Source organism: Camelus dromedarius, chromosome 5 (assembly GCF_036321535.1).
Source record: "Camelus dromedarius isolate mCamDro1 chromosome 5, mCamDro1.pat, whole genome shotgun sequence".
Classification (NCBI taxonomy): domain Eukaryota; kingdom Metazoa; phylum Chordata; class Mammalia; order Artiodactyla; family Camelidae; genus Camelus; species Camelus dromedarius.
The window spans coordinates 15,300,400-15,877,115 of NC_087440.1; the positions used below are offsets into that span (position 1 = coordinate 15,300,400).

At 37.8% G+C, this 576,716-nt stretch overlaps 5 protein-coding genes and 2 long non-coding RNA genes across 16 annotated transcripts; 4 read left to right on the plus strand and 3 right to left on the minus strand.

The window, feature by feature from the left end:
* Window positions 1–20,923: 20,923 nt before the first annotated feature.
* ATP8B4 (ATPase phospholipid transporting 8B4 (putative)) lies at window positions 20,924–232,363 on the plus strand. 7 transcript variants are annotated; one of them, XM_064485612.1, is made up of 28 exons: window positions 20,924–21,016; window positions 36,454–36,522; window positions 54,180–54,238; window positions 77,697–77,810; window positions 81,179–81,277; window positions 83,869–83,930; window positions 112,318–112,390; window positions 119,983–120,053; window positions 123,484–123,566; window positions 132,884–133,042; window positions 139,052–139,140; window positions 141,629–141,825; window positions 147,471–147,679; window positions 150,765–150,808; window positions 155,412–155,574; window positions 163,155–163,343; window positions 171,605–171,720; window positions 175,171–175,335; window positions 176,316–176,427; window positions 178,183–178,288; window positions 187,544–187,691; window positions 190,614–190,797; window positions 191,331–191,554; window positions 209,829–209,912; window positions 216,844–217,089; window positions 224,549–224,687; window positions 227,476–227,606; window positions 229,236–232,363. In XM_064485612.1, the coding sequence occupies exons 2-28, from the start codon at window positions 36,495–36,497 to the stop codon at window positions 229,515–229,517; spliced, it is 3,576 nt and encodes a 1,191-aa protein (XP_064341682.1). In that variant the 5' UTR covers window positions 20,924–21,016; window positions 36,454–36,494; the 3' UTR covers window positions 229,518–232,363. The 7 variants fall into 7 exon arrangements, with proteins under 7 accessions (XP_064341682.1, XP_064341685.1, XP_064341684.1 ...); XM_064485614.1 differs by lacking the exon at window positions 20,924–21,016 and adding an exon at window positions 22,849–22,866; XM_064485613.1 differs by lacking the exon at window positions 20,924–21,016 and adding an exon at window positions 23,994–24,014.
* LOC105104712 (uncharacterized) lies at window positions 230,000–358,260 on the minus strand. Its single transcript, XR_010380850.1, has 8 exons — window positions 357,972–358,260; window positions 353,650–353,726; window positions 336,779–336,928; window positions 334,554–334,768; window positions 334,147–334,288; window positions 330,888–330,968; window positions 309,813–309,955; window positions 230,000–230,061 (listed from the first exon to the last, which is right to left on the minus strand). It is a non-coding gene; the product is annotated as an uncharacterized LOC105104712 (long non-coding RNA).
* LOC105104977 (acyl-CoA 6-desaturase) lies at window positions 347,643–348,266 on the plus strand. The gene has a single exon (XM_010998735.3). It carries the CDS (start codon window positions 347,643–347,645, stop codon window positions 348,264–348,266), a length of 624 nt encoding a protein of 207 aa, XP_010997037.3.
* Window positions 358,261–370,211: 11,951 nt separating the features above from the next.
* On the minus strand, window positions 370,212–432,294 carry DTWD1 (DTW domain containing 1). 4 transcript variants are annotated; one of them, XR_010380851.1, is made up of 10 exons: window positions 432,114–432,218; window positions 427,873–428,187; window positions 423,654–423,797; window positions 421,722–421,968; window positions 413,769–413,875; window positions 412,491–412,897; window positions 403,298–403,445; window positions 400,863–401,160; window positions 372,073–372,177; window positions 370,212–371,022 (listed from the first exon to the last, which is right to left on the minus strand). XR_010380851.1 is itself a non-coding variant. In XM_064485617.1 (6 exons), the coding sequence occupies exons 2-6, from the start codon at window positions 428,134–428,136 to the stop codon at window positions 412,853–412,855; spliced, it is 807 nt and encodes a 268-aa protein (XP_064341687.1). In that variant the 5' UTR covers window positions 428,137–428,187; window positions 432,114–432,218; the 3' UTR covers window positions 410,285–412,852. The 4 variants fall into 4 exon arrangements, 3 of the variants coding, with proteins under 3 accessions (XP_064341687.1, XP_010996807.1, XP_010996787.1); XM_064485617.1 differs by lacking the exons at window positions 370,212–371,022; window positions 372,073–372,177; window positions 400,863–401,160; window positions 403,298–403,445 and having other exon boundaries at window positions 410,285–412,897; XM_010998505.3 differs by lacking the exons at window positions 370,212–371,022; window positions 372,073–372,177; window positions 400,863–401,160; window positions 403,298–403,445; window positions 412,491–412,897 and having other exon boundaries at window positions 413,554–413,875; window positions 427,873–428,105; window positions 432,114–432,294.
* Window positions 432,295–432,387: 93 nt separating this feature from the next.
* LOC135321274 (uncharacterized) lies at window positions 432,388–445,420 on the plus strand. Its single transcript, XR_010380852.1, has 3 exons — window positions 432,388–432,523; window positions 443,240–443,366; window positions 445,387–445,420. It is a non-coding gene; the product is annotated as an uncharacterized LOC135321274 (long non-coding RNA).
* A 1,469-nt stretch (window positions 445,421–446,889) lies between these two features.
* FAM227B (family with sequence similarity 227 member B) lies at window positions 446,890–478,498 on the plus strand. Its single transcript, XM_064486358.1, has 8 exons — window positions 446,890–446,928; window positions 447,653–447,884; window positions 449,192–449,259; window positions 453,439–453,474; window positions 453,944–454,048; window positions 456,244–456,342; window positions 465,895–466,021; window positions 478,114–478,498. The coding sequence occupies exons 1-8, from the start codon at window positions 446,890–446,892 to the stop codon at window positions 478,257–478,259; spliced, it is 852 nt and encodes a 283-aa protein (XP_064342428.1). The 3' UTR covers window positions 478,260–478,498.
* Window positions 478,499–503,168: 24,670 nt separating this feature from the next.
* Window positions 503,169–558,198, minus strand: FGF7 (fibroblast growth factor 7). The gene is made up of 4 exons (XM_010998521.3): window positions 558,013–558,198; window positions 556,877–557,432; window positions 505,564–505,667; window positions 503,169–504,548 (listed from the first exon to the last, which is right to left on the minus strand). Exons 2-4 carry the CDS (start codon window positions 557,160–557,162, stop codon window positions 504,354–504,356), a joined length of 585 nt encoding a protein of 194 aa, XP_010996823.1. The 5' UTR covers window positions 557,163–557,432; window positions 558,013–558,198; the 3' UTR covers window positions 503,169–504,353.
* Between the last annotated feature and the right edge of the window lie 18,518 nt (window positions 558,199–576,716).

Sequence of the window (576,716 nt, forward strand, 5' to 3'; positions counted from 1 at the left end):
TGAAATATAGTCAATTTACAGTGTTCTGTCAATTTCTGGTGTACAGCACAGTGCTTCAGTCATACATGAATATACATGTATTCATTTTCATATTCTTTTGTCTTTTAACCTACTAGCTTTGTATATGGTTGATTTACTAACTTTACTGTATATTTGCCTTTACAAATCAGCTTTTTCTTTTTCTAATTTTCATGGTTCAAATTTTGGCCTATTTTTTTTCCTAAGAGAATTCTTTTAGCTTTTGCTTGTCTGTAAAACTTTGATCGCTCCATCAAATCTGAATGAAAACCTTAATACTAGAATACTTTGGTTGTAGGTTTTTCTTCTTTCATCACTTTAAATATATCATGCCACTCCGTTCTGGCCTCTGGAGTTTCTGCTGAAAAGTCAGCTGATAACCTTGTGGGAGTGCGTTTGTACATAACTTGTTTCTTTTCCCTTGCTGCTTTTAGTATTCTCACTTTATCTTTAATTTTTGCCATCTTAATTACAGTGTGTGTTGGTGTGGACCTTACTGAGCTGATCCAGCTTGAGGCTCTCTTTTCTTCCTAGGCTTGGATGGTCTGTTTCCTTTCTCAGGTTATGGAAGTTTTCAGCTCTTCTGTCTTTATGTTCTTAGCTCTTCTCTCTTTCTCTCTTCTCCTTTTGGGACTTCTGTAATGCAAATATTAGTATGTTTGATGTGCTAGAGGTCTTTTAAGCCATCCTCATTTTTTAAAAATTCTTTTTTCTGTTCAGCTTCAGTGGTTTCCACTACTCTGTCTTCCAGCTGACTGATCTGTTCCTTTAGATCATTTAATCTACTGTTGATTGCTTCTAGTGTATTTTTCATTTCAGTTATTGTATTATTCATCTGTTTGCTTCTACTTTAGATTTGCTAACTCTGTTAAATACGTTTAACTTCTCACACTGTTTGTCCAACCTTCTCCCAAGTTCTTTGATCATCTTTATGATGATTACTTTTAACTCTCTGTTGTGTAGATTGCCTGTCTCCACTTAACTCAGTTCTTCTGGGATTTTATCTTCTTACTTTGTTTGGAACATGTTCTTCTGTTGCCTCATTTTGACTAGTTTTCTGTTTTTGTTTCTGTGTGTCTGGTAGGTTGGTTACATTTCCTGACCTTGGAGAAGGGGCCTTTTATAGGAGGTGTCTTTTGTGTGCTGGCAGCACACTCCCCTCTGGTCACCAGAGCTCTGTGCTTTAGGGGTGCCCCCTATGTGGGGTGTGTGAGTCCTTCTGTTGTGGCAGGCTGACTACTGTGGGTGGTCTGGTAGACATGGCTGGCCCCTGGTCTGATGGGATGCCAGTTCTTGCCTTGTGTGGAGGCTGCTGACCGCTGGTTGATGGGGCTGGGTCATGAGGCAGCTGGCTATGGAACTCTGGTGAGTTCCAGGGCTAGTGCTGGCCCCGTGGTGGGCAGAGCCAGGTTTTGGGGTGGGTGGTTGCAGGGCTTGGGTTCCTTCCTTGATGTAGTGTCAGCCTGCTGGTGGGTGGGGCCAGTTCCTGACATGGTTGGCTATGGGTCCTTGGGAGGGGGTGGTCCCAGGGCTGGTGTCCACGTGCTGGTGGGTGGGGCTGAGACCCAGGGCTCCCGATGCTAGTGCTGTCTCACTGGTGTATGGGCCTGGGTCACAGTGTTACAGGCTGCAGGGCCTTAGGGGTCTATGAGTCTGGTGTCAGCCCATGGGTGTGGGGTGGGAGTGTGGGACTGAATCCTGAGACTGCTGGCTGAAGGGCCTAAGGTGTCCCAGAAGGTTTTCTTGGCCTGCTGGTGGCCATGGCCAGGCCTGGGTGGTCCTGGGTCTAGTGCCGGCCTGCGGGTTTGTTGGCTAGGTCCTGAGAAGGCAGGCTGTGGGGCTGCTGTGGTACCGGGGCTGATGCCTCCTCCTCGTAAAGCCAGGACCTGGTGTCTCTGCTGCAGGGTTCATGGATCGCTGAGCTGATGTCAAGGCACTGGTGTGTGGGACTGAGGCCCAGGGACTCTGGGACTAGTGCTGGCTCAGAGGTGGGTGGAGCCAGATCCTGGGGTCTCGGGCTGCAGGGCCCCTGGGGTCCTGGAGTGGGGTGTTGACCCTCTCTGGTGGGCAGGGCTGGTTCCTGACACAGTTGGTTGTGAGATCTGGGGTGTCCCAAAGCCTGTGTAGACCTGTTGGTAAGTGGGACCAGATCCTAGGGTGACTGGTTGAGGGGCACAGAGGTGTCTCAGAGCTATTGTTGGCCTGCTGGTGGATGGGGTGGGAGCACAGGGGGTTCTAGGGCTGGTCCTGCCGCAGTAGGCTGGGGGCTGTGGTGTCCTGGGGCTGGTGGCCACTTGCTGGTGAACATGACCAGGGCCCAGAGGGTCCTAGAGCTGGTGCCTGCCCTACGGTGGCTGAGGCTGGTCCTGAGGCTAGAGCGGGCTCACTGGTGGGTGGTCAGGGCCCAGGAGGTCCTGGGACTGTTGCCTGCCCACTGGGCGGAGCTAGGTCCCAGGGTTCTGGCTGTAGGTCCCTGGGAGTACTGGAACTAGTGCCTATGCACTGATGTGTGGGGTCAGGTCCTGGGCCCTCTGATGGCAGGGCTGTGTCTTGGAGTGGCTGTGGGCTCAGTATATTTTAAGATAACCTGCCTGCTCTGTGGTGGGGCTGTGTCCCTACCCAGCTAGTTGCTTTGCTTGGCCTCAGGTGTCCCACTACTGGTGCCTACAGGCTGGTGGACAGAGGTGGGGCTGAGTTCTGAGGCTAGTAGCTAGAGGGAGGATTCCAGGGTGGCACTTACCAGCACCAGTGTCCACGTGGTAGAACGAGCTCCCCAGAGTGGCTGCTGCCAATCTCTGTGTCCCCATGTTGAACTCCAGTTGTCTCTCAGCGCTCTGGAAGACTCTCTAAGATAGTGGGTAGATCGGACCCAGGCTCCTTTCAAATTACTGCTTCTTCCCTGGGTCTCAGACTATGTGAGATTTATGTGTGTGCCCTTCAAGAGTGTAGTGTCTGTTTCCTAAAGCCCTCTGGCTCCCTTAGAAGTAAGCCCCTTTGGCCTTCAAAGCCAAGTGTTCTAGGGACTCATCTTCTTGGTGCAAGACCCCTTGCGTGGGGAGCCTGATGTGGGGTTCAGATCTCTCACTCCTTGGGAAGAACCTCTTAATTTTAATTCTCCTGTTTGTAGGTCACCCACCTGGGTGGCATGGGTCTTGACTAGACCACAACTCTGCCCATCCTTCCCATCTTGTGGTTCCTTTTTCATGTCTTTAGTTGTGTACCTTTTCTGCTAGATTCTAGTATTTCTTATCAACACTTGCTCTGTAGGCAGTTACAAATGTGGTGTGCCTGTGGGAGGTGGTGAATTCAGGGTCTTCCTACTCAACCATCTTGGCCATTCCCCTTGCCTCAGCATCTTTAAATAGCACAGATCCCCAAGTCTGACCTCAGGTCCACAGAATCAGAGTCTCCAGGAGTGCAGCCAAAATGTCTGTTTTGAAATGTTCTGCTGTTGATTCTCTTGCAATTTTTTCAGGTGGATATTTAGGAATCATTACTCTAAACATATTAAAACTTATATGTAAGCAATTTTCCCCAGAGAAGCAGAATGTGTTAAATCACTCCATGTATATTTTAAGTTCAGGAATTGGAATAAATGAAATCATGTTATGACTTTAACTTATGATAAATATTGATCTACTTTGGCAAATAACACTTACTGAATAATGACTTTTATAGCACTCTTAAGTCTTCCCACATGCTTTCTTCTTTTTTATATTCTCATAACTAGTCTGTGATGTAATCAACCGACGTCTATTTAATGGGTTTCTAGTGTTGATCGGGGATGGTGCTGGGTAGACAGGGAAATGACTGTTGCTCCCACATTACTCATTAGGAAATGGATTGTATGTGACTTAACTGAGGTCTGCGGACCAGTCGTTGGAAGAGTCAGGACCTGCGGTAGTATCCTGGCTCCACACATGCTAGGCTTTGCTGCTTGGAAACTTATGAGTTCACCTAGTGTTACTATGGTTACTCTGAGGGATCTCCTTGGTATCAGTGATGGCTCAGTGTATTCACCTTTTTTGCCCCTTTGTTTTCTTTCCCTTATATTCAAGCTCCCAATAACATAAGAAAAATATCTTCTATTAACTTTCTCAGCCAGCTCCTAGCTCATCTCTTTTTCCTTCTAGGCTTTTAGGACAAATGATCTGTAACAGCTGACTTTAGCATCAGTTTTCTCTCTTAGTCTTTATAGTCCTTTCCTCTCCTCTTCACTGTTTTTGATCTTCAGTACCCTCAAACGGTTATCATTTTATTCAGCAATCTCATGTGTTGCAACCATCACAAAAACTTTTCCCACTCCTGCCAGACAGACAGATTTCACATTTTCTACCATGTACTCATCCCAGACATGACACCCACCTTGCCCAGAAGCTCTTTATTCTTACTTCTTGCCAAGCAATATCACCAATATCAAACTCTTCTGAAAGCAGTGTGGAGTTGAGATAAAGCACAGCCTTTGGCGCTTTTCCTGCCAGGACTAAGAGGAGATCTTTGTTTACTGTTCACCTTGAGAATATGGTAAGGTTCCTGGAGGTAGAACCCAGACAATTTTGCCTTCCCCTGACCATAAAAGTGAAGAGGTTTCCAAGTTCTCAGTCTCATGCTAGTGCCTACTCAGGCCTCTAGTAATTTGCCCATTTACCACTTAACTTACCAGTTTATGGCTCCAGTGGCTCCTACAGCTTATGGTACCCAGCAGAGACTGCAGCTTAGGAGATCCCAGATATGAGGGAATAGCCGACCATCTCAGTGACGACAGTGGCTCTGGCAGAAGCAAGGCAGCAATGACCCCAGAAACAAAGAAGCAGTGAGTGAAGGCTCAGAGCCGCACCTCTTACAGAGAAGTGGAGGCTGAAAAACACCCACTCTCAAATATAAGCAGAGGCAGCTCACGTAAGAGAAACCAGAAACTTGTGTTACAGTGCCACCTACCAGGAAACAAAAGAAAGTGCTCTAATTTCTAACCTGTCAGTTAAATTCAAATGCACTGGCAGAGGAACAACTCATCAAGCACCATGAAGAACAACAGTAACACTATACCACAAAAAGAAAATAATTTTTTCAGAAAACAAACTTAAAATCATGGAATATTGCAGTCTGACTAATAGAGAATTCAAAATATCTGTCATGAAGCTCACTGAGCTACAGGCAAATTCAGAAAGGTAGTTTAATAAATTCAGAAATAAAATGAATGAACTGAAAGAATACTTTACCAAAGAGAATGAAACTCTAAAAAAGAACCCCCCAAAAATTCTGAAATTGAGGAAACCAATAAATGAGATGAAGAATGCACTAGAAAGCATTGGAAACAGAGCAGACCATATGTAAGAGAGAATTAGCAAGCTCAAAGATGGACATCTAGAAATGATACAAGTAGAATAGGGAAGAGAAATAAAATATAAAAAACGAGGAAATCCCACCAGAGCTATCTGACTCTTTCAGTTATGAAGGGCAGCATTAGAGATGGAGATGAGGAAGAAAGGAGCAGAGAGTTTACTTAAAAGAATAGCTGAGAGCTCCCCAAACCTGGAGAAGAAACTGGGTATACAAGCCCCTGAAAATAAGAGAACATCTAATTACCTCAATGCCAAAATACCTTCTCCAAGATACATAGTATTAAAATTGTCAAAAGTCAAAGAATTTTAAAGGCAGCCAGGGGAAAAAGAATGGTAACCTCAAAGGAAGCCCTGTTAGTCTCTCAGATTTCTTAAGCTCTACAAGCCAGGAGGGAGTGAAATAACATTCTCAAAATACTGGAAGATAAAAACTGTCACCCAAGAATATTCTTTCCAGTGAAGTTATCATTCAGTTATGAAGAAGAAATAAAGGCTTTCCCATACAAACAAAAGCTGAGGGAGTTTATCACCACTAGACCTACCTTACAAGAGATGTTATGAAAGGCACTCTTCTGTTAGAAACAAGAAGGCAGAAATACACAGAACTTAGAGCAAGGTGATAGACAGAACCAGAAAATTGCAATTCTCAACCAAAATAGGTTTTTAAGCATTTTATTATAGCATAAAGGTTAAAGGGAGAAAAAAAAAACCAGAAAGATAACTAGAGCTATTTCACTTTGATAACAGACTCACAACATGGTAAGTGACACTTTGAGACAACAGAAAGATAAAAGGGGAAGAGGAAAAGGATGGAGCCCATATAAGTAAATGAAGTTAAGAGGCTATCAGTAGAAAAAAGACTATTTTATCTATGAGATATTTTTTAGAAATCTCACGGTAACCACACAACATAGAGCAGAGACACAAAGCATTAAAAAAGAGGAAACTGAGAAAATATGGAAAGCCACCAAAGCAAAATGGCAGACAGAAACATAAGGAAATTAAAACAATGGAGCAACCAGAAAACAAAAGATAAAATGGCAGTACTAAGTCCTCATCTGTCAGTAGCCACTCTAAATACAAATGGGTTGAATCCACCACTCAAAAGACCCAGTGGCTGGATGGATTGAAAATCAAGACTCAACTATATGCTGCCTCGGGAGACCCACCTCAGTTCTGAGGACAAACATAGGCTCAAAGTGAAGGGATGGGAGGTGATACTCCAAGCAAATGGCAGTCAGAAGAAAGTGGATGTTAGACATACTTATATCAGACAAAACAAACTTTAAAAAGCTTTAAAGCTTAAAACAAACTTTAAAAAAGATAACAGACAAAAATGGACAATATGTACTGATAAAGGGATCAATTCATCAAGAAGACATTGCAGTGGCCTTAAATGAAATCTTAGACCATTTGGATTTGATAGGTTTATACAGTGCATTCCATTCAAATGCAGCAGAATACATATTCTTCTCAAGTGCACATGGAATTTTCTTGAAGATAGACCATATATTGGGACACAAAATGTCTCAAAAAATTTAAGAAGATAGGAATCATATCAGGCATCTTCTTAAAACACAATTGTATGAAACTAGAAATCAGCTACAGGAAGAAAACTGGAAAAATCACAAATATGTGTAGACTCAACACCATGCTACTGAACAACATGCAACTGAGCAACTATTTTGGTCAATGACAAAAGCAAAGGAGAAACCAGAAACTACCTGAAGACAAATGAGAATGAAAATGCAACATACCAAAATCTGTGGGATACAGAAAAATTGGTACTATGATGGAAGATTATGGTAATTGAGGTGTAAGCCTACCTCAAAAAATAATAACTGTCTCAAGTAAACAATCTAACCTTCTACCTAAAGGAATTGGAAAAAGAAAAACAACCAATACCCGAAGTTAGTAGAGGGAAATAATACAGAGCAGAAATAAATAAAATAGAGAAAACACAGTAGAAAGGATCAATGAACCTAAGAGCTGGATTTTTGAAGAGATAAACAAAAGTGACAAACCATTAGCTAGACTCAGTAAGAAAAAAAATAGAGAAGGCCCTATCTGATAAATAAAATTAGAAATGAAAGAGGAGAAATAATAAATGGATACCACAGAAATACAAAGAATTATAGAGAATACTGTGAATAACTATACACCAACAAATAGGAGGATCTAGAAGAAATGGCCAAATTCTTAGAATCATACAACTTTCTAATACTGAATCACGAAAAAATAGAAAATCTGAATGCAAAAAAAAATCCTCAACAAAATATTAGCAAACCAAATTCAGCATACATCAAAAGGATCATAGGCCATGATCAAATGGGATTTTTTGCTGCGATGCAAGAATGTTTCAGCATCTGCACATCAATCGGTGTGATACACCCCATTAACAAAATGAAGGACTAAAAGCCATACAGTCATCACAATGGGTGTAGGAAAAGCCTTTGACAAAATTCAACACACATTCATGATAAACTCTCGAAGTTGTATAGAAGGGATGTACCTCAACATAAAAAAAGGCCATATGTGACAAACCACAGCTCTGTTCATGACCTTGGAGAAGCAGCCTTATGTAGGAGATGCATTACGGGGCCAAGTAACACACTCCTCTCTTGTCACTAGAGCTGTATGCTCTAGGAGTGCCTGTTATGTGGGCTGCATGGACCCTTCTGTTGCTGCAGGGCTGACTCCTTTGAATTTGTTTTTAGGGGCTGCTGGCTGCTGGTGCACAGAGACGAGTCCTAGGGTGCCAGGCTGCTGGTGGGTGGGGCTGGTTCCCCTTGTGGCTGGCTGCTTGGTCTGGGGAGTCCTGGGACTGATACTGACCTGCTGATATGATGGATGAGGAAGCCCCTGATTGCTAATAGGCTAGATGAAGAACACCAAAATGGTGCTTGCCAGCACCAGTGTCCTTGTGGTAGAATGAGCTGCCAAAAATGACTGCTGCCAGTGCCTGTGTCCACAGAGGGTGTCCTAGTTTTCTGAGGGGCTCTCCAAGACCAGCAAGTGGGTCTGACACAGGCTTCTCTCAAATTACTGCTTCTGCACTGGCTCTTGAAGTGTGTGAGATTTTGCATTCACTCTTTTAGAGCAGAGTGTCTTTCCTACAGTCCTCTGGCTATTTCATACACCATCCCTGCTAGTCTTCAAAACCAATTCTAGGGACTCACCTTTCCGGTGTAGGACCCCCCAGCTTGGGAGCCTGACGTGGGTGTCAGAGCCTTCACTCCTTAGGGAGAACATTTGCTGTTGTGACGATCGTCCCGCTTGTGGGTTGCCTACTTGGGGCTGTAGGTCCTGATTGTACTGAGTCTCCACCCCTCCTACCCATCTCATTGTGTTTCCTAGTTAAAGATCTTTCCTGCTAGTCTTCAGGTCATTGTCATCGATACTTTGTCTGTAAACAGTTGTACTTCTGGTGTGTCTGTGTGAGGATGTACTCTCAGGGTCTTCCTACTGTGTCTCCCATCTTGGCCACTCCCTCCTGCATTTGCATTATTTAAATGAGTATGATTTTTGCTTCATTTGTGAATTCTAAAATTTAAAAATATTTCGTGTGTGTGTCTGAATTTGTGAATGTTCGCAAGAAGCCTGTGTTTTAAATGTTCTTACTGAGCCTTTTATTGGAGTTTAGGACAGTATAGTACATTTTAGTGGGTGATTCAGCATAATTTTTTTTTTATATTGACAACTCATATCATAGTATTTTTCTTCACACTGTCTCAGGTCTTGAATTTGGAGGTACTTCGAGGGTCTGTTTGCTTGGAGTCTCTCTTTAGTTCTCCACCCTGAGAATTGGAGCTCTGTTGCTATTAAAAGATGCCAGATAAGAAGGAGCCAGAACGTGATACAGCCTGTGCAGGGATGAGGCCCACACCTGTGGGTGGGCAGTGGTACCTTTCAGGGTGTACCAGTGTGGCTAACTGCTGAGTGAATACATATTTCATTCAATTTTGTGTCTATCTATATATGGACCAGAGATGTCTTGTTCCTTGCTAACCATATATACACGTTTGCCATGTCTCTGATCATCTCTTAGTGTGCTTTCCCAGAAATGGGAGGATTAAGTCCCAAGGGGTATATATGTATGAACTGTTTGGTACACTGCCAGGCTGCCCTCCAGAAAAGCTGCACCAGTCTACTCTCTTACCTCCAGTGTGTGAAAGAATCTGTACCGGCGTGGTTTACAGATTACAGAACGATGAAAAGTGATAGATTCTGTCAGTGGCTAGGGTGATCCTGAGATGAGCATTGCAGCTGGTAGGCTATGCTCACGGCTTTTACCAAAATATTGATAATTAAGTTGATCAGTGGGAACTCTGGTAAAAGAATAGCTGAGCAGAAAATCTTGAAATCTTGTCACCAGCTGTGGTACAGTGGAAAGATCATTAAAAGTGGCACTCAGGAAGGCTGGTTTTGGAATTTAATAAATACTAGATTCTTCCCACTCCCCTCTCTGACCACCACTTGTCTCTAAGATGGTGCCCCTCCTAGTTCTAACCAACCCTGTTCATGACTATAAGGGGCGTGTGTGACACTTCATGAGAGAAGCGTGGTGAGCGTTCTTAGCAAGGGAGAGACAGCAGACGCCTCATGGTGCAGAGTGACACAAAATGAGTCTATTCTTGTCTCCCTGTTGTTTGTTACGCATTTCCAGGCAATATGCATTTTTGCCCTCAGGGACAGCAACTTAGGTCTTACCCCAGGAGCACATTCACTCTGAGGAGCTTCCAGTAACTGGAGCCAGATGCTGCTGGTAGTTAAGATGTTTAAATGCCACTTGGTGATTGATCACTTGTGAATCATGATGACTCACTGTGATGCTCCGCATTCAAAGGGCACAGTGGCTCTCTCTCCTCAGCCAGCACTGCGCAGAAAGATAGATGCCACCTCTGAGAGTAAGTCCTCGCAACACATCCTGGCATAGGGAATCTATGCATTTTGGGAGCAAAGTGTTGCTTTTCTAGAAAATTTACTCATTGATTGCAGTAGCCAGGGATATTGGGCAGGTGCATTTGGGTAGCTTATTGACTGGCATATAACAGATTCTTACTGGATAAACAAAAGATAATGAGAGGATAAATAGGAAAATATTCATGGGAAGACAGACATTCATATATTGCTTGATTCTGTCTATAATATGTGTGAGAAGCCTCCTGCACAGTGCTTGATGTGGAGAAGACATCAATATTACAACTGTTCCAGTAAAGTATGAACAAATGCTTTGGGAATACAGAATCCCAATAAGAGAATTTATATTGTTTTTTCAGGGCCTAATTCCTGAGGTGAGAAGTATATACTTTTATTTCTTCTGTCCAGTGTTTCAATTATAATAATAATATAATACTCACTGAAGACTTTCCATGTACTAGATACAGATTATTTAATCCTTGCAGCTTGATGAGGCAGGATCTGTTACAATCATCCCCATTTTACAGATGTGGCAACTGAGACACATAGGGTTACTTGTCCAGTGGTATTTGGGGACAAAGGGGCAGAGCTGGGCTTCACTCATAGGCAAGCCTGATTCCAGAGCCTCCACTCTCACCCTTATGCCATGTGGCCTCTTAAAACACACAAGGCCTGTTCTATATTCTCAGTGCCATGTCACAAAGATAATTGCCCCAAATGGAACATCTGGTCACTTTCAAAAAAAGAAAGAGAAGGGGGAGGAAGGGAACTCATTTCTACTTATCAATTAAACACTACTCATTTAGCAAAGGAAACAATTAAGATAAAATACCTTTATCATGGAAAAATCAAGTGGCCCTTCCAAACCAACTTTTAAGCCACATTTGCTGCAAACTGGCTTTCTCCCTATATGGGTGGTAGACCACCTAGCCTTTCCATTTTTCTCCTGAACATTTTGGTTTTGTGTAGACATACAGAACACATTTGTGAAGTGCTCATCATTTGAAGTCTCTGCATAGCACTCTTCCCTTTATTTCCTGCCATGATAAACATGGCGAGATAGCAAGTTCACTGAAGATTGTGAGGTTTGAAGTCTTTAAAAAATCCGAAAATTATATGACAGTATTGTAAATGTAACCACTGGTGAGAGCAAGCCAGCATCTCCCCGAGTGCCAGACACATAGCCCCTATAAATCCTCCACTGAGAGCAGAGAGTGGTGGTCCTGTGTACTTAACTCCAGGGTGGAATGGGCATGCTTAGCATCACAGTAATCGACACAATCTGGATATTCAAATGGCATTGCTGCTCCTGGTGCATATTTAAATGTCATACTTATATCAATAGTTCAGAAGAAGAGAGTCTCCACACTCAAGATTGGAGTAAATAAAACAGCTTCACCTTTTATTGGAATGTATACAAGAGAGTTATTAACTGTCTGAGGACTGTATAGGTTAATCGCAGGGAGATAAGGATTTATCAGAGAGAATTTGCACTTTTTTGGAGGCCTTTGAAGTTACATCTGTGTTCCCTTAACTGGACTAAAAGTTTCCTAGTGAGAAACAGGAGGAGCCTAAGAAATTTCTTTATGGTGCTCTGCCCCAGCGGCATCAGTATTTAGCTACAGTTTTATGTATGTCAGGTTTCAGTTATCATGATCTATGAAAATATGCCCAGGAAGTAGACTGCAGTTCATTGCTTAGCAGAAGGCATCTGCTTGTTGTGTTGCTAGGTGAAGTCCCATGTGAAATTCTTGCGCTTGAGTTTTCAATCAGTTTGCTCCCCACATTTTTTGTAAAAATAAGCAGTTTGCTCCCAGGTTTTTTTCAACTTGAAGGAATGTCTAGGAGCATAGATAAGTGTGCCCTGAAAAGGTCATCTCAAGCAATCTTAGAAATGGACAGATGTGACGTGTCAAATGCTCTGGGTATACGTCAGGCAGTTCCCACAAACCATAGTGAAAGTGATTCATGGAAACAGGGTTAAAATTACAGGTTCTCTGAAGTGGGATACCAAGTGATGGTGGTGTGATTAAAGATTGAGAACAATATGAAAAGACTACTCAGAATATTGATAGAGGGTAAAACCAAATGATGAAATCTAGAGGACCTCCTTGATCAACTTCTAAGTTGAGAATTTGTCATGCTAAATTTTTTATTTTTTTAATTTTTTAATTTTTTTTTAACATTTTTTATTGATTTATAATCATTTTATGATGTTTTGTCAAATTGAAGTGTTCAGCACAATGTTTCAGTCATTCATGGACATATACACACTCATTGTCATATTTTTTTCCTCTCTGAGTTATCATAACATTTTGTGTATATTTCCCTGTGCTATACAGTGTAATCTTGTTTGTCTATTCTACAATTTTGAAATCCCAGTCTATCCCTTCCCACCCTCCAGCCCCCTGGCAACCACAAGTCTGTATTCTCTGTCTGAGTCTATTTCTGTCCTGTATTTATGCTTTGTTTTTGTTTGTTTGTTTTTGTTTTTGTTTTTTAGATTCCACGTATGAGCGATCTCATATGGTATTTTTCTTTCTCTTTCTGGCTTACTTCACTTAGAATGACATTCTCCAGGAGCATCCATGTTGCTGCTAATGGCATTATGTTGTCGGTTTTTATGGCTGAGTAGTATTCCATTGTATAAATATGCCACTTCTTCTTTATCCACTCACCTGTTGATGGACATTTAGGCTGTTTCTATGTTTTGGCTATTGTAAATAGTGCTGCTATAAACATTGGGGTGCAGGTGTCATCCTGAAGTAGGGTTCCTTCTGGATACAAGCCCAGGAGTGGGATTCCTGGGTCATATGGTAAGTCTATTCCTAGTCTTTTGAGGAATCTCCACACTGTTTTCCATAGTGGCTGCACCAAACTGCATTCCCACCAGTAGTGTAGGAGGGTTCCCCTTTCTCCACAGCCTCTCCAGCATTTGTCATTTGTAGATTTTTGAATGATGGCCATTCTGACTGGTGTGAGGTGATACCTCATTGTAGTTTTGATTTGCATTTCTCTGATAATTAGTGATACTGAGCATTTTTTCATGTGCCTTTTGATCATTTGTATGTCTTCCTTGGAGAATTGCTTGTTTAGGTCTTCTGCCCATTTTTGGATTGGGTTGTTTATTTTTTTCTTATTGAGTCGTATGAGTTGCTTATATATTCTGGATCAAGCCTTTGTTGGTTTCATTTGCAAAAATTTTCTCGCATTCCGTAGGTTTTCTTCTTGTTTTACTTCTGGTTTCCTTTGCTGTGCAGAAGCTTGTAAGTTTCATTAGGTCCCATTTGTTTATTCTTGCTTTTATTTCTTCTAGGAGAAAATTTTTGAGATGTATGTCAGATAATGTTTTGCCTATGTTTTCCTCTAGGAGGTTTATTGTATCTTGTCTTGTGTTTAAGTCTTTGATCCATTTTGAGTTGATTTTTGTATATGGTGTAAGGGAGTGTTCTAGCTTCATTGTTTTACATGCTGCTGTCCAGTTTTCCCAACACCATTTGCTGAAGAGACTGTCTTTATTCCATTGTATATTCTTGCCTCCTTTGTCCAATGCTTAATTTTTAATGTAGATGAAGCTGAGAAAGTTAGGAAACGAATGTTACAACTACATCTCAAAAGAGAAAAGATAGCTTTCAGATTTCAACCAGCTAAGGACTAAAGAGTGGGAACATAAAACCTTTGAAACTTTCCTCTAAGGTTAGATTTGGAGGCCCTGAGTTAAGACTGAGTCACTCTAGACAGCCCACCTTAACATTTAGGCGTTCTGCAGGGTCTGGTTCATAATGTGCAGCTTTTGTTTTACTTCTGGGGGAGTGAAAGTAACCTCCCCTTCATGTCTGATGACTCACAGAGTGACTCTTAGGCTTCAAATGTTCTCTTTTTCTGCTTGGTGTTGAGCTAGCTGAGACTGGTACATGAGCTCAAACAGGTGGACTGGACTTTTTTCCCACTGTCTCTCTTGATTTTCGTCAATGGCACAACATTCTCTCAGCCATTAGGGCTCAGAACTTGGCATCATCTTTGACTTTTTCCCTCCCCCTTTCCTTCTGTTGCCAAGTGTTGATTCTGTCTTTGGAATACTTCTTGAATCTGCTTTGTTGTCCATTTCCATCGACATTGCCTTAAATTAGGACACTGTTATTGCTTGCTTAGGTAATTGTAAGAGGCTATAATCTAACCCTGTCATATGTTTTCTTCCTTAATTCCCATTATCTCCTTCTTTATGCTTGCTTTGGCAGACCGAAGTGCAGTATTTGACGACACTTGCCTGTTCTGTTTTTTGACTCCTCTGAATTTGCTCCTGCTGTTCTCTCTACCTGAATGGCTCTCACTCTTTACTGTTGTACACATAAATCATACCAATCCTGCAAAGCCTAGCATAGGTGATCTCTGCTCCCCAAGTCTGTCCTGATTTTGAGTCTCTTCTCTCTCTGTCTTTTTTTCCTTTCCCATTGCAGCTATCTTTCTCCCTTTATAAGGACACTTATCACTGCATGATGTGTCGTAATAAATTATTGTATGCTTCATTTCTTCAACTAAACTCTAATTTTTTTCATGCAAGAATCCATGTCTAATTAATCTTTCTATTTCCAGCACAAACTTGGGATGGCTGGTTCTATACTTCTCACTATGCAAATCACGCAATTCAGGAAATAGATTACTAATTACTTAATAGTATAGCTTATATCTAAATATTGTCAGTAAATTGTCTGTTTTCATGTCAGTTTCCTGGATGCCAAACCATAAGCCAACTGTTAAATTACTATAATAGTGTGATTGTTATCAGGCAAAGAACCAATAATTTTCTGCATTAACTTTTAAAAATAACTGAAAGGACAAAATAAATCTGATAAAAGTTTTGGCTAATATAAATATAGTCAGTTAAAATTTACAGGAAAAGTTGTTTTTATTTCTTTTTTTAAACTTTTTTTTATTGATTTATAGTCATTTTACAATGTTGTGTCAAATTCTAGTGTAGAACACAATTTTTCAGTTATACACGAACATATATATATATTTATTGTCACTTTTTTTTTTTGCTATGAGCTACCACAAGATCTTGTATATATTTCCCTGTGCTATACAGTATAATCTTGTTTATTTATTCTGCATATTCCTGTCAGTATCTACAAATTTTGAAATCCCAGTCTGTCCCTTCCCACCCTCCATCCCCTTGGCAACCACAAGTTTGTATTCTATGTCTATGAGTCTGTTTCTGTTTTGTATTTATGTTCTTTTTTTTTCTTTTTAAGATTCCACATATGAGCGATCTCATATGGTATTTTTCTTTCTCTTTCTGGCTTACTTCACTTAGAATGACATTCTCCATGGACATCCATGTTGCTGCAAATGGTGTTACGTTGTCTTTTTTGTGGCTGAATAGTATTCCATTGTATAAATATACCACCTCTTCTTTATCCACTCACCTGTTGATGGACATTTAGGCTGTTTCCATGTCTTGGCTATTGTAAATAGTGCTGCTATGAACATTGGGATGCAGGTGTCTCTTTGAAGTAGGGTTCCTTCTGGATGTATGCCCAGGAGCGGGATGACTGGATCATAGTAAGTCTGTTCCTAGTCTTTTGAGGAATCTCCATACTGTTTTCCACAGTGGCTGTATTAAACTGCATTCCCACCAGCAGTGTAGGAGGGTTCCCTTTTCTCCACAGCCTCTCCAGCATTTGTCATTTGTGGACTTTTGAATGATGGCCATTCTGACTGGTGTGAGGTGATACCTCATTGTAGTTTTGATTTGCATTTCTCTGATAATTAGTGATATTGAGCATTTTTTCATGTGCCTATTGATCATTTGTATGTCTTCCTTGGAGAATTGCTTGTTTAGGTCTTCTGCCCATTTTTGGATTGGATTGTTTGTTTTTTTCTTAATTCGTATGAGCTGCTTATATATTCTGGAGATCAAGCCTTTGTCGGTTTCATCATTTGCAAACATTTTCTCCCGTTCTGTAGGTTGTCGTTTTGTTTTACTTATGATTTCCTTTGCTGTGCAGAAGCTTATAAGTTTCATTAGGTCCCATTTGTTTATTCTTGCTTTTATTTCTTGAGTAGACTGCCCTAGGAGAACATTTTTTGAGATGTATGTGAGATAATGTTTTGCCTATGTTTTCTTCTAGGAGGTTTATTGTATCTTGTCTTGTGTTTAAGTCTTTGATCCATTTTGAGTTGATTTTTGTATATGGTGTAAGGGAGTGTTCTAGCTTCATTGTTTTACATGCTGCTGTCCAGTTTTCCCAGCACCATTTGCTGAAGAGACTGTCTTTATTCCATTGTATATTCTTGCCTCCTTTATTGAAGATTAGTTGACCAAAAGTTTGTGGGTTCATTTCTGGGTGCTCTATTCTGTTCCATTGGTCCATATGTCTGTTTTTGTACCAATACCATGTTGTTTTGATGACTGTAGCTCTATAGTATTGTCTGAAGTCTGGGAGAGTTATTCCTCTAGCCTCTCTCTTTTTCTTCAGTAATGCTTTGGCAATTCTAGGTCTTTTGTGGTTCCATATAAATTTTGTTATGATTTGTTCTAGTTCTGTGAAATATGTCCTGGGTAATTTGATAGGGATTGCATTAAATCTGTAGATTGCTTTGGGCAGTGTGACCATTTTAACAATATTGATTCTTCCAATCTAGGAGCATGGGATATCTTTCCATTTTTAAAAGTCTTCTTTAATTTCCTTCATCAGTGGTTTATAGTTTTCCATGTATAAGTCTTTCACCTCCTTGGTTAGATTTATTCCTAGGTATTTTATTACTTTGGGTGATATTTTAAAGGGGATTGTTTCTTTACTTTCTTTTCCTGTTGATTCATCATTAGTGTAAAGAAAGGATGTTTTTTTTTCTAATGTTGAGTAAGAGTATGAGAACTTGCCAGAGTGACAGCAACACAATTTTATAATCTTTTTGGAAATACTATTAATTATAATTAACATTAGTTATGCATACATGTGTTGTTAGCATTATTCCTGATAAAATTAGTAAGAATTTGAAGACAAGACTATTGAAGTATAGCAATGCTTTTAGATATTGGTGTTAAAGATTAAATTATAAGATATTGGGGTGCTGCTCTCTTTACCTAATTGTAATGAACTAGAGTTAATATTTCTAGCACATTAGTGGGGAATTAGGCACCTCTAGGCTCTTGGGCATGCATAGATTCACACCAGCTCCAGTATGGAATAAAAGAAGGCCTCATACAGCAGCAGAGATAGGTTAGGCACATAGATTCTAGAACCAGACTGTCAGGTTCAAATTCCAGTTCTGACTCGTAGCTTTGCAACCTCATGCAAGTTCCTTAATATCTCTATTTCTCCAATTCCTTATCTGCAAAAAGGCTTACCTCAGAGGATTGTTATAAGAAAGAACTGAGTTTCTGTGTGTCAAGCACTTAGAACATAGTGAGCACTGCATAGCTAATGAGTTCTTACCTATCTATCAGTATTACTATGGAATGTTAGATTTAGGATGGTTGCTTAGATATTATAGTCTGAGACACTTACAGATGAAATTGAGACCCAGGGAGGTTGAGTGACTTATATGAGATCATCTAGCTTCTCATCAAGGCTTAGGAAATCTCATCACAGGGTCCTAGATTCCTATATTCTGTGCTAGGTCCCATGCTATGTGTAAGACATTGAGTTGTCACCCTCAGGTGTTGGAGGCCTGGACAAGTGGACAGGTGGAGAGTATAGCAAGGCAGATGCCGTGATGGGGAAGTGCAGCACCTTATGGGGGTTCAGAGGAGCTCCAGATTTCCTAGGACCTTTGAGTGTCCTCCTCTCCAAGATGGTCTAAGTAAATGGAGGACTCATTTTACTCTGTAACAGTGAAGGAAGGGGGAGCCTTGGATCCATGCTGGGTCCTCTGGATTCTCTTTACACAAGGAAATCTCTTCATCTTGACCCAGGCCTTGCCTTTCATCAGCCACGAGGAGGCAGGAATATGGTCTTAAGTTTCTGAAGCCGCTTTCCTCCTTCAGCGCTCTCCTATGGCTCTGGTCTTGCTGGATTTGATGCCGTGGTGGACAAGGTCACCCTTTCGAGCTGGAGGAAATGGGTCACTGAGCCAGATTTCCCAGGTGCCTCTATATCTCTGAAAGCTTAGGCTCAAGCTTGGAAAAACCAGGACTTTGGTGACTGCCCCCCCTTGTTCTCCTTCTCCCTCCAGTCTCTGGTGTGCCTTAACCCCATGTCTCATTCTTCTTTTCTGGGAATAGATTCATGCCTGCTTCCTTTGACAGACCAGATACAAAAGGAAATGTTGGCTTACCAATAAGGGGATTTCTGAAAACACCTTCTTTACTGAAGGATGCCTAGGGACATGGGAGTGCACCGGAAGTAGCTTCATCATCCACTCAGCCACTGCAGGCCCCAGGCCGTTAGACTGGAGCACATTCCACCTGAAGGTGGCTCAGCATTTGTGGGCATGTGTTCAGAAATGGAGTGATGCACACCTTGTCACTGTTCACCTGGAGTTTAAATTTACACAAAGAAAGCCTTTGATGAGGTCTCTTCACCTCCACTAGATAGGGGACACCTTTAGGGGGCAGGATAACCCTGCAGCCACTTCGGACAGCTTTGCCTCCCTCTTGCCATCTTGAGTTTTCACCTCCTGCACCATGGCCCCCGTGCAGTCTTCCAGCTTCATAGTAGGGTGTGTTTCCCTACACTCTATGATACAGCACAGCGAAGGCACCTTATGCAGGAACGAATGCATTCAGGTTGCTTTCCTCAGAGGTGGGGTGCCCAAGGCAGCACTTGAAGCCTTCAGGACTCAATTCCTGCCTAATCCTTGCCTGGATTCTGATCCACCAGGACCTAGTAATTACCTTTACTGATGTCCTGAAGTGATGACTAACTTACTTCTGTCCTCCACACTCATGAATGCTGTAGGCTGTGTTTGTGCTCACCCAGGCCATTCGGAATGGAAACCCAGGTGACAGTAGAGGGCTGCTGTTCTCTGAGGTGGGATGGGGTAGTAGCTGAGGAGAAGAGATAAAAACTGTCAGTGACACTTTCCTCTTGGGCTGTTAGCTCATGGAACTAACCAGCTCCTCCCTGCTCATCTGCTCATCTCTTAGGACTCAGCTTCACATGTTATCCTGAGGTTTTTCCCAGACACTTCCACACACACACAAATAAGTTCTTCTCCGAAGTTCCAAAGCATGTTTGGAAAGGGGATGCCTCTCTTAATGTTTCTATTGTATTGTATCACAGGGGCTTATTGACAACTCAGTTCTTTTCCACTAGAAAGGTTCTTGCTAGGGCAGAGATCAGGTCTTGATTATCATAGGATCCCTAGTGTCTTGCCGAGGGGCTGGTACAGAATTGGGGCTTAAACAATGGTGATGAATATGTGAAATGCCCTAAATATAGTCCTGATTAAGAGCCTAAACTTTTTTGATCTTGGACCCTGCACTTTCCAAATGACATGCAAGGGGTAGGGATTGTTCACACCTGTTGATGTGCAGGGCAGGCTAACTGGGTGAAGAGATGGAGGCAAGAGCTTCTTTAAAGCCATGTGTCTCAGATTGCTGGATGACAGCCTGCTAAAGAGAAAGTGGGGCTGGAGTGAGTGTTAAAAGATCTCAAGTGTCTGGCTACTCCTGTGTCTCGAAGGTTCTGAGATGGCAAGAACCACTGGAACCCTGAAACTGTTCCAGATTGTTCCTTCCAGATTGACTCCTCCTTTCTGGCAAATAAATGCCACCTATTATTGTAGTGGCTTATGACATCAGTCTATAAAAAACATGGAGCCCAAAATATCTCCTGGGCACTTCTTATGTGCAAAGAGGATACTGTGCTTCCCTGATAGCAAGAGATACATCATTTTGGGGAGTGTTTCTCTCACTGGTGCCAGCAGTATTCCAGGATACAGTTTTGGCTGTGGGGCATTCATCATTTGGAAGGCAGCTATGCTCACCACTATACCACGAACGCACACTTTCATTGTTTGGAAATAAACTGTTAGAATGACTTTTACAACTTAGGATGCCAGTTGTCTAGCTTGGGTTAGGCTGTCTGGTTTAGAGCTGGGTCATTTAGTTCTGGAACACATGGTTCAGAATGCACTTGAAAGGGCGAGTTAAATGCAAATCACCTGGTTTTGGTGAATGGGCTTGGAGAACAACAAACTTTCTGGGTCCCACTGTTGTGGTTTTTGTCTGAGTGTCTGTAGTGAAAGAGAACCCTTGAGAGAAAGTCCAAACTGCTGGGAGGAGCTGGTCCCCAGTGGTAAATTTTAGCATCCAGGAATTTGGGTATCTTTTTTCAAAAAATCATACCAGCTTAATTTTAGTCTAGTAGTGGATTTATATTATTTTTAGTTTACTTTCAATTCCTGACATTTTAATAGTAGAGCAGGAAATGCCTCTATTCCTAAATCTGGGTCCCCATTCAGGAAATAGAATGAAATGTCTTCCTTTTTGCGTTCTCTGATCTCCTCTTTGCTCTTTTTGTAAGTTAGTTGAGTAATAACTAAAGCTCAACTTCAAGTTTTTTTTCAAGGGTGGAAAGTTCCACATAGGAAGTGGCACCATCAGCAGTGGGTCAGCCGTTGATGTTGGCCAGTGTAAGGAAACCTACTTCCTTACACAAAAGGTTAACCAACCAACAGGAAGTAATTGGTGGGGAGGTTTGGGGAGGAGGAGTTGAGTTACATTCTCCTGGTGAACTTCAGCTCAACACACTATGGAAAGTCCCAGGCTGTAAATTAAACTACAAGAGGTCAGAAAACTTTTTTTTTTTTTTTGATATTAAAGACCATGAGAGTATGTGTGATTTCAATGTTCGGTGAACCTGTTTCTGAATGGGAAATTCAGTAGGTTTCAGTCACTGGAAAGAAAAGGGCATGGTGGGGCAGGAACAGTTTTAGTGTACCTCTGTCGCCTGCTGAAACTTGTCAGGAGCAGTGGTTTTCAAACAGTTCCCTGGGATGTAGGAAGAAAATACGAAAACTCGTATTTTCCTTATTAATCTCATTCTTTAAAATTGTCTTTTTCTTTGCTGTTTTATAGTGTATTGAAAGGAAATGCTAAAGAGAAGAGAAGACAGGGGGTTGTATCAGGAAGGTAAAAACTGGAGATGTAAAGGAGCTCAGAACTCAGAGGTCTTCTATTCTGATAAAGGAAATGTGGTAGCCATTTGGGAGGATTCTGGGGAGGAAGGAGGGACATTGACCTTTGCTGGACAATGACTATGTGACAGGTGCTGGCTTATGTGTTATTTATTCCTGTTCTGTCACTGCATATGCCATTTACACGTGCACTCATTCTTTTCTTCATTTATTATCCATTTAGTGACTCTCTCATTTGCTCTTCACAAAGAGCTTAAGAAGGTTTTAGTTTTCCTTGTTTTACAACAAGGAAGCTAACATTTAAGGCAGTTAGGGATTTGCACAACACAGTGTGGTTCATACTTCAGCAATCCCCATGTCTTACTGTGTGGGCTTACGGCATGAACTGCAGGGCTTCTCTCGAAGAGATGCTGCTTTGATAGGTTCGAGGTGCTTCTAGTCTGCTCACAGCAAGTGGGTTGTTTGTATAATCAGGGAATACTTTGTTCTGATTTTCTTTCCTTTTTTGTTGTGTATGTCTAAAATGTAATTTTAGGCCAGAGATACTTCTCTGTCTTTGAGGTTCACACCAAGTCCTGCTTTGACATTTCAGGCAGCTGAATCTTCCTTTCTAGGCATTAAAGAAGTAAGCAAGCCAACCAACAAAAACGCCTAAAAACTCTTTTAATGCCAAAATTCCAGGGAGTCGATTGACTCTTAGTTAGCCCATTTCCTTGGGATGAGATTTTAATTGACACACAGTGACGGAATCTGCTGTTAGGTGGTTCCTTTCTCAGTAGCAGAACCTGTTCTTTCCTTCCTCGTAGAATCCTCTCATTTAATTTATCATATGATGGGGAGGAAGAATCATCACTTACTCCTCAGACTGTATGCTGCTAGTGGTGGTGACTGTAGATATCAAGATGCTCCCTGTCAACAGAAACACTATCTCCTAAGAGCTGCATTTTCATTGGTTGGCATGCAAGCTGACTGTGAAAGATTTAAGCAGTACTAAAGGGTAAGAACCAATGAATCATTTCCCCCAGTGCCCACCAGCCCTCCACCCCCATACCACTCTTTGGAGGCAATTGTTAATTATTTCTTCTTGCTTAGCCTTCCTGTTATTCATTCAGTCAACAAATACTTATTGAATGCCTATTATGGACACTGGGGATACAACAGTGAACAAAAGTCCCTGTTCTCAAGGATTTTAGTGGGAGGAGACAGTAAACATCAAACACATTTGAAATGTTTTTACCAAATGGGATTACCCTATACATACTGCTTTGCAACTTGCTCTTTTCACTTGACAGTACGTCTTGGACATCTTTCCATGTCCTACCTTTCTCAGTGATAATAACTAATATTTACTGAGCATCTACCATGCTCCAGGCACTGTCTCAGCAATCCTCTATAAGTGCTCTAATTATCACCTTTTTACAGATGAGGAACTGAGGCCCAGAGGGGTTTGGGAACTTTCAGTTACCTGGCCAGTCACTGGTGGAACCAGATCCGAACCCAGGTGATCTAATCCTTCACTGCTGCTCTACCCCCACCTGATGGCTGCCTAGTACTCCTTTGTATGATGTGCCTTTACATACTTAGCCAGTCGCCTGTATTTAAGTCATTTTTAGTTTGATGCTATCAGAGTGCAATAATAAATATTTTTACAGATATGTTTGCACATATTTGTGATCAATTATAAGGTAAATTCCTAAGAGATGGAAGCATATACATTTCTATATTTGAGAGGCATTAGTTTCCCTTTAAAAATATTTTATCAATTTCTGTTCTAACAATGTCAGAGAAGGTGCAGATTTCCTTAAACGTTCTTCAGCAAAGGGAATTACCAGACTTAGAATAGTGTTAGTATAATAGATTAAGTATAGCCTCTCTACCACTTTTTAAATTTTTAAAAAATTTAAACTTTTTTCATTATAAATGTTAAAAAAAAAAGATTGCTTTCTCATTTAGGCTGTTCTTGGTTTTTTTTTAAATCATACAAGGAAGAGGGCCATCACTCTTGTTTCAAGAAATCCACCCTTTCTTGTGACTTGGGAGCCCTGGCAGGGAAAGGCCCTCCTTTTTCTCTGATCCAGCTGTCTGTGGAAACCTGAGGGCTCAGTACCATGGTGTTTTAGGATAGTGGAGATGACAATGCACAGAGAATTAGCTTGCTCTGGTTAGAAAGACATGACTAAAACATACTTGTTTTCAGTATTTCATTGCAGATCTGATGCAACATCTGGAAAATCCATAAATGGCTTTAGATGTATTTAAAAGGAGCCATAATCCTTTCTTTTAAAAATAGGCATAAACCAAAATATTTTGTTCTCATCTAATCCGATCTTAAAACCCAGAAGCCTCTCAAAGTCTAAACTATGAAGTTTAAATCCACTTCCTGTGTGCATTTGTTCTTCAGCATCCTTAGGGTTAATTATTTGCTTCCTCTGAGTTGAAGTTAAGGATGTTGGGAAAGAAGAAGTGTCATGGCTCTGCCTATTACATGTTGCTTGAGTGTGCTTAGCTTTCGTCCGTCAGAGTTGAACTCTCCGTGTAATGATAAAAAAAAAAAATTGACATTACTAATTCCTTCATCTCTGGGAAAAACAGATGGGAACTCCAAAGATGTTTACTTATCTCCCTCAGTGGAAGGCTGATAAAAGTTTGGTAAGAGAAAGCGGTAGCTGATGACCCCTTGCGTTGTCCGCTTCCATCCTTCTGAACTCTTGGTTCCCACAGAAGAAGCCATCCTGCCAAAGCCAGCCTCTAGGGAGCTTCCTTTTATTTCCCTAAGATTAACCAGTTCCGCCCTGGTTGCAACAGCAGGCAACTATGGAAGGAGAGACTCTTCTGGGCTCTTAGTATTTTTCCGAGGACCGTTTTCCCCTCCTAATTCCTCACTGGTAGTGAAGCTGCTTGCCTGCAACGCCTTCCTCTTTTCTGATGAGATGCTGATTCTGATCTGCCATCTAGCAGCTTCCGGTAGTGGTAAGTGGTCAAGTGTTTTTCCTGGAGTTGATCGCAGGTTTTGAAGAATGTCCCCTGAGACCTAGTTTGTTTTCTATGTAATTACTAGAGCTTTCAGAATAGCCGTGGTTTTCTCATTGTTCTCATTGATATGGTCATGGAATGGGTACCTGTCTGATCTTGCTGCACTGCTGGGAAATCTCCCTTTTAGAGGAGAGAGTTAGGTCCGGGCTGAGGTGAGTCTGGGAAGCATTCACAGGTTGGTGGGACCAAGAGGAGAGTTAGTGCTGGGCTGTTTGGGGCTTTCTGTTTCTCTTTTCCAGGTTGCTGTTTTGTTTTGCTGTTTTTGTCTTCTGTGTGGTTGAAGTTCAGCAAGAAGTCTTTATTATTTTCCTCTTATTAAAAAATAATTTGGGGAAAGTTAATTGGACTTGGGAAATAGGAGTTTTTTTTCCTTTGAAGTTCAAATTTTTATTGTTAGCATCGCCTATTACATGGCCAGTGGGAGTGGCGTCAGTGTCCATTTCTTGGTTTGTAGGTACTTGTCATTTCCTTTGATAACAGTATGTTTTAGTTTTTTCCAGGGGGTTTGTATCTGCTGCACCTATTCGAGATATTACTTGTTTTATGATCAATTCATGCTTTGGACATGAACAGTTTGTCACTAAACTCTCCTTCTGAGGCTTGGGGGTATGTTTTTAGTGCTGAGATTTTCTGAACAGAAAAATGGATTCTTGTAGCTGTTTTGTTGATAGACATGAGAGTCTCAGGTCCCTGGTTAACAATGAGCTGTTTTGAAGAAAAAGCAAACTAGTGAGAGTCACTAATTGGAGGCTGAAGGCTGATTAGAAAGGAAATGAGGAAATACAGTGTTGTGTGTGGGGATACCAACACCTGTGTCCAGGAACTGTCACCTTTGCTCTGGTGGTGTTCCCTGCTAGCCTTTACTGCAGAATGTGAATTCAGAGACAGTTTTGTATCCACATTTGTTTATCTTGTGTTTTTATATTGTTTCATCATGCATGCATCTTTAAAAATGAGGGACCAAGTGATTTTTTTTTGTGCCCCTGGAGGATTTTTTTTGTGCTCGGGAGGATTTTATTTTGTTCTTACATGGTAAATTGGACATTTTCACTTAGTAGGAAAAAAAACTTAACCTATTGTTCCAAAGTAAAACAGAAATTGTAGCTCTTCTTGAAATTAAACTTCTTAATGTATGCGTTCTAGGTACTTGCATGGCACATACAAGAACCATATGCTAGTATTTGTTTTCAGGATTTCTCATGAAGTGATGTCAAAGAAAATGGGAACCTCCAAATGTTCCACAATTGTAGCACATGCCAACAGTGTTACTTGACTTCTTAGCAATAGTAAATATTTTCTAAATATTAACAAATAAAAGTCTGATTAAACATTAAATATAAATATTTAATATTGATCATTGTATTTTTGGGAACACATTCCTTCCTTGATTTAAGCCTGCCTTTTTTTCCTCTCTCCTCTTCTTCATTCAGTGCCAGTTTGTTGAGCACCTTGCCTACCCCATGCCAGGCTCTGTGCTAGACACCCAGAGAAAGGGCATGCAGTGGGAAGGCCACAGCACTTATTTTCAATACATCTTTCTCTGGCCTTTCTTTTGAGGTTGAGTGTTCCCTCAGACTCTCTGTCCTTGTCCTCTCACTGACTCATGCTCACCCGCTGTCTTCTCACTTCTCTGTATTCTCTGTATTCTTGTTCTTCCTGAGTGAGATCATTCATTCCCCACGACTTCAGTGCTTCCTTATATGTTCATGATTCCATGTCTACAAATCTGTCTTTTCTCTTTCATGCTGAGGATATTCTCAGTGATCAAGAGGCATTTCAAGTTAAAAGTGTTCAAACTGAATTCATTATTCTCCCAACCCAGTTCCTGCTCCTGCTCCTTCTCCTCCTTCTCCCTTCGGTGCTGTATTTATCATTTTAGTTAATGGCACCTGTGTCCTCTCATTGTCCTGAGCCAAAAACCTGGAAGTTATCCCAGATTCCTCCTTGTTTGGCACTCCAGCATGTGGACCATCTGTAAACTTTGTCAATTCCAACCACAGAAATGTTTCTAGAATCCAGCTGCACTTCCCTGTTGTCATTGCTCCCACTCTTTCCATGCCAGTCCTTGCTGTGAGAGTAAAGCCATCCTAAAAACTCTGATAGCATGCACCTGCATGGAGAGACTCAAGGGAGCAGTGACAATGGACAAGGGGGCCTGGATTCCAATCACACCGTTCTTTCTGCAGGGAGACCTCTTGTGCCTCCCCATTACCTGAAGACCACCCACAGGATCCTGACCATAGCAATGCTCTGAGTCACCTCATCTATCAAATGGGGATAATGGCAGACCCTGCCCATAGAGTTTTGGTGACAGTTAAATGAGATTAATTCATGACAGTGCTTAGCACAAGGCTAAGTACCCAGTGAATGGAAGCGATGATGATGACAGTGATGAAAATGATAACTTCTTTCAGAATCCATCTCTTATCTAGCTTGCCAGCCCCATGTCACACCACACTCCTCCATGCCCCCTGTAGTCTGGTTGCCATGACTCTCACTACTTCCCTTCACAACACTTGGTCTTTCCATATGCTGTTCCCTTTGCCTGTTCTTGCCTCATTTTATTGAGCAGACTCTTCTTTTCAAAAGGACCTGACTTGGAATCACCATCTGTGAGGTCTTCGCTGACTCTGCAAGACAGCCTTGGTGGCCCCCTTCCCTCTGCCTCCATAGTTCTCAGCCCCTCCTTCTGTCATAGTCCTGCATTTGCCATTCTAATGACCTTTCTATGTATTTGTTTCCATCTACCCCAGACCCTGGGCTTTTGAAGGACAGAGACGGGACCTAACGATCCTTGCCTCTCTCTCCGCAGCCTAGGTTTGACATAGAATAGGCATCTGATTCCATTGCACATCAGTTGGGATGCTCTCAAATTTAATAAGAGATTTACTACTTATGCAGAGTTCAAAACACATTTAAGAAAAATAAAATTAATAATAGCTTTCATTTCTTGAATATTAACTTTGTAGCAGGAGGCACTGTGCTAATTTTTTTTTTTTCAGGCAAGACCTCATTTAGTTTGCTGAATGATCCCATGAGTTACCCTGATTGTCCCTATTTATAGATGAGAAAACCAAGGCTTAGAAGGGAGGGGAACTTACTGCAGTACAGAGCTAACAGACCTGGCCCTCTGACTCCAGCGCTGTTGGAAGAAGGGGGAAGTGAGAAGGGGAAGGAAGATGACCAAACCAGGAGAGGCATGCTTGGTGGGAGAGGACAGGGTGGGGACAAGGAGGGTGAAAATGCACATGAGAGGCAGCGAGAGCAGGCGAGGAAAGGAAGAGAAAGGATAGAAAAGGAGACCAGGAGACGAAGCTGGAAAGAAGCAGGGGATAAACAAGAGGAGGAAGGGAAGCAGGGTTCCCACCACTTTAGGATTTTGTGGCTGGGTAATAGCTGTGCGCCTAGCACAGTATAAACAGTCTTCAGTGTTGACATGACAACTCACAACAACATCAGTCTGATGTACTTTATTCGGGAAATAGAATAATTTATTGCTGAGGCATGATAATTAGGTATAATTGGTAGGCAGTTTATACATTTGGCTGCACTAACCCTCACTTTGACAAACACACACACAGACTGGCTTAAATTTTTTAAATTTTAATTCTATTTTTGCTCAGTATCTACAATCTGTAAGCACTATGGCTTTTGGCAGCTGTCACTGACACCAAATACGATTAAAAAATTATCTGTAGCTCCCACTCTCACATCACACTGAAAGCTACACACATGCAGGACCGAGGCCTAGGCTTATTCCTTACCTTATCCATCACTGGTCTCACCTCCCAAGGCTGAGATTTCCCTGCTGCACCAGAATCTCCCTTCTCTGGAGTCTTAGAGCTGTGCTTCAGCTCCCCTTGCCCCACCCCATCCCTCAGAGGCCTGGCACATAGGTAGGGTTGCCAGCAGATATGCCTGCAAGGTCACCCTGTCCAGGGATGGGAGGATTCCCTGAGGCTTTGCTTTTCAGCCTCTGGGAACCTAGGAGCAGAGTGAGGAAAGGGGCAGGGGCAGGACCGGAGAGGATGAAGGGCAGCGGGCAGAGAGAAGGGGCCGATTCCCTAATCCTGCCATCCCATATCCCATCCTTGGCCCCCACCAGTGCTTAGTCAGATGGATGCTTCAAGGTTCACCTAGACGCGGCCTGGCACTGGTCTCCCAGGAAGCCCTCCTCCCCTCCAGTCTGGGGGGGTCAGGCCTCAGAAAGGAGGTGGATTGGGTTGGGAAGTAAGTACCTTAGTGAGAAATAGGAAGGAAAGTTGGGGAAACAGGAAAGGAAACTGAGAATTTGAAAGAGGAGAAAAGGGGAGGAAGTAGGAGGAGAGAAGACAGACTGGGGGAGGGGGAGGGAATCACATTATTATGGAGTGAACTGTATTTACAACAGCCCTGGGAGGAAGTCATTATTACCTGTGTTTTGCAGATTGAGTCTTAGGAAGGGTAAGTGACTTGGTGAAAGTCACACTAGATAGAAAGTAACTGAGCTGGGATTGGGATCTGTTATCCTACAAGTCTCTCCTGTATGGTACAATTCTCCAAAGGGGAGAGGAGGCAGAGCTGGGAAAGAGGAAGGCAAGCAGAACAGAACAGACTGAGGAATAGAAGGGGTGAGGTGCAGGAGGGCTGAGGGCTGGGCCTGGGCTCCTTGCAGCTATATGGGTTTTCCCTCCTTGGCCCTTCTTGTCCCTGAGTCCTGAGAACTGGAGAGCGCCCACTCAAAGGAAGTAGGGGATCCCCCAGTGGGGACACTCCAGTCCCTCCCTTGACCTGAGATGAAGCCAGGCAGAGAGCACTCCCCAGGCACCACTCTGGGCAAGTCAGGGGGCTGCCAGGAATCTGCCTGCGCTGCTCTCCTGGATTCAGCTGCTCCTCCTGTCTCTTCCCCACCTGCCCTGGCCACTACCTTTCCCTTTTCGTTCCCAGTCTGCTCTGATTCCTTTGCCTCTCTGTCACTCTTCCTCATAATTTCAATCTTTCTTCCCATTGGTTCTGCCCTCTCATTTTACTCCAGTGTAAACACATTTTCTCTTGAGAGTCTCTTTACTCATTCACACTTACCTCCTTTATTTTACTGTAGATGTCTTAAAGAAGTTACACTCACTGTCCTCATTTCATCCTAACGTTTATGACACTTTGACAGAGAAAGTTAGAGGACTACCATCAAGATAACTATTAGCTAATGAACCCTTTCATAGTATTGTGTGTCCCTGTTCCCCAACAGCCCACCCAGGTACTTTCTGAGGGTTACAGAGCTTACTCGCCCTGGATTCTGTAATGTTAGTGGGAAAAGCAGGAATCCAAGATCAGGTTGACTCCAGAGGACAAGCTTACAGCCACCACATCCTGCTGCCCCCTGGGCAGGTCAGCAGGCTCTTCCATTGGTGGCCTCTTCGTGAATTTTTTATGGCTGGAGTGGGTCATTTGTCCAGTTGTTGGCCCATAATTTAACAGCATACCAAAAACAGATCTCTTTCTGGGACGAACTAGTATTAGCTCAGCAGACTGATGATGTAGAGTAAGATGAACGACAACTCATTAATTAAAAATACACAGTATAACTGTCAGGAGGACCAGAGTGTTCACTTTAGCATGCATGACTGGTGTTTTCTATCCCTGTAGGCAGATTTCTGTGGGAAAGCAAATTATCATCAGCAGGTTGCTTGGTGATCATGGAATTGGAGCAGGGGGAATTAGCTATAATAACTTGATTGTTGAATGGCCTCCAACATTAAAGAGAATCTCCGTTTTAATCCTTTGCTTTTTAAAGTGTTGAGTCACCTGCACCCAGGCGCTCATTTTCACTATAAGTAGAAATCTCCTGGAGGAATCATAATATGGCCAGCACGCCCTCTTCTGCACACGGCTGCTTAAGTAGCATTTCCAACTCGGATGTCTTGTTATCACCCTCCGTCTCTATAGGTGTGTGAGACCAATTCCGTATTTTCCCTGAACACACTGGAGTTTTGACTTTGCCACTTTCCCCATTAGAAGAATTATTTTCTGTGATCAAGATTCAAAACCTGAACTTGAAATGTAAAAAACCCAAGTTCTTCATGCAGGCATCACTTTCAATCTTTTCCCAAGAAGTACTAATTTAAATGAATTAATATACATAAAGCACTTTGCTATTATTTTGGTTAACTTTCTCTCTCTTCCTACGTTCTCCAGAGCTGTCTTACAAACTGCTCCCCCACCCCCAAGACTTTCACCCAAGAAAACCACCATTTTAATCCCTTGTATAAGATGAAGGCAAGTGTAAGCTGAGACCTATTGATCTTCTGCTTTAGGGTAATTTCAAAAAAGGAGGAATGTTTTCATTTAAATAATGTTTGGTTCAGCACTTGCAAATGGTTGAATTTCAAAATCCTACTTCTAGAGCTAGATTTCATTTCAGCAAGTCCTTTTTTATCACCTGATTTTGTTGAGTCTGTTTTCTTAGACCTTCATTGATCCAAAAGTTCAATGAAAGATGGCTTTTTCTTTACTCTGACATCCTTTAGAGGTGGAGTGAATGTCAGCTGGGGTATTTTGGCGAATTGATCATGTGCAACAATAGAAGGACTAAATTTGACTTCCTCAAAGTTACAGTAGAATCTGCTGCCTTAGTATGACTCCTCCATTGAATATGCCTGGTTTGCTGCTGTTACAAGGGAAAGATTGGATTGGAGGAAACAGAGACTTGAAATGTTTAATTCATACAAGGATAACATACTATCACTCTGGATTAATTATGAAAGGATATTTTCTACAAAAGCAAAAATGGTTAAAATTAATAAGGGATATATTTATTATCTTCAAAATAAAAGGTTTCAAAGACACTTTGGAAGGTGGTGTTAGAGAAATTAAAAGCAGTGGAGTATTGCTTTATGTTTAATTGTCTAGGAGCTTTTACAATGAAAAGTGCTTGTAGAAAGATCTAAAATAAGAGAGGGAAGGAGTTACATGGATATTTTCTCTTTAGTTAGCTTTATAGTACACAAATATGTATTTAAATTCATCCTTTGTGCTGGCTGGCTGTTAGTACTAATCCCTCAAAGCAGTCTAGTAAAGCAATAAGGAGACAGAAGGAAAAGGTTGGCCAGTGGCCAGTACTCATAATAACTTCCTGAGAGATTGAATTTCTTTCTTCTGTCTACCTTCTCATTGCCATCTGTCAGAGTGTAGAGTCCCTTTTGCCATCTTGCTTAAAGAATCATTCTTCCTTTCACCTGCTCCAGGGACTCTGAGCCCTTGAAAACAGAACATGATTACTTAGTCTCCAGGGAGAGTTTTCAGGCCCTAACAAGTTGACTTAGAACTTGCTGATGAGCCTTAACCCTCTGGCCAGATGAGGCCACCAGATCCAGGTGTCATTGTCACAGAATCCATTCATCCTTTTCCATGTTGCCATTTGGTATCTGTTGTGGTGACTGTTGGAGCAAAGAATGTGATTTATGGATTAAAAACCTAATTTTGTCCATGTTATTTCTCACAGAAAGTTTTTTCCAAAAAAATCTTTTATCATGCATCTTCTTTTATAGTGCTTGCCCTTGCCCCTACTACCCCAAGATTTGCAAATTTCCCCCCTCTTTCTTATGCTCTTCAGTTTGCCTGCAACACTCTTCCTGTTGTTAACCAAATACTTCTCATTCTTTGAGGTTCTTCCTAGGCTGGAGGTGGGGGTGCACAGGAAGAAGATGGGGAACAGCCAGAAGGAGGAAGCAGTCAAGAAAGCCACGATGGTCTCCAGCTTGGGAAGATCTAAGACACTCTCAAACTTGGAATAAAGAGACATGCCTTTTAGCATCTGGAAGCCCTTGCTCCATTCCTCATAGAAATTGAGAACATCAATCATTCTTTCATTTAGCAAATGTTTATTGAGCACTGCCATACCCCAGGCATACATTAGATACTGGAGATACAACTATGGACCAGACAGGTCAGCTCTCTGCCCTACTGGAGTTTGAAGACTAATGGGGAAACAGCCAGTATAATAGGCAAATACATTCTAGAATGACAGGGGCTCTAAAAAGGGAAGCTCTGGACTCTGGGAGCACATAGTAGGTACTCTTACCTCTAGTTTGGGGGATCAGGGGAGGACTCCTAGAGGAAGTGATGTATGAGTTGATATTGAAAAGATGAGTATGAGTTAGTGAGGTGCAGGGATTGGCCATAGGGCTAGATGGTTACAGGCAGAGGGAAGATCATGTGATGATGGCCCTCAAATGGAAAGAAGCTGAGTTGAGTATTTCTGTAGTATAGACATGAGGGGGTGCAAGGAATAGGGGCGGTAAGGAGAGAGATGAGAAATCAGGCTAGAAAGATTAGCAGGGACCAGGTTGTGGAGGGTCCAAGGCACCTTGTTAGAATTTGATCTTTCTTTCCTAAGGCCAGTGGGAGGTGATGGGAGGGTTTTAAGCAGGGGTGTGACTTGATGCCATTTAACTTTTATAAGGATGACTCTGGCTTCAGTGTGAACCCTAGTCTATAGGTGGCCAAGGCTGGAGCAGGGAACCTGTTAGGAGGAATGCAGGCGGAAGGGTTATTGGTCAGCAGGTGTGTCTAGAGGCATCCACTGCCTAGTACTGGGTTGTGGGAGCAGTGAGGAAGGGAAGGAGGAGGAGGGATTGTCTTAGGCAGCCCTGGTGGCAGTTGGTAGAAGGCATGGGAAGAGGAACAGAAGCATTATTGATGGCTTATATTTGAGGACCTATTCCTGGTTGTAGCAGAGCCTGGCAGTAGTAACTCCATCTTCTAGTTGGATTCATCAGTTTTAATGACTGGTCCCTGGGAAAGCAGTGGGTCCTATGAAGTGTTGCTGGACCTATTTTTCAGATACACTCTAGGAGTGGCTGTGCCTTCAGCAGGCTGTTGCTTTTCCTGGGGGTGGTAGGTGGAAACCCACAGATCTAGGGGCACAACAGGGAGACGTATCAATGGTTTCAGGCTTTTTAGACTCCAGAGGTTTGTGGTGGAGCAGTAGGTGTTGATGACTTTGCTCTGGATCCTCCTTTCTTGTAACTACTAAGCCATAAGCATTGCTCTTCCTCTTTTCTGATCTCCATATGACTGACCAGCTTCTTCTTTAGGTGTGTTTACTGCAGCTTGCTACACGACTTCTTTGAGCAGGCACAAAAGTCATTTCTCTTTCTAACCTAAAGTGCATGCATTCAGTACCTCTGTCTACCCTGTCATGTGTTTGCGAAGGTGGCTGTGTTCTTTTCCAGTTTATTGAGTTTTAAATGTTGAAGTTACTTGTTTGCCCCTTTATTCATTCTAAACCTGTGTTAGAGTTTATCATGTGAAGGAAATTAGACCACATGTAGAGAAAAAATGAAAGGTAACAGTGACATTATTTATTTATTGCTAAATAATTTTGTTTTACTTTTTCTCCCAGTTGTATTGAGATATAATTGACATATAGCACTGTATACGTTTAGGGTGTACAGCATGATGATTTGACCTGCGTCATATTACCATGATAAGTTTACTGAACATCCGTCATCTCATATAGGATAAAAAAAAAAGTTTTCCTTGTGATGAGAACTCTTAGGATTTACTCTCTCAGCAACTTTCATGTAACACATAGCTGTTTTAATTATATCAATCAAGTTGTACCTTACATCTCTAGTACTTTTTATCTTCTAACTAGAGGTTTGTTCATTTTAATCACCTTTATCCACTTCCTTCTCCCTCTACTCCTTGCCTCTGGTAATCACAGATTTGATCTCTTTTGTGCATTTGTTGCTTGTTTTTTGAAGTATAATTGATGTACAACACTATGTTAGTTCCTGGTGCACAACATAGTGACTCAGTATTTCTATACGTTTCAAAATGATCACCATAGTAAGTCTAGTTACCATCTGTCACCATACACAGGTATTACATTATTGTTGACATTTACCCTGTGCTATACCTTTCATCCCCATGACTCATTTGTTCTGCCACTGGAAGTTTGCATCTTTTTTTTTTTTTTTTTTAAACATTTTTTATTGATTTATAATCATTTTACAATGTTGTGTCAAATTCCAGTGTAGAGCATAATTTTTCAGTTATACATGAACATATATATATTCACTGTCACATTTTTTTCTCTGTGAGCTACCATAAGATCTTGTATGTGTTTCCCTGTGCTATACAGTATAATCTTGTTTATCTATTCTACAATTTTGAAATCCCAGTCTATCCCTTCCCACCCTCCACCCCCTTGGCAACCACAAGTTTGTATTCTATGTCTATGAGTCTATTTCTGTTTTGTATTTATGCTTTGTTTGTTTGTTTGTTTGTTTAGATTCCACATATGAGCAATCTTACATGGTATTTTTCTTTCTTTCTGGCTTACTTCACTTATAATGACATTCTCCAGGAGCATCCATGTTTCTGCAAATGGTGTTATGTTGTCGGTTTTTATGGCTGAATAGTATTCCATTGTATAAATATACCACATCTTCTTTATCCAGTCATCTGTTGATGGACATTTAGGAAGTTTGCATCTTAATCTCCCTCAACTATTTCACTTATCCTCCCACCCACCTCCCCTCTGCAACTACCTGTTCTCTGCATCTGTGAGTCTGTTTCTGTTTTGTTATATTTGTTCATTTGTTTTGTTTTTCAGATTCCACATATATGTGAAATCATGTAATCTCTGTCTTTTATTTTGCTTAGCATAATACCCTATAGGCTCATCCATATGGTGGAAAATGGCAAGATTTCAATCTTTTTTATGGTTGAGTAGCATTCCATTTTATATATACACCATGTCTTTTTTATCCATTCATCTGTCAGTGGGCACTTAGGTTGCTTCCATATCTTGACTGTTGTAAATAATGCCATGATGAACATAGGGGTGCAAATATCTTTTTGAAGTAGTGTGTTTGTTTTATTTGGAAAAATACCCAGAAGTGGAATTGCTGGATTGTATGGTATTTCTATTTTTGCTTTTTTGAGGAAGCTCCATAATGTTTTCGATAGTAGTTGTGCCAATTTATACTCCCACCAAAGTCACAGGGGTTCTCTTTTCTCTTCATCCTCACCAACACTTGTTATTTGTTGTCTTGTTGATAACAGCCATTCTGACAGGTGTGAGGTGGTATCTCATGGTAGTTTTGGTTTGCATTTTCCCTGCTAATTAGTGATGTTGAGCATCTTTTCGTGTATGTGTTGGCCATCTGCATTCCTTCTTTGGAACAATGTCTGTTCAGGTTTTCTGACCATTTTTTAATCAGGTTTTTTTTTTTTGATGTTGAATTGTATGAGTTCTTTGTATGTTTTGGATATTAACTCCTTATCAGATATATCATTTGCAAATATCTTCTATGCAGTAGGCGGCCTTTTTGTTTTGTTGATAGTTTCTTTCACTGTGCAAAAGCTTTTTAGTTTGATGTAACCCCATTTTTGCTTCTGTTTCCCTCACCTGAGGCTACAGATCCAAAGAAAAATTACCAGAAATGATGTCAAAGACTGTACTGCCTATTTTTCCTTCTAAGAATTTCAGGTCTTATATTTTATGGTTTCACATTTTGCATCCAAGTCTTTAACCCATTAGTCTGGCTTTTTTGTAATTACCTGGAAAAGACTGTACATGTGAGATTAGATGGAGAAAAATTTCTGAATTGCATTTTGTTTCTCTAGAGCTGGCCAATAATTTCATCTTTCATGTACCTCCCACAATTTAGCAGTAGTTCCCAGCTGTGGCTGTGGAAAGGAATCACGGTGCTTGAATAAAAGGCAGGTACTGGAGTATCAGCCCTGAGATATTCTGATTCATAGAGTGTTGGATATATTAGAATACTTGGCTCTATTTTAATGCCAAATTGAGTGGCACACTTGTGCTTCCCTTAAGTTGTTCTGTATAGCTGGTATAATACAAATATTTTTGTATAGAATTATTCTTATCTGTTAGGTTTAAGTCTGATAAATGGAGTCTGTTAATCCTTATTATGTTAATAACTTCCTAGTCATCTAATTTGACTAGGAAGAAAGTTAAAGGATGGAAATTTATGGTTAATGAGCATATCTCGTACTAATGTTGGATCCATTTCCTTTTTTTTTTTTTTTTTTTTATCTTATGTAGGCCAACTGTGGAGGCCTGGTGAAAAATAACCAGGTGCAATAATGTTCTGCAGTAAAAAGAAATCACTTGGTAAGTAAATGTGATTTTTAATATTTTAATTTTATGGAGGTGTAATTTGTAAACAAAAAACACACAGATCTTAAGTGTTCAGTTTGATGAGCTTTGACAATTGTATGCTCATATGTAATTACCACCCCAAAGCAAGAGACAGAACATTTCTGTTACCCCTGAAAGTTCCCTTGTTCCCCTTTCTTTCACTTTTTATTTATTTATTTTTACTTTAAATATAGTTGATTTACAATGTTGTGTTAGTTTCTGGTGTACAGCATAGTGATTCAGTTACATATATATATTCTTTCTCATTATAGGTTATTACAAGCTATTGAATATAGTCCCCTGTGCTATACAGTAGGACTTTGTTGTTTATTCTGTACATAGTAGTTTGCATCTGCTAATCCCAAACTCACCCCCTTTCCTCTTTGGTAACCATAAGTTTTTTTCATATGTCTATGAGTCTGCTTCGATTTTGTAAATAAGTTCATTTGTGACATTTATTAGATTCCACATGTTAGTGATATATAACATTTGTCTTTCTCTGTTTGACTGACTTCACCTATGATAATCTCTAGGTCCATCTATGTTGCTGCAAATGGCATTATTTCATTCTTTTTACAGCCGAGTGATATTCCATTGTATATGTATATCACATCTTCTTTATCCAGTCATTTGTCTGTGGACATTTAGGTTGCTTCCATGTCTTGGCCATTGTAAATAATTGTAAATAGTGCTGCTATGAACATTGGGGTACGTGTATCATTTCGAATTGGAGTTTTCTTTGGATATATGACCAAGAGTGGGATTGCTGGATCATATGGTGACTCTATTTTTTAGTTTTTAAGGAATTTCCATACTATGTCTCATATCAGCTGCACCAAATTACATTCCCACCAATGGTGTAGGAGGGTTCCCTTTCCTCCACACCCTCTCCAGCATTTACCATTTGTGAACTTTTTAATGATGATCATTCTGACTGGTATGAGGTGATACCTCATTGTAGTTTTGATTTGTGTTTCTCTGATAATTAGTAATACTGAACATTTTTTCATGTACCTATTGGCCATCTGTATGTCTTCATTGGGGAAATGTCTGTTTAGGTCTTCTGCCCATTTTTTGACTGGATTGTTTGATTTTTTTTTTTTTTTTTTGGTTATTAAATTGCATGAGCTATTTGCATATTCTGAAAGTTAAGCCCTTGCCAGTCACATTGTTTGTAAATATTTTCTCCCAGTCTTTAGGGAGTCTTTTTGTTGACTTGTCTTTTTTGTTTTGTTTAGTTTCTTTTGCTGTGCAAATTCTTACAAGTTTAATTTGGTCCCATTTGTTTATTTTCGCTTCTATTTCTAGTGCCTTAGAGTGATCTAGGAAAACAGTGCTATGATTTATGTCAGAGAATGTTTTGCCTATGTTCTCTTCTAGGAGGTTTATAGTGTCCTGTCTCATATTTAAGTCTTTAAGCCATTTTAAGTTTATTTTTGTGTATGGTGTGAGGGAATGTTCTAACTTCACTGATTTACACACAGATATCCAGCTTTCCAAACACTACGTGCCAAAGAGACACCACTTTTTTCCATTGTATATTCTTGCCTCCTTTGCTGAAGATTGATTGTAGGTGTGTGGATTTATTTCTGGGTTCCCTATTCTGTTCCATTGATCCATATGTCTATTTTTGTGCTAGTAGCACACTGTATTAATTACTGTAGCTTTGTAGTATTGTTTGAAGTCTGGAAGGGTTATACGTTCAGCTTTGTTCTTTTTCATTAGTGTTTTGGCAATTCTGGGTCTTTCGTCATTTCACACAAAATTTTAGAATTATTAGTTCTAGTTCTGTGAAAAATGTCCTGGGTAATTTGATAGGGGTCACATTAAATCTGTAGATTGCTTTGGGTAGTATGGACATTTTAGCAATATTTATTCTTCTAATCCAAGAGCATGGGATATCTTTCCCTTTATTTAAATTATCTTTAATTTCATTTATCAGTGTTTTATAGTTCTCAGTGTATAAGTCTTTTACCTCCTTGGACAGGTTTATTCCTAAGTATTTTATTTTTTGTTTTTTATGAATTTTAAAAGTGATTTTTTTTAACTTTCCTTCTCTGATATTTCATTGTTAGTGTAAAGAAATTTAACAGATTTCTGTATGTTAAACTTGTATCCTGCTGACCTCATTTATAAGCTCTAGTAGTTTTTGTGTGAAGTCTTTAGGATTTTCTGTATATAGTATCATGCCATCTGCATATAGTGACAATTTTACCTCTTCCCTTCCAACTTGGATTCCTTTTATTTCTTTTTGTTATCTGATTGCTATGGCTAGGACTTCCAAAACTATGTTGAATAGAAGTGGTGAAATTGGGCATTCTTGTCTTGTTCCACATTTTAGCGGGGGAAGGCTTTCAGATTTTCACTTCTGAGTATTGTGCTGGCTGTAGATTTGTCATATATGGCTTTTATTATGTTGAGATATGTTTCCTCTATACCCACTTTGGTAAGAGTTTTATCATAAATAGATGTTGAATTTTATCAAATGCTTTTTCTGTATCTATTGAGATGATCATGTGGTTTTTGTTCTTTTGATGTGGTGTACCTTGTACCTCTTTTTATTCGTTCTCTCTGCACTATACACAACCACCTTCTAATTTCTATCAGATTAGTTTTGCCTGTTTTGGAACTAATATAAGTGAAATTATATAGCATATATTCTCTTGTCTTGCTTCTTTTATTCAGCATAACGTTTTCTGTCATATATCCATATGGCTGTATGTATCAACAGTTCTTCATTTTTTCTTTTAAAGCAGTATTCCATTGTATGAATACACTGACGCTTAAAACTAAGTTCATAGAGGGGAGGGTATAGCTCAAGTAGTAGAGTACATGCCTAACATGCACGAGATCCTGGGTTCAATCCCCAGGACCTCCATTACAACAAATAATAATAATTAATTAAATAAATCTAATTACCTCCCCCCTCCAAAAAATAAAAATAAAATAAATGTTAAAAAAAAAAAACTAAGTTCATATGGTTAGAAATAATTGGGTTCATGATGGCAAGAAACACGTTACTTTTGGTTGAATAATTGGTCTAGCTGAACAGTAATAATAGTATTCCAGTTTTTTAAAAATATAGGATCCTGACCAGAGGGTTTTTACCTTCTCTTTGGTCTCATTGGTCAGTGACAGACTAGTATCTAGTTTTTACTTAAGTAGAAGACTATTCAATATATTACTGCTGTTTTCCTTATTTTTGACCATGGGCATTTTAGGGACCAAAGGCTGGATTAGAGTATATCCAGTGCTGTGTCCCTCCTTCTAATAACACCTCTGACAGGTAGTTAACCTACTTTTATAGACAATTATTTCATGGTGCAGTACATTCCCTTGTTGGGCACTTACTCATTGCAACGTTCAGTCCCATAATGAGCTGAAATCTGTCTCAGTGTAGTTCTCACCCACAGGTTATGCCCTCTGGGGAAATACTTTCATATTCCCAGTGCCAGTCTAAGAGTCTAGATTACTGTCATCACTTTTTCTTTTTCAGATAAAATGATTTATTTATGTCCAATCACTGGTATAATCTTAATAGTGGAACATTAGATTAACCAGTTTTGACAGAGACAGGTTTCCAACAGAATCTATTTTGTAGAGTTTTGATAAGCTTGGATTCATTCTTTTAAAGTAATTTGTATGTATATGAGAATGTATATGTGTGTGTGTATATATATATACTATATGTATATAAAATAAGCAATTTTTTAAATAAATGAAAATAAGAACATAGAAGTCACTGTAATTGGGCAATCCAGAGATAACCACTCAAGGCTGCTGTGTTGTACAATTTAAAGGGCTCTAATCAATGACATCTGTTAACACATTTGTGTATATTCATTCAAATATATATCCCCAAATGGAATTATGGTGTACATTATTTTGAAACTTGCTCTTAAAACATAATAATATAATCATAAATACCTCTTATGTCTTTAAACTTTTATAACATTATTCTTTTATATTTTCCTCTTTTTATTTTGAAAATGTTGAATTTTACAAAAAATTGAAAGAATTATAAACAACCAAATACCTTTTACCAAAATTCTACGGTTGTTATCATTTTGCCACAGTTGCTTCCTCTCTTCCCCCTACCCTCAACATACACTCCCCCCATACACCTTAGTTATTGTTGAAACATTTGAAAGTAAGTTGTAGACATCAGGACTTTTACCCCTAACTACTTCAGCATGAATCTTAGAATAAGGACATTTTCCTAAATAACCACAGTACCATCACCACATCCAAGAAATGTAACATTAGTAAATAAGTAACATACATTCCTTTTTTCAGTTTCCCCATTTGTCCCCACAACATCTTATATCTCAGAGCTGCTCTTTTTTTCCTTTTTTTTTTTTTGTGGGTGTGAGTACAGTATCCAGTCAGTGTCACATGTTGTGTTTGGTTTTTAATCCCTTTTCTTATTATTTTTAGATTTAGAATAGTTTTTTATTACATTGAATTTTGAAAAAGTGCAGTCCAGCTTTCAAATCAACTTGGATTAAACATTTTAGGCCCGAATACTATGTAGATAATATTTATTTTTTAATGAACAATTAATAAATTAGTTACTTGTTACTGTTGTGATGAGGAATACAACTTGCTGATCTTCCTCATATAGAATTTCATTTTATAGATGGATAGTCATAGCTATTTTTAATGAGCTATAAATAGCTCACTTGTAAATGGCCGTGCAATGAGGCTAAATGTTTTGGCCACGTGGCTGGGTCTGTATCTGCTGTGGTGCTGATTGGCAGAGAAAGCTGAGGCTAGCCTCTTCCTCTTTCTCTTGAACTTGTTATGATGCCCACGTGACTTGAGGGGTTGTCATGATTGGGAATGATGCATCTTTAGGTTATATCAGTTCCTATAGATCTGGTAATAGACTGGACAGCTTTTTCAGCCTAAAATATTCATTTACTTAGTCAACAAACATTTTTGAGTGCCTACAACATGCTGGGTAGTGCCAACTTTTCTTGATTTCATGTAACTTTTTACAATTTAATAAAATACATATATCCTCACAAGTTAAGTTTACAGTAGAAATGATAGTGACAGTTTACTAAACATCACTACAAGTATATTTGACAGAGGAGCATAGTCTAGAGAACTTCTAATCAGCCTGGGGTTGGTGGCAAGGGGAAAAATCATGCACAAGTGATATTTTACCTCAGTGAGATATTTAATATCTGCAACATTTAATAAAGGTGCACTTACATTTATATAAAATTTCATAACATCATTAGGAAGCTTGGGACATTGATAATGTATGTGAAAATATAATAAGCCAACCATGAGTATTGTTGGAAAATAAGAATTTTCTCCCACATATATAGTTTATTATTTATTATCTCCATATTCATATAAATCTCATGTTCTTCAAGATGAAAAATTCTAGCTAATTGACTCAAATATTGAAAACATGCTTAAAATCTAATTTCCGTTTTTTATTTGTAATTCACCCTTTCTGTATAAGCTTGAGTGGGAGGCCCAAGGACGAATCACTTTAAGGCCTATGAGTGCTTTTCTGCAGAGCAATCAGGAAGAGTGTTATTCATGTGTAAAATATCTAATTTAGATTTCAAATAATTAGGTAACATGGGAAGTGAAAGATGTGGATAATTAGAGGCTTTCTTTAAACTAGCTAAAGCTGCTCTTGATTCCAGAACGTGATGGTTATGGAGTCAGGGCGAGTTACTCCACAGGGTATGTTAGAATGTTTATGGGGTGTGGGATGGAAGAATCAGACCAGGGTCACATTTTGTCTTTCATGACCCTTCATCCCCCAAATATTAAAAATTATATTTTATAATTGTGTGGTAGACATATAAATCCAGGTTGGATTCATTATTATCCATTATTATAGTAATTTTCTTCTAATTAAAAAAAATGAAAATTTAAACATTTTTGTGTTCTCTGAAAGTATTGTGGGCCTTAGGTGCTGCATCTACTGTGCCTACAAGTGAGACAGTGCTTTAGTTGAAGTTAATATCCCTGCTTCTCTGGCTTTTTTTTTTTTTTGGAGGGGGGAGCATATATTGTTTAGCAGGTACTGGGTTCTTCCTGTGGCAGAGGGCTGGTGACACAAAAGATGAATAAGATGAATAAGACAGTCCACTTACTTTTTTTTTTCAAATGTATATTCTGGTTCTTTAGTGAAATTATCCATCTTGTCATCTATTTTCATATACATGTTAATCACAGTTATTTTAAAGTGCATGTTTGATGGTTCCAATATCTAGATCATCTGTGAGTCTATTTCTATTTTCTGTTTCCTTCTCTGGTTTTCAGTAGTTTGATATTGTCCCCTACTATACTTGCTAATTTACTATTGAAATCTAGACATTACATATTAAAAAAACTGTAGCAGATCTGGATGTTATCCTCCTTCCAGAGAATTTACCTTTCTTCCAGCAGGCAGTTAGATAAAGAGCAGATCATTTTAATTCAATCAGAGGCCAAGCTTCTTTGAGGCTGGGTTGCAGACTTTATGAGGAAAGCCTAGTCTGTTTCTGTTAGTTCTCACTCTTAGAACCCAGCTCTTTAGAAGTCAACTGAAAACCTAGGGCCACTTTTCCCTGCTAAACTCTCAATTCTAATTACTGTCTTGTCTCACGTCTGGGCAGGATAGGAATTAGCAAATGCCTTGAGGGAAAGGTGTACAGAATATCACATTTACCTCAATATATTTCTCTGCTCTGCTGTATCTTGGCCCTTGAAGTTCTGACTGATTTTGCTAGTTGGGGGTGCTTTTGAACGGTTTTGTATATTTCACCCGGCTGTTCTCAAATAGATGGGTTGGTCCTGACATGTACTCCATTACAGTGGGAAGCTGAAGTCTCAAACACATTTAAAATAATCTGTTTTATAAGTTTACCAGAAGGCTACATTAAATATCATTATTCTATAATTGTTAGATGAGTGTTTGAGAATATCAAGAAAATCTTTAAGGAATGAGCAAAATGAATAGTTGAGTTGAATAAGAAAATAATGGTTAATCAGTATTAGTCTTTTCTGCTAGAATGGCTTTAAACTTTAGCTGTGACACATACACAAGTATAAATCTTGAGCTGCCTCATTATAGTGAATAAAATAATACTCAGAACAGTGTTCTGTGTCATATGTACTTATTGGACTTAGAACATATTTCCAAGTACATTGCTCTAATTCTCCATTTCTTTATTTATGATTCCCAAATGTATAATAGTCTAATAGTCATACTTTGGCTTCGTAAAAAAATTGTTTCATTGGAAAACTTCACCCCTAGAATTACAATCATTTATAATTAAAAAACGCTTTTATATCCCTTCCGCAGACGCACACCTTAGACCACTCCTTTAATTCAGTATTTGAGCCAGTATCTGGCACATGGTAAGCATTTAATGAATGGTAGCTGTCACTGTTATTTTCAGTAGTTTTAGTAAATGCTACTTGACTTACAATTCCTTGGTGGACCTAGTTCTCAACTAGTGTTGCTTTTAGTATTTGTTCAAAAAGAAATGCCTAATTTAAAAGAAATTAACATTTTAAAAATTCTAGGCTTAACTTTAAAATTTGGATTTTCTTTTATGGTGGAATAAAATCTGAAAACTTATGAGGTAATTTCAAACATGATACTTTCTATAAAGAAAAATACTTTAAAAAAATCAACCAAAGTCCATAGTTTACATTAGGGTTCACTCTTAATGTTGTACATTCTATGGGTTTTGACAAATGCGTAATGACATATAGCCACCACTATAGTATCATGTAGAATAATTTCATTGCCCTAAAAATCCCTTGTGCTCCATCTATTCGTTCCTCCCTTCCTCCATCTCCCCAAGCCCCTGGAAACCACGATTAAAGAAAAATATTTTAATAACTCAAATTCAAAGTCTACCTTCATACAATAAATAAACCAGTTAAAAGTTTCATATTTCAATGATTTTGGCTGGAATGATCTTGTTTCACTGTGGTAGTGCTGGTGTCTTATAATCATTCAAACTTTGTCTGGTAATTCATTCTTTCACTTATTCATTTATCCATCCATCCAGTCAGCCAGCCAGCCATTTCACAAATATTTACTGAACCAAGCACCCAGACCTATTATGTGCCAGACACTGTTCCAAACAGAAGAAAATAGCTGTGGATGAACATATTTAAAAAAAAAAAACTTATATGAATCTTCCATTTTTGTTGGGGTGGAGGGGGGAAAAAGATAGTCAAATAAGTAAATTATCTTGTATATTGGAGGGGCTGCAGTTTTATAAAGGGTAATCAGAGAAGGCTGAATTGAGAAAGCCATAGTTGAGCAAAGATTTACAAGAAGTGGGAGGGGGGAGCCATGTAGTTATCTGGAGGACAAGCATTCTAGGCAGAGGGAATAGCAAGTGCAAAGGCTTTGAGGTAGTAGTGTGCCTGGTGTGTTCCAGTAACAACAAAGAGGCCACTGGGACTGGAGTTGAATGTGAGAGGTCTCCCTCTCTATGACCTCTGGACACAGGCATGTAGTAATTCACAGTTTCCCGACATCCCTGCATGGTACCACCTACCATCTCCTGAGACCTCGAATCTCTTCCAAGCTCCTTTTACAAGGGAGGTAGTTTTGGTTTGAAATATGAGTCTACTGCATAGTCTTGCTAGGATTTTATCTTTCTTATTTGTAAAGTGGAGCTAATAATAGTGCGTGCCTACTAAGATTGCTTTGAGGGTTAATGAAATAATACATGTGCAACAGTTCATGTAGTATCTAACTTTTAACAAGTTTTCAATAAATGTTAACTGTTACTATTTTCATTATATTACGGTAAGTCTTAAATCTCCAGTTGTGAATCTGTACTTACAGAAAACTACATGGTGATGGTTCATATGATTTTATTGATTTCACTTGTTATGTATATAATTCATATATGCTGGAAGAAGAATGAATCTGTAACATTTTTTTAACATTCCTTTGTGTAGCTATGGTAAGCCACAAGAGGAACAAAGCTCCTAATAAATCACATTTTCCAAATGTCTGGACCTGATGAACAAATTGGCTCAGCTAAGAGGAAAACAAACCCAAGGCCCTTTAGTATTTATTTGACTCCCCTAACTGTTTCCAAGCTATTTTCTGAGGAGAAGAATTTTAAAAAATTGTGGGAAGATTTTTTTTTCCCTCAATTCTCTTTAGTTTGCTGCTTAAATGTCAATAAATCCCAGCAGCTGCAGGTCACCCCTGGGTTTCAGTAGGAAACTCCGACTTGGGACACATATTTTTCAGTTATATTAGAATGTGCGTTTGGAGTCAAATCAGGAAATCTTGGAAGCTGGTGGACTCTTTTCTTTAAAGCTCTCCCTACTCATTGTTCTTTCCTCATGTCTTTAATGAATTGCTTTGGCTCCCAAGCACCCAGACCAGATTGTGAAAAATGAAAGAAAATTAAGAAAGGAAAAAGCTTAAATTACTATTTGGCTTGAGGGAATTTTTCTGAGATTTCTGATTCAACCCAAAAAACCAACAACTCCAAACCCCAAATGATGCTCCATGTTTGGAGACATTCTTCTGCTTCTGGATTGGGACCAGGCTTACTAAGGAAATATTAATCCATACCATCACAGTTTTATACAAAGATGCCTAAATTCTCCATGGTGCTTCATCATCTCACGATTTTGGGGAGCTAAAGCCAATTGCCTGAAGGCTGCCTCCTGAACCACATTTGGTGAAGGACGAAATTCTCTGGAGTTAATTGAAGAATTAATTGTGGACTCACGGTTGCTGTGATCACTCACGGGCTCAATGGAAGTCTCCTAAATCTTGTCCTTACTCTTGGTCTTGTTAACAGAGTTGCTGCTTTCACTAACTAGTCTTAAACACTAAGATATTATGCATTGTTTAGAGACAAACTAATCAAAAAAGATGTAACTGACCTGTCTTCTGTCTTCTGGAAGTGGAAGCTGGATAATATAATGTATTATGTTATGAGGGAGAAGAGCACAATTTAGGAGCTGGGTGTTGTTTTCAAGGACTTTAGACTAGAATCAATGGGCATTTGCCAATTTCTACTGAAAATATTCAGAAAATTATTCAGGACCTCTTCAGAAATAATAATAGTGACTTTAAGGTTGACTTTGCAAGCTTAGATGATTTCCTTATTTCACTTCTTATTTGCCACTTTTTTCATTAAAGTATTTTCAAGCATTTTTCTGTTTACAAAATGCTTTCCATACATTTTCTCACTTAATGATGGGAACACAAAGTGTCATTATTTTACTGAGGAGGCAGAGGTAAGGAGAGGTCATGAGTTAAAATGTGCTTGCACAGATGGTTTAGTGGAAGGAGATCTCTGGCCTCTTGCTTCATGATCCTGCCTCTTTTCTTGTATGAGGGCTCCTTCATCAAACTCATTTTTATGGGGCTAAAAGTCTTGCTGACATGGGAACAACTTTTTTTTTTTTTTTAATTGAAATATAGTCAGTTTATAATGTGTTAATTTCTGGTGTGCAAAATAGTGATTCAGTTGTACTTATATATTCCTTTTCATATTCTTTTTTCATTATAGGCTATTACAAAGTATTGAATATAGGTCCCTGTGCTATGCAGGAGAACCTTGCTGTTTATCTATTTTATATATAGCAGTTGGAACCTGCAAATCCTTGATCCCCAACTTATCCTCCCTGCCATTTCCCCCCTGGTAACCATAAGTTTGTGTTCTATGTCTGTGAGTCTTGGTTGCAGTTAAAAATTCCCAGCAGAGTAGTGTTATGTCCCTCCATCTTTTCAACTTGTGTCTTAGTGATCTGATAACCCTTTTGGATATTTTAAAATGCATCTTCTCCTTTCAAAAGGAAAGACAAGCACCTGCACATGTAAGTGGATATGGTTTCATTGTCTGAAACCGAGAGTGGCTCAAACAAACTGTCAGCCCTATCAGATAATGCTTTCAGGGAGGGAGGTGGTCAGCTCCACTCCAGGTAATACCCTGAAACTCAGCTTATTCTTTTTGGTAAATGTTCCCTAACATTTAACTGATTTGTAAATATACACTTCATAAAATAAATGAGGCCCTCATTTAGTTATCTTGGATTATGTAACAGGAAGCACATGGCTCAAAGATAAACATTCCATAAATGATTCATTGATATTTTATTTGTTTGAGGCAGACATCAAATTATTTTGGCCTTTTGAGGAATGGTTTAGGAATGTTTGGGAAGTTTTGGGGAGAGAAGGCTATTTCCATCACCCTATGTGGAGTCGGGCTTTGAAAGCTTAATTACCTATTTTTCTGTATTCTGGAGCAGATTGAAAACAATGATAATTCTGCCCCTGCTGATGGCTATTCTCTTGGCTCACTGAAATGGTGAAGGGTGGCTTCCTATCCAAGCACATGTTCGTTAAGCATCTCCACTGGCACAGAAGAAAGGCTGCTTTTCTGTCTTAAGGATCTGTACGCAGCCAGCAGTATAGCACAGCAGCTCTCCATGCATTTTCTAGGAAGTTCAGTCTCAAGGTTATAGTCATTTAGCACAAGTGCAGCTGAGAGAAACAATAATTAGGATGATTGCTCGAAGGACATGTAGTTCATTTATTCTTTTAAATATCCTAAAACATATTTGTGAACTTAAATCTGCTCAGCAAAGACTGAGTACAGAGGCGCTCTCATTGGGCCCTCAGAAATGGGATGATCAGTGCTAGGGTTGTTAAAAAACACAGCTCTAAAAAACTCATGTTCTTTATAGCAAACAATGACCACTTGATGAAGACTTCTTAGAGAAATTATCGTTGGAGTCCAAATGAATACATAATTGTGCTTTTCCTAAGAAAATTGTTAATTTTTACCTTACAACTATGAAATAGCACTAGACAGGCCTTCCGTTTTTCTGTAAAATTGATGGTCCTCTGGAACAGGTGTGTGGGTCGTCACGTCAGGCATTTTAATTTTCATTGTGGATTCTTGTTGATCACCATCCTTCTGTATTTTCTTCCACTTTTAAAATTTAAGTCATTTTGCTGTTGTACATTCTTGAGTAGTTATTTTGGAGACTGTTCTGTGTGTAAATACTCTGGCATGTTTGATGATGTTTTTATAGCCCCTTTGCGCTTGACTGATTATTTGGCTGGGTATAGAATTCTAGGTTCAAAATCATTGTTCCTTAAAATTGGAACGTATCACTCCAGTGTTTTCTATCATACTTGTTGCTGATGAGATATTTCATGTTGGTCTAATTCTTGTGTCCCTGAGGCTAAACATTTTTTCCCCCTCTGGAAGTTTTAAAATACTTTCTCTTTGTTTTTAGAACTCCAAGTTTTATAAAGGTCTGTGGGTCCGTTTTCATTCATCCTGATTGGCACTTCACAGCCCTTTCACTTTGAAGAGTTATGGCTTTCTCTGGTGCAGGAAAATTTTCTTCTGTTCATTTGATTATTTCCTCCCATGCATTGCTTATGCTCCTTTCTCCTAAGCATTCCATTCACATTTCCTCATTTTTGTCATTTTCATATGTATTTTAAGAAATGTATTCAACCTTACTTTTCATTCTGTCTATCCTACTGCATAGTGTGTCCAGTAAATATTTTTAATTTCCAGGAGATTTTTCTTGTTTTCTGTTTTCTTTGTTCCTATCAGCTTGTTCTTATTTCATGGATGCCATGTCTTCTTGAATATCTTCAAGGTATTAATTTGAATAAAAAAGAAAAACAACCCTTTTTCCCCCACCAGTTTTCAGCCTTCTCTTTGGATCCTTCTCTTTCACGCTCTAGTTTTCCCTCAGATGTCTGGTGACTTATGGTGGCTGGTTTATATTTACAAATGAAGGACTAGATGGATTAGTGCAGACTGTAAGACCTCTCCTTTAAATAGGAGGGCCAGTGATGTAGCCAGCTCACAGAGAGGTTTTTCTGTGTGTCTTAGTCCATCCTGGTTGCTATAACAGAATACAAAGATTGGGTGGCTTGTAAACAACATAAATTTATTTCTCACAGCTCTGGAGGCTGGGAAGTCCAAGATCAAGGCATCAGCAGATTTGGGCCTGGTGAGGGCCTGCTTCCTGGTTCATAAACAGTGAGCTTTCTACCGTGTCATCACATGATGGAGGGGGCAGGGGAGACCTGAGGGGCCTCTTTTGTATGGGCATTAATCCCATTCAATGGGGCTCCACCCTCATGACCTAATTACCTTCCAAAGTCTTTCAAGTATCATCACACTGGGGATTAATCCTCAACATATGAATTTGGGAGGAGCACAGACATTCAGTCCAAAGCACTGTGGGTTAGTCAGGTCATCTGGCAAACCCCACAGTTGTCTCAGGAAGGCAGGCTTTACCAGGGCCTGAGTCTGCTGTGGAGGTTCAGAGCTGCTTCTCTCCTAGGCAGGAACACCCACTCTTGGTTTCTTCCCTAGGCATGCTGCCTACTCTCTTCACTTCATTATTTTGGTAATGCTCCAAAACTAAGGTGATCAGGTAATTTATACTCCATACTGGGACACTTTTGAAAGTAAAAGTCCACCGTACTTTGCCAAGGCAGCAGTTGTAACTGGAACTGTCACCTTATCTACAATGCAGTCTCAGTCTTTTTATCTACTGACTGAATTTGGAACCTCTCTGGGGCTCCATTGGGAAAACCACTCTTCTAAATCTTTTGGCTAGATTTTGTCTTTTTTTTTTTTTTTTTTGTCAACTTGATCCCATCTGATTTCTGTTTTATTTTCTAGACTTTCTTTAAAATTTATGAGCCTCTGCTAGCCCCTATTCTTGTTTTTCAACACAGTTATGTTTATATTAAAAAAAATAGTTTCTGTCACTTCAGTGGGACCTGAGAGGGAAGGGAGGAAGAAGGACATGCTGTCTTGAACTGGAAGCTCATTTATTCCACTGTGACCATACGCCGACTTACTATATTTTATATATCCTCGTGTGTCACTTTACTCCTTTTGGGAACCAGACACATTTAATGATACCAGTTGTGCAGGAATGAGCTTACCCTGGTAAATCGTAAATCCCTTGGCATGCACTTTCCTTTCCTTCTTCCCACATCTGGAGGGATGCCTATGAAATATCAGGCATTAAGTCATTTGAACCTCTGAGCAATTTTCAGTGGGCGTTGTTTATGGGGGATTTGTTTTCAGTTTCCTCTACTTGCAGGATGTGACTTACTGCCAAGAGGAGTTTATATCCCCTCACACGCTGTTATAGTACATGGAAGAATGTCAATTCTTGCAAAGACAGTTCAGGCCTAGATAGTTAGGTTAAAGGCAGAAAACTGTAGGGACTTAGAACCAAGCCAGAATTTTGTAGAGCTTAGTGAAAGGATTGGAAATCTGCCAGAATTTATCCATGAAGACTCAGTCCAGAAAGACGTTACTTACTAGAGGTACAGAAGCAGAGAAGAAGACTTAATGAGAAGAATTTAGAAGCCAAAAGAGGGGAGGACTTCCTGGCTCTAACAAGGTCTCATGGGACAAGAGCAATGTGGACACCCAGAAAAAGATCCAGACTTTCCCAGCACAGAGATTAATTACTCCTTTGACCTCTTAAGGAAAGGGCTGTTCTCAGTCCTTGATGAGGGTGGTTACATGGAGACACTGACTGTACACAATTCAAGACTCTGGTGTTTGGAGTGAATAAAATCCATTACAAAACTATAGAAGTCTGTAGTTGGATGTGCTTCATATAAATGTGAAATTTGAAACTAATCATCATTTGAATGTATATGATCTAAACTAAAGCCAATTAATGTACAAATTAGTATATCTGATTTTTGATTTACATCTCAAGTTGATCTGTAAATTACATGCAGGATGCCAGTGGGCCGGGTTAACTTTTGCCATGCAGAAAAGAGCCCCCCACCCCCATCTTCCCAATAATATCCATTGTTTTCCTGTCAGCAGTTTTACTATGCCTGGGTTAAGGTAGGGATGAATAAACAAATCATCTAGCTTTTTAAAGCTTTTAAATCTCTTTGCCCTCCAGAATTCCATTTTAGACTTTGGTATTTTTGCTCTTTTTTGGGGAATCAGCAAGAAAGAGAGGATGGTGCTTTTATAGCCAGAGTTTGAAATCTTTCTTTCAGGGGTTGGTTGGTTGAGAGGCTGCTTCCTGGGGGGTTCTCAATTTCAGAGTTCTACATGGGGAACTGACTTTATTAGATGGTAAAGAAGGAAGCCATTGGGGGATATCAAACATAAACACTCTGTAAATGGTAGGATTTTTGGCTACCAGGCATAGTCAGAGACATGGTGTCATTGGTCAGGAGCTGTCCTCAGAGGCAAACGTCATACATGGAAGTTGAGCCACAGGTGCTAAAGAGACATTTAGATACCTCTTGGACTTTCATGGAAAAATAGTCAGGTCTTATAATTCATGGTGCCTGGTGTATAGGGGGAGCAGGTGGTAAGACATGTTCCTATCTTCCTTCCTTCCCCTCATCTCCTCATCTTCATCTCCCTTTTACCTCCAGCTTCCCTTCTTTTTGCTTTCCTCTTGCTCTTCCTTTCCTCATCCCTCATACGTGCTTCCAAGTTACTTTTCACCTTCCAGTCCCCATTAGCTCTGTGGTTTTCTGTATCTTCTCAAAGTCAGACTCTTACCTCATGCCTACACTTTTTACAACCTGTTACTTGCCCAGGTGGAGAACTGTGGGGCTAAGGGATTCCCAGGTGTCATGTCAGTTACCATGAGAGGCCAACATTGATGTCTGGCAGCTGCTTGGCTAATCCTTCTTCCATAGCTTTCATTATTCTGCCATTACCCTTTTGTCATCTCTGGATTCAGTGAACAGGGAGCAAGAACTTGATGCAGAAACATGCTCTGCTGGTGTTTCTGGGGCACTGTCTTTTTCTGTCCTTTACAAATTGTAATTTCTGCCCTATCATAATCTTTGGGTTTGCTGTCCTTTCATTTGTTCATTTGTACTGGTGTCTCTGCATTTGCTTTCAGGCAATGTAGAGGTGTCCTCTGGCAGTAGCCACAAAAATGTGGGTACTAGGGTAGAGTATAAGCTCCTTTTGGGAAGATACCGCTGAGCTAGAATGAAGCAGAGGGAGACTGCAAAGCCTGCCTCCATTCCCTGAGAGCCCCTGCGTAGGCCCCCATAAATGTGCTAAGCCTCAGGCCAATGCAAACAGGCCTCTTTCTCAGAAAGACTGGAATGTGTTTCAGTTTGTTGTATGTGTGGCCCCCTGGGGGTGGTAGTCTTCCAAGAACAATCTCCTGTTGTTACTGCCCCATGGAATCCAGGAACACAAGTCCATGTCCTCCAGAGCCAGGTGATCAAGGGGCATTCCCTGGGTGGCAGCAGTAAAAACCAGGTCATCAGATGTAAAAACTGAGGTACCAAATATATGTAGAAGCCCCACTTGGGGAAGTCCTGGCACTCTGGAGTGTGGTGAGGGGGGTGCAAAGATGGCACCCTCTGAAAGAAGAAAAAGGAAAAAGAAACAAAAAAGACAGGAAAAAGACAATAAGAAAAAAAAGATAAGAACTAAAAAGAAGAAAAAGAATAAAGGGGGAAAAATGGCAGCCACCTGCATTAGTAAGGCAGAGGTGGGCAGGGAGAGGGTACCCACCAGCATCGTCCCTGGAGAGTATCCCAGCTGGTCCTTGCCCCTCAGACCATCACTGTAAAATTAGCAGATCAGTCTTTTCTTGGTGCTTTATGAAGGGCTGCTCCTGTGCTGGGCCCTGCGGCGGATGAGTCTGCGTGGGAGCCCTTCAAGAGCCGTTCCTCTGTTCCACACATGCCCTGTGGGTCTTCAAAGCCAGATGCATTGGAGGCGGTCTCTCAGGTGCCCATGTTAAAAGTTGGGGTGTCAGATGTGAGATATGTACCCTTTGCTCCTTAGGTTGAAGCTCTGGGTTTTGAGTTCCCTCCCGCTTTGTCTGGGGGTGGAGTTTATAGTGAGATGGTGTCTCAGCCTTTCCTGTCTGCTTTGACATGCTTTCCCTCTTTGTCCAACGTGAAGGGGTCACTCAGCCAGTTTGTAATTTTTTTTTTTTTCAGAGGAAATTGTTTCAGATATAACTGTGGATTCGATGTGTTCCAGGGAGGAGATGAGCTCAGTTGCTATCTTGAACCAGAATTCTGTGTTTGCTTTCAGAAGAGAGTTTATTTTTTGGTCACTTTCAGCTAAAGGCAGATCTCAGTCTCCTGACGATGTGCAGTTCCTCTCAATGTGTGTGTGTTGTTTAGAAATACCACCTTTGGCTCCATGACCGTAAGGTCAGTGACCTCGGTGGCCACTTCAGTATAGTTTTGTTTGGCTGTGTTATAACTTGTGACTTTGTAGCAAAAAAAAAAAAAAAAAAAAAAAAAAAATCCTTCCCAGGATGGCTTGTGACTTTTAGCAGCTCCTTCTCCTTTGGGAAGTACTTGATGTTAAGAGAAAGGGTGTTGTGGAGTTGAAAGGATATACAAATTGGAGACACATAATGTTTTGCTTAATGGCTGGCATCAGGAAGACAATGAGAAACAATTCAGCTTTCCATTTTGGGACTTTCCAATACATATTCCAGTATTTAGGCTGGGGAGAAAAACCAATGCCCTTCAAATTTCAAAGGAAAGAATTCTTGCAACCTTGATGACAATCAAAGTAACCTATGTGATGTTCATTTAATGAGTTATATGTTTCTTTCAAAATTTAGTTTCATACCTGATTTCTCTTTCTCTTTAGAAGTGGAACGGATAGTGAAAGCCAATGACCGTGAATATAACGAAAAGTTCCAGTACGCAGTGAGTAAAACACACATAGCACACTCTTGTTGGGGTAGGTCCGACCTTAAGGACAGTGTGAGGGTCGTGCCTCTTATAACTTTATGATTTCAGTAGAAACTTTGTTGGCCCATTTTAATAGCAAGATGCCATATGGTTGCATAAATACAGATTTTAGTAATGTTCATATACATTTCTGTTCTGCATTAAGAGTGGTTGGTATTCATATTGGTATAGGAAGAAGATGAAGTATTTTCTTTGTCAAGAATTGATGCTTATTTCATTTTGGTGCCCATTTGAGCAAATGAATAATGTAAGACTAATATGAAAATAGGCCTCCATAGTAGTACTTGGTGATGGAAGTGGTGTTAGTAGCTGATGGGTGATGAATGACATTTGAAGATCTTCTCTAAGCAACTCAGGTTTGATGTGGAAAAGTATATGTAAGAGAAAGTTCCCAGAACTGAATGATTATATTTACCAAGTGAGCAGTGAGAATGATGAGTTAAAGTGTGTGAGGATTAGTTAAAATGTGTGAGCTTTAAGCTTTTACTGAACTACCTTCTTTTAAAATGAGAGTTTTCTTTATTTACATAAGAAAGATTTATTGAGAGTCTAAGTGGCTCTAAGTCTACTGTTTTAGAAACGTGGGATGCATTGGTGAACAACTTCGTGAATTATATCATGGGCTCTCAAAAATATTCCTCATCTTCCCTTGGCTCAACCTGAGTTGCTCCATGGAGTCTTTTATAAGTTCTAAGAAAGACAAATGGTAAATTGATTCTGTACATGACATGTGGCATACAAGAGCTGCTGTGATTGAGTGTACCAGCACATTAATGAAAGTCTCAATTCAAAGAAGAGTTTGACAGCCGTTAAGGCATAGAGAGATGTGATAAGATGTGAGTGTCATGGGGCAAACTGTGGCAGTATCCATCCAGGAACTAGCCAGAGGAGAGACAATTTTGGCCAATGGATTATTCTTAATAATTTGACCAATGGATTGTATTTTAGTATTGGTAGTTCTTTTCCACATGTGGGAATGGATGCATGCATTGGACTATGGTAGCTTGATACTATTAAACATTCAACAGAGGTAGCTGACAGCTCCTGTTTTCTCATGCTGTGCTATCATGTAAACTTGTGATTATAATTTTGATGTTCAATGTCAGTTTCCCTACAGGGAGTCAGCACACTGTCTCTATGACAGATTTCTCATGTAAACTAATATATAGGCACTCTGATTTTATTTGTCAATCTTGTAAGCTTGGTTAAAGTAAGTATGCCCTTGAGAGATGGAATCCCTCTCAGGAGGCTGAAGAACATGCTTTGTAGCCTGGGGCTGGGAGGTGGTAGTGGGTCTATAATCCCCTATGGTGATTAATGCCACTCTGTGCAGCCTCCTGACATTTAGTCATTTAGTCTTTCTGCTGCTCACCACACTTGGCCCCATGCCAAGAATGGATTTCTAGCCATTCTAAAGCCAGTCCTTTAACTAGAGGGTGACCTTGAAAGTCTTGACCATGAAACCCTAAATCAGAGAAGTAGACGTGTGTATTTCAAGACCTTGGAGGGGAAAAACAGTAATAAGTGATCTACTTTGGAGTAATTATGCATTTAAGTACTTGGCTGTATTTACTTGTTTTCCAGTGTACAAGTATTTTCATTCTGTGAGTAGTAACCATATAAAGAAAGCTATATTCTATTTGCTTTTTGTAAGATGATATAGTCTATTATATTTATTCTTATTTTTACTTAATTTATGGACTATTTCAAACTTAGAGAAAAGTATAGGAAATAATATGACACCCATATGCCCAACACCCAGATTGAACAGATGTTAGCAATTTGCCATGATTCCTTCAGATCTTTCTTTTAAAATGATATGGAGAGAGTTTTCTCTCAAGCTTGCATGATATTGAACAAAAGCACACAGATATGTGACTGGGGCTATGTTTTCTGTTGGGCTTTCTAACAACGACAAGGCAGTAGAACAATATTCTGCAGCTGCAGCATATGACACAAGGCAGCTCAGTCTCTGAGTTAAAAAATACTCAGGAAAAGACAAAACCCATTGAGAGCTGGCAAAACCAAGAATGACAAGAGCTGAGAGAGGGAAGCTGCGGAGCAGAGAGGGGCAGCAGTGCCCCAGGTCTAATGACCCCTACTTTTGCTCAGAGGGGATGAGCTAGGCCCTCCTAGAATGAGCAAGGTACCCCACTAGACTCGACTGGTGGTGTATTGATTTGGGATCTTGCAACAGATGTCTGGCCATACAGTGGGCTGTGGGACCCTTCTCAGCCTGTGTGTTCAGCTACAGAACTGGGGATAATAAAAGTACTTAGATAGTTATTGTAAGGATTGAAGTAGAGTCACACACAATGACCCTATGAGCCAGCCTATGTAGAGATGGGATTTGAATCTGTATCTAAGTTTTAAGGATTTTTAAGCACTTCCTGTATGGACTATCCTTTTAAGAAAGGCAGAACCCAAGGGGTCTTTTGCTCAGTCTTGCCATCTTTAAAGGCTATTACCCCAAATGGAAATGGATTTGAAGAAATCCCAACAGATCTTAGGAAGAATGACCGTAATAATAGAAGAAGTAATATTCCTACCCAAAGATTGAAAAGGAGATGGGAATAAACCAAAAAATTATTATAAGAAAGGTGAAAGGAGAAATGGTGAAGCTTCTTCAAATGTAGTGGAAAGAGCATTTTGGGATAAGATAGATCATAGTGTGAATCCTCTCTTATTTGCTAACTTGTGATCTCGATTTGTTTATTTCTCTGAGCATCAGTTAATCTCATCTGTGAAATGGGGAATTTTCCTCATAGGATTATCTACCAAAAGATTAAATGAAATAACTTACATAAATATCTGATAATAGTAGGACTAGCTAATATATATTAGATGCTCACTATGCACCAGGCCCTATGCTAAACCTTTTATATGCAATTTTTCCCCTCAACCCTAAATGGCTGTGGACAAGGATGCACAATAAATTTTAGATTCCCTAGAAAGTACTGATTAAAGTAAGATATTGGTGAAAATAATGTTAGGAAGATACTGAGAAATTGGCTAAAGTTGTAAACAAACTTTTTGCAGCAGATATCACAGCAAAAAATGAGCAAATCTGTGCTACTGAAGGTGTGGAAGTTGCTGATACATTATGCACATGATGCAACAGCAGAGAAACAAATACACCTAAAAAAAAAAATAGACCAACAGTTTAAATGATTGTGGAAGTAGAGACCACCCCACCGCTGCCCCTGCCAAATGAGCCGTGTAGAAATGATAATAGTTTGATGAGGTACTTGTTGATTAGCTACTCTGTACAAAATATTTGATGAGTTCAGGAAATTTTCTGATGTTGGCAGACGTATGGTTAACAGTGATGATAATAACAAAAAAGTTAGTGATGGTAATAATAATAGCTTACACATATCTAGTGCTTACCATGTGAAAGACAGGGTTCTACACACTCTACTACATTAAACTCATTTCATCTCACAACTCCATGAAGAGAGCACTTTAATTATCTCACTTTTATATATGAGCATAGAGAGCACTGATGCACAGAGATCTCACTTAAGTGACTTGCTCAAGGTCACACAGTTAGATAATAACTCCCATTCTTTTTTTTTTTCTTGTGCTTTTAAATTTTATTTTTTTAAAATTTTAATACTTTATTTTTTAGAGCAGTTTCAGGTTCACAGCAGAAATGAGCAGAAAATATGGAGAATAACTCCTATTCTTAACAGCTTTGAGTCCAGCTGGGTTCCAGGTGCTTTGTACATATTGCTAATCTTCTACAAAACCTAGAGAGGTGACCTGGGGATCCCTTTAGTACCTTGTCTGAGGTCACACAGCTAGTAGGTAGAATTCTGATTTAGATTGGCCAGATTCAAAGTCTGTTTTTTCCCCATGATACCATGCTGCTCTTTTGACTAATCTTGAAAAACAAACAGCAGAACAACAACAAAAAACCCAAAACACAGTCCCCTGATTCTACTCTCCTTCCCTGACATACCTGCTGGTAAAGTTTTTCTACGCTAAAGACAAAGGCAGATAAAGGAGGTATAAAATTTTATAAATGTGAGGCTAAGAATGACCTTAAATCTTACCCTTAGCATTTGTAGATAAGAACTTGGGAGAAAAATTTACACAAAACTCAGATAAATGGTCTAATTCCCACAGGCATTAAGCCTGGCTAAGCAAACATTTCTCTTTGAAGACTGAAGGAAGATATTTCAATACCTAGAGAACTCTAATTTGTCAACAAACCCTTAAGCTTCAAAGCACTTTATGGGATATAGCACAGGCTTAAAAAAACGATCAAAAGTGCTTTTAAGAGATAAAGGGTTTAGAACACAAACAAAAGACAAGGTTAATGATTCTAAGTGAAATCAATTGACAAGTGAGACACGATATTGTGAAAACTGGAAGGTGGAAAACATAAAACTACGAGTGGGATTTCAGACTGCCAAGATGTGTGTAACAGTGGGTTGGAGAAGGGAGAGAGCCAAGTGCTAGAGTTATTACTCTCATTAGAAAAGGAGTTCAAAGTCTTCTTGGTTAATAACAGGAATGAATAATAGCAGCAATGAGAACAGTTGTTGTATTAAAATGTATTAGTTTTAAAAATGTTAGAAATGTGAGAACCAGCCAAATGGCCAGACTATTTATTCCTGTTAAAAGGAGTTTGAAGAGAACGGTAGAAGTAGTGAAAACAGTTGGAGTTGTATTAAGATGTGTTGATGTCAAAAAAAAAGTCAGAAAAAGTGTTGGATTAATTATAGGTATTTTCTGACTTTACTTAAAAATAAAGGTTGTTGGAAAACATTGGTTCCCACTGGTTCCTACTCTTTTTCTTTCTCACATTATACAGACATACTATCTCCTACTTCAACTGTCTTGAACTCTTAACAGAATTTGAGAAGGGAGATAAACTTATTTGAGTGCTGAAAATGTTAACCTGCCTCAAACTCAGGAAGTTCAGTAAAGATGAACACTTAATAACTTTTATCTGAATTATTGATCCTGTTCAGGAAGTGCATAGGCTTGTATAAGTGAGTGAAAATTTAACCAAGTAGTTTTGCACGCTTATAAAGAAAGGCTTCCATCCAAAAATTGCAATTCCAACACCTTAATTTATTCCTAGAATCTTGAAATGTCTTGTTGATATTCTGGTTATTGGATAGAAGCTTTTGTTGCTCTTAGGAATTTTGTAATTGGTAGAACAATGACCATTTGGATTTTCCAAAGAGTGTTCATTCAGTGTGACAGTACAGTTCATTCTCAGCAGTCAGGGCTATAGTGACGTCACCAAGATGTCCTTCAATGTGAACTCCTTCCATTTCCCACCCACCCATTTAAATGGGGTTTTGGATGTTTCTACAATCACTTCTCTTTTCTCTGAACTCAGAATAAGTAGTTAAGAGTGGAGTGAAAAATTATGGCCCACCATCATTCTGGGTGTGTGAGCCTGGACAGTCACTGGACCTCGTTAGACCTATATTGTAATGACGTGTCTGTGTTTCTCTGAGGCCAGTCTGGAATAGCAGTAAAACTGTCTTTTCCTGTGTGTGGATGAAACAATGATTCATTGTCCCTTTTTACAGAAATAAAAATGATTTTCAAAATTCACTGTTCACAATATGCCTGCTCCATGCCTAGCAACATGTGTATTTGTTGACTTACTTTCCAAAGAGGTTTTGAGGTAATGTGCAAAAAGAATGTGAAACTCAAAGGAGTAAAAGTACATGAGGAAATTGGGATGGGCAGGGTATTTTTAGGTGGGCCCCAAACTGCATGCTAGAAGGCCCTGTTTCCTAGGTGGCAGTTATTTAAAAAGGGGGTACAAATTCTGCTTTACACTTTCAAGGAATGTATATAATATACTCAAGAAGGGAAGACCAGCACAAAAGAACAAATTTGGTAATAGATGATAATGAAAAGGTAATGCTAAATTCTAACTTTGTGATGTGGCCTGTGTTAGGGAGATGAAGGCTCAGTGTGAGTCAGAGTGTTTGAGGAAGTGTTGCCTGAGGAAATGGGAAATGATTCTAGCCTTATTTATTGGTACCACCACCGCCAGAAAGGAAAGACAGGATTAGAAGTCCCACCTATTTGAGGGTGGAGGTGTGTCATGGGAAATTAGGGTCCACATAGGTGAGACCAAAGTGCTTAAAAAAAATTGAATTTGAATGTGAGGTAATAGGCTCTTAGGAGCTGAGTAGTCACAGAGTGGAAAAAGGATTTTGTTAGCCCCCCAGATTAAATAGATGTGGTGCCCAAATGGAAATGCCCAGGTTAATATGGAATGTAGCTTGGGTGGGGTTAGAATTGTTGATCAGGGTTATCAGTTGGAAGGAGGTACCTAAAGCTGGGAGGAAAAATAGCACTTGTTAAGGAGTGATGGCTGAAAGGAGTGGGGATGGAAACTCCCCCACAGTTAGAGAAGGAGAGGGAGGGAGTCCAAGAAGGAGCAGAAGAAAAGAGAAGAGGTTGGATAAAGGCTGGAGGTAGGGTGTGTGTGTGTGTGTGTGTGTGTGTGTGTGTGTGTGTGGTGGTGGGGGGGGAGTCCCTCAGGAAATAGGGGTTGTGTAACCGTATCTGATGCTAGGTGCTCATGAGCTTATGAACTAAGGTAAAACATCTTTAAATCAGAAGGAAGCAGGCCAAGCTCAGTGGGAATGTATACTTAGAAGGCATGAGGTCCTGGGTTCAATCCCCAGTACCTCCAGTAAATAAATAAGCCTAATTACCTCCTCCCCCCAAAAAATGTTAATAAGTAAATAAACAAGATAGTTTAAAAAGTGATTTAAAAAATCAGAAGGAAGCAATTGGAGGACCTGAAGAAAGCTGTTTTATTTTATTTTTTTAAGTTAGGATTTGGAAGTCAGAGGGCAGGAAAAAAAGACATGCAAAAAAAAGGGAGTGGGGTCTAGCCCACTTAATGAATAATTTGCAATAAAAAGAGGTAAACAGTATAAAAGCTTTCAGGCTCACTGAAATGAAGGATTTTTGAATCAGTCTTCATTTTGGCTATCCAAGTATATAAAGTCCACGGAAAGGTAAAACTCTAAAACATTTTTTTTGGGAGACTTTTGTGGTATCAACATATTGGGACACATCACAGCCCCGCTTTAATCCCCGGCCTGATGGAAAATCTAGGTTTCTCTTTCGTTTCTTCATGAGCAGCATAATTGCACTGCCAGCATGCTGCAGATTCTCACCAAGAGGGCTGATAACCAAAGCAATTTATGCACCAGCTGAAAAGTACAGATGATGACAAGAACTGTGACAGGTTGGAGTTAGTTGTGGAAAGTGCCAGTAACTTGCATTTGCAATAGGTGTCTGGTTGTTGGTTGTTGCGTTTTTGTATTGGGAAGTTACCATAGTAATAGTGGCTTTTTAGCAAACATTGGAAGTGCCCTCTGTTTTGTGTGCTGTTAATATCTGTGTATATTATTCTACGTTCTACATGACAGGTCTTTATTTTTCCTTTATAAATAATTTACTTGTAGCAGAAAAGATAATTTTTGAACGTTTCTCAAATTTATTTTTATTCTGGATTCAAGAGTTTAAAAGTATAAATATTTTATCTTTTTGACATCTGATTTATTTAAATGGCTAAACATTTGTCTTAATTTTTTTTGTTTCTTCAATTTGGTTGATCTGTTTTAATCTTTTGTTTTAGCCTCTGAATTCCTATTCCTCAATGTTCTAAAATGGTACATTAAGGTAATTAAACAGTCCAGTTAAGCTCTAACTCTGAAGTCTTTATTTACCTGTTCTGGGCTTGAGATAATTTCGGCATCCTCATAAACCAGTTCCATTCCATCTGCTTAGTGAGGTAAATTTCAAGTCAAACCACATAAACTAGGTTTGTTTGTTTGTTTGTTTATTTATTTATTTTACTTTTACTTTCTTCATTGCAATGATATAAAATTAAAGAGTTTCCAAGCAATGTGTAATTGGAATTAAAAGTTAAAGTAAACTAATTTTGATGTTAAAATTTTGGAGCTGTAGTATAGCTTAGCTGTGGTAGGTTAGGTTTAAAGTAAGACTGAGAAAAGAAAGGTGGAGCAGGAAGGAAAGTAACCTCCTGTGTGAAGCAAGAACTACAACTGCAGTTTCCTTCGTTGGCAAATGGTTTGTGAAAGTAATCCATAAATCAATCACGTGTTTGACATTGGGCAAGTTCAGTAACAGTTGAGAGGTTAACGGAAAAACCACCAACCCCAATGTTCTCAAGATGGTTTTTAATCCTGGTTTGTAATTTTCTTTACTGGACCAAATAGCTTGTTTCTGTGAATCATATTATTAAAAGGTGATAACTATCATATTTTACATTTTGTAGTTGAAAGATTAATCAAATCATTTGTGTTTACAATGTAATCTCAAATTCATGTCCACTGTTATAAAATCAGTGCTCAGATTACTATTGAATTTTATATCTTTCTATATGCAGTTTCCTACAAGAGTAAACTATTTAAGCATTAAAGTTAAACCTGAAGATAATTTAAAAATGATCCTAGGAGTTGATTAGGGGCCATATATGTGTGTGTGTGTGTGTGTGTATAGACATGTTTGTGTGTTGCATGATTATGTGCATATAGGAAAGGTTGTAGTTGTAAGAATGTGTTTGTATATCTTTGTAAGAGTGTTCTGACTTGAATGTGAGAGACTATTTTTTGAAGAATTAAGTAGAGAACTGCAGATTCTTATATTTAGATTGGTAATCAAAATCTCTACCTGCTGGTACCCTGGTCTTGACATCTCTAGCAGCCCTAGTTGTGTGTTCTGGGTTTCATGTGCACCCCTTGGTTGTAAAGTTTGCTGTGAGTCAAGGTCACATTATTATAGCTATTGCTGTCCTGGTGCAGTCCAGGTAAGTTGCAGGTGGTGACATCATTCTTCACCAGTAGTCCAAAAGTGCAGGGAAGATGGGTTGTTTTATACATATGGGAAAACCTGACTGGTACAGTAAGGAAGTTAGCTTAAGTTCATCATGGAATCTCAGTGTAGAGTTATCCTTTAAAGCGTTTCCATCCACTTCTCTCTGGAATTTTCACTGATGACATATCCAGTGCATGCTCAGACCCCTCTAGAGGAGGGAAACTCACCACTGCTGAAAGGGGCCTTTTCTGTCTTTGCATAGTTTTGATTATTAGGCAGTTTTTCCATCAGTTGAACCAAATCGATCTTCTCTTGCTTTATTGTCATTGGGTTAGCTTCCTTCTGAGGCCAAAGTAGAGTAAACGTGTCTCCTGTCTCACGTGACATCCCTTCTAATACTTGGTTCAGCTGAGCAGACTAGTCTCCAGAACAGTCATCTCCAGTCCCTGTTCTTTTTAAAGAGCGCCAGCTCTGCTGTCGTTTCTCAAAGTGGGTTGCTCCAGACTCAAGCAGTATTCTGCAAGTTCCGTGACCAGCTTGGAGTGGAAGAGTTATTTTATTTTTTTAATTTTATTTTTAAAATTGAAGTACAGTCAGTTACAATGTGTCAGTTTCTGGTGTACAGCACAGTGTCCCAGTCATGCATATACATACATATATTCATTTTGGAGTAGAAGAATTATTCATACAGTTAATATTGCACTAGCTTTTTGGTGATTGTTGACTCCTGTGAATCTCATTTTAATTGTTAATAACCAGGACTGTGCCGCATTTATCTCTGATTCTTGCCTGTCATAGAACAGGCACTTACTCTGTCATTAAACTATCCCTTTCACTTCTGTGTCACATGTGGACTTCCTGAGCATGTCTTCTGCATCTCCACTGATAGCTAATTCAGTGGGCCAATCGAATCAGAGGCTCTGGGGGTGGAGTCCAGGCATTGGTCTTTAAAAAATAAATCTCCCCATGTGATTCTAATGAACAACCAGGTTAAGAATCACTGATATAAGTTATTAATTAAAAGATTGAGCACAACAGAGTTGAGGACAGAGCCACATGCCTTATCTCTAGATACCTCCCAACGGGTAGCCATTGGGCCATTAATCATTGTATTTTGTGTCCATAACTGGTTTACAATCTCTGTAATGATCTGTCCTGCCTGCCAAGCCAGTTTTTGTTTAATTATGGTATATTATTGCTGTCTATATTAAGAAGCAGAAAGCCTTTTAAAAATATTAAATCTATGATACTGCTGGTTTAGATGACATCTATATGGAAGCAGAAGGAAGGGATGAATAATTGAACTTTGAAGCTTCTCTCCAAGTCATGTTTCTGTGATTCTTGCAGACCACGTAGTCCCATCCTGCAATATTTTAAACACTCTTGTAGGCCAAATGCTGCAAAAACGCCATTGTTCTAAGCAAGACATTTTTGAGGTTAGAAGCTCAAATGGGCTGAACTTCATAATGTTCTGCAGAGAAAGCATTGTTCAGCCTTTTCTAGGTGAAAAAATAAGCTAAAGGAATGTTTGATTTTTTTCTTCTCCCTTGCTCTCTGATATGGAAAAATGAACAAACTGCATAAAAACATGCTAAAAAATGTGAAAATTTAATATTTATGCTATAGGCTGTCTTTGGCAAATGTACTTCTCGAAGTTACATACTAGAAATTACTTATTTGTGTTGTGAATTACCAACAATTATATGAGCTCATGTTGTTCTGATAAATGGAATTGCTTCCCCCCACCATGTATTATTTTGCATTTAAAAAACTGGGTTTATCAGCCTTGTATTGAGTAATTAGTGGTTATCACTTTCTTAAATGCTTTAGAGACTTAAAAAAGTTTAAGGTAAGGTCTTAGCCCCTCAGGAATTTGCTATCCCCTTGAGGTTTTGAGGTTATTTTATATGCAGAAATGAAATAACAGTGTCAGACATCGAAGTATTAAGTATAAAAATGAATGGTGTTAGATTTATAATGAACATTTTCACTATATCTGGGCGAGGAGTGTAATTTTTTAAGAAGAGGTGAATTTTTTTTTATACTTTGTTCATATTGGTAATAAATGTCTTTTGAAAAAAAATATGAAAGAATGGTAAAATACCATGCTGCATTGATAACAGTATAAAAATGGTCTAACTTGATTTGAAAGCCTGTCAGTTTGCATTGCACTTTGAATCCCTGTCTGAATTTGAGGAACCACTGGCTACTCAAAAAGCCAAGTACCAGTCACCTTCAAAGCCATCTAAACCTAAACTGACTGAAGAAAACGATGTGCTCATTCAAAAGTTCTGGGATATTCTGGAATTGAATGTTTTGAGTATGAAAAGCAGTTGAATTTTTTTGTTTAATTCAAATGTGAGTTTCATATATGTGATCATTAAAAATAAATACTTAAAATATTTTGACATTAGGAATAATTTCTGAATTTGTGCTTTATGAGCACATAATTGTAAATAAATTCCTGAAACCATTCAGGGCCAATATGCTGTTTCTTGTGTAAATGATCAGAATTTGGCATTTCGTATTTTCTTCTTTTGAGAAAAGGGTTCTCCTGGCCCCTCATTCCTTCCCTTAATCCCTCTATGCTCCCCTTGCCTCCAGATACCTGTGCAATTACTTCCATGGTCTTTTGTTTTCCAACTTAATGCTTGAACTGATCTTTTTATTTTCCAGAGCTTAAATTACAGATGTGTGAAGAATCTCTGATTTTTGTGGTTATCCAATGTATTTTTCTAGGTGTGGAAAGTGAAAGCTAGAAAAATGTCTTCAGCTGAGGCAAAAGGACAGTTTCTTTTTATAGTCTAAGCCCCTGGTGTAGGGCATTTCAGTGTTTCAGCTCTGATGTTGACTCAGCCCCATGGTCTACTAGTGAAATCAAGTATCTCTCAAAGTTCATAATCTGTAGTGGACACATGGGACTTTTTTGGATTTTTACTAATTTAACTAAAGTGTTTACACAGGCTTTTGAAAAAAAAATCCTTGCACCCTTTCTTATATCGCGAAAATTTGTGTTTATCAAAACTCTAAGCGGCTATTTCATACTTAGCTTCTTGAAGTGTGATCCACAGACCTCTGATCAGATCACGTTCTCCCCTAGAGCTTGTTAGAAATGCAGAATCTCAGGCCACATCACAAAAACTACTGAGTCAGAATCTGCATTTGAACAAAACCCCACATGATTAGTTTACATATTTGAGTTTCAGAAGCACTAGACAGATCCTCTATTCTTATTTCAGTTAGGGGTGCCTGGAAGATTTTGCCAAAAGCAAAGAGGTGAGGAGGGAAAAGAGTATTTAATTAACAAGTACAGTGCTAGTGCTTTATATGCATTATCTGATCTGATCTTCCCAGCTCTGCATGGTAAATATTATTACCCACATTTTACAGATGGGGAAACTGAGGACTAGAGGGACTAAGATTTTTTTCCAAGGTGACTTAGTTGGTAAAGTGTGGAGTCACCTTTCAGAGTTGGGACTCCAAGCCGTCCCTTTTTCCTAATACTCAGTTATCCCCGGAACAGTTAGCACTTCCCCAAGTTCTCACTGACTGGATTGTTCTTTCTTTATGGTGAATATGACTTAGATTTTAGGGGGAAAATGTCTTCAAGCAGCTCTCTCAGCTTTCCTGAACCAAGGTTTGCAAGGAGGCTCTTTCTTCTTAATCTTTGCATCTGATATTTGAGGTTTGATTTATCTTCCATATGTAATTCCTTTCTTCATGGCATGTCTGCCTTCCTCCCTGCCTTTCTTGTTCCCTGTCTCCTCCTCCTTCTTTACAATAGTTCCTGTCAAAATAGTTGTGTGTCTGTCATGAGTAAGAAGGCACATGTTCAAAGTATTTTATGTTGCGGTTTTGCAACAGAACCTTGGCATATTTTAATGGCATTTTCAGGGAAATGTGTGGCTTAGTCTCAAATGCAGAGTGCAGTTTGAATTCATGGAGTAGAGGCTGTTAGCACTGTAGGCTGTGATAAGCCCCTTCCTCAGCTACACGCCAATGGGAAGTGAAATGCTTTCAGCCGAACCAGGTATGGGCGTCCAACTCTGCTGCACCGCCTGCTTTCAGGCTTCCTTCCCCAAGTCTCACGTCCCACGTCTGCCTAGTTGCCTGGTGCTTTCCTGTTTCCAAGGTCTTTCCTGTTTCCAAGGTCTTTCCTCACATTGAAATGTTAGAAATTCATGTTATCTTCTCTTGGGTACTTGAGCTGTAACAGAGGATGGACGACAGTGTTTGACATTATATGCTGCATCTGTCCCCCCTCCACCCCTACCCCGTGCCTAGCCTGGTGCCAGCCTAATAGATGTGCACATTTTTTGGTAGAGGGATTCTCTGAATCATTGCAACAGTCAGCTTCTTATTTGTCCATTTATTCATGCATTTATTTAACCACCACAACCATTATTAAACATTTAAAAGCATTATTACAAATTACATTACTCGGAACAAGAATTATCGAGGAATTGCTGTGCGCCGGGCGCAGGGGTGGGTACGTAGAGGAGGGCGAGATTCGTTCATACCTGCCTTCAGGGAGCTAAGCCACAGTCCACTGGGGGCTTTTCTTAAGGTCTAGAACCAGAAATTTTCCTAGAAGCCTCAAGGGTGCGGGGCCTATGCTAGTGTTTTCAGGCTTTCTGGATGTGACTTTCCTTACTGAGTGTGTAAGCAAATCATCTCACTGGAAAGAATTATTATGGGAAGAGAGTATCTGAAATGGGATTGATAGCCTTTGTTGTTTAAATATAAACAAGAACCACTCTGGGAAAACCTGTTCCCCAAAAAGCCTTCAGGGTGCATGCCGTAGTCAGATTCTTAGGTTTTGCCGCCTCTACCCTCTTCAAGTCCCTTGTCCTGTTTCTGGTGCCACTGGAAGTGGCAGTAGGAGGGACACAGAACACAGTCTTCCACTCTCATGAAATGCTGCCTGATTCTACTCTGCCAAAACCACCAACCCCTTTGACTTCTTCCTTCCCAAACCAGCACACTTGCATAGGGGTGTGGGTAAACTTGATTTCTGAACCCTTACCCCAGGTGGAGTGCATCAGGAGGAGGAATGTGGAAGGGGAATTCACTGGGGAAGAGAAATTTGGTGGAGGTGGGATGAGATGGTGGGGAAGGTGCGGGCACTGCATCTAGGAGCCCCTCATTCATTTGTCCATTCATTTATTCAGGAAACAGGAAAGGGTCTGCTCTGCTTTATTCCAAAGCAGCTTTGTTCCAAAGCAGCTTTGTACCCCGTTGTACAGTTCCTGGCTGGCCTCCCCAGTGATGCGCGGGTGGATCCTTTACTACTAAATAAATAAATGCCACTGTAACTTGCCCTGGGCCTCGTGCTTGGAATTGCTCCTGCGAGAAGCAGCTCAGTTGCAAATCAGTTCAGCAACTTAATGTATCTGTCCCAGGGAGTTTTGATTGGAGACTCCCATTTGAAACCACTGTGCATCTTCCCTGGTCATGTCCTGGCAACTCTTGCTCTGCTCAGCACTCATTTGAGCTTCTTACTGAGTCTCCTTGTCAGCTCCTACAGCAGACAGCTGCCTACTTTTATGTGTGTTATTATGGAACCCCACTGCCAGTTCCTTGAAGCAAATTTAGGCTAGTCTTATTTTAACTCGGACCATCCTAAGCAAAACTTGCAAATTTGATGAAAATTCATTAAAGCCTTTGTGTGTGATGTGACCACAAAAAATAAAAGATCAACACTTCCCTTTACTTATAAATTATTGTTACTATGTTTTAATGACAGAATATGTCCTCTCTTTCCCCACTCAATGTAGAAAGTTTTCCTCCAGTCTTTCCCAACCTGTCATCTATTCTTCCCTCTCAGCACCATTCATGTCAAATAAAAACCACTCAACAAACAGAAATCACAAAGCCAGGTAGTGTGGGTTTGTCTAAATTTAGATTTATCCCCTAACCCTGAGTGAGGATGGGCTAGAGACCAGGAAAGCCTAGGAATGTTGTAGGACACCTCCACGAGTTGACCAGGGGCATCCCAGTTGCCCCAGCATCCTGCAGAGGGTGGGAACTCATAGCTACACACACGTATCATCTGATCCCCAGGGGCTCGGGAGAAAATTGCATAGTTACGCAGAGCTGGTATTACTTGTATAGAACCCTAGAGTAAGAGGTAGAGTCCTAGGAAGGATTGGATTATTTGTGGTGTGTTATTATAACCCCTCGGCCCTTTGGGAAATTCTTTATGGGTGCCTTTCCTCATTAACTGGACTTTTCCACTGTGCTTTTGTTATTCTCATAAATGCTGAGGTCTTGCCTGAAATTTGGCCTCATTCCCAGACTGCACAACATGGTCTAATTTTTTGTTCTAATAAACGAAACAGTTTGTGTGCACTAAGTTATCCAAAGGTGCCTTTGTAGTTCAGCAAGCCACCCCCACATCAACTCAAAGAAATGCCCACTCTGGTTGTCCAAAGCCTCTTAAAGCCTTAGACTGACATGGGCCAGTGAGCCAAAGCTGAGGGCCTGCTTCCCGGCAGAAGGCAGATCTTCAAGGAGAGCTCTGGCAAAGCAGAGATAGGAGACTAGTCATTAGGAATGCCCTGTGAAAGTCCCACCCAAACGCAACCTTTGATTTCTTATCTTTTTTCTTTTCTATGCCTGCCTTTTGTTTTACATCATTTCTCTGGAGAAGGCATTTATTTGATTCCTGTCTCTCTATCATTTTAAGAATATTTTTAGTTCTTTTTTTCACGTGTCACAAAAGAAACATTAACATTTTATCTGGAATAATTTAAAAGTCTTGATATGTTGTATGCATCTAAACACCCTGGAGAAAAAAAGATTAGTGTGATTAAATTAATCTCAGGGGGAGATTTAATTTGTTCCCCTGATAATTGTCCAATATTACTTCTTTGTAGATAAAATACTATTCATAGGCTGCTTACTAGCTCTAGAACAGTCTTGCAGATGCTGGAACACTAAACCAAGGCTTGAGAATGGAAAACAAGAAGGTTTATGACACTATCAGGCAAATTTGCTTTGTGGGGGAGACTGAGACCTTTCTGAAAGCTTGCTGAGCCACTGTCTGTGTTTCTGACATCTGGATGGGAAATTAAGCTCCCTAGACAAGCCCTGTGATGCTCTCCCTAGGTTGGAAGGACTGAGAGCCACTACTGCAGCTCACTGAATTAGTGTGCACCCTCCGCGGAGCTCCAGTTCAGGGGGTCTCTCTTCATCAGAGGAAGAATGTTCTATAAAGATCAGTGAGTTCATCGATCAAGAGGGAGTCTAGGGACTCCTTGTTTCTGACTCATTTCCCAGGAAACATGTACCATTTGGGAGAAGCCATGACTCTACAAAACATAGCTTTTATGGGCAACTGTAGCAACTGCTCTAAGCCTCAGTTTCCTTGTCCGTAAAATGGTGCTGAAATGGTAACAGCTCACTAGAATTTTCTGAAGATGACCAGAGGTGATATGTGTACGTGCTCAGCACAGTGCTCGACGTATGCAAGGAGACTATATGTGTTAGCTGTGACACAGACACCATTACACACAAAGTCGGACATTCTCCACTCTGGGTCCAAGTCTTGGTGACACACAGGTCATACTTATTTCCTTTGACCATAACAATGTTTAGTCTGGCAGTCTTCAAGGTTTTTGAGAATGTTCCCTATTTGTAAAAAGAAAATCTTCCCAATGTATTTCTATCTACTTTATATATATGTATTTCTGTAAATGTATGTGTGTATATGAATATATGTATATATGTGTATGCATATATATATACACATAAAAAGACAGTGTGCATTAAACATTGGTAATCTTAACTTTAACATTTTTTTTTGTTAAAATATACATGAAAGTTCTTATTTTTTTCCTGATAGCCTGAAGGACTATTTTGGGCATCCCTTGGGGGCAGATGCCCCCACGGTCTCATCAGACAGGGTAATCTTGAGGTTGCATTAACCCGCAAATTCAAACAAGCAGGCTTCTCAAGGGAGTCTTGTCAGGCAAGGTGCTCTTGCTCTATTGATCACTGTTTTGCTTTTTTTTTTCATGGCACTGATCACTTACTTAAACTGTGCCATCAGTTTCTAGTTTCATTGTCTGCTTATTTGTGCCTCTCTCCCCACAACTAAAGCTCAGACTTGTTCTAGGAGGGTAGGGACTTTGTTTATTCACATCTGTAGTCCTGGCTCAATGACATAGTGCCGGACACATGGTAGACCCTTAGTTGAATGAATGGATGAACACTGGGGGAAATGTACCCTCTGCTTTTTCCCTCCCCATAAATTTTGGTTCATGGCAGGAAGCCCAGGAGAATGATGATGGTGGTGATGATTGTAGCCAGTATCGACAGCTCTCTGTATAAAACCTCTTTGTGGGTTAACCCTCCCTTAGTAGTGTTCAGAGAGGAGCATTATTACCTCTTCATTTCTCCCAAACCTGAATGCTTTGGACTCCTCAATGGGCAACATTTGGCTAATGCTGAGGAGTTGTGGTTCTGCCTGGTACCAATGAGGCGCCAGACACCCACTCTCCAAGCCCATTTGCCCCATACATGCATTCTTTTGGGATCTTTGCATAAACATAGGCGTTTTACATATTTCCTGCATGGTGCAAATGCCTTTAGGCCACTTCCTTCTTAATGCAAGTAGTCTGCAGACGCAGTCTTTTTGGTTTTCATTTTATGGTTTAGAGATAATTTCTCCTTGAAGAGTCAAGGCTATTTCTCTCTCTGGAATCCAGATTGTACTATGACAATACGATATCTGCCTCTTCTTCTGGTAAGGAAAATAAGCTTTCTAGCCCCTCAAGATCTTGGTAGTTACTTTTTATAGCTGTCATAACATAAAAACGTTTCATCAAATGTGGGAAGATCTTTTGATAGTACTGAAACCGTGGTACTCATTGCGAAAGCTCCTGAGGTTTGGCCCATGGGATTCACAGACGCAGGCAGTGTCCCCAGACAACCACTGAATGCATTTAGCCTTAGCCTGCCGTGACTCACTCTTTAAGACAAATTTAGAGATAAAAATAAACTATTATATAAAAATGTAAACTGATCTTGAATATATTTTTAACGTTCTTACCTTGGATTTGTTTGGTTGGGTGTGAAAGAAAAATCAAGTCAAATTGACTTAGACAGTACAGTAAATTGACAGAGCATACAGCTGAAAAATCCAGAGGTAGGACTAGCCTCAGGAGAGGCTTGGTCTAGTTTCTTTCTCTGCATTTCTTGGCTCTGCAGCTTCTGTGTAGAATTTTTGCTTGGCAGCTTCCTCCACTCATGGTCCCAACATGCTGTCAGTGACCCTTGGGGCTGCTTGCTTCCAAGTTGGAATCCAGTAAAAGAGATGAAGCCTACATCTCCAGCAAATTTCCAGAATTGATACAGTGAATATTAGTAAGACCTTAATCCCATGACATAGGTCACAAGCTAGTACCTGAATTCAAAATTGTAATTAGGAAGATGGGCCACATAGTTGGTTTAAGCTAATCTGAAACTGACCCTGGAGTCATAGACGGGAGTTGAGTCCATCCAGATCACAGGACTAAGAAGTTTGGGGCACTGTTAGCAGAGGGGAAGGGGGAAATAAGCCGAATGTCGGTTATACCTGGCATTAAAACAGGACTGGGCTGTGAGCACTGAGGTTGGCTTTTGATACTTAGTTTTTGTAACTTTTGTATGTTACAATTCACTCTTCAAATAGTAGAGTTAGTTTCCATTTCTGGTTGTGATAGCCATTAGAGATGTCCGTTAGTGTTTCTGGCTTTCTGCCCTTCTGGTCAATGAGTTGTGAGCATTTGGGTTGAAGCATTAAGCTGTGGGGGTGAGACTCTTCGGGACTTTCTCTTTTCCCTCTAATACTGTAACTGGAAGTGTTTGAAATGGTGGCTGGTCCACTGCGAGTAACTCTGATGAGCAGTCTCCCTGCTGGCTCATTCTGAACAAGCAGGATGAGCGAAAAATAAACTCTCACTACATTAAGCCATGAAGGTTCATCTGTTACTCCGGCATACCCAGCTTGCCTTCCTGTAGGACACTGGATTTCCTAAATCCATTTGGATTATTTGGGGGTTCTCGCAAGAATCTTATATTTGCATAATTTTTTTCAATTTGGCATAAGTGCTTCCATGTCTATGCCTTAGCTCCACAATAGTTGTATAAACGTATAGATGAGAAATAGTATTAGCTCCATTTTGTCAGTGGACAAAATGAGGCAAACTCCTCAGATGCCCTGTTGACTTGTTTAGCAGTGATAGTGACTTTATATTTGCTTTGTTTTCTCAAGCAATGTGATTATACAATAAAATCTCATTATTAAAAAACAATGCTTCTCATTTTATTAATATTTTATTTGATGACCCATCTTGAGGAATTTAATCATTTGTTGCTTATTTATCCCCCCATAGCAAGTAGTCAGTGTTGAAAATATAAAGGACTTTTGCTGCTTCTGTTGGAAAGCTGAATTAAGGGAGTGGTTAGCTACGCTGCTTGCCTACACTGAACTGTGAGGAGGATTGAAAGGCAGAACAAGGAAGCTGTGATAGACCTCAGGCAAGACATAGCTGGGGCTCCTACTGAGGGGGTTGACTCCAGAGGAAAGGGTAGACATACAATGTTTTCCTTGGTAAGGAAGTGGCAGCAGGCTAGAAATACTGAATCCAGGAGACAGCAAGGGCTGATAGCTCTGAAAGCAGAAGAGACATCTGCTCTGTAGTGAATTGGGGGAGCACAGTGGTGACCAGAATGGGCTCTGGAAGCAGTGCCATGATTCTGATCCTGGTCCCACCACTTATAAGCTGTGCAGTCTTGTTTAAACTATTTGATTGCTCTGTACCTTGGATTTCCCTTCTATAGAATGGGGATAACAGTACCTATTTCATGTGGATGTTGTGAGGATAAAATGAGCTACAAAATGTAAAGCTCTTAGAACAGTACACATAGTAAGGGCTCAGTAAATATCAGCTATTATTATTATTAGTCATTGCCTCCCCCTCTGCCACCACCCTGGTACAAGCCACCTATCATCTCTCACCTGGACGTATTGAAAGACCTCCTCATTGGTCTTCTCACATCTTTTCTCTGTCATCTCCATCTTTGTTCCCCTATCCCCCAGCTAGGGTAATCTTTTAATATTAGAGTCTCATCAGGATTACTTAAGACCTTGCAATAAAGACTAAAATCCTTAGTATAGATTCCAAGAAACCTCTCTCTAGCTTTGGTCTGTGCTGACTTCCGTAACCCAGCCTCATAGTCCCTGCTTCTTGTAGGGAGCAGGTGGTCTCTGATGCTTCTCTGGGGACTGGCTCTTTCCTACCTACTGGTCCATGATTGCTTAATGACTGTATGGTTACACCTACCTCATTGTGGGGTCAGTTAACTGGTCCACTTCACAAACAAACTAAAGCCGTGACTTCCAGCTTGACTTCTATCAGGACTAAAGATGCTATATAGATTCCCTTGACTTGCTCCTTTCTCTTTGCTTTCCCCCTTCTCCTCCTCCTGATTCTCTTCCTCCTCTTCCTTTCTTCTGAATTGGGATATTTCTAGTAGTCCTTGGTGGAAAAATAGTGCTAAGAAGTTAGTGGTGAAGATCTTCTGTGCTGTATTATAGAATGAGTTGTACTACAGTTTGACTGTAAGCCAAAAGGCTGGCTCAATGAAATGACTGAATATTAACATGCCTGATGTAAGGTCTTACTGATGCTTGTATTCTTGGGTACTTCAGTGGAAACAGAAACAATGTTTTTCCTTTGGATTGAGAAACAAAGAAAGGTAAATGGGTGCAGAAATTCTCCAGAAGGGGGAGCTCTTGTTCCTTGTTCCGGTCAGCTGTGAGGATTTGCATCATATGTGACTAAGTCACAACAGAGCCAGTAGAACAAACACTATCATTGCTATACGTCAATTTAAGCAAAATTGTCACAGTTCTCATTTGGCCTTATCACTTTATCCCACACAACTGACTCTTCACCTACGTGGAATTCAGTTTTGTAGGAGAGTTTCTTTATAATCCCTGCCGTGGTTTTGAATATCCCAGCAGATGCTATGTCTGTTCTCTTAGCAATCAGATACAGGCTTACCCTCTATCTTCGTTTCAACTTAGAAGGAAAATATAAAACAGAATTGGGAATATGTGACCCTTTTGGTCAACTGCTTTTTCTCCTTCGCTTTCCTCTTTCTTTTTTCTTTTTTCCAAATCCCTTTTTTAGAAAAACATGTTGAGATTGACAGCTCTCACAGCCTTCCTTCCCAGCCCAGCTCTTAGGTAGAGAAATCACTGCAAAATAGTCACCGTCAACTTGCAGTTTTCAGCACAATACCGTGCATCAGACCAACTAAGCTGGGAACTCTGCCCTTGACACCTCTCTCTCTCATAGCTTGTTGTACAGGGCTGGATGCATTGATTCCTGGTAGATGTTAAAAGTGGCCACTTAACAGATGGCGGTATTTTCTTTAAATGGGTAGTAGTGATTATTAAGAGTCAGTGCAGTTTCATTTGAAACAAGTCACACGGACTAACCTTCGTTTGAAAATATTAGAGGATGGAAATTCTCTGGGTGTGTTGATTCTGAATGTAAGACCTGTCACCCCAAATTTCTCATGCTATCTTTGTGGATAAGATAAAATTAAGCGTCATGGGAGTATAGTTAGGTAGAGTTATAAATGGTTAGATAAAACATATTTTTAATATGTTTTATATAAACACCTGTAAAAGGTATTAACATTAATCTGTGTAGATGTCTCTAGTAGTTTGCCATAGTTTTATTTCTTAAATTAAATTTTTTTGGGGAGTCTTTAGTTCTGTCTATTTTAATGTATTAGTTTTATGTAGCTTTGGAAGACTATAAAAAGGTCATGTGTTTGAAATTTTTTGATGATCCAAAGCTGGAAGAAATATTTAATACTTTGGGAGAGCACACTCAAGATTAATTTTTTTCATTTGGCTGGTATAATAGGAATATATGAAAGGTCTTTTACATCAATATTAAAAAATCAACTGTGAATGTTTAAGAAGGGGACACCTGACTTAATAGTGATTTATAAAGAAATGATCTAGAGATTTTAGTTCACCGTAACTCAGTGTGAATAAAGTGAGATCAGTTGAAAAAATTCTAATGAAATTTTAAGGCGTGTTAGTTCAAAAATCCAGAACACAAAACATCCTAGTCTCCTCTGTATATAGACCAGTTGAACCAGCCCGGCAATACGTGTTTGATTCTGGACATCGCGTTTTAAAAGAGATGCAGAGAGGTTGGGATGGATGGAAGAGGCTGACCAGGAAGAGAAGTGCATGAGAGAAGTCATGGAGAAAGGCTGAGGGTGTCAGAAATGTCTGGATCAGAGTGGAGAGGACTTAAGGGAGTCCTGTGAGTCATCTTCAAGTATTAGAAGATTGTCAACATGGAAAGGGCTTAGACTTGTCATAGGTGGCTCCAGGGATGGAGTTTGGCATATGGCAAAAAGTTACAGGGAGGCAGATTTGAGTGTTTAGTTATATTTACTTACTTATTTTTTGTTGAAGTATAGTCAGTTTGTAATGTGTCAATTTCTGGTGTACAGTATAATGTTTCAGTTATACATATACATACATATATTCCTTTTCATTATAGGTTACTATAAGATACTGAATATAGTTCCCTGTGTTATACAGTATAAACTTGTCATTTATCTATTTTATATACAGTAGTATATGCAAATCCCGAGCTCCCAATTTATCCCTTCCCACCCTTTCCCCCTGGTAACCAGAATTTTGTTCTTTATGTTTGTGAGTCTGTTTCTATTTTGTAAATAAGCTCATTTGTGTCTTTTTTTAAGATGCCATATATAAATGATACCATATGGTATTTTTCTTTCTCTTTCTGGCTTACTTCACTTAGAATGGTGATCTCCAGGCCCATCCATGTTGCTACAAATGACATTATTTGATTCTTTTTTATGGCTGAGTAGTATCCCATTGTGTATATATATCACAGCTTCTTTATCCAGTCATCTGTTGATGGACAGTTAGGCTGTTTTCATGTCTTGGGTATTGTAAACAGTGCTGCTGTGAACATTGGGGTGCAGGTGTCTTTTCAAATTACAGTCTCTCATTTTAAAGACCTTTCTAGCAATTCCCAGTCTGAAACAGAAACAGGCTGCCTTGCAAGGTGGTTACTTTCCCACCATAAGTCTTTCAAAGACAGACCTAGGGGTCCCTTGTCAGAGTTACCTAAAGCGTAATGTTTTCGGAAGATGGACCTGAAGTTCCTTCTCACCTCACAAGCCTCAGCATGAGCTCAGTGTCTGCATATAGTAGGTTCTTAAGTAATATCTGCCAAATGAATAAATGTCTTAAGAGTTAAAAAGTGTCGGGACAGACTTTTGCACTTGATGCAATTGTTTAGTCATGGATGATTTTATAACATTGAACAGTAATTCCACCTAGTCTCAGGAGTATGTCATCTGGGGAAAAATGAAGGCCTTGGGCCACACAGAGTTTAAAATTTCTCAGATAACTGGCTTATCTTTCTTGCTCAAGCATAACTCACATTCAGCCTTGTAAGCTATTCTGATAACAAACAGTGCCTCACCTCAAACTAATGTGATGCTGTTTCTTTTTCAGGATAATCGTATCCACACATCCAAGTACAACATTCTCACCTTCTTGCCAATTAATTTATTTGAACAGTTCCAAAGAGTGGCAAATGCGTATTTCCTTTTCCTTCTGATTTTGCAGGTAATGTGTAGGTTGTCTTTCTTCATCATCTGTTGGTTAAAATTATTCACGTAATTGGAAAAAATACTTTGCTAAACGTTCATGATTAGGGAAAGCCAGCCTTATCAGATTTTTAATGTTATTATTACTGTTTCTCTTCACAAATGTGGGAGGGCTAGGAATGGGTAAAAACTAGTACATTCATCATTTTAAACACTAAAGTCATTTGAAAATGCAGCCTTGCACTTTATTTGAACCAAACCAGAGCGTAATAATCACTGTGCATAGCCTCCTTTCTTTCCTTATCTCCCTACCACATTGACAGTATGGGTGTTGCCAGAGTTGAGGCAGAGTCTAGCTCACTAGTAGTCTGTGGAACTTAATTGGGCAAATTTCATTTGCATCTCAGAACAATGATGTATTTTACATACATATAAAATAAATGGTGTATGCTATATATTATTTCACTGTCACTATTTTTTATAGTTTTGAATGGTTAATTGGTAGTTAATAACCTTTCTTTTTCCTCCCATTTGACTAAAATTTGAGCTTAGATGAAATTTTAGCTTTTACTGATATTTTGGGAAGGAAAAGGCATAAATCAAAGAATACACATACATATAAATGGCTCATGTTGGCCAATTATTTACCTGGTATCTATTTTCAGGTAATTTAAACAGATCAAACTTGTAGATTTAGAATGTACTGGGTTCTGTGTTAATTACAGGAGGTAAGAAGATGGATGAGATACGTACAGTCTAGATTATGGCTTGAGTACTATTTTTTATTTAATTGAATAATGATTTGTATTAAGAATCCTTTGGTTGTAAGTAGAAATCTACATTCACTTAATGTATTTTATGTATGACAGTTCATGGGCAAACTGTTTCAACAGGACATGACTTCTGTTTCCTCCATGTTTACTCTCAGGCAGGCCCTCTCTAGTTGGTGAACCTTGAAAACTTTAGACTTTTATTCTCCAAACTTCAACTCCAACATGAAAGGGATGCAGGGAAAGATGGAGCAGGAGAGAGGGGGAGAGGGGCAGAGGGGCAGGGAGGGTGGGAATAAAGGAATCATTTTTTCTGTTTCTCCAGCAAACATTGGGGATTGGCTCTTACTGGGCCATACTGAGTTACATTCCCGTCCTAACCAATAACTGTGGCTCAAGAATTTGAAACAATGATTGCCTTGACTTAGATCACATGCCAAAATTGAGGAGCTGGGGTGGAATCAGTCCACCAAAATTACATGTACTATATTCAATAACTTGTAATAACCTATAATAAAAAAGAATATATATGTTTAACAGAATTACTATGCTGTACACCAGAAACTAACACAACATTGTAAATCAACTATACTTCAGTTAAAAAAAAAATTACATGTACTCAAAGTAGAGGGGTGGAGTAGTTCCTAAAGAAAAAGGTAGAGTTGAGAAGAATTGGATGCTGAACAAGAAAGAAGAAAAGCAGTGGGTGTATACCTTAAAATTTATTGAAGAGACTTTATTATTATATTTTAACATTTTTTATTGAGTTGTAATCATTTTATAATGTTGTGTCAAATTCCAGTGTAGAGCCCAATTTTTCAGTTACACATGAACATACATGTATTCATTGCCACATTTTTTTTCACTGTGAGCTACCACAAGATCTTCCCTGTGCTATACAGTATGATCTTGTTTATCTGTCGTACATTTTGAAATCCCAGTCTGTCCCTTCCCACCCCCCGCCCCCTTGGCAACTGCAAGTTTGTATTCTATGTCTATGAGTCTGTTTCTGTTTTGTACTTATGTTTTTTTTTTAAGATTCTACATATGAGCAATCTCATGTGGTATTTTTCTTTCTCTTTCTGGTTTACTTCACTTAGAATGACATTCTCCAGGGACATCCATGTTGCTGCAAATAGCATTATGTTGTCATTTTTTATGGCTGAATAGTATTCCATTGTATAAACATACCACATCTTCTTTATCCAGTCATCTGTTGATGGACATTTAGGCTGTTTCCATGTCTTGGCTATTGTAAATAGTGCTGCTATGAACATTGGGGTGCAGGTGTCTCTTTGAAGTAGGGTTCCTTCTGGATATATGCCCAGGAGTGGGATTACTGGGTCATATGGTAATAGACTTTACCATATGAAGAGACTTTAGAATCCAAGATTGTTTTATTCCCCCCATGAATTTGCTTTTGGTTTCTTCATATAAACCTTTATACCAGTCTAGAATTTTGAACTCATTTCTCTAATGGGTTCTTATTTGTGGCCAAAAGACTCTTGTTTACAGAGTACCATATCTGGAAGGGACCTTTGGGATAGTTTAGCACAATTTCCTTTCTTTCATTAATGAAGAAATGAGACCTAAAGAGGTTAAGTGAGGTGTGAAGCTTTTACCATGAGTTATGATGGACCTCAGGTTAGAATCCAGCTTTTCTGCCACGCAGCACAATGTTTTTTGTTGGTATTTCAAGGCTTTTGAGTTTTTAAAAAAAAATTCATGTGGAAGCTATTATATAAAATTGATTTCCTTTAGAGTTGTTTTGATGGGGCCTGGTCTCCATACACTAACCATCTCCACCCCATCCTTTCTTGCCTGAGGGCCCTGAAATAGTTCCAAGTGAACCCCATTTGAAAACTACCTTTGTAAGAGAATCATGTCAGCTGTCACCATGTCTCTCTTAGGTGGGTGGTTTAGTGGTACAGGTCCAAGCTTTGGAGTCAAATAAACCTAAGTTTTAGTTTTAGCAGTGTATGTTCTTGGCTTCTCAGATAGTTATTTACAAAATGGGAAAGTGACACCCAGGGACATGGCATTCCCTGACTCCAGGCTGCCATTTGCAGTGTTTCATGTGCTGTGCACGAGGAGTGCTCTTTACGTGGAATACAAACCCTCTGGGTTTGTGCAAAACAACTCTGATACAGAATCTAACTCAATAAACTTTTCTCACGATCAAAGGATATATGAAAAGTATTTGTCACAGTGTCTGGTACAAGGTGGGTGCTCAGAGAATCTCTCTTTGGGAATTGGTGAGGAGTTAGTAAAAGTATGAAAAGCTGAGATGAGATGCTGAGAAAAGACAGGTGATGTTTATCATCCTGGGCAAAGATTGTCATCTGTGAAAGGTTTCAAGAAGCTTACTTCAAAACTTGCTGTAAAAATTCAGTTTTTTTGCCAGGTAGTTTGAAAATTGGTTCACCAGTGTGTCTATTTCATGTGTCTTATACCTGAGTGCAAACACTTAAGTTATTGAATGTTGTTCTATATTTATACAGATAACTGAATATTATCCCATTAGTTTCTGTCAAGTCTTATAAAATAAAATGACAAAATTTGAAAGATATCTTTACTAAATTTAAAAGCCCTAAACTGCTTGAAATGTTTGTTTCAGCTGATTCCAGAAATTTCCTCCTTGACCTGGTTTACCACCATTGTGCCTTTGGTCCTGGTGGTCACTATGACAGCTGTCAAAGATGCCACAGATGATTATGTAAGTATTTGCTTTTGAGCATTCCTGAGGTCTCGATTTCAGTCGTGACCTCTCAGAAGTAGGAAACAGAGATCCATTAGAAATTTTTGAATGGCTCTCTTTTGGTCAATACCATATGAAACTCTTTTACTACTTGTTTAATAATTAATATAGGTGTCACAGAACCAGACTGTGTTTATGATAACAGCAGGGGGGCTTCAGTAACTAGACTCACTCCCTCATTTTACACATGAGGAAACTAAAGCCTATAAGGAACGAATGATTTGCTAATGGTCATGCAACCATTAGTGGTAAGTCCAGAACTGGTACAGAAACTTGCTTCCACCCAGTGAAGTATTATTTATCCTGTATCTCAAGTCTTCTAAGTTTTGGGAATTGGTAGATGTTAGGCATTCTCACATCTTCTGCTCATTATGCCAGGAATTACAAAGTCAAATAACTTCAAAGTTGGACAGCTAATGTACATAACTAAGGTAGAAGACAATGGAGAGTTTTGAAGTCTCCATAATCCAGAGGGGGTTATTCAAATTCAAAGATTTAAAGCACAGTCTTGGGCAAACCAAACATTCTAAATGCAGACAAGTTATATTCTCACCCTAGGTGATTGCATGTGCCCTAACCTTAATAGCTACCTGTATGCCAATGCCTGGCAGGTTTATATCTCCTCTGAACTCATGCCTGCGATGACCATTTCCGGTCCTTCCAGACTCCATCGGTTCCAGTGCCAAGACCCCTTGGCGAAGTCTGAGCAGAATTGAGAGTCTGGTCCCATCCTGATGCCTAGAGAGTGGGCCACATAGCTTTCAGGTGGTGAACTGCTCAGTTCTTTCCTGTGATGCCAGCTAGTCAGTTTAGGGGACCATTTTCAGGTTACATAGAGATGTTACTCAATATTAAGTCTCCTTTTGTCTCTACTGCAGTTAAAGCTTGAATATATGTTTGTTTTTGTGATAACATGTGCTGATTTAACAACCAAATATCTTTAGCAGTCAGGGTCTTGGCTAGAAGTAGGTGTCACCTTGGAATGGGGGAAGATTGGAGAAAGATTAATAATGAAGGGACTGTTTACGAGGGCGTGAGTGAGGAAGAGCACATTGGGTAGCAACATAGGTGGCAATACTACATCTAGGTCTGAAGGGACGCAGGGAGGGAGCAGTGACCAGACCTGGAGCTGTAGTCGAGGGCTGTCCCTAGAGGAAGCAACCACTGTGGACCCAGCTCAGAAGAAGCCAGGGAATGTACAGCCCATTTCACTCTCCTCTGGGCCTGTGATTTTCTGTCAGTACCATCCATTGGCCAAACCCAATCAGCAGTTGAAAGGATGAGAATTAAATAGGCCAGCTTCCCCTGGCCCAGGGCAGAGTGGAGGAGGCTAGGGTGGAGATATGGAGGAGCAAACAGAGAATGTCCACCCCTGTCAAATTATAGCTTCAGGCAAAATAATGTTTCCATTCCTGTTGTTCAATTGGTGGAGGGAAGTTTGTGTGCCAGTAATGGGCTGACTTAATTTATTCCTCTACCAATGTTATAAACTCTTTTCACATTAACAAATGCTAAGTATCTTTTTTTTTCTATTACTATTCATTAACTTATACTGGCAATCAGTATAATTGTAGGCACTGAGCACAGCATAATAGGAAGATTGGGATGGGTTTGGGAGGGATTTGAAAAAGGGAAGGGGTGGTTGAAGCAATTTATATATTATGATACTGATACAACATTATGAGTTTTTTTAAAGGAAAAATTAATAATCCTGATGATTATAATGTGTGACGTCAAAATTGCGTATCTCTTGATACTTCACCCTGTTCACCTGTGCTTTTAGGCTGAATGGTTGAAATAACACCTTATCTCTCCTTGAGCCTGTTATTGTCTGATCTTGACAGTGGATGTAGAAAGTCTTATCTGAACGGCTGCTAATTGCTGAGTTTAGTAGAGCGCTGATAATATGTAGAGTTTTTTAAGCAATGTAAGATATTTACATTACTGGACTATAAAATAAGAAATAGGATCACTTGGGCATAAAAACATAAATCCACACCAAATGTGATTCAGTATTGTATTTTGATTTTTGTTTTGAAATGCTCAGTATTTCATAAGATCACTGTTAACAATTAGAATTTCTGGAGAATGAAAATACATGTCTTTACAAGTAATGTCCTGACTTCAAAGAAGCCCGTAAAACAGAATGAATGATGTTCCAGTGAAGTATTGAGCACATATGTGAAAGAATTGGAAGTCCCCATTCCTTACTGAAGACATCAAAATTAATGTATGGTTTTCTCTGGAACTATGATGCAGAGTAAAGGGCATATCATCTTTCCAGAGCAACTGAAAATGTGTGGGAATTGGAAAAGCGTGGGACTAGACTTGCTCCATTGGTGACATCCAGAATGAGGTTTAGTGAGAAGAGTCTTGACTCAGATTTAGAACACATGGAACTGGGTCCAGGGTAAGCGTAAGCTGTGCTCATTTTGGACTGATGGTGATATTGTCCAGACAGACGAACTCAATATACTTTCAGTGTCACTCTTTGTGCTCACAAAGTATGATTTAATATGTTTTTTTTTCACAAACACTTTGATTTTCAGTTTCGCCACAAGAGTGATAATCACGTGAATAACCGGCAATCCGAAGTGCTCATGGACAGCAAGTAAGAAATAGATTCTTTGTGTTATTTTTAAGATTTCTAGGACCACACGACAAACCTTGACAGTTGGTGGCTTTCTCTTTTAGTTAAAGATGTGTTTCTTTCCCCCTTTAATAAAAATGGTAATGTCAGTTCTTTTCATCTTCATGGCCCCTTTTCACGTTCAGCAGACGCTTGTGCTACCCACTCGCCTTCTACTTCAAATCCCTTTGGGGTTTCTTCCGAGCAACACAGACATATTATTGCTGCTTTTCATTTCTAGATCTAATACCGTTTAGAACTGGCACAGATGTGATGCCTTGCGTGTAGTAGATGTTTCATAAGTATTTGAATCATTTATTTTGGTAATTTCTGGGGAATATTGCTAGAGAGCCTTTGATACGTTACTGTATCAAGTGAGTAGAAGAATTTTGCATTCACTTGATAGTTGAATTTAGAATGGATTATCCACCCTAACAGATTTTTAATTGCTGCTAAATTCATCCATCAATTAAGAAGTGTTTTTGGGAATGGTTCTTGAATCTTAAAATCTTTAAAACGTGTATTGACACACAAAGAACACAAGAAAAACCTCCAGAAAATGTCGTGAAAAGGTAAATTTCAAACCTTCATTCCATTGTTTCTTACTCTTTCTTTGTTCCTTTTTTTTCTAATAACAACATATGGCAAAGTAAATTTGTAACAGTGTACTTCAAACTGGCAGTCAGTCACATCTGCTGATGATTTTGAAGCATTTGGATACTGTGAAGAATAGAGTTTTTAAAGGGAATATCATAAAACAAATTAATCATGTGAGATGGAAAATTCCAAGAAGTGGATATCAGGAGGGGCTAGGTAGCCTAGACAGTAACTGGTAGGATTAAGGAATGAATCTCCTTCCCTAACTAAAATACCGACTGATTATTAACCGTCAGTTTTCCTTTCCTTTATGGGATTATTTTAGAAAGTGTTGTTAAGCGCACAGTGAAGAAAGATGATGTTAATCTAAAACCACAGTTGTGGAAACGGAGCCTCTGAAAGTGTGATCCTAGTGTGACATGGATAAGCCATAAAGATGCCTGGAACCATGTGGTTCATTTCCAATGTCAGCAGGTTTTGAATTGCTGCCCTGTAACATGGTGTTTAAAAGCATGAGTTTTGCACTCAGAGAGACTTGAGTTTAGTCCTGACCCTGAATAATTCCGTGGCCTTGAGCAAGTTCTTAGGAGGCAAGGGTGACTCTGTGAGCTAATGTATGTGCCTTTGAGCTGGACTGTTGCCTATCTTGATTTTCTCAAGTCTTGCAGTGCTGACTGCGTATTAGATCTGACATTAATACTATCTAAGTCCCCAAGGAACACTTGGTAATCAGTCTCATTACTTTGAAGTATCATCTCATATGAAGTATGTAAAAAATATGTACAATTACATAATGAATTTGAACTAACAGCTTGAGTATATCTTTCAATGTCTCAAATTACCAGTTAAATTTTGTGGCAGTATTTGGGCAGTGATAGATATTGAGGCCTCCCTCCACCTGGAGGCCAGGGGAGTAATCCAGTAGCTTAGATATTCAGAAACTTGAGAATTGTATGTCTCCCATACATGCTGGCTGTCACTGTCCTTATTATCAGAAGTAGCGCTGGTCTTACTTTCTTGTGGTTTCATTTGGCTTTTTGTAAATTCCTTTTTAAAAAAATTATTTATTTTATTTTTTTAATTGAAGCATAGTCAGTTTACAATGTTGTGCTGCCTCAAAAGGAATTGAGAAAACTATATTCAATATCTTGTGAATTCCTTTTGAGTTAGCATCTCTTTGTAATTTGCTATGGTTTGATGTTTTGAGAATTGCTGCTGATCCAGTAAAGTTGAAGGGAGAAAGCACGTTTCACTGAGAATGGAGTATTCTTTGGAATTTGGTTAGAAATCAAGCAGGATTTGTAAGATTACCCACTACCATGAGCTTCTCTAGGGCACCTCTCTTGATGACATCTGTGTTCCTTGAGCCTAGCACAGTGTTGAGTGAAGTTTTAAATCGAGCAATAACAAGCATTCTTGCTGAGAGGGCAAGCTACCGGGGGATCTTCACCTGTAAAATTTTGCTGAGTCCCATCACTAGCCAATTGCAGCAGCTGATGTTGTGGTCTTTGCAGAATGCACTCGGGCTATGGAGACTGGCTTTTCACTTTTTTGGATTTTGAGAAGTTGGAGAAATCAAATGGGCTCAGATCTGAGACAGCTCAGGGAGCTTTGAGTCCTCCTTTGGAGCTGGTGTGTGTAGAGGATGCTGTGAGGGATCTTCCCAGACCACTGCTGTCTTCCTGTGTCCACCCCCAGCTCCTGTCTGCATTGTTTCCAAGAGCTTGCTCTTGCTACTTTCTTCATAGCACTGCCCTTGGGCTGCTGGAGCCAGTGACTGAGTGGTACGGCAGTAAGAAAGAACAGCATCTCTGCCCCAAGTTGGACAAGCTCTGTGGTGCAGTTTGCACCCCAAGTGCCTGTCCAGATCAGGCTGAGGATGGGATTTTGCCTGCAGTCATCCCATGCATGACTTCTTCCCCTTCCACGTGTTGCTTCTCATCTTCCTTACCAGTTTCTCCCGGAAGTACTTGCCTGATGAACCACCTGCATATGAATCCTCATCTCAGGATCTGCTTTTAGGGGACTTGATCTAAGACAGCAGTTAATGTATACTTAATCCCATGACAATGTTCATGGAAAAGATTAGAGTGCTTTTGGGTCTAGCCTAGGCACCCATGGGTTAGGATCCAGAGATAAAGTAAAAACTCCTCCTGGTTCAGAGGAGTCCAGGGGTTGCTGATGGTGGGTGTCGCACCGGGCTGGGCACTACCAGGTACTTGTGGCTTTCCTATGTGCTTCTGGTAGGGGTCTTGGACTTGAGGTTCATGCTAGGGTGGGAGCTATTATTGGCTTGTCCTGGAGGGAGGGGAGGCATGGCCAGCCTTGGGGAGGAGATTTGAGGGGAAGGGGTGCAATGACAGCACGAGTCAGGAAACATGGGTCTGTGAAAGTGATCGTTGTGACTTTGGGCAATTCATTTTCCTTCTGGGCTTCAGCTCTCTCTCCTGCACACAGAAATGAGGAAGGTAGGCAGCTGCAACCCATATTTATTGAGCAGCTTCCATGTGTGGGCTCCAGTGTGTCCGCACTTAACACTCATAAAAGCTCAAGGGTAATGGCGCTTCATTTTAGAGATGGAGAGATTAAGGCCTAGAAAGGGGGTGACTTGTCCAGGGTTTCATGGTGAGTGAACGCCTAAATGAGGCTTCTCCTCACTCGGGACATGATGTGTAAATGTAGACTTTGTGGTCTGATCATATCTTCTCTATTTATTTTGCATTTGAAGCGCTTTTATACAATTATAGAAGTATAAATGTAATTATATAATATGTATGTGCAGTTTATCTAAATACATACAGCCTCCCTTTTAGTGCCTGGAGCATTAGTCACCCATGTTCTTAGCATTGTACAAGCTAATGAACGTTGTAAACCTAAGCCACAGAATAATTACAGAAACAAAACCCTTTATAGCCTTCCTTTTCAATTTCACATTTTTGGTTTTGTTACTCATGTTCCTTTCAAATCAGGACCAAGCTTCTGTGTTCACAGTCTTTTATAATACGTGAAAGTGCTTAAAAGGTAGGTGTCGAATTAGCCTTTGATGAAACCATTTGGTGACTTTAGTTTTAAAGCTGAGTAGGAGGGGCTGATTCCACGTTGTAGAGATGACTGTGCCTGCTGTAGAGGACGCGCGTACTCTCCCCTACGCTATGAGGTACCGTCTGCTGACTGCACCTGTGGGATCCATACCAGTGGCTACTCAGTGTTTCTCGGGAGGGTTCCTCAGGTCCTGCTGACATCCCGGCATGGGTAGGTGAGGGGCTGTGAGAGGGAGTCTAAAATTTCCTGCAGAGGCCATCCAATCTGGGGTGCCTCAACCTGGGCTACACCGTGAATCAGAGCCCAGCGAGGCCCAGCGCAAGGAACCAGGGCCTTGCAGGTGGGGCCCTGGTGGTTTTTAAAGTGTGTATGATATGATGCTTCTACTCTGTAGACCCAGTCGAGGCCATCTCTTCACCCACGTATCTATCTCTGTGTCTGTATCTCTCTCACCTGAAACATCATGCAAAGGAGGGAATTCCATGAATTTTTAAAAATGGTAAGCCTAGTTTTTCACGTGAATCCTGACAGAGGAATGATTCTGTAATGCTGATTTACTTTTTTTTGTAGTAAGTCTCACATTTTTAGTCAGACACATGGCCAATTAATAATTACTTTGCCATGTTTTTCTTTCCTTCAGAAATTCAAATTTTGATTTTTCTCATCTTCTTTTATTTCTTTGCCTGTTACGTGAGTTGTCGTCAGGGCTGAATCATGTACTGACTTTCACATATTTCATTATTTTTGTTGTCCTGTCCCACCAACATTTCTAGTTGTGTGGATTTTGGATGAGGGAAAGGAGCGTGGAGTAAGGTAGGTACCCAGTTAGGGAACCTCTAGCCTCATGGGGCTCCTGAGCACTTGAAATGAAGCTGATCCAGTTTCAATTACAGTATATACCAGCTTTTGATGACTTAGTGCCAAAAAGAGAATGTAAGATATGCCATTAATTGTTTTATATTGATTCCATTTTGAAATGACAGTATTCTGTATGCATTGGGTTAAAATAAAATGTACTAAAATTAAATTTACCTTTTAAAAAACTTTTTTGAATGTGGCTCCTAGAAAACTTACAGTTAACCTTTGTGGCCCACAGTTGTGGCTGGCATTCCATTTCTGTTGGATGGCACTGCTCCTAGTGACAGCAGAGGGAACTGAGCAGAGAAGAAGATGAACTCTGTGCTGTGAGCCTGGCCTCCGGATTCTCAGCTCCAGATTCTCTTCCGTCTTGTTCCCTCTTGTTCCATCTTGCTGGCTGCCAGCATGGTGGTTTGTGGCACTATTAATAAGTAGAGTCAGCGTTACTTTTTCTCAGTATTTTTACTTCCCTAACATCTTCTGAACTTATACTGCTGCACTAGAACAGTCTGAGCTCAGGTGCCCCAGTACGGTCTTCCTGCTTTCTGTTGGGGTTGTTTTCCTGACTCCCCTAGATTTCAGACTGCTCTGCCATTAGCTTTTGTCTGACGCATTCCACTTTAGGCTTTCCTGAGCCTTAGTGCACTTGTCTTAGGTCTCCTAAGCTCTCTCACAGCGCTGTTCCCCTCAGTCTTCTTCAGTCACTTCTCATTTAGAGATGTGAGTACTTACAGGGAGAGACGGGGCCTTTCTTTACTGCAGAGCGTTGTCTGCCCTCCTCAAGTGTAGCATCCTAGATGCCGCATAATTCTGCAAATGAATATATTATGTCAGTAGTAGCAAAATTTCTCTTGGTTTAATCAGTTTTTCCAGTTTGAGTGATAACCTCCACTGGATATTAGGATAGAAAATCTTGTTTAATTTTTTTCTTCAGGATATAGTTTTTTTTTTTCAATTATAAAATAGCATATGTCCATTAAGCGAAATTTGGAAAATAGGAAAAAAATAGAAGAAAATAACATTCATGCTCCCACTGTCCAAAAGTCATTATTACTATTTTCTTGTATTTCCTTTGTGTCTTTTATTCCTATGCCAAGATTTCTTACAATGGTATATATGTATATTTTTATCCTCCTGTTTTTACTTCACATCTTATCATTACAGTTTTCCCAGTCTCTTTCTGTTGTCTTTATATACACAATTTTTTAGGGCTGCACAATATTCTATTGAGTTCATGTTTTATAATTCGTATAACCATTTCCCTGTTGCTTGATATTTAGTCTTTTTTAAATTTCAAAGTATAGTTTCTTGACCTTTCTAATTGATAGTTATCCTCTTCCATAAGACTGGGTTTTGTGATATATTTATAAAATCCACCTTGGATGATTGCATTTGACCTGTTATTTCCTATATTAAGTAATTAGAACTTGAAGCATTATTTCTCAGTCCACTGACAGCAACTTTTATCAGAGTATCTGGGGTTTAAGTGTGAGCAGGACTACGTTAGGCAAATTGACTAAAGCCTGGGAGGTTTCAGTTCCATCAAATGTGGGGGTTTCCTGTCAGACCACCACCATCAAGTTTCAAGTTTATCTTTTCTTAATCGTAGCACAATGTGAAAAAAAAATCCCAAAGAATTCTGCTTTAAAAAATGTATTAGGGACACATGTAAAGTCCCAAACATCAATAATTTGAAACAGTTTGAATGTAAGTTTTATATTACAATTACTAGCTACACAGCGCTCATCTGTAAAGTATATGCATCAGTTTTGATTTGCAGAGTTTCTAGAGTAAATTTGGGCAGTGATTCAGAAGTGTGGCTAGCAGACCTTCTAGGCAGCCATGAAGAAACTCTTCCCATCTTTTTTGTCCTGCCAGAGTAGAGGTGTGTAGACCTGTGGGAAGAAGATCTATCATTTGCTGTTGAATTCTTGGCAATAACTTACTCAGGAGAGGGGTAATTCATATATGACATTGCTCTTTATTGGAATCAATCTAAAATGTCAGTCTTGTTTGAGAGTGGGTTGTTATTCTTATTAAATATACTCTTACTTTTTGTTCTTGAGTTCCCACAACAAAAAAACCCAAGATCATTGAGCTTAATGTGTCTGAAGCTGACATGTATTTAATGTGTCTGTGTGCTTCTTGAAAGTAGGGAAGTGGGAACACGCAGGGTTCTGGGATTCTGTTAATTACATGGGCTAATGAATGAACCCTGCATTGAGTTATTGCATCTTTATCAGGGCGTGTGGATTTGCAATGGGAGTGGAGGCTTCTGTGGTTAAACATAAGGCAGGGCACCAACTCTTTTTTTTTTTTATCTGCTGCCCACTTAGATACATTATGGTATTCTGGTGCCACTGGGTCTAGGGGACATCCATTCAGAGTCTATATGAAGAGAGCTGAACATTTGCAAGGAAAATTTGAGGCGACAATCTTGATTCTTCTTTTTTTAAACAATGTTAACGAGACACACTATTATGTGTGTCTTAATGGCGTGACTTAAATGTCAGTGAATTCAAAAGCAAGCTAATGGGAGTAGTCTCAGTGGAAATGGTTTAAAATTAATTTAATTTTTAGCTCACACTGCTAACTCACTGTAAAAGTGTTTCAAAAAATAGTTTTACCCTCCATAAATTAATTTCAGTTTCTGAAGTCTTGGACTGATCATTTCTTGGGCGATTCTGCATGTCAGCTTTGCAGATGAAAGGGTCCGTATGCCAGTGGTTTGGTTTCTGTATGTGAGCCGTGACACTGTTGTAGTTCTTATAAATGATTTTCCATTGTAATCAATTATTATATTGCATGAATACAGTTTTTTAAAATGTCAAATTTCTAAATGGTGACTATTTCCCCAAGTGAGGTGCATCTTGAAACAACAGGAAATTATAGCACGTTCAAAACTCTGCATTTGGGCTTTTTTTTTCAGTGGCATCTCCTCATTTTTTTTAAAGTTAACGTAACCCAGATGTTAGCTGTTCCCTGCTTCTCTCTTCAAGTTCCCTCAAAGAACCCCCAAGGTGAAAGCATTAGAGAGCAAGGTAGAGTTGAATGAGGACTTTGAGAGGGGATATAAATGAGGTTTATTTCACAAACTCCATAGCAAACAATGTGAAATCCTGTTTTAACATTTTTCTTTCCCAAAGTTCTCCTTCTCTGCTGCTGGCTTTTGCGGTCTCTCCTTGCTCCATTCAGTGCTCAGGATAGTTGAATCTCCTCTCAGTATCCGGGGCCCCTCATATTTATCTCCCTTTTATTACTCAGAGTAGTTTGGTTCTTCCTTGGCTCTGAACTCAAAACCTGTCACAGCTGCTTACCAAGATAGCAGGCTCTTCTGTAGCTAGGACCCACTCCTCTGAGATGACAAGAGAAGCTAAAAATACACCACAGTCTATGTAGTGTTTAAAACTTGATTCTCTTTTTTAAAAATAGGTTAATGCATCTCTTCTCAGTTGTCATAGGGAGAGATCTAGAATTTCTTTTGAAAAAACAAACCTAAACTGAAACTACAAAGGCCTTGGAGACGTTAGAACATTAACTTTAATAATGTAAAGCCTTCTTAAGACCTTAAAATCTGAAAGCTGAAAGAGATCATATTATTATAGTGAGTAAATCTGGCTTTAGTCACAGTCCGCTGGTTGTCTCTTCCAAACCAAACAAATGTTTTGACAGCATCTGTCAGTTAACTACTTACTGTTGATTCACTGTGGACACATCTCTGCACTACGAGGGCATTTTGCTTTAGATCTCCTGAGATAATCTCAATGAGTTCGTTTCTCCCATGCATTTTAGATTGGTATATTTTCTGTCTCTTGTGGGTCGAAAATTAAGAAAACGTAAGAGTATAAAGAAAATACGGAAATTTCTCTTGATTTCACTGTCTAGGAGCAAGTGAACTACAGTGAACTTGTGAGGTCATTTTCTTGCTCCCTTTTCTCCTCCATCTTTGTTTTCTTCTCTTCCTTTTCCTCTCTATTCCTCCACACAATATTTGTTTAAAAGATAATTGAGGTTTTACTAGACCCTACTGTTGTGGTTTGAATGGTGTGCCACCCCCCACCCTCCCAAAAAAAGTAGGCTCTCTGGAACCTATGTATGTGATCTTATTTGGAAAAATGTTTTTTGTCTATACACTTAAGTTAAGGATCTTGAGATGAGATCATCCTGGTAATCCAATCACAAGTGTTTTAGAGAAGAGCCAGGAAGAAGATACACAGAAACAAAGATAATGTGAATGTGGAGGCAGAGATTGGATTTATGGAGCCCCAGGTCAAGGATGCCTGAGGCTCCCAGGGGCTGGGAGAGGGGATGGAACAGATCTCTCTAGAGCCTCTAAGACAGCACCACCCTGTGGACACCTTGATTTTGGACTTCTAGCCTGTAGAACTTGGAGAGAATGAAGATCTACTGTTTTAAAACCTGGCTTGTGGTAATCTGTTACACTGGACCTGGGAGACATACTCACAGGTTTTTAGTTTTTAATCAGAGGTTCTATATTTGTTTATTTGTTCATTTTTTTCTTACTCAACAGACATTTGTTAAATGCATACTGTGTGTCAGGCGGAATGCTGTGTGCTGGGAATGCAGAATTAAATAAAATGTAGTTTCTGCCCCCAGTATAATGCAGTCATCCCTGTATTGTATGTAATAGGTTTGTCTCTAGAATTGCCAGGATACTCTCACGTTTCATTGTTTTCACTCACAGGTAAGATGCATGGGTAAAATGACTCATCTCATTAGGAATGTGCAGGTTTCAGAAATTCTTATTGGTAGACAGGCTCTGTAGACAAGCCAATGCCAGGTGCTAGAAACCCTTAGTAAAATTTGGGAGCCTGGTTGGAAATGGTGCCTTGAAGCTGTAATTCAGGGAACATTAAACTACTTTTAAACTTGAGCAGTATTCTCAAAAACTAAGATCTGTTTCCTTATTTTATGTCAGGAATTAAAAAAATTCTCTCTGTTTGTTGATCTTTGGCAAGGAGCAGAAGAAAAAAAAGGGCTGTGTGAATAAGAAGTAAGAATAATGATCTCTAAATCAGATCTAAAGACTCACAAGCATCTGGGAAATTTGGAGGCTATAAGAGCAATATTGTCAGCCACACTTGGAAAGAAAACTCTGGCGGTGGCATCATGGACTAGTTACTCGCTGTAAGAAAGAAAGGGAATGTGTAATTGGGATTGTGCTGCTGACCATGGCAGAAGGAAGGAAATGGACTCTAGTGATGGAGAAAGAAAAGATTTTGAAGATGTGAAGAAAGTTGACAGCATTTTAAAATAGAGAACATACACGCAAGAAAGTCTACTTTCTATAAGCTTTAGAAAAGAAGTGAGCATTCACTCAAAATTTATTGGGTTTTAAATTTGACCAATGCCCAGTGTTACGACAAGGATGGGGAAGTTCTGGAAAGAAGAAAAGTGAAGCATGGAATTGAGATTAAAGAGGGCTTCACGGAGGAGAACACATGCATATCAGTGAAGGTGCTGTGTTGGCAACAGGGGATCCGTTTCATTCAGATAGTCTAATTTGCTTTGTGTGTCAGTCAACACATGCTAGGGTGTCATCAGAGACATGAAGTAGACATTTCACAGGGGCCTTGAGAGTAGCGGCAGGAATTCACATTTACTACTCACAAATCTATCATTCAACCTGCATTTACGTAATCCTTCTCTGTACCAGCCACTAGGCTAGGTACTAGGGTTATGGGGATTATTAAGCCCCACGTTCCTTCCCTCAGAAAGCCTGGAGCCCAGGGGAAGAGGTGGACAAATAAACAGACTATTATTTTATAGCAATATATGCTGTGATAAAAGGAAGAATGAGGCGCTCTGGGAGCACACACATGGGAGGACCCTAACCCAAGTTTTGGGAGGCTGGTAGCAGAGATAACATTATCTCAGAATAACTCAGGGAAGAATTGGCTCCCAGCAAAGATCAGCTATTGAAGAGCTAATTGAATGGTGGGATGAGAGGGTAGGGAGAGCAGAAGAGAATTAGGGAAGGCACAGGTCATAAAGGATGACTAGCTCTTCATAGGTTTATTGCAGAGGGAGGCTAAGAACATGCTGGATGGAAAATACAAATAGATGAACTAGCATGAATACACTCTTGCCCCCATCTCTTTCCCGTATTTCCAACTGTGTGCTCTGGTGAAGTGTGGTCCAGCCATGACTGCCATTGTCCTGTATAGGCTGCTCACTGTAGGACTGTTGGATGACGCAGCAGGGAGAACTGTGGTATCTTTCTACCCCACGAGGCAGGAGGGGATACCGCCCCCCGCTTGGTGTCAAGAGGACAATGTCTGCTCTGTCGCTAATCCGCTGTGTGACTAAGGACCAAGGACCTCAATTTTCTCATCTGTAAAACCAGGGAGTTAGATACTAGTAATTTTAAAACTTTTTCCAGTCATCAGGGTCCTTTCAAATGAACAGAAGTCCAGTATATAGAACATATACAAGTGTGCCCTTGGCTGCCCTCTTATTCTCAGCAGTGGCCCCTGAGGGGCCTGCATGAACATTACTGGACAGTATAGTGTTTCTCCCAGTGAGGTCTTAGGACTGCTTGAGTCCAAATCACTTGGGGTTCAGATTTGTGGGCTCTTTCCCAGACCTCCCGAATCAAATTCTCAGAGTTTGGGATAGGCCTCTATTAGACTTTATGAGATTCTTACACACATTGAAGTTTGAGTGCCATTGGGCCAGATATTTCAAGGTCCCTCCTAGCCCTTAGGCACTACAACTCTGATCCTCTTCAGCTTTGTCGTGATGGTGAGGAGCCTAAGAAGGGAGGTCAGGGGCTCTACAGGATAAAAAGTTTTAACACAGACTGGGAGGTTAGAACTGTAAGGATGGATACAATGGTAATAAAATTAGTAGTAGTGGAAATAGTGGTAGTAGTTATAATAAAAGATGGTGATGAAAGAGGAGAGTTAAATAATAAGAGAATACGTTACAGAACAGACTGGGGAAAAAAGGAGCTTTAACCATAGGATCTTCCAACAATGAGGATGTTGTATTCCAGGTGGAAGAAATTGTAGTAGAAAGGAGTTCAGAGCCTCATGTGGCTGCCAGAGTTAATGCCCTGACCAGATACTCCCATAAATCCTGCTTGTCTCTCTCATAGCACGTAACATCATAATGCTCTTTTACCTTTTGTCCACTTTTTGATGCTTATTGTGTGCCAGCCACTGTGTTAGGTCCTAGAAACCCCCAGTGGATGCCTGAAACCGTGGACGGTAACAAACCCTATATATGCTTTGTTTTTCCCTATACATCCATAATTGTGATAAAGTTTATCAATTAGACACAGTAAGAAAACATCTGAATTGTCAGCATCACGACTCTTGGGCTGTGGGGTCGTAATTAAGTAAAGTAAGGATCATTTGAACACATAGCACTGCAGTACTGTGACAGTGATCTGATAAGTGATGGCTACTAAGTGACAAAAAGGCGGGATACGCTGGGCAAAGGGATGATTGACGTCCCAGGTGGGATGGAGCAGGTCTGCACAAGATTTCATCATGCTACTGAGAATGGCGCACAATTTAAAACTTATGAATTATTTATTTCTGGAATTTTCCATTTGATATTTTCAGACTGTGGTTGACCACGAGTAACTGAAACTGCAGAAAGTGAAACCACAGATAGGGGGAACTACTGCAGTCATGCAAAGTAGTGTCTAATAGCGAGTGCTGCTAAGGAAAAGATTATGATTCTAAAGAAAGGTTATGTGTGTTTTGGGGGGTGGTGAGCAGAGGCAAGGCAGTTTAGAAATGGGCTCTTTGAGAAAGTAGTAAATTTAAGCTGAGAACTTAAGACAGCTAGGAGTTAATTAGACAAGGGTGGGGTGATGGGATGGGAAGGAGAATTACAGCTGGAGCAGAATGTGCAAAGGCCCAGTGGAGGGAGGGAGGATGTAATTATGAGGGACTGAATGGCAGAAATACAAAGAGCAAGACTGAGAGAAAAACAGTGTGGGGCAAGGCTGGAAAAGGGTTCAGAAGTCAGACCTTGCCGGGCCTTGAAGACCAGACTGAGAGTTTGAGTATTTTTCCTAAGAACAGAGAGAATGCATGGAAGGATTTGCCTTTGGAAAAGCTCATGCCTGCTGCATGGAGGAAAAGCCAGTGGAGGGGGGCCAGGGCAGATGTAGGAGAGGGGGGTTGTCCTGCTGTGCTTGTCTGTCTGTCACACCACTGTGAGTTACTGGAGGCTGAGACAGTCTCTGTATTCCAGTCCCCTGACTGCACAGTGTCCTGCATGTAGTTGATGCTCAATAATTATATTATGGATGAACCAAATGCTTGTAAATGAATTAAACAAATCATTTTGAGGTAAGATCAGAATATCCTCTGATATTTCCCTACCCTCCTTCTTCCCTGAAGCTCATATGAGACAAGGGGACGTGTCCACACATCGCTTGTTCTGTGCACATCGTTGTCTGCTGTCATTGACCCTGGAGAATGGTGTCTGCTGTGGGATCATTGGATACCAAGCCCATCTTTAATTCACATGCTGTGCGTTACTTGGAGTCTCTCTGACATGGCTGCACCTTAATATGCATGAGACCGTGCCTGACATTTAAAGAAAAGGAGAGGATTGGGTCCATCTGGGCTTCATTTTTGAATTGGGAAGTACTTGAAGCAATGTTCACTGTTTCTTTCTCAGATGCCCCCAGGTTGCAGCATGTCAGAAAAACAGAAGCGTGGGGACCTGGGTAGCCTTAGACCCTTGGATGGAGATGCAGAGATGGGCTTCTTTGTGTCTGCATCAGATGTTTCCCTCTGGCAGGACTTTCTGAATTGCCTGGCTTATGAATCCTGTTAACCCAGCTTGCCTCATCTGGTTACCTTGCCCCTTTCCAGGCGTTTGTGTTCAGACATCCTTTCCCACTTCACACTGCTAAATTTAAGGCTTAATTTTCAAATCAAATGTTCATCTGGCTGTCTGCCTGAGAAATCACATGTGGAGCGCTTAGAGACCCAGGCAGGGAACTGTGCCCTCGCTTCTGGAGAGCGGGTCTGGAAACCATATGAACTGTAAATAGTTTTAAAATGCAAAAAAGTAAAGCTTTCTGCCAAAAGGGGAGAGCTGAGGGTTTCTTTTTTTTTTTTTTTTTCCTTTTCCTATTCTAGACTCGGTTATTAGGTATCTGTTGGAAATTACTAACCTCTATCATTTAGTCTGTTTACTGTCTCTGTCGGCAGGGCCTGGGCCATCCAGATTTAACCCCCTTGAGGATTCAGCTCTGCCAACACTTGCTTTATTAGGTTTTAGGGTCACAGCTATGCCAGTTGTTAGGTGTATGATTTTAATAAAAATTTGCCTTCTTTCACTTAATACTTCTGTCTGAGACTTGAGTGTTATGAATAGGTTAATATTTTAAAAAATAATGGAGCCTGATTTTCCAGTAAGAGCAAGAAAAAGATTAAACAGAAAAAACAACCTGGCTTCATTTATTTGCTCCCCATCAGGTAACTAATGTGCTACAACATCACTTCTGCCTTTGAGAAATACTGCCCAGCGTCTATCCTGTTGTCTTTGTTGGGCTTTCTTTTTTTCTCCTGATCCTTCACTATAGAAAATAGTTGCATAAGACTTTTATTTTCCTCTCCCTCTTTGGCCTTGATTGTTGTGGGCGCCAAGGCACAGAGATGCTGTCATTCTTTTTTATAAGTTAATTATCAGTGACACCCTTTCATTGTGTCTGGCAAATATCTTCAGAGTTTTCTTTTTTCTCTGTATTCCAAATTTTGTCCTTTCTCTGTATCTCTTTTCTCATTTTTCTTCTAGGGGCAAAGAAGAAAGAACACTGGAATTGGGATACGAAGAATAATAGGAAAACAATATTCAATATAGGCCTTTTTAAGGAGAGAACATTTTAGAATATTAGATGACTAAAAAAGTAGAGATTATAGCCGAACTTAAGCAAATTAATATGCAAAAAATCACAGTGTAAATACTTAGAACTGGCTTGCAGGTATGTTAATGTTCAGTTTCAAATCTGGTACTGATAATGTCAAACTAATGTAAATCGTACTCAAATGGTACCTAATCATTGGCCACCATCCTTGACATAGAATCTTCCACTTAACTAAGTTGAAAATACAATTCCTAGCAGTGGCTCTTATGATTAGGAAAGAAATTCAGAAGAGAGAAGATTGTTATATGTATGTTTAGATATATATTTGCAGGTTACAAATAAAACCATAAGGCCTGAATGCCCCTGATAACCGGAAAGCACAGAGGGCTCGGGGAGTGTGAGGCCAGATTGTCATTGCTCTGAAGTAGAGAAGCTTTGTCCTGAAGCTGGGTGGCGCACACAAGGTAGAGTATTTTCCAGAGAGTAATTAAAAGGTCAACTTTTCTGGCAGAAAGTTTTCATCTTCCTAATAGAGAAAACCAGAGTCTCCTCTAGACAAAAAAGCATCATCTAGATAGACTCAGGGATCAGAAAATTCTAGAAACTTGGAGATTTGCGGAATCGCGGAGAGAAATGAAGGGATTTTATTATGAGACCTTGACCATCTGTCTTGCCTCAATATGGAAAATGGAGCCACCCTTTGATATACCCAACCCTCAAGCCAAAGCCTTCAGCCATTCCAGGGACTTGCAGAGCCGTGGTCTGTGGGGCAGTACATGTGTTAGGACCTTCGCCAGAAGCTGGGTTTCTCTTGGCCTGCAGGGTCCAGGAACAGTGGATTCTTTGGGAGCTCTAGTCTAGTGCATGTCCTAGGTTGGGTTGGGGGAGCGTGTTGTAGTTCATGCTTACACCCAACCCTGTTGGCTTGGGTAGGGCTCAACAAAGGAGTCAGTCTTTGTTGGGGTCACTTGAATTATTGTCCCAGCACTTAAAACCAGAAATATGGCTGTTCTGAGGCAAAGAGGAATGTTTAAGTTAGTCTTAGTTTCCCAAATATTGAGTATCTCCAGTATATCAAAGATGATCAATGTGTCATTGCTAGTTTCATGAATTCACATTTTGTGGGGAGAGAGATAAACAAGTGGGTATTTTCAATATAATGTGGACAGTGATGAGGGTTTTTGTGGACTGGCACAGAAGTACTGAAGCAGGGGTCCTTAGCCCAGTCTAGGGGTCAGAGGAGGCTTCCTGGAAGAGGTGAGTCTTTAACTAAAATAAATCAATTAAAAATGCAAAAACCCCGAAACATAAAAATTTCTACTTTTTTTTTTATAGAAAAGTATTATCCCTTGTGTTGTATTTGGGTTTTTTTTGCAAATATGCAGATATGCAAAAAAGCCCATGCAATATATGTTTTTGTTCTTTTTTCTTTTGGCATAACTCATATATGTTATTAAACATTCTTTGAAAACATATTTTTAATAGCTAAGTAATAGATGTGCTATAATTGATCATTCCCCTATTGCTGGGAAATTAGCTTGTTTCTAATTTTTTGTTTTAATAAATAATTCTCAGAGGAACATTTTAAAATGTAAATTTCATATGTATATTTCTTTAAGCTATATTTCTAGGGAATCTAGACTTTGCCTTTTTTTGTTTGTTTCTTAATACATATTGTTAAATTGTTTTATAGGAAGTTTGTGCCCTTTTATCCTCCCATTTGAACAGTGAGTGGTTTTTCCACAACTCCCTCACAACTTTGAGTATTATGTTTTAGAAAATCTAGGCCAACTGGATGAGGATTAAACAGGTGTCTTGTTCTTTGAAAAATTCATTGTTTTATAGTGAAGGTGATTATTTTTTTCAAATATTTATTAACTATTTCTAATATTTCTCTTTTTAGTGAATTGTCTATTTGTATTTATTACCGATGATTGGTCCCAGTAATTTTTGGTGTTCTGTTTGAGAAAATATTTTAAATTTTGTCTTCTAGTAAATTTCTTCACTGGGAAACAATGAATCCCTACATGGTGCACAGAGATACTGCTTCAGGGTCTTCGCTGGCATAGTGTGCGTGTTGAGTATAGTTTCTCTAGGCAGGACTGGCTTGCCCTAAGCCAACTACATTCCTGAGAGTTTTCTTTCTACAAAACAACTCAGATGAAAACATATTCCTGCTGAAAACTGCCCTACTCTATCCTTACCAACAAAGCACCTGCTCCCATCAGGCCGTTAGCTAGCCTTCCTAACACTGTCTACAATCACATGGAGCTACTTGCTTTTCTTAAACCTGCAGTGTACTCTTTCCCTTCTCCCCTTGTCATTCCTCAGGGCCCAGCTCCTGTGGTAACCAGCTCAGGAAATCCCTCCAGTATCTATTTCAGGCAGGTAGAACCATCAGCCCCCTCTTTGTACTCCCACGGCATGGCATGTCAGTGTCCCAGGTGAGAGTTAAGTTAACAGTTCATTTTAGGCTTCCCCCTTGACTGGGAGTCTCTTATGACCAGAACCATACTATGTTTTTACTCAGTGCTTGGTCCACTGCCTGACGTAGAGCAGGTACTCAGTACTCTTTGAATTCATCAGAATCCACTTATTCTTTCAACCTGCAGCACACATTCATGACATAGATCATAATGAAGAAATTGGAAAATTAAAGATATGACAGAAGTTGGCATCCCTGTGGGATGTACCTTGTAGCCATAAGGAGTGTAAGTCAGAAGCACACACTTTGAGGAAAATGAATAATGCTTTTATTTTCTACACTGTAATTCTTTGCCCTGCAATGACTCAGTCCTATCCTTATCCTCCTTCCATACTTTGTAGTGATCTCTGCTAGGTTTTTAGGGCTTTGCCAGCAGGTATAGTCACATGGAACTATTACTCACAGCCACCCTAGAGCTAACTGTGCTAAGCACACAGCATGATTAACCAGGTAAATAACTAGTCCATTCAAATATTCATTCAACATACAAATGCCAGGCACTGTTCTGCATACTAGGGATACAGAAATGAACAGGACAAACAAATCGCCGCACTAAGGAGCCTACTGTTGGGTGGGGAAGATGGACAGTAAACAAAATATTATTAAATAATACGGTTTCAGGTAGTTGTAAGTTCAATAAAGAAAACAATAGGATAATAGGATAGAGAGTAACTGAATGAGAGATGGGGAGATGATCTTAAATAGAGTGTCCAAAGAAGGTCCCTGGAAGAAATGAGGTTTGAGTTGAGAGGGAGATAACCATGCCAAGATCTTGGGTAAAAATGGTAAATATAAAGGCCCCAAAGTGGCAACGACTTGACAGTAGGATGTCTCCTGTGGCTAGGGTATTGTGATAAAGGGGAATTCTGAGGGGATGGCAAGAGCCAATTCTTGTAGATCATGGTGGGAACTTCCAATTTTATACTAAATGTAATGTGAAGCTGGCTTTAAGCAGAATTATATGTTATGACAAAAAGACTTCTCCAGCTGGTGTGTGGACAGTGGCCAGCCAAGAAGGGCAAGAGCAGAATGAGGATGACAAATGATGAGTTTCCTACTGATATTCAGGTGAGATGAGGATGCCATGAACTTGGTGGTAGTACAGGAGATAAGAAGTAGGAATGCATCTTATTACGGATTTTCAAACACATTAAGTAACAGTACAATGAACTCTTTTTAATGTATTACCCAGCTGCAGCTGCCATCAACTTTCTGCTGCTTTTGTATCCATTTTCACTTATTTCTGGGATATTTAAAAAGTAGATCCCTATATACATCATGTCACATCATCAGTAAACACCCCTATAGTGTTTCTCTTGAACAGATAGGACTCATAAGAGATTTAGCCATAATACCATTGCTACACCCAGGAAGTAGCAGCAGTCCCTTATATCATCTAATGCCTGCAGATTGGGATGTATTTTGAAGGCAGAACCAATGGGAGTGCTGCCTTACTGAGTGTGTGTGAAGAGAGAAGTCAGGAGGAGTGGTTCTTGCCAGAGGTTCCAAGATGGGGAAAACTGAGAAAGGAATATGTTTATTATGGTGATGGTTGTTTTTTTTGAGTGTACTGGGAAACCAGAGTTCTATTTAGATACTAACCAGTCTGTAGAGATGTAGAATGGGTAGCTGAAACTTAGAGGAGAGGTCTAAGCTGAAGATGTATGTGAGAGTCATCTGGCCACCTAGGGTGAGAGCCTGGCTGTAAAGAGAGGAGCTCTGGGGCACTCCAAGGTTTGAATATGGGAAGAAGAGAAACAGCTGGCTGGGGGTTTAAAAAAGAGTGACTAAGGAAGTAAGAAGAAAACCAAGGGAATGTGATGCTCTGGGTTTAAAGCGAAGAAAGTGTTTGAAACTGGAGGGAGCAGCTAACTGTGCTGGGTGAAGTGCAGACTGAGAACTGGTCCTTGTATTTAACAACATGAAGAGAGATTGAAGCTGGAGGGGTGGAGACAAAATCTTGTTTGGAGAAAGCATGGACAGTCTTGAAGTGGGGATACTAAATATAGACAGCCCTTTGAAGACTTAAAAACCAGAATGTACCATCCATATAATGAGGTGCTTTATAATAATGAGAAAGTAGTCACAATTCTTTAACTATGTGTCGTTTTATAGTTTGCAAAATCCTTCATAAATTTGTATAAAATTCACAGATGTCATCATAGATATGTGTTTAAGTGTCAGATAGGTTTATCTCATTTTAGAACTGTAATATTATGAATAAACTGGCATTGTGAGGACTTGGTATGAGCCAATTATTGTTGGCCATGGTGAAGAATTCCAGTTTTGGTCAACTCCTGTCCAAGTGACATGGGTGGTTAGTCCAACTCCATGTCTTCTGCTTCTAATGACAAAGGTTCTTTATACTATGTTACATCATGTTTTTCATAAACAGAAGGTCAAGATTCTCCTCTTGAAGAATGAAAGGATGAAAAAAAATGATTCCAGCTTCTGATCCATTCTGAACAGTATTGTTTGTGTGAATACCAAGGTTGTCCGTACAACATCATCCTCTGTCTTTATTAAAATTTCCTAGTTTTTGTTTAAACAGTCCATTAGGATTTATCATTTATTTGTTCATGAATTTGAAACATTACCTTGAACTTTGTTTCTCATAATGAAAGCATCTAGGGCATAAAACTGATAGCCCAATGAAAGGAAGTATTCTAGTAATTGTGAGCAATAATATTTATCCTGGTCCTGAGAGAAAATGTGAATGACATAATGGTTGAAGCCTCAGAAAGGGGAGATATTTTACTTATGACTGCAAGTAAATCCTGGTTGAAATCTGTTGGCATGATGTTAAGTCATGATTCTGAGAAGCCAAGTCTTGAGGGACCAGAGTAACACAGTCCAGGCATATAGTTTTCTGATGAGCTCACTGTGTAAGGGGACACAACTGGAAATATCTTGAGGAATGAAAGTTAATACATCCTTTGTTAGACAGTTTCTCCCATCTATCAATTTCCTTGGTGGGCTTTTGATGACAGCTGTATGGCAAACAGTGTCACACTGAGGTCATTCTCCCGAAGCACAGGTACTCTTCACTGCTGAGTGGAAGAACATTCACATGCTCCAGGTATTAAAAGGCAAAGATGATTTAACTAGGGTTATTTACGACCCAGATTTATATCCTGCTAGTCTCCAGGTTTGCTGATACCACAGTCTGTATCTGATTCCACTTGTAGCTTTGACACTCGGTGCGGTGCCTGGCTCAGAATGCTCGTTGTGTGTGTATAGAGCAGCCTGGAACTCATTAATGAAGGATGATGGTACCTCACGTCACTGTGGATGAGGAGCTAATGAAGAATTCTACCTACACGCTATCCTATTCCTGAGGATCTCAAAGTTGAAATACTAGAACCTACTTTAAAGTAACATTTTAACGTTTTCTTAAAAATTGTTCAGGACTTAATATGACTGCAAATCTTGTAAGTAAATACACTCCCAGTCTTCCAGTGATATCCTCAGCTGTGCTTTGTGCTGCAGAGTAAGGAATACTATTTCCAGAGATGCTAGGTTCTCTGACCAGAGCAGTCAAATCACACCACCGGGAGACAGCACCTAGGGACACCTTTGCTTTGACTGTGTCAGTAGGGCACATATTATTACTTGGCATGTTAAACAACTATTTTTTTCTGGTTTAACAGATACTTACTTCTCTTAATTTGGCGCTATATAGGAAAAATGATTAAGAACATCACTAGAGGCAACCGGAAAACCTAATATACGCCTTCTATCTTAAAACCAAGATTGACAGGTTTTATTCTCCTCCATTGGGAGCTATCTTTTTTGGGGTGTTGTTCAGAAAGAGAAGTTGTTATTCAGTACTGAGCTAGGAGAGAGCACGTTCCCTGATTGTCCAGATAAGGTGTGGCAACTTAGATGAAAAGAATGGTTAGTCTGCTCAGCCTAAGGTAATTACTTGTAAATTTTTCATCGAAATAGTTCTTCATATCATTAGTGTTTCAAGAATTAGTGATTTTTTTCTTTAGACAATACTCTTAGGATATTGGGGTAGTCAGTGGGTATCGGTAGATTATTTTTTAATAGAAAGGTAATAAAAATTCATGCAACTTGGTTTACTAATCATTGGGAAAAAGGATGACCCAAAATTTTATAGATTTTTTTTTCCCCAATAGTGTTAAAATGGGGGTGAGGAGCATAAAGACTCATGACCGCTGGTCAAGTTGACCTTATGGAATTGAAATTGGAACTAGAAACAAGTGGGAGAGCTTAGAGTTAAGAAGGAATATTCTAATTACTAGAGTATGTTAATAGCAAAATTGGGAAGTGAGCTCTCAGGTTGCAGTGGATGCTCTGCTGTCCCCCTCTCCTCCCCTCTCCCAGACTGCAGAATGGATTTCCTCAGCTCCTGGGAGTGCTGCCTGCATCCAGCCCTCCACTGCCAGCTCTCTCTGGGAATTGCCCTTGGCTGAGGAGAGCTGTTTTTCTTGAGCTCACTCCTCATTGCTGGGGTCCACATCATCCAATAACTGAATGATGCCAAGGTATAAAGGCCTGACCCAACTCTGAAGGTTGTTCCAGCTCCAGTGCTCCCCTCGGGTTGGCTGAGCCCTTACTGTGACCATTAACAGCAGCCCAACTCCTCCCTCTGCCCAGCTGTCTTCTCCACTCCCCGACGGGCGTTCATTCCCCAGAGAACTTGCTGATAAACTTCTTGCACAAAGATCTCCCTCTGATTCTGCTGCCCAGGAGTGTGACCAGACCTAAATAACTTTCTCATGGACAGTCTAAGGTATTCCTCCAGCATTCATGTGTGAAGGCAGATGTAACAGTCTTCCTCTGAAATGATTTTCTTCTGATTTGCTTGGGGTTTCGTCATCTATTAGCTGTCTATTAATGGAATTCTACCAGGATTTACAGAAAACAGAAAGGATCTAGGGGGACTCATTCAGGAAAAGTGTTTCAGTTTATGGAGAAGATTAAAGAGAATACAATTTCTGCACAACTCTCTGTGGGCTTATTGTTCAGGTAAAACTTAGTAAGTGAATTGATCATTCTGTTTTCAAAATAGGAAGGCCAAATTGTCTGTAGATAATGCACAATAGGTCCTGTAAGGATTTGTAGAAATTAGACAGGGCATCTCTAATATTTTTTCTCAGCAAATTGTTAAACTAAGTTATCCATGCTATAGGGTGGTATCTTTTTATCATCTCTCCCTCTTCTCACCCTTTCCCCTGAGAGTGGATGCAAGAGCATCTTAAACAGCTAACGACCGACCTCCCTGTGTGGTCCTGCCTAAGCATCAGCATGGTGTTAATAAAAAGGGAGGGAGAGGGGGAAACATCTGCATTCTTCAAAATAAGTAGATTCCAAAGATATGAGTATTATACTCATTCTCAGTGTAATGAGATCATGTTCACCAGTCTCTTGTTTGAGGATTAAGGCCAAACTGTATGTCTTACTCCAGTTTGGCACTGACAGCAGTGGAATTTGAAAAGAACCAGAAACTGCTGCTGTCCACTGGACGTTTGTGTCAGGGGACCATGCAGCATGAAGTCACAAGCATGCAGTCGCAAGCTGTCCTTGGGTCCGCTGGTTTTAAACACTGGGAGTCTGCACTGTTGCTTGGTTGAATCCCTTTGAATCCCTTCAGCTCCTTAGAGTCCATTCACTTTCTAAATAGGCAATATATAATTATCCTAGAAAATAAAGTAAAAACCCCAATAAGTACAGATTTATTAAGAGCATGGCTTTGTAATCAGGCAGATTCAGGCTGCAGTTCAGTTCTGCCACTTACATGTGACCTTGAAAGTGTTCTTTTCTTCTATTTTTTTTTACTCCCCAAATGTCCTTTAAAATACCAATATATGCAATGCCAGAAATTCAAACAGTCCAGAAAAGTATACAATGAAATGGAGTCACCCTTACATCCTGGTTCTCTTCATTTCCTTTCTCTGATGGCAACGACTGAACAGTTTCTTGTGTGTCTTTCAAGAAATTTTCTATGCTTCAAAACAAAGTCTTACCATGCATATGTAGTGTTCTGCATTTGTTTGTTTTCAACCTAATAATGTAACTTATAGAATATTTCATATCAGCATATACAGACCTATCCTATTCTTTTTAGTGGCTGCATTGTATTCCATTGAGTAGACGAGCCATGATTGGATAGGCGTATCCTGGTACATCTGTCTAATTCTTACCGATGGGCACTGATGGTTTCTCATAGGTTGCTGTTATAAATAATACTGCAAAAACATCCTTGTACATCCATCTTTGAGCACCTGTATGATCAGTTCTTTAAAGTGGAATGTCAAAGTATGTGGGTGTTTAAATTTTTGATATATATTGCACAATAGGACAAAAGTCCTAATTTCTTTGAACCTCAGTTTTCTAGTCTGAGTAAAGTTGCTAAAATGGGAGTAGCAACAGTATCTATCTCCTAGGGTTGCTGGGAAGATTAAATGAGATAAGATACAGGAATAGTATTGCCAGATGTAGCAAGTGTGGATAGGACATCCAGTTAAATTTGAAGTGCAGTAAACAGTGATGAGATTTTAGTGTAACTATATACCAAATACTACCTGGGACACAAACTAAAAAATTATTGGTTGTTTATCTGAAATTCAAATTTAATTGGGTGTCACAATTTTATTTGGCAAAAATCCTATACATGAAGGGATCAGCACAGTCCCTGGACTATGTTAGCACTAAATGAGACTAAGTCTGCGTGAGCAGAGGAATGCTTTTGCGTGTTATAGATCTGACGTAGGCTTGAGAAGAATGTATGTGGATTGTATGGTAAATGAAGTGAAATCAATTATATTGCCCTTCTTTTTTATCTTCTGTCTCTAGTACCCCAACATCGCTTCTGTAGCTTTGGGGGAAGTCCTCTGTTCAGGAATCTGTGTTGCTAATGGGCAATCAGGGACATTAGATTGTGGAAAGGATAACAGAAGCCTGGAGAAGACCAGTGAGGATCTCCTCCTTCTGTCCCTAAGTTTTAGCAATGGGCTTGTATTTTGCTCGAGGTAAATATATCATTTCAAGTCTCTGGAGCCAATGGCGCAGTGACATGGAGCATGATTGGTGCTAGCTCACTCTCTTTTCTTTAGGTAGGTAGTACCTTTGGAATTTAAATTTTATGAGTCCTTTTCTTGAATGTTGGTTTATTATGTAGTGACTGGCTTGTGAGCTCACATAGGTAAAGGCTAACTTACTACGCCAACTATTTTGAAAAATCTGGTTCAAGGAAGCATCAGCTAGATGTATGTTCATTTCAAAACCTGAAGCAATTACATGATGATACTGAAAATTGAAGCATATTTTAAAATCTTAGAATTTCTTGATTTAGTGCAATTACATGAATTAACTTCCTTTCAGAATATTTATGTACTGCAAATCCTCTACTGGAGTGGGACTGCTTTTCTTTTTTTTTTTTTTTTTTTTTGGCCGGGGGATTAGGTTTATTTATTTATTTAATTTATTTATAATGGAGGTACTGGGGATTGAACCCAAGACCTCTTGCATGCTAAGCATATATTCTACCACGAAGCTATACCCTCCCCTCGCACGAGGGCTTTTTCTTAACAAAGGTAAAAACAAAGTTTGAAGATGTTGAGTCTATGGACCAGTGTCATTGTCATAGCCCGTGAGGCCATCCTGTGCTCCCCTCAGAGCTCCATTGCAAACTTGCTTCAACCATGAGCCCTGAGAACAGCTGCACCACACATGGAGAGCCAGGGAGCGTCTGTTTTTGTTGTTCCAGGATGATGAGAAAATGCAAGCTAAAATCTTAGAAGTCTAGAAATATTTTGGAGATGAGCTTTAAAGGAAATTTTCCTATTTGTCCCTCTAGTCCTGCTAATATGTCTTTGATGTCGTGTAGTCAGTGGTAGTGGTTGTGAGTAGGAAAAGAAAAATGGTGGGATTTAAAATATATTTGATTTAAATTCCTTTGCAGATCTTTATCAGTTTATTCTTGTTCAGTGAGTTTGGGTACTTCTGTAGCTATGACCCTTAGTGCTCATGGAAGTATGTCTCTGAGGTCCTAGTTAGGTACAGTTATGATTTTAAGTACAGGTAAGACAGAGTAGGAAATGACTTTTTTTTTTAAAAAAAAAAACCTTCTCTGATTATATTATACACATTGATTGCTCTGCAGATACATATTCAAATAAGAAGCTTAACCAAGACATCACACACAGCATATAGCTTATCAGTATCTCCAGGCCCTTTTCCTTCAGAACCCTAATTACATCTGTAGAGTGTTGTGACTCTCTCTAAAATAATCTATTTTGTACTTCCTTTTCAGTTTCTGGTAACCTCATCAAGTCATAAGATGCCTTTCTATCATAATCTCTCTTTGTAAGGGTCATGCTCTTCTCGGTAGGACTCTGTCTACAAATCTGACAAATGTGTCAGTGAGTAGGTTGTGTACATTACTGATGAGGTAGCTAGATACTGCTAGGGTCACGGTCAACATCCAGGGAAGACCACTTGCTGGTTCTTGCCAGATTGCTAATTAGTTTTGGATAATATTTCCTGTGAGGAAAATCCCTTGGTTGGGTATCTTCACAACAGTACTTTGCTTCAAGTTCAGAAAAATGTGTCAAACTACATTGTTGTCTGGTGAAGTTCTCTATAACTCATCGCCCACAGAGTTGATGTGTCCTTTGAAACTTGTACATGCACGTGCCAGACAGTTTTTAAGATTTCACATACTGTTAGTCATGGGCTTTGGAAGCAAAGTATTTGGAGTGTTCCTCTTTAGGGAAGGACTTTCCATTGGGATAGGCGGAGCGGATAGAGTAGGTGTTGGAAGATACCTGGAGTTACAAAGGAGCCTTTTGGGAAGCGGAGATCCTAACTGTATGTTCCGGGCAGAGGGCAGGCAGGTGGCAAGAGAGAAAAAGGAGTAGAGCAAGATGAAGTAGGGAGCCTGGGCTCGTAAATCGTATTACAGGTATTCCCTGTTTCCTTGGCCTCTTGGATGACATTAGCAGATTCATGATGAGATCTTAGTAAAGGATGATCAAATGATCTATTCTAAGTGTTTTTCTATTTTTGGAAATATTTAAGAAGTTAGAAAGTAGAGGGTAAAATACAAATGGGGTGTGGGTAGGAGGAGCACGAGGAAAGGTGTTTTTCTCTGCCTTATCACTCCTCTGTATTGTCCCAATAGAACGTTATGTTTAGCATATCAGATTGTTCCTTATTGGGATTCTTTGCATGCTGTGAGGCTTTGTAAATATTTTTCTTAAAGAGATTTTTATTCTGATGTTTTTCCAGGTGTAGCAGTTAATTCAGGTGATTCCCATGGATACCCCCAGACCTTTAAAAACACCTTTCCAATTGTTTTGGTTTTTATGGGGCTGAGGGGAATATTATGATACTAAATTTGAGAAAAATAAGTAAGAATTTAAGTAAGAAAACTCAGGTTTTGGTTTGTTCCCCTAAATAGTGGCTATTGTTACTTACCTGTGCAGACTTAACTCAGATGTGCATTTAAAAATGTATAAGAGATCCTGTAGCGTTTCCTTTTCACTTGGGTTGATTTTTACATTTGGATGCAAGAGGTAGGATGTGGTCCCTTCCTAGAACTTACAGTATACAGGTAGGAGGAATAGGAGTTTGGAAATGAGACTTAGTGTCATCTCAGCTTCTCCTAGAAGCAGATGCACTTTCAGTAGAAACTTCGGGGCAATTCAGTAGCGGTACAGTTTCTGTAACGAAAGACTTGGACTCCGTCTTGGTCCATTCACATGGTCCTTTATCTGAGATGCTGTCCCCTGAGAAGGTCACAAATGCTCCAAAGAAGATACCCCCAGAAGAAATAAGTCCATGCATAATCTATCTGTACCTGTAAAAATAAATAAAATGAGATTTAAAGCCATCCTAGGTTCTCTTGTTTTCATCGAACTAGATAAAGTGCAGAGAAGTATGGCGTTGGAAAAATGATTGAATTCTGGCTGGAGATGAAAATGCTGCGATTGAAAATTTTCCAGAACAGCATGTACTTGGATCTGTATTAAAGAAAAATTCTTTGACTGTTTAAGCCAAATGACCCAGCAGGGTTGATAGTGTGAGGCATATTTCACAGTTGTATAAATATTTAAAACTGTTTTCCAGCTTATAAAACAAGTAAATTAGGTTGTTTTTAAAAAACTGCACCATGAAATTAACCTGCCCACTTTAACTTGTTGGGGAACCTGCCCTACTCTTCTCAGGTCCCAACCTTCTCTCCTAAAAGGGAATCACTGAGAAAGAAGTGTGAGGAGGGTTTCCAACTTGGGAAACAAAGCTGGTTTACATTTCAGGGAATTTCAGAAGGGATGATTAGCATCAGGGATACTGCCACAGGTGGTTTGTTTCCAGATAGCCCCGCGGGGCCTGACCAACGAGACACGATAGCTTTTTGTCACAAACCTTTTGAATTTGACCAAGGGTAGACTTGGGGCTCCATTATATACATGTGCCTCCAAAAAAACCAAAAAAACAGTGCAGCATCTTGGCCGTGTTCTCAACTCTGAGCTGTTGGTCCTAGCTGTTTGAATGCCACCAAGCTGTGCTGTGGCCAGCGTGCTCTGGATGACTTGTAGGTGATCTTTCTGGGTCAGTCTTCCTTTTGTCACCTATTGTTGTTCTTGCCTTTTCCAAAATTTTTATTCTTTTTCCTCTTGCTTGAATATTAGCCCTGAACTCTCTCCCTTGCCTGTCTCCTCCTTCACGTCTTGTCTCCAGTTAAGCAGACTTCTGAGACAACAACAGTGATGTTTCTATGCTTATGAATATAGTTGGAAAAGAATGTTGATGACTGAATATATTCCCCTCCTCCCCACCCCTGGCTTTTTTTTTTTTTAATGTTCTGACCAAGGATATGCAAATAAGTGTTAACAGCTGTTGTAAAAAACTGGCACCTTGTTGGGTGGTAACAGCACAAAGCCAAGAGTTGGGCTTTTTGAGTTTAGCCCCAGGTTTCCTTGGGCAAATCCCTTGACCTCTCGGGGCGTTAGTTCCCACATCACTCTGATAAAGACTTTGTTATACTTATACAAGGTCCTTTTTTTTTTTTTTTTAACATTTTTTATTGATTTATAATCATTTTACAATGTTGTGTCAAATTCCAGTGTTCAGCACAATTTTTCAGTTATTCATGGACATATACACACTCATTGTCACATTTTTTTCTCTGTGAGTTATCATAACATTTTGTGTATATTTCCCTGTGCTATACAGTGTAGTCTATTCTACAATTTTGAAATCCCAGTCTATCCCTTCCCACCCTCCACCCCCCTGGTAACCACAAGTCTGTATTCTCTGTCTGTGAGTCTATTTCTGTCCTTTATTTACGCTTTGTTTTTGTTTGTTTGTTTGTTTTTGTTTTTGTTTTTTAGATTCCACATATGAGTGATCCCATATGGTATTTTTCTTTCTCTTTCTGGATATAGAAGGTCCTTTGAATTTAGAGTCTAGAAAGAAGTTTTATCTGCTTCTTCTGTCATGATGCTCCATTGTTCTTCTTTGTTCCTGAAAAAAATTAATTTTGTTTTTGTTCTTAGACTCCAGAATGAAAAATGGATGAATGTCAAAGTGGGAGACATCATTAAATTAGAAAATAACCAATTTGTTGCTGTGAGTATTTAGTATTTAAGGAATTTATCTCGTTAAAATAGCATATGTACATAAAATATTTATATTTGCAAATTTAGTAAATCTGTACTAATTTAGTATAGTTAAGGAAGGAATATCAGAATGTATTAGTAAAAAGTCTCAATTATAAAATTTTTAAAAATAAAATTAATTGACTAATGACTTTTAATGATATAGTAACTCTAATAAGGCTGAATGATTATCACCTTCTTATTTCCTTTGGGATCTCTTAAATTAATAGTTAAGAAAGATTTAAAATTAGGATGTCAATCCTTTGCTGTAAATAAGAGCTTTTAAAATGTCCCAGAGTACTTTAAAAAATATTTTTTTCTCACACAGTTTGAATATTGTCCCCTAATAATGGGATTAATACTGTTAATTTGCAATATATTTGAAGAAATGATTAGCTAGAGAAAGAGAAAATGGATACTCTTTCCTGAATAATCAGTCAGAAAATGTCTTTTGAATGTTCTTAATAAATGCTATTTATGAGGTTTTATTTTGTATATCAAATGCACTATAATTTATATTCTCAAGCTGCCTATGTTACAGTTTCCTTAATGACATTCAAGGGATCGGTTCAATAACTAAAATACTTGGACCAAACTATAGTTCATATAAAATGTAGGGCTATAACAGCCATCCAGATCAGAGATTAAAATTCAAACTATTGTAATCTTTATGTCAAATATATATTAGATTACTTACGATAATTTTTGTGTTAATGCCATTTTATTTATCAAGTTGTGTTCATCATTAAATTTGAGACATTTTCCCATAGGAAAAAGCAGATGGCCCCAAGATCTATTTGCAAGAACAACTCAGTTGAGATTCTTAAGCATTCACTTTCAGAAACAGTCTTCTTTCCTTAATGCATCGTCTGTATGTACTGATTCTCTGGAAGAGCCCACGCTAAGGCGGCTGACTATTCAGTGGACAGGCCATTCAAACAGAGTTCACACTTTAAATAGAAAAGTGCTTATTTCCCTGACAACCTCAATTCTTTGTAAAGTAGCTGAGAACCAAAAATAAGCAAAAAGATGTCATTGCAGCCAAAACTGAGGTCTCAAAGTCCACGCTTTGTAACCTAGGTTCCTTAGACATGGGACAGTCTGCCAGGTTCTCATAATCTATTTACTTTTACATTGGACACAATTTTAAATACCTTATCCAACTTATTTTCCAGCTCATTAAAGATAAGGAGCAGTACACTGGGGGTAGCATCTGTTAGAAGGACAGACCCTGTATGAAAGATGGAGGCTTAGTGTAAGATACAGTGTAGGGGCACCAGATGGGGAATGGATGAGAATGGAGTCTTTGCTCCATTCCTGCAGTGACAGCACTTTATCCCCTCTGCCTTTGGTTTATTTCTTCATGTGTCACATGTAGGTGCAAGACCACCGTATTATCTCAGAGGTCCCTTTTCAGCCCTTACTTGCTGTGATTCTCTGAGCTGAGACTACAAGATTCTTACAGGCAAAGAGCACATTGCTTTGCCTGGCCTCCAACACCTGATACCACGTTGGATCACAGGGGGCACTTAATAAATGTTAGTTGAATGAATTAATATCAATCTTTTGTAGGAAAGAAGACAGAAACAAAAGTAGATAAAAATTTCGAAAATTTAAGGTGTTCTGAATCAATGGGGTACTAATAAACAGATCTATATGCTGTAATTAAGAAAAGATCACATATATTCAGGGTTCTTTGCTTGAATAAACGGCCCCATATAACTCATTTTAGTTCTACTTTCAATTAAAATGATCACAATGAAAAAGTTTTGGTGCTTCTAAGCAGATAAATGTTTTTTTAATGGGCATATGTGGAATTCTAAGATATATGCATTCAAAAAAATTTTTTGGCAGTTTTTGCCAGACATAGTATTAGATTATAGTGGAATTATCAAAAAATTAAAGTACTCCAGACATTTAACTATTATTTTATTTGGAACTGAATACGTCAGGGGCAATGCAACGCTGGGTAATTTCTGCCTCAAGTATTCAGCACAAACAATGTCTTTCAAAAGTTCTGTGGATATACTCTAACGGGTAAATATCAGATTGAACTCACTTTATGTTCATTTATCAGATTCTCTGGGGTGATTCCCATAAAGGCAGGAGTCCAATTTGTGTCTCAAATCTCCTAACTCCAAGGATCTCACGGACTGCATATCTGTGCTCCCAGTTGCCCTCTCTCTTGGATGTTCTGCTTTGCACTTCCATTGGCCTTTAGTTGTATTTTCTATGTTATAGCATGCATACTTGCTTGTTATTGAAAATCTTTCTGTGGAATGAAGCATGGAAGTCAAGTGTAAGTGCGAGCATCAGGTGGAAGGAAACCGGTTCCATGGGTGCATCATTAGCACTAATTTAAAGTGAATTGCATGCTTAGATGAGTTTTCAAGAAGTCAGTGATCCATGTATCCCCACTGTCCAATAGGACCTTCTAAAGTGAAGGAAGTGTTCTATATTTGTGCTGTTCAGATACAGAACAGCCAGTAGCACCACGTGGATACTGAGCACTTGAAATGTGGCTAGTGCAGCTGAGGAACTGAATGTTAAATTCTGTTTATTTTTTATGAATTTAGATTTAAATAGCCATGTGTGACTTGTGGCTACCTTACTGGACAGTGTAGAGGTAGCCTCTTTATTGTGGCTACATGATGGCGTGGAAATGCTTATTCCCTGCTCTTCCCTAGGTCCCATTCTTCCTGTTTTCACATGGAGGGAGAGCCCCAAAGTAACAGTGTCTTGCACCCCCTTGCTTGCTCCCCTCTCCTGGGAGTGACTTCTCTGATTGTTGAGTTTGGGGGCAGGGAGTTGTGTGCATGACCTGGTGCTTCCTTCCTTCCTTTTTTTTTTTTTGTGCTGTCTGTGTGCAGAGAGTACTTTCTGCCCTGCTTGTTCACAATATCAATTTTACAGGAGCAGATTGGAGGTTAAGAGCTTCCAGCTTCTGGGCTAGATGATTCTGTCTAACAGGGGTGAAGTATTAGCAAGTCCTTTCTGCTCACAGACCTAGAGCCTGGTCTCCAACACCTTTATCAATAACAAAGGTGATATTTTTATCTCCATTGATCTCTGTCTGATTCCTACAATTATAGCTGTGTTGCTTTAATCTTTGGTTAAGTGTGGTAGGGAGTGCTCCAAATGGCGGAACATGCTTCTTGATTAGGTCACTTCATTCAAAGTTTCTCCATGTGTAGCTACTCAGCACCTACAAAACTATTCTCAAGGGCAAGCAAATGTTTTTATGTGTGAATGGCTGTAATCACTTGGAATTACGAATCTACCTTCCTACTCCCTGTCATCAGCTGGCAGGGGCTGACAGAGAGCTCAATCCCCGGTCTCTAAAAGAGACACTTCAGAGTTGTTGGACCCAGGTAGATCTTGGGACACCAGGTCATGAAGATCATGGTAATAATAGCTGGCCTTTAATGACTGCATGCACATGCCAGACAATATTGTAAAGTCTTTATGTGACTTAACTAATTTAATCCTCACATTAGTCCAGTGATGGCAGGTTATGTACTATTAGTGTTCTCATTTTATAGATAAGAAAATGGAGTCACAGTGCTATCAAATAGCTTGTCAATAGGAGAGGCAGGAATTAAACTCAGGCCATCTGGGTTTTAACCCCACTCTTTCCCTCTGCCATATGCTGCTCCTGACTCCATTAGAATAAAAAATTTTTCTACCAAAAAATAAAACATAGTATTAGAGATGATAAAGAAAATAAAGAAGAATTCTGTGTGTGAGAATGGCTTAAAAAATGAAGGGAGATCCAAATATGGTGTTCCAACTAATTCTATAACTTTATCTTTCCATTAGGTTATAGAACCGAATCCCAATATTTTTTCACTGTTGTAGTTTTGGTTTTTGAAAATCAACGAAGCAAAATGCTTTCTGTTTTTCATAGTTGTATTCCAGTGATTTTGTCACTAACCAGAAGATAGCGTATATATTTTGGGATCAGAGGTCTGAGTTCTAATTCCAGCTCTACCCTTTAAGCTCCATATGGCCATGAGTTCAATCTCTTGGAGCCTCGGGCTCCTCAGTTAGATGTGATGAAACTTCCACCGTTTCTTTGTAAAGACTGTGGATGTTACATGAGTTAATTTAGCTCATCTAGTGCTTGTGGGACCAGAGATGACCTACCCAGGTTTCTTATCTTCATAGTGGGAACCACATTACCCCTTAACGGGATTGCGGAGAGAATCAAATGACAATTTTGTAAGAGTGTTTTGTAAATCCTTAAAGAATTGTACAGCTTTTAGGTGTTACCATCTCTTGAGGTTTTGCTTCATTTGCTCTTTAATTCAACAAACATTAATTATGTCTAGTAAACCCATGAGTCCAGCATCTTTAGCTCTGAGGACTCAGAGATGTTCAGTGGATTCTTTTCAAGGTTCCTCTGGCTGGTGTATTTGTTTCAGGTGTCCATGAAGTTGCTGCCTGGGCTTCGTGTTACCTGTGGAAGGTGGAGGAAGGGGCATTGTGTTGGAAAACATTACTTGAGTCTTGGGAGACATAGCCGAGCCTTTCCTGGGAGGGCGTGGGTAAAAGGCACCGATGACTGACAGAAGACAGTATAAGGGGGGAGTCTAAGGAAGATGGGCATACGAATTAGCGGCTGCCTAGCCCACCTGTGAGTTCCAGTAGTCCTGCTTTCCCTTCCCTGTGCTTCATTCCTGCTAACTCCTCTGCCTGGAGGGACCTGCCCTCCATTCCATCCAGAATATTCCATTAGATCTCCCCAACTACCAACCTGATATACTCTCTTTCTCATTTGCATTCCTCCCATAGCACTTTGTTAATAAGACCCTCAGGACCCTCATCATGTTCTGCCTTTACTAAACTATACAGTACTTGAAGGAAAGAAGTTTTCACTCAATTTAGTACTCCTGGCAGTATATGCTTTAGATTGCCTGGGTTCATGTCCTGGTGCCCGACTTAACTACGTGTTACTGAACCTCTCTGGGCCTCAGTTTGCTCATCTGTAAAGGGGAGATTAAAACCACCACCTGCCTTCAGGATTTCTGTAAGAGTTAAATAAAATAGTGCAGGAAGGCTACTGGAGTAGTGCCAGATACATAGTAAGTACTCACCAAATATTGGTTATTGGTATTGTAACACCTACAGCTCAAACACAAGTTTCTGGATCAACTAGGAACTAGGTTCCCTGAGAGATACGAAAGGAAGGGATCAGCTTAAAGAGGCCTGATCTGAGACTCACAGAGTCATGGGGCTTGATGGGCCCTAGGACCACGCATGTGTTGCTCCACTCCTTTCCCTGAACTTCTAAGCAAAGGACAACCTGGGAGTCACGAGGCCGTTGCTGCAGGTTTCCTGCCTTCCTTCCCAGAATGACTGCTGAGTGCACATGGAAATAGGAGGCCAGGCCAGCATGATGAGTGGGCCGACCACTTTTGCTGGATGCCTCTGGAGGTCCTGCCCTTTCACCCTTCCACTCCTCATCTGTAATGAAATAAAAAAAACTTGACGGGCGAAGTTAGCAGAAGGAAATACCAAGGTTCAGCAGTGGGGCAGGGAGAAGAGAGGAATAGTGAGGGGAGGGCAGGGCAGAGAGCAGGGAGTGGGAAAACAGAAGGCGGGTTCAGAGGACATAGAGAACGATGACAATGGAGGTGACGGGAAGAGGCGGGAAGGTACAAGTCCCCGGTACTCATGGTGTAGAGAGAGCAGGAAGTCAGCCCAGGACCCACGGGGTTTTCTGGTCTCAGTTTCTGCCTCTAGGAAGTTGAGTCATCGGTCAGGAAGGAATCCAGTCGCCAGGTGGCAGTGGTGGCTCAGTCACATGTTTTGAGCCAACTGTGGACAACAAATCTTCCCCTTGTTTACCAAAACTATGTGTTAAGGCAGTGGAGCTCAAAAGTAAACAATGACATTGGATAGTTCCTACTAGGCAGAGTTTTGAAGAAAAGCAACTCCAGGTGCAAATAGGTACCTTTCTCTGTACTTCATAACTGTTTTTAATCACAGATGAGAGGAATTAGAGTATTCTGGATTTTGTTTAAAACGATCCTGTAAAACTCAGGAGAGGAGAAGCATAGGCCAAAGAGCAGGAAGCTCTACCGCTTAGGTCTGTATTCACTGGAATTTAACTGTGAGAAATGAAACAAGGTAAATTTTAAGGTTTTTTTTTTTTTTTTTTTTTTTTTTGGCTTTAAAATCCAGGTGTGTAATTTTGGGCTCCAGTGGCATCCGCTCTTCACATGTTCTCTTCAGAGTGCGTTTGCTCTGGTCACATTGTGATAAGCCAGTAAATAATTTCTGCTGTAACAGGCGCCTGTGACTCTTTCATCCCGAGCTGAGGAAAAGCCTTGATAGCGCAAAGCCATTTATTCCTTTTGGGCCTGCTTGTAGGTACTTGTTTTTTTCGGCTCTGTTTTATTGCAACTTGGACAAAACTACACCCCCCCCCCCACACCCATACACCTCGCCTGTTCTTGAGTTGAAAATTTAAGAGCTCGAGACAGTGAAATGAGTGGACTGAATCTAAATTCAACCTCCAGCATTTGAGAATGACACAATTCTAATATTTTAAAAACAAAAGTAAGAAAAGTTTATAGATTGGGAATGCTAATTATACATTTAAACAGAGCTAGAGAAGTTTTAGGCTAAGAGGTCAAAATAAATTGCTAAAATTTTTATCAGTTCTTCTCAGACATTGACATCTTTTGGGATTTTATTAAAAAAAACAGTTATTTTGAAATAAATTTTGAAATTTAAAAGACGCAGTGTTCCAATGTAGAAAGCTGCCAGAATTCTAAAACTGAATCAAAATGGGTTGTTTCCAAAGCACGGATGGATGACTGAACAGAATAATTAATCTCTGCCAAAGACCAGCTACCTGCCTCTGAATGGTTTCTACTTTGACTGCATTTTCTGTTCTATCCTGTGTTCCTGCTTAGCCCCCACTTTCCTTCTCTTTCCCCTTCCTTATACCCCACCATCTTTTCTTTTTTCTTGTGTATTTTTTAAATCTTGTTTTCCCTTTAATCTTTTTCTCCTTTTAATTTTTCCTTGCCTCTCTAATTTTTTTCTTTAGTTTCTTCTTCCTACTTCATTTTTGTCTTTCCCCATCTTTGTCTGCCTCCTGCTCTTAGCTGATAACTAAGGAATTAAAATATGTGCATATAAGTATTTCCAGTTATCCTGTTTATTGGGGTAAGTTTTATATTTTCCATTAGTAATTATCAAAGCAAGAAAATAGGATTTGATATATTTCTATAAATATATATAAAATTATATATATATGTATATAAATTGTATACATTTCTACTAAAATAATAAATGAAGTGGCTGTTACTTTATATATCTGTCTCTTGCCCTTGCTTATGTTCTGATGGTCAAGGGCGTGCAAAGCAGGGACGGGGAAGTAGAGGGTGGGTTTGATCCGGGGTCTGTGGCAGAGAGATGGAACAGGATTTCACCTCTCACTTTTTGCCAAGGCTCTGCTGGCTCATTAGTAGTGGAAGTGTGGTGCAGCGTAGAAGGCTTTCAACCCATCTTCCCGTCTCAAACATTCTTTGTCACGGTTTTTCAAAATAGGCTGATCTGCTGCTCCTATCAAGTAGTGAGCCACATGGCCTCTGTTACATCGAAACCGCTGAGCTTGATGGGTGAGTGATTAAAGTTAGAATGCTTGATTAGATTGGTTTTCAATTTATTGAAGAGTAATGGCTTTAGAAACAGGACCTAATTGAAACCTTAAACCTTACTCTTTACTTTATTTTCTTGAAAGAAATTAGACTCTAAATTGCAAAGTCTCTTTGCTAATTATTTTGCAGATCTTGTAAAAATTGCCTTTTCTCTTGAATTTATTTAGTTTTCAGAAACAGTGAGCTAAATATATATGCTATATATATATATATATATATATATATATATATATATATATATATATATATGAATAATTTAACACAGGGGCTCTCCACTGAGATTCCCTGAAAGGGTTGGTTTGTTTGATTGTTTGTTTTAAATTTCAAGTGATTCTTTAAAGAAAATGAGAGGACTGGCAATCAAGATCCCTTGAGGAAAGAAGGACTGATGTTACTTTAGAAGGCAGTCTTTTGGAACTAGGTCAACTGAAGATGTAGAAAGAAGAGAGAAATGGGGTATGATGCAGCTTTGACATTGATGTTAATTTAGAACTTAGTTATATACCATATAGTAATTGTGATTCAGTGGATTCAGTTTGTCTGTCTGACATAAAACCTATCAAATGCTTACATTTTAAAGATACTGCATACATTTCTTAGATGGATTTTGTCATTTAATCTTGACCTAGGTACTATATAAGCCACATGGTAGAGATGAGGGTACCAAAGCTTAGAGAGACTAGGAAATTTGTCCCAAACTTCTAAAGTGTGAAGCCAGGATTCAAACCTGGCAGTCAGATAAAAGAACCCATGGTTTTAACCACAGTCTCCGAAATCATTGCCATATTGAGCTATCCAAAAAGTGTTCAGCCTGTGCAATCCTACCCTTGGTTTGGGCAGGAGCTAAAATAGTGCTGAGAGGGAAATTTATAGCAATACATATATACACTTGGAAAGAGAAAAGCTCTCAAATCAGTTATCTGACCTTCCATCTCAAGAACGTAAACAATAGCAAAATGAACCCAAACCAAGCAGAAGGAAGGAGGTAAAGACAAGAGTAGAAATCAGTGAATTTGAAAAATAAAAGAAAACAACAGAGAAAATCAATGAAACAAAGAGCTGATTCTTTGAAAACATCAATAAAAATGGACAAATTTTTTATGAAGATTGGGAAAGAAAAAGAGAGAAGACACAAATTAACAATGTCATGAATGAACCATGGGATATTATGACATCCTGAAGTCATTAGAATGATAAGGAAATGCTACAAGCAACTCCTTACACGTTAACAATGTAGATAAAATGGACCACTTCATCAAAAACCAAATTATCACAACTTGTCCAATGTGAAGTTGGTAATTCGAAAAGTGCTATAACTATTAAGGATGCTGAATTCAAATGTAAAACATAAAACCATAAACCCTTTACAGAAAAACATAGTAGAAAATCTTCAAGACCTAGGGCTAGTCAGTTCTTAGATTCGGTCAGTCAGGGAGCACAGTGGCGTGGAGTTGGCGAGGAGCCTGGGCGGCTTGCAGCATGATGCTGGTGCATTTAAAAAAAAAAGTTCTTAGATTTGACACAAAAGGCATAATCCATAAGGGGAAAATTTGATAAACTGGATTTCATCAGATTAATTTTTTTTCTTTGCAGAGGACCTTATTAAGAGGATGAAAAAATAAGCTATAGATTAGGAGAAAATATTTGCAATCTGTCTATCTGACAAAGGACTTGTATCTTGAATATGTGAAAACTACTCAAAACTCCACAGTAAGAAAACAATCCAATTCAGTTAGAAGATTGAGGATTGGCAAAAGATATGAAGGGACATTTTACGAAAGATGACATAGAGATGGCAAACAAGCACATGAAAAGATGTTCAAGAGCATTAGCCATTAGGGATATTAAAATTAAAACCACAATGAGATCCTACTACACACCTATCAGAATAGCTAACATAAAAAATAGTGACAACTCTAAATGCTGGCAAGGGTGTAGATAAACAGGATCACCCACACATTGCCGATGGGAATGTAAAGTGCTATGGTGAGTCTGGAAAACAGTTTGCAGTTTCTTAACAAACTAAACAAACATGTATAAAACAACCCTGAAACATACAACCCAGCTGTTTCATTACTGGGCATTTATCCAAAGAAATGAAGACTTATGTCTACACAAAAACTTGTATAGAAATATTTAGGGCAGCTTTATTTGTAACATCCCCAAGCTGTAAACAATTTATAGGTCCTTCGGCACATGAGTGGTTAAACAAACAATTGTACATCCATATCATAGAATATTACTGAGCAATAAAAAGGAGTGAACTATTGAGACATGCACCAACCTGGATGAATCTTCCCAGAAGCACGTTGCATGAAAAAAAAAAGCCAATCCCAAAGGCTCACATGCTGTATTATTTCATTTATATAACATTTCTATAAAATTAGAGAAATGGACCACAGATTAGGGGTTGCCAGGAGTTAAAGATGGACTAGAGGAGACAAGGAAGTGGGTGTGGCCACACAGGGAGACCTGAGGAATCCTTGTGTGGAGTAAATATTCTGTATCTTGACTGTGTCAGTGTCAGTATCCTGGTTGTGATATTGTGATACAGTTATACAAGATGTCACCATTAGCAGAAACTGAGTAAAGGGTACACAGAATTTTTCTGTATTGTTTCTTATGCTAAAAACCATCTTGAAGTTTATCAAGATATTGAGGCAGATTAAGGAAGAGTATAGCATGACACTGAAGGTATTAATCAGGAGTTCTACCTACAGAAGAAGAGAATTAGGTTGAACTCAGTGAGAAAACTGGAATGGCAAGCCCTTTAACCATGAAAGTTGAGTGATGGTCATAGAATCTTCTCTGCTGGTCATTTCATGGATATCAGAGAGCTATTTTTCCAATGTATGTGTGGTCCTGCCTGGAAGATGATCAGCCCACTGTGATCTGCTGGTTCCCTGGCTGGTTGTATGATTCTAGAATTTTATGGGATTGTTGGCTTGATTCTCCAAGAAAGAGAAAGCTGTATTCCTTTTCCCATTTGAATTCCAGCTACTGTGAAATCAGCCATGACCATCTTTTGCAAGTGAAAGTGCTACGTAGATAGTAGACTCTGGAGTTGAAACTGGCCTCCTTTACTTGGCAGTTGTTCCCATTCCTCATGTGTTTTGTTGCTCATGCATGGTTTGAATGAAAGCATATTTATTATGTCCTCTGGTCTTTCAAATAGCAAAATAGATGACTGTGTTGTTACACAGATGTGCCGTGAGTGGAATGCCAACTCTTAGGTGCTGGCAAAGCCCTGTCTACTTTCCCGAGGTAGTGTGAGAGGTGGAAATGACATTCAGAGGGATGGTGCAAGTGCTGCATGCCTCTGATTGCTCTGTGTAAGTGGCGGTTGGGCTGTTCCATACAGAAGTTCATGTCATGTCTGTTAATTTCACAGGGAAACAAACCTCAAAGTGCGCCATGCACTATCAGTTACCTCGGAACTTGGAGCTGATATTAGCAGACTTGCGAAGTTTGATGGTAAGTGTTTAAAACTGACAAATGAAAATCTCAAAATCAAAAAGCTTTTGTAACAAAATGTAACAAACTAATTATCTGAAATTCAGTTTATGTTTCTATTTATTTGGTGGAAGGACATAAAATTCACCTGGCATTGAAGCTTATAATCTCTTCTAATGCTTAAGAGTAAGAGTGTTTACCGAGGGGAGAATGGCTTTATCAGGTCATCGTTCCTTTCATCCTTGTCTCCTCTTCTCTACATCTTGTTCCCTCTAGTCCCACAATATCCTTCACTTGCCTGACCTGAATCTCCCTGGAGCCTTGTGCAGACTTGCTGAGGATGAATGCAGGCCATGTTCTAGATCTGATCAGCCATCCATTCTCTGGTTCCATAACAAGGGCCAGTGCTAGACTGCAGACTTCTTGAAGACTTTGTGCCTCATATATTTCTGTATCTTGCAGAGTGCCTGGCATAATGTCTTAAATAACAGCAGATAGTGCAAGAAGGGTAGTCTGATTTATGAATCAGTTGGTTTATTTAAGACCATTTTTTGTTATCACCATCTTCACACCGTTCAACCCTGTCTCCTGCTCTTCAGCATGGTCTCCCCACCTGTTCTATTCCAGCTATGTCTTGTTCTTTTCTGTTAAAGCTGTCGCAGAGAAACAGAATCCTTTGAGTCAAAGGAAGGAGCCATTAATGATAGGACTGTAGGCATCTGACAGGCTGTGGGAGAATCTTTGGGGTCTTCCTGCCACCCCTCAGTGGTCTCTCACTTTACACGCTTGTATGTCTGGCCTCCAATATCAGTATTTCCATACAGATTGGTTTTGTTTATTAACAAATCTTTATGAGTTTGAGACTATCTTTCAGAAGTTTTCTTTGGAGTCCACTAAAGGAAAATGTGGATAAAGGTCTTAGCATGATCCCATGAGTCAGAGCCACAGGCACATTTACATTATAAGATTTCTACAGTGCACAGCCTAGAACTTACATTGCCTGTGCTTTGCATTTGCTTGTGTGGGTGCTCTTAATATTTTAATCTTTCTTAATTGAGTGCTATTATAACAAATGTTTATAGAAAAAAATATTCCCCCAGTTTGAGACTTAAGTCAGGGGAATAGCCAGGAAACTAAATGGCCAAAGAAGTATTTTGCTTAGATTAAAACAAATTACACATTTTCTACTAAGTAATTTTTTTCAATGAAAATTTACTGTTATGTGAATCCAAGAAAAGTAAATTGTGTTCATGAATCAAAATACTTGCTTAAAATACATCACAGAATATTTATGGAGTCCTAAAAAGGGCAGCCTCAATATAATTTACCATTACTCATTTCTTTCCTGGCTTTATACTTCTATCAATCTATGAGGAGGTATAATTCATGATTTTTTGCTTTCTTTACCATCAAAAAGAAAGAAAATGATGTTGTAATTACCAGTTCATTCTCTTTCATAGCTGTTGGCACAGATAGCCTGCACTATGATTCAGCTACAAACAGTTCTGAAATCATAGTGGCATAAACAGTAAAAGTTTATTTCTTCCTCATGTCACGTTCTGCTGCAGGTTGGGTGGCCTTCTTCATCTTTTAGCGTGATGCGTAGACTGATGGCCTCTCAGGTGAGCACATCAAAGTAAGGATGAGATGAAAGGGACAAACTGACTTTTCACTGCTCTTCCTCTCACATTTCACTGGCCAGCATGAGTCACATGAGCCTGACCTGAATGCAAGGGAGGTTGGGGAATAACATGGATATTTGATGAGTGCTAACTATCTGCACCACACCCTCCCACAGCTCTGACCAGAGGTCAGTTCCAGGATAGCGTAGGAGGGGCCAGGCCGGATTGGGTAGTTGTCATCCTTGAAACTGTAGGAATGAGGCCAAGAATCCTCCTTCTCAGCATGATTCCTCCTACCCCTCTCAGTCCTCCCTGTCTTGCTTGACTTTCTCATCTTCTCATAGCACGTATCACCATCTGACCTATTGACAACTTGCTTGTTTTCTAAGTTTATTATTGATTTAGCTCTCCCTGCTACAGTGTAAGCTGCACAGGGGTCTTTATTTTGCTCACTGATATGTGCCAAGTCCCTAGAACAAAGTCTAGCACATAGTAGGTGCTAAATAAATTCTTGCAGAATGTGTGAAAAATGGTTGCAGGTGCCAGGGAGAGGAGGGGTGGGGTCAGGATCAGGCTGAGAAAGACATTGGACAGCTAAGGAAGGGCCTAAGGCTGGGGGCAGTGTGAAAGGATGGGGTGAGGAGGAAGCCTCCTGATGGGGCTTGCAGGGCAAAGCAAGAGTGCTCAGTCCTCTCCTCCAGGAGGGCAGGTGGCTGGGAGAGGGATCATCTGTTGTGGTGGCTTTCATTATCTCTTTTCTTTAGGATACTTTCTCCAAATGCAATTTAACCCAGAAACCCCAAATTTAAACTAACACACGTGGTGCTGCTCTGGCTGAGGCAGGAAAACACTTTCTTACTTAAAACAACTCGTTTATCACAGATGGGATAACAGGTCCTGAGAGGGGAAAGGATCTGCTTATGTATAGAAATAGTCTTTTTTATTGCTTCATAACATTTGTTTTAAAAGTGCATTAATAATTATTACTTAATAGTTGTGGCCTGAATTTGCTTCACATGGCTTAGGTAACTCACCAAATCTCCGCTGTACAGTTGTTTTCCCAAATAAAGGCAATACAGATCCCTCTTGTCTCTCACTTGTACATAAACTGTGGTCACTTTTCAGAGAATGTGTAATGCCAAATTCATGAGGCTGGTATACTTCTGGGTTAAGTACCGGGTTTCTGCTAGGTTTACTGTTTTATTTTTAAATCTTGGGTTGAGTTTCAATCTACCTTAAAGTTCAAGGCAATATGATGTTCCATGGGTTTAACCTTATTAAAATATGGTTTCCTGTTTCCAAGAAAGCATCTGAAAAATGAATAGAAGGATTAAGGGGAAATAAATTAGATATAATATACAAACTAGATTTCTCCTGTTAGCAGCCAAATTTAAAGACCAAGGGAGTGACGCAAGATGTGGAAAGTCTGAAAAAGTTGGAACAGTTAACAAACCCCAAATCCTCCCCACAACTGCTTTTGTTTTCCTATAGCCTTCAACTTTCGCTCTATTCCCATCTTTCTCAGTTCTAGTTAATTTCAATCTCTCTCTGTCTCTCTGACACACATGTTCATACCCCATATACTATATACACACATTTCTCTAATGACCCCATTTTACCATTTTTTCTTTCTTTATTCCCTTTTTGCATTCTTCCTTTTTTAAAATAATTTTTTCTGTTTTTTTTAACATACATTTATTTTTGTTTTTTATTTTATTTATTATTTATTTAAAAAAATTTTCCCCTTAATGGAGGCACTGGGGCTTGAACCCAGGACCCTTGTGCATGCCAAGCATGCACTCTACCACTGAGCTATACCCCCCACCCCTGCATTCTTCCTGGCTATTCTCTTTACATCTTCCTCTTCCACTCTTTGTTAGTTTACTTATTTTCTCTACCTGAATTGTTTTTTTTTCTGTTGTTCTTCATCATTTCTATTTTCATCACACTCTCCATATTAATCCGTTTATTAAGTCTGTTCATTAAGCACGTCTAGGGACAGGATGCAATATGAAGTATGTAGAATTACAGCATATCGTAACATGTATTATTAAGGTTCTTTTGGTCCTTTAACTCCTCCATTCTTTTCCTACTCCCTCTTTTTTGTCTCCTCTGTTCACCTTTGTCATAATGGGGTATCAGAAGATTTCAGGTTTTCCTCTGGTGACTAAAAAAGACTTCCTGGAGTCATGGGAATTAAAACCAGATATTGCATCCTTTAGCTTAAATTAAAAGCATGATATCAGCCTTGTGTACATTTGGACACGCCCTGCCTTGCTGTGGCAAGGTCTAATAAGTGAAATGGCCGTGTGAGACCTCCCCTTTCCCATGCTCTGTGCAATGCACATCTTTTAGCTTGTGACTTCTGGGAAAATCTGGGTATGGCCTTATTTTTGCTTCTAGTTACCATGTGGTTTTTCTTCTGAGATTTGTCAAAGTACTTTCTTTAGCACCAAACTATAGTTTTCTGTCCTTGTGTCATAAGTGCACATCTTCTAAGTATTTGAAGACCAGAGTTTCCCACTCCTATCCCTAGAGAAGTCCCCACTGGGAACCCCAAATTGGGGACAACACCAAGGATCAGGACTGAGATGGCTAGGGCCTCAGGATGTCTCTTGTAAGTCTCCTTGCCTCTCCACTTTTGTTCTTAAACCCAAGAATGGTGTCTTGTGGGTTCAAGAATGGTCTTCAGGCATGGCATTAGCTTTCATTCATTCTTTTCTTTCTTTTACCTACTCACTCACCTGTTCATTTACTCACTAAATATATATTTAACACAGTGCCTAAGGGTTTGCTAAGCCTGGGGATGCAGTGGTTAATAAGTCAGACCCAGCCCTTGCTTTCATAGCACATACAAGCCTGGGGAGAAGACAGACTTGAACAAGAGCTCATCCCCAAAGAAGCCTTTAATTATGCAAAAGCCCTAAAGTTCTCAGGCCCTAAACATGATGTGGACACTTGAACAAGTGCTCACTGTGTACCAGGCACCATGCTAATTAATTGCAAACATTATCTTACTCAACCTTATAGCCCTGGGAGGAGGAGATGGCCCATAAATTGAAAGCAATAACAAGGAATCTGAGATCCAGATAAATTGAATAACTCTCCCAAGGTCACGTGGTTACTAAGTGGAGGAGCTAGACTATGAACCCAGGAGTGCTGGCAAAGCCTAGTCTACGAAAGGACACAAGAGGCTCTATAAACTGTAAGCAAAAAGGCAGCACTGGAGAGTTAGGGAATCAGCAGGCCTGCTTAGCTCCTGATCAAGATACAAAATAAATTTTAAGAATACTTTAAACCTGAAAGTGCAAAATGAATTACCAGTGGTCAGGTCCATCCAGGACTTACATGACATCACTGTGTTTCTAAAAAGTAGCAATGTTCTCAGTGATCTTACATGTTAGGGTCCCTGACTAGAATTTATAGAGGACCTGGCCCAACATAGAGAAAAGTATGCACAAGATAGAGGTGGGTTTTGATAGGCAAATCCATTTATTTGGGAAGTTCTCATATAAATATTTTTATACATTTCAAACATCAGGAAAAGCTGACATGTAGTCTGTTGAGTTCTATAAGAAAAGATATATAACTTGATATTATAAAAGATATATAACTCTAATATTATAACAAGTATAAAAATAGAGTGGGTCTTGATTTTTCATGTTGAAGTCTTATGGGAATTGACAGGCTTTTACAAATAAGCAACTGAAAATAGTTTTAATTATAAATTTGTAAAACTGGACATCCTTATGCCTTGGGAAAAGCCCTGGATGTAAATTGTCCAAATGTGTTTAAGAATCTTTTGCATATTGTTATTGGCTGGACTAAGATCTGTTTTTTTGTAACTATGACAAGTTTACATATTTGGTATAATTGTTAATACTGAATTGTGAACCAGGGAAAGGTTGACTCTTTATTTCAGGAATCTTTGTGTATTTTGTGGTCCTTTCTAAAGAAGAACATGTGTGTAATTAAGACACAGAAAAACAAATCTCTCTCTCTCTTTTTTTTTTTTTTTAACACAAGAAGGCTTGATTAGCATCTTGTGATTTTTTTTTTTTTTTTTAGCTCACTAGATAGGTTTCCCATTCACCTGGACAGAAGCACAGCCCACTGTGTGTGACTGCATGAGATTCCTTGTGAAGTCAGGAGGAATAACTTCCCTCTTTACTGCTGGTGTTGATGTGGGCATTATGATGGTGATGATGGGTGGCTGAGGCTTAATGGTTGAAGAATAATAAGGTTTTAGGAAACAAAAAGGTGGCGTTCTTCTTTCTAAGAAAAAAATAAATATTTATCACAATCATCAGGGCAGCAGTAGTGGGCAGCCTCCTAAACTCCAAGAAGCTCTGGATGGGAGAAGCTCTTGAACATCAGTGATGATGTCTTATTCAACAGGTGATTTATCTTAGGAAAGAGGTGTGGTGTGGGTAATTAAGAAGCATTGCTGGTAATAATATCCATAAAGAAATAAAGTCAACTGCTCTGGAAAATGTTGAAATACTGGGTACTGAGTTCAATTGTTATGATAAACTACAGATTTCTACTTTAAAGTAAACATATTAGTTTAGGAAGGTTATTAGGTTGGTAATTAACCAACAATCCAGCTTATTAAATTTAGAATGCCCAGAGGGTCCAGAGTGAATTCTTGTGGATTTTGTTTAGTATTGTCCTAGAATATGTCTGTGTGATTGCAACCTGGATGAATTGCTGTCTGCTTTCAGGCCTGTTCTCTTAAGAGAGGCAAACAAATGTGATTGGCTAGTTTCATTATATTTATACTTACTATTGTCCTGATATCTTCCCAGTTTTTAAAAAATTTCTCATTAAAGATGACTTTGTTCTCTAAACATGTGTTCAGTGAATAACTATGTGAGAAATGATTTTTCCTAAACTGTTTCCTCATCCATTGGCAAACTGTTTACTGCCTCTTACTCTTTGACACAATTAGCAAAAGGAAGAAGGGTCCTACAGTTTTTCTCTAGTCCTTATTATGCTTTGTGTGGGGATATATTTTTGGTTGCTTATGTGCTTCAAGTTGCCTACTTTGTTTTCAGTGTTCTCAGATCTGTTTATGTCCCTTTAGAGTTAAGCCAATGTAAGTCCCCCTTTGTGGCTAGGCGATTAGGTCTTCTAATCCCCTTTATCACCATTACCATGGAAATATACGCACTTCTTCCATTCATTTTAGGTCTGCTCTAATACCCATATCGTCTTCCAGCCTCTCTTGAAACTATCTTTCCACCCATCTCTCTAACAAATACTTACTAAGATCCTGTTATGTAGGCTGTATGTAGGTTATGGGGTTACAGAAGTGAGTAGAGTGCTTATTTCGAAGGAACCTGTTGACTGCTTTTGAAAAAGAGGCAGAAAAGACATTGGGAAGCTGTATTTTGTGCTAATGGGGCTAACAAAGGGATAGCTGAAAACTTTTAAAAATTAAAAAAAGTAGCTTGGCTTTGTTCCCGCCATTTTGTTTTGACTAGGTCCTGTAGTTAGCATGTACTTAAATCACTGGGACCACACGCTTCCAGAAGGGTTGAACTGGGGCTTGGCCTCGAATAACTGAGGCAGAATCCCTTGGTCTTACAGCCTGTTCCTGTCTAGAACCACACCCTTGGTGTCAGGCCAGAAGTGGATGAGCCTTGGGGCCAGGGAGCAGCAAGTCAGCATGTTCAAGGCTATATTTGCCTCCATGTCAGTCTTTGCTTGCGACAATAAAAATGATCAAATGAGCCTGTTTTTTATATTCCTGTTGGCAGGAACTGTGTATCATGTTGTTTTTGCCCAAAGCGCTTTTTTTTGTTTTTGTTTTTGTTTTGGTGGCCAAGTTTGAAGACTGAGAAATTGAGTCTTGGGTCAAGAAACTGGAATAAGCTTTAAAGGTTGCTGTCAACTCATTATTTTACATAGGGTTTTTGCTGGTAATACCCAATTTCAGGTTCTGTAAAATTCAGGAGTGGAAATTACTGATCAAGAAAAAAGATACTGAATTCTAAGAATTTAGGAAATGTCTCCTCTTCTACGATATAATTGTCTAAATAATTTGGGCCAGTTGAAATCAGTTTTAATTTACTTTTTTAATATCTGCGATATACTATAATGGGAGCGAACCGGAATTTAGCCCCTTCCCTACGTATATAAAATGACCTTGTACATATCATGCAGCCTCATCCAAATCTTCTTGTTGGACTGTCTCATTTAGCAGTGGCTGTCTGGGAAGAAATCAGTGAGTGTCCCAGGTGGGGCTGTTGCAGGCGCTACTTTTGTGATACTGGAGAAAGGTAGATGGAGTTTGGAAAAGCAGTCCTGAGACCTCACATCTCTCATTTCTTTCAGGGTTTTGTCTGGTTTTATTTTTTTCATGCAGAATCTATTATCATTAGTAGTCTCATTGGTCGGAAGTGATCCTGGCTGCTGTCACGTATGTCTACGAGTTTTAAAAGGAAAACATAATCATCCTGTTAAGGAAGGGAGCCTGTGTAGAAAGCCAGTGAGTTCACAAGGTGCGTGATGGGTGTTGTGAGCGTGTGATCCAGAGGTTCTGTAGGCCTGGCTGGTCTCTCCTCCCTTCAATCAGTGCTGAAGACCTGCTTCCTTTCTTTATTTTCCAAATGCTACATTTTATGTTCTAACCAGTCCTTTTGGTTTCTGATTAAATAAATGTACTTTTATTGTTTTTGAGAGAGAACCGTGTAGGCTCTAATCTTACCCCTGACTGGCTTGAACCCTGTTTGGATCGACCCACAGTCTCCTCTTTCATTCCTTCCCTGTCTCTGTTCCTTCCTCTCTCCCTCCGTCTTTCAAACCTCTGTACTCTTTACTTATAAAAAGTTAAGCCCAACCGTTTGGAGTGCAAATGTACTTGAATCTAATAGTTAGATTTTGTGACCAGGTCCATGAGAGATTATTTCTGATTTTCTTCTTCTGTCAAGAGAACCCCCACCCTGAAAGTTTATTTTCTTCTTGTTTTAGTGGAACAAATTGATTCATTGATTTGGAATGGGCATGCCCTTAGTTTGGAATGGGCTTGGTATTTAAAAAAACAAAAAAACCCAAAAAAACTAGAAACATCTTCTGGCTAGTTTGAGGCAAGTTATATGGTGCCTTTGAGAGTCCCCAGAACTCTAAATCTAAGCAAGATAAGAAGCACAGAACAGCTGAAAGGAATCACACGCATTCTCAGGCACATGTGGCCAACAAAACCCAGGTTTCTTGGGGGTGGAATGTAGTAGGGCCCCCGAAATTCTGATTATGAGCCTAGCAAAACCCGATTAGCCTTGCTTGTGAAACTGGAAGTATGCCATTTCAACCTGTGTGAAAGTTACATACAGTAAAAAGAGATGAAATAAGAAAAACTTTTAGGATCATCTCTGCTTTATCTTTTCAAAAATAATTTTTTTTAAAAACCTAAAGTAGAGATGAGTGATTTATTTTAAAGGATAAAATATCCCATGCCTCCTGAGGTTTCTATTCTTATTTGGACAGTGCAGGAAATTAAGTCTCAGAACACCTGATGGATTTCCATCTTTATATCCCCTGGATGATTTTTCCTAGCACAACCTGGGATATGTATCTATATGTGTATGTGTTGCACTGCGCTGTCTGGGAGAGAAGGAAATGTACCTCATGTTAGAAGCCAGGTGCTGACAGTACTCTGGGCTTCGAAGGAGTTCAAGGGGAGACGTAAAGATGTTTGTTTTTTGTATTTTACAGGGATCGTTGTCTGTGAGGCACCTAACAACAAATTAGATAAATTCACAGGAGTCCTCTCTTGGAAGGACAGCAAGCACTCCCTCAACAATGAGAAGATAATCCTGAGAGGCTGTGTCCTGAGAAACACCAGCTGGTGCTTTGGAATGGTTATTTTTGCAGGTACAGCTGACTCCCCAGGGTCGGTTATGGGAGAGCCCCTCCTGAGATCTGCATGGGTACAGTCTGCGGCTCTCCAGGTTGGATGGGCACCATGCTTTTGTGGCATGCAAGGTGCCACAGTGGGTTGACTGTGGCGTACAGGCACCAGGGGAAGACAGTGCTGCTCTGGAAACAGTCTGTGTGGCCCCACTGTGCGAGGAACCACTGACATCACGAACTTATTCTTAAGAGTGCTTGAGTCTTAGTTATTCAGTGGATGCTAGATACCTACTGTTTAATTTCTCTTTCTCTAACCCCACCTCAGTCATCCCCATCATTATGTGTTAATCAACCTGCCTATAAAGTGGAGGACGAGCATGAAAGCAAGCCCCTGGATCTGCTGTTAATTTTGTGGTTTGCAAAGGCCAAGCAATCCTTTGGGAAAAGCCTTCTTAGAGATGATCTGCTGTCATTTCTGTTTGTACTTCAGAGCTTCTTCTCCTATTTGTTAACAGGACAATGGGTCCTGGAAAGACTGTGCATGCCGGAGGTGGGGAGGGCTGTTGCCTCTTTCCTGCTGGCCATGTTTCCAGCTCTACTTTATCTCCAAAGGCCCACGATGGCACTCTCCTGCCAAGGAAGCTTACAGTAGCACCGTTTCGTAAAGCCTCCCAAATTGTACTCATGGCTTCAACTGCCAGCTCTTGATTTTTTAAAATCCTGTTTATTGTGACACCAAATTAAGATGTATTTTGGGCCCATTGACTATACGTGCAATCAAAATTGGAATGTTTCTTCTTAACTGACTTCCCTCAACACAATGAAATGTCCATTAAAGATTCAAAAGTGTTCCAAATCTAGAAGAATCCTCCCAGTTCCTCTTAAATACTCTCAGCTGTGGGTGTTAGCCAGGCTCTTGCTGCTTGGGGCATTGCCACTGTAAGGACTTGGGAAATCCCTAGAAATGAGGCAGTATATGTCCTTTTGTCTGGGGATGAATCTGGCTTTGTAATGTTTTCATCAGATGCTTTTATTCTTTAGTCAGGGAAATAAACCTATGATCATGTATTTCCTTATCTGCATCTTCCCTGTATTGAGAAACAGAGTGCTAGACTTCACACATTAACCCATCTTTACCGTCCCACTTTAATCTTCCTGTTTAATGAAGAGGAGATTTCTTAGCAGTCCTCTGATGGAAAGGGCCCTCTTGGTTTGCTCCCTGTCATTAGAGGAATAGGAGTGCATCATCCTAGGAATGGGCTGTAGCCCAAATTTTTGTTTGCATTTGTGTGATCTTGTGTGGAATGACCAATTCAGGATTACAGTCCAGCTATGGCATGTTGTGCTAGGACAGCTGCTGGGAGCCGCTCGGGGCCCAAGTGTTTCTTTGTAATGTTGGCTCTGTGGGGAAATGCCTCTATGTAGGAAAGAAGTGGAGTGGTAGGTTGAATGGGTTTCTCTCCAAAAAAATATAACAGAAAGTTTACAGAATTTGGATTGGACAGATCTGGATTCAGATTTGTTTACCAGCTGTGGGATGTTAAACCTTGATTACTTAAACTTCCTAAGCTTTCATTCTCTGCTGTTAACTTGGGGATGAGAATGAGTACCTTTGAGAGCCATCGTAAAGGCTCAGTGAGGCGATGCATGTGGAAGAGGATGCTTGACAAGTGCTGTTTTCCTTCCTTCCCTGCTTCTGTCTTCTTTCGGCATCAGTTCAGAGCGTGCTGTCTGCTCCGTAGGCTGAGAGTTGGAAAGGCGTACTGCTCTTGGATCCTGGCAGGGAGAGGTGGGAAATCAGCCTCTTTTGTGATGTGACCTGGATGTTCACTGGCATGTTCATGAGGCAGAGTATGCCTGTGTTGGCTTTAGTCTAGGCACGGATGTCAGTAGAAAGCTTAATTAGAATAATGTCAGGCAGAGGAATAACTGTTTTGTCAATGTCAGAATTGAACAAATGAGTGTCTCAGAACCCCTAAGTCTTGAGACATCTAATGTGGGGAACTAGTTCCAGGTGAACACCTAGATCTTACGGCAGTTATCCAAAGCAAATTATTAACCATTCTTTCTGTATTATTACTCTAGTTGTACCTGCCATTAAGGATTGTGCAAGGAGTATAGTTGATACAAGCATGGTTTACTTCACAAATGTATAATTTATGAGGGTTTAATATCTATTAATAGCCAGACCATGCCTTCCTGGTCATGGCTTTTCCTTTATCTTAAGAGGGGAGAAAGTCCCATGTTTGAGGATAGAAGTCTTATTCATTTAAGGAGTCCATAGGAGTCAACACCATCTTGGTGCCTAGTAGGTTTTTGTGCTGGGTGTCTTCCATTTGTCCCTCCAGATCTGTTCACACCATTTCCTGCTCATCTCTCTGCCCTGGAAGGCTGACTTGTATGGTTTACATTAGTAGGTTTCCTTGACCTTTGGTTCTATCATTGGGGATCCCTGGGAAGAGATTAAAGGAAGAAGATAGAGATCAAGTATTTATTCCCCCAGATTACCTCCCTGTGTCATCACTACAGGCTGGCTGGGTCCCTCAACATAAAGTCACTCTTTCTCTAAAGGCTGCAAACTTTACACAGCTCTCTCTTTTGGAGTCTAGCAACCACCCCTTCCCCTCATTTCTCCCTTCTGGTGTAAATGGAGAAACATCTTGATTGCTACTAAGTCCTTAGTTACTGCATTAACCTTTTACTTCTCTTATACCTCCACCTACATTTTTATAAAGAGTCCCTTTATAAATAAACCTTCCTCTAATTATCCTTTTTCAATGTTTCATCTATTTCCTATTTGACTCTGAATGAGTCATGGTCCTAAATATACATTGACTGAATAAGTCAGTGAATTAATGAGTTGGTGGACTACTTCATATAGTTTTAAAAATCGTGGTTAAAAGCAAGAGCTTTAGATTAGACATATCTGGGTTCTAATTTTGGCTCTGATGCGTACTAGATAAAAAAAAAATCTCAGGCAAGTTATTTAAATTCTTTAAGCCTCAGTTTTATTATTAGTGAACTAGGATAATAGTACCTAATTTTTTTGGCTTATTTTAAGCATTAGTGAGATAATAGGTGAAAAGCGTGTATGTACATTGCCTAAAACATCGCAGGTACTTAAATAAATTCATTCATTATTTATTGATCACCTACTATGTGGCAGGCACTATACTGCTTACTCATTTGCAATGAAGCATGTGAAGAAAAAACACAGGTGCAGTCCCCTCACTCATGTAGTTTTGAGTCTGGTAGGAGAGAGACATTAATCTCAAATAATTGTAGTAATGAGTAAATAGGATCTCAAACTGAGCAGTGTTCTGAAGAAAAAGAACATGGATTCATAATAGTATTTAGTGGAGGAATATGGAGGGAAAGAACAAGTTAGCTAAAAGGTACATCATAGGCAAAGGCCCTTTGGCAGAGTTGAGGATGAGGAGGTAAAAAGACTTAAGAAGGCCAGTGTAGAGCATGGAGAGCATGGAGGATAGAAATGGATAGGTGACCAGAGACAAGGATAAGGGCCGGACCATGCAGGACCTTGTGGTCTGTATCCAGAATTTTGGTCTTTATCCTAAGAACTTTGGGAAGCCATTGCAAATTTTTCAAACAGGTGGTGTGTGTATATGTGTTAAATTTGAAAGGTTCACTCTTCCCTACAGTGTTTATGTAAAGTTGGTAAACAGTGTCCGGGAAGAAGTGTGTGATTGGAGTGGTGGCACAGTAGATGTGGGGAAACAAAGTTGTTAGGCTTTTTGAGTTGAAGGTACTTTGGATTAGGATGGGAGTCATGGAGATAGACCAAACTCTTAGGTTTCTCCCGCCTTTCGCAACTGGATGAATGGTTGTGTCATTCCCTGAGATAAGGAACCCCAGAGGAAGATGACAAGTTGGGCTTGACAGGGGCCTCTTGAGGGGCCTTAGAAAGATTCAGGTGAAGTTACCATATAGGCAACAAAATACATGGACTTAAATATCTGAGTTTAGAGATCAGAGAAGCAGTCTGAGCTGGATATATACATTTGGCCTATAGGTGTTAATTGGAGCTGTCGTCTTAGATGAGATTGCTCAGGGAGGGTATACAGAGAAAGAAGAGAAGATGGCCTATGCCTGTTTCTTAAGAAGTTCCAGTATTTAATGGCTGGGTAGATAGGAGTGAGCATCATGACAGACAAAGAAGATACCAAAGAGGTTGGAGGAAAAGCAGAACATTGAACAACTGAAGCAAAAGGGAAGAGTGTGTTTCAAAAGGATGGAATGGTCAACAGTGTCAAGGACTGCTGAGAGGTCAAAGAAGGTATGGAGGATATTGATGGTAATACGAGATCTGTTTTGGTGGAGTGATTGACCCAGAAAGTAGGTTGAGAAAGGAGTGGGAGATGAGGAAACAGGCTGATGAGTATAGAAAATTCTTTCAAGATCTGTTACTGTGAAGGGAAGGAGAGATGTGTATATCCATCTGTTACAGTTAAATAAATGCTTCAGAACCCACTAAGTGGATTCTTTGCTAGTCTCTGTGTATATGCATGCCTAAGAAGTGTACATTTTTAGCACAAAACTGGTCTGTCAGTATTTCAGCTTCTATTTTATTTTATTTTATTTTATTTTATTTTATTTTATTTTATTTTTTGCATTCAGACTGTTAGGTTTCTTTTTTTTTTAAACTTTTTTGATTGAGTTATAGTCATTTTACAATGTTGTGTCAAATTCAAGTGTAGAGCACAATTTTTCAGTTATACACAAACATACATATATTCATTGTCACATTTTTTTCGCTGTGAGCTAATATTTCAGCTTTTAGAAATCACAAACTCAGTTTGCTCTTTGTGATCTTTTCAAAAAGAAATACTTCCCAATCTTAATGTCCATATGATTTTAATAAACAATTCTGAGAAAATGTGGGTGGTTTCCTTCACACAGCAGTGGCTGGGAACAGGACACTGGGGTACAATTTCCAACTCAAAGCAGTGAATTATTATGAGACCCCAGTCTTTGCTCCAATTTATTTTCTAAGTAAAGGAGTCTTTTAAGGATATGCCCATTCTTCCCTGACATCTCAAATGGTGTGTAATTCCCTGTGTGCCTCCCTTCTTTCCTTTCCCCTCTCCTCAAATAGTAAGTGGCTACATAGATTGGTCATAACTGTGGGAAGACAATGTGGGGAAGGAACACTAGGGAAGTCAGATATAATTAAAATTATAATTATAATGTAATTGGTTTTATTGAGTGTCTTCCTTGTCCACCAGGAATTTCCTTAGCAGTATAATCCGACAGTCTCCTTTGTTAATCGTCTAATAATCTACCTCTTAAGCACTTAATAGTATTTTTAGAATTTCTTGAAGAAGGCACTTAGTAAATATGAAACATGACACTTAAGAGAATTACTTGAAATAAATCTAACACAGGATTTAAGACAATTCTTGCCCTTACAAAAATGCATATTTTATCCACAGTGTGCAGTACACAATAAAGGTTTAAATTATTTGCTCTTGTATTGTTTGGAGTTATTCTAGTTCCTCCATTAAAGGCACTTCACATCTTTTTGGAAAACAGAGCCAGAATTTAATTTCTTGTCCTAACTTTCCATTTTTGACCTTAGTGTTTTGAATTGTGCTCATTACTACGTTCCTTTAATCATTTCCAAGTTATTCCTCAATTTGATTGACTTCTTTATCTTTAATTGCTTCAAACTGTAAGCACACCCATTTACAGATTTTTGAAAAATAGCTTTTCTTAAACCTTTTAATTACAAGTTCTGCCTGGATTTATCCTGTTTTAAGAAGACTAATTTTCTTGTGTTTCCAGGGTTGTTATTAAGCCACCAGTTGAGAATCATAAACAACTTAAAATAATCCCTGCTCTTAATAAAAGTCAAATTATTTTGACAAAAACAACCACATTATTTCCCTTTCAGGAACATTTGATATAAGTAGGAATTAATAATAATAAAGATGATGAATGATCATGATAATAATATCATCTAATCATTTCAAGTTGTTATTTCTTTTTTTTTTTTTTTTTTTTTTGCAGGTCCTGACACTAAACTAATGCAGAACAGTGGTAAGACAAAGTTTAAGAGGACAAGCATTGATAGATTGATGAATACTCTAGTACTATGGGTAAGTTACTAACAAAATTAGGCAATATCATTAGTCATTGTCAGCCTAATATATTTCTTATATTGTGCTGGGAATTCTTTCAGAAGTCTACATTCTCCTTGTGGAATTTGTATTTGGGAATTTTACATTTAGGGCCCAGTTACGTTGCCTTCTCCTTCCTGGATTATGGTTTCTCAACCATTGGTAGAGCTTCTCATGAGAGGTTAGTTATTCTGGAGGGCTTCATGGTCTTGCAGGTTCTCCATATGCCAAAGATTTGTTTTTAAAAAACAATACATGGTATTTAAAGTCGTTTGGTCTCTTTGTCATCTTATGTTTATGCACATCTCCATAGCTCACAGAACTTGCTTCCTGGGTGTGGATGTGTGAGGTCATACACAGAAAGGCCTCACACTTGGCTTATAGATCTGCTGTCATTGTGTAGAAACTCTTAATAATTTATGAACAAGAGGTCTTGCATTTTTATTTTGCACTGGTCCCTGAAGATTATGTAGCTCTTTCTGCATACGAATCCTGTGAGGCCCAAGTCCCTGTTCAGCTCCTTCATGAAGGCTTCTGAACCTCCTAGCCCATGGCTGTCTCTTTGTTCTGAATTTTTTTTTATCCTTCCCTGATTTTTTTGGAATGATTTTCTCTACCACTGGTGAACCCAGTACAGTCAAGTCTTCTTTGCATCTCACCCCTTTATCAGTTACTCTTGCGCTGCCTCATGCTATGATCTGATTGTTATCTGACTTTTTTTTTGTAATGTTGCTTTGCCTGCTTATGTTAGGGTTAAGTTTGAAAACACTGACTTTGAAATAAAAGGACAGTGACTTTGAACCATGTTTCCCCACCCGCCCTACTACAGACTTAAAAGCCATTGTAAAGAATCTGAGCTCAATCTATATTTGCTTACCTGATATGTAACAGCCGGACTCTGAGTAAGGAAAGAAGGAAATGAACTCTTTTTGGGGAACAGAATACTGGCCAGACTCTGTTTTACTTTCAGTGTTACTCTTAGACCTGGGCTTTCCTCCCCCCAGCACCGCGGAGTCCATGAGGCCAAGGGACATGCCCAGAAGGAGCCTGTGCCCTCCTCCTAGAATTCCCGGTTTAAGTTGCCTTGAACCCACTTGGAGGTCTTGCATGGCGATTGTTTGTGCATCCACCACAGAGTCAAATTGCTCATTGTGAAGCAGAGACTGTCCCAGCTTTTCATATTAGAAAACTGAATGATCCATTGGGGAATTAAAAGTGGAGTCCATCCTAAATTAGGGCCTTTAATGCTGTTAAAGTAACTCACTTCAGTTATCTTGTAGTATTAGCCATTGAAAGAAGAGAGAATACTGTGAGGCAGGTACCAAACTGGTAGGATTTGGGGGATTCACAATTTTACTTTTCTCTAATACACGGCTTTCTAATATACTTTAAATCAGATGTTCCCCAACTTTGTCTTCTTATGTGCCTATTTTGTTCATGAACTGAATAAAGAAGTAGTCAGTCCTGGAGTGTCTGAATATTCTTTCTTGAGGGAAAAAAGAAATAGAAGAGAAATACGTTCCTGTTTTCTAGCCCCACTCCTCTCTCATCAGTGGCTGGTCTCCGCTCCTAACACAGTGTGACACTCAGCAAAGTCCCCAGAACATTGTGTTCAGTGCCGCTGTTATGTGTTCACTGACTCTGTGTCCTTCCTTTCCAGGCCTACTTAAAAGGCACTGACCTTGTGTCTTCCTAGTTGCTATCCCTCCCAAATGTCTGCCTGGCTAGTACTGATACCAGTCACAATGTAAGAATTGGCTAACAGTTTTCAGGTTGCTTCTGACTTTTTTTTTTAATCTCAAAAATAAAGTATATGTCATACAGTATTTTAATTAATCCTTATCTTTCTTGTTGACTTGAAGTAAGCATTGCACAGTTAGATCTGTAGTCAAGAGACTTAACTAGTCTGAGACAGTTCTTTATTCATGATGTTTTCCTCCTTTTGCTTTTATGCTTGGGTTACCATATCATTTATGATTCAAACAGAACACTTTTGAAGGTGAAAGAGGGAATGCTATTAATGGTATACCTGGATAACAGATATACATCAGGCTGACCAGGGCAAAGCAGGACATGTGGTCTTCTATACTTAAGCCACTTAAATATATGCACTCTTCACAAGTAGAGGATGTGAAGTTACTAAAGTTACTAGCTTTGTGGCCGTGGACAAGTTACATAATCTGTGTGGGCTTCTGTTTTATTTTGTTCTTGGCCTGTAAAGTGTGAATAATGTTTGTTCCTATCTCACAGAGTCAGTGAGAGACTTAAGTGAGAAAATGTATGTAAAACATTTAGCCAAGTTTCCAACATAAATATATTACATGCTACTTGGGTGATTAATAAGTAAGAAGAGCTTTGCATAACTTGCTGTTCAAGTGACAGTTTCTTGGAGTTAGGAATATAATCAGATTGCATTGATGTGACTAGTTTTGGATTTAAGTTAACCAAACCTCTATTCTCATTTCAGATTTTTGGGTTTCTGATATGCTTAGGAATTATTCTTGCGATAGGAAATTCAATCTGGGAGAATCAAGTTGGGAACCAATTCAGAACTTTCCTCTTTGGGAATGAAGGAGAGAAGAACTCCGTGTTCTCGGGATTCTTAACATTCTGGTCGTATATTATTATTCTCAATACAGTTGTACCCATTTCATTATATGTAAGGTAAGATGAGAGTTTATTCTTTGGTGAAGCCGTTTTGTCAGAAGCCTTTGTTCTGTGTTACCATTTCCGTGTGCTTTAAAATTACAACAGTGAGGTAGATGTCTCCCTCTCACTGCTTATGATCTGCTACATCTGTTACAAATGAGGCAACTGAGCTGTTTAATCTGTTTAACTTTCACATTTTCAAATTACGATAAGTGTGTCTTATTTTCTTCTTGATTTGATTTGGGAATGTTTTTCTTTGGAATACATGGACTATAGTATAATCTCAGGCAGCCTGATCTGTTGGAATTGGGTTGACATTGGGAAAGAAACAGAAGAATATTTGGGGAGATCTGTTGAGATGGGTGCCTCCCTGCTGCTAGTCTGGCTCCAAAGACCTGGATTCAAACCCTCTTCTACCACTTACCAGCTCCGTAACCTTGGGCAAGTTACTTCCCTTCTGGGGCCTCAGTGTCCTCATTAATAGTTCCACTTAACAAGATTATATGAGGAGTAAACAGACCTGTAAAACTCTTAGACAGATGCCTGACACATTGTAAGAGCTTAATGAATATTAATTTTTCCCATTTGTATTAGTAATTATCATTGAGTATGTGAAGGAGTTGAAATATAGTTGGTGGTGCTTATCCATTGTTGAAGAAGTTTGATTTCTAACTCCCTCTATGGCTTGATCTGTGATTTCTAGATTTGGTCGTACCAACTAGAGCTAAAATGGTCTATCTGCCAATCTATCTATGTGTCCATCTATCTGTCTGTCCGTCCGTCTGTCCATCCATCCATCCATCCATCCATCCATCCATCCATCCATCCACACCTCCCCTCCCTCTTATATGTGGGTGTGTATATCTATATCTATACATACCTATCTATCCCTATCTATCTATCTATCTATCTATCTATCTATCTATCTATCTATCTATCTATCTATCGATTTGATAAGGCTTAGAAGTTGGCCCTAGAATCTGTACTTGAGAAAATCTTGATCCTAATCCCACTAATACTGAGTCAGACAGCCCCAAAGCCATTGGAGCCAAGATGAGACTTGGTTGTAGATGTTCCTCATCACCAGTATTTTTAATGATACACAAAATCACCAGCCCTAAATCCCCACTAATTTTTACGAGTTTCTTTTTCTCTCTTTCCAAAATCCTGACTATGATGAGGCAAGGGAAGTTTAATGCACAAAATCCACCCTTGTTTTGGAGAGTGGTCAGGAAACTGAAATGTCAAGTTGTGGGAAATTGAGTTGAAGTAGTGGCATGTGGCCACAACACCACAAATTGCTTTGGGCCTTCTGGAGCTGTGGTTAGAGCGGACTCTACTTAAAATGTATCTTACCGGCTCATCTTTGATTCTGAAGACCTCTCATGCTTGTATCCAGTTACAAAGTCTATGGTAAACCCTGCTCTTTGCCAGAGGAACTATGGTCAGCTTTTATAGCTTTCCTTTTATGTCGAAATGAACAACTAATGCTCATCGTGGCTTACCATCTGCACATGTGCAATTTCATTTGTCCTCACGAAGGAATATACTCTGTATATACTCTTCTTTGAAGAGCATTTTTCATTTAATGATTGAAAAAAAAATTTTTTTTTTTCAAGACCAAGGCTAGATTGCCAGGTTAGCATTCCTTTTCCTTCCATTGTATCCCCTTCAGTGGCAGAAAGAAAACTTGTCTGGAACAGTCCAAACCCAAGTTCTAATCTTGGCACGGCTACTAATAGCTGGGTGACCTTGAAGAAACCACTTGGCTTCTCTGTGCCTTGGTTTGCCTACGAAATACGTGCTTTATGTAAAATAAAAAGATTAGAATAATTGATTTCTGAGATCCTTTTTGTTCCAAATAATATCACCTTACCTCTAGACAGCATTTTATGTTTTACACAAAGTGCTTTCACATGCTTTATCTCATTTAGGTCTCTCAACAGTCTTTCAAAGTAGTTATTGCTGAACTTCTATAAATGAGATGATTTGCTCAGGATTGTGGAGCTGGTTAGGGACAGAACGAAGATCCAAACCCAAATATTCAGACACTTGGCACAGTGTTTTCCCTCTGTGCCTAAGCTGTGCATGATTTATTAATGAGCGAAGACAGCAAGAGAAAAACAAAGGGGCTAGAATTTTCTACCTGTTGGTAAGGCATTGTATTGATGAAAATAAATATGAGGTGTTTTTTTTTTTCTCACCAAATAAGAACAGTGATTCTGATCTCAACCTGAGGGAAAAAAGCATTCTAGAGAACTTCCAGTTGCTAAGACTAAGGTCTAGAAAAAAAGAACTCCCAGGTGTTTCTGTTGGGAGGGATGAAGTTCTTCTACCGGAGCTCCCATTAGACCTTTGAATAGGTACAAGGAATAAACTAGTGCCATGTCATTGGAGGATAAAAGTGCAGAATTTACTTTGAATGGTTAATAATTCCACTTGAGCACAGGATGATGATTTTGGTAGGGTATTTCTCTGCTGTCAGTTTGCCTGCAGTCTGAAAACATACCCAGCTACAATTTTGTAATACGTCACTTTAAGAAATGTGGCTCTTGTACTCCCAAGAAATTAGTTTTTGAGTGTTTTTTCAAAGCAATAGGAACTTGTTTCCATGTTGCTTGTTTTGCCACAAAATGATTGGAATCATCAGCCCAGTTCTTTGAGCATTTTAGGCTGCTTGATTATGTTAACTCTGAACATTTGTCTCCTTTTCCTGCTATTATAAAACAAAGGGCTGAATGTTCCACTGTGATTCTCCTAAATCCTCTTTTCCCAAACAAAAATGATACCCTTCCTCTCTACAGACTGTTTTAAGGTCAAAGAATTCAAATTAATTTAGAATACTTCCATTGGCTTGTACTGCGACACAGAAGGATCAGGTTCTGTCCTCCATTCATTTTGCTTTGATTTTGAGAGAGACACTTTACTTTCAGGTAAATGAAAGCATCACGTGATGGCACAGTTAACCTGCACAGTGCTATTTTTATGGCATTCTTAAGGCCGGGGCTCCACTGACTTTAGACATGCCTGACTTCTAGTCTTGGTTCTGTGGTTAATTATTTGCGTGACCTTGGGCTAGTTGCTTAACCTCTCTAAGTCTTAAGTCCTTATTGGTGAAACTAGGGAATAGAGAGAGGGTCAGGATTCACTCATTCAACCCTGACCGGCTGCCTGTGACAGGTGAGGCACCATGCCTGGTCCACAGTGAGTGCTCATGGCTTCCGGGTGAATGAACTAGAACAGCCAGCAAGGAACTTATGAGGGAGGGGGATGCAGGCGACACGAGGAGTAATCATAACAGGAAAATACATAAATAAATACATGCAGAGTGTGACTTTTCTATCTTACTTTTCTATCTTAGGATTCTGTAGAGTCATAGTGTGATTTTTAGTTTGGGTGAGTAAAAGCGTTACCATTTAAATAGTTAGACAGTGAACTGACACCGTACCATTTTGGGGGAGGGAAATGTAGGTAGGTCATGTCTGGACAACTGGAAGCATCAACTTTAATGCCCAGAAAGGACTTGGGTGTCGTCTTTTGTCTTCAAGGAAACAAATGTTCAGAGGTTGCATGATCAGGCTGCTGTCTGCTTTGTCAGTTTTTTAGATGAGAAAAGCAAGGCTTAATTCCCATTAATATCAGAAATAATCTCTGGGTCCCTGCTTTATCATTACTATCTTATGCTATTCTGGATGTCCTTGTTAACATACTAAGATGTGCAACTAAAATATCAATGAATAAAATGGGAGACATGAAACTGAAACTGAAATGAATCTATTAGGAAGAGCAGAGACTATGTGATTATGAACCTAGAAACCAACCTCCCCAAATTCTGTAAAACTTTTAGTAAGATAATTCAGTGACATGTTGGATTTTATGACATAGTCACTTTTTTAATACTAAAAAACGTTTAGTATTAAAAATACTTTCCTTTAAACCAATAGCAATTAAAAATCATCCCATCAATAAAGATATAATATACAGGAAGAAATCTGTCAAGCTATAGTGTGGACCTATGTGAAAAGCAAAGCGAATCAGAATTTAACTAAAACCCTTTACCAACAGAAGTTTTTTTTTTTTTTTTTTTTTTTTTTTCCAAAATTGAATTCCTGGAGAGATTTATCCTCTTCCTTGAAACTGTGATTAAGTATTATACAATATCTATTCTTTTCAAATAATTAAGAGTTTAATATAACCTTAATAAAAATTCCCAAAATAAGTTTTATGAGAAAGCTGATACATTGATTCTTAAGTTTATTCAGATGAATACATCGATTCTATCAGAAAGAATAAATGAGTGATTATAGCTAAGAATTTTGGCAGAAGAAAAGAATAAAGATTTTCTTACCTCTTTCCAGGTATTAAAAATTTTATAAAGCTATAATAATAAAAATGAGATGCATTAAGTGACACATGAAAGAACAAAATTGAAATTCCTAAAACAGATTTTAGTGAAGAAACAATTTATATGTGACATAGGAGCATCTCAACACAATAGTGGAAAGGATTCATTGTTCAACAAACGGTGATGAATAGATTTTTTTTTTGTAAAAGTTGAAATTAGTGTCTCATATGCACATCATACTTCAGAAAATTCTAATTGTGATAAAGAATTAAATGTGTAAAATCAATAAAGAACTAGAAGAAAAATATAGCTATCTCTCTCTATGTGTATATATATTTTTGGCATAGGAAAGTCCTATCTAAGCAAATCTCAGACTATAAACAGAAACTATAAACTTGATAAATTTGATCAATTAAAAAGAAAATGTCCTTATATCAAAAATGGTGGAAACAAAATTAAAAGATGTATGATAAACTGGGTAACATATTGGCATTATATATGTGTTTTATCTATATATGTATATAATTCTTACTAATCAATAAGAAGTACACTAATACTAGAATAGGAAACTTGAAATAGGCAGGTAATGCAATTAGTTGGTTCAAAGAAGAAATACAACTGGCCAATAAAATTTGAAAAAAATGTTCAACTCACTGATGAAAAGAAATGCAGTAAACAGTAATGAGATGCCATTTGGCTTGGCGTAGACTAAAAGATAATTTTCAGTAATCTAATGGTAGATACTTACGCTGTTATAACCATTTTGGAAATTGATTTGGCCTTCTGTATGAGAAAGACTGAAAAAATTCATACCTTTGGCTTCAGAGTTCAAATTTGACTTCTAGAGTTGGAAAGTCATAAATCACCACTGGATTATGAGACTACACTCTTTTCCTGATAAATGGGCAAAGTAATAAGACAACACACTGGGTTTTTACTCAGTATCTGCTATGGTTTGCTTAGTGCTTCATAGAGATACTTCTTTCTGCCTCTTGGCAAAATGAAGCCACATCAAACAACAATATGCTACACAAGAAATCTGGGCCCGTCTCTAAGTAGAGAACCATGGAACATTCCCTAAGGCTTTCTGCAAAGCCAGCCCACTGTTTCAGAGTGCTACAAGGAAATGACAGGATGGTGTATGAACAGACTCTACTGAGATGCCTCTGAAGGTCACTAGGATCCAGGGACAGAGTATCCACATTTTTTTCTAAACTCTGAAAATGTTGGCAGACTTCTTACTTTGGCAAATCTCTGTACGTTCTGAAATTGATGGAGTAATTCTCTTTATTTTTTCCACTTGAATGGATGACAGTGTGGAAGTAATTCGTTTGGGACACAGTTATTTTATAAACTGGGATCGGAAGATGTATTACTCTGAGAAGACAACACCTGCTGAAGCTCGCACAACCACACTCAATGAGGAACTGGGCCAGATAGAATACATTTTTTCTGACAAAACAGGCACCCTCACTCAAAACATCATGACTTTTAAAAAATGTTCCATCAATGGGAGAATTTACGGTAAGGGAAACAGTTCCTTTGTCTTGATATTGTTAACAGTCCTTAAACAAGTAAGCAACTCTATGAATTTTTAAATGAAAAACTCTAAAACCCTCACTGGCTTTCTTATGAATATGGGCACCCCCAGTATCTAACATAGTGCTTGGTATGTAATAAATACTGTGTAGATACTTGTTGGATGAGTGTTGAATAATTCAGATGAAACTTTGGATTTGTTGCCATTCGTGGGTGGGGATGGGACTTGGATGTAATACTGTCCAGGGTTCCTTTTGGAGCTCCAGCTGTGTGACCTGCTCTATGGTGCTTAATAGACCCATATCCTAGGAGGACAAGTTCTTCGTGGCCTGATTTATCTCAGTAAAAGCAGTATTTAATACTTGTTTCCTAATGGATCTGGAATTGATGTTAGTGCCTGTGTTTGTAAGAATTTAGAGTTCATTCCGGAGAATTCACACTGTATAGGGCTACTTTGAGTGGTTGGACAAGCTAGTTCTTCAATATCCAGTTCCTGTTTGTATACTTTTGTCAGGATACTTGCTCTGTATTGTATTCTCAAGTGTTCTAGTTACATGTGACCCTTGTCAGTCCGACTTTGGCCAGTTAGCAGACGGTTCCTTCTGCTGAGAAGCTCCCCAAAAGGCTCCTGTTGGGTTCTGTTGGCCTCCCTGTCTCACTCCACAGGACTAGAGTGTCCACTTTCTCAACACAGAAATCTCAGGAAGTCAGGGAAATCCAAGAGAGAGAAACCTTTGTCTCCTGATGTGAAACTTTACACATTGACACATATTTTAAAGTAAGATTTGACTTTGAACAAAGCTAAGAAATACAAGAAGTTGGTTTTCATACTCTCCTGCCTTATGAGCTTCCTCTGCTACCCTGTCCCATAACTCGTGGTCTCCATGGTTTCCTCACCTTTCCTCTGCCCGCACCCTGCCCCCTTCTCTGGTAGTGTTTCAGATGATTTTCAACTTGGACTTACACAAGCCCTCAGTTACATTGTGCATTTCTTATATCACTATTTATAAAGACTGGCAAATAAAATAGAACCTTACAAAATTTTTTTCTTTTGGTATTATTTTTCAGAGGCTTTCTTAAAGTACAACCTAAAGAGCAGTTTAAATGGGAAAATTTTAGTTAGCTTATTGAAGATATTTTGAATTTTGTAAACCTTTTGGATTCTCTTTCCATGGTACTTATTGATAATATAATGATGATGATAATAATAATAATAACTTCTAGAAAATAGCCCTAAGGAAATATTCAGACACATGGACTAAGATTTATTCGTAGGTATGTTTGGCACAGGGGTATTTTTAGAGAAGTCCCTTGATTTTCACAAGGAATATATATCCCAAGATCTTTGCAACTCTCCATATGGATAAATCCTGATAGCTTGCAGTTTCCCTCATGAAACTCAGGAAAGTAACTGAAAGATTTAAGTAACCCCTTTAGACCCTTAATTTATATATGCCATTCTAATTTATAATGCATGTATTATGTCATTAAAGCATGTTCTTACTAAAGCACTCACAGAATGTTCCAGGATCTCTTTTTTTCTCCCATACAGTTGGCCTTATTTATATTGTAGATCTAGGCCTTGGAAAAATTTGATACTCTACTCTGATTTATCTAAAGCTTCTATTTTTTTCTCAGAACTATTTTCTTAGACTTCAGTTTTTCTTCACTTCCATCACCAGCCTTATAAAAGGGCTCTCCATGGGGGGACCATTTTACGTAAAGACAGTTTTGTTTTTACCATTTATCACAGTTAGCGAATGGGGGTAATGACTGGAAAATAACTTTGCATGGTGAGTTTGGATTTAAATTCCAGGTGCTAGGCTGGGCTCGTTCCCTAATTCAGGGACTCCTCTCACACAGCATCCTCACTGCTTTCTGGATTTAGACCTGAGACCCAGGAAAACAACAAATAACTGTTTATCAAGTGCTTTTGGGGAGTTATAGTATTGGTTAGTGAAAAGAGAGAGAGACCTGAGTTAAAAAACCTAGTGGACTGACTTTTTTAGCTTTAGTTGAGTCATGTCACTTTGAGTTCTGTTTTTCAGTACCCTCATCCACAACACAGGAATGAAAATATCCCTCTTGCAAGTTTGTTATAAATATTAGTGATAATATAAGTGCCTGCCACAGGATTGATACAGATAACTCTTACTACCATTGCAAGAAACATGGTCCTGGCAAATAGTATTAATCCTTCAAATGCCAAGCAAAAGTTAGAAAAAACTTAAAAGCTTCCAGATAGGGGAAAGCTAAAATAAATTATGCTGCATGAGCTATTAAACAACCATTTAAAATTAGATTCACAAAGAACTTTTAATGACAGGAGAAATTCACACACGTTGGTTAAAAAACAGTAGGAACCAGAAATTTATGAACAGTATGATGAATGTATGTGTACACACACAATCAATATGAAAAAACTATAAATACCGGTTATCTCTGAGTGGTAGGTCTATTATTAATTTTTATTTTCTGCTATAAACATCCTGTATTTTTGAGTATACCTGTAATAAGCACATATTGGCTTTTTACTAAGAATAGTTGTTATTAAATGTTTGGCACATAGGTGGCTGTGTTCTCTGAGTACAGAAGGCGCTGACATTGTTTTATCTTTACATGCTTATTTGACCTTGATATTACATAGATGTATCTGACCCAAACCAAGACAGACAAAGACGTCCTCACCAAGCTCTAACATTGAGGAGAGCTGGTCTGTCTTGGATATCATTTTGGATTCCTCAACAATGGGGGATAAAGTGGAAAACAAAAATTTGCCTCTTGCAAGCATCATACATAATTTAATGACATAATGTTAAAATTTACAGAAAAACACAATTGTGATCTTACTTTGTTTTAATGTGCACTGCATTTTAGTTCAATCTGTGGCAAACATGGGTATCTCTGTGTTAATCACCATGTCTAGGGTTACAGTTTGAAAACACTCCTAAAGTCTAGGTTTGAAATCATAATGTCATCTAGTAATGGTTCTTTATAAATAAGTGTATTTCTTTGTCTAAATCTTGTTTCAATTTCATTTATTTTTAAATCTCAATTTTTGTTTTGGCAGGTGAAGTACACGATGACATGGGTCAGAAGACAGATATGACTAAGGTCTGGAGGTGATAAAGTTTCATTCTTACTTTTAATTTCAAATTGTACATGCTTTTTAAAAATGTTGAGTTCCTAGATGCCTGATTGCCACTATGACCAGATGAGATACTTAACATGTAACACACACACACAAAAGAAGTAGATTCATCTGGTTCAGAATTCCTTTTCATTTAGGTTCCCCAACCACAGTTCCCTCTGTTCTTTTTTTTTTCTTTTTCTTTTAGAGATATTTATTATATACAAGCAAGCACATTTCTCCATTTCTTACATAGGTGGTAGTGAACTAATAATATTATTCTGAACTTTCTTCCTCAGCAATGATTAAGATCTTCTAAGATTAGTGAAAAAAAAGTACTCCCTTATTCTTTTATAGCTGAATAGTAATCTTTTATACTGATGTTCCATAATTTACGTGAGGAGACAGGAATGGACATTCAGAATACTTCGAAGATTTTGCTAGTAAAGAAGATGCAGCAAAAACAATAGCGTTATTTTATGCTAACAAGTTCCATTTCTAGAAATGTAATTGCTAAATCAAAAGGTATGAGCATTTATTGACTGATTGATTGATTGATTGAAGTCTAGTCAGTTTAAAGTGTTATGTCAGTTTCTGGTGTACAGCACAATGCTTCAGTCATACATGAACATACATATATTCTTTTTCATATTCTCTTTCACCGTAAGCTACTACAAGATACAGAATATAGTTCCCTGTGCTATACAGTATAAACTTGTTTATCTATTGGTATTAGCATTTATAATTTGGTAAATATTGCCAAATTGTCCTCTTTAGAATTTACACCAGTTATCCCTGTCACAGGCAGTGTACAAGAGTGCCTGCTTTCCCCTACCCTTACCAAAATGAGGTTTTATCAAAGTTTTTGATCTTTGACAAGACTGTCTAAAAAGTGGTATATCAATATGGTTCTAATTTTAATTTCTCTTATTATGAGTGAGATTGAACATCTTGTTATATTTTTAATATTTTATTTCATTTTTACCCACTTTTCTATTGGATTATCATCCATCCACAGTTTCTGAGAATAAACGTGACTTGTTATGTTGAACAGTTTTCCAACGTGCTGCTAGATTCTGTTTGCTAATGCTTTATTTAAATATGTGCATTGGGATTTGTGATACATGTTAGTCCTCAGTGTTCTTTTTAGAGGTGATATTTGTTTTGCTACCAATGTTATGTTTACTTTAGAAAGAGAGTAATTGTTTCTTTTTTTCATATCCTGTGAAACAGAATATATAATGTCAAAATGATCTGGGCCTTGAAGTTTAGCAATGAAGTCTCATGATTCTTTTAATTTCCTCTTTATCTGTGGCTATTTTTTTTTTTTAACATTTCTTATTTTTGTTCATCTTTTTACTTCCCTGTCTTGATTTTGTCAGAGAGTTGCCCCTTTCTCCTACAAAAAGTACAGCTTTTGGACTTATTTATTCTTTATATATTTTTTCCTGTGTTTTAACTAATAAGCTCTGCTTTTGTCTTTATTAATGCTTTCTTTCCTTATTCCTTAAGTTTTTTTTTTTTATTCTTTTTCTAACTTCATACTTGGATGCTTAACTTATTTATTTTTATTCTTTCTTTTTTTAATACAATGTTCAGAGGTTACTTTCCTCCGAATGCTCCTTTAGTTTTATCACCTGGATTTTGGCCTGTAGTATATTAAAGTATCTTTATTTTTGTCATATCAATTTGAATATCACATTGAACCATGACTTTTTAAGGAAGAGCTTTAAAATTTCCAAGTGGTTGGGCCTTTCCCCCCCTACTTTTATTGTACTTTTAGTAAAAGAGTAGATTTGTGTTATTTCTACTTCTTGGAATTTATTGGGGTTTTCTTTGTGGCTTAATCTGATCAACTGTTGTCAGTGTTCCAGGGGCCTTAAAAAGAAAGCTTATTAAAGTCTGGTTTCAAGTTATAAAACTAGCTATATGTCATTTAGTTCTACCTTATTAATTATATTACTTAGGTCTTCTATTTCATTATTTATGTTTTATTTATATTCTCTGTTTAATTCAAGAGGTTAAACTGTTCTGAATTTCTGTCTCTCTTGAGCTCCTGTAGAGCCTGTTTGTTTATTATTTTGGGGGGAGGTAGTTATGTTCACTTGTTTATTCGTGTTTGGAGGGAGAACTGGGGAGTGAACCCAGGACTATCATGCCTGCTAAGCATGTGCTCTACCACTGAGCTATTCCTTCTCCTAGAGCCTGAAATAATTGTTCTATGTGTTTTGATGCTATGTTGGGGTATATTCATGTTCACAGTGGTTACATTTTTGTTATGAATGTGCTGCTGTTCTTTGACTCATTTAGTTCTTCTTGTCCTGAATTCAACCTTACTTGATATAAGATCATGACTCCTGGTTTCTTTTGATTTGCGTTGCCCACCTTTTATTTTCAATGTTCCTGAGTAACTGTTTTAGGTGTGTCTCTTATGTATGGTGTGTGGTTGGATTTTGCTTTGCAACTGGTTTTTTTAATAAGTGAGTTTGGGCCATCTACATTGGCTATATCTTATCTTAGCTCTGTTTTGGTATTTTAGGTCTGTCTTCCTTTATTTTTATAATTTTTAATAATTCTTTATAGGGACTCTGTGCTTCTCTCGTATTGTTTAGGAAAGTATTTTATTATTTCTCTGTTGTATACTTTCAAGAGTTTATATAATACTCAACATTTTTTCAGAAGACAGTGTCTATCAATTTTCTAACGTGAACAATGGTAAAATTATTATATTTCTCCTTCTTTCCCTTGTATTTTCCTACTGTATTTATTAATGATTCTTCTTTATCTTAAATATATATATATATATAGATAGATTTCTTAGTTGATTTGAATCTTTAAATTACATCTTCTAACCTTCAAATACTAAAATGAGGAAATCAGAAGCTTTTCCCAGTTTTTTAGTAGTCTTTGCTACATAGTCAAGGTACACAGTATATGCATTTTGTTTTGCCATCCTAATCTGTTTCTTTTATATTTAGTTCTTCAGTTAAAGAGATTTGGTGCATGCCATTAACTACTCCCTTTCCTACTGTTTTTCCAGTTGTCTTTTATTTGGCTGAAGTGTATCCTCTAGTTTCAAGAAGTGTTCAGAACTATTTGCTGACTATACTGAATGACGTTTGACAGGCTATAATCTCTTTGGGTCAGTTTCTTCTCTGGAAGGTCTTAGGGACGTCTAAGGCCAGGGGGAATTTTACTCCTCACTAATGAGTTGATCTCCCCCCCCCCCCCCACCAAAGTGCAGTTGTTTTCAAATTTTATTACATGAACAAAACAATCTGTGATTAAATAAGTCTCTATGATTCTGGAATAAACACAACTAATGGAGTTTCTTATATACAGGTCTTCTCATATACTTGGTTATATAAGTATTATATATAAAATATTATTCTGCAGTCTCTAAGACAAAGTCTATATCAAAAGTATTTTCCTGTTAACTTTTTGCACAGACATTATCACAGGTTTAATGCTTTGGGTAATAAACTTTTAGAAGTACATTTAGTGCTTTTTGGAAGTCAGTGACTTAACAGAGATCTTATTTACTATTGAATTATCTTCTACTATTTTGTTCTGTCCTTTATACATCTTGGTTTTTTTTTTTTTTAACTCAACAAACTTTTAAGTGGACCGTAAACTATTGTTAACATTGGGCACAGTGTTGTGCAGGAGATCAGTAGAACTTTTACACCTTGCATGTCTGGAGCTCTGTAATAATCATTGAACTGAAATTCCCTGCTTCCCCATTCTTCTAGTCCTTGGAAACTACCATTTGACACTCTGTTTCCATGAATTTTATTACTTTAGATACCTCATATAAATGGAATCATGCAATATTTATTCTTTTGTGACTGGTTTATTTCACTTAGCATAGTGCCCTCCAGATTCATTTATGTTATACTGTAAAGGGACAGGATTTCTTTTTTTTTTTTTTTTTTATGTCTGAATAACATTCTGTTGTATGTATATACCACATATTCTTTATCTGTTCATCTGTAAATGGACATTTATGTTATTTCTACCTCATGGCTATTGTAAATAATGCTGCAGTGAACATGTTAGGACAAATATCTCAAGATTCTGATTTTAATTCTGTCATTATATTATGCAGTATCTCCATTGAGAGCCGAGAAAGTACTCTGTAATTGAACACATTAATTTTATATCAGAAAATATTAATTCACCCTAAGTGGACTTTAAAACGTCTATAGTTAGGCACATACCACTTCAGGGCAGATATTGCTGCCAAAATGAGTTTAAGTCAAGTTTTGCCATCAAATAGGTTTTGGTAAAAACTTCCAGTTTTCAGGACTTCTTTGTATTTTGGAGTTGCAATAAACATTTGAGGATCTGCACAGCCACTAGATATTTTTCTTCCCTGTATGCTTTTGGAAGGTTTAACGCTCTGGGTACATGGCTCTGAAATAAGATAATATTTAACAGTAATGAAGAAATAGAAAGCCATTTTAGTGCCAGACTTTCGAGGCTGAAAAATCATACAAGCGCTAAAAATACTTAGAGGAAGCGTTTGGAATTTTAAAAGATTCTTGTTGAAATGAGGTCTACAGTTTTGTTGTTGTTGTTCTACAGAAAAAGGCTGTGGATTTCTCAGTCAACCCTCAAGCCGATAGAACGTTTCAATTCTTTGACCACCATCTGCTGGAATCCATTAATCTGGGTGATCCCAAAGTGCATGAATTCCTTAGGTTACTTGCTCTCTGCCACACCGTAATGTCAGAGGAAAATAGTGCAGGTAAGTGCAAAGTGTGCCTGAGTGATGAGCCTTGTTTTTTCTGTTTGTTTATTTTGTTTGTTTGTTTTTAATTAGAACTGCTATTTTTATTGAAAATTTTTGAAATTGGAAGGACTTTCTAATTCAAAGTCCAGGATTGCATAAAGGGTTACCCATCACTAGCTTTTCTTTGTATTTCTTTATATCCTGAGTGTTTTCCAAAAGATAAAAGGAAAAGAAATAGGAACAATGAAAAGATGAGGGCCCAGATATGCCATTTAAAGGGAATGAAATATATTTTTTTATGATAGAGCACAATATTTGACTGTGAGCTTCCTGGTAGCCAGAGACAAACAGAGAAACACTGTTGAGTCACATAGCTGTCATCATTAACGTGCACATCTAATAGATGCGGAAGGCCCTCAGACATACGCTTAGAATGAATTTTCCCAATAATGGGGATGGATTTACATTGATAGAATGCTTGTATGTAGTCCCTGCTATGAACAAGTCCTCACAGTACTAAGTTGGTTGTTTAGAGCACTGGGTTCGTAGACTAGAACAAAATTGGCTGGGCCACTTTAACATTGAGGCAATGAGGCAGTTAACGGTATAGTGAATCAGCTTCTTGCTCCAACCTAGTCCAGTCTATTCCATTTACAAGTCATTTCTTTCTGCTACCACCTTGAGTAAAAGTAATTTCAACTCAAAAGCGAAATATATTTTGACTATAGACCATATGTGTGTGTGTGTGTGATATAAATGTATGTGTGTATATGTAAGTGCAGACATACACTTGAATATATGTTTTCTTGCTGTCTCTGTCTTTTTTTCTTCTTCTTTGGTTTTTTTTGTTTGTTTGTTTGTTTGTTTTGGTTTTATTTTTTGGTTGTGACTATATTTAAGCCATAGCTTTGCCTTTGATGATGTTGGACGAAATTATTTCTCTGACTTTAATTGCTATGAGAATTCACATAATTATGTTTATTGCTTAAACTGATTTTTATAATACTAATGTCAATAATGGTTTCTTTTATTTTCATCTGAGGATATCACAATACTATTAAGTAAATTTCTTTTATCTCTGCCATTGAGTTTATTTCATTTGTAAACCTTTATTTTAATAGCAATCTGTTTTTATTTTAATATTGAGATTTCTTAATATTTAATAAAATATTAAATGTTATTTTTTAATTTTCTTAATATTTCTTTATATTTTCATTTGAGGATATTAATTCTTCTTAATTTAAAATTTTCTGTTTTTCCTCTATTATGTTTCATTTTATGGAATGTTATTTTTTGAGTCCTGTGTCTTAACTCTCATGTTGTTTTCAAATGTTTGACGGTTTGTGGTTGCCTGTTCTTATTTGTGCTAGAGAATCCCTGTTTGCTTCTTGGTGAATGTAGGTTCCAGTTTACGTAGCCTGTCTCCTGAGATTGTGGGGGAGAGGCACAGTACAGAGCTTGTCTCCTGGGTGTGGGCTTCCTCCCTCCTGGAATTCATGTGATACCTGAGCTTAACTATCTGACTTTTTCAAATCTAGTGCTAGGGGTCTGTGTCAGAACTCCCATACTCCCATTTGAGAGAAAGATGTACTTAAGGTGTGGCCTGGAAGACAATATCAGTATCATCAGTTTCTTTCTCTCATTACTTTATTTCTCTTATCCTTGTGGAATTCTGAAGTTACTTCTGGCTGTTTTCAGCTTTGGTCTCCAGCCTCAGCACTCACATCTTAGAGGTTTCCTTAGGTGGACTGTATACTTTGTATAGAACATTTTCAAGGTTTCATCCTGGGGGAATCTGTCACTAAAACCTGTTGTTCAGAATAAGCTGGCAGAGGGAGGAGCCTGAGTGGTCTGGGAGTGCTCAGTGGGATTCTTCAACTAATTTTGTTAATGGTGCCCCACACCCCCAAGACCAACTCTGCTGTTGCCATTTGTTGACTGAGTTTGGAGATTCTCTGGGGAGAGATTCGTAATTCTCTATATTAATTTTCTTTTACAAATGCTTTGAGCTGAGTCTTTCTTTTTCTTATTTCTTCATTTTGTCTTTTAGGCATTTCTCAAATTTCTAGTTTACAGATAGTACCCATTCTTCTTTTCTAGTGTCATTTAAAATTATTCCATATTGTAACATAATTAAATGCAGTAAGACACACTGATCTTAAGTGTATTGTTTGATGAATTTTGACCATACACGTTATATACCCCTACACGAGCCACCATCCCAATCAAGGTGTAAATCTTTTTCGTCATTCAAGAGAGATTCCTCATGTTCCTCTCCAACCCATATCACCAACCCCTTCCCAGCCAAGCACTGCCCTGATTTCTATCATCAAAGATGAGTTTTGCCAGTTCTTATACTTCATATAAATGGAATCATGTAATATGTATTCTTTTGTGTGAATCATACAATATATATTCTTTTGTGTCTGGCTTCTTTCACACAGTAATGCTTTTTTCTTCATCCATGGTATTTTTTTGAGAGTATTCCATTATATGAATATGACTACCACTTTTTTTTTTCTCAGTCCTCTGTTCAGACATTTGGGTTGTTCCCAGCTTTGGGTTATGCATAAAGCTGCCATAAATGTTTTTATGTCTTTAAAAAATGTGTAACAAATTTGTTTTTGGTAAACACTTAGGACTGGAAATTGCCTGATTATAGCATAGATATGTTTAACTTTACGAGAAACTGCCCAACTATTTTCCAAAAACAGAATATCATTTTATATTCCTGCCGTCAGTGTGTGAGAGGTCTAGTACCTTCACGTTTTCACCAACATGTAGTATTACCACTATTAAATTTTATCTATTCTAGTGGATATTGGCTAATATCTCTTCTGCCATATAGAGGTATTGTGAAGTGAACAGAGGTAAATGTGTGTATCCTTACAACTATTTCTGTTTCTTTCTTTGAGATTCTAAGTGAAGGATTACATCACCAAATAAGGTTTCTCCTTTTAAAGCTCTCATTATAGGATAGATAGCTTAAATCCATGTATGTTCAAGTACATTGGAAAATATAAACTTTTCTTATATAGATACTAGTTATGAAAAAGAACAGAACCCAAATCTAATGGACTTAAAACTACATGATCATATAATTTATAGTTAAGGGTGCTGCTTTTATTTTAAGTGTGTGCTGTTTGTTTCCTGTAGAAGTTATTTGGGGAAGTGGAAGGATGAAATTTTAGAAGCAGGAAAGTGGAAAGTACAAAGGCTTCAATTGGATTTTTTTTTCTATTTAAGTGGACAGCAATTAAAGAGATAAAAAATTTAGAATTTTTTTCTTATTGCCTTATTACATCAATTTTTAAAAATCTACTGAGGTTTGCTTTATGGCTTGATACATATGCAATTTCCATAAATGTTTCATGTGTGCTTGAAATGAATGTGCATTATATAGTTACTGAGTTCTGGGTTCTAAATATATCTATTAGGTACTGTTTGTTAATTGTATTGTTCAATCTTCTACCTCTCTGGATTATTTTAACTACTTGATTTCTCAATGAATGAGAGTATGTTTACATCATTATAGTCTAGTATAGCATAGTTAAATGCACTGTAATGGTATGTTTGTCTGTTTCTATTTTGTTTTGCCAGTGTTTGCTTTATATGTTTTATGATCATGTTATTAGTTAGATACAAGTTTAGACAAATCATTAAATTAAAACATCTGTCAATATATAGTGATCCTCTTTATCTCTAGTAATATTTTTGCCTTAAAGTTTGTTTTGTCTGGTAATAACATAGTTAGAGATGTTTTCCTTTTGTTAGTACTTGCATTGTTTAGCTTTTTGCACTCTTTCCTGCCAATCTTTTTCTTTATGTTCTAGACAAATCTCTCATAAGTGGCGTAATTTTTGACATTTAAAAAGAATATCTAATTTGACCAAAATAAACTAAATGTTAAATGGAACATTTAGTCAGTTTACCCTTATTGATTATCTATGTATTTAGATTCTAAGTATATACTTATTGACATACTTAGATTTATTTTTGCCATCTTATTTTGTATTTTGTATTTACCCCATCTTTTGTGTCTTTGTCTCTTCTTTTCTTCTTATGGATTTAGTTCATTTTTATTTCTACTGCTTTGGAAATAATATACCCTTATTTGTATTCTTTTATACAAATGAGTGGTTAGCCTAGAAATTTTAGCATAATTAACTTAACAAAACCTAAGCCTTTTTGAACAAAACAAAGACCTTAAAACCCTTCAATACTAAACCTTTCATGGCTTATATAGCATTTTTATCATGTGTTTTCTTTTTTAGTCCCACAAGATGTTATTTTTATGGTTTTTAGAGTCAGTTTGCTTGGATTTATTCATATAGTTACTCATTTCTGTGATTAATGCTTTTTCAATCTCTGATCTTCTGTTGATCAAAAGTGTAATTTTTAGAATACCCTTTAAGGAAAGCTGACTGTTGGTGAACTCTCAAAAACTTTGAAAACAACTTTATTTCATCTTTACTCTTTAAAAATTTTTTTTCTTTTTTACTGGGGGGAGGTAATTAGGTTTACTTATTTTATTTTTAGAGGCGATACTGGGGCTTAAACCCAGGACCTTGTGTATGCTAAGTATGTGCTCTACCACTTGAGCTATACCTTCCCCTCATCCTCATCCTTGAATGTTTTTGCTGTGTTGAAATACCCAAGGTGACAATTTTCTCAGCACACTAAAGATAGTCCACTGTATTCTGGCTGCTGCTTCTGCTGCTGCATGGGCAGCTGTCAGTCGCACAGTGGCTTGAAGGAAATCAGTCCTGTCTCCCTGGCCGCTTTTGAGATTTCTTCTTTCATGTTTTTAGTATAAGTGTGAATTTTTAAAATATTTGTATTACTTAGGATTCATTGAGATTCTGACATCTATAGTGTGCTGTCTTATCACTTTGGAGTTTCTACAGCCATGCATTTCTTCGAGTTTTGCCTTTGACTCATTTTCCCTCTCATATTAGGTCTTCAGTGTTAAGTATTTTCACTCTGTTCTCTATGTCTTTTATTAATTCTCTCATTTTTCCATTTCTTTGTGTCTCTGAGGTATATTCTAGAATTTTCTCCATTTTCCCCCGTACACCAATACTTTCTTCAGTAGTGTATAATCTATTCTTGATTAATACAAGATCTTTAATTCTTTTTAATTTTTTGTTTAATTTCATACCTCTTTTATTTCTGGAGATCCATTAAATATTTGGGTGTTGTATTTCTGATAATTCCAATATCTAAACTTTTTGCAGATGTTATTCTCTCTTTTCCTTCTGTTGGTTCTAATTATATCTTGTTTATTGTGGTTTTGATGATTTTTCAACTGTGAGATGGCCATTTTTTTTGGAACTTTGTAGAAATTCTTTGGGTCCTGAGGTGAAGGCTGGTTTCTATAAGAAAGGATTTGGATTTGCTGTAGTCAGTCAGTGTTTTAATACAGAAACATTAAACTGAAATTTCAGTTTGATTTTTCTCAGGTCACCCAGATACAGTGAGTTTAGGATGCAAATATACATGAGAGTCACTCTTTGGTCATAAATTTTCAGCAGATTTTTTTTTTCTCTTATAAATAGGCACTCTTAAACAGGGCACTGATTTCCAATTTACCTTTATACTGAGAGAGCATCCTTTTTAGGGGCTCAGTTTTAAGAGGTGGTCTCTCATTAGACTTCTTCCCTGGTCTTTGTCTTTTCTAACCTAAGCTCTGAGAGACCGGAAACCAGTGATGGAGTTCTCTTGATTTAGGAAGTGCCCTTCCTTTATTCCATCTGTATTTTTTTCTCAATCTTTGACCTGAACAGTTACTGCTTACCTGCCAATCATCAGTGCATTCAAAAATATTAAAATGTTTTCTGTTTACAGACTCTGTAGTTGGTTGTAGCAGGAATGGTTGGTCTTGGCACTCAGTTCACCGTGTTGCCAGAAGTAGAAGTTATCACATAATTTCATACGTAGATCAAGTGATTGCTTTAATTTTTTTTCTTTTTGCAATTTCAAAAATTAATTTATGCTTACTGTAGCAAGGGAAACCATACAATACAAAGATTTATAAAGGCAAAGCTAATAATTTCTTTCCTGAACTTTAATTCCACCTTTACAGGAGTAATCAATGTTAACATTTGATATTGCACATTTCGCACTTTCCACTTGCTCGTATATTTATTTTATATATATAGTACATATATATGAATATATGTATATAGATAGGTGGTTTACTTGTTTTTAATGAAAAGGAATCATAGCATATGGATTAATATGCAGCCAGTTTTCTTAACAATTTATCTTGGCTATTACTGTAAATCAGTAAATACGGATCTAGCTCTGCCTACTTTTTCTAATTTATTTTTATATACAGAGATAGTATCATTTTATATAAAAGGGCTTACTTTATTCATGCTGTTTTTTAAGTGTATTTTTATGTTTTTTCCCCCACTTGCTTCATTCTCTCCCGCTCTTCTCCCTTCTTATTTCCACTCCAACACATACGCAGTACCAGGTATCAATAATTAGCATCCTGGGTTGGCTCCTTATGTTTGAATGGATTTCTCCTGTGTGTTATAAAATGATCATTAGTACAGACTAAAGTGGATTTGGAATATCTGCTCTGTCACTCTGGCTGTGTGATCTTCAAAAATTGCATAACGTTTTCAGTCATCGGTTTCACTAGTATAAAATGGAAATACAGGCAGACCTTGTTTTATTGTGCTTCACTTCCCTGTAATTCACAGACACTGTGATTTTTACAGATTGAAAGTTTGTGCCAACCCTGCATGGAGAAAGTCTATTAGCACCATTTTTCCGACAGCATTTGATTACTTTGTGTCTCTGTGTCACATTTTGGTAGTTCTTATCCTACCGCAAACTTTTTCATTATTATTGTATTTGTTATGGTGATCTGTGATCAGTGATCTTTGATGGTACTACTACAAAAAGATTATGACCCACTGAAGGCTCAGATAATGATTAACTTTTTTTAATAAATTATTTTTAATTCAAGGTATGTGCATTCTTATATATAACACTATTTATTGCACATGTAATAGACTACAGTATAATGTAAACATAACTTTTATATGCACAGGGGAACCAAAAAATTCGTGTGACTCGCTTTATTGTGATGTTTGTTTTATTGCACTGGTCTGGAACCAACCTGCAATATCTCCGAGGTATGCCAGTAGTAATTTTAATAATAAAAAGGCTTGCCATGAGGATTATGTAACTTAAAATCTAGTAACTATTTTAGTTTGTGGAACTTCCATGGCTCATCTCTAGTCACTGAAAATACAAAGGTGTGGTCTCTGACCTAAGAAACTTTCAGCATCGTAGGGAGGCGGACTCAGGAATGAGTCTTTTCCTCTAAGATGATACGGGTTCCAGTGGTGGTGTGCTTGGTGTGCTGGGGTATCCCACAGGATGGGCACCTGGTCAGCTGGTTGGTGAGTAGAAAAGATCTGATTTCTAGAGCTGACACTTGGGCTGGTTGTTATGAAATGAGTTGGAGCTCGTATTGGCATTCTATGAATGTTACTCTCAGTATTAGTACATTTGTTTCTTTTCATTTTTGAAAAAAAGTGTATGTTATTTAATACACTTGTTTCTTTTCCTTTTAGGACAACTGATTTACCAAGTTCAATCACCTGATGAAGGTGCTCTAGTGACTGCTGCAAAAAATTTGGGGTTCATTTTTAAGTCTCGGACTCCAGAGACAATCACAATAGAAGAATTGGGAACACTAGTTACTTACCAATTGCTTGCCTTCTTGGATTTCAACAATTTCAGAAAAAGGATGTCTGTCATAGGTACGGTTGGTGGCTGAGAGTTTTTGATCTTTTGCTAGTGCTCTGGTTATATTGGAATCTCTCAAGGATGATTTCACTCTTGGTTATGTGCTGAGAATTTGGGTATTTATTAACTTGATGAACTTCTGTCATCCTGAGCGCTGCCTCCACTCAGTAGAGGTCAGTATAACTAACACAAAACCGCTGCTTATTGTGTGTCCAGCACTATTATAAATATTCTACATGAAATAACTGATTTAATTGTCACAACAACCCTTTAAAGTAGGTACTACTATTTTTTGCCCATTTTAAAAATAACAGAATTGGGATAGAGAGGTTGAGGAACTTTCCCAAGGTCACATAGCTTGAGATACAAGAGCTAGGATTTGAACCTAGGAAGTCTGACAATGCTGGTCATTCACTTAATCACTGCACACTCAGGACTGCAAACTCAAGGCTCGGGATGAGTTCCTGAGTTACTGGCACAGGCTAGTTGTTGTTGATGTTGTTGTTTTGTGAACATCATCGTCAGCCTCCTTGTTATTACCCGTTTACTCTGTTCACTTGCACTGTTGGAGCGGATCACCCCTGATTGTACTTAGCGCCGCAACAAATCCGTGATTTCCTAACTCAGTGCTGACCCTGAGTGCTGCTTCAGGGTCCCTCTCATTCTGATTTTGCTCCCTTTTTTTCAGTCCTTATAACAGATGTTCTAAACCTTTGCCCTCTCCTCAAGTCCTCAACCCTGCCATGAATATGCTTCACTCTTGGAAGCTAAATTCATCTGCCTTTTCTCTGAAAAAAAAAAAAAAAAAATAGAGGACCATCACCTTCCTCTTTTCCCCATCTTCCTCCCCCTTCCCCAAGCTATAACTTTACTCATCTTTTCCAGCTTCAGAGAAAAATTGCTCTTGCTCCTTTTCAAAGCTGCAGATTCTACCTGCTCCCATCCATTTTCCTTCCTTGCTTGCTCGCTTCACACTTGCTCATGCCTTTGATTTCTTCTCCGTCACTGGCTCCTTCATGCCTTTGATTTCTTCTCCATCACTGGCTCCTTCCTTCAGCCTACTATGCTGTGATTATCCTGTTTCCTTAAAGGTACTGTTCATGTTCTTACCTCCACCGATGTTGCTGCCCCGGTTTTATTCTTTCCACCACAGTGGAATTGTGCGAGATCAGTTTTTGCTCCTCACCTCAATTTCTCTTTTCAGCCTATGTCAGGCTTCTGCTTCCACATTCAGGAAGGAATGCCTTCTCAGAAGTCTCCAGTCCCTTCATAACTGCGCAGTGCAATGGCCTGCTCCCTGTATGTGTGTGTGTGTATATGTGTGTGTATGTGTGTGTATATATGTGTGTATGTATGTATGTATGTATCTATCTACCTAATTATCTGTCATTTCTTTATCTTCAACCTATCTTTTTTTAACTTAGAAACATTTGAGACTCTTGACCTCCTCTTGACACTCCTCTTGTGGCCTCTGTGACCTCGCTGGCTCCTGGTTCTCCTCTTGTCCCAAGCTGACTTCTTCTTTGTCCCACTCTTCAGTGTTGGTGTCCTGTTCTCTTCTCATCTCCTGTGCCCTTCTCGGATAACCGTGACCACTCACCTGGTGGCAGCTAGTGCCTATATTTTGTGTCCTTCCCATACAGGTCCTCAGCTTCAGTCGCCCTCTGGGGTTCACACACATGTCTTCAGCCTTCTCCTGGATTCTGTCACTGGTTGTACTGTGGTCACCTCAGATTTTATGTGTCTAGTAGGAAATGTCATCACAGCCAGTGCTCTTCGTGTAGTTCTTAATAAAACTGTTAACAGTGATCTCTAACTATATATGTCTGTCAGTGGACTGAATGCTTTACAATGAATTATTTTATTAAGTTCTTGCAAATAGTATGTTACCCCCACTTAGGAGATGAGGAAATTAAAGCTCAAAGATTTTAAGTAACTTGTTGAAGATTGTCTTACAGCTTATCACGTAGCTGGTAAGAGGCTGAGCAAGTATTTGAACCCAGGCTTGTCTTTCTTCAAAGTCTGGCCTCTTAATCCTTATTGTACCTGACTTACTTTTGATATCTCCATCTCTTTTATGCCCCCTAGGCTAGTGGTTCTCAAACTGGCTCCCATCAGAAACACCAGGAAGGTTTGTTAAAATGCAGATTGCTGGGCCGCAGCCCTAGAGTTTCTGATTCAATGGTGGGGGGTGGTGTGGGGTGGGGATAAAAATTTGCATATTGTAACAAGCTCCCAAGTGATGCTGATGCTGCTGGTCAGGAGACCACAGTCTGGGGACCACTTCCCTGCGCTAACAGACCCTCATTATTATGTTATATTTATTTTACATGTCATTACACTGCTCATTATTTTCTCCTAGGATATTTGAGGGCATTTCTCAAATCTGTTCCCCTCTCTGCTGCTCTCTTCATTCAGGCTTCAGCATCTTTTGCCTTGTCTGTAGGCTACTCAGTAGTCACCTTGCTTCTAAGTCTTTCTTCCTCAAGGCAACAGAGTGATTTTTCTAAAACTAGCCTCAAAACCTCCTTTTATCATAAAAACCGTCTGTCTTTTTCTCTTAATTCCCAGTGCTGCTGCTTTAGTTAAAGCTCTCGTCACTGCTTGCACTAGCTTTTAAAACTGTTCTCTCTTAAAATAATCCTCTATGCTGACACTAGGGTATTCTTTTTAAAACACTGGCCTGAGTTTACCATCACCAACTTAAAAAATCTTGCTGGCTTCCTAGACAGAACTTAAAGGATGTCTTTAGCATGACATTCAAGATGATTTACAACCTAACCTCAAGCCGCTTTGCTTCCACTTCCTGAAACTTTGTGCTCCAGCCTCACCAGACCTCACCATTCCCGGTGGGCACTGCACACTTTCACATTGTTTGCACGTGCTGTTTCCTCAGCCGAGACCTCTCTTCCTCTCCACTTCTCTTCTTGGAAAACTCCTATTCACCTGGTAATGTGCAATTCAAATATCACCTGTTCTCTCAATGCTTTCCCCACTCTCCAGAGAACCACATTCTCCTTTGTTCCCCGGAGCACCCTGTTCATAGCTCCAGTGTGGTACCAGTCCCACAGTACTTGTGACCTTCCCAGTTGCTAGAGTGGTGCTACCCGAAGGCAGGGGCTGTGCCTTGGTCTTCTTAAACTACACGGGGCCACACACAGAGCTTAGCACACAGCGGCTTCTCTATGAATGTCCGTCAAATAAAACTTAACCCAACCCTTTGTAACTTACGAATATCATGATCCTCCTATTAAATCGGTTTTCACTCTGTAAAACATGTGTGTATATGTAATGGTAGGGTTTTTGGTCTCTAACTACGGGAAGCCAGCCCTGGGCTATTTCTCTCAGCAGGTAAACAACAAACATCATCTGAAGATGTTTGTTGTTAGTTTTTTGACAGCAGGCCGTAGGCAGTTGGCATCCGTGTTGTTGACGAGCACACACACCGCTCTTGGTGTTGGCCTCACGTTGTAGCAGCGGGAACTCTCTTCTATTCACAGCTTCAGAGGAAGTGTTATTGATGTGGGGTTGGCCAGAACGGGCTTCTCTCTGCTCCAAGGGTGTTGACAGAACCTAAGATTGCTACACAGGGAAACGTTTGGCTTTTCCCCAGCTTGGTCACCATTACCGGCTGTGGCGAAATCACAGCCTAACCGCAAACATCAGATGTTTGTCTTAATGGATCCCATGTGAAGAAAGGTAATGTTCCACCACCGAATGAATGGAGGCTTGGGGCTTTATTTTGGTTCTGTTTGGTTTTTAATCAGGAGAAATTTGAAAGAGAGACTCCACTGGGACAGACAAGTCTCTGTTTGATAGCAAAGCAAAGAACAGTGCTAGTCTCATGATTGTCACGTGGCTTGGTGGGGACAACACCGTGAGGTGGAGGCTCAGACATGCATGCTGCTGCTGCTGCTGCTTCTGCTTCTCCTCCTCCTTCTCCTTCTCCTCCTTCTTGGTTTGTTTTTGGTTTTTCCTGATAATCATTCATTGGATCATGAATGTATAGTTTGAGCACCAGAGGTACTCTCATTCTGGGGCAAGAGCCCTGATTTAATTCATAGATATCTAAATAGAAATAGATTTCTATAAAGGATTTTGTCAGAAGGTATAGAATCTAGTATATTGATAAATATATATGTCATTATATAGTTTTGGAAGGATTAATTCTACTAATTATGTAAATAAAAGTACAGAGATAAAATTCAAAGCTATTTATTAGCAGGGGCAAGTGGCAGATAATCATTAAAGAAGAGTAAATAACAGTAATTCCTTCAAAAGCCCTTAAAAGATCTTTAGATAAAGTTTTCTTAACTCTGAACCTTATAAAGATTCTCAGAATACAAGTCACATTGACATATGGCAGGCATTTCTCTGTGTGAATGGACGAACAGCCACCCAGCTGAGATAGGGCAAAGTGGAATTATTCACCACCCTTCACAGTGTTGCTGTTGTATTCACAGCATAAACCTGGAAACCATTTGACTTTTTTCTTTCCTTTATATCACAAAGCCATGGCTGCTGCTTTCAGTGACTTTTGCATGATTACAATTCAAGTCACCAAGCAAATATTTATTTAGGTACCTACCATGTTCCAGGAACTTGAAGCTAAAGGAGAATGTAGAACTGAAAAATGTACCATGTGATTGCATCCTGGTGAATATAGTGAAGCAGAATAGGAAATAGGCTGAAAAGAGGCAGACTTTGATGACTCCTGGGTGTGCCAGGTTAAGGAGTTCCAACGTGATCTAAGGGCAGAAGGAGGCAATTGCAGGATTCTAGGCAGCAGTGTGGAGATGCCTCTGGCTGTGTTATGGAGCAATTTGGACGGAAGCAGAACTAGAATGAATAGAACCATTTAGGTTAATGCCATAATCTAGGCAAGAGAGAAGGTAGCAGAGAGAAGTTCTTAGCTTTGGTGAAGGGAGAGGAACTTTGAGTGATGCCAGATACCTGATTTGGGAGACTGAGTGGATGGTGAAGCTAGTTATTAAGACTGGGCAACAGAGGAAGAGTAACTAGTTATTTGTGATAGATAACGTGTCCAGTTTGAGTTTGATGTGCTTGGGCCCATCTGAGAGGGAATGTTCAGTTGGCAGTTGGATATACAGGTTAGAAGGGAGTGCTGGAAATGAATTTAGGCTGGAGTTACACATTTGAGAGCAATCAACCTGTTGATGAAATCTGAAGCCATAAAAAGAATGTGACTGCCCAAGGAAAGTGCAAAGGATTGGAGAATTTGGTCCTGGGTAAAATTTCTGAAGAACACTACTGTTTAAAGGACAGGCAGTGGGGCCAGATTCTATATTAAAAATCTCTGACCTTTGTCTAGGATCTGCCCACGTGTTATCTTGTCTGTTTAAAAGTGCTGTTATTTTTATTTTATTGGCTAATGTCTGAAATGACTGAGATTTTATTAGCTTAGAGATTTCCTAGGAGAAATAACTAGAAGCCTTGAATGAAAAGAGATATAAAATTGCTAAGCTGCTAAAGAAAATGTTTAGTGAGTAAAATTAAGCAGGATTCCATGAAATTGGATTTATATAAACTCAAATTTAAAGGGGCTAATGCTGGGTTAAGAGAAAATCTATTAAATCAGAAAAGTGTAGAGCTAGGAAGACCTTAGAGGTTAGGTTGTTTCAACATCTTTTCACAGGTAGAAACTGTGACACAGAGATGGTAAGGGATTTGCACAAATCACAATCAGTTTAAGATTTTCGTAGACCAGTGGCTCTCACTGAGTGGTCTGGGGAACCCTAGGAAAATTTGAGAGTTTTTCAGGGGATGCACAAGGAAAAAAGTATTGTCATAATAGTACTAATGTTATTTGTTTTTCAACATCTTTTTCTCATGAGTATACTAAGGGGGTTTACAAAAGCCATATGATGTGTGATAGCACAACAGATTGAATGCAAAAGCAGATATAAGAATCCAACTGTCTTCCATTACTCCAGACATTAAAGAGATATGTAGTCATATAAAACAATGCCTCTCCCAAGCTAAATTTTTTTTTGTTTTGGAGAATAGTTATTTTTTCATAGAAATGTTATTCATGTTAATATATCATAGGTTTATTGTTATAATTATTCTTACAGTAATATTATAATTAGTGTCATAAGGCTTTCTGTAATAAAATTTCTCAGTTTTAATAAATAATATGGTAAATATTGATAGAACCCACATGAAGTCCTCATGAAGGTTTAAGAGTGTAAAGGGGTTCTGAGACCAAAAATATTTGGGAACTGATATCTTAGCTTGGACTATTAAAAAAAAAACCAGTCACAGAGAAGTTGTATTGGCAAATGTATGATATATATACTTTGCCTGTATAGCCCTGGTAATGGAAGGGAGAAAATATGTGGGAAACTATTAAATCGGAATTAAATTGGAATGTTGTATGAAAAAGAGAAAGCCTTTCCTAGGATTAAATGTTTTTCCCCCACTTGAATAATTAGATATAAATTGCATTTTTTTCTTCCCAATGTGAGCATTAGAGCCAGAGTACAAGAAAAATTGTGTGAGTTCTGGAAATAAGCAAAGTTGACCATGAGTCTTAGAAGAGAAGACAAGTCCTAGACAAGCCCACTACAAAAAAGCTTCCAGGGTGCCTTAGCTCTATTGAAGCTAGGAGAAAACTAGAATAGATTAAGTGTTAACTAATGGACATTAAAGATTAAGGGTTATTAAAGATTAAAAGGAGCAACCTAAGAGTCTGTCAGCAAATGAATGGATAAAGAAGATGTGGTATACATACACACACACTGGAATATTACTCAGCTATAAAAAAGAATGAAATTTTACCATTTGCAACAACATGGATGGAGTTGGAGGGTATTACATGAAGTGAAAGAAGTCAGAGAAAGACAAATGCTGTATGATAACTCATATGTGGAATCTAAAAAATACAAGAAACTAGTGAATATAACAAAAAAAGAAGCAGACTCACAGATACAGAGAGGGAAAGGAGGAAGGGCTATTTAGATGTGGGAGATTAAGAGGTACAAACTATGTGTATAAAAAAAGCTACAAGGATATATGGTACAACACAGGAAATATAGCCAATATTTTATAATAATCATAAATGGACTATAGCCTTTAAAAATGTGAATCACTATATTGCACACCTGTAACATATAATATTGTATTGACAGCTATGCTTCAATTAAAATAAAACGATTAGAGGGAAAAATAATTTATTGTGCTATGATATTTATGTTCCTTTAGATCAAGCTCTGAATCAAAATTTTTATCCTACTAAACTAATCAAGCCAATATTTATGTTCACTTGTTTTAAGGCATTATATTTTTAGAGAAAATGTATAATTGAATGGAAAGCATGTAATAATCTTTGACTCAATAAAGCTTGTGAGGGTCCGTGTTGAGGTTGTGATGCAGACGGTTGTCTTAAGCTGTAGGCAGTTCCTGGGAAGAACTACATTGCTATGTCATACATTCATTCATTCATTCATTCATTCATTCATTCATTCTACAAATAGGTGCCTGGTAAGTGCCAAGCTGTAAAACCAAGCCTACAAAGATGGGCCAGGTATTCTATGGCTTAAAGAAGGGTTTGTCTGACAGCAGTGTGTGGGACAGCCAGAGGAAGTCTCGAGGACTGGAGACAAGGGACTGGACTCTGGTCAAGGCTGTCATCCCCAGACCTGGGAGGCAGGTGAAAAACACGGCCCTCCTAATACAGACTTCTAGTGGGGAGAAGATAGAAATTTTGATTTTGAAAGCCCTCTGCAAAGTGTGCTTGCAGCCAGGATTGTGACCTTGGAATGAAAGGGCTTTTCCAAGGAGGAATGGGGGTAAAGAAATACGTCAGCAAGGGCTGAGAACTAACACATAAACCATGGTTTTGAATGGCTAGAATTCCATATGGAGATCATTTGGCATAACACTGAGAGTTGATTCCTGCATGAAGTCTTGAATTTCACATCAGGAGATAGGCAAACAAAGCTCTCAGTTCTGCTCAATGCAGAGGCTTAATTTAAATGTATCAGCCCTTCAGAAACAGTAGGCGAGGAAAATAGAAAGATTGTATGCATCCAAATAAAAGCATTTGTTCCTGTGGATGGAATAGTTCTAAGTTAACATAACAGGAGTAAAACCAAGTGACTTAGGTAGTGACCTTCTAACCAAAGCTAGTGAATATCTCACTACTGGCTAAAGCTTTATGTCCATTTCCAAATTGCCTGGCTGGAGCCCAGGGAGTCTAGTTTTGATGGATTTCATTGATTATAATCTACTTTCCAAACTTTTTTCTTTTCAGTTCGAAACCCAGAAGGACAGATAAAGCTTTATTCCAAAGGAGCAGACACTATTCTGTTTGAAAAACTTCATCCATCCAACAAAGACCTTCTGACTTTGACGTCAGACCATCTCAGTGTAAGTGCCTCTATCTTAAGGTTAGCACAGTGACCCTTTGGCCATTTCCTATAGTTAGGTCTTATTTTTAAAATATCAGCTAAATGATTTGACTTCTGAGATGGAAAGCATGTGGGAAATAATTCCATAGGAAACTCTGCCAGTGAATGTTTGGAAGCTGGCACATGGACCCACCCCCTGCCCTGCTGAGAGTCTGGTCAGTCTCATCACAGGTGGATTAATACACAGCAGCTGGGAAGTAGCCACTGAGTGTGGGCTCCTGAACTCCAACCAGGAGAAGCTCAAGATACCAAGGGGAACCTCTCTAACTCCCCTACAGTTTGGGGCTGTTCCTCTGGGGAGAATAGGCTGGTTTAGGGAAAAGGAACAGGAGAGTTGCTTTCCCATGGGTTTTGATGTGTCTGGTACCCGTGGAGTCTCTTAGGGTTACCCCCAGGAAATGGTTTAGGGTTACGTTTATATGGTGAAGGGAAAATAATCTCTGTAGCCAACTTTCTCTTCTAAGGGTCCTTTTATTCAGGTCATAAATTATGCTGAGTTACTAATGTTCTCTGGGTTGAAGCTACCAAATACATACATCCTGAGACTATCCAAAAGCTTTCTAAAGGGAGCCGAGATGATCTTTGCAAACAGTAAGAGTCTGTGAATTAATACAAACATTATATGAACATCCTGAGATTATGCATAGTTCCTTTCCAAAAGCTTTCTAAAGGGAGCAGAGATGATCTTTGGCGAAAAAACTTTTTTTTCTTTTTAACAAAGAGTAAGAGTCTGTGAATTAATATAAACATTACATGATTTAAACTTGAGATTCAAGGCTCTCTCTAGTATGTGTTTGAGGCTCTGTTTAACCTAATATGAACTTGAGGGCAACTGGTTAAAACTCTTATTTCCTCCTTGGTTTCTCTCCTGTAAAAAATTATTGAGGATTCATGTTCTTTGTTAAGCACTATATTTAATACAAAATATTCCCTGAATCTTTAAAAAATAAACAAACAAATAAAAACCTCTGTCTAACTTTAAAGAATGATGGTTTGGTAATATTGGTTACAAACACAGTTATTGTTTTTGTCTTTTCAATAGAGCATTCTTGATTTTCTTTTAATCTCTTCCAGAAGTCTAGCATGGTCTTTACAATTTTTTTTTTTTTATGAAAACAACATTGGAATAATAAGTATTTGTTTTTGCCATTGCTCAAACACCAAGGCCCTTGATTTTCATACTAAAGTATAGGAAGTCTAATTTGATCTTTTTATATTTCTATACAAAAGACATTTTTTTTTTTCAGGTACTATCAATTCGACTTGCTCTGACTTCACTCACTTTATTCATTTTTGACTTCTAAATTCTGAGGTTTTAAATTTATATTTAATTGTTAATTTTGAATTGTTTAATGATAGGAAATGACCTTGCTCAAATGCCCGTTTAGGATTCAACTTGTGATTCATGCACTAATTAAATAACTTAAATCATCTGCCCCCTTTTGTAGTGTCATCTTAGAATTGATTCACTGCTGAGCAGAAAAGAGGAAGGCGCGGGTAATGCCCAGTGGGGTTGCAAGTTAAAGGCAGAGAAGTGTTTGTGCGAATTAAGAGGACAAAAGATCATTATAAGGCAGTAACTAGATTTTCAGATCAGTAGGGGACCCAGTGGTGGTCTTGGAAGGGAGAGCTTAAAAAATATGATTACAATATCCAAAGTGCTACCAACTGCTTACAGGATAGATTTGGTTTATTTTTCTCATGGTCTCTCTGGGCTAAACCACATCCTTGCAATATGCATGGACTTCTCTTTCCATTTACCCACCTAGGGTGTGTCATGGTTTAATTTGTGCCTGATCACAAATCTATGTCTGTCCCGTAAGCCAGAGCACAATGGAGGAGACTTGCTCAATGGCAATGCCCAAAGGAGCAGAAACCCTTATAAAAATGCCTGCGGTGTAAAGGCCCATAAAATGACCACCACCGGAGGCCTAGGCGAAGTGGGAGGTTTTTAGTATTTCCCCAAGCATTGGGCATATGTTTCCAAGCTATTGTGGCTGTGTGAAACACTTAGCAACTACCAGTCTCCTGTTTTTATTTACTTATTTGTTTTCCCGTTAGAAGGATGAAGCCCCAGAGGTATCATTTAAGATTGTCAGTTTACTGAGACACTAAAGGAAGAGTATGATCCTCTAATAAATTTGACTTCTATTTGAATAAATTCAATACTGACTCCATAGAAAATAATTTCTTAAAAATATACTGATGTTTTAAAACTAACTTGACTTGAGGGTCTCTTTAAAACTTTAAACAATTTTATTATTAAAATTTGACTTTATAATTTTTTTAAATGTGAAATTTTTGTATCGTTTTTCAGTTACTTTTCATTTACTGTTATTAGAAAATATTGGCTGTATTCCCCATGTTGTACAGTACACCCTTGAGCCTGTCTTACCCGCCCCAGTTTCTGCCTCCCCCTCCCCAACCCCGTATTGCCCCCCCCCCCCCACCCCGTATTGCCTCTCCCCTTTCCCCACTGGTAACCACTAGTTTGTTATCTGTATCTGTGAGTCCACTTTTTTTTTTTTTATTACATTCACTAGTTTCTTGTATTTTTTAGATTTCACATATAAGTGATATCATACTTTGTCTTTGGCTTATTTCACTTGGCAAAATTAGGCTTTAATCTAGCAAAAAACAAAAACAAAAAACTTTACAGAAGCTCTGGGATAAAAAGTAAAAGTCAGTCTTCACTTCTAGGACTATTTCCCAGAAGCAAACATTTATGTTAACTTTTCTGCCTTTCTCTCTCCTTTTCCCCTGGGGTTATTATTATAACCTTAATTAATATCTTTAAACTTCTCTTACCTAACATCTATTCATCAAATATTGACTTTTAACTTTTTATTATGGAATTTTTCAATCATAAACAAAAGTAGGATGGAGTTAACTTTTAGACACGGCTGTATCATTAGAGGGAACCAGACTTTGGTAAGATGTCAGGCTGTAGCCCCTGAGAGAGCCTCCTGCCTTTGATTTGAGAGCCATGGCTCCTCTGAAAGTCCTTCCCTCTTCCAAAGTGGAGGACCATGGGCCGTGAAACAAGCTGGGTGTCTCTCATTGCCAGCAGTGCTTCTTTCAAGCAGAGCATAGGTTGGAAACCAATATGTTGCTTCAGATGGTTGTCTCACCTCATGGGCACCACTGATCACCTCTCCACTAGGACGCTTCAGTGGGCATGTCAGCTGTCTTTATGGGGAATGCTAGGTCCCTTGACTGTTTCAACCCCATGGAAATAAAATACAAAATACAAATATTATCTCTCATTTCCAAGGGGATTACAAAGTTGGACATCAGGATGGCCAGGAGGTGCTCTTGGGAGGAAATGAATTTAAGTGCAGAACTTCTTGCTGTCATTGCTGTGATTATTGTTTTGTGATGGTTCCTGAGTCTATGTCTGCCCCGGCAGGAATTTGCAGGAGAAGGCCTCCGAACCTTGGCCATCGCGTACAGAGACCTGGATGACAAGTGCTTTAAAGACTGGCATAAGATGCTTGAAGATGCAAATTCTGCTACAGATGAGAGGGACGAACGGATAGCAGGGCTGTATGAAGAAATTGAAAGGGATTTGATGGTATGAGTTTGGAAACATGATGTTTTGTGTTTACAGAAGGAATAACTGTGTTTAGAGATCTAGCATGGGTGTAACCTGCTGGCTGAATCATCTTGCACACAGCAGATGTTACTCTTTCAAACCCTGAATCCTGCTTTATATGTCAGCTTTGAGTTTGCCATATGTGGACAGAGGATTATTTCTATTAGCAGTGGCTTATGCTATTGGAAGTTCCCCAAGAGTAGATGATAGGAGACTCCCTATTCTTTGCCAGCCTCTGGTGTAACATATTTTGTTTGACGTTATGTTTTCTTCCCTCCATGCTTTATGATCCACCTTTCTAGAACAGAGAGACTTGCGATGAAGAGTGGGGCTATAGTTCTGGACTGTCCAAGACCCATGAGATTCTGATGATATCTGTACTGTCCAGAGTGTGATCTGTTCTAGAAACCACTCTTCCCTGAGGCCCCAGTGGCCAAGATGCTTAGCTGTTGTGAGGTACTAGGGAGCACACCTTGTTCATCTTTGGATGAAAAATTGAACAAGCGCCTTCACTCTTTATTTTATGGCATCTGGTGGTTTGTTAATTTAAGAGAATGGCTCCACTTTTTTTGTGATCCTGACTGTGAGATGAGGGCTCTTCTTTGCTGATGTAAGTGGGGAAGCAACTGGGGAATTCTTAAATCCTTAGAAGCCCAAGGGGCTTCTGATCATTTTTGCCAATACATTATCTGAACATATCAGACCCCTTATGTAAATTCTCATTTCCAGGATCTCTGAATTAATTGATATGCCGATCAGTTGCCCTGATTTGGAAACCTCCTTCTGAGGTCCTTCCCAGCCCACCTCTGTACGTAATAGGATGCTTGCTGTGTCAGTGCACCGTAAATTCCATCTTCAGTTCATGTTTCTTGACCTCTAAGCCCTGGGGTTGACAGCCATAGATGTTATGGATGTTGTTGCATGCATTAACATAAGTTATTCTCTGTTTTTCAATGAAGCTACTAGGTGCCACTGCTGTAGAAGATAAGTTACAAGAGGGTGTTATTGAAACGGTTACAAGTTTATCACTAGCCAATATTAAGATCTGGGTCCTAACAGGAGACAAACAAGGTAATTTGAAAATAGATGATGATGTTTCAAAAAGAGAGTGATAATTTCCATGGTAAAATTTTAATTAACCAGAAAGCTTAATTAATTAGACATTTGTCCAGTCTTCCACACAGAAAATTTGAGTTGAAATAAAAGGAAAGCTGACATATTATAAAAATTTACTAATTAAAAACAAGTAAAAATGAACTAACAAAATGTCTTCTATTGTCTACCCTGGAGACAGTTGAGTTTCAGCTCAATTGCCTCTTGAATATAATAGTTAACACCTATAAGCAACAGCGGTATTAAAAATGTTTTAACTGTTGGTTCATATGTGCACTGCTCCCAATTATGACAGGGAGTGCCCCAGCTCTGAAGGATATTGGAGACCTCAGCGTTATTTCTTTAGTTTCTTGATGGTAGGGAGGTTTGGGAATCTTAGAGGAGGGGTTGGCTTTGGAGAGGCTCAAGGAAGCAGCTGTTTATCAACTGGCATGGAAATATTTTGGTATTTTAACAACAACCACAGCTGTACCAGTGCAACCTGGCTGAATTCCAGGACGGCCCAGGCAGTGGTACAAGGAGAGTGGTCCCCTTCCAGGCATGACAAGCACCAGGTCATCAGAAAGAGTCATTATGTTCAGAATACAGTGTTTCCTAAGACAGAAAAGGGAATTGATACATTTTGGATCTATTTCTAGGAGTAATGGTTAAAACAAAAATGATTTTATGCTTAGCCATCAATAGATCAGAAATATTTGGTTAACGGGCACACGTGTGTTTAAGATTCAATTTAACTATTTTTTTTTTTAGAACAATGAGGGATTTGCAGATAGGATAAATCAGTTCTCTATATGTTCGCTCAAATCACTGACTACAAAAAATTAGCAATAGAGACTCGAGCTCTGTGGTGTGTTATTAGAGGCTTCCTAGAGTTTGATGTTGATCAGTGGGTACAGCTGTTCAATTAGTTAGGCATATCTCTAAGTTTATTATTACTTAGCTTTAATTTCTGCGGTTTATACCAAGGATATGCTGAGGTTTTATCAGTTGTCTTCCTTGACTTAGGACAAATCTAATGACTCCATAGAATTCGCTAAAGCCTAATAACTCGATAAAATTAGAATCAAATGACTGTGTTGAAGCTGGAAGGGGCACCTAGCTATGCTGGGCTCCATTTCTATAAAATTAGAGAAAGGACAGCTCAGTATCGTGTGACTCTCCAGTTATTTAGTAGCACAGTCCTGGTTTGTTTTTGAGGTGATAGTTAAATTCCAAATTTCTTTTCACTTGTTGGGAATATGGTAACATTGCATGTAGGGGAACTAGAAAAATTTATAAGAGCATTTTTGCTGTGCAACTGAACATTTTGTGAGCTTTTTTCAATTTGTCTATCATATCAGATGGAATAATAGTTAAGTTTAGTATTGCAGCTCTCCAAAGGCAGTATTTGGGACTTCTGGTAAATTTTTTTTTTAATTTACATGTTTTATTATATTACAAGACCTTGGGTATTTTCATGAGTACTCATTTTGGGAATCAAAAGTTGTTTTCAAAAACCAGATGAGAATGCTGAGGATTCATAGCTGTTGCCGTTTCTTCATGGATTTAACAAGTCTTTGAATTTCCCTCTGGGTCTCTTGTATTTTATCACAAATCATACTCTCTAAAGTTAAGGAGGCCTGTAGGCTATAAGGAAATACAGCAATGACAAAGAAAAAGGTGCTTGTGTTATTAAGTAATGATCTAACTGAAGTGGGCTTTATTTTGTATCAGAAACTGCCATCAATATTGGCTATGCCTGCAACATGCTGACGGATGACATGAATGAGGTGTTCATTATAGCAGGGAGCACGGCGGCGGAGGTCAGAGAAGAACTCAGGTAAGCACTGGAGGCAGGAGGACAGGAAGGGAGAGGAGGAGGGGAAAAGGTAGTTCAGAGAGTTGAGAAAGTGGAAAAATCCCAGTGGAAGAAGAACATTTTAAAAGTCTGCATCATGATTTCCCCAGCACTTCAGAAAGTGCTGTCTTACAACAATTTCTGCTTGCTGATAGTTGTCGGAGCTTCTCTAAACTCAACCCGCATGGGGTCTGGCCAAGTGGCTCACTGCTTGCCACTTTCTACCCTCTAGAGGGGGCAAACTTTCACTCTTCATGACAGGGGGGCACTATGGGCTTCCTTAATGTGTCTCCATCGTTAAAGTTTTGTTCCTGAACCTTGGGAAGAAAGGAGGTCTTAACTATCAGCACTACCAGTTGATACTCTTAGATCACATCTCCCGACTTCTTTTATACTGTCTTACTCACTGTAGAAAACGGCTGTATTATGCTGGTTAGAAGGTACAACTGGAGACTGCATATGCTTTGCCAAGTAAAAATTGGGAAATTGAATTATTACTGATATAATTTTATTATTATTATTTATATAACATTAATGGTACAGTCCATAGGGTCTATTAGGAAAATATTAATAATTTATTTAATAATTAGTAGTAATTTTTTATCTTAAGAAAATCTGTTCCTTCAAATGACTTTTTGTCTTGGGAGGAATTTAGCTCTTACCAAAGGAAAAAAGATGTCAGCAGATTAAGATTCTAACAAACCTATCGCTAAATGCTTTGAGACAGTGCCTTGGACACTATGGCAAGCAGTATACATGCACTCTCTCATTTCATTCTCAAAGCAGCCCAGTGGAAGGCATTGTCATTACCCCCATTTCACAGATTAGGAAGCTGAGACACAGGTAGGGTGAATAAGGTGCCCAAAGTGGCAAACGAGTCAGGGGTTGAACTGGGAGTTGAATCTAGGCAGCACGGCCCCAGAGCCTGTGCATCCAGTCACTGGCCATGTGTCTTTGTAAACACACTCTGGGTGTATTGTTACTCCCCAAATAATTAACATACAAAAATGCAGGCGTTGAGGCATCTGACGGCTTCACTTGAGGTTAGACACCAGATTAGCACCTAGAGCGGAATGAATTCCAGGGAGAGCAGCAGGTGTAAGAGAAGAGGACAGACTCTGTGTTAACTGGAGCTGAGCTGGGATCTTGGCTTCATGCTCCTGGCTGGCTAAGTGACTTTTGATATGTGAGTCAGTCTCTTTTTGCTTGGTTTCTTCGTTTGTAAAATGGGGAAAATATACAGATACCCATTTTATTTGGGAAATTAGTATAAGAACTTAAAGCTTTATGGCCATTCAGTGAGCATCCTTCTTCCCTTCCATCCTTTCTTTCCACTTCTTCCTTTCCTCTTTCCCTCTTTCCTCAGACATTGTTCCCACTCTTTCCACGAACAAGGATGACTTGAATTAATATTTCCCCAATAGAATCCATGGAGTCTACTATTAAGATTATATAAATAATAAACTATATCAGTAACAGTGAAATAGGTTTCCCACTTGGTAAAGACACATGCAATCTTCGGTCACAGCTTCTAACCAGTATAATGTTGCAGTTTTCTACACCAGGTTGATGTAAGGCAGCCAAACGTTACACAAAACTTAAAAAAAATTAGGGAGTCCGTACATTCTGGTCATAGAAAAATCTACACTTTTCATTAATCTTCTTAAGATGTTGAAAACAGTAATGGTGACCCCCGTACAACTTTGGTGGATCCTCTTCCTCTATTGATTACGTTGGATAACGATACTGTAGGTTGATGGAACAGCACACACAAAGGCATTAAAACATGAACGTAATCCTGCTGTATACCAGGAGCTATATGCCAAGTTGTAGTTAAGAGTGTATCATCGAGTTAAAGGTGGGGATAATTTTTCAGAGACAAATTGGTGATAGTTTGAGTGACAAGCAAAAGTGACTATACTTTATCCTGAAGGTATTGGATGAATGTGGAAGTACAGTCAGTTACAGTGTGTCAATTTCTGGTGCAGAGCATAGTGTCCCAGTCATGCATATACATAGATACATTCATTTTCCTATTCTTTTTCATTTAAAGGTTATTACAAGATATTGAACATAGTTCCCTGTGCTATACAGAAGAAACTTTTTAAAATCTATTTTTATACACAGTGGCTAACATTTGCAAATCACAAACTCCCAAATTTATCCCTTCCCAATCCCTTTCCCCCCAGTAACCGTAAGATTGTTTACTATGTCTGTAAGTTTGTTTCTGCTTTGTAGATGAGTTCATAGTGTCCTTTTCTTCTTTCTTTTTTAGATTCCACATATATGAGTGATATCACATGGTATTTTCTTTCTCTTTCTAGCTTACTTCACTTAGAATGATGATTTCTAGGTCCATCCATGTTGCTGCAAATAGCATTATTCTATTCTTTTTTGTTGCTGAGTAATATTCCATTGTATAAATATACCACAATTTCTTTAATCTGTTGATGGACATTTAGGTTGCTTCCATGTCTTGGCTGTTATAAATAGTGCTGCTATGAACATTAGGGTGCATGTATCTTTTCGAATTAGAGTTTCCTCCAGATATATGCCCAGGAGTGGGATTGCTGGATCATATGGTAAATCTATTTTTAGTTTTTTGAGGAATCTCCATTCTGTTTTCCACAATGGCTACACCAAACTACATTCCCACCAATAGTGTAGGAGGGTTCCCTTTTCTCCAGCATTTATCATTTGTGGACTTTTGAATGATGGCCATTCTGACTGGTGTGAGGTGATACCTCACTGTAGTTTTAATTTGCATTTTTCTGACAGTTAGTGATATTGAGCATTTTTTCATGTGCCTATTAGCCATTTGTATGTCTTCATTGGAGAAATGCTTGTTTAAGTTTCTAAGCAGAAGAGAGACAAATCCAGTTTTGCACTTTAGAAATAACATGCTAGTGATAGGATTGATGGAGTCTGATAGAAAAATGAATGGTGTGGGGGGAACATCACGAAGCTGTTGGAATACTTAAGTTTAGAAATGATGGAGGTTGATTCAAGGCAGCAAGGTTGTAAGAAAGGGGAAGGAATGAGTAGGGGGAAACTGACAGCTGTTTGGAGGCAGAATGGACAGGACTCAGGATTTGACTTGATGTGAAATAGAAGTGGAAGGAGGCTCTGTCATTTCTAGCTTGTCTGACTTCACAGCCCAGAGTACCCTGAGCTGTGCAAGAACTGAGACGTGTTAAATGTTCTAAAACTGAACTTGAACTCCTTTTCTGCCTGGTGGCAGAACAATTAAACTAGGTACTTTGGGTAAATTTAGTTCAAGTCTGTGATGCACAGTTGCCTTACCTGTCACAGATCCTTGGCATCTACCCTGCCAGCATCTGGCACTTCCCAATTATGTGTCCCTGTCTGGTCTCTGGACTCTGGGTTGCTGACTGTCCCTTTTGGCTGATTTCCTCATCCTCCTGGGAAAACTTCGCTGGGAAAGTTCTCTGCTCTTCCTCACCATTCTGTGTCTGAGGTGTGTTCTCACCTGGCTACTTCTGTTCCTGGAATCCCTTTATTCTGCTATCTTCCATGTCCCCATACTTAGGTGGCAACTATTCCACACTCAGATTCCCACAAACTGATCTGAGAATTCTGTTACCTCCATGGTTGCTCCATCCACTACCAGTCCAGGGTGTGGGTCAGCACCCAGGCCTCTTTCAGTGGTTCACAAGCATGTAATCGCCTCTTCAAAGCCCCCCTCCTGTAGGCTGGATGGGAAATGGAGAAAAGGGGTCATTTCTAGTCTGTTGCTTAGGGCAGTATCTTTATGCTCTGATTCCTTTAATGATTAGTCCTTTTGACACTTGAAGAAACTTTCTCTTCCCTCTCAAAAAGCCCCATTAGTGGAATTCCAGATTTCTGGAATTCAGAATGACAATGCTACTATGAGTTTCAGAGTCTATTTTGGTTCACAGAAAACAAGATCTTGACTTTTGTTGTTTTCTCTGTATTTGGCTCTGTCAGATCCACCTGAGGTGAGCTGTGTTTCTGAGTAAACAGAGTCACCTGTGGTAGCGGGGGTGCTTGCAGAAGGGGTGGGGAACCGAAGTTAATATCTCAAGATTTTATCCAGCTACATGTGGTTGACTAAGTAGATGACATAACTGTCGTTACGTGGAAGGAATGTGGAGAAATATGAATTGTTACACACTGTTGCTGAGATTGTGTAAGTTGGTTGAAACTTTCTAGAGGGTAAACTAGCAATATACTTCAAAATTATATATATGCACACTTCCGCACAATGAGTCCTACTTTTAGGAATTGTCTTTAAGAAAATAAATGAAGTGTGTGTATGTGTGTATATATAGATAGACAGACAGACATATACATATATATTCATTGCTGTATCAATTATGATAATAGAAAATTAGAAATTGCTCATGTACCGAGCCACAGGGATGTTAATTACTGTGACATATAGATGCAGTGGGATACCACACACTTATTTTTTAATTAAAAAATTTTTTTTAAATTTTTAATTTTTAGATTGGGGGAGGTAATTAGAGATACCATGCAGTCCTAAAAGTAATTTTGTGTTTTTTGACATGGGAAGATGTCCATGGTAATACTTTAGTGAAAAATGAGATTATGAAATATCTTGCATAACATCATCCCTCAAGAAAAGTGTATCTGTGTATATATGTATACATGTCTGTGTATGTATAAAACACTATACGTCTGTACTCATATCTACCAACCTCCCCATCAAGCTCTTGAGAACATGTGCATGCAGTGGTTCTCTCGGGGTGATAGAATTACGGATCATGTTTGCTTTCTTGTTTATGGCTCTTCATATTATTTGAAGTTGTAGTAGTGTTCATATAATCCTTTTACAACTAGGAAAAAGCCAAAAGATTATCTCCCATTTTTTTAATGAGAAGAAAAAATACTCAGAGGGAAAAAATAAAGATTTTCCATCTAGACTAGTTATTTCATGACTGTTGAGGCCACCTTGCCGAACCCACTGGCAAATAACTAACGTTTATTTCAACCCAGATTTGGAGATTACCCTATTCTTAGAGTCTAAGACAGAGAGGCAATGCCTGTTAGAAAATTCTGTATGAGAAGAATCAATACATTTATAGTATGCATTGGCTTAATATATTAGGAAGAAAAAAAAATCCAAGAAGAGCTGTTATTGGAGGTGCTCTCTGTAATCCTAATCTTGGCTACTTATATCTCAGCCCGTGGTTTTGGAGATGAAATATTGAAATCATACATTTACATCATTCATCTTTCTTGTGTTACGCGTTTGAGTTCAGTAGAAGATCATGCAAAAGCGTAAAAAAGTGTATCAGAAGACTAGGATCTAAGTGATAGTAGCCACTGGGAGGAAATGACATAAATGCTCATATTTAAACCTGTCAGATGTGTTTCAATTATTTCATAAACATCGATATGTAATTTTTTATGCATATCATGCATAGGCTTCTTTCAAATTTAGTGTCATGGAAATGTTTTAGACACATCGAGTCCTGGGTTAACTTTGCTGCCATAGCTGCTCTAGTATGAAAGGCATGCCCAGAAATCTACAATTAAATTCTGTTAGGATTTCTCCGAAGATTACTGCATTGATTACGTTTCACCAATGCATATATACTCTGCCGGAAGAAAAGCAGACTAAGAATGTGATTTTGCCTCAGCTGACAGGTGAACTCATTCCATGTTTCATTTTTGTTGCATTGATCACATGTTTTCTTGTTAGAAAAATTAACTCATTAAACCATGAACTCATTAAACCATAAAAATTAACTCATTAAACCATGATGCCGCTGCTTTGAAGTAGTATCCCAGTGATATACCTAGGAATTCACATTTCCTCTTTATTTTATTTTATTGTTATTTGTAGTGGAGGTACTGGGGATTGAACCCAGGACCTCGTGCATGCTAAGCACACACTCTACCACTGAGCTATACCCAACCCCCACTACCCTGCTGCCAACATCTCCTCTTTGATCAATAAAATACACATTGTATTTTTTTGCACACTTACTTGGTGGAAAGTTATTTGTTTGAATGAGCAGGGTGCACAAATGCAAATGGCTCCAGGGTCTGGCAGGTAATATTAGTTGTGTGATCCGGGCCATACAAGGCATTAGGGAGTGGTCGAGCCTTTGGTGAAGATGAACTTCATGTTGTCCGTAAATTTAGACAGAGTTTTTTAAAATGCTATGCAGGCCAAACAAAATGCATCTTGTTCCCAATTCCTAATTTCTAGTTGCCCAGGCAAAACATTTTAGTAAGTTTAGTTTCTATCATAAATTGTAGAATTTTAGAGCACTAAGTAATATTGGAGACCTTCTAGCACATGCTGGCACATCTACCCAAGTTTTTGTAATGGTATCAACCAGTCTGAATGGTTGGTACCATTCTCTTAAATTCTAATAAAGATACTGGGTCTGGGGTTGAGTATCTTACAGGTCACACAGGTAGTATGGGATGGAACTGGAGCTTGACATCAAGGTCTCATGTACTTTCTCCCTTTCCCTACTGTAGGCAGGGTAGTGTTATCCCCTGACTGGTCCTTTGGCACTGTATCTTTGCCCCAACCTGGGGGTAGCCTGTGGCTGACTCCATGTGTATGCCTGTTTGGTGTGGTAGACAGAGAACTAGGAATTTGAAGACCTGGGTTCTAGCCTGGCTCTGTAACCTGCTAATTGAGTGGCTAGAGGTCAGATGACACCCCTGTGGGAACATGCGACATCAGAGGCAGACCTCAGGCCTGAACCCAGATCTCAAGGTATCAAGCCCGCTGCCCATATCAACATCAGAACTGTATCCTTTGAAACCTGGTGTCATGGTTTCAATCCATTTCCTAGCATGTCCTTTCAATGTTGAAATACAGAGAGCCTTAAGAAGATAGACAAGATGACTTTTTCCTCCATCTCTTTTCTTTATGGATTGCACGTAAGCCAACATAGGCCTGCTATGCTTTGCTGAGTGTGTGGTGGCGTGGGGCTGGGAATGCCAAGGTTGCCTCAACCATGGATGTGTTTCTGCCTGCCAGCATTGTAACAGGCTGGCCCTCATTACAGAGCTGGGGAGAAACAGGACCTCTTTTGTTTTAGCCTTTGTTAGTTGTAGTCTCTGGTAAAGAATTATGTCTTATGCCTGCAAAAATGTATAGTTCATATTCCTTGAAGGGAGTTATGCATAGCTTTTTCCCTCCTATTAAATTGTTTTGTGAGAACCAGCTGGTGTTTGAAGAGCTAAGTTCCAGGAAGAAAGAGAAATGACAGTTCTAGAGCGTGGGCAAAAGTCTGCAGGCGCGAGAGCCCGAGCTGGCGGGGAGGGTTGGCCTGTGCGGAGGGAGTGCGGTGGGAATTCAAGCAGAGCTGGAAACGCTGCCCCTTTTCTGCCTGGAAAAGGGTTCATGGGAGATGTTAGGAAGACAGTTTAGGAGGAAAAAAATCCTAAGTAAATAGAATTTCGGCCAATACTTTCATGAACTTCACCCTTCTTTGGAATGTTTTCATTCTCTGGGGGAAAAACAGAGATTGAGTCATTTATACAGCGAGTGAGAACTTCTCTAAAAAGGAAACCTCGGGAGACGTTTGCCCTTTGGTGCTTTCTGAGGCCCTAATTTATGAGCTGGGCAACACTGTCATAGAAACGGTCATTCTGAAGGGACTTGTCTCGCTTACTCTCTTCATTAGCTGGGACTGTAAATTTTCGTAATTGGGAGGAGGAGTCCCTGACGTGCTTATCTGATGCAAAAGCCCCCGTCTCCCACTTACAGCAATGATTTTTCATGTCGGCTCTCACTCCCTCCCCAACTCTAACTCCCTAAATTTCACACATAGCACTCTGACTTTATAAATCTTCTCTTTGATTCTGCAAACTGATTGCTAAAACATATAATATTATCCCTAGAGCCAGGGGCATGTAACCTCTGGATTCCTGGGGTTCCTAAATGCAGGCTGTGATTTAGGTCCCGGACAGCAGAAGGAGATGTTGAGCTGGATGATAAGTGGTTTTTTGTTTTTTGTTTTTTTTTAAACTTGTAAACAATTAGTGTTACATTTTCAAATAATTAGAAAGCTGAGGGCTAAAATGGTTGTTTTGTACAGTGAACATCATCTTCTTTTAGAGGAGCCGTAGCATAAAATCATTTAGATAGACGTCTTCTACGTAAGATGAGCCTTTGGAGAAACATTCCATTTTCTGTAAGCCCAAACATCCATTTTCTGGCCTCCCTCTCACTGCCCAATCTCTCCGGGACCCTTGTTTTGTATATGCAAGTTGTAGCCTAAAGTGTCGGTGGCTGGCTTTGGCACTCATCTTCAGGGAGTGCCTGCTGCGTCCTTCCCCGGTTGTGATCGAAAGTTCTGAGGTCATGTCAGCTTGTCCCATGTTACTTCAAAGCCTGTCATCCAAGGGCTTCGGAGAGGAAATTTCTCTTCCTTTAAAGGCATTGTCTTTCCATTTTGAAGAGAAGAGTAAAATGCCATTTCTAAGGATGTTAAGTCACCGTACGTCTTTCTCTTCATCAGCAGAGACAGGAGGGCAGGGTGATTCTGCTGCAGATTAGATCCAGGGCACTGGAGCGGGGGGCAGTTTCCATTTGGAACTACCTTCTACACTTTGGTGTCTATAGTTTCGTTTCCAGAAGATTTATTTTATTTTTTGAGCCAATGAGTACAATTTTCACTTAAAATATTCCATTATATTATAATGACTATGCAATTCAGTAAATGCCAACATTTGTCTTTATGGTCAGATTTTAAAAAGGTGTGCTTCTTAGACGACTGCTGTTTTAAGTCGGATCATATTACATTGTTCTACAGGTTGAGTAATTTATTTCTATATTAATCCCTGGAATTCCTAGAAAATTTCATCGTCTCGTCTTTCCCTTTCGATTATTTAACAATATCTCATGCCAGATGAGTGGTTCTTAAACCCATGAAGCTCAGATTAGTTTATGTATCAAATTGATCAAGAGCCCCTAGTTCAAGCCCAGCTCAAGACGATGATTGAGCTTTTAGGTAATTTGAAACATTCCCGATGATTCTATTTTCCTTATGTTTACCCTCCTACTTCCTGGAATTTGCAAATTTGCTATGGTGTCCCCATCACAGAGAATTATCCAGCTAGCTTACTGAAACTGAATCTCATGCTGCAGTCTGTCTGAGCATTGACGAAATGAATTTACCTCTAGGCCAGTCTCTTGTTAGAGTTAATGCGTATGCTGTGGATACTCGGTTTTGATTTGCTTTTCCCCCTCTCCTAAAGGAAAGCAAAGGAAAATTTGTTTGGACAAAACAGAAGTTTTTCCAATGGCCATGTAGTTTTTGAAAAAAAGCAGCCACTGGAGCTGGACTCAGTTGTAGAAGAAACTGTGACGGGAGATTATGCCTTAATCATAAATGGCCACAGTTTGGTGAGTTCGCTTAAGACTTTTGTTATTTCTTTTTCTCCACCCCAATAATCATTTCTTTTGTGCTGTCATAATGCAGTCTTCTTTTTGTGTCTTCAAAACAAATGACGCTACTAGAAATAGGGCATACATGATGATTTCCAAGGGGAAAGGAAACTTCTAATATATCCTTCATCCATTGCTTGAACCGCCACAGTTAAGGGGAGGTTCTGACGGAATACTGAATTCAGAGACTATCAATCTTGTCTAAATTACTAAGGACTGTTTAGCAGGATTGGTTAAGTGCTTTTCTAAGGGAGAGTGTCACAGTTCCCAGTTTAATTAAAATAATGCAACTGGATGGATGTATTGCAATGATTGCTCTTGCTAATGTTTGTGATTTGCAGAGCACAACCTGACCTTCATATAATTACCACACCCAATTATTGCCATTAAGATACCTCTGGTGGTTTTTCTAAATAGCAGCATTTTAGAGCAATGCCAAACAATTTGCTTTGATTAGGAAATCTGGTTCTTGTCGTAATAGAATAAACTTGCATTGTACGTTTAATGTAGTTCAGGATCCAAATCCTGAACAAATATCAAAATGCTCCTCTGAGTTTCTAATTTGGAAAACAAAAGCTCTGATTGTACTCCAGTAAAATTATCATTTATATGCACAAAGAGCTAATCTCACATCTTTCTCTGGCTTTGATGATCATTTTTCACTTTCAGAGTTTGGAAAATAAATGTATCTTCTTGTAGACAGTTTCTTAGAGGACAAAAGGAGTTGGATATGAATGTATTGTATTTCCCTCCTTGTGATCAACTGTCTGTTAGCTCTTAGTGCTCAGAGCATCATCCAGCTGGATACCAGGCATAATGATGTGTTGCCTTCTACACCATGGAAAGTTACAGAGCTCAGTCACGAGCCAAGCTTAGTTGAAAGTTTGTCCAGATGACACAAACTTCTCCCTTGCACAAATGGATAGCAACTGAAAATTCTAAGCTTGTCAGCTGGGACTTGGAGCTGGTGGCCTCCATGTTGAATTGCCCGGGGATCACAGGATGGAAAGGATCCCTAATGACTCGTGCTGTGACTTTCCCTCAGGCTCAGAGAGGCCAATGTGTGGTGGGTTAGTGGACTCAAGTGATAACACACATGATTCTCTCTCTCTGAATCTGTTGAAAGAAAGAGCTAAGATAGAGGCTCTTCAAGAACCCCCTCGGCTTCAAAGCTTGAAGCTTATGAAACCATAAAATGTTTTTCCTTTAGGAGGAACTGACTGTATTTCTGCTAGTATGGTCAGAAGCTTTAAAAATCATGATTCGAATTTGCTCAAATCTTCATGCTTTGCAGAATGTAATTGGGTCTTTCTTGGCATCTGGGACTAGGTTTTCACTTGTTGATCATAGGGAAAAAAGAAAAGGGGGTGTGAGGGTATAGCTCAAATGGTAGAGCGCATGCTTAGCGTGAATGAGGTTCTGGGTTCAATCCCCAGTGCCTCCTCTAAGAATAAATAAATAAACAAGCCCAGTTACCTCCCCTCACCAAAAAAATTAATAAAAATAAATAAAAGATAGAAAAGGGAACCATTCTGGGCAAGACAGCCAGTTACATGCTTTCTCTATCAGAAAGGTAATTATATTTGAGAATGCTAACTCACCATTTCCCATAAGAATTACAGGCCATGATGTAATACTTTTCTACATCAGAGTCATGTTTTTATACTCTTGCACCCCTCCTTCCATTTATACCACCAACACTCATTGAGCATGCCCAGGTCATGGTGCTAGAGCCTGAGGATGGATGTGAATAGAACACAGTCCTTGTTTTAGGGATTGTCATCTGATGGGAGAGCTAATCTCACAGTGGTATGACAACTACTGTGAAGAGGAATGGACACAGTGCTTTGAGAGCACAGAAGCAAAGTGGCATGTTTAGATACTCATGGGAAAATCAGGGAAGACTTCCTGGCGGAAGTGATCTTTTCATGTTGAGGAGATAGCAAGTGCAAAGGCACAGAGGCAAGAAAAGAACCTGTCAAATTATGGAAACAAGCAATTTGACATGATAGGAGTAAAGAGTAAACTTGAAAGTGGTGGTAAAAGGCAGAAGTCATGGGGAGCATAGGGGCCAGATTGTGATGGGCTATGAACATCTTGCTAAAGATTCTTTCAAAGATAATGATGAGTCAAAGTTTAGGTGGATTCCTGTTTTCTCTTAATGTGTCTATTAAATAATGTACAATGAGATGTTTTCTAAAAAAAAAAAATTGCACAGGTAATTGCAAAGGAATATGTCTTGTTTTTCTGTCCTTCCTTGGCATAAGCAGAGACTTGTGTGTATTTGGAGAGGAGCAAAGGTGGAAATGGTTGGGGACCCCTGTCTGAGACCCGAGTGTCATGCCACCCTTTTGCACAGGTGTCTCTTCATTTCAGTCACTATGTTCTTCAAGGGCTAATCTCCAGGTCATCTGCTTCACCTTTGCCCCCACATTAACAGCCACCATAACAAAACTAAATATAGACAACAACAATGCAGAGGAACCAAAAATGTCATCATGTAGAACACATTACCATCATTTTGTAGTTCATTCTAAACTTGATGAGGTGGTGGATTGGCTCTGTGCTTTGCTTTTCCTTAATTTTAGTGGATTCTGAAACTGCTCCAGCATTTAACTGTATCTCTCCAATTCAGCAAGATAATGCGTCAAGGAGGATACAAAAGGGCACTGTGTCTATCACTTTGATTGTAAAATGTCTTGGCACTTAGTTTAGAACTCATTTCTTTTGTTGCTTATGTGATACTGAATCAGCATTGACTTGCTGAAATGAATTCAGCTGTTTAGAAGAGAAATCAGTGGAGAAATAAGAAATGTTTCTTAAATGACATCTTCTCATTTACTGTTTCTTGTTTATTGTGGATTTTTTTTAATAACATAGGCCCATGCTCTAGAAAGTGACAACGAGAAGGATCTTCTAGAACTTGCCTGCATGTGTAAGACTGTGGTTTGCTGCCGAGTCACCCCACTCCAGAAAGCCCAAGTTGTAGAGCTGGTGAAGAAACACAGAAATGCTGTCACTTTGGCCATAGGTGATGGAGCCAATGATGTCAGCATGATCAAAAGTAAGATTTGCCTACACGGCGCCCCCAGGTCCAGCATTTGGCATTATGTAATGGAGATTTCACCACAGTTTAATTTTCCAGGTGGTTCCAAAATGAATCCTTTTTGGGTCCAGTGCATCTAATGTTATTAGCATTCATTAAAAAAAAAGAAACTGTCTTTAATTAAATCATTTGTGTCTTTTTAGACTAGAAAAGGATATTGGTCACTGTTTGGAGGAGTAAGTAGCTATGATGTGCAGGACTGAACACTAGAGTCACAGCCCTAACAATGGGGTTAGTCCCAGCTTTGCCACTTGCAAATTGTCAAACTTTGTTCCAGTTACTGAACTTTTCTGAGCCAATTTTCTCTTTTGTAAAAGTAGGACAAATATCTAAGTATCACAAGTGCTTCATGGGATAATATGCGGGGAAAAGTATAAACGCTGTAGTTGTAAGTTTTCTGTGCGTAAATAATAACATACAAGAGGAATGACACGTTCCTCAAAAAGGCTGCGTCTTTGGGGAATGAAAGTGTCCCTCTTTCTTCTTTGTAGGTGCTCACATTGGCATTGGCATCAGCGGCCAGGAAGGGCTGCAGGCAGTCCTGGCCAGCGACTACTCATTTGCCCAGTTCAGATACCTCCAAAGGCTTCTCCTCGTTCATGGAAGGTGGTCCTATTTCCGAATGTGCAAATTCTTATGCTATTTCTTCTATAAGAATTTTGCATTCACACTTGTGCACTTCTGGTTTGGTTTCTTCTGTGGTTTCTCAGCCCAGGTTAGTAAAAAAGCAATTTTCTTTCTTTTGTAAGATCTCCTAGATTATAGATGACTGTTCTTTATAGCTATTTATTTATAAATAGAGAGCATTTTTATATGTCTAATATAAGCAACAGTGTGACAGTTATGTAATTGAGCTTTGAACCTAAAAAGAATATGTATTTAGCTAAAGTTTTATTTTTTGCTTATTTGCATACTAACTAATGAGTACTTCGTCCTGTGCATTTTCAAGTTTTTATTGAATTGCTGGGTATGATGACAGGTAAGTTTAATGCAGAGTTTTAATTCAAAAGTCTGAGAAACACTGACAGGCGTATCTGTTGGGAAGATGGTCATTTACCCAACACACTGAATATAAATATTTTCAAAGGAAGTCATTGATACCCTCTAGACTTCAAGACTGTTGTGACAGCAATTCATCAGCTAAAAATTGATCTATAGATTTTGTTGGTAGCAAGGAAGAAAAATTAGCAAATTCATAAATAGAATTCCACTTTAATATTTCCTTGTATCCATTTTCAAGGTTACTTAACCCTGCATCTTGGATATCGGCAAAGTTTTTATTCTGGGTATCAACTGTAAAATGTAAGACAGCATTTAAATATACTTGTGAATAAAAAAATGGCATTGATATTTTAAACAACAACAAAAGAAAAAGGTTGACTTTGAGAATGAAATGGTAACCATAACACTCATTAGAGATTTCTTCAATTGTTCTTCCTTCCTCTTGGTTTTAGTCACTGATTTCAGTGATGTGCATGAAGCTAATTTTTTCAGTCATTTTATTCCTGAAAAACTGAGGATGAATTAAATCTTGTCATTTTGTGTTATCTTAAATGTGCCAAGGGAGATGGGCAAATCGTTTTTGTAATAAAAATAGGCTTTATACTTTTTCCCCCTTTCCTGAGAAGTTGAGATTTCTTAAAGTAAGGCACACTAGTACCCATTCCTACTTTTCTCTTTTAAGAATAACATTGCCTAAACTAAAAGCAGACTCTGTTGATATCTTTGTTGATATTTTTGGTAGTCTCTAGACAGTTAAATAAAGTAAAGCAAAGTCTTGATTTTAGCTTCTCAGAAGTAAGTTTTCTTAGCACTGTTTGGGAGAAGGCACTGGGGTGGGGATAATTACCTGCTCACAATTCCACCTTAGTCAACAAAGACAAGTGTGGGAGTGTGGCCTGTGCCTCCCTAGGCTGTTGACTTTCCCTCGACGTGAGGATGAAGCCAGGCTGTTTGCTAAGTGGAGTTTTTGAGAGAGCCAGTTTTCATATAGCAAATGCTTGGGGCTTTTGAAAAATCACAAAATGCTGAAAAGATGCCTTAACCCTTATTTAGACCTCTTAGGAAACAGAAGAGTAGTTAATGATTTGAATGGACAGACACATCAAGCTTGGATTGGCAGATTTACTGCCAAAGTTGGCTTTGTTAAAACCGTGAAGTTGAAATGAATGTTCAGTGTCTTCTAACTCCTACATTTTAGGTGATTTTCTGCTCTGCTTTCAGGATCTGATAAAATTGGTCAGAGTCAGATGTTAAACAACTGGATTTTTAGTCTACTAGCCGGTATTTGCAGTTTAAAAGAGAACAACAAGGGGGAACGATGGTTGCTCCCAAGACATGAGCATCTGATGTAAACTCAGCTGTAAGACACACCACTCGTCTGTGATTAGGTTTTTTAAATGTTTAATTTAACTGAGCATGTTTCTTTTCTGTGTTCCTTTCTTCTTTTTATTATTTATTACTATTATTTAAAAAAATTTTTTTACACTGAGAACTAGTTACTTGCACAATCTTCACTTGCATCCATTGTCAGCTCTGACCAGCCCTCCATGTTCTTTCCAGCGCTGTTGATTCGAGCTGGACCAGTGGTTCTCAGGCTTGAATGGGCATGGGAATCACCTGGAGGACTTGTAGAGCACAGCTCCCGGGCCCCGCCAGAGCTGCTGATTCAGTAGGACTGCAGTAGAGCCCAGGAATTTGCGTTCCTAACAAGTTCCCAGGAGATGCGATGTTGCAGGTGGGGGAACCACACTTTGAGAACCACAGGGCTGGTCAATATAGAGGAAAACCCAAAGGGATGCTTCTTTGAACCCAGAGTGAAGTCCAGTCTGCTGACATTTTGTTTTGTCCACTCTGGACTCTCTTCATCTTTTCTGAGGCTGACGGGCCAGTTAAGCAAAGAGAGTTTTTCTAGAGAGCTCAGAATCTCCTTATCTACCCTGGCAAAGCCATGGCCCCTGAGGCTTATACACACACCAAGACAAGGTCAGGAGAGAAAGGGGTATGTGTTTCAGGGGAGAGGATTGCTTTTCCCAGCTTACCTGGTCTATTATGGTTTTATCTGGTCTAACTCTGAGCTCCTTGAGGGAAGGAAGCACATCTGAATCACCTGTACAGCTCATAATCCTAAGCGGAGCCTGACATACGGGAGGCATCTAGTCATTTCAGTGTTGTTGGGTGTTTGTAGAGCCCTTTCTTGGGCTTGCTTGAAGCAGATGCAGCAAGGACAGTCTTTTCAGCCTGCCTCCAGGCACTCCTGCAGGATGTCACTTCTACTTGCACCAAGGGCCGTCTCTACTGGCTCTGCATCTGGTCTGTGTAAATGCAGCCAGCACTATGGGAAAAGGGCTCAGTGTCTTAAGATCTCCGTGTGAATGTGGCATTGATTCCAGAAAGTAGAATGATGTTTTTTCAGTTGTGTTAATATTAATATTGATACGATGGTTAATTGGGCCACAAGTAGTGCGTTTCTTAATTATTTATGTATAGCTTCATTCTAGGAAAGACACAAGAGAGGATTTCCCTGATTCATTTTGTTTTGCTGGGGTCTTGGCTGATTTAAATAGGGCAGGGCACATTCTCTTTAAGCAGAGGAGGAATCACCATCTGAATCCAGTTGGGTTACTTAGTAGAAGTCCTGGACTGCTATCCATTTTGCCCTTATTTTTATGATGATTTGATAAAATTGGGACTTGGATTTATACTTAATGGACAGGATTCCTTGGTTCCACTATTTAAGGCTTTCATTCACGCTGAATATTTACTGAGCCTTGATATGTGTCAGACTGTGATGCCTGCTGGAACTTACAGGTGCATTCTTGGTGGACATGGCAGTATGATCTCACAAATTTTATTAACTATCCACATTGTGGAGAATTTTAGGCTCTGTGTCCAGGACTTTCAGAGCAGTAGCTAGGCTTTTCAGGAGAGTGGGAAGTAGTAACTTGTTATTGTCTGTTGGAGAAGAAATGGCACCGAGTCAGTGACAGTCCCTGGGTAATGACCATCAATACCTTGGTGTCCTCTTCTAGATGGAATCCTGATATTGGTGACACCAACAAGTAGGGATAAAAACAAGTTGCAGTGATAGCTAACACTTAAATAGCACTTACTATGTGCTAGGCATTGTTTAAATGTTTTGCTTGTATTAGCTCAATACTTACAATAACCATATGAAGTAGGTTTTTAAATCATGGTCTATGTCAGCTTTTTAAAAAGTTTTTAATTGTAAGAAACATATATAAATTTTCCTGTCTTAACTGTATTTAAGTGTACAGTTCAGTAGTGTTAAGTACATTCACACTGTTGTGCAACAGACCTCCAAAACTTTATCTTGTAAAACTGGAACTTTATACCCTTTGAAAAACAACTCCTCATTTCTCTTTACCCCAGCCCCTGGTAATCACCACTCTACTTTCTGTGCTTTTGTCTGGATAATTTCAAAAGACCTCTGTTTTAGGTCACTGATTCCTCCTTCTACTTGGCTAAGTCTGTTGATGATGCTCTATACTGGCTTCTCCAGTTCAGTCATTGTAATTCTTCAGCTCTAGGATTTCTATTTGTCTATTTTGATGATTTCTGTTTCTTTGTTGAACTTCTCATTTTGTTCATGCATTGCTTTTCTATGTGTTTAGTTGCCTGTGTGTTCTTGTAGTTCACTGGACTTCTTTAAGAGTATTATTCTGAATTCGTCAGACAGTTTGTAGATCTCCTGCAGCTAGGAGTGTTGAGTGGGTCAGCAGGCAGCAGCTGTGGGCAGGTAGGGTTTGCCATCAGTGTCTCCAGTTGGGCAAAATCACTGCCTATGCTCTGAGGTCAGGGGGCTGCTGCTGGCTGGGCTCTCTGATTGCTCATGGTCAGATGGAGTCTCTGGCCGTGTTTCCTGACCAAATGGTGCTACTGGCTGGATTCTGTGTTCAGGCAGGGCCACAGGCAGGGCTTTCAGGATGGATGGAGTCTCAGGATGTGCTCTGTGACCAGGTAAGGCTGAAAGGTGTGCCCCCAAGTCGGGCGGAGTCCCTGTCTGAGCTCCCTCATCAGGTGGGACCCACAGGCTATGCTCCCTGGTTGAGTGGAGTCGCTGGAGGGGTGGCTCCCTGGCTGGGCTGGGCTATAGGTATGTTTAGCAGTTGGGCAGTCCTGTAGGCCAGGCTCTGCTTCAGAGTGGGACTGCAGGCTGGTTCCCTGTTTGGGTGGCACCATAGCCTGGGCTTTGAGGCTGCCCAAGGGCACACTGTACTGGCTCCCTGGTTGTGTGGGGCCGGAAGCTATACTTAAGAGCTGGGCAGGGCTGCTGGCCTGGGTCCCTGTGTAAGCGGGGCTGCAGGATGGACAGGCTTCCTGGTGGGGTGGGACTGGAAGCTATACTCAGCAGTTAGGTGGGGCTGTGAATTCCTCCCTGCCCAAGTGGGGCCACCAAACAGGCTCCACAGCAAATACAGTTCATTGACTGGGTACCCATCAGGCAGAATTGCCTGGACCAAACAAGGCCCCTGGCCAGACAGGGCTACTGGCTCAACTCTGCACATGGGGAGGGCCTCTGGTTGGCACCTCTGCTTTAGTGCTCCTGAGTGCTGATGGCTGTAAGCCCTGCTCCCCTTATCTGTCTCTATCTGATCCTCAGAGGTTGAGCCCCAAAGATTTCCCCAGTGATCCTGGTGAGGCAAGACCTGAGTGGGCCTCTTGGGAAGTGTCCTGCAGTGCTGGAAGAGCTGGATGTCACCTTAGGCTCTCTTTCTCCCATTGGAGAAACCACAGGCCCAGAGGGGCCCTCTTGGCACAGTGCTGTACCAGCCTCGGGGAGGGGCGATGCGGTCAGAGAGTAGTTGCTCCTCTTTCCCTTCTAACGTGGGCCTTCTTGGTCTCTGTGAGCCAGCAGCCCCGCAGTTCAGAGATTTTCACAGTGGTGTCTTGGCTGTGAGTACTTGCTAAGTGGTCTTCTTGTGAGGGGGACTGAAGTTGGGAAGGACCTACTCTGCCGTCTTGATGACATCACTCCTAAAGTCGCATTTTTTCCAGAGCGCATTTGTGTGACTTCTGCCAGTTCCCTGGGGCACTGCCTACCTGAGCTCTCTTTCTCTGTTCCAGGACTGTTTTGAATTTAGATTGCAAACTCTGGTGAAGATCATTTGAGATTCAAATTTTCAGGAGAAATGTTTTTGTCTCTCCCTTTAGCTAGTGCCAAGGTTGACAAAGGCAAGTTTCCTTGCAGTCCCTTTCTGTGTGCAGAGTTGTTTCTCCTTTTTTCTCACACTAAGGATTCAGTCCTCTGCTGTCTTAGCTTTATGAGACTGTTAGATTCCCCATTTGGTCTAATCTTGGCATTGATAATGGTGTCTCTTAAATAGTGTTTTAGAGTAAATAATATTTCCTATCTACTCGTTTGGCATGGAACCCTGTTTTTTCCAAGCAACATGCATGAAGTCCAATAGGACAGGTACCATACAGGACCCACTTTGGGAAATTCTGGAATAGATGTCTCTACAGCAGTGGCTTCAAAACCAGACACTGTCCTGCTGTTTATCCTAGTTTCAATATTTTGAGGCAGTTAGATGTACAAAGGACAAAATGATGCTAAGAATATTATCCCCATAAAAACAGGCTATTTATGTTTTTCCCTTTTAAAAACTTCCACTTTCTTAATTAACTCTAGTGCAGTAATAAAATAGCCCTGTTTTATATGCTAAAGTGGGGGAAGTTATATTTAAACTTTTATAAAGTCTTTTTCATTATCCTCAAAGTTTTTTCCTGAGTATAAAAATAATTATATATCAATATATATCAACTTTTATATATCTGAGAACTCTCTTCATATTTTTATTTTAAAAACTCACATTTATAGAAACTCCTCCTTGTTTTCACATTCTTCAAAAATATTTTTCTTAATGGCATTCTGAAATACGAATTTTTAATAAATTGTTTAACTATTCTGATTTATAAACATTTAATTTTTTGTCATTTTAAATTGAATAATTCATTCTTGCTCATAACCATGAGTCCCATGACATTGTCAGATTGCCAGTAGTAATGCTTGTTTACCATCTTGGGAAGAGAAAACGAAACAATGAATAGGACAAGTCTCTACCCACCTGGAACTTGTTTTCTCATTGGGAAATTAAAAAACGCACAAATAAGTCTGATAGAAGTACTGTATTTGGACTTAATGGTAGAGCATGGGAAAAACGAGTAATGTGTGAGGCTATGCGGAGACTCCAGGGATTCAGTTAATCTCAAGTGAGTATATGAATATTTTCAAAATTAGGTGGCATCCGGAGGCCTGGAAGTCTAGCTACCCGTGGGGATGCAGGAGCTGGTCTGTGTAAAGGTGTGAGACTAGAGAGTAAAGGGAGAAACAACCATTTCGTCCTGCCTGAACACTTGGCAACTGACCTGCGGTTAGCTGAATTTAAAATCTTTCTAATTTCTAAAATCACATTTAAAAATCAACTTTTGAAGAACTGCATGGCATTGATGGGCGATCTTACTTACTGTATACAGCAAGAAGTGTCTTCTAGAACAGGTGTTACACTGTTGTAAGGATGTTAAGTGCCCGGGTTCCCCCCCCCCCCCACGTGTGTGGGCTTGTGTGTTAGCCATACTGAGAACTGGGGGCGAGGGCAACTCGGATGTAGGATTGGGGTCAGTAGGGATCGTGGTCTCTTTTCCACTTCCCTGTTTTTCACTACAAGTTCCTGATTAACAACAGGTTTAACTGAAAAATCCTTTGGCTTCTTAGCCCTGTTTTTCTAAGGACAATATGCTGTAAATGAGGCAAGTGAAAAGAAAACAACATATCTGGGAGAGACGCTCGTCTACAGAGAATGAGAATTTCTGAATAGGGGACATTTTTGCAGTAACATTTTTTCCCCCCATTGAAATCATTTAGCTGGCTCAGGGCCTCCAAAGCCACATGTTGGGTGACAAGGCTTTCTCAGCCGCGAGAGCCCATGAGCTAGCCACTCACTCCCAGTCTGTCCATGAAAGCCGGCGGTCTGAGGTCTCCCCACACCACCCGCCCCTCTCCTCAGTTGCTTCAGTGGAACTGGAAGCTCTGCAGTGAAGTGGAGCCAGTGGTGTAAAAGCTGCAGGGCCCGGTGGAGTTGGGAACAGCGGGCATGGGCTCAGGGGCCCGTCCTTGGCGGCCTGATCTGTGGTCACTTCCCTGTCTGCTCCCCAGAGTGAGGCTCACACGTCCTCCCCACACAGAGCCCATGGTCTCTGCTCATTCACTTCACAAGGATCAGCTGAGTGCCAGTTTGGGTCCAAGGGCTCTGCTGGCCTCCGGGGACATGAGAATGAACCAGAGGGCTGCATTTCCTGCCTGGAGGGAACTTAACAGTCTGGGAATGATTTTATTTTCATAAATGTGAAACTGATGTTGAATAACTCTCTAGTCACCTTTCTCTTATTTTTCCACCAAGAGTTTTGAAAATTAAATTTGTCATGGATGGGCCATATCTGGGGGCCAACCCTGTCCAATCTCAGCATGATTCCTAAGCACCTAAACATTTCTTCCTTGTGTCTCTCAACATACGGCTTTGAAATAACCCACTCTACAGCCACAGAGATCTGACCAACTGTAAACAGGTTGTGCTTTCTTAGACACATTGTTGACTTTTAAAACACCAGTTTAATTACTTAATGAAGTGACATGCTTTTTTTTTTTTTTTCTTCACTACCTTGGCCTGTCTCTCGGGGCCTGGTGAATTTTATCCAGGCTCTGATGATAGCTCCAGTAGATTCCAGCTAGTGCCCCATCCTAGTAGGTGGGCTGGGGCAGACGAGCAAGCCCGTCCAGCTGTGGCGTGCAAGGCTCCAAGGGGCTGGTGGGTGGGACCATTCCCTGCTGGTGAGGTGGTGGCACTCAAGCCACCTCAAATGGATGATGTGGTGCAGGCTGTGTTGTGCTTGGCTTATGGACTTTCCTCTGCTTGAGACACATGGGGAAAGAATCTGCCTGGGAGGGACCAGACTCCTTTTGTTTGCTTTGCTGGGTGGACTTCCCTGAGAGAAGCAGCTTGGTCACAGAAAAAAAAGTGTACATTTTGTGGAAATCTAGAATCTTTGCTTGGGCAGGGAATGTCAGAGATAATGAGTCCAGCCCCTCATTTTATAGAAGAGAAACTGGGGTCCCCCAAGAGCTGAGGATCAATGTTAGACCAGGCTAGGACTGGAACTTACCATGTTTTCTGACTTTTTCTTCGGTGCTTCATCTGCTCTGCTTGGTAAGCATGACTGTAATTGTTACAGACCTGATGAAAGAGGATGGCTAGATCGCTTTTTCTTTTTAAATAGCCGTCTTCCCCCAGCCCCTGACTTCTAATCAGGTAGATGTTTGCTTTACTTGCAATCTAATGGAGAGACATCCAGAAACACTCAGTACAATATGACTCTGGGGAGAAGATGAACTCCTTGCTGAGAGCAAATTTATGCCATGGGGAGTGTCTCTCACAGCTTAGATCCTTAGAAAGGTCAGGCCTGCCTCAAAGCACACTGCGTCCTGGCCTCATCTGGAAGCTGGAGGCCACTGTCTGCCAGCAAACACTCCAACCAAACTGCCACTAAAAGACAATTTAAATGTAATCTGTCCTGATGAGATTTCTAACTAGATTTCTGGATCAGAGGAGTTTGGATAAAGGTCAGATACGTCTTTACACTGAATCATGGATCCTTTCTAAGGACATGCCTTATCCCAATCTGTTAGCAAAGCCTGCGTGATTTTCATGGAATCCACTGTGGGTTTCTGTGCACTATTTATATGTGTCACTTATTTTAAAAGCACTTTATGCCCCCAGGACTTTTAATAAAGATAAACTGTCTGCCACCAGGGATAGAGCCAAAAAAGAAAAATATAACCCACCCATATAACCCCCACCTCCAAAAAAAAAAAAAACCCCAAAATAAAAGCCCCATTGGTTGAAGCCCTATTTAGGAAATTCACATTTGAAACTGTGCAGCTACTGGCACCATGTACTCATGGGATGATATTATCTGATGACAATTTATCATTGTCAGTGAGATACAGAGCTGTGTATATTTGGCTTGTTTTTTTTTTTTTAAACTTCTGCCATGATATGGAAACAATTATCTTGTCAAGGCCAGAAAAACGTTAGTTCTGTCAAACAATGTAAGAAAACTCATAGTGAAAAGTTTGGAAAGTGAGGTGAAAGAGTGCAGCTGATCTCGAGGCTTGGACGACTTCATAGATTTGGTTACCTGTGGGCCCATTTCAGTCTGGCTGGCAGGCTCCTGCACTCGCCTTCTGGACGTGCTGTGTGGGAAGTCCAGGGAGGGGCGGGAGCTCAGGCGTGGGCCCTTCCTCCGGGTCCTGCTAGTGGGTTTCTGCTAATTACACAAATCAGTAACAGATGTGGCGAGGCTGAGCACCTCATATTTGTTCCACAATGTGTTTTCTTTAAATGACAAATGTTTTTTAAGGCCAAAAGAAAAAAAAATAGTATTATATAGTTTTCCTCTGCAACACACAGCAAAAAGGGAATACATGTCTCCAGAGAGCTAAGCCAGCGGGCTCAGAACAGACAACCCTTTGTGACTGTTTAGATTCTTATTAAGGTTTATTTAAATGTGGTATTCTATCAATCAGAAAATTTTGTGTTCCCCAAGCTGTTAGATTGTAATTTGTAGCTGAAGTGTTTTGATTCTATATAAAATGGTCAAAAAGTTGATAAATTGTTCCCACAAAGAAGGGAGCAAGGAGGAGTTTTCCTTAAATAGGAAAACAGTGAAGTTGGAAAAGTGAACCCTCCATCGTCTTTTTTCTGATCTGCGGAGAGACACTTTTAGGCTTCCAGACAAACTAGTGGCATCGCACAGGAGCATGGTTTCTTTCTTACTTAGAATATTGAAGACAGGGAATAGAAAATTTGGAAGGAGAAGTGGTATGGCTGCCCCTAGGAGGACAGGGGCCCTAGGACAAGTTTTTATGTTCAGGACTCCTGTTTATGTAAACAATTTGAGTCACCCAAATCAAAATGTCAGCGCTAGTCTAGCCCAGTCTCAGGCCAGAAGGCTTCCCACACCAGAGGCATCATTCCCTTTCTCTCCTCCACTTTTCTACCTTGCTGTTTCTTTGGGGCATCTGGTCAACCCACGTGAGCCAGAGAATGTGTGTGTGTGTGTTTGGTGTGGGGGTAGTGGAGGTAGGAGAGGGCTTGAGCATGCTTGGAAGGGAAGAAACAGGGATGGCATCACGATCATCGCTACTGTGCCCCTCTCAGCTGCTCCTAGTCACCGGAGGGGGGTCTTTAAAATTTTCTTTAAAATTTTCCCTTTAAAATTAGACAGTAGCCAGGGACTTAAAGGAGAAGCAGAGCACTTACTAGGGTAACTTCTTGAGTAGCTGGAGCTCTCGTAGGACGGGGAGACGCCGGTTGTAGAAAAAGACACTACTTGTGAATTTAATTTTGGTGGAAGCCCCTAAATCCTGAATCCTGAATCCTGTGCACACAGGTGAGAAAGGTGTTTTTTTAATAAGTGAATGACATTTGGTAGAGGCCAAATTAGTGTTAGAGCAAACAGTGACTGATACAATTAAGTATTCATGAAGAAAATGCACTATTATGTCAAGGTATTCTGTGTCCTTTAAATCTTGTTCTAATTTTCCAATCTTTTATTCATGTAGTAGTTTATTACAGAAATAAATACCTATGATTCGTTGTAGCAGTAAGTAATTGTATTTTCATAAAAAAGTATAATTGGTAGGAAAATCTACTTTTTTATCTGCCAGTTAAACATACCACTTAGAGCTTGAATCCTTGCATTCTCCCCCCTCCCTTCTGTGATAAAGGTGCTCATTTAGTGGGTTCTGTCTGTCAGGTGCTGCTGTATGACATTCACTCATTTCACTGAAGACTCACAGCCTCCCTCAAATCCCCATTTTATAGCCAGGGAACTAAGACTGAGGGAGAGTAAGTATTTTACTCAAGGACACGTAGTTCTGTCAGAATTCTGACTCCAATGCCCTTACCCTTAAGATACCAGCCTTCCTTTTCTTGAAGGCTTACCCTACACTGGGCATTGAGTTGGGTTCTTAGACCCCCACAGATGAGTAAATTGTGTAACCTGCTCCCAAGGAGCTTGAAATCTAGTGTGGCGGCGCGGGGGTGTCCTGGGAACTGGCACATGAATAACTGTAAGTTGACGGTTGTGAAACAGTGAGGTGTGGCGTGCCATGGGACTAGCAAGGAATGGCCTGGAACCCAGCCCTGAAGGCTGGAAATGGGCAGGGCTCAGCAAGGCTTCCTAGAAGATCTGTCCCCAGGCTGACCCTCCAAGGATCAATCAGAATGAAGCAGGTGAGGAGGAAGAAGATGGGCGTGCGTCCCAGCAGAGGGGGCAATGGGGGAGGGTCACAGATGCGAAGAATGGTTTGGGCTGGAACACAAGCCAAGCATCTGGCATGGTTCTGTCAGAGGGATTTGGGATTACTTTGATGTGGGGAGTTGGAGAGAGGGAGAAATACCAGATTTCCAGCTTGGGTTCTGGGATGAATGTAGTGGTGTCAGAAACTGATAGAGGGAACACAAGAGGTAGGCCTGGGTAAGGGACTGTGGACTGGGTTCAGGGCTGGACATTGTGTGCAAAGTCTGTGGCACATCCTCAGGGGAATGCCTAGTAGCAAATTAAATATGTAACATTTATAAAAAGTTGTAAAAGTACTAATTCAACAAATATTTATAGAGCACCTGCCGTTGGCTAGACACTGCTCTTGGTGTAAAAGTTACAGTTGTGACTAAGTTTGTTTCGTGGAGAATATAGGTTTTACTAGAATTGATATAAATTCTGATTCATGGAGAATATAAATGCTAGTGGGATGAAGACAGATAATAAAGAAGTAAATTAGTACAATAATTTCCAAATTATTATTAAGAAAGAACTGGGTAACGTAGAAGTTCTCGTTGAGAAGGTAACATTGGAGCTGTGACCTGAGTTGTTGTGAAGGGAACTTTCATATGAATACCCGGAGGTTAAAGTATCCCAGGCAGAGGGCACAGCGAGTGCAGACGCCCCCTGAGCTAGGGACATGCCGAAGTCAGAGCAAGACAGTCGGCAGAGCTGCAGCCTGGGGGTGGGGGGGAGTGCAGGGAGGCAGAGCTGGAGAGGGGAGCCCAGGGCCAGGAAGGGCTTCAGGGTGAAGGACTCAGATTTCATCCCAAGTAACTTGGGAAGCCATGGGAGGCATCTAACCTGGTAAATGCTAATGTTATCATTACAAATGGCAAAAGACCAGCATGCAAAATCCTGTTTACTGTACACTCTCAACTGTATAAAACAGCATGAGGAAAGAGGCCTTTAAAGACTCTTGCCGAATGCTACCGCTGGTTGAGAGAGGTGGTGTCGTGCGGGGGTCAGTGTTGTGAATGCTGAGGTCAGAGAACCAGAGCTGGAACCTGATCCTGACAGTTGCCAGCAGTTCTCAAACTCTGTGCTAGCAGGACCCTATCTATCAATATTTACAATATTAAAAATTACATTGGAGAAAACAATTTTTGAATATTTATTAATTCACTAAAAAATAGTGAACCCATGACATGCTTACCTAAATGACATATTTCAATGAAAAAAAATCTTGTATTTTTCCAAAACAAAAAATAGAAGAGTGTTCATTTTTATACTTGAGTTTTTAGCACAATAGGAGGCAGCTGGGGTCTCAGAGCTGCTTCTGCATTCAGCTGGTTGTGATATCACAAGTCGTGTACGCTCGTGTGAGAATGAGGGTGAAAAGAGCAAATAAACAACTTCTTAGCATCATTCTGAAAATAGTTTTGACATTGTGGATCCCCTAAGAGTTTCCTACACTGCACTTTGAAAAATCTTTGTGTTCAGTGTACGATGTCGGACAGTCTCCTAACCCAGTGGGCCTCAAACTGTGTTTCCTCATCTGTCAGTTGGGGGCTATTAATAGCACCAACCAGATAGGATTATTGTGATTATTTAATGAGTCAGTATATGTAAATCCCTTAAAATAGTGCCTGGTACATAGTAGGTATTCAGTACACATCAGCTAGTTTCTTTTTCTTGTGATTCTGAGTGGCACCAAAAATGCTTCCAAACAATTGCAAAAAGTCATTTAAACTTTATTCTTACGGACCTTCCTTTCCTGGCCTCTCTTGCTCCCGCTGTGAAGTGAGGCTTTACATCTGCATGCCCACTTACACCTGCTACCATCCAATCATGGTGGGTTCAGTGCTGGCCAGTTTGTGCTGAGGATGGCACTGGAGGCTGGACCATCAGTTACTCATAGTTTAACAGGTCTTCGTTTTCCAGAGTCTTTCTTTCTTATACCTAAAATCACCTCTTCTCCGTGAGTGGAGGTTAGGTGATGGATGAAGTGGAGGAAGAAGAGATCTCATGGCACCAGTTCCTGTGTGGGGCTCTAAGACTTCAGTTTAACCACTTTCTCCCTTTGACGTTTCTCATACTGCAATCGTGAAATGAATTGATACGAAAGTCAGATGCCATCATCAAATACTTGAGGATTTGTGTTAGCTATTGCTTTAAAAAAAAAATTAAATGGGGGTGATTAAAATCATCAACCTTGGCTTCACAGTGGAATCACCTGGGAAATTTTTTACATTACTGATGATTTAATTGTCCTGGGTGTGGCACGGGCATCAGGACGTGCAGAATCCTCCTGGTGCCGAAAGTCTCACCAGGCTATGACTGAAAAAGAAGGTCATGTGTCTCCTTTTTCTTAAAATATGGCACTTTTTTTGTAAATGGGAAAAATCTACAAGTACGTATGTAATACATAATACATGTCATCTTAACAAACTGTTGTAAAACAGACACACGCTGCCCTGATCCAGTGCAAGACCCAGAACGTTGCCAACCCCCAGGAGCTCCCCTTGCTTCTCTCAGTCACACCCCTTTCTTTGTCCAACTCTCTAGTGGTCGTCCTTGCCCTGATATTTTATAATCAGTTTTTTATATTTTTACCATGTAAGTATGAATCCCTAAACAACATAGAATAGATTGGCACATTTTTGAACTTTACTGAAATGAAATCATACTCTTCTATCTGGCTTCTTTTGCTCAATGTTGTATATTTTTGATTCTTTTGTGTTTTTGCAAATCACTATAGTTCCTGGCTTTTCATTATTTGGTAGCATTCAGTATCTTTCTCTGTTCCACTCCTGATAAGTGTTCCTGGTTTGGGACTGTTACAAGCAGGGCTGGCCTGAGCATTTTCATACGTCTCCTGGTGCATGAGGGCAGACACTCTGAACATGTCTAGGAGTAGAGTTGTTGGACCCATTTGCTTATCTGAAGGAAGAGAACAAGGCCAAGCAGACAGGAGTCCAGAAGATAGGAGTTGGTGTCAGCGACTCTGTTAACACTCCTGCTCTGGGCTGGAAGCCTGGAGGTTGACTATTCTGAACCATGTACCCTGGGGCTGTTGATGAGCTACAAGAGGTGACTGAGGAGCTCGTGATCCTCTGCTTTTTGACTGTCTCCTGAGACGAGAGGGCCAAGGTTTAGTGCCCATCAAAGGTAGAGGCGCTCACTCTGGGCTGGGACTGAAAGGCAGCTCCTGGCAATAGGGTCACAGGCTGCACTATGGCAGGACAGCTGGCTGGTCCAGAAAGCGTCAGGCCTTCATCCCATCCTCAGCAACTGCTAGAAGGAGATAAACTTAGCCTCCGGAGAAAGAAAACAGCATCTAGGCCTTGAAGTAGTTCTTAAATTCCAATCCTCTCCCTTGTCTTGACAGGCACTCCCCATTAGTTGGTTCATTGATGCTTTGATGAAGATATTTCTGTTTTGTTTTTACCTTAGCTTTTTTTAATCTTCAGTGGGCATTTGGTATGAACCAATTGTTACTGTGTAGGGGTACATGCCTCGATCTTAAATGAATACCATAAATCCAGGCTTGTTCCAGATACCTCTGCTAAAATACCTGGGGGCTTTCCAGGTGATGCTGACAAGCTTTTCTAGTCTATTGTCACGGTTGCCTGATTCTCTGGGTATCGCTCTGCCCTTCTGCAGGCTCTGTCTTGCTACGTTGAGTCTAAGATCCTCTAGGTGACTGCTTCTGTCTTGTACTACTTTGCTCCAAGCATGCACGTAGGCTGTGGTGGGCTAGAGCTGGCCCATATTGGTTCCTAATTGCTGACTGTTCGGTTCTTAGGAATTATGTGAGCCCGTGGTTAAACACAGCTACTACAAATTAGATTATATTAAAAAGTTTGTAAATACTCAAGACTCATCACTTTTAAATTATTTTGCCATATTTTACTAATTGTGCTTTTGAGGTTATTTGCATATGTTGGATCTGGATGGTGGAAATACTACATACTGGCGAGCTATGGCCTGTCTCTTGTTGACTTAGCTAGTGAGATCACTGCTTGAACAGCCATGGCAAAGTATTTACACCATGGAAACTGGTCAGTGCTACAAATCAGGGCGTTTTCCTCCTTTCCTTCCCTTTCCTTTCCTTTCCTTCCTTCTTTCCTTCGAGTTGTTAAACACTTAGCATATCATTGGACATAGTCCTCCTTTTCAAACCCTTACATCAGAGTTCAGACTCAAAGAAGAGAGTTTAACAGGTCTCAAAGAATAATAGGAAATTTATCATTCACAGAACTTAAAACTGGTCACTAGAGGTGGTTATTTTGAGTCACAACCATAAGCCTCTTGATTGTATCCCTAATGTTACTACTTTGCCTAAATCCTGTCTCAGCTGTTTATTGGTGGAAGAATTCATCTTGCCCGCTGAGCTCTGGCCCACCCTCAAAGAGAATGATGTTGAGCAGATCTTCCTATGTGGATTCCAGGCCTCAACTCTCTGGGATACACAGAAAGTACATTTTCCTTCCTTCCGTCATCTCCCCACTCCTCCTTTCCCTTTTCTGTTCTCTCTCACTCTTTTTTTTTTTTTTTTTTTTGGTGGGGGTAGGTAATTAGGTTTACTTATTAATTGATTCTTAGAGGAAGTATCGGGGATTGAACCCAGGACCCCATGCATGCTAAGCATGCTCTCTACCCCTTGAGCTATACCCTCCCCACCCTTTTTTTTTGCCCTAAGACTGAACTCCCCTCAAGATGATTGACAGTGGGAAGGTCCACCCTCCTTACTTCTTACCACAGGGCTAACCTTGCTCAGAATACAATAATCAGCATTTTTACACTGTCTGGTTTATTCAGTGTTGAGTCAGACCACCTGTGGAACTTCAACAGAACAGTCCAGAATGAGATTTGGCCTTTGAAGAGCAGTCTCCACTTCCCCTTTCCTTGAACAAGGATACACCCATCTCAAGAATAAACAATAACACTAACACAGAGTAGTCCAAGTCCAGGTTTAGCAATAAAGACACCAAAATACTTTTTTCTTCGATATAATCTACATGTACAGGACATAATTTAAAGGCTCGCTATATTTATATACCTATGTGGAATCTGCCTTTAGCTTCTCTGTATGGAGCATTTGCATTTAAGATTCCTTACTGCTTTCAGAACTTCCCTAAGAAGAAAATGTACTTCAGAATATATTAAAAATCCAGAACTTCTCCCTGCAGGTCACCTGGTCCAGCACCTTCGTCTTTCATCTGGACCACTGCAGTAGCCTCCTCACTGGTTTCCCATCTCCCGCCATGGCCCCTCCTCTGTCTGTTCTCACCACAGCATCCAGAGTGATCAGGTTAAAATACAGATTGGATCAGGATGTTCCTGTGCTCAGAATCCTCTGATGTCTTCTCATTTTCCCTAGGGAATAGGCACAGTTACCTACATAGGATCTTCCTCTATTTCTTTGCCATCATACCCTCTGTAGGGCACTCTGCTCCAGCCAAATGGACCGTCTTGCTGTCCTCTGAACATACCAGAGGCTCTCTCGCCTCATGGGTTCTTCGTGGCATCTACTTGCAATAGGAAATGTTCTTGTCCTGGAAAGCTGCATGTTTCGACTCTTTATTTCTTTGGATTTTTTCTCAAATGTCACTTCTTAGTGAGACTTTCTCCAGTCACTTTATCACCATTACAACCCTTCCACGTTTTTAATCCCCTTTTCTACCCTATTATCTTTACCTTCTCACACTCATTCACTCTCCAACTGTATGTACTATATACATATAATATGAATGTATAATCTTACTTATTGTCTGTTTCCTGACACCATTACAGTGCAAATTTCATAAGGAATTTTTATCTGATTGTATCATGTTCAATTACTATTGCCTAGAACCTGGTTCTTGGTACATAGTGGTTTCTCAATAAATAATGAATGAATGATAGGATGGTAGAACAGACATTGGTTAGGAGCTGGAGGCCTAGGTTTTGATTTTTGCCTTTGCCTGTGATAAGCTCTAACACTTACTACATCCTGTTTCTACATCTCCATGTACTTATTAATATACTGGGGATATAATGACTGTTTCACATGCCTCACTGACTTTTAGTGACGCTCTTGCAAGGAAGTACTCTCCATACGCCTAAGGGGATGTTTTTACTGTCTTACTTGTTTATACCCAGTGTAGTGAGCAGCTAGCTCCACGCCCATCTTGCTGTAAACCACGCCCAAGGAAAAGCTCTCCACCTGAACACAGGGTGGGGCGCTCAGGTTCATTTCTGTATCTCCCTCTGAAGATGTTAGTGGTGCATTTGCTTTTTGCTTAGATCAGGTAATTGGACTTACAATAAGCCAGAATGAAATAACCGACCATAAGGAGCCAGGGCCTTTTGTGTGTCCCCCCGTCGTGTCAAGTGTTCTATGTGTATGATGCCCTTTCATCCCCACAGCAGCGCTTCAAGGAGAATATGGCTTCATTTTAGAGATGAAGAAATTGATGTTTAGAAAGGTCTAGTATCCCACTAACTCGGCAGAGCTTGGGGGAGAACTCATGTCTGTCTGACCCTAGTGCCAAACTCCCGTCCGCCTCAGGAAGTTGAATTATTTAATGCAAGAGCCTGAAAGTGACTGTTTTCACTCCCGTGTGGATGATGGTTATCACTGTGTGTTCATTTCTTTTCAGACTGTCTATGACCAGTGGTTCATCACCCTTTTTAACATTGTCTACACATCACTGCCTGTTTTAGCCATGGGGATTTTTGACCAGGTACGTGTTTTTCTGTCTTTATAACTTCTTTGTTCTGTAGATGCCTTTTAGTTGCTTCTAGCTAGTCATGGAAAGAGTCCTAGGGGTGCAGTTGATTTAATAGGTATCACATGGATCAAAACCCCTTCCAGATCCCGCCCCTCCCCTCCAAAGGATCCTCTGATCAGAGCTTGGCTACTGTCTTCTTAAAGATGCACACCCTACACTACCACTCTAAAGGCCCTGAGATGTCCTGCAAGAAACAGTCTCTTTGATTTCATTTTAGCCCAGCATTTCCCAAATCCATAGGACTGCACTTTTACTCAACTTATTTTTCATATGGAACTTAACTAATACGCCTCAGAACTAGTACCTGTGGTTCACACACCGGGGGATACTGTATGAGCCTCTGAGAGCGCAGAGAACCACGCAGGGATACAGAGAAAATCATGGAAGCGGGTTGGAGTGCAGAGAGTTAGCATCCGCGGGGAGACTTCCTTGGCCAGCACAGCCGAGAACCAGAAGTCCAGGCCAGAGGAGCGCCCTGCCAACGGCAGAGGAAGACACGGAGCCCCACAGCCACGGAGAGAGAAAGGGCACAGTCTTCTTTTGTCTAGCTCAGCGTGCTTGAGGGGAGAGAAGGGAGGGAATCAGTTATCACATGGTAGATCCTTGGCACACGCTGTCTTGGAGGGTGCTTCCTGGATGGGGAAGAAGTCTGGCTAACTCAGGGGAAATAAAAGGCTGGCCAGAGGAGTTTCCATGGCACAGTTAGAGTGTACCGTTTAAAAAAGTTTTTTTTTTTTTTGAAGTATTTTTAAAGAGACCAGACTTTCTCCAGGCTCTTGTTAGAACCATTTGCTAGGCCTCATTTTCTGGCCTAAAGCCATCTATTGCAAAATATAAATCTTCATATTATGAGCTTACTCTACTCTCCCTTCTGAGGCTTTGCAGTCAGTTGTAAGCCTCACTTCTTGTATGTGAAAAAGGCAGTTTGTGAATGACATATTTTGTGGAATTCTACAAAAATTAATGACCTCTTGAAGGCTTTAGATATAAAGGATTAAGCACATCCATTTCTAAGCACCCATGTTCACAAGTGCTCCTTTTCTTGGTGCCCCATAGCTGCCCAGAATGTGGAATAAAATATTAAAAAATAAAGCATTTTCTGGGAAAAGATGGTTATTGAATAATCTGGAAAAAAATAAAATAAGGAGACAGTTCACGATGGTAACATAGGATCCTGAACTCACCTCTTCCCGCGGACACACTGAGTCTACAGCTACATATGCAACAGTTTCCTCTTGAAACAACCTAAAGGCTGTCTGAGTGAAGACTACATGTTGGGCAAAGAGGAAGAAAACTACATTGAAGCAGGTTGGAGAGGCTGGGACACAATTTCGTCATAAACCCCACCCAGTCCCCCCAGCATGGCAACCCACAACCCAGAGAAAATCCAAAGCCTGAAGCGTCTCCCTGAGGAGTGAAGGATGTGCACCCCACATTGGGCACCTTAACTTTTAAGACCTGCACCTGAGAGACGAGCTCCCCAAAAGCAGCAGGGCTCATGTCCCAAGACCCACAAGACTGAAGTGATCTAAGAAATGGGCCCGTGTGCTCAGATTCATTCACTCCTGGGCCCAGCTTAGAGGCAGCAGCTCATGCCCAGTGATGGAGGCTCGCTGCTTGTATTAAAGCATCAGCCCAAGGGGCAGGCATCTCATCTACCACACACATCTAGGCGCCCGCTGGAACACACTCCAGGGACTGAGACTTGTCGGTGCCATCCTGGCACCCTCCCTTTGCCACACTCCAGAGCACCAGTATCTCCCGGAAGGGAGCTTTTACATGTGTCTGGTGTCCCTATTTTTGTGGCTGCTGCCCAGGGGACAGCTCTGTGTCATCTGGCTCTGGTGGCCAGTGGGCTTGCAGTTCCACAGGACTGTACATATTTGCATGTTTTCAAAAGCTGCTGCTTGAGGGTCTGGATTCCAATCAGCCTGAGTGTAGATGCTGAGATCCAATCCACAGGGACATTGATATGTCTTGGCACATTCCCAACTACTGAGAGCTATTAGAAATATAACAGGCTGCTTTGACAAGCATGAAGGTTTGAGAGACAACAAAGAGCTGGGGTAGGGTTAAACAATAAGGTTTATCTTCTACATGAGGCCACTCTTCAAGAGTGGGAGAAGTGGTGGTTTTATCAACTGTATAGAAACCAACACAGAGAGTCAAATAAAATGAAAACAAAACAAAACAGAGGAATATGTTCCAAACGAAAGAATAAGATAAAACCTCAGGAAAAAAACCTTAATGAAATGGAAAGAAACAATTTACCCAATAAATAGTTTAAAGCAATGATCTTAAAAATGCTGACAGAATTGAGAAGAATGAATACAATGAGAACTTCAACAAAAAAGATTAAAAATATAAGAAAGTATCAAATAGAAGTCACAGAGCTGAAGAATATAATAACTGAACTGAAATATATACATTACAGGGGTCCCATAGCAGAGTAGATGAAGAAGTAGAAAGGATCAAAAACTTGAAGATAACACAGTGGAACTCACCCAATCAGAGCATTAAAAAGAAAAGAATTTTTAAAAGTGAAGATTGCTTAAGGAACTTACAGGACAACATCAAACAGGCTAACATTCACATTATACGGGTCCCAGAAAGGAGGAGAGAGAGAGAAAGGGGCAGAAATGATATTTGTAGAAATAATGACTGAAAACTTCCCGACGTTCAGAACCAAGAAGCTCAGAGAGTTCCAAATAAGATAAACCCAAAGAGACTCACACAAAAACACATTGTAATTAAAGTATGGAAAGTTAAAGACAAAGAATATTAAAAGCAGCAAGAGAAAAACAACTTGTTATGTGCAAGCAAACCCCCATAAGACTATCAGCAGAAACTTTGCAGCCCAGAAGGAAGTGGCATGATATATTCCAAATTCAAAGGAACTTTCAAACCTTTTGAAGAAGAATGCTTTACCCAGCAAGGTTATCATTCAGAATTGAAGGAGAGATAAAGAGTTTTCCAGATAAGTAAAAGACAGAGAAGTTCATCACTACTAAGCCAGCTTTGTAAGAAATGTTAAAGTGGCTTCTTTAAGCTGAAAAGATGGGTGCTAATTAGTAACAAGAAAACATATTAAAGAATAAATATCACTCAATAGATAAATACAGTTGACCCTTGAACAACATGGTTTTGAACTATGTGAGTCCACAATCCATAGTTGGCTGAATCCATGGATATGAAACCATGGATATGGAGGACCAACTATAAAGTTATATGCAGATTTTTGATTTGTGAGTGTTAGTGCCCCTAACCCCTGTGTTGTTCAGGGGTCAATGGTATATAATAAGAGTAGTGGATCAGTCATTTATAAAGCTAGTAGGAATATTAAGAGACAAAAGTAGTAAAAATAACTATGACTACAATAATTAGTTAAGGGATACACAAGTTAAAAAGGTGTAAAATATGAGATCAAAAACATAAAATCTGGGAGGAGAGTAAAAGATACTGAGTTTTAGAATGGGATCAAAATTAAACAGTTATCAACTTAAATAGACTGTTATAGATATGTAATTATATGTAAGCCTCATGTAACCACAAAGCAAAAATTTACAGTGAATACAGAAAGATAAAGAGAAACAAATATAAGTATATCACTGAAGAAAGTCACCAAAGCACAAAGGAAGAGAGCAAGAGAAGAAGAAAGGGACAGAAAGGAATTACAAAAACAGCCCGAAAACAATTTACAAAATGGCAATATGTACCTACCTATCAATAATTACCTTAAATGTAAATGGACTAAATTCTCTGATCAAAACATAGAGTGGCTGAAAGGATTAAAAAACAAGACCCATCTATAGGCTGTCTACAAGAGACTCACCTTAGATGTACAGACACACAGAGACTGAAAGTGAGGGGATGGAAAGAGATATTCCATACAAATGGAAAAAAAAAAAACCCCACAAAAACCAAAAACAAAAAACTGGAGCAGCTATACTTATATCAGATGAAATAGACTTTAGAACAAAGACTAGTAAGAGACAGAGATGGGTATTACATAATGATAAAGGAATCTAATCCAATAATAGAATATAACATTTGTAAATATTTATGCACCCACACAGGAGCACCTACATATATAAAGCAAATATTAATAGACCTAAACGGAGAAATAGACAGCAATACAGTAACAGTAGAGGCTTTAATACCTTACTTCGATCAACAGATAGATTATTCAAACAGAAAATCAATAAGGAAATGCCTTAAATGACATGTTAGACCAGATGAACCGTATGTGTGTGTATACACACTTCATCTAAAAGCAGCAGAATGCAAATTCTTCTCAAGTGCACATGGAGCATTTTAAGGGACAGATCATATGTTAAGCCACAAGAAGTCTTAAGTCTTCTTAAATTTAAGAAGATTGAAATACTATTTAAGACTGAAATCATATCAAGCATCTTTTCCAACCACAATGGAATAAAACTAGAAATTTTGTGAAAACTGGAAAATTCACAAATATGTGGAGATTAAACAACATGCTACTGAACAACCAATGGTTCAAAGAATAAATCAGGAGAGAAATAAAAAAAATACCTTGAGACAGATTAATATGGAAATATACCAAAATTTGTGACATACAGAAAAAGCAATTCTAAGAGGTAAGTTCATAGCAATAAATGCTTACCCCAAGGAAGAAGAAAAGTCTCAAATAAACAACGTATCTATACACCTTAAGGAACTAGAAAAAAGATGAACAAATAAAGCTCAAAGTTAGTAGAAGGAAAGAAGTAAAGATTAGAGTAGAAATAATTGAAATAGAGACTAAGAAGCCAATAGAGAAAGTCAGTGAAACCAAAACCTTGTTCCTTGAAAAGCTAAACAAAATTGACAAACCTTATTATTATCGTCATTACTTTGTTATTATTTATTGAAGCATCTGTGTGTTTTTTTTTTTCCCCTCGAGAGCTGCGGCAAGAACTCTGTTGAATTCATTCGCATTTAATCATAAGCGGTTCTGTGAGGGAGATGCTGTTGTTTGCATTTCTGGAGATGAGGAAACTGAGGCTCAGACAGATTAAGTAGTAGGTCTAAGACTACACACCTGCCAAGCAGCAGAGCTAGGGTTTGAACTCAGGATTGTCTGGCTCCAAAGCCTGTGCATGTAACCTTATCAGTCACTGGACTAGCAGAAGAAGCACCTAAGAGCGTCACAAACAGGATTTCCTGAAGAAGCTATGTCAGTGTTTCTCATTGGGCCCCATTCATCAAGACCTGAGCCATCCTTCAAGCAAGAAGGGGAACATGGTCTGTTCCCAGAGTTCGTGCCTGGGTTGCTCCCTCCTTGGCTGCTTCACCTCACCCGTGGTCCTGTGACGTCACCAGTGGTCAGTTCTTGCCATACTTTTTGGCTGTGGTGCTCACAGCATGGTCATCAGCATGACTTTGGAGCTGGTTAGAAATGTAGATTCTCAGGCCCCACCCCAGCCCTCCTGAATCGTAATCAGCTCCCCAGGTCATTAGTGCGCATGTGAAGTGTGAGGAGCGCTGCTTCAGCTTCTCTCAGGACCCTGCTGGGGCTAAGCATGATGCCTTCTCATTCTGTCTCAATTCTTAGTCCTGGTCACCTAGTGACTGCCGTTGGAATCCTCCCTGGGTAGAGCACTCAGCTCTTCAGGCTCGGCTCCTTCCTCCATAGAATCCCCCATGCAGTTTCCCCCATTCCCGGTTCCCCTACTCCTGCTCACCTTCCCTCAAAAGTTGGGAACTCAGGTGCACCAATTCTGACTCTGCAGCTCTCTGCTGACATTCCCTGGTCACTAGCATATACTGCTTTGACAGCTAACCCCTGGGGCCACTGGCTGCACAGGAGGTACTAGAACCCCGGGAGCATGAGTGCAGCTGCAACAGAGTGTTGGAAAGAAACTTCAGTTTGAAGCCAGATATCTGGGTGCAAGTTAAGTTCTGGTTCTGCTGTAAGAGCTGTGTGGTCTCTCATGAATTGCTCTTGGAGACTCCGGTTCCTCTTGTATAAAATAGGGATCATTTTTTTCCCACTTTTAAAAAAATTGAAGTACAGTCAGTTACAGTGTGTCAATTTGTGGTGTACAGCACAGTGTCCCAGTCATGCATATATATACATACATTCATTTTCATATTCTTTTTCATTAAAGGTTATTTCAAGATACTGAACATAGTTCCCTGTGCTATACTAAAGAAACGTTTTAAAAAATCTGTTTTTATATATAGTGGCTAACATTTCTAAATCTCAAACCCCCAAATTTATCCCTTCCCACCCTCTTTCCCCGGTAACCATAAGGTTGATTACTATGTATGCAAGTCTGCTTGTTTTATAGATGAGTTCATAGTGTCCTTTTTTTTCTTAAGATTCCACATGTGAGTGATACCATATGGTATTTTTCTTTCTCTTTCTGGCTTACTTCACTTGGAATGACGTTCTCCAGGTCCATCCATGTTGCTGCAATTGTCAATATTTTATTCTTTTGTATGGCTGAGTAGTATTCTATTATATAAATATACCACAACTTCTTTATTGAGTCATCTGTCAGTGGACATTTAGGTTGCCTATATATCTTGGCTGTTGTAAATAGTGCTGCTGTGAACACTGGGGTGCATGTATTTTTTCAACTTAGAGTTCCCTCCAGATATATACCCAGAAGTGGGATTGCTGGGTCATATGGTAAGTCTATTTTTAATTTTTTGAGGAATCTCCAAACTTTTCCATTTGGCTGCACCAGTAAAATGTGGATCATTTTATTACCATTTAGGTTACTGTGGGAATGAAAACAAATTGAATAGTGCATATCAGGACAGGCTTAGACATGCACATGCTGTTTCTGGAGATAGGGAATTCAGGGCCTCTCCAACTTCTTCTCAAGCCTCCTTCGCTGAAGTAACTCTTTGTTGACAGGATGTTAGTGACCAGAACAGCATGGATTGTCCCCAGCTCTACAGACCTGGACAGCTGAATCTACTTTTTAACAAGCATAAATTTTTCATCTGTGTGGCACATGGGATCTACACCTCATTAGCCCTTTTCTTTATCCCCTATGGGGCCTTTTACAACGTGGCTGGAGAAGACGGACAGCACATCGCAGACTACCAGTCTTTTGCAGTTACCATGGCCACATCTTTGGTCATTGTGGTCAGTGTGCAGGTAAGCTACTGGTGAAAATATCTTAACTTGATGGCTTTACGGCTTTTAAAATTATGTTTCATTGTTGACAGTAATCCTAAAGGAATACTAGGGTTTTCTTTTTAACTGCACATTTTGAGATAAAATAGCTTTAACACAAATTTCCAGACGTCAGGATTAGCACTGTGTGTCTGTAACCTCCATGTCAGTAGAAACCTCACAATGAATCACTGCTTGGGAACATTGTTAAGTAAAGAAAAATAATTATACTACTACTTCCTCCTTATATTTTCTTCTTGGAAGAAAAATTTTCCAATGATAACATACTTTTCTATAATATCTATATGACTTAGCAACTTCCAGGTTTTTTTAAGGTGAGTTCTAAAGTTTATTTGGCAGTATATTTCTGTGGAATTATTCAAGAGGTTCAGTGTTATGTCTGTGGTGTATCATAGGAGCTCTTCTGGTATGAGTGGTTTTTGATGATCCACTGACTTTGACTGGGCATTTTGAGTTTGTTTCTGTTTCCTCTTTAATGCAAATGGTGGACAACACTATTAGATATTGAGTTAGAATTCACTAAAGCCATCCACCTCATTAAAATCTGTAACTCTGGGTGGATACAACAAGCAGCGTAACCTCTGTTTTTTGTTTTTATTTGTGTGTTTTTCTTAAAGGGAAAGTATCAATCAAGGGCTTAATTTTTATAGATTCAGAGTTTGATCTGCCTTTGGTCAGTCCTTTTTCTATACTATAAATGACTTCTTTTACAAATCTTAGCTACTTATACCCAACAAAAGATCTCATTAAACCCTAGACTTTCTCTTCATGACAGAATAAATATTTATTAGATTGAACGAATCAAATGTAAACATACTGCTTTTAAAGGTCATCCCTACCATTCCTTAGCCCATGTAAGTGAGTGTCACTGACTTCATACCAAAGCCATTAACACTTGACATCTTGGGAGTCCAAAATTCAGAGTCAGAGAGGTAGCATCCAAAAGCAAAACTAGATTTCTCCACTCAAAGGGGAGTTCTGTTTGTTTCACAACTGAATAAAACATACTGATGCTTTGTGAACCCTCCATATGAAGTTCCCCTGTGTTCAGTTCTGTAGCAGAGGAGAAAATAATGGAGTTACTTGGGGGCATCTGACCTAGCTAAGGCATCTATCATGAAATCACAGTTTCAATCAGAAACTGCTGTCCTACATACATAAAATAGTAAGTTTCAACAATTTTGTGAATAAGCTCACTTTGACAGTGGTATTAACATCCTTTCCTCTCTGTCTAAGCTTGACTTGGTGTCATGATAACAACTCCCATGACATTTCCATGGCCTGTGAGTACAGCTGTAAATCTTACGTACCTGTCCTGCTGATGCTGCATACCAAACTTTAGCAGTCTCTATTTTTCATATCAGTTTTATTTCAGTTATTTGAATTGTAAAATATTCTTTTTAACATTCCAAACAATACAGAAGTGTTTAAAATATAATGAACCATCCTCCATTCCTTCGCCATACTCCCTAGACTAATTACTACTGTGATTACCTTAAATCCTTCCGTATTTTTTCCTCTGCTTTGAGACGTACACACACTATATTCAAGGAAGAGGGATCACAGTATGTATACTATTCTGAAATATGCACTTCTCACTTAACAAGACATTATGGACAACTTTTTAAATGAACACATTCAGATCTAAGTCTTCTTAAGAGCTTCACAGAATTTTATAATATGGATATATAATAATATTGATAGACATCCAGGATGTATCTTTTTTTGGTTTGTTATTGAAGAAATGCTAGTTCATATACTAGTACATATTTTATATACTGTCAGATAAATTCCTAGAAATAAAATTTCTTGTGTCAGAACTCCTTTAACACCTCTAACTTTTACCAGTCTGATGGATGAAGAATGCCATTTTGTTGTTTTCACTGCTGGGTCAGAGTATGTACATTTAAAATTTCATTGATATTGCCATGTCACTTTCCAAAAAAAAAAAAAAAAAAGATCGTAGTTGCAGACAACAGACACCTCTTTAAGTAAAAAAGGATTATAAAAAGCTATTAGGTAGCTTTAGAATCTTCAGGAGGACAAATGAACCACGGAGAGCCACAGTGAGGCAAGGCACCCAACCACGTGGCTGCAACTTTGAAATGAAATGAAACCATTGCTTTTACCACCTCTTACAGCTTGGCTCTGGTCACAGTGGACACCAGAAGGTTAGCCACAGACTTCCAAAGAATCACCACCTCCACCACCATGTTGTCAAATACTGAGTATTAAAGTTTTCCATTGCAATGATCATTCTTATCAAGTTCTCCTTGTATTTCAAGGAGATTTTGCCTTATGTAATTCAAGGCTATTTTTTTTGCATTGTAATGGGTCTTGATTGATATTTGATACTAGTTTTACTTATCTTGCTTTTTTGGTTTGCATGTGCCTGATATATAATCTGGGCCCATCTCTTCATTTTCATCTCTTTCTTATTTAATCATTTAGTTTTTCTCTTTCGATAAGGGAGTTAAGCTGCTCCGTTTATTGTAACAACTTATGTGTTTTATCTTGTTTCTTTCATGTTATTTTATGATTACTTTCAATTCTAATTTATTTCCATTTTTTCTTTTTCAAACTTGGATGCATTGTGATTTTAAATATTCTATTTATCATGAATAATTTCTAAGTTTTACTATTGTATTCCCATTTTACTAGTGATTTCTCCCATTTTTAGTCACTTCAATCTCAATTTCCATATTCATACACCAAAATTAAATAATAACTGTATCCATTACCACATTTCACTATCCTTTTCTTCACCTTCCCTCATCCACCTCCAAATTAAATAATTTTGGAAATGTTTTTACTTTAATTCTCCCTTCTTGCCCTTACTCTTGAGTACTTAATAACATATAATTTTAGTTCTAGGATGCTCCTTTAACATATGTTTTGACTCTTGAAAAATTATTTTAAAATTAATACTTAGCTCATACATTATTGCTCATTTAGGGCCGACTATACATTTATCAGAATTTTTGTTCACTACCATTTTTATGCTCTTTGTTCTCATTTAATTACATATTTTATATATATATATATATATGTATTTTAAATTGAAGTATAGTCAGTTTACAATGTTGTGTCAATTTCTGGAGTACAGCACAATGCTTCAGTCATACATCAACATACATATATTCATTTTCATATTATTTTTCACCATGAGTTACTATGAGATATTGAATATAAACTTGTTTATCTATTTTATATATAGTAGTTAGTATCTGCAAATCTCGAACTCCCAATTTCTCTCTTCCCACCCACTTCCCCACATGGTCACCATAAGTTTGTTTTCTATGTCTGTGAGTCTGTTTCTGTTTTGTAAATAAGGTCATTTGTCCTTTTTTTTTTTTTTTTTTTGAGATTCCATATATGAGTGATATCATATGGTATTTTTCTTTCTCTTTCTGGCTTACTTCACTTAGAATGACGTTCTCCAGGTCCATCCATGTTGCTGCAAATGGTATTATTTTACTCTTTTTTATGACTGAGTAGTATTCCATTGTATAAAAATACCACAGCTGCTTTATCCAGTCATCTGTCGATGGACATCTAGGTTGTTTCCCTGTCTTGGCTATTGTAAATAGTGTTGCTATGAACATTGGGGTACATGTACCTTTTTAAATGAAGGTTCCCTCTGGAGATATGCCTAGGAATGGGATTGCTGGATCATATGGTAAGTCTATTTTTAGTCTTTTGAGGAATCTCAATACTGTTTTCCATAATGGCTGCACCAAACTACATTCCCACCAACAGTGTAAGAGGGTTTCCTTTTCTCCACAGCCTCTCCAGCATTTATCCTTTGGGGTGTTTTGAATGATGGCCATTCTGACTGGTGTGAGGTGATACCTCATTATAGTTTTAATTTGCATTTCTCTGATAATTATTGATATTGAGCATTTTTTCATGTGCCTGTTGCCCATTTGTGTGTCTTCACTAGAGAATTGCTTGTTTAGGTCTTCTGCCCATTTTTGGATTGGGTTGTTTGTTTTTTTCTTATTAAGTTGTATGAGCTGTTTTTATATCCTGGAAATTAAGCCCTTGTCAGTCTCATCATTTGCAAATATTTTTTTTCCATTCTGTACCTTATCTTTATGTTTTACTTATGGTTTCCTTTGCTGTGCAAAAGCTTGTAAGTTTAATTAGCTCCCTTTTTTTTTTTTTTTTTTTTTTTTGCGTAATTTTGCTCTTATTTCTATTGCTTGGGTAGACTGCCCTAGGAGAACATTGCTGAGATTTATGTCAGATAATGTTTTGCCTATGGTTTCTTCTAAGAGGTTTATAGTGTCTTGTCTTATGTTTAAGTCTTTAAGCCATTTTGAGTTTATTTTTGTGTATGGTATGAGGGAGTATTCTAACTTCATTGATTTACATGCAGCTGTCCAGTTTCCTGATTTATTTGGTTGTAGTAATTTCCTTGAGTAATTTTTTCAGCAAGGGTGCATGGATGTTACGTTTTTGAGTTCAAATCTTTCTGCATCTTTACATTTAAATGATATGTTGGATAGGCATAAGACTGTAGAATCAGAGCAGTTTTCTTGAGGAACTCTGTGTTTTTCCACAACATCCCAGTTTCAGTGTAACAATTTGAGATTAGGCTGATTCTCTTTCCTTTGTAAGTAATATTTTCTCTGTCTAGAAGCTTATGTTCTTTGTCCTTGGACTTTAAAAATGTCACCAGAATGTAACTTATATCATTACTGAGGATTTAGAGTACCCTCCCAAACTGAAAATCTTTGCTGTTTATTATCACAGAGCAGTTTTCTTCTGTCGCTTCTTTGATTCTTTCTCTATTTCTCTTCCTGTTTCTACGATGACATTATTTGTATATTGGGCCCATGGATCTGAGATCTGTGGATTTGCCATCCATGTCTATATCTTTTTGCACACAGCTTCCATTTTCCATTTCTTCAAGTTTTTGCCCTCTATTATGAGAGATTATTTCCATGTTTTTTCCAGAATATTAATTCAGTCCTCATCAGTGCCCATTCTTATTTGATTTCCCCATTGAATTTTTAAATTCAGAAATAATGCTTTTTTTCTTCCAGAATTTTTTCATGTGATCTAATTGCAACTCCTTAAGAGTTTTCATTACTTTTTTTTTTTTTGGTTATAGTGCTTGTCTGTCTTTTGTATTAGTTCTGCCTCACTAGGAGCCACCTGTTCTTTTTTTTTTTTTTTTTTTTTTTTTTTTCCAACTCAGTCCTCTTAAATGAGTTGTGGTTTTTTTTTTTTTGCCTACTCACACCCACACAGGTCAGGCTATTGGTGTCTTTTAATGAACTGACAGGTGGTGAAAGGTTGAGCTGGGGACTGGGGTCTAATGTCTTAACAGATGGACTGGAAAACCACCATCTCTTTGCTAAGGCATGGAAAGCAGGGCTCTCTGTTCTTAGGCCTCTTGAGGAAAGAAAAGGCAGTCCCTTTATCACCCCTGCAGTTTCATCGAGGCTGCCGGCATTCTTTTAATGGGGCATCATTTTAAAGGACAGTGAACGTCTATGGGAAGGGGAAGTGTATCTCCATGTGCAGAGAGGCATCTGTTTACTACATAGGTAGAGCCGCCTCAGGCAGGCAAGAAATCTCTGGTCTTGCACCAGACTCTGCTAGAAATGCACACCTTCACTTGGACCATTTGGGAACTCTGAGATACAAATAAGAATACTAGAACCCACTTTTTTCCCCCTGAAAACTCAAGTGTTCGTATTTACCTTAATTCCCCCATAGTAAGCCACTCTTTCAGCTCTGCTGCCATAACAAGTTACTGGACAGGAGAAGGGCCTGTGAACGTGCTCCCAGATCACCATAAACCCTAGCTTGTGAATGTTATGCTGAAAGAGGATTAAGGATTTTTCTTTGTTATTATTTGAATAATTTGAGAAATGATAATCAAACTGGATTAGAATATTGATGTAAAACAGATTGTACCTTTGGCAAAATAGTCATAGGATAAGTTACATACAGATTATAAAATGTTGCACTTGCTCACTATGAAAAACACTTTTCCAATAGAAAAATTCTGAGAGCGATCTGGAAAGTAGCTTTGAAATTAGAAACCATTGTGCTTCCTTATTTCTCACTTAAAAGAAGTTTAACATTTTATTTCCTGATTTTGACTCAACCTTGGCAGATATAATGGCTTGCAGATGTAAGTCCTAAAGTCAGTTGTCTACCAGAAATGTCAAATCAGTCCCTTGTGTTGGGCAGTAAGTGGGAGTGCCTGTGGTTGACAGGTGCAGCCATCTTTTCACGCAACTATTCCCAGAAAACATTACTCAGGAAAACGATGCTCTTTTTTTTTTTTTTTTTCGGTTTGCTTTTTATTTTTTTTAAACATTTTTTATTGAGTTATAGTCATTTTACAATGTTGTGTCAAATTCCAGTGTAGAGCACAATTTTTCAGTTATACATGAACATACATACATTCATTGTTACATTCTCTTTCGCTGTGAGCCACCACAAGATCTTGTGTATATTTCCCTGTGCTACACAGTACAGTCTTGTTTATCTAGTCTGCATTTTGAAATCCCAGTCCCTTCCCACTCCCTGTCCCCCTTGGCAACCACAAGTTTGTATTCTATGTCCATGGGTCTGTTTCTGTTTTGTATTTATGGGGTTTTTTTTGTTTTGTTTTTTTAGATTCCGCATATGAGTGATCTCATATGGTATTTTTCTTTCTCTTTCTGGCTTACTTCACTTAGAATGACTTTCTCCAGGAGCATCCATGTTGCTGCAAATGGCATTATGTTGTCGGTTTTTATGGCTGAATAGTATTCCATTGTATAAATATACCACCTCTTTATCCAGTCATCTGTCGATCGACATTTAGGCTGTTTCCATGTCTTGGCTATTGTAAATAGTGCTGCTATGAACATTGAGGTGCAGGTGTCATTTTGAGTAGGGTCCCTTCTGGATATATGCCAGGAGCGGGATTCCTGGGTCATCCAGTAAGTCTATTCCTAGTCTTTAGAGGAATCTCCATACTGATTTCCACAGTGGCTGCACCAAACTACATTCCCACCAACAATGTAGGAGGGTTCCCTTTTCTCCACAGCCTTTCCAGCATTTGCCATTTGTGGATTTTTGAATGATGGCCATTCTGACTGGTGTGAGGTGATACCTCATTGTAGTTTTGATTTGCATTTCTCTGATAATTAGTGATATTGAGCATTTTTTCATGTGCCTATCGATCATTTGTATGTCTTCCTTGGAGAATTGCTTGTTTATTAGGTCTTCTGTCCATTTTTGGATTGGGTGGTTTGTTTTTTTCTTAAGTCATATGAGCTGCTTATATATTCTGGAGATCAAGCTTTTGTCAGTTTCATTTGCAAAAACTTTCCCCCATTCCGTAGGTTGTAAAACAATGCTCTTTTAATCCTCAAAAAGACCTCCCTTTTATCTTTCACTTTATTCACAGATAGCCTTGGATACCAGTTACTGGACTGTCATTAATCATGTTTTCATCTGGGGCAGCATAGCAACTTATTTCCTCATTTTATTTACAACGCACAGTAATGGCATCTTTGGCATCTTCCCAAACCAGTTTCCATTTGTTGGTAAGTGAGTCCTACTGTCTGCTGGGGCCTAATGTCAAGCTGTCCTTTATCTGACTTTGTAATTCATTCTCTTTGTTGGGTGGGACTAGGGATGACCAGTAATCCTGCCTCTAGGAATTGACTGAGTCAGACATCTGAAGGCTTATAGGCTTGAAACAAGCTATAGAAGATTAGGTTCTGCTGTCCCTACCAGATGCAGAAGAATCATTGAAATAGCTGCTTACAGGTTCCTCACAGCCCACGTGCAGCAGACTGTCCTTCTGTGAATACAAAGCATGGCACATTTATATCAGGGCTACCTGAAAACCTGTGAAGTTCATGTATGAAGGAGGGAAGAGAAAGAAATGCCAGGCTTTCTCTTTTATGCCACATTATCACCAGCATCTCTGCTAACGTTCACCTGTGGAACTTACTGGCACTTAAAGAATGTATAATTTAGAGCCTTATAAAAATTGCTGGCCATTAGTCTATAAGTGGCACAAAGAGTAGGCTGTAGTTAGGCAACCAGGGTTCAAGTGTCATCTCTGCCTCTTAAAAGCTGTGTGATCTGAGGCAAATTTTTTTTTCCTTTTCATGCCTTAATGCCTTCAATTCTAAACTGAGGGTATTAATAGTTCCTATTTTTGTAGGAAATTTGTGAGGGTTAAATGAGATAATGCATATAAAATGCTTAGCATGTAACCTGCTACATGGTACGTTTTTGATAAATGTTACCTGCAATGATGATGATGATGAGTAAAGCAAATGTGGCTTGATTACTGGTCGGGGACTTTGAAAGTGATTTGACAGCAGATGGGTAGCAAAGAGACTTCCTAAAATCACTTAAAACCCGGAGATTCTATGATTCTACCAAGAGTATGCATCTGGTCTACCTACAGAGTATACTATCATCGCACTCCACATATCAAAATGATTCCTAGCAAGAGCCACTGAGCTTTATGCAGTGAGACTATGAATATACTTTTTCAAAAGTTTTGAAATCTCTAGTGTGTGTGAGAAAAGTTGGTAACAGTGCTGTTTCTGAATTCATCTCAGCAGCCTGGAAAAAAGAGCTGCACAGTGACAACCTTCTTGTGCTCCAGCAAGACTGAGATCTGCATCCACTAGTTGGGAAATCCAACCTAGAAAAATAATTCTTAGACTACTGATTCATGTAGAAAGCAAAATAAGAGCAACTATAGAGTTATGTATTTCCAGAGGCACCTGGAATTGTAATTCCGTTTAAATGCATGTATAAGCTTAAGAGCATTGTATACAATTTTTGCCTTGCTCTCTGTATACATGGAGATCTTTAAATTGCACCACTCTTGCTTAATATGTAATGTTAATCCTTGGTTTGCCAAAAGATTCCACCCATGTAGAAACATGCTGGTTATGAATAAGCATATTAGGAAAGAAAGAGACATTAAAACTATTTTTAATTTTTTTTTCTTGGTTGCCAAATCTGAAAGTTCAGTGCATTGACCAGAAGACTTCCAGTCCTGAGAGAGCATTCTAGCATGCATAATGAGACTGGACTGCCTCAACAGGAGAAAGTAGCTTGTGTAGGGACCACCCTCTCCAGCTAAGGACATGCCATTCCAGGAATTAATTACTGAGTTCCAATGAGACTTTTCAAAAGTTAGATCAACATTGAGGTTTAAGAAATTTTTTTTTTCCTTAGTAGCCAGCGGCAAGCAGGAGTGTGGTTTTAAAGTGAAGCTTGTTTTTTCCAGCCATGCCTGGGGCTACTGAGCTTCAAGGAGCTCAAAGAGACATTTAATTTATTGAGTCAGGTTTGTTTCTGCCCAGGCATCTGGAGTCAAGCACTCTGGTAGGCAGATTCTATTCTCTTAAGACAGACAATGCAGACATACTGATCGGTAGCCAAACCCTCATACCCAGAGCCCATTCAAATAGTGTTAACACTTTAGCATTGGGAGGGGGACCCTGGATAACTGGAGGTATCACGTGCCTAGAAAACCTACAGGAACAAAAAAGTTCATTTTGGCAATCTAAGTAGGGTTGACATCTTCCGTAGAATTTGTCTGTCTGCCTTACTGAACCTTATTGCTTTGTCTAAACAAACATCCCAGTGTATGAGGTGTGAGTGTAAAATAGAACTGGCTGCAGGCGTGGAAATGAGTTTCACTACTCTGCTGAGCTGGAATACTGAGTGGCTGCATCAGTGGTTTCCTGGTGTGGAGAATGCTCTTTTCACAAACCCAGAGGCATCCCTAATCTCCTTGGAACCTTGAGGACTTCATAACTGAGTGAACATAAAAGAAGTCAGCAGGTCCCTTTGAGGCAAGTTCTTTGGGCCTTTGCCCCAATTGAAAAGACTGGCCCTGTAGTCGCCCACCTTTTATGACATAGCCCATCGACAAAACCGTTATTTGAGATTGTACCTGCGTCCAGGACATACATTGTGTAGTTTTGATATGATAGTTTTGTTTGAGTCCATAAGGGTAAATGTGGCTTTGAAAATAATGGCTGCTTTGTAGTTGAGGGAGCTTGAGGCTGGATGAGCGAATTCTGCTTCATGAGTGAAGCTGGGCTGAGCGTAGTTGGCCCTGGCTGGCAGCCTCCAAGTGATCAGGCCACGAAGCAGTTCCCAAGGGTGATCTGACCTTTCTTGCCTTCTTCTCATCACCACTGAACAGCCTGTATCCTGGGGAAGATACCCAGTGGGTCTCTCTAGGTCATCCAAACCTCACCATTTCGAAAAAGGTCTTATAGCAATAGAGTCAATTTATTCAATAATTCTGGCCTATTTATAACCACAGTGTATATTTTTCTTTAATAATAGGAAACGCACGACATTCCTTGACCCAGAAGTGCATCTGGCTTGTTATTCTCTTAACAACAGTGGCTTCATTTATGCCTGTGGTGGCATACAGGTTTTTGAAGGTGGATTTATTCCCAACTCTGAGTGATCAGGTACGTTGCAGTGCTGTTGAGCTCAGGAGGAGCTGGGTCTTTGCTCTTGGAATCATGTCCTGTGCTGGTTGGAGGTCCAGGGAATGGCTAATGGATTTCTCATCGGCAGACACCTCCAGGTGCACAGCATCACATCACACGAGATGGAATTGCCCGTATAGGAGTGGACTAGCCCTGGGGGTGCCAGTGAAGATAAGTGTCTTCACTGAAAGTGGGTGGGGAGTCCTGAAGTGCCAGTTAAATTGGATATTTTTAAAAGTTGACTTTCAAAATACAAGCTGATTGGCAGCATTTTGCTCTAAGGCGAAGGCAAGCTAGAGGGAAAGGTACTGACTTGCGGAAAGTAAAGGGAACAGTTACAGAGACAGGCAAGGGATGAGGTGAGCGGGCTCTAAACTTTTGTAGGAATATGGTAGCAGATTGTTAAATGTGGGGGAGATGGTACTTTCGGAACAGATTAAGAAAGGGAACAGCAACATGATAGCTGGGTTGGAAAAAAAAAAGAAGAAAAACAGAACAGATTATAGAAATACCTAAACTAAGGGATTAACAAAACATAATTTAGTATTTTGTGGGAAGAGGGATATAAGCAAGACAGTGTCAAAGGTCAGGACCCAGGTAACAAGAGAAAAGGAGAAGGAAGGAGGAGACACACATTTGTAGCCACATCATGAGAAGGGGGAAATACTCAGCGGCCGAGTGACCAGGCTGATGATGCTGAGAAGACGTGAGGTAAAAATTTCCTTATCGTAAAATCCTTCACATTCTGGAGCCAAAGTACAAACAGATTCACTCTGAAATGATTCATGGATTCCCCTGTGATGTTTGTCCTTTCCATTTGGCTCTGTGAGCTCATTCTGATGTAAACTCAGAAAATGATGGATGAGCTGAAGGAAGGAAGACGCTGCTCATTTCTTCCTAGGTTTAGTCAGATCATGATTTTCTGCTCAATGGCTTTCTCCTGCCGTCAAAGTCAGAGTCCAAGCGATCAGCTGACTTAGAGAACAAGGTGCCTTGCACCAAACCTTCCATCTTTTTTCTCCTCAGCGTTATAGGGAAAGGAAAGAAATGCTGGAAACCCACACAAATGAGGTTGAGCTCTTCAAAAGACCGCAAGAAGTCCCCAAATAAATAAAAATCCCTGAAAATCTCCTGGTACTTTGACCAGCCACAAGAGTTGGAAATTTCTTACTCTCATTTTCTAAATATTCTCCTAGACCAGATACTAATTGATCATCAGAGCCCAAGAACCTCTAAAAGAGAGGGGAAAGGCTCATTGGCGGGGAACAGGACTGTAAATTGTTACACTTTGTTTGGGTGGTGCCTGTTAGAAAATCTTTCTGTGCAAAAGTATGTTTCTATTCATTTAAGATGGATATATGAGACAGAGACAATCATGAAATTTATCTTAAACACTTCCTGCCTAAGTGTGTCAGTAGAAATGGTCAGACCGGCATCCAGTCCTCTTTTGCATGGACAGTTTCTTGGTGAAAAACTTGCACTGAAGCTGAGTACTTTGTAACCGTTGAAGTCGCTTTTACCAAAAAGGCTTGCACTTTGCAAAGCGGCCTCTGCGTGGAGCCTCCCATTCGGATGCCTCATCTCACTCTGGGTCTCCTTTGTCTCCAGATCCGCCAGTGGCAGAAGGCTCAAAAGAAGGCCAGGCCCCGGCATAGCCGAAAGCCTCAGACTCGGAGATCAAGCTCGAGAAGATCTGGATATGCTTTCGCTCACCAAGAGGGCTATGGAGAGCTTATCACATCTGGAAAAAATATGCGAGCTAATAATCCACCCCCCACATCAGGGTTGGAAAAGACACCGGCTAACAGCACTAGCTGGATTGAAAATTTATATAAGAAAACCACAGACACAGTGATCAGCTTTAGCCAGGATAAAACAGTGAAGCTGTGAGTCAAGATGAATTTGAACCACACAGTTATCTTTTCACTTCAGCTGGAGCTGAAATTTAGCTGCCTCCCAAGTGTGGGATTAGGGGCGAAGGGTGGGGCATGTGGCCTGACTTCACCTAAATCTGTCAGACAGTGGCAAGTGCCCATCCAGTAGAGGTGTACTCTGCTGAAAATCAGGCCAGAGGTCACTGTCTGATGCGTGAGTTGGTGGACAGAACCCTCACAATACCAGCACAGGTTTTTATCAACCTGAATACCAACTGGTCTGATCTTTAGAATCTTATTTATGGAGGAAAACTTGTAAATCTGCATCTACAGAGAATGGATCTTCAGGTGGGTAAAAGCATGCGTTCAAAAGATATATATCCCAGCTGAAAAGCATCCTTGTGACAGATGAACACATATACGTAAGATCAGTCATTCCCAAGGGACACTTTAAGATTTAAAATGTGGACCAAGGTGCTTTCAGACTTACAGCAGCTTGTCACTCTCCAGTCTTGACCTCTCCCTGTGTGCTTAGCCAGGACAGCAAATCACCTTCATGCCTGAAGAACAGAAAAGCAGGTTAATGTTCCTCATTTCTCCACTCCTCTAGCGACAAAGTAGACTGAGCATCTTTACAGTGGGATAGGCTGAATATTTGGTTAAATTTATTAAAAAAATTCTCAGGGACATGTTCATGTAATGTCAAAGTATTCTAAATACTTTTCAATGACTTTGATCACAACCTCAGCAGTTATTTGCTCTGTGTCATCCAGGACTATTAATGGAATCAGCAAAGCACTGGAATTTCACAGTTTGATGATAATATTCCATGTAGTATATGTGCAAATACCTTCACCATTTCCAATTTTTAAAAGTTTAGATTTGAAACCAAACCAATTAATAATCTCTTTAATTACTATTTAAATATGCAGGTTTGGGTCATTCAGAGTTAGTTGCTTTTGATATTTAGCTGTCATATTTATAATTCAAACATATAAGACTGAATTTTTTTTAAATTGAAGACAGTCAGTTACAATGTGTCAGTCTCTAGTGTACAGCACAATGTCCCAGTCATGCATATACATGCATATATTCATTTTCATATAAGGTTGAAATATTTACAATTCAAATGTATGAGGTTGATTTTGGGAGATATTTCAGTCCAAATTTCAGTCCACATGTGACTCACCAGTATAGTTTCTGTAAAAGAATTCAGGCAGATTTGTGCTCAGACTCCAGCTCTGGCATGTCTTACCTCTGTCACCTTGGGCAGGTAATGTGCCTCCTCTGAGACTCAGTTTCTTCCTCTGTAAGATGAGGATATACTATCTACCTCATGTGGTTATTTGAGGATTGTCAAAGCACAAATTCTCAAATCATTAAAAATGTAATGCTCATGTGAATAGATGATGAGTTAAGCTCCATTTAACTGATCATCAGAGTAACAGAGCAATTTGAAAATAAAAAATGTGAAGAACTAGAATTTAAGTCATCATTAAGTCATCAGTGGGACAGGCCTTGATGAAATGAGATTGCAAAGTAAGATATAAAACTGGTTAGTTTCCTAAAGGGAAATAAAACTATACAGTGGAATACTACTCAGCCATAAAAACCGACAACATAATTCCATTTGCAGCAACATGGATGCTCCTGGAGAATGTCATTCTAAGTGAAGTAAGCCGGAAAGAGAAAGAAAAATACCATATGAGATCGCTCATATGTGGAATCTAAAAAACAAAAACACAAACAAACAAACAAACAAAAACAAAGCATAAATACAGGACAGAAATAGACTCACAGACTGTATACAGACTTGTGGTTGTCAGGGGGAGGGAGAGTGGGAAGGGATAGACTGGGATTTCAAAATTGTAGAATAGACTACACTGTATAGCACAGGGAAATATACACAAAATGTTATGATAACTCAGAAAAAAATGTGACAATGAGTGTGTATATGTCCATGAATGACTGGAAAATTGTGCTGAACACTGGAATTTGACACAACATTGTAAAATGATTATAAATCAATAAAAAAATGTTAAAAAAAAAAAGAAACATTAGGACCAAAAAATAAATAAATAAATAAATAAAAATAAAAAAACAAAACTATAACCTTGGAGGTAAATTTCTCTATCAGAAAGCCAAAATATATCACCATCATGCCTTATAAATTTTCTACAGATCAGCCTCCAACTTTAAAGAGTCTTTAATCTGGCCCTTACTGAATTACTAGTCAAGGTTTTATTTCTCAGGAAAGTCAGATGGCATTTGGGTGGGCTTAATGGATCACACTTTTTTTTTTTTGCCTTAATTTCTAAGTCTGGGGTAACTTTTCCTGAATGGGATCAAGTAAGATATATGTAAAAGAGCCTACTCCAGTGCTTTAGTCATAGTTAATGCTCACAGATCTTCCCTTTCCTTCTACACACCTGCATAGACTTATCCAGATGTTAGTTTTTAATGTCTAATTTATCAAAGTTTCACTGTGTTTGCTTGCTTTTTGTAACATTTTTGAAAGATTTGAAAACTTTCAGTAAATACTTTGGCACTATTGGTGTTTGGTGTTTTGTCTATTCTTTATTGGGAACTCACTGGGGAGAGTTTTTGTTACATTGATCAACTGATTTTTTTCCTTTCCTTTCCATGCCTAGGGAAGATGTACATCATTCTTAGGATCAGAGACAAGAATGAAATGAACCAGTTCGACCTATGTTTAAGGAATGGTCCACGTTTTTGCAAATTCAGTTCAAATTAAATAAGGCTGTTTATAAACAGATAATGTGGATAGTTGTGAGAAAAGCACGTTATCAGTTTGCTTTGGCGCCACGAGATCCAAATAAACACACACCCATTGCAAGATCATTCAGTTGCCAGGGGTTGTTTTGAACCTGAAGATAAAAAGCCTGAGGGGTGGATGGTGATGGTGATGCCCTGGGGAATAATACAATTTTAGTTTTACATAAATGTCATCTGATTATTTGAAAAGAAAAAAATTAATTCTATATTCAGGACTGAAGTTGGTAACATTGTGTTTTTAAGGTCTCCTTCCAGGTTTTGAGCTCTTAGAGGCAGTGACAAACTGTGTTTTCCAGAGGAGGAATCAAGATTGTGGAGCAGGAGGACGGGGAGCTCACCTCCCCCAACCAACACATCAAAAATACACCTACATGTGGAACAATTCTCACAGAAAACTTAACTGGAAACTGGCCAGACTCCTGTACAACCAGAGCTACAAGATCTCCACATAACTGGGTAGGACTGAAAAAGGCATAGGGCTGGTCCCCCTGCCCCTGAGAGGACCTGAAAGGTGCCCCCCACCCTGGTTGGGGGGAGCAAGGAGGTTGAACCACAGTCTGGGCATCCTAGTTCTGGGGAACAGCAGGTAATAGCTAAGCCCTGGTGGACACTGGGAGAATTGCTGGGATGGCTAGAAGGGCTGGAGAAGCCCAGACCCTACTGAAGAATGGGTGCGTGCTGGCTTGCCAACATTTCAGGGCAGAGAGAGCCTTTAGACTGGCGGCTGCTGCCTGCTCCTCTCCCCAGTCTGAATCGGGCAGACACCCCAGCACTTCTCACTCCACCCCAGAGCTTAGCATGAGATCTGGGCCAGCCGACCCTGGGAAAATACTTCGTAGTTATACCAAGAGACTGAGGGCTGGGGTGTGATCTGGGTGGGGTGGTGGCGCTCACTGGCAGTGTCTGCTTGGGTGGTGCCCAGGAGCATGCCACAGTTAGTCTCCCAGCCTGCCCACTCCACACTGCAGTTTAGCACTGGATCTGGGGCAGACAGGTCCTGGGAGAAGTCTGCCAGAGGCAGCCAGATCTCTGGCGGCAGCTCAGCCGCCTCAATTCCTGCAACCACAATGCCCCAACCCCTAGTTCCCGCCTAGCGAATGCCCGGGCCCCACCTACTCCAAACCATAACCTGGCACTAGATCTGGAATGAACACAATAGAGGAAGGGACGTGACCTTGGGTTGCCTTCGAGTGCAGCTGAAGAGGTTTACACAGTCAGCACGTCAGAGCACTGTGAGTGCGTGGGCCTCATTTAATTTAGCAATCACCTCCTTTGGGGCAGGGCATGCACTCTAGGAGAACAGAGCCTGATTGACCCTCATGGCTCTATTCCTACAACTGGGGAGAAGACCCTGCCCCTGACAGGGCAGTGACAGCCACAGAACAGAGAGGAGGTCCCACCTCACACCCTACACAGGCTTTAGACCCTCCAACACCAACCACACCCTCTAGCAAGGGGTAACAGCCAGCACACCCTAAGGAAAGATGTGGCTGGCATCCATATCAAACCCAACCCTCTCACCAAAAATATTACACACAACCTACCAAAGGATAGAATTTATCTCAAGTATCTTTTCTGACCACAACAGTATGAAATTAGAAATCAACTACAGAAAGATAAATGGGAAAAGAATGAATACATGGAGACTAAACAACATGCTACTAGAAACCAGTGGGTCAATGATGGAATCAAAGATGATTTCAGAAAATACCTTGAGACAAACAAAATGAAAACACAACTGCACAAAATCTATGGAATACAGCAAAAGCAGTTCTAAAAGGGAAGGTCATAATGATATAGGCCTTCCTTAAGAAACAAGAAAGGTCTCAAATAAACAACGTAACCTGTTGCCTAAAAGAATTAGGAAAAGAAGAACAAAGCCCAAAGTCAACACAAGGAAGGAAATCATAAAGATCAGAGAGGAAATAAATAGAGATTTAAAACAATATAAACAAGAGTTTTTTGAAAAGATAAAAAAAAAATTGACACACTTTTAGCCAGGCTCACCAAGAAACAAAGACCCAAATAAACAGTAAGAAAGGAGAGGAGAAATAACAACGAATACCACAGAGATTAAAAAAAAAAATCATGAGAGCACTATGAAAAGTTACATCCCAAATAAACTGGACAATCTAGAAAAAAGTGGACAAATTTCTAGAAACATGTAGTCTGCCATGATTGAGTCAAGAAGTAATAGATAATTTGAACAGACTGATCCTTAGAAGTGAATTAGAATCTGTAATTTAAAAAAAATACTCCCTGCAAACAAAAGTCCAGGATCAGATGGCTTCACTGGGGCATCCTACCAAACACATAAAGAAGAACTTATATCTATCCTTCTCAAACTCTTCCAAAATAACTGAAAGAACACTACCAAATTCATCCTTCGAGGCCACCATTCCCCTGATACCAAATCCAAACAAAGACACCACAAAAAAAGAAAACTATAAGCCAATATCTTTGAAGAATACAGATGCAAAAATCCTTAAATTATTAGCAAACTGACTCTTAACAATACATAAAAAAGATCATACACCATCACCAAGCTGGATTCATTCCAGGGTCACAATGGTTCAACATGCACAAATCAGTGTGATACACCACATTAACAAAAGGAAAAGACAAAAACCATGTGATCATCTCAACAGACACAAAAAAAGCATTTGAAAAAATTCAACATCCGTTCATGATAAAAACTCATCAAAGTGTGTATAGAGGGAACAGGTCTCAACATAATAACGGCCATTTACAACAAGCCCACAACCAACATCAGACTCAATGGTGAAAAGCTGAAAGCCTTCTAAGTTCAGGAACAAGACAAGGACGCCCACTCTCACCACTTCTATTCAACACAGCATTGGATGTCCTAGCCACAGCAGTCAGACACGAAAAAGACACAAGGGGTACCCAGATTGAAAGGGAAGAGGTAGAACTCAGTATTTGACGATGACATAATACTCTACACAGAGAACCCTAAAGTCCCCACACAAGAAGTATTAGAACTAATACATGAATTCAGCAAGGTAGCAGGATACAAGGTTAATACACAGAAATCTGCTGCATTCTTTGCATTAATAATGAAATATCAGAAAGAGAAATTAAGGAGACAATCCCATTTACTATTGCATCAAAAAGAATAAAATAGCTAGGAGTAAACCTGCCTAAGGAGATAAAAGACCTGTATTCTGACAGCAATAAGACACTGATGAAAGACACTGAAGATGATACAAACAGGTGGAAAGATATACCATGTTCCTGGATTGGAAGAATCAATTTTTTTAAAATGACCATACTACCCAAGTCAATTTACAGATTCAGTGCAATCCTTATCAAAATATCAGTGGCATTTTTCACAGAACTAGAACAAATAATTTTAAAATTTGTATGGAAATGCAACACCTCTGAATAGCAAAAAAAAATCTTGTGAAAGAAGAATGGAGCTGGAGAAATCACTTATCCCTGACTTCAGGCCATAATACAAAGCTAGAATAATTAAAATAGACACATAGATCAATGGAACAGGATAGAGCGCCCTCAAATAAACCCATGCACTTGTGGTCAATTAATCTACAACAAAGAGGCCAAGAATATATAATGGAAAAAAGACAGATTCTTCAATAAGAAAGAAAACGTGGAAGCTGGACAGCTACATGTAAAAGAATGAAATTAGAACATTCTCTAACACCAAATACAAAAATAAACTCAAAATGTACGATTAGATACTATAAAACTCCTAGAGGAAAACAAAGGCATGTTTGCCATAAATTGCAGCAGTATTTTGGGGGGTCCATCTCCTAAAGGAAAGGAAATAAAAGCAAAAATAAACAAATGGGACCTAATCAAACTTAAAAGCTTTTGCACAGCAAAGGAAGCCATTGACAAAATGAAAAAACAACCTACTGAATGGGAGAAAATATTTGCAAATGAAATGACTGATAAGGGGTTAATATTCAACATACATAAACAGCTCATACAATTTAACATCAAAAAACCAAACAACCCAATCAAAAAATAGACTTTTTCCGAAGAAGACATATAGATGGCTAACAGGCACATGAAAAGATGCTCAGCATGGCTAATTGTTAGAGAAATGCCACTCAAAACCACAAGGTATCACCTCACACCAGTCAGAATGGCAATCATCAAAAAGCCTACAAATAATAAATGTTGGAGAAGATGTGGAGAAAAGGGAACTTACACACTGTTGGTGGGATTGCAAATTGGTGCAGCCACTATGGAAAACAGTATGAAGTTTTCTTAAACTAAAATTAGAGCTACCTTATGATCCACTCTTGGGCATATATCCTGAAAAGATTAAAAACCCTAATTCGAAAAGATACATGGATCCCAAAGTTCATAGCATTATTTATAATAGTCAAGATATGGATGTAACCCAAGTGCCCATCAACAGACGATTGGTTTAAAATGTTCCATATGTATACAATGAAATATTACTCAGCCATAAGAAAGAATGAAATATTGCCATTTGCAGCAACATAGGTGGACCTAGAGAATATTATGCTTAGTCAAGTAAGATAAATATCATATGGTATCAATTATATTTGGAATCTAAAAAATATTACAAATGATAGTATATACAAAACAGAATAGACTCACAGACATAGAAAACAAGCTTTTACTAAACATTTACTAAAGGGGAAAGGGTGCGGGAGAAGGACGAATTAGGATATGGCATTAACAGTACAGGGTACTATGCGTAAAATATATAAGCACTGAGAATTTACTGTACAGCACAGGGAATTATACCCCGTATCTTAAAAAAAAAAGAAAAAGAAAAATCTCTAATGTAATCTGTAGAAAAAACCCTGGATCGCTATTCTGAATACCTGAAACTAGCACAGTATTGTAAATCAACTATACTTAAATAAAAATTTAAAAAATTTCAAAAAATAGAAATTGCATTTCCCACTGTAGACCTGCTGTTTCGGTCTCATGTATACACACCTATGAAAGAAACAAGGAAGGAGAGGGGTCAAGAAAGCAAGATAGAGAAGGAAAGGAATGGAGTGAAGGAGATTAGAGATTTCTATCTGGAAACTCTTTAACATGATATGACCGAAAAATCAATTTAATTCCTCAAAGGAAAAACAAATTAGAACGTATTTGAAAAGCGAGTAACAGAACCTCCTTGATAGTCAGTGTGAGATTAAGAAAATTTCATTGGAATGGGGGCCAGAAGCTCTGGCTTCTTGTGGCAGATAGGCTGCTGATTTGTGTGGGGCGAGGCGTGCCACCTACTTCCCCAGGCCCAAGGGTCCATCCCTCAGTTCAGAAACTGGGCAGCATGGTCTCGAAGACCCTTTCTCATTCAGCCATTCTGTGAGCTGTTTTCGCCAGTATCACCCATTATGCATTTGCAATTGTTTTTGATGGAGGGGTGAGAGAGAGAGAGAGAGAGAGAGAGAGAGAAAGACAGAAAGACAGACAGACAGACCTGCTATCTCCAGGTCTTTCTGAGCTCAACACAGGGGTGCTAAGCCCTAGAGTAGTGCTTTCGGCTGGGTCAGTTGAACTCCGTCAGTCTCTGGCTAATGATTTTCTAAGATCTGGCATCTCCTTTCCTCTCTGCCATTTTCATTATCAAAAGTTTAAGGAAATAAAGGTAAGAGACTCATACCCAGAAAGAAGAGGGCAACTTTAAAGTCCTCTCTACCTTGTCCCTGGTCTCAGAGGAGATTCACTGGGTCTCAGCTTCCTCAGAATTTAAGTTTAACAACAGAGCTTGAGCTGTTTCCTTCACAGTTATGTAGAACTTTTCAGTTTATGTATCAACTGAGACTTCTCAGTTTATGTATCGGTTTTATATTTACACAAACTGTATTCTTTGAGCCTTACAACAACCCTGTGAGGTGGTCAGAATGTTCATGTTAATCCCATTTTTTAGGGAGAGGAGATCAAGGCACAAAGGGGTTACGTGATTTGCCTGCTATCACACAAAAAGTAAAGAGCTAGAATTCACTGAGACCTCACACAAATCTACAGCTTCTTACCTGCAACTCCTCATTCTCACCAAGCTCTCGTAGACCTGGGATTTCCAAACAGTCTCTCATCCTCCTACAAAGGTCATTTGATTTCTCAAGGATACAGACTCAGGGAAGGAGTGCAAACAAATGTCAAAATGTTATGAAATGTTTATTTCAGGTGTTCTCTTTCCCTCCTGATGCAAATTAGCAAGATTTCCTCCCTTCCTTCCTTTCCCTTCCACACGACATGAAGTTAGATAGGAATGGGGTACAGACAGGGGAAATAAGCACGCCTCAACGCTATTTTTAAGTTACTAGAAAATACAACAAACCAGAAAGCCTTTCCTTCTGACTTTTATGGTAAGGAATTGCATGACTCTTAGTGTGTGCACAAAATGCCTCAAGATTGATATGATCAAATTACCTCATTTAAACAACTCAGTTATTACTCTACATTAAAAAATTAGACATAAAGTTTAATAGTGGAAGAAGCCAGAAAAGACGATGCCTTCTGGACTGTACTAGGCATTTGTGGGTCAGGGATCAGACAGTCATGTGGGGCCACAGTTTTCCAAGTTTTACATTAACATCTGGTCTTAAATGTCTGCAGTGTGCTCTCCTGCGTCACACTTCATTCCTCGGTGAGAAATCATAAACTTTTGCAATTCTCTAGCCTAAGTGTTTTGCCGAACTGCCTGGAAGCCAGAATTAAATGACCCATGTGTTTCAAAATGTTCATTGCAAAAGATCTGGAGGGCCTGGCTAGGCTGATCTGTAGGACTGAAGCTATGACTTAACCAAGAAAGGGGCCTATCTGTCCTCGGGTTTCAAAACTTCCTGGCAGATCCATTCCTGTAACTGGTGCAGAATGCAAATTAGCTTGGAGCTGAGTATGTAAATGTGCAGAGTTCACGAAACAATAATGATGAATTGGCCAAAAATTCCTGGCTATCTCAATTTGGATTCCCGTAAGGTTTATAAGGGTAAGTTTAAATTTTTAATAGACTACAGCCCTGCATTTTTACAAAAAAAATGTTATTGGACAAAGATGCACAGTGAAATGGTGATGAACTTACTCTGGACGTAAAGTAATGATCAAGGAGAAATACAGTCGTTTCATTCTTGTCACCAATGTTTCTCAGTTCCCTGTCTTCTTCTTAAGTAAATGTGAGCAGTGACTAGAGCGTTTCTTTGATGGTTGATGATTTTACTTCTGGCCCCCTTTCTGACTGTCCTCAGTGTACAGCACCGTATCCACGAGTAAATGTAAGAACGAACTGCAGGGACTGGACAGCAGTTACACTGACTCCAGCACATCCTCAGAAAAGGTTTTGAATCAAATTCCTGTTACTTTCTTGAGGTGATGACACTTTCATTAACTGATGATTGAAAAAGAATTAATTTGGGATGATGATTATGGGATTGAGGGAGATAATAAATTACTATCAATCAGGGGAGATAATAAATTACTATCAATCAGTTCAGTAAGGACACTGAACGGACAATTAACGACTGATGCCGGCCCACAGCTAATGGCGGCTGTCACTCAGTTCTATTCTGACCACATTCTGAGCCACATACGAAAACAACACCTATTTTTCTTTGTAATGTGCTGACTTGATCTGAACTAAATAAAACAAGATTTCTAAGCCAAATAATCCATAGATAACTATAGGGCAGGTCAAAATATTTTCTTGGTATTGCTATACTACCTAATAGTTTATGTTTTCTAAAGCTGTAATACAGTGTGTTTTGAACAACAGGAATCGTTTCTAACTGTACAACATTAATGACAGAATTTCCTCAGGTGTTGTGAATGGTCTCTTATCCATATGTATTAATGACACTACTGATCAAATATCTTTACAAATACAAAAATGTATAAATAATTCAGGAGTTTGGTAGCTCAGTTAGGTTTTTAGCAGTAGAAAAGACCACCGGAAGTACCTTCTTGATTGACAAGACTTTGTCAGAGGTTTACATATAGCTGACATCTAGCAGCATTTCATCATCTCAGATGAAATGTGCTAAAACACTTGGCACCACTGGGATAAGCACTGGGTGAGGGGAGATGAGAGTATGAGATAAGTAAGAAACACTTTCTCTTTCCTGCCCTTGAGGTTCTAATCTAGAATCTTTCTACTACACATTATACATACCCATAGTTCACTGACTCTAAGATGTCTTCATTTCAAAGTTGCACCATTCATTTATAGACTACTTAGAGTTGTAAACATGCCACAGCATGTAAGTCTTATTTCTAATTTCAGAGATATCAAAATAGGAAATAGAGTAAGTACTGGACTGTAGGAGGTTGAAGACAGGCTGGTGAAAAAATACTGCATATGGTGACTACTTTTTAAAAGACGTTTGAAGGGGATAATAGTTTCAATAGATATTAGGGGATAGGAAATATTTTTAACTTTTAGGAAAAAAGAAAAGAAATACAGTGATCTCTTCTGCAGCCAAGGGATGGGGAGAGCCTGGAGAGGCAGGAGCAAGGGGCGCTCTCTCGGGAACACTCCAGAGGATCCCTGATGCCAGGAGCAATGAGAGCATCATTACAATTGTCCTGAGCTGATGGACTTACCCTGCAGCCCACAGGGAAGACAAGTAACCTCCAGGGAAGTTCCCCAGGACCAACGGGGTCCGCCCAGTGCTGAGAGAGCATCACTTCCTTCTTAGAACCCTGCTGCGTGGAGTCCCTAGGATTCAGTTGCTATCATTCTGGCAAGTTAACCTGATTAATTTACTTGTATCTTATTTTCTGCTGCTGCATCCTCACTATCTCATTTCAGAAAGAATGAGACAGTGACATATAGATGGAGTCTGGGCTCTGGGATCAATAGCCCGAGTTTAGCTCCACCTCCAGGCAAGTTTCTTAACCATCATTTTAAGCCTTACTTGTCTTACCCATCCGACTGGAATAGTAATCTTACCTACCCGTATGGCTCTTGTGAGGATTAGATGAAACAATGCTTATTGAAAAACACTTGTCATAGTGCCTGGCTCACGTGAGAAGCTGAGTAAATAAAAATACAAAACATCTAACTGTCCAGGGTTCAGGAGAGCAACCTCAAGTTTATACTCTGGAGGGCTATATTTCACTTTCCCAAGAAAAGATTTAACAGCCCTTTGTTTTTGACATTTTTGACTCAGAGGGGCTAGATAAAGATGGATTGTTGGAGAGAAGGAGGGACTGTGAGGTTAGAGGAGAAGCCACAGTAACTGAATGCTGGGAAGATCTGAATTTCTCAGATTTGGGAGATGAAGGCTTTCTGTGGAATGGTAGATCCTAATCTCACTTGCCTCCCAGAACTCCAAGAGATAGCAGGCGGGGTGACACCTGGATGTCTGGGGTGTGATCAGCAACCACCAAGGCCTTCAGAACAATGGCCCCTGTTCCCTGTAGCTTGTCTGTGGCCATCTGAGAGCTGGGAGAGCCTGACACCAACAGTTCTGGCTTCTGGGACCAGGTAGACCTGAGTTTCTTAAAGAAGCCAAGGGGATGGGGTGGGGAGACTAGACATTCAGAGCCAGCCTAATTGGGTATAGAAAGATAAAAGGAAGTAACACCTCTTGCATCTTATGTCTGAAGCAAACCCATACCCACTGAATAACTCTCTGACTTGCTATTTGTACAGTAGGCATCACTATCAGCTCATTGTGAGGAGTTCTAGTGAGGTGTGTATATCCAGTCCAAGCTGCCTGGAGGGCTCTTGTGCTCTGTATCACCCCACCTTTTCCCCCAGCTCTACCTCTATCCCCACCACCAGGCTGAAATCAAGGATATCAGATTTCAATTCCCAAAGGCTATTTTTGGTTACATACTGATTCTTATCAACTGCACTTACCCTTTACACAGGTCTTCTACCTGGTCCTCTGCAAGTGGTCTGGGGACTTTCTCACAAATAGCATCACAGAGCAGCCAGAGGCATTTATTTACTTGCTTCTGGATGGGAAGGCTTCCCATAAAAAGGGGGGAAGAAGATGAGTAGAGTGTCTTCTCTGAATCTCTGAAGCCAGCTGGGTGGCTCCAAAGAGGAATTATGTTTCTCTGAGTAACAGGATGACTGAGATACGACGGTAAAGTGGGCAGTTTATCTTGGACGTCCTCCACTCTGTGTGCTCTTCTCGCCACCTAACACCCCTTTCCCCATCCGTACGGCTCTTCTAAGTCTCTCAGTTATCTGCTAAGCTCCTGCAGAAGTGCTCCAGATGACACTTATGCATTCTAACAGGGGACTGTATACTTTCTACTTCATGCGTATATCCCTTTCAGAACAAGCCTACAGGTGGTAGTCAACCTCTGCTCAAGTGTCTCCAGTGATGCTGCGCTCCTGAGCTCAAGGCAGCCGGCTGCCTGATGGAAGAGCTCCATTGTGAGTCACCCCTTCTCCCGACCTGTGATCTGCTTCCCCAAAGTCATCACCCAGTGCCTGCTGCCACCCTTGGGGAAGAGGCTGAATCAGTGTTCCTCATAACAGTACCTCAAATATTTGAAAACAGATACTCTCCCCTCTGTCTGCCTCTCTTCTCTGAGTTACATAGCAGGTTCTATTGACTGCCTGTAGTCTTTAAAGTGTTTGGTAGTCTGATAGTGGGAATTGGAATCATCCATGATCTCTAAAATGTTTTCATCTTCCTTGAGAACCTGGTCCAGATCTGGGAGGGAATACTTTGAGGCTGACAAAATTTGGAAAAATAGAAACTGAGAAAAAGATGATAGTGGGAGAAGTGTCCAAAGACTGGCAAGCTGATACCCAAATAATGAAGGAGGTTTCCCTAATATTAACACTAGTGTGGGGTAGTCCTGTATGTTCTTGGCATAAAAAAAAAAAAAAAGCTGATGAACAGGATCAAGATGGTGGAGAAGGAGAACATGGAGCTCATTCATCTTGCCTGACAAATACATCAAAAATACATCTACATGAGGAAGAATTCACATGGAAAACTAACTGGAAACTGGCTATACAAAGAAAGCTGCTGCTGGGAAAACCGCTAAGACAGAAGGTCTGGAGAAGCCTAGACTCTCCCTGTGAAGACTGCGTGAGTGCTGGCTTGCCAACAATCAGGGTGGAGAGAGCTTTGCACTGGCGGCTGCCACCTTACTGCACTCCCCAATCCAAGCAGGGTGAATACACCAGCCCTCCTCACTCCACGGCACAGCTTGGCATGACATCTGAGTCAGCCAAGCCTGGGGAGAAGATTTGGCCTAGCTGCTCAGGGACAGTCCAGGGGCGCCTGGCGTATGGTCCAGGTCGGGCAGTAGCGGCCATTGCCGGTGCTTGCTCAGGTGGTGCCAGAGAAAACACTGCAACCTGTATGCTGTAGTCCGTCTCCCAGCCAGAAAAAGCTCCAGCCCCACCCACTCCACAGCAGAGTCTTACAACAGATCTGGGGCAAACACAGAGGGGAAGGGATGCAACCGTGGGCTGCATCTGAGTGGAGCCACAGATGCTGACATAGGCAGCAAATTGGTCCTCTGTGAGTGCACGGGCCTCACTTGCTTCAGCAATCAACTCCACTGAGGCAGGGCATACACTCAGAGGAATGGAACCTAATTAAGACCAACTCTTAAGGCTTCTACTCCAGTAACTGGGGAGCAGACCCTGCCTCTGACAGGGCAGTAACAGCCACAGAGCAGAGAGGAAGTCCTGTCTTACACCCTGCACCCCTGCACAGACTTTAGACCCTCCAACACCAACCACACATATACCCTATGAAGGTGATAATGGCCAGCACACCCTGAGGAAAGATGTGACTGGTGTCCATATCAAAACCAACCCTCTGTCCAAAGACATTGGTCACACACATCTACACAGGGACACTCCTACATAAAAATATCCTTTCAAGACCACAAAAGATAACAGTTTCTCTTAAATTCATAAAGACAGAGTAAGTTAAGTAAAATGAAAATGTAGAGAAACTACTCCTAATTAAAAGAGCAAGAAAAATTCCTTGAAAGAATAAATAATCAAACAGGGCTCATCAGTGTACCAGACACTAAGTTCAAAAAGGTGGTAATAAAAATGCTAACTGAATTAAGAAACAGTATCAGTAGAAAGGCAGATCACTATAACAAAGAACTAGAAACTACAAAGATGAACCACTAAGAAATAGATAATTCAATTTCTGAGATAAAAGCAATCTAGAAGCAATGAATAGCCACCTAAATGACTCAGAAGAATAAATAAGTGATCTGGAAGATAGAACAATGGAAATCATCCAATCAGAACAGCAGACAGAAAGACAAATGAAAAAAAAGTGAAAGCAACATATGAAATCTATGGGATAATATAAAACATGCCAACCTACACATGATAGGGGCTCCAGAAGGAGAAGAGAGATAGAAGGGGATCAAACATGTATTTGAAGAAATTATGGCTAAAACTTCCCCAACCTAAAGAAGACGACAGATATCCAAGTACAGGATAGGGGGTTCCAAACAAGATGAACCTGAACAGACCCATGTCAAGACACATCATAATTAAAATGGCGAAAGTTAAAGATAAGAGAGAATTCAGAAGGTAGCAAGAGAAAAACCAAGAGCCAGTTACAAGGGAACCCCCATAAGGTAACTAGCTGATTTCTCTGCAGAAACTTTGCAGGCCAAAAAGGCTGTGGAATGATATATTCAAAGTCTTGAAAAGGAGAAATCTGTAACTAGGAATCTCTATCCAGCAAGATTATCATTCAGAATAGAAGACAAGATAAAGAATTTCTGAGACAAGCAAACACTAAAAGAATTGAGCAATACCAAACCTACCCGCAAAAGAAATATTGAAGGGTCTTCTCTAAAAACAAAAGAAGCAAGATTCTACAAGAAAGGGAAAATCATAAGAAAGGCAAATATAAAGGATTGATGATCACTTAAATAATCCAGTACATAGGTTAAAAAACAAATAAAAACATTGTAAAAGTGATTATAACTACAACAAACAGTACAAGGATAAGCATAAAGATGTAAAATGGAACATCAAAATCACAAAATGTGGGGGAAGAGACTAAAAAATAGAGATCTTTTAGAATGTGTTTGAAATTAAATGATTATCAGTTTAAAGCAAGTAGATACAGTTATAGGTCAACATACATGAACCCCAGGGTAACCACAAATCTAAAGCCTACAAAAGATTTGTAAAAACCAAAAAGAAAGGAACTCAAGCATATCACAAAATAAAATCATCAAGCCAAAACATTAAAATCAAAAGAAGAAGAAATGAATGAAGAACCACCACCACCACCACCAAAAACCAAGAAAAACAAGGAATAAAATGGCAATAAGTACATACCTATTAATAATTATTTTACTGTCAATGGATTAAATGCTCTGATCAAAAGACACAGTGTGACTAACTGGAAAAAAAACAAGAATCTTCAATATGTGACCTGTAAGAGACTTGCATCAGAGCAAAAGATACACACTGACTGAAAGTAAGAGAGTGGAAAAAAAAATTTCCTGTAAATGGAAATGACAAGAAAGAATGGGTAGCAATACTCATATTCAATAAAATAGACTTTAAAACAAAGGCTATGAAAAAAGACAAAGAAGAACATTATTTAATGATAAAGGGAATTGATACAAGAGAGGATATTACATTCATTGACATATATGCACCCAATACAGGAGCACCTAAATATACAAAGCAAGTGCTAAGAGACATGAAGGGAGAAATCGACAATAATACAATAACAGTGGGAGATTTTTACATCCCACTGACATCAAAGGACATATCATCCAATTAGAAAATCAGTAAGGCAACAGAGGTCCTAAATGACACAATAAACCAGTTGGACTTAATTGATAGCCACAGGACACTACATTCATAAAAAACAGAATACACATTCTTTTCAAGTGCATGTGGAATGTTCTCTAGGATAGACCACATACTAGGATACAAACAAGCCTCCACAAATTTATGACAATAAAAATTATTTCAAGCATCTTTTCTGACCACAACAGTATGTAACTAGAAATCAACTACAGAAAGAAAAATAGGAAGAGAATGAACATATGAACATTACAAACCTACTACAAAAAACCCAGTGGGTAATGATGAAATTAAAGAAGAAATCAGAAAATATCTTGAGACAAAAATGAAAACACAACTTTACAAAATCTGTAAATTTTGTGTAGCAAAAGCAGTTCTAAGAAAGAAATTCATAGAAATAAAAGCCTTCCTCAAGAAATAAGTAAAATCTCAAATAAACAATGTAACCTATCACCTAAAAGAATTAGAAAAAGAAGACCAAACAAAGCCCATAGTCAGCAGAAGGAACAAAATAATACAGATCAGAGAGGAAATAAATAAACAGAAGTTAAAATAATGATAGAAAAGATCACTAAAACCAAAAGTTGGTTTTTTGAAACGATAAACAAAATCAACAAATCTCTACCCAGGATTACCAAGAAGAAAAGATGAGGACTCAAATAAATAAGAAATAAAAGAGAAGAAATATCAATCAACACCACAGAAATACAAAAAAAATCATAAGATAACACTGTGAACAGTTATGTGCTAAGAAATTGGACAACTGAAAAGAAATGGACAAGTTTCCAGAAACACACAGCCTGCCAAGAGTGATTCAAGAAGAAACAGGTATCTTGAATAGACCAAACAACAGAGGTAGGATAGAATCTGTAATATAATCCTCCCTGCAAACAAAAGGACCGGACAGCTTCATTGGGGAGTTCTACCAAACAAATAATGAAGAACTTATACCTATCCTTCTCAAACTATTCCCCCAAAATGAAGGAACATCCCTAAATTTATTCTTTGAGGCTACCATCACTCTGATACCAAAACCAGACAAAGACACTACCAAAAAAGAAAATTACAGGCCAGTATCTTTGATGAATATAGCTGTAAAAATCTTCAACAAAGTATTAGCAAGCCAAATCCAATAATACATAAAAAGGATCATACAACATGATCAAGCTGAATTCATTCCAGGGTCATAAGGATGGTTCAACATACACAAATTGATCAATGTAATACACCACATTACCAAAAGAAAAGACAAAAACCACATGATAATTTCAATAGACACAGAAAAAGCATTTGACAAAATTCAATATCTATTTAAGATAAAAACTCTCATTAAAGTAGATATGGTATAGAGGGACCATATCTCAACATAATAAAGGTCATTCATGACAAACCCATATCATACTCAATGGTGAAAAGCTGAAAATATTCCCAGTAAATGAGAATGAGACAAGAATGCCCACTCTCACCGCTTCTATTCAGTATAGTATTGTAAGTCCTAGCCACAGCATTGGGCAGAAAAAGAAACAAAAGGGATCCAGATTGGAAGAGATGACATAATAAAACTGTCACTATTTGCAGATGATATGATATTTTGTATAGAGAACCCTAAAGTCTTCACACAAAAACTATTAGAACTAATAAATGGCTTCAGCAAGGTAGCAGGATACAAGGTTAATATACAGAAATTTGTTGCATTTCTTTACACCAATAACAAAATACCAGAAAGTAAAAAATAATCTCATTTAAAATCCTGTCAAAAAAATAAAATACTCAGTGATAAACTTAACCAAGGAAGTGAAGTACCTGTATGCTGAAAACTATAAAACTTTGATAAAGGAAACTGAATATTATTCAAAGAAATGGAAAAATATCCCATGGTCTTGGATTAGAAGAATTCGTATTATTAGAATGACCATACTACCCAAAGCAATCTACAGATTTAATGCGATCTCTATCAAAATACCCATGACATTTTTCACAGAACTAGAATAATCTTAAAATTTATGTGGAACCACAAAAGAGCTCGAATTGACAAAGCAATTATTAGGAAAAAAGAACAAAGATGGAGGTGTAATCCTTTGAAACTTCAGACTATACTACAAAGCTACATTAATCAGAACAGCATGGTACTGGCACAAAAACAAGACATATAGATCAATGGACAGAATAGAGAGCCCATAAATAAACCCACACACCTAAATTCAATTATTCTATGACAAAGGAGGCAAGAATATACAAGGGAGAAAAGACAGTCCCTTCAAGTCATGCTGGGAAAGCTGGACAGCTTTATGTAAATCAATGAAATTAGAACACTCCCTCACACTATGTACAAAAATAAACTCAAAATGCCTTAAAGACCTAAATTTAAGACATGATATCATAAAACTCCTAGAAGAGAACACATGCATACCATTCTTTGCTATAAATCGTAGCAGTATTTTCTTAGATCAGTCTCCCAAGGCCAAAGAAATAAAAGCAAAAATAAACAAATGGCACCTAATCAGACTTAAGAGCTTTTGTATAGCAAAGGAAACCATCAGCAAAACAAAAAGAATGGGATAAAGTATTTGCAAACAATGAGCCCTAAGCGGTTAATAGCCAAAAGATACAAACAGCTCATACAACTCAATATCAAAAAAAAAAAAAAAAAAAAAGACCACAAAATGGACAGAAGACCTAAATAGACATTTTCCTAAATAAGACATACAGACGGCTAACAGGTACAAGAAAAGATGCTCAAAATTGCTAATTATTAGAGAAATGCCAATTAAAACCACAATGACCTGGTCAGAATGGCTATCATAAAAATGTCTACAAACAATAACTGCTGGAAAGGGTATGGGACAGACTGAGCTGTGGGAAACAAGTGAAAAAGCATGTGTACTACGGACAGTCTGGTTTCCTGGGAACAGGAAGGGAGGGCGAAGGCTTAGCTTTTGGTCACAAGCACGCACATTTCTCATTAAGACTCTCCATTTTATCTGATTGCCTGATATATCCAGTACTCAATAATTCTTAGCTTTAAAATCTTTTTCTCAACTTCCAATCTATGAGTCAATATAAAGAAGCAAAGAGAAGGTTATTTTCTGTTATTTTCCTTAAAAGTTATCTTATCTGCTTTTGTTTCTGCAGGAGGAAGTCGGCACCTGCCTTGAGCTAACACCAGGCATGTGTCAATTTTCCATGGAGCTCTGCTTTGGGGGTTCTTCAGACACACATACTGGAATCAATCACAGTAAATTCTATATGCAGGTTGCTTTTCCCAATATTGCTTTGTAAATTCTTCAGCATTCATACTAAATTTTCTACAGCCATTAAAGTTTTCTTCAGCCAGGTCAGTCAGAAGAGGTTGCCAGATTTTTGAGTATGTACCAGAGATCCAAAGGGTTAAAGTATTTGGTCACTTTTGTTACTAGTGTCCAGTTTCTGGTGCTGATCACTACAGACAAATCTGCCATACTTCATGTCTCAGGATGCTAGATTTTTGCTTTAAACGTGATCATAGGTGGTCTGAATGGATGCATAGTCTGTTAGAAAGTTGATTTTGACACATAGAGTGTATCTTTATCACAGGAGGATTTCTAAGAACAAAACACCTATTCCATGCCAAGAAATTAGCCTCACTAACCTGGCAATTACAAAATATTTCCTACAGCATTTCTTTACATTCCTTCATTCACTTCGTGCTGGCTACCATTTTTAAGCCAGCACTACTGCCTTTTGCCTCTTTCTCCACACAATCAAATGGGAGATGTGGAGATGTTTAGCAAGTCACAATGGTAAGTTATTTATTCTATGATTCCCCCAGGTCTACTTTATTAAGTATGGCCTCCTCAACCCAGAACCGCAGTGTCCTTGTAACAAGAAACGTTTTGGTTAGAAGATAAGCAACAGCTACTAATCTCAGTGAAGTGGTTGTCCCCATCTCTGCTTTTACACCTTTTATACATACCTGTAGAATCCACTTACTACAGCTGTGCTGATTATGTATTTATAAGCTTGTTTGCTCCTCTTGACAAAGAAGTCCTGTGGGAAAGGGTCCATGTCTTATTTGCCTTCGAATTTCCAGTGCACTGCCCAGTTCCTGGCAGACAATTTATTGTCACAATAGCTGCCAAATGAATGAATGGACATGATTCAGGCTTGTTCAAATAAAAGTTCTGTTCTGGGCAAGGCACTGACGTGGTCTTTTTGGCAACATTAGACTTGGAGGACACAACTCCCATTTAACCACACATGCAGTGTGTTGACCACATCCTGAGGATAAATTCTATAGTTTCACTGCTTTAATCATTCGTCTGGGTCAATATCCGGCATGGAGTCAAATCCCATAAGACTTACTGAGCCCTTAAAAATACCTCATCAACTGAAACCCACACATGGAAGATCAATTTAAATGTACTGTAATCTTTTGGGCTTTAGGCAGTGTTTCCTCTCTGACTAATAAAGTATTTTTCCTTGGACTTGACTATTTATATGTACATTTTTCCCAACCTTGGTTGTTTTACTTGTTTATATTTTATCATCGTTTGTTGTACCTAATCATATTGCAAGCTACTTGGAGTCCCTTGGGAAATGAGGCAGGATATGACTAAAGAAACAAAGAGACACTGCTTTGTCATAGGTAGGTGGCCAGTATTCAAATCAGAGACTTTTGGGGAAGGCAGATGGAAGTCTTCTCTCTTCCACTGGTCCATTTCATGATCATAAATGCAGGTCAGTTCATTCACATTGCTGTTTGCTTCTGTTAGTTGATGTGGATAGTTGAGAATCATACCTTCATAAATAGTGACTGGAAGGCTTTTTTTTTTTTTTTTTTTTTTCAGAACATGACTGAGTCATGGCAATAAAGAGAACTACAGTCATGTCTCTTCAGCAGCTCTCTCCAGCCCCAAAAGCACTGCAAGCATCCTGTTCTTCAGGTCCTTTGGGACAGGATGCCTCATAAGGACATTCTTGCTACTTCTTGGCAAATCAATTAAAAAAGCAACAGGCTGCATATCCAGGATCTATGGGGAATACAAAGGAAGCATAAAATGCAGTCTAGACCCCAGGGGACTTCAGGACAACAGGGAACAGAGCTTGACACATGGCATATGAGAGGAATAGAAACACCCCTGCACTTGGGATCAGAATACGTAGGTTCCTGCCTAGGCCATGAGACCATGATCATTTTACCTAATTTTTCAGACTTCATTCCCTTGCTTGTCAAGTAGAGCTGATAGCAGGGCTGTAGTCACGATTAAATAAGAGAGTGAACATCAAAGAAGTTTACAGTTTGCAAAATAATATATCAGGACTATATATTATAATAACATGTATAACATTTACACATTTAATGTAGAATGATGCATCTGAAAGAAATTTGGAGGCATACAGACATATGGATTCGTATGTCCTTACTAGCTATCTGGTTTGGGGCAAGGTACTTGACCCCTGTGAGTCTCAGTTTCTTCCTCTGTACAATGGGTATATTGATCCCCTCATTGAAGAGTTCTTGGAAATACTGGTGGTAATGTATGAAAAGCATAAAACAGAATTGCCAGCACACGGTATACACTGAATAAATGACAGCTTACATTTCACAATTACAGCAGCATAACAGCAGATTTATTTCTAGGCTTTCTATTCTGTTCAATTGACTCATATGTCTATTTTTTGTGTCAATACCACACTATTTTAATTACTGTAGCTTTATACTATTATCTGAAGTCTGGGAGTTATGCCTCCAACTTTGTTCTTTTTCTTCACCATTGCTTTGGTAATTCTGGGTCTTTTGCGATTTCGTATAAGTTTTAGGATTATTTGTTCTAGTTCTGTGAAAAATGTCCTGGATAATTTGATAGGAATCACATTGAATCTGTAGATTGCTTTGGGTAGCATGGCCATTTTACCATTATTAATTCTTTCAATCCAAGAGCATGGGATATATTTCCATTCCTTTAAGTCATCTTTAATTTCCTTAATCAACTTTTATAGTTTTCCACATGTAAGTCTTTCACCTCCTTGGTCAGGTTTATTCCTAAGTATCTTTTTTTGGGATGCAATTTTAAAACGGCTTTTTTTTTTTTTTTTTTACTTTCCTTTTCTGATATTTCATGGTTACTGTAAAGAAATGTAACAGGTTTCTGTATGTTAATCTTGTACCCTGTTATCTTGCTGAATTTGCTTGTCAGCTCTAGCAGTTTTGTGTGGAGTCTTTAGGGTTTTCTCTATATAGCATCATGTCATCTGCATATAGTGACATTTTCACCTCCTCCCTTCCAATTTGGATCCCTTTTATTTCTTTTTCTTGTCTGATTGCTATGACTAGGACTTCCAATACTGTGTTAAATAGAAGCAGTGAGAGACGGCATCCTTGTCTTTTTCCGGGAAGGCTGTCACCTCTTTACCGTTGAGTTACATTGGCTATGGGTTTGTCATAGACAGTTTTCATTATGTTGAGATATGTTCCCTCTATATTCACTTTGGTAAGAGTTTTTATCATGAATGGATGCTGAATTTTATCAAATGCTTTTTCTGCATCTACTGATATGATTGTGTGGTTTTTGTCCTGACTTTTGTTGATATGGTACATCACATTGATTGATTTGTGTATGTTGAAACATCCTTGTGTCTCTGGGATGAATCCAGCTTGATCATAGTGTATGATCGTTTTTATGTGCTGTTGGATACAGTTTGCTAAGATTTTGTGGAGAATTTTGCATCCATATTCATCATTTACCTATAGTCAATTAATTTTCTACAAAGGAGGCAATAATATATATACAGTGGAGAAAAGACAGTCTCTTCCACAGTGGTATTTGGAAAGTTGGACAGCTGCATGTAAATCAATGAAGTTAGAACACACTCACATCATACATAAAAATAAACTCAAAATGGCTTAAAGGCTTAAACATAAGACAGGACACCATAAATCTCCTAGAAGAGAACATAGGCAAAACATTCTCTGACATAAATCGTAGCAATGCTTTCCTAGGTCAGTCTCCCAAGGCAATAGAAATGAAAGCAAAAATAAACAAGTGGGATCTAATTAAACTTATAAGTTTTTGCACAGCAAAGGAAACTATAAACAAAATGAAAAGACAACTTACTGATTGGGAGAAAATACTTCAAACGATGCGACTGACAAAGGCTTAATTTCCAAAATATACAAACAGCTCATACAACTCAATATAAAAAAATAAAGAACCCAATCAAAAAGTGGGCAGAAGACCTAAATAGACATTTTTCCAGTGAAGACATACAAATGGCCAACAGGCACACGAATAAATGCTCAATATCGCTAATTATCAGAGAAAACCAAAATCAAAACTACAATGATATATCACCTCACACCAGCCCAAATGGCCATCATTAAAGAGTCCACAAACAAGAAATGCTAGAGAGGATGTGGATAAAAAGGAACCCTCCTACACTGTTGGTAGGAATGTAATTCGGTGCCGCCACTATGGAGAACAGTATGGAAAATACTAAAAATAGAGTTACCATCTGATCCAGCAGTCCCACTTCTGGGCATATATCCAGAGGAAACTAATTTGAAAGGATACATGCACCCCAATGTTCACAGCGACACTGTTTATAATAGCCAAGACACAGAAGCACCCTAAATGTCCACTGACAGATGACTGGATAAAGAAATTGTGGTATATGTAGACTCAGCCTTAAAAAAGAATGAAGTAACGCCATTTGCAGCAACATGGATGGACCTAGAGATTATCATACTGAGTGAAGTTAAGCCAGAAAGAGAAAGACAAATGTCATATGATATCACTTATATGTGGAATCTAAAAAAATAACACAAATGAACTTATTTACAAAATGGAAACAGATTCACAGACACAGAATGCAAACTTACGGCTACCAAAGGGGAAAGAGGGGGAGGGATAAATTGGGAGTTCGGGATTTGCAGACGCTAACTGCTATATATAAAATAAATAAAAAGGTCCTACTGTACAGCATAGGGAACCATATTCAGTATCTTATAATAATCTATAATAAGTAAGAATATGAAAAAGAATATACATATGTATAACTGAATCACTATGCTGTACAACAGAAGCTAACACAACATTGTAAATCAACTATACTTCAATTTTAAAAAAAACAGAAATTATGTATAATTTGGTGCTGAATCATTTGCCTACAGTCTGTGAGTAGTGTAGGAGTTCACAGAAGAGGCATGCCAATGGCATTTGGGGTCTTATTAAAAAGGCTTTATGGAAGAAGGAAGATTTGAGATCAGCCTAAAAAGGGCAGCAAGCTCTGCTTAGGTAGAATGAAGCAGTGTTTACCCAGGTTAGTCCCCTGGGCGAAGACAGGGTAGCACAGTCAGGATCACACTTGCCTTCTTCTTGGACCATCTGTAGCACCCCACATGGGAGCTGGGGGTTTATTTATACATTTACCAGCCCCCCTGTGAATTCCTGGAAGAAAGGGAACACATCATTTTCATCTTTATAGTCCTTAAAAGTAGTGATTCTCAATCCCATGCGTATCACCTGGGGAGATTCTGCAAGTATTACCCATGCTGGGGCCTCATGCCAGACCCATTAAATAAGAATCTCAGAGAACATCTCAAATCTCAGAGGATATTTTTGGTGTTTTTTTCAAAGCCTCCCAGGCCTTTATAACATGGTTAAGAACCATTGCTTTAAAGCATCAATCACACATGTATAAATGCATGTTCAATTGGTGAGATGGTCATGCGGGATGGAATACGGCAGAAAGCACCCTGGGCTGGGATTAGGGGGTTGCAGACTCCAGCTGCAGCTCTACCCGAACTGCTGGTCGAGTTCTTTGGCCTCTGCGGGCCCCGTATTCTCATCTGCCAGACAATGAGGCTGGACTCGGCGTCTCCTCAGGTCTTGATGGTCTATAAGGTAGCCAAGCACGAACTGTCTAGTTTGGGGAGCCAGGTTTGGTGGTGGGATTATGGGGGTCTCCGTTTGCTTTCCTCACAAGTACACTTCTCTCCTCCCCCTGCCAGCCCCATCCAAAGGTGCATCAGAGGCCCTCACGGAGGACATTCGCAGCTGGGTTCTCCTCTTTTCCTGAGAAACTCCATAACATCGTCAATCTGGGTTTGTTTTCTTTTTAATGAAGGAGATATGCTCCTTTTATTGGAAACACCTTGTGGAAGGAGGCAGGGCTTCTGCCTGCAGGCTGGCAGCTGAGGGCAGAGCTGCCAGCTGCACCCCACCTGTCCCCATGGCCGAGACCAACACAGCCCCAAATACTTTCCATATGCAAACCTTTGTGAAGTCTCCTGTAGACACATGGCAGATTGGGCCCCAGTTGCTCTTTCTGGCCTAGGGGAATCAAGGCAAGTATGGTTCCCCTACAGGCAAAAAGTAAGTAAGTACCCCCTTCTTGTCTTCATCGTGGACCCTCTCCCATGGACCAGGCACGGCTCGAGCCCATCAAGTGGTCGAAAACTTCAGTCTTGAAAATCACTGTGCACTTGAACCGGCACCTGATGCTTCTTAAAGGGCAGACATCCATTTTCACTCTTACTAAACCACAGAGGGGGCTGGAGATTAGAGGAACGGTAGTACACACATCGGGGACGTCATCTGGCATCCTAGCTCCTCAGTCTGAACTTAGGACCAGGGTTGGAGCACAGACAGGGCCTGAAGTGACTTTCAAAGAGCCACACGGGGTGAAGCAGAGAGCCCGGCTGGCTTGCCTCATGTTTCCGAGAGTTTTGAGAGGGGCATTTGGCCAGTTGGTGCATGATGGCAGGGGTTATTCTGAGAATAGTGTGTCCCCACAAATCAGTAGACCCAGCATCCTCTAGAGAACAGTCCCTAACATGCTGCCCTTCTAGTGACTTGGAAATAGTATTTCCTGCTAGAGACCCAATTTGAGCTTCAGCTCATCAAGATGCTGGGGAATGAGCTCAGGCTCTGGAACCTGAACAGTCACATTCTTCCTAAATCAGTTAGTTGCTTCTCTATCTTACCCTGGCCATTTAATATCCTTATAACCTCAGCTTCCTAATCTGCAAAATGGGAAGAATGGTAACCACTGCAGGGGTTTCTGCAAGGATTAGCATACATATTTAAATAGTGGAATGGGCTCTGAAGCCAGGTGCCTGAGTTCGAACCCCTCTACCACATTCCGGCTCTGTGGACTTGAGCAAGTTAATTATTACTCTCTCTGCCTCAATTTTCTTACCTGTAAGATGGTGATGGTAAAAATAGGACCTACTATTTGTGATGTTGTGGTGAGGATTAAATGAGTTAATATTACTAAAGCTCCTGGAATAGCGGCTGGTACAGACTCAGTACACAGGAACAGGAAGTGGGAACATTCTCTATGCACTGTAGCCCTCCACACAGTGGCCAGCACACTGGACATGCCCAAAGGCTGCTGGTTATTATGACTACAAGGACTGTCATTCACTCAGCTGAGGGAAGGGACATCTGTCCTCACCTCTCATTTCCTTCCCTTTGACCCCGTGGTAGGATTCAGATGTGAGTCCCCTGAGGTGCTATCCTGCCCTGCGGGAAGAGGAGAAGGGGTTGTGGAGCCAAGGGAATGGAACACAGAAGTCAGGCTAGCAGCCCAGGCCCAGAATCAACTGATCTTTCCACAGGAAGAGGAGAAACCACAGCAGCTCTCACTTTCCCTGGGCTCTTGCTGAATCATGCTGAATCACCCTTGGGTCTCGCCCCGTGAAGAAAGATGTTTCTGCAGCAACCAAGGCAAAACCCCAGGATCTGTACTCAGACCAGGATGTTCTGATGGGGCTGACAGTGGGGGTTAGAGGAAGGGTTCTGGCTTCTAGGAGTCCTCCGAGCCCCATGGCAGCTACAGAGGAGGCTGGTATCTGCCTCAGTCCTCCAGTCAGAAGGGGAGGAGAGTAAGCAGCTTCTGGTCGGCTCTTTAGTATAGTTGCATTCTTTTCTCTCAAATTAGTCCATGTCTTGTTCCTTCAGAGAAATGACCTTAATGTTCATTCATTTATTCTATAAATATTGGAGGACCCACCATGTGCAAGGCACAGTGCTGGGGAGTACCCTCAAAGACAATTTTATGAAATTCTAAGTTACTGCTATGTAATATTTTCATTTGTAATACAAGTGGGTTCAGATTCTGATGGGGGCATGGTGGAGAGAGAACTCACATAAGGCTTCACAGGAGACATGACATTGGGGTTGAGCTGTTAAGTACCAGCAACAAACCCATCTGAGTTAAAAATTGCACCTTTCCTGCCTAGTCTGCGATCTTGGAGGTTTCTTAAACTTTCTGAACCTTGGCCTCCCAAGATAATGGCACCATCTTCAAGGATTTTGTGTCTGGATTGAGTGACATGAAACATACAGAGTAGTATGCCAAGAACATAGTAAGTAATTCTGAAGTGGTGGCCATTTTTAATCCATATGCCTAAAAATTCCATGTGGGTATTTTTTTTCCCACAAAATTATGGCATATTTGGAATTTGCTGTTCACATTTTTGTTTCATGGATGGTTATATTTGAGCCTATAATCCTGCAGTTAGTACCACTGAAAACTGTCAGGGTTGCCCAAGATCTATTGAAATTCCAAGTATTCAGGAGCAAGTTCAAAAGGTAGATCCCTGCACACACTGATGGGCTCACACATTGCCTCCCCTGCCCATACCACTGACCCTTACAGGAGGTCTTCTGGGGCCATCCACACAAGCTGGCTGCATCTTGAGTTAGAAGAGGAGAGGGAGACAGAATCTCTCAACATGGATTCAGGACACCTTGAGTTCATAAACTATGTACTTCTTCCTATGGAAACCTCTCTCCCCACAGTGGGTGAAGGATCTCCTGTATGATGAATGACTTTTCTCCAACTTGTTCAACAAGTGTCTATTGACCATCAACTTATGCCAGGCACGTGAGTCACATATGGTTGCCATCCTCTATCACTTCCGTATAAAATGAGCAGAACAGCTGCAGATTCCCAAGAAAACAGTGACTTTAAGCCATTCATTAGAGTTTCCTAGAAGTAGCTTTGGTTCTTTCTTCTCTAGCCATCTTCTATCAGCTTCACAGGGCCTTGTCTCCATTTCTATTTTTTGAGCTCTCTTCTTCCTCTCTCATGAGCCAGGCTGTACCACAGAAATATTTGAGAAGACTGGTACTCACTGACTAGCCAACAGAGGCTTGAAAGTGTGCTTGTAGGGGAGCCAAGACTAAGTGGGGGTTTATTTAATCATTCATCTTCCCTTTACCCTCTAGGGTTATTTAATTTTGAGTTCTCTAATGGCATTTAGGGATTTGGTTTATTATTTTATGAGCACTGTATTGTTGTGATTCAGAGACTATTAAGTATTTTCCATGATGAGTCCCCAACTAGAACATACACTCTTTGTGGTCAGGGGCCATCTTTTTTATTCTTCCATGGTCTTCATTTCTTTTAAGGGTCTCATCAAAGAAAGCTTCAAACAACAACTCCCTAGAATGTAGTTTGATGCAGCATTATGGAAAACAGTATGGAGATTCCTCAAAAAACTAAAAATACACTGACCATATGATCCAGCAATCCCACTCCTAGCTATATATCCACAGGGAACTCTAATTTGAAAATATACATGCACCCCAATGTTCATAGCAGCACTGTTTACAATAGCCAAGATATATTAGCTACCTAAATGTCCATCAACAGATGGTTGGATAAAGAAGTTGTGGTACATATGCAACAGAATACTACTCATCCATGAAAAAGAATAAAATAATGCCATTTGCAGCAACATGGATGGACCTGGAGACTGTTATACTAAGTGAAGTTAGTCAGAAAGAGAAAGAAAAATATCATATGATATCACTTATATGTGGAAACTAAAAAAAAATGACACAAATGAACTTATTTACAAAATGGAAACAGATTCACAGACATAGAAAGCAAACTTAAGGTTACAAGGGGGTAAGAATGAGGGGTGGAGGGATAAATTGGGAGTTTGGGATTTTTAGATACTAATTACTATATATAAAATAAACAATAAGGTCCTACTATATAGCACAGAGAACTATATTCAACACCTTGTAGTAGCCTATAATGAAAAAGAATCTGAAAAGCAATGTGTGTGTGTATGTATGTGTGTGTGTATATATATATATATATATATATATATATATATATATATATATGAAACTAAATTACTATGTTGTACACCAGAAATTAATACAACATTATAAATAGACTACACTTCAATAAAGCAAAACAAAACAAAATCAGAAAAACCCCACAAGGTTAGCCAAAGCCTAGGAGACTCACGGTCTGGAATCCATAGATGTTCAATAAATACATCTTTTCAATGAAAAAAAAAGCTCCCTAAAATAGAACCAAAAACATATTTGAGATCTGCTGGGCTGTAATGCTACCAATAGAATATACCTGTGGTACAGGCGCTTCTGGATATTCCTGAAATGTCCATTATTCAAAGTTGGACTAAAATAAGACAGGTCTGATCCTCATCTACCTCTCCACTCATCTCATATCACACTCCTCCTTGTTCTTTAATCTTAAGACTCATTTGATCTCTTCAACCATTTCAAAGATTACTTTGCATATTCTATTCTCTTTGCCTAAAATGTTTCCCTCCTCCATTCACCCCCTACTCCCTGCTCATTTTGCCAAGTTAATGGCCACTCACCTTTGAGAACTTAACTCAGTTATCTTTTTTTCTGAGGGTCTACCCTGATTTCCCTCACTAGGTAAAATCTTTATTTCTGACCTTTTTGTAGCACCTTTACTTCTCCTTTGGGGAACTTAGTATCTGGCACATTTGTTGGATAACTGACCAGTATTAAATATCAGCCTCCCTCTCCAGATGGTAAGCTCCATGAGGGTAAAGCTTGTGTGTATTTTTATTCATCAATTCATTCTTAGTACCTAGCATACGATAGGTATTCAATACATCTTCTAACTGAGTGATATGAAATGAACGTTTACATTCGAATCACACATAATCCACAATTATTTACCTGAGCATCTATTATGAAATAATATGCTGAGGCTTATCGATGATAAGAAGAAAGGAAAGTGCTATGAGCTATTAAGCTGCAACAGCAGAAATGATACTAAATGATGTCAGAGTGGACCAAGGAACAGGCCAAGAAGATATGGAAACTGAATGATGTTACACAGTAAAGTTCAGAGAATGGAATGGGCTTCATTCCTGAGGGTGAGGGGATGCAGGTGGAGCTGGTGAGATGAACTGATGTGTTGCAAGCTCAACTTAGTGGCACAACGAAGAGTGAGAGTAAGAGTTTGTGCATTAGTTACCTATTGCTGCATACCAAATTACCCCAATACCAAAACGAGGCAAAGACACTACCAAAAAAGAGAATTATAGGCCAATATCACTGATGAACATAGATGCAAAAATCTTCACCAAAATATTAGTAAATAGAATTCAATAGCACATAAAAAAGATTATGGATCATGACCAAGTAGGGTTCATCCCAAGGACACAAGGGTGGTTCAACATACGCAAATCAATCAATGTAATACATCACATCAACAAGAGAAAGGACAAAAACCACAGGATCATCTCAATAGATGCAGAAAAAGCATTTGATAAAGTTCAACACCCATTTATGATAAAAACTCTCACCAAATTGGGTATAGAGGAAATGTATCTCAACATAATAAAAGCTATATATGACAAACCTACAGCCAGCATAGTACTCAATGGTGAAAAACTCAAAAGCTTCCCACTAAAATCTGGGACAAGACAAAGATGCCCACTCTCACCACTCCTATTCAACATAGTCTTGGAAGTCCTAGCCACAGCAATCGGGCAAGAGAGAGAAATCAAAGTGATCCAAATTGGAAAAGAAGAGGTAAAAGTGTCATTATATGCTGATGACATGTTACTGTATATAGAAGACCCTAAAAGGTCCACACAAAAACTACTAGAGCTGATCAAAGAATTCAGCAAGGTAGCAGGTTACAAGATTAACATTCAAAAATCAGTTGCATTTCTTTACACTAACTTGAATCAACAGAAAAAGAAAATAAAGAAACAATCCCCTTTAAAATAGCACCCAAAGTAATAAAATATCTGGGAATAAATCTAACCAAGGAGGTGAAAGAATTATACACAGAAAACTATAAACCATTGATGAAGGAAATTAAAGAAGACTTTAAAAAATGGAAAGATATCCCATGCTCTTGGATTGGAAGAATCAATATTGTTAAAATGGTCACAATGCCCAAGGCAATCTACAGATTTAATGCAATCCCTATCAAATTACCCAGGACATATTTCACAGAACTAAAACAAATCATAATAAAATTTACATGGAACCATCAAAGACCTAGAATTGCCAAAGCATTACTGAAGAGAAAGAAAGAGACTGGAGGAATAACTCTCCCAGACTTCAGACAATACTATAGAGCTACAGTCATCAAGACAGCATTGTATTGGTACAAAAACAGACATATAGACCAATGGAACAGAATAGAGAGCCCAGAAATGAACCCACAAACTTTTGGTCAACTCATCTTTGACAAAGGAGGCAAGAATATACATTGGAATAAAGACAGTCTCTTCAGCAAATGGTGTTGGGAAAACTGGACAGCAGCATGTAAAGCAATGAAGCTAGAACACTGCCTTACACCATACACAAAAATAAACTCAAAATGGATCAAAGACTTAAACATAAGACAAGATACAATAAATCTCCTAGAAGAAAATATAGGCAAAACATCTGACATACACCTCAAAATTGTTCTCCTAGAACAGTCTACTCAAGCAATAGAAATAAAAGCAAGAATAAACAAATGGGACCTAATGAAACTTACAAGCTCTGCACAGCAAAGGAAACCATAAGCAAAAGAAAAAGACAACCTACGTAACGGGAGAAAATTTTTGCAAATGAAACTGACATAGGCTTGATCTCCAGAATATACAAGCAGCTCAGACGACTTAATAAGAAAAAAACAAACAACCCAATCCAAAAATGGGCAGAAGACCTAAACAAGCAATTCTCCAAGGAAGAAATATAAATGATCAATAGACACATGAAAAAATGCTCAATATCTCTAATTATCAGAAAAATGCAAATCAAAACTACAATGAGGTATCACCTCACACCAGTCAGAATGGCCATCATTCAAAAGTCCACAAATGACAAATGCTGGAGAGGCTGTGGAGAAAAGGGAACCCTCCTACACTTCTGGTTGGGAATGCAGTTTGGTGCAGCCACTGTGGAAAACAGTATGGAGATTCCTCAAAAGACTAGGAATAGACTTACTATATGACCCAGGAATCCCGCTCCTGGGCACATATCCATAAGGAACCCTACTTCAGGATGATACCTGCACCCCAATGTTCATAGCAGCACTATTTACAATAGCCAAGACATGGAAACAGCCTAAATGTCCATCAACAGATGACTGGATAAAGAAGATGTGATATATTTATAAAATGGAATACTATTCAGCCATAAAAACCGACAACATAACGCCATTTGCAGCACCATGGATGCTCCTGGAGAATGTCATTCTAAGTGAAGTAAGCCAGAAAGAGAAAGAAAAATACCATATGAGTTCGCTCATATGTGTAATCTAAAATTAAAAACAGACAAACAAAGAAACAAGGCATAAATCCAAAACAGAAACAGACTCATAGACATAGAATACAAACTTGCGGTTGCCAAGGGGGCGGGGAGTAGGAAGGGATAGATTGGGATTTCAAAATGTAGATAGATAAACAAGATTATACTGTGTAGCACAGGGAAATATATACAAGACATTATGGTAGCTCACCGAGAAAAAAATGTGACAATGAATATATATATGTTCATGTATAACTGAAAAATTGTGCTGAACACTGGAATTTGACACAACATTGTAAAATTATTATAAATAAAAAAAATGTTAAAAAAAATTACCCCAAAACTTAGTCACTTAAGCAACACTTATTATCTCATAGTTTCCATGGGCATAGCTTCTCTGGGTCCTCCACTCTGAGTCTCTCACAAGGGTGGGATTATATTTCCATCTGAAGGCTTGACTGGAGAATATCCATTTCCAAGCTCACTCCCATGGTTGTTGGTGGGATTCAGTTCCTCATAAACTATTGGACTGAGGCCCTCAGTCCTCCACCAGCTAATGGTCAAAGGCATCCTTTGGTTTTTTCTTTGCCTGTGGGTCTCCTCATAGGATAGTTTACTGCATGGCAGCTGCCTTCATCAAAGTAAACAGGTAGGAGGGCAAATGAGAATACAGGTTTGGGAGTGAGAGCAAGACAGAAATCACAGCCTTTTGTAACCTAATCTGGGAAGTGGCATCTTATCACTTTTGTTATATTCTACACATTAGAAGCAAGTCCCAAGATTGACACGGCACTCAAGGTGAGAGGATTACATAGAAGGTGAAGATCATTGGAAGGGGGGGTGGCATTTCAAATATTGCTTACTACAGTCTATGAGCGCCATTGCCAGTTAAAACTGGGAAGAAGAGCAAGATTATTCTGTTTGTATTTCAAGAGTTACGAGTTGTGTTATAGCTTAATTAGCAGGCATTAAAGATGAGGTAAGCTAGGAGAGCATGGCTCACACTCTTGGATGTTGTAGGAATTCAAGTGGAAGGGGAACTGCTGTGATAGAACATGACTTTCTGCTTGAATCTGCCTTAGGATGTCCCTCCCAGACAGAGGAGGCAAATTATGATAAAGATAGAAAAAGATACAGAGAAGAGAGGCAGAATTTGGAGATGGGCACACTCATCCAACTCATGTTCTGAGACTAGGGATAAATAAGCATTTAGAACAAAGCCCCTTGTTCCCAGCCCTCACTAGATTCTGCCATGCTCCAGCACTCATCATCTCTGTGGCCTTTTCCCAGACACTTCTGAAAGTCAAGAGAAATGCATGTCACATCAGTGATCAAGGGGTATTTAGTAGCTATCCAAAGAAAATATTCTTATTATCATTAGGGACTGGTATTTGTTTTATTAACTCTGTACTGAATATGTGCTGATTAGGAACAGAAGCCTGTTACCAAAGGGGTCAAGACTGAGTATGATCACCTTAAACAGACAGCAGAGAACTCCTGGCAAGGAGCACTGTCGTTTTGATGATGATCTTTTCTACCTCAATTTCTTCTTGCTGTGGAAAAGAATTGCATGTGTAAATCTTTCTCCCCTAGCAGTTTTGTGGCTTCCCAGGGTTATCAGAGCTGGATCTGATTCAGATGAAACTATGTGCACTGCAGCATACAGGAGAGAAGAACAACCAGACATCAAAGGAGGAATTCAGAATGGTAATAGGAAAATTGTGCTTCCTCTGGTTGTCTGCCAGTTAGTACATTGGCCCCATCCAAAGGACATGGATTAAACTCTGGAAGATGAGCTTGGAGATGGGAGATTGCACTCTGGCTTCTATGACGAGTGGGTAGTCTGCAGGTTTTGAGAAGAAATGAAGACTAAATTTATGGTTCACTTCACAAATAGCAGAGGATCAACTAGATCAAAGAGAAATAATCTAGCATACCTCCTAGTTTTTGAGCCTGAAAAAATCCCATTTGTATTTTTCACAAGGATTGAAACAATTCAGAACATAAATACTGGTCCCCACCATAGAGCAAGCTTCTACGTCTGTCTCAGAATACACCAAACCCCTGGGTGCCTTAGGCACCCTGGATTCATTTAGATCTTCTGCCCCTTGATTTCCTTACTGCAATCCTTGGGGCTCTACAGGACTAGGGTATCATATGTGGACAGTGGCTAGGAACACAGTTTTGGACTGTATACCCACAATCTTGGCCAAGGTTGAACACCAGGAGTGAGGGGAGAAGAACTGCAAACAAATTCTGAACTCTTTTTAGTACATTTTTTTTAAGTTACAGAAATAGGGGCAAAGCAATTCTGAAATTATTTTAGATGTATTATAGGATTGAGCAAATGAGTAAGTGGGTTAATGTTGATGGGAGTTAGGGTTCTCACTTTGGAAGAAGGTTCTCACAAATACAGCATGAAAGAAGGTAAGAAGGCAAGAAAAAACCCCATGGGTATGGATTGGAACTGGAGGTATCAGTGTGAATTGATGATTTCTATATTATGTCCATGCATGTAATGCACACATGGAAACATACAGCTATATGTATGTTTGTGTTTGTATGTGTGATAAGTGTATGTTTGTGTATGTATATGTACAGGTAAAATTATACATAACTATTTCCTAGCTCAGTCTGTTGAAAGGGTCCAGAATTAAAGACACCCCTGTAGCAACCAGAGGAAGCACAATTTTTCTCTAACCATTCTGAATTTCTCCTTTGATGTCCAGTTACAGTTCTCTCCTGTATGCTGCAGTGCACACAGTTTGGTCATACTTAAAACCCAAATCTTGGTCTCTAATACCATTATCTACTAAAAGAAACCAAGGCTCTCTGAAGAAATGGTGGATGGGGCAGGGCAGGTAAAATGCGAGCCTGAAACATCTTGTTATTCTAGGAAGTAACAATGCATTAGAAAAAAAAATCATGGGGTCATGCCACAACGTGCTAGCTGAAAAGGGTTCTAACTGGCCAAACCTGGGATAGTTTGAGCATCAAAATACTTAAGTACAATGATGAATTTTAAGCCATTGAAAAATTAAAATCCATGCGTCCATACTGGTAGTTAATGAATAAGTGAATGAAGGAGAATGGAGTGCCCTTGCTTATATTAGAATACTGAGAGCCAACCTGTAAATGTGGAATGGGTATGGAAGCTGTAAAATTATAATTTTGCAATCATCATAGTAAAGATTGCATCAGGCAAGAATCATCAATAACTTAAATGCAGGGGAAAATTTTGAAGAGGAGAGTATTTGCACAGTCCTAACCTGTCACCCCACAGATTACCTATTAGTTGTGAGGGATAAAAAGCAGTAATTACACAGTGGAGAAACTGAACAATAACTTAACGGAGTAATTAAAGTCAACATGACTACTGAGGTAGATGGACATCTTCTGGCTCCATGGGATACCCCTGAAGAAGATACACCATCAACTATGCAGTATTCTGGCAGAGAATATACAACCTGAATCTAACCATAAGGAAACATCAAAAAACTCAAAATGAGGAACATTCTACTAACAAAAAAAGGAGGCGGGCTGTGTTCCTAAAAATGACAAAGAAAGTCTGTGGAAGTGATTCCGATTAAAGGAGGAATCTCAGTCTTTGGGGGCTACTACAACAAAAATATCGTAAACTGGGTATCTTAAGCAACAAATAGGTATTTTCTCATAGCTCTGGAGACTGAGGAGTCTGAGATCAAGGCGCCCGCAGACGCCGTGTCTGGGAAGAGCCCACTTGCTGGTCCCAGAGATGGCCGTCCTCTCGCTGCATCCTCACAGGGCAGAGAGCAGGCGGAAGTAAGCTCTCTTGGGACACCTAAAAAGGCACTAACACCATTCAGAGAGCTCCATCTTCATGATCTTATCTAATCCTAATTACCCGCAAAGGTTCCACTTCCTAATACACTGCTTTGGTGGGGGGCAGGGTTTCAACATATGAATTTTGAGGAGACACAAACATTCAGTCGGTGACAGGAGGTTACAGAGACATGGCAACTAATGCAATACTTGGCCCTAGACTGTATCCTGTACTAGAAGGGAAAACGCCATAAAGGACATTAATGGGCTGACCGACAAGATGAGAATACAAATGGCAGGCTGGATAAAAACATTTTATCAGTTTGAAATTTATGAGTAGCGACGACCATCTCATAGTTATGTTAAGAGAATATCTCTATACGTGGAAGAAGGCCACAGTGTACGCAACTTAACCTCAAATAGTTAAGGGAAAAAATGATACGTATTGAGAGAGAGAGAGAACAAATGATAAAGCAAATGGGATAAAATGTTAATTGGTGACTCTGGTGTTCCTTGTACCGTGTTTTGTTATTGCAACTCTTCTATAAGTTTGAAATTTTTTTCACTCGGACACCACTTTAACTAGGAACTAAAATAAGTGTCACTAATGAGGGACAGACGAACGTCCAGAGGTGATACCCTGAGGATGCATCACCTTTGCAGTGCTCTGGTCCAGAGTACACAAGCCAAGTCTAGTCATGAGGAACCATCACATGCCATGTGAGGAATGTTCTATTTTTTAAAGAGGGTTATTTTTTGTTTAGCATTATAAGATTTACACTTCATAAAGGAGAACCTCAACAGTCGTATGGAGGAATGGGAGATACTTGACCGAGAGAAGACCGGCTGTGCAGCTACTTTGACAGCCTGTGAGAGAGCTACTGAGGGACAGAATTAGATGGATGTAGGTACAGGGATTTGTCTTCAGACTGGAAAGCAGTTTCAAAGGGAAGACCAATTCCACTTGAACACTGATTCAATTAAGTGTAAGATAGGAGAAAAGTAAAATAAACATAGGTTATTATTAGTCAGGTTTAACTTAGATAGATGGTGAAGCCACCTATTGAGAGAGGGAATCTTGGAGATGGTGTAGAGTGAAAGAAAGCTTTCACATATATTACCTGGGGAAAATACTGATCAGAAAAAACAAGCTCTTCGCTCTATTTCAGCAATGATTTAGAGGCACTGAATGCTCACTAGACCTCAAGCATTGTGTCAGACTATATATTAACATTATTTGCATGATCTCACGATAACATATTTTATGGATAAGAAAAAACTAAGCTTAGAGAGATTAGAAAAATTTGACAAGCATCATACAACTTATAAATGCAGGAGGCATGATTTAACCAAAAGTTACACTTTTTCCACTATGTCAAGTCACATCCCAAAAGAAAAGTATGGTTTCTAAATAAAAGTACCCCAGAGATGAGGTTTCTCCTTTCCTTCCTTCCCAAGGGAGGCAGTAAAGTACGAGGGATGCCATTAGAGTCCCACGGTCAAAGTGGTAAAATTAAAAGTATGACCTAAGCATGATTTCACTTGTGTTTCCTGGGTTTACAAACTATGATCCACCAACTGCTAATCGTCTTTCCTAACTTTCCTCAGAAGGTGGTAACTGTACAATAGAGAGATCTCTGAAGCCAGAGGGCTGGGTTCCATCCCTGACTACAGTTTCCTGGCTATAAAATGGTACCTCACAGGATTATTGCAGGAGTTCAGTGAGATAATGTAAACACTACACATAAGCCCATATAAGATGGAGTTTTAAGTATTACTGTTTCACTCAGGTCTCTCTGCTTCCCAACTTGTTCTCGCCAAAGCAATCCCTTAACTCACATACACACACAAAAAACTTTAAAAACCAAGTCTGTAAAAGCAAAGACCTCAGTGAGATGCAGTGACTTCCACTGTTTCCTCAAACATCATGTCCAGAATATTCCTTTCTCATCAAGGAGTCACTCAACTGCAATTAGGTCAAGAATCCTAAAGCACTGGAAAGAATAAAGGGGCAGAGGCTTGGCAGCGATTTTCTCCAAGGCCCACAGTCCTGAATCTGGTGTGGTTAGTCTGCTTCAAGGACAAAAGTCTCATCTTGGCTCTGTCACCAACGACCGTGTGACCCTGTCGTCACCTCTCCTGCCTTGACCTCAGTCTCACCATCTGTAAATGAAGGCAGGTGCTTAACTTCCTCAGCCAATGTTGATCACAATCTTCTTTCCACATCACCGCTAGCTGAATCAGCTGGACTGCTTGCTAAAACACACACACTCCCCATGTCCCACCCACTAGCTCCCAAATGAGAATCCTTGGGCAAAAGACCTAGAAATTTAGATTTACTTTGGGGGATGACAATAACACAGGTAATGGCTCAAGGAGGGGAGAAGGGCATATGAATGGATGGAAACCCCAAAGGTTTGCTTGGCTTGAGTAAAGACTTAGTTGACTGACCACCTTTGGGTGACTTAGGTTTTTACGATAGGCAAGACAGGTTGGCAGATGGCCGATTTTGTTACGTCCCCCACTCTGTCGCTTCCTAGACATGTGATCTGTAGAGAGCAATTTAAGCTTTCAGAGCCTTAAGCTCTGAATCTGCAAAACAGAGACAATAAAATACCCACCTCATAGAGTGGCTGTGAGCGTTAAATGTGACCACAAATATAAAATTCCCAGCCCAGTGCACAATACCAGTCCCTCTAGGTTTTCTGGGGACTCTTCCTCAGCCTTTACTTAGTTCCCTGTGTGGGACTGCCTGCTCATTGGGACCCGTCTCTCTGCCACAGACACCACCACCTGCAGGGCAGCCACCTCTCTACCATAAGAAAACTCGACTTTCCCAGACTGCTGAGTGATTTATCAAACAGCTGCTCTCCCAGACTTGGAAGGCTGACGGCAACCCTGCCGGAGACAGATGGGAGATCTGGAGTCCATCTCTTGTCAGTGATGTTCAGCAGACACATTTATAAGGCTTTTCACACTCTTCTGACATCTTCCACCATCAGCCAGACACCAAAGGCAGCCCGCTGCACACCACATGCTGGCAAAAAAAGCTGCATACCCACGTGCCGGCTGGGGCCCCCAGCCCAGCTTTCTCTCCTGCCTCCTTTCACTTATTCATTTCTATGTAGTTGTGGTCAACATGCCACTCAACTTTTCATGCTAAGTCTTTTTAAGTTTTTGACAGGCACTATCATTCTCTCTCCCCAGATAACTCACTACCAAAGAAATGAGTTGCCATACTTAACTCTGCTCATAGTCATTTGGAGGAGTTATCAACAAATATTGCCTTAGCAATTGCAATAGGAGCATCTATTGTGCACCTAGCAGCATCTCAGGTGCCTGAGAGAACCTATAACCAAGTCACGTGTTAAGTTGCTGGGTCAAGCTATAGGAAGCAAACCATTAGAGTGGTTTTCTTTTTCCCTTTTTTCTTGAGTCATCCTCATGTTTGACTGTCTAGGAATCACCTGAAGACCTTTAAAAAAAAATAGTGGTACCTGAGTCCGAGAGATTCTGATTTAACTGATCTGAATGCAGCTTGGGCATTGGGAATCTTAAAAGCAGCCAAGATTGTGTATTGCTGTCTTAGGAATTAATAAAGTCTGCATAGAATTTTCCCATGTTGCCTCAATTTTTAAACACCATTTGTTTTTAAGAACATCTTTCACAAAACCTTTTCACAGAAATAATCTCTTGTAAGCCTCAAAACAACCCCAGGAAGCAGTTAATCTGAATTGGTATGTTAGTATATTTATATGCTTATATATTGGCCTCAATTTGAATATTTTAAAACACAAAGCTCAGAGAGGTTAAGTAACTTGTCCTAGGACAGACAGCTCATCATGGTACACAGCTGATAATCCTTGAATTCACGGTTCCAGGCTCCCACAATTCTTTCCATCACTCTGTAACTCCCTTAAATCAGAGTTTGTCATTGGTTACCATTCACTGGACCGTAATACATAATATGTTTCTACCCTAGATTGTATAAATGTTGAAAACAAAAACTCTCTGATTTCTTTATTGACAGATTCAAGTAATAGTAGTAAGGACAGAAGGACCGTGCAGATGAGAAGATGGGACCTTTCTGGTTTGGTGGCCAATAAATGCACTTGACATACATAATGTGTTAAGTGTCGAGAGACAGTCAGGACATGATGCTACTTATTGGGGAAGTCATTGCATATAAGCCCAAGGCTGGGTACCCACAGCTCATTTCCAAGAGGTGTAAATCATCTCAGGAAATAGATCACAGCATCCTTTCTCCTGTGATAAAAGGCATTCCAGGTTCTCTGGAAGGCTGCACAGATCTTTGAAGAAGGAATCGTCTCGTCGATTCCCATAAATACAGGGATTAGTTTGAAGGGTGGCTTCTATCCCAGATGAGATAACGCATTGATTTGGAGCCTCCGTGCCGGAGTTCTTACTCACTTGACAGGAAATAATACAAGTATTTTTGAAAACTGTAACTCTTTGGAGACATGAAGTTATCATTTTATCCACGACTCCCTGAGTACTTTATTAACCCTGACAGGATGGAATGGAGCAGGACTGGCTGATAAAAATGACGCTCAGCAATCTCCCTAAACCATATCAGGGAGCCTAAAGATTAGGAGTTACACTCCTGTCTCAGGCCGATGCCACAGCTCATGGGAAGCTTATGGTAAAGGGTGCTACTGACCCCTGAGTCACACTTAATGAGCTGAGGCTCATGGTGTTGGTCCAGTTAAGCTCCTACAGACCTTTGGGCTACAGAAATACACCATCCAATAAAACCATGGGTCATTATGAAAACAATTGTTTGAATTAATTCCAACATACAGTTGGCAATCATTCTATTACCCTAATCATTCTGTGTATAGGGGCTGTAGCCATAAATGAAAGCATGGAGACAGCTGTAAGTGAAGAGGAGAATACGCACATTATGCTCACAAACGGGATATGTTACAATGACTAAAATCACTCTAAAAGCTCAAGAGTTTTGAAACTGAAAAAAAAAAACCCTAAATGGTACCTCTTAACCAAACTTACCAAAATTATCCCTTAATGGAATCTTTAATGCAGTTGGAACCTGGTTTCTCCCTACAGTTTCTCAGTCTCAGAAACCTGGAGATGGGTGTCTAAATGCAGACCTCACAAATCCTTTTGAGATGGTGACCCCTTGGCTGATCAGCTTTATCATCTGTGGGGCCTGGGGTAAAATCAAAGTTCAGGGCCCTTTGTTTAAAAATTATTAAGAATGTAAAGACGATGATAGCAGAGCATTAAACCCAGTGCGGGATCCTGTGTGACGGCCCAGGTTGCACTCTCACGAAGCAGGCCCCGTCCTCAGGGCAGAGAGGACTCCATAATGCTATTCCAGCTGCCCTTCTGTTGAGTCACTGGGAGCACATGATGCTTCACTGTGTACTGCCAACTGGTCTGTGGGCAGATGGCCCCAGCTATTCTTAGGGCACCTGCAGGGACAGCAACAGATGGAAAGTAAACACAGTCTGTCCGTCAGAAGTAAGTGGAAGGACAGAGGTTTTGTGCTGCTGTTATGGAGCTCAGAAAACGGGCAGCTGGTTATTGAAGACCCAGCTGAGCACCAACATTGTCCGGAGTAGGGAGGGTAAGAAGCTCTCAACTCTAAATGAGATTATGCGGCAGCATGTCTTCTGAGAGTCTTTCTTTCTTCCTTCATTCCTTGCCTCCCTTCTGTCTAGATCTGCACAGACCCATACTCACATTTTAGTATTTCTAGCTTTCTAGTCCAGCCCCCAGCTAAGTTATCCCCGGGCTCACTATGTCAGGGGAGAGACCTACCCGTACAGAAAGAAGAAAGTATCCTAATCGTTGTCCTGGATTTAGGTGCACAAGCCTAAGTCCCAGAGAGAAGAGTGGATTCAGAGCATAAAAATAGTTTGGCCGGAATCGTGAAGGCAGCATTTACCCCAGCCTAAAAAAGGCATTTCTCCTATTTTTGCCTGGGAGAATGCATGAGAGAGGGAGAGAGGGAGAAGGCCAGTGTGTCCCTGATCAAGAGGACAGATAACCTACATCTCAGGAATGGCTGCACAGGCAACTAGGCTGATGGGGTGACAGGCAGCCTTGGCCCTGAGTGGGGCCTGGGGGCAGTTGAAAGCTTCCTGCACCAGGAATGAATGGGACAGCGGTAGCAGACAGCATGTTGGAAAGGAGAGGATATCTCACTGGCAACTTATGTAGCCTGATGGTAGAAGATCAAGGACCACATGATGTACAACGTGACCACTGCCCCCACTTGCACAAGGAGGGCTTTGCATAGGATCCCAGAAATCACTGGGAGGAGAGGGAAACAAGAAAACGAACTTAGGTATCCCAGTAGCTTGGTAGAGGAAAGATTAAGAACAGAAATTATGCTATTAAAAGAGTCATTTTTCTTATACACCTGTGTTTGTGGACTGGGATACATTCTAACCACTCTGTGATGACACTCTTGCCCAAGTTCTTCCTAGTCCCATTGCTCTGACTCTGCTCTTGCGAGTAACTTTTTAATCTTTAATGTGGTTTCCAGTTTAGATTTTCCTAGCAGGAAGAGTATGCTTGGACTGCCATGAATATTGCATTTCTCTTGGCAAAGAAAGTTCTCAGTATAAATGAACAAAAATGGCAGAGTTCTGATTTATAAATTAGTCAGTCTCTTATGAGTTTGGTTAACATGGCTCAGTTCCCCAGGACCTGATCACACTGATGTACTGTCAGACTAGAGTCTATGAACTTGCAAAGTAGAAGGCCATGATGACTATTAAGGTGCAGACACCCCGTAAAGATCCATGACTGAAAAGGGCCCTCAGCCTCTCTATACTAGTATTTTTTATTGTAAAAATAATAACATGAAAATGGTAAAGAATTTTTTTAAGTTATATTAGTATAAGGTAGTAGTTAAGAATGTAGGCTCTGGAATCAGACTGCCCAGTTTTATCAAAAAATCCTTTCTTTGCCACTTATACAAATTGTGATTTTTAACAAGTTCAAAGAAATCTAATAGGGATCGTTCTGAGGAATAAAGGTATTAATACATGTAAAACATTTTCATCAGTGCTTAGCATCTATTAAGTACTATATAAATGTTACCACCTATTTCAAAAGTTTTGTTATGTTTAAAGTGTTCCCTTCCAGCTCATGTTCAAATGCATGGATATTGTTTCATATTGCACATAATTTATATTCTTCCCTTCAATTTAATACAGTATCATAAATACTTTATGTTTCTGTGGAGAATTTAATTATTGTTTTTAGTAGCATAATTCAATTCACTAAGTATTTGAGCATTTATCTTAAAACTGACTATGCTATGTGACAGGATATGGAAATGATGATAAATTTAAAAAATTGGCAAAGGCGACGAACAGGTAACGCACCAAAAAAGAAATATAAATGGCAAGAAGAGAGGCTTAACCTAACAAGAAGCCAGGGAACGCAAATTAAGGCAATAATTACAATTTGCACGCAGCAGCTTAGCAATATTAAAAAGCTTGCTAACACCCACTTTAGAGTCGAGCACAGGACAATGGGTATTACTCTCTCCTGCTGGCCACGTGTAAGCTAGCGCAGCCATTGAACTATTAACATTTGAAGTGCACAGACCCTCTCCACCCAACCACTTCACTCTTCCATATCTGCCCTCAAGAAACACGTGCTTCAGGAGACAGAAACAAGAATGTTCACTGTTACGTTTGTCATCTTGAAGACCATGTAACTGCTCATCAGAACTCAGAATGGTTAGATAAACTGACACATATTCATTCTTAAAAAGAATGTGTTCTATCAGTACTGACATGGAACCTTTTCAAGGCTTGTTGCTAAGAAAACAAACTTTTTTTTTAAGTTGCAGAAAGCAAGAACAGCAAGATGGCATTTTCTTAACGCACACTCTAAACAAAATAGCTCTATGCATATGTGTATATGCATATGTAAATGTGTATGTGTGTGTGTGTATAAATATAATGAAAGTATCTGGGAGAGTCTACACCAAACTGTTAACAGTTGCCATCTTTAGACAGGAAACTAAGATTGGTCAAGGGGACTCCAGCACTTTCTGTATTTTTTAATGTTTTAAAATATTCTTTGTATAATTAAGGATGAACTTTTAAAAGTTAAAAGATGAAATAAGACGAAGTTCCTGAGTCCCAAAGTTAATATTCCATTGAGTAGATGTATAACAGTTTACTTAGCCACTGACCTATATTTGGCAATTTAGGTTGTTTCCATTCTTTCATATTATAGATCTTTATACAGTGCAGCTTCTTTTTCTTCTGTTGATTTATTTCTCTAGGATAAATTCCAAGAGTGGGATTACTGGATAAAATGGTATAAACATCTTTCTGGCTCGTGATATATTTTTCCACTTTGCTTTCCAAAAATGTCGTGCGTCTCTTTCCCCATCATGACTACAAAAAAAAAAAAAAAGAGTGAGCTCTCCTACCACCTGGCAGCAACCTACTTTTCTATTGCCATCTCCTCTTTCTCAGGAATGAGCACTTTTCACTTCAGTTTTCAACCTGTTTTAGAGCTGGTATCTGTCAGAGGACCGTCAGCTCAAAATCTTTCTCCTATGTCTAGTGAATGTGTATTCCTGAAAGATAGATAGAATTAGCATTCCCATTTTAGAGGTGAGAGAACTGAGGCTCACAGAGGTCAAGTAACTTGCCTATGGTCCCACAGTTAACAAGTGGTGGACTCCAGACTTTTCATCATGTCTCTATACTCTCTGCATCCAGATGTGGTTCTCCATCAGACTTCTGTGAACAGAGTCGGGTTGAACCCAAACACCTTTTGCTTACACATAAGTGTCCACTTCTGTCATGGCTCTCCTAGCCCATCTGGTCTCTTGGTACCAGTCTGTGTTTGTGTCCTCACTGCCTTTCTGCCTATGTCCCACTTCGTAGCTTGGTTCTCAGACTGTCAATTTGTGTTTCTCAAACTCGAACTCCATTCCCACCTGTTCCCTCGACTTTAAATGAAGGTGCTAGACCAGTGGCTCTCATTTTGGGGAAACTTAAACCAAAATGAACCAAACCAACTGAGGCCTGGATTCCATTTCCCAAAAACCAGGTTCAGTGACATGGGGTATAGTCTAGGCCTAAGCCTGGGGTTTTTTCCAAGATCCCTGGAAACTCTGGGCTAAGTACCCCTGCCCTGGATGCTATTCTTGGTTTCCTGCTCTGGGTTTAAGGAGCAACATGGCTGGTTTCTGTTATTTTGTTTTGTAACAGCTACCCTGTCTTCCTTGGCTACCACTGCCGCTGGCAATCACTCACCTGTCTGCCTTGCTGTCATTCTGCCTCTTCTGCTCTGTCCCTTTGTGTCCTCCCCTAGCAAAAGCAATGTGCTATTCCTGCCTTCAAACCCTTGTCCTTGGTATTGCTGCTGCCTACAAGCAATCCTCTTCCCTCTATCCTAATCCTGTTGAGCTGAAGCTTTGCCTCTATGCAAAACCAACAGGTGGCTGCTTCTTCTGAACTCCTATTTCATTTCTCACCTGCTTCATTCTAGAGTGGCTTTTCATTTAGTGATGGAAGGTAGTATGTGGTAGTCTTGGGTGGACAGGAAGAAGCACTCTTAACAGTGGTTAAGAATATAGGACTGAGAGTCAGAAAGACTCATCTTACAAATTCCAGCCTGCTGCTCATTTAACCACTCCAAGCCTCGGTTTTCTCATTTATATATTAACGATAACAGTGATACATATCTCACAGAGCTTGGATGAATGCATGGCAGGCATTTAACATAGTGCCTGCGACCTGATAAAGTATGATAACTTTTAGAAATAGGGTCTATGGTAAAGAGACTACTTTCTTTCAACTAAAGTAGTAGAAATTAAGAATTTATGTATCCCAATGAACAATCTCCCTTATCAATTTCTCCACAGATATTTGTTATATGAATGAATGGAATATACCCACTTACTCTGATGATGCTACATTGCCCGGTTCTCTTCCAGAAATCCTCTTTTGAAGTTACCTACAGAGCCAGCTTATGTGTCAGAAAGAAAAATGATCCTGTTACTCTTCTCTGATTCATTTTCCCAAAAAAGGTACTATCCAGTTTCACTGCCCACTTTATTTATCAGCTTCAGTAACAAATGAGCTTTGGCTTTGTTTTCTCATAAGTTAAATCTAACCCAAGAGGACAAACACACTATTACTAAGATTACACATAAAAAGTGTTATGATTCTCAAGGAATTTCAGAAGAAAAGTTCTCGGAAAGTGCCCCCAAGGTGATTGCAAATACCTTGAGAACAGGGACCTTATGTACAAGTAAAGTTCTTAACTTGCAGTTAACTGAAGTTGGGTGCAGACTTCTATACATTTTTCTGGTTAGAGACACTGTTATTTTATTATTTTAAAAAGTATTTATAATGAAAATGGAATAATAATCCTTTTAAAATATTGTATAGGTGCCAAGGCTCCTAGGAGAGTGCTATAATATTAATGATACATTTAAATATTTAAGAAATTAAAATATGCCATCTTTCATCCACAAAAATGATGATATTCACCTATTGTTACAGCACACATTGTTATTGTAATAGTAGGGGAGGGGTTTGAATGAAACTACAAACGTTCCCTCGATCTCTCCTCCTTGACATGTACATGTGTTCATGAAACAGCTGCTAGCATTCTACTGCATGGAGTGCGACCTTGGAACAAAGGCTGGTTTTTCTCTCTCTGAATGAAGAAAATTGTACTGTCTGGATTGATAAAGTAACTTTTTGGTTATGCTAGTGACACATTCTAACACATTAAGTTAATTCAAGCAAATGATCCTGTACTTATTACTTGAAAGAAATGAGAAGTTAGCTTTCCACGGCTTTTCTTCCCATTCCCAATGTTATATTTTTAGAAGCAATTATTTTCAATGGAGAGAGTCCAAAGGGAGAAAACAGCTATCATGATTAAAAAAACAAAATCTGAACATGGGAATTGGGAGAAAGATTCTTTTATCCTTGTCTTTTTTTTTTTTTTTTTTTTTGGTCCAGTGGTGTGCTGGTAAATGACTCTCTGAGGGGAGAAAAACAAGCCCTAATCTGTAGTGTTTGCCAATTTCTGTGGTGTAAATACTCCCATCATGGCCAGTTTCAAGCTACCAATGTGAGGCCACTGAATGGAATTGAGAAGAGGTGCACAGAATTAGTCTTGTAAGCAAGTACAAATTGGCTTCAGTAAACCACTACTAGTAACACTTACAAAAGGGGGGGGGCTGGGGGAAATTTTCTAGAGCGTAATCAGTTTTCCAGAAGTGCCCTTTGGAAGAAGTACAGTCCAGATTAAGAGAAAAAAGTAGTTAGAAAGGAATTCTAGTGAAGAAGACCAAAACATAGTTCAAAACATATTTCTCAAATTCCCTGGCAAAATTTGTCCTCCTCCATCCCAAACCACTAAGACTTTTTCTACTCTTCCTCTTCTACCTAGCCTCAGTGTTTTCTGCTCCTTTTTTTTATTAGATTGATTATCTTTTTGAGGAAAGAGTTCTTCCTCTTTAGAATCTAATGGGAGGTGGGGTGAGGAGGGATGGGCTGCTCTTTGATGGACAGGGGAGGAGGGGAGGTCTGGGAATCATAGGATACTAATCACCTTTTACTAATCATATTTTATTAAGTTACTTTCCCATGTTTTAAGAAAAAGGAAAAAAATTGAAGAGGAAATAGTAAAACTACCTTCTCTTACAGTTTATGTTTTATGAATCAATAAGTCTTTAATAGTTACAGTCTTTAATCTATAACTATTATCCTTTAGAGAAGAAAAAATGGTACAAATACAATCAAAGACTTTTTATTTTCTTTCCATTTACTTAATGGTCATTTCTTAATCTGTCTCTACATGTCTAAACCAATTTGACTGATCAAGTTTGAGTTAATAAAAAGTTAAAAAACAAGACCATTGTCTACTCCAGCTGATTTTATGTTGGCTATCTGGTCAAACCTGCAGTGTGACCATGAGCAAGTCATCTGGCCTTTCTAAATTTGAGTGACATCATCTGACAAACAACAGGATTGAAACAAATGGTCTTTAAATTGCCTTCTGGCCCTAAAAGTTTGTGATACTTACATTGAACTTAATAAGCAATTTTCTCTTATGAAATAGATTAAACAACTCTACTTTTTAAATGCTATAAACCTGTTAGTTTGAGTAAGTGGATATACGTTATCTGACTTGACCAGTTAACCAGGACTCTTCTACCAATAGGAAGAACTTATTCTTTAGACTCCAGTTTCTTTGCTGACCTTCCCAGACTTTGAGATTCATCAAACTCACCTGGAGGGAGAAATCCCTATAAAATTGGACGAAGGTGATCGGTACAGATTAAGGATCCTCCACTAATGGTCATCAGCAAGTCAAACTCTATCCCTAGACCACTCTGGCCCTTCAGGATTCATATTCTTTCAACACACTTGTCTGCCATGTGTTTCCTCCTCTTTCTGTTTCTGCACCACTCCCAACCCCTGCCTCCATCTCAGGGGTCCTAGTTGTCTGGAAAAGGATAGTGTGAATGTGCAAAAGGCATGTCTTTCTGTCCTCTTTGGTATTACATCACTTGGCTCTTACCTGTCGAATATCTGATGATTCACTTTGTTTAGGAGACTTCCCCCAGATAATCATAGCAACCACAATAGCTAATATTTACTGAATGCCTATTATTTGCTAAGGACTTTACAGACATCTCATTTAGCTTCTAACAACCACATTAATTCTAGCCCTGTTCTATCCATAAAAATATTGACGCTTAAGGCAGTTAACCCAAGGCCAGAAGGAGTGCCAGAAGCCAGATATGACATACAATCCCAGGACTACATGGCCTGAACCTGATTCTTGCATGGTTATATCCAAAGTTCCTTAAACCAACCTAGGGAGGTGAAAAACATAAGGCCAAATAAAAGCTCTAAGTTGGGGAGGACGGGAATCACATTTCACAAGTTTTCTAGCTATAGAGAAGGCACAGGCTGCTCAGATGAAGGGGACCACACACACAGCTCTGAGGATCTGCTTCTCAACTGCATACTGTATTCAGGGGGCTTCAGGCTCAACCCTGGGCTCAGGCCCCTCTGATTATCAAACTCAATATCAGCAGTTAATAGTGAGGGGTCAAGACTTCCTGCCCTATTATTCTTGTTTCCTTGCCCTGGTATCACCTACACAGAAGGTGAAGACTCACCTTGTGAGTAACATTGGCAAAAGCCATCATAAAACTTTTCTTTCTCTATTGGGCAGAAAGACTGACACTAGGATCATGACCTCATTTTCATTCCTAAAGACTTTGAAACACTACTCCTAAGGAAACAATAAATTGCAGAAAGTGCGCAGCCATTTGGGGACTACAAAGGCACACATCTTAAATAGCTCCTTCCTGGATTCTCCCATTTGCAGACTGGCAGTGCCCTGAGTCATGTCAGAAGGCTAAGAGCTGTTCCCCAGCTTTACTTAACCCTCTGCTTTGAAGATGGCAAAGTGACAAAGAGAAGCCAAAGTTTTTAGTTTGGGGGTAGAATTTTTCAACTGATAAGGAAACATGATGTCACGTATAGGTATGGGAAGAATTCAAGAAAGAGAAGATTCCCTTTAAAAATAAGTTTTGATGGATTGTCTGTTTGAGAGACTCAAAGAACAAGTTTGGTGCTTCTTTGATTGTATTTTGATTTTAAATCAATTAATGGGTAAGAGAGGGTCCAGGGTTAAGTAGAGAACAGAGGCAGATCTGGGTTTTGTGGGACCTGACTCATATGATTTAGGGGAGCACTTTTAATAAAAATGACACAAACACAAAATTAGGTATAGAACCCTGGACAAAGTTAATGCAAGTGAGAAATCTTGAGATGAAGCTTCATTCATTTCATAGAAAATCTTTCTATAATTGAATACTTTAAGATTTTTTCCCATCTAGCTGTGAATATGGACACACCACTCAGAGATTCTGCACTGAGAGACTGACAGGTTAGTGAGAGAGATGTAATAAAGGGAATGATACGAAGGAGACAATAAAATGCAGAGAAATTTCAGAGAGTTTACTAGGTGGTCTTGTGCAGTATTCAGAAAGAAGGTTATAGGTGTACATGATTTTAAACTCCAGGATCTTCTTTAAGAAAAGAATGCCAGGCAAATGAAACTGACAAAGGCTTGAAGTCCAGAATATATAAGCAGCACATACGACTTAATAAGAAAAAAACAAACAACCCAATCCAAAAATGGGCAGAAGACCTAAACAAGCAATTCTCCAAGGAAGAAATACAAATGATCAATAGGCACATGAAAAAATGCTCAATATCTTTAATTATCAGAGAAATGCAAATCAAAACTACAATGAGGTATCACCTCATACCAGTCAGAATGGCCATCATTCAAAAATCCACAAATGACAAATGCTGAAGAGGCTGTGGAGAAAACAGAACCCTCCTACACTGCTGGTGGGAATGCAGTTTGCTGCAGCCACTGTGGGAAACAGTATGTAGATTCCTCAAAAGACTAGGAACAGACTTACCATATGACCCAGGAATCCTGCTCCTGGGCATGTATCCAGAAGGAGCCCTACTTCAGGATGACACCTGCACCCCAATGTTCATAGCAGCACTATTTACAATAGCCAAGACATGGAAACAGCCTAAATGTCCCTCAACAGATGACTGGATAAAGAAGAGGTGGTATATTTATACAATGGAATACTATTCAGCCATAAAAACTGACAACAAAACGCCATTTGTAGCACCATGGATGCTCCTGGAGAATGTCATTCTAAGTGAAGTAAGCCAGAAAGAGAAAGAAAAATACCATATGAGATCGCTTATATGTGGAATCTAAAAAAACAAACAAACAAACAAAACATAAATCCAAAACAGAAACAGACTCATAGACATAGAATAAAAACTTGTGGTTGCCAAGGGGGCGGGGGGTGGGAAGGGATAGACTGGGATTTCAAAATGTAGAATAGATTAACAAGATTATACTGTATAGCACAGGGAAATATATACAAGATCTTATGGTAGCGCACAGAGAAAAAAATGTGACAATGAATATATATATGTTCATGTATAACTGAAAAATTGTGCTCTACACTGGAATTTGATACAACATTGTAAAATGATTATAAATCAATTAAAAATGTAAAAAAAAAAAAAAAAAAAAAACAAAGAAAAGAATGCCAGGAGATGCCCAGGCCCCCATGGACCACCTATGCAATTTTCCTACCCAGAATCAGAAAAGGAAGGTAAGGATCAATACCTTCACTGCTCAAGATACTTTTCGCTCTCTCTTCTGGTTTCCTAATTATGTTTTGTTTTATATGTGTATTCAGCATGGGCAATACAAACAGCCAGCACAATTCATCTGCTGCCCACCTCCCCTCTTCTTTTTCTACTTATATCAATTGATTCTTAAATGTCAAAATAAAATGTTTCAACTTGAGAATAAGAGGCATTTATGAGACATGTAGAACATTTTAAACTTCGAAAACATTTTAACCTTCATCAAATTTTTTACAACTGGAAGACGGAGAAGATGGCGGAGTAGAAGGACGCTCGCAGGTCACCCTCTCCCACAAATACACCAAGACGCACATCTACAGACCCACTCAGCCAACCAGAGCACCTGTGGAACTCCGACCGAACATCGCCCTCTTCAAAAGATAAAGACGCCAAAAATCTGGTAGGAGAAAAGGAAAAAAGAAAGAACAAAAGGCAAAGCAGCGCGGGACGGGTCCCGCGGGGAGGGAGCGGCAAAGGAGGACTGGCGCTCGCTCACTGGGTCTCCCCTCTCCAACTGAGAGGCCAGCGGGACGGAGGGGGAGCCTCCGAGGCTCGGATCTGTACAGAGCAGCCCTTGACTAACAGAACTAAGTTAAACGGGCACAGAGCGTCCCCCCGACACCCAGCCTGAGACGCGGGCCGGCAGCGGCGGGCAGGGCCAGGCTGCACAAGCCGGGCGGAGGACGGAAGTGGCTGCACGGAGGCAGCCCCGGGGGAACGCAAGGGGCTGCGCGCCGTGGCTGTGGGTGCACAGGGCAGAACAACCTGGGCCCTCCATAAAACAGCAAGGTTGATGTGCTCTCGGGGGAAGGGTGCACACCCCCATCTCTGAAAACCCGCGGAAAGTTTTCGGGGGAAGAGAGGCGGTGCTCAGGCAGAGCCGCCATATCCTCCGCGCTGAGCACCCAGGCGGGGGCGGGGGCGAAACCTGCATCCGCACCGAAGGGCTTAGCAGCCTCAAAGGCCAGACTGAGACTGGCCTGCAGCCCGGGGCAGATAGGATCCTTCCATCCTGGTCCCTCAGAGAACTTGCTCCACAAAGACAAACAAGGAGCTGGGTTTTGGCCAGGAGCAGGGCCAGGGCTGTTCCTCGGTCTTCCCCGAGCCCACCTGCGGAGCGCCGAATAGGGCGGAGCGCGCAGCCACACAGAGAGCGGAACTACCGGCGGTGCAGGTAGAGGGAGAGCGGCCCCCCGCCTTTCGGGCAGGAACACAGCCCCTGACCTAGGTGCTGGGAGGGGGCACGACCCGCCCTCGTACCCGGCCAGTCTGCAACATCTGACTGCGGCATCCGGAGGGGCAGCGACCCCCCCGCACACAGCAGAGAGCTGCACCTGACCCAGTGTTAGGAGGAGGCACGATCTGCTTGCCGACAGGTGCTGGGAGCAGCACAGAAGAGGGAGCCAACAGAGGGCCTCTGAAAACAGCAAGCTGAGCTTCCAAAACAGGACGAAGACAGAAAGACTTCACATTAAAAGCACACAGACTCCAGGAGAACACCAACAACCCCCCCCCCTTTTTTTTTAAATCTGTTTTTAACTGTTCTATTTTCTATTACTCTCTTAATCTTTACTTCTTAATTCATTTCTATTTCTCTTGGGTTTTGATGTCCTGCTATTGATTAGACACAGGTTTCAAATACATCTATTCATCTCCCCCCCCCCTTTTTTTTGTAAAGGTTTTAAAAGGACGTCTCAACCCGATTAATACTCTGCTTCAACTCACTCTTCTATTATTCATTATACACTGTTTTCAAACCCTCTTTCTCCCTTCTTTTAAAATTCTTTCTCTCTCTCTCTTATTTTTTTTTTCTTTTTTTCCTAAGTTCTATTCCTAAATAGGCATCAGATAGATAAAATCCTTAAGGACCAAAATAAACAACTGATACTCCATAAACCACAGTGCCAAAGAGGTATGAGCAAGATGAAGAAGCAGAAAAACCTTTCCCAATTAAAAGAACAAGAGAAATCCCCTGAAAGAAAGATCAACGAAATAGACATCGATAGCCTACTAGATCAAGATTTCAAAAAAGGAGTGATCGAATTGCTGAAGGAATTAAAAGAGATAGTGTTTAGAGATATAAAATATGTCAAAAATGAAATTGAAGCTATAAAGAAGAGCCAAGTAGAATGGGGAAACTCATTGACAGAGATGAGGAATGATCTAATAGCTGTGCAAAGCCGACTAGATAATGCAGAGGAACGAATTAGTGATCTAGAAGACAGGGCAATAGAAAGCACCCATTCAGAAGAACTACAAGAGAAGCAAATAAAAAATAATGAAAATAGCATAAGGGACCTATGGGATAATATAAAGCGTCCCAATCTTCGCATAATAGGGGTCCCAGAAGGAGAAGAAAGATCAAAGGGGATTGAAAAGGTTTTTGAAGAAAGCATGACTGAAAACTTCCCAAACTTAAAGAAGGAATCAGATATCCAAGTACAGGAAGCTCAGAGGGTCCCAAACAGGAAGAACCCAAATAGACCCACACCAAGACATATCATAATCAAGATGGCCAGAGTCAAGGATAAAGAAATGATTCTAAACGCAGCAAGAGAAAAGCAAAGAGTAAGTTACAAGGGAACTCCCATAAGGCTCTCAGCTGATTTCTCTACACAAACACTACAGGCCAGAAGGGAGTGGCAAGATATATTCAAAGCCCTGAATGAAAAAAAGATGCAGCCTAGGATCCTTTATCCAGCAAGGCTATCCTTGAGGATAGAAGGAGACATAAAGAGTTTCACAGACAAAAAAAAGCTGCAGGAGTTTAGCAACACTAAACCCATGCTAAAAGAAATATTGAAAGGGCTATTCTAAATAGAAAAGCAGCAGGATGCTACAGAAATGAGAAACACACAACTGGAAAGGTGATAACTCATGAATTACAAATAAAGTAAACATGAAATTATAAAAGAAGACATACAAATCACTGAGAGTGGGAGAGGGAGGCAGGGAAATATAGAATATTTTTTTCTTTCTTTTTTAAATTTTTTTAACAGTAGGATGGGTTTGAGATCATGTTACTATCAGTTTAATAAAAACAGTTATAGTAATGGGTTGATAGATTTACAAAAAAGGGTAACCACGAGCCAAAAATTTACAAAGGAGTCACAAAAATTAAATAAAATCCATGATAATACAAAGGAAAATTACCAAACCACAAAAGGAAGAAGAAAGGAACAAAGAGGATATACCAATTCAACTGCAAAGATAAGTTCAAAATGGCAATAAACACACATCTATCATTAATTACTGTAAATGTTAATGGACTAAATGCTCCAGTCAAAAGACACAGAGTGGCAGACTGGATAATAAAGCAAGAACCTTCAATATGCTGCATAAAGAGACCCACTTTAGGGAGAAGGACACATATAGATTGAGAGTGAAAGGATGGAAAAGGATATTCCATGCAAATGGAAAAGCCAAAAAAGCAGGTGTTGCAGTACTGATTTCAGACAAAATAGACTCTTAAAACAAAGGCCATAAAGAAAGATAAAGAAGGACATTTTATAATGATTAAAGGAGTGATACAAGATGAGGATATTACACTCGTTAATATATATGCACCCAATATAGGAGCACCTAAATACATACAAGAATTACTAACAGAGATAAAGGGGGATATTGATGGGAATACAATCATAGTTGGAGATTTTAACACTGCATTAACATCACTAGACAGATCTTCCAGACAGAAAATAAACAAGGCAACAGAGAAATTAAATACTACAATAGAAAAACTAGATTTGGTGGATATTTTCAGAGCATTACACCCCCCAAAAATAGGATATACATTCTTTTCAAGTGCACATGGAACATTTTCTAGGATCGATCAGGTACTTGGGCACAAAAGAAACCTCAACACTTTTAAGAAGATAGAAATTATCTCAAGCATCTTTACTGACCACAATGCCATGAAAGTGGAAATCAACAACAGAGAAACAAAGGAGAAAAAAAGGAAAGCATGGAGATTAAACAATATGTTATTGAAAAAACAATGGATCAATGAGGAAATCAAAGCTGAAATTAAAAAATACCTTGAGACAAATGATAATGAAAGCACAACCACTCAAAACCTATGGGACACAGCAAAGGCAGTGCTAAGAGGGAAGTTTATAGCGATACAGGCCTTCCTCAAAAAAGAAGAACAATCTCAAATAAACAATTTAACCCACCACCTGAATGAATTAGAAAAAGAAGAACAAAAAGCCCCAAAAAGCAGCAGAAGGAAGGAAATAATAAAGATCAGAGAGGAATTAAATACAATAGAGATTAACAAGACCATAGAAAAAAATCAACCAAACCAAAAGCTGGTTTTTTGAAAAAGTAAATAAAATCGACAAACCTCTGGCCAAACTCACAAAGAAGAAAAAAGAGAGAGCACAAATTAGCAAAATAAGAAAGGAAAATGGACAAATTACAACAAACAAAATAGAAATGCAGAATATCATACGAGAATATTATGAAAAACTATATGGAACCAAACTGGATAACCTAGAGGAGATGGACAAGTTTCTGGAAACATACTGTCCACCAAAACTGAATCAAGAAGAATCTGAACACTTGAACAATCCGATCACTAGAAAGGAAATAGAAATAGCAATTAAAAACCTCCCTACAAATAAAAGTCCAGGACCGGAAGAGTTCACCGGGGAATTCTACCAAACATACAAAGAAGAACTCATATCAGTCCTTCTCAAACTCTTCCGACGATTGAAAAGGAGGGAATACTCCCAAACTCATTCTATGAAGCCACCATCACCCTGATACCGAAACCAGGCAAAGACACTACCAAAAAAGAGAATTATAGGCCAATATCACTGATGAACATAGACGCCAAAATCCTCACCAAAATTTTAGCAAATAGAATCCAACAACACATAAAAAAGATTATACATCATGACCAAGTGGGGTTCATCCCAAGGACACAAGGCTGGTTCAACATACGCAAATCAATCAGTGTAATACATCACATCAACAAGAGAAAGGACAAAAACCACATGATCATCTCAATCGATGCAGAAAAAGCATTTGATAAAATTCAACACCCATTTATGATAAAAACTCTCACCAAAGTGGGCATAGAGGGAACATATCTCAACATAATAAAAGCTATATATGACAAACCTACAGCCAGCATAGTACTCAACGGTGAAAAACTCAAAAGCTTCCCACTAAAATCTGGGACAAGACAAGGATGCCCACTCTCACCACTCCTATTCAACATAGTCCTGGAAGTCCTAGCCACAGCAGACAGGCAAGAGAGAGAAATAAAAGGGATCCAAATTGGAAAAGAAGAGGTAAAAGTGTCACTATATGCCGACGACATGTTACTATATATAGAAAACCCTAAAGGGTCCACACAAAAACTACTAAAGCTGATCGAAGTATTCAGCAAGGTAGCAGGTTACAAGATTAACGTTCAAAAATCAGTTGCATTTCTTTACACTAACGATGAATCAACAGAAGAAGAAAGTAAAGAAACAATCCCGTTTAAAATAGCACCCAAAGTAATAAAATACCCAGGAATAAATCTAACCAAGGAGGTGAAAGAATTATACACAGAAAACTATAAACCATTGATGAAGGAAATTAAAGAAGACTTTAAAAAATGGAAAGATATCCCATGCTCTTGGATTGGAAGAATCAATATTGTTAAAATGGTCACACTGCCCAAGGCAATCTACAGATTTAATGCAATCCCTATCCAATTACCCAGGACATATTTCACAGAACTAGAAAAAATCATAATAAAATTCATATGGAACCATCAAAGACTTAGAATTGCTAAAGCATTACTGAAGAAAAAGAAAGAGACTGGAGGAATAACTCTCCCAGACTTCAGACAATACTATAGAGCTACAGTCATCAAGACAGCATGGTATTGGTACCAAAACAGACATATAGACCAATGGAACAGAATAGAGAGCCCAGAAATGAACCCACAAACTTTTGGTCAACTCATCTTTGACAAAGGAGGCAAGAATATACATTGGAATAAAGACAGTCTCTTCAGCAAATGGTGTTGGGAAAACTGGACAGCAGCATGTAAAACAATGAAGCTAGAACACTCCCTTACACCATATACAAAAATCAACTCAAAATGGATTAAAGACTTAAACATAAGACAAGATACAATAAACCTCCTAGAGGAAAACATAGGCAAAACATTATCTGACATACATCTCAAAAATTTTCTCCTAGAAGAAATAAAAGCAAGAATAAACAAATGGGACCTAATGAAACTTACAAGCTTCTGCACAGCAAAGGAAACCAGAAGTAAAACAAGAAGAAAACCTACGGAATGGGAGAAAATTTTTGCAAGTGAAACCGACAAAGGCTTGATCTCCAGAATATATAAGCAGCTCATACGACTCAATAAGATAAAAATAAACAACCCAATCCAAAAATGGGCAGAAGACCTAAACAAGCAATTCTCCAAGGAAGACATACAAATGATCAAAAAGCACATGAAAAAATGCTCAATATCACTAATTATCAGAGAAATGCAAATCAAAACTACAATGAGGTATCACCTCACACCAGTCAGAATGGCTGTCATTCAAAAATCCACAAATGACAAATGCTGGAGAGGCTGTGGAGAAAGGGGAACCCTCCTACACTGCTGGTGGGAATGCAGTTTGGTGCAGCCACTATGGAAAACAGTGTGGAGACTCCTCAAAAGACTAGGAATAGACTTACCATATGACCCAGGAATCCCACTCCTGGGCTTGTATCCAGAAGGAAATCTACTTCAGGATGACACCTGCACCCCAATGTTCATAGCAGCACTATTTACAATAGCCAAAACATGGAAACAGCCTAAATGTCCATCAACAGGTGACTGGATAAAGAAGAGGTGGTATATTTATACAATGGAATACTACTCAGCCATAAAAACCAACAACATAATGCCATTTGCAGCAACATGGATGCTCCTGGAGAATGTCATTCTAAGTGAAGTAAGCCAGAAGGAGAAAGAAAAATACCATATGAGATCGCTCATATGTGGAATCTAAAAAACAAAAACAAGAACAAACAAACAAACAAAAACAAAGCATAAATAAAGGACAGAAATAGACTCACAGACAGAGAATACAGACTTGTGGTTACCAGGGGGGTGGAGGGTGCGAAGGGATAGACTGGGATTTCAAAATTGTAGAATAGACTACACTGTATAGCACAGGGAAATATACACAAAATGTTATGATAACTCACAGAGAAAAAAATGTGACAATGAGTTTGTATATGCCCATGAATAACTGAAAAATTGTGCTGAACACTGGAATTTGACACAACATTGTAAAATGTTTATAAATCAATAAAAAATGTTAAAAAAAACATTTTTTACAACTATTTCAGATATCTCAAAATGTACGATTAAACTAAAATGGTGGTGCCCCTTTTAAACTCTGGAGCAACAGGGGAAAAAAAGGCTCAAGATAGTGTCAACTCTGAAGGCTGCCCAGAGCTGTGGAGAATCCTAATTTTACGGAGTGGGATTGATTCGGATGGTCTTGTTACTAGTCATAAGAATCCTAAACCCATTCATCAGCTGACAGCCTGCATTTAAATTGGGAAAGAAAGATTGTTAGAACCTTTAGTGGTGACAGCGCAATTCAGCAACAAATTCACCATGAGTTAAAATAGAAAAGATGGTACCTTAGAGGAAGAATTAATGAACTCACAGAAGAGCCACTAAAAAAACAAGTATCTAAGCTTTAAAATATTTTACCAGAAAATGAGCAAGAAAATATATTGCAGATCAGATACAGATGGGCGAGAGAGGAAGTTTCAACAAAAGCAGATGGGCAGGGGAGCCTGGGAGACACAGTAATAGGTTCTCTCTGTCCTGAAGGGAAGCCAGTGGAGGGCAGGAGGGCCAATTTCTCTGAAGATTGGCATTCAGCTCCTCATAATAATCAACAGAAGGAACGTTGGATGCCTAGTCTTTAGTTCTTGAGAGATTGTCCAAGGTGCCTTCAGCCAAGTTACTCACGTAGCAGAAAGGGAGTATGAGGAAGGCAGGAAAGCCTCTTGGCATCCCTGCCCTAATGCCAGGGAGAGGCAGAGTCTCTCACTGCATCTCCGCTCAGCCCCTTTTCCACATGGCCCAAGGAGAGGGGAGCCCAGGCAGGGGAAGGGCATTTTCCAACATAACAGATGTAGGTAGGACAATCTCAGTGGGAGAGGCTGGATCAGAACTTGTAATTTTAGTCCAGAAAGAAGCTGAGTGACCCTACGTGGAGTGCTTTGTACTTTTGTGAGGGTGAAAGAAGTAGCTTATGTTTTTTTCCTCCCTCCCTTCCTTCCTTCCTACCTTCCTTTATCATTCTCTTTTATTTTTCTTGGAAATCATTCAACTTACACACTCTGGGGTCATGGCTTTATAGAGTATGAGGCTTATCCAACTCTCTTCCTACTCAATGTATATAGGCAGTAGTCTGTTCCAAGTTAGAGGAGGCAGCCTGACCATCCCTCCACCCATCCATCTATTCATTCATTCACAAAACCGTTATGGATATTCTTCCAGGTTGGAGGTAGTAGTTTAAAACATCCCAAGATACAATTTCTGTCATCAAGGAAAGTATAATCCAGTTCAGGGCTAAGATAACTATGATAAACTTAAATTATTAAGTGACCAATGAGTGATACTGACAATATAGGAGATCGCAAAAGACTTGGAAAGGCCAGGGAGGGCTTCAAAGGGGGCTTCAAAGGAATCTGAACAGGTGGGAAAACTGAATATCTTGTAGAAGGTAAGGAAAAGCCCTTTGGGTGAGGCAACAACTTAGAGTTATTTATGTAAGCTATGGATTGAATGTTTGTGTCCCTTTAAAATTCATATGCTGAAGCCCTAATCTCCAATATGATGGTATTGGGAGTTGAGGCCTTTGAAAGGTAATCAGTTCCTGAGGGTGGAGCCCTCATGAATAGGATCAGTACCCTTATAAGCAGAGACAAGAGAGATGATCTCTCTCTTCCATATGTGGATACAATGAGAAGGTGGCCATCTACAAGCCAGGAAGCAGGTCCTCACCTCACATCAGATCTGCTGGCTTGGTGTTGGACTTACCAGCCTCCAGAACTGAGAGAAATGAATGTTTGTTGAGAAATAAATCTATGGTAGTTCTATACAGCCTAAACTAAGAAAATGTATATGAATTTGGGAAACCCATGTAAAAAGGAAAATGGAAGCGTGAGTGCAAAAATGGTCACAATTCTCTGTTCCTTCTCATATTCACACTCTTTGCAGTGTGACTTTGTAGTCCTTCTTATCAAAAGATGAAATCTATTTCCTTACCCCTTGAATCTGGACTGGCTTTATAATTACACTGACATATGGAATGAGGCAGAAGTAATTGTATGCTAATCTTGAGCCTAGGACTTAAGAGACCTTCTTCCCTTTGTCACTCTCTTGGAATCCTGGTCAGCTGTTATGTGAACAAGTCCAGTTAACAGACCGGAGGATAAGAGATCACGTGGAAGAAAGCCCAGTTGTCCCAGCCAAAGACATCCTAGACCTGCCAAGAACCAGCAAACTCCAAACATGTGAGAAAATACTGTCTATATTAACAGAGCTGCCTACTTGAGCCATAACTAATCTTACACACAAGGATGGGCTCTAATAAGGTAAGGAGGACCCAGCTGACTTGTAGGCTTGTGAGAAATGCTTATTGTTTTAAGCCTCTAAGTTTGGGGGTGGTTTGTTACCCAGCAATATCTAACTGATACAAGTATCAAGCTAAGAAGCTTGTAATCTTTGTTCTATAATAAATGTAAGGATTATTAATTGTTAAGTATTGTGACATAATAAGGAAAGTTCATTATGAAGTTTCCTGTCAGCATAGAAGTAGTGGAATTTAGTGACAATTTTAGTTTATCTAAAATTAATTTTTATTTTCATCAAAATAATGAATGCATACAGTTTTAAAAGTTATATAGTACTACAAGGCTTATAAAGGAAAAATGCAGTCCCAAGCTATACACATACTCATGCCCCAGTACTGCTTCTTAGCTTTCTCTTCTGGAATTTATCTTCACATTTATAAATACTATTTTTACACTGTTTACATTTACATCTTTTAGAAACTATCTGTTGACTTCATGTTATAGCAGATGAGAATTTTTCTGCCTCCTAACTTCTCTTTCCTACCCTATATTCCTTTTTCCCAACCTAGCAATTTAATAATTGACATTATCAATTTAATATCCCTATTTTTTGTTAAACACACATTTAATATTTTCATTATTTTATCTATGTAAATATTGTTCATCATTGGGCAGATAGAGTAGTATGATAATTTCCTTTTATATAAATTTTGTTTTTCTTCATCACTGCCTCATTCTTTTACTTGCTTAGTTATCTATGTACATACTAATTTTTCTCCAATATAATAATAGATACCTAAACTCTCTCAGTTCTATTTTCCACATAGTCAACAGTGTAAGTTTATTTTATTTATTCATTTATTTATTTTTCAGGTCTCCATCCTGGAGTTCTTTTGCTGTAACTTGGACTGGTTTTCTGTAGGTATAGACATCACTCTAGCATTACCTGTGCTCCACACTCTGTTTCCTGGTTCTCATGTCTTTCTTTCTTGATTTAACATCTGATTATAGTACAGCATATCCTTCAGTAGCTTCTGAAGAGTGAGAGCTTGCATGCCTGAAACATCTTTATACTACCTCAAGCTTAATCGTTTGACCAAGAATAAAAGATAACTTTCTCTCAAAATTTCTAAGGCATTGCTTCACTGTTTTCTGATTTTAAAGCTACTCTTGACAAATCCTTTGAAAGACACAAAATATTAAAATTTACTCAAGAAGAAATAAATAACCTGAATAGCTCTATATTTACAAAGGAAATTTCATTTATAGTTTAAAAATCTTCTGACAAAGAAAATACCAGGCACAGATGAATTCACTGAGGAATCTTCTAAACATTTAATGGAGAAATAATACCAAGTATACACAAACTCTCACAGAAAATTGAATTGAATAGGAGAAAATATTTCCAATTCAGTCTATGAGGCCAACATTTTCCTGACACCAAAACGAGACAAATTCAATGGGAAAAGAAAAGTAGAGCCCAGTATCCCTCCTGAACATAGATGCAATAATCCTCAATAAAATTCTAGCAAATGAAATTCAGCTATTTCTAAAAATGATAACACATTATGACCAAGTCGTTATTTGTCTTGTGGAGGAACTGGAACCCCCAGACATTGCTAGCAGGAATGTAAAATGGTATAGTCAGTTTGGAACACAGTTTGACAGTTTCTTAAAAAGTAAATGCGTATACCTTTCAAATAATCCAGCTATTCTAGTCCCAGATATTTACTCTAGAAAAATGAAAGCATATGTTCACGTAGAGACCTGTCATGAATGTGTACAGAAGCTTTACTTGCTATAGCCCCAAACTGGAAACAACACAATGCTCATCACCTGGCAAATAGATAAACAAACTGGTATGTTCATACAATGAAATACTACTTAGTAAATAAAAAAGAATACTATTGATACAATAAAAATATAGATGAATCTAAAAATATGCTTAATGAAAGATGCCAGACAAGAGATCATTCAGCGATTCCAGTTACATAAAATTCTAGAAAATGCAAACTAAATTGATAGAAATCAGATCAGTTGTTGCCTGGGGACAAGAAAAGGAAAACTGGAAGGAAGGGATTTCAAAGAGACTTAAGGAAATTTTGGAGGTATGTTCATTATTTTGATTATGGTGACAGTTTTACAGGTGTATACATATGTCAAAACTCACATACGCACTTGTAATGTATGTCAATTATATTTCAATGAAACTTTTAAAAATGTGGGTCAGTTTCATTTATTTGGCTTAGCAATCATCTCTACTCCTTTTTTTTATCATGTCTTTGAAACACTTGTGTGGTATCTCCAGTCTGACTCCAGCCTCTTCCTCCTTTTCACCACAAAAGATAGGAATGCAACACTGTGAAATCAGATTTTAGAAAGACATCTTAAAGGGATGAAAGCAGTAAGCACAAGGGTATTCTTACTGGTTTCAGCTGGATATATAGAAGCGCATATTGCCTCTTTCTATAGTGGCAGTGGAATTCGCTGACATTAATTTCCAAGTAACTCGAGATCTGAAATTCAAATTGAGCCAGCAAGCCAGACTTGGATGGCCATGCAAATCACTTACTGATCTTAAAAATACAAAAGGTTTCCAGCCCCCATTCCCAGAGATTCTGGTTTAGTAAGTCTGAAGTGGAACTCAATGAATTTGTGTATAAACCAAGATTAGAGATAACGGCATTAGGTGAAATTAGTGTTTTCTCCCTTGTATCCACTGGAACCCTCCATCATCATTAGGCTGTTGTCTTCTCTCCCTCTCATACATTAAATCATCCCCTACTTGCCAAATTTCTACCTATGCAAATCATAGTGATCTACCTATTTCAAATTCCACCTCTTCTTTTATGACTAATCATCTTTCTCCACTTCATTTCTTCTGTCTCCAACCACTATAGCCCTACTGATCTTTGAGTCAAAACAACTTAAAGATCCCAAGGTAATTAAAGAGGTATTCCTTTCTCTGGAATCCAAGTCAATACACAAAATGAAGGCTCCAGGCTTTCAAAACAAAGATTTACTTACAGAAAATCAGCTCTTTTTCATCACACAAGTCACTGTACTAAGTTCTTTTATGCACCACCAGTGTTTCTTTACTTGTTTACTACTTATGGACAACTAGCACTATTCTGTTTTGGTTTTAGGGAAAATGATTAAGGCCTAGAGCAAAGTTGTTTACTTTTGCCATCCAAATTTCTGAGAATAAGATATTTTAGATAAGCAGTTTACCACTGTCTTTGATCTCAAGCTATCAGCTTCAAAGTACAACATTTAAAAATAATTTTATGTGGTTTCGATTATTTTGCCTGCCTTGCATGCATTGAGGCTTGTTTTAAGATGTCTCTTCTGTTTTTGAGCATTTTTGTAAGATGATCAAGTTAGATGTTTGTCCGTTGTGGTAAAACTCAACAACTCCTTTATGGAAATATCCCAGACTTTATTGATTATCATATCAGACAGTGGTAACATGAGTGCATTACTGCTCTTCTCTACATGACATTTACTGAGATGCCCACTCTTAATTAATCTTTCTGGAAGAGCACTGCCTTCTGTTTTTTCTCCCTCTTTGTAATTGCTTTTGAAGGAAAAAATGATCCCACTTTGTACAGCTAATACATTTGGTGGGAGGGAGGGTAGTTAACACTATTTCTTCTTCATGGTGATGGCAAACTTTTCGGGATTTTTGGTTTTTTTTTTTTTTTTTGGTAGGTCCAAGAAAAAAATTTGTGTTAAAGGTAGAATATTTGGACAATGTGTTTCAGAAGAGAGGTAAATATATCTTGGAGGTCCAGTCAAGAGTATATAATTGATTGTGTTTTTCCTGGGTTACAGTCTTAGAGACAGTATTATATAGTAGGCATAGTCAAAAAGCAGCAGTAGCACCTAACTACTTGTAATTGAAGAAACCGGTTTCCAAATTCCGCTCTTCCAACCATTTCAGCTTGGGCAAGATCCTTCATTCTTTTGTTTATTCACTCATTCATCCCACAAGTATATCTTAAGCATCTTCTATGGGTCAGATATCACAGAAACCTCCAAGAATAGGCAGAGGAAACCCAGTTCTTGCCTTATAAGCAGGCCTGAGAATGTGCCTCACAGTTCTCCAACTACACTAGCGTAGCTGATCAAGGGCCTCAGGTTCTGCACTCTGAAATCCACTGTATCACTTGTACCAGACCACACTGTGCATGGGCTGCTCCTTGCCAGTGACTGGCTGGTGGAGTTACTAAGGCAAGTCCATTGCTGAAAGCCATGGTACTCATAAAGATGGTCGACTATGACTTGAAAACTCAGCGATGGCCTTACTGAACATTCCTTAGACTGTACAGAAGTCCAGTTCACTTCAACCTAACCTTCTTGCCCTCTCTCCTTTACTCAGGTTCATACTTGCATCATGTTCTGATGACTCCAATTTCCCTTCTCATTTTCTCTCTCAGGCATTTCTTCTACAAAAATCCTTGCAATCTAACGCCACCTTGGTGTTTGGTGTTTAGAGAACCTAGACTGACATATGGAGTATATGTTCTAGTGGAAGAGACAAAAAATAAACAAGTAAATAATATGGTAATTTCAGACAATGATAATTGTTTATGTAACAAAATAGCATAGTGGCGTAGATGACTGCCATAGACTGGGTGTGAGGAGGGGGCACTTTGTTCTGTAGCTTAGCTGGTCAGGGAGGATGTCTCTGAGGAGGTGATACTCCAGCTGAAAGCTGAATAATGGAATGTGAACATGCTGGAGAGGAGTAGGCTAGGCAGTGTGAAGGGCTGGAGACCAGCAGGAGCAGCACCTTTGGGGAATGTGAAGACAGGGATTTTAGGAGCATCCTCTAGGACAGCACAGCAAGCGGTGGAATCAGAAAGACAAAGGCCTGGTTCCATAGGGATTCAAAGGCCATACTACAGAGTCTGCATTTTACTCTAAGTGCCATGAGAAACCATTGAAGAGTTTGAGTGGAAAGGTGACATAATTTGATTTACTTTTTTGAGAGATCACTTTGGCTGCTGAGAGGGGATGAATTGAAAGGGGGCAAGGGTGAAAACAAACAGAGTAGTTAGATAATAAGAATCTAGGTGAGAGCTGGAATTAGCTTGGACTGTGGTAGTGACAGTGCTGGTGCATAAGTTAAAAGGAGTCAAGATATATTTTGGAGGCATATCTGATAAACTTGTTAGCTTTCTGTATCTTAATTTCGTAATTTTTAAAATGGGGATAGAAATATTTTACAGTAGATTACAGTAAGGATTAAATTATATGTGATAAATAAAATGTTCAGCATACTCAATAAATGTTAGTTCTTCTTCTTGTGGAAAGAGTACTACGTGGAAGACAGTAGATCCATGCTTTAGTCTAGGCCAGCTGTGAACTCAAGATATGGTCTCAGTTTCTTATTAGCATAATGTTGGGAGGGGATGGTGATTATAAAATCATGGACTATTACAGCTGTATGAGACATTTAGAATTACTGACATCATCCTACTACTGAGGAAAGAACAGGCAGCACTAGAAAGTAAAACCATATCCCGCAGGAAATTCTTGGCATTAAACCACGTGGCACTATGAAGCCCTTTCCATTATGAAACTCCAGTGATTCTAAGTATTCCATAATGTTACTGACAATTTTTCTATAAGGGCGCTCTCTCTGTGTTCCTTTTCTAAGCTGATTTCAGTTCACAGGTTCCTCAGAAGAAAAGCACAGAACAATATGCCAAATCAAAAGTTTACTTTCTTCCCTTTTGCTCCACAACTGTGCATATGCAATGATTCATCCTACTGACAGATATTCTACTTTCAACTATCCCTTGAGGTACAGATTTCTGCCTGGGCTGCTTGAAAATTCCCAACCAGGTACAGTGATCAGTCTTATCATTTAAAGCAGAACAACAAAACATTTTGTACCTTTTTCCAAGTAATATGAAGTAAGCAGCACCAGTCATGAAGTAATCTCTTTGTTTTAAAATTTTCATTAAGGAAAAATTCAAACATTTTCAGGGGAAGAGAGAATACTATAAATCCTTTCATGCACCTTCAACTCATATTCAATTTCTACAATGGATAAATAGCCTGAGGGAAGATGAAATCATTTTAAATTAAAAGACACTCAAGGGTGTTGCAGCTTCAGAAGTAGTGGAAACTCTTGGTGTGACTCTTGGTTCTCCCTCAGATGGCAATTGCAAAATCCGGACTAAGTATTTTCTTTAATTATATTAAGAACTGGAGAGTGATCAAAATCAAAACTAGAGAAATGTCTACTCTTAAAAGAAGAATTTCCATGAGTGAGATATGAAGGTTGGCAGGATCCTCTCTACAGTTAGAGCAGCAGAAAGCCATCATCTTACTGGTTTGAGGTATGAGACACAGTTTGGGGTAGGCAAAGTAGGAAGTTAGAGGAATAACTCTGGAAGGGAAGGAGATGCACAAGGGGAAATCCCCAAACATACACATCTAAAATCTACCTAAAACTGTGGTTGGCCACTAAACTACACTTGGCTAGGGAAGACCCCAAGAGAACTTGAAATATATGGTAGTGGAGAGCTGAATAAATTCAGTGGAGAGTTCACTTGATGTCCAAAACAAGGAAGATAAGAGTTGTGAGCTTGAGTCTAGCCAAATTAATTGCCTTCTAAAATAAGAATTACTGTTCAGAAGAACATAACAGAATCCAGATACCCTACATTGTATAATTCATAATATCCAGTTGCCAATAAAAATCACCAGATGCACAAAGAAAACATAAAAAATACTCAAGTTAAAAAAAAAAATTCAATAGGAATGAACCCAGGTGATAGAAATTGCATACAAGAACTTTAAAGCAGCCATAGAAAATATATCCAAAAACTTAAGGGAAAATATACACACAATGAATGCAAGAAGGAGGGCATTTTAGAATTTAAGGTAGGTCACTTCTTGGCCTTTTGGCTAAGATCAAGTATAGAGAGGAATTTAAGGTTGAAAAGAAATCTTTCCCAGTCTTAGTATGTATCCTACCCGTCTAGGCTTTGGGCATCTTTTCTAAGCACTAGGCTCTAATGTACTCTCACTAGGCATTATGGAAACACAGTCAATTCTACACAATAAAGCATCACCTACTCCAGTTGAAGTCTAGTCTCAATGAGAAAGAAGGTGGAGAGTGCTATTGGTTGTGTGGTAGTGTTAATGTCGGTGACACTGGTGGCAGATAGAAATGAAATTCTACTGAAATTCTAACTGAATATTAGGATTCAAGAAGAAAGTATTCTAAATCTTTGCTCTAATTAAATGAGATTATACTTCTATGGTATTTCCAATTAACTTTGGTATTTGATCACGGCCTGAATTATGTTTCTTCCAATGCTTCTTAAGAAAAGGAAGGATTTATACAACTAGTAATATCTAAGAGTAAGAAGACTTAATTTTAGGCTCTAATACTTTAACCAATATGAAGAAGTCAGTTAAAATCCCAGGAAACCCAAGTTTTTTTCTTTTCTAAAGAGGGAGATTGTGTGAAATAATCTCTTTGTAGTTATTTAATACCATTAAATATTATTTAATGAATCCCAGACCCAGATGAGGTCTTATTCAACCTCCTATCTTGGTAAATCCTGATAACTTCACAGAATGGTTATGAAGAACAAATGAGATAATGACTACAACAGTAGTTTACATTTATTAAAGGAATTACCACTTTCCAAGCAATGTTCCAAGTGTTTTCTTTCTATGTGTTAACTCATCTACTACTAACAACAATGAGGTACATACTATCTTTATTAGTCTCATTTCACAGATAAGGAAACAAAGATTAAATGGTTTGCCAAGTTAATATGAATTAGAGATGGGATTCTACCCTAGGAGTTCTGTAGTGAAGATGTAGGAATCAAGTCCTCTCAGCACTCTCAGCCTCTGTTGTTAGGAATGTAAATTGGTACAACTACTATGGAGAGCAATTTGGCAACAGTCTTACAAACTAGATGCTCCCTCTTATGAACTGGTAATTCCACTCATGGTATTCACAAAGAGAAATTCCTGTACATGTGCAGCAGGAGACACAGACAAAAATGTTCAGTGAAACATTATTTGTAATAGGGGAAAAAAACCCTAACTTTCCATCAATAAGTAAATGAGTAAATCAATTCGGATGCTCTACAACAATTAAGTGAATGTGTATCAATACAAACAGATCTTTAATTTTGCTCCCCAATGTGGTTGCCACCAGCCACATAAAGCTAACGAGCACCTGAAATGTGAATAAAGATATCTGTTAGAAGAATAATATTTTGGATATATTGGATTAAATAAAATGTACACTAAATTAAATTTTGCCTGTTTCCTTTTGCTTTTTTTGACATGGCCATTAGAAAATTTTAAATTACATATGTGGCCCATGTTTTTATTGGACAGTACTGTTCTAGAAAATATAACTTAAAATAAGCAAGCTATAAAAGAATCTATAAACACTATGAACCATGTAAAACAATACTATCTACTCTTCATGGAGCATATACAAGCAATTAAAATACAAAAAATACGGACTCCAAATTCATAGTAATGGCTGCCCATGGAGAATAGATAAGGAAATGGAACTTGAAAAGGAAAAAAAGGGAACTTGAATTTTATCTGTAATAGTCTATTTTATTTAGATAAATAAAATATCTGAAGCCAAAAGGACTAAACAGTAATATTTGATTGTTCTTGAGAGTAGGGTAATATTTTTACATTTTGGTGTTTTTACATTTCAAAAATGAAACAGCAAACATTGAGGCTTAATACCTTCATCATTAGGCACCATATTTAACCAGAGGTTCTGGCAAAGATGAGGACATTAAGGAGAGATGGTCCATGCACTATCATCTGATAATTGTGTATATGAATATTTATAAAAGCTAATGAATTTTCCTGACTATAAAAGTAAAATGTGCTCATTGTAGAAAATTTGAAATTTATGAAAAGAATAAAGAAAACAACAATATACCATAAGCATATCACTAATAGAAAGTCACTGGATATTTTGGGTTTTTTTTCCAGTCTTTGAATATTTGGATTTTTACTTTTACTAATATCTGGCTGATATTTTGGAACAAACCTCTAAATGAAATATGACTGTTTTGTCTTCAGTCGAAATAATCTCTGCCTTGGGGCTCCAGATTGTGCTTGATATTTTCTTTTTTAAAAAACAAAAATAAAACCAATAGCTAATATTTATTAAAGGCTGTATCTTGCATGCTAAGCATGTTACAAGCATTATATAATTTAAACTACTTTTCAGTGTAGGAACTATTAAGATTCCCATTTTATACAGAGAAAAATAAGGCATTGAGAGGCTTCCTAAGTTGCCAAGGAGGAGCTAGGATGAAATGAAGCTTGGGATTCAAACCTAGAGAGTTTTGATAAATACATCTCCATCTTCATGGCTGGCCCCACTAAGAGTGAGTCTTCAGGTTTGTGCTGAATTTGCATGTGTCTGTGTGTGTGGTATGGGGGAGCAGTGGCACAGAACATATTTTGCTGCCAACACTGCCCCCTGCCAACACTGCCCCCTAAGCCGCTCTCCGGAGACCCCTACACCTTCATTATGCTTACCTCAGACTAAAAGCTATACCTGGCCCATTCAAGGGAAATTCAAATCTCAGACAGGCTGTAAAAATGTCTTCTTGAGGTTAGGCAGAGAGTTCATCTGCTCAGATACACTTTGCATTGTTTTAGATTCAGAGACCCTCTCTGTAGCCATTGGCCTGCTCATTAATAATCCTCAACAGGCTGCAAATGGAACAAAGAACCCCAGAGCTATCAGTGTCTGAGTCTACGTACTGCTTTTTGTGTCTGGACACCTAAACAGGTATAAGTGAGTCAGGTGAAGTTTGTTAATGAAAAGATAATTTTAACTCACATTGGACACTTGTTGAATCCTCATTATACTTTGCCCTGGACTAAGTTCTTTACATGTTTTGCAATGCATTATTTAAGCTTCATAACAACCCTATAGGGAAAGTTCTATTATGATTCCCACTTCATTGATAGAGAAACTAAGGCTTAGAGAGGATGAAGAACTTGCTCAGCTCACAGAAAGAGATAATAATGACAGAGTTGTCCAAACTTCCAAACTGAGGACTACAAACCCCAGAGTCCACACTCTTCCTCTGTCCTTTACCACTGCCCAGCATATAAAGATTTCTTGTTTCTCTTTGCTAATCAGTATAACATGACAATGTCTGAGATCAGTAGAAGAAAACATTTGATATAGAATCCCCCAGACATTGGTCAAGACAATCAGCTGATTCTTATCTTTTATAAAGACATTTTTTCTTTAGTTTTTCCAACTAGGCCTGCCAAGTTTTGATACTTGTTACCAACTCCTGGTCCCCCCTAGTTGAGCTGGTGTTCAGGAATGGTCCAAAACCCAGAGAAGCAGATTTTTAGTGACTTGTTTTTGCATTGCACATTGCAGCCTAGGAGGAAACTTGGATAGTTACCAGTTTATAAAAATAAGGAAATGAAAACCATACTTTATAGAAATGAGGCCTGCCAGTGACCAGAGCCAGGAATTAACCTTTCAAAATATGATGGGAGATGGAGGTGGGGGAGGGAGTGGGTAGGCAGAAGGATGAATCAGAGTGCAAAGGCAGCTTTACCCAACGAACTGAGCAACAGCCTCTGGACACGTAATAGACTCTAGTAACTTCATAACAGATAGAGAGGAAGGTATCCTAAAGTTAATTTCTCTTCAATTCCTGTCCATTGGAGGCTGAGGAACAGTCACCACTGACATACTGATTGGGATGGACATAAAGGAGAGGTGAAAACTAATGCATCTGTTGTAGGGACCTAGCCAATCCCTTGGCCTTAAAGTAGCAGTCCACCCCAGTACCAACCCACAGTGTTGTTGGTATGAGTCCCAACAGGCAGTGTCTTTGAATTTCATCATCATCCCAGGCTCTACGAAAGGCTTGGGTCTTCATAATACTGTCTACACATGATGAGTATTAATTAGGAAGAGAAAACCACTGTCCTTGATAAGATGTAGAACACAGTTCATGAGGTCAAGGAACTAATGAATTAATGGGGGGAACCTCCAAGTCCTTATCTGAGACCTTGGTTATTGATGCAGAGATAAAATGTACACAAAAAAAAAAGTAAAATAAAAAGTGAAGGGAAAGAGCTCCTACTTTTCCCACTCTTTAGTCCTTAACCTAGATCAAGGAATGAGAATTAAGCAAGGTCAAAAAAAAATTTGCTTCAGTTGCATGTGTCTGCATCAATTCTTTGTCCTGCCAAGGGGTGTGTATTGCAGGAAGAAGAATTGTGTATTTTCTGGGAAATGAAGCCAATGCACTAATTTTTGACTGAAAGAATTAAAAAATGACGAGAGAGAGAGAAAAAAAAGAATTGGATAGTAGTATTTGAAATTCCTATGCACACATTTTCCCAGGCTCTAAGAGCAAACTTTGTCTGGGGAAGGCAGCCTGTCCTTGCACTTCCATGGGCGGGCTTAAAGTGAGTTCCATAGTCATCTAACATCAAAAAAGCTCTTCTCATTATTTCCACCCTTCCTAGGAGTAGGTTTAACTAATTGATTTGAAACAGCCCTGCCAGTTACTCTGACCTCTTTCTTGACAGGAGCTGTTGACACGCGCTCTGGTTCCCCCTTTCACAGAGAGAAAAGTGCACTGTACCTGAATCCCAGCCCAATACTGTCATTGGCAAGGCCCCTAAGAATAGAAAACAAAACAACTAATGACACGAAAGGGGTATAAAACCTTATAAAATGGGACTACTGGCCAAATCCAGAAATTGACTCAGAGTACCAGCAGCTCTGTCAGTGACAACATGAACCTCCCAACAATTAGGCAGTGATTAGACTAAAGGGAGACTGTTTCTGGGCTGCTGAGGCACCTTTGGCTCTTCATATTTCTAAAGAATTCAAGGACCCACTTTACATGTCAGAATTAATGGCTTTGGGGACAAGAAGATTGGTGACTTCCTGTGGCAGTATAAGGTGAGTCCCTACCCAAAGTGTTTTCTGGATGAGGAGAGCAGTCTGTAATTTTAAATCAACTGGACTTCCCACTCATGGTCTGCTGTTTGGTTCTGAAGTTCTGTGGCCCTTCCTTCTTCTGTTGTGTGCTTGTCATTGCCATTCTTCCTGACCATCCCTGTAAGCAAACACTCCTTCGAGGTTTCAGTAAACTTGTCCCTCTGCCTTCATTAATAAAATGCATCCTTGGAACTCAGTGGATCTGCTTGCTTACTTATTGGTTTGAAACATATATAGAGAGATACCTTTATATTAGATATATAATTTCTGTGTTCATCAGTTCCACCTGCATACTATTATAAACATGTTCTACTGGGCACTTGTATAGTTAAGGAGAACCTTGTCTTCAATGTCAAATCTTCAATAAGCACCAAAAGACTTTCTCAGAGGGGAAATTGGTAAAATGGAGAACATGGGTAAGAACTAGGCTCTGGATTCAGACAAACTGAGGTTCACTGTTGGTCACTTAAACTGCTGTGCATTTGGGGCAAGTTATCTCATCTCTCTGACTTTTTCCACATCTATAAAGTGAGCATGACATCAATATCTATAACAAGATTTGTCACAAGGCTTGTATTACATGCCTAGCACATAATAAGAACTCAGAATTATTACTAAAAATCAAACATGGGCCCTAACTTTGTGGAGGTCATAGTATATAAGGAAAAACATAGACTTATCCTATGATCTAGCAATCCCATTCCTCAGCATATATCAAAAGGAAAGTCTAGTTGGAAAAGATACATGCACCCCAATGTTCATAGCAGCACTATTTACAATAACCAAGACATGGAAGCAACCTAAATGTCCATCGACAGATGACTGGATAAAGAAGTTGTGGTATATATACAATGGAATACTACTTAGCCATGAAAAGAATAAAATAATGCCATTTGTAGCAACATGGATGGAACTGGAGATCATCTTACTAAATGAGTAAGTCAGAAAGAAAAAGAAAAATACCCTATTAGATATCACTTATATTTGGAATCTTAAAAAATGACAAAAATGAACTTATTTACAAAAAAGAAACAGACTCACAGACATAGAGAACAAACTTGTAGTTACCAGGGAAAATGGGGGTGGGGTAGAGGATAAACTGGGAGTTTGGGATTTAGAAATACTAAGTACTATATCAAAGATAGATAAACAGCAAGGTCCTACCGTATAGCTCAGGGAAGTATATTCAATACCTTGTAATAGTCTATAATAAAGAATATGAAAAGGAATATATGTAATAGGAATTATATATATATAATCACTATTCTGTACACAAGAAATTAACACAACATTGTAAACAGACCATACTTCAACAAAAACCTAAAGATTACATCTGGGCAAAAGTGCTGTAATCAACATGCTAAAACAAAAAAGTACAGTAAAGTAGATGAGATTCATTTTATCAGAAAGGGTCATGAGGCTCAGGGAGGAAGTACTATTTGATCTCACTTGGCTGATAAGTGAAGAAGGGGGTTCTGGGCAGAGGAAACAGCAAGAAAAGAGGCAGAGAGCCAAGAAGCAGTAAAGGATGCAACCATATGGAGTTGAGAGCCAATCCACAAAATGGGATGATAGACTTTCTCAACTTTGTGAAGAGTTAATTCCCATTAACTCTTAAAGGTCAGAGTGTACCTTTTTCTTTAGCCTAACAACCAATTTACTGCAGAAGATGAACTGACCCGGAAGGGAATGAAGAGTGGAGCACACTGTGGAAGAACTGAGGCAATGGACTTAACCCAACTTAAATCAGTCAAAATCCGATCAAATTTGATTTCTGACTCATTGACTTCCCATTCAAGAGCACTGCATTCTACTTATGTATAGTCATTCACTAAGTCAGACAGGGAACAAGCCAAAAAAAGAGGCTTCCTGGTCAGATTTACCTTGAATTTGTTCATTAACTTTTTCATTTGTTCACAGAATACCTTATTCGTCACCCTAGTCCTTTTAATTTGTTGTTTGTTCAGCCTGATACTCCAGAAGGTGAGGGGTTGGACTTGTTCATCATTGCTACTGAACATAGCCTGAATTAATCTTGTTACTAATGCCCAACTGATTTTTTTCTTTGCACTAAGGTGCAAATGTACACTAAAAATGTACAAATACAAAACCTCCTCAAGGTAAAAATTCATAGAAATGAGGAAACTTGCTGTCAAAGTTAGAAGAGCTTTCCCTCTCTGCAGTGCAGAACACTCAGCCCTTAAGAGGTGGGGACCATCAACTTTTACAAAAACGTTAGTTAAAGCATACAGACAAATCAAGAAAAGTTTCAAATGAAAAATGGTGACTGAGCGACAGGTTTGGACATTCCTTTGATGTTATTGAAGAACATGTTCTAGTCTACTTATTGCTAAACATTCTTTTTAAAAAATATATTCTGGTTATTTTAGGAATAGCTTATTTATATATTACTAGTTTATTTCCACTGTGGTCAGGAAGATACTTTATGATTTCAATTTTTTTTCATTTATCGGAAATCGTTTTATTGTCCAGCATATGGTCAGTTTTGGTAAACTTTCCATGTACATTTGAAAACATTCTGTAGTTACTGAATGCATGATTGTGGATTTGTTTATTTCTCCATTTAATTCTGTTAGTTTATATCTTAAAATTGTTAGGGCTATTTAATTAGGTAGATATAAATTTAGGTTATCACATCTTCCTTATAAATTGATCATTTTATCACTATGAAATATCCCTCTTTATTACTATTAATACAAAATAAAAAAATACAAAATAATAAATTATTTATCACTAATAATACAAAAATATTTTAAAGTATTAATTTTTCTTTTAAATTTCTCAAAATAAAATCTTTTTCTTTATCTCCAGAATTATTGTATACAGTTTTAATTTGGCTCTACTAATACTACATAATAAAGTATTTTTAATTATTCAGTTTCTTTTTCTGTTAGTTTATTTGTATTACTTTTTTATTTTGTATTCCAGTTATTACAACATGCATCTTTGATTTATGAGAATTTACCTTAAATTATTATTTTTACCAACTGCCAGACATTGCAAGGATCTTATAACACTTAAAATTTTTTTCTAGTTTTATTGGGATATGATTCACATACAACATTGTATTTGTTTAAATATGTACAACATAATAAGATTTGATGTATGTATATTTTGTATTATGATTGGAACAATATATTTAGTTAACATCCATTGCCTCATATAATTATAATTTTTTTCCCATGTGATGAGAACTTTTAAGATCTACTCCCTTAGTAACTTTCAAATAAACAATACAGTATTGTTAACTATAGTCATCATGCTGTACATTACAGCACCAGAATTATTTATCTTATAACTGGAAGTTTATACCTTTTGACCACCTTCCTCCACTTTTCTCATCCCCCAACTCCCTGCCTCTGGAAATCATCAATCTGTTCTGTTTTATGAGTCCAGTTTTTTAAGATTCCACATGTATTTGCCTTTCTCTGTCTGACTTATTTCACTTAGCATCATGTCCTCAAGGACTTATAACACCTTAATGCTATTTAACTCTCTACTCTTCATGCTTCTGCTATTGTGTATTTCAATTCAACATATATTTAAAAACCCACAGACATTAGTATTATGGTATTAATTAATTAAAATTTATTTGTGTTTCTACTATAGTTATTCCTTCTGTTGTTGTTGCTCCTTTTTGCATTATTGTGCTTCCATTTAGGATCATTTTCCTTCTGCCAAAAGAATTTCCTTTAGTATTTTAGTGCAAGTCTAATGGTGATCAGTTCTAAGTTTCTGTCTGAAAAAGTATTTATTTTGCCTTCGTTTTTGAAGGATATGTTCATTAGGTATGGAATTCTCAATTCACATTTATTGTCTTACATTATTTCAAAGATGTGATTCAATTGTTTCATGGTTTGTGTTACTTCTATTGAGAGGTCAGCTCTCAGTCACGCTGCCTCTTGAAAGGTAATGTGTTTTTTCTTGCTTCTGTTCAGATTTTCCTCTTTCTCAATGGTGTGCAGCACTTTTACTATGATATCCCTAGGTGTGATTTTCTTTGAGTTTATATTGTTTGAGGTTTGCTGATCTTCTTGAATTTATAACTTGATGACTCTTGTCAGTTTTAGAAAATTCTCAGGCAGTATTCAAGTATTGCTTCTTCCAAAATTTCTTCCTCCATTTACATGTATGTTAGATTTCTACACGGGGCCCCACAAATCTCTCATGATCTATTTTTAAAATATTCTTTATATTTTTTCCCTCTTTGGTGTCTTTATTCTGGACACTTTCTACTGACCTATCATTCAGTTCTTTAATCCTGTTTCCTGCTGTGTCAAATACGTTATTAAATCCATTCTTTAAATTCTTAATTCAATTATTGTATTTTTTTCTGTTCTAAAATTTCCCTTTAAATTTTTAAAAATATATTTCAGTTTAGTGAAATTCCCCAGATTTTCATCTGTTTTTCCAAAAGTATAAATCATAATTATTTTAAGGCCTATATTTGATAATTCCAATATCTAAGTCATCTGTTGGTTTGATTCTATTACCTATTTTTCAGTCACTTTTTTGGTATGTTTTGTTTTATGATATGCCTAGCAAAGTTTAATTGAATGTTGAGTCTAATGTCTGAAATATTATAAGAGTTCTGAATAATTCATCATCTTCCACAGAAGATTTAATTTTCTTCTCACAGGCTGATAGCATATGGCAGATCATCTTATCTACTCAAGGTTGGTCTATTTCAGTCTGCTCTTATTTTTTGAGTATATCTCTTTCAGAAATCTCAGTTGAGTAAAAGTAAAAGGTGTGTACTCAGAAAATTGTAAGACACTGATGAAAGAAATTAAAGATGACACAAACAGATGGAAAGCCATATCTTATTCATGAATTGGAAAAATTAATATTGTTAAAAGGACCATACTTTCCAAGGCAATCTACAGAGCCAAAGCAATCCCTACCAAAATAGCAAGGGCATTTTTTTCACAGAACTAGAACAAATAATTTAAAAATTTGAATGGAAACACAAAAGACCCCAAATGGCCAAAACAATCTTAGAGAAAAAGAACAGAGCTGGAGGAATCATACTCCCTGACTTCAGATGATACCATAAATCTACAGTAGTCAAAACAGTACGGTACTGGCACAAAAACTTAAATTTAAGATCTGAAACCATAAAATTCTTAGAAGGGAGTATAGGCGGAACACTCTTTGACATAAATCATAGCAGTATTTTTTCAATCTGTCTCTTAAAGCAAAGGAAATAAAAGCAAAATTAAGCAAATGGTACCTAATCAAACTTAAAAGATTTTGCACAGTAAAGGAAACCATCAACAAAGCGAAAAGACAACCTACTAAATGGGAGAAAATATTTGCAAATGTTGTGACCAATAATGGGTTAATATCCAAAATACATAAACAGCTCATACAACCCTAAAAAAACAAACAACCCAATTAAAAAATGAGTAGAAGTTCTAAACAGACACTTTTCCAAAGACACACAGACGGCCAACAGGCACATGAAAAGATGCTCAACATTGTTAATCATCAGAAATATACAAATTAAAACTACAATGAAATATCACCTTACACCCGTCAGAATTGCTATCATCAAAAAGAACACAAACAACAAATGTTGGCAATGAGGTGGGGAAAAGTGTTGGTGGGAATGTAAGTTGGTTCTGTCACTGTGGAAAACAGTATGGAGGTTTCTCAAAATACTAAAAATAGAACTACCATACAATATAGCAATTCTACTCTATAAAAAACCTGGAAGCACTAATTCAAAAAGATACACGGACCCCAATATTCATAGCAGCATTATTTACAATAGCTAAGTGATAAAATCAACTTAAGTGTCCATCAACAGACGAATGGATAAGATGTGGTATACAGACACAATGGAATGTTCAGCCATAAAAAAAGAATAAAGTTTTGTGATTTGCAGCAACATGGGTGGAGTGGGAGGGCATTATGCTAAGTGAAATAAATTATCCAGAGAAAGACAAATACTGTATGATATCACTTATATGTGAAATCTAAAAAATACAACAAACTACTGAATATAACAAAAAAGAAACCAACTCATAGATTTAGAGAACAGACCAGTGGTTACCAGTGGGGAGAGGGAGGAGGGTAGGGGCAAAATAGTGATGTGGATTAAGACGTACAAACTACTATGTAAAAAATAAATAAGCTACAAGAATATATTGTATAATACAAGGAATATAGACAATATTTTATAATAACTATAAGTGGAGTATAAACTTTAAAAATTGTGAATCACTATGTTGTACACCTGAAACATATAGTATTATAAGTCAACTGTAGCTCAATTAAAAAAAATTCAGTTGAAAACCTACAGTACTTCACTGGCCTTTTCTACTGAAGGGTCTTGAACTCCAGCTTTCACAGCATCAGCATCACAGACTACTAAAATCTCCATTTAGCATTTTAGTCTCTTGGTACCTGCTTCCTGCTTTGATTCTTGGTCTCTTACTTTACACACATGCAGTTTAGAAGACATAAAAATGCACCAAAACAAAAATTCTATTCAGAAATCCAGACTCACTTTTCTTTGGTTCCCTCTTCTCTGGGAACTTGCCTCCTCGAGTCCTGGATGTTTCATCTCTCCAGCTCAGTGAGACCACCGCAGCACCAGGCCACCACTTTCTTCCATATTTCCTTGCCCCATGATTCGAATTGGGCAATGCTCTAAGGGAAAAAGCAGTGGCAAATATGAGACTCTCACTTCATGCACCTACTCTGAGATCTTGGCCCCTCAAGCTCTGGCTACCTTAGTTGCTCTCTTATCCTTACAATCTATTGTCTAACACTATTTTGTCCAGCTTTTATAACTGTTACCAACTACCCTGTCATAGAAGTAGAAATGCATATACTCTCTGGAAGTACTGATGTAGAATTTTTGTATTTTGTTTAGGGAGAAAGTCCTATTATTTCTGCTTAAAACCTCATCCTGATGTCTGATCTGAGATCTACCTGGATGGCAACAGAAAGGATTCCTAGGATTACCCTTTATCTAAAACCTTACAAATAGATCTCTTATTCTTTAATCTTTGAAGCCTGAGAGTAGTTTCTGTACGAAATGTATCAGAGAAATACATACTTAGTCCTTTCCACCACAACCCTATTGTTCCTCTAAAGATGCTTATGGCTCCACCCTTCCACATATAAGGAAGTGTATGACCTTCATTCTTCTCATGTCCTTACTCCTTTTTATCTAGCTTTAGACAATTGGAAAACAACCAGCCCATCTGGTACAAGATAAACACAAAATAAATGTTGATGGAAGAATAAATAAATAAATAAAATTATTTCACTATATGAAAAATAGCTGAGAGAGTTCATTCTTCTCTTTCACTGATAACTCATCATTATTTTAATTTTATTATTTTAATAAAAAGTCATCTAACATATACAGTAACTTGAGGCCACTCTCCCCAGGCTCTGTATTTACTGAGATCTAAGAGACCAAATTATGCAAATTTTTAGCCCATATAAAGGTATGCCAACAAATTAATTTATTTTTCCCTGAATAATTTATTTGCTTATCATTTAGGTGGTCACCCAGAACTGATTTTTGACAAAAACCTCACTGTATGCACTTAGCTAATCTTAACCAATATAAACAGTTCCTGTCATGTGAGTTTCCGTTTGGGGACACGACATAGCTGGTGAGATATTGCTGGATTGTTTATTGCCCTTTATTGCCTGCTGTCATTTTTAAAATTATCTCTCTTAAAGTAAATTTAGAAATAGGAACTCGTGTTTTACACTGAATTTCTGTCAGCGCCTGCTCTGTCATACTTCTAGAGCTTTGAACATTTCTTCCTATGCCTTCCATGTCCTCCGTTTTTCCTGTCTGGTGAACGGCTTCAGTGCTCAAAAATGTTACCTCCTTTGGGAAGCTTTTTCTAATACCCCAGCAACATCACATGCTTCCTCTTCTGATATCCCTTTTTTTTTCCCCCTGGTTTTCATTATAGTAAATGACAAGTGACCCTTGAACAACGTGGGAGTTAGGGGTGCCAACCCTCCACACAGGCAAAAACCCACATATAACTTAGTCAGCACTCTTTGTATACGTAGTTCCTCATATCTGTGGTTCCTCCATATCTGGGGATTCAATCAGCCATGGATCGTATAGCAGCGTAGTAATGACTATTGAAAAAAATCCATATGTAAATGGACCCTGCAGTTCAAACCTACGTTGCTCAAGGGTCAACTGTATCTGTGTCTTTCTCTTTCACTAGACTCTCACAAGGGCGTGGAGTATGCCTTACTCTTCCAACTTCAATGCCCAACATAGCAACTAATACTTGCTAGATCCTCAGTACAATTTTTTTAAAGATAACATTCACCCAATATCAAATTCATCCTTTTAAAGTGTACAATTCACTGGTTCTTATATTATTCAAAGTTGTGCATGCATTACCACTATTAATCCTGTATTTCATCACCCCAAAAAAGAAAACTCATACCCAATAGCAGTCACTCCCCATTTTAACTTCCCTCGAGTTCCTGGCAACCACTAATCTGTTTTCTATCTCTATGGGTTTACTTATTCTGGACATTCAAGTAAATGAAATATACCATATGTGGCCTTTCTGTCTGGCTTCTTTCACTTATAAAACTTTCAAGCTGCTTCTGTGTTGTAGCATTAATCAGTACTTCACCGCATTTGTGGGTAAATAATATTCCTTTGTATGGATATAGCATATTTTGTTTATCTAGTCATCAGTTGGTGGGCATTAAGATTGTTTCCACTTTTGGACTATTACGAATAATGTCACTATAAATACTCATAAAAGCTTTTATAGGCATATATGTTTTCAATTCTCTTGGGTACACAGGAATAGAATTTCTGGTAACTCTTATGTTTAACTTTTTGAGGAACTGCCAAACTGTTTTCCAAAGTTGCAGCATTGTTTTAAATTCCTACCTGTAGTGTATGTGGGTTCCAATTTCTCAAAATTCTCTCCAGCACCTTTTTACTATCTCATTGGTTATAACTATCCTTGTGTATATGAAAGGGATCTCACTGTGGTTTTGATTTTTGTTTCCTTTTAAAAATTGTACTATAGTTAGTTATAATGTGTCAGTTTCTGGTGTACAGCATAATGGTCATGCATATATATACATATATTTGTTTTCATATTCTTTTTCATTAAAGGTTATTACAAGATATTGAATATAGTTCTCTATCCTATATAGAAGAAATTTGTTTTTATCTATTTTTATATATAGTGGTTAACCTTTGCAAATCTCAGACTCCCAAATGTATCCCTTCCCACCCCCTTTCCCCTGGTAACCATAGAATTGTTTACTATGTCTGCGAGTCTGTTTCTGTTTTGTAGATGAGTTCATTCGTGTCCTCTTTTTTTCTTTTTCTTTTTAGATTCCACATATGAGTGATATCATATGGTATTTTTCTCTCTCTTTCTGGCTTACTTCACTTAGAATGACGATCTCCAGGTCCAACCATGTTGCTACAAATGGCATTATTTTATTCTTTTTTATCCTTGAGTAGTTGAATTTACCTAATGAATAATGTTGAGCATCCTTTCATGTGCTTTTTGGTCATTCATGTTTTCTTTGGAGAAATGACTATTCAAATCATTTGCTCATTTAAAAATTTTATTGCCTTTTTATTGTTGAGTATTGTGAAAGTTCTTTATATAGTGTTGATACTAGACCCTTATCAGATACATGACTTGTAAATAGCCTATTGTTGGCTCCAAATGTTACCCACAGCTTCAGGCAGCCATAGCTGCATGAAATTGTTTTTGACAAATGCTCTTAGGAAAAAGCTGTTTTCACTGGGCAAGTTCTGTGTCAGGCCAAATAAAGACAGCCTTAAAGTGGGGTCTTCCATGGAACCACCAGACAGGTCAAATAATGACATTTCTCTGGGAAGATAGCTTTCCAATCCCATTCCATCTCTTCCACTTGCTTCCCAACTGCTTATTTTCACCATGATTGTGGGCTGCTGGGTTTTAATGCTACCACAGAGATGGCTAGGGGTCTGGGGAGGTGGAATAGGGCACATTAAATCACCACAAAGTTTGCTTTTCTTATCATGATTTGGCCATTTTTCTTGAATAAATGCTCCTCACGTTGCTATAAGGCTTTAATTTTCAGAGTTCTAAAAAAAATAAAATCTTATTTTTGTTTTTTGCCAATGTTTATGTTGCTATCAAGGGGAGATTTTTTTGGAGGCCCTTCCTCCACCATCTTTACTGACATCCTCAGTGTATCTTTTTGAATAAGTGAATGAGTGAATAAATGAATTATATGCATGTCCACTGAATGCCCTCATACTCCCCAATTCAGCCAAGATATTCATTTTTTGAATTGACTAATCTGCTACAACCTGCAGACTCTGGGTTAGTTGAGTCCTGGAACTGACTGCCGTACCACGAAGTGAGACGGGACAGAAGTTGTTCTCAGGGCTGAGGTGCTTCATATTGGGTGTCCAGATTTTTTGCTCAGTTATGTAAGGTACCACCTGCTGCATTTCTTGTGGGGTAATTACTTTGTCTTCTTTCTAAGGCTTTCAACCATCATTTTTGATCTTGTGTTTGGTACTAAACACTTTTGGAACTAAATACTTTTGGAATTTATGTTTTTGCCTTATTTGAGTAGCTATCTTGCCTTGAATTTAGACTCCATGGAGTCCTTGCCTTATTATTTTTTTGTATTAAGTTTTTCCAGTGCAAATATCAGCGAATTTTGAAGTTGAATCATCACCTTGTTTTAGTCTTTCTGATCCTTCTTGATTGTCAACCTATGGCACATTTATCTGATCTCTTGCTTGACCACTACCCTGTTTTTTTACCTTGGAGATGATGCCAAACTTAGAAACACCTTTTTAATGATCTTTTGCCACCAATGCACTCTGCAATGCCACCACTTTAGCATGATGTAAAATCTCTAAGTGCTTAAGTCTTTTGGAAAAATTTTGTTACTAGCCTTTTGAAGACATACTGAATCCTCCTGGCCACTAGGATCCAACACACTAAATGAGTACCTTTTAAATACGTTGTTTTTAAAGCAAATATTTATATACCAGATACATTTGCCCACTGAAGTATATTCTAATTCCAGAGATCAGTTTCCATAGACAGAAAAATAAATCCTTGCATTAAAAGATAAACTGCAGTGCATTAAAATTTTGAAGAGTTTTTTGAGCAACCATTGATTTGAACTGGGAAATGCCAAACCAAAAAGGATTAGAAGCTCTCTAGTAGTAAGAGCTAAGGGAAAGGCTTTTATAGAGCAGACACAGAAGCAAAGGAAGGAAGTTACCTGATTGTCTATTACTTAATCTATTGCCTTATTTGGGAAATCTGGTTGGGCATGACTGGTTGTTTTTAAGTTCCAATTTCTTAACCTTGAAGCATTTACAGGAATTGATTCTCACTTAGGTTTCAGTTTGCTTACTTAAGCTACCAAGGCATTACAACCACCTTAGTATAACGTACTCTTTGTTTAATTATTTTAACACTTGCATACATTTAACATCATTAAGATTCCCTACTTTGAGATCCTTTAACATGCATTTTGTTCTTGTTATTTTATTGTGTTAACTAAGATTATTTTTTTATTCTTCTCTTTGTTCTCCCCAAACTTCTCTTAGCTTCTTTGTCCAACTGAAAATATGTACTCAACCTAGTTAAATAAATTACTGCTATGGAGTTCTTCTTCTAATTGACTAATTACTTTGCTTTTCAATAGCTATGCAATTTCAAATGCAATTTGATTATGTTTGATTAATTCACCTATACAATTAAGAATCGAATGGACTACTACTTATATAATCTTCATAGGCACTTTAAGAGTTCACACAGATTATCTACCAGTTTCTTTATTAGGTGCTTAATCTTAACCTCAGTCATTTCATCCTTTCTTTATGGGATTTAACATTGAAACAGCTAGATAAGGAGTATTGTTTTGAGTTCTGAACCCCATCCCAAATTTGGGGAGAACAGAAGAATATATATATGGAGATGGTTTTATTACATTTCTCTCAAACATTCATTACTGAATGTCTAGTATTGAAAAACACCGTTACCTCCTTGATGACAAAACTACTCTTGTTTTTATTCTAAAAGTCATCACCAGAATCATGTCAATTGAGTGTGTATTCTTGATAGTTTTGGAAATCTCTTGTTGATACTAACTTATTTGAAGTACTTTAAAAGAAAAAGATGAGACCCCAGCTTGTTTCCTCTAAGGATTTATTTTCATTCTAGCCAAAAAGATTAGACCAGGAGACCTGGACAAAAAATTGTATGGAATAATTTACTATCTTCATGTCTTAAATTTGTATATAATCCAAACTATGCTAAATAAATGAAATATAAAGCAGGACTGGTTTGTAGTGAAGATTCCCCATGCTGTTCATAAATGAACAATTCCCTTCTCTGTCTTCTTCTTTGCTTTTTTTTTTTTTTTAAACTTAGGCGATAGACGAGCCACATTTTCCAGATGTTGATACTGAGGCATGGAGAATTTGGACCAACCTCATTCTTTACAAGATAAATTCAGCAGGATAGAAAGGAACAGATGAGACAAGCATTCTGTCTATGCGCATTCCCCAGACTTTTCACACAAGTACAACTTAAGATTTGTTACAGTTCATACTATTGGTATGAATTCAAGTTTTATTTTTCTTCCAAATAAACAAACTAGTTGCCATGGGTGGCGGGCAGAAAAGTGACTTTAAAAAAGTCAATGTGTTTTATCCACCATTGCTCTTATTTGTTGAGTATCACCAGCCAAATTAAGTAAATGTCAAGCTTCTCTCAGGACTCCAGTGATAAAAAGGAATGTAAAGCCCCAGGTACTACCACAAGTATTGAAACCTATTTAGTTTGGATGCTATCGATTGCAACATGGAAACTCTTCCAGTAAAGTCCTTCTTTAAGATCCTCAGAATGAATTAGAACATGATGAACAGATACTAGAATTAGTGTCTCTTGTCCTTTGACTTACAAAGTTAGACCTACATTCTGGGTAGGACCTCCCTGAGATCTGAGATTTGAACCAGTATTTTTCAAGGGAATGAATAATAGATGCCAGTAACTGACCTTCAATATTTGTGAAGATGTGTACAACATATTTAGAGACTGGCAATTAAATCTACCAGATTTGAGGCCTATCATCTAAAGAACAAGAACAAATCATAATAGCTTCTTCCTCGGCTCACATACTTCACTAACCAAAGCAAACTATCATGAGTTTGTAATTTAATTTGACCAATACTCCAAGAATTTTCAAATAGTGCCAAGAAGAGTCTATAGAAATTTAAACAAAATAAGATACTCATCAGGGGAAAATTTTGCTACACAGATCATTAAATCTGTACACTTTTGTCTTTTTTTTTAAATTGGAAATGAGCTAAACAAGGAGAGCTAAATATTTTGGCTAAGTACTTTGAGACAGCATTGTTTGTTCACTTTTGACCTTCACCTAGGGCCATGGCTTTGATGAAAGACAAGATTATTTGATCATGATGCTACAGTTTTAATTGGAATCCTATCAAATATGCACCATAACTCTCTTTTCAGTTAAACTCTGGCAAGGGCATAGAGGTATGAAGCAATACATGATATCCATTTTGTTCTCTTGGCATAAGGAATTCACACAGCTCACTTTGATATTGCTTATAGAAACTAAAGATGGCAACTAATCTTCCTACATTTTTAATGTGCTATTTAGCCATTAAATCCTAGTCATGAGAATGTGGGTTTCATCTTCTGATATGGAAATATAATCTTCAGACAAGTTATATCTAAATATCTGATGTACATCCAAGTTGTCTGTAGTCTCAGGATTACATATAATCATGTATCTCTTCTGAAGTTTCTCTATTGCCATAGAGCCTGTTTTACATAGGGTCAAAGTCATTAATTGAATTCTTTGAGCAGCACTGACTATCACCAGCCTGTGCTCCCTTATTTGTACTGAGTCCTTCTGAGTGTAGATCCCAGCTTTTTCATGACTCTTTTTCATGAAAACACAACTCCAGACCTGGACTTGCTTTCCCCTTACTGATGAAAAAGATAAGGGAAACTCTGGAGACAAACCAACCTCACTTCCTCCCTGGGACAGTCAGAATATCTTACCATGAGTTACAAGCAGGGGCAGGCCCCACTCAGTGGACCTGTGATAGCTCTGTGTTCTCTGGCTTGGAAGCACCAGATTGTCCGGCTACAGAACCTATCAGGCACCAAGTGGTGGATGTATAAAGATCAGACTGTTGCTCCTGTCCCAGCCCTCCCACATAGCTTCACGGGTCTCCATGAAACAACCACCCAACCCGTCACCACTCAGAAATAGTCACAGTTTGAATTAACTCAAGCTTGGAAATGATTCCAGAGTCATTTGGATTTGGAATAAGGATCTCATTAGATGAAAATACAAACTGATTCAAATATTGGACCAATTATAGTCTGATATAAACTACATGCTGAAATGGTTTCAGATTTGAATCCCTTCAGACACCAAACATATTCATCTCAGTAAAAATATTAAAAACATCAAAGTATTTGGGGGAAAACAAGAGCTGTCTCTTAGTATCTTCCCCACTGACCTGTGTCACATTGCTGTCTCTTATAGGTGTTCAACATGGTTGTGTTGTCTCAAGGACTTTGAGTTGGACTTCTTGGATACGCTGGCCCACTCCCCAGGATATCAGCCACACCCTACAACTAACAAGGCAGAAGGAACCCCCATTACTTATTGGCTTTCACAAGCATCTCTTACTGGAAAGCATCAGATTGAAATTTTTCTTTCCTTGGCTACATTGTGTGTTTTCAGAGGCTGACAGAATTACAAGGTTTAAAGGACTATAGGGGTCAAGAAAGTCAGGGTCTCGGCCACTGGAAACTGAGCCCCTTCAAGAAACCCTGTTCTCCTTTGAGGTTCAGGCCTGGGAGAGGAACGGCCTCATTGACCCCACATCTGGAAGGTCTTTCTCAATTGGATCTGCTTTTTCTTGCTCTATTCTGTTCTCAGCTTAGAAGACCAATGAGGTAGTTCAGGGTATCCTTCCAAGTGAAAAATGTTTGTAAAGAAAAGCCAGTCAGACAGCTGACCTTGTGAAAAATCATGAGGTAGATAAAAGGTACCTAAAAGTCATGGTTCTTAAACTCGGTTGGCCCCACTCCAGGCTCACTGAGCCACAGTATCTTTGGATAGAGTCTAAGTACTTGTATTTTTTAAAGGTTCCCCAAGTGATTCTAAGGTAGTATGAACATTTGGGAAATGCTGATAAGGCACACTCTCCTCTTTTCTTATCTGTCTCCCTTAACACCTTCTTACCATCCAACACCAGGTGCTGTCTCTTGTTTTCCAGACTACTTAGACTGGCATCAGTCATGAAAGACTGCACCCACCCCCAACTGCCTTCCCCAGCAACTTGTACACATACACACACTCAGTGTTATCAGCCCTAATAGGTTTAGCATAAACTGATGAAATTATACTAAACTGCAACTGAATCCTCAATAAGCTTAATGTACTAAGTCTTCTAGGAATAACTGCATTCTGAAAGAGGACAGAAAGTTTAGGGAGAACAATAGGGGAAGTTCAGATAACTATCAGCAAGGGAAGCCATCTTTAAAACCTACTGAGAGATTCAGTCCAAAATGGCAGCAGAGGAAGATCCTGGACTCACCTCCTGCTACAGACACATGGAATCTACCCCTACATATAGAGGAATTCCCCCTGAAGAACTGAGGGCTAACTGAAAAGCTTTTGTACAACCTATCATAGAGGGATCAGACAGAGATGGGTAGGAGAGATGGAGACATGGTATTGAAGGGACCCCGACCTCTGATACAGCAATACACAGTGGGAGGGGTATCACTGAAGGGGCCCATGCACATACCCATTTGTCCTGAGGCACAGAGGAAAAACAGCAGTTAAAAGGCACTTATATTACATATGAAGGAAATACACTGACTAGCCTTAGAGCACCTGCCAAATGGGTGGGGAAAGGCTGGAACTCTCTCCAGGGTCAGAGGCACTAGAGAGCACCATATTTTGCATTCCCTCTCCATCTTGAAAGCAAGGATAGAACACATTCCAGACACTCTAACCGATCTGCCAAAGCCACGCCCGTGTGCTCCAGACTCCTGGGACACATCAGCTTCATCTCTCTCTCAAAGGCCACCTCAGTGCAGTGCCCCAGGACCCCCTGGCCTGCGCCCATTGCAGCTCCAGCCAGCCTGCCAAAGCTGCCTGACACACAGCCTACATAGAGGATTCTTCTACACAAGGCCATATGTTCAAGAATGGGAGGGGTAGCTGTTTCACTTAATTCACAGAAACAAACACAGAAAGTCAAACAAACTGAGGAGACAAAGAAAACAAATGAAAGAAAAAGATAAAAATCCCAGAAAAAAAAAAAAAGAATGAAACAGACATAAAGTACCAATTAAAAGTTGCAAGTAATGGTAATAAAAATGTTCACTGAGCTCAGAAGAATGCAGGAACACAGTGAGAACTTCAACAAAGAATTAGAAAATACAAGAAAGAAACGATCAGAGCTCAAACACAATACCTGAAATAAAAAAATAACACTAGAGAGATTCAACAGCAGATTAGATGATACATAAAAATGGAACAAGAATCTGGAAGGCAGAATAGTATAAATCACCCTATCAGAACAGCAAAAAAAATTTTTTTTTAAAATGAGGATGGTTTAAAGAACCCCTGGATATCATGCATGCATATTAACATGCACATTATAGGGGTCTCAGAGAAGAAAAGAGCAGAAATCTTATTTGAAGACATAATGACTGAAAACTTCCTTGACTTAGGGAATGAAACAGATATCTAGGTCCAAGAAGCACAGAGAGTCCAAAACAAGATGAACCCAAAGAGATCCGCCCCAAGACATATCATAACTAGAATGGAAAAAGTTAAAGAAAGAAAATTGTATAGACATCAAAAGAAAAACAAGAAAATCTCCATTAGACTATCAGCTAATTTTTCATCAGAAACTTTGCAGGCCAGAAGGGAGTCATAGGATATTTTAAAGTGCTGAAAGGGCAAACTTAAGACCAAGAATGCTCTACCCAGCAAAGTTAACATTCAGAATTGAAGGAGAGATAAAAGATTTTCCCAGACGAGCAAAAACTAAAGGAGTTCATCATCACTAAACTGACCTTACAAGAAATGTTAAAGGAGATCTTCTCCAAGTAGAAAATAAAAGGCCATAACTAGAAACAGGAAAATATATGAAGGAAAAAAATCTCATTGATAAAAGCAAATATATAGTAAAGACAGTGAATCAGCCACTTAAAAAACTAGTATGAGGGTTAAAAGACCAAAGTAGCAAAATTAACTATAACTACAATAAGTAGTTAATGGATACACAAAATAGAAAGATATAAAGTTGAATACCAAAAACAATAAATGTAGGGGAGGGTAAAATGTAGTGCTTTTAGAATGCATTCAAACATGACTTTCTGCTTAAAATAAACTGATATATGTATGTGTGTGTGTGTGTGTGTGTGTGTGTGTGTTTGTGGTGTGTGGTTTGGGGGTAGTTCAGGGTATCCTTCCAAGTGAAAACTGTTTGTAAAGAAAAGCCAGTCAGACAGCTGACCTTGGGGTCAGACAGGGGTGACACACACACACCCCTATCTCACAGCAACCACAAACCAAAAACCTACAATAGATACACACACACACACACACACACAATAAATAAAGAGAAAGGAACCCAAACATAACACTAAAGAAAATCATCGAACCAAAAGGGACAAGACCAAGAAAAAAAGAAAAAAACAGAGAAGAACTACAAAAACAAAAAGAATATAATTAACAAAATAGCAGTAAGTACGTTAACTGTCAATAATCACTTAAAATGTAAATGGACTACTTGCTCCAATCAAAAGACACAGGGTGGCTGAATGGATCAAAAAACAATACCCATTTATATGCTGCCTACTAGAGACTCACTTCAGATCTAAATACACACAGACTGAAAGTAAAAGGATGAAAACGGTATTCCAAGCAAATGGAAACAAAGAGAAAGCTAGAACAGAAATACTCATGTCAGACAAAATAGACTTTATATAAAGGCTGTAAACAACAACAACAACAAAGAAGGGCATTACACAATGATAAATGGGTCGACCCAAGAGTAAGATATAACATTAGTAAATGTTTATGCTCTCAGTATAGGAGCACCTAAATATATAAAGCAGATATTAACAAAGGGAGAAATGAACAGTAGAACAATAATATTAGGAAACTTTAATACCCACTTACATCAATAGATAGATTATCCAGACAGAAAATTAGTAAGAAAACACTGGCCTTAAATGACACCATTAGATGAGATCGACTTAACTGAGATGTACAAAACATTCCACTTAAAAGCTGCAGAATACACATTCTTTTCAATGCACATGGAACATTGTCCTAGATCACATGTTCGGCCATAAAACAAGTCTTCACACATTTAAGACTAAAATCATTTCAAGCACCTTTTTTTGATTACAATGATATGAAAGTAGAAATCAATTCAAGAGGAAAGTGGGGGGTGGGGGGAAGACATGTGGAAACTAAACATGCTACTGAATGGGTCAATGAAGAAATCAAAGAGGAAATTAAATATACTTTGAGAGAAATGAAAATGGAAATATAACTTTCTAAAGTCAGTGGGATACAGCACAAGCAGTTCTAAGAGAGACATACATAGCAATACAGGCCTGCCTCAAGAAACAAGAAAACTCTCAGACAACCTAAACTATACCTAATGGAACTAAAAGAAGAAAAAACAAGGCCCAAAGTTAAAAGAAGTAAGAAAATAACAAAGACCACAGTGGAAGTAAATAAAATAGAGACTAAAATATAAGAAAAATTAAACTAAGAGCTGGTTCTTTAAAAGATAAACAAATTTGATAAACCTTTAGCCAAGCTCATCAAGGAAAAAAAGAAAAAAAAGAGGTCTAAATAAATAAAAATCTGAGACAAAAGAGAAGTTACAATTGATGCCACAGAAATACAAAGAACAATTATATACTAACAAATTGGACAACCTAAAAGAAATTGTAAATTCCTAGAATACACAATTTTCTAAGACTGAATCTAGAAGGAACAGGTCTCAACAAACTGATTACTAGTCATGAAATTGAATCAGTAATCAAAAAACTCCCAAACAAAAGTCTAGTACCAGATGGTTCACAGGTAAATTCTACCAAACATTTAAATAAGAGTTAATGTCTATTTTTCTCAACCTATTCCCAAAAACTGAAGAGGTAGGAACACTTCCAAACTCATTCTATGAGGCCAGCATCACCCTGATAACAAAACCAGACAACAAGACACTAGAACAACAAGAACAAGAAAAAAGAAAGAAAATTATAGGCCAATATCCTCATTAAACATAGATGCAGAAATCCTCAATAAAATATTAGCAAACTGAATTTAACAATATTTTAAAAGAATTACACATGATGATCAAATGGGATTTACCCCAAGGATGCAAGGATAATTCAATATCTGCAAATCAATCAACATGATACACCACATTAATAAAACAAAGGATAAAAATTATAGGATCATCTGAATAGATGTATATAAAGCATTTAACAAAGTTAAACACTGATTTTTAATAAAAATTCCCAACAAAGTGGGAAGAGAGGGAATATACTTCAACACAATAAAGGTCATACATGACAAACCCACAGTGAACATCATACTCAATGTGAAAAGCTTAACATTTTCCTCTAAGATCAGGAATAAGACAAAGAAGCCCACTATTGACACTTTTATTCAACGTAATACTGGAAGTCCTGGCCAGAGCAATTAGGCAAGAGAAATAAAAGACATTCAAATTGGAAAGGAAGAAGTGACAGTAAAGCTGTCCCTGTTTGCAGATGACATGATGTTATATTTTAAAAACTGTAAAGATACTACAATAAAACTATTAGAATTAATAACTCAGTAAAGTTTCAGCAAATAAAATTAATATACAGAAATCCATTGCATTTACATGCATTAATAATGAACTATCAGAAAGAGAAATTAAGAAAGCAGTCTCATTACAATAGCATCAAAAAGAACAAAATACCTAGGAATAAATTTAACCAAGTCAAAGACTCGTACTCTGAAAAATATGACACTGGTAAAAGAAATTGAAGTTTACACAAATAGAAAGATATACTGTGCTCATGAATTGGAAGAATATTATTAAAATGTTCGTATTACCCAGAGTAATTCACATATTTAATGCAATCCCTATCAAAATGCTCATGGCATTTCTCATAGAACTGTAACAAATAATTTTTAAATTTGTGTGAAACCACAAAAGACTTTGAACAGCCAAAGCTACCTTGAGAAACAAGAACAAAGCTTCAAAGTAGAAGGTATCATACTCCCTGATGGCAAAATATACTACAAAGGTTCAGTAATCAAAATAATATGATGCTGGCCCCAAAACAGACTCATAGATCAGTGTAATAGAATTAGAGGCCAGAAATAAACCTGCACTTATATGATCAATTAATTTAAGACAAAAGATGAAGAATATACAACAGGGAAAAGACAGTCTTTTCAATAAATGGTGTTGGAAAAACTGGACAACTACAGGCAAAAGAATGAAACTAGACCACTTTCTTATACCATAAACAAAAATAAACTCAAAATGTACTAAAGACTTAAATGTAAGACCTGAAACCGTAAAACCCCTAGAAGAAAGCATAGGCTAAGTACTTATTTACTTAGACATCGGTCTTAGAAATATTTTTCTAGTTCTGTCTTCTCAGACAAGAGAAACAAAAACTAAAATAAACAAATGGAGCCCAGTTAAACTTAAGAGATTTTGCACAGTGAAAGAAACCATTAACAAAATAAAAACATAACCTACTGAATGGGAGAAGATATTGACAAATGATATGTTTGATAAGGGGTTAATATCTAAAACATCCAGAACTTGTACAACTCAATAGCAAAAAAAAAAAAAAAAGATTTAAAAATGGACAGAGAATTGAATACATAATTTTCCAAAGAAAACATACAAATATGCAGCAGGCATATGAAAAGATGCTCAGCATCACCTATCACCAGAGAAATGCACATCAAATCCACAATGTGATAGATATCACCTCACACCTGTCAGAATGGCTATCATCAAAAAGACAACAAATAAATGTTGGTGAGGATGTCGGGGAAAGGGAATCCTTGAGCATTGTTGGTGGGAATGTAAATTGGTGTAGCCACTGTGGAAAACACTATAGAGTTTCCTCAAAAAATTTTAAGATGGAACTACCATATGATTCAGCAATTCTACTTCTGGGTATTTATCTTAATAAAACAAAAACACTAATTCAAAAAGATATATGCACCCCAATGTTCACTGCATCATTATTTACAATAGCCAGGATATGGAAGCAACCTGAAGGTTTATTGATAGATGAGTGGATAAAGGAGATGTGGGGTGTGTGTGTGTGTATAATGGAATGTTACTCAATCATAAAAGAGAATGAAATCTTGCTATTTCATTCATCCATGTAACAATGTGGATAGGCCTAGAGGGTTTTATGCTAAGTGACGTAAGTCAGACTGAGAAGGCAAATACCATATGCTCTCACTTATGTGTGGAATCTAAAAAACAAAACAAACAAATGTAACAAAACAGAAATAGGCCCATAGACAGACAACTAACTGTTGTTTGTTGAGAGGAGGTGTTGGTGAGATGAGTGAAACAGGGGAAGGAGATATGAAGGTACATAACCCAGTTATAAAATAAATAACTCATGGGTATGTGATGCACAGCATAGAGAATATAGTCAGTAATATTGTAATAAGTTTGTATGGTGACAGATGGTAACTAGACTTAACATGGTGATCACTTTGTAATGCCTAATAATATCAAATCACTATGTTGTATACCTGAAACTAACATAATATTCTAAGCCAAATAAAATTCCATTTAAGAAAAGACCTATTTCATCCTGTGCAGAGAACACTTACCCTTTCTGCAGGCATGACTCTCACCTCCCAAAGGGACAAGGTGGGCCTCAATCATTCATATTCAGAAAAATCAAAACTGGCTCACTATAGCAACATGGAAAACACAGGGACAGCTTTGCTCTTGCTCCTAATTAGCTCCCGACAGCCTGGGAGAGAATTCCACCTGCTAAGGCTGCCTAGTGGTGCTTTGGCCAGTGGCTGTTGCATATTCAGCTGGGACGGTGCCATTGCAGGGGTGGCATCATAAAGAACAGCCCTATCTTTCTTGCTTTGTTTGCTAGCTGCCCCTGACTGCACTTCAAAACCATGGCTAGGGGTCCCACTGGTTTGTGCATGTTTCAGGCCTCAGTTATCCCCACAGAAAAAGGCTATGCAAAATCCTTTATTTGGCTACTATGTAAAAGGCTGAGGGACCCAGTAATTTATTTAAATGAAAAGAGAATGGAGTGTTCCTTGGGATCCTGAGAACAAAGTGTATTTATATTACTGGCCACATTAAATCCCCTCTTGTCTTTTGGAACTTAACTGAAAAAGCAGCTGCATGAACTATGGAAAGTGACAGGCAAAGCAGAGACCCTGTGTTGAGGGGTCTTCAATCTTCATTGCCTCCAGGGAGAATCCTCCCAAATCAGGAGCAGGAAGTCCAATACTGCTGCCTCTTATGTGCCATTTCAGCTAACCTTGCAAGGCCCTTTATGCTATTTGAGATGCTGGTCTCCCAAGAACTAGAGAGAGTCCAGGGCTCAGCTCACCATGACTATAGGAAATTCAGCTCATGCTAATGATCTGAGCTAGACACAAGCCAGAGACTCAAGAAGCCAAAGGGCCCATGTCCTTCCACCATCCTTTTGGCCTTGCAGTTTCACTTGATGTTTCCCAAACAGACATAGCCCATAGGATCCAAAAGTCTCAGCCAAGCCTCAAGGTAAGACTGAGCTGAAAAATGGTGGGTCAATCTAGTATTCTCTTCCCTCATTTATACTCTGCTCATAGTCCCTTCATACCTATCAGTCTCTATTTGCATTTATTTTACTTTCAGCCTATGGTGATTTTTTTCCAGAAAGAGTCAACTGGAGGCTTCTATGTTCCTGAGACTGACTGTGGCTGATCCCTTCATGTCTTAGTTCCCTGAACCTGGCTGAATATCAGAAATGTTTTGGGATGTCTAGGCCCAATCCCTTGCTACTATGTCAGAATCTCTATGATGGGGTCAGGTATCAGGGTCATTTTCAGTGTCCTAGATAATACCATGGTACCTGTGGTACTATACTTCCACTAGACTAGACTCTCACTAGACCATTCATCCTTCTCTTGTTCCAGACTGAGAATTGGGTCTCCTAACTTTTAACCCTTTATTTGCCACCATACTTCCTTGCCTAAGTCACATATTTCTCATGGACTTCAAGTTCTTTACCTTGGAAGGAAGCTGAGGGGTGGTGTTGGGGGCTAGAGCTTATCAGTGATTATCAAATCTAATTCCTCAACATGTCCACTTTTGGAGCCTTTGAAAATTTTAGATGTGATGGTTCAAGCTTGTTTCTCTTTGCATCCTCCTCCAGCACCCTCCATCATACACCCTCTCTGAGGCTTGGCACATTCTGAAGCCAGGATACATTCTATCAGCTGAATAATATACGGGAGCCATTCTTGTAGGAGGTTAATCTTGACAATGTGAAAGGTCTTATAGCCTTTTAACTAATCGCCCTGAAGTTAGACTAGATAATGAATGCTTCTTCAGAGCTTGTTCTCTCTCTGCCCTCCCTCCTCTCACAGAATCCAGAGCCCTCCCAGCTCAACCAGAGATGAGTGATTGAATTTTAATGGGAAGTGAAGGGAAGGCTAGCAAAGTATACACTCTGAAGGGCCTTGGGAGTGGGGAAAGGAAAAAGGTGGCCTGAAGGAATAGGGTTTCTTTGCTGAACACAAGGAGGGTGGCATATGGGGACTACTACCAGTGTTAAGACTCCCAATATATTGGAGGGGACAGGAGTAGGGATATCTGGAACAGGGTGAGAAAATCCAATCCAGACTGTCCACTGCACTGTGCTATTGCATGTGTTGAAATGTCCTACTCAAATTCAAAGAGCCACAGTCTCCTGGATACCATGTAGGTGTGGTAAGACCTGAGATCTTTAAGGTCTTTTGATGTTGGAATATACAATCCTCCTAAAGGTGTCAGAGTACATATGTGATCATTCTTGGAGATTCAGATTTAATAGGTCAGGAGTGGTGCCTAGCCATCCATACATTTTTAAATACCCAGAGGTGACCCTGATACACAGCCAATGCTCACATTTACTTTAAAATTTTTATCTTTTCTTTTGACTTGTCCAATTTCTTATCACTCTCCCTCCCACCACTCAAGTCTCTCCTGCCTTTGTGGGAAGAGATACTCCTTCCTTCAGTCAGACCTTCTCTGCTCCAGGACACTTGGTTTGGCAAGCAGAGCACAAGCTAGATTTCAGCCCCTACCTTCTCCCTTGACAAGCTGCCTTGTATATAGAACAACTTGCATGACTGTGACCAAAGGAGGAAAAAGAGTATTGGCCTTGGAGATGGCAGATTTGTTTCAGTCACAACCCCCACTTTCAAGCTGTCTGAACTTGGGCAAGTCGCTTAATCTCTTTGAACTTCAATTTGAGTTTATGTCAAAAAGGGATAAAGATGCCTACCAAAATGACCAGATCTAATGGCAATGATAAATCTACCAAATCAATTCTGAAGCCTCAGAATTTAACCTATGAGCAGCATTTGACCCCTTTGGTCATTTCTATCTTCTTGAACCACTTCCTCTGCTTATCTTCTGGGATACCACTCCCTCTTCATTCCTTTCTTGCCTCTGTGACCATTCTTCCAGCCTATTTTACCGAATCCTTTTTACCTTCCCGACTTTTAAACACTGGAGTACCTAGGACTCAGTCCTCAGACCTCTTTTCTCACCTGGTTACTCTGTTTTCCTAGGTAATCTCATCTACTTCTTTGACTTTAAGTATCATTTTTATGCTACTGAACTTCAGTCGCAACTTTTCCCGTTAATTATAACTCTGAAATCAAACTGCCTACTCAACAACCCACTTGGATATATAATAGGCATCCCAAACTTAATATGTGCACACAAACTCCTCATTTTGTTCCCCAAACTGATCTTTCCACAGCCTTCCCAACCTCAGTATGTAGCCTTTTCACTTGCCCAACTTCTCAGACCTCAAGCCTCTTTATGTCACTGCACACTGCCAATTCTTCAGCAGACCTACTGGCTCTATATTTAGTACCTGGTCTCCACTGCTGTTATCCTAGTCTCGTCTTCCATCATCTCTCTCCTCAGCTATTGCAATAAAGTGGCTCCTTCCATTTATCTTGCTCAACCAAAGTCTATGTTTCCCACAGCATCCAAAGAAATCACTTCTCTGAGGGTCAAAATCTTCCCATGCCTTCCCCCCTCACTGAGTTTATTCTACATGAGAGTCTGCATGTCATGCTTCTCTTCTATTCTCCCTCTGACCTCATAGATCATCCAGCTCCTTGACCACTCCTCTCCAGACACGCCAGCCTCCGTGTTGACCTCCGACACATGACATGTGCGCCTGCCCACAGTCTTTGCACTGCTAGCTCTCTTTGGGGAACATTCTGTTTTCATAGCCCATCAGCTTACCTCATTCAGTTCTTTGTTCAAAGGACACCTCATCACAAAGTGCTTCCCTTGGGTCTTAATCTAAAAACAGAACATTATCCTAACTCCAACTCTTTATTTTCTTACCAGTTTTATTTTTCTTCATAGAATATATCGCTACCTGACCTATTTATAAATATTTTTTGCTAATTTGTTTGTTGTCTGTCTCCTGTCCCTTGGAATTAAGCATCCAAGTGTAGCTATATTCCCAGCATCTAGAACAGCACCTGGTATCCAGCATAAAGCTCAATAAATACTTGTTACATGAATAAATACATGGAAAGAGGTCAGTGATGTAATAATTAAATGAGATCATGTATGCGAAGGATTTGGTACATGCCTGACACTTATTAGATAGTAACTCTCCCCTGAAATATTTACTGTGCTCCTCCTCCAAGCCACCCACTCTGCTAGATGATGGTGATAGGCAATGCCTCCACTACAAGGAGCTCGTGTTCTAGTGGCTATAGGATGGTGGGAGGGACAGAGCTATAAAGAAATAACCACCAGCCAATGTACTAAGAGCTGTAAGAGAGACAGTATCCTTTGAGAACACAGATAAGGGGACAGCTAAGGAAGACTTCAAAGAGCAGTGACATTTAAGCTGAGCCTTGAAGGATAAATAGGGACTTCTGTGCAATCAGCGGCAAGGATATTCCATTCAGACGGATTCCTAGCAGGGCACAGAGACATGAAAATACTCACCTCCAAGAACACAGTTTCTTAGTTCCTTAGCTAACAAGAAAGAAGATGAAATGAAGCGAAAGTGTTGAAATTAAAGCGTAATTGTTGACATCACTAGCTGTCTCCTCACTTTGGTGTAGAACACCGTGTTTTTCAGAGTTCTCATACCTTCAGTATTTCTTTCAGCTCTAACAACATATCAGCAGGTAGTTCTACTTATCACGCAGCCAAAGAAACAAAGACTGCAGGAAGAAAAATGGTCTGTCTGAGTCCACAAAGGACATTAATGGAGGATCTAAGGTTAGAATTCAAGACTCCTGTCTGGTTGACAGTTACTGCAATACGAAATGAAGGGCAAATGACTGTCTTCTCCAAACTAGTTAAAAACATTTCAAGAACTGCTTTCTAGATGTAAGCATTTCATGTTGCTTTTTTTTTTTTTTAAGTTGGCCACAGCCAGCTGCCATTTACTGAGAACCTATCTTACTATATACACTACTAGATTCACCACATATACTGTTTCACCACTTTTCACAGTGACCCTAGGGTAGGAGATGTTGTTACTGTTTTTCTTTTGTAAATGAGAATACAATTGCTTTAGATTTTAAGTGCCTAGGTAGCTCAAAGATACTCAATAAAAAAGAGACAGTGACAGATGTTAGAATCTGGTTTGTTGGACACCAGTGCCCATGTTCTTTCAGCTCTGTTACGTTTCTGAAATAAAGTCTAACCAAGCACACAAGTCCACCTCCTATTTGTGCTTCCTCTGAGTTATCTAGATGGCGGGGTATGGCACTCTCAGCCTTGTATGTGTTATGCAGAATTGTTTACTCACTGGAAATTTCATCTCCCATGGTAACTTTATATTTATACATTTCCCTAGCCAAGTTATACCACATGTATTCATGTACTATTTTTCTGCTTTTGCTGTCATATAAGTGTGGTCATATGAATCATTCTCATATATCCAATTATAACACTGCTAAATAGGAAAAAATGACCACCGATGGTAAAGTTAGCCTAGTCAATATGGCTAGTTTTTGTAAAACCATAAACAAAATCAGGAAGAAAATATTTTCAAGTATTTTGCTGACAGCTCTTGCATAACCCAGTAATCACAAGGAGAAGATGAACATTTTCTTAACCTACACATATCCTTTCTTAGATGAAGAAAACATTAAAATCCTATTACCCATAGATTTGTCTCTAAATGGGTCCTTCTGTGATGAAGCCCAGCTATGCTTCTATTCGTCAAGATTTCTCTTATGTTCTTACCTTTGGAAATGTGGTGACTGGTTTTTCTATCAATAGGTTTGTTGATGGTGTTCACAGAAAGCAATCCGATGCACTGTCCTTCTGTGAAGGAAATATACGAAATTTCATCTATTAAATCCTTGCCCTGAGAGATGATAAAATAAGCACAATTCAATTTATTCCAACATACCTCTTCTCTAGTTTCTGATTTGTCGGTTACATTATTTTTACAATTTAAAGCTGTATAACAGTTATATTTTTCTGTAACCATATTTTCACAATGTTTAGTCTTAATTCTAAATTTAAATCTGTTTACTACGTACCATAGTTGGTTTTTTAAACCACAATTTCTTTATTCCTAAGTTTTAAATTTTGGTTCATGTCTTAGTTGGCCTGGTTTCATTTTCAAGAAGTTTTTTCTTTTTCTCAGTCAACAAATTATGGGTGCTGTAGTCTGTGGGTTTTTGCATGCCTAAAAATGCCTGTTGCTTTTATATTTGAAAAGCAACTTATCTGAGCATAAAGTTCATACTTTCCTTAGATTTTGTTGAGACTATTCCATTACTTTCTGGTATCAAGAGTTGCTGTGCACAAGTTTGAGGAAAACAATTTCCCCCTTTAATATTAAATTTCTTTCCTGCTTGGATGCCTTTATTATTTCTTTATCCTTAAAGTTCAGTAACCTTATCAGGATGTGTCACAGCAATCTTTGGTATTAACTGTTCTTGGCACTGGGCATGATTTTTTTTCCTATCTTCTTGTAGCTTTCTGAATCTTTTTGTTGATTTTGTGTGTGTTCTTTAGGAACATGGGTGTTCTGCATATTTTACATATGTACTGTCTTCTATGTAAGTTACAGATCTTTTTTTCATTTTCTCTGTATACTCTACAGGTTGTTTTATATTCCAAGCGTCAATTTTAAATTCTACTTATCCTATTTTTACTGTTTCATTATGATTTTCCTCTATGTAATATTTTTCTTCTCTCTTCTAACTTGTTCTATTAATTTGTTTATCATCCTTCATCACTTTATAATCTCTTATTATCTCTATTTGAGACTTGTTAAGTTTTAATTTTCTTTGGAATTATAATCATTTGAATTATCTATCTTTTTCTTTGGTTAATTCACTATCTTCCTTTGGTTTGTCTTCCCTACTTCCCACCCCCACCCCCCAACCTCCCCACCCCAGTCTGTGTTTCATGTTGATTCTTCTTTAGTGATTACATATGTCTGGTCGGGGTCAGGTAATCTTAAAGAACACAATGGGAAGAGATGGAAAATGGAGTTAGAAAGTCCATAGCTTCAGTTAAGTTTGTTCTACAGAACTCCTTTCCAGACGCATTTTCCTTTGCTCTTAAGGCCCATCTCATCTCACTTTTAGCCATCTGGCTCATAGGAAAGTTTTCCCTTCCTTCTATGCTCTTCAGTACCTCCTAATCTCTGCCACTTAGGAGAGACTGTAGAAAATAAAATTGGAAAGCCAGCATGATTTCTCCTTCAGCTTTGTCTCCATGTTATCTGGTTGCACCAAGTCGGGTCTCTATGGATAAATCACCCACTCCTTTTGGGGCTGGCACAGGCCTGTGGATTCAATTGCTCAAATTGAAGGGACTTGGACAGATCCTTTGGACCTTTAATGCTCACTGGTAGAAAAGTCTGTGTCCTGCTAGAAGTCTGAGGGCGAAGATACTGGATGTCAATGCCTTCCCTCATCACAGTTTCAGCTGTAAGCAGAACTTACCACTTTTTTCATGAAACAAAGACTGACAAACCAAATCTGTTTGGGTTTTCAGACTTAGATATTTGGCAGCATTTAAAAAAAAATGAATGAAGTAAGCCTGTTACATCAAGGAAAATAACTGACAATATTTGTTGACAGTAATAAAATTCAAGCTTTCATAATTAAAACTTTTAAAATTTTGTATTCTATGAACTTGACAGCTTCTTGATACATACTTTTCTGGTAAGATTGGTGGTGATTTTAACAAATGTAATTTTTTGATATTGCATAATAAAATTGCATCAACACTTGTAAGATTTGCATAACTCAATAAAACAGTAATTTCCAAATGATCAATCATGTATGCTGCAAAATCATGCATGGGGAAAAATTCCATTCAAAGTGTAAGGGAAATCAAATATCGATTTTAATGTAACAGAGTAGTAACTGACTCATTGTTATATTTTCAGATTCTGCATTACAATTAACCTTTAAGAAACTACCACTTACTGAGTTTTGGTGTAATATCAAAGAAGAATACCTAGAATTACCTTGAGATGCTTTTGAAATAATTTTTCTTTCATGACTGTAATCCATTTGAGGCCAGATTTTTTCCTTCAAATACTTTAACCAAAACTATATAGCAGTAGATGGAAAGCAGACAGAGAATCCAGCTGTCTTCTATTAAGCCAGACATCAAAGATATTTGCAAAACTATGAGACAGTGCCACACTCACTAAATTTTCTCGTTCTGGAAAATACAGCTATCTTTACTAAAACATGTTTTTTATGTTAGCATGAAAGGAGGTTATCACTGTTATTTAAAATTAAAGTAATAAATAATTATTTGAAAAATTTCTTTGTTTTAACTCCTAATACAGTAAATATAGATATAATTCATATAAACAAAAGATTTTTGGAATTCTTAAGAATGTCAAGAAGTCCTCGTATCAAAGTTTGAGGATCTCTGTGCTTGGCGCACAGTGCAGTAAAGCAGTAAGTGGTGCAGGAGTGCAATAGTAGAAGAAACACTATGGGTTGGAACTGGCTTTGTTCCAGAATGGGATGCAGACCATAGAGTGCTAAGATTCAGATGGGAGAAGCAGAGAAGGATCAGTGAGAGAAAAGTTGTGGGTAATAATAGGATAGGTTTGGAGGACTGTGAGTCAAGCAGTGAGAGTCCCTCTCATGCTTCAAATCTCTCCTTCCTCCATCCCATCTCTCTGACCTTCTGTTATCACATTCTCTCTCTCTTCTCTTTCAATTTAGTCACCCCCTCATCACAGGTGGAAAAGATTCTCTGCTTTTAAGTACTCATGATTACATTGGGTCCACCTGGATAATTCCCATTAATTTCCCCATCTCAAGATATTTTACTTTACTCATATCTACAAAGGCCCTTTTTCCATGTAAGGTAACATATATACAGGTTCTGGAGATTAGAACATGGACATCTTGTAGGGACCATTATTCTGACTACCCATCTTACTCTGTTCAAGATGCTATAACAAAATCCCATAAAATGGGTGGCTTTTAAACAACGAAAATTCATTTCTTACAGTTCTGAAGGCTGGGAAGTCCACGACGATGAGGGTGCCAGCATGGTTCAGTTGTGGTGACGTCCCACTTCCCAGTTTGTAGCGAGTACCTTCTCAATGTGTTCTGAGGCAGCGGCGTCAGCCGCTGTCACCGCGGCAGCGGCTAAGAGGGCAAAGGAGCTTTCTCAGGCTTCTTTTATAAGGGCACTAATGAGGGCTCTTTCTTCAAGACCTAATCACCTCTTAAAGGTCCCACGTCCTAATACCATCACCTTGGGGTTAGGATTCAACTTAACAAATTTTGTGGGGCACAACATTCACACAATAGCTCTACTAAACCATAGGATATTTTTGAGCAAGGAAGTGGCATAATGACATTGGTATTGAAGGAAAAAAGTTCCCCAGTAATTATCCAGTATGGAACTGACCTGGTGCCAAGTTTGGGGCAGAGCTCGGCCTCCGTGGAAAACAACTTCCATGTGTTTTTAATGCAATACAGACAAGGCATCCAGGAGGACATCTGCTGACATCCTGGCGGGCAGATCACTTTCCCATTGCCTGTGCTACGCACATTTGTCATTCAGGTCACCAAGGGGACAACCATCCGCAGCTTGTAGAAGCAGCTTCTCCTCATCTCTTATCTCTGAAATTTTCCATGAAAAGAAAGGAACGGAATTGCTGTACTAGAACTTAGAAACCAAAATGTGAGCAAGGCAGGGAATTTTCCCCTTTCAGGAGCTGGGATCTTAGCGGTGATCTTTCACAGGAAGCATCTCATTGCATAGTGTGGTGGGGTTACCAACCCTTGAAGTCAGAGGCAACATTTGAATGGGGATTGGGTTACCACCAGTACTCTGAAAAAGGCACAATAAGCTTAAATGCTTTTGAGTAATAATTTATCAGGAAGGCTAAATTATGAAAGAATGCTTGTATTAGACAAAAGAAACCCACAAAATGGATGCAGTTCAAATATTTTCCAATATAAGCTTCCTTTTGAAATTAATTTAAATGTTTGTCTGCCTTCCAATCGCATTTATGTGTGATATGCTGAGTAATTAACTAAGGAGGACAGAAAGGGAATCCCTGTGGTATAAATTCCAGGAACAACTGCAGACTCATCCAAAGGTCACTTATAAATCAGAACAAGCCCAAATTCATAAGTTAGTCTCAAACAGAATCAAGTATCCTATAAAAATGAGACAAAATGACAAGAGCCACTATTTCCACCCCCTCAAAATATTTTTAAGAAAACAGGATACTCTTTCTTCAGCCAGGCAAACAACTTACGTTGAGCATTGTTAACTATTGATGCTGAATATCACAGCATAAGATGAACTTTGGTGTCTTGCAACTTGCATTGTGCAAAGTATATTTTATCTGTTCAATTCTCTTGGGTATATACCATTGACTATTTTTGCCTACGCATGTTTTCCCAGGAAAATGATGCCATCAAGTCAGGACTGTTGTTCAGCAGAACAGGTAACATTTGCTCTAACACTTTCTCAATTCTCTTTTGTAAGAGTTTTTTCTCCTGAGGAAGCTATCTATCACAGCCTTTCTCCCTGGAACCTACTCCAGGGCCATGGACACTGTTAACCTAGAGCTCTGCACTCTCCTATTCCTTGTCCATTGACATTTCTCTAAATTTCACCTTCTCCTTCTGAACCCAAGGTGTTGTCCAGCTAACTGTAGACAGATGTAATAGATTAGGTTCCTTTCTAAGCCATGTAAGATCTGCAGCCTATAGACACCTCCCATGCCCACCTTAGTTTTTTTCAGCTCATAATTTGGATAGGTTTTTTTCAATATGTGAATAAAAGGTGAAGTGGGTAGTGATATCCAAAAAGGGAGGGCCAGGGAAAAGTGCTAAATTTGGGGGCCCTGGGCACCTAGCTGGGAGAATGCATGTACTGAGGTTCCAGAAAGTAGGTGTGAGGAGGGTGGAGAGAATTTCTAAAAGGAAATCTTTAATATATTAAAGAAAAATTATGTCTGCTTCTTAGGTTTACCTTTGTTTCTAGCCTGTCATTTTCATGGCCTTTTCAGTGTCCACCATGTGCACTGAGAAGGCTGTTAGGGTCAGCCATGTGTCTAAATAGTTTGTAACCTACCACGGGAATCACTAGTACTTGGCAATTTTGTTTGAACTTCCAATTTCACTTGGGAGATAAAGAGGTAGAAACAATGAGCCTTGGGAGATGTGGATTTACAGCACGCCACATCCACATCAGCCAAGGGAAACTGCCTGTTACAACCCTCAGAATACTCTGCTCAACCTTGGAATCCACAAATGGCGTATCGGAGCCTCAAGCACTAACCTTGTGTTATAAACTGGATGCTGGGTTCGTTCAACAGAGTCATCCTTGTCCATTGTTCCACACGGAACTACATGCTATGCAGATGCCCTTCTTAATACCAATTTATTTTGATTCTTCATGTATTAATACTCTTACATGACTTAGAATGTGATTTATGTATTTATTAGGGTTAAAATTTGGGTATTATAAAACTATCATGTGGATTTGCTGTTTGGAGAGAACTGAGTAGGAGTCAGGAGACTTGGATTCTAGTCTGTATTAGTTTAGATAATGCTAAATCTGCCATAACAACCAATTCTCAAATCTATAATGGGTTAAATCCAATATAAGCTTACTTCTCACTCAAGAAAGGTCCAGATGTGTATTCTTGACTAGTGAGCAGCTGTCTTCTAAATGGTGATTCAGGGACCCAGGATCCTGCCATCTGGTGGCTCTTCCATCTTTAAGATGTGGCTTCCGATGTTGCTATGTTCATCTGTATCCAGCTGCAAGAAAAGGAAAGAGCAATAAAGAATTTTTCAGATTTTAAAATAGTTTTTATGGGCCAGACCTGAAATGGGTGCATATCATTTCAGCTTACCATTCTTTGACTAGAACTCAGTAATTTAACCACAGCTAACTGCATGGGAGGCTGAGAAATTTAATCTAATACTATATCAAGGATGAAAAGGAAACAGGTGGATGACCAGCTAGCCAATCTTTGCCATATAATCCTAGTTCTGCCACGATTTATTTGATTTCCCCCTTTAGATGATTATTTTTAATAGCAAGGGCCATTTCTTACCCATTTTTACAACCTGCCGAGTATTTAGAGAAGCGCCTTACATATAGTACATGCTTGTTACTGCACACTTGCCTGATAGATGATAAATGAATAAATAATGTTGAATAGTAATAATTCTGTCCTTTCTATAGCTTAGGACATTGAATGTTATTCTAAAGGACTGAGAAATATTCTCCCTCAAGAAGTCACAAAATATCTGTCTCAAGATCACCTTGACTGTGGAGGAGACTAATATTAGTGTTGCAGCCAGGACAGGACAGCTCAAGAAGAGAAACTGCCATCAAGAGCTGTATATCAGGGGAAGAGGCCAAGATGGCGGAGTAGAAGGACGCTGGTGGCTCATCCTCTCCCACAGATACACCAAGACACACATCCACGGACCCACCCAGCCAACCGGAGCACCTGCGGAACTCTGACAGAACATTGTCCTCTTCAAAAGACAAAGATGCCAAAAATCTGGTAGGAGAAAGAAAAAAAAAAAAAAAAAGGAAGACGAAAAGGCAAAACAGTGCAGGACCAGTCCCACAGGGAGGGAGCGGCAAAGGAGGGAGGGAGCGGCAAAGGAGGACTGGCGCTCGTTGCTGGGTCTCCCCTCTCCAACGGAGAGGCCAGCGGGACAGAGGTGGAGCCTCCAAGGCCTGGATCTATACGGAGCAGCCCTTGACCTACAGAACTAAGTTAAACGGGCACAGAGGGTCGCTGCGACACCCAGCCCGAGACCCTCCTGAGCCAGGAGCTGGGGGCCAGGACAGGCTGCCCGAGCCTGGCGGAGGACGGGTTCGGCTGCACTGAGGCAGCCCCAGGGGATTGCAGGGGGCTGCGCAAAGTGGATGAGTGGGTGCACAGGGCAGGACAACCTGGGTCCTCCATAAAACAGCAGGGCTGATGTGCCCTGGGGGGAAGGGTGCATATCCCCATCTCTGAAAACTCACGGAAGGTTTTCGGCAAGGAGAGGCAGGGCTCAGGCACAGCCGCCATATCCTGAGCTTGGCACCCAGGTGGGGGCGCGGGCCAAACCTGAATCAGCGCCAGGGGGCTCGGCAGCCTCAAAGGCCAGACAGTGACTTGTTTGCAGCCCAAGTCAGATAGGATCCTTCCGCCCTGGTGCCTCGCAAAGTTGGCACCGCCAGGACAAACAAGGAGCTGAGTTTGGACACAGAGCAGGGGAAGGGCTGTTCCGCCGTCTTCCCGGGCCCGCCTGCGGAGCACCAACCCAGGGCTGAGCGCGCAGTGGCGACGCACAGCGGCGCAGAGCACGTGGGAGCGCAGAGCAACCAGCACCAGGAGATGGCGGGTGGTCCCCTGCCTTTCCAGCAGGAACGCTGTGCTGGGAGGGGGTGCGATCTGCTTGCCGACAGGCACTGGGAACAGCACAGAGGAGGGCATCAACGGAGGGCCTCTGGAAACAGCAAGCCGAGCTCACCAAACAGGGCGAAGACAGAAAGACTTCTCATTAAGAGCACACAGTCTCCAGGAGCACACACCCTCCCCCCCCCCTTTTTTTAACCTGTTTTTACCTGTTATATTTTCTATTACCTTTTTAATTTTCACTTTTTAAACAATTATATATCCTCCCAGTTTTAATCCCTTTAAAATTTTTCTTTTAAAATAATATTATTTTAAAAAATCCACGTCATGTCATTTTTCTCTCTCTTGGTTTTGATCTCCTGTTATTGATTATACACAGGTTTCAAATATATTTTTTTCCTCTTTTCTCCTATTTTAAAGGTTTTTTAAGAGACGTCTCAACCTGATTGCTATTCTGCTTCGACCTACTCTTCAATTATTTATTATACTCTGTTTCCAAAGCTTTTTTTCCTCCCCTTTTTCAAAATTCTCTCTTTATCATATCTTTATCGGTTCTATTTTTTATACCTTTTTAATTTCTACTTTCTAAACAATTGTGTATGCTTCTAGCTTTAATTCCTTTAAAATTTTTCTCTTAGTTATGTTATTATTTTTTAAAAAATCCACCTGATTACATTTTCACTTCTTTTGGGTGTGATCTGTTATTGATTATAAATAGGTTTCAAATACCATTTTTTGATCTGTTTTGCTTTTTTTTAAAGGGTTTTTAAAAAGATGTCTCAACTCGAATGCTAGTCTCATTCAAATTGTACTTCTATAATTGATTATACACTGTTTTCAGACCATTTTTTCTCCCTTCTTTCTCTCACTCTCCTTTTTTTATTTTTTAAGTTTTATTCCTACATAGGCATTAGATAGATAAATAAGTAAATTCCTTTAAGGACCACAATAGATAACTGATACTCCATAAGCCACAGTGCCAGAGAGATATGAGCAAGATGAAGAAGCAGAGAAACCATTCCCAATTAAGAGAACAAGAGAAATCCCCTGAAAAACGATCACTGAAATAGACATTGATAGCCTACTAGATCAAGATTTCAAAAAAGGAGTGATCAAAGTACTGAAGGAACTAAAAGAGATAGTGTTTAGAGACATAAAATATGTCAAAAATGAAATCAAAGCTATAAAGAAGAGCCAAGTAGAATTGGTAAACTCATTGGCTGAGATGAGAACGGATCTAAAGGCTGTGCAAAGCAGACTAGATAATGCAGAGGAACGAATTAGTGACCTAGAAGACAGGACAACAGAAAGCACCCAATCATAACAACTGCAAGATAAACAAATAAAAACAAATGAAAATAGCATAAGGGACCTATGGGATAATATAAAGTGTGCCACTCTTCGCATAATAGGGGTCCCAGAAGGGGAAGAAAGATCAAAGGGGATTGAAAAGGTTTTTGAAGAAATCATGACTGAAAACTTCCCAAACTTAAAGAAGGAATCAGATATCCAAGTATAGGAAGTTCAAAGGGTCCCAGACAGGAAGAACCCAAACAGACCCACACCAAGACATATCATAATCAAGATGGTCAAAGTCAAGGATAAAGAAATGATCCTCAAAACAGCAAGAGAAAAGCAAAGAGTGAGTGACAAGGGGACCCCCATAAGGCTCTCAGCTGATTTCTCTACACAAACACTACAGGCCAGAAGGGAGTGGCAAGATATATTCAAAGTACTGAATCAAAAAAAGATGCAGCCTAGGATACTTTATCCAGCAAGGCTATCCTTGAGGATAGAAGGAGACATAAAGAATTTCACAGACAAGAAAAAACTACAAGAGTTTAGCAACACTAAACCCATGCTAAAAGAAATATTGAAAGATCTACTCTACATAGAAAAGCAGCAGGATGGTACAGAAATGAGAAACTCATAACTGGAAAGGTGATAACTCATGAATTACAAATAAACACGGAATTGTAAAAGAAGACATCAAAATCATTAAGAGTGGGAGAGGGAAGCAAGAAAATATAGAGTATTTTTTTCTTTCTTTTTTAAGTTTTTTGTTTTCAATAGGATGGGTTCGAAATATAGTAATGGGCTAATAGACTTACAGAAAAGGGTAAGCACAAGCCAAAAACTTACAAGGGAGTCACAAAAACTAAATAAAATCCATGGTAATACAAAGGAAAATTATCAAACCACAAAAGGAAGAAGAAATGAACAAAGAGGAAATACCAATTCAACTGCAAAGGTACGTTGAAAATGGCAATAAACACACATCATTAATTACTGTAAATGTTAATGGACTAAATGCTCTAGTCAAAAGACATAGAGTGGCAGACTGGATAATAAAGCAAGAACCTTCAATATGCTGCATACTAGAGACCCATGTTAGGGAGAAGGACACATATAGATTGAGCGTGAAAGGATGGAAAAGGATATTCCATGCAAATGGAAAAGCCAAAAAAGCAGGTGTTGCAGTACTGATTTCAGACAAAATAGACTTTAAAACAAAGGCCATAAAGAAGGATAAAGAAGGACATTTTATAATGATTAAAGGAGTGATAAAAGATGAGGGTATTACACTAATTAACATATATGCACCCAATGTAGGAGCACCTAAATACATACAAGAATTACTAACAGAGATAAAGGGGGATATTGATGGGAATACAATCATAGTTGGAGATTTTAACACTGCATTAACATCACTAGACAGATCTTCCAGACAGAAAATAAATAAGGCAACAGAGAAACTAAATAATATAATAGAAAAATTAGATTTGGTGGATATTTTCAGAGCATTACACCCCCCAAAAATAGGATATACATTCTTTTCAAATGAACGTGGAACATTTTCTAGGATCGATCATGTACTTGGGCACAAAAGAAACCTCAACAATTTTAAGAAGATAGAAATTATCTCAAGCATCTTTATTGACCACAATGCCATGAAACTAGAAATCAACAACAGAGAAACAAAGGAGAAAAACAGGAAAGCATGGAGATTAAACAAATGCTATTAAAAAGCCAATGGGTCAATGAGGAAATCGAAGCTGAAATTAAAAAATGCCCTGATACAAATGAAAATGAAAGCACAACCACACAAAATTTATGGGACACAGCAAAGGCAGTGCTAAGAGGGAAGTTTATAGCGATACAGGCCTTTCTCAAAAAAGAATAATAATCTCAAATAAACAATTTAACCCACCAGCTGAAAGGACTAGAAAAAGAAGAAAAAAAAAACCCCAAAATGCAGCAGAAGGAAGGAAATTATAAAGATTAGGGAGCAAATAAATACAATAGAGATTTAAAAAAAAAAAAAACCATAGAAATATCAATCAAACCAAAAGCTCATTTTTTGAAAAAGTAAATAAAATCGACAAACCTCTGGCCAAACTCACAAAGAAGAAAAAAGAGAGAGCACAAATCAGCAAAATAAGAAAGGAAAAGGGAGAAATTACAACAAATAAAATAGAAATACAGAATCTCATACAAGAATATTATGAAAAACTATATGGAACCAAACTGGATAACCTAGAGGAGATGGACAAGTTTCTGGAAACATACTGTCCACCAAGACTGAATCAAGAAGAAACTGACCACTTGAACAAACCAATCACTAGAAATGAAATCGAAATAGCAAGAAAAAAACCTCCCTACAAATAAAAGTCCAGGACTGGACGGCTTCACCGGGGAATTCTACCAAACATACAAAGAAGAACTCATACCAGTCCTTCTCAAACTCTTCCAGAAGATAGAAAAGGAGTGAATATTCCCAAACTCATTCTATGAAGCCACCATCACCCTGATACCAAAACCAGGCAAAGACACTACCAAAAAAGAGAATTATAGGCCAATATCACTGATGAACATAGATGCCAAAATCCTCACTAAAGTATTAGCAAATAGAATCCAACAACACATAAAAAAGATTATGGATCATGACCAAGTAGGGTTCATCCCAAGGACACAAGGGTGGTTCAACATACGCAAATCAATCAATGTAATACATCACATCAACAAGAGAAAGGACAAAAACCACAGGATCATCTCAATAGAGGCAGAAAAAGCATTTGATAAAATTTAACACCCATTTATGATAAAAACTCTCACCAAAGTGGGCATAGAGGGAACATATCTCAACATAATAAAAGCTATATATGACAAACCTACAGCCAGCGTAGTACTCAACGGTAAAAAACTCAAAAGCTTCCCACTAAAATCTGGGACAAGACAAGGATGCCCACTCTTACCACTCCTATTCAACATAGTCTTGGAAGTCCTAGCCACAGCAATAGGGCAAGAGAGAGAAATAAAAGGGATCCAAATTGGAAAAGAAGAGGTAAAAGTGTCACTATATGCCGACGACATGTTACTATATATAGAAAACCCTAAAGGGTCCACACAAAAACTACTAAAGCTGATCGAAGTATTCAGCAAGGTAGCAGGTTACAAGATTAACGTTCAAAAATCAGTTGCATTTCTTTACACTAACGATGAATCAACAGAAGAAGAAAGTAAAGAAACAATCCCCTTTAAAATAGCACCCAAAGTAATAAAATACCCAGGAATAAATCTAACCAAGGAGGTGAAAGAATTATACACAGAAAACTATAAACCATTGATGAAGGAAATTAAAGAAGACTTTAAAAAATGGAAAGATATCCCATGCTCTTGGATTGGAAGAATCAATATTGTTAAAATGGTCACACTGCCCAAGGCAATCTACAGATTTAATGCCATCCCTATCCAATTACCCAGGACATATTTCACAGAACTAGAACAAATCATAATAAAATTTACATGGAACCATCAAAGACCTAGAATTGCCAAAGCATTACTGAAGAAAAAGAAAGAGACTGGAGGAATAACTCTCCCAGACTTCAGACAATACTATAGAGCTACAGTCATCAAGACAGCATTGTATTGGTACAAAAACAGACATATAGACCAATGGAACAGAATAGAGAGCCCAGAAATGAACCCACAAACTTTTGGTCAACTCATCTTTGACAAAGGAGGCAAGAATATACATTGGAATAAAGACAGTCTCTTCCGCAAATGGTGTTGGGAAAATTGGACAGCAGCATGTAAAACAATGAAGCTAGAACACTGCCTTACACCATACACAAAAATAAACTCAAAATGGATCAAAGACTTAAACATAAGACAAGATACAATAAACCTCCTAGAAGAAAATATAGGCAAAACATTCTCTGACATACATCTCAAAAATGTTCTCCTAGGGCAGTCTACTCAAGCAATAGAAATAAAAGCAAGAATAAACAAATGGGACCTAATGAAACTTACAAGCTTCTGCACAGCAAAGGAAACCATTAGTAGAACAAAAAGACAACCTATGGAATGGGTGAAAAATGTTGCAAATGAAACCAACAAAGTCTTGATCTCCAGAATATATAAGCAGCTCATACGACTTAATAAGAAACAGCCAAACAACCCAATCCAAAAATGGGCAAAAGACCTAAACAAGCAATTCTCCAGCGAAGAAATACAAATGACCAATAGGCACATAAAAAAATGCTCAATATCACTAATTATCAGAGAAATGCAAATCAAAACTACAATGAGGTATCACCTCACACCAGTCAGAACAGCCATCATTCAAAAGTCCACAAAGGACAAATGCTGGAGAGGCTGTGGAGAAAAGGGAACCCTCCTACACTGCTGGTGGGAATGCAGTTTGGTGCAGCCACTGTGGAAAACAGTATGGAGATTCCTCAAAAGACTAGGAATAGACTTACCACGTGACCCAGGAATCCCGCTCCTGGGCATATATCCAGAATGAACCCTACTTCAAAATGACACCTGCACCCCAATGTTCATAGCAGCACTATTTACAATAGCCAAGACATGGAAACAGCCTAAATGTCCATCAACAGATGACTGGATAAAGAAGAGGTGGTATATTTATACAATGGAATACTATTCAGCCATAAAAACCGACAACATAATGCTATTTGCAGCAACATGGATGCTCCTGGAGAATGTCATTCTAAGTGAAGTAAGCCAGAAAGAGAAAGAAAAATACCATATGAGATCACTCATATGTAGAATCTAAAAAACAAAACAAAACAAAACAAAAACAAACAAACTAAGCATAAATACAAAACAGAAATAGACTCATAGACATAGACTACAAACTTGTTTTTGCCAAGGAGGCGGAGGGTGAAAAGGAATAGACGGGATTTCAAAATTGTAGAATAGATAAACAAGATTATACTGTGTAGCACAGGGAAATATACACAAGATCTTATGGTAGCACACAGAGAAAAAAATGTGCCAATTAATATATATATGTTCATGTATAACTGAAAAATTGTGCTCTACCATGGAATTTGACACAACATTGTAAAATGATTATAAATCAGTAACAAATGTTATATTGTTAACAAAAAAAGAGCTGTACATCAAAAGCAAATCTGATGAAAGAATCAGTAACTAATCAGGACTAGAAGGTGAACTCTCTAATACTCTGCTAATGCTGTCCAGGTTCCCTGGGAGAACAGAAACTGCTCTGGATGGATTGCAGAGGGCTCTAGACCAGGCCTGGAGATTTATCAACGAAGGAGAACATGTAAGATGGTCATGAAGAGAACAGATCCATAAGGATGTCACAACCTGTAGAAGAAACTGCAGCAGGCTGCATGCGGATAATTCAATAACGATAGACCCCAGAACAAGAGATGTCCTTCTCCCAAAACTACAGGTGATGCTGGGAACATTGTAGGGGACTGGGCTGGAATCATGCTGCTGTCTATATCTTAGTATCTCTGTTTTGTGAATAGTTTGTAACCAGCATTCTTTTAGCAGGGAACATTAATTTGGGAGTCAAAATGTCTGGGTTGTATTTTGAGACCCATGACTAACTACCTTTGTGACACTGGGCAAGTCAGTCTACCACTATGGACCTCATTTTCATCATATTTATGAGGAAGAGTTGGATTTGATGGGCGATGACCAATGCACGGCCATATCCCACCCCAGTGTCCATGGCAGACATTGAGAAATAGTACTCTTTTTTACTGAGCCCATACATAATCTTAGGATCCTGATCAGCATCCCATCTAGAAAGTCCCCAACCAATCAACTAGAAATGACACATGTACATTAACTACATCTTGCATTTTTTGTCTTCTGATGCTTTGATATCTGGGGCATTGCTGACCATGGAGGGAATGCCCCTCCCTAAGTTAGTCAGTTCCTAGAAACAGGAAACAATGTGCACAGAAGCAAACTTTTCAAAAGCAAACCAGCCAATCCAGAGCCCAAACAACCAGCTCCTTTAACAGGCTCTCCTACTCCAAGCCAGTATCCACCAGCCCTAATCACTCCAGAGCCAGACATCAGACAACCAGGAGTAGTGCCTATGCCCCAGACTCTGCTGAAATTACTAAGATAGTCAATCCTACACCTGCTTATCCTGCCTTGCCTGTTCCTTCCCACAGTGCTTGCCCACAGTTCTCCTCCCACTCTTTCCCTCCTGCCTGACTTTGGTGCTTCCAGTGAAGTCCTACTCTGACCCCCACAGCATTGAATGCCCTCTTCTATTGGAATCTGTGAATATTACAAAGTAGCTTTTCAATAGCAATCATCTCCTGATCTGTTGCCCTTACTATATCCAAGCAATAAAACCTATATTAAAACAACATATGATGGGACCTACCTGCCCCCAAGGCAGATGATCTCTAGAGTCTTTTCTAGCTTGAGCAATCTTTTATCTTCTTGCTTCAATTTGGAGAGCACTGTACTGTTTTAACAATAGATATTTCAATTATAATAATTTATTGATCTTCTGGTTACCCTGTCTTTAATTCCCAATTTTTTCTAAATCAAGAATCACATAAAGAGAAATTCTGCAGAAAGTCTCGTGTAAAAGTCATTGCTTAAGTAGAGGCAGAGGGAAATGGGGGTTCTGTTTTAGGAAACCTTTCATTTTGCTCTATTAACAGCTAAAGGATAAAAATCATTCTGGTGTGCTTTTTTTTTTTTTTACTTTTGTTAACTTTTCTATTTTCCTTAGTTCTTTTTTCTTTGCTTTTGGGTCAGAGTAGCAGACATTCCCTTCTGACAGCATATGATGGTGCAAGTTTGCAACGTATGCTGGGAAGAATTAGGAAAACACTGGGGTAAAATTGTCCCTTTTAAAGGCATATGGGCGTAGTGTTTTGTATGTAGTGGGTGCTCAATAAATTCTTTAAAATTAATCAATAATAATAAATGAATGCATGTTTTTGCTCTTATATTATTACATAGTATTTAAGTTGAATTATGTTCCCCCTGCCCCCTGCCCAAATTCATATGTTGAAGTCCTCACCCTGGTACCTCAGAATGATCTAATTTGAAGGCAGGGTCTTTACAGAGGTAATCAAGTTAAATGAGGTCATTAGGGTGGGTCCTAATCTGGTATGACTGGTGTCCTCATAAAAAGGGGTGCATTTGGAGACAGACACTCACACAGGGAGAACACCCCATGAACATCAAGGCAGAGATCAAGCTGATTCTTCCACAAGTCAAAGAACAACAAACATTGCCAGCAATCCACCAAAAGCTAGGGGAGAGGTCTGGAACAGAGTCTTCCTCACCACTCTCAGAAGGAGCCAACCCTACCAACATCTTCATCTCAGATTTCAAGCCTCTCAAACTGTGAGACAATAAATACTTTGTGTTTTTTTAAAGGACATGGGTATAAGACAAAACACAAGAAATGTATCCTAGTATATGAAGAACTAGATTAATAATGGGAATATTACAAAATATGTCCTGAAGGAATGAACTAATTCTAACCTAGTACCAACCCTGATTCATTGTGTAGTCTTCATCTATAGCCTCATCCTTCTTTGCCTTTACTTTTTGTTTGAAAAACAATTATTTCAACCTCTCTCCAAATATACTTCATAGAGATGTTGTGCAGAATCATTTGACTTTCTAGAAATTGCCTTTAGTTATAAATTTGCAGAGAAGAATTATGTGTAAAGCAAAATTACATAAGCATTTGTGTAAGGGAATAAACAAGGAAGTGTATTTCAGTTCAAGAATTAATACTTTGGGCTCACCCACCGCTGTGGACTGGGCAACTAGTAGACATGCAGCATGGGGAAGGGGGGAACCAGGGCGAGGGGGCTATCGAGCGCGAGGCGCCGATGCCTACCTTCAGCTGGGAGGAGATTCAGAAGCACAACCTGTGCACGGACAGGTGGCTCGTCATCGACCACAAAGTCTACAACATCACCAAATGGTCCAGCCGGCATCCACGGGGCTTTCGGGTCATCGGGCACTACGCAGGGGAAGGTGCTACGGACGCCTTCCTCGCCTTCCACCGCAACCTCAGTTTCGTGCGCAAGTTCATGAAGCCTTTGCTGATCGGTGATCTGGCCCCGGAGGAGCCCAGCCAGGACCACAGCAAGAACTTGCAGATCACTGAGGACTTCCGGGCCCTGAGGAAGACCACTGAGGAGATGAACCTGTTCAAGACCAACCACCTGTTCTTCCTCCTCCTCCTGGCCCACATCTTCATCATGGAGACCATCGCGTGGTTCACTGTCTTTTATTTTGGCAATGGCTGGATTCCAATCATCATTATGGCCTTTATTCTTGCTGCCTCTCAGGTGAGGCATGACACATTCACCTGTCACTTGAAGCCCCTGCTCCCTCCCCCCACCGACTCTCCCAACTCCCAGAGGCCTGGTGTCTGGGTGCTGATGCTGTGAAAGCATCCCTGGCCCTCTCTCCCCAGGCCCCAGCTGGATGGCTGCAACACGATTTTGGCCACCTCTCTGTTTACAAGAAGTCTACGTGGAACCACATTGTCCACAAGTTCACCATTGGCCACTTAAAGGTAACTGTCAGCCACCCTGGGTGTCCGTCCCATCAGTTAGCGTTTGATGCAGCACTATCTCACTTTACTCTGAGACCAGGACCTACCAATCCCCTGCTTCTCTGACCTTCCAAGCCTTATCACATTAGACACACAGAACCAGTGTACTAATTATAAAAACAGGCACACACTTCTCCATTGATGATATTTGTTTCTTACCTAAGCAAGGACTTACTAATAAACTCCTTTCAGTTTGAGGACAGTGAAAAAAAGAAAGAATTAATACTTTGACTTAAGTTATAATTAAAGGATACCATAATTACTGGAAATCAAGAAAACAGTTTAGAGTATTTTTTTTCAGAAGTTCTGTGTGAACTTTTTACTTTTGTCATCGTGTTTGGTTTTGAAAATGCGTCCATTCACAAAAAAAATCTGAGCAGTTGGACAAAACGGATGTATAATCCTCTGAAATGGGCCAGGACTCAAGTTGAAGTATGGTTGGCTGGACATTTAAGAACACAACGAGGAAAAGGCTTACCTTTCTCCTCCATCTGACATTGCCAAGTGAAACCTTCCAAATGTTCTAGAGAAAGAAGATGCCTCTGACTCATATTCTGTTTGCCTTTGAGTCTTGCTCAAATTTTTTTTCAAATGGAAAAAAGGAAGAATGAAGGAAAGAGCATAAAAGTCAAGGAACTGATTTTGTGTGGAAGGAAAATACAGCTGTGAAATCTCTGGGCTATGAGTATATAAAAATTAGGGGGGAAAAAGCCAAATCCTAACTTATTCAATGCCTTAATTTGAAGATGAAGATAAGGTGGCAAAGAATGGTGAGACTGAGGTGCTCCTTTAGAATCATGGCCTTTCTCTGTCTCTCAAAGACATTTCAACATCTTGTAGTAATCTATAATGGAAAAGAATCTGAAACATATATATATAACATATATATAACTGAATCACTTTGTTGTACACCTGAAACTAATACAACATGGTATACAACATTGTACTATATTTCAATAAAAAATAAAAACAAATAAAAATTAAAGATATTTGGAAGATTGCAAAACCTTCCTCCAGAACCACTTCTAAGGCTGGAGAAACTGTCTGTCAATGGACATTTAACACTTTCCCCCTAAAATGCTGTTTCCAGATATGCAAAGATTAAAATGTTCACAGAACCCTTTGGGAGTGTATGAATTTGACTGTTGGTTTTTTTTTTTTTCTTGCTCTAAGGTCAACAGAATCCTGAAAACCCTGAAGTCCCTTCTCTCAAAGGATAAGTTCAGGTGAGTAGCACTCTCTCTTGCTACAAGAGCTAAATTGATATCATCTGTAGGACCAAGAATTCTGGGGCATGAAAAAACAAGTAAAAATTAAAACTCTGGGTGTGCCATTGAGCCCAACTCTTTCATTTTGAAGATGAGGTAGCTGAGGCTCAGAGATGGAAGCACGCACTGAAACATCCTGTGGTCCCCATGGTAGGTTATGCAGAACAGGTCTCAGCCCCAGCCCTCACTCGAGGTCTGCCCATCCTCTTGCTGCAGTGGTCAGAGAATTGTAAATATCTCATCAGGGCTCACTAGAATCCTTGCCTGGTCGACTGAATCAACCAGAGGGGAAGAGTTAGAGGCTGTTTATGGCCACCCTCTTCAATCCACACTCCCACTCTACAGACTCTAAAATAATAAGGGATTCTGGGTGCAGGCCTATGAGCAAGCTGTGGGGGTGATAACTGAAAATGCAATGTGAGGAAGCAGGCTCCAGCACTCCCAAGGGCAATACTAAATTGTGTGGCCCTTGCATTTTCCTCCTTCCCTTTACTTTTTCTTTCCTTTTGGAACTGTTGTATTTTGAGCAAGACTCTCAAAGGAGAACAGAATATGATCCAGAGGTATCTTTCTCCTGAGAATTTGGAAGGTTTCACTCAGTATCTTCAGGTGGGGGAGGAAAGTAAGCCTTTTCCTCATTGTCAATGTGTAGCCAACATTTCAGAGGCCCCTGGTTATACATCCATCTTGCCTGACTGCCCAGAGGTTTTATGAATGGACATATTTTCAGAACCAAAATGACTTCTTTAGAGTGGTGCTCAAATTTTAACATGCATAGAAATCACTAGGAGGGCTGGTTGAAGCACTCATTGCTGGGCCCCATGCCTACTTTCTAATTCAGTACGTCTGGCTGGAGCAAGTTTTAACAAGTTCCCAGGTGATGCTGCTGCTAGTTCCAGTGTTCAGGGCTAGTGGGAACAACGACCTACTGGGACCCAGCCTTAGACGTGCTTCTGTTCCCCTTACCTGCTTCCACATCTCTGATAAGACCCCCTTTCCCTTGACTCAGTGAGAAGCTATAGCCCACGGGAGGGGGAGCTGGTGACAAAATGGCCATTGTCATCTTCTCATAGGAACCACCTTGTTACTTTCATTCCTCTTAATGGTCACTATTTTAGACTTCTTTTTAGGCTTTTTATTTATCTTACTCCTCACACATAAGTGACCACAAAACCCTATAGATTCTGTACCCTAACTATGGACAGAAGCTTTCTCCTATCTCTCTAGCCACTTTCTCACCTCTGTGATCCAGGTGAACATGGTCTTTCACCCAGAACTCTGCAGCAGCTCCCCATTTGGTCTTCTTCTCTTTCACTCCACTATCAGAGCACGTTTCCTAAAACAGAAATCTGATCCTAAAACTGTGGAGCTCAGAATTGCTCCAGTGTGTCCCCTTGGCTTTCAGGAGAGGGGCAGAGGGGCAGTGATATCTTGGAGACATTTATTTAGCCTTCCCACCATCCTCTTCCTTTCTCCATTCACACCAACACTCATAGCATTCTAGACCAAACTTGGCAGAAGGAGGAAGAGGTTAAATTGGTAAACCTCCTTCTACTTAAAAGAGGTACCTTTCATTTTAGTTTAATGAGCACTTATAGGCACCTACTATTTGCAATGCCTGGTACTTTTCATCAATCCTCACCAAAAGCAGGGGGGTTACTGGGAGGACAGAATGAAACACAGAGTTAAGGAGCTGCCTAAAATTATCTGCAGCTAGAGAATTAATTTGGAAGAGAAAGCAGGCCTTTGGTTGCCTATCCAGGTTTCTTGCCCTTGAACCTCACAATAGTCTTCATTTGTCTTTCAAATGTATGAGTTAGGCAGTAGAGGTAAAGAGAGTAAGCTTTAGCTTTAGAACCCTGCTGATTAGAAGCCTGCTTCTGCCATAAGGAACCATAAGTACATTTCTCACTCTTTTGAGCCTCCATTTCCTCATCCTGAATTAACCTTTGTTAGTTTTTGATTATTCTTCTAATAACAGAAGAATTTTGTGTACAGTATTCTAAGATGACCCCTGTGGTCCCTGCCTCCTGGTGTCCATGCCTCCATGAAACCTTCTCCCGTGGAACGTGGGCAGGATATACAGCTTGCTTCCAACTACTAGGGAATATGGCAATGGACATGAGGTAGCCCTCCCACAATTATGTTGTTTTATAGAAGGGATTTACAGATGAAAGTAAGTTGCTAAACTTTGAATTAACTGAAAGGAGATTATCCTAGTTGGGTCTTCCCTAATCAGGTGGGCCTTTAAAAGAGGGCTTATCCTTTCCCTGACCTCAGAGACTCCACATAGCAGATGTTCTCTTCCTCCTGTTGGTCCTGAGTTCTGCAGATGCAAGGAAACAAATTCTTCCAACATCCACATGAGTTTGCAAGAGGACCCCTGAGTGGCAGGTGAGACTGAGACAGCAGCCCCTTGAATGCAGTTTTGTGAGACCCTAAAGGTGACCCAGCTAAGCTTTGCCTGGACTCGTGACTCATGGAAGCTATGAGATAATAAAAGTGTGTTGTTTTAAGCTGCTAAATTTGCATTAATTTATTATGCACCATTAGCTGACTAATACATTCCTTTTTCTCTGTAATTTCACCACAAACTTCCCCTCGCCCCCTCAAAAAAAAAGGTGTGGGCAGGGATGAAAACCAAAAAGCAGACTCTATAGACTGAGTGGAGCTGGTTTGGGAGCAATCACATCTTTACTCGTCCACAACCTTAGTCCTTCAGAATGGCTTTCAGCAGTGCTGCTCCGGGGAACCAGATGATGTACCCTGAAGGGGTACTGCCTACCAGGGCAGGGGAGTGTGGGACTGCACTAGAGAACATTCATCTTTTACCTTGTCCATAGTTGTGCCTTCTTCTGGAACTCCAGGAGAGAAGGGCCATGCCAAGTGAAGAGAGTGGGAACTGGTTCTGGAAAGTTAAGTAATAAAGAAGGCCATATCAAATGACCGGCATGATCAGTGATGCAGCAGGTGGAGAAATGGAGCTGGGTTTGAAGATACAACACTCACAAGTCATGGTTTGATTCTGCCCTTAATTGTTTAGGACTGTAGTCCCTCCTAGCACCTCTTTGGATTTCTATTTCTTCGGCTCGAACACAAAGGAATTGGATGCTTGCAAGTTTCTGATTTCTTCAGAAGGACACTGACTTTCCCGAGTGACATACAGAAAACAGATGAAAAGCACAGCTGTTATGGTTAAGGCAAAGGACCCAGCATGAACACTACTGCAGAGGATGAGCCCCAAGGTTCCTTCTGGCTCAGATACCTCCTGATAATGCTCTGGCTCTCCAGCAGAGGCTGGCAGGGATATGGACTGGGAGGGTGCACGCACATTTAAGCACCTTGCCACCTTCACAGGGAACTTACGAACCTGGTAGGGCAAGTGGGGAAAGGAGGCCACACAGGAGCAGGAGCCCCTACTTCTGCGGGGCCTCCAAGGCTCATACCAAGCACAGACACAGCTGTCTTGCTTGGAGCCCTTCCTCCACAAGGCTCACAGCTGGTCAGCTAGAACTTTCTCTGATGCTCCAAAGACTGCTTTCCTCTGAGCCCCAGCTAGAAAGGGTGAACAATGTAGGTTTCCCTCGTATTTCATGAACTGTTCCAGGAAAGTCAGTGTGTTGCTCTGGAGGCACTGCATTTCAACTTCACATGGCATCAAACAGAACTCGAGCTGTACTCCTATGCCTATTACTTGGTTTCACTGTTTGTCTGTGCCTATATGACACCATCCCCACCCTCACCAACCCTCAAAACCAGCATTATAAGCACATACAATAGACGCAAACGTCTCTCCAGACCTTGCAGTTTGGCTCCAACCAATCTCCTGTGTAAGAGTTCATGTATCTGTATGCTGTCTCAGATAAGCTTCTTGTGGTGTATAGAAAGAAGACTAGTGAATGAAAAGAATGTTCATGTTTTCACCCAGTGTGTTTATTGAACACTTACCATGTGTCTGGTGCTATTCCAGCCACTGTGGATACAGCAGTGAACTAGATCGTTTCTACCTTCATGGAGCTTGCGTTCTGTAGGGGTAGAGAAGACATTTAAAAACTAGTTATGTGTAGGAGAACAAACATAAACAAACAGAAACATTTAGAGTGAAATAAGACCACTGAAACAAATAAGCAAGGATATGGTTAAATGGGAATCAAATGGGGTGGGGGAAATGCCTTTGGGTAGGGGCATCCCAGAAAGGCTTCCCTGAGGATGCAGCATTAAGCTGAAACTTTGAGGCTGAGAAGAAACCAGTTAAGCCAAGATTCCAAGAAAACCCGTTCAATAAAGAGTCCCTGAGTCAGAAGAGAGCTCAAGAGAGCTCAGCCTGTTTGAGGAACTGAAAGGCCAGTCTGGCTGCAGTGTGGGAGGGTGGCATGACTTTCCAGTGGATCCAGCTCTCTTTTGAAGGACTTAGCTGGAGTGGAAGGTGTGGGTTGAGCTCAGGCTCTGCCACTTGCTACCCATTAACAGTCTGTAGGAGTCAATACCTTTCCCCAAGTTCCTGAGTCTGCCATGGTGGCAATCACCTGACCCCAGGTGGCGCAGGCTGTTTCTTCTGGCCACTGTAATGATTGAACTGAGTTTCTTCAGTGTCTTAAGTCCCCTGGGAAATAGGCTCTGAGATGGAGATCTGAATGCAGGAATATAACTGGGTGGCACATTTGGGAATGACTCCTGTGAGGGCTTGAGGAAAGTGAAATTTGGTGAAGCAGGTACAAGAAAGGCCACAGCCAATCCCAAAGGGAGCTCTGAAGCTGGGAAGGCTTTTCAGAGTCATCTCAACTTGTGGTACAGACACCATGCCTTTTACCTCCATGCTGACCAGTCATCAGATGTGGGCTATCCCTAGGTAGAGAATGTAATTTCAGACCAGACAGCTCCCTTCAGCTAAGGGAAAGGCCCCGAGAGGGAGTCAGCTGGAAGCCGTCAGCAGGCAACACTCCCAGCACTGGAGAAAGAGTGTGTCTTCCCTGCAGTGGGAGCTGTGCAGCACACCAGAGCATTCACTACACTCATAGCCTGAGAGCAGCCAGCCATCACTGAGACTCAAATCTGAGGCCCTGGATATTGAAGGAGAACATCTTGCTAGTCTATTTATTTGAAATATTTTCTTAGATTGCTTAGAAGTGTAGTAAAGTCAGTATTTTTAAGGTGTTCTGTTAGGTGGGACTCCAGGCAAATACTTTCTGTGAGGGTGAAATAAACAAATTGCAAAAGATATGTGTTCCTGGTCACTTACCTGCTCTTCAGGATTTCTCAGAACTGGCCATATCCCTGACCCCTGCCTTGCTGGATGGATTTCAGAGCAGGAATATCTGAAGTCCAAAACACCAACTGGGGTTCCTGGCTCTCAGAGAACAGATAAGTCCAGCTCAAAGGAAGGGCTTCAGATTCTTCTGTGTTCATGTTCCTCATGTTCCTGTGAGGTGGTTGTATGTCTCGTGCAAATCCAGTGGCATGTTGTCTTTGGGCAGTATGGTCAAGTGCAGGGCAAAAATCAGAGAGTAGACCATGATGGGGTGCAGGATGCTGTATTAGTGGAGGTCAGAAAGGCCTCTGGGATGAGAAAGTGATATTTGAGTTCAGACTTGAATGAAGTGAGGAAGTGAGTCATGTAGATTTCTAGAGGTAGGAATTTCCAGAGAAAGAGAAAACAATGTGTGGATGTGCTAAGGCCAAAGAATGTTCAAGTCACAGTAAGAAGGTCAGTGCAGAGGGCGCAGTGGGCAAAAGGAGGAGAGCTCAGAGGGCTGGCTGGGGCTAGATCATGTGGGGCAGGAAAGCAGACCATGGGAAGGACTTGGGATTATGACTTTTTTTTAAAACATTTGTATTGGTTTATAATCATTTTACAATGTTGTGTCAAATTCCAGTGTAGAGCACAATTTTTCAGTTATACATGAACATATATATATTCATTGTCACATTTTTTCTCTGTGAGCTACCACAGATCTTGTATATATTTCCCTGTGCTATACAGTATAATCTTGTTTATCTATTCTGCAATATTGAAATCCCAGTCTATCCCTTCCCACCCCCTGCCCCCTTGGCAACCACAAGTTTGTATTCTATGTCTATGAGTCTGTTTCTGTTTTGGATTTATGTTTTGTTTGTTTGTTTGTTTGTCTGTTTGTTTTAGATTCCACTTATGAGTGATCTCATATGGTATTTTTCTTTCTCTTTCTGGCTTACTTCACTTAGAATGACATTCTCCAGGAACATCCATGTTGCTGCTAATGGCATTATGCTGTCGGTTTTTATGGCTGAATAGTATTCCATTGTATAAATATACCACCTCTTCTTTATCCAGTCATCTGTCGATGGACATTTAGGCTGTTTCCATGTTTTGGCTATTGTAAATAGTGCTGCTATGAACATTGGGGTGCAGGTGTCATTTTGAAGTAGGGTTCCTTCTAGTTGTATGCCCAGGAGCGGGATTCCTGGGTCACGTGGTAAGTCTATTCCTAGTCTTTTGAGGAATCTCCATACTGTTTTCCACAGTGGCTGTACCAAGCTGCATTCCCACCAGCAGTGTAGGAGGGTTCCCCTTTCACAACAGCCTCTCCAGCATTTGTCATTTGTGGATTTTTGAATGATGGCCGTTCTGACTGGTGTGAGGTGATACCTCATTGTAGTTTTGATTTGCATTTCTCTGATAATTAGTGATACTGAGCATTTTTTCATGTGCCTATTGATCATTTGTATTTCTTCGCTGGAGAATTGCTTGTTTAGGTCTTCTGCCCATTTTTGGACTGGGTTGTTTGCTTTTTTTCTTATTAATGACTTTTCTTTTTTGAGTGAAATGGGAAGTCATTAGAGAGTTCTGAGCAAGGAGTGATATGATCTGACACTGTGTACTCAGAGAACAGACAATAAGAGGGAATGGTAGGCAGAGTGCAAGTAGGAAGCTACTGTGGTAATTAGGACGTGAGAATAAGGTGGTTTAGACCAGGGTATATGTGGAGGTGGTAAGAACTGAGTGGATGCTGGGTGAATTCTGGAAGTAGAATTTATTGATGATTTGGTTGTAGGTGTGTGAAAGAGGGGAACCAAGGATGACTCCAAGTCCAAGTGTCATTTCTGTACATAGCCACTCCCCTATCCCACCTGCACCCCCACTTGATTTTACTACCCTTTTCTTCCAATTTGGAGAACTCTCACATTTCCTTACCCAAGTGCTTCAGTGTGACCCCTCTCTCCCATCGCAGGCCTGTCCTCTTTGATAGTTCCTCATCTTCTACTTCTAAATGGCTTTTCATATTCCAGACTTTCCTATATGGTGTCCTAGCCTTGGAATTCCCTGCATAGTGACTGCTTAACTAGTTTGCAAAAGTAAATGGTGACCAAGGTGCTAGTTTGAAGATGCCATCCAGCCCTACCACCAACATGCTATACACTTTCATTCTTAGTGTGGCACCCCTGCCTTATCTCACAGTCATGAGCAATGCAGGAATTTTAGGCACTTGAGAGTCAATGGTGAGAGATGTGAGGCATGGGGCCCTTTTCTAGCAGGAGCTCCTTCATCTATTTTATCCTCACAGCAATGTGATCAATATTTTTTAATTCCCATATTACATAAAGAATTGAGATTCCAATGGCCTAGGCCTAAGACAAGGCTGGTAAGTAACAGAGCTGGGATCCAACCCACACTGCCTGCCTCCAGGGTCCAAGCTCTTCCCTCCACCCTGCACCCTGGTGGAGCAGAAGGGCATACAATTAATTTCAGGGTTATAAGGACACCAAGAATGGGCTTGGTCTCTAGCTGTGGCACATTCTGTTATTTCTGAGCTTCAGTCAGACAGGAGAGAACTCAAAATGCCACCTGGCCAGTAGAGTTTTACAGATGACGCTTACTGCAGAGCTATGTTCTGCCAATTCACTAAAACTACAAATTGTCTGCTTTAGAGTCTAGAAGCCCTACATGTGCTTTTGTGCACAAGATCTGGGTCATTTTCAGTTTTCTGGGACAGTCTGATAGTGGATGGTGGTAAAGTGAAGTTAGAAGTTGAAGGGAGGATTTTTTTTTTCCTCCCAGACACCTTGAAATGTTATGTTTACTCTTTCCTGGCATGAGCTTGGGACCTACTCACATCTGACTCACCATGTGTAATGTGACTGTAGCATATTAGGTCTATTTAGAATCTTTTTATCCTTCATCTCTATCATAGATTCAGGGAAAGAACGTATCATTAAAGACCTCGTCAATTTAATAGACTATGTTGACTTCTCTATCAACAGAAAACAGAAAATCTATAAACAGAATATCATACCTGTGGTTTCCTGCTGCCTATCTGGATTTCCAAACTGCTTTTCAGCCATGAACTTTATTCCTCCTGATTAGAAACAGAGACATTATGGGGAAGACAGATGGGGAGAGAGGAAGGAAATAGTAATGAATTTTATCAAGGCAATTTCCAACCCTGGGATTATGTCATCCAATTAGAATATGCTTATATAGGTGAGGATACCAGTTGACATGTATTTCCATTCCTTGAAAAATCCTTTGTGTCATAACTATTTTTCATATAATACTAAAGTTTACTCATTAGCTCACATTGGTAGTCCATTTACCTCTTAGAAAAAGCTCACCATCATAGCTCTATATTACATTTTTAAATATTTAAAAGGTTTTAATAAGAGGAACTTTTAAATTCATGTATACTGCTATTAAACTTCAGCAAGCAATCAAATAGTCATACAGGAATATAGCTGTAGCTTGATTAGGGACTGTTAGCACTCAAATTAATTTTTTAAAGTAGTAATAAATTTTAAAAGTATTACAAATAAATAAATAATTAAATAAAGTATTACATAATATTTTTAAAGTAATAAATAAAACATCAATGTTTATTTTTTGTTTCCCTGGGGCAGCTACTTTTAAAAAATGGCATTTAATGATCTTTGCTAGTAAAGTAGGACAATGTTCTCACAAAAAGGAATTATCATGTATTCAACAGTATTATCCATTGTTACCATGTATAACAATACTAATTGATGTGCTAGGCACCTTACAGAGGTTGTCATGGTTAAATATCTGAATGATTAAATTCAGTGCCCTGAAAAACCAATCATATCTTGGACTACATTATATGGTGGAGGATCTGCAACAGTTAAATTTTAATTTTAATTTTGCTCAATTTTAAAATTGATTTGCAGTTCTAAGCATAGTTAAGGCTTATAATGGGCTCATTGTCCTGAAGCTTAGAATTGTCATCTTCTTTTTATTTAGTCAATAAAGTCTTTATTGAGCAACTACAATGTAATAAAGTCTGGGGTAAATCAGACACAAATTTAATTCTAATAAAATTATAGTCAAATGCAATTTAAATCAAAACATTCATGGAAGAAGCCCTTTCATGGAACTTTTATAAGGTGATTCAACAATTTTGATGGAAAAGCAAATGGCCAATAATTGCCACAGTTATTTTTCAAAAAGAGAACAAAGTAAGGGGGCTACATCTACCAAATATCAGACTTAAAATACAGACAATGTGTACTGATACAGAGATAAATAAACAAATCAAGGGATGACAACAGAAAACCCAGAAAAAATGGACTTAGATACATTTGGAAATACACACACACACACACACACACACACACACACACACACACACTTTAAATATCATTAAAGCCCTGTGAACTGGATCAAAACACTCAAGTTTGGTATGGCCATACGACTGAGAGCTGATGAACAGAATGTGTAAAGATGGCTCCTCCAGGCCTAGTCCATGAAATCTCCCTTGTAATTCTCCAAATTTCTTTTCCTTGGCCTGATAGATGGATGTAGAAAATCTGGTGGATCTCTGGGGACCAAAAAGATGACAGGGCCACTAGATGGAAAAAGCCTGATTGACTGCAAAGAGAAGAAACCCCACCCCATCCTCTTTGTGTACAACCCATGTACTGTAACATAACCAAATAAATCTCTGCTGTACTGAACCATTGAAAATTAACATTGTTTGTTATAACCATTAGCCTGTTTTGACTAATATACTATCTAATTACATTCATATCCCTTTTTCTTTCTACTAAACAATGAGCTCTTTGAGGGCCAAAACATACAGTCTTTCATCAAGTATTGCTTAGCAAAAAGATGATCAATAAATATTTATCTAATTAATAAATATTCAATGAAGCCAGGAGAAAGGACTAATATATTTTACACTGTTTTCTTTGTACACACTTCTACTAAAACAATTGTTGAAACAACCATGCACATAAAAAATTCTTAAACATTAGTAAAACAAAATAGCAAGTTAACCAGATTTCATCATTTCTCAAGTATTCTGAGTATCTGACATTTTGCTGCAGTAGAAAACAAGAGATTGATCTGGTTTCTGAAAGACACAATCATGCATTCTTCAGAGCAATAAAGGAAAGAAAACTGTCCATCCATCATTCTTATAATGAAAACAAAATTCTCCACATTCTATAGGTCCAAATTAATTTTGATCCCTAATCTGCATTTGAAACAAGAAAACTTTATGGAATCACTTTCTCAAGGCTCTTTTGACAAGATAGGCATTTTGACACATTTACTGGAGGTAGCCATCTGCCACAGTTAAGTCAAAGTTTATTAAAATGGCACTTAGTGTATAATCTTCTCCCTTCTTTTTCTTAATTACGAAGAAACATTTGTAACACATTAACCCCAGACAATCTTAGGAGACCTCCATTTTAGGATATTATATATGTGTTTTATTGAGTACTGAGAGATCACTAAGTATAAATTAAGGATTCCCTATGGTGAATGAAGCTAACATTAGTAGATCAAATTACTGCCCAAAGGAGGCAAGAATATACAATGGAATAAAGACAGTCTCTTCAGCAAATGGTGTTGGGAAAATTGGACAGCAGCATGTAAAGCAATGAAGCTAGAACACTGCCTTACACCATACACAAAAATAAACTCAAAATGGATCAAAGACTTAAAACATAAGACAAGATACAATAAACCTCCTAGAAGAAAATATAGGCAAAACATTATTTGACATACATCTCAAAAATGTTCTCCTAGAACAGTCTACTCAAGCAATAGAAATAAAAGCAAGAATAAACAAATGGGACCTAATGAAACTTACAAGCTTCTGCACAGCAAAGGAAACCATAAGTAAAACAAAAAGACAACCTACAGAATGGGAGAAAATTTTTGCAAATGAAACCAACAAAGGCTTGATCTCCAGAATATATAAGCAGCTCACATGATTTAATAAGAAAAAAACAAACAACCGAATCCAAAAATGGGCAGAAGACCTAAACAAGCAATTCTCCAAGGAAGAAATACAAATGATCAATAGGCACATGAAAAAATGCTCAATATCACTAATTATCAGAGAAATGCAAATCAAAACTAATGAGGTATCACCTCACACCAGTCAGAATGGCCATCATTCAAAAGTCCACAAATGACAAATGCTGGAGAGGCTGTGGAGAAAAGGGAACCCTCCTACACTGCTGGTGGGAATGCAGTTTGGTACAGCCACTGTGGAAAACAGTATGGAGATTCCTCAAAAGACTAGGAATAGACTTACCATGTGACCCAGGAATCCCGCTCCTGGGCATATATCCAGAAGGAACCCTACTTCAAAGTGACACCTGCACCCCAATGTTCATAGCAGCACTATTTACAATAGCCAAGACATGGAAACAGCCTAAATGCCATTGACAGATGACTGGATAAAGAAAAGGTGGTATATTTTTACAATGGAATACTATTCAGCCATAAAAACCCGACAACATAACACCATTTGCAGCACCATGGATGCTCCTGGAGAACATCATTCTAAGTGAAGTAAGCCAGAAAGAGAAAGAAAAATGCCATATGGGATCGCTCATATGTGGAATCTAAATAAAAAAGAAAAGAAAACAACAACAACAACAACAACAAAAACCCAAAAATACAAAACAGAAACAGACTCATAGACATAGAATACAAACTTGTGGTTGCCAGAGGGGTGGGGGGTGGGAAGAGATAGACTGGGATTTCAAAATGTAAAGTAGATAAACAAGATTGTACTGTGTAGCACAGGGAAATATATATAGTATCTTGTGGTGGCTCACAGTGAAAGAGAACGTGACAATGAATGTATGTATGTTCATGTATAACTGAAAAATTGTGCTCTACACTGGAATTTGACACAACATTGTAAAATGACCATAACTCAATAAAAGATGTTTATATATATAGCATATACATACACACACACACACACACACATATATATATATATATTTACTGCCAAAATATCCTCCCTTTCCCAAATACTATATATTTCAGGAAGCCCACAGAAAGTATACATGCCTATCTTCATTTTCAAATTTAAAAAACCAGATGTAATTATTAAGAAGTAATTACATGTATTGTTTTAAAATAAATTAGTATGGCTATATTATAGCTTTAAAAGAGAAATCAGAATTTAACACTTCAACTATTCATTTATGCAAATTCTTCTAGAGTGGGCAGTTGCTTTACTTAAGAATTACTGACGGCCTTTTCTGAAATGAGCAAGTCTGGTAAATACGTGCCTCTTGATTATGTGTAGTATGTCTGCCAGATGGTGTCTGGGTATCTCTCACCCTAACCCTCCCTGACCCTTACTTTGTGCCGTATTAGATTTTTGCCAAGGGGTGAGATGAGGATAATTATCCCCCACATTTCTTGATATTAAAAGAAGATGACATTTTAATGTGGTTTGTTTTGGGATTGGGTGAAAAAGTCCACTCATCAAAATGGTTGTCTTAAAAAAGCAGCTGCAGAGTGCTATTTATCCCCTCAGTCCTTCTCTGCCCAGCTCCCGCCATCTTGTTAACTTTTGTTTTGCCTGAATGGCTTCATGCCAAAGCAGCTTCTGGTGCTCAATTTGGTGATCTGGGTTTCTGATTGTTGAAACCCAGATTACCAAATTGTTGAAATTTCTATCCTCATCTCAGCATGTAAACAAAAGCACGCACATTGTCTTAATATAATTCCATGCATATTACTCATATGGTGGGTGTTGTTCATGGTTTTCATCTTGGTCAAAAAACTATCCCTGCTTCCATTATAATGAAAGTTTTAAATGCTTGTTGGAAAAAAACAGGAAAACATTTTGAATTGAAATGCCAAGGGAAAATTGGTGAAGTGCATCTATAATTCTGTTCAACGATGCGTTTAAATTCATGTTAAACACCTCAATGTATTAAAGTATACATTTTCAATTTTAAAGTAATTCAAAACTAAGACATGGATTTTTAATATTTTTTGCTGGATCAGTCAGTTTCATTGTTAAAATGCATCTGATTTGCAAGATGCTGGCTTATAGGTGTCACACACACACACACACACAGAAAGGCACCAGTCCTGATCACAAAAGAGGTAATGAAAACAGGGAAATATGGTTCTATAATTAGGAACTTGAATTAGAGGCTAATACAAGATGTAGTTAATGTGTTGAATTTAAAATGTCTATAGAATCAAATCTGACTTCTAAAAGAAACAGCTTTAGTATAGAAAGTCCAAATAGTGTCACAATTGTTTGAATCCAGAAGAAAGTAGTTAGTGATATTGAGCATCTTTTAACGTGTCTATTGGCCATCTGTATGTCTTCATTGAAAAAATACTTTGTAATAACCTATAATTATAAAGAATATGAAAAAGAATATATTGTGTAATTGAATCAATATGCTGTACATCAGAAACTAACACAACACTGTAAATCAACTATACTTCAATAAATATTTTTTTAAAAAAGAAGAAAGTAGTAAACTTCATAAAAGAGAATTAGCAGTGTTATTTTCAGAGCCATTTGATGTCTGCACTTCCAATACTTACAAACGGAAATAAAGCACACTATGATTCAGAAGAAATGAAACAATAAATTAAATGTTATCTAGACACACTCCATCTCTGAGGGCTTTAGGCTCTGTTGCTTTTATGAGAAGGATTACTCTGTTCTAAACATCCCTTTTCAAAAATGTCCCCAAGAAAATACCCCAGGCTTTTACAGGATAGTAGAACAACTGTAATCCAAAAATAGTTGGACAGGGTGGGCAGGAGGCATCAGAGAGTAAAAGAGACTTCTCAGCATACTCCCTTGATGAGATGTGAAGACTGATGATAAATCGCTTTTACTGTTTTCCCTCACAGTTTGGTTTTACAATTATGTAATGAAAATAGCATTCTATGAGAAAAACAATGTTGTTATGTTGACTAAGCATAGTTATGAAAGAGAGGAAGGCCCCCTGAACAATTCAATGGAAAAATTGTTCACCTCTTCTCCTTTCTCTCTCTACATTCTCTCTCTATGACCTTATCTCAACCAAAATTTCCTCATCTTATGATGGTTCAAACTCTTAATTTTATTTATCCAGAATAGACTTCTCTCTTATTCTACAAACCCATCTATCCACATATTCCTTCCTATTTGACATTTCTCCTCCTAAACATCCTCTACTGAACACATCCTCATTATCCTAACTGTAATTTGTGGTCATTCTGAGAAGAGTTGCAACTACGAATACCTCACCCTTGACCTTCCCCATAGAGAATCCAAATCTCAGTACACTAAGAGATGGAAGCTACTAATGAGAGTTTTCGGTTGTTTCTCAAAGTGGTTCTTGTTCTTACAGCAAAAAAACAAAAAACAAAAAACGCTATATTCCTCTATAGCCTTTACAAATACTAAAGAATAAATGCTATAAAGTCTTTTGATCTTATTGGCAAAAACTCTACCTATATGTTAAGGCTATCTTCTATCAAAGTGGCGTTGTTTTTCTAGATAGGTAGGTTGGTAGGTAGATGGTGAGATAGCAGACACACAGAGGGAAAAAGAAATAGAGAAATAGAGATGTACATACACACACACACACACACACACACACCAGTGTTTTATAAAATAAAGGAATAAAAGGATGAGTGAGTCATTGATTCTCAGTGGGGTGTTAAAGACACCCAGAATGGAGTGAGCCAACTTCTCATTGAGGGCTCTTTCTTGGTCTATTGCCGACATGGCTTGAGTTTTGGAGAACAATCCTATTTTCAAATATATTGCTCCAGCATTATGCCACTTGTATCAATTTTAGTGTCTGGGAAATTGGGTCACCAAATTTATAGTGGAAATTAATAAATGCTCATGTCTCACATGCTTCTTTTAGGGTCTTTAAAATTTTTTTTCTTCAAGAGAAAATACATAAAATGTTCAACTGTAGGACAACTTCCATCTTTCAACTTTCCAATATGGTCATTTCTCAGTTCTCATCTTTTTTGACCTAACAGCAACATTCAAGAAAGTTGACCACTTCCTCCTTGAATATTTTTCTTACTTGGCTTTCGCACATCACTCTCTCTTAGTTCTCTCCTTACATCGCTGGCTGCTCCTTCTCAGTCAGCTTTGGTGACTCATCCACATCACCTTGACCTCTAAGCATTGTCTTGCCCCAGGGATCAATCTTTGGCTGTCTTTATATATCTACAATCTTCTGTGGTTTCATGGCTTTAACTTCCATTTATATACCACTGATGCTCAAAGTTATGGTTCAGCTTGAACCTCTTACCTAATGACCTTTCTGACCATTAAAATCATGGATGTTTAATACAAATCTAAATTCAATGTGTTCAAAACAGGACTCTTGATTTTCCCCTCAACTCTAACTCTCCTGCAGTCAGCCTTATCTCTACCAACAGCAATTCAGCTGTCCAGTTGCTTGGGCCAAAAATGCTGTACTTTACTTTGATTCCTCTGTTGTCCTCATACCCTCCCTGCAATCTTTTAGGAACTCCTGTTGGTTCCCCCTTAAAAATATATCCATATCACCAATTCTCAACATCTCTTTTTGTTCCAATTTTCTCACCCACATCCACTGCTATGATCTTGGTTAAGCTATTATCATCTCAAACCTGGATTATGGCAGTAATTTTCTGGTTTTTTCCCCCTTCCTTTCTTGTTTCCCTATAGTCTATTCTCAATGCAACAGGCAGTGATCCTTTTAAAACTTAAGTCAGCTCACATCCTTCTGCTCAAAACCCTCCAATCGTTTCCTGTTTTTCCCAGAGTGAGCCTCTGAAGTGTTAAGTGACCTGGCCCCCCCACCCAAAGCTCTTCTGTCACTCTTCTCCTCATTCGTTGTGCTCCAGCCATGCTGGCTTTCTTGCTTTTCCTTGAACACATGCCCAGCACTCTACTACCTCAGGGCCTTTGCACTGACTATTCCCTCTGCCTAGAATAATCTTTTCCCAATACTTCCAAGTCTCACTGCTTATTTTATTCAGATATCTGTTCAGTTTTCTCCTCATCAAAGAGACCTTCCCTGACCACACTTATGTAAAATAGTACCACCTATTTTCTATCTCACTAATGATGGTTAATTTTCCTCTAAGGCACTTTAAAACCATCTGGCATACTACATTTTGTGTTAGAAGGGAATCCCTGAATTGTTACTGGATGTGGAGAAAATCTCCTGGACTATTATAACAATGAGGAGGCAGAATACTGGCAGGAATAAGGAGGACTGGGCAGAGGCACTGGGGAAGATGGTTGTGGTTTATGGAAAAGAGCTTTCTCTCTGTGGGCAGAGCCTGGTCCTGCCAGACAACCAGCTCTCAAGGCCACCGAATTACTTTAATGACTCTGAAAGGGGTTAGCAGAAAGGTGGGGAGAGATTTGCAGACTTGTATTTTTTTTGCATATGACAGAAGTGGAATTTTCAGTCACTGTTAGCATTACTTTCCTCCAGTCTTTGCCATGTTGAACTATCCCAATGCTCAAATGGCAGGGTTTCCACACAACACAGCAGGTATCCCAATGGTCTAGGGCAATTCCCTGAGGCCACACTCTTTTCTTAGCCCCTTCTTCTGAGGCAATGGTTGCAACAGAGAACAGTGAGTTGTAAATGCCAGAAGACATCACAAGTCTTGGAGCTGGCGCTGGGCCCACCACGGCTTCCCTCCAAATGCTTGGCTTCCCTAAAGCTGAATGCCTGGTTCTCAGCTTATGAAAGCAACACTCTGGCAGAGACCACTTTGAAAATCTGCACCCAAACTACAATTTCAGGGATTTGAGAAACCACATAAATAGCTTTTTCTTTCCATTTCCAAAAGTGGCAAAACGGAGGGTATTTTTAAGGGTAAAGAGCTTTTCTGATTAAATGGCTCCTTTACTAACCCTACTTACTGACACCAGAGCCGGTATTAATTGTCACAATCCCCAGACAGGATTAAAAGTAGGGGAAGTGTGTTCTGTGTACCTTCCCACCCTGGAAACTCTCTCCAACTCGGTTCTCTCATTGTCAACCAGGAGGCCTACTTAAGGATATTGACTTTGTTTTCTCTCTGGAATATGTTTTAGCTCTGCAGTAATGTGAAGGCTACCACAAGCCATCAGGAGGATAGAAGTAGAAAGTGGGAGCAAACTTAAGTCAGATGCTAAGGAGAGCAAGACCCATAGGCCAAAACCTTGTCAGTGAAGCAAAACCAGGACAGGGGCTATGCTGGAGTTAGAACAAGAAGCATTCACTTGGGGAACTGGGATACACAAGAATGATTCATGGGCAAATAAATCTAAGATCAAAGTGGGTAAAGGGTTGAACGGATTATGTTTTGGGGTAAGGCACAGGAAAAAGGGTATGTATGGATTGGTTTGAACGAGTTTCCTGCCTTGTATGTTTGTTATGTGGTGGGGGAGGGGGGTCCTCTTTGGAAAACTAAAGACTCCTGGACATTAGTTGCACTTCTACTGTTCTTACAGAGAAAACTAACATTTACTGAGCAGTTTCTCTTTGATAAGCAAGGGCTTTGCTTGCATTATTTTACTGAATTCTTGCAACCATGGTGTAAGCGCTATGTTTACCCTCATCACTTGTTTAAACTTACAGAGTGATGTGTGTTGAATCCAGGTTTTGAATCCAACTCTGGCTGATTCTAGAGATAACACCCACTCTAAACAGCCATGTGGGCTCCATATGGTAGAGTGCTGGATTAATATACAGCCTGCATTTGACATAGAGCAACACTCCCTAATGTCTAAGTGCATAAAGTGGGACCTCCCCAAAACCCTCCCTCATGTAATGCTGTTCCTCTGAGACTTTCAATGATTCTTATGGTTCCCCAGGTTTTGTGATGATAATCTGTCCTCTTTGATATCTCAGGATTTAATGCTCCCAGGTTCTGTGATGATAATTTATGCTCTTCGATATCTCAGAATTTTATGAATTAGCCTTGGCCTGCAGGATCTGGTCTCTGGAATAATAGCTCAGGGATGAATCTAATATACCTTTTAATCCAATCCAGATGCAGCTAAAGGAATCAGCCTTAAATATGTATCACCATAAAGAAAACTATTACAAAGGCATGGGTGAGGACAATTGTATTATAAATTTTATTATCACCTTAATAACATGCCAGGTTGACCAAATTTTCCACTGGGATTCCTGAATCCCCCATAATTGTGCCTAAGGGACACAATAATGAAAGTTCCTGAAGGTATTTCTCCTAATTATTGGAGTACAATGCATAACTTCATTTCTAATTCCCTAAACTGTATTCTGGAATACGTCAATATTGAATCAATGTTTGCCTTGGGTCTCCTCAGCCCAGGGACTCATGCATCACCACATCATTTACTGGCATTCACTCATTCAGCATGGAATCACTGAGCATCTACTCTGGGCCATGCCTTGGGATTAAGTGAACAGGTCAGGCATTGTCCCTTGGAAAACTTATAGTTCAGAGTGGCAGCCAAGCCATGCTGCAGTGTCGAGAGTACTAAACGTGAGTCTCTTTCTACCTCCCGTAAGCTGCACCTTCCAGCCATATTTTTACTATTAATAAAAATCCTATACGGTCTTTTACTCAGGTTGAAACTGCTCTGGAGTCTCACTTAGCTAAAGACTGGTCTTGAAAGATTTGAGCTTCCTGGCTATAATGCATTTCATTTTAATACAGAGTAAATTTATTCCTGCTTCTGTGTATTTCTACTATGCATACAGTTTTCCATTCCGGGAAAGCTTTTCCTTCTACTTTGTTTATCTAATTCTTATCTTCCTGGAAAGTCCAGCTCAGGTTTCTTTCTTTTCTAAACTGCTCTGTGACTGACACAAGGGAGTTCTTTACCTAAACTCTGAACTGTTAGGGTCAGAAATTCAGGGCAATAATTCTAAATGGTCTCTGTAGTAAGTGGTACTCAATCAATATTTGTTGAATGAATGAATGAATGAACAAAAATGATACTCTGGGCCCTGACTGTAATCTAAATGAATCAATTTGTCCTCAGATGCATTCCTTGCCCTTGCCCCATTCAACTCTGTACCATAGGGAGGTTGGCCCCTGGGGGCTGGCATTTCCCAGGTGACTTCTGCTGGGTTCAGCAGCACTGACAGGAGATTGGGGTGGCAGGGTAAAGCGAGGGTACCCTTCTTCTGTCTGGCTCCAGGTGGCATTTCAAGCAACAGCTGTGTTTCCTCCCTGCCTCTAGTTCCTGATGGGCCAGCCCACTGAGGTTCCTGGGACCCTGAGCCTTAGTAATGTCACCTTCTACATTTGTCTCTCCAGCCCAGCACCGTGAGATACATAATCTGGGTTTTAATACTCTAGTAGCCACTTTAAAAAAAGTCAAAATTAAAGGGTGAAATAAATTTAAATACTATATTTTACTTAACCCAATACATTCAACATAAAATTTCTCTGTGTATTCAATACAAAAACTATTAAAGAGCTATTTTTCATTCTCTTTTTTAATATTAATTCTTCACAATCTGGCGGGTATTTTACACTAAGAACACATCTTAGTTCAGACTAGACACATTTCAAGTGCTCAGCAACCAAGTGTGTCTGGCTACCATATTGGACAGCACAGTTCTAGCCTACTGGCGAGAGTGGTTTCCTGCTGCTGCTGGTTTTGAGGTTGCTTCATCACTACTCCTTGTTTTGTTTTTTAGCAATGATATCACTTGTGTAACTAATTTTCTGAATTAAAAGTCCTCCATTTTAAATACTGGAAGCAGTTTCTGGGTTTTTTTAGAGACTGACTAAAACAAATTTACTAACAATACTCAAGGAGGAATATCAGATGGTCAGCCATGGAAGAGAGAAAAGGGGAGTCAAAAAAAAAAATACTAAAAATCATACGGAACCACAAAAGGCTCTGAATAAATAAAGCAATCTTGATCAAGCAGAACAAAACTGGAGGTATAACACTCCCTGATTTCAAATTATATTACAAAGCTATGGTAATCAAAACAGCATGTTACTGGCATAAACACAGACACACAGACCAATGGAACAGATGTGAAAGCCTAGAAATAAACCCACACACATATTGTCAACTAATATTTGACATGGAAGCCAAGACAACTCAATGGAGAAAGGAAATCCTGCTGTTTGCCACAACATGGATGAACTGTGTCCTCTGTGGACATTATGTCCTGTGATATAAGCCAGACAAAGAAAGTCAAATACTGCATGATCTCACTTATATGTGAAATCTAAAAAAAGTCACATTCATAATAACAGAGAGTACTGTTATTATGGGGGGGGGGGGTAGAGGAAATAGGGAGATGTTGGTCAAAGGGTACAAACTTCCAGTTGTAAAATGAGTAAGTTCTGGTGATCTAAAGTGCAGCATGATGACTCTAGATAGTAACGATGTTATTTATTGTATTATATACTTGGACTTTACTTGAAGAGAGTAGATCTCAGGTGTTTTCACCCTAAAATAAAGGAGGGTAACTATGCAAGGTGACAGATATGTTAATTTGCTTGACCGTGGTAATCAAATCACAACGTACGCATATATCAAAACATCATGTTGTACAAACTAAATACAGACAAGTTTTATCTGTTACTCATACCTCAAGAAAGCTGTGGGTGGAAGGGAAGGAAGTCATAGACACAAAACTTAAACGGCGACCGCCAAAGCACTGTCCAGAGAGAGCAATTTCTGTCAATCCCATTCTTAGAATTATGATGAAAACCATGATAGTCATGCCACGGAAAGGTGTCTCAAATTCAACCAAACACACTTCATCATCAACTATCATTCAATTTATCAAGAAACTCCTTTCCTTCCCCTGCTCCTTTGTTGTAATTCCTTGTACCCTAAGCAATCTTCCTTACAGTTTGTCTTCCCAGGCAGGTCTGCCTATAAAATAGAAAGCACAAGCTATGCAGATTCAAAAACATGGTCTTTCTCTTAGTTACCTCACCGGGCACTTGCTTTAAGGTGTCCTCACCACACAGCACCCTGCTGCACGCGAATGGCAGACCCTGGCAGGAGTCTACTGCAGTGCTTCCAGTCAGAGACTTGACCCAGCAGGTCTTAACTCTCTAGGCCTCCACCACCTCTTCTTCTGTGAAATAAGAGGAGATGGATTCTATTTAGCTTTGATGGCCATAGAGAGCTGGAAGGAACTGCAGTGTCTACTGGTCCAGATCCATATTTTTTACAGATGGGGATAATGAGGTCCTTGGGGATTTAAAACATTGCCCAAAGCCATGCAGCAAGTTAGAAGCAGAACAGAGATTATGACCATGTTTTCTGCTTCTTGGAATATTTTTTTTATATTGTGCCATATATTAGATTATTATCTTAGATCCTAGATAAAAGTCTCAAAGTTCTATTTGTCTAGTGTTTAGATTTCCCAGTGCAGAAACTCATATACTACTTGGCCCACCAACAAATCACAGTTTATTTGAAATTTTATGTGTGGTATGAATTTGGGAAATTGGGTTAGAATCTAAGATGCTGCATTTAATATCAGGGACACTTGAGCACAATACACCAGGTTGGTTAAAAGTCCACTCTCTCTCCAAGCAAATGTGAGCCAACCTATCTTTTGCTGGGTGATGCTGAGAACAGTAATTTACATCACAAATAATAGACTATTTTGTTTAGATCTGAAAATAACATATATATGAAGATTCAACATGACAAAATGCAATAGGATTCATTCAGTCACTGGATGTCTATACTAATCAAAGGTCTAGATAATGAGGAAAAAACAATGAGCCAAAGAGTTCAAATTTCTGCTCTTATGGAACTTAGATGCTGGGGTACAAGCCACCTCATAAACAGATACAAAACAATTAGAGACAGTGGTAAATGAGATGAAGATAATTGCAGGTTGCCATGGCAGAGAATATTGGGGCATTTACTTCTGATAAGATGGTTAGGGCAGGCCTCACTAGGATGACGATACTGAAGCTGACTTCCAAATTGAAGGGCTATGCAATTCCCCAGAGAGAGAGGGAAGCATACTAGGCAGAGGGAAAAGGTGCAAAGGTGCTGAGATGGTAAGTTCCGGGATTTTAACTGTGTGCGATAAACTAGAAAACTTTGGAATGCAAGCAATTCTGTTTTGCAGCAAAATAAAATCAGCCTTAATTCGGATCTGACTTACCACCAGATGGGAAGAGTGGACTCAGTAGCCTGTATGGAGACAAGGAACTGAGTCCTTTTACAGTTCTGGCTCACATATGGTTCCTGGAGGCTTCCCTGGGAGTGTCTGAAGGATATAACAGAGAACAAACAGAATAAAAATAGAAATACTCTTGATAAGGGCCTTAAAAACAAAATGGACTGGTCCTCTTAATAAGTAACAGTTTGAGTAAAGAGTTAGAGATTGCAGAGGGGAGGGTGCTGATCACCCCACTCTCTCTCTGATCCCTCAGATGGGCCATTTTAAACGGAGAAATTGCCGACAAAAAGCACAAAAACGTGAAAAACATCGCACTAAACAGACACAAAAAGGGCACTTGCTTATGATAAAAGAACTGAAATAAGAAGGAAGAGTGGTGCTTCACTTTATCTCCTCTGGGAACACATGCACTGGGTGACAAATTTTCCACAGCTACAAACACGTCTGTGCATGACTGTGAAAGTGCCCTGAGTATTGAATTTGTGGTTATAAATAAAAGTAGACAAATTCATAGGTACAGACTTCACAATTAGTGAGGGTTGACTATATATATATATATATATATATATATATATATACATATGTATATATATATATATATACACACACATACATTAAGCATGTTTCAAGCTCTGTGCCAAGCACTTTATGTGTATTGCCCTATTTAATCTTCATAGTAACTAGGAGATAGGTACTCCTTCTATAAAACCGTGTACAAACTGAGATTAGCTAGGTAAACTTCCAAAAGTCACACAATTTGTAAGTAGTGGAGCTAAAACTCCCACCCTAGGATCTCTGAAAACAAAACCCATGCTCTTAAATATTATGCTGAATTTTCCTCACAAATATGACACCTCCCATAAGACTTCATTGTCTGGGTAGAGGCCAGTGGCTGAAGGCCATGTTCTATATATCCAAATGGTCACTTCTTCTGAGCTCTTTAGAGGATGAGCTGACTAATCCTATCAATGAAAGCACACTGCCTTTTCACTTAGCCTGTGTTCCTCAAAACACTAAAACACTGACTATCCAAAGGAAGAGTCGGCAAGATGTTTAACTCAGGTATTTAAGTCTGAACTGTTTAATAAGGAGTGTGCTCAATGCTATAAGAAAATTCACTGAATGTAATGCATAGACTCCAAAGTTCAAATCCTTGCAGTGTTTGAGGTGTGAAATTGGCTTTCCCGCTATCATTGAGCCAGAAATATCATGTTAACACGATAGGAAATACGAAATTCTGTTTTTGAGGTATCAAAAATCTACAATTATAAAAAGCATCGTTTATTGAAATTCTATTTAATGACTGAAAACACAACTGGTCAGGCACTCATTGCTATGTGTAAGCGGTACCGAATAAGCAATGAATGTTTTCAAACCTTGCATATACTTTGTTCCTTTTCCAAATAGACGCTATAGAGATCTATATGCTCAGTCCCTGATTAGCTCCCCCAAATTTCCTCCTATTGGCCCACTGATAAAGTGTTCTGTTTTTTCGTAGATTCTGTAATGAGCACTACTTTCATGACTGAATGTTAAACTTAGAATACTCGTCTCTAGCAACTCACAATTCTTGATTGTTCTGTATTTTTCTGTATCAAGTGTATTACATGTCAGTCCCCACTGCATATAAATAGACATAATAATATTTAGCAATATAAAACGAGAACAGTGACTTTTCCCATCTCTCACGCCCTTTCTCATGAGGGTGTGGTGTTCATTGTTTATTGCATAGAGGGATTTGCCAAGAACAATGGCTGCTCAGGCCAGTAGCATTTATTCCAGCTGCATCTTGAATTGATTAAAAACTATTTCTCCATGCAAATGTTATTTTCACCTTGAGCCAAAGGATAAGTTTGATTAAGGGATGTGATTGGATCATCAGAGAAACAATGACATGGAAATTGAGAGTAAAATGATAATTGTGCTTGTCTTCTGAGTTACAATATGAATACACAACTATTCAGGCTTGACTGAACCAAATATCTAATATTTAACTTAAGTATACAGATACTACACTTTTACTCATTGGATCTGGATATTCAAGAAAAATGTAAATAATTAAATTGATGATAAAAATTAGTAGGTTCATTTGGTAGAGATCGGGCACTCTGTGCTTTATTTTCAGTTTGTAATTTGTACACAAGTAAGTAATGTTCCATTTGGATACAATTAGTAATACTCTGAGATAATTTAGGAAAACTAGCAACAAATACAAAATGAAATCCTAATTCTGAGGAACTGAGGTAGAAGAAAGGGTAAGCTGGCTTTGAAATAGTTCATTCATTCCAGGGAATGGGCAAGTGTTGGAGCTGAAGTGAGTTCCAAAGAAATAAAAGCATCCCAGCTGGACTGGATGAGGAAAAGACATGCTTCGATACTGTTTCTTTGTAGGAAAAGAGATACGTTGGAGAAAAATTTCCTTAACTAATCATAATGGTTTCTAACCAGCAATTGGGAAACATATGAACTTAAGTGCCAAGATATAGATTAATTAGCAGAATACGGAGAAAAAAAATCAAAGTTGGTATGTAAGAAATTCTATATTTTCATCTACAAAAGAAAACATAAATTTTCTAATCCTATCAGCACATTCCAAAAAGAACATTCTTTCCTAAAAAATCTGCTTTAATCTAAGGCCTTTGCAAGGAAGGTAGGATTTTGTCCAAAGAACAGGTAATTTAGAAAAAAATATGAAGTTGCAATTGACTATTGAATACTAGTAGGCTAGAGTTGTAATGGGGTGGGGGCGGATGTTGAACAAAACACTGAAGTTTTAGCTTATACAATACTTAATGAATTTCACATGTTTCTAAATATACACCATCACTTAATACCTATGCACTAGTGTTACAGGCGTGGCTCTTCTCTTTCTAATGTCATGTGGCAAGAGGGCAGGTTTGATAGGTCATTTATGTAGTATCTACCCTAACTGTCTCCTTTGAGGGAGAGGGGCAGGTCATTCTGACTCCCTGATGAGTGCCTTCAGCCAAGGAAGAACAGAGGCAGCTTTTTAAATATGTGGCACTCTTTTCTTTCTATTTCTGTTGATACTTTCATTGCTCCCTCATAATATATGGGAGCATTTCTTTGAGGAGTTTTAGGCTTGGATTCATTCTTTATAACTAATACTGTTCCAATTATATTTCATCGGAATATCTACATGCATCTACATGTAGATTCACGTGAAGTACTTAGTATATCCAGGTTCAGTGTAAGAGATGGCTAAGCTTTAACGAGCTACAGCTCACGTATTGCATAAAAAAATAGCAATTTAAGGTCTTTACTTGCTAGTCAGGAAATGACAACACTGATCATTGAAAAATTAAATATTTGTCAATTTTGTGATAATATTGCTGCCAGTTTCATTTTGTTCTTAGTTGATCATTAGTCAAATCTGTACTTAAACAGCTCATCTCAATTTCATAAAGAGTTTTGACTTCAGCCTTAACATATGAAATAAACTCCTGCATGTTGTCATCATGTATTGTACATACTTTTCTGCCTTTCTGTCTCTAAAATGTACAACAGTAGATTTCTGTTGCACTTACATGCACACACACTTTGAAATTAGTTCTTTTTTCAATGAGGCAAATTAGAATCACACCAAATTTGAACTCACATATATGTCTATAAAAATTTTTAAATGAACGTAAGTCATTCTGAGTTCAGCAAATGGAGAAAATGGTTGAAATGTTGGAAAAAACCATAGCTCCCAGAGGCTGAAATATTATAACAATCATTTTCATAATTGAAATGAATAGATAATTGTTAGATATCAACAGGGAAGATTTACAATTGGCTCAACTAAACCAAAAAATCAGTAGCAATCAATATAGGAAAATGTACCCTCTTATATCTGAGGTAAATCCATTTTGTTACTGAAAAGTCATTATGTTAAATTTCCACTCATCACTTATTCAAACATACCCATTTTTTATTCCTAATGTTTCATTGTTAAGATACTTGACATTTGAAGCTTTTCTCTCAAGCTTATATTACATTAAAAATCTCTGTGTGCATGATTACAACGAAAGGGCAGAGGTGGAGAGGGGCTTATTTATCTCTCGTGGTTTGTGACTCCATAGAAGCTCACAATTGATTACAGCTTTCTAACCTTTGTCCTACTCTTTATCCTCAGAGACATAGGTAAAATTTCACGTGCTTCATCCAACATGTTTTAGCTCCCAATATGTGACAAACTCTGAACTTGGTACTGGGAATGTCTGTGGAAGTTCCAGCCTGGCAGAAAAGAGAAACAGATGGATATTTGGAGTACAATTGCTGATAGAATGTGTGCCAAGGGCCAGGCAAGCACAGAGAAGGGGAGCTCTGACTGTGTCTGGGTTAGGGGAGGCGATTTGAATAGTGGATCGAGGGATGCTGGAACTTTGTATTAAAAACTGAATAGAAATTGGGCAGGTAGACAATGGCTGAAGCACTTTCTAGAAAAAGGGAAAAACTTTACGTGAAATTATGTCAGGTCATGAGATATGTGAGGAGAAGGAGGAACAATGAGACTGAGTTGAAACTTTATCCTGTAGCAACCCACTGAAGGAGACTTAACAGGAAGATGTCACATCGTGCCATGCCATGCCATTTATGAAGGACAAGTTGTGAGGAACAAGAACAAGACAGAAGAACCAGTTAGAAGACTATTATAAAAAGAGTCCAGGTGACTGATAAGGTCCTGAGGATAACATATATTTGAATGCATGTTACAAATATTTACATAGTACTTATGTATTAAGCCCTGGTCCAAGCAGGTTATAAATATTAACTTATCCCCTAAAACTATAACATCCCTATGAGGTAAGTACTACTATTACTATTCCTCTTTTTTTTTTTTTTGACTGAGGAGGCCAAAGCACTGAAAAGCTAAGAATTTTGTTCAGCTAATAAATGATAAAGCCAGGATTTAAATTCAGGCAGTTTGGCCCCAGCATTATTCCCTTTAATCATTGTACCACGTTGCTTTTTATAATAAGTAGGAGTTTATGCCATGGCTTGGTTAAGCAGGTGGATGGTGGCACCATGTATGGAGACAGGGAAAACAGAAGGCGGAATGGATTTCTTTCAGACAAGTGTAGAGCTGATAAGCTGAGTTTTAGATATGTTGAGTTTGAGATCCTTCCGCCTGACACTTTGCTCAGGCTTAAATCATAACGGGTAATTGTGGACCACAGCCTAGAAACTGGGGTAAGTGTCTATGTGGGCACTGATCTGAAAGGTTCTCGGGGTCTCGGTGGTTTCTATGTAGGCTGTAAGTAGTGGCACACCAAGGATATTGTACTCCTGTTCCCCCGGAATCAGAAGTCACCATGGGGCAAACCACTGAGAGCTGTACGACTGTATATTTTTCGTGAAAGTTCAGAAATATGTAGTTCTTTCCTTTCCTCTCTCCTCAAACCCCCTTGCAAAGACAAAAGACTTTACATACTTTTTGAACACATATTGAGCAACAGTTATAGTCCAAAGGTCACTGAGTTAGGATCATTGTGACAAAAATTTCAACTGAATAAACATCCAGAATATTTCGTTTTAATTCATTTAAGATAATGAAAGGCAAGGCAAGAGAACTAAGAGAATTAACTCAGCCAAAAATCTGCCTAAAGCCTCAGATTCAACTTCCATTGCTGTCAGTTGGAATTATCCTGAAATATTTAGAAGAGGCAAGTCAGGTCTATGAAACACTATTGTGCCAGGGCTTTTTGTCTGTTGCTTATTGTTAGCTTTATTTTCTTCCACTTGCCAAGGTTTAAAAATGGGTACAAGATAAAACAAATTTTTGAAGCAGATTTCAAATCTTTGGTGGTTGTTTAATTCCATTCCTTAATATTCTTGCCACAGGAGAGGAGAGAAATAAAACATTTCTCAACAAATAGGTAAGTCTTGATATATTGTCCTGTCATGCAACTAGAGGGTGGGACAGGGAAAGGCAAGTTGTTTTATATTGGAATATGTGTTCTTTCATGTTTAGCGAGTCCTCTGGGAATGCCTCTGAATTCATTCTGTGACTCCTAGTCTTCAAGATGCGCAGAGTTTTCTCTTATTAAATTTTCATGATGTAAGGGCTTATTCAATAGTTTGTCCATTGTCCTAGAGCGCAGTGTGTTCTCCTCTAATTTCTCCCAGAAGTTTGAAACTCAGGAAGTCAGAAAACCACTGCAGACAAAGACTCCTAAGTTTTTGGCTGAGTTTGTACATTATATTAGAGGTATCTCTCTCCAAGTACAGGCTGTACCCATAACAGAATGATAGACATGCCAAGCTACTCAAAATAGTCCTTCTAATACCAACACATGGGTTTGTATCAGAATACTATATTATTATCCTTGGAGAGAGTGAAATAACTTTTTCTTTTAGATCCTACTTATAAAAATAATGAGTAGAACAAGTTTTGTGGAATTGAAAAAATAGCCTATAAATCCAATTTCGTCTCTTCCTGTGGACTCATGACCAATATATCAGACTGTACACAAGTCATTCGCCAGGATGTCATAGATCCTTCAATCTCAAAATGCCCAACATCTTCTCTGTGAGATGTGTGCTTCCCCTTAGAGTTTCTATTTCAGTTCGTGGCATCTTCAAGTACACAAACCAGAAATCCAAGAGGGCTTTTCAATTCCTCCTATTCCACACCAATCAAAAACCCTGGCTTTGTATATGATCTTCCAAATATTTCTTAAATACATTCTCTCTTTCCCAGCGCCACTGCCACAACCATTCCCTTGTTTTAGGCCAACAACATCTCTCCTCTGGACAATTCCAGTTACCTCCAAACTAGTCTCAACTTTTTCCAGTTTCTATCCTCTCTCCACAAAGCCATGGAAGTGAAATTTCTAAAACACAATCTTATCATACCCCTTCTTAACTCTCTCCCTGACCCCTGCCTCAATGGCTTCTAAATTCTTACATAAGAAAGCCCAAGGTCCTTGGCATAGCACCTAAAGTCCTTCATGGCTTAGCTCCTCTGAATCAAGTTCTCATCTTTCTTTATCCTCCAGTAACGAGGTCTCTGAACACTCCTAGGTTATTTATGCCTCTATACCTCTGATCTCCTCGTCTTTTCCCTCAGTCTTAGTCTCTCCTGTCCCCTGTGTACTGTTTGGCACTCTTGAAACCCACCTTATTCCTTAAAATGTTTTCCTCTTGGTTTGTACAATACTCAGCTATTTTGATCTTTTTCAAAACTTACCTCTTCCTTCTCTCTGTCCCCTCTCTGCTTCCCTTGGATGGATAGATGATACCAAAGCAATATCTCAAGCCCTGCCTCTGTTCCAAGACTCAGTTTGGAATATCTGTCTGCTGTGTATTTCCACAAAGATGTCACAATCATTACTTTAAACTCAGGGTTCTATGTCCAAAGCCAATAACTGTGATATCCTTCCCAAGAGTGGATTCTACTGTCTCTGCTAATGCATCCATGTTTAATTTGAACAGATATTTGATTAATGAGAAAAAGTTAGAGAAGCATCTTAAGTAAATTTTTTCTCTAGTCACTTGGAAAGCAGACAGGGACAGAGTCTGCACTTTTTCATAATTTTTACTTTACTTTTCAAAATTTTTATCATCAGCAGGGTTAGACTTATCCAGAAAAATATCCAATCCAAGAAATAACTGCAAAAACAGTTTCTTAGAAAGTATACTTGTCTTTTTTTCCTTAAGGGGAAAATGGGAATTCAGAAGAAATAATGCATAATATTCTGTGCTCTTAGGATAGCAATAGTATGTTTACATACTTATTTTTTGCAAGCAATTTGCATGATAATTTAGGATTTCTAAGTTTACCATGTCTTATTCTTAAGTAATAACATTTTGGGTTCCAAGATCCAAAATCAGTGCTAATTTATAGTCAAAGGTTTCTAATGTAAGGATCTTGAGGGTTCAGGTTGACAAAAATTTTAGATAACATATTTCCCTTGGAGCTATACTCACTAAAACAATCAAGCTCTCCTATCACTTTCTCTCCAGCGCCTAGTAATTATCCTACAAAGCTAGTGAAAGGAGAGAAACTCCTTTGTTGCCCTGCTGGCAGAAGGTGAGGGGTCAGTTCTATTGCTTTTTGGGCCCATGAATATCAGATGTGTAAATAAAACTCACAGTTGGCTGAACTTTCTCATTTCATCGTTTAAACCTCACCCATGAGATGATTCAGATTGTATTTTTTCAACTGCAAACTATTTTCTGAACTCAATGTAGAAAATTAGGCAAGCCAGTTCTTGCGGAAGTCTACACAAAGCATACAGGAAGAAGCAAGGTCTTCCCAGAATCCCAAAGACTTTCGTCTTTAGTTAGTTCCATGGAGAAAAGCATGGAATTTAGTAAATTAATGGTTTTAGCATTACAAATGTACAAGGTCTTAAAATGCTAAGCAAAGATGCCAGGGTAATTGTAGAAGGTGACTATAGGTTTGATATAGAAAAATCTATTACTCCTTTTTAAAAAAATTTTTTCCTCCTGCTTTTCCCCTAATAATAAAAACAAAGGGATCCAAAACATGCCAAAGAGTGATGAACGAAAGGAGACAATGCCATTTAGAGATCATTTAATGTTTGTGTGGTCTTTCTGTTTTAATGATACTTAGATGCTCAACTACTTTCTTTTTTTCCCCCCCAGATTCTAAAAAAATACAGCAGTAAAAGATGTGAGAGGCCATTAGGAAATCTAATGGTCAGAATTTAAGACAGCTACATTTGGTTCATTCTTTCCTCCCCCTCTTTCATTTGGTCTCAAGATTCTTTTTGAAATTTGCATAAAACAAATATTTTACAGTTGAGAAAAAAATTTAGTACAGTTTTTCTGTATAAATTGCCAGAAATTCTTGGCTAGGCAAACCACTCAATCAAATGTAGCAGTATAGAGTGCTGTGTCGTGGCTCTTTCCATGAGAAAAGGTCATCCACGTTATGTTTGGTTTTGAATCCTGCCTGAAATGGAGTTTGGGCTTGTTTGTTTATTTGCTTTTGTAATTCTGGGTCTATATTTTATTTTTAGTCTAGGAAAGCATTCACGGTTGGGATTTTTTGTTTTGTTTTGTTTTGTTTTGTTTGCTTTTACTCAATAACACTCATGGCCATTTTACTAAGAAATGTTCTACTAAACCATCGGAAACAAGTCCATCAATGGTGCCCATTTCAGGTATCAATATAGCTTCTATAAGGATTCTCTACACATCACTAAACCTCTGCTTCTCTTTAGAATCAATATGATCACTGAATCATTTTCAAAAGGCTGCATGAGAGGTCATTTTTTTGGTGGTTGTTACCTGTTTGGACACAGAATTAGTCACAAAAAATTTGAGTCATTGAAGTATTTGTTTTTAATTCCTCATGCTACTCATTCATTTTGATTATTCTGTGGATTAGCCCACTATTTCTTCATCAGACATTTGAAAATCAGTAAGGCCTCAGGTATTTTTGGGTTTTTTAAAAAGATACCAGAAAGAGGCAGTATGTGGAAATGTGGTCTATCCAAATAAATAACTGGAAAACTGACTTAGCAAACCATGTCCAGAATCAGTCCTTCAAATATTTCTTTATTCTAATGCACTGAGTTGGAGAATAAAATGGCTCAGTAAATCACTAACAAAGCTACTGCTTTCTGTGTTTGTTCATTCAGTGGCTGACAAGGTGTTTGGACCATCAGGGTAAAATATGTAAGAGTACAGGATACATGAGAATGAAATCTTCCAGGGTAAAGCAGTTTACATCACTGGGTTGGGTTTTTTGCTTCTTTCTTTATTTTGTGTGTGTGGCTATTCTGTTGTTACCATTTCATTTATATACTACCATCTTCTAAACAGAATCTCCAGTGAGTTTGGCACCAGAGGGGAAGAAATTGAGAGATAGTGACCTCATTTGCACCTGAAAAATTCAGTGTCTGGGGAAATCATTAAGGGTGTTTACTACTTATTAATCAAAGCAACTAAGGGACCCCCACTTACACTTAGGCATGGTAGGATTGCAGGTTTAGCAAATACAATTACAGAATGCCATATTAAATTTGAATTTCAAATAAGCAATGAATTATTTTGTAGTATAAGTTTACCCTATGAAATGTCAAGGATATACTTATATTAAAAATTTATTTGTTGTTTATCTGAAATTCAAATTTACTGGGACATTCTGGCAACCCTCGAAAGTGGCAGGCAGGACACATTCCAAGTGGCAAAGAAGGGACTCTGTCAGGCGTGACTGCTGAAAATCAGCCCACATGCCATCTTTAGCACTCAGACCTTAAGTGATTGATTTCCAATCTATGTTGGGCACAGATTATGACATCTGTTATTTTATCAGTGAAGATAATCTCACTTCCACAAATGTAAATGAAGAATAAAAATCTAAGTACCATTCTGAAATAAAGTGAATCTTTCTGTTTGGGTAGAAACAGTAGCCAAATGATGATGCCTTTCTTGTGAACATATTCTTTTTAAAATTTTTAAATTTTTATTAAAGTAATTATTTCACATAGTTTGAGAAATTAAATAGTACAGTGATATGGGGTAAGAGCCATCTCCTGCCCTATCATCCCCCACTGTGGAGTCCCACTTCCCAGAGGCAATCAATCATTTTCAACACATTTTGTTGTTTCTCCTGATATTTATTCCCATGTTTCTAAGTTGTATGCACAAACTGCTATTACTACCTTATATAGTATCCACTGATTTCTGGCTATGAAATATTATGATATAGCCCTCTTGCACAACCCAACCTCCTCCCTGCCCCCCCTCCCCACGCGCACACACACTCACTTTCTGTGGCCTACCAACCATTATCACAATATAATTATAACAAAGTCTTTAACAGAATAAAGAGTAACATATATATCATTACCAAGATACAAATATGGTTTACAGTAGAACCACATGGTGCGTATTGCATTTACTCCCTTGTACAACTTTTGTCTTCCCTGTAGTTAATGATAAATTAATTTTTCAATGATTTACTTTTCTATGCACTAACTCTAATTTAGCCTCAAATTCTTTTAAGAGAATTCTAAAACCCTTTTCAGTATGTCAAATACAACCAAAAAATTGTAAGTTCCATATTAGTTTTTCATTAAGGTAGCCTTTCTGAAGCCCTCCGTCTTCTTGTTTTTGAACTCTACTACTTAGGGTGCAGTCCTGCTACCCAGTATTGTCTCAGAATTTTTGTTCATGGTCAGAATCAGACTTTCCCACATCTACTGTATTGACATCTCCATATCCTACATCCTAGGTCTTCCTTTTTCTTGGTTTAATTCCTTTTGTTGGTAAAGTACATTTTTTAGGACTTTGGAAGGAAGAGCAGATGGGTGGTACACAAAAACTCTTGAGTACCACAGTTATACCATTCATTCAAAAAAAAAAAGAAACCTACGTGGATCATAACATTTTTAGAGCAAGAAGAAATTTTTAAACTACCCTTCATTTTACAAATGAGGACACTGAGACTGAAATAGAAGAAACACTCATTTAGGTTGCCCTGTTATGGAACCTATAAGAGACTATTCTCTAAAAGAATTTTTTAAAATCCTCTTTGTTTAACTTTGGGAGGAAGTTTGTGAAACTTTGAATTATCAGGTTAAATATGGGCAGAGGTGAGAATGGACAAACAGTTGTGTCTGTACTACGGCGACTCTCAGTGGCCTCTACTGGTACAGGGACTGCCTTTTTAACAATGATCACTCGCATTTGATGCTGGTGAAACCTATAGGGAACCTATAGGGAAATTTAAACATGGATTATCCTGTAATATCCCAGTGGATCAGAGCAAATATGTTCCAGAGGAGCACTTCCCTTCTGGAGCCCTCCAGCACTGCCCCCAGGATAATTCACAGGCTTTACATGTGGCAACCAAGTCATCAGTTCCACTCACTATCTGCTGATCAACAAATCATACCCAATTTACCTTTCGGTGTTAGTGTCTTGCCCACATGCTATTGTTTCAACTTCTGCAAATGGGCACCTGGCCTTGTTAAGGCAAGCTGGTTAGTTTGGCTGTTGAAGGCCTCCAGCCCCTTGTGCATGACTGACTTATCGGATGGACCCTAGACAAGTACAGTCTTTTTGAGAAGCTCTTCTCTTCTCCAGCACCACCCTATCTCATTCCCAGGGCCCCAAGACTGGTCTGCAATTCATTGGGTCTGTGATTGTAGATGCTCCTTCACAGAGGGCAGAGGAGTTGTAACCTTACAGAGGAGTTAAAATATTTACCAGTCGACAGTCAAGGGCAGCTGAGAAATCACAGGGAGGTACAGGCCACCTGACATTGTCTCTCTCTCTCTCCCGCTCTCGCTACAGTCTATACAAAGAGTTGAAGATCCCAAAAGATGGTTAAAAATGGGGTAACTATAAAAGGCACTTTAACTCAGTTTTGAAAAACACAGGCACAGACTTTGTCTGACTTATTTTAAAATAAAATAAGATGCAAATAAAAAGATATATTTTTCTACAGAGATCTCTCAAAATTGCATTATTTATCCTATGACTCAAATGCTTACTGACAAGGCTACAAATAGCATTCACTTGGGGGAAAACAACGATTTTCAGCTATTAATCACTTAATTTCGTTACTAAATATTTGCGAAACAGGAACTGCTCACTAAAGAAAATTTACAGGGATAAAAGTCAGGAGCTCATTGTGAGAATGAATTACTCAGACAGAAAAGGGGAAAATGGATCTTGTGTAGAAAACAGGAAGACAAACAAATGTGAGAGAAAACACCTGCTTTCCTATAAACATTTGACTTAATACGGTTCCCAGAAATGTTCAATGAAATAGCTGTTAAGAAGAAATTCGGATTCAATTAACATGACATTACAATTTCAAAGGTCAGGAGAAAAAGCTGCCTTTCTTCCCTCTTTACTTGTTAGCTTTCTCCCTGTCCAGAATTCTCCAGTGATAAAGCCAACAGATGGAGTTATTTCTTTTCAAGCTTAAAGAAAGGTCACAAATAGCTTTCAACAAATTACAAACAATTTGACACATGATTTCAGAAGCTGGGGAAAATTGGGTGGATGCAGGAAAACTTCAAGGATCAACGAAAAGATTTTATAACAGCGCAGGCCAAAATTAACATCACTAAGGCAGGTTCTATTTTAATTACGTGTAAACCCTAGCACATCCCCCAGGATCAGCTGCGACTGTTTTACTAGACAACCTGAGAATTCACTGATATTTAAATTTGATGTTATTGCTTAACAGTGAAAGGCCTTTTGCTCCCTTAAGGTAAAAAACTTCTGCTTTCAAACCCAGGCCCAGTCCACAGTGTAATTTGAAGGATTACAAAGGCACTGTCCTGCCCAAAATTATTTTCATTAGACTCAATTCTTATTCTATGCTCCCTACATGGGGTAGAGATCCTTTTCATTGCTGTGGATGGCAAGGCTTTCCTTCTTAAAGACAAAGTGATCCTCAGCGATGACTGGTCCCTAGTTTTACTAAAAGGTTCAGGATATCAGGAGAAATCCCAGGATACCATGGTTTTACTTGAATTAGGGCCATTAGGGGTAAAAAGAGTCTTTTATTGCTTAAAGGAGAACAGTTTTGAGGTCCTTTGAACTTTGGGATATGAATCCTGAGAATACAGTATTTGTTTATTTTTGAATCTTTTCTAATTGATTTCAAAGAGGTTAATGGAGCTATCATCAACATTAAGCTCTTTCTCTCTTTACTTGTTAGTCAGTGGAGGTCAGTGAATTACAATGGTAAATAGTAAATATATTTAACCAGCAAAGCTCCAAGGAAGTTTATTTCATCCCCAGCGATCTTCAAGGTCCATAACAAATTTCCCACTCATCTTCGTTTTTATTTCCACGACCTCCACCAAGGAATTAATCATAATTACCTATACTTTGGGGGACTGTTGATGCATTGTTTCTGGAATCTTCCTATAGACTAAATTTTATTAGGCTGCTGTGTCATCTTGGAAAATAAATACAACGTGATTACAACCTGGCATTTTTACAAAATCGAGGGCTGGACCTACTGCTGCTCCATTGTGTTTGATTTTAGTCTGAGCCTCTAAATGTTAGAAAATCCTGTCACAGATATTAAACATGCTCTCACTTACTGTGTACTACTTTGTACCTCAATCCCAGCATGTTCAATAACACAGAACATATCTTCTGCCTTTCTGGATGGTGCCCAAGCATTCTGCCTAGTTGTAGATATGTCTAGATCAGGTCTCTTGCAGGAAATATCCTTCTAATCAGTCATCTTGTTCTAGGCTGAGATCAAGGGAATATGAAAGCTATTAGTAGAAAGAAAATTAGAAATAACAGGCTGATCAAATATTCTCTTCCTTTTAAATGAAAGCACTTGGGAAACTAAAGTTTAGTTCAAGTACGCAGGATCAGTATCAGGCAATCTAAAGGCTTTTTAACGTTATCAAAAGTCCAAACACCAGAGTTAAACATGCAGTATCTCAAAGGCTGCCTCTCCATTTTCCTTTATCCACAGTTGAGTATAACAAGACAGAGTTTTGGTTTTCTGTTTGTTTTTTTCTTTCCCTATATTCCTCTCCTGGTGCATGATACACGCTAACACACTCCCATCACCACAACCACCCTCAACTACCTTCTTGGGGTCAGACATTCACCAAACTGGTATTACAGAAGGGGGTCTTTTGAAAAGTAACTCAAAGAGGAAAAATGAAGTATCAGCACAATGGCACCTAATAGTTAGGCTCCTTTTGATGCAGGTCACTTTTGGCAATGTGAGAAGTCTAATTGTTTTGAAGATACTTGATACTTGAGAAATGAAAGAACGTGAGATAGTCTAATCAGTCCCTGTCTCTTTGAGTTCACTCAGTTCCATCTGAGGAAGAAGTCTGATGAAAATAAATAACAGAGAACTCAGGCCAAATGCTGAGGAAAGTATCCAAGTTTCCTGAGGTAGCAGAAACTGAGAAACCTAAACAGGAGAAAGAGTAGAGGGTTCTTTATAGGAGAGAGGATTCCAGGTATCTGAAAGAGGGGAGACCACATGGGCAGCCCCTAGAGCTGCGAATGAGGCCCATTACAACGGAAGAGCTGCTGAGTGGCAATGAGTAGTAAGGATGAGTCACACATCCTTCCACACATGAAGTGTACTCTAGACAAATGGTCGCTGGTGGTGTGAGAGTGAAGTCAAGGTCTGTTTCCTTTCTCTAGGAAAGGTTTTAATTTATTTGTTTTTGCAATGGCAGACACTCTCCCGCTTTCTCCTGTTAAGAGGTTACATAGGAACTGAAAGAAAAATATGTCTAGAAAGCCCAGTGAATGTATCTGAGTTGAAAATTCAAACGCAGAGGCTTTTATGTCAGCTTACTAGACCCACCTCTTGCCACAGAGCCTGCCTGTTTGTGTCATGTAAGTCTATTTGGTGAAAAACATTACTTAACAGTCATGACCAGCAATTCACTTTCAACAGCCAATTTATAATCCTCATATTCACAGTCAACACAGGGAGCCATCTTCCTTATAAGCGAGAAAAAAGAAGATAACGAAGCAAATAAAGGAAGACAGGAGTTTTAGAATGGCTAGCACTAGAGGGGAAAGCTGTCATGCTGGAATCCTTACAGCTGAGTTAGGCAAAAATGAATAGAACCAATGCTTTAGATTTTTAAAAATAATTATTTCAAAGCACATGTTTTGAGAGTAATTGATGAGGGCCTAGATATGAGGAAAAATTATAATTACACCTGGAATACCAAGTCAGCCTGGCAGAGGCTGATTAGCACTGTTTCCCAGCTTCATGGTCAGTGGAACAATTTTCCATTGTCCATTTCAAGCCCAAAGCAGGATAATTATCCCAATTCTGCTTTATGACTATGAACTTCTGCCTAACAATTGTCCTATAAATTCATGCTTTTTGTCACAAAGTGAAACTCTTCCAGGCAGAGAGGAGACAAGAGGAAGAATAAAGCCAACCCGATTTAAAAAGCTAACTCTGCGTGTCTTACAGATGGTTAGTCAGGGCCATATTCATTTCATTCTGGTAAACGAGATTGCCTGCTATGTGCAGAATGTCGTGCCCAGTCCTGTGAGGGACACCATGTCTTGCCCTCAAGGAGCTTAGAACCATGTGACAGGGATGAGGAAGGCACAATGAAAAATAAACACAAAGATATAATAGAAGATATAATATAATAAACACCATAAAAATGACATATAAAGAAAGGCACGTGTCAAAGCACATAAAAACAAGAAACAATTGAGCCATCACACGTTCATTTCCTAATGTTTTGTAATATATGTATATATGTCTATGTACATAGAAGAAAACATACATGAGTAATATTATCTGAGCTTTAAACTTTCCTCTTTCTTTTTACATAGTCTTTATTTATACAAGAAAATTATTTAAATTGGTAACAGAGTTTTCCCTTGCAGAGAAACATAGGATATGAAGAATCTGTACAGATTCACATGGCTTGGTTTTCCCAACCATAGTTCACTCCCTCTTCTCTCTTAGTGACCTAGCTCCCTCATCCTCTGTCCTCTGTCTTCTTTCACAACGTCCCCATTACCAAGAGATAGAGTCTGTGCCAGGATGGAACGTTTCCCTATATTTATATTTACATTTGTGCTATTTGGGTGGTATATTGCCTTATAACCACCTCATATCAAAAGATTTTTTTAGTTTTGTTTATTTTTATTTGGGGGTAAGTTAAGATAATCAGGGCCAGCCTTGTGAAAAAGTGTAATTTAGGCAGACCAACAAGAGTGAGGGGCCAGTATCTTGAGCCAAAGAACTTGGCCTCATCCTTGACTCCTCTCATTTTCTCACATCCAAAACCCAATTTGTCAGAAAATGTTTTGGCTCAATCTGAAAATATATATCCAAATTCCAACCACCTCTCACCAACCACATCACTGTTGACACCCTGTTCCAAGACGTCATCTCCCACCTAGACTTTTGCAATAGCATCCCTCTCTGTTTCTACCCTTGACTTCTATAGTGTATCCTGAACAGGGTAGCCAGAGTAATCCTTTTAAAACTTGTCATGTCACGCCATTTCTCTGCTGAAAACCTCCAGTGGCACCTCACTACATATGAGTGTAAGACACGTTCCTTTCAATGACCTTCAGCATCTCTCCTGACTTCTCTGTCTGCATCTTCCCCAGGCTCTCTTCACTTCATGCTCTTTGCATCATGATTGCAGTGGATGGCTGTGAAGACTGCACAGGTAGTGTACTACCCAACTGCAGAGAGAACCATTCGCATTCACAGTCATTATAGGTGTGCATATTTACTACCACACACATTCTGTCATGTAGCAATGAAGTGTTTTGGGAAAGGCAGGCTATTTGGACTAGTAACAAAACTGGTTGTTGTATAAAGGTGTGAAATGGTGGGCAGTAGAAAAGGGGAGACAGTGAGTTTAGCCTGAGTCAGTAAATTAAACAAAGACATCTCGGTTGAGGGGGTAGGGCTGGAGGAGAAGTTAATCAGCTGTTCAAGGTAGCGGGTAGCACCTTGGAAACACTGTGGTCTTGAGAGACAAGAGGAGTAAGAGTGCCTCCTTCACAACAGCCTCCGAACACAACTCTGCACAACTCAACCATCTGCTCAAATACTGTGGGCTCCAGTTCTCTGAAGAGACACCAGAAATGTGGTCACAAGCCAGATGCAGACTCAGAACAAGCCAGCAGGGCTACCAACTACACCTACAAAAAAACTCCCTCATCCTGTTGGCCCTAGAAACAGACAGAGCATATCTCTCAGTTCACTGACAATTATGACATGTTTTACAAGCACAAGAGCTAATATTTTAATGTAAAAATGGGGCAAAGGCGTAGAGGTATTGGGGAGGCCCAGTTGTACTCCTCTAGGTGAAAGTTTCTAGGAAGGTTCCTGAGGACTTTCAGGCAAAGACTGACAATAAAAAGCAGATGAACAACTTTTGGTTGGCTTTATAATTTTTTTAAATTCCCGACGGAAAATGCACCCTCTTATTGCCTGCACTTAGGGGAGACTGCTTCTACAGCTCCCCCACACTGTCCCCTTGGGAAGCCACTGCTGGGGTCTCACACAGACCTCAAAAACTCACAATGGAAGTATCCCATAAAGCTGTGCCAAAAGTTTCTCTCATAGACCTACCAGTTTTGTCAGCTATTTGAAGAAAGTTGAGAAAACTCATGTCATCCTGCCTACAGGAGATTCCAGAGAGGGATGGGTGTTGTTTCCTACGTAGAAGTTTAGGTAGGATTAATCACGTATAAGAGTCTACCCAAGAAGGCTTCAAAAAAGGTCAACAGAGTCTACATGAGGTTTTCCCTCAATAATTATAGTATTTTCCTGATTTGATATCAAAAAGAGGGAACTGAACACAGTGATTGCTGACTTTGATGCATCATCCTGACTTGTATGAAGTTGAAATTCTACATTGATTTTCTCTATTACCCTGAACAAATTATTAAAAATAGTATGTATCTCAGGCCCCTCTTTTTTAAAAGATGGGTCGATAATATCTGCCCTATATTTCCCCAAAAGTTGTTCTGTAACAACATGCAGATGCCCTAAGAAGGTCCAGGCAGTATAGCAAAGAGAGATGGACAGAACCTTCCCTGCCTGTTACTCAATAAGAACCAGCGGCCCCTTCAGCTGGGCTTCTGGGCCTCCTATTCCCAAAGCAAACAAATATCCTCTTACTAAAAGGTGTTATCAACTGAAAAGAATGTACCACTGGAAAAAAAAAATGCACGACTGAAAAAAATAGCCTTAACCTAATGGAAAAAGAGAACTTGATTGCTTGACCCAGCTATCTGCCTAAAACAATGTTTTATTCAGCAGACTTCCTGAGGACTTGGACCCAGAAGACAGCCTCTCAGATAGCTGAGTGACTGCTCTGAAGAGGTAAGGGAGGAACCAGGATCGATAGGAGTTTTTGCAACAAAAACCAGGTAGTTGGAACAACAGAAATTGACTGTTAAAGAAAACCAGACATCTCAAGTTAATGAATTTACTATTTTCCTATGTGTGGGAAGATACAGGAGTCTGGGCTCACTGAAATCATTCCTTTGATATGCACCTTGATTACCTAGGGCCAGGATCCTGTTCTTTTCCATTCTGAATCCCCTCAGGGTGCAACACTGGGGGTGGCTACAGTGGCTGACAACTTGATAGCCACAACATCCTTTGTTTACTGATAATGGCAGGCGACATTCTTTGTCCACAGTATATTTCACATGCTCCGACTGGGTGTACTCAGTGTATGTTATTGTATAGACGTGGATTTACTGGTCTTTATTTCCTTTGCGCGAAATGCATTTTGAACTAACATGGGCCTGAGACCTTGCTTATCACTATTGTTATTATTACCGTTATTATTACTTAGTTACTGAAGTAAGACATACAGACAGAAAATTATATAAATTATAAGGGTATAAGTCAATTATTTTTCACAAATTAAGCATATCCATGCAACCAACACCCAGATTAAGAAATAAGCGCATGAGCAGCTCCCCAGAAGTCTTCCTCGTGCCTCCTTCCAGTTACTGCCAACCCTCCCTTCTAAGGGGCTCCACTACCCTGACTAACACAGCCATAGACTAGTCTTCCTGGTAGCTCTTCAGCAGAATAGACATGCTACTTCCATGTAGTTGTTAATAGCACTCTCATTTTTCGCTCTATGAGCTTTTGATGATTTCGTAAAGGACAGGGGCGAGGTGGGTAGAGTATAAGGCAGATGCAGAAGATAGGGCCAGAAATGACATTCTCCATAAAATATTGTCAGTTGAGACCAGTGTGCCATTTCCAGCTGGCATATGACCTTGTAATATTTTGGGGAAAGGAAAGCTTAATGAAGTTGGAACTATTATGTTTCTTTTGTCTCAGATAAATTGCAAAACACCATTTATAGAAGTTTTTAAGAAGAAAGAAAGCATTTTTCTGTGGCTTAACTTGATACTTGTCCATACTTGGAAGAGTTAGAGATGTACAGTATAACACTGTCATCTTAGGGGTTTTTTTTTTAAGGCTGTTTTACCACAATATTCTCCAAAGTACAAACAGAATCCAAATGCCAGATCTTGCCCAGATCACCAATATATTTCCTGGGTGAGGAGGAGAGAGTTGGGGGCAGGAGATGGGGGGAGGGAAGGGCCCAGGGACTTCATGCCAACTGCCTCAGGGCAGGAAACCTAGTTCTCTTTCCTTTCCCCCCATATCAAATCCTCAGCTGCATTCCACTGACTGGGCTGGCCACAGCTGTGGCTGTTTCCAAAATGAAGATGGAATCTAGCCACAGTTGGATTTAGTATTTGCTAGAACTGCTGTTCCTCTGGGCATTATTTTGAGAAGTATCACATTGCAAAGGGGCTTAATTTTTCTAACCGGCTTTTGGAAAAATTTTGCAAATCCTTTTTCCCCCTAAATATAAAAGATTGATGTAAAAGGCTTCTTCTGTTCATTAAATTTTTCCTTTGGGATATCCTTATCCTAATGGAAAAAGAGAGTATGATTGCTTGACCTAGCTATCTGCCTAAAACAATGTTGTTGGGTGTTTTTTTGTCCAGAGTGGATAAATTACATATCATAATAGCACAACACAGCTGCATATTTGAGCATAAGAGTGTACAAAGTGAAAGGCTGCATGGTGACGTCTTGTTACAGCTTGGTTTGATTTAGATCAACCAACATTCTCTAAGAACTTATGGCGTGCCAGGCATAGTGTTAGATACAGATGACAGAATGACAAATAAGACTTTGTCCCTGCCACAGGAGCTCACAGATCAGTGGCACAACAAATGCAAAACCACTAATTACCACACAACAATTACTTGTTACAATGAATGGGCTATGTCCAATGTTTTGCATAAGAAAAAATTATTAACCCTCATAGAACATATGGTCTGGGAAGGGGTCACAGAGGAGGTGTTACAGCACAACTGGCCAGCAAAGATAAGGACCAGGTGTGCCAGGGAGAAGGAATGAAAAAATGCAACGGCATAGAGGAATGACATAGCCCAGTGTTCTTCAGAAACTCAAAGGAGAGAAAGATTATCTAAGCATATGTTGAACGGTGGCAGTGGGACTAAATCAGAGGCTCTGGGTCAGATCATGGAGGGACTTCATCTTCCAAAGAGTTTTAAGCAAAGGTCAATATGGCTAGATTTGCAGTTTAACGACTGACTCTGGCAGAAAAGAGGTACAATTAGAGGAAGATGAAAATGGAAGCAAGAAGATCATTTAAGAAATAGAGTTGATCTCAGAGCTTAAAATACACCAAGCCTTTAGTCTCATGCACACTCTCATTCTAACCATGGCCCATTCTCTTGCTCACTCCCTCTCTTCTATTTGTATTACTGCCTTTCTTTCTCCATACACCTAAAACCCTTCCTCATATTTTATATAACACTGTAGAAATCTTAGGAAAAGGTCTGAAAAATATCCTGCAACACCCCACAGTCAGTATACCCAAGATGTAAGAGCAGCTTAGAAAAAAAAGAAAGAGGTTAGTATGACCCATTATATACTATGTCATGTTAATTCTTCCCATTATTATAAGTACCCATTAAAAATAGACTTGTCTGGTAGTCTTTCTGTTGGCTTTGTTTAAATAATGGCAGACTTGGTAGGAGAGCCAGGTATAGTTTCACTACCATAACAAACAGCAAAGAAGAAAGCTTCTCATTACTAGTGACTTGCTGGTAATACCGACCCTGCCCCAGAGAGTTTGCTTGGCCTTCAGCCCTTGACCAACCATTCCTGACCTGTCACTAGTTGTCCTCATGGGCTGTGACACAGGTGACTCCTCTGCACACTTCTGAATGGACTAGCTGGCTTCTTTGTATCTTGCTTCTATCTGGAAGGTATAGGTTTACAGGGGAAAGGGAGGGTACCATCTGTGGTGGTGGAGTCTACTCTATTTCTGGATATACAGATGAATCACAGCCTGGCCAATTAGAGTGAATAAGACTTTGAAGAGAACAAGACTGTCCAAGGAGCCCAGATGAACAGGTATAGATAAATCTGGTGGGGAGAAATGATTTGCACTTCCAATATAAGATGTGTATATGAATCTCAGGAGAGAGGAACATGAGGAATTTCTCTTTAAATCTAAAATTACCACTAAAATTTTTCTGTAAGTCAGAACGTTCATTTATTTAGAAAAGTTAAATGTAGTAGAAAGAACACATGAGATATTTGTATTTGTGAAAAGGGAACACTTTTTTGTTAGTTTTTTTTTTTTTTAAGACTGAGAAACACTGCTGTAACCTGTGTTCTAACTCACAATAACTGGAAGAAAGTAAGTAGAGAGATCAGCCAGAAGGAAGTAAAAGCTCAAATTCAACACCTGATGCAGTGGTTTAGGAGATTTCTTTCCTTCACTATGCCTCAGTTTTCCCTCTAAAGCTAAGAAGTAACCCTTGACTCCAAAAGGAAATGAATCCAGCTACTATCCCCTGCAAGAGATAGTCAGAAGTGCATGCCTTTAAAATTTGCATAAAAATATGCAAATCCTATTTGCAATGAGCAATTTAATGAAATGTTTAAAGTCTGTTTGCAAAGAACCTGGAAAACTTTTACATTTCTTAAGTAGGTTTTGACATTTCCTTTTTAAGCAAAAATAAAACTTACTTGCTGCATGATGAGTTTAGGATCAAGAATTATGTTGCAAAATATATAAGGGGGTTTTAGAGCATTGAGAAGTCTTTAATGTTTCATTATAGCATAATGAAAAGAGTATCAGTTTATCAGTCAGAAAAATCTGGGTTCAAAATCCAAGTTAAATTTCACTGCTGGCCCAAATGGAGCAAGCTAACTACAACCTCACTCTTACTGATTATAGAACACTTGAACAACACATCAACCAACTTAACCTACTTAACATTTAAAGGAAATTCCAACAGCAGCAGAATACACATTTTATTTCAAGTGCACATGGAAATTCATGATGATGGATCATGTTCTGAGCCATAATGTAAACTTTAACAAATAAAAAATATCTGAACAATAACAATTTGTTCTCTGATCAAAAAGGAATTAAATTGGAAAGCAATAATAATAACTTTCTGGAAATTTTTTGAATCTTTGAAAATTAAATGGCACACCTCTAAATAATCCATGGGTCAAATAGAAAGTCTCAAAGAAAATTGGAAATTAGTTTGAACTGACTGAAAATGAAAAAAAACAACATATCAAAATTTGTGGGATGCAGCCACAACAGTGCTTAGAAGGAAATTTACATCATTAAATGCTTATATTGCAAAAGAAGAAGGATCTCAAATCTATAATCTAAGTTTTAATATTAATATACTAGGGAAAAAAACAAATAAAACTCAAAGCAAGCAAAACAAAAAGGAAATGATAAATATAAGAGCATAAGTCAATAGAATTGGTTAAATAAAAAGTAGAGGATGGGGAAAATGTTCTAAAATTGATTACACTATTGGTTGCACAGGTCTGTGAATACATTCAAAGCCACTGAATTGTACAGGTTTCCTGGGTGAACTTTACGGCATGTGAATTCTGTCTCAGTAATGCTGCTTACAAAACAAACAAACAAACAAAAAAGTAGAGGAAATCAAGGAAAAAAAGTGTATTCTTTTAAATTTTTAAAAAATTGAAGTACAGTTTACAATGTTGTATTAAATTTTGGTGTAGAGATATATATATATTCCTTTTCATATCTTCATTATAGGCTATTACAAAGTATTGAATATAGTTCCCTGTGCTCTACAGTAGGATCTTGCTATTTATTTATTTTACATATAATAGTTGGTATCTGCAAATCCTGAACTCCTAATTTATCCCTCCAACAATCCTTTCCCCACTGGTAACCACAAGTTTGTTTTCTATGTCTGTGAGTCTGTTTCTATTTTGTAAACAAGTTCATTTGTCTCATTTTTTTAGATTCCACATATAAGTGATATCATATGGTATTGTTCTTTCTCTTTCTTACTTCACTTAGAATGACAGTCTCTAGATCCATCCATATTGCTGCAAATGGCATTATTTATTCTTTTTTATGGCTGAGTAGTATTCCATTGTATAAATATACCACAACTTCTTTATCCAGTCATCTATTGATGAACCTTTATGTTGCTTCCATGTCTTGGCTATTGAATATAGTGCTACTATGAACATTGGGGTCCATGTATCTTTTTAAATTAGAGTTCCCTCCAGATATATGCCCAGGACTGGGATTGCTGGGTCATATGGTAAGCCTAATTTTAGTTTTTTGAGGAATCTCCATACTGTTTTCCATAATGGCTGCACCAAACTACATTCCCACCAGCAGTGTAAGAGGGTTCCCTTTTCTTCCTACCCTCTCCAGCATTTATTGTCTGTGGACTTCTGAGTGATGGCCATTTTGACTGGTGTGAAGTGATACTTCATTGTAGTTTTGATTTGTATTTCTCTAATAGTTAGCAATACTGAACATTTTTTTAATGTGCCTATTGGCCATTTGTATGTCTTCATTGGAGAAATGTTTGTTTAGGTCTTCTGACCATTTTTTGACAGGGTTGTTTATTTTTCGTTATTGAGTTGTATGAACTGCTTATATACTCTGGAAATTAGGCCATGTCAGTTGCATCATTTGCAAATATTTTCTCCCATTCCATAAGTTGTCTTTTCACTTTGTTTATAGTTTCCTTTGCTGCTGAAAAGCTTATAAGTTTAATTAGGTCCCATTTGTCAATTTTTGCTTTTATTTCTATTGCCTTGGTAGACTGCCCTATTAGAACATTGCTAAGATTTATGTCAGAGAATATTTTGTCTATGTTTTCTTCTAAGAGGTTTAAAGAGTTTTGTCTTATGTTTAAGTCTTAAAGCTATTTTTAGTTTATTTTTGTGTATGCTGTGCAGCAGTGTTCTAACTTCACTGATTTACATGTGGTTGTCCAAAAAAGTTTATTCTTTGAAAGACCAATAAAATTGATAAACCTCTGTCTAGACTGATCAAGAAAAATTAGAAGACCATTAACCTTATAGACATTAAAAGAATAATAAGAAAATCCTACAAGCAACTCAATGCCCATAAAATCTACAACTCAAATGATTTGGACCATTTCTTGAAAGAGATAAACAGCCAAACTCAGTCAAGAAAAAGCAGCTAACTTATTTTTCCTACATTCACTAAAGGAATCCAATTTTACTTATAAACCTTCCCAAAATGGAAAATTCCAGGCCTGGATGATTTCATTGGTCAATTTACCAAACATTTAAGAAAGAAAGAATACAAATTTACACAAGCTCTTCAATAAAATACAAGTAGAGGAAACACTTCCCAACTCATTTTAGGAAGCCATTATTATACTGATACTTAAACTAGAGACAGAGCAAAAAAACTATAGACCAATATGCCCCACAAATAAAGACGCAAAAATCCTCAATAAAATATTAGCAAATGAAATCTAGCAATATATAAATGGCATAATACATCACAACCATGTGGAGTCTGTTTCAGGAATGTAAGGCTAGTCCAACACTAGAAAATACAATTAGAAAAATGTATTTCACCATTTCAACAGATTAAAGCAGCAAAAGTTCACAGATGCAAAAGAGAAAAGCACTTGATAAAGTTCAAATTCCATTCATTATTTAAAAAATTTTAAAAACTCTCAGCAAACTAGGAACAGAAGACACAACCTAAAGCTAACATCATACCTCATGATAAAGATCTGAATTCTTTCTAAGACTGGGAACAAGAAAAGAATGTCTGCTCTCACATTTTCATGCAACACTATGCTAGAAGTCCTGGCCAATTCAACTGGGCAAGGAAAAAAAAAGTCATACTTACTGGAAAGGAAGAAATAAAACTGTCTCTATTCACAGATTATAAAGCTGTCTATGTAGAAGCTTAAGAAAACCAAAAAAAAAAAAAAAAGTGACTTTAGCAAATTCACAGGATACAAGGCCAATATACGGAATAAAACACATTTCTAAATACTACCAATGAATATTTGGGAATCAAAAACTTAAAAAACAGTCACAAGCATAAGGGGTATATCCGGCCTATAAAGAATGCTCAATAAATATTTGTTGAATAAGTGTTAAATTTGGCTTTCAAATGTATTCTATTTTTGTTTTTCAATAAATTTACATTTTAAAATATGTTCTCCTGGGTATTACGATCATGGTCTGATACCCTGTGAAGTTCAATAACTACTGTAACAATTACTCTTGGACAGCAGCAGCTGAGAATAAGTTTGATAGCTAGAAGTGGCTTAAAATATTTTAGTGAATAATCTACCTTAAGAAAGATGGGATTCTCTTTAGCTGTGGTATTTAAATGGGCATTGTATTCTTCTTGGAAGGTAAGCTCCTAGTAGAATGTTAATTTTTTGTAACTTCTAGGTAATATGCTCCATACACTTGGGTCAATTAACATGCATCAGAAAAATTCAAAAATTACATTCTATTTGCAAAATCTTAGTCAGCTTAATTACACTGAACTAATTCACCTTTCAACACAAATTGGAAGGAAGAATTCTCAAGATTAACATTGCTGATAATGGCAGGAGATCAAGTCCTCAAATACTAACGTTGTATGTTCATCCCTCAAACCTCAATTTAGGATGAGAAACCACAGTATTTCTCTTCAGATAGGAACACATCTTTGAAGATGTAAACACATACTTATTGGTTATTTGTGAGTAATTTTACTTTTTTGCGTTATTATATATATAAAGCTCTAGTTCTAATGGCTATAGCACATGTTCCACTTTAGGTGGAACAGAGAAAGTTTGCCAGGATTAAGGTCTTTCTTTGAGGCACTAACAGGGAAACATCGTTCACCTTAAAGTGTCAGTAACAAAATTACTTGTATCTAACTGTTCAAGCAGACAAGTGGGCTGTAAATCCATAAATGAAAATATACATAAATAAGAGCTTTAGAAAATGCTAAATATACAACCAGCTCATGTCCAAACAGAGAGAGAACTGCTACTTTATGTATAAAAATTATAGTTAAAACAAGGTTTATTTTAATATCAGCACAAATACTTATTTGACCTGTGGTCTATAATCAAAAGATGGGTTGTACCATATGCCCAGATCTGAATAAAACTTAGTATGTCATTATTCTTGCACTGATTGGAAAATTTCAACTAGAAATAAGGAATACAGTCAATGATTCACTTTGAAATCATCAATAGAAAAAGGCTTAATTATTTTGAAATCTATTTTTTTATTCCTTTATCATATATTAAATATGTTATATGGGTGCTTTTGTTTGCATAATTTTAGAATGGCTTTAAAACAACACTGTCATTGTCCCATAGAATAAAACTACTGTTACAGTGATTAATTGCTTGGAAATATTTGAGCATTGGGTAGGTAAATTAACGCAGTCAATAAGCTTGGGCTTTTTTTCATCAGAAAGTCTTACCAACTTAATTCCAAGTTCTCTCATTTATTTGCTAAGTGACTTGCACTAAATTACTTTACCTCTTTGAGCCTCATTTTTGGTTGTTTTTTCTAATCTTAAAATGAGAATACAAAATCTTAGGTTGCTGAGAAAATTAAGAGATAGTATGTAAAATTCTGGGTGCACAGTCCCTCATTAGATGGCTGTTTTTATTATTATCTAGTTTGCCTTTAAATAACTATATAAGTCCACTTATCTTAGATGGTTCACATACTTTAGATGGTTTTTACTCTTGGATCTCTTCTATCCGGTAAGCCTCATTACGTTTTATAGAGGAGGATCAATGGATGCACATATTCCTTTTTAACCAATTTTTGGAAGACCAGTGTGGGTTGTCTATAGCAGAGACAGCTGGTTGTCTACTCAAGTGGCTTTCAAACTGTTTGGTTTGTACTAAGAAATTCATTTTACATCATGACCGAATATATACACACATATAACTCAAACATAAATTTCACAAAGCATGTTAGCACCTACTAAGTATGATGAGCTTCATGATTCCTATTTCATTATATTCCATTTTATTTACTTTTTAAAGATATCAATTACATGTCATTAAATTGATTCCACAATCTTTTAACAGGTTGCGACCTGAAATTTGAAAATTATTAGTCTACCCACTACCCATCCTCTTCCTCTTTGTCTCTTTGTTTAAAACTTCATTCAGAAGTGACTTCATTCAGATAATGTTCCCCTTCAAGGAAGTCAATCCAGTTTAAAGGCAAATACTGTTTGCACTGCCCTTGCCAGTGATTAGTTTGAGGTGTGCGTGTAATATAGTTTAATCAGGTAAGTAGAGATTATCTCTCTGGTTTCTTTTCTTATAAGAGCCTGAGTCCCATTCATGAAGATTCCACTATCATGACCTAATCACCTACCAGAGGCCCCACTTCCTAACATCACTGCATTGGGGATTAAGATTTCAACATATGAATTCTGTGGGGTGGGGTAGCACAAACATTCAATCCATTGCACCTGAAAAAAAATGATCTTCATATAGGTAGGTGAGAAAAGGAGCAACTCTTTATCCAAATTCACTGCCCCTAAAAGATTCTGATTAGTTATCATTTAATTATGGTCAGTTGTCCACCAACCTGTAATTAAAATCTTTTATACACAATAGCATACAAACTACGCCATGCTTTTTAGGAAACAAAAATTTGAAATACCAAATATTTCTTGTTATTTCTAATACACATATATAAAATGGTGATTTTCAGCAACTTCAAATCTGCTTCAATAACCAATATGCTACTTATTATTTTTAAAGTGCACATTAAATGTAAAGACCTAATATCAGCAACCTTGGATTAAAAAGCAACAATTCATAACCCTTCATTTTTCTTGCTTACAGTAAAGGTTGTCGAGTATGGTTACTTTCACATATAACAGAACCACTGACTAGGCAATGAAAAAAGTTCATTTACCTACCTGGTTGCTTAATATAGAGGTAATGTGGTATCCAGTTTAACTATTTTCTATAGCTGCTTCAAGTGATGTTGTGGGCTTGCTGTTGTGGCTGCCTTCAGCTGGTGGCTAAGCTGGGCAAGAAAGTTCAAGAAGGTCTCTCACTTGTCTGGGGCTTCAGAGTTATTGACTGAGGGTACTTTTGTTACTCCTTATGTCGCCTTTCTTTCCATGTAGTGCCTCCAAGGATCTGCCACATCTCTAGAAGGATAGCTTGGCCTTCTCAAGATATCAGGTTCCAGCTTTAAATATCTCTGTACATCTGAGAAGTGAAATTAATTCACTTTTGGAATGGCTTCTTAATTCCCATTGTGAAAATAAATTGAGGTGTCCAGACTTAAATTTGGAAAACATTTTTAACTTTACAAAACTATTTTCTGAAAGTAACAAAGACTTCTATTTTTTAAATACAAAAAACATGTTCTCAGGGAAATGTGTCTTGAAAGGAGAAAAAGAATTTTTTTCCCGTAAGATTATAAAACATTAGGCCACTTGGTTCAATGTATTTTCCTTCCTTCTTTCCTTCCGTGTGTCCTTCCTTCCTCTGGACAAAGTGCTTTAAAATCAGAGCTTACCATGTGTTAAATTATTCATAAACTTTCTTTAGAGTTTCCTAAAAGTGTTTGTGAAATGTTTGCTTGAGAAATCGGAGGGAAAAAAGGTTACAATAGCAAACATTTAGCAATATATCAGTGTGAAAAAATCCTCCACAATAAGCAATAAAAGGATTGGGTAATCTTCGAGAATGGAAGAAATCTATCTGTAGCTTTGCCAAGGATTTGTTAAAGGAAACCATTGCCCTTGATAATAAGATTGTAAACATTAAGTTATTGGTGTTCAAGAGTAAATAATATAAATATTCTTTTATATATATATGAGTTGTTTCTTGAATTCCCAGCAAAGAACCAGTCAGAATCAACACTTTCAATTAGGACAATCAAACATAAAGTACTTCTTAAGATAATAAATAACTAGTTTTCACTTTAAAAATTTAACCAGAACTTCCATTCATGTTCTTTTCTGTTTCAGAAATTAACAGTTGTTAAGTTTCATAGATGCTTACTAAGACTGTACTGTATTTCAATAATGTAAATATTTATAATACATTAAAAAACAAAATAGATACTACCTCTAAGTTTAACGTGTATTCAAGTTTTAAAGCTTACTATTAACTTTTCAAAACTTTTTATGATGAGTCTAGAGAAGAAAGTAAAGTATGTGTATGTTATATCCTCCTATAAACTCACAGCACATCCAGAACAGTCTCTGAAGTATGCTCTATCATTTTTTATTCCCAACTTTACCAGCTGGAAAAATATTTTCAATGTCATAAATGATCTCAGGGCAAAGACAAAGGCCCAAAGTTCCAACAGTAAAACGTGGTCTCAGAGCTACAATAAATCAAAGGCTGTAAGACCCTTTAAGATTTTAGAAAGATGTCAAGCAATGCCTCGTAGGCCCTGAAGGCTAGAGAATAAATACTCTGGGCATTTTCTACAGCACCCAGATTCTCAGTCCAAGGTAGAAGGGGCCTGCCTAGAGGGGATTTATAGAAGTGGCTTTTGTCTAATGAGGTGGGCTAATTTGCTAAATAAAAGGCTCAGTTTTTAAGAAAATTGTAAGGATGAAGATACCATTAGCCAACTAAAAGAGACAAAAGCAATTCAAAAAGAAAGTCTATCTAGCCTCCTCAATTCTCTACAGATCTTCTTAAGTCTCTTTTTCTTAAACCCTCCTGTACAAACAAAAAGATAGCTGTACCAATTAACTATTGCTACAATAAAAACCAAACAAACAAAAAACAAAAAACAAAACTTAATGTCTTAATGATTTTTAAATTCCTCATGTGTCTGTGGATTGACTGGTGGTTCTTCTGCTCCAGATGGTGTCAGCTAGAATCACTCATACAGCTGCATTCAGATGGTGGCTAAGCTGAGCTGAGAGGTTCAAGAAGACCTCTCTTGGGGGGAGGTTTGGCTTAGTGATAGTGTGCTTAGCATGCATGAGGTCCTAGGTTCAATCCCCATCACCTCCATTAAAAAATAAATAAATAAACCTAATCAGCTACCCCACCGGGAAAAAAAAAAAGACCTTTCTCACTCGTGTAGGGTCTTGAAAATGCAACTGATTGGGACATTTTCTTCCTTCCCTATGTGGCTTTTCTCTCCATGTGGTGTCTTTAGGGCTTCTCCACATAGTCTATCCTTCTCTTCAGAATAGCCTGGAATTCTAATAAGACCTGGATTGAAGGGGAAGGAAAACAGACTCCACTCCTTGAAAGGAAGAGTGGTATACTCGCACAGGAGGGGAAGAATTATCTGGGGATCACCTTTGACGACCATCACAGTCCACCCTCTAGCCACAATTCTTGTCCTACCCACATGCAAAAATATACTCACCTTGTACACTAGAAGTCTCATTGCTTGATGACACTAGTTTAAGTTCAGAATCTTCCCATCAAAATCAGATTCAGATGCAGAGAAAATGCCTCGGGTATTTTTCCTCAGGTGCAGCTACTTGGGAGTGGCTTCTCCCAGCCTAGGTTGTCTAGGATAGAAAAACCACACAGACACTCTGAGTCAAAAAAGGGGTCAGGGAAACAGGAGGCACAGTGCTAAAATTGTTGTGTGGGCCCCCACACTAAAGACAAGGGGCAGTCCTTGACTGCGGTTCAGTTCATCCCTCTGGTGGTGATTTCTTAATCCATCCCTCACCTGGCTTCTTGGCTCCTCTCTCTGGGATTCTGGCTTTGCCTGCCAGTCATTCTTTTCCCTAAGAAATGACATGCACTGGGTTGGAAATATTTCCTCTCATTTCTTCTTTTATATTGATCAGTTCCTTCTTTAGCTCATTTCTCTTTTCTTATACATTATCATCAGTAGCTATAAAAATTTAATTGGTACTATCATCATTCTGCCTGGAAACTTCCTTAAGACATCTATAAACTCATAAGGCTCATTTTCTGTCTTCTATCTTATGGCTGACAAAAGTATTGCCAAGTATTCTGTTACCATATAACTCAGGTCCTACATTTTCCAGCACTTAATATTGTCCTTACTGCCTTCCTACCCTCTAGTAAGAGTTTGTTCACTATTCTTCAAATCCTGGCTAGTAGCCTCTTAATCACCTGCATTATTTTTCTCCTGCATGTGTAGCATGTTGCCAAACTTAGTAGGCTTAACCAACACAAATTTATTATTATTAGATAGTTCTGTAGGTTAAAAGTACAACACTGAGCTCACAGGAATAAAGTCAAGATGTTGGCTGAAATGTATTCCTTTCTGGAGGCTCTGGGGGGGATCTGTTTCCTTGCCTCTTTCAGTTTCTAGAGACCACCCACATTCCTTGGCTTCTGGTTCCTCTCATCCATTTGCAAAGCCAGCCACAGTGGGTTGAGTCCTCATTTTGCATCACTCTGACCTCTTATGTATCCCTCTTCCACTTTAAGGACCCTTGTGTTTATATTGGGCCCACCTGGATAATCCAAGATCATCTCCACATCTCAAGATCGTTAATCACATCTACAAAGCCTCTCTTACCATTAAGAATAACATATTCATAGGTTCTGGGGATTAGGATGTGGGTATCTCAGGGTGGGGGAGCATCATTCTGTTCACCACACTGTCCTTTCAGCCTCCACTAATAGTCTTCTTGTCACTCTTCCAGTCTCCACCTGCTACCTAGTCTTCAAGCCAGTGTCACATGTTTTGGCATTCTGTTATGCTAACATACCACTCCAGATACCAATTTCTGTGTCTATTGTTGCATACAAACCACCCCCAAAATGTAGTGTTTTAAAATAGTAATCATTTACTATGTCTCACAATTCTATGTGAGAATTGTGTCTACCTGGTTGCTTTTGCTCCCCATGTGTGCTAGCGTCACTTAGGCAGCTGCATTCAGCTGATCTCACTCAGTCAGCACATGTGGGGAGGGCATGATGTGAAGCAAAGTGGCTCTCTGCTGTTGAGCTAGACTCTAAAAAAGTTGACAGCTGGAGGCTGCTGACCTCATTGCTTGCAGATGGGCAGCAAATCCTTTCTTGAAGGTGAATCTGGGCAGCATATCTCCTTGCTTACCACAATCCACCCCTTGCTCTACATAGGTCTATTTCTCCACATACGTTTAGAGAGCAGGTACTACAGGATCTTTTCCTGGGGGAACTTAAAAGACAGAGGTTAGCGGGACAAACTACAGTCCCAAATGCCGCAGTCAGGCTTGGCAGTACAATCAGTATTTGCCATCTCCCCTTCCACTATCAAGTCTAGATTCCCCTCACCGTGCAGTACCACCTCTGCTGCTGCTGTTGGCTTAGGTGGTGCTGCGACTCAGACCCTCTTTCCCTGAGGGGCCTGAGTCCCTGCCATCACGCATTTTTCAGAGTGAGGTTGCTATACCTACTCATTACAGTCACAGTTTGGTAAATATCACATGGGTTCCAAACTTACTCCTTCCCACCTTTACAATGTAACAGGATCCCTACCTCCTTCTGATGATCAGAGTCAATTATTCCTGGCAAGATGACTCCTTTTCTTGCCTGCTGGTATCTGTGTATAAGGAGCCCAAAGTACCCAGGCAGCAGCTGCAGCTTATATTTCAATGCTGGTTTTGCTATGTATCTTAGCAAAAGTGTGTCCCCTTTAGGGACCAAGACCTCTCGACATGAAGAGTTCAGAGTTGTGAAGATAGGAAGCACAAGTAGTTCCCTAAGGGTCATTAGAAGTGACTGTAAGTGGTGGGGGACACCTCTTCCACTGTCTTTGAACCAGTGCATATAATACACCTTGGAGTATGGAACCTCACCCTTTCAGAGTATTGCCTCTGAACAGGTGTCCAGCTATACTTTCAGCAGGTTGCTCCAAGACTCCATCAGGCTAGCAGTTTCTAGGTGGTGAGATATGTGACATTATCAGTGGACTCTGTGAATAAGGGTCCACTCCTGCACCTCCTTTTCTGCAAAACAGTTTCCCTGGTTTGATGTGACATTACGTGAGATCTCCTGCTAGTGAATCTAATATTACATAAGCACTCAGATGGCGGTACTGACTGAAGCTCTTAGAGCAGGAAAAGGAACCCCATATCTGGAATATGTATCTATTACTGTGATGAGGAAATGCTGGTCCCTCCAGGATGGAAGGGGCTTGATGTAGCCAACATGACACTTGGTCTCGAGGAATGGTGTCATATCGGGGGCTAAGTATTGCACTCTATTGCTAGTAGGTTGGGCGTTCAGCAGCAACAGGAACTAAGTCAGGCTTGATCAGTTGAATCCATGCTCAGTCTTCACCCCTTCCACAATGGACACTCCATTCACGTGCTCAAGTGCCAACACCAGTTGGCCAATGACTGAGGCAGGATGGATGATGTCAACAGGACAATTTATTCAGTCTTTTTTATTGTTTAGTGCCTCTTCAGCAGTGGGTGCTCTCCAGTGGGTGTTACGTGTGATACAAAGAGCCTCACTGTTCATACTCACATTCAATGCCAATTATGTCCACCCACAGGCTCCTATTCCAGACTTCCTCTGGTTGATCTTCCAATATTTCTCCTCCTAGCATAATTACCAGTTCAGCCACCCAGACTATTCCGTTCTGGATCAGCTTTGCATGTAATCAGAGGCCCACTTTCTGTAGAGCATCAGTGGTACTTAGCCATCCACTTCTGTTATTCTTAAATCGACAAGTTCCTTCATCAGTCTCAAATACCTGTTACTCTGCACCCACCAGTGCATTCTCTTCCACAGGTAAACCCTCTCGTTTTACCACTAGTGAGAGTTGCCACTTTGAGCCAGGCCTTCCTTATGGCCCATGTGCCACATGAAATGGAGTCCTCATTGGCAGCTCAGACCACTCCTGGGACCGACTGTCACAGCTGGGTTCTCAGTAGGATCCTGAGATGCAATTTGGGCTGCAAGATGTTTATCAGAGAACATTTGTTAAGGGAAGGGGAAGGAGAACTGGGCAGAGGAAGAAGTCAAGCTGCAATGGAGGAAGCTCTGGAGTGAGTTTTGCCTGACATAATATGATACATTAGGCTGAAATGGCAAGGTTTTTATACCCCCACTGTGCTCAGTTCTCGACGTAGGAAGGATGCGACTTCAGGTGAAGTGTTTTCTATAGCTGCTGCAGATGAACTGTCGATAGCTAGAGAATTTCTCTTCTCCACACTCCCTGCAGCTCATCAGCAAGTCTTTCCTAGAAGAGGGATCGAGACAGCTCATCTTCATGTTTACCACAGCGTCTAACCCATCTGCTAATCATATTTCACTCTACCTTCAAAATATATCCAGGATCTGATCATTCCTTACCACTCTCCCATTATCATGAATGCTCTTGTTTAGGCAAACATCATCTTTCATATGGACTATTGAAATAGTATTCTAATTGATCTTCCTACTTAACTCCTTACTCTCTTACAGTCTGTTTTTCATAAAGGAGTCAGAATAATCCTTTTAAAATATAAGTCAAATCTTGTGACTCCTTTGCTTAAATTCCCCAATGACTTTGCACTGCACTCAAGAGTAAAATCCAAACGTCTCATCACGGTCTTCAAAGCACTAAGATGTGCACCTGTATTCCTACTCCACTATGATCCTACCTTTTATGACTTTTTCCTTTCCACACAGTGGTCCAGCTGAACTGACCTCCTTGCTATTTCTCAAACATGCCCAGTATGTTGCTGCCTTAGGACCTCTGCACATATTTTCCCCTCTCCTCAGAATGCTATTCTTTTAGCTGTCTGTACAACTCACTTTCTCTTCATTCAGGTCTCTGCTCAAGTTTATCAGAGGCTTTCCTAGACAACTGTATTTAAAATAGCATCCCTTGGAATTTGACACAACATTGTAAAATGACTATAACTCAACAAAAAATGTTAAAAAAAATGAAATGAAATAAAATAGCATCCCTTTCCTGCACTAGTTACTGTCTCTTACTCTGCTTTGCCTCCCTTCTTAGCAGTTATTATCTGACATGCTATATCCACCACCTAGACAAGAATCTGGCATATCATAAGCAACCAAAAATTGTTGAACGGATGGATGGATGAATCCTGGGACTTTCCTTTGCCGCTTTCTTGATGCTCTCTTCCTCTCTTCCAGTTTCTTCCTGCATTGTGCTGGCAAACATCCTCCAGTATCTTCTTAAGTATCTTTATCTCAAGAAGGATTTACGGGAAGGCTTTTTTTTTTTTTTTGAGAACTTGTATGTCTTTATTCTATACTCACACACAATTAATGGATTGTTTGCTAGGAAACAGAATCCAAGCAGAAAATCATTTTCACCTAAGAGTCCTGAAGTCATCACCCCATTGCCATCTACTTACCAAAGCTTTTGAGAAGTCCTATGACAACCCGATTCTTGATCTTTGTATGACCTGTTTCTTCTCTTTGAACACTTCGGTTATTTTCTCTATATCTGTGGTGCTCTGCAATTCCTTGATAATAAGCCTTAATTTATGCCTTTTTTTTAATTCTAAAGACCTGTTTCCTTCAGTTTTAGGAATTAAAATAGAATTTCCCCCTATGATTCTCATTCTTTCTGTAACTTCTATTATTTAGATAAAGTACCTTATGGAGTAGTCCTTAAATTTTTTCCTTCAACTTCCCACTTCTTTGACTTTCTGGGAAGTTGAAAAAAATAAACATTCATTCTGAGTTTAGAAATGACCTTCAGAAAGGAAGCCAAAATAAAGTCTTGTTTTTTGACTCGCTATTCACTCATTATAGTCATTATAGTGGCAGAATTATTAAATAAAGATATTGAGGTCATAGACAGTAAGTTAATCAGCCAACTGTTGGTGTGAACATTAAAGCACAGGTGAGTAAATCTTCTCCTTCAAACACAATATTCTATAATCAATATGTAACAGCATAAATACGATTTACTATAACTACATATAAAATAAGACTGCAGTTGTCAGTCTCAAGGGGATAATATGTAAACATCATGGTTAAAGATAATTTTGAGAGTAGTGACTACTTTGGCCCTTCTCAGCAATCCAGCTAGAAACTCAATTTCATTACAATGTGCAGTGTATGTGCAGATTAATAGATTAAGTGTATGAGAGACTTTCATTCCACCTAGCTAATACTCTTTTTCTGTGTGTGAATTTATAGAAACTGGTATACAGATAATCTCCAACTTCCTCCTTAACAACAAAGGGCAATGGCTAGTATAAGCACTATTGTCAGTAAATGTCTTTCCCCTCAAGGTTCTTATTAAGTACAATAAAACACGTAGTTATAGTTTCAACTACAACTTGAAGGTTGGACTTTATTTGGAACTTACAATTTTCTATTTGTATGCTATATGTTTTCTTTCAACTCTTGTATTAATTTTTTGTTTCACTAATCACATTCTTAATTTACAAGATCTCTTTTTTGTCTATTGCTTGTTCTTCATACTGTCCCATTCTTATTTTGTGAATACAATATACTTTTTCTTTGAAGACATTTAGTCCTTTTTTTCTCTTTTGTTCTCTGCTTGTCTGTTCCCTTTGGATTTTTTCCCCCTCCTTGTTAACTGGGCCCCTCTTTTTAATTTGGAGGCTTTCACCAAGTGTTATTGATGGGTGGTGAGTTTTGTCTAGTGGTCTTCATTGTAGGCTCAATTAAGTTTGCTTTGCCAAACTTTTCACTAGGGTCTTTTGATTGTCAGTATTTGGAGGCAAAACTTTGGTAAAATTATCACCTTCAGTAACATGGAAGGCAGAAAATGTGCCTAATGCACTCATAGCATTGGGTGAGATTTTGCGGTAGAATTTTGAAAGAATAAGCTGAGAGCTATTACTGCAAGTTTTAAGGTACTCTAAGAGAAAGGCAAGCTCAAAAATAAGGAAGCGGGTATACAAATATTATTGAAAGGGAATACAGAGCCTATGCTGGAAAATGAAATTGTTTTTCACCAAATCAAATGTGTGATTGTTAAATACTGCTTTAGGACAAAGACCAAATCCAGGGTATTGCATTACCATGGCCTCAAGAAAAGACCAAATAAAGGGTGTAACTACACACTCGTCTTGTACAACCTCTGAAGGGATTAAGGGGATGCCTTTCAGCTGAATCAAAGGACTACTAGGAAGATCAAGGAAATGAAAAGATTGATATGCTCAATACGTACACATCTCTACAAACTAAGTCATGAGTACTTTGAACATCTCAGGCTGAACTAGTTTCTCTAATCCTCTTCCACTGCAGTCTTCCCGACCTTCACTCCCCCAGCAACTTCCATATTTGGGTGAACTTCAACTCCTTTATTAAACTTCTATTAATGTAATATTTATAACAAATCTGCTTTCCTTACCAAATACAGACTAAACTATCTGGCTTCTCTAGAAAAGAGAGCCTGACGCAAGAAATTAAATCTATTAATTTATTAGAAGGGGCAATCCAGGCTGATGACAGTGAAAAAGAAAGTAAGGCTAGCAAGGATTGGAAGCAAATGCAAATTGACAAATTACTGCATTGCATTTGGTTTCTGCTTCAAGAAAAGACATTGCTGATAATTTGGCAAGTACACTTGCTTAGCTACATGGTACATCTCTGGGCAGAAGAATGAAAAACTGAACCTCAAAATAGTTCATCAGAAGAAGGGAGAGAAATTTGTCTGACAGCTTCTTCTAGCCCATTGATCCAAGTTTTCCAGTTAACTTCACTGCTCCTTATGGCATCATCTAGCTTTTTTGACAGTCACTGGGGAAACCCTGTGGCATGGTGCTTCCTTGAGTCCAGAAGTGTAGGGATTGGTCCTGGATTCTGAGCATGTGGCTAGTTGACCTCAGGCAGAAGAATCACTCAAATCCTCTGGTAGTGTGTCACTAGGTAGGGTGGTAGCTATGACAAAGAAAGTGGTTGGTGGCCTAGGAAACAGTGGGGCCAAGAATCTGAGAAGGCACTTGAGAAACATGTGTTTGATACTGTATCCAAAGATGAGATATCTATTGGCACAACAATGCTGTATAATAACAGCTATAAAGCCTCAGTGGCAGGGAACAATGGACATCCCTTGCTCACACATCTGGAATCAGATAAGTGTCAGTTAGGTGGTCCTGCTGATCTTGGCTGGGATGGCTCATATATCTGAGGGTTGACTGGCTATCAGTCAATCTAGACAGAATACAGCTGGGGCAACCAGGGCAACTTGGCTTGGCTCCATGCATATCTCACCCTCCAGCAGGCTAACCCAGGCATGTTCATGCTTATGGCAACAGCAGTAGCACGAGGGTAAGTGGAAATACACTAGATGTTTGGAAATACATATGATTCTCCAGAATCAGTGAGAAGGTACTCCAAAGGAGCATGAAAAAAGACTGTGAATATGACGAATACAGGGAGGGGTAAAGAATTAGGATTGTTTTGTTCAAACAGGTATTATTGTTTGGGGGGAAGAACTTGAGATTTGTCTGTAAATTAGGCTCTTATGAAGTATGTGGGTCATCTTTCCTACAACAGCTGTAAGATAGGGGCAAATTAGTTCCTTTTCTTCCCCCTTCTCCCTTTTAATTATATTTCGTTGATTTGTAGAGCCAGTTAAATGGCAATAGATTCTGGCTCAGGGAAGTTCAAATTTAGCCCAGAGAAATTCAACTTTGGCCCTGTTTAAATCAATTCAGGCCTTCCTCTGTTCCCAAGGCCACGTTTTAAAAATGAAGAAATCCATTCTAATTTCATTCTTATAAAATAACTGATAGCCAGTTACCACCTATTAACTCATAGGCAAATTGGCTAGTTAATGTGGCTAAGACTATGGGACCAACAATGTTCAGACATTACATAATCCACGTTCTTTTTTTAATGAAGAGAATAACACAATGGGGACCTCACTGAACCAAATCAGAAGTCCCAGATTCTAGATAAAGTTCTACCACTAAATAGTTATGTGACCCTATGGGCAAGCTGCTTAATCTCTTTAGGCCTCAACTGCCACATATATGTTAATCAGGGACTGCTCTAAATCACGTTTCAAATGTCCACAGTACGTTAGTAGGCATTACTTATTCAAATATGTTTAAGAAATACTAACTTAAATAAAGTTTAAAATGTTTATTTCAGAACTTTCCAGCACTTTTATGCTGTACCTTTTGAATCTCTAAGAGGGAAATATAATGTGCAATAAATAAAGTTTACCAGTAACTCATTTTCTTATAAAAACGTGTCCCATTGAATACACTTTGGAAAGTGTATTGTTATTTCCAGCAACCACTTGGGTGAATTTATCAGTCATGGTCCCATAAAAAGAGCAACTTCAAATGGGGACATTTGAGAAGAATATAATTGACTATTTACAAAGGTATAGGCAGAGTTTAGGGAAACCAGCAAAGTGTAATGACCTACCCTGGAGCTAGTAACACCTGGGAGTCATTAGTACCCATAAGTGAAAAGGGGGCCTGACATTAACTGGAATAACTGCTTGGAAAGGGACGCCTGATAGGACGGCCTTCAGTAGAGGGACAAAGCCTATCCATGGTGGCACCTGGCAGGAAAGGAGCCAGGGAAATAAATAATACAATTTCATTTTCTTTTCAACCTCCAAACTCCTGCTGGTGCTTCCATTTGCTGAACCCAACCAAAAGTCAGTGGGCAAGGGGACCTACCTCACAGAACAGAGAGCGGAATGGGAAAGAGTGAAGGGTGGATCCGGAAGGCAAACAGAAGCTAGTCAGCACTGTAGGACTCCATTCACGAGCAGCTAGATTAGATGATCACATGATGTCCTCAGGACTCAGTCTATCTCTCCACTCTGCTTTCCTTTGCTGGCTTCATTCTAAGGCAAGTTCTTGCTACCTGCAGCACAGATGTCACCAGCATCTCCAGGGTTATATCATGCTTAGTTTACAATTTTATAAAACAATAAAAAGAATAAACACATTCATAGCACTTACCATATGCCAGGTGCTGCTGAAAGCCCCTTAGACACATTAACTCAGTTAATCTTCATCATAATCCCGTAAGATGGCTACTGTATTACTATCTCTTCAGAAATGAAGAAACTGACATATGACTGGTAAGTGGAAAAGGAAAGCTGAGATTTACATTCAGGTAGTCTTGCTCTAGAGTCTGTGCTTTTAACCACTGCATCATACTGCTTTTTGAAAAATAAACCTTATCTCCTACAGCATCCGTATTACTTATCAACAGGATATTGGAACACATGCTCATCCTTGGATCCATCACTAGGCACTTTGCTTGCTAAACTGGGTCATGTCCATCCCTATGGTAGGACATGATTGCTAGCAATTCCCCCCCACCAAAAAGATGGCAGGCACATGAAAAAAGCAACAAATGTCCACCACAGACGGTGCTGACTTAAAGGAATAGTCCTATGGACTGGAGCTACAATTCTAGTTCCGCCTATGTTTGCCATTAAGCTTAAGCAAATTACCTGAGATTCTATGAGTATAGGTGGAAAGATATAAAGATCTCTAAACAAATATCTAATTATATCTAGTCATATAGATATAAATGTAACATTACTATATTAAAATATAGTAATAAAACTGAGATATGTCAGACTTGAGCAACTTGAAATCAATTTTTTGGTTAACACCATCTCTGAAAACTCCCTTAGAAATAAACTCCTTTTAAAAAATATGAAGTAAAATAAATGAAATCTTATTTTTCCAAGTGACCTTACAGACATTATACATGAATATGTCCTAGGAATAAACAAAACACAATTATAATTTTATTGATTTTAGCAAAATAAAATGACATAAGTGACTTCTTAAAAACTAATGGGTAAGTTTTCTTGTTTCTTTGTGTCCAGGGCATTTGGCATTCTTTATTAACTGGTGCATAAAAGAGTAGAAAAATAAAAGATTATCATATTGTCCTTTATACTTTTCTTTTAATATATCAGTATGATAGTCTACCAGAAAGTAGTAAATGGCTTCAATTGTGGAAAGGAAGGTATCTGGCTTTCCTTTTTGATGGCGCCAAAAGCAAGTCTTTCTTGTTTTCAATTCAACTTGCAGCAACCCTGCCAAAAACAAGAGAAGTATAAATACTTCCTCTTAACCATAGGGTGTGGTACAATAATGAAGATTTCTCTTAATTAGTTTAAAGATTTTTTTTTAAAAAAGAGTATAGATAAATTCCTTCAATCCCAATTCCAAATAGGATATTTTTCCTCAAATGCATTAAGGTATATACAGAAGCAATATAAAAGACAGAATGAATGGAAACTGAGGAAGCAGCCCAGGTGCCTATCAATAGATGACTGAATTAAGGAAATGTGATATATATTATGTAAAATCTAAAAATATGCAACAAATTAGTGAATAAAACAAAAAAGCAGACTCACAGATACAGAGAACAAACTGTAGGGGAAAAAAGGGTTATTATAGGATAATATGAAATTGTGTGTGAAACTTTTGAAAATTGTAAAGCACTATAGAATTTAAAGAATATTTCATTCAATAAAAAATTAAAAAAAGAAAAAAGACAGAATGACATCTTACCCATGACAGTTACCTATAAGTCCTGGATCCTGTAGCAAAGGGTTAAAAGTAGTTAACATTTAAGATGTTCATCTCTTTCTATTTTCTACCTACAAGTGTCTTTTTTTATTTTAACCTGTGACAGAATTAAATCCACCAATTTTCAGAAGAGTTTCATCTCCTTGATAAACTGACATTTAAAACATCATTCTGAAACTCACTGAGACCAGATAGGCAGGTTAATGGTCTTTAATACTGTTAAAAATTGACTTCTAGATTATCATTTTTTGGGTACCTAGAGCTGTTTCATTAGCTGTCACATCTGTGTTTTGCAGCCTCAATGACACAATCAGCCAACACTTTGTTCCTGTATATTTAGAGAGGAAATAACTCATGAAATCACCTAATAGTACTCTCGTCTCTTATAACACAGATGTTAACATACAAATCCAGAATGCTTTGAGCACCTTAGACCAGTACTCAGACTCATATATTTAATTTGCTATACTTTTTTAAAAGTGTATTTTATTTTAAAGTGAAAAATAAAAGGGAGAGGGTAGTATCAAAATTGGCCCACTGACCCAGATTAGGAACTTCTGAGTCATTAAAAACTTCCTATTATCACGCCTCACTTTACTCTAAAAGCTACCTAAGAAATGTAGCAGAGGATGACAAGAAATAAATAATACAAAAATATATTAAGAGATATGGAGGATCAAACATATATCTAATAAGAGAGCAAAGAGAATGGAAGAGAGATAGTATCAAAAAAGATAATGCCTAGGACTTTTTCAGAAACTGTTTTTAAAAATGCAAAGCCACAAATACATGAAATAATATATCTTAAGCAGGATAAACACAAAGAAATTGCTGCCTGGATCCATCACACAGTCTAACTGTAAAAGGGCAAGGAAAAGAGAAGATTTTTTTTTGAAGTCATTGAGAATAGGCAGATCATATTCAAAAGGATGGTAATCAAAATAACAGGAGACTTTTCATTAATAAAAACAGAATATTGAAAACTCTGGAATAAAATCTTAAAAGTGCCACGAGAAAATAACTGGCAATCTAAAATTGTCTACCTAGCAGAAATATACATGAGGAACAAGAGTGAAAAACATTAATAGACAAACAAAAATATACCAACGAACATAAGCCAATGAGATCCAATGAAAGGAATTTCTAAAGAATACATTTCAGCAAAGACAGTCTGAGTTAAAAGAATGCTGAGCAAAGAAAATGGTTAATATCTATGCAAATCCAACAAGTGCTGCCTGAATAAAACAAAAACAATAATACTATCTAATTTGTGGGCTGAAAATAAAAGACAGAACAAAAAAATAATGAAGAAAATAACAATAACAACGGTGAACCAGGAGGATGAATGAATCAAGCTTGTGTATTAAGTCCTTACAGTGTTCAAAAGCGGAAGTAAAAATACCATTTGACTTTGAATTTTTTTAAGTTACATGTGCATAGTACAATTGACTAAAAGAACCAAAATAGGCATATTGAAAAATGGAATTAAAAAAACCCTTAATCAATCAAAGAAAAGCCAGGAAAAGAAAAAAATAGTAAAAAGTAAGACAAATAGAAATGAAATTAAAATGGTAGGAAAAGATCTAAATAAATCAATACTTATAGCAAATGTAAAGAGACTACACCTTCCATTTAAAAGACACTGATTATCAGATAGAAACACAACAGGGATGACTTCCACAGGTCACTGCACTGGAGGTCTTAACACAGACAGTCATACAAAAACAATAAATTAATTAGATGCACAAGAACTGAAAAGAAAGAAACAGCTGACATAAACAGAAAATGTTTTTTTTAAATCTATGAACAAATTATTAGAAATATTCTGGGGTAGAGAGAAATGTAAAGACACAAAAATGTAAACATGATAAATTCTACATTAAGAATTTCTGTTCCTCAAAAACTGCCAGTAAGAAATACAAAAGATGAGCCATAAACTGCAAGAAAAGATTTCAAAACATTATTATCTGTATTCTAGAATATATAAAGATTCCTACAAGTCAATAAGAAAAGAAAAATAAAACACTAGAAAAATGGGCATAAGTATTTCACAGAATAGGACATGTGTACGGCCAAATAAGCAAACACAATGATGCTCAATCCAGGCAAATTGTGACCACAGTGATACCACTTTATACTCACTAGACTGGCAAAAACCAAACATTGGGCAGTACAATGGTAGAGGGGATTATGAATCAATGGGAACTCTTACACAGTAACGATGGGAGTATAAGTCTGTATACTCACACTGTGGAAAACAATTGGCATTGTCTCGTAAAACTGAACATCCTCTTTTGTAACAACCAAGCAATTTCACTTTTAGATATGTTTTCTAGAGGAAGACTGCACATGTGCAAGAACACTCATAGTAGCACTGTGTGTAATAGCAAAAACTAGAACTAATTCAATTGTTTCATCAATAGGAGACTGAATAAACTCACAGATGTTACACAACAGTGAAAGTGAACAGATTACAGCTACAATCATATAACATGGATAAATGTTGGAAATAAAATGGTGCGTTTAGAACACTAGTCCTGAGAAAACAACATACAGCTCAAAAAAAAAAAAAAGCAAAACTAAATAATTTAATCTAAGAAAGCAAATCTTTAACCTAAAACTTTAATCTAAAAGAGCAGAAGAATGGAAAACACATAATTCAGGAGAAAAGTTAACTCTGTTGAGGGGATAAAAAGAATGGCACGGGGAGAACACAGATAGATGGAAGTTACTGATGTAATTCCGGTGCTTGGGTTCTTAACAGTTCATTATATCATTAAGTGCTGTAACAATGCTATATATATTCTTTCATATGTTTCATAATTTAGTTTAAAAATTATTTAAAAATGTTTCCCTACTTAGTGTCAGAATTGGAGCTGAAAGTCAGGTCGCAGCACTTTCTTTCCACTACTCTTAAAATACAATTAAATTCATGTCTATATCAGGCTTTAAATTCTTTAACGATGCCACAGCAACCATGGGAAAAAGACCAAATTCCCAGCATGTCATTCAAGGGCATTCGTAATTTTAATTTCTTCAGTCTCTTCTACCATTCTCATGTAAACACACATTCTACACCATATTCAACTTTTTCAGGCTCCTGAATGCAAAATGATATTTTTATATTCTTGTGCATGTCATTCCCTTTGCCTGACATGCCTCTCCCTTATCTTTTTATCCATCAGCATTTCAACATAGACAGTGACCCTTCCAGGGACCCCAATAAGAATAGGATGCTTGCTGCACCCAAAACTTAGAAAATTTTCTATAAAAGGTTGCATGGCAGATAATGTCCATTGTCCTCTCAATATTCACTTTCTCCTTCTCTTTTATTAACAAATCTCAATCCTGTTCAGTGTGGTATGCGTCCAGCTAAAAACAATTTCTTCAGCTTTCCTTATTCCAGGTGGTCATATGAACGTGTTCTGGCCGAAGGAAAAATAAAATGGAATCTCCTAGGTGGAACTTCCAGGAGAGCTGTTTTTTTTAATTTGTTTTTCTTTTTTTGTATAAAAAAGCCAGACTCTATGAAAACACACACACACATACACACACACACACATTGCCCTCTGCCCTGCCTAAAAAAATGGGATACCTCAGGAACTAGCAGCCTTCTCACAGACAGGAAGATGAAAGGGATGGAGAAGAGAAAAAAAAGGGGAGTCTGAGTCCTTAACAGCATTGTGAAGTCCCGGTACCAGACCCGGACTACCTGCCTCTGGTCTTTCACATGTAAAAAGTAAACCCAAACTTGTTTTAAGATTCTAGCTGAGTTTCTGTTTCATGCAGTTGAACAAAACCCTAATTAGCAGCGACTATTAACAGTCAGGGTAAAGATATTACCTTATTCTCTTTCATGTCCCTCAAATCTAGGACACTGCCTAAAAACAGGTATTCAACAAATATTATTCAATGAATGGATATATCACAAAAGCCATTTTGCTTTTAAAGTATTCTATCTAGATATCTGAAAAATTTTAATTTAAATTATTTTGATTCAAAGATACACAAAAGCTGTAACAACCAAAACCAACCCCTTTTGAATTATTTGTATTAATGTTAATTATAACCAATAAGTAAAAGCAGTATTTGAAAATGCTCTAATTAGTACAATTAAAACCTTAACATAAGATTTTGACATCATCAATGTAATTTCTACAAGCAAAATAAAACAATACAAAAACTAAACAGAGAGTAACTATTAAAATGGTACTGGTTTCTATAATATGTGCACTATGTTCTAAAATGTTCGATATAAAGATCAAGATTCAGTGATTACTACCGCTAATCCATCCTGTTTTAAAGATTTGCTTGGAAGTATAAAGAATATTTTAAAACATACTAAAATATACAGACATGAGATTATATAAAAAACTAATACTTGTTTTTGAAAGTTCAACATATACATTAAAAAAATTCTCTTGCTAGTATTTCTGGCAATCAATAACTTTAAGATAAAGTTAGTAAAAATTTTTAGCTGTAACACACTAATTATAAATGACTTTTCCTTCCAAAATTATCATCTGAACTTCTTCAGCTGGCAAATGGGAATGAAAATATTGAGTGACCCTCACACTGTCGTGAGGACTGAATGAGGCAGTGTTATGTATGCCACAGCACTCACCGACACAGAATACAGTTTAGGCAATGCTTATTATTATGTGACCAAAGGTGTCACTTTGAACATAGTCAATACAGTCAGAATGAAGGGAAAGGACTGACTAACTTTTAAAAGAAATTACAATGTAACGCCAGTTGTAATAATTTGAACTCTTTTCCCAACAAAAACAAACCATCCTTCCCCACACATTCCCCTCAAGCTTTCCAATGGTGAGTCAAGAATGTCGTCCCTCTTCACTTGTAGGCTTAATTTTTATGATTAAATTAGGCACTCAACCTTCAAATGTTTTATGCTGACAGTAGTAAAACATCCACAGCCATTTCTCTGTATAGTTCAGCAAAACAGTATATTTTTACATTGTTAAGGGGATTCATAATTTCTGCAATCACAATAAGATAACAGAAACATTCCAATAACACTACATTTAAGGTTTTAAACTGAGGTTTAGAGTTGGTTTGTTCAGCTTAGTCCCATAAAATGATAAAATGTTTTAAAACCTAATGGCAGCGATTTATAACAAACAAAGGTTGTTTCTTGTGGAAGTAACTTGGCTTATCTGGAAATTGGTACTTCACATATATGAGATTATAAATATGTTGACCCCCAAAAACTTCCTGTGGTACATAAAGGAGCCAGAAGGGGCAGAGGTTGACGTAGGACATGCAGAGAAGACTGAGCCTAGAAATCTGTTTATTTCATGAATTTGAAGGAGTTAATAAATCTCTTCAAAAATGTTTGATGTAGCACAGAATTGAAATATACGACACTTTCTATGGGATCTGGGAAGGAACAACAGAAATTTTTGTACAAATGTGATTTTAAGCTTTAAACACAAACGTGAACACTGAAAACAGATTCGAACTGTACCTCAATAATTCCTTTTATAGTTTTTTAAAGTGTTAACACTTACGTTCTTCATTTGATCTTTTCTATACCATATAAGGTAATTATAAAGAAAAATAGCTCAGAAAAATCTTCAGACTGCAGAGTAACTTGCTGTTGTAACCGTCCAGGGTGCAACGTGGCAGGCAGCTCTCCAAACAGCAGGGCTTTAGCGTTCCATCTCTGTTACTCAACATCAGCAACAAGATTCCACGCCTTACGCTCTGCAGTCTTTCTCTGTTTCTGTCTCTCTCTCACACACACACACAATTTTTTTCTCTGTCTCTTTCTCTCTGCTTATCTTTCTCACACACCTACACGCAAGCACACACACAATTAAAACGATAAAGCAATCTTACTAACATGTATGATGTTCTCAAAGGTGCCAGCAATATAAATTAAGCTAGTTAAATCTGGTATTGTCAATCACTGTAGCTTGGGACTAATTAACAAAAGACTCCAAAAACTGTCATAAAGTTTCTTTTCTAGATAATGTACATTTTTGACAATTTTGAAACTGTTTTGGAAACTACCTAATACAAATTTGCTTTCTAATGGTACACAAATAAAGCCACCAAAAAGCTAGAAATAAACCTAAAACTAAACCTAAATAAACCCTGCTGTACCAGAAAGACTAATGAGGCCATGCCACAAAGGATGTGAAGGGTGTCCAGTGGCAAAATCTGAGACAGTTTGGGCATCAAAAAGAACATAATCATGATAGATTACAATACACTGAATTAAAAGGAAATCCATAAGACAACAGTAATTTTAAAAAGGGGCAGGGGAGAGAGGAGAAAAAAGAAGAGAGGAAAAAAGACAAGCTCTTCTTTATAGAAGAATACCAGCTAACAAATTTGGAATAAATAATAACATTAAAATTTCACCATTTTGCAATCCTTAATGCAGTTACTGATTTAGGCAACAGTCATCAATACATACTAAAACCACTCAGTAAAAAGCAGTTGGACAATAGTTCACAGTCTCAAAGCATCACCCCGCAGATGACTAGTATTTCAATCAAGGAAATAAACCTTTATAATGGCCAGATCTGAGAATCACCACTGTAATCAAGGAATTAAATTTATCAGCAGTAATGGAACAACTTATATTATATCCTCCTGATTTGATGTGTACAACTTCAGCTATGAATAGGGTAACCATATAATTTATCAGTGAAATAGCTTCACTTCTCAGAGTAAAAGGGAATGCTATTAATAATTACACCAAAACAAGAGATATAAACTATAATCATCATGGACAACCCTGGATTTATCCTTATCTGAAGTATCCCTGCAAAAATATTTTAAATGAATATAATCATGAAACATTCAGACAATTGACCTGTCCTCTTCACAAAAGTCTAAGTCATGAAAAACAAAAACAGGGGACTGTGCCACATTAAGAGAGACTAAAGAGACATAATAACCAAATGCAATGTGAGTTTACATGCTACATCAGAAGAAAAATAAGCTATAAAAGATATCTGTGGGTCAATTTGCAAAAGTGAATATGGACTATATATTAGATATTACAGAACTTTTGCTAATTTTCTTAGAGTAATAATAGTATTGTGATTATGCAATTATCCTTTAAAGACGTACACTTAGGTATTAAAGGGTGATGTGTTGTAAAGCCTGCAACTTAATTTCAAATGGTTCAACCAAAAATATATATGATATCTAAGAATACACACACACGATAGAGAAGGAAAAACAGAGCAAATGTGGCAAAATGTATGGGTATTCAATGCAACTTTTCTAATATACCTGTAGATTTGAAGTTTTTTGAAATGAAAGTTTGGGGAAGGAGCAATTTAAAAAAAGACAACTCTTTTTTCTTACCTTGAAGCCTCTCATCAGTGAATATTTTGTTTGTTTGGTTCCAGGTGCTATCTATAAATACAATTTTTTTCAGTGTTGTGTCTTCACACTTGCTGTCATTCAAACCCTGTTCTTCAGTTTTCTTGCGTTTAATGGACGGCTTGTCAGGGTCATCATTTTTGCCTCTAACATTTTGAATCCTTTTTTGTAGATGAAAAGAAATATCCTTTACTGAGACAGACTTGGGTCCAGGAAAAACAAGAGCAACCTAAAGCAAACAAACTTAAGTTAGTAGTATGTTATTATGATCTTCAAAATGAATAAATTCTGACTTAAAACTTTAAGGGAAAAAAATATGTTGAATATCAGAGAAATAAGTATTAGGTTCCATTATATGAGTTTCCTTAATATGTATGGTAGTTTTTGGGTTTTCTCTACTAACTTACAATCATAATATATTATCTAGAAATATTATTGTACTTCAATATGTTATTCACCTATTGATGAAAGTCAAGTTAATTGTACCTTGAATCAAAAAAACCAAACTCTATAACATTTTATAAGATAAAAGGCAAAGTATGAGATACATTTTAAGAGAATCATTGAAAAGTGCTCAATAATTAAATACCATTTTCACTTATATAATAAGCAGAGATAAAACAGATGATACAGCCAATGCTAGTAAGGAAATGGTGTAACAGGCCTTTATAGCCATCACTGATGTGGGTTTAAATAATGTAACTCTTGTGAAAACAACCCCTGCCACAAAGCAGGTATCCAGTAAATATCTATTAAATGAACAAATGTTAATAGAATCATGGGTATTTTATCCCCATATTTTTCTCTATTTCCCAAGTTTTCTTTAATGAGCATGCATCATTTTTAATATGAAAAAAATTAACATTATAAAAATAAACAAAAAATCTTGAATTTATAAAGTTCAAAATTATTAGTTTTTTAAACATTCACAATGCATGCCTTTATTTCCCCCATATCCAATTAGCAAAGTCCAGGGCTTCTTAATTTTCTTAGACTATAAGCATTTCATGTCTTTTTATATTACCTAGCACTGTGTTGTATTTAATTGACATAAATGATATTTAGTTGACTGGAGAAGGAAACACAAATATATTCCTAGACCCAAAATATGGATATTATTTACAAGCACAACTTTCTAAATAAACTCAAGCAAAAAATATAAACATATCGATAGGAAAGAAAAACTTATCAAGTTCCTTCTTGAACAAATGAATGTATTAATTTTTCATTTTGTTTCTATATTAACCACACCTACAAATGGTCCCCAAAGGACCTAAAAGTGGTCATATGCTTCTTTTAGAAGTACTCAAAACCTAGTTTTTTGAGTTCTATCACAACATTACTTTTCACAAGACCAGTACTATCTCACTAATGTGATAATTTCAACTCTATGAAAACCAGTGAAGACTCTAGACATGTGCAAAGAAGGCCTTTGAGTAGCCAAAAGAAATACTGCAAAAGCCATGTGCTAAAACTCTTAATTTAGGGAGATTTTCTAAAAATATCCTTCTAGCTTAGTCTTTTTTTTCTTCTTTTGGAGAAATTCCAACATTTCTCATCTGGTTCCTCAGTTGGTATCAAATTAGACTATCTCTGTGTGGTACAAGCAGAAGAATGAAGAAGGGAGAAAAGTAAAAGCAGGCCTGCTAATACTGGCAAAGAGTAAAAACCTGAAGAAGAATGCAGACAATCCATAAAAAGTGGAAAGACAGACTCAAAAAAATCCCGACAATCTAGAATCATTTGATCTCTGAAGACACCGATGAAGTAAATTGAGTATTGTTTAAGTGCTACATAAGGTTAACCCTAGGTCATTAAGAAAAATATTAAATTATATTCAAGTAAGGTAGGCAATGGAATTTAAAATTCATTTTTAGATTCAATGTGAAGAGTTGTAAAAAATAAACTGCCTACTTCATGGTCCTTTTCTTCATATTCTGGAATACAAGGATATGTATAAATATTTACAAACTCAGGTGCTAAGAGTTTTGCATGTACAGCAGTGCTTTTGCCATCTGTTTCATTCGGATGTTTAATGATGTCAATCTCCAATGGAAGCTAAAATAAAAAAAAGACAAACAAAACAAATATAAAAATTCTAATTCTTATGTTAATAAAAATGGTCTTTAAAGCTTAAACAGCAAGGCCACACTAAGTTCCTATAAACACACTTATGGTTTGAAAATCATACCTTTCCAGACCAGAATATTAAGAATGATAAGACTCATAAAGCAAACCTAAATTTACTCCTCAATCAATATTGTTAGTCCAGTAATAAAACATCTATTTTCAACTCATTTAGCATCATTTAACTTATTTAACTCTTAAAGCAAAGGTCCAATGTCATTTTCATTAAAGTTACATACACATTGAGTCCTATTCCTTGCATTTCAACATCTATGCCAAGAACATTTTTTATAATTTCTACAAGCTTTAGGTTTGTTAATTTGGCAATACATTAAAAGGACATACAAGTTTGGGCAAAAGTTTTATATCTAAAATTCAAGTTAAAATTTTGTTTCTTAAAAATCATTTGAGGTCAAAAGTATTATCTTTGATTGCTACCATCATGATTCTCCACATGACTAACAGCACAAGTGAAATTTGTTATCAATTGGAAAAACAGTAACACAATAGTTCCAGGAGGTGCACTTTATATAAAAAATAATTCTCTTCAAAATCATTTTACCTATTTTCCTTAAGGTTTCATTACTTACTCATTATGAATTATGTCCTGCTTCAATCCAAAATAATATTATCTGACAAATTTCTTGAGATAAATTTTTCTATTATTTTGCTGACTTATTTGGTTTAGTTTTCTGTGTTCCATATAAGTCCCACACTCAGTCATGAATATGAAAATAAAAGCCAAGTCATATCTCCCCCATTGCATATAAGAAACTCTCTCTGAGATGGTTTCTTCACTCTAGAGTTCAAACGACTCATCTGTTATGATAAGCACTTCTAGGTCCCATTCCACACTAAAAGGCAAGATTCTAGGTATTTACCCTGGGGCACACAGCTGTTTTACCCTGGAGTACAAAACTACTTTTCTTGTTTGCTTTTTTTTTTTTTTTAAAGCTTTATTAAAGAGATAAAATTGATATAATAAACTACACATTTTGAAAGTGTACAATCTAATGAGTTTTAACACATTACACCCTTGAACTCATCACCACAATAAAGACAATGAACATACCCGTCACCCTCAAAAGTCTTCTGGTGCCTCCCTCCTTCCCCTTTCCCCATCAACGACCACCCACAGTCTTTAGGCAACCACTGATCCGCTATCATTATTGGTTAGTTTGCATTTTCCAGAATTTTGTATAAATGAAGTCATACAATATGTACTCTTTGCATCTGAGAATAATTATTCTGAGATTCATCCATGTTGTGTGTATCATTAATTCCAGACCTGTTTTTTAAAGGATCAGTTGCTCCCAATTGTACATATTTTATCTTTCAGGATGATTGTGTGGGAACACAGTATATGCCTAGAAGGGCAATAAATATGTAACCCAAATAGTTTTCAGTCTAGTGTCTCAAACCCCAAGTCTCCTACCTTCCCACTTAGGTTCAATAATCATTTTTAAGTTGACGTCAATTACTTCAAATCATCAAACCAACTTCTAGTTACAGAAAATTTAACACTTCAGTAGGCAGTTCACAAATGATTTTACATCAGTCTACTTGAGGCTGAACTTTACATCAGACTTTCCTCCTGACGCTCAGGGCCAGGTGACACTACATTCCCTTTCCCCAGGGTCTCTCAATACCAGGTCAGCATTATCTTAGCCCAGGGAAGGTGGGAAAGAGGAAGGGAGAAAAAGAAAGCAGATCATGACAAAGCATTCCATTACTGATAAAACTGACTTTCTTATATGACTGATGAGCAGAGCAGAAGATTCCAAAGGCGACCATCAATGTTTCTGATCAGCTGGCTATCTTTGAAGAATATCATTTAAATCAAGAACCCAGGACTGAGTGTTATTAATGTATTTTATAAATCATGAAACTAACCTATTATGGACTAACATCTGTAACTATAAAACAATTATGCAAAATTTGTGCTCAAGTATTCCTGGGAGTCAGCCCAGGTCTTTAGTTCTCCCTAACTGAGCCTGAAAATTTTGATACTATGAAACAAAAGCCCAGACTTGGATCAAATCATGGAGGTATAGAGATATATGTTAGTGCTCTAGTTCATGTATTTCAAAGGAAGATACACCTTAAATAATGACAGGGTACAGAGTAACACCAGTAGAGCTGACCAGACTTAGTTCAAGTAGAGATGTTCTGTTTTCAAAAGTTTAAAGAACATTAATCTGTTCTCTAACACCTATGTTTCCTATGAGAGATTTGAGATTCACCATGAAATTTTCTGCCCAAATTTATCAAAATGCAGAAAACCCTGTCTTTTCCCATGTGATGACCAACTTTCCCAAAGAGAGCCTTTTCAATTCTAAGACTCCAATAAAGATGTTTTCTTTTACCTTATGATTAAAAAAAATAATAGCAAAAAGAGTACCTTTCAGACTCCACTCTCAGTACCCAAAACAAACAAAAGTAACTTACCTTTGCTTATGAATTGTTCATGACATTTAAAAAATCATATTCTGCATTAAAAAGATATTTATGAATTTATTCCCTAAACTAAAATTTATAGCTTGGAAGGTACTTACTCATCACTTGGGAACCCTTCCCAAGAAGGCTATCTAAAAGCAAGTGCTGAAGGATTTGTAAAAATAAAAATAAAGTAGAAATTAGAAAGAACATTTTATAGAGTTATTACTATTAATATATATTAACATATAGAATTTTATTTATATATGGCAATTAATTCAGAAAACTTTGCACTGTCCAGTAGGCCATTTAGAGCTGATCAAACTCTTGGTATAGTGTTTTGAGTCATTTCGATTAAATAGTGGACATAAAGTCACTGACTTCAAAAATAATCCTCTATTATTAAATTTCTATGGAAATATTAGCCCTGCCAATATATGATTAACTTTTGTTATTCTGACCTTTAATCTTTTTTGAACAATATATATCTTAAGATAAATCTTCAAAGGGACACTTTCTTTATGTGGCTATGATATAAACAGATGAAATGATTCTGTGTATATCCCCAAAACTATGCTTTGAAATGTAACATTCTCGCAAAAGAATGGAAAGCTTAAAAAGAATTGTCCTCAAGCTCTGTTTTTCTGAGGTAACTATGAAGCTGATTAAGTTCCATGCTTATTTATTCTTGGCCAGTAAACTTTCCAATAGCGTATTAGAGTGATCTTAGACCTCTGGGGAGATCGTGGACTTGCCAAGATGACATACAGGCTAAACTGAAATTCAAGTAACAAAATAGGAATGTTAAAGTATTTTTCTTACTTGAAATATAAGTGAACCTCAACATCACCGCCTTAAATGTCTTTAAGTACAGTTACAACTTATTTTCTTACTAGCAGGTTCTAGTGGGTCCATGTGTAGAATTCAGTGTCTCTAAAGTCCTAGTAGGCAGCAAATTCCCTACATTATTTGATTTACTCCTAAAGCTCAGGTCACTGTTAGACAAGTGAAAATACACTACAATTATAACACAGCCCAAAGAGCAGGTCTTACTTAGTCTTTTCAATTTTAGTTTAGTTTAGTTTTGGTCATTGACATGTGCTCCATCTCCACATATAGGACGGGGCTAAGCTCATGATTTTGCCTAAGCAAAAATCAACCCTAGTTCCTTCTGGATATGTTTTCTCAAAGAGCAGTCCAAGGCCCTGAGGTAGTTCCTGAAGCTCCTTCATGTCATCTGTAAATTTGCCTCTTGTAGTGTCCATGTTTATACCACACTTTTTCCTATGTTGTAAACGAATTATAATCATTAATTGAAAAAGTAACTGATTTCATTAAAAACAATAGCATTCATCTCAGACCCACGTGTTTTGGCAGTATGTTTCTTTTTCCAGAGACAAGAAAAATCAAACAGGTTTACCAGTCTGTAGGATTAAACTGTCTATTAATATAACCCACTTCCATAATGATGTCATATATCAAGCTTATCAGTTATGTTAGAGTAGGCATATATGAGATGAGTTTTTAAAATCTATTTTCCTACTTCCAAAAAGTTAAATTTCTTACCAACCTTCACACACGGTATGTGTTCAATAGGTACATTTTCAACTGGGACATAACATGTGTAGCAGTAGAACATTCTTGAACCACCACACTTGAGACATCTTGATCTTCCATTTTGCTGAGCTTTTTGAAGAACTTCTTGAGATGCTAAGCATAGGTTTTGAAGAGGATCTTCTGCAGCTATGGAAGTAGTTTGTGACTGCTGTATTTCTTCAAATTTTGAATTGTCTTCTTCCCTTTCTTTGAGAAATACAGGTGTATTGAGAGACATTTTTCATTCAGACCAGTTTAACGTCTATTTCTAAGACACAACAAAGGTGCACTGAAAAAAAAAGTGGGGGGCAAAATAAAAACAGGAAACATTTCCACAAAGAAAATTACTCAATTTAATTCACAACTATATGCTATTTTTAGTATTGACAAATGTTAGTAAGTTTTTTAAACCACTAAATTAGCATGTTTTAAAGTACAAAATTAAAAAGCAATAAACTCAAACAAAACGTTACCCTTTTAGGTTATTCCTTCCACAAAAATAGGAAGGTCCTGTCCTAGAAAAATTATTTCAAATATAAAGTCTAGGTACCAACAATCTATTTTTCAGTGACTCTTTTTGTTCCAGTAATACTAATTTTGTTTTATACTAGGAATGTAATGGTTTAATGTAACAGCCAGAAGTATATTCAACCTTGTAAGCTCTGACTTTCAATTGACATTACATGACATCAAATTTCAACCTGAATGCTAATGAAAACACAAGGTCCCAGCGAAACCAGTAAAACTTAGTTGGTTATGTTCTAAAAGATATATTCCTTGCCAAATTAAATTAAAACACACATTAAATACAACGAAACATTCATTAAAATGAGAGGCATCCATTACCAATTATAATTTGTAAAATATCCCAAAAGGTGAAATATATGCTTATAAAGATTAAAGTGTAATCTTATAAATGTTAAAATTTTACAGGATAACATCAATGTTCACCCACTCTGAGATTTCATACTGCTTTTCAAAACTATACACTATTCAGTCTTCAGTTCTAGAGATAAAGTAGTAAAATAACTTTCCCACTTAAATATTGCCTTCAAATAAGGATGGTGGCTGCCAAAACTGTTATTCAAATACTCTGTAAGCACAATATGTTTCGAGGGAGAAATGAGAGCGGGGCCCTTTTGATTTGATATGCATTCCAAAGCTGTAAAATGATTCTCCTATTCTAAAGTCTTATGGCACTGTGGTGTTTAACTATGAGGCTCCAGGCACTCTGAGTATAAACACTGACAGGGGAAACACTATGACTGCAACAGGAAACTTTCTGTGGTCTCCCAAACAGAAAGTGAACAAAGAGTCCAGTGGAACATAATATACAACATAATTTACTAACAAGAAGTTAGTGATACTAATTTATTAGTCATCAGGAGCTTTTTATAGATTGTAAATCCCAGGGAGCCTGAGACCCAAATAGATGCAAAGAAAAAAAAAAGAAAAAGTAAAATATATTTGCCAAATTTACCCAAACACAATAAATATTTCTGATGTGTACTGATTAGGAAGATTTACATTTTGGTTGCTCAGAGAAAGTGATATTTGAGGATGATGGTCCAATCTCTTCTTTTTGCCTCATAAATGGAAAACATTATTTATTTCCGACCTCCACTCTAAACCATCTACCTAAAAATGGCTTTTTTCTTTGTCAATATGCCCTCAATGAGTAGGAAAGTGCAGCATATTAAGCTGCCACCTGTTCTTGAGGCTCAGATGCTTTTAAGATTGATTGCATGAGTCTTGGAACTTATCTCTAGAAATCGCACTGCAGACGCAATGTTTTGCACACAATTTCAGGTGGTTTGCAGATGTCTAGAATTCACTACAAATCCAGGTAAAGAAAACCTGGCTAAGATCAAAAATTCATTCTAAGGTTAGGAGCAGCCTTTAAAGTCTGGCAAAAGATCCTATTAGCTTCCAGAAACTGGAGCTACAAACCCTCTGTTGGCCAACAAAAGGTCAACTTTCACAAGCCAATAGAGGTCTCATCACTGTACTTAGGAAGCCAATTGTCACCTAAATCATCTTGGTTTGGTTTTTTTTTCTGGTGTTGCCTGAGGTTCTTACAAAGATTTTTAGGCTGTAATAGTCTTGAGTTATTCAGATCATGGGACTCACCCTAAAAGGAAACTGGACTGGACTGATTCAACCTGACTCCATTTCCCTGAGTATTCCAGTAGCTATTTAGGGGTTTGCACCACAATGCCCAGGCATAGTGGGGAAGGATGCAGTTCCCAGGGATGTCATAAAAGTCAGTGTGGTTGCCTGACATTCAATGGGAAACTACCGGTGAGTTTTTCTAGAGTCTTAAAGTGCACACCTCCTGAGATGCCTCAGAAATATCCCCCTTTATTTCACCTGACCTTCTGTCTATGTAACTAAATGAATACTAGCAAAGCCTTATATAAAATGTCCTTCCTCCGCAAATACAAACACAGATACTTTGAGACAGTGAAAGGGAAATGTCTATAGTTCTCCCCTTGCCTAACTTACACACTCTCACCTACGGCTGAGATGGCTACACAAAAGAGGACTGCAGTTCTAAGTGATGGTAGCTCCCTCCAAAGGTCTCTAAAACCATATGACCAGGGTATCTGTCCTGACCTAACCAACAGCTGGCCTCTAATGTGTACAAATCATTTGTTGCAAAATGATGTTTCAAAACTTGCAAAACACACCTGTTAACATCAAATATGTGTGGGAAATACAAGTGGAGTCATGGGGGTTACTAAGAAAAAACAAAATGACTTTATTCCTAAGGAACTAACAAATATTTTACCTTGATAGTGCATCCATCACTCTGCAACTTGGGTTGAAAACAAATTTTGTACTTCTTCTACCCTCTTCCCTCCACCCCAAATTAATTACTTATCAAGTTGCATCAAATTCTACCTTGCACATTATCCTCTATTTTTAGTTCCAAAGTCAGGACTCTAGATGACCTACAGCAATCTGTTACACCTGTTTACTTTTGTGCACTTATTACCCGTTCCACGTTTTTCACATGGAAAAACGTACTTTAATTTGGAGTTACCTTTTAGTGAAGTATCTCTCCTAGCAGTCAGTTCTTGAAGAGCAGAATTCTTTACTGATCTCTCCTATCTCTGTGTCTTACGCAGCATGAGGAACTCAACCAATACTTGTTAACTAAATCAAAACCATTCTGAAAAAGAAGCATCCACTATGCATCTGCTACTGAAGTAGCAAACCTTTATGGGCCATCTGCAGCCTGGCAGAAGTAGTAGCCTGGCAGATTTTTGTTTTTTGTTTTGTTTTATTTTTTCAAAATAACAGAAAAGACTCCTAGCTACAAGTAAGTTGACTCACTTCTCAATGGAACATCGTATGAAACTCCTCTATCCTCTACTTTGGACCAATTCAGTTGTAGATATAACCCACTGCAATTTTTTCTTTTTCTAGAGTATTTTAAGAACCTGATCACATACGTACATGTCCAACATCCATTTTCTAAAATCCAAGGTATCGTCTTTTTCATTCAGGACTAAAAGCTCCCCCTCCTCCTGCAACCCCAACACACACACCACCCACTATGTGGTAGAAAGACTGTCTTGACTTAGTTTTTCATGATACACTGGAGTTCCAACGGAAATGATTCTTAAAACGTTGTGGTTTTGAGTCAAGCGGCGATTTTATCATCCAACTTCCCGGAATTGGCAGTATGCAGTGTTAATACACTTTCTGACCTGTCCTACATTCCCAAGAAATAATTCAAACATAAGGAACTGACTCTCTGCTTATTATGTAATCATAATCTTACTATTTTAAATACACTGCATGGCATACTATACCAAGTTTCCCCTTCTGTGATAACCAATGCCCCCAAACCACTCCAAATGCTAAAAAAAGAAACAATAGTGTTCCTAGAAGACTAACTTTGCCAGGACAAACTTCTCTTGAGGCGGAAAGCACCGAAAATAACTGTTAGGGGGAAATTTTTTTTTTTTTTTTTTTTTTTTTTTTGAGGAAAAATTTGAGTGCCCTTTTCCCAAAGGGCCCGCAAGAGCCTAAAAATTCAGGCGCCTGTGCAGGGACCTGGGCCCCGCTCACAAGCGACAGCCGGCAAGACCTCCGCTAGCGCCGGGCCAAGGAGCGTCCACTCCCGCGGCCGCGAGGCGCCGGTCAAACCGCTGGTCCCCACAGAGGCGCGGCGACGGGAACGAGGGACCCGAGTGGGACTCAGACCTGCAAAGCTCGCGGGTCCTCGCACAGCTCCACGCGTCTTCCGCTCCGCCCGAGCCCGAGGCGCGCGCCCGGCCGTGATCGCGCCCCTGGCTCGGCGGAGCGCTTTCCGGGCGACACCGGAGGGAGGAGCCCGGCCGTTGCTAAGGCCGTTGCTAGGGCCGGGCGCGGCGCAGGCCCCGCGGCGAAGGTAACTGGCGGGAACGACCGCGGGGCGGGGTGAGACGGGAAGTCCCGCCTTAGCGTTTCAAGTGATCGGTGTTTCTGGAGAGTCGGGATGGAGGAATAGGCCCCGGATCCTTGACTCGGGGCCTCACGGCCTGCCAGCCCAGCTCTCAGCTCCCTCCTGAGACTGTCCGGGGCCACGAAAGTGGGACACAGTTCTCGAAGTATACCGTCAAGGTGTAGTTGCAGTGAGTTGTGAAAAATGCTGTTCGTACAAAACACTTTCCCCTGTATCAGTCCTCAAAATATTTTAGTCGTGAGAACTTGGGTCTGTTACTTTTAATGGCTACATCAAGAGAAGTATTTCGTGTGCTGCATATTAATGAAAGCTATTAGAAAAAATATAACTTGATATTTTGGTTTGTTTTAAAACTACAGTCATGTAGAGTTGAGACTACTTTGTGCACTTTTCCAGTTCGAAGTTAAGCACAGTATGTGGATAGATTATTAAGCCATTTTTCCTTGCCCTACCCCAAGGAAAATCCAAACAGAAGGAATGCACGTTAACAATTGTGCGATTACAAAACACAGTGGCCAGATATTGAGCAATGTATTTATTGAATACTTTGAATTCAGCAAGTGAAAGATGAAAGGCAGAACCTTGCCCTAGAGGAGCTTACGGTATGGGTAGTACAGAAAATACAATATGACTAATAAATTGTAGGAATTTCGGAAGGGATCAGAGTGGAGTAGTCAATGAAGGCTTATTGGCTGAACTTCAATAAAGCCTTGAAGAATAATTATGGTTTAGGGTAGTGTTTTTCAAGGGGATTGTACGAGACCCACTGGTGGAGGTCCCATCTGTAAGCAAGGAAATCTGTTTAGTGATAACTACACTTTTTAAAAAATGAAATAGTCTAGTGTGGAAATTATCAGTGCGTGGCACTTGGAATAGTTAAGTATTGCATAATGGAGTTTCAGCTTATATATGTATGCATGGATGTGTTCACTAGATCATGTTTATAAAATGTATTTCTTATTGTATGTTTCTCTTTTAAAAAGTTTGAAAGCTACTGCTTTAGGAGGAAAGATGAGTAGCAATAGCAGTCTCCAAGCCAAGAATAAGTAATTGACACCCTTATTTTTTTTTTAGACTACTTTAGTTCAAGTGCACACATTAAAAAGGAAATGATTCTATTTAAGAATTGGAGTGAGTATTGGGTTATTACTGGTATATAATAAATAACCCCAAAATATGGTGGCTTGAAATAACCATTTTATTGTGTTCATGAATTGTGTGTTCAGTAGGACACAGAGGGATAGCTTTTTTCTAATAACTCAGCTGAGAAGACTATGAATGTTAGCAGAGCTCTTGTGTGTAGCCTCCCCGTGTGGCCTGGGCTTCCTCACAGTATGGCAGTAGGATAATCAGACGTCTTAGCTTGGGCCCAGTGCTCCAAAGTCAGCTGTTGCAATGAATAAGTTCTTTTCTGGCCTACACCCAAAAAGTAAGATAGTGTCACTTTTCTCACATTCTTTTGACTATAAGTGAGTCTCAAGGCATGTCCAGATTTTAGGAGATGGGATATAGATGCTACATCTCAAAAGATTGTCAAAGAATTTGCGACTGTTTTTTAAAAAAAAACAACACTGAATTTACTGCTGTCACAAAAGTTCAGTGGTTTAATACAGTAAACTTTTATTTCTTACAAGAAATCTATTGTGGATGTTACTTGTCAGATGAAATGTTAGACTCAAAGATGTAGATTTCTTTTTATTCTTAGTGGTTCTACTCTCTTCTACAACTTGGGGTCCACAACTTCCCTGACAAGAAAGAAAGCATGGTGAATCCCACAAAAAGTTATAGAGGTCAGCCCTAAAATTGGCAAATATCACTTTGCCCACATCCAATTAGCCAGAATTGAGTGGACTCTATTTAATTTAGTTTAGTGGACTAAATTTAATGTAGGTCCCCACTTTAACTTCAAGGGAGTCTGAGAAATGTAGAGAAACATACACATATTGGTGAGCAATAACAGTTTGCCACATTCTAGGTTTTTAACCAAAACCCTGTTGTCCGCAACCCTTCCACTCTATCTCACTTCTTCTCTCAAAAGGAGAATTCTTTCAAATATTTTCAATATTTCTTTTGTTATTTACTCCATATGTTAAAATATACTGAAATTTCTTGATTTTTTGACATTAGACATTATCCATTGACTTGCTTCTATGGAAGCCAATAGTAAAACTTTTCTAACACCACCCCCAAGTGTGTGAACATTCTTTCTCTCTCTGTCCCCACATACAATCTTCTTATCCCCTCATCTTTCAGTATGGTAATATTACAGGCTTTGTTAAATTAACGTTTATAAATATGATTCAACCCTGAAATCACGTTAACTTTTACAACAATCTTTTACCTTGCTTTGTCTTAGTAATTGCCATATTTTTATGTACTTGTTAATAATCTGTCCTTAGAAACTCTGCCAAAGTGATGAAACATCACAAACACATCAATTAATCTTGCAGATTTGTTTTTTTCCCTACAGACATTTCCTCTAGAGCACTGCAACCCGTAGTTCATTCAGTATTGGTTGCTTTTACTAATCCAATACTGCTCTCCTGTGTTGGATCCCTTGTTTCCTTTTTCTTTGTTTAATCATCTGTATTTATGAAACATATCGTCTAGTAGCTTCCTGAGAAAACGTAAATGGGAGTGTTGTAGACAGCATAATGAATGCACCCCCACCCCCAAGATGTTCACGTCCTAATCTCTAGATCCTATGAATATGTTTTCTTATATGGCAAAAGGAACCTTGCAAATGTGATTAAGTTAAGGATCCTGAAATGAGGAAATTACTGGATTATCTGGGTGGGCCCAACATAATCACAAACATCCCTATAAGAGGGAAATAAGAGATCAGAGAGGAGAATGATGGCACACTACTGGCTTTGAGGTTGGAGGAAGGAATTAAGGAACAGAGTAATGTAGGTGCCTCCTAGAAGCTGGAAAAGGCAAGGAAACATTCTCCCCTAGATCCTCCAGAAGTTATATAGCGCTGCAGACCCATTTCAGGCTTCTGACCTCCAGAACTGCGAGATAGATAAACCTGGGTCACTTTAAGCAACTAAGTTTGTGGTTATTTGTTACAGCAGCGGTATGAAACTAATACAGGGAGAAATGGTGATTTTTTTTTAACCAGCTTGCACATCTGAAACATGCCACACACTTAATTGTTGGGCTATCTATATTTAAATTTTTACATTGAAAACTGTTTTCCTGGAATAATTGTCTAAATTCTTTTTTCCTCTGATTCTTTTCTTTAACAATTTTATTATAGTTTCTAAAAGATTATTCAGCTTTTTTCCCCCATAAGCTTTTTGTTGAATAATTAATTTATACTGTTATATTTGGACTTTACTTTTTTTTTTATCTATTACCTCATAAAATGCTGTTTGGATTTCAGAGGTGCATTATCATATCTAAGAATCTTAGAATGTTTTAAAAGTTTTCTTCTGTTCCCCCATATTGTTTATATTCACTCAGATTTTATTTTCAGTTATTTGTTTGGATTTCTATGTTTTTATTTTTATCTTCTTTGAAATTTTACATTAGTTCCTTAAATATCTAGGTAGCCTTGGACTTCTGTTCATATTGAAGAATAAGTGATATAATGTGAATGTGAATTCATAAGAGGATCAGATTTTTCATTGGGAAATTCTCAAACATCTGTAGACTAAAAAACACTAAGGAAGATAAGAGCAGAAATAAATGAAATTGAAAACAAATGTGCACTGGAGAAAAGCAACAAGGCCAAAATTGGTTCTTTGAAAAGGTTAATAAAATTGCTAAGCCCTTAGATAGACTGATCAAATAAAAAGAGAAAACTCAAAATACAAATATCAGGAATGAGAAAGGAAACATCCTACTGATGGTAAAGGTAAGGAGATATTAAGAACAACTATTTATGTAAAAGTATTGGATATTTTCTATTTCCCTTGAAAAACACAATTTGCCAAAACTTATATAGAAGGAATTAGACAATTTGAATTATTCTATATCAGTTTTGAGAAATTGCATCTGTATTAGTCTGCTCTAGCTGCCATACTAAAATACCACAGACTTAAACAACATAAATTTATTTTTTTCATAGTTGTCAAGGCCTAAAGTCCAAGATCAAGGTGCTGTCAGGGTTGATTTCTGGTGAGACCTCTCTGGCTTATAGATGTCTTGCCTTCTCACTGTGTCATATGGTCTTTGTGCATGCACGGAGAGAAAGTTTTCTCTGGTGACTCTTCCTCTTCTTATAAGGACAAGACTCTTATCAGATTAGGGTCCCACCCTAATGACCTCATTTAACCTTAATTTCCTCTCTGAAGACTCCATCTACAAACATATTCATATTGGGGGTTAGGGCTTCAACATAGGAGCCATCAGGGGTGGGGTGGAGTGAATAGAGTGTCTAAAATGAAGACTTCACTGGATGCACTTAATAGCATTAATTATCCAAATTGAAATATAGAGGAAAAAGGTTGGAAAAAAAATTCCAGCAGCCTCAGTGACTTGTAGGACCATCTCAAGCTATCTAACATAGATGCAATTGGAATCCCGGAAGGAAAGATGGGCAGAAGAAAAAAATTTTTGAATAAATATTGATGGGTAATCATCCAAATTGATGAAAACTGTAAATGAACAGATTCAGAAATTCAGCAAACCCAAATAGAATTAAGAAAGGAAGGCCCAGAGGAGGGAGGAGAAGAGAGGGAGGGAGAGAGCAACCCCACTGACTGCTGAAAACCAGTGATAAAGAGAATATTTTAAAAGCAACCCAAGGAAAAAGACATATTACATATAGGAGAACAAAGATAAAAGTGTTTAGAATGTGTTCCCTTCTCCTTTATTTTCTACAAGAGTATATGTAAGATTGGTGGGATTTCTTCCTTAAATCTTTGATAGAATTTACTTGTGAAGCCATTTGGTTCTAGAGTTTTCTTTGTGAGATTTTTCGTTGCAAGTTCAATGTCTTTCATTGTCATAAGGTATTTACCTTTGGTAGCCACCTAAGAGAAGTTAAAATGTATCCACAGGCTTGTATGCAATTTTCCTAGCAGCTTTTTCCCATAATAACTCAAATCTTTAAACGCTCCAATATACATACACATACACAATGGAATACTACTCAGCAATAATATGCAGTGATCTTGGATATTTCTCAGAAATCTTATGTTGAGCAAAAGGAGCCAGATAGAAAAGAGTACATAATGTTATGATTCCATTCTTAAGAAATTCTCCACCAGGCAAAACTAATCTATAGTTAACTAGTCTATAGTTAAAGCAGATCAGTGTTGCCTCTTGTCAGTGGTGGGATATATTTGCATGGAGTTGGGAGGACTGACTGTAAAGTAGCACAAGGAATCATTTGGGGGAGTGATCTAAATGTTACACATTTTAACTGCAGTGGAGGTTACATGGATATATGAATTTTTCAAAATTCTTTGAACTGTCACTTAAAATGGTAACTTATTTACATAGTAATTATGTAGTAAGTAAATTATACCTCAGTAAAGTTGATTTAAATAGAAAAATCATTTCTATTTCTATTTACTAGTAAGAAACAATAGAAAAGGACATGTTTTAAAATACCATTAGTAGTTTAAACATTTAAAAAATGCCATACAGTAGGAACAAAAATTATCAAGTACCCTGAGGTGAATCTAATTAAAGATTGTCCAGGATCTCTATACAGAGAACTAGCAAACAGTAGTAAAGGAAATTTTAAAAGATCTAAATAAATGGAGAAATATACTATTTTCATGGATTCAGAGATTTAACATCATATAGATGTGAGTTATTCAAGTTGATCAATCTATGTCATCTAATTCCAATCAAAATTCCAGTAGGTTTTTGCAGAATTTGACAATCTGATTCCTAAAATTTACAGGGAAAGGTAGAGGATAAAAATAATGATGATCAACTCAAAGAGGAAGACAAAGCTGGAGTATGTAAATTATAACACATTAAGATTTATTGTAAAGGATCAGTAATTGAAACTGTATGATATTGTCAAAAGGACAGAAAATTAGGCCAAAGTAGCAGAACTGAGTGTCCAGAAACAGACCTACATTCTGACATCCATAGTCACTTGAATTTATGGCTAAGTGGTACTGAAACATAGCAGAAAATGCAGTCTTTTAAAGTAATTGGTTCTGGATCAACTGGAAATCCATATGGGGAAAAAAAAAAAACCTCAGTTTATTATCTCACCTAAAATACAAAATTCCAGATTCAATGTAGATCGCAGACTTAAATGTGAAAGTGAAGAAGTTTGACATTTAGAAGGCCATCTTTTTTTACTTTGGGGTAGGTAAAAATTTCTTAAATAAGATTTTAAAATGCATAAATAAAATAATTCATTAAAATTAAAGTAGCATAATAAAAAATCATTAAAATAGTGCACACTATTTTGTCCTCTCTAATAAAAGATCTACATCATATCAATTAAAAAACAATAACAATACCAACAAATCAATATCAGTAAAATCAATTAAAAATACCAATACCCTAAGAAAAAATGAGCAAAAGACTCGAACATTTGCTTCACAAATATAGGTATCCGAATTGCCAATGAGTTTGTGAAAAATTGATTAACATCATTTTCAAGGCAATGCAAATTAAAATTGCAGAATACCATTACATGCCCACCAGAATTCCTTCATTTAAAAGTATTGACAGTACTAAATATACAACAGTACTAAAGAATACTACATTCTTTAGTAAGAATGTGGAGTTACTGGAACTTTCATATACTTCTGTTCAGAGGAAAAATAGGAACAGCCACTTTGGAAAACTGTTTGACAATATCTACTAAAGCTGACCCAGCAATCCCACTCCCAGTTCTATGTCAAGTCTACCAAAGACATTAAAAATAATTCATATTATCTTGATTTGATAATACACAACATAATTTACACAAATGGAAAGTAACTCAAATGTCCATCAAAAGTAGAATGAATTAAGTACACTCTGGTATATGTTATAAAATAGAATATTATACAACAAAGAAAAAACATTAACTATAGAAAACAACAAACAGTTTGTAGATGAATCTTACAAATATAATGTCAAGTGAAGGAAGGCAGAAAGTGTACATGTTGATTGTTCCATTCAAATGAAGTTCAAAAATAAGCAAAACCTATCTGGAGAGGTAGAAGCCAGAGTCCTACTTATATTTGGGAGGCAAATGATTGGAAAGGAGCAAGAGGTTACTCTGGGTTACTGGTAATGTTCTATATCTTTTTTTTAAATTTAAGTATAGTCAGTTACTGTGTCAATTCACAGTACAATGTCCCAGTCATGCATTATGCAAGCAAATATATACACCTATATTTTCATAGTCTTTTTTATTAAAGATATACAAGATATTGAATATAGTTCCCTGTGCTATACAGAAGAAATTTGGTTTTTTATCTATTTTTATATATAGTGGTTAACCTTTGCAAATCTCAAACTCCCATATTTATCCCTTCCCATCCCCTTTCCCCTGGTAACCATAAGATTGTTTACTATGTCTGTGAATCTGTTTCTGTTTTGTAGATGAGTTCATTAGTGTCCTCTTGTTTCTTTTTCTTTCTTTCTTTCTTTTTTTTTTTTAGATTCCACATATGAATGATATTATATGGTATTTTTCTTTCTCTTTCTGGCTTGCTTTACTTATATCTTGATTTGTGCATTGGCTATATGGATGTACAGATTTGTTTTAAAAAAAAGTCAGTCCATACACTTAAGATCTGTGCAATTTACTGTATATGTGTTTAATAAAAAAGATTAAGAAACACAAATATGTTGCACATATGACTTGGAAAAAACAAGCCATAAATATAACTGATTATTATAGTAATACTGGAGCCATAAAGTAAGGCATAATTAAAGATATTTTTTAAAGGAATTGTGATGACAGAATGGATATAGGAGATAATGAAGGAGAAGGAAGAGTCTAAGATAATTCGGACTGCAAACCTGGATGATTGTGAAATCCCTGCTATTAAAAATAAGAGCAAGATTTATTGAATAAGGACTTGTGTTTCAAGGGATAATCATGAATTGTGTTTTGAAAATACTAGGTTTGAAGTTAAAATACCTAAATGTAAAATATTTATGCTCAAATGTTCCATGAATCTTTAGAATAATATGTCTTATTATGAATATTTACAATAATATGTCTTTGGACTTGTAAGACTCCCTATCCATAAACCACTGAAGTCTTAAAGTTATTATTATGACTAAAAGTCAGCCTTAAACAATCAATTATGTAGAATTCAAAAATTCAGACGTTAAAGATTACCACAAATCTCATAGGTTTGAATCCCACTCAACAGTGATGATATATTAAAGACAATATAAAATTATTATAACTGATTTTGAAATTCCTGGAATAAACTGCATGTGAGCATAGTATATCCTTTTTATACCTGACTGGCTTCTAGTTGCTAGTAATTTGTTAAAGATTCTTGTATCTATGTTCTTGAGGGATATTTGGTCTTATAATTTTCTTCTTTGTAACATTCTTGTCAGATTTTATTATCAAAGTTATAAGCTTTGTAAAAATGATTTTGGAAGTATTCACTCCTCCTCTGTTTTTGAAAGTTACTGTATCACCTTCTTCATTTTTGTTGTTTTTTTTTAAGGATTGTTGTTTTTAAGGATTTTTCCATTTCATTTAGGTTGTCAAATTCATTGAAATAAAATTTTGAATTATACACCCTTTAGTCATTTAATGTGTGTAGGATCCCTAATGATACCCCCCCTAATTCCTGACATAGGTCATTTATATTTTTCTCTGATTTTCAAAATTTACATCTACTATGGGTTTATCTTGTTTTTTCATCTTTTAAAATACCAACTGTCAGTTTGTTAATTTCTCTACTGTTTTCATATTTTTTATTCCATTGATTTCTGCTTATATCTTTTTTATTCCTTTTTCTACTTACTTTTTCATTCTTTTCAGTTTGTGTGTGTGTGTGTGTGTTTAAGCTTCCTAAGCACTATGTTTTCTTCTAAGTATAGCTTAGGTGCATCCCACAAATTTTGATTTGTTGTGTTTTCATTATCTTTCATTACCATTCAGTTAGAAAATTTTCTAATTTTTCTTCTTATTTCCTCTTGAGCTATATTTTATTTAGAAGTGGATTATTTAATATTTAAGGATTTTCTCGACATTTTTGCTACTGTTTTATATTGTGGTCAGAGAACAAGCTCCGAGTGATTTCATTTGAAATTTTTGAGATTTGTCTTATGGTCCAGCATAGGTCCATCTTGGTGAAGCATCCATGTTCCTTTACTTAAAGATTGTGTATTCTGTGGTTGTGGGGTATAGTTGTTCTATAAATGTCTGTTAGGTTAAGGTGCTTGATAGAATTCTTTTATCTGTTTCCATACTGATTTGTGTGTGTGTGTGTGTGTGTGTGTGTGTGTGTACTTGATTCACCAATTACTGAGATGTGTTAACATCTCCAGCTATAACTGTGGTTTTGCCTGTTGCATCATTGGGCCCCTCAAGATGGCTGTTCTGTTGCTCCTTGTTCATTCCCTGCTTCTCCAGTCCCTGCCCCAGCCAGTTATTGTTCTAATCCTTAGAACAAAATGGCTCCACCTGCTCGTTTGTCAAAAGGAAGCATCTGCCTTGTTAACCGGAGAGGCTGTGAGGGACCAGCCTCTACTGGTTTCCCTGGTAACTGATGAGCCAACCTGAAGCCAATTAACGGTATAAACGGTAGTAGCTTCCTTCTCCCTGGAATAGCAACATGGCTGCAGTGTCCTGCATGCCGCTCACCGTGAGATGTTGCTCCAGAACTTTGCTTTGGACTTGTAAGTCTCCCTATCCATAAACCATTGAAGTCTTGGTCACTGTTCCCGGGCTCTTTCTTCAATCTCGCAGCTAGGCAGTTACAAGACCTGCAGGTCTGTGAGGTGCAGCCGAACACCTATATTTCCCTTTAGTTTTACCAACTTCAGCTACATTTATTTTGAAGCTCTTTTATTAGATACAAACACATTTGGCATTGGTATGACTTCTTAATGAATTGACCTTTTATCAACATGAAATAACCTTATTTATAGATATAAATACTATAATAATTCTCCTTGTCTTAAGATAATACTTAAGATACTTAAGATAATACTCCTTGTCTTAAAGTCTACATAGTCTAGTATTAATATAGACACACCAGTTTTCTTATGTTTACTTTTTTGCATGGCTCCAGAATTCCCATTTGTTTCTTTTTTAGAATTTCTATTTGTCTTGAAATACCCAACGTCTTCGTGTACTGTAATCCAACCTATACTGTAAAATCTTTAGTGTATTTATAGTATTACTTTTAAGTCCTTGATGCTAATTACAATAACTGGATTCTCAGTGAATTCGTTTGTATTGACTGTATTTTCTCTTGATTATGGGTCCCATTTCCCTTCTTTGTATGTCTTCAAATTGTTGTGTTGTGTGTTAGATATTACGTGGAAAAAACTGTGGAGGCTGAAGTTTAATTTGTTTTAGTTTTGAGAACACAAGCCTTTTTCTGTCCTTACCACTTTGAGAGGCTGATTTAAAAAAAAAAAAAATTCTCCTAGATTCAAATTGAGCTTTAGGGTTGGCTGCAGCTTTAATTAGATTGAGTTCATCTGTGATTAACCCAATCACTCTCCCTCTTCATAGCCACCTCTTATATCTTGTCAGTGTTGATTTGGACAAGTGTGGGATTAAGTTTTAGATATTTTTGGTTCACCTTAGACGTTGTCATGGCTTCTGGAATCCAAGTACTATAAGAATGTGTTGGTTTATATAAGTTTTGTATCTTTCCAGCCCCTCCAATACTACTACTTTTTTGACAAAATTAAGAAGTAAGGTGTGGGGACCGGGAAAGGGATTGTTTGGTCGAGTCATTTATTTTTTCATTTGGGTGTCTTTCAGACTCCAGTTTGTTCCCCCAGCTCATGCTGACACTTGAAGCCCAGCTGATTTCTCTTCATCTCGTCAAAGTTACTGCCCCATGGCAGGCCAACACTTGCCTCAGTGGATGCTCAGAGCTCACTGTCAGGTAAGGAAGCTACCACAGCTTTATACTCACTTGTAAAGATGTTTATCTCTGGATTTCAGGTCATTAAGGCTTCCAGGGAGGGCATCTTCATGGGCTTGCAAGTTGTGCCACTGCACAGGGCCTTGTGATGAGAAGGTTTAGTAGTCTGATGTTACCATTTTAAAGTTCTTATTTTTTGAGCAAGGGACTCTGCACTGTCACAAATTATGAAGCTGGTCTTGCTTACTGGCATCCACCACTTTTCACTAACCCCATAGAAAAGTAAGGTTTTCATTTGGTCCAGATTTTCTTGTTATCATGGAAGCATAGGTGTTTTGCATCTTTCTACATCCTATCAAGGTGGTAAGTGTGTTTAATTTATGCCTCACCTCCTTTAAACTTTCCCCCTAAAGAACTTTGGGATTTATACTGAAGTTAGCTGGAACCTTCCTGTGCAAGTTTCACTTCCCTAATTCATTTTTCTAATTCCCTTTAATTGAAATGTGGGTATTTTTAGTGCTTTCTCCTAGAAGTGGTTTGACAGCCATTACAAGGGGGGAAAATGTAACATTTAAATATTAATCAGGCTCTGTTACATTTTGTGCATTTCAAAATATATTGATAGCTTCCTTCTGGCCAAGCTGCTATACCCACTATCCCTGAAGACATTATATTGTGAATATCTTTTTCCCTCTAAGCATTCTGTGCACACCATGTCTCTTATGTCTTACTCTTCTCAATCTGACTAGCCCTAGAGTCCTATGTTTTCCATAAAATTTCTTGACAGCTCTATGCATCTTTGCTTCTGTGTACTTATTTTTATAATGATTGTCACATATGCCCTTTATTTTTTATTGTGTTATCTGTATATATTTATATTTATCATATATTTTAAATGATACTAAGACAGTGAAATATTCTATTAAACTTCAAATGTGTAGTATTTTTATAAAACATGGCCTTGTGATTTTGTAATTTTAATGGGTTTATCTATTGATGTGAAATATGGCTTAGTACATTTAAATGTAATATAGTCTTTTCAAACATATCATCAGAACATTCAGGTATTATATTAGGATATTCTGAGTTCCTGTTATTTCTGCCTACTTCTCACTGGTTTTTCATTCTCTAGAAAAGGCTTTATTATTTTTTAAAATACCTACACATTTCTTTGACATTCATCTAGTCATTTATTCATTAATTTATGCACTCTTCAGTGCTTATGCACTGACCATTGGCCAGCCATTGTATGAGATGTTGACACTCCAGCAGTGATGACACTACAGTTTCTATCATCATAGAGATGCAATTTGCTGTTGTTACCATAGAGAATCTTTTGGTGGGTCAAGGAAGGCTTCCTAGAAAATGTGACTTTTAATGCGATATTTGAAATAAGAGTTGAATAGCCAAGAATGGATTGGAGGGAGAGGGTTTGGGACAAGGGAGCCCTCCAAGCAGAAGGAAGAATGTGTACCCAGTCTCTAAGGCAAGGAATCGCAAGATGTCTCAACTAAAATTAATCTGTCTAATGAAAGAAGACATTTTCAACTTACAAAGAAACTGCTAACAAAAATGGGGTTATTACTTATTATACTGAAACATTCAAAGATTTAAGTTACCTCCAAAGATTTAAGCTGTTTTCACCCGGTCACTAGTGTGGCTTTTTAAATACTTCATGAAGCAGGAGGAGCATGCTATTATGTTACTGGCTCTGAACTTGCTGTAGACACCATCCAAAATAGCCCAAAATATCTTGGAGCCCTTCTTGTACTTGGGAATGAGGACATTCAGCAAGTTTCATGTGGAGCTTTTCACCAGGAGCAGTGTCTGAGGGGGAGGCCTTTCACAGAATTTGGTTTGGAGGCTCAGAATTTAAACATTGATCTCTGTCCCTTTACACAGTGAATATTTTTTACAATATCCTATAGCTCTGAAAATTATAACTTAAGTCCAGTATCATACTGTACTTAGATTTGTATGTAAGCGTCATAGAAATAATCTGAAATTATGTTAATGAACAATATTGATTTTCCTTTATCAGAAAATACAAGAACCCCCAAAGAGCATTGAAGAGTTTTTAAAGTTACAAAACTGGGTAAGTAGAATAGCCTGTTTTATAGGAACTGCACCACTGGTGCACATATCAGTCCTTTTTCTTTAGGGAAAAATAACAATTCTTTTTGATTGCCTATAGAATTACTTTGTCAATAAAAAAAAAAAACCCTGAGTTTGATTAGAACTATAATAGGCTTGAATTACTTTTAGAAACTTAGTCTTCAAAAATACATCCTAAAATTATATGTTAAAGCTATAAAGACTTTAAGTGCTACCACTCATTCATCCATCTCCTTAAATGTAATTTTTTAAATTTCTAAATTACTTATTTTTTTTTCTGATTATCACTTAGGCAGTCATTTTAGAAAATTAAATGCAAGAGATAAGCATTAAAAGGATAAGCATCTTAATTTTTATCATTCATAGACTAATTACATGTATCTCACTGTTTAAAGTAGAGAAAACAGTCTAATCAGGCTGGTAGAATTTCAGGATACTTTATTCAATATCTTGAAGTTCAATACGTTGAGCAAGAATTATGATACCTCAAGTCTGACATAAAGGATACGTCTTTATAAAGCTCTGTGCATACTGTAAAATCTTTTGAAATTCATTTCTATTTTAGCCTCTTCCCACTTTCCCAGCTCCCGTAACAATAGCACCACATGACCCATAACATGTTTAATATCTGGCTGTTGTTCTAATTTGACAATATTTGGCTCCAGGGACTGAATCCTGTGATCATATCTTATTTTTCTGAGATTTCCAGGTTTTAATGCTGGACAACTTCCCCAGGTGGTTATGTGTTTTGTTCAAGATAAATGTTTGTAGAATTTGAGAGAGGGCACTTATGTATCTAAGTAATATTCTTCTTTTGCAAAATGACAGAGGGACCTAGATCCCTCTAAGAAAGTTTTCCAGCATTAAAAGTTGGGTATTATTCAGGTACCTGTTACATGTAAGAGCACAATGGGTTTAGGAAACATTTAAAGGAGGAAATATGGAAGTGGAATAGAACAAGGCAGGTTTAAAATTCTTCATCTGCAGACTTGAACTGTATTCCTGTTGAGCTAAATTCCCAGAATATCTTACCCAAATTCCTTTTAAAGAGTTTCATCCTGTGAAAGTTTCCTACTATTTCAGAAAGCATTCTGTTATTCACAGACCTTTAATTACGTCAGCATCTTTCTTTGTTTTGTTATTAAACTATTATATTAAAAAATATTGGATTTAGATTGATAAATATTAATGTTGTGATTCTCTTTCCCTTCATTTCCCTTTCTTTTCATCCCTTTCCTTCTTCTCCTTCCCTTCCTGAACAATGTAGTCCTAAAGCCATTTGGCGGCCAAAATAAGGCAGCATCTACATTGGCAGGGGGGAGGAGTATGTGCTGCTGTGGTTGCCCAGAGCGGACTTCCTGAACTTAACCATGGTGGGGAAGGTAACCATGTGACACCACACATGTTGGGATGAGGACGGTATTTGCGTATGGCCAGGGATGAGGAGGTGGTTCAGGGAAGTGGAGAAGTAGGCTGTGGCATCCTATGGGAAGTCAGAGCACAAGTCAAGGGCCAGGGGGATGTCCCTGAAGAATAGGCAGCCTGGCATTGGGTGTCAGAGCCTAAGCAGGATGAGAAGGGCATCCAAGCAGAGAAGAGTCTGGCAGTGGTTAGGAGAGATGGGTTACTTGAAAAGATGGATCAAATAAGTACATATACTAAAGAGAATGGCAACTAGGTTTTTCACTGTTGGAGCTGGTAAGTATAATATGGAAAGAGAGAAAACTAGATAATCGAAATTGGAATTTGGTGGTATCAGTATGAACTCATGGTTTTAATTACATAGAGGAACTTTTGCTATAAAGAGCATGATTGGTGTAGCTGATGAAACTGGAGTAAAGCCAGAGGATTAGAAAAGAACAATGTAGCAATACCAATTTCCTGATTGTGATGGTTATATTTTGGTTCTGTAGGAAAATGTTTCTGTTTTTAGGAAATAAATGCTAAAGTGTTCAAGGATGATGGGGGCATTAGTCAAATAAGCAGCTTATTTTAAAATGACTCAGAAAAAAGATTTTTGTAAAGCATTTGAAACTTCAACAATTTATGGTTGTTTCATAAATTTTTAAAAAACACATTAATGAAAAATAACACTGGAATTAAATCTTAATTCTAGCTCATTGCTTTTTGAACTCTGCTAATTTAAATTTATTAAAAATGATATAAATTTTATTCTCTCACATTTTTTGCAGGATCATTGGCCAAAGGAAATCCATTGTGGGGATAATGATAAATTGTTATACAGTCTGAAGAAAATAAAAGAAGATAGTTCATTTACTTCAATTTATACACATTTGTGGGAAAATGTCCCTCAAATAGATGATGCAGCCATGGCCATGGAGTCAAGATTAGCAGAGTGTTCAATTCTTTTGAAAAACTGTGCCTCTGCAATATTTGAGTGGAGCAGCGTAACTCACAAGACAAGTAAACCTTATTTTTATATGAGTAATGTAATTGTCAGTTGTGTGTGAAGAATGAAATCCTGTTATTAAGATACCTAAAAACAGAAACATAAGTTTTTTTTAAAAAAAATTCCTTTATTTCAAAACGGTCCAATACGGATTTTTAGTTGAACATGAACACTTGGATTGAAAGAAAGTGTTTCTAGGACAAAGTCTAAAAGAGTTGTGAACTTTGTGAAACTGGAGCGGAGGTAGCCAAATATCAGGGAAACAGGATGCATTGACTGGTGTTGGTACCAGAGACAAGCAAGTCCGTAAGAATCAGTATATAAAAGCAGATACACCTAAAAACCCAAAGTGGAAGGAGTGAGAGTTGACGTACGTGAGCTAAATTAGTTTGAAGGAAGTACTTGGCAATCAGTATTGAATAAATGCAGGCTGAGGGAAAAGTATATCTGCAAGTAATGATAATTTTTACTACTTTTCAGTATTTATGTAACCTTTCATTGTATTTATTAACACTTTCAGAGTAGTTTTAGATACTACTGGTAATTCATGCATTATTTTTGATTTAATGGGCAGACTTGTCGTATATAAGTCTTAAAAATGATGTTGGTTGTACCTGTTAAGTATTTTCTGTGTATTAAATTTAATTAGTTATATTACTTAGCTATTTAATATCCTTCTATGGACCTTGCATTTTCAAAATCTGAGAATGTATTTAAATATAATACTATTAACTCACTACTGTTAAAATACTCATAATTTTTTATTTTAATTTAAAAAATTTTTGAAATTATACAAGGTAAATACATACACATGTTATGTGTCTATATAAACATACAGGGAAAGAGAGCAAGTGTGAACTTTTAAAAAATATTTTTTCATATATTCATTGTCCTCAGTATGTAAATATCAGAGCTTGGACTCTAGGTTACATGACTTCAGAGCCCCCTGTAGTCTTTCACTGGGCCATGCTCCAAAGTACTGCACTTTATTGAACTTAAGCTGACCATGAATCAACCAAATATAAGTGGCTGTGCTATTTGAAAAACATGGGCTTGTTCAGTAGGAAGGGATTAAGGTAAAACTTTAGATAAAGGAGTAAGTACTAAAGACATATGAGTTGGAACATGACATTTCTAAAAAATAAGAAGAGACAGGAGATATAATTATTTATTCAACTAAGACTGTGTCTAGCATTACACTTATCAAAATAGCTGGTTGATCTTATTGAATAGTTTTATATATAATTTGCTTAAAGTATTTATTTTTTTCTATTTTAAAGGATAGTATATTTATATGTTGTGAATTCTCATTTTTTTAAAGGTTCCCATGGAAAATTGGAACGATACAGGGCATTTCTAAGGAAATACCATAAGACAAAGAAGATAGTGGTATGGTATTTGTTTTCATCTTCCTTGAGAAACTACATTTTCACAGAAAAATATAATCATTGTAATTTCATAGACAATCATTGTAATTTCATAGATAAGCACTGATAACATTAAAAAAATTTTTCCTCTTAGTCTTCTATCATCTATCTATTTATCACTGTTTTTAAAATAACTGGATTTAAATTCGTCTTCACACACTCAGTATTGGAGTGTTGGCATTTGACACTCTCCAAGTTATTTGAAGACTTATATTACATCCTCTGGTTATTTAATAATTTTAACATCTTATGTTTAGTGGTACAGGTCCCATATCAATCTTCTTCTTTTAGAAAAAAAAATATTTTTGATTGACTATAGAATTACTTTGTCAACTAAAAAAAAACTCAGAGTTGGCTTACAATTTTATAATAGGCTTTTGAATTACTTTCAGAAACTTAGTACTTTAATACATTCTAAAATTATATAATGTAAAAGCTATAAGGACTTGAAGTGCCACAACTTGTCCATTTACTTCCTTAAATGTTGTCTTTTAAATTTCGTTTAATGTTTTATGGAATTTTCATCATTATATATTCTTCTACACCATTTAAAAAATAAACTAATGTAATAGCCCTTTTGTTGGGACATTTAGGTTAGTTTTCATTATTCATTATTTACAAAGCTGATGTAAACATAGTTGGAGTGAAAATTTTTCTTAAGATACATTTCAGAAGCAGAACCACATGGGGGAAAAATGTGAAAATCACATGGCCAAATTGTTCTCCAGAAAGTGGCACCAATTTATATTTGTAACAGTAGAGTTTGTGATTGATCTCTTACTCATTCCCTTGTCAACATTTAATCTTAAATTTTTAATGCTTGCAAATTGATAGGCATAAATGTTATCAGTTGTGTATGTTTTACTAATGAAATTGATTTTTTACATTAGCTTTTGTGTTTCTATTATTGTAAATTGCCCGTTTATGAACTTTGGCCATTTTTTAGCTATTTTTTATTTCTAAGTAAAACTATTAATCTTTCTCAGTAATATGTTATACATACTACTTTTTTGTTGCCTTTTAACCCAAAGTATTTTTTGTTATATAAAATTTTATATTTTCATGGATCTATAATTTTCTACTGAAATTTTCTGCCTTTAGTGCCATAATATTTAAGAAGGCTTTCTTCATTACAATATCATATATATGTTCACCTGTGTTCTCTTATATTGTTCTTACAGATTGATTTTTGTGTGTTAAATTCTTTAATTCATCTAATATTTATTTTTGTGTAAGGGTATAAAACATTAAGAATCTTATTAGGTCTATCAGTAAACTTGTGGGTGCTTTTAAAAATTTATTTTTGGGGTAACATTGGTTTATAGTACTACATGAGTTTCATGTGTACAACATTATATTTCTGCTTCTGTATACCCTACAACATGTTCACCACCAAAATATAGATTCCATCCGTCACCATACAGTTGATCCCCTCTACTCGTTTAGCCTTCCCTGCTACCTCTTCTCCTGTGTTAACCACTACTCTGTTCTCTATATCTGTGTGTTAGTTTTTCCTTTGGTTTGGTTTGTTCATTTATTCGGGGTGTTTTTTGTTTGTTTTTTTATATTCCACATGTGAGTGAATGTGTGGTTTTCTTCATAGAAGTTCTACACATTCCCTGTTAAATTTATTCCTGGGCATCTTCAATTTTTATTACTAATGTCAATGAGATTATTTTTCCATTATGTCATTCAATGGTTTATTGTTCATATATAGGAGATTATTATTGGTATAGATATATTATTCAACAATGTTAGCATTTCTCATCTTGTCTGTGACTCAGAAAGAATGTGAGTACTTTGCTATTAAGTATAATTTTGAATATTTAGATAGCTGGTTTTTTTCAGATCAAAGAAATTTTTTATTTCTAGTTTATTAAAGATGTATGGATGTAGATATAGATGTAGATTAAATATAGATTAGATTTGAATATAGGTGTCACTGTGCTCAAAAACTAAATAATCTCCATGGTTTGAAATGGAGAGGAAAATAATCGGCTGTGATGGTAATAGAAGCTGCTTTCAGTCTTTCATCTGTGAATGTGGCCGATTACATTAATAGCTTTTCAGAAGGTCAAACCATTCTTATATTAGGATATATTTTTTTTAATGCATTAGTGGATTTGCTTTGCTATTTGGATGTTTACATCTATGTATGATAATATATGATTATCTTTTTTGGTTATCAAAATTATACAAACCTCAGAAAATGAGTCATTTAGCTTCATGTCTCTTTTTAGTCTATAAATAATTTGTTGAATATAGGGACATCATTTGTTTTTGACTTTTGGCAAAAGTTTCCTGTGAACTTTTAATGCTTTATTATTTATATTTCGCCAAGGGATTAGGTAGGTTGCTAGGAAAGCTGTGTGGAAGTTAAAAGTTCCCATAAATAACAACTTGGCGACTGTCAAAACATAATATTGAGTGAAAAAAAGCAAGTTACCAAATAATTTGTACAGTTGAAATATTTTCTTTAAATTATAAAAATATACCAGAAGTCTGTATAGTCTTTATATGTATACATATATACGTAAAAATATTTTAATGGAATTGAGGGGATACAAGCAAATGATGGTCACTATCTCAGAGGGGAACACGGAAAAGGAACTAGAAATCCCGGTAAAAGGGGACCTGAGCTTCATATTTTGTTATACATAAACTTCATATTTTATCGTAAGAAATAGTCTTAAGCAAATATTAAAATGTCTACAGTAATCCATTTTATGTTGGAATACAGGAACACTGGTTGTTACATTACTCTTTATAATTTCTCTATTAACTTTCAAAAGAATTTCAAAAATTCTGTATGTTGAATTTTATCAGATGACTTTACAGGATCTATTGAAATGAACTTTAGATGAATTATACTAAAAAGTTTAAATAATAATTTTATTACTAAATTTTTTATTGGATTTTTATAAGGATTTTAACATGTATTATTTATATTTGTGTTACAGTATCTTTTCCAGGTTGTATGACCAAAAACTAGTTTTGTGTTACTACTATTACTCGGCTCATTGAAAACTTCCAGTGTTCCTTTGCTTTCTGCAAAATAAAGCCAGGATATTGAGATTAACATTAACATCTTTCTAAATCTGATCCCATCTTTACTGACCAATTATATTCTGTAGCTCTCAAGTGCACAGCCTTCTTTCTTATCATAATCGATCTCACTTTCCTTCTCTTATCCCTTGGCACATTTTTTAAATTGCCAATAATGTGATCCTCTTTCATTTAGCAATCAGTAATCATCTTTTCAAATTTGTTTCCTATGTCATCTCTTCTATAATATATGTATGTGTGTAATGTGTGCATATGTGTATAAAGCTTATGTATTTTGGCAGAAATGTATTAATGTATTAATATGTCTAGATGATCAAAAACTGATTTATGTGGAAGGCTTCTTATTCTCCGTACAGAAGTAGTATGGTGGACACAGAGATGTGCCACACACATTCCCCTTCAAGGAATTTGATCTGTTGCCCTACTGCTGAGAGTGCTGATGGGGGCACCTTTCAGCTATAGCCCCTTCAAGGATTCCCTCACCTAGAGAGAACTTCCTCTCCCAAGGACGTGCCCATTCAGGAGCCACCCACATATAATGACTAATCAACTAGGAAACAAATGCCTAGCTATTTCAACCCAGTGCAGGATGACTACTATGGGTCCTTTCAGTTCCGGAGCTTTTCTTAGGGTCAGGGCTGTTAGACTGGAATCATAGCTGACTTTTCCATCTCCCTGATCTTGCCCTTCCCCTTGCCTTCTATAGATATTGATCCCAAAGGCACTCCAGTAAACATTCTGAACACTGAATTCCACTGCACAGTCTGATTCCCAGTGAACCCAACCTGCAGTAAGTGGTTTATCTTTCTGTTATAGTTCTCACCTCTTTGTGTTTTGTTTGTGTATGTGTCTGATTCCCCTCTTGAACTCTGACTAACTTGAAGGCAAGGAACATCTTTGTATTACCAGCAACTAATACAGCAACAGCATTTAGGCCTCAGTAGGAGACACACACACACACACACACACACACACACACACACACACACACACACACACACAAGTTAACAAAGTTACAAAATATAAAAATTCTTAAATTTAGAATTTTAAAAATTTTATTTTAAATGTCTTCCAGCTTTCAGATGAAATGGAAACGAAGAAGGATATAGAGGTATTTAAAATTTCTGTTTTACAAGATTGTGTATTAAAAGTATTGTGGCAATAAAAGAATGTTTATAATAATGTAGATGTAGCTATAAATATAGATAGGGGCCCCAGGAGAGAGAGTTGGGGACAAGTACAGAAGCTGTCTCTTTGTGCCTAGTTCATTTCTTTAGATGTAGTCTAGCTAAAATTCTTGATAATTTGAGTTATATCAAAATTAGTTCTGAAATATGGTATTGTTTTACTTTTGGATTTGGCTTATAAATATGCCAGGACTCTTAACTTCATAGAAACAGATAATATGAAGATTTTTCTTGGGTGGGATAAGTATTTTTCACTTATTTTAGTAAAAAAATAAGTAAGATGATTGTTAATGAACAATAGTTAAATCTTTATCTGTCTTCTGTAGTCATATGAGACTACTGAACTGAAAAGAGTGAAGTAATTCCTGTTCTGTCAAATTTCTCTCTCTTTAGGGTTACAGCTTCCCAGGATTCAAGACAAATGAGCTTACTCAACTACCCAGACATCTGAATGCTGAACGAATTTATCTTTTTATTTTAAAAGCCCATAACTTTGCTGTATGTAAACAATTCTTTTTTTTATTGTATAATAAGTTTTTGAGAGTATGATTTAATGAATCAGACCTTTATTGAAAGCTATGACAAATCAGGTGTTAAGAAAGATTTAATTCTTTTGGGCATTATATCTGACAGGAAAGACCAGTGATATTTTTTAACACCCTGATCACCAGAAGATAATACATTAGATTCTGTTACTGCCTCAGGCGGCTGAGGTTACTAGTGTGCATTGGTTTGGCATGTGACTGTAACAGGTGTTTTCCCCTCCCTCTTCCTGCCCTATCAGCTCAGGATATATTAGCCTGCTTATTTTGATCCCAAAGTAATTTATGAGAGCCCTTCCTCACAACCCACTTTTTGAACCTCCACGTGTCTGGGGAATTTTTGAGTAGCATCCCTATAGGGTAGCTAACTGATGAAAAATGCAGGCGTAGGAAGGTAACTAGATCCTTGGCCATTGATTGCCAGGGGTAGGAGGAGGGTTGAGCGGTTACTGGTATTGATTTCCACTGCTTAATGCTAAGTAGTCACCTAAAAATGTTTGTTTCCTGGGGATTTGAACAATGCTCTTTGTACCGCCAGGCAGACTCCTCTCAGTTGTCTGAAATGGACTTGGCTGCTCGTAGGCCGTCTTCCCCATCCCTCACCCCCAGCCTTCCTGTGGCTGTTTATATCTCAGCACAAAAATCCCTATTTTCTCTCCTGCTAGTCCATCACAAGGTGTATAATCAACCGTTAAACATTATTTTGTACTCATTTTTCACTCTCTTCAAGATGGAAGAGTGTATCTCTTCAGTGTTTCATCTTCAAGAGAGTGTTCCAAGAAACAGTCTGATTAACTTAGTCTGGATCTCCTGTTTGCTCCTCATTGGGGAGCCACAGAGCACCTCAACTGACAACTCCACCTGAAATGATTCAGTAATGACACTTACTTTCTGTGCTGATATAGATGTTTTCAATTCTCGTTTATATTCTATGGGATTTTGGTGAGAGGGAAGTTTTAGCCTGCTCTCATGATAGAATCACCTGATCCATTTTTTTAAGAGAAAAACTATAAATGGTAGTTGTTATGCCTGGCCGTGAGCATATTTATTATTTTCCCTGACTATGTTTTGCAGTTTCCTCAGGGGAAAGGTTTTATTGTTTTAAGAAGAAATTAATACAAATTACTGCTAAAGTAATCTTATGAATGTTGTAGATAATCTATAATCTTTTTAACTCTAACATTCTGTGTTCTGACATCAGACTGTATTTTAAGCATGGATGCATGTACACCTATCATAAATCACAAGGAACAGAAATTAATTTCTCTGGATTTCATGAAAAAAAAATCTTGAGCTCTACTGAATCTGGCATTTAAAAACTTTGAGTGAATAAGATAAAATGATCTGTTAAATGCACCTATTGAAACCAAGATTTATAGTCTCTAGTAGTCATGGTAAATTGATTTTATGTGCCAATTTTGATCGACTGCTTAGAAAGAACACTGCATTTAGATAGGGTCTAGACTTAGGATGGACCCATTGGGATAGATTTCCATGATTATTGACACCTGTTGTCAGCATAAAAAGGAGATTGTAGCATGTGTCTTGGATTTTTGCTGTTCTTGGTTTAACCTGTACTGTCGTTTCAATGACCACTAATCACATGTGATTATTGAGCATATGAAATGTCCCCAGTGTGACTCAGCTCAATTTTAAAATTTTATTTATTTTAACTATATATAAATTTAAAAACTAATACTTGATTCAGCTATTGAACAACTTTCAATATGGCTGGAACAAAATTACAACCATATATTTTATGAACTAATTATGGTCTAGTATTTATGATGAAAATTTAGTGTTCAATTGAGATGTGCTGTAAGTATAAAATATACACTGTATTTCAAAGAGCTGGTACCCAAAAGAATGCAAGAATTGTTAATGTTTCATTAATAATTTTATACTAATCATATATTAAAATGATAATACTTTAAATATATTTGATTAAATAAAATATATCACTTAAATTTCACCTTACTTTTTAAAATGTCTACTGGAAAATTTAATATTGCTTATATACCTCCCATTAAATTTCTGTTGAACAGTGCCAGTCTGTAACTATTGAATACATATTCTTTATAAAGCCTATTTACATTAACATGTTTTATAATGTATACTAAGTTGATCTCCGTATGTCTTTTTTTTCCATAGGGGAAATTTTTTAAGATCTGGAGGACTCATTTTCTCTCAGAAGCCTCTATTGCTCTTTTGCATGATTCCTTTTGGTGGTGGTTTCTCCATAAATTTAAGGTACAATGATATTTTTAAAACTTTTTTTAAGTGGATTTGCATAATTAACTTTTCAGTAGAGGTAGCAGTGGTTCAAAAAATGTCTTTCTGGTTCTGTCACAGAGCTTGGTTTTTAAGTATTCTGCATATGTTAGAAATCCTGTCTGAAATCTAGAATTCTTTCAGAAGAGTTAAAACTTTAATAGGAGTCTTCAAAGATCCAGAGTCTTTATTAAGCAGAACAAGATTAGTGAAATCAAACTTACAGTGAATGCTAAAGTTGTAGCTTTACTTGATACTGTCATGTGCTGATGAACACTAAACAGAAAACCCACTGCAGATCAGTGACATCAAAGAAGGTTTCATTTAGAAAACAGTCTACAGATTGGATGGGGAGAGGGTCCTCACTTGACTCAGAAAGGTAAAAACTCTGCTTAGGGTACAAAAGACAAAGACATGCATACCTGGGAATTCCGCAATAAGAGCAATAAGTAATAAGCAGGACATGAGTCTTACGCTAGAGGATACCAGGGACTGCTGTGGGGCCTCTGGGTCTGGAAGAATGAGGAGGAGAGCGATGGTGGGGATTACTGTCTGGGCATTAAGAATGTGTGCCATGCCCCTTCAGGGAAGCCTGAAGACAGGCCAAGCTCTCCTCCTCCCCGGCTCAGATTACCCAAAGAAAACTGCTTGTGGATTCTCACAGAAATGTCAGACTGTGAAGGAATGGGTGTTACCAATTTTATGTACCAACTGTTTAGTTAGTGCTTTATGTTAGAATAATCAGTGCAATTCTAGGTAAGAGTATCCGTCCTGTACCTCTGATATTGTTAAGGGTTGAATGAGGCATAGGAAGTGGTGTATCAGTTCTACAAAGGTAATTACATAGGGAAATTTGTGAAATCAGTTTCCTTACCTTAAACTTATTTCTCTAGATCTGGATCCCAAATTTATGTTTTTTCATGATAACAGAGAGGAAACATTACTTTCCCACTTAAATCTGTTATAATTAAATATAACAAGTTTCTGAAGGAAACATAATCTAGCAATGTTCCTAAAAACTGTTTTGTCAAGCCATATAATACTTTATTATTTTGAACAAACAGATTTGACACAAAAAATTAGTCACATTTGACATTTATAAGATTATCCTTGGAATAGCAAAAGAATTAGAAATCTTATCTTCAAGTAAATTATTTTCTAAAACTACTGGCTTTCTGAAATTAAAATACAGTAATTTAGTAATAATTTTAAAATATTATACTTAAAATACATATACACACAGACATATATATAGTTTGTATATTATATACATCGTTATGTGTGTGTGTGTTTGTGTGTGTGTTTATATATATCTGCCAGTGAACTAGATAAATTACATGACCTGAGGTTCCTAAATTCACCAACTAAGTATGGTGGGTTGCTCATGCATTTACCATCAATGTGTGGGAACAGAACCACTCCTTGAATATTTTGTTGGGTAAGCTCATATTTAAAGCTGTACTGCATTTTCAGGTGAGTACAAAACATACATTCTGTCTATTTTGGGATCTACTTTATGAATGAAAACAGTATTGACTTCATAACTACAGCTGGAATAGAACCCTGAGCCACTTGTACAATTTAATTACCAATAGTGTAATAAGAAAAAAACGTGTAATTCTGCTCTAGAATATAGCCTGCTTCAGCATGCTGGCTCTAAAACTTGTTTCAGTCATTGTTAGATGAGTGATATAAAAGCAAACTGCCTTTGTTGCCTATGATCTAGTGGTAGCTTGATCTAGTAGTAAAAGTGCTGGACTTGAATCTAGGAAACTAAAATTTTAAATCTTGTTTTCCCGGTAGTTAGTATGAGACTTTGGGCTAGTCAAGTCTCTCTGAGCTTTACTTATCTCTAAAACAAAATAAAAAATTTTTAAAAAACAGCTAAAAATAGCATACACCTTTTAAGTTTTTTTGTACTATAAGTGACATGAATAACATCCCTAGTAAACTCTGAAATACTACATAAATGTAATGTGGGATTCAATATAATAGAATCAAGATCAGCCTTTCACAAACTAGTTTATCTACTTGGGAAATGATGTGACTTAGATAAGTAACTATTCAAAATCTTTCATAAAATTAAAAAATTACCTACCTGATTTGTTCATTGGGAATTAGAAAATGGATGTGAAGTTGTTTCTTTACATAGAAGTAGGTTTATAGTAAGTGTCCAACTTTTATTATTATTGTTGCTGTTACTGTTACTCTACTGGTAGTGAGAACACAACCTTGCAGAAATTTCTAGCTGATGTATAGGCTAATGACAAAAGTTTCCCTGACAGTGTTTAACTAGAAGAATTCCAATAATAATATACCCTTAATGTTTATAAAATTGGCCTTGGGACTTTGGCTCCAAAAAAGATTCAGAAGGCAGAAAAGTGTTATCACTTCTACCCATATAACAACGAAGACAAGCCATATATAACCGACAAAATCACAACTTTTTTGAACTCATTATGCAGAGCAAATTTCAAAGCAAAGAATGTTGCCAGAGAAAAAGAGAATAATTATATAATGATAAAGTAGTGAATTCATCAATGTGACCTAACAATCATAAATATTTATACACCTAATTAAAATGCTTTGAAATACGTTTAATGAAAATGTTTAAAACTTTAAGTAGAAATAGACAAATCTATAAGTATAGTTACATATTTCAACACCTCATTTCAATAATTGGTAGTATGTTAAGAAAATCAGTAATGATATAGAATGATACAGATGACTTAAGCAACACTGTTCACCAATTTGATGGATCTAATTGATATTTACTAAACATTCTTGACAACAGCAGAATACTTATTTTTTTCAAGTACACTTTAAGCCTTTACCAACTATATTCTGGGCTAGGAAAACATCCTAATAATTTTAAGACTTCGAGTCATACGAAGTATATTTTTACACCAAAATGGAATTATATTATAAATGAATAACAGAAAGCTATGTGGGAAATATTCAAATATTTGGAAACTAAATAACACACTTCTCAGGAACTGTAGGTCAAACCAGAAATCAACAGGGAAATTGAAAAGTATTTTGAACTTCTTGAAAATGAAAATATAGATTCAAATTTGTGGGCTGTAACTCAAGCAGTGTTTGGAAATTTAGAGCTTTAAACGGCCTGAATTCAAAGTAAGGAAAGTTCTCGAAAACCATGACCTAAGCTTCTACCATAGGCAACTAGAAGAAGAGAAAGAAATGAAAACCAAAGGAAGCAAAAGAAAGGAAATAATGAATATGAGAGAGGAAACCAATAAAAAGAAAAACAGAAGGAATTAGAGGAAATGAATTCAAAAATCTGGTTCTTCAAGAATCCTAAAAACAAGATAATGCAGGAGGAATTTGAAGCATATGTTTCACTGAAAGTAACCACAGCAAAAACAAAACCCAAATACAGCTTAACATTTTGGCTTAATTGACTCAAACCCCTAAAGGCTAACAAAAGAGATATGCCTATTCCCAAGCGTAAATACTAGATGCCTCAGGTTTTAGTCTTCTATTAAATAAAGTCCAGCTCTCACACATAAATTACAAGATAGGTAAGGAATGGAATTGCTGCACTGTTGGGTATGAAAGTGTTCAATTTAACAAGATAATGCCAAGTTGTTTCCAACTGGATGTACAAATTATTCTCCCATTGTTAATGTATCCGAGTTCCTAAACGGCCAATGACTCAAAGAAATCACAAGGGAAATTTGATAATACCTTGAGACAAATGAAAACAAAACTCAACATTCCAAAACTTGTGGGATGTGGCAGAAGCAGTGCTTTAAAGAGAAATTTATAGTTGTAAATACGTCAAAAAACAATATATCAACAGTCTAATTTTGCATGTTTACATAAGGAACTACATATCTTTACATAAGGAACTAGGAAAAGAACAACAAATTGAATCCTGAGCTAACAGAAGGAAGAAAATAACAAAGATTAGATAGATAAAATAGAGAATTGAAAAACTGCAGAGAAAATCAGTGAAACCAAAAGTTAGTTTTTTGAGATCAACAAAATTAACAAACCTGTAGGTAGACTAAGAAAAAAGAAAAAAAGAGAAAAGACTCAAATTACTAAAACCAGAAATGAAAGTGGGAACGTTCCTAGCAAAGAAATTGAAAGAATTATAAGAGTACTATAAACAAATGTATGGTAACAAATTGGATGGCCTGTATGAAATGAACAAATCCCTAGAAATATGTAATTTTCCAAGACTGAATTTTGAAGAACTAGACAATGTGAACAGACCTGTAACTAGTAAGGAGATTTGGTCAGTAATCAGAAACCTCCTAACAAAGAAAAGCCCTGGACCAGTTGGCTTCACTGATGAATTCTACCATCATTTAAAGAAGAATTAACACCAATCCTTCTCAAATTCTTCCAAAAACTGAAGAGGAGGAAACACTTTCTAACTCATTCTAAGGGGCCAACGTTACCCTCATACTAAAGCCCAAGATACTATAAGGACAAAAAAAATCTACAGACCAATAGCCTCTTTGATGAAAATTGATGTAAAAATCCTCCACAAAATACCAGCAAAGTGAATTTAGCAGTATATTAAAAGGATTGTACACTCTGAGCAATGAGATGTATTCCTGGAATGGAAGTATGATTTAACATATGTTAAATATCTAAACCTAATGAACATATCAGTAACCTGAATATCCAACAACTATAGGGCATATTTTCTTTTCAAGCATATCAAAAATTTACCATACCATTTTGCTACTCAGTTTCCTGTGGCGGTAGATATGGTGAGGACTTTAGGTTGAACTGTATTATTGAATTGTTGAATGGTATCCAAGACATATTCTGGAGTAAATTTTTTTTCTCCATACATATTAAGTGTAGATTGTGTAGCTGAAACATGCCAAGTTTGTTAATTAGTAAATTTTATATATATATATATAAAATATATATAATTATATATATAATAATATATGTATATAATCTCATTTTATTCTCATACAACCCTAAATCTTAGAACCACTGCCTATTATGTAATTGATCAAGAATTTTTAACTACTAACATTATCATTATTTCTGTTACTCCTTCCGTAAACTTATTAACACAAACATGAGACCTGGCTTGGGAGTAAGGAGACCTAGATTCTAGTCTGGCTCTTAGTTACATAACTATGTATATATAACCTTAAATAATTCTCTTACTCTTTTTGAGTATCAATGCAACCACCAAAATAGAGAGACTTAATCTTAGTGATAACTAACTTGCATTTTAGGTCTTGGATCCTAAGCACTTATGAATCCCAGGTCATTTGGCTTGCTAATTTCATGGAAAACTACCACTAAATTTGATAATTTTAAAATTTTATTACCAGAACTTATTAATGCCAGCTTGTGCTACAGTTGACATCATAAATGAATTTGGACTCTTTAATTCATTTTTATTGCTTAATTCCTAGTATTAGACTCTGATTTATCTCTTCATTGCTTAATAGAGCAAGAATTCAAGGTGCTACATGAGCACTTTAATACTGACATTACTGTTAACTACAGATTTCTTCCTTACAGCATTCTCCTTGCATTGTTTTTAGTTTGGCTATCATGTCACAGTTTTACCAGTACTGGCAATGGCTGTCTCATCCCAGTAGTCACTTCAATTTTATACTAAGTTACTGATGATGAAAGAGTTGGAATGGTTATAGAATAATAGAAGGCAACTAAGTCATTGCTTGCCTTCTGCGTGTCAACTACTATTCAAGAACCTTCATTAATTCATCAAATGTTTGTGTGCTTTGTGTGCCAGGTACTGTGCTGAGAGCTTGAAATACAAAGTCGAACAAAACATGATCCCTGTCCCTATTTAATTTTAAGATACTACTTTAAGATATGTATATATTACCTACATTTAGTGGATAAGGAAACCAGTACTTAATTAACTTGCCCTGGGATAGTGCAGCTAATGAATAACGGAGCCAGCATTCAAATTCAGGTCTGCATAATGTTAAAACCTATGCTCATTCCTCTATAGCAACTGAGTTCCCTTTAAGAATAGGTGGAATTACTGATGTTATGCAAATTCTAACTTTAAATTGTAATATTAATAATTTAAATTCCTTTCATGTTTTATTTCTCAAGCCTGACAGAGAAAATCAAGATTTCCTGTTTGATAGAATTTCAGAAAGTTATGTGTCACTTTTCATGAGCGTACCTCTAAGTCGAAAGGATGCATTCTTTCAGGTAACCATACAAATTAAATAATTATGCTAATTATTCTTTACAGCACATGAAATATAAAAAGTTATTTTACTTAACACATATGAGAACATACTTTGTTACTCAGAGCAAAATTGCCTGAAGTAGAGTAAATAATGGTAATATTTTAAGTTATGCCCCTCACCCCAGAATATTGTATTTTACTGACTAAAAGCCTTACAGAATCTCTTTAATGTGGTATAGGTATTTGTTTGCATGTTAGTAATTTTGAAAACTATTGGCTTATTCCATGTATATATTTGATACTTCTTTTTATCTATAAAATTATCATTTTCATTTTACTTTATAATATATCTTTTGATCTAAAAGGACTTAACAAGTTCATGTTAAGCCTAAATACTAAGTACCTGATGTGATAAAGGACACATTTATGAATCAAATATTTGTTTTACTATGTCTATTATAAAAATAATTTGATTAAAAAATTGATGTTCTTGAGTAATGCAAAATGAAAATATGTAGGAATTTCATTGAGTATTTCAAAATGTAAACATCTAGCATTTCAAAGGAGAAGCCACATTCAAGTACTTTGTTGTGTTGACATTTGTAAATCAGAAATATGTAAATATTTTGGAGTCAGTACATGTTTCCATGGGTAAAACCTAAAGTAAAAATAAATATCCTTCATGATGAAAACATAAACCTAAATTGCCAAATATTTATGTTCAATCTTGAGCTATCTCACAACATACACATGCAGTGTCAAAGAAGGAAACCTGTAGTGGCCTGGGAATAAGGAGACTTAACTTTATGACTGGAATCTGCTGCTAATTACCCAGGTGATCCTGGCAAGCCCTGCAGTCTCTCAGTTCCACAGCTGGTTGTCCATCTGATGAAGAGGTTGATTAGATCCATGATTCATGAATTGCTTTGTAGAACTCTGCTGTTCTGAAAGATAGACTAGGATTTTCTCTGCTAATATTAAATTTCTCATTTGCGGGGGAAAAATTAGTTAATGGTTAGGATTTTTGGTAATTAAGTTATCTAGAGATGACAAACCCAGCTGTTTCTGCTATCCATAATCTTTCACCAAGTCTATGCTTTTGTGGTGTGTCCTGCCTATTTGCATGGTTTGATGAAGTCAAGCATGCTTTAACACAGGGCTCTTAGGGATAAAAGGTCTATTTACCGTGAACAAAGAAGGAAGTAGTGGCACCATTGCTTATCTCTCATTCTCTCATTTCTTGTCCTACATTTATGGTCCAAATGTTCTCTCTTGGGATGGATATGCCTTTTGATTTTTTTCCTAAATCCCTATGTTCAGTGACTTTTTCTAAGGAGAAATTAGAAGGTGTTTAACCAAGATTCAAAGCTTCACTTGAGAACAAACAAGAAGTACAAAGTACACCTTAGTGACCTGACCCCGTGACCTGTGTTCAGTCTTCTTATAATACTCCCTCTCCCTGTTTCTATGCTAAAAAACCAGGCCACCTTCCTACAGGTCTGTTGCCTCCAGAGCTATTTAAGTGGAAATAGCACTTCATCTCATTGACCAATTTCCATTATTTTTAACTCACTCAGATAGGTGGGGTTTTGTTACTATAGGCTCATCAGATTTATCCAACCAAAGAGAGAGAGATCTATGAATATTTAAGAATCAAAAAATTATCTCCTGGTCTCACTGTTGAGTAGAAATTAACTGAATCTAAACATATTTAGTATGGCTTATACTTCACTATCTTTCAATGTCATATAGTGATAATCCTTCAGAAATTTTCCCAACACTGACACTTGATCCCTTTTACCTCTAATCTCCCAAAGGTGAGATAGTCACAGAAAACTTTCAAAAGCTCCCCTTACTCACCTTTTCCAACATTTTAATTTTAATTTTAGTATGATTTTATATACCACAATTATGATATATGTTTGTATATGGTAGTAAAAATGTTCATGGTTTATTCAATAAAATTAAATATATCAGTATATTAGAGCATTCTCCCTTCTGCTCCTCTCTTGCCTGCCACCCCCGCCCCCCAATTAAGTTCTTCAAAGAATGCCATCACTTACCAGCAGATTTGAACACTACTGGTTTAGGTGACTGTGTAGTTTCCTATTGATGCTGTAACAAGTTATCACAAACTTAGTGGCTTTAAACTTGTCTCATATTGTCTCATATATATACGTGCTGTTTAAGTCATGTGTGTATGTGTGTGTGTGTGTGTGTGTGTGTGTGTGTGTGTTTGTGTGTATGCTGTTCTAGGGCTAAAGTCAAGGTGTCAGTGGGGCTAGTTTCTTTAAGAGGCACCAGGGGAGAAACCATTCCTTTCCTCTTCCAGTTTCTGGTGGCTGCCAGCATTCCTTGGCTTCTGTTCACATCCCTCCAGTCTCTTTCTTCCACATTGCCTTTTCCTCTTCTATAGTAAAAATTTCCTCGGCCTCCCTCTTGTAAGGACACTTATGATTACATTTGAGGCCCACCAGATAATCTACAATAATCTCTCCATCTCAAGATCTTTAATGATACCTGCAAAGCCCTTTTGCAGGCTTATAAATTAACATTTACAGGTTTCAGGAATTGGGACAGTGACCTCTAAGGTCCCTTCCAATTCTAAAATTTTACATTATTTTCACATTATTAAGTGCTAAATATTTGTGAATACTTTTTGAATGCAGAATACCAAAACAGTAAATAAAAATATTTTAAATCTTTAATATAAAAATCTAATATCTTTCTGTATTTAGTCACTTTGTAATTTAGGGATTTTAAGTCTAATAGAATACTAGTAGTGCCATTTATTTGTTGATATCTGATCATGGTTTTATAGTTGTTATTATAATACATTAACTCACCTAAACAGGTGAGCTTCAGTTATTTTCAAACATGCTCTTTATTCTCACCACACACATGATGTGATAGAGTGTTATCTAATGCTGCGGTGGTAAACAAATGTAGCAAATCAACATGTACACCTTAAACTTACACAGTTGCATGTCAAATATATTTCAATTTAAAAAAATGTATGCTTTTTATTATAATGACCTGAAAGAGGATATCCTTTTTTGTGAAAGAGGATATGAATAGAAAGGTTAAATGAAATAAATGTAGAATCATCAAACCTTTTCTTAATTCATCCTTTACCCAAATTAAAGTTTTTCCCAAAATGCTAACACATACACAAATTGGCTGACTTTATTTTCAGCTCTGCTTTCTTCACATTCCTCAGTGAGAGGTACAAAGAAGTAATAAATGGCAAAAAGCAAGCTATAAGGAAAAAAGGACACATACAGTTCACAAATAATAATTTTTTGGTGGTTGAGATATGTTATATGAAATTATTCTAATATGACTATTTTTGGTAGTTGTATCCTGATTGTTTGGCACAAGCTATCTATGCAACATTCCAGAAAGCATTTCCAGAATCCAGTAATCTCTTTAATGATGAATTTAAAGAAGATCTAGGGAATACCATTTTTCTCTGGTTGTCAGGTATGAATGTCATTTAAGTATTGATGATTTATTTTAGTACCTAAAACTTTTGAATTGTAGTATTTCATTTACTCCAGTCAAAACATTTGTAGTTCTTTGCCTTACAAAACATAGCATATTGATGTCTATATTTTAAAATAATAATGATTAATCGTTTTCTTCTGAAAATTGTTATACTAATATTAATCAGTTACTCATTTTAGAAGCCAAATAATTTTATAGGCAGTGGAATTATTGTAGAAATCCGAAATAACACAAAAAGAAAATCATGCCATATATATTTTATATTTGGAAGATAAATGTTTTAAGCTGCTTTTGGAACACTTTTGGCATTTTTATAGCAAATAATATTGGGTAAATTCTGGAGCTAATTGAGTTCTTTGTAGAACATATGATCATTAATCAAGGAAAATTTGTTTTTTGAATCATGCTGTTGTTTAGGTAGGAGTGGTAGGGCTCAAAACCTGAAGGGAAGTAAAATTCTCTCAAAGAGTATTTAGGGGAAGATTTAGGACATTCCTGGAATGACCTTCCCAGTATTTTTTTCTAAGACTACTATACCATTATAGACTACCAAAAGCTATTGACTGTTTTCAAGTGCTAGTTCTTCTTATAAATCTTTCCATCCAAATTTTGACTCATTTTTAAAAACTATTTTGTGTTAGTTCTTGGTAACCAAATCATTTCTATAAGAAAATGTTTCATATTTTAAGGAGGAAGTCCTTGGGAGGTAAGCACTAGAAAACAACCCTGAGAAAACCCAATCAATACACATACAAACAAGAGTCTCCTAATTACAAAGAAAAATCCAACTAATTCAAATACAAGAAGCAAAAAGAAAATGAACATAGCATTCATATAAAAACATTATAAGAAAAAAATGTGACAAAAACAGAACAAATTTCCTATAGACCTGTTGTAGACTGAATAGTGTCCCCCCAAAATTCATGTTCATTTCTGTATGTAAATTTTATATCACTCTCATACTTAATCATTTTGTTTGAGTTAGTTTTTTTTAACTTTTTTTTAACATTTTTTATTGATTTATAATCATTTTACAATCTTGTGTCAAATTCCAGTGTTCAGCACAATTTTTCAGTTATTCATGGACTTATACACACTCATTGTCACATTTTTTTCTCTGTGAGTTATCATAACATTTTGTGTATATTTCCCTGTGCTATACAGTGTAGTCTATTCTACAATTTTGAAATCCCAGTCTATCCCTTCCCACCCTCCACCCCCCTGGTAACCACAAGTCTGTATTCTCTGTCTGTGAGTCTATTTCTGTCCTTTATTTATGCTTTGTTTTTGTTTGTTTGTTTGTTTTTGTTTTTGTTTTTTAGATTCCACATATGAGTGATCTCATATGGTATTTTTCTTTCTCTTTCTGCCTTACTTCACTTAGAATGACATTCTCCAGGAGCATCCATGTTGCTGCAAATGGCATTATGTTGTCGGTTTTTATGGCTGAGTAGTATTCCATTGTATAAATATACCACCTCTTCTTTATCCAGTCACCTGTTGATGGACATTTACGCTGTTTCCATGTTTTGGCTATTGTAAATAGTGCTGCTATGAACATTGGGGTGCAGGTGTCATCCTGAAGTAGATTTCCTTCTGGATACAAGCCCAGAAGTGGGATTCCTGGGTCATATGGTAAGTCTATTCCTAGTCTTTTGAGGAATCTCCACACTGTTTTCCATAGTGGCTGCACCAAACTGCATTCCCACCAGCAGTGTAGGAGGGTTCCCCTTTCTCCACAGCCTCTCCAGCATTTGTCATTTGTGGATTTTTGAATGACAGCCATTCTGACTGGTGTGAGGTGATACCTCATTGTAGTTTTGATTTGCATTTCTCTAATAATTAGTGATATTGAGCATTTTTTCATGTGCTTTTTGATCATTTGTATGTCTTCCTTGGAGAACTGCTTGTTTAAGTCTTCTGCCCATTTTCGGATTGGGTTATTTATTTTTTTCTTATTGAGTCGTATGAGCTGCTTATATATTCTGGAGATCAAGCCTTTGTCGGTTTCACTTGCAAAAATTTTCTCGCATTCCATAGGTTTTCTTCTTGTTTTACTTCTGGTTTCCTTTGCTGTGCAGAAGCTTGTAAGTTTCATTAGGTCCCATTTGTTTATTCTTGCTTTTATTTCTTCTAGGAGAAAATTTTTGAGATGTATGTCAGATAATGTTTTGCCTATGTTTTCCTCTAGGAGGTTTATTGTATCTTCCCTTATGTTTAAGTCTTTGATCATTTTGAGTTGATTTTTGTATATGGTGTAAGGGAGTGTTCTAGCTTCATTGTTTTACATGCTGCTGTCCAGTTTTCCCAACACCATTTGCGGAAGAGACTGTCTTTATTCCAAAGTATATTCTTGCCTCCTTTGTCAAAGATGAGTTGACCAAAAGTTTGTGGGTTCATTTCTGGGCTCTCTATTCTGTTCCATTGGTCTATATGTCTGTTTTGGTACCAATACCATGCTGTCTTGATGACTGTAGCTCTATAGTATTGTCTGAAGTCTGGGAGAGTTATTCCTCCAGTCTCTTTCTTTCTCTTCAGTAATGCTTTGGCAATTCTAGGTCTTTGATGGTTCCATATGAATTTTATTATGATTTTTTCTAGTTCTGTGAAATATGTCCTGGGTAATTGGATAGGGATTGCATTAAATCTGTAGATTGCCTTGGGCAGTGTGACCATTTTAACAATATTGATTCTTCCAATCCAAGAGCATGGAATATCTTTCCATTTTTTAAAGTCTTCTTTAATTTCCTTCATCAATGGTTTATAGTTTTCTGTGTATAATTCTTTCACCTCCTTGGTTAGATTTATTCCTGGGTATTTTATTACTTTGGGTGCTATTTTAAAGGGGATTGTTTCTTTACTTTCTTCTGTTGATTTATCGTTAGTGTAAAGAAATGAAACTGATTTTTGAACGTTAATCTTGTAACCTGCTACCTTGCTGAATTCTTCAATCAGCTCTAGTAGCTTTTGTGTGGACCTTTTAGGGTTTTCTATATATAGTAACATGTCATCAGCATATAATGACACTTTTACCTCTTCTTTTCCAATTTGGATCCCTTTTATTTCTTTCTCTTCCCTGTCTGCTGTGGCTAGGACTTCCAGGACTATGTTGAATAGGAGTGGTGATAGTGGGCATCCTTGTCTTGTCCCAGATTTTAGTGGGAAGCTTTTGAGTTTTTCACCGTTGAGTACTATGCTGGCTGTAGGTTTGTCATATATAGCTTTTATTATGTTGAGATATGTTCCCTCTATACCCACTTTGGCGAGAGTTTTTATCATAAATGGGTGTTAAATTTTATCAAATGCTTTTTCTGCCTCTATTGAGATGATCATGTGGTTTTTGTCCTTTCTCTTGTTGATGTGATGTATTACACTGATTGATTTGTGTATGTTGAACCAGCCTTGTGTCCCTGGGATGAACCCCACTTGGTCATGATGTATAATCTTTTTTATGTGTTGTTGGATTCTATTTGCTAAAATTTTGGTGAGGATTTTGGCGTCTATGTTCATCAGTGATATTGGCCTATAATTCTCTTTTTTGGTAGTGTCTTTGCCTGGTTTCAGTATCAGGGTGATGGTGGCTTCATAGAATGAGTTTGGGAGTATTCCCTCCTTTTCAATCGTCAGAAGAGTTTGAGAAAGACTGGTATGAGTTCTTCTTTGTATGTTTGGTAGAATTCCCCGATGAAGCCGTCCGGTCCTGGACTTTTATTTGTAGGGAGGTTTTTAATTGCTATTTCTATTTCCTTTCTAGTGATCGGATTGTTCAAGTGTTCAGATTCTTCTTGATTCAGTTTTGGTGGACAGTATGTTTCCAGAAACTTGTCCATCTCCTCTAGGTTATCCAGTTTGGTTCCATATAGTTTTTCATAATATTCTCGTATGAAATTCTGTATTTCTATTTTGTTTGTTGTAATTTCTCCATTTTCCTTTCTTATTTTGCTAATTTGTGCTCTCTCTTTTTTCTTCTTTGTGAGTTTGGCCAGAGGTCTGTCGATTTTATTTACTTTTTCAAAAAACCAGCTTTTGGTTTGGTTGATTTTTTCTATGGTCTTGTTAATCTCTATTGTATTTAGTTCCTCTCTGATCTTTATTATTTCCTTCCTTCTGCTGCTTTTTGGGGCTTTTTGTTCTTCTTTTTCTAATTCATTCAGGTGGTGGGTTAAATTGTTTATTTGAGATTGTTCTTCTTTTTTGAGGAAGGCCTGTATCGCTATAAACTTCCCTCTTAGCACTGCCTTTGCTGTGTCCCATAGGTTTTGAGTGGTTGTGCTTTCATTATCATTTGTCTCAAGGTATTTTTTAATTTCAGCTTTGATTTCCTCATTGATCCATTGTTTTTTCAATAACATATTGTTTAATCTCCATGCTTTCCTTTTTTTCTCCTTTGTTTCTCTGTTGTTGATTTCCACTTTCATGGCATTGTGGTCAGTAAAGATGCTTGAGATAATTTCTATCTTCTTAAAAGTGTTGAGGTTTCTTTTGTGCCCAAGTACCTGATCGATCCTAGAAAATGTTCCATGTGCACTTGAAAAGAATGTATATCCTATTTTTGGGGGGTGTAATGCTCTGAAAATATCCACCAAATCTAGTTTTTCTATTGTAGTATTTAATTTCTCTGTTGCCTTGTTTATTTTATGTCTAGAAGATCTGTCTAGTGATGTTAATGCAGTGTTAAAATCTCCAACTATGATTGTATTCCCATCAATATCCCCCTTTATCTCTGTTAGTAATTCTTGTATGTACTTAGGTGCTCCTATATTGGGTGCATGTATATTAACGAGTGTAATATCCTCATCTTGTATCACTCCTTTAATCATTATAAAATGTCCTTCTTTATCTTTCTTTATGGCCTTTGTTTTAAAGTCTATTTTGTCTGAAATCAGTACTGCAACACCTGCTTTTTTGGCTTTTCCATTTGCATGGAATATCCTTTTCTATCCTTTCACTCTCAATCTATATGTGTCCTTCTCCCTAAAGTGGGTCTCTTGTATGCAGCATATTGAAGGTTCTTGCTTTATTATCCAGTCTGCCACTCTGTGTCTTTTGACTGGAGCATTTAGTCGATTAACATTTACAGTAATTAATGATAGATGTGTGTTTATTGCTATTTTGAACTTATCTTTGCAGTTGAATTGGTATATCCTCTTTGTTCCTTTCTTCTTCCTTTTGTGGTTTGGTAATTTTCCTTTGTATTATCATGGATTTTATTTAATTTTTGTGACTCCTTTGTAAATTTTTGGCTTGTGGTTACCCTTTTTTGTAAATCTATCAACCCATTACTGTAACTGTTTTTATTAAACTGATAGTAACATGATCTCAAACCCATCCTACTGTTAAAAAATTTTTAAAAAGAAAGAAAAAAATATTCTATATTTCCCTGCCTCCCTCTCCCACTCTCAGTGATTTGTATGTCTTCTTTTATAATTTCATGTTTACTTTATTTGTAATTCATGAGTTATCACCTTTCCAGTTGTGTGTTTCTCATTTCTGTAGCATCCTGCTGCTTTTCTATTTAGAATAGCCCTTTCAATATTTCTTTTAGCATGGGTTTAGTGTTGCTAAACTCCTGCAGCTTTTTTTTTTGTCTGTGAAACTCTTTATTTCTCCTTCTATCCTCAAGGATAGCCTTGCTGGATAAAGGATCCTAGGCTGCATCTTTTTTTCATTCAGGGCTTTGAATATATCTTGCCACTCCCTTCTGGCCTGTAGTGTTTGTGTAGAGAAATCAGCTGAGAGCCTTATGGGGGTTCCCTTGTAACTTACTCTTTGCTTTTCTCTTGCTGCGTTTAGAATCATTTCTTTATCCTTGACTCTGGCCATCTTGATTATGATATGTCTTGGTGTGGGTCTATTTGGGTTCTTCCTGTTTGGGACCCTCTGAGCTTCCTGTACTTGGATATCTGATTCCTTCTTTAAGTTTGGGAAGTTTTCAGTCATGCTTTCTTCAAAAACCTTTTCAATCCCCTTTGATCTTTCTTCTCCTTCTGGGACCCCTATTATGCGAAGATTGGGACGCTTTATATTATCCCATAGGTCCCTTATGCTATTTTCATTATTTTTTATTTGCTTCTCTTGTAGTTCTTCTGAATGGGTGCTTTCTATTGCCCCGTCTTCTAGATCACTAATTCGTTCCTCTGCATTATCTAGTCGGCTTTGCACAGCTATTAGATCATTCCTCATCTCTGTCAATGAGTTTCCCCATTCTACTTGGCTCTTCTTTATAGCTTCAATTTCATTTTTGACATATTTTATATCTCTAAACACTATCTCTTTTAATTCCTTCAGCAATTCGATCACTCCTTTTTTGAAATCTTGATCTAGTAGGCTATCGATGTCTATTTCGTTGATCTTTCTTTCAGGGGATTTCTCTTGTTCTTTTAATTGGGAAAGGTTTTTCTGCTTCTTCATCTTGCTCATACCTCTTTGGCACTATGGTTTATGGAGAATCAGTTGTGTATTTTGGTCCTTAAGGATTTTATCTATCTGATGCCTATTTAGGAATAGAACTTAGGAAAAAAAGAAAAAAAAAATAAGAGAGAGAGAGAAAGAATTTTAAAAGAAGGGAGAAAGAGGGTTTGAAAACAGTGTATAATGAATAATAGAAGAGTGAGTTGAAGCAGAGTATTAATCGGGTTGAGACGTCCTTTTAAAACCTTTACAAAAAAAAGGGGGGGGGGAGATGAATAGATGTATTTGAAACCTGTGTCTAATCAATAGCAGGACATCAAAACCCAAGAGAAATAGAAATGAATTAAGAAGTAAAGATTAAGAGAGTAATAGAAAATAGAACAGGTAAAAACAGATTTAAAAAAAAGGGGGGGGGGTTGTCGGTGTTCTCCTGGAGTCTGTGTGCTTTTAATGTGAAGTCTTTCTGTCTTCGTCCTGTTTTGGAAGCTCAGCTTGCTGTTTTCAGAGGCCCTCCATTGGCGCCCTCTTCTGTGCTGCTCCCAGCACCTGTCGGCAAGCCGATCGCGCCTCCTCCTAACACTGGGTCAGGTGCAGCTCTCTGCTGTGGGCGGGCGGGTCGCTGCCCCTCCGGATGCCGCAGTCAGATGTTGCAGACTGGCCAGGTAGGAGGGCGGGTCGTGCCCCCTCCCAGCACCTCGGTCAGGGGCTGTGTTCCTGCCCGAAAGGCGGGGGGCCGCTCTCCCTCTACCTGCAGCGCCGGTAGTTCCGCTCTCTGTGTGGCTGCGCGCTCCGCCCTATTCGGCGCTCCGCAGGTGGGCTCGGGGAAGACCGAGGGACAGCCCTGTCCCTGCTCCGAGCCAAAACCCAGTTCCTTGTTTGTCTTTGTGGAGCAAGTTCTCTGAGGGACCAGGATGGAAGGATCCTATCTGCCCCGGGCTGCAGGCCAGTCTCAGTCTGGCCTTTGAGGCTGCTAAGCCCTTCGTGTGGATGCAGGTTTCGCCCCCGCCCCCGCCTGGGTGCTCAGCGCGGAGGATATGGCGGCTCCGCCTGAGCACCGCCTCTCTTCCCCCGAAAACTTTCCGCGGGTTTTCAGAGATGGGGGTGTGCACCCTTCCCCCGAGAGCACATCAACCTTGCTGTTTTATGGAGGGCCCAGGTTGTTCTGCCCTGTGCACCCACAGCCACGGCGCGCAGACCCTTGCGTTCCCCCGGGGCTGCCTCCGTGCAGCCACTTCCGTCCTCCGCCCGGCTTGTACAGCCTGGCCCTGCCCGCCGCTGCCGGCCCGCGTCTCAGGCTGGGTGTCGGGGGGACGCTCTGTGCCCGTTTAACTTAGTTCTGTTAGTCAAGGGCTGCTCTGTACAGATCCGAGCCTCGGAGGCTCCCCCTCCGTCCCGCTGGCCTCTCAGTTGGAGAGGGGAGACCCAGCGAGCGAGCGCCAGTCCTCCTTTGCCGCTCCCTCCCCGCGGGACCCGACCCGCGCTGCTTTGCCTTTTGTTCTTTCTTTTTTCCTTTTCTCCTACCAGATTTTCGGTTTCTTTATCTTTTGAAGAGGGCGATGTTCTCTCAGAGTGCCGCAGGTGCTCTGGTTGGCTGAGTGGGTCTGTAGATGTGGGTCTTGGTGTATTTGTGGGAGAGGGTGACCTGCGAGCGTCCTTCTACTCCGCCGCCATCTCCGTCCGGCTTGTTTGAGTTAGTTTTATCATTGATTGTCTATAGAGTTTTCGGTGCATATGTCATATCATCTACAAATATAGTTTTAATGCTTTTTCAATTCTTGTACTTTTAACTGGTTTCTGTTACATAATTGAAGAAGCATTTGTGTAACATATTGAGATGAGGCACTAGCAATGAGCTAAGAGATTTATAAGAAAAGGTTTTGAAGTCCTCTGGTAAATCCAGTGGGGATGTCTACTTTAGGCTCTTCCTATGGCTCTTGAATGCATTCCATATGTAAACTGCCTGAAGTAAAGGCAAGAACACTAATATAAATACCTTATCATATTTAACTATCAGAATGGATAGTTTTAAATACTGAAGTAAACAAAAACTTCTTGTTCAGGAAATTTTATAAGGCTATGACCAGTAGAATTAATCTGAAGATTGAAAATTTGGTAATTTCTATTATTCTGTCTTCCAGCTCACTAATTCTTTCTGCTGTTAAGCCCATCCATTTAGTTTAGTTTTTGTTGTTGTTTTTTTTTTAATTTTGGATATTGTACATTTCAGTTATAAAATTTCCATTTGGTTCTTTTTTATATCCTATATGTCTTCACTGAGACTTAGTTTTTTCATTTATTTCGAGTGTATTCATCATTGTTTAAGCATTTTTATGATAACTGCTTGAAAAATCTTGTCAGGTAATTCTAACATATGTGTCATCTAGATGCTGGCATTTGTTATCTTTTCTCATTCAAATTGAATTTCCAAGTTTTTTATGTGACAATTGAAACCTGGACATTTGGGGTATTGTAAGATTCTGAATCTTATCTAAATTTTATGTTTTAATAGACCTCCTCTTACACTGTTCTAGTTGGGGAAGAAGGGCAGTACTGAATGGGGAACGCAAGTGTAGTTTCCCTACTTGGATTCATTTGACATTGTGGTGGGAGGAGGATTGTTCTGGCTCCCCAGTAGACCTCTATTGATACCACTCTGGCTTTGAGAGGCTGGGATGCCTTGTTACTGCTCCTCACGTGGCCTCCACTGATACCATAAAGGGGAGGATAGCCTTGTTATATCTGGCCAGTGGTCAAAGTCTCCACTAGGCCTCCTCTGACATCACTTCCCAAAGAGAGGGGAATGTGTTCCTCATTCCAGTCTTTTGGGAATAGAAGTCTCAATCTCTTCTCTGCCTCCTCTGATACCACCTGGTGGAAGTGAAAGTTGAGGCTCTCCACCCAACCTTTTCTGGCAGTGGTGGGGTTGGAACTGCAAGTTTTCCTATTGTGTTTGGCCGGAGTAAATACTTCCTGTTTAAATTTTTTCTTTCCTACTAGGCTGTCCTTTTCCTCATCCTTTGGCTAGAGAGAGCAGGATTTTTCTTGAGACTTCTTTTATCGGTTCCTGTTACCATTTCTGGATTCTGGTTTCTCTAGCACCCAGTTTGAAATACGAGTGAAAAAGAAAACCCAGGGAATTCACTGTTGTGTTATTCCTTGGGTCCTGAGGTCCCTAGCCAGTCTGCCTGCTTATCTCTACCTTTTGGAGGCTCCCTTATGTTTGTTTATATACACATTCACTAAAGCTGGTGTTATTTCATACTGGGTCACCTAACAATACCTTATGTGAAGGTATTTTTAAGAGACCCAAAGGAAATAAGAGAATGAACTATGTGGATATCTGGGGTGAAAACTTTTTAGGGAGAAAGAACAGCATATGAAAAGGCTGATGCAGGTAGAAGATTAGCATATATGCAGTATAGCAAGGAAGCCAGTGTGGCTGAAGTAGCATGAGAAAGGAATTTTAATTTGAAAATTGAGGTCAGAGATATGGCTGTAGGTCAGAGTACATCATAATTTATAGGTAGTTATAAGGATGCTTTCTTTCATTATGACTGAAATGGAAAAGCACTGGATGATTTTGAGCAAAGAATAATTACAACCTAAAATATGTTTATAAAGTGTCACACTTGCTTTGGGGGTAAGGGACCATAGAGGGGACAAGGGTGAAATCACGAATGCAGTTGGAGATAATTGCAATAATAAAAGTGAGAGATGGTGGTTGGTTAGAACAGGTTGGTTAAAGGAGGACGAGCTGGCAAGTTACAGTAGATAAGTCTTGTGGCAGAATCCGTTGGATTTACTGATACACAGAAGTTGAGAGTGGAACAAATAAGAGAGTCAGCGATGGATGATGCCAAGAATTTTGGCCTGAGCAACTAGATAGTTACTGAATGGTACAGATTGTAAGAGGTCATGGTGATGGGATTTTATGGAATCAGGAGTTAGGTTTGAGATGTAACATTCATCAACATTTGCATTTGTATAATAAAATCACAAAATTTTAGTGATTATTAAAAAATATAACAAGTAGATGGCTCTGCCCGAAATGTCTACTCTATAGAAGAATTACAAGAAAGAAATAGCAAACACTAAAAGCATTTGAAAGCAAAGAAGTAAAGTGATAATTAAGGTAATCTTCAAAGCCTGACTCAAGAGTATAGGTAGACACTGAAGGAACTGCAGAACTATGCTAGATGAGTGTTTGCTGGACTCAGAATTGGGCAAGAAGCTAGACACAACAACTGGTCTCCATTTGTACGTACAGCAAGAGGGTTCAATCCACAATAAAGTCAACAGCCAGCTGAGTAACAGAAATCCACATGTTACATTAAAAATCCCATTTAAACCTCAAAAATCCTTATGCTCTTATAATAATATATTATTGTTCCCATTCTAAATGGGAAAACCAAGGTTAAGAGAATTAAGTAATTTGTCCAGTTACTATTAAGTAATAGAACCAGGATTTCAACTTAAGCCTATCAGACTCCAGTGTCTGAACTCTTATGAATAATAGGTTATTGCCTCCTGGGGGTGAATAAAATGAAAACATCAGTATTGGATTTATGAAAAACTGTTGCACAGAAGGAAAAGGGAAAATTTTACTCAAGACTTAGAGGGAGCAAGCCCTCCGTAACCCTCCCAGAGTTGCCCAGCAACCTGGGATTTGTTGTTCATAGACTAAAGCACATACTTGATTAATATCCTAGGATTAACAGAAAGTGGGATGATCTCAGTTTTATTATAAGCCCATCTACACAGGCACAAAATTGGTCTTTCTTGAGTAAACTTCATTGCTCACTTCTGGTCTCTGAAGATGTCTGTTTGTGAAGGCATATCCTTCCAACATAGACTAGTTTCATCCATGTTGAACACTTGTTACTGAAAATGTTAACATAAATTATCTCAGTTAACCATCAGAATAATCATATGAAGTATACAAAGGAATTATTATTCTCATTTTTGTTGCTGAGGTTATAAATGTTTAGCAGGTTTAAATGAATTACTCAACCCTGCACAGCTTTTGGGATAAAAGTGGGACTTTTAAAATGAAATTTATTTTTATCACTTTTAGGGTACTAAAATTGATTCATAAACATTATTTTAAAAAGTAATAGGAGATACAGATAGGAAAAATTTTAAAACAATAATCACCTATGCTCAGAGGCAATCATGTTAACATTTAAGCTGTAACCACACATACATGTAAGGTAATATTGCCCGTCACATAAAAATATATTATGGTTGCTTTTATATATTAACAGACACTTAAAAGGTAACTTGTAATGGATATTTCATGATCCACTATATGAATGTACTATTATTGAATATTTAGGTCCTTTCCAAGTTTTCACAATAGTTAATCTCTTCTTTTGTCCATATATGAACTTAGCTTTTATGTGTGTGTCAGAAGGATACACATCAAGTTTATCTCTTTTCTATTTATTTCTTTTCGAAAATATCTCTCTTCTAATTCTTATATGAAAAGAAATTAACATTTCTATATAGAAATTCCCTCATGTGAAACTTGAGACCAACAATCCTCACAAGACTGTTGTGAGAATGAAATGTATAATACTTATAAAAAGGCTTTGATAAATTAAAAGCTATTTTTAAATCTTAATTTCTTTAGCTAAGTATACATTTTGTATTAACAGGTTTAAAACCTCAAAAAGGCTTTTGGACCCACTGGAAACTGAAAGAACTCTCCACAACAACCATTCATGGTAGCAAGAAAATACCTTCAAAATCTGTAAAGGACAGGACTGCAAGAAGTCAGGAACGCTTATCAGCTTGTAAGTAAATTAATTATCAACTGCAGACTGAAATAGATGGCCAAAATCAAGTAAGTCATTATTTGTCAAAATTTTCTGGTTTATTTTTTGGTAAGGGTCTTAAAATAACATTTGGTTTATAGACTGGTGTTACAGTAATCTGAATATTGCTTTACATTTTAGATTTTCATTGTAAAAGTGGTACATGCTTAAGACCTTTTCTCATTTGCAAGTTATTGTGTTTTTATATTGATTTGGGGGAACTTTTCAGGTTCACTGTAAATATTCTTAACTTTGTAGCTGTATTTCTAACTGGTTAATATTGTGCTTTACTGATAGGTAAGTTTAAATTTTTTATTCAGTAAATTTAAATAATGTCTTCCATAGTTTCAGTTTTGTTGCATGTTTGTCAGGGCTTTCTCACCTGATATTATAGGGGAAAAAAAACTACCTGTTTTTTTCCTAGTAGTTTTTTTATTTCCATGTTTTATTCAACTCTTTAATCCAGTTGGGATGTATTTTGTTATAAAGGAGGGTAGTTGTATTCCAGTATTTTGTTTTTTCCAAATGCTCATTTGTTAAATGATCCACTTACAGACCACTCAGAATACCAATTCCCATGGATTTCTGTATTCTTTTTTACTTGCAAAATTCCTGTACCAGGACCAAACTTCTCAGTTACTCTACATTAATAAACACTTTAAGGCAAGTTTATTTCTCTCTTGTTTATACTGTATTTCCAACACTAAACATAGGGCTGGTGCTCAAGCCTCATTTCTGACCAATTAATCAGAATCTTAGGCTCAGTATTTTTTAAAGCTACCCACATAATGTGCAGGCAAAGTTGAGAACCACTGGTATACAGGGAAATAAATTTCCAACATACTCCTTGATATAGACCAGGGTAAGGAGGGTTTAAGCTACTCAACCTACTACTCTGAAAGCTGCTTTTCAGTTAATTTCTGATTCTCAAATTATTTAATTAGTTAATTACTGCTCTTCTAATTAGTACTTTGATTTCCCCCCACTCTCATCCCAGTAGTTATCATTACTGATTTCTATCTTTTAGTAGTTATGTGAACTTTGTTTCCTGATGTTACCCCAGCTTTTACAGAACTTCATAGTATTTGCTATTTTAGATGGAAAGAGAGGTAATCCACTATCTTGACCCAATCTTAAACATCTGTTTTTGCTTCTCGGTCTCACAAGTGAATAACAACTTGGCTGAATATAAAATTAAAGAGGTTTGGAGGAGCTTTTTATTTTGTTAAAAGTTTAACTTACAGAAAGTAAGAATAGTATAAGGAATTCCCATATATCCTTTATCTACCAACTACTTAAATTTATCCTGTTTTACCATTCTCTCTCTTTTTTATATAAGCATTTAAAGCTATAAATTTCATTAAGTACTATTTTAGCTACGTTATGAAATTAGATATGTTGTATTTTCACTGTCATTTAATTCAAAATATTTTCTAATATACAGTTTAAATTCTATTTTGACTCATGGGTTATTTTGAGATATATTATTTAATTTTTAAATATTTAGGGCTTTTCTTACCTTATAGTTAGTGACTTCTAATTTAAAAAATACTATGGTCCAAGAATATACCCTGTACTATCTTTTGCAGTGTATTGAGACTTGTTTTATGGTCCAGTACACCGTCTATCTTGGTGACCATTCCATGTGCACATGAGAAGAATGTATATTCTACAGTTGCTTTAGAAATCTCACTAGATCAAGGTGGTTAGTGGTGATATTCAGATCTTGTATTTGGCAATTCAGCAAACTATAGCCTGTGCACCAGATCTGACCTGAAGCCTGTTTTTATACATCCTATGAGCTAAGAATGATTTTTACATTTTTGAGGATTGTAAAGAAACAAAACAAAATAAAGACTATACCATAGAGATCACGTGTGGTCTACAAAGCCTAAAGTATTGACTCTCTGGTCCTGAATATAAGTTTGCTAACTCCAGTTCTATATCTTTATGATATTTTATTTAATTGCTCTATTAACTCCTGCTAAAATCTCCAACTGCAATTATGGAATTACCTATTTCTGCCCTTAATTCTGTTGATTTTTGCTCTATGTATCTTTAAATTATTGGGCACATGCATAGTTATTATTATTATGTGTTCCCTTTAAGCTTTATGAAATGTTTCTTTATATGTATGATAATTCTCCTACTATTGAGTTCTATTTTGTCTGATATTAATATAACAACATCAGCTTTCTTATGCTTGTGGTGTGCATAGTGTATCTTTCCCCATAATTTTACTTACAACTTTTTGTGTTTTTGTTTAAAGTGTATTTCTTATAAACAACCTATAGTCAAATCTTGGTTTTTTATTTAGTCTTGCAATTTCTTCCTTTTAATTGGAATACTTACTTCATCTACATTCAACATAAATATTGACACATTTAGATTTATTTCTACCATGTTTCTGTTTGTTTTCAGTTTTATCTCACCTGTTTTTTGTTCTTCAATTCCCCTTTCCTGTCTTCATTTGGTTAATGAAATAATTTTAGTATTCCATTTTAATTTCCTCTATTGGTTAGTTGCCTATGCCTCTTGGTACTTTTTGAGATTGCCTTAATGATTAGAAATGCATCCTTAAATTATTACAACATTGCTTAAAGTTAATGTTGTCCTACTTCACTAAAAATGTAGGGGCTAGGAGGGTAGTTAAACGTACTCCCCTTGTCTTTGGTGCTATTGTTGTCATATATATTAGAAGATCCACATGAATAATGGCTTCACAATATATAGTGTTAGGATTTTTCTTCAAGTAACTACATATTTCAGCTTTACTGAGGTCTAATTGATGTTCAATAAGCCACACATATTTAAAACATAAAATGTGATAAATTGACCTACGTATAAACTCATAAAACCATCACAACTTTCAAGATAGGAAACATATCCACCATTCCCAGAAGTAATTTCTCTTTACTCCCCAGGCAACCACTCATGTGATATTTGTCACTACGGGTTAGTTTGCATCTTCTAGAATTTTATATAAATGGAATCATTGAGTGTGTGCTACCTGGCATTTTTTACTCTGTGTAATTATTTTGAGATTTAGTCATATTGTTACACGTATTAATAGTTTGTTCCCTTGTACTGCTGGATAATAGTCCATAGTAAGGGTATACCATGATTTGTTTATCCATTCACCTGTTGGTAGACAATTGATTGTCTCCAGTATTTAGCTATTATAAATAAAGCGGCTATGAACATTCTTGTACAAGCCTTTGCATAAACATAGGCTTTCATTTGTCTTTGGATACATCTAGTAGTGGAAGCCTGGGTGATACAGTAAGTGTATGTATAACATTTTAAGAAATGATCAAACTTATCCAAGATGTTACATTCCTGCCAGTATGCAAATTATAGCTGCTCTTCTTCCTAACACTTGGTATGGTCTTTTTATTTTTAGCCATTTTTGTGGGTTAGATACTGGTATTTAGCCGGGTTTTATTTTTATTTCTCTAATGACTAATTATGATGAGCTTCTTTTCATGTCTTATTTGTCATTTTTATATCTTCTTTGCTGAAGTGTCTACTTAAATCTTTTGGCTATTTTTATTTGGATTGTTTTCTTACTATTCTAAGAGTTCTTTATATATTCTAGACACAAGTCCTTTTTTTTTTTTTAAGGTCCAGTAGGAATATATTTATTGACAGAAAAAAATTGCAAAGGACAGCATGTAGAAGTTTTTATATAAAGTAGTCCCAAGTGATACTGATAGAAATATTTTGATACCTAATGTTTCAAACTTTGCTGTAGAAAAGCAGAAACCAGTGATGAAATTGAATTGTTTTTACATGCATCACAGACTATTACTTTGGCTTGTTCTGTTCATCACAATGGAAAAGAAAATATTTGGCGCCACAGAGAGTCACGCCTTATAATTAAGTGACATCTGTTTACTTCCTGGACCCATAATCAAGAGGTAGAAAATTTATTCTGTAAACTTCACTTTAAAAAATGGGTTATTAAAGGATATCATCTGTTTTCCTCGACTTACATGTCTGGGTTCAGTAACGCATGGAAAAGTAGTGTATCTGTTTTCTATATTTAAATTGCATTCTACAGAGGATCAAGGTTTGCTGGAAAGACTAGGCTGTTGTCTATAGAAGACACCAGACTCCCTGCATTTGATATCTGCACCTAAACTTAGTGCAAGAAAGCCTCCTGCTGTCAGGGGTCACACGTATATAGACAAGGCCAGGGCAGCTGCTATTCTCTTCTCTCACTCTCCTACCTGGTTGCTAATAGGCCTCACCAGCTGTTTTCAACACAGTAGAAATGATGCCACTACAAGCCTGCATAGGGTCAGTGCAATGATCTCTTTTGGAAAATTGGCTCATGCCTGCCACTGCAATGTGGCTCCTCCACAGCAGCTTTTAATCTGCTGACTGTAGACACAAGTCCTTTAAAAGGTATACATTTTAACAGATATTCTCGTCTAGGCAAGCTGTGACTTATCTTTTCATTTTATAATACTGTCTTTTGAAAGGCAAAAGTTTATAATATGGAAAAATCAAATTTATCATTTTTTCCTATAGTTTGTGCCTTTTTATGTCATATTTAAGAATTTTTTTGTGAAACCCAATTTCACCAAGATTTTCTCCCACATTTTCTTCTCGAAATTTTATAGTGTATAATTTTTTTAGTTAATAATTGGAGCTTTTACATTTAGGTCTCTAATTCCTTTTGAGTAAATTTTGCAAATTTTGTGAAATAAGCATTAAGGAACATTTCTTTGCATATTATTTGAGCATCATTTGTTGAAAAGATTATCCTTTGACCACTGAATTATCTTGGGACTTTTGTCAAAAAAACAATTAACCATATGTGTATTGATCTATGCCTTTACTCTGAATTCTGTTGCACTAATGCCAGCACCAACCTACCTTGATAACTGTAGTTTTGTAATATATCTTGAAGTCAGATACTGTATGTCTCCCAACTTTGTTCTTTCAAAAAAATTATTTTGAGTATTCTAGAATCTTTTCATTTCCATATAAATTTTTTAACTGCTTGTCAGTTTTTAAAGTATGTACTCTGAAATTTTGATTGGAATTAAATTGAATCTGTTAACTCTGGGAGCATTGACATCTTAACATTGAGTTTTCCAATCCATGAACATAGAATATTTCTCTATTTATTTAGGATTTATTTTATTTATCTTGGCAATGTTTTGTACTTTTTAATGTGTAGATGTTACATGTTTCTCAAATAATATGGCATATGGTATTTTACTTTCAATTTATGACTGTTCACTGATAATATATAGAAAACACTATAGAAAAATATTTTTATTTTTATCTTATATCCTACAATTTTGCTAAACTTGCTTATTAGTTCTACTAGCCTTTTGAGATTTCTTAAGATTTGCTTCATGGATGGTCATGTCATCTGAGAATTATGAGCATTTTACTCCTTCATTTCCAATCTGTATGTCTTTTATTTATTTTACTTGCCAATGGCTAGGATCTCTAAGAAGATGTTGACTGAAAGTGGTAAAAGTGGACATCCTTGCCTCATCTTGACCTTAGAAGGAAAATGTTGGATTACTTACCTTTGAATAGATTTGGTGGAAGGTTTTTATAGATGTCTTTTATCAGGTTGAGGTAGTCTCATTCTCGTCCTGGTTTGCTGAGGGGTTTTTTGTTTCTTTTTTGTTGTTGTTGTTTTAACAAATAAATGTAAGATTTTGACAAATACTTTTTAGCATCTATTGAGATGAACATATTGTTTTTCTTTTTCAGTCTTTTAATGTAGTGAATTGCAATGATTGATTTTCAAATGTTAACCCAAACCTTGCATTCCTGGGATAAATCCCATTTGGCCATCATGCATTAATCTTTTCATGTACTGCTGGATTCAGTTTGCTAAAATTTCATTTTCTTTTCCTATACTAACCTGTGTCATTTTAGTAAAAAGTGTAATGTTCCCCTCTCTTATTTTTTCTAAAAGAGCTAGTGTAAAATGGGTATTTATCCTTTTTTTTACATGGTAGAATTCACCAAGGTATCCATCTGGGCCTAGAAATTTCTCTGTGGTAAGGTTTTTGACTAAAAATTCAATTTTTCTAATAGATACAGTGCTATTCAAATGATCGGTTCCTTCTTGAGTGAACTTTGTAGTTTTGTGTGAATTTTTATTTTATTCCTTTAAATATTTTTGAAGTTTTTTTTTTTTTTTCTGAGATGCAATCTTGTTACTTAGAAATACTTTGATCCATGTGAGGCTTTGATTTTAAGCTTCATTAGGTGGAACCAAAGAAGTCTTTTGTTTAGGCCTACCCTGCTTCCCTACTGAGGCAGTACCCTTCTTAGTATTCTACCCCATGCTCTGTGTATAGGAGGTTTCCCATCTGGCTGGCTGGAGCAGGAGTTTCATGTGAGCCCCAGGCATTATTCTGCCTGCTCCTTCCCTTCCTGTGTGTGTGTGTTTTTGTTTTTTGTTTTTTTTTTAAATTAACCTCAGGCAAATACTCAAGGGTAACCTTTTGAAGATCTCCAGAATGCTCTCTGTGTGCATCTGTCTCCTCTGTAGTATGCTGACCTGTGGATTTTAGCTTGCCTTGACTTTTCTGAATGCTAAATGTTATTTCTCAACTCAGTGAGACTGCAGAGTTCTGCTTGGATTCCCACCACCTACACTGTGGCCTGAAATTTCTTTTTTAGAGACAAAAACATGAGACAATCGAAGGATTCCCTCATTGGCTTTTCTTCTCTTGGGGTGGGGTGGGGAGTGGGTGGATTACTGTCCTGTGCTGCCTGTTGTCCAGCACATGAAAACCACTGTTTCATAGATTGTGTCTGATTTTTTAGTTTTTAAGAAAGAAGAGCATCATAGCTAGAAGTAGAAGTCATTATATATACTTTAAAAAGATTAAGAGAAGACTTAAAAATAGTGTTCTATAGTTATTCACATATTTACCATTTCTGGATCTTCAGTGTCTTCTATAAATTTGACTTTCCATCTGCTGTCATTTCCCTTCAGCTTGAAAAACTACCTTTTGGCAGTTCTTTTAGTTCAGTTCTGCTAGCAATAAATTTTCTCAGGTTTATGTATCTAAAAATAATGTTTATTTTGCCTTTATTTTTGTGCTGTATATAGAATTCTGGGTTCACTTTTCTTTTGCCTTTCAGCAAGATATTGTTCCATTGTGTTCTGGTTTGTATTATTTCTAATAGAGAAGTCAGACACTATTCTTATCATTGGTCTACTATGTCTAGGGTTAGAAACTTGCCCTGTAAAGGGCCTGTTGGTAAATGTTTTAGGCTTTGTTGGACACATATGATCTCTGTCACATAATATTTTTTTACAACTCTTTAAAAATATAAAACCATTCTTCGCTTGCAGGCTATGTGGAAAATAGGCCATGGACTGTATTGGGCCCACAGGATGTAGTTTGCTGGTCCCTACTCTGTGTAGCGTGTCTTTTTTTTCCCCTAGCTACTGTTACATTTTTCTCTTTATTGTTGGTGTTCAGCAATTTGTCCCTGATGTGTTGTGCTTTTCTTTATGTTCATCCTACTTGGGGCTCATTAAGTTTCCTAAGCTTGTGGTATGCTGTTTTCACAAAGTATGGAAAGTTTTTGCCAATATTTCTTCAAATAAATTTTGTTCTATTTCTATCTGAGATTCCAGTACAACATGTATTATATTGCTTAATATTGTCCATGGCTCATTGGGGCTTATTTTTTTTCAATTTTCTTTCTGTGTGTTTGTTAAAATGTGTAATTTCTATTTATTACAAGTTCACTGACTCTTCTGAGATCTAGAATCTACTCTTAAGCCTGATAAATAAAAATTTCATTTCATACATTGTACTTTTCAGTTAAGAATTTCCATTTGGTCCTTTTTTTGATAGTTTCTTTTTCTATCCTGAGCTTCTCTTCCTCTATTATGACATTTTCTAAGTTCTCAAATGTATTTAAAATAGCTGCAGTAAAGTCCTTTTCTGGTAATTCCAGCATTTGGATAACTTCAAGATTGACTTCTATTGCTTATTTTTTCTTGACTATGAGTTGTGATTTCTTGTTTCTTTTTGTGTCTAGTAAGTTCTTACATATATGGGAATTTCGAATGATACTTTGAGGAGACTCTGGATTCTGTTACCTACAATTCTGTTACTAAATATTTCAACTGAGACATAGAAACATATATGGCCAGGCTAAAGAGGGAGGGAAAGTGACACTGTTTCAGATATTTAAGCAAAAAGTTTTATTCCATCATTGGGGAGGCTATCCCTTGACACTGAGAAAATAAAATCTCCAGGGAAAGGCCTCTTTTCCTGTTTTCACATGGTATGCTATGACTGACTACAAGTTGTTTTCCACTGCAGCATAAAAACTGAGTATATATAAGAATCAATCTTCAAAAAATAAGATAAAGGGCACTACAAGCTAATCAGTTAGTAAATGTATAAACCAAGAACAATCTTCTGTTATAGAGTGAAAACTTAAAGGGCACTAGAAGTCAGGCTGAAAGCAAAAAAAAAAAAAAAAAAAAAAAGTTCCTAGGAAAGACCACGGTTTTCAACATCATGTTTTAGCCTGTTAGGGGCTTACCATCCTCCCAAGTACCCCTGGATTGTAGAGACAAAAGTGACCTTGAGTAAGGGACTTCTCATTGGAGTCCCACCTAAACATCCCATTTCAGTGCAGCTTTTGCTTTTCTAAGTAAGTTTCTACCATCAGGGATGTGGATCTGTTAAGATCTCCTCATGTATACTTTCCCATTGTGTGGTAAAGTATATTTATTATCAAAAATATTTTAAAATTTGGTCCCATTTCATAGGTTTCAGATATAATATGTTTTTTTTATTTACTTTCTGGTGCTGATGCAGATTTTCCTACTTGTATGTTTTATAGCTATTTAACTGAGAGTTGAGAGATAGATCAAAGTTTATCCTACAACCTTACACAGGGATCTCCTTTTAGATTTGCTTTTATTGTTATATTTTATTCAAGCAAGTGGGAAAGTATAGAGAGTATTTCCCACACGTACCAAATATTTGCATTTTGCCATACTTGTTTTTCTAGCCTTTTATTTACAAATCTTTTGTACCATTCCTAAATCTATCCCTCTTTCCCCAGAAGTAATGACTATACTGAAATTTGTGGGTAGTCTTTTTATAATATATGTATTGTCTTTTATGTTCTTTACATGCATAATATATGTGAAACTGTTTTACATTTCAGTATTTAACAATAATCAACATTCAAAATTTAAGATAATCAACAGATACTTACATTTTTTTACCACCAAGAGAATATAGTTAAGTTACTCCACAGTTTATAGAGACCATTGAAAAAGTTTTTCTTTTCAAGGAAGTACTGCTTATGAGCTTTCATCTCAATTACATTTGTTCCAAATATTATTTATTTTTATGTGTTGTTTCATGATAGCCCTTGTTTTTTCAGAAGTTATTATTATTTCAGTATCCATTTTATGCAATCTAAAATGAAGAATTGCTCTTGGTGGTGAACTACTATGCTTTAAAGAGGTTTTATACTGTATTTCTAATGAAATGATCATTTTAATTTGGAAAAACAAAAATTATATTTGCTTCAAACACAGTTGATTTTTATATTAATGGACAATCTTTATAAAATGTATCATATATTTTAATTACTCATAAACATTTGGAAAATATTTTTTATATTTGATTCTAAAACAGCACTAGATGTTTCTGTTTCTGGATGAGATTATCTAAGTCTGGGGTCACATAGGTTTGAGGTTTAATTAGGATTTCTTTTCCTACACTGCTAAAAATTAAATTTCAGTAATTTATGTTCAACTTGGGGAAATCTTCAGTTTGAACTATGTGCTTGATAAAGTGTGTTAACTTATTAGAGTCTAATTAATAATATTCTTAGGTGGTGTTTTGCTTTTATTATCATTTATAAAATAGGAAATTGAAACATAAGGAAATTAAGTAACTTGCCCAAGGTCACATAACTGATAAGTGGTGGCATATGAATTCAAATCCAAGAAATGCTAGCCTTAGAGTCTGTACTCTTAACTACTTCACATACTGCCTCTCAGTCATTTAATTTTACAGGCTTGTAAGTATGTTAAAGCTTAAAATTGTCATCATAGGATAAGAGTTTGAATTTATGAGAATTGCCATAGCCTTATTCCCTCATTCATGAGTTTTTGATCCTTTCCTGGGATCAATTTTTAATGGCTGAGTAGGAAGGAGGAATGATATTAGTAAAAGGGCCAAAAAGGGATGCAGAATATGAGGCAGTGGGGCAGGACTCACTTGTTTCCAAATTTGACTTATGGATTCCTTAGGAATAGCAAGCAATGGTTTAGAGAATTGGAAAACCCACACTCTGGGACCACAGTGGTCCAGAGGTACAACGACAGCAATAAGATGGAATTTCTAATCCTCTGAAAGAAACTGAGCCTCCATTGGGGAAGCCAAGTCTGTTTCTATCCATAGGCGCTAAATAAACTCCCAGAGGGGTTGCTGACTAATGAGGTGGAATTAGCAGTAGAGACTACTGGGTTAGATTTATTATTTTAGAACTCTTACCCCTCTATAGTTCTATGTGTGTGTCTTTGTGTGTATTAATACCTTAATCTGTGTGCTGGAGGAATGCTAAGGCAGGTCAGCAGCAGAACTGGGGCAAAACATGAGTACATATATGCATGTGTGTGCATATATGACTTTCAAGGAATAAAATAATCTGTTGTCTCAGAATTGCTTCTTCTAATCCAAAATATCTTTAAAATATAATTTCTTCTTCGTGACATTTGAGATGTTTACTGTCATGTAGTGTTAACTTTTTTCCAGAATTTTAAGTTAAAATCACTTTCTGTTTTTGTTTTTAAGGACATAAGCAGACAGCAGATAGTTAAAATTTGCCTTCCAAACAAAATGGCGTATCTCCCTTTTAGGACTGGAATGTAAGCAGTTCTAGCATTTCAGTATCTGGAATGACTCAGGATTTACAAGCCAGCTCCCCTTAACTAGTGTATTGTTAGATATTTATAAGACTGAAGTTTTAATGTTCATTTATCTTTTTGTGGTTCAATGCCATATAACCTTTTAAACTCAGATGAAGATTGTTTTTGAAAATCTGTTTTTATACCCCTACCCTAATTTTTAAACCCAGTTTTTCCCCTATATCTGGACTTTAAGGTTAAAGCATTAACATACTTCATGATTTTTTATAAACTATAGTTTAAATTATAAGCAATAAAAAAATCCTTATACTCAGTTAACATGTAACTTCCAAGTACTTATGTATACATTACTGTACTTGGTGATGTGGGGAGATAAACAATTTTTTAAAATAGTAGTTACTCCTATACAAACACTAGTTGTTACTTAGTAAATCACATGTTCCAAAAATGCTAAAAGTAATGGCCAAATGGATTAGCTATTTGAACTTTAATTTGTACCTCTGTCATTTTGCTACCTAGTCTCTGTCAGCAATGCTTTGGGACAACTGAAAAAAAGAAGCATTAAAACTTGGAGATAAGATAGCTCTCTGAGAATTAAGCCAGTAAAAGCTCAACATTGTGCTTTTCATCATACGTCACTGAAAGAAAACCAAGAAATTTGCATGGCTGAAAAGTGAGAGAACTCCCAAAACACTAATAAGATGGCCAAAGATATAAACTCCTAAGTTTTATTATATTTATATTATGGTTATATCTTGTACTATTTGGAGAAAGACTGTGTGAACAGAAGTAGGGTAAACAACATGTAGTATAGAATAGATGTAGCCCAAACAATCAAAAACTATCAGTGTCTTTTACAGAACCATCCAAATTTGATTGTTGTGAATTAGATTTCATAATTGGATAATAAATCTTTTAAAATCATTTCACTTCCCTTTGCTCTGATGTAACTTTCTAAATACTAATTTAGCTTCGAAGGTAATTTTCCATTGTCTGCCATAGGGTGATCTGCAAATGCCTCCCCCAGGTACATTGGTCTGTAGATTGATAGCAGTGGTTAGAGGTGCTGAATAGCATAAAAGAGCAGTGGGTTCTTATTGCAGCATTAAATGCATTAACATACTCTTTTGAGTGACATGGAAATATGCTAAGGAGAAGTGAATAACAAGAATTTGAATACTTCTGAGAGATTGTCACTAGGTTGAACAAAATAGATGGTATGTTTCTTTTTTATTAAAATAATCTGATTTAGAGGATTATATCAGTTTCAGGTGTACAAATAATGATTCAGTATTTTTATAGCTTCTACTGTATTTAAACTTATTTTAAGATATTGGCTATATTCCCCATCCTGTATGTTATATCCTTGTATCTTATTTACTTACACCCATTAGTTTGTACCTCTTAATCCCATTCCTCTATCTTGCCCCTTTTATCCATCTCCCCACTGGTAACCACTAGCTTGTTCTCTGTATCTGTGAGCCTGTTTCCCCTTTGTTATACTTATTCATTTGTTTTAATTTTTAGATTCCACATATAAGTGAAAACATACATATTTGTCTTTCTCTATCTGACTTATTTCACTAAGTGTAGTACACTCCAGGTCCATCCATGTTGTTGCAAATGGCAAATTTTCATTCTTTTTTATGGATAAGTAGTATTCCATCATGTACATACACTACACCTTCTTTATCCATTCATCTGTTGATAGACACTTAGATTACTTCCATATCTTGGCAATTATAAATAATGCTGCTGTGAACATTGGAGTGCATATGTCTTTTCAAATTAGTTTTTTTGTTTTCTATGGATTTATAGCCAGGAGTGGAATTTCTGGATCATCTAATAACTCTGTTTTTAATTTTTTGAGAAACTCCGAATTTTCCATAGTGACTGTGCCAATTTACATTCCCACCAACAGAGTACAAGGGTTCATTTTACTCCATATCCTTGCCAACATTTATTATCTGTTGTCTACTTGATGATAGCCATTCTGACAGATAGGAGGTGATACCTCATTGTGGTTTTGATTTGCATTTCCCTGATAGTGATGTTGAGCATCTTTTCATGTGGTTGTTGGCTATCTGTGTGTCTTCTTATGAAAAATGTCTATTCAGGTCTTCTGCCCGTTTTTTAATCAAGTTGTTTGGTTTTTTGACATTGAGTTGTATAAGCTCTTTATATATTGTGGATATTAACTCTTAACAGACATATCATTTGCAAATATCTTTTCCCATTTAGTTTATTATCTATTCATTTTGTAGATGGTTTCCTTTGCTGTAGAGTAGCTCTTCAGTTTAATTAGGTCCCATTTGTTTATTTTTGCTTTTGTTTCCCTTGCCTGAGAAGCAAGATCCAAAAAATATTTCTAACACTTATTTCAAAAGTGTATGCCTATGTTTTCTTGTGGTTTTATGGTTTCTGGTCTTACATTTAGGTCTGTAATCCATTTTGTTTTTACTCTTGTATATATATATATATATATATATATATACACATACACATGTATTTTTATTGAAGTATAGTCAGTTCACAACATGTCAGTTTCTGGTGTACAGCATAATGCTTCAGTCATACATGAACATACATATATTCATTTTCATATTATTTTCACCATAGGTTACTACAGATATTGAATATAGTTCCCTGTGCTATATACAGTATGAACTTGTTGCTTATCTATTTTATATATATAGTTAGTATCTGCAAATCTCAAACTCCCAGTTTATCCCTTCCCACCCCTTGATAACCATAAGATTGTTTTGTAATCCATTTTGAGTTCATTTTTGTATATGGTGTGAGAAAATGTTCTAATTTCATTCTTTTACATGTACCTGTCCAGTTCTCCCAGCACCACCTATTGTAGAGACTGTCTTTCCTCATTATTTATTTTTGCCTCCTTTGCCATAGATTAATTGACCATATGTGTATGAGTTTATTTCTAGGCTCTCTATTCTGTTCCATTGACTTATGTGTCTGTTTTCATGTGAGTACCATACTGTTTTGATTACTGTAACTTTGCAGTGTATTCTGGAATCAGGGAACATGACACCTCCAGCTTTGTTCTTTCTTCTCAAGATTCCTTTGACTACTTAGGGCCTTTTGTGGTTCTACACAAATTTTAGGATTACTTGTTCTAGTTCTGTGAAAAATGCCATAAGTATTTTGATAGGGATTGCATTAAATCTGTGGATTACTTTGGGTAGTATGGATATTTTAACAGTATTTGTCCAGTCCATGAACATGAGATACCTTTCCATTTCTTTGTATCATCTTCGGTTTCCTTCATGTAGTGTCTTAATAGTTTTCAGTGTATAAGTCTTTGACCTCCTTGGTTAAGTTTATTCCTAGGTATTTTATTCTTTCTGATGCAATTGTAAATGGGATTGTTTTCTTGTTTTCCCTTTCTGATAGTTCATTTCTAGTGTTTAGAAAAACAACTCATTTCTGTATATTGATCTTGTGGCCTGCAAATTTACTAAATTCATTTATTCTAATAGTTTTTTTGGTGGAGTCTTCAGGGTTTTCTGATATATAGTGTCATGTCATCTGCAAATTGTGATAGTTTTATTTCTTCCCTTCCAATTTAGAAGTCTTTAATTTCTTTTTTCTTAACTGATTGCCATGGCTAGGACTTTCAATACTATGTTAAATAGAAATGACAAAAATGGGCATCCTTACCTTGGTCCTGATTCTAAAGGAAAAGCTTTAAGTTTTTTACCATTGAGAATTATGTTAGCTGTGGATTTGTCATAAATGGTCTTTATTATTTTGAGATATGTTCCTTCTATACTAACTTTATTGAGAGTTTTTATCCTGAATTGGTGTTGAATTTTATCAGATCCTTTTTATGCATTTATTGAGGTGATCATGTGATTTTTATTTTTCCTTTTGTTAATGTGATGTATCACATTCATTAATTTGCAGGTATTGAGCAATCCTTACATCCTTGGAATAAATCCCACTTGGTCATGGTGTATGGTCTTTTTTATATATTATTAAATTTGATTTACTAATGTTTTGTTGAGAATTTTTGTATCTGTATTAATCAGATATATTGCTCTGTAATTTACTTTTTTCGTAGTATCTTTGTCAGTTTTGATATCAGAGTAACTTTGTCCTTATAGAATGAATTTGAAAGTGTTCCTTTCTCTTCAGTTTTTCTGGAATAGTTTGAGAAGGATGGGTATTAACTCTTCTTACATGTTTAGTACAATTCCCCTAAGTCATCAAGTCCTGAAATTTTATTTTGGGAGTTATTTGATTACTGATTCAATTTCAGTGCTGCTAATCAGTCTGTTCAGATTATCTATTTCTTTCTGATTCAATCTTGGAATATTGTTTGTTTCTAAGGATTTGTCCATTTCTTCTGGGTTATTCAGTTTGTTGGCATATAACTGCTCATAGAATTCTCTTATGATTATATTTCTGTGATATCAGAAATGATATAATTTTTCCTCTTTCATTTCTTATTTTGTTTATTTGGGTTCTCTTTCTTTTTTCTTAACAAGCCTGGGTAAAGGTTTATCAATTTTATTTATCTTTCCAAAAAAACAGCTTTTGGTTTCCTTGATCTTTTAGGTTTTTTTCTATCTCTATTCATTTCCTCTCTGATCTTTATTATTTCCTTCCGTCTGCTGACTTTAAACTTTATTTGTTCTTTTTCTAATTTCTTTAAATGGTTGGATGGATGTTTATTTGAGATTTTTCTTGTTTCTTGAGGTATGCCTGTATTGGTATAAAATTCCCCCTTAGAATTGCTTCTATATCCCATAGAATTTTAGGAAGTTACATTTTTATTTTCATTTGTCTCAAGGTATTTTCTGATTTCCTCTGATTTCTTTGTCAACCTATTGGTTTTTTGGAGCATGCTGTTCAGTCTCCATGTGTTTGTGTTTTTACCATTTTCCTTCCTCTAATTGATTTTTGGTTTCATACCATTATGATTGGAAAAGATACCTTAACTGTTCATCGTAGTTATAGTTGATTTTATAATTTTTATCTTTTAACCTTTGTACTAGCTTATTTAAGTAGTTGATCCACAGCCTTTACTATATATTCATCTTTACCAGTGGAATTTTGCTCTTCCTATGATTTCTGATTGTAGCCTTTTCTTTTTCACTTAAGACCCTTTAACACTTCTTGTATAGTAGGTTTAGTATTGATGCAGTCTTTTGTTTTTGCTTGTCTGAGAAGCTCTTTATCTCACCTTCAGTTCTGAATGATAACCTTTCTGGGTAGAGTATCCTAGTTTGCAGGCTTTTTCCTTTTTGCACTTTAGATATATTATGCCACTCACTCCCTGCTAGCCTGCAAAGTTTCTGCAGAAAAATAAGCTGATAGCCTTATGTGGAGACAGGAGGGTTCCCTTGTATGTGACTCTTTTTTTGTCTCTTGCTGCTTTTAGAATTCTCTCTTTAACTCCTGCCATTTTAAATATAATTTGTCTTGGTGTGGGTCTCTTTGGTTTCATCTTGTTTGGAACTCTGTGATTCCTGTACCTGAATATCTATTTCCTTCTTCATGTTTGGGAAGCTTTTAGCCATAATTTCATCAAATACATTTTCTACCATTTTTTCTCTTCTCCTTCTAGGACTCCTATAAAGTATGTATTAGTACACTTGATGTTGTCCGGAGGGTATCTTAAGCTATTCTGCTTTTTTAAATTTGTTTTTCTTTTTGCTCTTCTGATTGTATCATTTCCATTAGTCTATCTTCCAGATGGCTCACATGTTCTTCTGTATCACCTAATGTGCTGTTAATTCTCTATAATGTGGTTTTCATTTCAGTTATTGTATTCTTCAGCTCTGACTGTTTTTTCTTTATATATTTTCTAGTTCTTTCTTAAAATTCCCACAGTGTTCATCTATTCCTTTCCCAAGCTCATACAGCATTCTTATTACTCTGACTTTGAGCTCTTTATCAAGTAAATTGTTTATCTTTGTTTCATTAGAGTCTTTCAGGGGGACTTTCTTCTTTTGTTTTAAACATATTCTTCTGTCTTCTCATTTTGTTTAAATTTCTCTGTCTCTGAAATTATGTGAAACAGTTATCTATCTGTGTCTTGAAGGTGTGTCCTTGGTGAGAGTGTTCCTATGCAGTGTTCTTATGCCCAGTGGCTTGGGTGGGAGATCTATATCTGAAGTGAGCAAGGCTGGAGCTTGCCCTGGAGTGTGCTGGTAGCCACCAAGCTGGTGATAAATGGGGCTGGAGTTGGAGGGGCTAGAGCCAGAGCCAGGTGCAAGCTGAGGCTTTGTTCTGTGGCCATTACAGCCCTATCATGGGTGGAGTTGGTGTCTAAGGGCTTGGAGCTGGAGCCCTGAGGGAATTGAGTTTTTCCAGGGTTTCTCCACCTTGGTTTGGGAGTGTCCAGGGCCTGAGGGTTTGAGGCTGCACTTCTGTTCTGGTTTCAATTTTCCCCAATATGCATGCTTTGGTTAGAAGTTGGGTCAGGGCAGAGGGGTTGGTGCCACATTACTGAGCAGGCTCGTTCAGCATAGGCAGGGATGCAGGCTTCAGCGATGGTTGTCTCAACATTGGAGCTATCCTGTCTCCTTCCAAGTGTGAACAGGGATGCACTCTCTGGCAGTGGCGGTCTTCACCCTGGAGGTAGTCTTATTTCCTTCCAAATATGTGCACCAAAGTACAAGCTGGCAGTGGCTGCTAACACTGTGGTCAGAGGAAGGACCAGGGTCTGAGCAGGCACCATTCCCTCCAGTCTGTGCACTCCTGTTGGCAATAGCAGCCACTGCTTAGTGGGGAGCACCACCAGGGCAAGAGGGGCTGGAGCAGGAGCCCATTGTGGGCTGGAAGGTGTGCTGGGCACAGTCCTGTCAAACCAGAGTGCCAGGCAGTTTTCAGTCTGCTGCCTGTGACTGGGAGTAAGCAAGTCTGTGCGTTCACTCTTTAAGAGTGAAGTCTTAGTTTCTTAGAGCCCTCCGGTATGCCCCACTGATTTTCAAACCAGCTAAAGGAGTTTGTCTTCCCAGTGTCAGACCCCATAGCCGGGGTGCTTAATATGTGGCTTGAACCCCTCACTCCCCAGAGAGGGTCCCTGAACCTGTGTCACCCTTTCCTCTTCTGTGTCCTCCACTAGAGGTGCAGGTCCTAACCAGATCACTTCTGCTCCCTTCCTACTAGACTCTATGTAGATCTTTCTTTATAGCTTTTGTTGCAGAAGAGCCATTTTTCTTGTTCACGGTGAGAGTTATTCTATATATAGTTGCCATTTTCATGTGTTCTTGAGGGGAGGTGAGTCTGACATCCTTTTCCGTCATCTTGAACCCACCCCAAGGTGGCACGTTTCTATTCATTTGTAACAACTACATTTATATATTGCTTAAATATTGGAATAATGCTTTGTAATGAGGTGTGCTTAGCATTCTGTCACTGAATTGGAATTGGTTTATTCATTCAGTGAATATTTAGTGACTTCTTACTCTTGTGCCAGATTCTGTTAAAGGTACTTGTGATATGTAAGTGAACAAAATTCATGAGATTCATTTTTTTGGTAAAAGTTATGGACTAGTGAGGAGAGAAAGACAATGGCATACACACAGTGGAGTAAGGGAAATATAAGGTTTATGGTAAGTGGTGAGAAGATTGGACAGGTAGAGACAATTGTTTGACAGCTTTGGAGGCTATTTTAAAGATTTTAAATTAAACTCAATAAGCAGTAAGAAGCTAATAACATGGATTCTTTACATGGCTACTGACATAGTCAAAGTAATATTTTAGGAAGATTAAGGAGTTAGGTAGTATCTGAGATGGGGAGAAAATCGAGATAGAAGAATGATCAGGAAATAGTCTCTAAACTTTGAACATGATATAACAAGGTTGTAGACCAAGAAAGACACACATCTGAGATGTTGAAAAAGAGGAGGCTACCTGGGTTTTGGTGATACCAGATAGTCAAAGGGAAGTAGAGACAAAAACAAAAGCTGATTAAATTTTGAGCATAAATATTAAAGAAAGTGTTTATCTACTGTCCTGTACTGAGAGTTGGAATATATATTGGTGAAAAGCATTCTAAAAATCAAATTTGCTATTTTCATTTTTAAAGGATTTTTTGAGTCTAATAATTCAACTTATAATTATGTTAAAATAATCAGAAATATAAAGAAGTATGTACAAAAAGTCATATTTCTGTTAGTGAAAATTTTGCAACAACCAAAATAACAATAGATCAATTAAATAAAGAAAAGTAGAAGCCCTCTCATCTAGCTTAGTTCCATTAGTTGGTTGATTAATAGAAAATTTTTGTTGAAGTGGAGAACCATTCAATTGATACATGTATGCCTTAAATATTTTCTTAACTTCAAACAGAACAATGTACATTCATTTGTCAATTTTTGATATGGGGCTGTTGTCTTTTCTATATCAGTGGGCATATCATGCCCATTAAATATTGTCTATAATATCATTTGAATTTCTTTAAATGGCCTGAGAATTCAGTGGTATCTGCCAAACAATCTGAGTGCATAATTCTAGATTTTCATTGCTTTTTTTTTTTCCTGTTGTCTTGCCCATAGCTAATTTAACATCTAAGGTTTTGGGTTTTTTTTTTTTTTTATTGTTGTTGTTTTTGCAAAACGGAATTTTTTTTAATGGAGCTACAGTGTAAAGCAGGTATTTTATTTATTTTGGGGTGGAGTCTCCTTTTTTATCTTTTTTTATTGAAGTCTAGTCAGTTTACAATGTTGTGTCAATTTCTGGTGTACAGCAGAATGCTTCAGTCATACATGAACATACACATTCATTTTCATATTCTTTTTCACCATAAGCTACTACAAGATATTGTGCTATACAGTATAAAGTTGTTCATCTATTTTATATATACCAGTCAGTATCTGCAAATCTTGAACTCACAATTTATCCCTTCTTACCCCCTCCCCCATAACCATAAGTTTGTTTTCTGTGTCTGTGAATGTTTGTTTTGTAAATAAGTTCGTTTGTCTTTTTATTTATTTATTTATTTATTTGGATTTAACATATGAACGATCTGATATGGTATTTTTCTTTCTCTTTCTGGCTTACTTCACTTAGAATGACATTCTCCAGGACCATCCATGTTGCTGCAATAACATCTAAGTTTTTAGTTATTTTCCATTGCTACTCCATAGTCTACCCTAAGAACTTTGGCTTCTATTCTGAATAATACGGGAAACAGTTGCTGTTCTGAATAGAGAAATTGCATGGTCTGAGATACGATTTGACAGAATCAATCTGACTGCTCTATCTGAGAATGGACTGTGGTGTTGATGTGGCGGGAGCGAGCTGCAGGGAGAGGGTATCCTTTGTGCACTGTATACTCCGTAATTGTCCTATGCAAAAACAGTTGTAGCTCTCTTTCCAGCACTTGCGTTTTTCATTTTAACCCCAATTGTGTATAGGGAAATATGAAGACATGTACCAGGGATCCAAAAGCACTGCAAACTTTAGAATCATATTAGAAAATATGAAATTAGGTGGGAAGCAGCATAAGGCTTTTGGGGTGTTGAAGGAAGAAACAAAGATAGACTCAGGCATAGTTCCTAAAGAGTCCTCCACCGCTCACCCTCGTTTAGTTAATTGGTTCCCAAATGCATAGGCAATAGAATCTCCTGGAGACATTTAAAAATACCATTGCCTGGGCCCCATCCCATATATACTGATGCAGTCAGCCTGGAGTGGGGCCTGGGCCTCACTATTAAAAAAAAAATTCCCAGGTGATTCCAGTGTGCATCTTACATTAAAATCAATTCTTTTTCAAGTCTGTTTAGGTTTTCTTATCCTCAGGTAGTCTTGGGCAACTTGTAACTGGTTACCTCTGCCATCTAGGACAAAGCTCTATGGCTCGAGGAATTTCAGCTGGCATCTATGATCTTATTCTCTTGATGTAGAGAGGTGGAAGGGAAGATTACCTTCAGGTTGGGTCCAAAGGCAGGGTCATCTCCTTCATGTGGAGGCAGTGATACTGTTAGTTTCACAGCTACATTAGGAGTTCTAAGGAGGCACAACTCAAGCTAATAGGCCATCCAGACTATGGTTCAAACCTTTTCTCAATTGTTCTATGTGGTATTGGACTTAAAGTATTCCTCTAGAAATGATCAAGTATGTTACCACGGAGTATATACCTACTTCATCTTTCTCTGCTGAATGGCTCACCCCTGAAAGCCATGAATTACTCTTATTGGACCCTAAGGAATCCTATCTTGTGGTGGTGGCTTTGAAAATGTCCAGTTTATGACTTGTGTTAGGCAGCCTTTAGGATGGCATCCAGTGATCCCTGCTTTCTGGTTTTGTGCCTTTGTTAATTCCCTCCCTTTGAGTATGGACAGAAGTGATGGGACAACACTTTCAAGATTAGGTTATAAAATACTGTAGCTTCTAATTTGGGCAGTCTCTCTTACTCTCTCTGATTCCTTTCTCTGTGGGAAAAAATTATCATTTGTAAGTAGTGGAACAGTTTGGCCTATGTGGCGAGGAAGTGATATTTCAAACCAGCAACCAGCAAGGACCTAAGGTGGCTCCCTCTCCTAGTTGAGCACTGAGGTAACAGGTAACTGCAGCTCTGGCCAAAACCTTGATAGCAGCCTTTATAACAGTTTCTAGCTAGAGACACCTAGCTAAACCATGCCCAGGTTTCTGACCACTTTAACTATGTGGTAATAAATACTTGCTGTTTTAAGCCAGTAAGTTGTAGGGTAATTTCTTACACAACAGTAGATAATTAATACTTGACTGGATTTGTCAAGAGAAAGGCCTGCCATCTTTAAGCTAAATGTTATTATTCATCTCACATTTCAATTATTAGAAGGTAAGTTCTGATGATATGAAAAGAAAATAAATTTGTATAGGCTCCCATAAATTCAGTGATGGGGATTTGAAAACTGGAAACACATAATAATCAGGAAATAAAAGGAAAATATAAGAGACATCTTCTCAGGTAAGAGTAAATTCAGGGTTTTGGGGGAAGAGACTAGGATGTCATCTGTTGATTTCTGTCAAGTCTCCTCAACTCAAGAGAAAGTAAAATTTCTTGACAAACCATTTAAAGTTAAAGGATAAGAGAAAGCATATGTGGGCCTGAAGGAACACCACCTTCATTGAAAGCAGCTGCTTTGCTGGATCAGTATAGAAGTGGAATAGAGGGTAGCCTGGTGGAGGGGCAGTATAGCAGCAGAAGATTAAGAGGTACAAACTATGTGTATAAAGTAAGCTACAAGGATATGTTGTACAATACAAAGAATACAGCCAATATTTTATAACTATAAATGGAGTATAACCGTCAAAAATTGTGAATCACTATATTGTACAACCATAACACTGTACATCAACTATACTTCAATGAAAAAATGATATTTTAAAAAAAAAAGAGTAGCCTGGCAAAAATACTGAAACAGTTAGACATGAAGTTTTTATGGACTATTTCATATTGAGATATGCGTCAGGAGCTCAAGCCAGAGAGATCAATTAATAGATATTTCTCCAAAAACTCTTTAGGGTGATGATAGAAATGGTCAAGGCTGATAATCATCTGGTACCCACAAGTTAGTCACAGTGGCCTGAATCTATTCTAATATACTCTGATTGACCAGTAACCACGCATACTGGTCATTAAGTCTTTTTAATATCACTCCAGTTCATAGTAAACTTTAGATAATGTTTCGGTTTTCTTTAGCCACTTGTCATCTGTGTGTAAAGTTGAACTACGAGAGGTACAGGATCTCTTGTGTCTTATTCATGCCCAAGTATATGGCAGTGGGGTAGTAGTGCAGATGAAGCCACATGATGAAACTTGTACGTCTTTCTGATGCATCACTTTCTTGCTGGTATGAATTTCATATTAAAGCGAACATAGGTGTATTTTGGAGTAAAGTGCAAAAATCACATGAGTTTTAAGAGAAAGATTTTCAAGCAGTTTTGTGTCTTTGGTCAGCCACCTTTTCATTATTCCTTAGTCTCTCATTCTGTCTCTCTACTATTATTGGTATTTCATTAAAGAATTGTGAGGGGCACTGCTTTTAGGGTATTCGAGGTTACAGAATTGATTTTTACTACCGCTGGTCCCATAGTCCATCTTTAGGTTCTTTGTCACTTTAGAGAACCAGAGAGCAAACTCTAAGAGATGGAAACTAAGAATTTATCTCCAGCATCCCTTCTCTTCTGTCATTAAGTTGAATTTTAGCCAACTGAAAGGCTGACGGTTTATATTACAGCATTTTTATGTAAAAATGTTTTAGTTCACTAATTGTGTTGAAAGTACCTTTTGTATTACTTCTCTTGCTAACATTTTATATTCTTCTATTTAATTTTTTCTTTTCTAATTCTTGGAAACCAATGTATTTAACCAATTTTCTCTTTGAAAGAACATTTTAGAAAAGATTCCTTTGTTTATCTGGGTATTTTGCACAATGCTCTCCATTTGTAAGTAATGAGGTGCATGTAAGGTGCATTGAATAAGAGTCAGGATTGGAAATTTCATCTTTTCTTTCCTCTTTTTGAGTCAAATCATCACAGTACAGACTAATCATTATATATGAAGTGGATTGCTGAAACACGTCACATTTGCATGCAAATGTAAAGGTTATATCTCAATAGGAATTTTTTTTTAAAGACCACTAACTATTAATCCTAATCATCTAAGAACAGGAAGCACATACTGAATGACCTAGATTCTCGTGGCAGCTCTGACCCTGACCAGCTGCATGATTTTAGATCTGTTATAACCTTGATTTCTTGGTCTATAAATGAATGGGAAGGACTAAAGCCCCTGGCTTTAAGTTTTAAGATTCTTGAATTTTAAGTGTTTGTAACTAGTGCAGATTTTATTTTCTAAAATTTGCATGTTAAGTGTTTAAAAAAAAAAGGAGGTGAGAGAAAGGACAAAGAATTATAAGTATTTCTAGGAATGCTACCAGATTGAATTTACTGATAATACTATTGGTTAATTTAGCATTGCTTTGTAATTTGATCAGAACCATAACTCTATAAACAGAGTATTAAGTCCTACCATAGCTCATATCTTGTGTATATATTCATTATTTCCACTTAAATTTCCACATAATCATGTTTCTTAACTTCTTAAAATGAAGTAAGATTAGTCTCACTATGAATTTTCTTTGATATTCAAAAATTGGATGAATTCATGTAAAAAATGATTATGGGCAGACACTCTGCTAGGCAATAAGGAAACAAATATGAAAAACATATGTCCTCCTCTGCTCTTGACATGTTCACAAGTCACCAGTCACAGAAGCCTGATCGAGGAACCTAGGCTAGCTAGCAAGTTCCTTGAATCAGATAACAGTGAAAAGACTATCATTCATGGTGTTTTCCTAGAGTATATCTGAAGAAGGGCAATTCTTTTTAGTTTCCTACAGCCTGGTCACATAGGTGAGCCACAAGAAAATCAAGTGAATCTGTTATTTCTGTTGGCTTAGCCTTTTCGTGTAACTCTCACCTATAAACGTATTACTGGATAGTATCTGTATAAAATAAAAGGACTTAAATGACAAGCATTTCGAAATTAAAAGCACTATGATTAGCATACCAACAGTCTAATTTAGGTCAATGCTGACCTCCTATTGATGAACAATAAAGTGCTATCAAGATCTGCCAATGGAAGAACTGTGAAGGAGAAACTTATCTTTCCAGTACATCCATTATCAGTTGCCTGACCTCAAGCCTTCCCTGAGATTCAGGCCCTCAAATCCCTAACTGTATGTTCTATTTTGGGCATCTTGCTCTTGCCATCGGACAGGAAAATAACTTTCGATGCTGCCATATTTTAAATGGCAGAGATTTCTAGAAATTAGAAAAATTAGTGACTTTAAATAAGCATTATTTTTTAATGTAGTACTTTTCTACTCAGGAACTCAAGTAGAGTCTAACTTTAAAATCATGTTAGTTCTTTTATCTGCAGTGATTTTACTTATAAGATCCAAGTTAGTTGACAAGAGTATGTGGCAAAACATATTCCACATTTTTGTATTGTTCCTTGTGAGACATCTATTGTAAGCATTGCTGCAGGCTGTCATTTTTGTCTGCCATCCAGGATTTGCTGGCCCAAGTCCTGTGTACTAGGCTTGGTGTTGGTCATGAGTGGGAGGGGGAAATTGCAGTTGAGCCAGATGGTTTTGTTATTGCTTTAGAATTAAAAGCATATGAAACAGATAGAGCTTATTAAGGTTATTTTTTTTATAAATAACATAAACTTAAATAACAAAACAATAAAGTTCAAATACAACTTAAAATAGAGTTTAATGCTGTAACCACAGGGGAAAAAAAGCATGATTATTTGTGGGAAGAACATTATTAAAAGCCATATTCCCAAATATGAATTATACAAAAGATAGATTATGTTACTTGAAAAAAAAAAGTAAAAGATTTTTGAATTTTACTTTTAGGGATTATAAAATGTTATCTTGTGGTGAGTGAGATGAAGTACAGTATTATGATTATTGCTATTTTATATACAAGGTATTTGAAAACATTCTTTAAGTAATACCATTTCAATTTGAGCAGCATTAAGGACTTTGTCTTGTTAATAGGTACAAGCATGTTCTAATCCTACGCTTCTGTAAAACTACCTATTTGATTCAATTCCATAATAGAATTTTTGAGAATGTTCCTTCTTTTCTGATTATAGTGTAAGTGGTTCCTAATTTTTCACTAGAAAACATTTCAATACTGCTCATCTTCCATGGTTAATGTTGGCTTGATTATCTGACAAATCATTCCAGCAGCCTTTAGATCTGACATATCTTATATAACATCTTCTGCATTATTATTATTATTATTATTATAGCAGCTATTTTATAAGCAGATAGGAATATTTAAATAATCATTATCAGATAATCAAATCTAACATACTCTTAAGGGTAAATTAATTTAAGAAAAAACATTACTATTACTAACATCATGATTGTACAACCAGTTTTACAATTTTTTACAACTTTTAGTTACTAAATCTGATTTTTGTGTATATTTTTCAAATCTTTCTTTAATGCAGTCTCTTAAAATAAACATAAATGCGCAAGTCCAGCTTGATCAGTTTTTCAGTAGTTTTCCAGCCTTTCTTGGTTACTTAAAAAAAAAAAAGAAAGAAAGAAATAGAAATGAAACAAGAAAGAAAACAGTCCACTTAAAGAAATCTCCCTGCTGGAACTGGTTTCTTATATGCCATATATGATTAGGTTATTGCCATAGGAAGAAAGTGGGCTGTTTTTTGTTCTTTCTTCGTTTTTTTCCCTCTTACAGGAACCCCCTTTTGATTTAAGGCAACAAACATTTCTCCTCCACTGTGTGTCCATTTAGCTGATGCATATGTGTTGTAGTGGTTTTCCAGAATTAATTCTTTGAAGTTGCAATCTTCATTGCATTCTTTCTGTTAAAACAACAAACAACATTATCCAAGTGATTTTTAAATAGACTCAATTGAACAAAGAATAAGCAGTAATATTTGATAGAATTAAACATACGTGACTTTTTTGAGCAGACACAATGCAGTTTATTAGATACAGTTAGCATTTTTTTCTTAAAATTTAAAAAAGGTAAAACAATACACTATGCAACATAGTTTTGAACATGCAGCTTTTTGGCAGTCAGTTGCTCCTATTCTTTAGTGTTAGGAGCCATTTCCCTCTAATTAGCAGCTCTCAGATTACTATACCCAAGTCACTTTTCCCCTAACAACTGAAATTTTCATATAATTAGGAGAAGGACATACTTCACAACTTTTATTCATTTACTATAACTCTGCCTGTGATGGTGATAGGAAATAAAAAGTTAATTTGTTCATCCATCCAACTATTCATTCATTCATTCAGTTAAACTTTTATTTTTATATAATTAGCTTGTGCCAAGTATTGTGCTGTGCTGTGGGAAATCAAAGGACAATCAATTATACTTTACTACAGCAGGATGAACTGTTACATACTTCATATTGTAATAAAGTGGGAACAATGGAAATGCTTACAGTTCAAAGCCTATGATTGTGAGATTGCCATTGATAAACAAATGTCTGGATTTTTTTTCCCAAAGAATTTTCATGTCAGCAATGTGCAAATTGGGTGAACTTTAACAAAGAGAGCTTTAATACTGACAAACGGACATTTTAGATTTTAAGTATCTAAAATGTAAATGGAATTTTAGAGCTAGAAGGATCCTTGGAGGTCAGTTAGTCCAACTCAAGAAACCAAAGTCCAGAGAGCTTAAGCAATTTGTCCAAGGTCACACAGAAAATATTTTTTTCTTAATTCTTAAATATACAATGTTTTAATGAAATCATTGGATTATATAGTTTGAAAAGAATTAATCCCATTTTTACTTTTCAGAAAAGCAAGATGTTTTTGACAAAAATAAATTTGAGAAATATAGTCTAAACTATCAATTATCAGTACCTTTGCATAAAGTTTTCCTTCCTTGTTCATTGCAAGATAATATTCACTTTCCACTCCTTTGATTGCTACGATTCCAACTGCCACTGTCCGGATTTCCATGATGTCTGCAAGGAATCACAAAAAGATATGTCAGTTATTCACTCAGCTTTGCAGATTATCCAAGGACCATTTGTTCTTATTTCTGTTTCAGTTGGAAATTAAGATTATTAATGTGATTACTTAGTCTGACACCCCCTCCAACCCATAAATGCATATACACAAACACCAGATTAGTCCTTATTAAGTGTCAGAAGTGCAAACTATTGATTTTTTTATTTTATAGGAAAAAAATCTGGATTCAAGGAAAGAGTTATGTGTTTGAATTTAGCTTTTTCTTCTCTAGAGTCACATTTCTAATTTACTATAATAATATAATAACATCTAACATCTATTGAATTCATACCACATGCAAAGGATTGTTTCAGCACTCTTATGTATTAATGTATCTACTTATCACCAAGACTATGAGGCAAGTACTCGTATTATCCCCAGTTTATAGAAACTTAGACGCCAAGAAGTTAAGTAATTTGCCCAAATTCTCAGCTAATAAGTGGCAGAAGTGGAATTTGAACCCATATGGTCTGGCTCGTAATCATTATATAACATCATGGAAATACATATATAAGCTAATAGCTTTACTTTTCTACTTAACCTTTATATTAATAATTATTGCTAACAGAATGTTTTTGAATATACTGAAATTGAATACAATTCCAATTAAAGCAGTTGTAAGTAAATGATAGTAAACAGAACCTACTATTTTTAAAATAATTAAATATATTAAACTGATAGTGAGTTTTTTGAAACAGGAAGACAGTCTAAAACCAAATTATGAATCCTGCTCATTTTTACAACTTTGTATCTTTTTAATTAATTTTTAATCATTGTTGAAATTGTTTTTACAAAACTTGTAGGTACCACAAGAATGTTAACCATTTTCTTTTATTGTACACCTTTTCCTTAAGTGCTGTATTTTAGTGACTGTTACTAAATACAGTTTAAAAAAAAATCTCAGTTTTTAAAACAATGTAGAAATTAAAACTTTAGGAAACCTGTTCATGTAACTACTATTAATTATACTTTCAACTTGAGACATTCTCTTTCCTGTGCTTAACACAATGCAAAGAAAATTGCAGATGAAAATGATCTGCATAAGTCAAGTCCAAAAGCTGTTTTCTAAAATATTCACTTAATTAAAGGAAATTCTGTTTTTTTTTTTTTACTCCATGCTTTCACTTCAACCTCTTATTTATTCATCTTGCTTCAGTTTTCCTATCTGGAGAACAAAATTGCTACCCACTTCATCAGGATTAACGTAACCTAGCTAATATTTATTGTTGGCTTCACATATCTGCTGCATATAGAAGCCATTTTCCCCCTATACTATGCTTAGCACAAGTCAAAGCCCATCCAATTGAGATTCTACATCTGCTTATCTAGAAATTAAAGTCTATGAAGAAAATACAAGAGATGGATAGTTACCTTTTTAAGTGCTTATGAAGCATTGTCAGAATGCATAGAACTGTACTGTAATATTAGGATACAAAGTAAGAAAAACAGCACTGGTTTATAAACTCCAGAAGTTAAAATCTAACCTAAACAGCAAAACACATATGTAGATCCACCTGAATTAAAAGGGAAGAAAACTTTTGGAAAACACAGCCCTGAAGGGGAGGCTGAGGGAAATTTGTAACAGTTGCTTACAAGTGTATGAAGGATGTGACGCTGATGCATTCATGCAACATTCAACACATCTTCAGTGAGAGCCAATTCTGCACTAGGCTCAGTTCAGAGTCAAACCCTGCCCTCCTGGAGTACTGTATCTGGCAGCTAACTCTTCTTCATGGTCAGTAAAGGAAGATCAAAGGGCAATAATTTATTGGGCAGCAGAATCCAATTAGGTTAAATTTATATTAATCCAATGAAGAATACTAAAATTCATTGATGCAACATATCTGTAATACCTTCAAAGTTGAGTAGATATATCTGTTTAAGGACATATGGACTAGATGATTTCTAAAGATCTTACTACTGTAAAAAGTTATGAAAAAGTCAATGTTTTTCTTTCCTACCCTTTATTCCTGCTATTCCTCTCATTAGTCAACACTGTATTTTGTCTTAGATAGAAAGCAGAGTACTGATGCATAGGCTTAGGGTATCTTCTGTGTTCAGTTTTAATTAGGGAGTGAAATCTGTAATGTTTGCTAGGTTTTTCTTTTATGGACCAGCTGTTTACAAAATATAACCATAGAATGATAGAGGTATTGTTAATTATGGTATGTGATCACTTTCCCTTCAGATTCAGTCATGGCAATATATTCATATTGTCCCACCTCCAAACCCTTTTCCTCTATCCCCTGCCTGTCCATTGTCCTCCATATTTTTGTCGCACTCTTGACACAGGTGATGAACATTGTTAATCTTATCCCTCCATACATTGGGGTTAAAAATACCAAAAAAACTTTAAATTTTTAACAACACAGTTAAAAAGTGGGCAAAATATTTGAACAGATACCTCACCAAAGTAGATACACAGGTGGCAGATAAGCATATGAAAAGATGTTCAGTCTTTAAAGATTCTACTTTTAACTGGGGTGAGGACAGACTTGAAAATATCAAGGTTCCTGGTTCAGTAATATTTTTAACTGTTTGATGTATGTTAAAAATTATTTCATTAAGAAATCAACATATCTAAAAGTAGATAGTTTGGGAGAGCATTCAGTAGTATTGGTAGAATTAATACCCTATCAGTCCTGACTTTCTGGTCTGCTCTGCCCCATGTTCTGTGCCGTTTTTTATTCAAGAAAACCCAAGAAGGAAGAAACTAAAGTTACCATTCTTTCATTCAAGTGCGGAGTGGGAAGTGATGTTCCTACAGATCCACAAAGATATGTAGAAGAATTAAGTGTGTAAGCTTATGAACTCCAAGCAGGAAGCCAAGGGAATTGCTCAGAAAAGCTATAGAAATATGTAGTGTACAGATATTAAGTTAGCCTTTAAAATAATTGTACATGGTCTTTTTTGTCTACAGTATGTCTGTTGCATTATATAAGATAAATATAAGGGTTTTTAATCTGAATTTAAGAGAAGTTTATGTGTGTAAATAACACAGTAAACTTGCTCCCAAATATGTAAGGTGTATTACATGGGTGCATCAGATTGTTAACATAATGACTATGATAGCATAATGACAGAGTTCCAAAAAAGAAAGATCAGCTTACACAATGGAACATGAAAAATGAAACAACATCTCCAGGTAAATTGGCCATTTAGACTTGTTAACAATATTTTTGTCAACAATATTATCAACAGTAGCATCAATTTATTCCTTAGGATCGTGAACTAGGGAATATGCCCCAAGTGGCTTCCGTAGTTTTTTTTTTTTTCCTGTGGTTTAATCATTCATGAATTTATCTAAACCTTTTTGCCTATTTATTATTTAAGCCTACGTTACCCTTAGAATTAAAAATGAGTAACCTTGGTATAAATTTTTATTATTTTTCTAAAGACCTCCAACATCCCCTTCCAGAATTTTAGTTCTCCTAATGTATTTCAAAAATTAATGCTAATTCTTTGTTCTTATCACCAATGGTATTTATGATTTAAAGTATTTTAACTTCCTTCTTTGAAAAAAAGTTAAGAGGTTATTTTTTAGAGCAGTTTTAAATTCACAGCAAAATTGAGGGGAAGGTCCAGTGATTTCCCATGTACCCCTTGCTCCTACACATGCATATTCTTCCCCATTATCAGCGTCTCCCACCAGAGAGGTACGTTTGTTATAATTAATGAACCTACATTGACCATCATTATCACCCAGAACCCATAGTTTACATTATGGTTTACTCTTGGTGTTCGGACATGTACCCATCATTTTTGTTTCATACAGAGTATTTTTACTGCCCTAAGAATCCCCTGTTCTCTGCCTATTCATCTTTCTCCCTTATGCCCAATCGTTGGAGACCACTGATCTTTTCACTGCCTCCATAGTTTTGCTTTTTCCAGAATGTTATATAGTTGGAATCATACAGTATGTAGCCTTTTCAGATTGGCTTCTTTCATTTAGTAATACGCATTTAAGTTTCCTCTATGTCTTTTCATGGGTTGAAGGCAAAAAAATTTTTTACTGCCTCATCACACAGAAATGTCCCCATCCCAGCTCCTTGAATACTTCTTTTCCCTGAACCTTTTTAAGATTTATATTTAAATTGTTTTGAGGGGCCATACATTTATTTATAGGTGTTCTAGCATGATAACTAAAAAATTGTTTTAAAGTTGAAAATAAGTAGATGCAGTGACTTAATTAGTCCACTAAGAACATTTGATTTTATCCTTAACCAAATATACTTTCTTGGGCACATTAAATTAAGAATTGGTACCAAAAATGAAAAACATTTTTAATGTTAAATGACATTTATGATTTTTCTGTCAAGCCTAGATTGTTGAATGGAAAATCTTAGCCATAATATATATATATGCATTATATTCAAGGCTATAGATTCCACTCATTTTAAAAACACATTCATATACATGCATATTATGTATACAAAAAATACACTCAGTATTTCCAAAATAAAAAACTCTTAAAACTCACTAATAAGCAACCCAGTTAAAAAGTGAGCAAAAGATCTGAACAGATGTCTCCTCAAAGAGGAGATACAGATGGTAAATAAGCATATGAAAGTATGCTCAACATTATATGTCATTGGACTTACAAAATAAAACAGCAATGAGATACCACTACACAACTGTTAGAATGACTGAATTTTTTTTATTTTAATGACAATACCACATGCAAACAAGGATGCAGAGCAACTGGAAATCTCCTTCATTACTAGTGGGATGCAAAGTGGTATAGCCACTTTGAAAGCAGTCTGGTTTCTTACTGAATACCAAATATGCTTTTACCATACAACCCAGTAATCTTGCCTTAAGTGTTTACCTAGTTGAGTTTAAAATTTATGTCCATACCAAAACCTGAACGTGAATGTTTAGAGTTTTATTCATAATCACCAAAGCTGAAAGCAACTAAAATGCCCTTTAGTATATAAATGGGTAAGCTATTCTACATTCGTACTTTGGAATATTTTTCAGCAAAAAAAAGAAATGAGCTATCAAACCACAAAAAGATACGAAGGAGTCTTCAATGCATATTTCTAAGTAAACAAAGTCAGTCTGAAAAGCTACATACTGTATGATTCCAATTGTGTAACATTCTGGAAAAAGCTAAACTATAGAGACTAAAATGACCATTTGTTGCCGGGGGCTGGGGAGAGGGGAGTAGGGATGAAAATGTGAAGGATAGGACTGTTAAGGTAGCGAAACTATTCTGTATGATACTGTAGTAGTGAATACATGATGCTATACATTTGTCAAAACATAGAACTATACAAGGCAGAGTCAACTTCAGTGTTAACTATGGACTTTAATTAACAGTATATACCATTATTGATTAAGTAATTGTAACAAATATATCACACTAATGCAAAAATATTAATTGTAGAGGATCTGTCTACTGTCTGCTCAATTTTTCTGTAAATCTAAAACTGTTCTTTAAAAAGCCTATTAATTTTAAAACTACAGTCTAGATGTTAATTAATAATATGATTGAGTATGAAAAATTATTTATAAAGTTGAGCCTTGAGCAAAACAGGAATTGGGGCTCAACCTTCACACAGTAGAAAGTCCACATATCAGAGTTGGGCCCTCTGTATCTGCAGTTCTGCATCAGTGGGTTCAGCCAGCCAGGGATCATGTAGTACCATAGGACATATTTATTGAAAAACATCATGTGTAAGTGGACTGGCACAGTTCAAACCTATGTTCAGGGATCAACTGGAGTGGCATTTTTTTATGATTTGCTCTTATCCCAAATATGTAGTACCTCTGGGCTTTATTATTAATTGCTATTAATAATGTCTTTGATGATGGAATAAGATCTGCTTACGAAGTTAATGATTTCTCTTTGTGAAATATGGACATTCATGAGGAGGAAGGTTTTAATGCAAACATGCTTTGCAAAGTGTAGGAAATACAAATATTCTTTACACAGATTACTACTACACTTGTGTGTGATATCTCTCAGGTGTATTGGGATAGAAAAATAACTGAAGTCCAGTAATATTTTAGAAAACTCATCTGGTGACTTTAGTTTTGATTTCATCAAAGTATCTGGATATTAATTTGATATATATATTTTATATATGTATATTCAGTTAGGATTTTCTCCTTCTATGGAAAATGAAGATGAATGATACTCAGCAGTATATGCCAATTCCTAAAAAGAACAGATGGAAAATTAATCCAATAAAAATTCAGGAAAAAAGAGATATTAAATACCCTAAGTGGTTAGGGGAAAATCTGAAGAAAAGATAGAGCTTGTATTGCATCTTGAAGGATGCATAAGGTTGACATACGTAGAATGGAAGCACAGAATGGAAAAATCATGCTAATTGACAGAGGAAAGCATATATAAGATCACAGAGTCAATGATTCATCAGTCGTTTTCAGAAGATTGAAACTGGAGCTCTCTCTCTGGAGTAGGAAACATAACAAAGAAATACAGGAAAAGGTAGAAAGGAGTTAAGAGGAGATTTTTGAGGGCCTTGGTGGTCAATTTAAGGAATTTTAACCTTTATTTGTAGATAATGAGGAGTCGTTGAAGGTTTGAAATTTGAAAAATGTCAGGCTATAAACTGTGTTTTAGGGAAATCAATTGGATGTGCAGGGTAGATAAGAAAAAATGACTGGAACTGTGTTTAAGCCTTGTTTTCTTCCTACACTAATATTATGAGGTGATATTCACATTGACCTATAGTGGGTTATTAAACTGTGATTTGTAAAAATGTTAATAAGTATTTTCAAAATGTCTCAGTTTAATTTTTGTTTTCTAATACAGGAAGTATCAATAGTTATAACCCATATGAACAAAAGCTCTTTGGTGTCCTCCATAATTTTTAAAAGTATAATGTAGTCTCAAGGCTAAAAAGTTTGAAAACATCTTTTCTTTTTTTTTTTTTTTCTGGTTGATATTTTATTTTATCTTATTTTTTAACATTTTTTATTGATTTATAGTCACTTTACAATGTTGTGTCAAATTCCATTGTAGAGCACAATTTTTCAGTTATATGAAAACAGCTTTTCTGAATTAATTTTATTTCTCCTGGTCTGTTCAGCTGCAGTCTGTACTTTGTATATTGTACCCTGATATTTATGAAATAGCGTTGGCTACTTTATGTAACACTCAATATACATGAGTTTATAAACAGAATCTCTATGGCATATGCATACAGAGTGCTTAGTGTGCTCCAAACCATCTGAAAATTTCTTAATGAATTTTAAAATATCAAGTTGCAAATTATAACTAAATTATGTAAATAAATAGTAAAGTATGTAAAACATTTATGTTTGATCAACTTGGCTACTAGTTTAATGCCAGTATGGTTTTAATTAAAGAGTAAGGGGAATAGCTAGCTAATTTTTTCAACATTGGTTATTAAATAGGTCATCCCTTTTTTTTTTTTTTTTTTTTTTTTTTTTACTGATGCAATGCCTCTCTTTTACCTTATATTGGCTGTCTTGTTTTGTCCCATTGTTGTATATGTGTCTGCTATATACACATATTAATTCATTGTAGGTTACCAATTCTGAAGCAACTCATTACATTATATGTAGCTCCAATCCTAGGTGTTACTAAATATTCTCAGACATATCCTCTAAAGCTATGCAGAATAAATCAGTGCCTTTTCTATATAACAGCCCTTCAAAGAGATGAAGACATTGGTCGTGCCCCCCATCAGGCAAAGTACCTGTAGTTTTTTTCAGCCATGTCTTATACAGCATGGATTCCAGACTCTTCACCAGCTTCATTATTTACTTAAAACCAGTTTCTCAGCAAGAACTAGATATATAGAGATACAGAGATAGTCTAAGACAGAATACTGTTGATTATTTCCCTTGATACAGACCATAAACTACAGTAATGTAATCCACCATCTTCCTTTAGAATATTTTTAATCATTTCATTATTTTAGAGTTTTGATATAATAAAAAGTATGCCTATAAAAAAGGAATTTTATTTCAAATTAGTGTCTTTTCAAGGCTATTTTATGACATTTGCTTAAGTGTAATAAATCATATTTTATATGTAAAGACAAATATCAACTATTATCTTTTTACAAATGATGCATGCTTATTTTCTTTAAATTAATTATGTTTTTAAAAAGTATGGTTTTTGAAAATGTAAATTTCAAAATGACCTTATGTGGTTTGTGCAGAATTGAAAATGTATTAAAATAAATGTAAATTTAAAGATAAAAGTCATAGCATTAAAGGTGACAAAACACACTTTGCTACTCTGATCTGATTATTAGAATCCTTCTATGCTTTTTAAAAACTGGGTCACTTATTTTTACAATTTCATCTAGTTTTTAAGTGATGAGATGGGAGAAATAGTGTTAACTGTGCTATTTGCAAATAGTACTCCACAAATAAAGTATTGGAGATATAGAGAGTCCTTATACCTCCCAAAAAGTGAAGCCAGCTCCAGTACGATTGTCACAATATTTTCTGCAACATATGAAATTATTTAGCAAATATTTATTGAGTGTTTACTATCTCCAGACTGTTGTAGGCACTGGAATTTAGTGATCTGGAGAAGAGTGTCTAAAAGCGAATTTTAGAGTCATCGTCATGCTTCTTATTAACTTATATTTAACTCAGTATTCTTTATGCTTCCTGTTGTTAGCCAATAGCCTGTTACAGTTATAAATGTAACAGCATTTGACAAAACCATCATGATTTGATTAAATGAAGAAAAAAAATAGTTAACTAAGTCATGAACAAATGTATCTCATCTCTCTAATTGCCAGGCATCCAAATTTGATATGTCTATGGAGGCATTGAAACCATTCTTTTCAAAAATTGAAAAATATAAAGTTGATTTTTAAAAAATATGTAGACGTTGTGAAAGGATTCTATTACGTCTCTAGTTAACTTTAGTTAACCCCAAGCACTTGGGAAACCTCTGAGTAGTACACATACAATTGCTGGTGAAATGATGAGTTGAATTTTTTAATTCAACCTACGATTATGTTAACTATTTTAGAAGCAGTGACACATTGATGGCTTTTATTGAGGTTGCAAAATGCCAGGGGGAGTGGATGTAGCTCAGTGGTAGAGCACATGCTTAGCATGCACAAGGTCCTGGTTTCAATCCCCAGGACCCCCCTTTTAAAACAATTTTTAAATGCCCAAAACTTTATTCATATGAATAGATCACATCTATATTTTGTCATCATGTGACTTTTTTCATTAAAGTTCACTTAAGTTTTCATATTTCTGTCTAATATTCAATATTTCTGCCTATCACAATGCTTAGTTTTAATTCAGCCACCTTAAATCCTGTTTGTAAATTGATAGGGAATAAGTAAATGATACATGAGTATGTTAGAAAATTACGGCACCCAGTGTATTACCTATTCCTTTCATTTGTCATCAGCAAATTAACTGAGAGATGTCTTCATCTCTAATGTACAATGTTACATAGCTCTTTCCCATCTTCTATTAATCATTGCACTTTTTGCTTTTTTTATACCCATTAGAAGCTATATGTTTTGATCCTGGCCCTTCTCTCATGAGGCATACTGGGCTTTCTATTCTCCCCTTGTCATATCTGCAGTTCTTACATCTTCAGTGTATGACGGCACAGTGTTATTCAGTCATTCATTCATTTATTCAATTATAGGCAGGCATTTTTCTCTCCAGCTTTCTGAGCAAAGACTGTTTACTGTTCTCCAGTTTCCATTCTCCTCTTCCACAGCAGTAGAGTTTTTAGCTGGCTGCACAAAAATACACATTGCATTTCTCTTGAAGTTCAGTGTGGTCACGGGACCGAGTTCTAGCTGATGCGGTGTGAGTGTTGAGGCTAAGGCATAGGGATAGGGAATTAGAGAAGTCAGGCTCATTTTAAGCCTGGCTAATGCTGAGAATGAGTACATGAGAAAAAGTTGAGCAATGCTGTTTTTACTGGGGTGGGACTGAAAATGTGTTTGAGTTTTATGAAGATACTGAGTTTGAAGTGATGGCAGTTTTCTATATCTTGTTCCTAAATTTTGCATGAGAAAATCACTCTATGATCTAAATCCACAACATAATTCTAGCTGTGCTAGATGTGTAATGTTAACAGAATGTCTGTTAGCAATTAAAAAGAAGTTTGCATAGCACCAAAAATTTTTAGAAGATGTTAGACTTTTAAAGATACAGTGATGATGTTAGTATTTTAAATTTTTTAATATTTAATATTCATCCATTATTCCCAATATTACAGTGTTAAATGGGGAATATCTGTAGGTGTCAGTTGAAGTAGCCTCACATGTTCTCCCCTAACTCTGCTTCCCTCTTTGATCTATAATTCACAATCTCATCCTAGAATTTTATCATTTTTCCATGCTCTGATCATAATACTGAGGTCTTCAGAAAATGAAGTAAATCAGAATGTCCCGGTTTGACGATGATTGTATGTAGGGCATAAAGTTTACTAGTGGGAATGATATTAAGACATGTATTGAAGCATAATTACCATTTCTATTTAATATCTTCCTCTGTTGATAAAGTGGAATCATCGAACTCTTTCACTGTACTGTGGAAATCAGAATTCTTTAGTTTGGAGTGAGTAAGGAACAGAGTTCCTTAGTTTCCTTTCAGAAGAGAGAACCGAGGAACTGTCTGAGAGATTATTTTTCATTTTGAATTTGCTTATTATCATGACGTCCTGGAGTCATAAAATATTGAAAGATAATGGTAATGTAGTTTAGCCAGTAACTTCTCAATCATATTATTGCTGTTATCAACCACTTTTAAAGGTATAGCTTAGTTGTGACCAAGATCTTTGTAATTAAGATTAGTGTATTCACTGATGCCAATAGTTGTTATAAATAAGCTCGTTATTCACTTTTAGTCTGCTATTTAGAAAAATCAGGGTATTTAAATATGTAATTTGTTGAATTCTTGGTGACAACTAGGAATTTAATCCGTAAGACACTGTTTTGGCTTTGACTACAAAAAGAAAGCTATTTCTACTATTCTGAGTTTAAGAAGGGGAATAAAAATTGTTGTGATATTAAAAACCAAATGATTTGTTGATCTGAGATTCAGAATAGAATAAGATAATGTTTATAAATTGCATATAATTTATTAGAACTGAATATAAAATATTTTAATGATGAAACTAATCATAATGCTCCACACCCTTCAAATAGAAATAGAATTATGTTTAATTCTAAAAGTATCTCTGAAAGAAGTAGCAATTTTGTTTATGGATAGTACTCAGTGAAATGAATTATATGTATCTACCCCCTAATCTCAAAATAATTCTTTAAAGCAAATATGTTCAAAAGCAGAGTAACATAAACCTTACGTTGACCTTTGTGGCTAAATAGCTTATAAGAAGGTAAAAGACTCATGTACTATTTTAAATTTGTTTCCGTCTTATATTTATTTTAAGATGGTTTATGAGTCATTTATTTTCTTATCAACAACTTATGTATGGGACTTCTATCATGAACTAAGTTTTATCAAAATGTCAAACTTATATAAGATATATTTCCTTAAGAATATGCAACTGCCAGTATTTTGTTTCGAGTGTCAACCTGAAACAAGCAGGTGACCTTTAGTAATGTATGCATGTTATTCAAAGTCGACTTCCTCGAAGGTTATGCTGAAGCAGCCAATCACCAGATTACCTTAGGCTGAAATAAATTTGTTCCATCAGGGAAGCAGAGTGACTATTTAACATGAAAGACATACCTTATTATCAGGCAAGTGTTGGATTAGGACCATTAGGTGGATATGCTCTGCACATGCTGATTTGCTGCCTGGAGGCAATAATTCAGTGTTTGCGTTGGGAAAGAAGTGAGTTCACTTTCCCTGCATTTCTCTATTGGCTTTCACTTGGAGTAGGTGACACAAAACATTTTATAGAGGTAGTGATCTCCAGCAGGTTCTGTGTTCTTTGACTTCTCCCATGAACCCTAGGATCCACTATTGTAAGACAACACAATTGATACATGTGGTTGATAATGCTAATCTTATCTTTGGATCATATTACCCTACAAATGCATGCCCTGTAACTGTTAAATAACAGATCTAAGACAGAACTTTGGAATGCACTAAAAAACATTAGAAAACTAATCAAATCAAAGCCAGCAAAGAAGAAACACAAGTAGATAAATTATTACCAAAACCCAGAATGTGTAATTCCCATCAAACCAGCATGAAACTCAAAACAATTCCGTGTGATTGCATAATTGCTGGTATCAAATGTAACTGAAATGTCCTGCAACAAGAGAATTGATTCCACACCATCATCATCACTGGGAGATAAATCAATTATGGTTCTTATCAGTCCTATATCTATTCTATAATGACGTCAAAAACCACTTAAATGACTTGTCAGGTTAGGTTAAAAAAAATCATGTCATTCACTTAGGGGTTTATTAAGAAAATAAATGAAACAGAAAATCTTTAGAAAGTACATAGCATGTGGTACTATGATGACTGCACTTTGTTTTGAAAGAATTTAAATTGCAACAGCTTGTTTCAGCAGAGTTATAACTATTCCAGAATTAGAAGCAAACTGTTCAGTTGTGCAACAAATAGGATGATTCCAGTGGCATAGTACTGGATAATGTCAGGGGGATATCGCTGAACTGTATTACACAGAATTAAATTTCTATAACAATTTGCTGACCTTTTCCTTATTATTTATGGCCTCTCTGGACATAAGGGAGTCAGTTTCCCCCTTTGGGCCAGGGAAGGCATGTTCCCTGAATCAGACTGGAGGAAATACCTCTTTGTTTGCCCTGTAATCTCTGTAGGTTCTGTGCTTTTATTCAGAAAGAATTCTTTACCTGATCATGTAAAGTACTTACATCTACTAAATAAAACACTTCACTATGTTCTAATACCAGTAGATATAAGATACCATAATACCAGTAGATACAAGAAAAACATCAGATTTTTATGTAAAATAGAAATCTCTTCCCATTGCCTGGAAAATAGCTCCCATTTTCTGACTTCTCCTGAAGTCTAAAATACCTTCAAAAGGAAACCAAATTTTTTATTACATAGGACTAGAAATAAGGCTCCAAATACAAAGATACTGAGGCAGCGTAATAGACATAAATTCATACTACGGTAAAAGTGACTATTTTCTCTGAGAGCAGAATTTGATTGTGCTAGAAGGTAATGAGCATAAGGACACCAACAATGAAACTCAAAGGGGAAAATGGTCATAATAGGAAGAAGTTATGGAAACTCTCATTCACGTTTTGCTTGCAGCTAGCTCTAGGAGTCAGGACATCTGTAGGCTTCGAGTAATGCATAGAGACACCAGTTTAGAAGGTAAACCACACATCCACTTCATCCCTCTATTTTAATCATCAGTAAGTTCTATGAAGTTTTTCTGTCTGGCAGACATACAATCTTCCTCTTTCCCTCTTTAACGTGTACTTAAATGTTCTGCCACCCAGGCAACAAGATAATAAGATAATTCTAAACACTGTGGTTTTTAGATCATGCTGGTAATCAGTGTTGAAAAATTAAAGCATGATTTACAGCCATTTTGGTCAGTGGCTCTTAGTAAGTTTTAGGCACACATTCTTTGCTAGCAGTCTAAACCAAGAGTTCTGATACTGAATAGTTATTTTTCACAGAAATGAAAATGAAAAGAGAAAGAAATAGAAAATAGCTGATTTTACAGAGGAAGATACTTAAAGTATTAAAAAAGTGACCCAGACACCCCAAACTCTTACCAGAAACTGTCACATCTGCCCTTTCTGTATTACCAAGTGTGTATATAGTACTTCTCTGCCATTTCCATTGCCATCACGTTAGTCCAAGCCGTCATTATTTGTACCTAAACTATTATTATATTTTCTTAACTAGATCGCTGCCTCTAGCCTCTCTGACATTATTTTTCCCCTTTTTGTATTTGTAAAAGACATGTTGTAAAGGTTACTCTTCTGCTCCAAAACTTCAATGGTGCACTCTATTAAAAAGCAAAACAAAATAAAATCTGTTTTACTTGGAACTCAAAGCCCTCCAAAATCTGACTCCAGCCTACTTTCACAGTTTTCTCCCATTGCTCCTCTACAACTTACATGAGCCTCTGGCTCCAAACAGACTGATTTACTCATTATCTTCCTCTCCCATACAAATTGCCAGAAACTTTTCTTGCTTCTGCCCATCAGTTCCAGTAATTACATAGAATCTCTATTTCAGTATTTCCCAAACATTGCCTCCTGGACTGGCTGCATGGAATCACATGATAAACTCTTAAAAATTTCAAACGCCCAGCTCCTACTCCTCAGAAAGTCTGAATTGAGGTACGGCTTGGGAATTGGTATTTTAACAGCTTCCATTTAGTGACACTTTTCTTTCAAAGTCAGACTGAAATTCAAGTTTCTTTGTAATGTTTTACCTAGTTTTCTAATCTGTCATCATCTCCTTTACTTTAACACACTGCTGTACTATGAATTAGCAGTCACCTCTATTCTATTGTTACTCATAATTTTAGCCTCTTTTTTTTCATCTAAATTACAAGCTATTTGACAAGACTATCTTATACTTCTGCAAATCCCTTGTGCTTAATATAAGTCTTTGTACTTGACAGGCTCTCATTAAATGCTGAAGTGGGTAGAATGATGCATAAACATATTAACTAGTGTGTCATATTATAAATCAGCAAATGAAAAGTAGTAATCATTCCAGAGTTAAAGAATTAATGAGTGTCTTAATCATACTAAACATCAAGTATTTGTTAAATTTCCTTTTAATTCTCATTACATTTTTTGAGTTTATCTAATTAGATAAGAAGCATAAAATTCCATGGTTAATTCAAACAATAGTTCGTATCAGGTTATACTTCATGATTCTAACTCAAGAAAGTTGAGAGACTCCTCTAGTGTTCAAACCAGTTGTAGGTTTTTCTTTTTTGGTTTTGGCCAAACCCTCTCTTGAACCTATTTATATTTTTAGCATGCAACACTTACACATATAACAGCTTCCATGTGTTTTCTGTTTGCTGTGTAATATAGCACATCTATTTTTCTGCCTTGCTTCTAACACATTGAGGCTTTAAGGAGTGTGTGCTTGTTCTAATATTTCATGAGTTGACTAACAAGTCTGTATCCTCATCCATATTATTATGATTTTATAAACATTGAATATAGTCCGTATTAACATCCATCTTAATAAACATTTATTTATCTGATGGTGGACAAAGTTCACAACCTATTCAAAGCCAGGTTTTAAAAAGTATTTCACCTCCCCAATAAAAAGGAAGAACTTTGTCCTAAGATCATAATGGTGACTTCTAAAAAAAAAAAAAAAAAAAAAAAAAAAAAAAAGACAACTTTGTTTTTGAACCATATCAAATTATTTTGGAGATTTAAAAAAAGGGGGGGGTGTTGACATGTTTATTTTCTCAAAGAGCTATAGTAAATAGATACAATTTTCCTCTTAGTTTGCCTTTCCTCAACATCTGTCCTACAAACATGAATATTTAGTAGCACCATGGTAGTGAGACAGCAAATTAGGCAGAAGGAACCGTATGAGAAAGGCACAAAGCATAAAATACTGTGGCATTTGGGGATTGCTTTGCTATGCTTGGAGCATATACAAGGTGGACTGCCAAGAGGAAAAAACAAAAACTAGAGCAGCAGCCAGTTTATAAAAAACCTTACGTGGCTAGTTGAGTTTGAGTTTTTATCTTGTAGGGGATGAGGAGCCACTGAAAGGTTTAGAAAGATGCTTCTGTTAATAGTGTAGGAGATGGATTGCCAAGAGGCAAGACCAGTGAAGAGATGTCAGCTCTGGTCTCAGCAAAGGCTGATGAAAGCCTGCTTCAAGGCAAGCGTGATAAGGACTGAGAATTAGAGGCGGGCGGACTTCTTTTCTCAGTACCTTATCCTTGTATAGATAGTTACTGCAGACCCTCAGTCCTATTCTGAGTGATTTAAAACACCACCTCTTGAAAGACCTCAAAGTATTGTTGATACTTAGGGTCTGATAATGCTAATATCTACCACCGCACAGTTACAATATGCCAAAATTGAATGTATAAATGCCCTAACTTGAAGCCTAAAGAAGAAAATGCTGTTTTTTATTTTGAATGTAAAATTATTATAATTTATCAGTAACCTTCAAGAACAGTCATCTCCTTTGTATATTCCAAAATTTTTCACCAATCTAAGCTACGTTTGTATTATGATATCTCACTTGTTTGTCTTTCCAAGTTGTGTTTTACCTTAATTGAAAGCAAAATAAGTTAAACAGAAGAAGGAATAAGAGAGCAGTCATAGAATTGTGAATAAAGACAAGTTAGCTTTCCTCCTCTTGGTTAAAGTCATCGTGACCTGCCCTCACCTTCCTTCTCTATGCTTTCTAGTTCTGTGCCACTGAGAGTGGTTGATGCACAAGAATCAGGAGACACAAAGTTAAAACAGAATGATGAGACAGTTGTAAGCTATACTTTCCCGTGCTGGAAAAGAGAATTAATTGTGGGACTGGATTAAAGATATTTCTGGACAAAGGCTAGATCACTAGCCAGTGTGAGAAAAGAAAGGACTGCCGAACAACCCCATATTAAGAAACCTCCCTTGAGAACGTGTGAATTTAGTAGACATAGACATTAAGGGCTTACTCTTCATCCTTCAAAATACTTTTTTTGAAAGGATTTTTGGCAGGACATTTTAAATAATGGGATCCCTTTTATGCATTCAGATGTGATTAAGGTACAAAAAAAGCAATAATCAGTTTTTCAAAGCTGCATCTATTACATGAATCAGGGTGCCTAATAACCATACACAGATAGTGAGCTCTCAACTGTTAGTTAAATCAGTACAATACTTAGCATAAGGAAATTCAACTCAGTTTTCCATGATATCTCTTCTATGGTGATGTTTTAATTGAATATCAGAATTTTTCCTCAAAAACATCAGTATTGCCCTTATGTTTTTGATGCCTCAAGAATATGCTTACCGTATCTCCACTACCTAGAGACGTAGTGTACAAACTATTCTGGCCAATGTGTTGCAGGTGCCAACCTCATATGACCAAGTTAAATAAGAGTGTGTTGTTCTGTCACAGAAAGACAAGACATCTAGCATTAAGTATGAAGAAGGATCAGAGCATCAAGTATGCAGTTTCTCAGATCAGCCAAAGTTGGCATTGAAAAATAGACCTGATGTCAGATAAGCCACTGCTCTTTTTATAACTTTAGTAATGACTGAGGAGTATGTCTATTTAATAGTTTTCAAATCTCAATGAAATGACTCAAAGTTTCAACTGTACCTGCCCTGCGTCTAGCGTTGTACCTTGATCCATTGTGCGTGTGTGGGGAACACAAAAAAATAAGCTGTTAGCTCTCTATCTTTGAGAAGTGAATCGCCTTTGGGAAAATAAGAGACTTAGAATTAACCCACATAACAAAAAAGACTGTCAGTGGCAAAGTAGTAAGGAGGGGAAAAGATCGATGTCAGTCGTCCAGTAAGGAAGGACCTCTGAAGACAGGATGGCCTTAAAGAAATCCTTTGAGGATGGGCAATACTTGAATCAAGGAGGAACAGACTAGAAGGTAGTAGACTAAGGCAAAGAGCAGAGGTTGGGTGAGGGGCAGTGTGTGCAGGGGAAGGCTGGCCTCCCTAGATTAAATGGCATTCCTCCTTTGTGGTCTTTGTGGTCTGTCTCCACACTGGGCTCTGACATAGTAGAATTTGGTTTGGGCAGAATTCTTCTGAAAAAGAAAAACTCGAAACAAAACCAAACAAATTATGAAAAACAGGCAAAACAAAAAACAAACACACAAACAACTCTCTTCTTTGATATTTGCTTTGCACACAAAGACCACACAGCTTTGACCTCTAATGTGTCTCTACTCAGGACAGAAAATCATATTGCCAAGACAGAGAAGTTGCAAATTTTTCTAAGTGCCAGGAGGGGTTTCAGAATTGTTTAATCATTAATATACATGGCTGGTATCAAGGGTTTTTTTTGAGACTATAATGAATACAGTGTGTGGGGGTTAAAATATTTGTCTTATGAGTTGGCTGTTGCTAGAACATTGTTGGAATTCACTAATACTCCCACCTCAAATATTCAGTAATGACTGCCTGGACTGTGAAGAAATGTCAAAATATAAGTAGTACAAACAAAGGAATCCTGGTACTATAGATTGAGAATTTGAGCTAATTTAAATACATGTATTCCAGACCCTGCAGATAGTCAGAGATTATATATGGCCACTCAATATATACCTAAAACATGTAAATTGTATTTCATTCCACTGAAAATCAAACTTTACCTTTCATAAGCATGACTATATGTGTGTCTCAGCTTATTGTCATCCATGTGTAGATCAGTGATTATGCATGATGTAATTAAGGGTGCAGTTTATCCATTTCTAGGGGCAATGAGTTTGGGGGGCTCTTTTGGAGGAGAGCGGTTGCTTTAGAAGTAACTTCAATAGGTACCAGGGCAAGGATATCACTTTTCCTCCTCTCTTCAGAGTTCAGGGCCTGCCTCTTGCATGATACTTGATGTTCTGGTCTGACTTTGCATGCACAGGTTGCCATAGCAGTAATGAAATGAGAAGTCTGTTTTTGTAGTGGTGAGGTATGTGCCAAGGGAGGAAAGCGATGGCTGTGGAAACTTCATCTACAGGCAGTGGGTGTGCTGGTAAATATTTAACAACTGACTCCGTAGAAGAAAAGAAAAGGCTCTGATTTGTATTATTTGCCAATTTCCATGGTGTAAATGTTTCCACATGTCCAATTTCATACTCTTATCAAGCTACCAACATGGCTTAAGAGATAAATGTGGAGTTGGAAAAAGATGCACACTATTGGCTCTCAGGAGCCAAGATGAGCCAGCTCCAAACGCTGCTGCCGACAGATCTCATTGTGGTTCACACTGTGAACTATAGCCTGGCCTCGGCCTCTGCAAATGTGTAAGATCATTTTTTTAGAGCATAAAATAATAATGTACAGCAGTGTACAAGTATTAGTTATAATTATGCCCCCAAATCCACGAATTTACTTAAGAGCAAAATTTGCAGAATAATCTGAGAGAGGTAAAAGAAAACAAGAGGACTTTAAGATATATTAATTAAGATAAAAATATAGGAAACTAAACCCTTTATCAGATAGGAAAGGGAAATAATTTAATATGATGCTGAAATACAGCTTCATTTTTTAAAAATCACTTTTTACTCTTATATCTCAAAGAAAAGAAAACTGCACTAGAAGAATATACAATACATGGATGAGAAGGTTCAGAAAATGCACTGAATAGATTTATTAATAATAGGTTTCCCAATTCTTAGAGAGCTTTTGAGTTTGCTGCAGGCATCAAGTGGTTATGCTTTTACTCCAGAGAGTACCTAACACAGAAAGCCTGTCGGGAGGCTACCTCCACGGTTGAAAGTGTCCTAACGTGCAAATCTCTCCTCCAGGACAGCTTACACCTGCAGCCAACTGAAGAAACAGATCTATAAACACATATTCTCTCTCCTGGACAGACTGGGGGTATTTTGAAACTTCCCAGGAAACTCGTAAGACATTCTGTAATGTCTGTGTTCATATCACCAAAGAAAAAGAGGTCATGGTCAAGTTTTACTTCCATGAGAGTAACGTTTTAAAAAAAATAGAAAATAAGCATAATCAAAGCATTTGTCTTATTGATCTGGGTAGCAGACCAATTTTTACAATCCGTGGTAACTTTTATCAAATAACTTAATTTTAAAAATTGATTACTTGTAATTAAAGAGCAGCTTTTGGCAGCTTAGTAAAAAAATAAATAAACAAAATACGTGTACAAGAAAAAAGCTTTGAATTTATCTGCAGGGCTTATTTTTTGTCCATTAATTAAATTTATAAAATAAATTTTAAAAGACAAAGTCTTAGAACTTCAAAAGTATCCACAACTGTAACTAATCCCATTGCTTTTATAAAACATCATCATAAAGTTGATTTTGAGTTTTGTTGTCTGGTGTATTACATTTTCACGTTGCATGAGAGTCAGAAAATATGGGAACATAAAGTTCACTCTGATTTCTATAAAGACAAGAGCTTGGCAATGGTAAAAAGCAATTTCTAGTCATTGCGTTCTTAAAGAGTTTCTTCTAGTATTATTTTAAAACACATGAAGTGTGTTGAATCTTAAATTGGGAAACAGGGAACAGGAAAACCTTGGATGAAAAATAATCCAAATAAAACTGAAGCCTCTAAATGATAATTAATTAGAAACACAAATTTACTAGGCTGGAAGTGCATGTTTATGAGTTTAAATGACCTTTGAATATGACTCAAAGCCAAATAATAGCTTATTTGTGGCTTATGACTATTTAAATGTACTATTTTTTTTTTGTTCTTTTTGCCCAGGGAATCAAGAGTTTATGTTGGTAATTATAAATACCTTGACTTATCCATCTTATCAAGCTGAAGCCACACCTCCGCACTTTTCACTAAATTTTTAGAAAATCTTTCTATGTTTTATCTCACTTCATCTCCACAGCAATACTTCTGCTATGAAGTGACTGTTGTGATGGAAAAAAATCAATCAAGAAAGTACTGTCTAACCAAAGGAAAATAGTGTTAGTAATAGGTGTAATATATTTAATGCTAACATTAGCACAGAATTAATTAGCTTATTTTAATTGTTAGAAATTTTTACTCTTATAAATCCTTTTCAAAAATATACCACTTAATTGAAGACAACAAAAACTACTAGGTTTCTTTAATATAACATATTCACAAACTCTCCTAATTTTAAATAATAAGCCTCAATACTTGCCTTCTGTTTTCTAAATACTGAATTAATGATACATTGATGGTCTGCTATCCTTGGTACCTTGGGACCACATCAAAGATTCTGAAAAAGATCATATTCATCTTATAAACTCATTTTCCAAGTCTGCAGTCTGTGGTTTCTCTCCTCTTGAGAAGTGAAATGGAAAGGTTTCTGTTGTTCTGATGGATTTGGCAATAAATTCATTCTTATAAGAGCTATTGCTGTAGATTTTTAAGAATTGACACAGGTAGTTATATTTTACCAGATTTCAAGGTTAGTCCTCTTAATTTTCTTGTTTTATTTATGGCATCACAATTTTCCAAATCACTCAGTTTTAAATTTAAATGCTTTTCAAAAAATTCTTGTTTCTAATCTCCTACATCTAATTACAACTTCCTATGAATTCCATCCAAGAGATAGTTTTCCCATTTTTTTCCATTTTTTGTTACCAACACAACTGTTACCACACTTGGAATGTCAGAGTATTAACTGAACTCTCTCTCTTACCCCACTATTTTAATACTCCAATTCACCCAGTAAATGACTTCCAGGTTTCCTAAAGAAATGACACTGTGTGTAATAAAGCTTCTGAACTGCAAAGTCCTGGCCTTGCATTTACAGTCTTCATATTTTAGTACCATGGTGTAGCAATATTGGCTCTGAGACATGGCTTTAAATCTAGATTCCTCTAATCACCAGCTCTGTGCTCTTAGCAAGGTGACTAACTTTTCCAATTGTGAATTTTCTTCTCTATACTATAGGGGCAATCCTGTCACTTTTTAAAATTAAGTTAGATTAGATGACATGTATGATACACTTAACACAGTACCAGATAACCCTGTGGGAACAGTCACCTATCTTTCCAATCTTATCACTCATCAACAAAGTGAGACTGTCACTGATCCTCACAACTATAAACCTTTTGTTCACTGAGGCAGCAAAGTGACCTTCCCCACTGTGTTCATCTGTCAACGTTTTGTGCATCTCTCAAAACAAAGCCAAGTGCCTGATCCTCCTCCACTTTGCCCTATTCATAAATTCCCCAAACATATCTCTCACTCCTTTGAGAAAGAACATTTCTCTTATCCTGCCCTGTTTTAGAGTTATTTGTGTGGTTAGGTTATCTTTCCTTTTAGAGCATTAACTTCTTAAGATGGGAGAAGCCAACAGTATATATATATAAAATGCTTGCCCATAGTAGAAATGCTACATTTATTGAACAAATGGAAATATAACTTTTGAGAGATTTTACTTGAAATGTTACCTACCTAACAGTACATTTTACATTAACCTTTCTTAACTCTGTCAAGTAATTTTAATTGGCAGAAATGACCTGTCATAGAAGATGCTGTCCAGCTGCTTTCTTTCTCTTTCTTTCGACTTTTAAATATAACTCTCCATTTCTTACTTCTTTCACAAAGGGTGCTATCATGATCATCAAACACATTATGGGAATTTTGGTAATAATCTGGGTCTCAGAGTGAAATAGAATAGGAAGTGAAATTCTGAAAAATTAATTCTGAAGTATAATATATCTGGGAATAAGAACTGAAAAAATTGCAGTAAAATATGCTTAACAAAAATAGAATTTTCTAATACGGAGTCTAGACTTATGTTAAAGTTTTAGAATGTCTCTTGAGACTAGTTATTAAAGGCAGCAACACATTAAAGCACACAATAGCATGTTGAGCCAGGTCTCAGTCATTTATGTTAATGGTAGCTGTTCCAGAGTTTTCCTGATATTCCCCTTCATAACATGCTTCCCATTCTGGAGCAGTATCTGACACATTTTTAGCTCTCCAGTGAAAATCAGAAGGAGCATATTTCTGGTACCAAAAGAAAAGAATAAAGCCGTGGTTTAATAATACCCAACAGCGAAACGATGGCATAGTAGAGACAAACTGAAAATGTTCTCCTATTGACTGTACCCAACGTAGAGCAGTTTTCCTAGGAACATATTTTCTTATTTCTCCTACTCTGAGTAAGAAAATAGCATGCATATCTACTGAAAACACCAAAAACATGTGTTTTAAAAGCTGCCATTTAAAATGTGGTTTGATAAGAAATTCAGTTGTTAAAAGTATTTCTTAAAGAACTTTTTAATAAATTCTTTTTATAACTTAAGTCACAAATACAGTTAAAAAACAAACAAAACAACAACTTTTGTCTTACATTTCTGAGAGTGCTGCATTTAAGCAGGTTATGGAATAGCACATACTTCTTTAAGATGCCCTTCCTGCATTTGCATTACTTAAGTGAATACACAGATTGTTTGGAAAAATGCTGGCTTCTGATGCACTTTTTTTTGCACATGATGTTCATCAAAAAAATATTTAAAAAATGAAGTCAATGTAGAAATATAGGCTGACTTTGCTTTTCATGCTAGATGACTTCATGACAACCATCCCCTCTATACATTTGAGATACTATGTCCACCTCATTAACCCTGTGTATTCAGAACCTAGCACATTGATGACATGTAGATGAATAGGAATGTCACCTAGACTGGAGGTGCCTTATCTTCAGCATGCATACAAATCACCTGAGAAGCCCAATAACAGAGATTTTGACTCAGTGGGTGAGGTTTGAGGCATAGGGAACAGGCTTTTAACAAGTAAAATGGTGACACTAAAACAGGTGGTTACCAGACTACACTGTAAATTGCACTGCTTTATGTGGACAGGGTCCTTGCTTTCTATCCCAGCTGATGGAGGACGGTGGCACCGAAGGCCTATACAGAGTGGTTAAGGAGTACAGCTGTTGTGGGGAATATCTAGATCTTCACGATCTCATCTGTATTAAAAGTATAGATAAATTGAGTGGAACCAATACTCTCATTAATAGGTAATTTCACAGAAGAATTGAATTTACTTGAGTGTATGCTGATATGTAAATATTTTCTATATACCAAGCCAGGAAGTCAATAAATATTGGCTATCACTATTCTTACCAGGATTTTTACATAGGCTAATGTTAGTGTTTCTTCCCCACTCTATCTGAGTTTGCTGTTTTTCTGGGATTCATCTGGAAATGGGAGGGGGGAAAAAAAAGGAAACACTACATGGGAGAGACCTAACGAGGGTTCTTCCCTCTGTGAACCTCTGGGTAATCCATGATAAGTTTCAGGGATTCCAAGGCAATGTATTTAGTCCTTATTTCTGAGGATAACATGCTGATTCTACTTCAATATGGAATGCACTTATTTTTTTTTTTTTGTAAAAATGTGGCTACCTGTGTTTTGTCTCCTTACTCAGTAGACAAAGAGAAAAGAAAGATCAGCCAATGGAAATACACAGACGTGTGAAAAAGCCTGGTGTGTCTGAGTCACAGCAAGCAGCACTGTATAGCTAGAACAAAAAGAAGAGGGGAATAGCATGCGATGTTGGAGCCAGATGTTTGAATCTGACCCAAAGGCATTGCAAAGCCATCAAATTGTGAGCATTAAGATAAGTGGGAATACAATAATAAAATTTTGGTTTTAGAAAGATGCATAGTGACAGTTTGAAGGTTGGACTAGAAGCTGAGAAAATGGAGAAATTTAGATTATTTAAAAGATTAAAGCAGTGACCTAGGGAAGGGGACGGGTGATGAGAGACTTAATTAAATCAGTTTCGATGGGATTGACTCGGTAGTAGAAGAAAAGAAAGGGAAAGAAATTCGTATTTACTGATCACCATCTGTTATTTATACATTATACAGTTTAAACTTTGTGCAAGTCATTTTACAAGTGAAGCAGTTGAGTTTTGAGAACATTAAATTTCTAGCTCTGAATTATACATGAACTAGGGGGAAAGCAGAATTTCAAACCCAAGCCTGTCTGAAACATCTTTTCTATTATACCACACTGCCTCTCCAGCCCTATCAATTTCCTAGGGGATTTGAGGGTCAAATCTATGAAATACTTAAACAGTAGAACAGTAGGAGGACTCAGTGACCGAAAGTGAGAGTTAAAGCCAGGGAAGAGCACAGGGCTTCCAGCTGGGTCAGCTGAGTGGATGATGGCATAACTCACATTTAAGGAACAGAAGACGAGAGCAAGTTTCAGGAGGATAAAGAGTTCATTTGGGAACATACTGAACTTGGAATGCCTGGAGGCTATTAGGAGAATTACCTAGAAACCATTATATATATGGACCAAGAGCTCAAGAAAAGAAAGAGGAATGGAATTTCAGATTTCAGAATAATCAGTGTATGGGTCATAAGCAAAGTCATGGGTATAGATACAACTACTCAGGATTATATGAGTGAAAAAAGATTATTATAATGGAGCATATAAAATGGGGGCCAAACATGCTATATAATTTTTCATTTACCTTGATGCAGTATTTTAGAATGATATCCAAGATTGTTTATAAAAACCACATTTCCAGTTTTAAGAGAAAGAAGAAAAGTCATTGCTGTATTAGCAGTACCATTTTTAACAAGAGCAACATTTTATGAATTTTGGGCCTCTGAAAGGAAAACCAGTTTAAAGTGATAAAAGTCTTGACTTCAGAATATTTTAAATATTTTTTAAATTTAATTTTGTTACCTTTTTGTCCACACCATCATAAGTAAGGCATTTAACAGTCAGTATTTATTGAAGCTGCTTACTTACAATATACCCTTTGCTATACTTAGCATATATTAATTATTATAATAACCTCACAATCCTATAAGTTAGATATTATTATCTCTCTTACTCTAATGAAGAAGAAACCAAGATTGAGAGAGATTAAGCAATTTGCCCAAGGCTAATAATGTTTGTGTCTTAGCTTGGATTTGAATCCAAACTATGGTCTCTTTATTATACTTCCTCAAAGATCATATCCAGGAGAGCTCTCTCTTTAATATAGTTGCTTAAATGAAAAGATAATGGCTTGGAACTGCGTAACAGTTCTATGTACACTTTTCCCTCAAGCGACAGAATAATATTTCAGTTTCTCTAGTAGCTTATTTTTACTTATTAATTTGTTTACCAAACATCCTTTTTCATAGATAGTATAGAAATAAATGTCAACCAGGGTTCATTTTAATTTTCACATATCTGAATTAGGTAACTAATGTTCAAGACTCTGACTAGTCCTATCAAATCAAATTTTGAATCTGTGTCAGGTAGTAAAGTAGAATATCATACTGACAGAAAGTTTTATTAAGTACCTTTTTTCTAAAAAAAAAAAAAAAAAGACTTTTTCTCTAATTATTAAACCTATCTCTCAAATTCTGAAAGAATCGTGGATCCTGGACTCTTGAACCATGAGTTGCAATTGGAAGAACTACATATAAAATAAGTCATTGCCTATGAGATTGCAATTATGTCATAGTTTGTTCTCCTAGGCAAAGGATTTACTGAACTTACATTGACTGGTGTATAAGTATGACTTGAAAAACTTGGTCAGCAAATAATTTTAAATAGATACATTTATAGTATAGACTGGTGATGGTGTAATATCAAGTCATCTCCAAACTTCCAGCCTTATCAAGTTGTATACATTGAACATGTACATGTTTTTGTATGTCAATCATGCCTCAATAAAGTGATTTTTAAAAATCAGAAGTATCAATCCTCAAGAAAGCCTCCAAAGTTAGAAGATACTTTTCATGATTTGATATATACTTAAAAATTAAAATCAGATTGGGCTTATGATTGTGTTTCATTTCATGTTTACTTGGAATATCAAGTAAATGAATCTATTAGATAGTACAGATAAAGGGGAATTGTGGAAGAATCATAGCAGGATATGGGGAAAAGTTACAATACGGTGACTAAAATTTCAGTAAAATTAAGATTTCAGAATTTAATCTCATTGTTGATATTATAATCTGATATATAGTTATAGTTAAAGTTATGATTATGCTTAGGTAATGGTTCAGCCTTTGAAAACTTTTTTAAACTTTATTCCCAACAATGAATAGATTTCTAATTTGAATGTTGCATAAAAAATGTTTGTTGTTTACTTGTTTCAATACTTCACAGAACAAAAAACTTCATCCCTGAAAGACTAATTTTGTGCCCCATAATACTTTTTTAATTAATTTCTTCTCTCACAAAAATGTTAGGTCCTATAATACATAGCTATACTAAGATACTAATATATTCAATGTTAGAATTATTATGATAGTTATCAAATTATTCATAGAAATTGGGAAAAATCTAAATTGCTTAGAATTGATTGACAGTAATATTCATTTTACATATAAATAGCCCCATTCTTAGTATTTTGGAGGCAAGTATGTGTAAATTCTACAGAAAATTGTTTTCTCATATACTTTTTTTAGGTCATGGGATTTATATCTGACTTAAAGTTTTGGTGGGAATTAAACTTTTTCTTAAAAAATAATTTTGTAGAAGTTGAATATTTTTCCTCCCACATGCAGATGGCACTGAAAAAGACAATACATTTTCTTGGTCCATTTAAAGGAGTTGATTAACTGTAGATATGCTACCTACATCTCTAGACTAGTTATATTTTCTAAACAGGCTTAGTTCACACATGAAAAAGAATAACAAGGCAGCTCCAGAGAGCCGGAGCTTTCCAATTGCCTGTAACAGATTTTACAGAAAAATAAGATGAGATTTATTTTTCAAATGCATTTTTTTTCAGATTTTCACCATAGTTTTTTTTTTAATTGAAGCGTAGTCAGTTTACAATGTTGTGTCAATTGCTGGTGTACAGCATAATAGTTCAGTCATACATATACACACATGTATTTGTTTTCATATTCTTTTTCATTATGGGTTACTACAAGATACTGAGTATAGTTTCCTGTGCTATATAGTATAAACTTGTTTATTTTATATATAGTAGTTAGTATCTGCTAATCTCAAGCTCCCAATTTATCCCTTCCCACCCTCTTCTCCCCCTGGTAACCATAAGTTTGTTTTCTATGTCTGTGAGTCTGTTTCTGTTTTGTAAATGAGTTCATTTGTCTTTTTTTTTAGATTCCACATATAAGTGATATCATATGGTATTTTTCTTTCTCTTTCTGGCTTACTTCACTTAGAATGACAATCTCCAGGTCCATCTATGTTGTGCAGATGGCATTATTTTAATCAAATGCATTAATATAACTAGTTCAATTTAACTAATTTTTGGTTGAATTAGATTTAAAGATCAAGAAAGTAATTGAAAACCTATAGTGAGGGAATCAAGAAGCATGAGGAAAGTTTTTCTCCAAAACATGTCTTTTATCCATACTCTTGCTTGCTGCATCCCTAAAGTTGTACCATTGGAAACTAATTGCTTTACATTAAGCATAATAGCCCCAGGGACCCACAACTAAAGGGCAGATACTCCTGAAGATGTTTATACATTGAGCTCTTAACTATTATAGCATCAACTTATAAAACTTATTTCTGATGGCATGGTTGGCTGAGAGGAGGGCCCTGAAGAAATGGCATTCAGGAAAGTCTTGAAGGATCAGAGCAAAGGAAGGAAGTATATCTGTAACAACATAATTAGAGACAAGGGCCCAAAGCAAGGAGCTCTGGAAAAGTCTAAGGTTTGGAGGAAAGGGATAGTGTGTAATGACAGAGACCTGCTGAAAGGTGATGAGGAAAGCAGTGAGCATACACTTCTTCAGTTACTCAGTTAATGTCTCCTGTCAGCTCTGAGTCTTGACAAATACACTAAATTCACTTTCTGCCATTCTAATTCCATTACGGGTTTCTTCATAGTGAATTGCCCTCTAAGAAGGCACATGAATCGTACAACTTTCTGTTTTTCATTTGTTTTACATATGGGCTTACACAGCTTTGGCACATGCATTGCTGATCCTCTCCTTCTGAGCCCATGTGACGATATTTGTATGAGGATGTAACATCATGGTCTAGTTTATGATTGAGCGTGACATTGTCCTCTTTTCATATGTCTGTGATGGTTCCCTCCATGTGTTTCTAAAAGCCTGTTTCCCAACTCAAGAACTATACAATGAGATATTCCCAGAATGACAATATCTCTAAAGTTAAGTAATTCCAAGGAATACCTAACCTCTTTACACGTAACTTTTTTTTTTTAATAATTGACTGGAATGTTGAGATAAAGCCAACAAGATAGAATTAAAGAAAGATAATGTCAAAGTGCTATAAATACAGGTTCAAAACAGCAATTGCACAAGTACAGGAACAGAGCAGACCTGCTTTGGCAAAAAGTCATTTGAAAGAGATTTGGAACTTTTAGTCGATAGACAAGCTTAAGATGAGCCAAGAGTGTAGCCCATCTGCTCCAAAATATATTAAACAAAATATATATGCTGCCTTCATAAAAGTTTAGTGTTGCTAAGGAAGCAGTTGTCCTGCTGTTCTTGGCCTCACCTTGCTCAGCTGGGAGCATTGTTTTCTGGGTACCTCATTTTAGATGGTGTCCTTAGAGGACTAATGGATGGTAAGAGGTGAGAAAGTCACATTTAAAAGTAGGAGTTTGAGATTTGCAAATGTTAGCCACTATATATAAAAATAGATTTAAAAAAACAAATTTCTTCTGTATAGCACAGGGAACTATATTATATCTTGTAATAACCTTTAATGAAAAAGAATGTGAAAACAAACATATGTACGTATGTGCATGACTGGGACATTGTGCTGTACACCAGAAACTGACACATTGTAACTGACTATACTTCAATTTAAAAAAATAATAATAATAAAAATTTATTTAATTATTTAACTGCTATTAGGGGCAGTGTTTCCTCTTTGTTGTATAAAATATTAATTATAGAAATTCCACACTTATTTTGAAGTCACTTAACTAAACCACTTCAATTATAAGAAGTATCACCAGAAAGTAAGCATAAAGACTTCTGAAGTACCAAACTAGAAGTCCTGAAAACTTGGAAACTAAACTCATTAACTCTATGCATATTTGAAACCTCAATCAGGTCATTTATTCAGACATTAGTTCGATTCAAAATTACTTAATCCTTCTGAGCCGTTACTTCCTCATTTGTAAAAAAAAAAAAAGTAAAAATGCCTGCTTCGTCTGATTATTTTGAAGATTAAATCAGGTGTCACATGTGAGTTGCTTATAGCTTTTGTGCCTTACACAAAGACTAGTTCTGTAAATGTCAGGAAGTATTACTATTCACTAGTCGTGTATTGGAGACATAGTACGGTGTTCCTGGCTTCTGCAAGAGAACAGGAATGGGCTTTTTCAAAAGGGTCCAGAAGTAGAGATCTATAACTAGTCTGTGGCCAGCTATCTCCATGTCCAAACAGCAGACAGTGGTTCTTGCTCCCATAAGGCAGAAACTGAAATAACGTCTAGCCTCACCATTACTCAAAACAAAGACCTACTCATGGAAAAAGGAGAAGGATCCAGGTCTATCCTAATCCTTACACCATCCTGTCCCTTCTTTCTTAAAGTAGCTTCTGAATAGTTATCAGCTGTCCCTTCCCCTGTATATATACATACATTCATAAGCCTAAAAGTAATTCATACAAAGTCGGTAACCTCCTATTGCTATGGCAGTATACCTCAGGAACAAAATGTCTACACAGTGCAGAGGCCATATGTTTTATTAATTTAACCACAACTAAGGCTATTGCTTTGTTATGGTAAAATGATAGGAAAATTATATATTGGTCATGCATTAAATGAGTTCAATCACAGAGCAACATCAAACTCGTGAAAAATCGACAGTAGTATTTTGTGGAGTTGCAGCTGCTTTTTATATTTTCCAAGCCACTCTCCCAAGCATATCTCTTACAGTATTTCCAAAAGCCTTTCTCCCATATCACTTTTTCAGGATGGTTCTAGTGGAGCAAGCTCTACCTTGGAATGCCAGAGCCATGGATGGATTCTGGTCCTGGCTCTGCAGTGGTCTTGAGCAAGACAGAGCGTCTCATTCTCTGCATCTGAACTTGACTCTCATATCTCCCTCTACCTCTAACTCAGATTTTTCAGTGTTTTGAATTCCTGTTGTTTCCTTAGAAGTGGAAGCCATGCCTTTCCCTCAGCACTATATTACTCATATAGTATAACTTCCAAGTAGGGCGCAGTCTCTTCCCCCGTCACACCCATGCCTGTTAGCAGCACCACAGTCACACCAGTTTAGTTGTAATCTCTCAGGTCAAACAACTTGTATTTGAATCCTGGCCTTGCCAACTACTGCCTCTATGGCCTTGGGTACATTTGCTAACCCCTTTGTGTCTATGTTTTCTCATCTGCAATATGAAGATAATAATACCTACCTCATGGTAGTTGTTTTGAGTATTAAATTAATAACTGCACCCGTGAAGCACTTAGCAGAATCCTTGGCACGTAATAAAGGCTCTTATAAGTATTACCTTTTATTCTTATTACTGTTATTAGAAGTAAATATGACTTTATTCATTTAGTCATCCAGCCATTTAATGATTCAATTAATATTTATTAAATGCCTGTAAACCATTCTGTATCAGGAATATTCAGTTGTAGAAACAGTACTACAGTTTCTTTGACTGTTGTAACCCTGACAGTCTAGATGAGAATGCAAATTATGATGTTTTATAACATTTCAGATCTTAAATCCCCCAAGCCCCATTTTAATATTTGAAAACTTTGTAAAGATCTTAGATTTTACTCTGAGTAAATTGGGAAAGCCCTGGAGAGTTTTGAGCAGAAACTGACACGATCTGATTTGTATTTTGAAGGAATCTCTGATTCTGTATTAAGAGTAGATTTAGGAGTGCTAGGGTGGAAGCACGGAGACCAGGTAGAAGGCCAGTGCAATAACCTAGGCAACAGATGGTAGTAGCTGGGACTACAGCAGTGGAGGTGGCAGGAAGTGGTCAGGTATGGATGTGTTTTAGAGACAGAGACAATAGGATTTATTAGCAGAATGAATGTAGAATGTGAAAGAAAGGGTTAAGCCAAGAATGATTTCAGAGTTTGGAACCTAGTTAACAGGAAGACTGGCACTGGCGTTACCATTTTCAAGAGGCATGGGGATGGAAGGGATCCTGAGTTTTGTTCTGGATATGTCAAACTTGAGATGCCTAATAACCATTCAGCAGGAATGAATTTATGAGTCTGGAGTTTGGGAGAAAGGTCGAGGCTAGAGATATAAATTTGGTGGTCATAGCCATGAGAACAGATGAAATCACCAAGGAATGAGTATAGATAGAGAAAAGATGTATTTTTTATCTAGTTTATGAAAGTATTTTATTAATCATGTCAATCTATTATCCATACACAGAAAAAAGAACATGATGAAGGGCTTAACTTAAAGCAAGGATAATTCCCCTAAATATGAGAAAGTGTTCCAACAGTTGGGGTAATGTCATACTGGAATTGATTGTGAGAGGTTCCATTCTTGGAGAGCTTCAAGAAAAGGTTTGACAGTTAGATATCTTGGATTTCTTAGACTACTGGTGGTTGCAGAAGCCTTTCTTTCAAAGAAATATATAAATCTGGCTATAATATTTCATTGTAAATAAATCACTATGATAAAATGGCTAGTATATTTGAAAGAACTGGCCAAAATGTCACAGATTTCCACCTCAGTATTGGTTTATGCAGCGAGTAGTAAATATGAACTTGTTTCCCCAAGTACAAAATGAAACTAGAAGTCAAGAAAGAGTCCAGTAAATGCGGAGGCTGCTAACCTGCACTAGGTCACTGAAGACAACTGGGGGCTCTGAGATGCAGATCTGACCTCGATGACATGACGAGGGCCACTCAGTCTCCTCAGAAGACTGTGAGCTTGTCAGAGACAGAATGGGCCAGCTCACTGCTGCCTTTGTTTTAATTTTGTAACAACTGTCTTAAAACTTCCTTACAATAATGGCCTTCAAATTTATAAGATGAGAAAAACATTTTTGATGTCAATATTAACATAATCAACAAAATGTAGAAATTTGGGTGTCTGAAGAGAAATGATCATCTGTAGTATGATATCATACATTGTGTTTGAATGCACTCCAGGAAAATAGATGTTGTTTTATCCTTTATTCTAAACTTGGGCAGTTTTTCCTACTGGGCAATATTTTTTTATGAACTGGACTATGATTTGAGGAATTGAGGGTGGAGTTTCCTAAATTAACAATAGGCATTAATTTCTTTCATTTGTATACTTAGCACATTTTCTTTTGTTTCTTATTTTAAAACTATAAGAAGTCTATCACGATGTTTATTTTTATATCTGTAAAGTAGAATATGATATGTTTTTTACTACAATTAAATTTTTAAGTAAATATTTCTTCCTACAGACAAATGTCATAGAGTTAAAATTCACAGAAGGGGATATGATTTCTTGAGCAGTTTTTCTTGATTCCTTAGATTTTAATCTTAGAATATCACAAAGAAATGTCTCTATTACTTGTAAGTACTAATTACTACAGTGAATATTATATTTCAAAAAAAATTTTGCATGTGAAGCCCCCAAAACAAAATTTGTTTACATGAAGATTGAGAAGCTCTTGTGTTAGCGTATGATTTTTTTGCTAGTTGTTATATTTTTCTCTTTGACCTTTTTAATGTACCTCTGGGTACCTATCTAGAAACCCCAGTTCCAATCCACTGACTAGCTTTACAACTTGGCTTACTTCTTATCCTTACAGAAGCTCAAAATGTATTTACTCCCTCAGCAAAGCTCAAAGTATTTTGCCAGCAGGGTACAAAAAGAATGTCTTAGCTAATATTCTCCAGTTCTTACACTTGTCAAAAGAAATACAATGCAAGGTTATTTAGAATTATTTAGCATGGGCCTGGTGGGTTGTCTCCCTAAATTATTATAAGGATGAGTTTGTGAAAATCTGACATCGGACAAGGAAACCACAGGCTTGCATATCTTTTAGCATGATTTCGTTGAGTAATGAGCATACTGTTAGTCAAATCACAGCCCATTTATCCAAGAAGATGAGTCCCCATGCCTCTAACTCCGGTGGGTGCTCTGGTTACACTCCTCCAAGTCTCTGTGGACGTCAAGGCTTCCCGAGCATCCCTCTGCCTTTGTCTCTCCTGCTTCCTTGATGTATCTGTGTATTCCTTTTCCTTCTCTCCCTACTTCTTCCCCTGCTTGTGTCTTTCTTTGCTTCCTCACAGCCTTCCTTTAATTCTATCTCCCGTCCCCAATCCCTGACCTTCACCCTCTCTTTTTGTTCTCCTATCTTTTCTTTTCATGATATGAGGTTAAAATACGTTTGGAAGCATTTTGTCCTTTCACTAGTGAGCTGTGTTGCTGCTCCCCCTGCTCCATACTCTCCAGTTCACCAGGACGGGGCTCACCATTCTTCACAACTACCCATGCCTTTTTGCACACTTTGTTCTAACTTGGAAAGCTTTCCACCCTCTATCAGAATCCTCCAACCAATCCTGCTTGTGTTCAAATGCACTTTTTCCAGAAAACATTCTTTTCCCAGTTCTTCTGTTCTGTCCCTGTTACCTCTTTAGGCTCATCCAGAAGTGCTCACATTCATTCTCCTGATCTCCCCTTTCTTCGTGTGAAATGTATTGGTAACTTTCAGGACTTACCAAATTATTTCCTATAAAAGCACATTAAAGGCAAAAGTAATTTATCTTCCTATGCTTTATTATACAATGTCACCTTGTACATTAAAGGTGCTCTATAAATATTGAATTGAATTGTATCCTGAATTGAAATCCTAATGATCTAGATCAAATTGCCTTTTAACTTCATGTGACATTTAGTTAAAATAACTTGACTGTAAAAGTGTTCCCATTTTTATCAGAAGTCTCCTCCATTAAAACTATTGCCAGCCTACTCCCAACAATAATATACTGATTACATCATCATTATTTTTAAAAGAGTAAATAAGATAAATTAATAAAATATCAGTATTTAGAAATGTACCATTGTTTTAATGTAAAAGAAAAATTAAATTGAAAATAATATCTTTATTCCAGCAAGTGAAAATTTCATGAATTTATATAAAATTATAATGTATATGGGATAATCTGCACTATAATATTGTATTCTCCTATCTAGGCTTTAGGACCAGGAGTTTGAAGTGTTATACTTCCTTACATCTGTTATATCAGCTCTTCTCCAGCGGCCTTCCCACCACCTCCCCGTTCCTTACACCTCACCTCCCACCTCAGCTATTAGATTAGTGCTCCATAGAGTAGTTACTCACTACTCGCCATATTCAGTGTCCTACATAATTGCCTATCTTTATAAAGCTGGTGTGTAGGGGCAGTCCACTCACACAGTTATCGAAGCATCCAACAGAAAACAACTCAGTTCCAAGTTGTTCCTTTTTATAATAGACAATTCAAATCTCCCACCATTTGCTTTTCTTCTTTTTTAAATGATACCCTGTTTTGGCTTCTAAATGACACCCGTGTCTCTCTTCGGTTCTTGCCATCCACCAGCCCTGTGCTGCCCATACCACCCAACAGGCTTGTTAGGGAAGAGATTGAAAATGGCAGAGGCAGAGAAGGGGGACTGCTAGAAACTGCATGAGGACAGAAATTGTTTCTATCTTGAATTCCATTATAAAGCATCCCCGCAAAACCAACAACTATCACAGTTTCTGGCATATATTAAGTGCTTAAGAATGTCTGTTAAATGAATGAATTAATATTTGAGGCCAGTATTTGGATTTATATTATAGATGACCAACCATAATCTATTTGCTAATCTTTTTCCTATCTATAAATACCGGGTTTTCATTATAAATGCTTTGGAGCAGTATTCTCCCCCTCTGATGACTCTTACTTACATGAAACATACTGATTTTTTAACACATGGTGGGGAGACAAAAGGGAAAATGATCCTAGTAATAGGGGTGTATAATTGGAAATCAGCTGAACCCTTGCATTCACAAATCACGAACAATGCATACTGCATATACAGTGATATAACTAAAATAATACTGAACTGAAAACAAAAATCTCCAATTTTAGTCCAAACAACCCAGCCACTAGTTCATGACATGATTTTGAAAAGTCCTCTTACGTCTTTGTGTCTCAGATCCCTCATCAATAAGATGAGCAGGATGCACTAGAGCAGTGCTTCTTGCAATTTTTTTGGAAACATGAGTACCTTTGAGAATCTGATAAAAGCTCTGAATCCACTCCCCAATATTTGGTGTACAATTTTTTTTTTTACCAGTTTCCATATGCAAAATCCACATCAAGATCTTTGGATTAGATGGATTTCAAAGGTTGCTTACAGCCCTCTAACTCCAGAATGGAGCTGTCCGTGTCTCATACAACCACTAGTGTGCTTTCAAATAAGCAAATAATCCAGTTCCTTTCTCAGTGCTACAAAGTGGGGTACTAACGCACACTGTAAGGTTTCCTCTCTAAATCTGTGGTAAAAGAGAAGAGAGTCCCATGCCTCCCAAGGAGACCTTAAGCCAAATTAGCAGCTTCTATAAGGAGAGCTGTCTGCTCCTCAGGCTCATTTTCAGTGTTGCTCTGCTCCTTCTGTTTTTGCTTTGACGACTTAATCTCAATGTATACTTTGATTCCCAACTTGACTGGAAGTTCTTCAGATGTGGAAACCACATATGGTAGGTAGCCAGCCTTCATTTGGCCTCTAACGCTCCCCACCAATTCGTATTCACGCCCTCATCTGGTTCCCTGCCACATTTCACTAGGGTCTGTCTTTGTGACCAGCAAAGCAAGGCAGAAGGGAGGGTGTGTCATGCCACAGCTCCCGTCGTGGAGGTGTGCTCTTTTTCTCTCTCTCCCTCTTTCTCTCTCTCCCCATCTCTCTCATCACTCAGTCTGGGGGAGGCCAGTTACCATGTCACAAGGACACTAAGGAAGTTTGTGGAAAGGCCCACAGGGTGAAAAGGAACTCTCTGACTGAGCCTGCCCATTAGCATGTGAGAGAGCTTGTAAGCAGCCCGTGCAGCCCCAGGCAAGTCTTGAGGGGACTGCAGCCTGGGCGACAGCTGACTGCAACCTCTTGAGAGACTCTTAGCGAGAACCACTCAGCCCAGGGGCTCCCAGATTCCTGACCCTCTGACACTATGAGATAATAAATAGTGTTTTAAGCTGCTAAATTTGGAGTAATTTATTATGCAGCATTTATAGCTAATACATCCCTTCTCTCGTTCTCTCCCTCCCTCCCTCAGTTGCTTAGTACTGTTGGTAACATTTTACAATTGAAATTTATTCAAGCAGTCTGCTCTAACCCCTTTCTTTTTATGTTTTAAAAAAACCTCAGTCCCAGAATAATTAAGTACTTGTCCAAGGCCAACTAATTACTGGAAGAAAACAGATTAAAACCATAACATGGTATTATTTCCATGTTCCTATGCTGCCTTTGATTTTATATCAGTTACATCTACTCCTAGGTGTTAAATAACATGTTTTCATATTTATAGTAAAAGAGCGCTGTCAAAATGGCATTTTGTGTACTGTCTTTGCTTTAATTCATCAATTTTATCCCCTTTCTTTTGCCTCTTTTAATTGGGAAAAGTCTAAAAGGACTAGAAATAAATTGAGAACATGGTAATTATGGCCAAAAGAAAGAACCAATTTGCCAATAAACTATTTCTTTTACAACCTATTTTCAGAAGTGCTTGTTAGAACAAACTTTCTGCAACTTCTTTTATTTGTTTTTGTGTTTCTTCTGTTTAGATTTAGCGGCCTTTAGAGAGGGGAATTATCTGGCTGTACTCCTAAAATTGACTGATTTACTCTCTGAAATTAAATCGTATGCAAGTATGTATTCTACAATAATTATGAAGACACTTGTTAATGAGCAGAAGTATAAATATTTTTAATAAATGTCAGAAATGTGTTTAAAATACAGCCAGATAAAATTTTGCAGCATCTTTAGCAAATTATAAACGAAATAAACTGAAGGTTTTTATGCCAACAAATGGAGATCTTTTATACAAGGAAAGTTGAAGTAAAGTTTTTATTTAATAAGAAGATAATGCCAAGTACTTATTAGGTCGTATTACAGAGAAGACAATTTCAGCTGTTTATAGTTCTTCAGATGCAAAATATCCCACTGCGTGGTGCAAATTAATGTGCGATGTTTTACTAACACCAGAGACAGTAGCATGATACATGTGTTGATAATGAAAACTATGCTTCGGAGTTAAACCTACTTGGGTTCATATCCCAACTCAAACAGTTACTAGCTATGGAACCCAGGGCAAGCTACCTAACTCTGTGAGCCAATGTTGCCTCATTTGCAAAATAAGCATAAGTCTGCCAGGTACACACAGTAACTGTTCAGTAAATTTACCTCTTATAAAGTAGTTATTTTTGTTATCTTAATATTAATGACTTATGTTATCATTGTGGGGGAAAAGTGTAATTTTAAAACACCTCACTTATTCCGTTCACTTCTTAGTTACTTGTGTTGACTGTAAGGAAACTGGAAGGTTTAAAGCAGTATTCTGAATATGAACTTCTTGCTCTTTAATATATAATGATGTTAATCACACAGTGAGTTCATTAGACTTGCTATTTTGTAAATTAACTAACCACCCAGATATTTTGAGAAAATAATCAATCATTGCACACAGAGGCTTTTGATATAATTATTTAAATTATCAGCTAATTCTAAACACTAGTCTTTCTTAAGTAAAAATCAATAATATTTAAATAGGAGGCAAAACAGGCCTATGTATCATTTTTCATTGCAGTCTAGTGGATATACAACATTATATTAGTTTCAGGCATACAATATAGTGATTCAAAATTTGTAGAGATTATACTCCATTTGTAGTTATTTTAAAATATTGGCTATCTTCCCTGTGCTGTACCATATATCCTTGTAGCTTATTTATTTTATACATAGTAGTTTGTACCTCTTAATTTCCTACCCTGTCTTGCCCCTCTCCCTTCCCTCTTCCTACCAGTAACCACTAATTTGTTCTCTGTTATCTGTGAGTCTGTTTCATTTTTGTTGTATTCACTAGTTTGTTTTATTTTTTAGATTCCACATATATTTGATAAAATACAGTATTTATCCTTCTCTGTCTGCCTTATTTTACTAAGAATAATACCCTCCAGTTCCATCCATGTTGTTGCAAATGGAAAAATATTCTTTTTTATGGCTGAGTAGTATTCCTTATGTATGTATACCACAACTTCTTCATCCATTCATCTGTTGATGGACACTTAGGTTGTTTCCATATCTTGGCAATTGTAAATAGTGCTGCTATGAACACTGGGGTGCATGTATCTTTTTCCATTAGTGTTTTTGTTTCCTTTGGTTATATACTCAGGAGTAGAATTACTAGATCATATGGTAGTTCTGGCTTTAGTTTTTTGAGGATTCTCCATGCTGTTTTCCACAGTGGCTGCACCAATTTAGATTCTAAAAACAGGATACAAGGGTTCCCTTTTCTCCACATCCTTGCCAACATTTGTTATTTGTGGTCTTTTTGATAATAGCCATACTGACAGGTGTGAAGTGATATTGTAGTAGCCTATGTATAATTTTAAAACTAGAACTTGTATACTAGCAAACTTAGCAAGCTGGTCAATTTCCTGAGGGTTTTTTTTTTCCTTCTGTAAAGTGGACTAATTTTGTGATTGCAGGCTTACAGCAGAGGTATTTTGAAGATTAATTAGAATGGAATGATGTGTTCTGCACCAATTGCAACACTGGCATGTGTATTTTTAAGGAATTAACATCTCTTTAGTAATCTACTGATATTTAGTCACTCAATAAAAATGTTCCCAGTTGTACATTGTGCAATTCTATGTAGACTAAATTAGAAGATTTATGACAAAGTAACAAACGAAATTTATTTCTACGCAATGCGGTGATTTTATTAGTAACAGTAATATGAATACCTGATAAACTATTAAATAGTTCTTTAAAACATGATAATTTTATGTGCAAGTACAAACTTAACAACCATGGCATAGATTTATTTATAAGCTCATCTTCTTTGGGATGAATTTTTATTCAATATCTGATCAACTTCAAGCCAATTAAAAGAAAATTTGAGGACCAAATTAGGCCAGAATTTTTTCAGCATCAACAGCATACCCATGTGTCTATTAAACATCCAACATTATTTTATAGTATGTTATTTATACAGGAGAGGGGTTGAACACAATTTCTTAGAAGCAGAAACACCTCAATAGATTTATCTCAGTGGGAAAACCCCTCACCTCGTTGGCCTACTTCATGATTCAAGGGAGTACTCTAATTGCAGTCAAAGTTGTCTTAAAGAATGTGGCAGATAACCTCCATACTTTTGTCTTTAAAGGCTAAACATAAGCCTCAAAACTATTGTTTCTCTCACTTTCTAGCAACCGTCATGGGGGAAAAAAATCCTCTGTAATAAGGTAGCTTTTACGGTGATTGTGAACAACTGACTTAAGCAGGTTACTACTATTATCATAGATTCAAGAGGCATTGAAAAGAGAAAAATGTGCAGTTATCCAGAAAAACAATATGGTTCCGATTAGCAGAACTTAAATGATGCCTTCAAAAAAGTCCTCCTTTAAAGGAAATAGCCATTTTTAGTAAGCATAGCAATTAGACAAAGTCTAAAAATTGATCAAGGGCAAATGTTCTTCTCATATTTTTTAATAGAAAACAAAAGGTTTATCTTAGCTTAACATCATTAGCTGGAAAGATATTAAATCACTTTCCATTTCCCAACCTTGCAATACTTTCTTACTACCAAACAGCTACAAAAGTATTTCTTCTGAAGGTAGTGCGTGTGTCCTCTTTTGTCCTGCTCCTCCTTCAGGTGGTTCTCTCTCAGCAGAGACTTCCATGCCCCCCTCCTCAAGTTAGGCGATTAGGCAACACCCTAATTAGCTCTAGGCTTTCCCCCTCCGACTTGTAGTTCACCCTCCACCTCCAACTAATCTGTTCATTCTCTAATACATGGACTATGGACTTGCTTATTAATGTGGCCTCCATCTGGCATAAGGAATGTATCAGTGACTGTTCGCTGAACTAATAAAGAATGAAAAAAGAAATCACCAGTCTTTCAAAGGTTTGTGTGATGGCTTCATTGTTCAAGCAAACAAGGGAGGAAACTTCCCCCTGCCTACAGGTGAGCTCCCCATAAAAGCTGCCTCAGTTTGAACCACACTACCCAGTCCTATGGTCAAAAGTACAGTTAGAGACACCGTAGGTCACCAAAAGACTATCTGAAGATCAGGCTACTGGCACTAAAACAAGTTGAGAGGATATTCACCAACTTTGCACTTCTCCCCAGCTCTCTCTTCCTATACACATGTCTTCTCCTCTGTTCATCCTGGTCCAGGATCAGTTTTATAAGTGGTACTAGTTAAGTATGCAGATCCCTACCCAAAAATTATCAACCACTGCTTGTTTTCACTAGTATAGCTCATTTAATCCTTCCAGAGTTTTTCCCCTCCTCTGTGTATCCGTTTAATGCAGATATTCCTTAAGCCAATATAAACTATGAATTTTTTCTGCATGTGGTTTTTCATATGTAGGGATTAGTTGACAGTCAGATGAGAATAAGAACGAGTGTTGAGGAGGATATAGCTCAGTGGTAGAGTGTGTGCTTAGCATGCACAAGGTCCTGGGTTCAATCCCCAGTACCCCCATTGCAAGACAAGTAAATAAAAATAAATAAACCTAATTACTTCCCCCAAAATAATTTTAAATATTTTTTTAAAAATGAGTGTTGAGGAGGGCTACAGCTTTTCCAGGACTGGTCTTCACCATCCCTTGCCAGTCACCCTTTCAGGGTCACCAGTGGTACCTGTGCCTGCTTAGATCATTGACCTCTACAATAAAACGTTTCCACTCCTCCCAGTATGCTAGGACCTAGTATCATCAAGTTATTGAAAACCAAGAGGAAAAAATAAAACCTTAAAAGTATCCAATAAAAAGTTTTAAAAATCATCACAGTGCTTTTGAAAAACAAGTAATACACAACATTGTAAAATGACTATAACTCAATAAAAAATGTTAAAAAAGAAAAGAAAAGAAAAACAAGTAATAAAACTCAGAACTATTCAATAAATACTGTGTCACCTTTAAGGAATAAGAGGGAGAAACTGATCAGCAGTATTTTAATTTGGCAATATTTCTCAAGTTAAAGAGGTTCATACCTTTCTACTGAGCAATTCCATCTTGGTTATATATATATATCCAATAAATATATATATATATATTTAAAATATCAAAATAGTTTATAATGTTTCTCAAGAAAAAATATTTAGTACAATTGTAAAAACGTACATGGACCAATGTATTTCACAGGGTGGACTCAATTATGTCTTGTTCAATTCTTCAAAATAATGAAGAAATGAAATAACTTGACAGTGTTTATTCTGTGATGTATGTAAGTCAAATCATTTTGCTGTACACCTTAAACTTACACAGTGCTATATGTCAATTATATTTCAGTAAAACTGAAAGAAAAATAAGTTTAAAAAAAAAAACATTTCCACTCCTCCCTTAAAATTACCTAGAAAAACATTAAGTCAAGTAGGTTCTAGAAGCCAATATTTTTTTAATAATAGAGAATAAGAAAGAAGTGAGGTGTACTTCTCATTTATTTAAGCAAGATTTTTCATTCTTGTCCACATTAAATTTTCATAATGTAGTGATCTACTTCTTACCTATAGTTGATTTTTAGATGTGTAAAAACTTGAGAGAAATATGAGTGATAGTCAGTTTGCCTCCCTTCTTCTACCCCTTGCATCGAGCTGTCTACCACTGGAAGATAAAAGGAAGAGTAAGACTTGGTGCTTATCTTCCCAGAGCTAGCAGCGTTGCCAGATGCAAACAGAATGAACCATAATACAAGGCAAATGTGTCGTGTATGCCTAGAAGGGCAGTTAGTTCTCTTTAAAATCTCAGATAAGTGACCTTTTCCAAGGGTATTAAAATTAATTCATTAAATTTGCAGTCCTCCCTTCTGTTTATGCCAAATCTCAAATTTCTAAATAGTTTTTGGCCAGTAAATGAAACTCGTTCTTTATTGATGTAACTGAAATAACTTCAACTTTTGCATAAAATGCTTTTCTGAAAAGTAAAACAAAGTGTATTGTTGTTAGGTACGTAAGACAAGAATTTTTCAATCATGCTGGAATCCTAAAACATTTTTAACATTTTCAGGTTGCTGCATGGAAGATGTTTTTGGTCAGTTTCTAGGTTGCTCAAATGATGGCTATTGGGCGTCACTTCTAATTAGGAGAATGGTCCTGTAAAGCTGCTCAGAGCTTAGGAAGGGCTCCAAACGAGGATCAAATCTCAATCTCTGGATTTCAGCCCAGTATTTATACCCAAAATACTACCCTAATAGTCCAAAATTATATGCAGGCTCTTGACTTGGGCACAAATTTTTGGTTCAAGGTCACTCAAAAAATACTGGTTCGGGTCCATTTTATAGCCTTTTTAGTTGGACCTAACCCTTGCGTGGAAGCTTGTTTTAGTTCTTCACTATGCCAAAGATAAATTCCCTAGGCAATAGCTGCCCAGTTTCACTTTAGAAACATAAATGGTTTACCCAAATCAGGGGTGAGAGCAGGGAGGGTAGTGGGGGTAATGGGTATGCTCTGTTGTCAGGTAAGTTTGGGAAACCATGTATCATCTTCTGGAGTTTTGCAGTTCATATTAGCGTAGTATAGGCTCAGAGAATTTTCTGCTGTGAAAAACTTGTTCAACTTTATTTAATATAATATTTTCCAATCAGTTAGCCACAGAAACCATGCCGCAGGAAACACTATTCATATCTTCAGAGACACTGGTGTTCCAAGAAACAAAGTTTGGAATTGCTGCTGTAAGAAAAATCTACAGGCTGAGTTGATCCTGAATTTGATCTCAAATCATTTTCTCAGCATTATCTACAATTACATCTGAAGTTCAAATAGGCAAACAAAATGGAAAATACTACAGTAGCTTTTAATGGAACATGATAGTATGCTATTTCAGAATGTTGAAATCTGCCTCATTTCTCTTTTCTTGTATTAACCGTACAAATAAACTCAGTTTCAGAGGGGTCTGGATAAATAAGCAAAGACAATGACAGTTTTAGGCACAAATTTTCAAACCTCCTATTTGAGTAATATATGCAATAATCTATTATCATTTCAACCCCTCTGTGCACTATTGTGTTTTTGTTTGTTTTCTTTTCATCTCAGAAATCCTCTCTCTACTATCTTATCAGTCCATTGCAGTCAATTGCCCTTATTCCTTAAGTGCATCAAAAAAGTTAGTAGAATGTTGTACATCAACTATACTTCAATTTTTAAGAGTTGGTAGAGCTATGTTGAATTGAGAACCCTTTGTATTTAAATCTTCCCTAAACTTAAATGCAACATTTATTAATTTTTATATAAAGTCCTTTTTCCTTTCCTCTCTCACCTTTTTCTCTCTGGTTCACAGACAGAGAGATTTTCTTACCTTTTATTCTTATAGGACACTAGCCAATGGCTCTATCAAGTACTTGTGGCCACACCAGTAGAAGTGATTATATTCTTCTGCGGGAAAGTTGCCTGGAGCAACTGAAGAATCTCTAGAGACAATTATCCCCAATATACATCCGACTCTTTTTCTCTGAGAAGGATGTTTTCTGCCTGAAAGGACAGAAAACCTTACCTGGACATGGACATTGGATAATTTCCCTCTTTCCTTCCCCATCCTAATCCCCGTGTCTTTATATATTACTACACAAAACCAACTGGCTGAGTAACTTGAATGATGTTTTCTTTGTTGGTAAACTTAGGATGGTTTCTCTACCTAAGTCAGGTGCAGACAGCATCTCAAGTGCAGATACGACTCTTAGTCAAGAAACAGCCACGTGGTCAGGGACTCTTTAATGGGGCTTTCAGAACCATGTGAAAGGCAGATGATTTTTATTTTCCAACCTATTTTGCTTATAGAAAGATTGAGTATGAACCTGGAGGACATTATGCTAAGTGAAGTAAGCCAGATACAGAAGGGCAAATACTACATGATACAACTTATAGGAAGAATCTAAACTATTAATCTTCTCTCCTAGAAGTAGAGTAGAGTGGTGGTTGCTATGGGCTGGGGGTGGGGAGGAACAGGCAAACATTAGTCAAAAGGTACTAAGTTTTAGTTGTGCAAGATGAGTAAGTCCAGGAGATATACTGTATAGCATAGTGTCTATAGTTTACAGTATTGTGTTGTATACTTATATATTTGCTAAGGGGATAGATCTTATGTTAACTGCTTTTGTTACAATAATAATGATGATGATGATAATAATAATAATAATAGGGCAGGAGGGGACTTTTGGGAGTGATGGGTATGTTTATAGCATAGATTGTGGTGATGTATACTTATCTCCAAATTTATCAAGTTGTATCTATTAAGTACAGCTTTTTCTCACTCATATGTCAATAAATTGTTTTTTTTAAAGAAAAATTGGATATGGTTTAGAAAAAGGAGGAATTCATATAAAAGCCCATTTCATTTAATGTTTTTTCTCCGTATTACTTAGATATACACAATTCCTGCCTCTTCTTCTATGTACAGTATTGAAATTAAAACATAGAAACATATCATATTCCAATATTGTTGTAAAGAAGTTACTATATTACCAAAAATCCTTTGATACAGAGGAAGAAAGCTAGCATCTTTAGAAAAGAAAGAAAGCTTTGCCTTAATCCCCAATTTACAAAGAAAATAAACTTCCAGGTTCGTATCCTTTCACTAATCTAGATAGACCCTCTAGGCTTGTGATTTCTTCCCTATCGCATTTTCTAGACTGGAGATGGTCTCTTTAAGTCACTGCCTTTGTAGGGTGGCCATGGGAGATGAGACTAATTTGGGAGCATCTGAGTTCATAGTCATAAGTGGCTCATTTAAGTGCCTTGTCAGCCGGCGTTGATGCCTGTACTCCAGGTTCCCTGCCACAGCACCACTTGAAAGTGTCAGAAGGGAGTCAGACCTGCCTGTCACTGTGAAACTGTGACACAGGACCTATTTTTCCCAGCAATGAACTCATTCACCAAAGATGCCTTCTTACATAGTAGCTACAGAGCTGTCATCACATGCATTTTCAGGCCAGTTCACCAAATTTTGGAGACACTAAGATTTGTCAGGTCAGATGGACTCAGAAGATGCAGAATTCAGAGATTCATTCCTGATAAGCTCATTTCAAAATCCTCCAGGGTACAGGTTAACTCTGGAGCCCTCTAAGGGTTCCAGAACATTCCCAGGACACCTTAGGGGATTCTGCCAAATCAGAACCCTTGCCTCATTAAATAGTGGTTTTCAACCTTAGCTACACATTAGAACCACTGGAGAGCTTTAAGCAAACACTCATGCCTGTGTCCTTCCTGCCTTCATGAGATCTGATTTAATTGAGCTGTGGTTTCCCCAGTAATCTGGTATGGTCCCCTTAGTCCAGAGGCTCTCAGCCTTGGAGGCACATCAGAATTAACTCAGGAGCTTTTAAAATCCCTGATGCCCAGGCTGTACCCAAAATAAATTTAATGAGAGTCTTTGAGAGTGGAGCCTGGCATCAGTATTTTTTTGAAGTTCCCCAGCTGATTACAACATTTGTCCACGGCTGAGAAGTAGATAAATCTAGAAAAGGAATCCCTTCCATATATCTCAAAGCTGGCTTCTTGCGTTCTCTCCAATTCACTGGGATCTCTGAATGCTCTAAAACTATAGACTGAAGAGTTTTAATACAGCTGAGTCATGAGGTGTAATACATAATCAGAAACTCTGGATTGATAGAGAAATGAAAGTGATGGTCAGTTCAGATGAGGATTTACAAAATGAATAAGAAATGCACCTGTGGCAATAAATTAAGGTACTGAATAAGTGCTATGCACTGGTATTAGCCTAAAAAAGTGAGTATGGCCATAAAATGAAAAATAATTCTTAATATTAGAGTTTTCAAAGAATAGCTAGTGTTTCCAAATCTGCTACCAAGCAATTTATCCATCTTCCATAATTTTAAGCCTTAATAACTTACTTAAGTAAATACAGGTCACCAGTTCTACAGAATTCCATTTTGTCAGTAATTCTAGGATTTGGGTTTAATTTCATAGATATGTTCCTTATTGTCTATTTTTTTAAAGTGAAGTTGTCATGATTTCCTTACTTTTTATTTTGCTAGTGTGAATTATTCTTCTTTTTGTTAACTTGCTAAGAACTCTTGTTTACCATCTTCATACTTAGAAGCGATGTGTGTATTTGTTAGCTACTAGCAGAGATTCTTGTTGATCAGGGGCTTATCCAAAGAATTGTTGACAGTTGAGTTGCTGAAGATTTTGTGGTCAAAGTCAAATCCAACAACCTTATGTTTATTTGTTTTTTGCCAATTGTTAGGCCGTATCCCGTCACAGTCTAACAATCCAAAAGAGAATGTTGCCAAATCGCTGGCCAGTTTTCAGAATGGCTAACCCTTTTCTTGCTGTGGAACTTACAAGGCTTAATTATGACAAGTGAAGCATACTTTTTCTTGAATCAGTGGCTTATGGCAATTAAGAATTTCTTCTTCAGAAGGATGGGTGACTGTCATTGGCAAGAGCGAAACTTCTTAGCAATTGGATGCCGAAAGCAAGAAAATCATCCTGAGGGACTGAGTTGCCCAAGTTCACATCTGTCTCTCAGGGTGGTTGTTGGTTGCCCAGCGCACTGCTGCCATCTCTCACTCGGCACCTCAATTTCCTGCCTAAACAGCAGTGTTATTTCTGTCAGGTGTGGAGTGATTGCCTCTGTCTGTTCATGGGCTGCCTGGTCCAATTATCTAAATTCACCCTCTGGCCTTGTCCCCAAGGGGAAAGCTCTGACAACAGCAGTGGAAGTATTGACCATCCATTGCCAGTCCATGTATGGTATTATTCATGTTCTCCTACAGAGGGCATAGATGTTTATTTCATTTGGAGGAATGTTTCATGCTTTTATTACTCTTATTAGTAGTTCAGTTAGGTTCCAGTTTCATTGCTTAGAAACCTACTGAAAGGCTAAATGTGGTGCCACCAGAGAACAACTTGAGAGGAGAGGCTTTCTTGCCTCCTGGGGGAGAACAGTGTGCAATCTCAGGACCAGCTCTCCAGTGATAGCTTCTCTCCCCTCCAGAGTCAGAAATGCAGCTCAGCATCTCTTGGTCTCTTATGAATTCCTATATATACATAGTTGGGTCTTGCTTGTATGGTTACTAATACAAGTCTTGTTTCTGCTGGGTTCCTTGGTGCATTTTTTCTGCTATTTACTCATTCTTATCTAGATTTAAAATATTTCACAAGACAACACTACAGGTGATAAGACTGAAGTGAGATCCTCACAACCCAGGGTAGCTTAAGTAATGTTTTAATTGTCTAAAACTCTGAGATGTGAGCTTTCACATCAACCTCTCTATTACCCGCCTGATCTTCCTCCAGGCCCTCCATTCATCTGCCCCAGCCCAGCACCTTCTGGAAACAGAATTACATACCCAGATTTTTCACCTCTCCTACCTACTCCAATCCACTATCTTAGCGATACCTTATAAACCACATTCCTGTGAGGGAGCAGTGTTTCTGCTGGAGAAGTAAGCAGTCTTTCAAGATCTATTAACATCTAAGGGTCACTTTCCCTTTCACTCAAAGCAAAGCCATGAGAATGGACTGGGGACTTTAATACAGTAACCCAGAGAACAACTTTTTCACACAGCTGACATCTAAGTTTTCATGCAAAATTTTATCATCTAGGGCATTTAAATCAATACCATCTTAAAAAGCCTCCAAAGAAGGATGTTTAACAACCTGTGAATGAATTGAAGGCATCAGAATGTTGAAAAGGAAATTCAGAGTTTAATTCTGATCTCTACAACTTCCTGAACTCTGTTGCATTTCAATCTAGTAGACAATCCAATTTCTCATTTTAATGAAAATAGGAAGGAAACATCTTTTGTTCCTTTGTTCATTCATTCAATTAAGGGTTGATGAATGTAAACAATCTGGGAGTTTTGTTGTTTAAATTTTTTAATCTTCTTTGACTTTTTAAACAAATTCTGTTGAGTACTTTCTTTGTACTTGGATTTCTTTGCACCTAGATACAGTACCTTCAACTTCTCATGTGTCAACTTGCATGTTTTATGTATGAGGCATTCAATTTTAAGGCTGCCCCTTAAAAATAGGAAATGACTATCAGAATTCTCTGCTAAGTTATTCTCCATATATTTTTCAATGGAGTACCTTAGGATTTCCTATAGACAGTAGTGAATCAGCCTCTCTTTATCCATGGAGAAGCCTGACAGGCTTCTTCTTCAAGAGAATAACAATACAACTTGACAACAGTTTTGATGTTCCTGAAAGGATCCTGATAAGTCTCCCCTTCTAGGATAATTAACCAGATCAGGAAAGTATACTCTACATATACAGCCTATGAAAAAGCTTGTAGAAGTGAAGATTATTTACATAATATATATCATGTCTTTTAGTACATTGGTATTGTGACATACTAATTTATAATGATGTAGAATGACTTTCTTTTCTCCCCTCCTTCCTTCTTCCATCCTTCCTTCTCTCCTTCCTTCTTGCCTTCCTCCCTTTCTTTCTTCATTTTCTTTTTACTGTAGAATTAGAGTTAGAAAAGAATTGTGTACCAAATTGGCTTTATGATAACTCAAGGTTGGTGCTAAGTTGTATTTCAAACTATAAAAAAAACTTCAGCATTTTGTGTATGTTTAAAAATACCTGAGCTTCATGATTTTAAGAAATTTTAATACAAAATAAAACTTGTATATACACATGCATTCCAATTGTAGATACTCCAGTTCACCCCCCAAAATTATTCATTTTCACTGGATTTTACATCTGATTTTTCACTTTTTCATTACTTGTTAAAAGATTCAAAAAGAATTAGTCAGCATGTAGAAGAATTCCACAGTGTTTACATTCAATAACCTTATTACTACCATTTGAAATTAATTTGAACAACTCAACTTACCATTGAGATAACACTTTCATCTCATTCAGTGTGTGTGATAATTATAGAATGAGTACTCATTGTTCGCGTTTCTGTTATGTGTTCCGTGGTTTAGGATAGAATAGACTGTAAGAACCAGAAGGCATATCGGAAGTCATCTGTACATAACCCACATCTTCCAGATGAAAATGGTGAGTGTTAGGAAAAGTAAGAAAGTGTTCCAGAGTCACTCATGGACAGAGATTGGACCTATCTGTCATAACTTCCACCTGGGCACTGTTTTCTCCACCAAGTTCTATTAGCCATTATAAATCTCAAAAACTTCTAAATAAATTGATTATAGGCCAAATTCTGTTGCTCACAGAGGCGGCTATCCACAAAACTTTCCTCCAAATAGTTATTTCCTTAGCTAAGCTTTAGTATAATCAGAACAATATTCTAGAACTAACATAACATAATTCATAGAGATAATGATAAAACCATAACTGTCAGCAGTCCATAAATGGCATTGACATTCTATATCAGTTATAGTTTAAAAGTGGACCCTCTCATTTTCATGTTGGAAACAGAATTCCCCATATTAGTTCATTAGTTTAGAAGTCTAAAAGCCATTTATCAAACAAGAAGCAGAAATTTTAAATATTCACTGCAAGCCTGGCACTGTGCTATGCTAGGCAAATGTTTACACCATCACCCCATGCATTCTTTTTCAATTGACTTTAACATACATAATATTAGAAAAAGACATAGTAATAATATTGTTCAAGTGCTAGTCATAAAAACAGAATTTATTTTCACTCAAGGATTTTAAGTTCTTCATGTGTATGTTGAGGTATATATTTTACCCATAAAATTTAATACTTTGGAAATTGGTTATTAACCATAACTGCCAAATGAATCCAACGCTGAAATTTGAACATGAAAAGAATAACTGATTTTTGAGGAAATTGTAAGGCTTTACACATAAATCATGGCATTAACATCTCTTCCAACTTGCTTTTATTTCCTCCTTCGTATTTACATTTCTCTTAAGGTAACAAAGATCTTTCATGGCATAGAATATTAGATAAAGAAAATGTTAGAAGCAACCTATTTTTGTGCCTAGGTAAATAAATAAGCCATCTAATACAAGCTCATTATGACATGAGCAGAGGAGGATGCCACAGATCCTCTTCTGTTTTCTAATGATGCATAATTGCACAAGTCACTGAATGCATTTTTGAACACAGTTCAGTATTTTATACCACAAATATTTTTTCAAGGGAAACCAAATTATTTTAAAAACATTTATTCTCTATTCCTCAAACTAATGGTAAGTCATTTTGGGTGTGCATTTACTGAGTATCCTATTAGAGTTCCTAATGAGTTTTGCTCAGACAGTAAATCATATTTCAGTATGAATAATATTAACACTTTGCTTAATATATGAGCATTTTGAGCTTAAGACATGGAGAATACATTTTCAAATTGGCTTGAGTTATCAGCTCCAGCTATATTAGTAGATTTGCCCTGTTCCAGGAGTTATTTTTAGGAACCTAGTCTAACTAACCCAATTTATTAAAAAAATAGAAAATTATATTTAATTTTTTTCCAAAAAAAGGAACCTGAGAAAGCATGTCACTTGAAAATTGATCCTTTCACAGATTGTTAAATTTCATAAGCTGTGCTGTAAATAGAAAACATGACTTACTGTAATTGTTCTTCATCTCTTGGGTGCCTTTGACTTTGCCTCTTTTATCAATCCGCAGATACCACTGTGTTCGACAGAAGAGTCTTCTCACTCTTATATCCCCTCCTTCCATGTAATCATAACTTCTTGTATGTCGCTCGGGGCTGGAACAGTTCACATTTGTAGCCATTTGCTCTGGAGTCATGTCATTGCAAGCTAAAGATATAGTGCCCACTAGACAGATAATGTGGAAGCATGATCTGTAGAGCAAACTTGGCAGGATCCATGTCAGTATCCATTTGCGCATTATAGTGTAGTGCTCCGGGTGTTCATGAATAACATAATGAAAATTCAATCTTGAATTGATTGTTGCTCCTAGGTCATTGACCTCTTCCTATCTGTGAACTGTAGATTGCTTTTAAAAAGAGTAATTGCACTCTTCAGATTGTTAGCCTTATCCTTCTTGTTCCTGGTAACAATATAGGATTCCTCCTTAAATAACTCTTTGTTGATATATCCTTATAAAAAACAGGTTGTAATGAGCTCAGTTGCTGCAGTGCTGTTTGTTACTTGACTTCTGTTTGCAATGAGAGATTAAGAATGGGGAGGGAGGAGAGAGAGGAAGATAAAAAAAATCGTATGTATAAATTTCAGTGGGTAAATAGTATTAGAACATATGGTGTAATTCAAACTGTGAAGGTACATTTAAAACAGCTTTCTCAGAGGATGTCAGTGTCTTTACCATTCTGTATGTAGATTCATAAAAGTTATGCATTAGTAGAGACAAATCAGAATATGATTGTACCATTCATTCCAGCTCCTATTTAATAAGAAACATCCTGCAATTAGAACTTCTACATTCTAAAATTACTATTAACAGAGTATAAATGCTTTTTTCTAAATTTCTTTATCGTCTTCTTTTACATTTGTGGTTAGTCAGTTATTTTCTCCTGAACTGCCCACGTTTCTCAAGTTAAATGTCAGTATCACTCTGGAGAATTTCAGCCTTATCTTTATGTAAGTTCTACAGCATAATTACTATAGATAACCATATGGCTGAAAAATCTGGTAACTTTCCTTTTCCCCTCAGTGCTAAAACCAGAGAAAGATAAATGACTAGAAAACATTCAGCATTATTTTTAAAGACAGTCACTTACTTGTTCTGTTGATAACAGCTGGATACACAAGAATTCCATGTCTGTTGTCTGCCTTGTGCAACTTGAGCCTCTCTACTGTAGCTACAAACTATTTCTCAGCTGAGAAATTCTCCAGCAGAATCATAATTGTTTCCATAAATCAACAGGCAGGAGGATTTTCTCTGTGTGTGTGAGCGCGTGTGAGCTTGTGTGTGTGTGTGTGGAGCCTTTTATTCAGGGCTTTTTGGTAAATACCTTTGCTGACCTCATTGGAAGCAATTAAAACTTAACCAGTGAGCTGTTAGTTGAATACAACGGCAAGAATAAAGGAGGCTTGTATAGTATTCATTCAGTGGTCATGAGAGGGAGCTATGAACACGGTTTATATGTTCCATGGTTTAAATCTACAAATGGGTACCTACTTTAGAAAAATGAATATTTGATTCTGAAGCAGTTCTAAGGGGAAAGGGAATTTTTTAGACTTTCTTTAAAACACAGCAGTTTTATGTAAGTTGAAAAATACTCATTTGAGCATAGATGTAAAAGGGATTTTTTAATAGTTAGGAAACCTTTTCTATAGCTTTATGATGCATGCATTTCTACTATTACTCCTTTGTGTCCAGAATATTAGAATAAAATTACTAATATGTACTAATTTACATCTTAGTGGATTAACATAGCTGAGTTAAGGGTATATTTCTTTATATAGAGATTTTTTAGCATTGCATATGACTCAGTCTGGAAAGAACCAAAGAAACACTTCAGCAAAGTATTTTCTGTGCTTAACCTATTACTACATGTACATTAAAACAAGAGCAATAAATACATGTCATATGATTATAATTTTATGTCTTATTTTCCTAGACTGAAAGGAAGAAGACCTAGGCTCATATTTGAGTTGGGTCACTAATTACTAGTATCACCTTGGGCAAGTCACTTGACGCTTCTGGGTCTCAGCTGCTACATTTGTAAAATTAGTCTAAGTGATTTGATAGTGTCTTGTAGTTTTAAAATTCTGTGACTTGTTACTTAATAGTAACTGCTAATATAAAGAAGAGGCTACATACTTTTTAAATTACTATTTTTAAAAATTAAAAATGAAGAAAATTTTACATGATTTTACATTGGTTATCAATGTTTGACTCTTGCCCTCAAAAAGAACATTAAGACAATACATAAATGTTAATTTAATGATGGAATTTTAAGAGTTATAGCTCATGTAAATAAGAGAAAGCTATTTTACTTTCCAGGATGAATTATTCTCCCCTTGACTTCTTATTCTAGCATGTATGTAGTAGCGTTCTAGTGTTTTATTAGATATTTGTTGCACAATAATTGCATTGTTAATCTAAATGAATATTTAGGGATATATGTTAAAATTCTCTTTCCCATGTTGACACCCCCAAACACACACACACACACACACACACACACACACACACACACACACACACACACACACACACACACACACACACACACACACACACACACACACACTTGAAATGCACTACTTTACCACCAGGTGGTGCATGTAGACCAAATAGGAAAAGAAAATGAAGTACATTCAATTGCATTATAATTTATGTGATTTCCTTTTGTGTCTATACTTTCGTGGAACAGAATAGAAAGCACAGAATAGTTTAAACATACTCAGTTACTCTTGAGGCACTAAATATTGAAGTTTCTAAGTTTATTAGAGCAGAAGAGGGTGGCTCTCTGTAATTGCCTCTGTTGAAAGTTACATAGCAGCAAAATAGTCCATCACGTATTCCTCTAAAAGGAGGAAGGGGAGAAAAAGAAAGTATGATGCTTCTCTGTCCTGAATCATACCTCCATTAGTTCTGTAGGCAACAATAATGAACAGGGTGAGAACTCCTAGGACTCGGATATTCCTTCTAAAGAAATCAAAATTGTTAGCAGTTAGTTCACACGTAAAGATGTCAAGAACTGCTAAGATCATCTGCTGCACGCTGAATGTACAAATTTTATACTAAGAAAATCAATAGATCAGAAGTCAGAATTTTCAAATTAAGTGCTCAAGATTTAAATAAAAGAAATAGATTGTTGATAAAGAATGCTTAGTGCCTCTTTAAAATCTACTATATAAGGTTAATTGTAAAATTGGAAACAAAGTATGAAATTGTGATGTATGCACTCTGAGTTCATTAGTTGCCATTATACTCTGTGATTTGAAATATTAATGAATGGAGTGAATCTCAGCAAGGGAGCTGTATTTATATCCTTTGATTATCAGTTTCCATAATGGAGAATAATTAATTCAAGGTAGGCCCACAACCTGTTTCTCTTGCACCTCAGCTGTAATGAAGAACCTCACTTATGTCCTTATCTTATTTATATTTCAAGAGGAATTCTCCACAAACCAAGAGTAACTTAGGTATCTCTAGATTGGGTAACCTTCCGGGGTTTTTTAAGTTCTTATTAGTAATAACGTTGACACGTATTTATTGCTCTTGTTTTAATGTACACATAGTAATAGATTAAGCACAGAAAATACTTTGCTGAAGTGTTTCTTTGGTTCTTTCCAGATTGGGTTAACTTCACTTTTAATTATAAATACCTCTATCTTTTCAGCTTTAAATTTATAAAACAAAGGATTAAACTTGTAAAACAAAGGATTCTTACATCTATTTCTAAAAATTGGCTTTAAAAAAGAAAAGTCCTTAGAAAGTGAAGATTAGCACCTTGGATTCTTCAAAAAGAAACAATGCCTAATACTTGTCTAGTTTGGCTTGGGAATAGAATATATAAAAAGAATACATGAAACCTATTTCAGTAAACATCATAAGAACGTAGTCAGTTTTTAAAGTGATAATGATTAACCACGTAGTTTTGCCTAAGCAACCTCCATTATATCCATATTTCATTAAGAGGTAAATGATAGAAAATAACTTTTATTTAAAGAATTTTGCATTGCAGTCATTAATTTTAAACCTATGTCACATTAATAAATATACATAATGTTATCACTAGAAGGGAACATCATTAAATATTTTCATTACTTTATGTTTTTACGTCCTCTCCTGTTCCCCATCCTCCTAGTTCCCATCCTTTCCCCAAAATATAGGGAATCAGATTTATTCATTTCTGGTGTATTTTTCTAGAGTTTCCTATGCATATATAGGCAAATCAACTATACATGTTTTTTACTTTTCCTCTTTTTATAGAAGAGGTAGCATATCATACACAATGTTCAGCATTTTGCATTTTTTACTTAATACAGATAGAAAATCTTCCCATCTCAGTATTTAGGAAATTTCCTTGTTTTTTTGTTTCTTTTTTTTTTCTTTATAGCTGCATCGTACCCCCACTGAATGGGTTTATCACAATGTATTCGACTAGCCTCCTATTGTTGAACATTTAATTTTTTCCAGACTTTTTCTATTACAAAAAAGAAATGCTATAATGAATACAGTTATAAATGTATCATTTTGACTGTGCAAATAGGATTCATTTCCACAGTTTGCCTGGATCAAATTATTTATTTGTTTGTTTGTTGTTTGGATAGATATTGTCAACTTACCCTCCCAGAAGCTCTACTAGTTTTATAGTCCCTCTCACAGTACATCAGAGTGCCTGATGTCAAACTTTAGGGGTTTTTCTAATCTAATGGGTGACAATGGCATTTCACTGTAGCTGTCTCTTGCATTTCTCATCTTACGAGAGAAAGTGCCCATCATGGACAAGTACTACAAGAAAAGGTACATGGTGCTTTGAGTGCCTACAGTAAGTGGCAGTAAGGAAAGTTTCCCTGCAATGGTACTGGTAGAATTGCAGTTTGAGGGGTGAGTGGGAATTTTTTCAACAATGAAACACCAGTGCACTCTAGAAAGGAGAATGAGAGGGACTGTGGTGTGTGAAGAGGCTGGAAAGATAGACAGGGTCATGGTGGGCTCTGTCAAGGAGTTTGATCCTTATCCTAAGAGCAGTAGAAAGCCTTATAGTATGTTAAGCTGAAGAGGGACACAATCAGAATTGCACTTCATGCCTCCATTCTGACCCAAACTTATTTAATTGCTATTAGCAGAATAAGTTTAAGAAACATTAAATTCTATTCATTTATCCTATTTTTTCTGTTCTACATTCTTTCAAAAAGATAGCCAGACTTTATGGTTGAAAAGGAAAGATGGCAGGGAAAAAAGTCATATACACTTTCTGACTTGAATCAAGCTTAAGTCAACTTCAAAGCATTGTGCTCAGTGCCCTGAAAAGAAGGGAGACCTAAAAGTGCTTTTGAGAAGCATCCCAGAGAAGATAGTGTCCATAGACCAGGCAGAAGAGAGTACAGTGTATTTGGGGAGCCAGGCTCCTACATTTCTGGGAACACCACAGCACATAGCAGAAGCAGCAAAGACCTAGAGATTCAGGGCTGCCTCATGTGTCTAAAGAGATGGGCCCATAAGCACCCCCTCATAAAGATATCCCATGTTTTAAAAGAAATCTGGAAGAACAGAGAACCCAGACCTGAAGGAATTGTGTGAGCGGAGTCCGTGAACACCCAGAAGTGACCAGAGTAGACAAATGACTCAACAGCCAAGGCCTTGGCCCTGAATAAAACCCTTGAATCCTATCTCATCTTGAAGTTGAAGAGGGGAATCCAGGAATAATTGATGTCAGTTTTCCACTAACTGGGGGTGGGAGGTGAGGGGGAGTGACATTCTCAAAGCTGAAGCTAGGTTGATTTATAAACATAAATTTATATGTTATTCCTTGCACATGTGAGATTGTGGTCCAAGATTTATTTCCACTACGTTCCTACCACTATCATCACACTATGGATTTATCTTCATCTTTTCTTCCATCAGTCCCGTTCTGTAAATTCAGCCTCAACCTTGGATCATGCCATATAACTAATATTACTTACTTCCTTGATTCATCCACTTAGCAAATATTTATCTAATAGCTACTTGGTGCCAGATGTTGTTCTGGACTTTTGAAGATACAATGGTGTGTATTCTGGGAGTGATCTTTGCCCTTTCAGAGTATGCATTCCAGTGAAGGACAAACATAAACACACCGCTCTTTGGGGTGTGTGTGTGTGTGTGTGTGTCTGAGGGTTGGGTTCACATAGGATACAAAGAAGGTATTCAAGGAGGTAGGAGGTAGGGGGCAAATGGCTAGAGGGACCTACTTTAAGTAGGAAAGACCCAGCTAAGGAGGGATATCTTAAGCCTCCTGGATTGGGAATGACCTTGATGTGTCCCAGGGACTGAAAGGCCAGTGCGAATGCCATGAGCAGTGGGGCGAGTAGTGAGAGATGAAGGAAACTGAAAAAGTAGGCGGGGGCCAGATCATAAAGGACTTTGAAGGTCATAGTAATAGGAGTTTGGGTTTATTCTAAGTGTAAAGGAAGCGGGAGTACAGGCATGTCTACTCCAAACCTGACAGACCTGGTCAAAGACAATCGTTTAAACTCTGGAGTAAAATCCCAAAAGTAATTGAGCAAGTCTGGCGTTCCTATAAATCTTCGGTTATGCAGACTTTGTGCTTACGCTTGGCATGATGCCCTAACATTTTAAAACTAACTGTATATAAGATACGAAGTCTGAGTCGTATGCTCAAAACTGTGCTGTGCCTGTGACTCAACTACATAAATATCTCAGTTTACAAATGTATCTAGACTCTTTGTGTCTCTGAGTCCATAAAAATGTTTTACTTAATTTCACATCTATCAAAAGTTCTCTGAAATGCTAATCTAAAATTCAAGTTCTTCAAATTATATTCTTAATTTACTGAATAACTTTAGACCTGGAGCAAAATCTCTAGAGTAACTTGTTCTTTTTTTTTTTTTTTTTTTTTTGATTTGGAAATATCTGTTTAATGAAGTTACATTATATAATTTACTCTGGATTTCCTTGACTCTCCTTAAATTAATGTTTAACTTTAGCAAATAATCCATCTCCTTGATCCAGTGCTAAATGTTAGAACCTATTTTTGACAGCCTAGTGCCACTCTAACAGTTGGAAATTGTTATAATGGCTGTAGAGACAGCTTTCTTCACCCCTTGGAAAACATTACCAAAAAACATCAAAAGACCCTGTGCAATTAGGGTTACTACATTCTTTGCTTTAAATTGTCATTCTTTGGCTCCATATTCATTAGCACATAGTAAAATGAGGGGTAAAACTATCAACAACAATTTTTTTAATGTTTCATGGGTATCAGTGTGTTAATAACAACATTAGTTTAATTTTTGATTCATGAGCTTTAAAACTATGACTTTTCAGTGTTAGATGAACTTTTCAAAAGTGGGAGAAGGAGGCAGGATAAAGATAATTATGGTAGTAAAGAAAGAGAAGAAAGTTATGGAGCCCAACACCTTTAGTATAAAGAAACATTCACAAAAAGCCAGGTATCTGGTAAAACAGATTTCTGTAAAACTGGTGGCTAACAAAATAACTCATGCATAAGAGAAAGGAGGTTCATACTTCTCCTTAGCTTTCTTTTCAAACTGAACGTTCTTGCTATCTTTAAATATTATTCCTATTTTCTCCCCACTAGTATTTAATATTAACTCAGTCATAATGAGTTCTCCTTATTCCTCTAATCAGTTCCACAAATTATCAGTTCTGCCACCACAACCTCTTCCACACCGTTTCTTCCTATCAGTTATCACCATCACATCCTAAGCCAAGTAATTGTTCTCTCTCATGTCTATTCTATTCCTAACGCCTCTCGTTTCTTCTCTCGCCAGCCTCCAATCCATTTGATGTGTTGCTATGAGGTTAATCTTCCTAAAGCACAGCTGTAATCATGTTACTTTTCTACTCAAAAGTATTCAGTAACACCTCCCTTTTTCCTGATTACAATTCTGGTCTTTTTTTCTCTAATATGAGAACTTCTGTCCCCAACATTCTCTGTGATCCTCAGAGAGGATCCCTCGGACACTTCTCAAATACCTGACTCTTTCACTAGATTTGGGGTGAGGAAAGTCACTCACCCCCCCAGGCCTCTTGGTAAGGAAGGGAACTAACACAGAAGAAATGCTCCTCTCCGATTCTCTCTCCCTCTCCCTCCCTCATCTGCTTCCACTCCTCCTCTCTTTCTTTCTTCTCTCTTATACCTTCAGTCTGGTGAGGGACCCGAGAGTCCTATTATCATGCAGTTATTCAGATATTTCCCTTGAAATTTTGCATACTGGGTTTTCAGTGATGTGGTAAAATCTTTGGTGCTTGATTAACTCAGCTTCTTGCTTCAAATCAGCATGTCCTGTGTATTTAGGTATAAGCATGCAACATGAGAGAGATGTACTGTTCAGTAAGATAAGCAAGACTTCATGAAGCTTAAATTATGGAGGAGGGGATAGATTATAAATATATGAAAAGAATTCTGGGGGAAGGGTATAGCTCAGTGGTAGAGCACATGCTTATCACGCACAAGGTCCTAGGTTCAATCCCCAGTACCTCCATTAAAAAATAAAAATAAATAAACCTAATTACCTCCCCCCACAAAAAAACAATTTTTTAAAAATTCTTTTTTTTTAACTTTTTTATTGATTTATAATCATTTTACAATGTTGTGTCAAATTCCAGTGTAGAGCACAATTTTTCAGTTATACATGAACATATATATATTCATTCTCACATTTTTTTCTCCATGAGCTACCATAAGATCTTGTATATATTTCCTTGTCCTATACAGTATAAACTTGTATATCTACTCTACAATTTTGAAATCCCAGTCTATCCCTTCCCACCTTCTGCCCCCTTGGCAACAACAAGTTTGTATTCCATGTCTATGAGTCTGTTTCTGTTTTGTATTTATGCTTTGTTTGTGGGTTTTTGTTGGTTTTTTTTTAGATTCTACATATGAGGGATCTCATATGGCATTTTTCTTTCTCTTTCTGGCTTACTTCACTTAGAATGACATTCTCCAGGAACATGCATGTTGCTGCAAATGGCGTTACGTTGTCGGTTTTTATGTCTGTGTAGTATTCCATTGTATAAATATACCACCTCTTCTTTATCCAGTCATCTGCTGATGGACATTTAGGCTGTCCCCATGTCTTGGCTATTGTAAGCAATGCTGCTATGAACATTGGGGTGCAGGTGTCATCCTGAATTAGGGTTCCTTCTGGATATATGCCCAGGAGCGGGATTCCTGGGTCATATGGTAAGTCTGTTCCTAGTCTTTTGAGGAATCTCCATACTGTTTTCCACAGTGGCTGCACCAAACTGCATTCCCACCAGCAGTGTAGGCGGGTTCCCCTTTCTCCACAGCCTCTCCAGCATTTGTCATTTGTGGATTTTTGAATGATGGCTATTCTGACTGGTGTGAGGTGATACCTCATTGTAGTTTTGATTTGCAATCTCTGATACTTAGTGATGTTGAGCATTTTTTCATGTGCCTATTGATCATTTGTATGTCTTCCTTGGAGAATTGCTTGTTTAGGTCTTCTGCCCATTTTTGGATTGGGTTGTTTGGTTGTTTCTTATTAAGTCATATGAGCTGCGTATATATTCTAGAGATCAAGCCTTTGTCAGTTTCATTTGCAAAAATTTTCTCCCACTCCATAGGTTGTCTTTTTCTTTTACTTATGGTTTCCTTTGCTGTGCAGAAGCTTGTAAGTTTCATTAGGTCCCATTTGTTTATTCTTGCTTTTATTTCTATTGCTTGAGTAGACTGCCCTAGGAGAATATTTTTGAGATGTATGTCAAATAATGTTTTGCCTATATTTTCTTCTAGGAGGTTTATTGTATCTTGTCTTATGTTTAAGCCTTTGATCCATTTTGAGTTTATTTTTGTGTATGGTGTAAGGCAGTGTTCTAGCTTCATTGCTTTACATGCTGCTGTCCAGTTTTCCCAACACCATTTGCTGAAGAGACTGTCTTTATTCCATTGTATATTCTTGCCTCCTTTGTCGAAGATTAGTTGATCAAAAGTTTGTGGGTTCATTTCTGGGCTCTCTATTCTGTTCCATTGGTCTATATGTCTGTTTTTGTACCAATACAATGCTGTCTTGATGACTATAGCTCTATAGTATTGTCTAAAGTCTGGGAGAGTGATTCCTCCAGCCTCTTTCTTTCTCTTCAGTAATGGTTTGGCAATTCTAGGTCTTTGATGGTTCCATATAAATTTTATTATGATTTGTTCTAGTTCTGTGAAATATGTCCTGGGTAATTTGATAGGGATTGCATTAAATCTGTAGATTGCCTTGGGCAGTGTGACCATCTTAACAATATTGATTCTTCCTATCCAAAAGCATGGTATATCTTTCCATTTTTTAAAGTCTTCTTTAATTTCTTTCATCAGTGGTTTATAGTTTTCTGTGTACAATTTTTTCACCTCCTTGGTTAGATTTACTCCTAGGTATTTTATTACTTTGGGTGCTATTTTAAAGGGGATTGTTTCTTTACTTTCTTCTTCTGTTGATTCATCGTTAGTGTAAAGAAATGCAACTGATTTTTGAACGTTAATCTTGTAACCTGCTACCTTGCTGAATTCTTCGATCAGCTTTAGTAGTTTTTGTGTGGACCCTTTAGGGTTTTCTATATATAGTAACATGTCGTCGGCATATAGTGACACTTTTACCTCTTCTTTTCCAATTTGGATCCCTTTGATTTCTCTCTCTTGCCTGATTGCTGTGGCTAGGACTTCCAAGACTATGTTGAATAGGAGTGGTGAGAGTGGGCATCCTTGTCTTGTCCCTTATTTTAGTGGGAAGCTTTTGAGTTTTTCACTGTTGAGTACTATGCTGGCTGTAGGTTTGTCATATATAGCTTTTATTATGTTGAGTTATATTCCCTCTATGCCCACTTTGGTGAGAGTTTTTATCATAAATGGGTGTTAAATTTTATCAAATGCTTTTTCTGCATCGATTGAGATGATCCTGTGGTTTTTGTCCTTTCTCTTGTTGATGTGATGTATTACATTGATTGATTTGTGTATGTTGAACCACTCTTGTGTCCCTGGGATGAACCCCACTTGGTCATGATGTATAATCTTTTTTATGTGTTGTTGGATTCTATTTGCTAATATTTTGGTGAAGATTTTGGCATCTATGTTCATCAGTGATATTGGCCTATAATTCTCTTTTTTGGTAGTGTCTTTGCCTGGTTTTGGTATCAGGGTGATGGTGGCTTCATAGAATTAGTTTGGGAGTATTCGCTCCTTTTCAGTCTTCTGGAAGAGTTTGAGAAGGACTGGTATGAGTTCTTCTTTGTATGTTTGGTAGACTTCCCCGGTGAAGCTGTCTGGTCCTGGACTTTTATTTGTAGGGAGGTTTTATATTGCTGTTTCGATTTCATTTCTAGTGATTGGTTTGTTCAAGTGGTCAGTTTCTTCTTGATTCAGTCTTGGTGGACAATATGTTCAGAAACTTGTCCATCTCCTCTAGGTTATCCAGTTTGGTTCCATATAGTTTTTCATAATATTCTTGTATGATATTCTGTATTTCTATTTTATTTGTTGTAATTTCTCCCTTTTCCTTTCTTATTTTTCTGATTTGTGCTCTCTCTTTTTCTTCTTTTTGAGTTTGGCCAGAGGTTTGTCGATTTTATTTACTTTTTCAAAAAAACAGCTTTTGGTTTGATTGATTTTTTTCTATGGTTTTTTAATCTCTATTTTACTTATTTCCTCTCTAATCTTTATAATTTCCTTCCTTCTGCTGCCTTTTCGGGTTTTTTGTTCTTTTTTCTAGTTCTTTCAGCTGGTGGGTTAAATTATTTATTTGAGATTGTTCTTCTTTTTTGAGGAAGGCCTGTATCACTATAAACTTCCCTCTTAGCACTGCCTTTGCTGTGTCCCACATACATTCAATGTGAGACATAAAGAGGAGTCAGGGTTAAATTCCAAATGTCTGACATTTGTAATAGGATAAATAGTGGGGTCATTTGTAGAGCTAAGAAAGTCTGGAAGGGGACCAGCATTGGAGGGGAAATCAGGCAGATGGAAAGTTTAGGTGAGAGGACCCAAACCCTAATCATTCTGGATCAGAGGGACTTGGACCTCTTACTTTCTTAAAATGAGAATCAGTCAGCATCTTGCAAATCACTTACCACTGAAGTGTGGACTTAGAATCTCTTTTTAAGATGCTCTGGTGCAAAAAGAAAGCTTTTCTCATAGCAGTAGTAAGCATGTACTTCGACAAATATGTTAAGGGCTATCTTCCCTCCTTTTCCTAACTAAGAATATTTCTGGCAACCAAAATATCAGAGGCCCCAGTATTATAACACAGGAAATCAGTAGTCAAGCTCTGTTGTGGGACCTTATTGTGAAAGCCTGAAAGTTTTATTCTTTGATTTCATCCATAAATGGGTTTCAAAGTTGTCCAGATATAAGTTACTGTGTAGTGTTGAGTCAACTCTTGTGACACTGAGAAGGAAGTTTCTTAATAATAATGTTGGCACTTTAAAAAAGAAATCAATACTTAGTACTCTCTGTATATTTTACCTGAAAGAAAATTGCTTCTATATTCTATATTTCCTTCTACAGAAGGAAGTAATGCTTAAGAGGAACACTGTAGTGGAGTAATTCATATCAATATATAATGCCACAGTGAATTACACAACAAAAAAAAAGTCAAAAACTAAAATTTTGTATATCTAATGCCAAGAAAAATTAGTGAGTTGGGGGAGAAAAAAAGATAATCATATCAGTCATTTGATAGTGACCAAAAGAACAATGAAAGACTGACTGATTTTTTTTCTAACAGAGTTGTTTTTGGCTGAACATATTTACAACTTTGATTCCCTAGCCTAAGACGCTTGGAAGCTGGAAGCACTGTTTCATGAGTTTAGAAAGTTGCTGAATTAGTAACAATCAAAAATTATAGTATATTTTAAAAGAAATACTGTTTGTTAATGCCAAGAGCTATATGTGTAATAAATCAGTCACCTGGCTTAATTGAATCAATAAGAAAAATATGGAAATAGCTTGTTAACTTTTCTGCAATGTGAATGTAAAACTACTGAAAGATGTTTAAAAGTTGCTTTCTCTATTAAATATTTTTAAATCTCCTCTGACAACAGATTTGTCCTACCAATTTGTGCCATTTTGGAAATACCTGCAAAGCAAAAAGATAAATTACAATCCAAACTCATTTTGAATGGTAACGAATTCTGAATTAAGGGACTCCAAATAAATGAAGTTTTACTCTATTTTACATCATTCTAAGATAGGATGGTTTATTAGGATAGCGTTCATTTTATTATTTTGCCTTGGATAAATAAAATTGAAAAGAATAATTCTAGTTCTTAGTCTAACCAAAGGGATGATTAAAGACTAATTCAAAAGTGGTAATGAAATTATGTGTCATGTACTCCTCCCTTTCCTTGGTTGCCTTCTTTACGCCTCCCATTCCATTTATTCCACTTAGCATGTTGACATAGTAATAAATGTACTGTATTTCTAATATAATCAAATATAAAACCAAGAAGCAAACTCAAAAGCATTATTGTTCTTTTCATCCCTCAAAATAGGTGGAAGAGAAGGGATGAAAAATGTAAAATTTCTGGATCATTTTACCACACTCAGAACATGTCATATTTTAAATTTAAAAGGGGATTTCTTTTTTCTTTCAGTAATATTCCTCATCTGCTTAGTGTTTAATCCCTTTTAGATTGAAAGGCCATCTTGTCCCTGTTTTTTTTTTTTTTTTAACTTTTTTGGTTTATAGGTAAAAATTAACTTATGCTATTTCTTTTGTGATACAAATATGTACCAAGATTTAGGAATTTTTTTGTCCTGTTTTGAATTCTGAAACCGTTTCTTATTTTATCCTGTCCATTCTCCTTCTCTTTCTCTCTGCATATTTCTCCTCCATTTTTTTATTCTTCTCTCTCTTCTCTCTCTCTCTTACACACACACACTCATACACACCCTCTTTTTCTATCAGACCCATGCTTCAAGTTTCTAGAAACCTCCTTAGGTCATTCTTACATTAATTTTCTACTTGTTTATCATTTTTTTTCAGTCTAGTCTTGAAAAACACATCTGGTTTCTATTCTAATCAGTATTCCTCTGAGAATAACTTCATATTATAGAAGACAAACAATTCTTGAATAACCCATAATAATGCAACCTCTGGTAATTTAAACTTTTATTCCAATAATTTTAAAAGAGCTATTCATGTACTCTAAACTAGCAGGCTTTAATTTTTAATTTAGGATAAAGTTTATTGGAGGTGGGGGTTTATATGAGTAATCATTTAAAGCAAGTTGATGTTTGGAAACCTGTTTTTTCAAAATGAGAAATCTTGGAAACCAAACATGGAAAATGACTCACTCTTCTCATTAGCAATTTATTTTTGAGAGTTCACAAGTTAAATGACACATGCAAAGTGTTATGGGAGCAAGAAGATAGCAAAGCCTATGAACTGAAAGAAGAAGGGGGAAAAATGGGAACCCCTAAGAAACTGCAAATAAATATCAAGTGAGAAATTACTGAAAATGGCTAGCTTTGTGCAGTATGGGAGGATGTGGTATTTAGGGGCAATACGGAACAGCTAGCCCATGAAGGGCTTCCAGGTGGTGTCTGCAGTCAGACATACCTGGATTTGCATTACTGTTCTTACTGTCAACTGAAAAAGCACAATACGAGAGTTGTGAGTTAAGTTTTTGGGGGGCCTAATGAAGACTATAGCTTGGGAGGCAGCCTCTCAGATAGCTCTGAGGAACTGCTCCAAAGAGGTGGCGGGGGTGTTGGGGGGGTGTCAGTATATAGATGGTATTAGTGAAGGGGGGATTCGTGCAATCAACACACATTTTGGCAGAAGATTGCTGCTGGTCACAAGAAGGCTCTGCTAGTCTTGAGCAGCAGATGTCTCCATTAATGATTTTAGTGCTTTTCTAGATATGAGAAGATGCAAGAAATTGGGCTCATAAAATTTTCTCCTGAAAAATCTATGTGAAGGCCCGTCCTGCCAGCTTTTTCCCAGATCACAGAGTGCCTCATTCCTGATCTCCACCCTGAGCTCCTTTCAGGATGTGTTGAAGGTCAGTGACTGCAGTGGCTAGTGACTTAATCCTTGTAGAACCAGATGGTGAGCGAGTTTTTACTTGGCAGTGCCCCCTCATATGGTCATAAATTCTCCCGTGGTTTGGGAGGCATTTCATGGCCATTTTGCCCCATAGTGCTAGGAATGCTCATTTCTAGATCAGGCGAGGATTTCATAGGCCACTCAAGGTGCTATTACTGATCTAGGCCCTATTAACAGGAAACAAAAATCTTATAAGTAAACAATATATACAAATAATTTATCTGGTAGTATTAGTAAAGTCATAGGTAAGAATTTAAACCAAAAACTTCCATTAGGTGTGGCCCAGTATATCCCCAGGTCATCTGACTTAGTTTGTTCTGTGTCAATTCTTATCTTTAAGAGAAATGCTATACAGGCATTGTTCATAAGGCACCCAGCCCGATTTCCTAGTGTTACTAGGCTGGCTATCCTTAGTATAGTTCAATTGTTCTCAATACAAGAAGAGCCTTAAATGATCAGAGCCTGGTGTAAGCCACATAAATCCACCTCACAACTGAGGGAGGTTATATTCTTTGGCTGAAATTTTGCTCATTGCCCTGATTGAGCTTGAGTAACTTCAAAAGAAAATTTTTATTTATGGTGGTGGTCAGAGTGAGTGTGATTGATTGGCCAAATGAGGGAGTCCCATCTAGTAATATCAGTTGTGGCCCAAACTGAGCTGTAACTTTGTAGAATAAATTTTCTAAAGGCCATCCAATTAGAGCCTTGGAGAGGAGAAATCCACCAACGTAAACCAGAAGGACAAGACACAGGTAATTGACCACAAGCCCAACAATTAGATTGATTTTTAAAACTAGCATAGGATCATGCCCATGATAGAAAAACATTTTATTCATATGCCAAGGTCCAAGAAGTCAAGAAAACATTATATGATCATACGGGTTAGGTCCAGCATCTAGGGACAGCTGTCTGCTTCTGATGTCATGTTCTTCTCATCCTGGTGTGAGTGTAGTTTCTGCTCTGTTTGAGCGTTGTTTAAGGTGAGTTTGAGGTTGACAGTCCTCCTTACAGACCAGTCCAGTGCAGGGGCCCTTTCTAAGTGGGAAATATTAATCCAAGAGTCAATTCCCTTCAGTATCACTGTGCATGAGCTAGTTAAAAGGACCTGGTAAGAGTCCTTCCAACTAGGTTGGAGATAGTTTGTATAATCTCCTCATTGCAAGTCATGGGGCATCCAGTCTTCATCCAAAGATAAATTACTGAGATAAGCTTCAGAAACAAGCTTAGAGTAATCCTTTAAATAATTTAATTAAACCTCACCAAGGAGCTATCTGGGAAGTGAGTCTTAGTAAATTCAGACCTCAGTTAACAACACTAGAATTTAATATTCACTGAAACATAATCTTTTTCATTATATAATTACCCTCATTTCTACCAAATATAGCCAAATTAAGACTATCTGTTTGTAAAATAAATCTGGTTTCAATAAACTTGGCCTGATTACTTGCCTAAATGTAATTGATCATACAGGCTCTTTTAAAACTGGCTTTGCTTGAACTTTTTAATAAGAATTCTCAGACTGAGTTTTTAAAAGGCCTCTCAAGGCCAGAAAAACCACGCCAAGGGCTTCTCACAGATTTCACCTATGAAATCTGTGTATTTGGGTGAATTCCTCCTTTTTTGAGGTCTCCAAAATACCTTGAGATTTCCTGCACCTATCAGGAGGTGGTCTTCCTAATTTACCTTATAAAGCTGTTGGAAACCTAAGATTTTCCAGTCTCTGGAGGGATCAAGTAGTGAGAAAGGATAAATATTTCAATTCTGCTTAGAAAGGTATAACTTATGAAATTGCTGTAAGTCATAATTAGCTTGAGGAGAAGGGTTTCCTTATATCTGGAAAACACAAATTAAAAGCCAGTAATATTTCAGGGAGAAATCACAAAAATTATAACCATATTCACCAGTTTACTCAGTTCTGTGTAATTAATCCTTTTTGTTAACCATTTTATGAAGCCATCAGGTTTTCCATTAGAATTCTTTAATTTTTTACCCAGCTCAGCAGTATGATCTGAAAGTTATCAGAAACCTGTACGTGTCAAAACATCCTTGCTGTAAATCTTCCTGAAGAGGAAGCATTTTTGCAAAGGCATCAGAGTAAAACAGTAACTATCTATGAATGATAAAAGACTTAAGAAGGCATGATTAAAGACCTGATTACAATGCAGTTGACAAACTTGGTTACTCCTGTGACATACAACATTTTAAGATAGTAAATGGAATTATGACTAACATTTTATCAGGACATACCAGATTTTTAGGAATTACATATAATTTCTAGAATACCTATATTAATAATATTTACCCATATAATATAGCCCAAGAAGATTTATTACTCTTTTCATGATGCTTCCCATGCAATTTAACATACTAAGTGAACCTAACTAGTTTAATATCACTCTTTGGGATGTTTCAGGAGCCCTTTGATGCATCTCATAGTTAGCTAGAGGTCACAGAAACTTCATTAGAATTTGATTTGTGAAATTTGTCCAAAAAAATCAAAAATGTTTTTAAAAACTTGGTCAAATAGGATCACAGGTCACTGTGAAACAATAGTTACTCACTTAACCAAAGTGACAATAAAAGATTTTAAATACATACAGAATAGATCACTTAAGAGGTAAAGAAATGTAAGTCTGTTATCAAAAGCAAATTGACATTTTAAGAAAACTTTTTCCTCTTAACAGAGAGAAAAACCAAATTCAGGTTTTGTACCAGCTTACTTTTAAAATTCGTTTACTCAATTAAATTTATTATAAACATAGCCAATCCTGACCATGCGCAAAACTCTTTTCTCAGGGTTTCTTTTCCATAAACCTTCCATAACTTTCTGTATCCATATTAGTTTGTCCCTTGGTTTTTTTTCCCTCATCCAGGTACAGTCAGCTCTAGGACAAAATTATTTTTCTTTAACAAAATGCAATTTCATTCCTCCTACCATTTTTTAATAAAAACATACACCCTACTTTGCTATTATGTACTAAAGTGTTTCCCTTATTGTTTCTAGTAGCTTTAATTACATATTTAAATTAGAATATTCAACTCTTAAAAACCTCAATTTCTAGTGAAAACTAAGAAGAAAGCAATTGTGAACTGTCTTTTACATTATCATTTTGTAGATTGGCAAACTTAAATACCAATAGTAATTTTTAAAAGCATGTTCTTATAGAAAAATCTGTATGTCACCAAACGTATTTATTAATAGTCCTAAATACCTTTGGTTTCTCTGTAAAAAGAAGCCAGTATTCACTAATTAATGTTTCACTATCTAATTTTATTTGGAAATGACCTAGCTATTCAATAAACTTCCATCATTTAACTTAATTTAGCACAACTCTAAAATTTCAAGTCACCAAATGTCTAAAGAGATTATTTTTTTAGTAGATATTCCTAAAACACGATTATTCCTAAAGAGTTCACTCAGAAGCTCTCATCTCATTTTTATAAATAGGAATAGTCAAGGCTTGTAATTTAAGGTTAATTTTCATTTTTGAGAATCACTGAATTTTCTTCCTCCTTGGATGGAAACTGCAATCATCAAATCTGGTAGTTCTTAGGAATCTGCAGAGAGCCTTAAAAGAAAAGATAGAGGATCTGGAAGCTTCTTGTTCCCTGAGGGGTAAGAATTCTGAAAAGATGTTTTATCAATCCAGCTTTCCCTAACAACTGTGTACACAATAGAAGAGCCCATTTTGGCCATTTTCAGGGCAAGATTTTTCTTTACTTCCCAGTACTTGTAAGTATAAGTTTTGTATGTACATAAACCTGGCTAGGGAGTTAGTTGGAGGCTGGCTTTCTAATGGCCCTCATTTCTTTGTTTGAGGGGCTCTGTTTCCCATTTTAAAGTTGAATTTGTCAGGGATCAAATTTACTAATTAAATTTGCTTGGTGGGCTGGTGTGCTGCTTGTGAGCTGAACTCCTCTAGGCGTCACCCTCGGCGTCACCCTCGAGTCATTTCAGCCCTCCCTCCTGTCCTGGGCTTTTCCCTTTGGTAGTCTAAGACCACTGTAGGTGCTCAGATCATTGAATGGTCAGTTTGGTCAATTTTTATACATGATCCCTGCATGAGCAAGTCTTTTAATTAATGAGTGGGTTTCCCTGTGAGACCACTACACAGTCTGAGGACTCTGCCTCCACCAGTCCCGGGAATTTCTCAGTTTCCTAAGAAAGCCATAACCAACCAGGAAGAATCTCGTCCTTCTTCTTTGGAGCAAAACTCTCATGTAATTTTCCCAGAGCTCAGAGTGCTGCGTTCCTCATGTCCACCCTCAGGTCCTTTCAGAGTATGTTGAAGGTTAGCAAGTGCAGCGGCTAGCGACTTCATTCTTGTAGAACCAGATGGCGAGCAATAATTTTTAGTTGGCATTCTTAGTAATTGTGTGATGTAGGCAAGTTACTTAACTTCTTTGAGTTCATCATATGTAAAAAAAAATTTAATAATACCTACCTACCTTAGGGGTTGTTGTAAGAATAAAATAAGAGAGTTCCTGCTGGTAAATGGCTCATAGTAGGACCTTAATACTGGGTGGTCTATTTCCCTGAAGAAGGGGACTGGATGCAAAAAAATAGAGTGTTTTAAAAGCTCTGATATGAGTTTTGAATGACGGAGATGATTAGGTAATTCTAGTGGCAGCCTTAGAGGTGAGATTGGACAGGAACCTCTTGAGGACAAGTAACCCTAAAAGAAAACAAGAGCAGAAGGATGTTTAGAGCCTGAATAAACCTAAT

Coding starts and splice junctions, on each gene's coding strand:
- FGF7 (XM_010998521.3), bottom strand. CDS start 557,162: ATGCGCAAATGGATACTGACATGGATCCTGCCAAGTTTGCTCTACAGA. Junction 505,668..556,876: donor AGAGATGAAGAACAATTACA/GTAAGTCATGTT, acceptor GATTCCTTGCAG/ACATCATGGAAATCCGGACA. Junction 504,549..505,563: donor AAGGAAAACTTTATGCAAAG/GTACTGATAATT, acceptor TTGTTTTAACAG/AAAGAATGCAATGAAGATTG.
- LOC105104977 (XM_010998735.3), top strand. CDS start 347,643: ATGCAGCATGGGGAAGGGGGGAACCAGGGCGAGGGGGCTATCGAGCGC.
- FAM227B (XM_064486358.1), top strand. CDS start 446,890: ATGGCCAGGGATGAGGAGGTGGTTCAGGGAAGTGGAGAA. Junction 447,885..449,191: donor CAGCGTAACTCACAAGACAA/GTAAACCTTATT, acceptor ATTTTTTTAAAG/GTTCCCATGGAAAATTGGAA. Junction 454,049..456,243: donor TAAAAGCCCATAACTTTGCT/GTATGTAAACAA, acceptor TTTTTTCCATAG/GGGAAATTTTTTAAGATCTG.
- ATP8B4 (XM_064485612.1), top strand. CDS start 36,495: ATGTTCTGCAGTAAAAAGAAATCACTTG. Junction 81,278..83,868: donor AAGATGCCACAGATGATTAT/GTAAGTATTTGC, acceptor TTTGATTTTCAG/TTTCGCCACAAGAGTGATAA. Junction 112,391..119,982: donor AAAATAACCAATTTGTTGCT/GTGAGTATTTAG, acceptor TTTTCAAAATAG/GCTGATCTGCTGCTCCTATC.
- DTWD1 (XM_010998485.3), bottom strand. CDS start 428,136: ATGTCTCTCAATACACCTGTATTTCTCAAAGAAAGGGAAGAAGACAAT. Junction 421,969..423,653: donor ATGAAGAAAAGGACCATGAA/GTAGGCAGTTTA, acceptor TGTTTGCTTTAG/GTTGCTCTTGTTTTTCCTGG. Junction 413,876..421,721: donor CACTGATGAGAGGCTTCAAG/GTAAGAAAAAAG, acceptor TGTTTTTGGCAG/GGTTGCTGCAAGTTGAATTG.